The 506,709-nt window shown below is 40.2% G+C and overlaps 3 protein-coding genes across 10 annotated transcripts; 1 reads left to right on the top strand and 2 right to left on the bottom strand.

Moving 5' to 3' along the window:
* Positions 1-25,962: 25,962 nt before the first annotated feature.
* LOC308605152 (polyadenylate-binding protein 2-like) lies at positions 25,963-26,675 on the bottom strand. The gene has a single exon (XM_081214870.1). It carries the CDS (start codon positions 26,649-26,651, stop codon positions 26,115-26,117), a length of 537 nt encoding a protein of 178 aa, XP_081070996.1. The 5' UTR covers positions 26,652-26,675; the 3' UTR covers positions 25,963-26,114.
* A 60,446-nt stretch (positions 26,676-87,121) lies between these two features.
* STARD13 (StAR related lipid transfer domain containing 13) lies at positions 87,122-411,622 on the top strand. Of its 8 annotated transcripts, none has more exons than XM_081214550.1 (15): positions 170,914-171,256; positions 172,346-172,402; positions 334,061-334,132; positions 336,900-336,981; positions 367,516-367,579; positions 378,557-379,956; positions 381,007-381,180; positions 382,324-382,483; positions 390,624-390,822; positions 395,400-395,610; positions 396,204-396,318; positions 397,204-397,425; positions 397,969-398,186; positions 408,205-408,381; positions 409,111-411,622. In XM_081214550.1, exons 1-15 carry the CDS (start codon positions 171,133-171,135, stop codon positions 409,226-409,228), a joined length of 3,393 nt encoding a protein of 1,130 aa, XP_081070676.1. In that variant the 5' UTR covers positions 170,914-171,132; the 3' UTR covers positions 409,229-411,622. The 8 variants fall into 8 exon arrangements, with proteins under 8 accessions (XP_081070681.1, XP_081070676.1, XP_081070675.1 ...); XM_081214549.1 differs by having other exon boundaries at positions 172,343-172,402; XM_081214555.1 differs by lacking the exons at positions 170,914-171,256; positions 172,346-172,402 and adding an exon at positions 87,122-87,134.
* Positions 411,623-438,789: 27,167 nt separating this feature from the next.
* On the bottom strand, positions 438,790-489,886 carry KL (klotho; the record flags this gene model as incomplete). The annotated part of the gene is made up of 5 exons (XM_081214557.1): positions 438,790-439,127; positions 439,657-440,758; positions 446,471-446,739; positions 447,494-448,004; positions 489,071-489,886. The coding sequence occupies 5 exons, from the start codon at positions 489,884-489,886 to the stop codon at positions 438,790-438,792; spliced, it is 3,036 nt and encodes a 1,011-aa protein (XP_081070683.1).
* Positions 489,887-506,709: the final 16,823 nt, after the last annotated feature.

Raw genomic sequence — 506,709 nt, 5'->3', positions numbered from 1 at the left:
AGTACACACCATTTTTCTTTATTGAGGTATGATTGACAAAAGCTGTACATATTTATGTATACAACTTGATGAGTTTGGAGTTAAGTATACACCCACAAAACTGTCACCACAACATATGTCATAAACATATCCATCACCTCCAAAAGTTTCCTCCTGCCTTCATTATTTATTATTATTTTGCAATAAAAACACTTAACATAAGCTCTACCCTCTTAGCAAATTTTTATACAATGAGCATTGTTAACTGTAGGGACTATGCTGTACAGTAGATCTCTAACACTTAGTGATTTTTGTCTAGCCAACTTTGTACCCTTTGAATAATACCTCTCCATTTCCCCTTCCCCTGTATACGTGTTTTTTTGTCAAAATGTGTGTTGTGAATATTTTTCTCCCAGTTTGTGGCCTTTCATTTTCTTAATGTCTTTTGAAGAAAAGTTTTTGTACATTGTATTTTTCTAGGAATTTGTACATATTGTCCAAATGTTAAAGTTCCCTAGCATAAAGCTGTAAATAAACTCCTCTTACTATCTTTTTAATATTCACAGTATATTATATTTAGGCTTATGATCCATTGAAGGTTAATTTTTCTGTATGGTATAACAGTAGGAGTTGATACTGTTATTTTTCAAAGTAAGAATTCAATTATTCCAGCAGCATTTGTTGAAAAGATTCTCCTTTCCTCCACTGGATTACCTTTGCACCTTGGTCGAAAATCAGCTGATTTTCTGAATCTCTATTCAGTTCCATTGATAAGTATATGTATATCCATATGCTAACTTATCCAACTTTCTTTTTTCTCAATACCGTCTTGGCCATTCTGAGTTTTTTGCATTTTAATATAAATTTTAGAATTGGCATTTCAATTTCTGAAAAAGCATGCTGGGATTTTGGTTGGAATTCTGTTGAATCTATTGATCAGTTCAGGAGGAATTGACATTTTAAGAATATTGAATTTTCCAGTCTGTGATCATGGCATATCTCTTCATCTCTTTATTTATTTTGGTCTTTAATTGTCTTTGTAATTTTCAGCATACAAACATATAAATTTATTCTTAAGTATTTCATTATTTTATTATAAATAAGTTTTTAATTTTTTTTATTTTATTTTAGTATGAATATAATTTTTAATTAAATTTTCAGTTTGTTGAATTGTATTATTCAGCTCTAGAATTTGTGTTTGATTCTTCTTTATAGATTCTAGTTCTCTAGTGAAATTCTGAAGTCTGTGCCTAATAACTCCAATATTTAGGTCATCTGTGGATCTTGTTTCTGTTGCCTTTTTCTTATTCCTGTTTCCTGGTATGCCCAGAAATTCTTAATGGAATCCTGTCTTTGTTTATGAAAAATATTAAGCTCTTAGTGATTTTTTTACTTCCATAAAGGATTTAACTTTTCCTTCTGTTAAGAAACTAGGGTCAGAGCAGAACACCTTAGCCTATATGGTTTTCATTCTGTTAGGTCTAGTCTATTTCAGGTTCATTCTTACTCCTGGAGTGGCCCTTTTTCTGTCCCAACTAAAATCCTGAGGTGTTTTCAAAGGCTCTTCTTCCCTAGTTGCCCCTGAAGTCCAATTTTTATTTTCTCAGAGCCATGGGACTCCTGAAAAGCTCTTCTTGGCTTCCCTGCTTCTTAGTTGCCACTTTCTGAGTGACTTCTCAGCCTCTGGAACAGCTTCCAAATTGGCAAATGGGTCAAGGGGAAAAACAGAGTTGAACAGACTGGGCAGACTTCTCTGCACCTTCTTTTCAGGATCTTGTCCTCTCAAGATGCCATCAAAAAGATCCTTTTTGTATTTTTACTCAGCTTTTCTAGTTCACAGTTTAAAGGGTGGGTCTGATTTTTTTTTTTTAAGTCCATCATTGGCAGAAATGAAAGTCCTTAATCTGAGAATCTCGATGCTAATAAAGGTAGTACTCTTTTACGTAAGTGTATTAATTTGAAATTGTTATAGTTCAAAATAATTTCATGTATCTCTTCCTAAATTGCTTTTAAATCATCAGTATCTAATCATTTTCATGATTAAATATTTAATCATCTATCCTACACTGCATTTAAGTCAGCAATATCAACATTCAAAGGGAGACCTGGGGCTAAAATTTCCAGTTCTTTTATTAAAAAAATTTTTTTGGCTAGTCATATTCAGATTTATATACAATAATGAAAACTCATTTTTGCTTCTCCTTATATTTTGTCCAGAATTTGGGAAAGTTATTAGATGAGAAAAGGATGATGTCTTCTCTCATCAAGAAAACAGTTCATTTTAGTTTACTATCTATCTTTGGGGTTAATGCTTCATTTGTAATGAATAGTTTGCATGGTAGAGGGCCATAGCTTATGGAATAATGGAAGAAAGTTAAGTTTTTATAAAAAATAATGTTAAAACAGACCCAAATCCTACCTTCATGGTGCTTATAGTAGGCACTTAGTGACTAGATTAAGAAGGTAAATATATCCAAAGAGCATGTACATTTGTTCTATAACCTTTTTTAACAACGTTTTAACAGTGAATTCTATGTATATATATTAGAAAAGAAAATAAACAAATGTAGCTTGGAACAGATTAAAAAAAATTCTCATAGTACTGACCATAAAATGATCCAAATTATGTCACACTGATTAAATTTCCTAATTTCCTTGCTTTAAAAATACATGTGTAAAGAAGTAATGGCAATATGGTTTAGCCATCTTATTCACCATTTCTATCTTGCTGCACCATTTTGTTTTCCATGTTTGAGTTTGCAGTTCTCTAATTTATCACTGGGGTTTGCATTTTTTAATTGTATCTATTCTATAATTGGGTAAACTTATTTGTATTTCTTTTGGAACAGTCATACATTCAATTCACTTACATGCACACAAAAAAATGAAATGTCAAATATAGAGTAGCTTTCCCATAACCCTGCTCTATTAATGTCTTAAAAATCACTAAATGCTCTTATTCCAGATCCCGATGAGGTCAAGCTGGAGTGTCAGATCTGACCTCTGTGTGTTCTATAAGGGGTTTCTCAGCCCTGTTACATTCCAATAGTTTAAGTATAGATTTTCTGCAGTCATCTTGCCTTTTATAATGTGCTTAGATGGGATCAGTAAAACAAATGTGCCCTTCATTTCCCTGAATGGGGTTATTGTAGAGAAATAAGAAGCCATAAATTAGAGTGCAAAATTCCCTTTATTCCTAAAACACAAATAGTCATTTTGAGGGATGGAACATATTTACTTCAGTTTTTGTGATACGAAAAAGAATATAAGTTTTATATGTTCAAAGTAAAGTTGACATTAGTACAAAATAACTCATATATTCTAAGAACTACCCCCCCACACACACACTTTGGAGAACACCTTTGTCATATCCTTTTACCATACAATTGAGTTATTTTAAAAATCAAAATAATAAATTGGCATTTTCTCGTTTATCTAGTTCTCAAAGCTTTAATTTTAAATTTCTAAAAAAGATTATATCCTTAATTGATTGCCTGAGATTTTCTGTGATAAAACTTAAAATGCAACTTATCTTTTACATAAGTGTATTAATTTGAAATTGTTATAGTTCAAAAATAATTTCATGTAACTCTTCCTAAATTGCTTTTAAATCATCAGTATTTAATCATTATCATGATTAAATATTTAATCATCTGTCCTACACTACTTTTAAGTCAGCAATATCAACACTAAAAGGAAGACTTGGGGCTAAAATTTCCAGTTCTTTTATTACTTAAAAAAAATTTTTGGCTAGTCATTCAGATTTATATACAATAATGAAAACTCATTTTTGCTTCTCCTTATATTTTGTCCGGAATTTGGAAAAGTTATTAGATGAGAAAAGGATGATGTCTTCTCTCATCAAGAAAACAGTTCATTTTAAGTTTACTATCTATCTTTGGGGCTAATGCTTCATTTGTAATGAATAGTTTGCATGGTAGAGGGCCATAGCTTATGGAATAATAGAAGAAAATTAAGTTTTTATAAAATAATGTTAAAACAGACCCAAATCCTACCTTCATGGTGCTTGTAGTAGGCACTTAGTGACTAGATTAAGAAGGTAAATATATCTGAAGAGCATGTACATTTGTTCTATAACCATTTTTAACAATGTTTCAACAGTGAATTCTGTGTATATATATATATTAGAAAAAAAAATATTCTTTTTCTCCTGCATAATATTGTACATGATCACAAAATACAGGTATGAAAAAAACATAAAACATCCAGTTTCAAACATCGTTAATACAGAGATTACATGACTAAATTAAGTAATTGAAAAACAAGAGACCTTTTCAAAATGTTGAATTCAAAAGTCTACCTGTAGAATTACATTTAAATCCAAAGAGAAAATAGCCTTCGCTTCTGTCTTACTTCTTCAACTATTTTCCTTGCTTTGTGCAGAATATTCTTATACTGCTTGGAGGCAACTTTACACATGCAGAAGTGTTATTATTCAGTTAAGTCATATGGCTCTCATTGAGCTTGAGGCCATTCCAAAGAAAATAGTCTTATTCCAAAAGTCTGATACCACAAAATAAAATAATCTTTAGGGGCCTGATGTTTAATGGTAGGAGACTCCAGGTCATAAAATAAAGAGACATTCGATTGATAATAAATTTGAGATTAGAAAAAGTGAAAAGTTGGCTAACAAAAGGTGCCATTTCAGTGTTGCTTATTGGCTTTCCCTTGCCTACCCCAAAGCATTCCTATTGTTCCAATTGTGATGTCCTAACTCTTCTTGTTTCTACTTACTGATCAGTCATCAATTATTATTGAAGAATTCTAGATACAAAGTTCTAACCAGTATTCTGATTAACTTTGACATTAGTTGGAGAAAAAAAGACACTCACCCAATGGGAAATACCTTATGATCAAATGTGAGGTGGTCTCTCTCAACTGTAATGGCAAAGAAGGGCATGATAAGAAGAGCCATCATTTTTTAAGGGCTTAGTATGTGCTTAGAGTTTTCTACGCACCATTTCTATCAGTCCTTATAGTCGGATCAGGATGACTTCTCCATGGAACAGGTGAAGTTGGCTCAGGAGTTTGAAGGTTTGATTGACATCAGACTTTGCAGTTGTAAACAGGGCTATAGTTTAAATTCACATGTGATCTAACCATGTACTTCCTAACCTTTTTCAATCTATGTCAACATAAGTTAATTTTATTTACCAAATGTAATCTTTTACTGAATGGAAACAACTTTATAGGTTGAATAGAAAGCTTTATTTTTTCTTACTGCTTACCTTCAAGTCTATTCAATGGACTATTTCTTCTCCACCTTTTTAATGATTTCTAGGGTGGGCCTCATAGCTTTTCCAATCATTCTTAAAAAAACAAAAACATTCCCTGGTCACCTTTGGGCACAAGACGTGTCACTTAACTATTCAGAACCTCCAGACCATGCATAATCTCACAACTCCATAGTCTTACCTTATTTGAAGCTTATCCTCACTGTTGAAACTGTTTCAGGCTGAGAGGCTTGCAGTGTTTGGATTCCCTTTTGATTTCCTATCTCCCACTACTGCTTCCTCATGCAGTCTGCTCACTGCAGTGTCTGACCTTCCAGGGCTGGACCAGTATTAAAAGGACTGGAGAAGAAAACTCAGGTTTACATGGCCACTGCTGTGACAATCTGCAGCTGGCATTCTTGGGACTTTGATATTTAAAGAAAGCTCTTTAGATTCCTTGGCCTGGAATCTCCAACTACAATACCCAAAGATTGTCCTTTTTCCCGAGTGACCACTTAGGGCTTCAACCAATACTTACGACTTCAACCAATACTTAGTCGTCAGCATCTGATTTCACCCCACTAAGATTCTTTTTGTTGGGATCCCAGTACCCTTTTAACTGGCTTTCCCCTTTAAGTTTATCTCTTCCCCCTCCCCATATCCTCAGATCCATTCTCTAGTAGGTCTGCATCTTTATTCCTGTCTTGCCCCTAGGTTCTTCTGACCATTTTCTTTTCTTTTAGATTCCATATATATGTGTTAACATACGGTATTTGTTTTTCTCTTTCTGACTTACTTCACTCTGTATGACAGACTGTAGGTCCATCCACCTCACTACAAATAACTCAGTTTCGTTCCTTTTTATGGTTGAGTAATATTCCACTGTATATATGTGCCACATCTTCTTTATCCATTCATCCGATGATGGACACTTAGGTTGCTTCCATGTCCTGGCTATTGTAAATAGAGCTGCAATGAACATTTTGGTACATGACCCTTTTTGAATTATGGTTTTCTCAGGGTATATGCCCAGTAGTGGGATTGCTGGGTCGTATGGTAGTTCTATTTTTAGTTTTTTAAGGAAACTCCATACTGTTCTCCATAGTGGCTGTATCAATTTACATTCCCACCAACAGTGCAAGAGGGTTCCCTTTTCTCCACACCCTCTCCAGCATTTATTGTTTGTAGATTTTTTGATGATGGCCATTCTGACCAGTGTGAGGCGATATCTCATTGTAGTTTTGATTTGCATTTCTCTAATGATTAATGATGTTGAGCATTCTTTCATGTGTTTGTTGGCAATCTGTATATCTTCTTTGGAGAAATGTCTATTTAGGTGGAAGTAGTCTCTTTTAAGAGACTTCTTGGCTGATCTCTCTGTCTGGTAGGTGCCCATATGTTTCACAAGAACCACTTGTCTTTCCTTGGCCTGCCTGTGTGTAGAAATACAGTTAGCTCCTAACGTGGCTCTTTCTCTCTGCTCTGCTGCCTTAAGCCAACATGGCCACTGCTACACTTTTACATTCCTCAGGTCTGAGACACCACATATGAATCAAATTAATTCATAATTCCATGAGATACAAATACACAGTTGCTCAGAAGTGTAACTTTTTTGATAACCCAAACAACATAAACTTTTCTCCTATGTTTTCAGGAAAAGAATATGTACACACATCACACCATACACAAAACTCAATTCTGGGTATATTAAGAGCTTAAGAGTGAAAGTCAAAGCTTTAAAACTTTTTGAATGTTTTTTATGACTTTGGGATAGAATAATTTTTTAAAAGGGACTAAAAAAAGCACAAGTTATCAAAGAAGAAGAAAACTAAAGGGACCAGAAGGAATGCTGAAAACTATAATTCAAGAAAATTTTTCTGAAATAAGGATTTGAAGTTACTCATCATATATGTAAGAATATTATCCAGAATGACAAACACCAAGATATTGTAATGTACAATTACTGAGTTTTAAAGAAAAATAAAATATTTGAATATCTAGGGAGAAGAAAAGTACACATGATTTATAAGACATTTCAATTAGATAATTATCAAACTTCAAGAGCAACACTTTATGCACAAAGAAAATAAGATTATCTGAAGATTCTCAAGGAAAGAAAATATGAGCCAAGTATTTTGTATCCAGCAAAACTGACTTTCAAGTAAGAAGGGCACAGGGGGCTTCCCTGGTGGCGCAGTGGTTGAGAGTCCACCTGCTGATGCAGGGGACACGGGTTCGTGCCCTGGTCCGGGAAGATCCCACATGCCGCAGAGCGGCTGGGCCTGTGAGCCATGGCCGCTGAGCCTGCACGTCCGGAGCCTGTGCTCCGCAATGGGAGAGGCCACAGCAGTGAGAGGCCCGCGTACCGCAAAAAAAAAAAAAAGGGGGCGCAGGGCCTCATTAACCCTTTCTGAAGAATCTACTAGAGAATTAACTTCAGGTAACCACATGACCAGAGAAACATCAACATAAGGACAGGTGCTGAACATTAAATATATGGTTCTTAGTAGAATTAGGGCTAAACAAAGTCTAAGAGGACAAGAGTATAATATATAACGGCTAAAAAAGTAGGAAGGGAGAACTGTGGAGAGCATATACAAAAAATTTTTTTAGTGTTTTTGGTACTCATGTGGGCAGTAATATCAGTATTGTTATTTTAAGACTATCGTATGTGTAATAGATCTTAAAAAATGATTATGGGATATTCTAATTCTGTCATAGCCTATGTCCTTGGGAACCAATATTCTCAGTGAAGAAGAAAGGAGATGCAGATGTAATAGCTTAGAAATTATGTAAAAGTTTTATAGTCCTAAATTTGGATTAGAACTATCAGTATGAATTCCTGAAGTATCTCTCTCTGTCTCATTGAAAACGTCTAGGAACCAGTGAGCAGCCCAGTAGTAATGACTGTCCCTCTTGTGCAGATTGTGTTCTTGAAATACGATTTCTCATTAAAAGAAGCCAGGGCTTCTTGAAGAAATTTCTAATTGTAGGTTTAAGGGAGGAAGTATACAAGATGAGACTACAACAGCTTGTCGTACTATAGTAAGGAACTATCAAACACAACTAGGGTCTTAGGAGCCAACTTGAAAAGCCTCCCACTAGCCAAAGATAGGACTACTTCAATCCTGAGAATAGTTGCAATGGATTAAAAGTCATCACATATATTTAAATCCATGAATTCATAACGATATTTTTTTAAAAAACCTGACTGATCTCTTTTGGAGGACGACGGGGAACCAACTCATTATCTGGAAAACTAACAAAAGAAGTTAAAGACTCGGGCAGTTATCCTGCTTTCCTATATGAACTGTAACACTGGGTAACCACATAGTAAATGAGGAAAAATATCTCTGTATAAATATATTCCAACTAATGAGTGAAAAAAAAGAATTAAGATATCATTGCGTTACAACCCCCAATAAATTAATATAGGTATTTAGCATCAATGGCTGCTAATATCATAAAAAGGACCATCAGACATTATATACCTCTTCATAGAAGCACTCAACTCTACCTCAAGTCATGCCAAAGGGATTGAGCCTGAATATAATTCAACTACTGATGTTCAGAAAAACAGAAGACAGAGGAACAAGCTGTAATGAACTATTGAGCATGCAATTTGTGAAACTGAGACTGGAAAATTCTACACTGTAGAAAACTCTTGGATTTTTCAACAGATAACTTGTAGCATAAATAAGTTTTAGATTAAAAGAGACTTAAAAGACATATCAAAAAATATATAAAGGAGCAAGACCAGCATCTAGGAATATACATTTGACTGCGAAACTATGAAAAATGCAAGGAAATAATTACTGTAAAAGGATAATGATTCCTTATAGAAGGGAGAATGGGATTGCAGTTGGTATGGAGGATTTAGAGGGGTTTTGCATGTTGGAGGGGAAGTTCTGGCAAACTTTTACTTCTTGACCTGATGGTGGGTAAGATTGTTCTCCTTTGAGTAATTCAGTAAGCTGTGCATCTGTTTTGTGTGCTTTTCTCTATCTCCGCTTTCTTTTACAATAAAAATATTATTTTGAAAAATCGGTCACAAAGAGGAGGAGCAGAGGCAAGGGAGAGTTAAGCTCAAATGAGAAATGTTGAGATACTGATGTCTATTATGCATGTTTAAAACTCTTTGATATTTATATAGTTTCCCTATATTTCTTTATTTTTTTTACATATTTATTGGAGTATAATTGCTTTACAATGGTGTGTTAGTTTCTGCTTTATAACAAAGTGAATCAGTTATACATATTCATATGTTCCCATATCTCTTCCCTCTTGCATCTGCCTCCCTCCCAGCCGCCCTATCCCACCCCTCTAGGTGGTCACAAAGCACCGAGCTATCTCCCTGTGCTATGCGGCTGCTTCCCACTAGCTATCTATTTTACATTTGGTAGTGTATATATGTCCATGCCACTCTCTCGCTTTGTCACAGCTTACCCTTCCCCCTCCCCATATCCTCAAGTCCATTCTCTAGTAGCTCTGTGTCTTTATTCCTATCTTACCCCTAGGTTCTTCATGACATTTTTTTCTTAAATTCCATATATATGTGTTAGCCTACAGTATTTGTCTTACTCTTTTTGACTTACTTCACTCTGTATGACAGACTCTAGGTCTATCCACCTCATTACAAATAGCTCAATTTCATTTCTTTTTATGGCTGAGTAATATTCCATTGTGTATATGTGCCACATCTTCTTTATCCATTCATCCGATGATGGACACTTAGGTTGTTTCCATCTCCGGGCTATTGTAAATAGGGCTGCAATGAACATTTTGGTACATGACCCTTTTTGAATTATGGTTTTCTCAGGGTATATGCCCAGTACTGGGATTGCTGGGTCATATGGTAGTTCTATTTTTAGCTTTTTAAGGAACCTCCATACTATTCTCCATAGTGGCTGTACCAATTCACATTCCTACCAGCACTGCAAGAGTGTTCCCTTTTCTCCACACCCCCTCCAGCATTTATTGTTTCGAGATTTTTTGATTATGGCCATTCTGACTGGTGTGAGATGATATCTCATTGTAGTTTTGGTTTGCATTTCTCTAATGATTAATGATGTTGAGCATTCTTTCATGTGTTTGTTGGCAGTCTGTATATCTTCTTTGGAGAAATGTCTATTTAGGTCTTCTGCCCATTTTTGGATTGGGTTGTTTGTTTTTTTTTGTTATTGAGCTTCATGAGCTCTTGTAAATTTTGGAGATTAATCCTTTGTCAGTTGCTTCATTTGCAAATATTTTCTCCCATTCTGAGAGTTGTCTTGTGGTCTTGTTTATGGTCTCCTTTGCTGTGCAAAAGCTTTGAAGTGTCATTAGGTCCCATTTGTTTATTTTTGTTTTTATTTCCATTTCTCTAGCAGGTGGGTCCAAAAGGATCTTGCTGTGATTTATGTCATAGAGTGTTCTGCCTATGTTTTCCTCTAAGAGTTTGATAGTTTCTGGCCTTACATTTAGGACTTTAATCCATTTGGAGCTTATTTTTGTGTATGGTGTTAGGGAGTGTTATAATCTCATACTTTTACATGTACCTGTCCAGTTTTCCCAGCACCACTTATTGAAGAGGCTGTCCTTTCTCCACTGTATATTCCTGCCTCCTTTATCAAAGATAAGGTGACCATATGTGCGTGGGTTTATCTCTGGGCTTGCTATCCTGTTCCATTGATCTATATTTCTGTTTTTGTGCCAGTACCATACCGCCTTGATTACTGTAGCTTTTTAGTATAGTCTGAAGTCAGGGAGCCTGATTCCTCCAGCTCCATTTTTCGTTCTCAAGATTGCTTTGGCTATTCGGGGTCTTTTGTGTTTCCATACAAACTGTGAAATTTTTTGTTCTAGTTCTGTGAAAAATGCCAGTGGTAGTTTGATAGGGATTGCATTGAATCTGTAGATTGCTTTGGGTAGTAGAGTCATTTTCACAATGTTGATTCTTCCAATCCAAGAACATGGTATATCTCTCCATCTATTTGTATCCTCTTTAATTTCTTTCATCAGTGTCTTATAATTTTCTGCATACAGGTCTTTTGTCTCCTTAGGTAGGTTTATTCCTAGATATTTTATTCTTTTTGTTGCAATGGTAAATGGGAGTGTTTTCTTGATTTCACTTTCAGATTTTTCATCATTAGTGTATAGGAATGCCAGAGATTTCTGTGCATTAATTTTGTATCCTGCTACTTTACCAGATTCATTGAGTAGCTCTAGTAGTTTTCTGGTAGCTTCTTTAGGATTCTCTATGTAGAGTATCATGTCATCTGCAAACAGTGACACTTTTCTTCTTTTCCGATTTGGATTCCTTTTATTTCCTTTTCTTCTCTGATTGCTGTGGCTAAAACTTCCAAAACTATGTTGAATAAGAGTGGTGAGAGTGGGCAACCTTGTCTTGTTCCTGATCTTAGTGGAAATGCTTTCAGTTTTGCACCATTGAGGACGATGTTGGTTGTGGGTTTGTCATATATAGCCTTTATTATGTTGAGGAAAGTTCCCTCTATGCCTACTTTCTGGAGGGTTTTTATAATAAATGTGTGTTGAATTTTGTCAAAAGCTTTCTCTGCATCTATTGAGATGACCATATGGTTTTTCTCCTTCAATTTGTTAATATGGTGTATCACCTTGATTAATTTGCATATATTGAAGAATCCTTGCATTCCTGGAATGAACCCCACTTGATCATGGTGTATGATCCTTTTAATGTGCTGTTGGATTCTGTTTGCTAGTATTTTGTTGAGGATTTTTGCATCTATGTTCATCAGTGATGTTGGCCTGTAGTTTTCTTTCTTTGTGACATCCTTGTCTGGTTTTGGTATCAGGGTGATGGTGGCCTTGTAGAATGAGTTTGGGAGTGTTCCTCCCTCTGCTATATTTTGGAAGAGTTTGAGAAGGATAGGTGTTAGCTCTTCTCTAAATGTTTGATAGAATTCGCCTGTGAAGCCATCTGGTCCTGGGGTTTTGTTTGTTGGAAGATTTTTAATCACAGTTTCAATTTCAGTGCTTGTGATTGGTCTGTTCATATTTTCTATTTCTTCCTGAGTCAGTCTTGGCAGGTTGTGTATTTCTAAGAATTTGTCCATTTCTTCCAGGTTGTCCATTTTATTGGCATAGAGTTGCTTGTAGTAATCTCTCATGATCCTTTGTATTTCTGCAGTGTCAGTAGTTACTTCTCCCTTTTCATTTCTACTTCTATTGATTTGAGTCTTCTCCCTTTTTTTCTTGATGAGTCTGGCTAATGGTTTATCAATTTTGTTTATCTTCTCAAAGAACTAGCTTTTAGTTTTATTGATCTTTGCTATTGTTTCCTTCATTTCTTTTTATTTCTGATCTGATCTTTATGATTTCTTTCCTTCTGCTAACTTTGGGGTTTTTTTGTTCTTCTTTCTCTAATTGCTTTAGGTGCAAGGTTAGGTTGTTTATTCGAGATGTTTCCTGTTTCTTAAGGTAGGATTGCATTGCTATAAACTTCCCTCTTAGAACTGCTTTTGCTGCATCCCACAGGTTTTGGGTCATCGAGTCTCCATTGTCATTTGTTTCTAGGTATTTTTCTGTTTCCTCTTTGATTTCTTCAGTGATCACTTCCTTATTAAGTAGTGTATTGTTTAGCCTCCATGTGTTTGTATTTTTTACAGATCTTTTCCTGTAATTGATATCTAGTCTCATAGTGTTGTGGTCAGAAAAGATACTTGATACAATTTGAATTTTCTTAAATTTATCAAGGCTTGATTTGTGACCCAAGATATGATCTATCCTGGAGAATGTTCCATGAGCACTTGAGAAAAATGTGTATTCTGTTGTTTTTGGATGGAATGTCCTATAAATATCAATTAAGTCCATCTTGTTTAATGTATCATTTAAAGCTTGTGTTTCCTTATTTATTTTCATTTTGGATGATCTGTCCATTGGTGAAAGTGGGGTGTTAAAATCCCCTACTATGAATGTGTTACTGTCGATTTCCCCTTTTATGGCTGTTAGTACTTGCCTTATGTATTGAGGTACTCCTATGTTGGGTGCATAAATATTTACAATTGTTATATCTTCTTCTTGAATCGATCCCTTGATCATTATGTAGTGTCCTTCTTTGTCTCTTCTAATAGTCTTTATTTTAAAGTCTATTTTGTCTGATATGAGAATTGCTACTTCAGCTTTCTTTTGGTTTCCATTTGCAAGGAATATCTTTTTCCATCTCCTCATTTTCAGTCTGTATGTGTCTCTAGGTCTGAAGTGGGTCTCTTGTAGACAGCATATATATGGGTCTTGTTTTTGTATCCATTCAGCCAGTCTGTGTCTTTTGGTGGGAGCATTTAATCCATTTACATTTAAGGTAATTATCGATATGTATGTTCCTATTCCCATTTTCTTAATTGTTTTGGGTTTGTTATTATACGTCTTTTCCTTCTCTTGTGTTTCTTGCCTAGAGAAGTTCCTTTAGCATTTGTTGTAAAGCTGGTTTGTTGGTGCTGAACTCTCTCAGCTTTTGCTTGTTTGTAAACATTTTAATTTCTCCATCAAATCTGAATGAGATCCTTGCTGGGTAGAGTAATCTTGGTTGTATTTTTTTCCATTCCATCACTTTAAATATGTCCTGCCAGTCCCTTCTGGCTTGCAGAGTTTCTGCTGAAAGATCGGCTGTTAACCTTATGGGGATTCCCTTGTGTGTTATTTGTTGTTTTTCCCTTGCTGCTTTTAATATGTTTTCTTTGTAGTTAATTTTTGTCAGTTTGATTAATATGTGTCTTGGCGTGTTTCTCCTTGTATTTATCCTGTATGGGACTCTCTGTGCTTCCTGGACTTGATTAACCATTTCCTTTCCCATATTAGGGAAGTTTTCAACTATAATCTCTTCAAATATTTTCTCAGTCCCTTTCTTTTTCTCTTCTTCTTCAGGAACCCCTATAATTTGAATGTTGGTGCATTTAATGTTGTCCCAGAGGTCTCTGAGACTGTACTCAGTTCTTTTCATTCTTTTTTCTTTATTCTGCTCTGCAGTAGTTATTTCCACTACTTTATCTTCCTGGTCACTTATACATTCTTCTGCCTCAGTTATTCTGCTATTGATCCCTTCTAGAGTATTTTAAATTTCATTTATTGTGTTGTTCATCGTTGCTTGTTTCAACTTTACTTCTTCTAGGTCCTTTTTAAATGTTTCTTGCATTTTCTCTATTTCCAAGATTTTGGATCATCTTTACTATCATTATTCTGAATTCGTTTTCAGGTAGACTGCCTATTTCCTCTTCATTTGTTAGGTCTGGTGGGTGTTGTTGTTGTTATTGTTGTTGTTGTTTTTGCGGTACGCGAGCTTTTCACTGTTGTGGCCTCTCCCATTGTGGAGCACAGGCTCCGGACACGCAGGCTCAGCGGCCATGGCTCACGGGCCTAGCCGCTCCGTGGCATGTGGGATCTTCCCGGACCGGGGCAGGAACCCATGTCCCCTGCATCGGCAGGCGGACTCTCAACCACTGCGCCACCAGGGAAGCCCCTGGTGGGGTTTTATCTTGCTCCTTCATCTGCTGTGTGTTTTTCTGTCTTCTCATTTTGCTTATCTTACTGTGTTTGGGGTCTCCTTTTTGCAGGCTGCAGGTTCGTAGTTCCCGTTGTTTTTGGTGTCTGTCCCTAGTGGCTAAGGTTGGTTCAGTGGGTTGTGTAGGCTTCCTGGTGGAGGGGACTAGTGCCTGTGTTCTGGTGGATGAGGCTGGATCTTGTCTTTCTAGTGGGCAGGTCCACGTCTGGTGGTGTGTTTTGGGGGGTCTGTGGACTTATTATGGTATTAGGCAGCCTCTCTGCTAATGGGTGGGGTTGTTTTCCTGTCTTGCTAGTTGTTTGGCATAGGGTTTCCAGCACTGGAGCTTGCTGGTCGTTGAGTGAATCTGGGTGTTGGTGTTGAGATGGAGATGTCTGGGAGATTTTCGCCGTTTGATATTACGTGGAGCTGGGAGGTCTCTTGTGGACCAGTGTCCTGAAGTTGGCTCTCCCACCTCAGAGGCACAGCACTGACTCCTGGCTGCAGCACCAAGAGCCTTTCATCCACACGGCTTAGAATAAAAGGGAGAAAAAGTAGAAAGAAAGAAAGATGATAAAGGAAAATAAAATAAAGGTAAAATAAAGTTATTAAAATAAAAAAATAATTATTAAGAAAAAAATTATTTTTAAAAGTAAGAAAAAAAAAAAGGGACAGATAGAACCCTAGGACAAATGGTGAAAGCAAAGCTATACAGACAAAATCTCACACAGAAGCATACACATCCATACTCACAAAAAGAGGAAAAGGGGAAAAAATAATAAATCTTGTTCTCAAAGTCCACCGCCTCAATTTGGGATGATTCGTTGTCTCTTCAGGTATTCCACAGATGCAGGGTATATCAAGTTGATTGTGGAGATTTAATCCGCTGCTCCTGAGGGTGCTGGGAGAGATTTCCCTTTCTCTTCTTTGTTCGCACAGCTGCCGGGGTTCAGCTTTGGATTGGGCCCCGCCTCTGCGTGTAGGTCGCCGGAGGGTGTCTGTTCTTCGCTCAGACAGGACGGGGTTAAAGGAGCCGCTGATTCGGAGGCTCTGACTCACTCAGGCCGCGGGGTGGGAGGGGCATGGAGTGCGGGGCGAGCGTGCGGCGGCAGAGGCCGGCGTGACGTTGCACGAGCCCAAGGTGCGCTGTGCGCTCTCCCGGGGAAGCCGTCTCTGGATCCCGGGACCCCGGCAGTGGCGGGCTGCACAGGCTACCCGGAAGGGAGGTGTGGAGAGTGACCTGTGCTCGCACACAGGCCTCTTGGCGGCAGCAGCAGCAGCCTTAGCGTCTCATGCCCGTCTCTGGGGTCCGCGCTGTTATCCGCGGGTCTCGACCATCTCTGGAGCTCCTTTAAGCAGCGCTCTTAATCCGCTCTCCTCACGCACCAGGAAACAAAGAGGCAAGAAAAAGTCTCTTGCCTCTTCGGCAGGTCCAGACATTTTCCCGGACTCCCTCCCAGCTAGCCGTGGTGCACTAATCCCTTCAGGCTGTGTTCACGCCGCCAACCCCAGTCCTCTCCCTGCGCTCCGACCGAAGCCCGAGCCTCAGCTCCCAGCCCCCGCCTGCCCCGGCAGGTGAGCAGACAAGCCTCTCGGCCTGGTGAGTGTTGGTGAGTGCCGGTCGGCACCGATCCTCCGTGCGGGAATCTCTCCGCTTTGCCCTATCCAGGTACGTGGGGAGTTTCTTGCCTTTTGGGAGGTCTGAGGTCTTCTGCCAGCGTCAGTAGGTGTTCTTTAGGAGTTGTTCCACGTGTGGATGTATTTCTGCTGTATCTGTGGGGAGGAAGGTGATCTCCGCGTTTTACTCTTTCACCGTCTTCCCCCTTTCAGCAACAGCTTTTCATCCCTCACGTCTTATGCCCTGAGCCTATCTCCAATTTCAGCCTCAGCTATAAAGTGTGTAAGTCATTGCCGTGTGGCAGCCACCCACCACACACCCCCACACCCCCGCCACTTCAAAAGCCTGCTGTGTCTTTGCTTTTCTGCTTGAGGATTCTCCCTAACGCCAGCTCCCTCTATTTCTTAACATTCTCAGTTGTAAAATACAACAGCACAAAACCAAAAATCTGCAAGGTTTCCGTACCTACAGAGAAAAGTCAAATTCCTTAATATTTAGCTTTTTAGCTGAGGACCGCATTTAATTTTCATACATCATGTGCTGCCATTATCCTCTAGGCATCAACAGATGGAGTCAGATAAAAATCCTCACTATTCTTTGAACATGCTGTATTCTTTTTGTGCTTTCATGCCCTTGGGATTCCCTTCCCTGAAATACTACTATTCTTACTTCAAAACTCAGTTTAAAGGTTATTTCGTCTATGAACTCTCCCTTTTCCCCAGGCAGAATTATTTGCTCTTTTGTCTGTGTTTTCGTATCATTTTATATGATACTTTGGCTTAAATCCCTGTAATATTATGTCTACATGACCCTTTCTCTGTAGACTAGAGGTCTTAAAGAAAATATCTTGTATTTATTTTTGTTTTCCCTGTGCTTAGACAGTGCTTGGCATATGAATGAATGAATGAGAAGAGACAGGAAATTGATTAGCTCCAAAGATACTTTGCCTAAGGAAGCCATTGGGTACAGGGAAAAGATGCAGTTACTTAATCAACTATGTACAGGTGAAAAAAAAAAAAGCCACGAGACTACAAACGCTTGTCTTGTATGTCACTATGTTAAGTAGAACTATACATAATTGTGAGTATTCTGTGTTCACACATCTCATGTTTTATTCTATCACTTTTATCTATCTTTAATGGATCACATCACAGGATTTAGAAGAGACATTTGAGTTCTTCAATTAGTATGGCACTAACTTTCTTCTTAGTCTGTTCATGTTGGGTCTTTGGTAACCTTTTGTAGTAATTAACCCATCAGAAAGAGTATAGTCATAGCTCTCATAGAGAATATAATGCAGTTAGAACTGGCATCCTGAAGCGGTGACAATTTCCTGGGTAAAATATGGGCCAAAAAATCAAATGGGAAGTAATAAACTCTATGAGTAGATCTTATCATTCCCATTTTAGTCCAGTGAGACAGCAGAGACATGGAGACTTTAAGTAACTTGCTCAGGTCACATGACAGTAAGCATGGAAATCAGGACCTGAAGTTAGTCAGCAGCCTGCTTTCACTACACAGCACTAAATAAATGGTAGTTATCATTAATGTGATGGAGAAGGGGACTCTTGTGTCTAGCTATAGGAATATGAAAAATGAAGGTCTCTCATTTTTCAGATAGATCTGGAATCAAGTATGCCTTTCTTGGTGATTTAGCAGGATAAGTTAATTAGTCTCAGTTATGGGAGGAACAGATTAGAAACACTGTCAAAAATAAATTCAATACAAATTACTCAGCCTGGGAAAATTTTCATGTGTGCTTAAATTTCTTCTTTGTGTTTTTAATGCTCCTTGAAAGTTAATTACACAAGTTTCTTTTTTGAGATACAGAACAAATCTACTACTTGAAAAATAAATGGCAAGGGCAACTTTCAGTCTATGCATGGCTTTGACCCTTTATATTTGGGATCAAAATTGATGTTACATCATTTATACCTGTTGTTGCAATTAGATATTAATAGCCAGTATTTTAAGTGTTTTTAAAAATGGATGTTTCTTTATAAACATTGTGCTTTCCTCCAAAAAATCAAATGTAATGATCTTCAATTTCTAAGTCAGTTAACTAGTGAGATACTTCTTCGCAAATGAGGAAATTAAAGAATGGCATGTTATACTTTAAAATATTTTGTAAAAATTTGAATAGTGTATGTTAAGTTTTAGAAATGTCCCTGGAATTGTTTAAATAATAGGATTATCTTTATATATTTCTGTTTTTGTGTTCTTCTAAAAAGAGCAGAATGGGTAAAAGAATTTGCTCTTTGTCTCTCCAGGTTTGGACAATCAACAACAATGACCCACCTCATTCTTTGCTGTATTTGCATAAGCATAAATATCTTATCTTAGGACTTTTTTCCTAAGCTCTCTTTATATGAAATTCGAACAAAGATTAGGAAGAGAATTTTATTATTTGGGTTCTTGCAATCCTATGTCATGGCTTGGTTGTATGTAGCAGAAAATATTCAATGATTATTATATCAGTGAAGTTCAGTATTCTAGGGCTAATACCTATACATAGCAAACTTTGAGAATAACTACAAGGATAGCATTTAAAAATTTTCTTGTCAACGTAAGAAAAACAAATGAAGAGACATTGTTTAAATAAAATGTGAACTATAAAAAATAAGTAATGGATAAAGACCCAGAAAAACGGATATTTGAAAAGTTAGAGATTATTTCCCAAAGAACTATCATGTCTCAGGAAAAATTCTTGTTCAGTTATTTTGTAGTTACAAAAATATTAAATTAAACTGTTAAACTTGTGTAGTTAAAATAATGTAGTTTTATTGTAGTCAAGGCTAAAATATTAAAGAAAAATTCCAATAAGGAACAAAACCTAATTAAGTATTTCTCTGCCCTTGTCACTTTTTTCCAAAGAATAAAACAGTTCTTTTCCTGTGGCCACTGGGGCTTCCCATTTGTAATGATTTTAATAAAACACCTCAAATGCTTGTCATTATTTAAAACTCACATCACTTGATCCTCAGAGAAGGCCAGAGGTGGAGCAAGTATTGTATTTTCTCTATTTTTACAGATTTATTATTTTATCCATTCATTTACCTGTTATGTACTAACTTAACAATAGCTAACATTAATTCACAACTTGCTATGTACCAGACACACTTTTAAGTGTTTCACACATATAAACTCCCTGCAATCTAGTGAATACAAAACATTATTTATTTCTGGTTTTAAAGGTGAGGCAACTGAAATACAAAGAAGTGAAATAATTTGTTCATAGTCACACAGCTAGTGAGTGGCACAGCCTGGCTTTGAACCCAGTACTCTAGCTCCAGAGCTGGCATTTTTTAATCATTCTTCTGCCCTCTTGGTATGGTAGCTATAAAAGTCCATTATAACTATGATCTTATGAAAGAGACAAGCAGAGAAGGGCATGGAAAAAAGTAATTGTTAATTCAACATAGATTTATTGAATACTCACTCTGTGCTAGGTGCTTGGTGGGAAATTAAACAGACCTCCTCTTTACCCTCCTAGAGCTTACAATTTAACATAGAAGCTGCTCATTAAACAAACTACAATAATAATGTGAGAGAAATGTTTTGCTAGAGGAAATATAGGAATTCACAGAAACATCTACCAGGAGTGATGAAAGGCTTCCCAGAAGCAGTGGTGATTAAGCTGAGATCTAACAAGTGAGTTGGCTTATCTACCTTGAGTCTGTCTAACCTAAATCCTTGGTTAGGCTCTTTCCACTAGACAATATAAATAGAACAGGAACAAGAGGGCTATAATATCAGATACAATATGATTTTCAAAGTGCAAGAGTCTACATACGTCTGCTAATAAATTTGAAAAACTTCATGTAATAGGCAGTGTAATAGAACATATATTGTCAGAATTCACTCAGGAGTAACTTACAAAAATGGACTATAAACCAATAGGAGAAATTTTTAAAGTTATCAAAAAAGTACCTCCCTCTAAGGGTCAAAGAGTTTTGCCTATGGGTTCTTTGAGATTTTCAAAGAATGGATAATTCTCATGCAATATAAAATTTCTACATCTTATTTATAAAGAGGCATAGTTTCCGTATTTATTTTATGAAACTAATGTCTTCTTGACACAAAAACTTAAGAGGACAAAAAATGAAAATGGGTACAAAAAGACCAAAGAAAACACCAAATCAATAAGAGTTAAAGGAACTGCTTCCCACAGCCAAGCACAGTTGATCTCAAGAATATAATGATAGTTTAATAATTATGAATCTATTACTGTAGTTCATTGATAAGTCTAGTTATTTAAAGGGCATTTGACAAATTCCAATCTTCATTATCATAAATAATCTTAAAGACTAGAAGGGTACTTTGATAATATAATACAGAAATGCATGGTTGGTTTAGCATAAGATTAATTAATGTAGTTTATAAATTAAGAGATTAAATAAGAAAAATTTGATCATCTTAATAGATGGAGAAAATACATTCAGTAAAATTCAACATCCTTTCATATAAAAAATTTTGATCAAAGAATGGAACTGCCTGATTAAGAAAAAACAAAACCCAGTACAGTCAGCATTGCAGTTAAATGGAGAAACACTGGAAGCATTCTCCTTAAAATCAGAAATAAAATAAGGATACTACCACCTCTGACTGGAGGCCGAGCCTACTTATAAGGAAAATAATAGAAAAGAATGAGGAATGGTAAAGAAACAAAGTTACCATTAGTCACCGATGTAAGAGTACAAAGACAGCCCCCCCAAAATATATAAAGTTAATCAGAAAGCTTACAAATATTTATGGAAACAACATCAATTAAGCAAAAAAATCAATTGAATTACTATATGCAAGTAACAGAATATAGAAAATGTAATTTTATGAAAGGATATTATTTGTATTATAACAGCATCAAAATTATAAAGTGCCTTAGCATATGTTCACTAAGTGCTGTAAGTGGCTGTACCTGGGCCACAGGAGCTCTACAAAACTGCTGGGTTGAGTGGTCAATTCCTTCCTGCAGTTTCAGCCCCATTTCCTTGCCTCCACAGGTGTCTGTCTTCAGTAGGGCTAAAAGGAGCCCAAGCCTGTTAACCAGCTGAACAAAGGCTATGATGGAACAGACCCTTGCTGAGATTTAGACTGGAGAGGTTGGGGAAGTGGGGCTGGTCCAGGATACAAAGAGAAATATGGGGGAAGAGAGAAGTTACTGAGAAGAATCAAGAGATCTTAGCATTCTCATTTGCTATGTGATCCTTCTCAAGCAACTTGTTCTCTTTAGGAATTCTTTTATAAAATTCAACCAACAGGACCCCCCTCACAGCTACTGAGAAGAAAAAAAATGAGGGAATACATGTGAAAGTATCATACACAGGATGTTGTGCTTAACATTCTGTCATCAAATGTTAGTTTTTCCTAAATAAGATACAGTCCGTAACTTCCCAAAGAAAAAGAGGCTGTGTTACAATAGCAGCTACAGTAGTACTGAAGGGGCTTTCATGTAGTAGGCAGCATCCTATTGAAACAGCTGCTAGCATCATCTTCACTTTACAAATGAACCCACAGTGGGTGTTCTTCTAGGCACCTGTCAAACTGTCTACACCAGCCAGCAGAAATGGACATTAGCAGTAGTCAGAAGAGTATAGTATTCATTGGTCAACTCACTGGCCCACTCATTGTATTGCCAGCACCACTGACTGCCTGTCCAACATAGTCTAATTTGCCACTGTTTCTCCTCCAGTTTAATAACTTTCATACCTTTTAAAATCACTGTGCATTTGAATTAAGCCAAGACCCTGTTAGATCCTTCATGGTCTTTTTTCAAGGGCAGAATATGTACACACTCTTCTAGGTCCTTCAAACCCTTCTCAGACATTTTTGAATTAGTAAATTTCTGTTCAAAAGATCAAATCAGGAGATTCTCCCCAAAATGTAAATATGTAAAACTCATTAATGTAGTGCCTGTTATCACACCATATCATCAGTATTCTCATCATGATATTTATTTCTTTTCCCCATAGTGGAATTTCTGTAAGCATCAAGAGTAAGAAAACTATAATTTCCAAGCAGAACATACGAAGTTTCTGCTCAGACTTGACATGTTCCTTTGTACTCACATTCCATTGGCCAAATATCCCAAGCACAAAGAAGTGTTCAGTAGAAGTCAGAAGGTATTGTTTTATAGGTGATTAAATTTAGATTTGAGGAAATTAAGTCCAAGGTTATATAGCTAGTATTTGGCAGTGCTAGATTTACACGTAAGGCTGTATATTGTAGATGTTTTATTTCCCACCCCAAAGAACAACCTGATGAGCAATGACTGAATTTTTAGATAAATGAAAAATTCACATTTCCAACCTTTCCTTCTGAAAACCTTGGTCCTTTTTTCAGAAGGAATAAACCAGGACAGAACACTGCAGCATAGGCTTCTAGGTAACTTACATAAGGAACTTGGACATAGAGGGACGTGGCAGACTTCCAAGTGATGGGAAGAATTAGTGAAAACAATGACTTCAATAAGAATTTAACATTTTGGAAGAAGAACTTTTACTGTATTTGAAAAGTTTAGCATTCTCTTTATGCTAACATCTTTACTCATTTTACTTCTACAGCTAATCTTCAGAAATAAAATTTTATAATTTGTTCCCTACTATTACAAAATATATAAATTGAGATCTTAAAGCTTAAAAGAATATTGTGGCTTTGAATGAGCCACCTCTTATTTCAAGTTTTTAGATACCTTTGGTTTTGCTTTTTTAAAAGTTTTAAAATATGCCAATATAGTACTATATTTTACCTTGGTAGTATAAAATTACTTTTAGTTTATAAATCTATATTTACAAGTTCACAGGCTTTACTAGGGCTGATCTTACTGAGCCTAAGTATAAATGTCTTTGGAAACATTATTGCTATTTAGGAATATTCTCACATTTTATGTTAACTTTCAAAACCATTCAGGTTTTTGAAAAATGTATTTTTATTGAGTAATTCACTTGAATTACTGCCTGAGAATAATTCTTTGTACATGAAAAAACTCATTTAAAATTTTTTTTCTACAGAATTCTATAAACCTGAAGAGTAATCTTTTAGAAAAATCATCAGAAGGAAGGAATTTGTGGAAATAAAACTGGAAACATTCAGAATCTTGATGGTGTGCTAAACCAGATGTCAACTGGAGCTCGACCAAAAACTAAAGTAAGTAGTCTTCTTACAGAATATTCTGGGTGGAGGGCCATGCCCCACTCATACAGTGAAGAGGGTGCCATATTTACATGTTCTCTATTACTTTTTGTGTTTTAAGTTAAACATTAAGGTTGACCTGTTTTTTATTATAACATGATTTGTAATGAAAAACATATATAGTTAATATTTATAAAATTGGAAAAAACGCATTCTGTGATTTTAAGATAAAATTGATAGTCCACTGTGATAAGTAGAGTCATAGCAGTAGATCATATGTGCTTCAATTAATTTCTTAATTATTAGTGAAAATTCCTGCTGCAGTTGAAGATCTCCTTGAACTATTATTATAAAAGTCTTCTCTATTAGGATAGTATGCATCTCAGTGATCAGGGTTCCAGAAAAGAGGCCGATTCCCTCTTGGGGAATACAACTGTAAAACATCAGTTATAAACATTAAATACACTTTGTTTAAATAATTGTCTTTGCTCTACCAAGCTAACTAATGCCCAGGAATTTTGTTGTTGTTGTGTTTGGTATATTTTTAATGAGGAAAAATTGACCAGCCTTTCTTATAGATATTTTACAACTTTTAATATTCATAACTTTTTTCCAAATTTCTAATTTTTTTTCACATTTTTTATTTGAATCCAAAAGTATTTGATACATCTTCATAAATTCTTACCAGTGTTGGATATAGAGGGATATTAGTAATAATGTGCAAGATTTTATAGAGTTACTTACGGTTTTTGATTTTATGATTCCCTGGCTGCTTTACAATGTAAAAGAGTAATAATAATCTTGCAAGTAAATATGAAGGGAAAATATTATGTGCCTTCCTGACAGGAAACAACAGAAACTTTGTAAATTACCTCAAAAGAGATCATTTAAGAGATTACTTACAAAAGTCTGGGCAGCTTTAAGAGAAACTAACCACTGTTGAGGAGGGTCTTTGGCCTTTGAAGAGGAATACAGCCACAGCCAGACTCCAGCTTGACAAAGGATAGGCAGAGGGAGAAAACACCCCTCTCTCTCCCTCCCGGCTTCCATCCTTTTTGTTTATTAGCTGAGCTCATCAGGAAGTCAGGAGGGAAGGGCACTCACTTCATGTGTTCTTGAGCAACTGTGCCCCCAAAGGAAGATGGAAAAGAGCAGAGAGGAGTTTCAGAGGGTCAAGTAGAAAATATTCAGCACACATTAAATTGAAAATTGTCAGCTACCATTATTAAATATGTAATATGTTCCAGGCACAGTGCTAAGCTCTTCACACACATTGCCTATTTAATCCATACGACAACCCTACAACATAGGCATTGTTACCTCCATTTTTTAAAAAGAAATCTGATTTTCACAACAACATCATAAGTTAGTGGGCTAGGTATTACTGTTATCTTTCTTTTACACATGAGCAAACCAAGGCCCAGGAAATTTAAGTAACTTGACCAAAGGGGCAAAACCAACACTTGGGTCTGAGTCTTCATGCTCTTTATCATTATGCTATATCATTCATTGCCTTGGGAATTTTGTAATGCCTTTGGAAAAAATGCATATTACTAAGTGAAAGAAGCCAATCCAAAAAGGCTTCATACTGTACAATTTCAACTACATGACATTCTGGAATGGGCACAACTATGGAGAGTGTAAAAAGATCAGTGGTTGCCAGGAGTTAGAGAGGAGGGAGGGGTGAATAGGTGCAGCACAGAGGATCTTTAGGGCAGTGAAACTATTCTATATGATACTATAATGGTGGATACATGTCATTATACATTTGTCAAGATCCATGAAATTACAGCAAGAGTGAACCCTAAGGTAAACTGCGGACTTTAGGTAATTACGATGTGTCAGTGTAGGTTCATCAGTTGTAATAAATGTACCACTCTGGGAAGGGAGACTGTGTACGTGTGTGGGGTCTGTCAGTAAGTATATGGGAAATCTCTGTACTTCCGACTCAGTTTTCCTGTGAACCTAAAACTGCTTGAAAAAATAAAGTGTACTTTTTTTTTTTTTTTTTTTTGTTTCTTTTTGCGGTATGCGGGCCTCTCACTGTTGTGGCCTCTCCCGTTGCGGAGCACAGGCTCCGGACGCGCAGGCCCAGCGGCCATGGCTTACGGGCCCAGCCGCTCCGCGGCATATGGGATCCTCCCAGACCGGGGCACGAACCCGTATCCCCTGCATCGGCAGGCGGACTCTCAACCACTGCGCCACCAGGGAGGCCCTAAAGTGTACTTTTTAAAAGACAATTATTTTTAACTAAAAAAAGAAAAGAAAAATACAGCACATCTTAATTATATTTACTGTGATCCACATTTTGTTTCTTTTTGGTGGAGAATGACTGATGGATAACATCAAACTTAAGGCTTTCTTCTTAGAGTGTTTCTCAGCCCAAGAAGAAAGCGTTTATTACAAATCTATTGATTTTCTTTTTTTAAGATTAACAATGAAAGTTAAAAAGGAGAAAGACATCATCTTTAATGTGATGCTATAATCCATTGGCTATTGCCTCTTAAGGGAATGTAATTTATTAAAGAGGCATTGGGGACCCATCTTAGCTGATTTTCTTTCTTTTTTTTTCATCTTCTGTTTTTTTTTTTTTTTTTTTAATTCTTTTTTTTTCTTCTTTCCTCTTTTTTTCCTCTCTCTCCTCCTAATACACACTTTTTTTTTAGTAAGGGGAATACCATGATGTCACTCTAGCCTGGCCCCTGTAGACAGGACCCCAGGGCCTGCTGTTAAAACCACTGTAGAATCGAGAGCGGGAACTGTTGTAATTGGTGGTCCGGGCACGGTATCGGGCTCGTGGGAAACCCTGGTCTGTTGTGCTGATAGCTGGTTTGTTGGTTCGTTTTGGGATCACCTTGATTTGTCTTCCTCTAAATAGGGACTCATCTAAGGCCAAGGAAGTCCTCACTGGCTCTTTGTCTGAGACCTCTATATATGCAAACCCTTTGGGATAACCACTAAATTTGTCACATAGTATAGTAACATGGTTGACTGAACCACAGCCATGAAAGTGTGCTTCCAGCTCTTCTGCTGTTGCACCATAGTCCACATGGTCAACATAGATGGAACGGACATCAGCCTCCATCTTCTTCTCAGTGGACATGATCACTGGGCCAGCATTGCCTGCAGGTGGACTCATATTCATTTTCTTCTCTACCTCGTTCTGTAGCTCCTTTAGCTTCTCAGCTTCTTCCTCCATCTCCCTGACTTGAGCGTTGATCGCTTCCAGCTCCGGGTCCTCAATGGCGCCGTTCCCCGGGTCACCCTCGACCAGTCCTGGCTCCTCCTCCTCCTCCGGGCTGCCGTGGGCTCACGAGCCAGGCCCAGGGCCCAGAGCTCCCGGGGGTGGGCACGGGGCCGGGGCGGCTCCTCTTCGGGCTCGGGCTCCACCAGCAGCTCCTCAGCTCCAAGCCGTTCCCGTAGTCTCCTGCGCCCCGCGGGGCCCCATTCCCGCCTCCCCACTGGCCCCGGGCACAAGATGGCGCCGCCTCCCCGGGCCGGAGCCCGACCGCCTGCAGCCCCTGCTCCTGCTGCCGCCGCCGCCACCGCCATCACCCTTAGCTGATTTTCTGAAGTTTCTTTTTACTTTTATTCTGGTTACTTTGTTTTTACAGTAAGCTCTTAATTATCCTGGAGCAGGTAATTTATTTCCATTAGCTCATTTAGGGTAAGGACCGGATAACTTTATTAAGTAAGAAATTTGGGACTATTTCATATTTTGGTCCATTCAGAACAATATTATAATCTGAGTCCTCAGCCAATTCACAGGGTGTGGAGAGGAGGAATACATAGCCTCAGATATTAATACTGGGATTTATATTGCCTCTGAGGTTTTATGTTTTTACCACCAATATGTGCCATGGGCATTCCTTCCAAGTCACATATGAACAGGCAGCATGCAAGCAGGGGTCAGTTTGGCAGAAGAACTTTTTTTGCTGTTCTATCTGTGAATCTTTCAGTAGATGAACAATGGTTTCTGAAAGCTTTCCCTGCTGTTTTCCTTTTCTAGGGAATACTTTCTTTCTTTCTTTTTTTTTTTTTTTTTGCGGTATGCGGGCCTCTCACTGTTGTGGCCTCTCCCGTTGCGGAGCACAGGCTCCGGATGCGCAGGCTCAGCGGCCATGGCTCACGGGCCCAGCCGCTCCGCGGCATGTGGGATCCTCCCGGACCGGGGCACGAACCCGTGTCCCCTGCATCGGCAGGCGGACTCTCAACCACTGCGCCACCAGGGAAGCCCTCTAGGGAATACTTTCTAAAGAGCCAACTCACTTCTATTTCCTCTGAATATGTCATGAACTCAGAGGTCCCATAATAGAGGAAGTTTGCCATTAGTTAGATTTCTTCCAAGATAGGAGACAGGGGCTTCCCTGGTGGCACAGTGGTTGAGAATCCGCCTGCCAATGCAGGGGACACGGGTTCGAGCCCTGGTCTGGGAAGATCCCACATGCTGCGGAGCAACTAAGCCTGTGCTCCATAACTACTGAGCCTGCGCGTCCGGAGCCCGTGCTCTGCAACAAGAGAGGCCGTGACAGTGAGAGGCACGCGCACCGCGATGAAGAGTGGCCCCCGCTCGCCACAACTAGAGAAAGCCCTGGTACAGAAACAAAGACCCAACACAGCCAAAAAATAAATAAATAAATTTATAAAAAAAAAAAAAAGATAGGATACAAATCCTTCCACACAGATTTATGTCAGCCTGATGTACATTCATTCATCTGACTTACTGTCATTTTCATATTTTCTCAGGCTAGGCTGCAAAACCCAGTTTCACTCATAAAGATGTGCAGAATTCACTGCCCTGTGTAACATGTCTGAGGAATGTGTACTCATTTCTGAATGTAACCCTGGCTGCCAAATACTGAGAGCAAGGCCTCCGCCAGCCCTAGGCAGGTTTCCCATGGGGCTAGTGCTGTGCAGAGGATGGAGGATCAAGGTGTCTAACCCTTTATTGCTTGTCAAGACTTCTATATACTTTTAGTAGAACATTTCCAAAGTTTGGAATATAGCCAAACTTGTTCTTCTCTCTTAAACTCACATTCATTGTCACCATGTCCTCTCTAGTCTGCATTTCTAATGAGGTGTTAACTCATCTCCTTTTCATCCCTAATGCCAGTGCTCTGGGTGGTCCATCTCTCACCTGAAATGCAGCCTATTAATTGGTCTTTAGTATCAAATATCCCTCATCCATTATCCAAAATACAAACAGAGTGACCCTTTAAAAAGTTAAGTCTGATCATGTCTCTGTTCTATGGGAAAATCCTTCAATGTCTTCAATGTTTTTTGCTAGAAAATCAAATTTCTGTGCATGTAAGACAAAGCCATTCAGAATTTAGCCATGACAGCCTCTCCAGCCTCTCCTCTTTTGTCTCCTCCATCTTTCACTCAATATTCCAGCCATATCAAACTACTTTTGAATTCTTCTCACACTCTTCATATTTGCATCTTTCGCTCCTTTAACCTAGAATTCCCTTTCTATCTTCTTCACATTGATTCACTTTACTAGGTTCTCAAGACTCAGTCTATAGGAAGGGCCCTGTTCTTCTAACAATTGTCACATTAATGTTGTTTATATATTTCTTTGTTTTTCCTTTCACCAACCTTGAAGCAATTTGAAGTCCAGTCTGTGTCATTTATCTCAGTAACCTAAGTGCTTAGCACACTAACTGAAAATTATAGGTACTCATTAAATGTTCAGTATGTAGTATCTTCTAGTTATTTCAGTAGGGTCTCTTTTCTACTGAGTAGGAGTTGCTACTCAGACACATTTGGACTAATGTTTTGGCAAAGTTTTAACACTAGAAAGGTAGATGTATACACATTCACACCACAAAAAGTTATGGGTTCCAGGATGTTAAGAATTGAAGAGTTGTCACGGGTGAAGACTTTCTATCTAGGAGAAATTTCTAGAGAAATTTTTCCACCCAGATCAGACTTCTGGTCACCCCTTTTCTTTCCCCTGAGAGGACTAGGGTTTGGGCACCATGCTGCCCTTTCCACTGCCACCTTCTTTGTTTTCAACTATTATGTCTTTCAGCCCTTGACTAGTGAGAAATAAGGAAAGTAGTTACAGCAAGGACAGTTCTTTGCAAGTTTTCTAAGGGTTTTCATTGGAAGTTATGAAATAACGAGCAAAGGGGCTCCATGTAAAAGCCTCCTATGAATACCTTTTATTTTTCCCAGAAGAGTGTTAGAGGGAGATAAGACAGGTGATGAGTCTCACGTAATGTTTATCTATACTTTGGAGGCCACCTGTAGTCAGTGAATTTCCTGGAAGCTAACTAAAGAAGCTAAGGAAGAGTTAAGAAATAGCTGGAGGCTTTGTAAGAGTTGGAATGGAACAGGGGCTAGAGATTTGACAAGATCCTGTAACTTAGCTGGAGGAGAGGTAGCAGTGGAAATGGGAGAGAGGAGAAGCCTCAGGTGATGATGCTACAGGAGATATCCAGCCTCTCCTTCTCCTTCCTTCCCCCCTGCCATCATTTCTAGCATAACAACCCTATGGATCCTTGCTTGGGTTCCACAGTGGGAGAAAGTTCAAAGGATTTTTGAAGGGTCAAAAGAATGAGGAGAAGGACATGTGAAACATATCCTCATAGCAGCGGTTGTGGGGGAAGCCAAGTTACTTTGGCCACTAGGCTGAGGTAGTAATTCCCAGGGACTATCTGTATGTAAGTAGTGGTCCAGCAGATGTAGAGACTGCTCATTATTGTTCTTAAAAAGGTAATATCCTAGAGAATAAGACACTAGTATTTATACTGTGTTTCATGATTAACTATGACTAACTATTCTAGAATGTTTAGGTCCTTCCTTTTGTCCCCTGCAGATTTAGAGAGTATTTACTGGAGCTAATACATACAGAGCCACATCTGTGAAATGACATCTGTTTCAGGAACACAGCCCAGTCGTGGGGTTGAAAATATGCAGTCACAAGCCACATGTGACCACTGCATTCTTGAAACCCTGACTAGATGTATCTGCCCATGAGATCACCCCAGCTACCAACCAAATACATTTCTCCTCTAAATTATTGAAAAGTATTTTAAAACGATGTATCTGAAAAATTCAAGGCTTTTGTTTGGGTTCATTTTATAGCATTTACTGATTACACACATTTCCTCTATGGCTTGAATGGATAGCAGCATCAGCTGTGGTAATAAATCCTCCACTCTGCAGACCTGTGTAGCACATACACCTGTGCCAGAGTTACACACCAGATGGCACCTGAAAATGAGTTGATATCGATGGTAAGACAGTATTTAGAGAAAATGCATTTATAAGTAAAACAAGATATACATTTCACAGTGATTTTAATAGAACATTGAACAAGTCAGTCGACAAATATTATTGAGTGCCTCCTCTGTGTAGAACCTTGTGAGGGTTGCTGTTCTGGCATTGGGTTGCCTGGATGTAGCACTTAGAAGTGTTACTAATGCATCATCTCCTATAAGAAGATTGGAAAAAATAATGCTTTCCTAAATTTTCAAGTTTTCTCCACTGTTGATCTTCTGTGTTATAAACTTGGAACAGGGATTAAGAACATTTTAATCATCAAGGATATGTTTTCTGTGGCTTTTTGAGTAAGGCATGTGTTATGACCTTAAGTGACCAGTGGAAGACAGCCCCTATCGGGATGGCCATTGTTTAGGTGATCTAAATGGATTTGGTCCATAAACAACACAGAAGGGTCCTAAAGACTGTAAACATCCAGGAAAGTCTCCATTAAGATTTACGGAGTGCAGAAGTGACTGTGAATTTCTGGTCAGAAATGTCAGTGTCCTGAGGTACACGTTCTTTAGTAATTACACAACTGTTCCGGGAGAGAGAATGGGTGGTGAGTTAGTGAGCTGTGCCATCGCTCCTGACCTATGTTGTCTCTCTTCCCCACCCTCCCCAAATAGCTGCATAACCAAAGATGAAATTTCCATCCCCACAGTTAAAGCCATAGGACCATAAATTGGTGTCCTATACTGCCTCCTACTTGCATGAAACAAAAATGAAGTTTCCTCACGCTTCCTAGTTTTCACAGTATTTTACTGGAGGAAATTCAAGACGCAGTTCCACTGCAAGAAAGAACACTGTGAATTGGCCATAACATGTCTCAAAAGACTTGACATGGCTCTTTTAACTGCTAAAATATTAATATCTTGGCAGATTTAAGGAGGAGCCCATGTAGGCAGTTTCCTGTTTGTTTTGAAATTAGATTCCTGTCCTTATCACTGAGGAAGACAAGCAGTCAGTAGGCTGCTGCTGACTTGTTGGGGAGGGGGAGCAGAGAGGCAGTTTGACTGAATAATTCACACCGACATGTAAAATCCTGAAAGCCCTTTAACACTCTCAGAAATATTTGCATTTTTAAAAGTTTCTTTTTTTAAAAAAATTAATTTTTATTGGAGTATAGTTGCTTTACAATGTTGTGTTAGTTTCTACTGTACAGCAAAGTGAATCAGCTATACGTATACATATATCCCCTCTTTTCTGGGTTTCCTTCCCATTTAGGTCTCTTAACCCAAATAAATCTGTGGGGGGGGGTGGCGGTCATTCTGGCCGTGTAACACAGTGTCAACTGCAAACTGGCACTTGCCGTTGGCACTTGCCATCTACCTCTACAAGGATTAAATCATGTGCTGCTGCAGCTGCTGACTTTCAACACCCTCTGAAAGTTCAGGTGGAGAGTAGAAATGAGGCGCTCTCTGCTCTGGGAAAAACTGGCAGAACGGGTCTTCAGATATTTAGATATTTTCAGGAGCCGATTTTATGAGCCCAATCCTTGTATCTCGTCATATCTAGAAAAGCACTAAAATCCTTCATGGTGACGTCTGCTCCTCGTAACTAGCTGTAACCTTCACGAGACTAGCAGAAACCTTCTGCAAAAAATATGTGCTTGATTGCATGTACTCCCCCTTCACCAAAATCACATATATCCTGAGCATCCCCCCACCTCTTTGGAGCAGTTCCTCAGAGCTATCTGAAATGCTGTCTCCCGGGCTATAGTCCTCATTTTGCCCCAAGTAAAACTTAACTCACAACTCTCACGTTGTGCATTTTTTAAAGTTGGCAACAGTGAGATAAAAACAAATCAAGCAATGCACAGGAAACTGTCTCAGAGGTGGGTGAGAGGGGCAGAACTCTGGAGACCAGCCCCCTGAGTAGTTCCTGCTTTCCCACAGCTTTTTTTTTTTTTTTTACTGATTCTCTTAAAGCCTTAGTTGTTTTTTTAACGGGTCCCAGGCAGAACTTGAGGCTGGAGAAAGAAAGCATGGCTGAGAGGAAGTGGCAGGTAAAGAGGACATGAAGACAGGGTAGGTGGTTCTTCCTATATTCTGGTCATTGTAAGTTTGAAAACATCAGGGTTTAACAATGGTTTATTATAAACATGTCTGTGTGTGGATTGATTTGTCTGTAAAAATATCAGAATTGTAAAAATAGTGGCAGACCACAATGGAGAAAATAAGTTTTGCTCTTTATGTCAAGCACTTGGAAAATATTCAGCCCCATTGTTCCCTTGGGCTGGATTGATACTGCCTATGAACTCCCTTCAAGAAAAACACAACCGGTTTCACCATCCATTTTTATTAACTCCACATTCTCAGAGGAATCTTTATGCACTCCCTTGAATATCAGGACTAAATTTGTTTCACTCCATGTGGAACTGTCTTACTGGATGTAATTTTCCAGGAAGTCAGTTCTGCTTTCCAAAACCAGTAGGGATATCTCTGAATATTCTGCCATTGTTCTGCCTACTTTCTATTAAGTCTCCAGACATTATTTCAGTAATAAGGGAATTTTTTTTTCTAATGGAATAACTTTAGGGCCAGCATACTTGCTGTGAGTAGTAGTGAGTACTTAAATCTATCCCCCACCACCTGTGGGCTGAGAAACTCATCTTTGGCTAGGACAGATGTAATCGAACAGAATTGTTAGTTCAGTGGGGATGTTAATGCCATAGAAAAAGAAAATAGGCCAGGAGATTTGGGCTTGAATGAAGCATGAGGGAGGAGGAGGGGAAGTAGGATAAAGACCTAGAATGCAAAGTTAAAAGCTCTAGGTCAGCACTGCCCATAGAAGTATAATGTGAGCCACGTATATAACTTTAAACTTTGTAGCTACTTAAAAAAAAAGTGAAAGGAACAAGTGAAATTAATTTTAATAATATATTTTATTGAAACCAATATATTAAAATGTCATTTTGATATGTAACCAATGCACAAAAATTATCACTAAGATATTACTTTCTTTTTTGGGTTCTGAGTCCTCTAAATGTGCTGTGCCTTTTACACTGACAACGTTATCTCCGTTGGGACCAGCCACACTCCCAAGTGTTCAATAGCCACACGTGGCTGGTGAACAGAGCAGCTCTAAGTAACAAGCCAGAAGGAAAGACATGATGGTAATCTAAATCACTTATTTATTTATCTATCTATCTATTTATTTATTTATAAATTGTTACAAATAAGTAAATAAACTTAGGGCATCTAAGTCAGAGAGAGTATTAACAAAATAATGAGAGAAAGTTAAGAGAACTACCTCACTTTGGACAGTTATCCTCAAGAAACAGACTGTTTAAGGAAGGTTTATGTGACTAAGGTAGAATTCAGTGAGTTAGACTTCAGGTAGATATAAGGGGATCAGGGTTTACCTTGAATTGCAGGATGAATGTGCAGTTCATTCAAAGATGATCTTGGTTTTCTTAAGGAAAGTGAGAAAGACAGGTCTGCCCCTGGAACAAGTGTGGAGGTAAAGGTGAATTCCAAAGGCCATGACTCTAAAAACCCCGTGAACAAGTGAACCTAGAGATAAAGGGGACGCAGTGTCCTAAAGATAATATGCATAATCACTTCCCTGAGTTTAAGTGAGCCCCCAAATCGCCTTTCTGCAATAAAGTAAGTTTCCTCTATATGAAGTGCTTTGTTGATTGTGAAACTCATATCCATACATGGGTTACTGTTATTGGCTAAAGAAAGGGCTGTTCTGTGGAGGTGAGCTGTCAGGGACAACCAACCGAGAAAATCCGTCATCCCAGCACATCATTAAATCTCGGAAACTTGCTCCCCTAGGTGGGTAACAGAAAGTTTGTGAAGGTGAGGGAGGGCTGTCTTTCTGTTGGGGGCAATCTTAGATTTGTTTTATCAAAACAGATATTGCTCATCTTTAGAACCTTCTGCCCATTACTCTCATTATATAGTTAGTGTGAGGGCATATACTGCTCAATAGTTAGTTTTTCTCCCCCTCAATGTGGCCTTTTGGTGGCTTCATAAAAGTAATAAATAGCTCTTCTTGGACACACAAAATAGAGATTGGCAGGCCATTTAAAGTTAAGATTTCTCAGTAGAACCACCACTACCAACAAGATCGCATACTGACTCTCCTGTACTCTGAGAAATGTTAAAATAAGGCCAAGATTTTTGTGATCCCCACTTTCTACTGCCCCAAAGGCTTTTCTGCCCTTCATTTCTCCTGTGCCAGCTACAGCTGCATTTTCCCAGTCGTGTCCCCTTTGGGTACACAGACATACACGGACACTCCTAAAAGCAGTCATTTCAAGTGGCTCTCGGTTTTGCTGAGACAATTGTGTAAGTGAGAAAAAATTTTTTCTTGGAAAATGGCTTTGGAAGACACAAAAGCATTTCATATCAGGTGACAGCTGGAAATCAGTGCACTTAGAACCTTTTACAAATAGCCTGTTCTGCAAATACTCCCTGTAATGATAATTATAGCACTTTAAATATAGGGTTTGCTCACACGTGATTCCATTTGAGCTTCACCACAACCTTGTCAGGACATTTGAAAGATTCCACGTTTTTGATGCAGGATCTGAAGCCCAAAATATTTGAATGACTTGACCAATGTCACACAGCTGATATTTAACACAACCAGCACTCCAGTCCCACATCACCTCCTCCGCTTTGTAAGTTGTGTTTACCATCATGTCTTTCCTTCTGGCTTGTTACTTAGAGCTGCTCTGTTCACCAGCCACGTGTGTTTGCCATGCAACCTGCAAGCAACACACTCATTGTAACTACTCATACCACACACTCACTTTGAAGCTCCCATTTATTGTAACTCCAAAACTACAACTCTACAATTTCTGCCAACTAGTCTTAGGGTCTTTTTTCCCCTAGGAATCTTGGTGGGGGTGGGGGTAAAAGCTCACACATGTTTGGGACTCGGATTTGTTGGCTACATGGTGGCAGGTACCATTTTTATTATTTTATGATCCAGTTTGGAATCCATGATGTCATCTATCACTGCCCATATCATGGAGCAGCTGAAACTTTCCAAAGGTACTGAGGCTGCCCAAGCATTATGCTCTCTCACTTGTCTGGCCCAGCCCTAGGCTGTTCCCTACTGCAGCTCAGAGCTCCAGCAGAAAGGTCACCCCCTGAGTGGGGAAGTGACCTTTGCCCCACTCCCACCCCCAGCTTCCATTGTTACAAATACTGTTAAACACTGCCCTCAAGAGACTCTTTCCAGAAACTTTCTTTCACTTCATTTGTGTTGTATTCCCCTCTCCCTGAGAGGTTCATAGGTGCCAGAGAAACATCCAGGTAACAAGCCCCACTGAGTTTAAACACAGCTGTCCTGCCCTGAATACCCTTAGATCCCTCCAGCCAACAGCCTCTGCGGGGCCTACCCTGCCCTTCCTCTCCACTGGCCAGACAAGTCCATAGTTTACATTATCTAGCTGTGATCTCTCTATTCACAACTGCTAGAATGATTTTCCCCAAACACTCCATCTTCTCAGCTACTCTTTGTGAACATCTTTCGGATCAAAGCCAGATTTTTTCTGCCTGAGTGTCAAGGTCTTTAACCAGCTGTTCACTTTAGCTTATTATTTTTCATCGCCTCCCTCCATAGGATGTCAGAGAGAATTTGTGTGTAATAGGCATTTTCCACAAATATCAATGGGTTGAGTAAATTAATAAGGTATGGATGACAGATTAGAGACTGATTTTTCTTTCTCAGACATATTTCTCGATATTTTTTATTAGTGATTAAAATTTTCAAGCTACATAGCTCTTATTTATCATCAGCATCTTTTCCATCTTCTCTTCCTTATGAACCTACATAATAATATTGTTGGCAAGGGGTTGGTAGGGTCTTTTTTATTAATGAGGGAAACCACATTAATTAGCAGAGCATTGTGTTGGTTATTAATCAAACCAGACCTTCTGTTTAACCAAGTTAAACAGAAACCTGCTCAGGAGCTCATAATCTGGGGAAGGTTATAATAATTTAGATCTATTCTAAGTAGCAGATACTCACATAAATACATAGGGTCATAGCATGAAAAAATCATCTAAACTTTGTGTGAGCATTACTGCAAGTGGTTTTATGTTGTCTAGAGTTTAAGAATGAGTCATGAGAATTGCATATTCAGAGAGGATATGGACAGGTTAAAAAATAAATCAGTGCTCACTTCCTTTTTGGAGAGACTTCAAGAAGGAAATGAGATTTCTAACACTCTTTTGCTATGAGGGGGAAGAAGTTGAGGTTTGGTGGGGGCCAGTGATTCACATAACTCTCTCCTCCAGATGTGAAGCCAACTGAGAAATATATACAGGTGTCAGAAAGAGATTACAATAAAAATGTCATCACTGATAAATCTAGATTGGAGACCATGCCTTGGACCCGTAATCGCCTTCCTATTTTCCTCTTGCTTTTATCCTGAATAGAACTCATTCACGGGTCCCAGGCAGATCAGCTGGACATTTCCAGGCCTCCTCTGTAGAAGAGAGAAGGGCTGAGGAAGGATCACCAGACAGTTCTCAAAGGAGAGAAACAAGGAGAATGGGCTGTATATGCCTAGTGACCCTTTCCCCTACCTCACCAATTAGATGAATCAGGAATCAGCAAACTTGTACTGTAATGGACCAGAAGGTGACTATTTTAGGTTTTGAGGCCTCCTCAGCTCAACTGTTGTTGCAGAGAGGCAGCCATAGACAACGTGTAGACAAATGAGGATGGCTGTTGTATTCATTTGCTAGGACTGCCATGGCAAAGTACCCACAGAATGTGTGGCGTAAACAGCAGAAATGTATTCACAGTTCTGGAGGCTGGAAGTCTGAGATCAAGGCGTAGCGAGGGTGGGTACGTTCTGAAGGCTGTGAGGGCCTTGATTCTAGCTTCTGGTGGTTTGCTGACAATCTTTGGCATTCCTTAATTGATAGAAGCATCACCCTGATCTCCACCTTCATCTTCACCTGATGTTCTCCCTGTGTACATATCTCTGTCCAAATTTCCCCTTTTTATAAGGACACCAGTTATATTGGATTAGAGGGCCCACTCAACTCCAATATAACCAACATTAACCAATTATATCTGCACATAAGCAGATTAAGGCCACATTTTGAAGTACTGGGGGTTAGGACTTCAACAGATACATTTGGAGGAGACACAATGTTGTATTTCATATACATGTTATGTGGCATGAAATATTCTTCTTCTCTTTTCTTCCCAACAATTTAAAATGTGTAAATATATGTGGGCTGTACAAAAACAGGCCCAGGGCTGTTTAGTTTACCAACCCGCGTACCGCAAAAAAAACCAACCAAAAAAAACACAGTAGGTCCTATAGGACCTAATTAATGAGGAAGAGGAATTGAAGTAAATTCACAAATGGGAAACATGGAGAGAAAGGTAATCAAAAGCCTAGATTGAGTTTACAACAACCTGACTGCAGCTATGGGTGTAGAGTGAAGAAAGTATAATAGAAAACATCTTTGTTCTAAAGACTCTAATTCTTATCTAAGACTTTTTGAAAGCTCTTTGTTATATGTTCTTGGAGTACTTCTTACTCCCCATTTTGGAAGAAATGCAAGTAAGGCTTTGATTTTCATTGTAAAACTTTTTTTTTTCTTTTTGCGGTATGTGGGCCTCTCAGTGCTGTGGCCTCTCCCGTTGCGGAGTACAGGCTCTGGACGCGCAGGCTCAGCAGCCATGGCTCACGGGCCCAGCCGCTCCACGGCATATGGGATCTTCCCAGACCGGGGCACGAACCCGTGTCCCCCTCATCGGCAGGCAGACGCTCAACCACTGCGCCACCAGGGAAGCCCTTATTGTAAAACTTTTGATGCATGTAGATATCCTTTTAGTCAGCAATCTGCTTTAGGCACTTAATTTCTTATGATTTCTTATAATTTCTTATGATTGATTTCACTATTTAGTTCCTAGTGGTTTGCTGTATAACCTTTATTATAAGTTTTTATGAACCAACTGATGATTGTTGGAGGGGGTGGTCTTAAGGGACATGCCACTGTCACCTCCCTTTCACTATAATACTTGATGAAATCTGCTCAAATATCAAGCCACATGACTAAGAACAGAGCATGTATACTTCTTTTTTTTTTTTTTTTTTTACTTCCCTCCGGAATTGCCTTTATAGATTTGTAATTTAACAAGGGCCTCTGAGCTTTAATTAAGGGTCAGTTTTTTCTTTAATAGCCATAGAAGAACAGTCCTGCATCTTTTATTAAGCTTCTGTTAAAGACTTGATTATATTATTTGGTGCAAGTGTATGAAGAGCTAGGTAATAAGTTATTTCTAGACTTTAACACTAGAAATAAGATAATTTCTCTCTGATGAACTATTTCCTTTAATTAAGGTAACCATACTACAGAACTTTTCAATATTCACTTTGCTTTGCCTTTTCAGAAGCTTGGAGACAGTCTTGCACTTGATTCTAGTGGAGAAACTCAACCTAGGATTTTCAGTACAACTTTCTCCTTTTCCACTTTGTAATTTGGATCTTTTTGTTTTTAACTTGCTTTAGCGATTTTATTACATAGTACCTTTTATTACAAACAGACACAAAACTTTTCTGAATGTAAGTAGGATAAATGATTGGCTCTCATCACTTTGTCCAGGGGTATTATTCTCTAATACAAATTTTTGTGACCTTAGTCACCTTCTAATGCCATCTCAGGTTACAGTGATTTTTTTTTCTCCCACAGATTCCTTAATCGACAATTTCTCTCCTGAAATGCTAGATTTATTAAGGAAACAAATACATACTAGAATCCAGAAATACATCAGTTTTTTTAAAAAAAAGTATTGTTTTAGTTAGCAGTTCAATTATTTCTCTTTGAAGGAATGAAAAAAAATTTAATTATTTTATTTAGTTGTATTCATTAGAATTCTTTTGTTTGAAGCTTAACTCAGAATCATATAAGCACAAAAGGTATCTATTGTTCAAATAATTTGAAAAGCCAGACTTATCTGTCTAGCTTTAGGTACGGTTAGATCCAGGAGCTCAAAATAAGACTCATTCCTCTCTCTGCTTTACCAGACTAGGTTTTGGCTTCATTATCAAGCAGATATTCTGTGCAAGGTAGCAAAAATGTCTAGCAACAATTGTGTACTGGCAGCTGGCATTTCTAATGAAAAAATCAAAAAGTCTGTCTTTTAACAGTTCCAACAGAAGTCTCAAGGAGAGCTTTTATTGGCCTGGCTTAGGTCAGGTGACCGTCCCTGGACTTAATCACTATGGTTGAAGAAATTGAGTATTTAATTGGCCAGACTCCCAGGATGTGCCCATTCCTAGAGCCAGGAGGTGTGATTGGCCCCATCCAAACCACTTGGACTCAGAATGAGGAAGAGATGGTTTCCAAAGAGATTCTGGGCTGAACAAAACACAGGTTAACTACATCCCCCCATTATGTTTCCATCCCTTGTCTCCCCATCTTCCATATACACCTTCTTTCCCATTTTAAAATTCTCAAAATCACCCTGGCTAATATAATGCAAATATACCTCTACAAGGAATACTGTCTCTTCCTCTACTCTAACAGAAGACAACTCTGAGGCTCATCCAGTTCCAAAATCTCCAAGTCATGGCATTTTTCTTGGTTGGGTCTAGACATAGCTCCTCACGGCTTGGCATCCTTTGGCTAAATGATATATTTAACACTACCAATTAGCAGTAGCAGAGAAAAAACACTATTGCTGCAATAAAACTTCCATTTGAAAAAGGGAGAGAAGGATAACCCCTAAATAGTGATCTCAGGTTCATAGCAATCATCTCATGCAGGACAAAGAGAGCAAGGACTCCCTGACCTGGCAGTGGATGGAGTTCTTTGTTCAAGAATCTGGCTTGTCTCTCTCCTTTCTGGGAGGAACTCCCTTTTCCATTATCCTGCATAGCTATATGGCAGATGGACATTTGGGAGGCTTTTCTTCTAACAGCTGTAATATTTTAGTTCCTCCCTCCTATTGGTGCAGGTTTGGGGGCTGGAATTAGCCTTGTGAGGTGGGCATTCTCAGGGCTGTTTGGTGAGCCTGGACTTTTCTCTGGCAGTGCCACTGCCTCTCCTGACAGACGTGTGGGTCTCTTTATTTCCTGAGTACTCCACAGATTGATTCTTGTAGACTCATGCCCATCAGTTGGGTTCCGGCCCTCATGGATTCTTCCTCTCAGGCGATCTGCCTTTATGCTCTGCCCCTCTCCCAAATCGTCTGGACCTTAGACTGGGAAGCAATGGGCTGTCATCATGCGGATCCTACCCCTCGGTGGTAGGGTTCCTGGGAATGGCTTTAATAGAGGAGTGTAACTGATCTCCATTTTAGTCAGGGAGTCTATGGCAGGAAGTGTTTGGAAGAGGTTCTCCAGCTCCCTGGCTCACCACAATCCTCATCTCTTTTCCATGTGCTTCCCACTCGTGCTAACTTTAGCATGAGGCAGAGATTTATACCTCTGCCATCCCAAAAGACACAGGGCTATCTGCTATTGGTCATTTTTGAGTGCCGGACACAGGCAGAAAGGATGACCCTTTGTAAGGACTAAATCCCTTTTACTTTCTTCTTCCAGAACCGCCAGATTAGGCTGAAGGCCATCCTTTTCTTGTATGATCTTACTGAAGGCTGAAAGAAGTAAGCAGTGCCTTCTAAGAGTCTTTGTTTTTTTCCATTCCCCTAACACTCTACCCTTGATATTCATGTGCTTTGAGTTCCGAGATACACTAGGTACCTTTTAACTGACTGCTTTTCTATCAAATAACAGCTTTTGCCCTTTTCCTAGCCTGAGATGGGGGAATCCTCCACCTCACCTCCGTCAGTATCACGTTGTAAGGTCTGTTCTTTGTAATCCTCTACTTCCAGACATCAAATTCTATATTACCTAGGAGTGATTTTGGTGCAAGTAGTAGAAATCAGCACATAAAAGTTTAAATAAAAGGAATTTGTTGGCTTCCATACCAGAAAAGCCAGAGATGCAACAGTCTTCAAGCATGTTGATTATAGAGGTTCAATGTCATCAGGGCACATTTTTTCCCCTTGTCTCTAATACCTGTCTTGGCTACATTCTAGTAGTTTTTCCATTCTTTTTAGCAAAGATGAAGTTGTAGGCTTGCATCTTTCTCAGAGCTAGCAACATAGCCAAAACTGTAAATATAGGAATTCCTTTCTTGGCTTGTCTGAGTCACCTGCCCATTCTTCAGGGGGATGTAACCCTCTGGCAGGTAAGCTCTACAGTACATGTCGACCTTCTCTTGATCCAGGAGCAGGATCAGCCTCTTGGACTGAGAATAGCAAGGGATTGATTTTTTTCCAAGAGATGCTGAGTTAAAAAGCCTATGGCCCGATATCACCATAGGATGGCTTTTATCAAAAAGGTAAGAGGTAACAAATATTGGGGAGGATGTGGAGAAAAAGGAACCCTTACACCCTGTTGGTAGGAATGTAAAATGGTATAGCCATTATGGAAAACCATATGGCAATTCCTCAAAAACTTAAAAAGAGAACTACCATATGATCCAGTGATCTCACTTCTGGGTGTATATCTAGAAGACTTGAAATCAGTAATCCTGAAGAGATATCTATCTGTACACCCATGTTTACTGCACCATTATTCACAATAGACAAGATATGGAAACAACCTAAGTGTCTGTTAATAGATTAATTAGGTGAATAGACAAAGAAGATGTGGTATATATATATACAATGGAATATTATTCAGCCATGAGAAAAAAGGAAGTCTTGCCTTTTGTGACAGTGTGGATAGACCTTGAGGGCATTATTATGCTAAGTGAGATAAGTCAGACAGAGAAAGACAAATACTGTATGATATCACTTACATGTGGAATCCAAAAAAGCCGAACTAATAAGAACAGAGAGTAAGATGATGGGGTTGTGGGGTGGGGGAAACGGGGAGATGTTTTTTAAGGGTACAAACTTGCTATAAGTAGGTAGATAAGTCCTGGAGATCCAATGCACAGTGTGGTGATTCTAGTCAACAGTACTATATTATAAACTTAAAAGCTGCTAAGAGACTAGATCTCAATTGTTCTTACCACAAAAAAGAAATGGTAATTATGTGACATGATAGAAATATTAGCTAATGCTATGGTGGTAGTCAAATTGCAATATCTTAATGTAGCAAACCAACACAATGTACACCTTAAATTGATACAGTGTTACATGTATAGCTTAATAAAAAATAAAAAATAATTTTCAAAGCCTATGTCCCCTTCAATTGATAGTGTTACATGTATAGCTTAATAAAAAATAAAAAATAATTTTTAAAGCCTATGTCCCCTACATTGGTTAAGTCACCTTCAAGGAAAAAGGGCAAATACTAAACACAATTCAGTCTTAGTTATATGTCATCATATAATCATTAAACACATATTGTTTCTATAGCACAGTGGTTTTCAAAGATTTTGGTCTCAGGACCCTTTGACTCTTAAAACTTGTCAAGAACTCCAAAGAACTTTTCTTTATACAGCTATCGATATTTACTATATTAAGACATTTTCTATATTCAAAATTAGAACAGAAATTTTAAATTATTTTTCATAAATTTATTTTAGAATAACAATAATAAATCCATTGCATGTTAACATAATAAGGGTATTTTAGTGAAACATTACTGTATTTTCCAAAACAAAAATAAATTTAGTGAGAAGAGCATTATATTTATTTTAAACTGGCTGCTTTTTTACTTTTTTTCACATTTATATAAATCTCTTGAATGTCTGACTTAATAGAAGACAAACTAGATTTTTATATCTGCTTCTGCCTTGATTTATTGCTATATAGTTTTTGTAGAAGTATATGAGAAAAATCGAGCCTCATACAGTTATGTAGTTGGAAAAAGGAGTATTTTAATAGCCTTTTTAGATAATTATGAATGTTCTTCTTTTATACAACACCAAGAGTCACCAAGTGGTAGTTTCTTGATATGTTGAATAAGAAACCATATCAATGAGCTTTTCATGTTCTGTTACATTAAAATTCATTAGTCAGATTTACACTTTGAATGTATCTTTTACCCATGCATGATTTTGTAACATCATGCCTTGATTATTTGGAAAATGTGGGTTATGCAGATCTTCCAAATTTTGACACATTTCATTATATAATTAATAACATTTATATCATATAATATATAATATAAAAATTACATTTGTTTATATCACATAATTCTCAGTAAATTATTTAAGTATTTAGAAGCTGTCAATCTCATAGTGGTGGATACAAGCTTTCCAAAATTCTAATTCCCTCTTGAAATCTTGAATTTTATCATTGACAACAAATATCATCACTTTTCCCTTAAGTGACAGTCTCACTTTGCTAAGTCTTCAGAAGATGTCTGTCAAATACCCATGTCCTAAAAAGTATAGCCTGTCAGTTGTCTGTTCAACTAGAAATGGTCCTCCATGGAAAAAGCTCTGGTTCAGCTTGCAATTCAATCACACATGCTTTTCCTCAAGCCAGCCATCAGACTTTCATAGGCAATACAAGTGCTTTATGCTTACTTCCTATAATGTCACAGGGACTATTAAAAGATGTATACTCAGGGTTGAGATTTAATAAAATAAATAATTTTTACTGCTTCATCAAGGATGTTCTTAAGCGAAACTTGCACGGTGTTTTTCCCCTGCTAGTGCATGGCTTTGAAGTGTATGGAGACTATAGTTGCAGTCTGGGGCCACTTGTGCTAAGGTACCAACAGTTTTACGCACACTGTTTTGCACCATCAGTACAAGTATCAACGTAATGAAAAAAGGCAAATAACATCTTAGCATTAAAAAGAAAATAATTTTGACCTCATAAACCTCCTGAGCCATCTTAGAGACCACAGGGGATCTGAGGGCCACACTTTGAGAACTGCAGCCAATCTTGTAAGAATTGAAATAAAGATGTTTTTTGAGATCAACTATAAAAGGACCCATGAGCATGAGCTGCTATTTTGGCTTATCCTCTGATTTTTATCTGCCATTTTTGTCATTGTGACAATACATCTCAAACTAGACTTGAAATATTCTGTTCTGCATTTCCTTTGAGAGTTGGGAGGGAAAAGCCGATTTAACAGAAGAAGTCAGGAAATATTGATCCTCGGTAAACTTGTTTGCCAGACAAACTTAAAAACTGTCTTACTTTGATTTAAAATGTTTTGTTTCTTAAGAATAATTTTAAGGGATATTAATGTGTTCATATTATTTTTATATGTATGCAAAATCATAAACAATTTTTCTGGTTTATGATATTTAATTTTGTCTTACTATGTATGAAATTACATCTTTATGAAATGACTATGACATTCTTTTTTTTTGCGGTACGTGGGCCTTTCACTGTTGTGGCCTCTCCCGTAGCGGAGCGCAGGCTCCGGACGCGCAGGCTCAGCGGCCATGGCTCACGGGCCTGGCCGCTCCTCGGCATATGGGATCTTCCCAGACCGGGGCACGAACCCGTGTCCCCTGCGTCGGCAGGTGGACTCTCAACCACTGCGCCACCAGGGAAGCCCAACTATGACATTCTTTAAAATCATTTGTGAGTTAATTTGGTATGGATTTTTAGTTCCTTATTTAATTACAAACGGACTTTTTTTTTTTTTTTTTTTTTTTTTTTAGGAAGAAAGAAACCCAAGTTTGGATTCTATCTATATCATTTGCCAACTGATTAGTGTTGGATTTTTAACCTCCCTTAGCCTCAGCTTCCTCATTCATAGAAAATTGGGGCATTTTGTACGAATGGCATGATGGTATAATAAATGTGAAACAACGCTTCACTTGCCACATAGAGGGCACTCAATATTCATTTCCTCTTTCCATCCATTTACTTTCCCAGTCCATAGTTGCAAGAGCAACAAGCATTGATTGTAGATTCATGTTGTTTAAGAGGGGTGTGTTGATCTTCCTCCATTCAGTCCTAACTGAACACCCTAGCTGTCATGAGCCATATTTGAGGAGCAAGCTTTCTTTGAGGCAGACCAAGATGCAGGCTGTAATTGAAGGACTTTGTCACAGAAGTAAGACCTCTCTAACAATATCTCAAATAGAACAACTCTTTCTACCATCCTCCTGATGTAACTTATTTTCTAAGAGAATATATGGAAAATTTGGAAGAGAATTAAGATAAGTAGAGGAGGGAAGTGTGATGTGGTGGGGTTTTTGTTTTATTTTTTCAGGTTTTTTTTCTTTTTTATAACATCATAAAATTTTTTTCCAATAGTCAATACTGTTTTCCTGGGACTTTCCTGGTGGACCACTGGTTAAGACTCCGCCCTTCCAATGCAGGGGGCATGGGTTCAATCCCTGGTCGGAGAAATAAGATCCCACATGCCATGCAGTACAGCCAAAAAAAAAAAAAAGTACCATTTTCCCTAAAAAGCAAGCATCCTATAACATTAATATTGAAGCATTGTTTAATGACCCTTGAAACAAGTTCATTATCCTCATTCTACAAGTTTAACTGTTAGAAAATCAGTATCATCATATCATGAAGTTAGAGACTAGAATTATTGTTAGAATTTTCCATCTCACTGCTTAACTTGGTGAGTGATGTTGCCCTCATGATAGAGCGTCTGCTGTAGTTGGTTCTACTTTATCAATATTTGGCAGCCCTTGATTCCATTTACTGCTAAATATGTAAACAAAATGTTGGAAGAAGTCATCACAGTCTGGGGCAGAAAGGATTTCATCAAGCACTCAATCAATTGTATCTGAAGAAATAAACCAGCCAAAGAGCACCCTGAATGGATTTATTTAGCAGCAAGCAAAATTTTTCATTGATCATATCTAAGATGTTCTGTTTAGGTGCTATTAAGGTTAATAATTTTAAAAGCACATAGCTAAATGTTATGAATCGGACACCAGAGAGCACAGAAAAAATTTCATGCATATAACTATACAGAACTATGGAAAATTGTCCATCTCATTTCCCTTTTTCAGGTGGTTTTCAAATGCTTAGTTTTATTTTGATTCTTTTAAAAAATGCAGCACAATTAATTGTAAATATTAAATAATGTAAATTAGAATGGACTGATCATTTGTTCTGAAGAGATGGCTGGCCAAGGTTTCAGGAAGCCTGGACCCTTGTCCTTACTTGCACTCATCAAAAATTTGTAAACTCATTCAAATCACCCAACTTCTCTCAGCCTCACTTCTTTCATCCATAAGAATAAGAGTATTGGACTAAATAATTTCTGAGGCTCATTCACGTGGCAGGATTTGAACTACAATGTACTCAGAATAGTTCAGTTGTGGTGGGAGAATTCGAAACTATTTCAAAGTTCTTCTCAATTAGTATTTCCAAAGCATTGCATACGAAAATATGCAATATGAAAATAAGAAGGAGGCACAATGAATGTCTTCTTCACCATTTTATATTATAACTTTTGGATCACAGCTATATGTAGTCTTTACTTTTAATTCTTCTATTTTTCTCTGTATTTTTCAGCACTTTTTATTTAATATGAGAATTACTTGTCTTTCATCTTGCAAGGATGTTATTTGAAATCATCATTTTATGAGTGTTATTAGAATTTCTTTATTAGAAAGCATTTAGAGTCATTCAATCTTATTGGTTGTCTTTTATACCTAAAGCCAATCTAACCTTTTTCTCAGTATATTATAAGTACCATTACCTCATCTCTTAACTATCACAAAAATGCAAGTATTTTTAAATGTGGGATTCATTACACACAGCAATATTCTAAAATAAAGGGACTCTAAGATTCCCTAATGTAAAGTGATTAGAGAAATTTAAATTTTAATCTATTTAACTCCCATCAGTATCATTTCCATTATAACTTTACATCAACATTGGGACAACACTTCACCAGCACAAACAAAGCAAAGGAGAATTCCAAATTCCTACAATTGAAACATATCAGTTGTCATGCTGCGCTTCTAAATATTTTATGTTGGCTCAAGACTCAGAGTAAATGTGTTATTTTTCTCTGTTTACAAATAAATAGGTACTTTTAAAACTTCAGTTCGGATACATGGAAGCATCAGTGGCATTCTATTGTAGTTGGTTTTACTGAAATCGGTCTGTTGTTACTATACCTCCTTTTTATTGGACACTATTTTAATGACATTATATTATACTAGTAAAAAGTTGGTTGTTATTGATGCACATGGGGAAAGGACTTATTTCATATTATAGAGCCTAGTGTATCTGTATTTATGAACTCCCACGGTACTGAAGTAACATACTAGAACCACAAAAATAACCATATATCTTCCAAATCATTTGAAGCATTATATACTCCAGGAGACCCTCACACATTTAACTCCATCTTCACCAGACTCAATCCTCTTCATAGTGAGTGGGACTCTTGGGCCTATGAAAAGACACAACAATACCTGGCATACTTGGTGGATGTGAATATGGTAATTAACTCTAAATAGAGGGGGAAAGACTGTTGGTGGTCTTTATAGCTGATAATACATAAAACAAATACATCAACTAAGCTGACCGCTAAATGAACTTGGAGAAGAGACAAAATAAATAAATAGATTGATGTAAAGATAAATAGGAGGGGTGAATTTGTAGTTTAGCTGTGACGTAACACAATATACTAGTATCCCCACCTGTTTTCTAAATATTTTTATGATCTTGGAAAACTTTTCCCACTTCTTTCTCAAGATGGAGATGGCCCAAGGTAATAGAGCCCAGGTGCAGACTGGAGTTGGGGGTGGGATGCTCGTTGCCACAGTGGCAGCTGCACTGTTGGCCAATAATGGAAATGAAATGTCAGGCTGAGAACAGTCTGGTAGGGAGTCCTCAAGATGACTGACATTATTCAGAAAACAAACCACACATTTAGTACTCACGGAAAGGAAGCAGACTGTATGTTTTTGGTTACATCTGGGTGTCCAGCCCATAACATCCACAACTACATCTGGGCATGAAGGAGTGCCCTAGATCAGTTTTTCCAGGTCAGCAATTAAATTAATGATTTTGGAAGCTTAAAGGTCTCAGAATATGGTGCTACTCATTTGAGGTCATTCTAATTAAGTTAAGCATGATTTTTTATTCTCAGAATCTGTAAGGAAGGCCAACGTCTGTTTTTCTTTTCATAAAAGAATAACCACAATGGAAGTCTGGAGTGAAAATAAGCCCAAACAGATTTCTCCTAGAAAACATCTATTTCTTATTTATCTGGGGTTTATTTGAGAAAAATGATGCTTGTAGGATAATAGCAACAAAACATAGTAGATTATCACATAACCAAAATTTATCCTGAAATGAGACTACATCTAGTTTTAAAAAATCAAAAGATATAATAGAGTTTGAAACTTGGCATTTGATATTGAGACAAAATGGCTCACATTTATTCTTTACTTAAAAACAGCAATGAATTTGCAGAAACTATATTAGCAGCAGCAGAATTATGAAATTTAAAAGCATTTTTCTGTATATATCACTGTCCTAGGTATTGTATAAAGAGAGTTAACAAACATGGGAGTCGTTATGTGTTTAACACTTAAAACCACATTATATGTGGGCATACAGATGATTTGGACAAAGGAATTAATGTGACACAAGTGTCTGACATGAATAAATATTTGAATAATAATATTAATATTGTATATGAGAAGAAGGGAAATTTCATAATCAGGTAGGATGATATATTAGGGAGAGATTTGCATATTAAGAATGAGACCCAAAGGAAATTTCCACCATGAGGATATTTTAGGAACTGACCAATTATTCTAAGTAATTTAATCATAATAATTATTATTATGATAGTAACAATAATAATGAACCACTATTTTAGATGGCGGTATATTTACTATGCTATTATAATTTCTTATTTTAAAACTTACTTCAAAGACATCCTTGTCTGAAATAAATGATAAAACATATTAAATGTAGAAAGATACTTAGCTTGAGATGAAAAATTATTTAAATCATCCATTACAGGAGAAGGGTAGGAGACAGAGAATAATCCAAAACAATTCAAAACCATGCATAATCTCCTGCTCCTTTCTACCAGCTTTATTCAAAGGTAATATATACACAGCAAGCATTTCTATCCTGTTTAGAAGATGGGAAAACTGAGACATAAATATTTAAATATTTTACTCAAGACTAACGAGAAAGTAATAAATCCACATGAAGAAAATGTTCAAGTTTTTCAATCCTTTAACTTTAGCTCATGCTGCCCTTGTAAATGTTTATCATTTATCATTGAGGGTTTCTCAAATAGTACCATTTATAGAGAAACTCATATTATTTGAGTTAGCATTTTCATGACAATTCTGTGCTACAGAACACAAATACTTCTTTCCAAAGTTTTAAGTGATATCAAAGAAAACCTGATGTGATAAGAGTCCTGAATATTTTTTTAATTGGCAGGTACAATGACAAGAGTGGATAAAATTGGGAAATAAATTGACTTCTGATTTTTATTCTCACATGTTATATATTCATTTGCTGAACAGTTTTTATGGTCTACATGAGCTGAGCTAGAAATATCTACATTGCTACACATGAAAGCCAAGCTCACAGTGAGGTCCAGAGCTGAAGGAAGTTTAGGCAGGAAATAGAGAGTCACTGAGTCATGTCATGGGAATGTATGGCTAGTGAGCTTTGATAACATTCAGCTAAACCACACTGTTGATTTTGGAAGATTTGTCGTGGGAACCCTAAGTAGAGTCCTTACCCTCTTGGGGTACATGCGTTTTTATGTTTCCTACTGTATTTAAGTGGTTTGAGATAGTTATTTCTTTTTTTGGTGTGGCAGCAGAGAAAACCTTGAAATGTAACCTCTATAGAGTGTGTCACATAAGCTGTCTATTTGGCAATTGTCCTAAGTGGCCAACTGGTCACCCTTATTTTGCTAACTATAGGGGAAAAAGCCAAGCTAAGGCTCCATTTCAATCAAAAAGCTATTTTGCTCAAACCTCCAGCCAGGTTTACTGGGATTACAAACCTATCATCCAATCCTGTTGGCCACTGTTCTACCTTCTGCTCTCTTTTTACTGATCGTAGACAACGACCCAATGCAATGTGTCAAAAATAAACTGAGAAAACTAGTGCAAAGGTCAGGGGAGACAAAGCAGGAGGGCCTTAAACTCTAATGGTTCTGTTTGTAAGTCCTTTCCGTGCACTCTGACATTTGCCTCCATCAGGGCTGTTGCTGCTCAGTTCCCCACAACCTGGGCATCTGGCACACCTTCCTACTTAGACCCTGTTCTTCCAAGTACTAGTTCGTTCATTCAATTCAACAAATAAGTATAGGAGGCATACTGACTGCCAGGCACTGTTCTAGAGGCTGGGATACAACAGTAAAAACAAGATCTCTGCCCTCCTACTTCTTACGCTGGTGGAGTGAGAAAACAATAAACAAGGTTGAGTAAAATATATAGTATGCTGAATGGTGAGAAGTGCACTGGGGAAGAAAAGAAAGAAAAAAAAAACAAGAAAGAGGGTAGGGAGTTGGCGGGAGTGGAGAGTTTTTGCAGTTCTAGGTTGGCTAGTTGGTGAATGCCACCCTGAGAAGGTGGCGTTTGAGTCAATATGTGAAGGAAACGTCTGCTGTGCATCCACACTAAGGGCTGGAGTTGTGGAAGGAACTGTAGCTCTTTTTGCCCCAGTGGTAAACGAACCTTTGAGGTGAGCAGCTAACCCAGTAGTGTGACATCATGACAAGTACAGTTTAGAGCAGGGTGGGGCTAAGTTCCTTGTACAGGTTAGACTCTTCTCTTAAACTTCCAAGGTACAACTTCAGCATTAAAATACGACTCACAGATCACTGATCACACATGCCATATAATTCACACTCTTTGGAATTTTTGCTAAATACTTTCATTGGACTTTAAAAAGCAAAGCAAAACAAAACAAAACAAAATGTTTCTCCAGATTAGAGCGTCTCCCCCTCTAATAAATTATTAGGATTTCTCCTAATAAATTATTTCGGACTCCTCAGATTTTAGGTAATCAAATCACTAATGTTTCCAATGTCGTATTAATGTCCTATAAGCTGACTCAACCTTCTCTCATTCACTTACTCAAAAATACTTGTTGAATGCCTACTGCAGTGCCAGACCCCAAGAATACAATGGAGAAATGTTTTTCCATTTTCCATTTGGCATTTTTCCAAAGTCTGTTTCTGTCACCCTTTGGCCTCAGCTTAGAAGTTTCATTTTAATCTTTTACTCAAAACAGCCTGCCCATCTGCCAGTGGCAAATTCTCTAGTATGTCGTAAGCATGTCATGTGGCTATGTGGCATAGTTAATACCTACTAGCATCCGTCAATGTATGACTTCAAATTATCTCCCCAAAGCAAAATGAGCATGTGGAATTCCTTAAAACAAAACAAAAAACACAAACTTTTGAAATAAGGTTGCACACTATTATCATTAAAGTCAATTATAATTAAAGTCGAACACATAATTTATACTTCAGATAATATTATTTCCATGATTATTTTAAATGAAAGTTTAAAACAATGGGTTTTTTAATTAAATTAAAATTTTTTAATACAGCAGGTTCTTATTAGTTATTTATTTTATACACATCAGTGTATACATGTCAATCCCAATCTCCCAATTCATCCCACCCCCACCCCTGCTTTCCCCCCTTGGTGTCCATACGTTTGTTCTCTACTTCTGTGTCTCTATTTCTGCCCTACAAACTGGTTCATCTGTACCATTTTACTAGATTCCACATATATGCGTTAATATACAATATTTGTTTTTCTCTTTCTGACTTACTTCACTGTGTATGACAGTCACTGGGTCCATCCATGTCTCTGCAAATGACCCAATTTTGTTCCTTTTTATGGCTGAGTAATATCACATTGTATTTGTGTACCACATCTTCTTTATCCAGTCAACTAATGATGGGCATTTAGGTTGCTTCCATGACCTGGCTATTGTAAATAGTGCTGCAATGAACATTGGGATGCATGTGTCTTTTTGAATTATGGTTTCCTGGGGGTATATGCCCAGTAGTGGGATTGCTGGATCATATGGTAATTCTATTTTTAGTTTTTTAAGGAACCTCCATACTGTTCTCCATAGTGGCTGTATCAATTTACATTCCCACCAACAGTGTAGGAGGGTTCCCTTTTCTCCACACCCCCTCCAGCATTTGTTGTTTGTATATTTTCTGATGATGCCCATTCTAACTGGTGTGAGGTGATACCTCATTGTAGTTTCAATTTGCAGTTCTCTAATAATTAGTGATGTTGAGCAGCTTTTCATGTGCTTCTTGGCCATCTGTATGTCTTCTTTGGAGAAATGTCTATTTAGGTCTTCTGCCCCTTTTTTTGATTGCATTGTTTGTTTTTTTAATATTGAGCTGCATGAGCTGTTTATATATTTTGGAGTTTAAGGAAGGAAGCATTTCTGATGTAATTTAAATTATTTAAGACTATAGAAGAAGACAGACAAGTTCTCATTGTATTTATGCGGCCAATCTTATTACTGCAACCTGATAAAAATAGTACTGCAAAAAGACCAAGAGCAGCCTCATAGCACAGGGAGGAATATGTAGGTCATATTTTTGGTCTGATAATTCTCCTAGAGTCCTCATGCAAATAATGAAAACTAGCAAAGTGGGCAGAGATGAGAAAAGAAAAGTAAGTTGAAGTGATTAGCCCCATGACCCTTGGCTGTTTCTTGAGTTTTTTAAATGCAAAGCCACTGTTGTTCAGATTAATGGAATTAACACATTCAATTTTGGCCCCAGGAGATGATGAATAAGTAAATTACTTGGTACTTTCAACTAAAATCTAATTTAAATACTTTATAAAAAGAAAGTGTAGGGACTTCCCTGGTCGCGCAGTGGTTAAGAATCCGCCTGCCAATGCAGGGGACACGTGTTCGATCCCTGGTCCGGGAAGATCTCACATGCCGCAGAGCAACTAAGCCCACGCGCCACAACTACTGAAGCCTGCGTTCTAGAACCCGCAAGCCACAACTACTGAACCCTGTGCGCTTAGAGCCCATGCTCCACAGCGAGAGAATCCACCACAGTGAGAACACCGTGCACCACAACCAAGAGTAGCCCCCACTTGCCACAACTAGAAAAAGTCTGCACGCAGCAACGAAGATCCAGTGCAGCCAAAAATAGATAAATAGGGCTTCCCTGGTGGTGCAGTGGTTGAGAGTCCGCCTGCCGATGCAGGGGACATGGGTTCGTGCCCCGGTCCGGGAAGATCCCACATGCCACGGAGCGGCTGGGCCCGTGAGCTATGGCCGCTGGGCCTGCGTGTCCGGAGCCTGTGCTCCACAACGGGAAAGGCCACAATAGTGAGAGGCCTGCGTACCGCAAAAAAAAAATAAATAAATAAATAAAATTAATTAATTTAAAAAAACCTAAAAATAAAAAAGTGTAAAGGGAAGTTTTAATGGATAAATTGTTTTCAGATATCTGCATTTACCCTGTTTTTTCTAAATTGATTGGAGTTGAAGCACATAAAGTAACATTTAATTTCTCTAAATCATTTATTAGAAATTGGTCAGAGGAAGAAAATGAGCAATAATATGATGTCTTCTTAGCTTTTATTACAAATAAGTGTACAAATATCTGAATACTAAACCACTAGATTAATTTTTAATTTGGTTTACCAAGAGATAAATTTCAATAACACCCTGAAAAGACTTAATTATAGTTAGTTGCCTTATGGAAGTTTAAAAGGAAAACAGCAAACCATAAGGATTAATTGACTACCTATGGATTATGTAGCTTGATGTTCGTTTTTTTAAATTGAAAATTGATTTTTTATTAGCAATTCTAATAATTGAACAGAGGATGAAAACTAACAATAAAATTTGATGGCCTGAACTAGTTTATTAATAGTGGAGAAAGAGATGTGAATATATTTAAAGATATGTAGAAGCTAAATTCAATTAGATAAGGTGAGAAGTTAGAAGGAGATAGAAGAATCAAGGATGACACCCAGCACAAGAGGAACACCAAGTCCAGTCAGAAAGGGTGCGTTCAACTGGAGATGTATTAGATTTGAAGGAGCTGAGGGTTAACCCAGTGAGATGGTTATTGGGCAATTAAATATGAGTCTGAAATTCAAGTGGAGAACATTTTAAAGAAGCATGACCTAAATGTTTTAAATACATGTAATACAAAGTCCTATATGATCATATAGCATAAAGAATGATTAATTCTGTGAGCCAGTTTCAAAGAAGGCTACAGAACAAAGATGCTATTTGAACTTAAAAGATAGGTAGGATTTCAGTAGATGGAAAGAAGGGAAGGATATTCCAAGTTGAGGCAACATCATGAGCAAAGATTCAAAAGCTTGAAAGTGATTGATGTTATCAGGAAATAGCTAGTCCTAGAAAAAGCAAAGAATTCATGAAGAAAGATAATGGGGATTGAAGTCAGTAAGAAAGATGACTGCCAAGTACTGGTAATCATTTAATCTTACTCTAAAGAATTTCATTCTGTTCTCTAGGGGCAATTGTGATCCTTTGAAGATTTTTGAAGGAAAAAGAACCAGATACTGGAAATGAGATATTGCAGACATGGAAGTAGTTGGGTTTGGTGGCTGAATTTATGTGGGATTGGGACATAAGTACAAATCAAATATAATATTGATATGTCTATTTTGGAAGGCTAGGGTTAATGGAGGTGCCATTAATTAAAAATAGAGAGCAAAGAGGGAGCATCCCAAATGGAGAGTTGCTCTAAGGAGGCAATAGACATCTAAGATGCCACTCTGGAATTGTAGTGATGGAGATGGAGATTGGGTAGTTTGGGTCTTTACAACAGAGATTACTGTAGTTATAGGAGGGAGTAATGAGAAAGAGGAGGACTAAGGATAGAACTTTAGGACATGTCTACATTTAAGGGTAGGGCAAGGGAAGAAAAACTAGAGGAAGAGGAGTGACCAGAGACACAGGAGAAGAACCAGGAGAGGGCAGTAGCATAGAAGCCAAGGAAGAAGCTATGACTAAAGGGGAAATAGAGGTAGACACCTTAAAGCAGTCACAGGTGACTAGAACTGAGATGAGATCTTTGGATTTGGCAAATAGGAGGACACATCTGAGAGAGAGGTCACGGAGAGAATATTTTCAGTCGAGTGATGGAGCCAGAAGCCAGATTACAAAAGGTGAATGACCGTCAGCTGCTTGAACTGCAACAAGTATAACCTTTGAGAAGTCTGTAAAGTCGAGGAAAGTGGCTGTGGCAAGGCAGGGCAAGACATTAATTGAAAGGAAGATCTGTATATTTAAGAGGTAAGGTCTCACAACAGACCAAGGTTAACACTTCTGAGCGAGGAACTGTTATGAAGGTGCCCAAACTAAGAGCATTCTAGTGATGTGAGTACACCAGCGTCTCATGAAACCTCTCACAGGATGCTCACTCCCCTATACCCTGTAGTCTTGGGGATTTCTCTCCGCCTTTTAGAGCATTTACCCTATGTCCATGTTTTGAAACTTGACTCATTTCTTACCTTTTTATGGACTATTTGCTATATGTTAATCTCTCCTGTTGTTTATAAGATGTGTAGCCAAAGTAACTTCATAGATATTTAACATTTGAATTATTTTTAACATATAATAAGAGCAGTCCAGGGACATTGAAAAAGCATACTTATATATATATATAATGATAACGACAAAGTCAACAACAACCACTATTACTATAGCAACAGCAACATTAGCTACTGCTAAGATTTCCTTTACTTTGTGCTAGGACAGTGCTAAGAGCTTTCAATGGATTATCTCATTGAATCCCCGCACAGTTCTATGAATACATTTTACAGATGAGGAAACCATGTTTAGGGAGACTAAGTTGCCCAAGGTCACAGAGCTTACGAGTGGTGAAATGATATGACAGAGACTGATACTATACTTTTTTGTGTGTGTGTGTGGTACGCGGGCCTCTCACTGTTGTGGCCTCCCCCGTTGCGGAGCACAGGCTCCGGACGCGCAGGCTCAGCGGCCATGGCTCACGGGCCCAGCCACTCCGCGGCATGTGGGATCTTCCCAGAACGGGGCACGAACCCGTGTCCCCTGCATTGGCAGGCGGACTCTCAACCACTGCGCCACCAGGGAAGCCCTAGAACTTCTTAATATATTCAGATATTAACCCTTTAAATGTGATATACCACAAATATTATTTTCCCAGTTTGTCATTTGACGTTTTATTTTACTTCATTTTTTTAAAGTGATTGTGGAAATCAAATTGTTTTGGAATTTAGATTCCACTGGATACATTGAAAAGAGTGATGTCACAGTTTCATTATAAAATAAAATATTTACAATATACCAGGACTTATATCCTTCACTGTTATTTAAATATATATTGAAAATTTTTAGATATCAACTTTAAAAAGTTTAATTTTTTCAAAGTTCTTTTAGGAGATTCCTGATGAGGTACCTGAGGAACAACGTTTGAAAGTTTTAGGTCCTCATCAATAATTTCAGTAGTTTGACACCATGAAACAAAACAGCCTGTGCAGGTATCAGGAAAGATGATGTGACTTTGTAGTCTGAAAGGGTGAAGTCCAAACTCTGCCAGTTACTACAGGCAAGTTACAAACCTATTTGAGCCTCAGTTTCACCATAAATAATATATGGAGACAATAATGTACCTTCCACGTGGTGTCATTGTGAAGTTTAAGGGATGATGTCAATGTGTTTATAATATAATAGACCATAAATATTTTCATACTGCTTAGGTAGTTAACAAAATGAAGGCGTGGTTTGCCTTACCAGACTATCATTATCTAGGATCAAATTACTTCCCTCTGATTTTTCTTCTTCCTTTTCATAGCCTGCATAAAAATCTAAAGAAGCTATTACACGCTAGTATGATGATTTTTGGAATGCCATTCATTCATTTAATAGTACACCTCTATTTATATTATATATATCAGGAACTATGCTAAGTGTAAAGATTCAAAGATAAGATACGATCCCCACCCTCTCTAGGAACTAATCATGAACTAAGAGAGGCTATACCAGGTAAACAAACGTAGTCAGTGCTGTGCTATTTTTGCGATGACAGAGGTATACAAGCATTGGTGCTGCAGCACAGAGCTCTTAATTCAAGCTGAAATAGTCAACGTTTTCCAATCAGATAATAACAAGGTAAACTCTAAAGAAGGAAAAGAAGTTAGCATAACGGACGAAGATATTCTAGGAACAGGAAACAGAGTGGGCAAACATTCAAGGGTGAAAGAGCCAGGAAGCTACCCTTCCTTCAGTAAGGATAGAGCAGTGTGCACACTTGAGAATGACAAGAGGCGGGCCTAGAGATGAAGCTAGGAACCAGGACATGGAGGGAGGGGCAGGTGCTGCCAAGGAACTTGAACTTATGCCGAGTGCTGTCAGCAGCAAAGTGTCGTCATCAGACCTGTGTTCTCCAGAGATCACGTTGGCTGCCTCCTGAAGAGTTCATTGGAAAGAAAACCACATAAAGCTTTTATAGTCATTCATTCATTCACTCTTCATTCAGTTGTTCAACAGTTATTTATTGAGGTCCTACATGTTCCATTGTGAGAATATACCATGATTAATTTCTCTATTACACTGTAGATGGATCTCTGTAGTTTCTAATGTGGGGCTATTACAAAGAGAACTTGGGGGCACATATGTATGCATCTCTGGGTCCTTCTAGGAGTGCAGTTATTATGTCATAGTGAATACACATTCACTTTTGGTAGATGTGCCAAAAAACTTCTGCTGGTGGTTATACTACTTTGCACTCATACCTCTCCAAAATACGTTTGCTATTGTCAGTCTTTTAAATTTTAGTCATTCTGTTGGGTGTGTAATGGTACCACATTGTGGTTTCAATTTTAATTTCCTTCCGGACCAACAATATTGAACATAATTTCACATGTTTGTTGGCCATTTGGATATCTTCTTTGTGTCTCTTCAAAGATTTTGTCCATTTTTCTATTCGGTCTGTATTTTATTTGATGTGTAAGCTATACGTGAATTTTTTTTCATATACATATTTATTAAATGTGTGTGTTTCTTCTCCTATTATATGAACTGACTTTTCATTCTTGATGTCTTTTGATGAAAAGGTTTTAATTTTAATATAGTCCAGTTTATCAATTTTTTTCTTTTATGATGAATGCCTTTTGTGTTCAGTTTAAGAAAGTTTTGACTTCTCCAAGGTCAAAGAGATGTTCTATATTTTCTTGTAAGATCTTTAGTATTTTACTTTTCACATTTATGTCTGTAACCCATTTGAAGTAGATTTTTTGGTGTCTGTTCTCTCCAATTCCTAAAAATGTTTTCTACTTAACAACGGATAGGCTCAATTTCTTTTTTTTTCATTAAAGGAAGGCAGGGCGCATATCCAAGTGAGTGTAGTGGGATTAAAGAGAGGACATGTGATTGCTCACTATGAGGAGAACCTGAGAATTTTAAAGCGCTTTATTTTATCTCTTCAATGAATACTTCTTCAATTATCCCATCCAAAGCATTTTCTATCTCTTTTAAATTTGGTGGCTCTTATTGTCTATACCAGAGCTTCCCAAACATTTCACACTATGGTTCTCAGGGAAAATACAATAGATATTCTTTCAGCATTTGAGAGTATATTAATGAGTCTTCTCATAGCTGGAAGTAATGAACTGGGGTATTGGCTACCCCCAAACCCTACTTGGGGTCATAGGGGTAGAGGGGATCAAGATCTTGGCACACCTGTAACCCATTCATGACACACCTGATAGAAAGCTCTGGTTTATGTCACTGATTTCAAGTTTATTTACCTTTTATGTAAAAAGTTGTTGTGCAATGAGTTGACCGGTGCTTCTTAACTTTTAGATTCATCATAATCACATGAAGGGTTTATTAAAATACAAAATTCTGAGCTTCATCCCCAAAGCTTTTGCTTCTGTATGTCTGGGGTGGGGTCTGAGAATTTCCATTTCCACCAAGTTCCTGGTGATGTGATGCTGCTGGTCCAGGGACCACACTTTGAGAAGCACTATCTAAAAGTTATAACTCTCAGCACAGTGCCTATATATGTGGGTGGCTTTCAGTATCTTTTGACTGTTGACCATTTAAACAAGTCAATGAGAAATGAAAAAATAACTCTTATTTATCCTTAAGGATTTGGTATAAATACTCCTCTGTGAAGCGATCTCTTACCTTTCAAGGCAGAGTTAACCTCCTCTTCATTTATATTATTGTTGAAACTTATACATATTTTCATTGGTGTACTTAGCACATTCTTTTATAATTATAGCTTACAACTATGTCTAAAAGTATGTATTTTGAAGTCAGACAAATATGGCTTCAGATGTGAGGTCTGACACTTATTAACTGTGTAAAATTGAACAAATTAACAGCTCTGAGGTTTTTTTTTAAATAGATCTTTATTGGAGTATAATTGCTTCACAGTACTGTGTTTGTTTCTGTTGTACAACAGAGTGAGCCAGCCATGTACATACACATGTCCCCATATCCCCTCCCTCTTGAGCCTCCCTCCCACCCTCCCTACCCCCACCCCTTTAGGTCGTCTGCAAAGCATCTAGCTGAAATGAGACAGCTCTGAGTTTTAATTCCTTGTTTTTAAAGTATAGATGATACTACCTAATCTGGATTTTGTATTACATGGGGCTCCACTGCAGACCCTTAATAAATGATAATGCTCCTTCCATTCCAGACCCCAGACCCAGCCCCCTGAGGCAGGAGGGTATCCTACTCGTTCTTGTATCCCCTATGTCTAGCACTGTTCCTGGAACATGGTACACACTGGATAAATGATGAATCAACAAGCCAACTAGCAAGTCTAAGAACACCCCTGGATCATAAGTATTTTAGGCCTAACTTTTTCCAAAACCTGTACTTTCATTTCAGTGTATGTTTATGGAGAAATCACTCAAGGGTAAAGTTTCTGAGGCTATGTCAGAACCTTTGAGGGAATACCTGAGCTGCCTGAGTTCGGGATAGACTGTTTTCTACAAATACCTTTGAACCAGAAAGGAGTCAAAGATATTGAGGCAATTTCACATTCCTCTTGGACTTGGCCAGGACTAAACTGAACCCCAGGACTATGGAGAAACCACAGGTTGAATAATTTGTCTACACATATTCTCGTCAGTGTTCGACCAGCTTCACACTTAAAGAGCCCCAGGTCCCATCTTCACATACACATGATTCTACACCATCCTAAATGGATTAGAGAGCTGAGTAGCCGAGGGCGTTTCCTGGATGCACTTTTGCTGTATGAGGGAGTGTCACCTGTCTTAGCTTTCAGTACTGAGCAATAAAACTGCACTGAGTTATATAGCAACATCAGTATATGTCAGTGGTTCTCAACTGGGTGATTTTGCTCCTCCGCCTCTGCTAGAGGACAATTGGCAATGTCCGGAAACATTTGGGGTTGTACAGGTCACAGCTTGGGGGAGGGTGCTACAGGCGGGCATTTGGTTGGTAGAGACCAGGGATACTGCCGACCATCTGCAACGCACAGGGCACCTCCCCACCCCACCCCCACTGTGATGACAAAAACTTTCCAGCCTCAGATGTCAGTAGTGTCAAGGCTGAGAAATTCTGGCATGTGGTTTTCTTTTTTATCATTGAATTTTGGAAAAATAATTACAAACTGAGGGCAAAGTCTCATAAAAAAGACTTGTTATGAAAAGTAAACAAAGACAACCACAACCACAACAACAAAAAACTGGCTACATCCACACTCTTGAGGAGATTATAGGTAAAAAAGAAAAGCACTATCTGTTTTATAAGTTGATGAAAGGTGAGTGTACAATGTAATTTCATTTGCCAGGCTTTTATTTTAGAAATGAATTCACATAGTTATAGATATTGTATCTTTCTCTGAAAATTGGCTTTATGTAAAAAGCATCTACAATACAAGAATATTCTTTCTATATAATTAACTTCATTCTGTATTTCAGCTATGTAGAAAGTAGCAAATTTAGGTTAGAAGTATCTCTAATGCTGCTTGGCTTATTAACACTGCAAAGATTTGTGTCTGTTTTGAAAGGATCCTTGAACATTTCTCCAGAAGGTCATTTTGTTTTGCTTTAAAAAATGAAAATATGTTTGTCTGCATTGCAGATAGGAATAAAATCAGATGGTCACATGTCTTTTCCCCCACAGAGCCGAAAAAGCAGGGAGCTAATGTGACTGAATGGTCAATGTATCGACTCTGGTAATCAGTTACTTCTGAAACACAGTATATTTTAGAACGGAAAGAACCCTCTGAGGGAGGTATCCCTTCCCATTCTAGAAGCAGAACTTGCACTGTGAACCCAGCAAATAAAAAGAGAATTGAGAGTTTAACTTACTTAAATTGATCTGTGTGCTTAGAAGCTAAAGATGTAAATTCAGCCATCGCTGTCATGCATTCCCAGGAGCCAGGTGCTGCTCTGCATGGCTGGTTTCTATTTTTGCATCACGAAGAAAGATCTTTGTAACAAGTCGCTGAAGACAGATCCCTGCCTCTGTGACTATAGAGTGAGGTCAGTTTCATACTCTTTGTCTTTTCCTATGAAAAAAACAGAAGCATTTGGCTAAAAATCTTATGCATATTTTAAGATCAACCTAACAGTGACTCGTTAAAAACAGTACAGCTGGTTTCTTATGAACATCATCTCCCCTCATGTCCATCTTGCTTGGAATAGATTATTCGGGATGTTTGTGGTCAGGGGACCAGGGTCCTACTTCTGGCCCTGTCATTAGCTCATTGTATAAGATTAGATTAATCTTAAGACAAATATCTCAATTTCCTCCTATGTCAAGTGAGATAATAATGCCTGCTTTTGTTATCTCACAGATTGTTGCATGCAACTATACCTTTATTGTTTTTCTGTTCCCTCTGCTCTAATATCTCTTCACCAATGTCTCCACTTCACAATCATGTATGCAATGTCTTTGGAAGTACCTGGTAAACACTGTTCCTTAAATATTTGTTTAATGAAATGTAAGTTATTCCAGTTGTATAATTCTTCCTACCAATACTCTGGGTGAGGGGGATTCCATGTTAACTGGTCTTTCAGTGGTTCCATAAGCCAAAATCTCTTGAACATCTCTTAAAAAGGTCCACAGACAGAGAAACCATGGCATCATAACTTTGATTCTTAAAATTACTGGAGTTTATTTATTTTTTTAATTTATTTTTGTGAAGTATCATTGATGTACAGTGTTGTGTTAATTGAAGTTTATTTTTTATAGGTGAGAGAGATCATGTTGTATTGGTTAAGAAATGGGCATTGGAATAAGGCAACCCTGGGTTGAATCCTGCTTCTGAAACTTCCTTGTGAAGCACAGGTTTCTTGAACTACATAAACTCCAGTTTTATTTTCTATAAAAAAGGAATAGTAATAATATTAATATATTCCTTATAGTATTGTTCTGAGGATTAAATGAGATAATCCATATAAAGTGCTTAGCGCAATGCCTAGCACATAGTAAGTATGTATATTAGGGTAGGCTAGGCTGCAATAACAAGTAAATCCCCCAAATAAATAATTACTCAACACATTAGTCTGAGGAATATGTTCTTGGTTAACAGGTGGCTCACCTTTATGGAATGTTAGGAAGGAAAGGGTGGTGTAGGCCTTGGCCAGGAAGTTACCATATCCCTTCTGCTCTCATTCCCTTGGTGAGAATTCCTCACAGAGAGGAAAGAATAGATGGTTGCTCAGTATTACAAGAAGTGTCAATGGATTAATTGGATGGAGAGTGCAGTAAGAGATAAAAGCTGAGGATTAAAATGTTTCAAATTCCTGTAAAGATATCAGTGTCTTTAATATATTGATAAATTAGGCATGAGGGAGGGTAAGTAGGATGGGAAGAGAAATTATGAATTCTGATTTAAAATACTGAATTAGATGTCCAGAAGAATATGCACCTGGAAGAGTCTTTTGGAAATTTGGATATGTAGGATTAGAGCTGAAGGGAAGAGTTCAGGGTGGTAATAGCTTCTTTGGAAGTCATTCACATAGAATCAATGATTATATCCTTGTGAACAAAGGCAATTGCTAAAAAGCAGTGCATTGATTTTAACTGCCCTTATTTCTTGCACCTTTGCCACCAGTTTTGCTCTAACATTTGCTCAAATAGAAAAAGTCTTATAACACACTACAGTTTTCCAAAAGGTGACTGGAATGTAAAGATCTTAATGACCACCCCCTTGAACAGTAGGGCAAAGATGCCCTTACATCAGTCCCAGAGATTGAGGAGGCCAAGACATATAATTCAGACAGTATCAAATATATTTACCATCTATAAAGTGGAGATATAATAACATCTGCCTAATGGAGTTTTTGTGAAGATTAAAATAGATGGTACAGGTTAAGGGTCTCTAAGTGTCTGGCACATGGTAAGTTCTCCCGTCCTACTTACCCACTTCCAAATGGTTTCCATTATTATTACTATGTCCTTAGCCTAAATATACAACCCAAAGACATCCAACCTGAGACAGATTTAGTAAGTGCCCTCATTTTGCCCTGAGAAGGAAGTTCTTGTGCTGTGCTTAGGCTAGTCCAGCTTCACCATCAACCCCCCATGTGAGTCCTTCCAGTTGCCCACCAAACAGAGAGCTTTCTGGAGGAGATGTCCCATCTGTTCAGTGTCCTCTTGGAAAATAAAAGAATCTGCTCTCAAATTATATACTAGTTTTACTTTGGGGGAAATTTTTATTTTTATCTTTGCTGTTATGTAGACCAAGGGTCAGGAAGAAATGCCAAGTGTGTGTTTCCCTTCTGAATTGTCTTAAATTTGTATTTAAGTCTTTAAAAGACTTTCGAGTTCACAGAAGCCATCTTCTCGTCCCTAGGGTACTTTATGTTGCATTTTCTGCTTTGACATCAGTTTAGAAATACCAACTAATGATATAATATTGCTACTTTTCTAGGTTAGTTAGCTTGCTTGTTGGTTTTTTGTTTATAGTTTACTGTTTTCACTTCAAGATTTTTATTTAACTGCTATCCAGCCTTTAAACTTCTGTGATGTTAGTATGCAAATATATGAAAGTTTAGTGAGATATAATAAAGTACAAATAAATAGTAAGCACATTCAATTCATGGGTGTAACGTTGAGGCTGTAAGTCTGAAAATGCTTTATAACTACTTGCTAGGAGCATAGGGGAATTTTGTAGTTATATTTTATTCTCATTTAAAAAAAATCAAGTACATTAACCTAACATCTGATAGTAATATGGTTATGGCAGTGCCAATTATACACTGCTGTATTTCTTTAGGAGAGATAATATGTAGTATACAGAGTAATCAGCAGATTTTATTTCCCAACCAACCTGGAATGCATCTGTAGTGTAGCACAAGTCATTTCTTCAGGCAGCCCAGCAGGTCTGCTGCAGAGTGAAAGGAGAGTGTTGTGAGTTCAAATCAGAGAGGCCAGATACTGTAAGTGTCATCCTAAATGCGATGGGAACATATTAGAGAGTCTTTTAGGCAGTGGGGAGGAACGTTATCTGAAGTATATATATTTTAAGATTACTCTTAGAAGATGAATGGTAGGATACAAAAATAGAAGCAGGAAGACCAATTAGGAGACTGCTGTAACCCAGGCAACAGATCGTGATGAGTGCTAGAAATGAAGAGAAAAGAAAAGAAGGTGGTAGAAATAGGGATAGAAGAGGAAAATTGGGATGTTAGGGAAAGTAGAGTAGATAGGACTTGATGATACATCAGATATATGAAACGAGTGAAGGTGAGGAAATAAGGATAATTCCCAAGTTTTTGGCTTGTGGTTGTGCTTATATAAAATGGGGAAAATCCAAGGTTTTATTGACTACCTGTAATCTGATCCCTGCTAGACCAGAGCGTCTCCTAGGCAGGTACCATAGTACCTAATGTGGTATTTAGCACATGGTAGGCATTCAACACATTTTGTAAATGAATAAAGAAATACATAGTATCATTATGCAAAAGTAGCATATGACCAGCACAGGGCTCCAGTATTTCAGTGCTTTAAGAGCAATGCAGGGCTTCCCTGGTGGCGCAGTGGTTGAGAGTCCGCCTGCCGATGCAGGGGGCACGGGTTCGTGCCCCGGTCTGGGAGGATCCCACATGCTGTGGAGCGGCTGGGCCCGTGAGCCATGGCTGCTGAGCCTGCACGTCCAGAGCCTGTGCTCCGCAACGGGAGAGGCCACAACAGTGAGAGGCCCACGTACTGCAAAAAAAAAAAAAAAAAAAAAAAAGAGCAATGCAGCATGGAAACAGATTCCTTCCAACTGTTGACTTTTCTGTTATCTTTGATCAAATAAGTTTTGGAGGGACGTAGGTATAAAACTAATCTACTTATTGTATAAAAGAATATTTTGTGCTTCATTGCACATGTCTTACTGCTTTAACCTAAATATTTTTAAATTTTTTATCGAAATCTTCAAATACAGACAACTATAGAGACTAGTATAATAAAACCCTATTATCTATCCCACTGCTTCAATAATTACCAGCAGTCTAGTTTTTTTCATCAGTATTCTCTCCCAGCCCCTTACCAGCTTATTTTGAAGTAAATCCCAGACATCACACCATTTGATCCATAGATATTTCAGTAACAATTGACCTCCTATATTTTAACACCCAAAAGGGATAAAACACTAGTTCCCACCAGGTTGCATGAGGATCCAGCAACAAAATGTGCATGTACACATTTCTGTTTGCTTTGCTTTGCACATCTAGGCCACTGTTAGCATACCCCAGATCTCTGTTACTGTAGTGAGTTCTATACAGATGGTCCCTGCTTTCTCTAAATTTCCTTGGCACTTCTAGAGGCCAGAAATCATTTACTTACTCATTTATTCACCAAATACATATTGACCAGTTACTAAGAGTAAGGCACTCAAATGAGAGGCAAAGACGTATATGATAGGATTCCTGCCTTCTGATCATTTCAAATGCTAAAGAGTCAAAATATACAAACAGCTCATGCAGCTCACTCAATATCAAAAAAAAAAAACTCAATCAAAAAATGGGCAAAAGACCTAAATAGACCTTTCTCCAAAGAAGACATACAGATGGCCAAAAAGCACATGAAAAGATGCTCAACATCGCTAATTGTTAGAGAAATGCAAATCAAAACTACAATGAGGTATCACCTCACAGCAGTCAGAATGGCCATCATCAAAATGTCTACAAATAATAAATGCTGGAGAGGGTGTGGAGAAAAGGAATGTAAATTGGTACAGCCACTATGGAGAACAGTATGGACGTTCCTTAAAAATCTAAAAATAGAGTTACCATATGATTCATTGATCACACTCCTGAGTGTATACCAAGAGAAAACTCTAATTCAAAAAGATACATGTATCCTAATGTTCATAACAGCACTATTTACAATAGCCAAGACATGGAAGCAACCTAGATGTCCATTGACAGATCAATGGACAAAGAAGGTGTGGTATGTATATCATACAATTAACTGTTACTCAGCCATAAAAAAGAATGAATAATGCCACTTGCAGCAACATGGATGGACCTAGAGATTATCATACTAAGTGAAGTAAGTCAGACAGTGAAAAACAAATATCATATGATATCACTTATATGTGGAATTTTTAAACGTGATACATATGAGCTTATTTACAGAACAGAAACAGACTCATAGACATAGAAAACAAACTTATGGTTACCAAAGGGGAAGGGGGGAGGGATAAATTAGAAGCTTGGGATTAACAGATGTGCACTACTGAATATAAAATAGATAAACAACAAGGTCCTACTGTATAGCAAAAAAAAAAAAATTAAAAATTATAAAATAAAGTAAAATTCTAAAGAGTAAAGTTAGTGTGTAGACTAATAAGGTGGTATGTGATCTCTAAGAGTTAAGTGAATGGTATAGACAATAAATATTCTAAGCAAGCATTGGGAAAAGGGAGTTGATAATTTTTGGTCAGGATGAACGGGAAAGACACCAGGCTGAGTGAGGGAGGCTTTAAACAACTCTTCAAAGAATGTTGAAGTTTTTAAGGTGAACTTCATTCCAGGAAGAAAGAGTTGTATAACTGCAAGTTTAGAGGCAAAAGGCAGAATATATGGCTAGAGAAGTGGGTGATGGAACAGACAGGGCAGGGTGCAGGGTTTGTGAAATAGAAGCATGGGAGGCAGGCTGGAAAGTATGAATAGAGAGAGAAGTAATATTCAAGTTTGTATCTTTATTGTGGTTGTATGTTTACAATACAAAGAACAATTAGAAAAACATGTAGTTCTACTTTATGACAAAGCCAATTCCATGGAGATTGCTGCAAATCAAACTATTCTGGACTTTAACAGAGGATGAACGCGTTACGTTCTCTAAATGAAATAGTGATTTCTGGTTCTTCTTGCCATTCTGCAAAGTGTTGTGTCTATCTTAGGTTTTAAATTTTATGTAAACATGAGTATCGTGACAAACAGAAACAAACAAAAACCAGTATTACAAAGTCAAATATTTCATCTCAGTCTTGAGTAGTCTGTAAAAATCATCTAGGATAAAGAGCCTAACCTATAACCTAACTTCATAAAAAAACACAATAAGCCAGAATATTGTTACAAAATTACATGTATAAATAATGCTTAGGATTCCTAATAGACAAAAATGCCCTGAGAGGCGTGTACCTCTGTAGAAATGGCAAAGTCTGAAATAAAAATTTAAATGTCAGGGGTCCTACTGAGGGGCCCTTAATCTCCCTGAGCCTAGGTTTTCTCATTTGCAAAACATGGGAATTGTAATGCCAGTTTCTCTTGGTTGGTGTGAAGACTGGCTTGTAAAGCCTAGTATAAGCACTTAGCACTGACCTACACAGAACAGATGTTCAATATGTCCTAATTCCTCTCCTCTCTGAATTTATAAGAGATATATGTCACAGACTTTTTTTAATTTTAAAATAATTGTTTTCTTTGTAATCAGCTTTATTGAGGTATAATTAACATACAATATACTGCACAAATTTAAAATATACAATTTGATAAGTTTTAACATATGTATGAAACAAGGATACCATCACGGTAACTGAGATAACAACCATATCCATCACACTAAAAGTTTCTGCAGCCTCTTTGTCATCCCTCCTTCATTACTGTCATCCCCACACAACCACTGACCAGCTTTTTGTCACGGCAGATTAAGTTCCATTTTCTAGAATTTTACAAATATGAATTTGTACAATATGTGCTCTTTTTGTCTGGTTTCTTTCACTCAACCTAATGTTTGGGATTCATCTATTTATAGATAGTTCATTCCTTTTTATTGCTGATAGTATTCCATTATATGGATATCAGACACACTTATGTCTTTAAGCAGGCTTAAAATTGCCGGGACTTCAGGTAAGAGAACATACTTTTAAAGTATAGAATTGGCAATTTTGGTTTAGTGCAAGAAAGATATTGTTCTTTTTCTTCACTGTTTTAAAATTGTTTATTCTGCATGATGCTTTAGAAACCTAGGGAAAAAATACATGTTAATACCTTTTAAAAAAATTTGGGGATAGGAAATGTTCTGTTGGAGAAACGAGCCATGGTTTGCTTTTAAACGTAAAAGCAATGCATTGTCAACATTAAAAATTAAGAAAGAGAAAAGCACAAAGAAAGAAGTAAAATATCATCCCAATCCCATGACCTAGAAACAATCTTTGTTAGCATTGTTGACCTTCATTCCATAAATCTCTTGACAGATAGATCGATAGATGATAGAAAATAATTTTCCAAAACCAATTTGGACTTCCACTTACAGATAAAATAGAATAACAGGAGCCAGATATGCCCTCCCACTGGAAGCAACTAAAGAAACAGATTAACCATGTAAAACAAAGGTTTTCAGACATTGGACATCAGGCAGCACAGGAAACTGAACCCTGGAAAATGAGAAACAAACAAGATGAGCCTTGCACTTGCCCCAGCTTACTGCCTGAGGAAAATTTCTAGGCTGCAATGAAGGTAGGGGGGACCCAAGTGGGAGCTTGACTGTCTCCCTGACCTGGGGGAAAACGTTGGGACTGTGGGGTGGCCAGGTCAGCTAGAATTTAAGTCAGAGCACTGGAGGAAGCCCTTCACAGAGGGAAAGGACTCCAAGAGGCTGTAGAGAGTTTCTCCACTCCCAAATCTGCAGCTGACTACTGATCAGCACATGAAGGTGAAAAGACTACTCAAAGACAGGGGAAGAACCACCAGAAACGATTAGCGGTAGCCATCTCCGAGTTTACCCGGGGTTCAGAATAGTTTGTAATCTCTTCATCCAGAGAGAAAAGAACCTTGTAATCCACGGGACATTGAGTAGGGTATTCAAAGGAAACTGCTTAAGTAATGGGGAAAAATTAGCCCCAGAATAAAGGCTACTGCTCTGATGCCACATAACACAGCTTAAAAGCAAGCTTTGGAATGATTAAATCATTTCCAACTAACCTAGCTGCATCCCAGAACAAAGTTAAATAATATTTATAGGAATACAGAAATATTCAGCACTCAGCAGGGAAAAACTTACAAAGACTGGCATCCAATTAAAAATTACCATGAATGCAAAAAAGCAGGAAAATACGACTCATGTGAGGAGAAACATTAATAAATAGAAACAGACCCAGAAATGTCACAGATGATAGAATTCTTAGACAAGGACATTAAAATTTCTATCATAACCACATTGCATGTGTTCAAGCAGCCAGAAGAAAGATTGAGCATGTTAAGTAGAGACATAAAGTATATATTTTAAAAAATGAACTTCTAGTAATGAATGTCTGAGGTAAAAAAATGCACTGCATGGGACTAATAGTTGAGATACTACAGAGGAAAAGATCAGTGAGTGAAACTGAAAGCATAAAAACTATCTAAAATGAAACACACAGAGAAAAGAGTTGGTGGGGGCGGGGTGGCAGGGGAAGCACACCTCATCAAAGAAAATATACAGATGGCAAAAAAGCTTGTAAAAAATGCTCTACATCATATGTCATCAGGGAAAGACAAATTAAACCAACAGTGGGATACCACTACACGCCTGTTAGAATGGCCAAAATTCAAAACACTGACAACAGAAAATGCTGACGAAGTGGAGCCACAGGAACTCTTAATCAATGCTGGTGAGAATGGAAAATGGTACAGCCACTTTGAAAGGCAGTTTGGAAGTTTCTTACGAGCTAAACATACTCTCATCATACGATCCAGCCATCATGCTCCTTGGTATTTATCCAAAGGGGTTAAAAACTTATGTCACAGAAAATCCTACACCTGAATGTTTAGAACAGCTTTATTCATAATTGCCAAAACTTGGAAGCAACTAAGATGTCTTTGAGTAGGTGGGACAACTAGATGAATAGATAAGTAAACTGTGATACAGACAGAAAATGGAATATTATTCAGTGCTAAAAGGAAATGAACTATCAAGCCATGAAAAAAACATGGAGGAAACTTGAATGCATATTTCTAAGTTAAAGAAGCAAATATGAGAAAGCTACACACTGTTTGATTACAACTATATGGCATTTTGGAAAAGGCAAAACCACGCAGACAGTGAAAGATCAGTGGTTACCTGGAGTTAGGGGAGAAGGAAGAATGGATGGGCAGAACAGAAAAGCTTTTTAGGGCAGTGAAACTCCTCTGTATGATACTCTAATGTTGGATACATGTTATACATTTGTCTAAACCCATAGAATGTACAATACCAGGACTGAACTCTAACGTAAACTATGGACTTTGTGTGATAATGATGCATCAATGTAGGTTCATCAATTATAATAAATATGTATTTATGTAGACAGAGTATATGAAAACTCTATCTTCCACTCAATTTTGCTATACACCTAAAATTGCTTTAAAAAATAAAATTTACTTTTAAAAATATCAATTAGCTCTGAGGTAACCTTAAGCAGCTTAATATACATGTAATTGGAGTCTCCAAGGGAAAAGGAAAAGGGGAAAACAAAAAAATATTTGAATAAATAATGGCTTAAGTTTTCCAAATTTGATGAAAACTTCAAACCCACAAAATCAGGATACTCAGTGAACGCCAAGCCCAAAGGAACTGAAAACTACATTAAGGCATGTTATAATAAAATTGTTTAAAACCAATGATAAAAAGATAATCTTAAAAGCCACCAGAGGGAAAAAAGACACATTCCATGCAGAGGAATGAAGAAAAATGACCTCAGATTTTGTTTGGAAACAAGGCAAGCCAATGGAATAATATGTTTACTAAAAGAAAAACTGTCAAAGTAGAATTCTATACCCAGAAAAAAATATGTTTCAAATAAAGGTAAAATAATAACTATCTTACACATAAAAATATCAGAGAATTCATCACCAGCAGACTTGTACTATAAGAGATGTTACAGGAAGTCCCCAGGCTAAAGGAAAATGATACCAGAAGGAAATCTGGATCTACACAAAGGAATGAAGAGTGTGAGAAATGATGAATATGAAGATAAGTGCAATTAAAAATATTTTACATCTCTTTAAAAATAATTGTTTAAAGCAAATACAACAGCAGTGTATTTGTGGGTTTATCACAGATGTGGAAGTAAAATGTATGAAAGTAATAGTCTGAAGAAGGACTACGGAAGTGAAGTGTTGTAGGTTTTATGTACCATACATGAAGTTGTGTGATACTACTTGACAGTAGACCGATAAGTCAAAGATGTAAACTGTAAATGCCAAACCAAGGACTAAGAACCTAATCAACAACAACAAGTACAAAAATCAGAGTTACAGCTTACAAACCAATTAAGGAGATAAAATGACACCATGAAAATATAAAGTAAGGCAAAGGAGACAGACAAAGGGGCAAAGGCAATTCAGTGGAGAAAAGACAGTCTCTTCAGCAAATGGTACTGAGGCAATATGGATATTCATGTGTGAAAAAATGAATCTTGGTCCAGACTTCTTACCACTAACAAAAATTATCTCAAAAGGGATCATAGACAAATGTAAAATCTAAAGCTGTAAGACATCCAGAATAAAACACAGGAGAAAAATCTTTCTGACCTTGGGTAAGGCAAATATTTCTTAGATTGACACCAAAAATATTTCCTTACAAAACTGGACATTTTCAATAGTAATAACTTCTCTTCAAAAGACACTGTGAAGGGAATGAAGAGATAAACCACAGACTGAAAGAAAATCTTCACAAATCACTTATCTGATAAAGGACTTGTATTCAGAATAAATGAAGAACTCTAAAAATGTAATAATGAAAAAATGATCGACCATTTAAAAAATGGGCAAATGATTCAAAAGACATTTTTCAAAGTAAGTATACATATGGCAAATAAGCACACGAAAAAGCCACTTAGCATCATTAGTTATTGGGGAAAGGAAAATTAAAACCACAATGAATTAAATAGCCATGCACACCTATTAGAGTGGCTAAAATTAAAGAGACTGACCATACCACGTGTTGGCAAGGATGTGGAGTAACCAGAACTCTTACACACTGCTAGCAGGAATGTAAAATGGCACAGTACTTCAGAAAACAGCTTGGCAGTTCTTAAAGAGTTAAACAGACACCTATCATAATTCCATCATTCCACTGGAAGAAAATATCCATACAAAGAATTGTACACAAATGTTCATAGCAGCTTTATTTGTATAGCCTCAAACTGGAAACAACCTAGGTGTCCATCAATAGAAGAATGAATAACAAATTGTAATATCTCTATGCAATGGACTACTACTCAGCAATAAAAGGAACTATTGATATATAAAACAATGTGGATGAATCTCAAATGCATTATGTTAAGTGAAAGAAGCCAGAAAAAATAGAGTAAATACTGTACTATTCCATTTATACAAAATTATTAAGAATTCAGACTAGTCTATAGTGAGAGAAGACAGGTCATTGATTGTCTGCGACTAGAGCTGGGAGGCAAGAGAGACTGTGAAAGATGATTACAAAGGGGCACAAGGAAACTTTTGGAAGGCAGATGTTTAGTATCTTGATTGTGATGATGTTTTCCCAGGTATATTCATATGTCCAAATTTACTACATTATCTATGCAGTTTATTCTATGTCATTTTTACCTCGGTAAAGCTGTAAAAATGAAAAATAACCCACAAGGTTAAAAATAATAGTAATAATAAACACGTTTTGCAGGCAGTTCAGTACTCAGAGGGGCCCTTCCAAGAGAAATCCAGACCCGGGTATCCATAGGACATATCACGCAAGGCACTTCTTGCTTCTCCCAAATTCTCCTAGCACTGGTTGTTCTAATCAGAGGGTCGCCTGGCTAGACCTTCCACTATTGTAACACTTACTTTTGGAGAAGTCTGCATCCTGTTCAGAGTCTGAGTTTTGGGGCTGCTCTCAGCACCCTCATTCTGGCAGAGCTTCCCACTGTAGTTGACTTCTGTGTGTCATAGTCTGTGGTTTAGGCACATGGCCATTTTCTTGTTTTATTGGTGTGGGAGGTTTTTTTCCTCCTGTTTTCCATTATGTCTCTGGGCTTTAAGGGACTGGAGTCAAGCAAAAGTTTCTTTACACACACATCTTTGAACGGAAGTCATTCAAATGCTTCTGGGCAGTTGGGAATGTCTATTGTTTCCTGTCTTCCCAGAGTATAGCCCAGGGCTGGTGAGGAGTAAATATGTGCTGAATCCCTCATCTTCTCATATTTCCCTGTTAAATATTCCCCTACCTCTTTTATCTACGCTGGGGCTGTTCTCACACGTGCTACCATTATCTCTTCTTTGGTGACTGCACCAGCCTCCAAACTGGCCTCCTTTCATTTGGCCTTGCTCCCCTTGAGTTCTTTCTCCAATTTGCAGCAGAATGATCTTATTATATCACAGACCTGAGCATGCCACTCAAAGGAGGCCTTTATTCTTAGGATAAGGTCCAGAGCAGGCGTATAGGAGGCATTCAATAAATATTTGTTAAGTGAAAGACCATGGGGCATTAGGAGCTTCAGGCCCTAAGATGGAACCCTAAGGTCTTTGAGTTATCTTATCTCCTTTGGCAGTTTATTAAATCTTTCTTTGCTTCAGCTTTTCTGTACGTCAATACCTGCTTATGACTATAAAACAAATGCAAGATAGTGGATGAATGTGTTAATTCATGTCTGCCAAAAGGCAGTTGCCAAGGTAGGATTAGACATGCAAGGGATTTGTTGAGAACAGGAGCAAAGAAAGCTGGGAAGAGCCTCCCTACTGTATTGGAAGTCTGGCACTTATGGAAGGAGAGAGGGAAGGAGGAGTTGCAGACCAGCTGCAGTTCCAAGAAAGGTTTGGCCAGACCAATGGAAAGTTCTCTAACAAATTTGTACATAGGGAGTATCCTGCCTCTGGCTAGAAAGGGCTCTATTGGTATCCCCACCAACCTCACTCACTGGGCGGATGCAGCCTGCAGGAAGTATGGCCTCAACACCAAGGAGGTGATGGATCTAGAGGGGCTATAGCTCCCTGAGCAGAAGATCCAACTGGTGCATTTATAGCCGCCACAAGTCAGAAGCCCTTAAAGTTAGGAGACAAGGCATTAAGTAAACACAAGAAAAAAAAAAGTCATCTTTTGGTTGTTCAAGTACTATCTAGCTTGTCGGTTTCATATCATAAACTTATCAGCCTTGCTTTTTTTTTTTAACATCTTTATTGGAGTATAATTGCTTTTCAGTGCTGTGTTAGTTCCTGCTTTATAAAAAAGTGAATCAGCTATACTTATACGTATATCCCCATATCTCCTCCCTCTTGCGTCTCCCTCCCACCCTCCCGATCCCTCCCCTCTAGGTGGTCACAGAGCACCGAGCTGATCTCCCTGTAGCCTTGCTTTTTAAGTTTCTTCTTCCTACTACATTCCTTTTGTTCTTTTCACTACTGATCAGCACCTTTATGCAGAGGTTGGCAGGAACAGAGAAGCAAGAAGAATTCAGGCCATTTTTTTTCTGCTATTGGGGACCAAATTGCTGGCCCAAAAATACCACCTTCTTCACCTTTTTTTAAAGCCTTCATTTTTAGGAAATGCTTCTCTTTTCTTATTTAAATGCAGCAAAGTATCTATACAATCATTTATATCTAAAGATGATGTTAAATTATATTTTGCTGGATAAAGTCCCAGACCTCCATTAACACAGATAAAAGTAGTGATACTATGTTATTATTATCTCCTATACTTCATCTGTTATTGGCATTTCCTTAAACTATTGATTTTCCTGTGGTTTTCAAATTCAAAATGAAAAGGATACTCCCCCAAAGCCAATATCACCAGTGTTTCTTCCATACCCAGAAGAGAACAAGTTCTTAAGAGTGCTTTTATTTCTTAAAGCACTTAGGATTCATTCAGGAAGTTACTTGAGCTGGGGCCAGACAGAAGAGTAGACCATCCAACTCCTGACATTTTCCAGGGCTGTGTCCAGAACTTGGTGACCCAATTCTTCTCAGTTGGCCTATATTCAGCTGAACAAGTCATCAGACTTAAAAGGCATTTTGTTTTTTAAAAACCAAAAACCGCTCTTATAAAGAAAATGAAGCATTAAATAAAATATGCCACTATAATCTTGTATAATCTTAAAAGCTGGCAGGACTGCTCTATAAAAACAATCCTGAAAGCCAAGGCAAATAGGCCTACGAAGCAGTCAAACCTGGGGGGATGTTGCCTAAGGAGGCCCGCCATGTGGTAAGAGCCAAACCAAACTCTTGATTTGGATTTCTTACTTAAGCACATAAAACTGTGAGGAGAAAGGTATGATCACTGAAGGATGGAATTAGGGTGTGACAGAATGACTTCTTTTCCATACCTTCTTTAATGGTGGGCAGTACTTTTATTTATTTTTTATTTTTTTATTTTTTTGCGTTACGCGGGCCTCTCACTGTTGTGGCCTCTCTCGTTGCGGAGCACAGGCTCTGGACGTGCAGGCTCAGCGGCCATGGCTCACGGGCCCAGCCGCTCCGCGGCATGTGGGATCTTCCCAGACTGGGGCACGAACCCGTGTCCCCTGCATCGGCAGGCGGACTCTCAACCACTGCGCCACCAGGGAAGCCCCATGGGCAGTACTTTTAAAGTTAGATATGAAACTGAATATAGTAGTTGAAGAGAGGATATTTTCATGTAGATGTGCATAGGTTTTCCAGGTTCCTCTTTTACTTGGAAGGCATATATTAAGCTTATTATGTACCCAATCTAGTCCTGGAGGCTATGGATGAGAGATGATACACAATTTTTTTTTCTTTTTTTTGTGTGTGATACGCGGGCCTCCCACTGTTGTGGCATCTCCCGTTGCGGAGCACAGGCTCCGGACGCGCAGGCTCAGCGGCCATGGCTCACGGGCCCAGCCGCTCCGTGGCATGTGGGATCTTCCCAGACCGGGGCATGAACCCGTGTCCCCTGCATCGGCAGGCGGACTCTTAACCACTGCGCCACCAGGGAAGCCCATGATACACAATTTTTAAATTTAATCTTTGCATTCTTATGAGGTCTATATTATTATCTCCATTTTACATATAAGCAAACTAAGTCTCAGATAGGTGAGAAAAGTTGCCTAAAACCATATAATAGTCAGAGTTGGATTCAAGACTCAAACCCAATGTGTCTACCTCAAAACCCCAGCTCCTTCTGATGTACTGTACCATAATACCTAAAAAGAAATAGAGAGAGGCAGGTCTTAATTTTCCAGTATTCACAGTTTGCTTCAGGAGAGAAATGAGTTTGTGAAATAACTACAGAATAGTTTTATATATTTTTTAAGATTTTTTTTTAATGTGGACCATTTTTAAAGTCTTTATTGAATTTGTTACAATATTGCTTCTGTTTATGCTTTTTTTGGTTTTGTGGCCACGAGGCATGTGGGATCTTAGCTCACCCACCAGGGATCAAACCCGCACCCCCTGCATTGGAAGGTGAAGTCTTAACCACTGGACAGCCAGGGAAGTCCCCAGAATAGTTTTATATTTATATAAAGTATAAATATATTTGAGTATGAGACTATAGTCTGAGGACTACAAAAAGGAAACACTATGTTGCTTCTCAGTTGGTAAACAGATTTCCCCTGTACCCCCTCTTCAGTGGCAGACCTCCCTCATCCTGGCCTTCATACCCCCCAAAAACCTGGAAGCCCTCAGATGTGTATGCCCCTTACATTCTGTCACCACTCCCTGCCGTAATTTTGTCAGCTGTCACCCTACTGGTCTACCTCAGCCAAGCTGTCAGTATCTACCATCCATGTCTTCTCCCCATCAGGCCCTGCACTCCTGGGTCCACACCTGCCCCCTCCTCAGGATCCCTGCTCCTTTGTGACTGTATCTGTAATCTTCACTGAGTTCCTTCTCCTCAGGCCCTGAAGACATTGAAATCTCTTCGAATTTACAAAAGCCCTCCATCAAACCGCCTCCTAATGAAACAGGAGGGAAGGGGGCTGGGCACAACCTTTGAAAGAATGATATAGCCATAGGACATGACAAAAACTGTTTAGAACTAACTAGATCCAAGATAGTGGAAGATTTGACTTCCAGTGGAACTTGAACCTCATTATACACTCATTGTAACACATCAGCATGCTAAGTGACACACCCACAGGTGCCATGACAGTTCCAAGGCCAGCCATAAAAGGTCAACACGTGGTAGTGGCCCAATTCCTGGAAATCCCCACCCCTTCTCCAGAATAGTTGGAACACTCCTCCTACTCATTAGCCTATGAAATTACCCACCCCTATAAAAACTGACAACCCCAGACCCTGGTGCCTCTCGCCTTCTGAGATGGCCCATACTTTGTCCGTGGAGTGTGTTTCTCTCTAAATAAACCCACTTCTTACCTATCACTTTGTCTCTCACTGAATTCTTTCTGCGAGGAGACATCAAGAACCTGAGCTTCATTAAGTCCTGAGACCAGGTGTGTGATCTCAATTAAAAGACCATGAGTTCAAGTCCCAATCTGAGTTGCGTGGTTTCACTAATGCTAGCACTTTTGCATTCTTCATCCTCTCTAGGTCAAGCTTCTTGAGATTAGATTACTTTATTTCCCATGTATTCCTTAATTTATCTTATTCAAATTTCTATCCCCTGTTTCTAGCCAAGGCCACTTCATAATTACCAAATTTTAGTATCTTCAGAGTTGTCCATTTTCAGTCCTTTTCTACTAACCTACTCCTTCTCTTCCCTTTTTTGTCATAATCTATTTCACTCTTTTCTCTGGCTGCTTTCCCTCAGTCATTTCCTTCAGCGTCATAGGTACTATGATGCCCCCAGACTTTTGTCTTCACCTCTCTTGTTCTCGGTATAATCACACTTTACCCTAACAAGCTCATCTTCTTTCGGAACTGGAATCCTCACTGATATTCCATATTCATTCAGTCCAGACCACTTTCCTGAACTCCAGCTTCTTTATACAGCCCCCCATTCGGTGTCCCACAGTCTCTTCAAACTCAATGTGTCTAAAAGTAGAATTCCTTACCTTATATTCCAAACCTCTGACCACCTTCCCTATTGCTCATCTTCATCAATGTGACACCTCTGTGGACCAGTTTGCCTAAGTAAAACCTGAAAACTATCCAAGACACCTCTCTCTGTCCTTCTCTCTCTCTTTCCCTGCTCTCAATCCCCTCCTAAGAATGACTCATAATGACCACCTCCTCACACATAGTCTATTTCAGGTCCCTTCGTTTCACGAGATCTTGATCTACTGAACAATCCCGACTTGTGTCCAAACTCTTCCTCCCCCAATCCAGCCCTTATGTTGCTTCTGAATTACCATTACAAAGCCTATAATTTTGGAGTCCTTATCACCTGTAGACATCGTTCCCAATGCCTTCATATAGTGTACACATTCCTCTATTATCTAGCCCAGTCTTATCTTTCTAACCCCATCATTTTACACTCTTCCCTATAACTGAGTTACAGCATTTCCCCAGACTCATGCTTTCCTCCGCCCCTTTCCTTTGTACATGTTGTCCCTTCTCTCTGGAATTCCCCTCTCCCTTTTATTTTACCAGTGAGATTATTCATTAGGAGCGATCTTAAATATTATTCTCTATACAATGCCCACCACTCCGATTCTTTTCACGAGGCCCACTACACCTTTCTCTGCGCAACCATCATTCCTTACGTACACCTCTATTGGTATATTTGTTCCAAGGGGTCACAACATTTTCATTATGGGGCTGTCTTCTGCTCTAGACTGTGATCTCATTCAGAGTAGAGAACTCAATTTCATTTTCATCCAGCTGGATTTTCAACAGCACACCTAAATGTAGTGAAAGTTCTTTCACTACTATCTTTAAGGTATTCTTAAATGTTAATTGCACTTACCTAAATCAGTTAATTCTGTATCAGAATAAATTCTTCATTGAATAGCTTTCTGTTAGTTTCTGTGTGTATGTCTTATCTACCCTTCTAGATTATCAAATTCTTGGAGTCTTTTACTTTTACCAGTTATCTTAGGGTGGATCGGGACTCTTGTAAAGCTAGATAGCCAGACCAAGATATTGGAAGTATTTTTTACTAGGCCTGTGATTTGTTACTGGGCTAGGAAATTCGTAGGTAAATCATGAAACCAAACACTTTTTATGATTATTAAAGGATTCTGAACCAAATAAGGAGAAAAAAAGTTTGATTTTGAGCTAATTAATTCACACTCCCATTTCTCATATATTAATCCATTGGCTTTGCACTCAGAGCTTTTGTTTGTCACTTTGAGTGTCTCATAACATAATATCTCTGTTATTACTATCTGGTAAATTCTCGTGTAAGTGTAGTCATTGATTTTTAATTCTTCTAACAAAACTTAATGAAAATTTATATATGTTTTATACTATTGCATTGATGCCTCCAGATAAGCAGTGACATCTTCTAGAGGAAAGGGTCAGGAGCTGGTGTGTTGGGGTCAATCAGAGTCAGGGGACACCCCAAGTTCAGTGTCCAACTTGGAGCAGGACAATCAGCATAGGATCTAAAGGGAGGCACACAGGAAGTCTGAGAAAGCAGGACAAGAAGATCCATGTTCCAGGTTCATGGTCCAGAGACAAGGAGAGCATCTGGACACCTCCAGAGCAGTCTGGCTGTCTCTGCAGCATCATGCTCAGCTGCTGCTTCCCTACAGGCTCCCGGCAAAATCTGCCTTGAATCAAAGATTTAGTCCACTTTGCCTAGAGAAAATGCAGTTGTTCAAAAGATGGAACTTTTTAGGTCCTGAGGGTTTTTTGCAGTTCCGGAAAACTTACTTCAACTATTTATCCAGATGAAAATTCCTTGGATCATTGTTTTAGAATGAACTTTATTAACTAGGATTGATCCAGGAAAATTCTATAATCAGTTATGTTATTAAGAAACTTCATTTTCACTTGAGGCATTCCTTTCTTCCTTCATTTATTCATTTCTGGGACTTGATCCAAACCTTATATAAAACATATACAGAAAGAGAGAAAACAAGTGGCCTCTTTATATAAACTATTCAAGAAGGAAATGAAGCCACCCAAATGTGGCCTATGCCATCTGTGGTCTGTGATAAACAGCAAACCTACAGTTATGTTTTTTCTTTAAATGTTAACTATAAAATATAAAATCCTTTTTATCAGCACCAGATGTCAAGCATGCGTATTAAAATGACATGGTTTATTAAATAACATCACTTCAGACTCACTGAACTAGTAAAGACTATTTTTTTTTGCATTTAGGTTAAATGTCTGAAATTATGCATTACTTACTACTTCTATTCAAATATGGAATACTAATATACATATTCCAAAATTTAAGTTTATAAGTAGAAAGATTCATACATCATGGGCTGAATCAAAATATTTTTCAATCCATAAAAGTAGATTTTCATTTGACTCATGTTTAAGGTTTACTGAAATTTTCATATAGCACTGAAAATAAGCATTACTTCCTATATCTCAAGTCTAAAGGAAATCAGTGAAGATCAAATAAAAAGAAAGAGTAGATTTAAAATTATGTTATGTATTCTCTCTAGCCTTTTTAACAGCTTTTTATTTGGCTTTCATAGTGTACTTATTTGTGAGAAGATCTGTTATCTTCTGTTTCTCCCCACACCCCCACTAACTAAGAGTTACTACAGGCTTTTCTCAGCCTGAGTCAGGGAAGCGATAGCTTTGACAGTTAGGTAGGAACCACTATAAGGAAGTTTTACAGAAATCAAAAGTTTTGGAAACTTCTCTACAAGGCTATTCTTGGAATATTTTGAATTCAAATTTAAAGTCAGTAATGAGAATTTAGTATGGTAATTAAGGAACAGTAAACTTTCATCTTATTTCTTCATGAACCTGATACTCTGGTTGAAACTTTTCTCTTAGCAGGGCTCCTTAAAATGACTCTGGAATTGGAGATTGCAATGCTTTTAACTTTGTCCTTTTCTCTTTCATTTTTATGTATAGTTTGTGCATAATCTTTTAAGTAGCTAACATGAGAGAGATTAGGAAAAGTTTCTTTTTGAGATATATATTCACCTACATCCCAGTCAGTGAGTCTTAAATTATTTGGGCCAAAGTCAGTGTGTAATACTCACATCCCTTATATTTGTCCAAGGAAACCAGCTTTCCAGTGGTAATCTGGTGATTAACCTTATCTGCTCATTGCTTCTTAGACATTATTCTGTAGTGTTTAAGTCAGGGTCACCACTGAGTAGAATTTGCTGAGTTTAAAACCAACAGGTGTATTCTGGACAAAGTAAAGAGCAAATAGTAAAATGGCTTACATGTTTTCCTAAGAGTTTATTTACTTTGGGATTTTATCTGCTGCTTTTAGTTTTAAAGGCTTACTACAAGGGCACTAGGAACAAATGGGCCCTTTGTATTTCAGGAACAGCAGGTGTTGAAACAGCTTTTTGGTTTCACTTGGACAATAGTAGTCGATGTATTTATTGACTTGATTGATCATCACAAGCTCCAAGGGCCATCGCCTCCCAATAAAAAATTATCTGGATGTTTTTATGGTTATCTAGTATTGTTCTATTCATTTAGTCTGCATATTTGTCTATGATACATATCTGGGTAAACTTGTTCCAAAAAGCAATTGTGTACTAAATTCATGTTCATAAAACAAATTCCTAAAATGTTGTTATTCTTAGACTCTGTGAACATGGATTTATAATTACTGTGGCTTTAACGGTATTAAAAACACCTTCTGAGGATCTCGCCAAATGAGGCAAGTGACTCAAACATACTTCAAAGGAATTTACTAGGATTTATCCATGAGATAATTCTAACCCTTGTAGAGTTCCCAAATCTCCAGAGGGATAATTACCTGCCCTCAGCCATCTATACAACAGAGAGAAAGGGTCAAACACCCAGCATAGTGCTAGACATGAGTGTTTCTATATGTTGACTAAACACTCAACAAATAATAAAATATCCAGAGAAATAACCCGTTGGTTGTCTAGAGACTTTTAATCTAATTGCCCTGGCATCAGTGAATGACATTATCCCACATTTTCTCCAAAGAGCACCCTTCCTTCTTTATGTTTCTAGAGCTGACTATAATCTCATGATGACTTTACGGAGTATAAATGATTATCTCCAGGTTAGTGGCAGTTCCCTTATTATGTACCCATAAGTCACATTTTGGATCTTAGAGCTATTCTATTTGGATTTCCAAACAGAGGGGTTTGAAGTGTAAGATAGTGGGAGGTTACATATAACAAGGGGCAATAGACTATGTGCATCTAATTTTTGTGTGTTTTTCTTTTTAATTGTGGAAAAATACACATAACATAAAATGTATCATCTTAACCATTTTAAGTGTACAATCTAGTGGCATAAGTACATTGTTGTGCAACCGTCAGCACCTCCATCTCCAAAGCTCTTTTCATCTTGCAAAACTGTACCCATTAAACAACAGCTCCCCATTCCCTCTTCCTCTCAGCTCCTGTCATCTAGTGATTTTTAATGAAAATTATTATGCTAAAATATTGCTGTATATCCGTAAGGAAATATATGTTCACCGTCACATTTATGAATATTTTAGAACTGACATAGCATAGGAAAAATATATATATATTTAATCGTTGTCTCATCAGTTTTCCTGGGAAAGGAGTGTCCCTACACTTCTGTGTCTAATTTTTCATGTACTATTGAAATGGTTACATGCATTAGGGGTTCATTTTCAAATATCTCCAACATCTTTAAACTTTAGAAATATTTTTCAGTTTTTTTTTTCAAAAACACTAATTTTTGTTGCTTTAATTTCAGGCATTTAATTTCTACTTTTTTCTCATCGTGACAATGTTAATATTTTTAATATTACATATACATTTATCAAATTCAAACTCTGCACCTTTCAGTGCAACATTCGGTATTTAGAACTAAATGATACTTGGCCATACTTTTGTCAAATACTTTTATTTTATCTGGAAATCCCTATTTCACCTGGGTTGCACTGATTTATTTTGGAATCAAGTAATCTGACTTCAGTTCTTCTGTCAATGATTATTTATTATTACTGTCATTATTAATGTGCGATAGCTCTATTAGCACTCAATCTCAAGGCGTGATTGAGAAAGCCTACTTACTATGTTTTGTTTCCTTTTTAAGCCCTCAGGCTGACATTTCCCTGCAGCAATTGCTCTTAGCTCATAACTGAGAATTTTTAAGCAGTTGAGCTTGAAGAATCCCACTGGGTTATTTCTATGTTGAATGATTATTAAAACATTATTATGATATTTAAAAATGATTCTTGGGCTTCCCTGGTGGCGCAGTGGTTGAGAGTCCGCCTGCCAGTGCAGGGGACACGGGTTCCTGCCCCGCTCCGGGAAGATCCCACATGCCGCGGAGCGGCTAGGCCCATGAGCCATGGCCACTGAGCCTGCGCGTCCAGAGCCTGTGCTCCGCAACGGGAGACGCCACAACAGTGAGAGGCCCGCGTACGCAGAAAAAGAAAAAAAAAAAAAAGATTCTTAATGTTTTATTATGTTCAGGTAACAAAACTTATCTTATTAAAACAAAAAACTTATTAAAACAAAATTATTAAAACAAAAATTATTAAAAATTTTTAAACAAAAATTATTAAAACTTATTAAAACCAAAATTAGAAAGTAAATAAAATTTAAAATAAAATAAAAGTAAATAAAATTTCTGATTTTATTCTACTTGCTATTCCAAATCAAATAGTCATTAAATATATTTGCTTCCAAATCAAGTCAGACCCATTTAAATATGATACACTACTCCAGTCAGTTGAATTCTCTCTAGAGTAGGAAATAGTCACCTACTTGATATTATTTGAGAAATGTGGAGAGAGCTTTCTCCTCCTCCATGTCACAGTGTCTCAAGTTTTACCATTAGAGATTCAGTACTTGGTGTTTGTTATCAGACGTTGCCTTTAAAATATGAATATCCTTGGGAAAAGTGAATCTTCTCATTGTTAGTCATCAATCCTTTTGTGAGCTTGCTTTTACCCAGTGTAAATGTGAACAGAGACATAAAATTAGGTGAGAGAGAGAATAAAAATGGGGTGCAAGGAACTGTGGTATAGAGTAGGGGTCCCCAACCCCTGGGCCATGGACTGGTAGTGGTCCGCGGCCTGTTAGGACCTGGGCCACACACAGCAGGTGGTGAGTGGTGGGCAAGCGAGGGAAGTTTCATCTGCCGCTCCCCATCGCTCGCATTACCACCTGAACCATCACCCCCACCCCACCCCCCGGTCAGTGGAAAAATTGTCTTCCACGAAACTGGTCCCTGGTGCCAAAAAGGTTGGGGACCGCTGTTATAGAGGACAAAGCTCTAACTGCATCAGCGTTTTGTCTCTTTCATCCCTGACTCTCGTAGAGTATTATTTACATGATGCTTTGAAAAAGTTAATAAAATATGTCTCTGTTTTTGAGAATTTCCTTCAGAATAATCAACAAATATTTATTGTATGTCTCTTCTATGCCACACTTATTGCTCAGCACATCACATGAATTACTCTACTTACTCCTCAAAGCAACCCTGTTTGCCTGATGAGGAAATGAGGCTCAGAGAAATTTGGTAACTTTCTGAAGGTCACGCAGCAAGCAACTGCCTTTCTGATTGCTAAACACAGATCTTAACCTCTAAACTCTATTTATGCTTAGGGTAATGGGGAACCATTGAACAGTTCCAAGAACAAAAGCAACATGATCAAATTGTGTTTTAGAAACATCACACTGGATGTGAATAGATTGGGGGGAAATAAGACTAGAGTCAGGCTAGAAGTTAGAAAACTATTGCAATTATCTAAGCATGACGTGAATGTTGCCCAGGATGTGGAAGTAGAAATGAAAAGATAGATTCAAGCAAGATTTGAGAGTAGGCATAAACAGAATTTAACTGGAAGGACAGAAAAGTGTCAAAGATGATCCTTGGGTTTCCGATTTGAGCAACCAGGTAGATGGTTGTTTTCATCAGTTGGAGTTGCTATGACAAAAATACCATAGACTGAGTAGCTTAAACAACAAATATTTATTTCTCACAGTTCTGGAAGCTAGAAGTCCAAGATCAAGGCACTGGCAGATGTGGTGTCTGGTGAAAACTCATTTCCTGGTTTGCAAATGACCATTTTCCTCACTGAGTCCTCACATGGCAGAGAACTCTGAGCTCTTCATCCTCTTATAAGGGCACCAGTCCCATCATGGGGACCCACCCCCACGACCTCATCCAAACCAAATTACCTCCCAAAGGCTCCACCTCCAAATACCATCACATTGGGGATTAGGCTTCAACACATGAATTTGGGGAGGGACGCACACATTCAGTCCACAGCAATGGTGATGCCTTTCACTAAGATGGGAACACAGAAAAAGTATCAGTTTGGGGCTGGGTGTATGTGTGAGGGGGCGGATAATGTTGAGCTCCGAACACATGGTGTTTGGGGTGTCTGTGAAATGTCCAAACACAGATGTCCAATAAACAGTTTCCCCTATTGGCCTGAAGCTCAAGGAAAGAGATGTGGGCTGGAGATATAAATCTGGAGGTTATCAGGGTATGGATGGAAAGTAGATGAGATCACCCTGGAAAAAGTGCAAAGTAAAAAGAGAAGCCAGCCCTGCACCATGTCTGAAAAACGAAATAAAACAAAAGTAAATTAAATCAATATGCAAGAATGGCACAGGCAAGAAGGGAATCCACCAAGAAAATGAAAAGAAACAGAGAGGTAGAAGAGATAGCAGGGACCACATGGGAGAACAGGAGCCTAGAAGGATAAAGCTTTCGACGGGAGGAGTGCTCAGCTGCCTTGGCTGCTATAATGTTACTGAGAGGTAAAGTGAGGCAGGGGATGGTTTTAGCACTAAGGAGGTTGTTGGTGACATGAGGGCTGTGGAGTAGACGACAAAAACTAGACTTCAGTTTTCCTCTAGTTGCTAAATGGATGCACAGTATAGTGTAAATCTTTACATAAGCCTGAGAAAAATAAACTTCATGCATCTTCTTTGTCAATGAGTATTTTAATTACTTGTATTATTCCAAATGCTTTGTGCACACTAAAATCATTCAATCCTAATACCCTAATTGGTATTTTACTTTCATTTCTGGAGGCCATTCGATTCTAATTTTACAATCTGATTTTTTTTTCAAGCTCAATGGTGATATTCTTGATGAAGACAGTGTAATTTTGAGATATTAAGAGAATTTTTATTTTTTTATACAGGTGCTCTCTGACAAACAAAGCAAAGAGAGAGCAGGTAAGTCTCTTTGATGAAGTCTGTTTTACTATTTATCTATAAAAGTTGTTTGAAGAGCCTTGCCTAGTCACTATAAATTTAAGCATGCCACAAGTCTTGCTGAATAATTGATAGTCACAGTATGATGTTAAATTAGAGTATATTCTACATCTTGAAAACTGGATCAGTTCACTCAGTTTTTCCCTGGTCCTCGTGCAGCCATATTGTCGGTTTAATTCCTGTTTTGTACAGTTGGTTCCATACGGATAGAAATTACTTTGCATAACTAGACCTGTTGTGATCATTTCGCTATCTATACAAATATGTTGTATAGATAGTGAAATCATTATGTTGTACACCTGAAACTACTATACTGTTATATGTGAACCATATCTCAAAAAAATTTTAATGAAATTAAAAAAAGAAATTCCTTTGCCTAACCAGACTTTATCTTGAAATATATACTATAAATAAAGTAGTAACAAAAGATTACACCTGTACCAAAACAACTGCTCAGGTGTGAGTCCTCTTAACAATAAAAAAGGGTAGCAATTTTTATTTGTATAGCTTCTAGATTTGGAAATGTTCTGCGTAAATCAAAATGTTTTACATTTTTTTTATTTAAATGTTTTACATCTTAATTTATTGAATTTCTTATTTCAATAACTACATAAAATAACAGCTAACAACCCCCTGAACCACCACTTCTTACCAACTGTTTAGCAGCTATTGTTTTATTTGAACAGTTCTTTATTTGAACAGTTATTGTGGACATATTCTGAATCTTCTGATTTGTCCTTACTTCATATGGTCATTTAAATGTTTACACTTGAAAGGAAACCACTTCAAAAACTTTGTGTGACTCCACTATACACATTCTTTACATGTTGAAGATAATGTGTTTCTGGAAAAGTTCAATGAGAAAATTAAAACTCCTTTTCTCTGAGTTAATATCTTTAAAGGCTTTTTTGAAATAATCTTGTCAAATAATGCCACTAAAAAATAATACTCTAATGCTGCCCTTATCTTTGGTAACCATCATTGTTTTCATTTTCGAAGACCTCTTTTTCTTTAATCTGTTGGAGAAAACTTTTAGCCCCTTATTCAGATACCCAAGATCTCAGCTTCAGTTCAAATTAGCATCAGCATTGGGTCTCTGGGATATAGTCATCTGCTGTTCTTCTGTCTCCTGGGGAGATTTGTAAGGAGACTTTCACACTGGACCAACAAGTGTGCAGGGCCCACCAGCTGTACCAGAATCACCAGACCGAGTTTGCTTCTGCTGTTCTGTGAAATGCTTGTAGCATCAAGCATGCACAGTTTTGTCCATATCCATTTTTATATTTGAGACCTTAACAATACATAACCTTCAACCAACTGACACCTAAGTAGGAAATAAACAAAGCCCACTTTTAAAATTTTACGAATGTGTCCCAGTTGTAAACTATGCCATAAGTAGAACCCTCTGTGTTTCACCTCTCTTGTTGAAATTCCAACCTGAGCTAGAGTTGATCTTGAATTTACGTCAGCAAAGACTGTGCTTCACTACAGAAATCACCAAATGAGGGATTTACACAAAAAAGTAGCATGTGAAGGTTTTAACTAGAATGTGATAGATTTATTTTCTTTTTATCATAAGCAAATCAAACTTGTTATAGTTAAAGGATAGTTTCCATCACATAAAAGCTACAGTCAAGAGAGTAAATAAGAAACAACTGCCGTTAACTCCTGGCCAGAACTGACAAGTACTTTTCTAACAAATCTCCAATGAGGAAGTCTGTCTTTGGTGACTCTGATCCGGTGTAAATGCACCAGATTGGATGTGGAGCTTATCTACAAGTATTCAGGTATCACGCAGTGGGGCTTCAGTCTACCAGAGGCTCAATTTTTAGCTGCTTATGCACTCTGCCAGCTAGTGTTTCATCTTGACAGGAAAAAAAAAAAAAAAAAAGAATAGGCAAGCAGGCCAGCAGAAACTAGAAAAGAGTCAAATCAGTTTTCACATAAATTTTATGGAAAGCTCTTTGGGGGTAGGAAATATTGGTGAGAGAAGTCTGAGGACAACTTTTCTTCACATGTAAATCAGAGGAGAATTTTTGAAGCCTAATTCAAATTTCCATGCAAATGTAAAATAGTCCATAAGTTTGGGTTTTTCAATAACAGCTGTCCTCTTTTTTTTAATCTCATCTTTCAGATTAAATTATTTTTACGATTCAAATTTTTAATGGTCATTCCTTCCTGCTGTTTGTAAAATGTGAAGTCAGATCCCCTCATTTTTGGCTTCCCATCATTGCTTCTTGATTGGAGTGTCCAAGAGCTTCTCTCTGTATGTTTTACCAAAGATGTAATATAGAGGTCAGACAGAAGAGGCTATTCAATATAGAGAGACATGAGATGTAACATGACATAGAAAAAGGACACACTGTGACCCAGCCTCACTGTTTGCCCTTGTAAGGTGATTCCTAATGATTCTTGTGTGGCCTGATCCACATTTTCCTCTGGTCTCAGTCACTGGAGAGAGATAAATGGGGAACCCAAAGTAATAGTGATCTCAAGCAGAAAAGCTTAGGCACGAGGAGGTGGTCTAAAGGCCAGTCGATGTGGTTACCTTCACTAATAGTTTAAGAGAGGGTGTCACTAAATAACTACACTCTTTTTTAAGGGGTATAAACTGTCCAATAGGACCAAAATATTTCAGCCTAGTTGTGGAAGGAATATTTGCTATGGTAACAGTGGAGTAAATTCTGAGTTTATGCCTATCACACTGTGACCTTTGTGAGGCAAAAAGTCAAAATGGAAAGAAATGGTACATATTATGGTATGACTTCCTAATGGAATGAAAAATTAATTCATTTTTGAAAAATGAATATAAATGTTTAAAAACTAACCCATGTAGCTGTAGTTGACTTAATCTGTCCTTAAATTCAGTTTCTCATGGTACGCATTTTTCCTTTCTTCAATTTGTAAATAGGAGACCAAAGCCAAATTCCAGTGTTGCTCACTATCAAGAATATTTGAATCTTGTACTGATAAACTGTTCTTCACATACAATATACATTTTGCTTCCAGAGTGTAAAAAAAAAATTTCTCTTCCATTTAGAAAATGATTTGAAAACCTAGGGAAAATAAGGTCACATCTGAAGAAATTGCTTATATTATTTTTTTCCCAGTAATTTCATTAGGGCAACATGGACAGCTCCTCCAAGCACAGTTTCAAAACAAGTTTCTTGACCATAACTATCCCTCCTTCCTGAAAGTACTGTAATTACTTTCTGCCCCCTCAGCTTCATTGTGTTATAGAGTTTTGTTAGGCCCATTATCAAGAATATGAAGGCTCTGTCACAAAAAGAATTTCCCAAGTGTTAGAGATGCAGGGCACACAGGGGGTCAAAAGTGCCACCAAATCCAATGATTATGAACAGAAGCATATGCTATGGAATCTACACATTCTTCCATTTCATTAGAATTTACTTGTAGTGACAAATGCCCAAGATCGAGAAATTCTCAGTGCCCCTCACCAACCCCAACTGGAAATTATGACTTCATTTTAACTCATAGAGTGTTGAACATCTACTATGTCCCTGGCACTGTGCAAGGTCTTAGCAACACAAAGATAAATGAGATAAAATTATCCCTCCTTCAAGAAAGTTATCCAACTTAAATCCCCTCTCTTCAGATTTCTTTAGTGAAAACAGAGCTTTTCAGTAAATGTGACTAGTGAAATTTACAATAATTTAATGTTTTAAAATTGTGATTTCCTATAGCTACATAAAGAGAAGCAATTACCATTCATGGCAATATGCCCACATGAAGCAAAAGGAAAGCATCAGCGTGTTCCGAGAGGAAACTTGGTTTTATTTTATATTAATTTGTATGAATCTCTATCGTTGAAATGCAAATGCAGCATAAAGCTTAAGAGCTATGTAAATCTAGTTCACATTCTTTAGCTCCATATTTGAGTTGTACCAGTTTATTCTGGATACTTACTTATAGCCCTTGTAAGCTGCCAATTTAAATACAGAAGGAAAGGAGAGTGGCTTTTATCCACCATTCCTACCTCTTGCACCTGGCATGCAAAGTCTTCTCCAGGGCAGTGCTTCCCAAATATCTATCAAAAAATCCCAAATAACAGGAAGTCAGGGAAATTGCCAACCAGCAAACATGAAATTTGTTTTACCTGAAGGATTCAGATGACTTTTGCATTGCTATTTCGTCCACTTTAAATGCTTGTCCCTGACTCTTAGCATGGTTGTCTCCTCATCATCCAGCTTAAATCTGCCTGCCTTTTAAAAAAATTTTATTTATTTATTTATTTATTTTTGGCTGTGTTGGGTCCTCGTTGCTGCGCGCAGGCTTTCTCTAGTTGCAATGAGCGGGGGCTACTCTTTGTTGCGGTGCATGGGCTTCTCATTGTGGCGGCTTAACTTGTTGGAGCACGGGCTTGGTTGCTCCACTGCATGTGGGATCTTCCCAGCCCAGGGCCTGAACCCGTGTCCCCTGCATCAGCAGGCAGATTCTTAACCACTGTGCCACCAGGGAAGCCCCCTAAATCCACCTGCTTTTAAAACTCTTCTCTGCCCCCTCTATCTGAAGAGGTTGCCTCTTCCCTCCACTAATTTCTAGCTCTGCAACTTTTTGTTTCCTTCACAGCACTTGTCAGAATTTAATTTCTTCCTTCCTCCCTCCCTCCCTCCCTTTCTTTTTCCTTCCTTCCTCACTTCCTACCTACCTTCCTTCCTTTCCGTTAGATCAGATTGCCCATGTCTTATTTATTGTTTTATCCCCTGTGCCCAGCAGACTGCTGCTACATAACAGGCGCTCAAAAACATTTGATGACTATAAGAATTCCTGAATAACTGTTTTGTATTAATATAATTATGTGCCATCTAGAAAAAATATATATGCAGTAGGAAGACCACTGTGTTTATGCAGTGGCTTTGTGACATTCTTGGCACATTGCTGAGTATCCAGTTTGAAGAGGATAAGTCTGGGATATTAGAGGAAGATAGAGGATCAGTGTTTATTGAGTGCCTACTGTGTGCTAGATTATGATGATTCTTTATGAATACTCACTCATTCAATCGTCAAGAAACCCTGTAATGTAAGAGGTATTGTCCTCACTTTTTACATATAAAAAATAAGGGTCAGTAAGATTAAATTGCTCAATGAGTGTCTAAGTTGGAATTTAAACCTGGTTCTATTTGATTTTTAAGATCATGTACTTTTCACTAAACAAATACTTCTTGAGGAGTATCGTGGGATTGTGGGGTGGTGGGGGGCCTGGGAGTTGCTAGTTGCTACTACTTGTCCAACCACTGTATTTTATGTATTCATAAATTTATTGAGTTATTGCGTAGACATTATGATTCATTACGTAATGAACACAAAGAAGGAAAAGACAGTGTCTTCCCTCGAGGAGCTCACAGTTAGTGGGGAAGAGAACAAACAAACAATACATAAAGTGATCAAAATGTAGATATTTTCTATTATATTTATATACCTGCAATTTAGAGTGTAAATATGGCAAGGACACAGGCAGGATCCTTAAAATCAAGGAAAAATTACTTTTGCAAATATTTTAATGAATCTTCATTTAAATGTCCCCTCATAAATAGTAATCATTTATAAAAAATGAGTTCTGGAGACCAAAAGTGAAGCAAAGAAAGAGGTTTGATGTTATGGTTGCTGTTGTTGCCTCTATAGTATCTTTGGAGGAAGCCAGACTTGAGCAAACCCTAAATGATAAAAGACAAATCAGTACCTGGTTTCTCCCCTCTGTGGTCTTTTGGGAAATGAGGCAGATTCTACTAGAGGGTGAGAGAACTTGAATAGATTGAGATCATGACCAGAAAGCAGAAGAGCAGAAAGCAGATACAACACCTGGTAGCTAATTTGTTGGCAGCAGGGAAAGAGTATTATCTTGTTAAGAGAATCTTTCTTTGATATAATCAATAATTTCTTCAGTCAGAAACATTGAAGATTAATTCGTTCTGTTTTTCAGTACCATTTCTTGCAAATAATAGACCTTAGCCGAAAAACATCCTTTTCACCTTATGTCCTATTTGTTTCATGATCTGAAAGGAAAATATAATAATTTTCTATTCAATAACAACATGATTTTATCTTTTTATTTGTTATCTTAAAGAAATAGATCTCTCTACTTTTATGCGTAGCATATTGGTTTCTTAAATAATATAAAGTTAATATTGAAAACAAAGTATTATTTCATTTTGAGGTTCTACGATATACCCACATCTTGTAAATAGATTTTAGTCCATGTTTATATTTATTATTCTTGAAATGCAATCTCCGTAAATAGTGCATTAAGGAAAATACCAGAGTTAAAAGACAGCCATAATTTTTGCTTTTGAAATTGCCTTTTATAAGTATGCTATATTTAAATATATAATCTTGAAACCATCATTCACACACCATTATTTTCACTGCAATTTTATTACAAATAAATATAGTCCCGTGGAAAATTTTCAGTCATATTGGCTGCAGCATTACTACAGATGAGTAACTTTGATGTATATTTACCTCTAGCCACTAATTCAGTCTTTGGAAATACTGGTAGGTCTAAACGTTTTTTTTGTAAGCTCCAGTTGTTTTGTGAAGCGGCCCCTTCCCCTAGGCAGCCCTGAAATTATTCAGTTGAAAATGTGGGACCTTTTATGAGACATTGTCTTAATCCAAAGGGCTGATCATATGCTTAAAAAAAAAAGAATATTCTGCCCCATATAATTTTTTACAGCAATTAATCATTGAATACTATTCAGTTACATTCTGCTAATTTATATGTATGTCTTTTGTTAACATCCTCCTCTAAGAAAGGAAAAAGTTTCCAAAATCACATTAGAATATGGGCACCATCACCAACAGCTGGCAAGTAATTGGGGCTCCTCTCACTCTGCATCAGAAACTTCCAACCCAGAACCTTCTGACATGGAAACACGGGCACCCCTCTCCTCCTTTGCTGGCCAGCACTTTAATCTCCCCTGTTGTTCACTGAGCACCCTCTGCTCTCTCACTCCTCAGAGACACAAAGACAAGATGTTCCCTGACCTCCCCACCTGGTAAATCCCTCTGCACTTTCAAGAGGCAGACCAGAGGCTAATCCCTCTGTTGAACCTTCCCTTAATCCCCCAAGCAGAGTAAACCAGGCACACGACACATTATGATCCTCCGTGTCATGGCTCCTATAACATTCTATAACTTCGATTGCATGGTCCTTGAAAGCAGACCACAATTTATTATTTTTTGTATCCTCGGTACATGCACATACTGGGTTCTTGATAAATTTTTGTTGAATGAATGAACGAATGAAATAATTTGCATTTTACATTTGTAACAACCTGTGAGGTAAGCAATATAGTAAATCCCCTACATACGAACGAGTTCCATTATGAGAATGCATTCGTAAGTCCAATTTGTTTGTAAGTCCAACAAAGTTAGCCTGGGTACCCAACTAACACAATCAACTATATACTGCTGCTTTTATGCTTGCTTCCAGACATCTTGGGCTTGAAATAAAGATACTATACTACTGTACTCTATACAGTACCATAAAGTAAAGTACACAAAAGCGCACATGACAATGTACAACAGACACGTGAGCTAACTTACATGATTGCACATGCGAACACACATCTTTGAAAGTTCGCAACTTGAAGGTTCGTATGTAGGGAACTTACTGTGTAGTTATTATCTTGATTTTACAGAAACTGAGGTTAATAGGCATTAAGTGACTTGTTAAAATGTATGCATCTGTTCTACTGACTGAGACAAAACTAACATTGAAACTTTAGTCAAATAATTTTTCTAGCACACTAGGTATTGAGTGTTGTTTGTTGTTTTGCTTTTGTCCTTCAATTTTTTCCCCACGACTTGATTTTAACGTTGGTTATTTGAAAATGCATATGCTCCATAACAGTACTAATAGAAATATAATGCAAGCCCCAAATGCGAGGCAAATATGTCATTTAAAATCTATTAGCCTCATTAAAAAGGTAAAAAGAAACAAATGAAATTAATTTTAACAATATTTCATTTAACCCATATCTCTAAAATATCATTTCAACATAAAATAAAAACTATAAATATTAATAAGATGTTTCACTTTTTTGTAGTAAGTATTTAAGATCTTGGGAGTATTTCACACTTTACATCACATCTCGGTTCAGACTAGTCACATTTTGATAGCACAAATTATAACATCTTTTTATAAGTCACTGTGATTTGCTGTTTGATACAGTCTTGTGGGGAGCAACATTAGTGAATCAATTTAAGTGGTGAGAAAGGGGATATCATCATGGCATAGCTAGGGAAGATCAGTAAGCCACCGGTGTGAGTTATAGTGTCTTTTCCTCCATCGTTTTGATTTGAAATACTTGTAGGGATTATTGATTTCCTTAGTGGGTTTATTGAAAGCATTCCTACTTCCCTCTGCAATCCAAAATATTATTTTTATCTTTTACATTTCTTAATGCAAAACTAAAGAACACTGTTCTTTTTAGAGACAGAACATGTGGGCATTAGAGACAGGCTGAAGACTGAGTGTAGGTTCCTGTTACTAGCCTCATCAAAGGCAAGTTACTGAAGTAACAGAAGTTACTGAAATAAGCCTCATTTTACTAATCTGCAAACATACATTACAACATACCTATTTGGCATAATTATTATGGGGGTTATATGAGATAACAGATGGAAAGTTCTGAGTATGATGCCTGCATGTGGTCAATATACAGTGGCTATTACTTGCTTACTTACTAGCTCCATGCAAAGTTCTCATAATCACCTCCAACTACAACTTATATTTACTGAGTAGCCAAGTGATGCATGGTAAAGCATTTTAATGGTGGATACGAAGCCATAAACCAAGAATAGAAGGAGAAGTCAAGATGTTCTAACTTTTAAGATATCAAAGCTCATTTTTTAAAAATAAATTTATCTATCTATTTATTTCTTTATTTATGGCTGTGTTGGGTCTTCGTTGCCGTGCGCGGGCTTTCTCTAGTTGCAGTGAGTGGGGCAACTCTTTGTTGTGGTGCGCGGGCTTCTCATTGTGGTGGCTTCTCCTGTTGTGGAGCACGGGCTCTAGGCGCTGCAGGCTTCAGTAGTTGTGGTAAGCGGGCTTCTCATTGTGGTGGCTTCTCTTGTTGTGGAGCACGGGCTCTAGGCGCTGCAGGCTTCAGTAGTTGTGGTACGCGGGCTTCAGTAGTTGTGTCTCACGAGCTCTAGGGCACAGGCTCAGTAGTTGTGGCGCACCGGCTTAGTTGCTCCACGGCATGTGGGATCTTCCTGGCCCAGGGCTCAAACATGTGTCCCCTGCCTTGGCAGGTGGATTCTTAACCACTTTGCCACCAGGGAAGCCCAAAGCTCATCCTTTATATGTTATCTTGGATAAGTCACATTCTGCTTCCTTAGATATAAAAGGTAAAAAAAATGTTTTGCTTCAATAATAGAAGTACCACTGCCACTTAATATAACAATTATTTCATAATAAGTTTTATAACAAATAAGTACACTCTACCACTCTGAATAGAAATTTATGGATAAAAGATACACATAATTTTGAAAAGCAACATAATAAATGACGTATAATAATTAAGTAAAAAGGAAAGTAATTTACAATTAAATGATTGTGTATTTAATGTATAATGTTCAGCTTGATTATATTAGAAGATATAATGAAGTAGTCTGATGCTTATAATGAGTAGTTTTGGATTTAAAAGAGGTAAGAATATGAGAAGCCACTTGGTAGAAGTGTTACAGGAAAATGAAGGAGTACAGGTAAGGATAGAATTAGAATAAAACCAGGGTCGAGATGAGTAATAACAGACAGACCTATGTGTATGATACAAGGCAAAAGAAAATAACCTTAATTAAAGTAAAGATTAGATGCTAAGACAAATTGTCAACTCTTATACAGAGAAAATGAGAAAGTTTGATTTCTTGCAAATGAGCTGAGCTTTGTTCATGTATGGTGTCACAATAATTAATTCCCTGTGTTATAACATGGGACAGAGAACAAAAAACCTATCTCCTTTCTTGAAATTCCACCTCATGGCAATGCATGCAGTCAGACTCGTATTTAAAAAGACACTAGAGATCATTTCTTTCCATGGGCAACAGAAAATGAGGATGGATTAGAAAAAGCTTTACTACAAGGAGCTATAGAGAAATTGTATAATCAATGCATGGGAACAGTATTGAAAAACCTAGGTAATTAAAAAATAAATGCTGTAATCATAGATGGTCATATTTAACATTTTAAAATAAGTCTAAATAATACTAAATGTTAGCCTTCCCACAATTTACATGGTAGTTTCATTGCTGGAAAATTCAGTGTGTATTAAAACCATGTAAAAACTACTTTCTGTTTGTCTCTAAAATGGAATTAAGTTCTAGTCACAGAGAAGCTCAGATAATAATTTATGTGGAAGGAGGTCTGGAAATCATGCAGAATGCAGGGCAATTCTTCCCTGGGCATGCCTGTCCCGTGGCTTTCAGGATAGTCACTAAATTCTAGTAGAAGTTCCTAGTTATTGAAGTAAACAAAAATGCACTCCCTCATTTTTTTCCCCAAAAGCACCCTTCTAGGACGTTTAAGATCTCCACTGAGGCTTAGAGAGAAAGCACACCCTTGCATTTGAAACTTTCCACACACAGGCACTAATCTAGCAGCATGACTTGAGGTTGGGATACCTAAAATGGGACTGAGTGTGCATCTGCAACTTGTTTCTTCAACTGCCTGGTGCCAACCGTGGCATGCCAGTTCTAACAGCCCCTAAGCACTTCAGATGCTTGCTGGACACTCTGCTTGTTGATGGCCTTGAAAGAATCTCTTTCCAAGTAGGAGGCATATGCAAAACTTCACGCTGCTAGTCAAAAACAAAACACCACTGAATAAATGAGTATACAATACAAATCTGTTATTCCATTTGAATAATTACATATATGGTGGTTTTCCTTTTCACTGAGCTCTTGTACAAAGTGAGACTACAATTTTTGTTCATCTTTTGAGAATTTCAATGAGTTTTAAAACTTCTATTACCTATTCTTAGCTCCAAAAAAACTCCCATCAAAATCCATCTGTCATTTGATAACAATCAGCAGCTCAAATTAACAAACTCTCAGCCTTGGATAGGAGTTTAATTCATCTATAAAAGTCATCTTTCAGTTGTGGAAGCAAACCAATTTCTCTTCTGGAAAAATTCACTAAAGGCAAGCTTCTCAGACTATGCCTATTTTGAGTAACATTGTAAGGTTTCTGAAAGGCACACTTGAGTTATATAATAACATACAAAATGAATTTAGCTTTTTACATGTAAAATACATCCACATCCCTACTGCTTGTGGCCTTTTTTTTATAGGCAATTCCTATTCCCTATAGGCATGTTCCTGATCACCCATAGGATGAAATACAGAAAACTTGTCTGGCTGTCAGAGTTCCTAAACAGTCTGACTGCCACTTACCCCCACCCCTCTCCCATGCTGTCAGACAGACTCCAGCTCGATCCCTCTTGCGACTGTGTCTGTATTTGCCTCCTCACAGACATCACTCAGGCCAGACACAGGAGCTTCTGGGCCGGCCATTGAACCCCTACTTGGTCATGTAATCACTTCACTTTGAGTCAATTTTTTCATAAGTACAAAGTAGGGGGCATTAAATAAAGTTAATGTATGTAGAATGCTTAGTACACAGTAGCTCCTCCAGAATTGTGAGTTCCTCTCTCCTCCCTTTTAAGGTCTTCATCTCTAAATCTATAAAAACACTGTCTTTGAGACCAACCCAAATTCCACCTCTGTGAAAATTTCCCTTGAGACCTCAGCTGGAAGTACTCACTCATTTACAGATGAAGAAACTAGATACAGAAAAATTAAGTAACTATTGATAGCTCAGGGCTTCATTACTGGTAAGTGGTAAAGATAGATTCCAACCTAGGTAATCTGGTTCTAGAGTGTGTGTTTTTATTTTTATTTTTTAACAGGACATAAATTTTTAAAAAAACAACTTTATTGAGATATAATTTACATGCCATACATTTCACCCATTTAAGTGTACAACTCAAAAAAAAAAAAAGTGTACAGCTCAATGGTTTTTACCCTGTATACAGAATTGTGCAACCATCACCACAATCAATTTAAGAACATTCTCATTACTCCAGAAAGAAACCCCCCACCCATTAGCCGTCACTTCCCATTTCCCCATTAATCCTACCCTGTAGTCCTTGGCCACTGTTAATCAACTTTCTATCTCTATAGGTTTGCCTGTTCTGGACATTGCATATAAATGGACTCATACAACATGTGGTCTTCTGTGCCTCATTACTCTCTTCCCATAATGCTTTCAAGGTTCTTCCACATTTTGGCATGTATCAGTACTTCATTTTTCTTTATTGCTGAGTAATATTCCATTTTATGGATAAACTTTATTTAGTTTATCAGTTTATGGACATTTGGATTCTTCCCACTTGTTAGCTATTATGATTATATGAATATTATTATAAATATTCATCTACACATTTTTGTGTGAACATATATGTTTTATTATTCTTGGGTACATACTTAGAATTGCTGGGTCATATGGTAACTCTGTGTTAAACTTTTTGAGGAACTGCCAAACTGTTTTCCAAAGTGACTGTACTAGTTTAAATTCCTACAAACAATGTGTGAGGGTTCCAATTTCTCCACATCCTCACCAATACTTATTATTATCTGACTTTTATTATAGCCATCCTAGTGGGTATGAAATAGTATCTCACTGTAGTTTTGATTTGCATTTCCCTAATGACTAATGATGTTGAACATCTTTTCACATGCCTATTGGCCATTTGCATATCTTCCTTGAAGAAATGTCTGTTAAATCTTTTAAAATTATTTGTAAGCCCATTTTTAATTGGGTTATTTGTCTTTTCAAAGTGTTGAGTAGTAGGAGTTTTTAAATATATTCTTGTATACAAGCCCTTATCAGATATATGGTTTGCAAATATTTTCTCCTATTCTGTGAGGTGTCTTTTCACTTTCTTGATGATGTTCTTTGAAGTACAAATTTTTTAAACTTTGATGAATTCCAATTCATTTTTTCTTTTGTTGCTTATGTTTGTTATGTTGCTTATGTCTAAGAAAGCTTTGCCTAACCTAACCCAAGTTCATGAAAATTTATTCGTATGTTTTCTTCTAAAAGTCTTGTGGTGTTAGCACTTACATTTAGGCCTGTGATCACTTGGAATTAATTTTTTGTGTGTGGTCCAATGAAGGAGTCTGACTCCAAGCTTTCGCATATGGCTATCCAGTTGTTCCAGCATCACTTGTTGAAAAAACTATTCTTTCCGCCACTGAATTGACACACTTGTTGAAAAAGAGCCTGTGTACTTAATTTCAGTACTGTGCTACATCTGTCATTTCTACTCTCTGTCCATCAGATCCCTTCATCCTCACAGACTACATTTTCTTCCTCAATCATACCATACTCTTCCACACATCCATACTTCCCTACATTCTTCCTGTCTGTCCTGAATGCAACTCCCCATTTTGTCTGCTGTCCTGAAGACCAGCTCAAATGGAATCTATTTTGTCTAGTTTTTGTGGCTTTACCTGCAGCACATTATTTAGTTTTTCAAAATGTTTTACTTTTCATACTGGATCATTATCTAGTTATTGACAGTTCCTCTACTGTTAAAAAAACTATCATTCTCTTTCTCCAAGCACTTAGCACAGTGTCCAGCGTATTATAGACACTATAGATATAAATCTGTTGAAATGAATGAATGAAAACGGCCTTGGCTAGGAATTTTAGGGGCTATAAGAAACCCAGGAAGATCCTAAAGAAGTCAAGTATTCAATAAATATAAAAGGTGATAAAATGAAAGCTGCAACCCACAGTGAAAACATCATTTTCTCATTCTTCTGATAAATTTCCTGCAGACTTATCATTGCTATATCACTGTTATAGCAGTGAAAGTTAGTGAAAATTTTACAGGTTGATAAAAGATTTTGCGAGCCAATGCACTTTTTAAATGTATTTTACAGACTGCACTACTGAAAATATTTTAAAATTAATTGTGTTAATGTCTACCTCTCGCTTAGTTTTTATAGCATATTTTTGAAAGATTAAGAATGTTTTAGTTGCCAATCTACAGCTACTTTCCATGCACATGCTTTTGGACCTTATTTTTAAAGAAGATTGATTTATAAAGGTGTTTATAGAATCAACATTATACACAACCATCTGAAACCATGGTCTCCAGAATGCTGCAGCAAATAACAGTAAATTACAATAAAATGAGAGGAAGAGACTTTTCCAGGGCCAATTCTAACAAAAAAACAAAAGAAAACAAAAAAAACCTAAATAGAACGTTTTATTTCTTCTTGTAAAATTTTTCTTTGATTGATATTTTTCAAATTAGGAAATAATATATGCTTGTGGAAACTGGTGAAGCAATATAAAGATCTATAAAGTAAAAGTTAATCGTCTCCTCTTTCATTCTTACTGCCACTGCTAAGCAATGAATTTTGTTAGGTAAATTCTTATTCACAATATTCTCTTTTCTCTTTAAACATTCACATACCTATAAACATGTCTCAGGTATCTATTACTGTGTAACAAATTACCCCAAAAGAGGTGAGGTGGGATTATTACCAGCCATCTTTGCAGTCCACCGCAACATTCATACCTAGAGGTTGGCTGCTTTGTTTGTTTGTGGTTTGGTCTAGATGAAAGGGAAGCATACTAACATATTACTATAAAAGTATTCTTCTTAATAGTATATTATAGACATACTCAATATCATAAAGATCTAATTCCAGCTACCTTCCTCTAGTTTCTTTACGCATATGACCCACACATACATGTATGATTTTAGTGAACTTTTCTCTCCTCTTGCTTTTTTATTGCATTTTAATAATCCCTTTCTCCCTACCTCTGCCCATTGTACCTTGTGGGCCTCACCTACATAAGATAACCCATGCTGAGAACTGATGTGTTTCTTTCCAGACTTTTTTTACTTAATGGTTTGTGTCATTGTGGTTTGTGTTTAACAAAAAATGAGGTAAAACTATCTTTTTTTGCACCTTTTTCCCCCTTATTCAAAAAGTTGTCCCTGAAATGCCAACCAAGTCAACGGATAGAGGTCTCCTCCTTTCCTCCCTCCCTCCCTCTTTTCCTTCTCCCTCCCTTCCTTCCTTCCTTCCTACCTACCTTCTCTCTCTTTCCCTTTTTTTCCTTAAAAATTTTTAATTAAAGTTTTTATTTTGCTGCTTAGTGGGTGTAGAAGTCCAGATTTCTCACATAGCCTTCATTGACACCTGGGGGGAGGTGAGGAGGGTTGGCTCCTTGTTACTGTGGAGTAGGATAGAAGTTCTGGCTCCCCACTATGCCTCTACTGATACCTTCCAGGCTGGGAGGGTTAAGAGTGCTTTTTGTTACAGCTCCCATGTGCCCTCCTTTGACACCATAGGGGGTTGGTATCCTCCTTACCACTGAGCAATGGTGCAAGTCCCTACTTTCCTCTGGGCCTCTTCCAACACCACCCAGTGGAAAGAGAAAGAGGTACCTCATTACCGCCGGGTGATGATGAAAGTTTAAGCTCCCTTCTCTGCCTCCTCTAACACCACCCTTGGCAGGGGTGTTGAGTACCTTGTTAAAGCCTGGGGAGGGTCGAAGTCTAGGCTCCCTGCTTAACCTTTGCTGATTTGGGTGAGGGAAGGAGTCACAGTTTTGTTTTTTTCCTGTGGTGTTTGGCTGCAGTAGAGTTATTATTTTCTAAAGCTTCCTGTCTTGCTAGGCTGCCCCTTTCATGCTTCTTTGACTAGAGAGAGTAGGCTTTTGTTAGAGTTTTTCTGTCCGAACCCATAGGTGTTTCCAGGTTACCAGCTTCTCCAGCAAGCAATCTGGGAATAGGTAAGGTGAAAAGAAAACTCAGGGAACTCATCACCTTCAGGTCCTGAGGTCCCTAGCTGGTCTGCCTTCTTCCCTCTACCTTTCAGAGACCTCTTAGATTTATTTTGTGTATAATGTCCAGAGTTTATAGTGGCACTTAGCAAGAAGAATTGGGAAAGGTATGTGTATGCCCTCTTCCAGGAAGCAGTTGTATTTATTTATTTTTTACATTCTGCACACTATTCCTTATTGTGAATGTGCCATAAATTATCCAGCTATTTCCCTGCTGATGAGTAGTAACACTAAGAAAATACTGTAATATTTATATTGGTACCCATATCCTGACATAGTACACTTATTTCTAAGGTATAGATTCCAAGGAGTGGTATTTTGGGATCAAAGTTCATGTGTATTTTAAATTATAATAGCTATTGTCAGATTACTTTATCAGTTCACATTTCCACATTTCCAAATCTCTACCAGTGGTAGTTATTGTTGACCTTATTATATTGTCTAGAAGAATAAGGTAATATCTCACTTTTAAAATCTTGTTCTTAGTCCATATTTTCATGTATTTATTGACTATTTGTAATCAGCTTTCTGTTATTTGTACCTTCATATCCATTACCCTTCTTTTCATTGGGTTATTAGTCTTTTTTACCCATCAGTTTATAAGAACTCTTTGAAGTTATAGACCCTTTGTATGCTATCTGCCTTATCAATCATTTTTCCAAAGGTATCAATTGTTTATTGACCTTGCTTGTGGTAACTTCTGCCATACAAATTTTTAATTTTTATATTATCAGAAATGTTTATAATTTCTTATTTCAGTCCTATTATTATTATTATAATCAACGGCCTGGTATGTCTACTTTGCAAATTTTTTCTCTGAGTATCTATTCTTTATTATCTAGTAAACACTTGCTCTGAGGAGAGCTTGGTCTAGTTCAGTTAAATCTATCATCTTCAGTCAGTTTATTTTATTGAAAGTAAAATCTTTCTCTCTTACACGCGAATAAAACCTACAGTTCTCACAGTATTTGGGGGGAAAATAGCTAGTTTTATCTCCCCTCCCCCAATATTTTTACAAATTTATTTTATATTCCTGTCTTATTTCATTTTCTGATAGCAGAAAGCCCTGACTGTATACTGATTTGACTGATACGGTTTAAATGTGTTTCACTTTTTAGAATAAATCTCCTGTTAAGTTTCAATAAATATTCTCCATCAAATTTTAATCTTTTTATTATTATTATTTTACTTAGCATTTAAAAAATTTTATTTATTTAATTTATTTTAGTTTTGACTGCGTTGGGTCTTTGTTGCTGCACGCGGGCTTTCTCTAGTTGGGGCGAGCGGGGGCTACTCTTCATTGTGGTGCATGGGCTTCTCATTGCGGTGGCTTCTCTTGTTGCGGAGCTCAGGCTCTAGGCATGCTGGCTTCAGTAGTTGTGGCATGCGGGCTCAGTAGTTGTGGCTTGTGGGCTCTAGAGCGCAGGCTCAGTAGTTGTGGCGCATGAGCTTAGTTGCTCCGTGGCATGTGGGATCTTCCCGGACCAGGGCTCGAACCTGTATCCCCTGCACTGGGAGGCAGATTCTTAACCTCTGCACCACCAGGGAAACCCAGCTTAACATTTTTATTTAATAGTTGCGTAGTCTTATTTTATCAAATGACCTTTTCATTTAATATGTTAATTTCTTTTTTAAATCTTTAAATTGTTGGTTTTATCTTTTTTTTTTTTTTTTTTTGCGGTACGTGGGCCTCTCACCGCTGTGGCCTCTCCCACTGCGGAGCACAGGCTCCGGACGCCCAGGCCCAGCTGCTCCGTGGCATGTGGGATCCTCCCGGACCGGGACAAGAACCCATGTCCCCTGCATCGGCAGGCAGACTCCCAACCACTGCGCCACCAGGGAAGCCCAGTATTTTATTTTTAACATCTTTATTGGAGTGTAATTGCTTTACAATGGTGTGTTAGTTTCTGCTTTATAACAAAGTGAATCAGTTATACATATACATATGTTCCCATATCTCTTCCCTCTTGCGTCTCCCTCCCTCCCACTCTCCCTATCCCATCCCTCTAGGTGGTCACAAACCACCGAGCTGATCTCCCCGTGCTATGCGGCTGCTTCCCACTAGCTATCTGTTTTACGTTTGGTAGTGTATATATGTCCATGCCACTCTCTCACTATGTCACAGCTTACCCTTCCCCCTCCCCATATCCTCAAGTCCATTCTCTAGTAGGTCTGTGTCTTTATTCCTGTCTTGCCCCTAGGTTCTTCATGACTTTTTTTTTCTTAGATTCCATACATATGTGTTAGCGTATGGTATTTGTTTTTCTCTTTCTGACTTACTTCACTCTGTATGACAGACTCTAGGTCCATCCACCTCACTACAAATAACTCAATTTCGTTTCTTTTTATGGCTGAGTAATATTCCATTGTATATATGTGCCACATCTTCTTTATCCAGTCATCTGTTGATATATACTTAGGTTGCTTCCATGTCCTGGCTATTGTAAATAGAGCTGCAATGAACATTTTGGTACATGACTCTTTTTGAATTATGGTTTTCTCAGGGTATATGCCCAGTAGTGGGATTGCTGAGTTGTATGGTAGTTCTATTTTTAGTTTTTTAAGGAACCTCCATACTGTTCTCCATAGTGGCTGTACCAATTCACATTCCTACCAGCAGTGCAAGAGTGTTCCCTTTCCTCCACACCCTCTCCAGCATTTATTGTTTCTAGAGTTTTTGATGATGGCCATTCTGACTGGTGTGAGATGATATCTCATTTTAGTTTTGGTTTGCATTTCTCTAATGATTAATGATGTTGAGCATTCTTTCATCTGTTTGTTGGCAATCTGTATATCTTCTTTGGAGAAATGTCTATTAAGGTCTTCTGCCCATATTTGGATTGGGTTGTTTGTTTTTTTGTTATTGAGCTGCATGAGCTGCTTATAAATTTTGGAAATTAAACCTTTGTCAGTTGCTTCATTTGCAAATATTTTCTCCCATTCTGAGGGTTGTCTTTTGGTCTTGTTTATGGTTTCCTTTGTTGTGCAAAAGCTTTGAAGTTTCATTAGGTCCCATTTGGTTATTTTTGTTTTTATTTCCATTTCTCTAGGAGGTGGGTCAAAAAGGATCTTGCTGTGATTTATGTCATAGAGTGTTCTGCCTATGTTTTCCTCTCAGAGTTTGATAGTGTCTGGCCTTACATTTAGGTCCGTAATCCATTTTGAGTTTATTTTTGTTTATAGTGTTGGGGAGTGTTCTAATTTCATTCTTTTACATGTACCTGTCCAGTTTTCCCAGCACCACTTATTGAAGAGGCTGTCTTTTCTCCACTGTATATCCTTGCCTCCTTTATCAAAGATAAGGTGACCATATGTGTGTGGGTTTATCTCTGGGCTTTCTATCCTGTTCCATTGATCTATATTTCTGTTTTTGTGCCAATACCATACTGTCTTGATTACTGTAGCTTTGTAGCATAGTCTGAAGTCAGGGAGCCTGATTCCTCCAGCTCCGTTTTTCGTTCTCAAGATTGCTTTGGCTATTCGAGGTCTTTTGTGTTTCCATACAAATTGTGAAATTTTTTGTTCTAGTTCTGTGAAAATGCCAGTGGTAGTTTGATAGAGATTGCATTAAATCTGTAGATTGCTTTGGGTAGTAGAGTCATTTTCACAATGTTGATTCTTCCAATCCAAGAACATGGTATATCTCTCCATCTATTTGTATCATCTTTAATTTCTTTCATCAGTGTCTTATAATTTTCTACATATAGGTCTTTTGTCTGCTTAGGTAGGTTTATTCCTAGATATTTTATTCTTTTTGTTGCAATGGTAAATGGGAGTGTTTTCTTAATTTCACTTTCAGATTTTTCATCATTAGTGTATAGGAATGCCAGAGATTTCTGTGCATTAATTTTGTATCCTGCTACTTTACCAGATTCATTGATTAGCTCTAGTAGTTTTCTGGTAGCATCTTTAGGATTCTTTATATATAGTATCATGTCATCTGCAAACAGTGACCCCTTACTTCTTCTTTTCCGATTTGGATTCCTTTTATTTCTTTTTCTTCTCTGATTGCTGTGGCTAAAACTTCCAAAACTATGTTGAATAAGAGTGGTGAGAGTGGGCAACCTTGTCTTGTTCCTGATCTTAGTGGAAATGGTTTCACTTTTTCACCATTGAGGATGATGTTGGCTGTGGGTTTGTCATATATGGCCTTTATTATGTTGAGGAAATTTCCCTCTATGCCTACTTTCTGCAGGGTTTTTATCATAAATGGGTGTTGAATTTTGTCGAAAGCTTTCTCTGCATCTATTGAGATGATCATATGGTTTTTCTCCTTCAATTTGTTAATATAGTGTATCACATTGATTGATTTGCGTATATTGTAGAATCCTTGCATTCCTGGAATAAACCCCACTTGATCATGGTGTATGATCCTTTTAATGTGCTGTTGGATTCTGTTTGCTAGTATTTTGTTGAGGATTTTTGTATCTATATTCATCAGTGATATTGGCCAGTAGTTTTCTTTCTTTGTGACATCTTTGTCTGGTTTTGGTATCAGGGTGATTGTGGCCTCGTAGGATGAGTTTGGGAGTGCAAAAATAATCCAAAAAAGCCTGTATACTCTTTGACAGATTTACCTGTATAACCATGATCCAGACTTACCAATTTTTAACATTTTAATATTTTTAAACATTTTGTTCCATTTGCTTTATCATTTATACTCTCTCTAGTTAACTCATCCTTTGTTTATGCCAAGCTAAGCAAATACATGTATACTTTCTTATTTCTTCTTCTTTTTTGTAGAAAGTTAGCATTGTGGTTTTGCTCTTTTGCATTTTTTTTTTTATGTCACCTAACGATATATCCTGGAGAGCACTCTTCGTATCAGTTTGGGATTTTTGTTTTGTTTTGTTTTTAATAGCCACATAACACTCCATTGTGTGTACGGACCACAGTTTAACCAACTTATCTCCTATGATTAGGCTATTAGGTACTTTCCAACGTTTTGCAAATACAAATAATGCTGAAAGGCATAATATTACACATATGTTTTCATATTGCCAGGGTATGTAAAGGTTAAATTTCTTGAAATGGAATTGCTTGGTAGAAAGGCTTTACTTATTTGCATTCACACCAGCGATATATAAAAATGCTATTTCCCACAGCCTCACCAAGTGAATATATTCTCAAGCTTTTACTTTTGCCCGTCTGGTAGGTAAAATTGATCTCTCAGTGTACTTTAAATTTACATTTCTCTTATTATGAATGAAGATGAGCATGTTTTCATATGTATAATGGCTGTTTTGTGTTTTTTATGTCTTTACGAATTGTTGTTCATGTCCTTTGCCCATTTTTCTGTCAATTTTTGGTCTTTTTCTACTCTTGAGTTTTTAAAGTTTCCAATATATTAGGAATATTAGCACTTTATCTATAATACATATTAACAGGATTTTCTCCTGTTTTGTCATTTGTCTTTTCTCCTGGAGTTTTTGCCACATAAAAGTTCGTTTCATTTGTGATGCTTTGCTTTGAGTTGAATCTATCAACGTTTTCTTATATTGCATCTGGACTTTGGCTCAAAAGTAGAAAGCTGGTCCCCACACCTAGGTTATAGTGTAATTCACTTATGTTTTCTTCTTGTTCTTATATGCTTTCCTTTTTTGTTTTAACGTAAAGTATTATTATTTTAATACATTGCTGAATATCTGCTACTTTTAAATTTTATATTTCTTGCACCGATGTTTATAGTTGAGATTAATTAAAATTTTCTGTACATTGTGCTATCTTTAATATAAAGTTATCCTGGTTTTATAAAAATAAATTTGAGTTATTTCTCACTTTTTCCATGATCAAAAGTAGTTTGAATACCATTGGAATGATCTGGCTTTATAATTAATCAGAACTTGAGAGATATTTATTCACCTTTTCATTCTCTTTTATAGCAATTGGTCTGTTTAACCTTTTCATTTTGGGTTGTTTGGAATTTTTAATTTTCTTAAGAAATTATCCATTTCCTGAACATTTTCAAATTTGTTGCTGTAGATCTGTGTATAGAGAGCTCTACATGGTAAAGAGGGACAAGATGCACCTTCTCTATTGACTGTCTAATTTTAAAGAGAGAATGTCAGGCTATTGGTTTTTTTAATATTAAATATTATGACTCCAATTTGTATTACAGTACTCCAGTGTTATTTCTATAAGATTCCACCTAATGGATAAAACTGGGGGTAAAATCACAAACTTGTTTTTGCTTCCCAAACTTGTAGGCTTTCTCTGTTCCTCTCTTAGAGATTCAAATATATGACTGAGAGAAAGCCTCAGGAAAATGATTAATTTCATTGATCATCATTATCATTATCATTATTATAATGATTATCATTATCATTATTGATCATCATTATCACATCATTATCATGTAATCACTTATATTCAGAGAATACTAGAGCTGGAGAAAAGATTATAGATAATTAGTCCAACCCTTTCACCCTATAAACAAGGAAGCTGAAACCTTGTCTGGGTGACTTGCTCAGAGTTACCATCACAAATGAGTGGTTAGTGGTAGAGTCAGAGCAAGAAGCCGGGTTCCCAGCCTCTTGTATCCTATTCTAGTGCTCTTGCTTAGTTTCCCCTCCCTGCTTTTAGGGGAACTACTCGCATGTTGGGCTTAATGCAGATTCCTGCAGACTTCTACTTTCAATCAAAGTGAGTCAGCACACCCAAAAGAGGTGATCCTGCAGGAAAGTGAGTGCACACTTGGAAATTCAGAATTAAGCTTTGGGTGAAGTTATTTCTTCAGGATTCATTAGTAAAGCCCACTCACACAGTAGAAGGCCGCGAGATGTTAAAGATCTGTTGATCCTTGGCCTCCATTATTATCCTCACTGCACCCTCACCCATTGGAGATTTTTCCTAAAGCTCTTCAGAGTCCTCAGATGACCTCCAGGGAGACTCTGTAGTTACAGACAGCATGCAGGTTATTATCAATTGGCTGACAAAATTTTGCTGAGAATCAAATGATTGATGTATCCATCTGTTGCTCTGGTAAAACCTGAGGAGGGTCTGAAGTGAAGCTGGCTGTATAGGTGATGTCCTCAGCAACACAGGACCCATGGAAAGGCCTTAACTGTTTGCCAACTGCTTTGTAAGTCACCAAAACAATACAAAACCAAAATTGAACCAAGGAATTTCAAAGCACCAATGAGGCTAGCAGCTGCCTCCTGGTTTAAAGAATATAGAGAATAATCAAAATGATTCTTCATTTGACACTCATAAAGGATAGTGCTTCTTTATTTTTTAAAATTTTCTTTCCAAAGAAACCCATCACTTTCTATGCCTGCTGAAATAAAGAGCTCTCTTAGCTTGTTTCTGAGTTGGAGACTCTTCCCACTTACCCTGCATTTCTTCAGAACATCAGCCTGGTCATTGCCACTGGAGCAGCCTGCCAGGATGCCCGGGTCTTACAAGGATCAAGTGGAATGTCATAGCAGAAATGCATTTCAGGGGGAAGAGAGGTGCTGTCTCTGGGGAGAGAACAGTCAGCTGAAATCTCAGTTAAAAGCATGGAATCTGAAATGAATCAGTCCAGTTCTGATAAGTAAGAAAGGAAATGGGAAAGGTGTAACAGTGGGGATGGATCAGTCTTGGCCTGCTATCTGTCATCCTTATGCTTTCTATTTTGGAGAATGACAGGAGCTTACTGTTTGGGAATTGTCTAAATTTAAATTAAAAGCTGCAGTTTATTCATAGAAGTTATGTCTAATCAAATAAATGATATAATAAGTACTTCTATGTTCCAGTATTTTCAAGAATTCAAATATTTCGAGTCAGATGTTGCCATGAAATAGCTGAAGACATAGATATTGTATGATAGGAGTAGCAAATTAAAGAGCTTCTTCTTTTTAAACACCTTGTCAAACACTAAAAGTTTGGCAGTCAATTTTGATACTCAGAGCAGCTGGAGGTGGGGAGGCCTGGCTAGGAAGAAATGTCACATTTCTAGAAGTTGTAAAGAAAATGAACCATATTCTTTCTTTAGCATAACAGAATGTCCTGCTGATGTGTGAGTTGGGGCTGGGAGATGCCACCTCCTGCATGGTCCCGTGCCGTGCACAGACTGCAGAGGCTCTCTGCCAGAAGACTGAAGTGTTCTGTGTGGATCTAGAAGAAAAATGAGCTCAGGGCAGTTTGTGACTCCATTATGCCATACTGTTTGTGAGGATAGTTGAAAATAGAAAGTTGAAATTATTTTATTGAAAAGTTAGCACAGACAGAGGTTTATCCATCCCGCACAGAGGTTTCCTTTTGTAGAGCAAGGCTCTCCTCCAGTACAAGGGGGCAGGAGGTCGAGCATTCTGGGTGATGCTGCAGATGTTGAAGCCCATGACGAGTCATTCTCTGTTACCAGAAATGACTGAGTTTTGGGGTAGGAGATAAAGCCTGATGGCTGCATAAGTTTACATCCTTGGTCTTTTTGTTGGACATGCATTTAGCATTCTAATTCTGATTCTCTTGGGATGTTTCTGAGATCAGGCAAGATGTCCTTATTCCACGTCATTAGCCTCTTTGCTCACAACTAGCCTTTTGAAGAAGAGGGTGTATAGTACCTGCTCTTCTCCATATACTCCTTGCTTCTACTTCCACTTATATGACTGTTAACATCGTCCATGACACCAATAAAATGGAGGTGATAGATTATCTTAGAAGATTTTCAAGAAATCACCTGACAACTACCTAACCTAGTCATATATCACAAGCATATTCCTACAATGGAAAGGCACACACAGCTGTTGATTTTTATTAAGCTTGCATTAAGCACTTAGCAGAAGACAGCAATAAATTAGTAATCACCTCAGTGTTTTCCAGGTTCAACTGAAGTGGCACATTAGGGGAATTCCAAGGCACTATATCAAATATATGCTACATGGTGAAGGACACAGCAGGGAAGAGAGGAGAAAGTAGGCTGAAAGAGAATAATGGGAACAATTAAACTGTAAGGAGAATCTGCTGGAAAAAACATGCCTCCAAAGGTTGGTATTTGTGTATAGCATAAAATGAAGTTGAAATTGCAGAGTGTCTTCCTTTCTTGGTAAGGTCTTTGCACTTCCAGTTAAGATTGGTAAATACAAATGACTAAATCTTATTCCCAGAAGGATGTTAGTATATCCCGACCTGCCAGGTTCTGAAACAAATTTGACTCTTGTTTAGTCAGGCGGGTACTATGCTAACTTTCACTGCCCATTACCAAGCCCTGAACATAATACCCGAGTGGAGAGAAATGTAACTTCATGTGCCAGGGCTTTTCTCTGCCAGCAGAAAGGAAAGGCAGTTGAGAAATTTGCCTATTCCGTCTTCTGCCCCATGGAATCTATAATTCACAGCACAATTTGTCACCCAGCAAGAACATGAAGATGAATAACGGAGAGGAGAAAATTTGCAACCTCTTCCCTCTTGTTTTGTAATTAAAGGGTCACTTTCTTTATTCCTTCACTCACAGAATTGTGGTTAAGAGCCATGCTGTTTGAATTTGTATTGTGGCTCTGTCATACACCAGCTGGGTGACTTCGGATAAGTTACTTGATTCCTCTATGCCCTTAGTTTCCTTATCTGTAAAATATAGACAGTTATAGCACCCACCCCCTAGGATGAGTATAAGGATGAAATGAGTTAACATTTGCAAAGTGTGTAGAGCAATGCCTGGCACTTAGTAAGAAATATATAAATAATACCAATAAATAAATAAATAAAATGTTTTTGAGGGCCTCTTATATGCCAGACACAGATCTAGGTACGGAGATACAGTAGTGAATAAAACAAAGTCCTGACCTCATAGAAGTTTCTTTCTAGTGGGAAAAGTAGGTGATAAAAACAAGGCGACGTATGAGTTATGGTGATGGCTATTATGGAAATATCATGCAAATGAGAGACAGGGAGTATAGGGCTGGTTGTTGTTGGCAGAGGATAGTCAGGGGAAGTCTTTTGTATAAGGTGACATTTGAGCAGAGATTTGAGGGGATGAAGAGAGCTATCCAGAAATTTGAGGAGAGGAAACATTCCAAACAGAGGGAACAACACTGGCAAAGGCCTGGAAGTAAGAGTAAACTTGGCCTATTAGATGAAGAGCAAAAACAGCCAGAGAGTGAGTGAAGTAGGGCATGAGGAGAGAGATAAAATAGGCTGGATCACATAAGCCATGGTCAGATCATCTAGCTCCAGGAAATAGGCTTAATTCCTAAGTTTAAAGAGAGCATAATAATCAGCTTCATTCCAAGGGTATATATTGTCATCCCTTTGTTTCACTAGATTTTAGTTACTTTAAAATAAAGGAGTAGGTGGAAGTAACCCAAGTGTCCATCAACAGATGGATAGACAGACAAAATGTGGTGTATACATTCAGCCTTAAAAACAAAGGAAATTGTGACACATGCTACAACATGGATAAACCTTGACGACATTATGTTAAGTGAATTAAGCCAGACACAAAAAGACAAATACTGAATGATTCCACTCATATGAGGTAGTCATATTCATAGAAATGAATAGTCAAATTGATAGAATTTGAGTAGTTAAATTCACAGAAACAGAAAGTAGAATGGTGGTTTCCAGGGGCTATGGGGAGAGGGAAAAGGGGAGTTGTTTAATGGATACAGAGTTTTGCAAGATGAAAAATTTCTGAAGATTGGCTGCACAGTAATAACAGTACTGAACTGTACACTTAGAAATGGCTAAGAATGTAAATTTTATCTTATATATGATTTACCAAAATTAAAAGTTTTTAAATAAAAATAAAAAATGATAATGCAGTAACGCAGATTCACCTGTATGCAATGCATACAGATTCTCTGTTCTCTGAGTGTGTACCTAGTGGGGGACAACAGAAAGTCACATCCAGTGACAATTCCCATTGTTGAGCTTGTACTTCTTTTCACTTTAGGATTAGTAAATGTAAATTAATGGGTTACAATACATTATAAAAATTACTCTCAAACCCAGATTCTGTGAGACTAGGGTAAGATTAAGGGCCATTTCCGTTATTGTTTTGATGATTTCTGAGCAATAGATTTTCTCCTGTGACTTCGCTCTGCAAGAACTGCCACCTGCCGTCACGCAGCTGAGGCGATGTGCCAGGCTCCAGGCCCAAGCTTTCCTAAGCAGCAACTGGCTGCGACTTGAGCCCTTATGGAGAAAGTAACAAGGCTCACTTAAACTCAGAGATAAGGATGCTAAAGACCCTCCAGGGGGTGTATGTTGTCTATATGCTTTTAACAATACCTGCCAGGACAAAAAGGCATAATTTCCATCTGAAATGACTTTTAAATCGTATTTTTCACAAGTATGATTAAGCTGTTTCTACCCATTATTGCTCAGAAGAACACTCTCACAACAGGAAGAAAGGACAAAATAAAAACAAAGCAAAAAATGCAGAAGCCCAGGATGTACTGTGCAGGCAGTTCCATTTCTGTTGGGGTTCTGTCCTCAAGGTGCTTGAACCCTTTTCCTCCCTGACATGAGTTGCATTTAGCTACTGGCTACAGGACAGAGCTCTTGGGTTCCCATGATGGTGTGGGGGGGTGTGGTAAAGACAGTGAATGTGTCCTATACAGGAAAGGAGCACAGTAACAGGCCTCCCCAGTGTACTTGAAGGAGGCCTGCATGATGGAGAACACCCTACATCTGAGTTAGAAAATGCAGATTCAAAGATTGCATGCTTTTAGCCTCTGTAACCAGAGATGAGAAATTATTTCATATGTGTGTGGTTGGAGAACGGTTTAACTTGGCTAAAACTTCAGTGGGAACCCATATTCTGAGCTGCTGTTTCAAAGAAAGAGCTAGTATGACATCGGCTTCACTCAGTGGAGCTGCCATGATTTCCTTCAAGTGATTTATATACACAGTTGATCCTCATTATTCACAGATTCAACATTTGTGAATTCACTTACTCTCTACAATTTATTTGTAACCCCAAAGGCAATACCCTGGGGGGATTTTTAGATCATTCATGGACATGCACAGAGCAGTGGTACGTGTCCCCAGCTGAGGCTGAACAAGGCCATGTTTTACTTCCTGTTTCAGCTTGTACTATAAATAACGGTCCTTTTCATAATCTATTTAATGCCACATTTTTCATGTTTTTGTTTTAGTTGCTAATTTTGCTGCTTAAAATGTCCCCCAAGGGTAGTGCTGAAGAGCTGTCTTGTGTTCCTAAGTGTAAAAAGGTTGTGATGTGTCTTACAGAGAAAATAGGTGTGTTAGATAAGGACATTCAGGCATGAGTTATAGTGTCATTGGCCATGAGTTCAAGTTAATTAATCAACAATATAGGGTAAATATAATCTTTAAACAGAAAAACACACCAAAAAAAGATTATATGTTGATTGGTTGACAAACATGTTGTGACCAGAGGCTCCCGGGAACCTAACCCTTAGGAGCAGTGACTCAGTATGCACTGATTCAGTGTTAAGACTTACTTTATAGGACATAACCACAAGGAGTAATGAGAGCTAACTATATTCTGAAAACTCTTCCTGAGAAAGATTTATGCTGCTTAATTAGAAAAGCAAGTATAATATCTAAAACAATAGCATTTTAAGCAAAATACTTTTCTTAGACTATGTCAATGTATATTTCTTAGACTATGACCATATATATATATGTACATATACATATATAATATCATAGCCTCAGAAAGTCTTTGTTAGCCTTAAATAGTATTTTAAATCTGTTTATATATGTATTGGTAAACAAAGCAATATAGAGTTGTAGTTAAGAGTATGGATTTTGTCATTAGATAGGTTTGGGTTCTCCCTCTTACCAGCTCTGTGATCTTTAAGCCACATCCTAGATGGAAAAGTTATCTAACCTGCCTGAAGCTCAGTTTTCTCATTTGTATAAAAGATGATAATAGTAGTTCCCATCTTATAGGACTTTTATGAGCCTTAAACAAGATGTACAAAAATTAATATGAACAGTTCCCTGCATATAGCAGTGCTCAATATGTGTTAGCTATTATTATTTTCTGAGTCCGATAACATGTAAGATTTAGAAGAAAATTTATCTCTGAACTGTTCCATACAGAATTAGTGATTGGGATATTTGAGGTAATAGAGGAAGCACAATCACCGTGAGATAGAAATTAGAAGCTCTTTTGAATCTTCTGTTGTTTATCAACCTATCTGAGGTAGGCTGTGCCCACATCTTTGTGTTTATCATTCGTTCAACAAATATTTGTCATGCACACAAAACTATGGGACAGGAAAGCTGTCACATTACTTAACATTACTTATATTAATTTTCTAAATCCACTGAGTTAGACTCAGGTCATTCTGTCAGCAAATGCATTCCAATGAGGACCCTATTTAGATAAGAGCCCTCTGCAATTCTCAAAGCAGAGATCATTTCTTCCCTGTCCTGTGCACCTCTCTTGGAGTTCTCAAGATAGTATTCTGAGCAGTGTGAGCACAATGAACATTTGCTGGCTTCTCTGGGCAAGCCCTTCATATGTGTGAGCGCCCATGCGTGTGGAGTGTGGGAAGGATTAGTGAGAAGGTGAGGCCATCTTCTGCACACTCACAGTCCGCCTCCTCCCCGCAGAGCTGGAAGCCCTCCCGGCGACACGGATGGTCACCCAAAGCTGGAGGGAAATAAACTCAGCCAGGTGGTGGCTCTTAGCCTGCTTTCTGCCCCACCCAACCCAAAGATATGATAACCCACTGATCAGTAAGGGTGGCTCTAATGGACACTAATTCTTAAGGAAGGTAGGATTGTGTGCAGTGTGTGTGTGTAAGTGTGCACCTGTGATGGGCGTTGTCAGAATTTCTTTGAGGCAAAAGTAGCTTGAAAAAGTCCCAGAAGTGATCTTTAAATTTTTAAAATTTATTTATTTATTTATTTATTTTGCCGCACCGCTCAGCTTGCAGGATCTTAGCTCCCCAACCAGGGATCGAACCTAGCCCCATAGTGAAAGCACTGAGTCCTAACCACTGGACCGCCAGGGAACTCCCCCAGAAGTGATTCTGACATCCCCCTCCTCCCCTTAGCAGGGTACGACATTTCCTTCTCACATTTCTGTCTGGTGAGAGGGAAACACACACCTTGTCATTTCACAAAATGTTCAGTTCTAGCTCAGTGCCCACATTTGGTGTTTTCTTAGCCCTAGAGCTTACTTTATTGCTTAGAGTGACTTGTTCTTAGTCATGCCTTTAGGTGGCTTAAGGGACATATCTTAGATTCTCTTTCTGGATCACTACCTAGTCCAAGTCACCACCCATGCATTGCAAACATCAGAAATACTCATATCTGTATAAAAACATTGTACCATTTCTCCTTAAGGCTCTTGATTTCTTCCATTAGTCAGTCTCTCTCTGTCTCTCAAATGAATAACAGAAGAGCATTTAACTTTGATCTTCCTTGTTTGTGGGAAAACACATCGTTTTTGGACCCTTGCCTTAAAAAAAAAGACTTTAAAAGGAAATAATACAGTTGAGAAGAGAGTTTATGTCAGCAGAATTCCAGTTCCTTTTTTGTCCTCTTTGAATCTGCTACTTATCAAGATGCCTTCTGTAGTACTTTTGTATAGTTTCTTCATCTATATTCCAGGAGCAATTGAGACATTCTTCCCTCTATCCAGGAAAAGTGTATCTCATTATTATCTATTTCAGCTACAAAAACCCAGCAATTACCAGTCTCTTCTGCATACTACTGCTCATCAATAACACTAGCTATTAAACTAAGATGAAAGTTTGCTTATGACTCAAGAGGTCTGAAGAGAAACATGTAATAGAACATTCCTATTAATCACACTTAGAATAACAGAAGAATCCAGGGTAGAAAAGTTTTAACCAGAATTTACATAGAAAATTGAACCACTGAGCTCTATTTCCTTATACATATAGCAAATGGAGATTAATGGGTGATTTGGTTCCCTTTATAAAATATTTTGTATGTTCATGAATTCTAAAAGTTAGAGTAGAAAATAGCAGTCTGTATCTTGTAGTTTGATACTCAACTGGACCGAAGCTTTGTTGAGACACAGTGACTTTCGGCGAGGTGACCATTTTCACCAGGACAGTGCACACACTTGAAATCATGCCTAGGTTCAGCCTCTTATTAATGACAAAATGTATCACAAAATGTTTACTTCTGGCCTATTGCATTTCTTTTTTTAAAAAATCCCATGAAATCTATGAGCTAATGAAAGATAGATCCTCTTAAGTATGTAGTATAAAAATTATTTTTAACATGAGCATGGATATCCATGATAAAAATGAATTTTCAGAACAGTTTATTCTCTTGCTTACTTGCCAGGCATTCCCTTGGCCTCTGAACAAATTATCCTTAAAACAGTTAGTTTAGAAAACCCATAATTCCCGCACAATCATTTCTAATCTAAACACAAACAAAATTTGCCATTATTACAAAAGAATTAAAGCTAAGTGGTTTTTTGTTTTTTGTGTTGTTTTTTTTTTGAACTATCACAATACACAGTGAAGCTAACTACCAAATCCTTATTTCAGGGAATTCAGTTACATTGCTTTTAAAAGTTATTTCATTTAGTAGGTAGCTATTGTTGTTTTAAGAACTGAAATTTTTATGCTGTGCTCTCTACCCTAATATTTAGAAACAGCTTATTTCTAAAGCAAACTACAAAAGACCACTTGTTTCAAATATTATTTTCTACATTTTTCTGATGCCATTGCTGTCTTGGTGGTAGTGATTATAAACACCTTCTGTGTGCAAAATGTTGTAGGAGGAGATGTACAATTTGAGTATAAGGATACTATCCACCTTCTAGCTACATATAATTTACTATTCTTATAGTTCTCTAACATTTATTCAATTTATGAAAACATAAACTTCTTTGTACTGTTAGGCCTATTATAGATTTTGATTGCATGACTAAAAGGTCTGTCATTTGGCTCTTCCAGTCCAATATTTTTATTCACAACTCGAAGAAGACATGTAACTACTCACCGATTTTTGGATGTCACAAAGGTGGAAAAATATAATAGATGTAAAAGATGATGAAATCATGATCCACAAATACCTTGATGTGTTGGAACAATGGGCCATAAATCAATATGATGAAATTTAATAGGGATAAGTGTAAGCACAGAGGAGCCATCAGTGGGCTATGTAAGATCATCACGTATTGGACCGTGTATTTGTTAAGGTTCTCCAAGAAAATGACATCAAGATGAAATTAAACTTGCAAGATTTTATTGAAGAAAATGCCCATGAGAAAAAATGGGGAGGGAGCTGGGAAAGCTTGGGAGAGCCATCCAACTATGATGCACATCTCCTAGTGAAGGAAAAAAAGGAGGGAAGGTTGAGTGAAAGTGTCCATTACTTCCATGAAGTGAAATGAAAATTCATCAAAACCATTATGGGGTCCTTTAGCCAAAGTTGGCTTTCTGGAAGAGTCCTGTGGCCCTCAGGAACGGGCTGCCTTAGCAAGACTGCTGCAATCAGTCATTGGCTAGGAACAGCCCATGGGAAGCATGGCCTTAGTGCAAGTGAAGCAATGCATTTAAGGTGTGACAGCTGGGGCCCAAGATCAGTCAAGCTCCCTGTAGTTGGAAGTCTGCAAAGCACATTTTCAAGGCATTCTCAAGGCAAGTGCCTACATAATTTGGCTTTTCAAAGTTCCATCCATTTTTTGTTTAGAAAATATAAAATATTTTTTTAGATAAGTAATTCAAAACCAAACATACCTGAGATCCTAAAAATGTAATCCTGTTTTAGGATCTCTCTAGTTCCAGAACAGTTACTGCTCATGGAAAACATCTTTAAGAAAAAAAAGATTAAATTCTGTTCTTTGATATGTGTGTGTGTGTGTGTGTGTGTGTGTACACACAAGTAATTATAGAATATAACTACTTTTTTTAAAAAAAATACATTCCTTGTAGTTCAGGCATCCCCAGCCATTATTCTTTTTTTGATACTTAAACTGTCAACTTTGGTCAATGGGGACATTTTAGGATTGGTTCTGGGTCATTTTGACATACCATGTTAATCAAATTTTTTTTTAACTTGTGAATCTTTTCTTTTTAAATCAACATTACTGAAGTATTATTTACATATACTGAAAAGAACCCATTTTTAGTGTACAGCTTGATGAGCTTTGACAAATGTATCTCCCATGTAACCATCACAATTAAGAATAACCATCCAAAAAGTTGCCTGGTGCCACTTTGCCGGCATTGCCCCGCTACAACTGCAGCCCCAGGCAATCAGTGATCTACTTTCTTCCACTGTAAATTCATTACACCTATTCTAGAATTTTATATAGGTAAAAATCACATACAATGTTCTCTTCTGGTTCTGGCTTTCTTACATAATGTTCTGGAGATCAATTGTGTTTTTTCATCTGTGAGTAGTTTGTTCCTTTCTATTTCTTGAGAAGTATTTCCTTCTATGCATCTACTACAACTTGTGTGTCCACTCACCCGCCAATGGACTTCTGAGTTCCCAATTTGGGCCCATTATGAATAAATCTGCTCTGAACACTCATTTAAATATCTTTGCAAAGATATATGTTTTCATTTCTCTTGGGTAAATACTAAGGAGTGAAACTGCTGAGTTATATGTTAAGTGTATAAGAAAACTACCAGAGTACTTTCTAGAGTACTTGTGCTCTTTTACACCCTCCCCACAACATATGAGCATTTCAATTGCTGCACACCCTCACAAACACTTGTGTGCAATGGTATCTCATTGTGATTTTAAGTTGTAATTTCCTCATACTATTGAGATTGAACATCTTTTATTGTGCTAAGTGATTATTTGCAAATCTTTTGTGAAGTGCTTGTTCAAATCTTTTGTCCATTTTTTTTTCTTTTTTGCCATACGCGGTCCTCTCACTGTTGTGGCCTCTCCCGTTGCGTAGCACAGGCTCTGGACGCGCAGGCTCAGTGACCATGGCTCACGGGCCCAGCTGCTCCGTGGCATGTGGGATCTTCCCAGACCGGGGCACGAACCCGTGTCCCCTGCATCGGCAGGCGGACTCTCAACCACTGTGCCACCAGGGAAGCCCAGAGGAATTTAATTTTGATGATGAAATTCAGTTAAGCAATTTTCATACAATTCATGTTTTTGTGTCCTAAGAATCCTTTGCCTATTCTCAAAATCTTGATTTTATGTTGTTGTCTAAAAGTTTTATAGTTTTAACTGTTATATTATCCATTTTTGTGAATGTCATGAGGTAATGTCAAGGTTAATTTTTTCCCCTATGGATACCCAATTGTTCCAGCATGTTTATGGGCACTAATTTTTACAACAGGACAGACCTGAGGCTGATTGCAGGATTGGTAAGAAACATCTTTTCTCCTCCTCAAAGGAGAATTAGTCACAGAGCAGCTGCCTTTGAGTCTACTTTCTGGTACACAGCCTGTAACCACTACCCAGTTTCTCCTCAATAACAGGCAATAAAGGGGAGAACCATGTATTGCCCAATCAACCATATGATTTAGTCAACAACTTGCTGTTTGTTACTAATTCCCATAGTTTTCTCTCAAATCCCATTATTTGGCCCATGAGGTCCTCATCCTTCATCTTCCAGGAAATGACATCTCTATTAGCATTCCACCCTCATCACCAAAACTGTCCAAATCTATGAAGGGTCTGAGCTCTACCCTCCTTGCAAGCTAACAAGTTAGTCATTCATAGTTTCAAGGATGTCGACAGGAGACATGATTCCTAGATCAGAGACAAAGAACTTTATTACTCATGGCAGGAGCGGAAGCCAGGGTGTCAGTATTTGCACTATCTTCCTGAGCCCCAATTCCCACAGAGCAATATCTGCACATGCAGTACGGTGTGGTAAAGGAGAGGAAGCCTGAGTTTGGGGAACCTGAATCTTTTATAATGGGAAGTAAACGTCTCTTTGCTCTTGAGGGAGACACTACCTCTGTCTTCCAAGGCTGTTTGCTCTGCAAACATACGTGAATAAGTAGTTCATAATAAATGTAGTCAGTGCCTCTGGTCACAAGGTTATCCAGAAAGGTGAGAGACAAATGGAACATTGTTACCCACCACTTATAGCTCCCTGGTTGTTCTTTCTTGGCCTCATGGAGTTTCTTCCTATGCATCCCAGGTTAGTATTCAGCAAGAGACTCAAAGAGACCCTATGCAGATTTCTATAGCTTTTTTCTGCATAGCTCCCTTCTCTCAGATTCTCTGATCTGTAGATTCCAGTCATGTCTGCTTCCCTGAATTCTTAATCTCTGTCTTCTCCATTTAATATGACCCTTGCGGGCTTCCCTGGTGGCGCAGTGGTTGGGGGTCCACCTGCCAATGCAGGGGACGCGGGTTCGTGCCCCGGTCCGGGAGGATCCCGCATGCTGCGGAGCGGCTGGGCCCGTGAGCCATGGCCGCTGAGCCTGCGCCTCCGGAGCCTGTGCTCCGCAATGGCAGAGGCCACAACAGTGAGAGGCCCGCATACCGCAAAAAAAAAAAAAAAAAAAATGACCCTTGTGCTTCGCTGGAGATCGCCCGCCCTCCCTGCACCTCAGTTCAGAAAGTGCTTCCAGGCAGAAATCTGGGGTGATTGTAGAGCCCAGCTTATCTATTTCCCTTCTCTCACAGATCACAGTCTTACACTATTTCCTTTATAATGCCTGAAACAATGATTTTGTAAGTTTTGTCCAATTTTTTGTTTACAATAAGATTACAAATCCCACACCAGTTCGCTCATCATGGTAGAAGCAGATGTCCCCTTTGTTTTGTTTATTTTTCAACAGTTTCTGGGACAGTCATCAAAAATAATTAGGCTTTAAGTTGCATATAGATAACGGTAGAATTAATTGCATACGTAAACTGGGACAGAATAACAAAACACGTACACTTACTTTTCTGAAGCAGAGATGTAGTCTAAGGGTGCCTTTCAGGGAGGCTAACAGGGTCAGGCTCTCTGCGCCGAGGCCAGTCAAGTGAATGTAGAATCATGAGGGAGGCATTAGAAAGCCTCAGAGGCTGCTCTCTCCCCCTTGTTTGAAAAGGCAATTCATCTAAACCTTTGGGGAAATGTCAGGTTGACTTCTTTGATGCTCTAATGTGCTTCATAGTAAATGGTTTAGGCCTGAATAGAAGTATCTCTTCCTTCCTTATTAAGTCAAGACCTCCAGTCTCAGAGTGATTACCAAGACTGGTGGCTTCCTCCTTCTAGTTATGTGACTGGACCCATATCCAGGTCTAGACACAGTGATTCACAACCCATAAAGCAAGGGTTCAGGCTGGGGTATGATCAGGGGAGAAGAGGTTTCCAGCATATCCTCACTTATTTTGACAACTCAGGACTGAATGAGCAGAACAGGAAAAATTACTCAGTTTACCAAATAGTTTCCCCAAATGAGCCAAACGCCAGCACAGTGAGAGTGCCCAGGCTCACTTCTCATCTTTTCTCATCTTTCATATTTTATCCATCTTCCCATTTTATTTCCAGCCTGATGATTGTCCATTATTTCAACTCTTTCATTTCATAATCTTATAAAACCAATTAAGAACATTATAAATATTATTAATACATTGACCAAGAATGGATTTCAGCTGCTTTTCAAATCTTTCTCATTTATTCAGTAGAAGAGTGAATTTTTCAGGCCATGCTAATGATCCATCTTACCAGTGCATATTTAACAAAGCATTAATTTGTCCTTTTAGTGTCATTATTATTTAATGTAAAAAAAATTGTAGCTATTTTTAAAACCATTCTTATTTTGATCCATGAGTTATTATAATTGGTGATTAGACACAATAACACTACTAAGGGAAAATCTAGAAGCTGTTTCTCAATCTCTAACCTAAGCATCCTCCTCACCTCTGCCACAATTACTTTCCTGAAAAATGAAGTTATGCCAATCATGTCATTCCACAGCTTGAAGACTTCTGATGGATCCCTGCAGCCTAACGGATAACATTAAAACATTTGAGGGAGTACAAGGCCCATTACAACCTGAACCTAATCTTAACCTCAACACCATTTTCTGCTGTTGTCTCACTTTGAGATTCTACCATTCTGAAAGCGCCTTACACCATAACTAGGTCAGAAGAGCTTTCAAGTTCCCATGTCTTTGCTTGGGCCATTTCATCTGTCCCAAAGACCTCTCTGAACAGCTCTGACTACTCTGGCCAGGGTATTTTCCCACTCTTCTCATCTCTTTCTTACCTCTGCACAGGTGACGTACACCAGTAAACATGTCACTGGCAAGTTCTGTGCTTTACCAAGGGGCACAAAAGAGTCAGGCTAAGATAATCCTCCAAACTTGATGCCTCAGTCTTCTATCCTATTGATCAACAGTAAGTCCCACCTCTTTCCAAGAGTTTCCACACTAAATATACCTGAAAATCCTCTGATGTGATTACATATATAACTTGAAAGTCCCCTAGGCTCCACCAGACCGAGGCAGAGAGAGAGGATTCTTACTGACTTTACGTTCTTGAGCAGTGATGCTCAGTACAACTTTCTGCCATGGTGGAAACTCATCTGCGCTGTCCAATACAATAGCCACTAGCCACATATGGCTATTGCGTATTTGACATGTGGCTAGTGTGATGGAGGAAGTGAAATTTTGAAGTTGTATTTTAATTAATTTAAATTTAATTTAAGCAGCTGCATTTAGCTAGTGGCTACCATTATGGAGAGTACAGTTCCAGAATCCTCATAACCCTGGAGACCAACACATAGGACTATTATTCCAAGGATTAGGCTTTTAATAGTACCAAAAAAGAATTTTTTTAAAAATGGATAACTGGTCATAAAAATTAAGGCACTTCTAAGGTTGTATGATTGCAAGAATTATTTTCTTTCTCCGTTCTTCAGGATTTACTTATATACAATCCAGCCTACATAATTTTGCACTGGTTTTCATATTGCTTTTTAAATGTTCTACAGCTTTCCCTCTGTGTGCAAGTTCTGTCACTCTAGAATAAAAATCCCAACTTTCTATTTTGTAATTATTTCCTTACACCTTTTTGAGTGTGCTGCATATAGAAAACATGTATTAAATGCTATTGAGTTAGTGGTTGGGCTAGTCAATGAAATATTAGACAAGAAAGATCACCTTAATGGAAAATGTGAAAACACAGATATCATCACTAAATAAATTCAGTTAGCATTCATAATGGTTATAGTCGAGAAGGCAATTCAGAATGGAAGTTAAAGCATAAATGTGGATACCAAATATACCACGGTTAAGTTATTCAACCTGTCTAACCTTCAGTTTCCTTTCTGTAAAATGATGAGGATAAGAATAGCATGCAACCCAATGAGATAATTCATGTAAAGCACTGTCTGATACAGAATAAGTAACTGATATTGTTACTCTGATAATGATTATCTTATCAGATATTATTTTATTAGTATTCTCATTGTGTAGATCTTTACAGTTGACAAATCACTTTCAGAACATAATCTCATTTGACTCTCTACCTAAGAGGCAGGTAAGATATTCAAGGCAGGTAGGTAGACCCACTTTATAAAAGAAAACTGAGGTTTAGAGAGTTTAAGAAACTTGGCCAAGCACCAAAAGGCAGAGCTGTCTACAGACTCCAAAGCCCATGTGCAGCTTACTATGCCATGTTGCTTTCCTTATTGGTAATCACCTTGCTGCCTTTTTAGAGATGCTAATTAATTCATTTCTTCATCTCCAAATGCTTAATCTAATCTGGGTTTTAGCAAATCTTCCTGCTTCCCAGGAATATCCTCTCCCTAGGGTTGCCTTTCTTTCCAGCCATATGCTGCTATTGTATTTTAAATTTGTTTCTCGTGTGTTAGACAAGCAAATGATTCATAATACGCAGTAGTGCCTTGTGTAAGCATTGGCAAATCAATTTTTTGAAAAACTCTTATCCATATCCAAGAGCAAACACTTAGGGTTTACCTCTGAAAAGCCAGGCCAGCATCTGAAACTGGAGCTCAACAAATGCATCTTTGTTTCAGCTGATCTCAACATCAGTTATAAAAGCTCTTAGGCATCTGCCAAGAGCCTTTGCCATTTTGTACCTTACAAGTAAGAGACAAAGGGCTTTGGAATAATTAAACAAAGCCTGATTTCTACATTTTTTTTGCTCAGGACTCTATCCTGTGTAATTCATGCAAGCAAAATTTAAATAGAAGTTAGTGGAAAGGTGGCCCATGTGAGATTTATAGGATTAGATTCCCAATCCGTATTCAAGAGTGTTCCTGCCAGTGCATATTAGGTGATAGTAAGACTTGATTTCTCTTCTTAATTAGGCAGAATATAATAATGTGGTTAAATAAATGCAAAACTCAATTACCACATTCATTCCACCACATCAGACCAAACATGATGACAGGCTAAATGAGCGTGGCACCCTTCACATCCAAAGGTAATATGAGTCCTTCACTCAGTATAATAATTTCCCATCCACACTTCCAGCCTGCTTGGCATGGGGTCACTGAGCATGAGCACTGAGCAAAGAATGCGCATCATTAAACATAACTGAGGTGGAGGAAAAACAACAGGGTGGAGATACAAAGCATATTACAGGTTGCTTAGGGGCCCTCTGTGCATTTTAATTTTCTGACTAATAAATGTGAATTAGACTATTGGTCTATAGGAATGTCTATATAATCATGAGCAACTCAGTTTTTCTGTCTTTTTTTCTCCTCCTGCAATACAAAGAATTGAGAAAAGAATTCCCACAACAGAATTGAGTTCATACTGTGTTCAGTGACATTATGCCAGAACTGACCCATCCTAAAAAACTGTCTAGTGGAACACTGTGCTAAGCCCCCTTAGAGCAATAACATTCTAAGATATTACACTGTGAAGATTTTTCAGAAGATAGTCATTTTATTGTTGTTTGGGTTCTTTACAAAATATCCTACTAGTACTGAGATTTTTCTTTAGTATCCTGCCAAAAGATCCTTCTCACATGGTGGGTAGAGGGTGCTCTGAAAGGCTGTAGGCAGTCCCACTGAGTGATTCCTACAGCCCAGTTCAGGATAGAGATGTTGGTGATGGGTGATCAGTAAATATTGACCCAAAGTTGACAATATAGGGTCTATGCTCCATGCTAATTCCCTGAGCTGTCCTGCGCATCTTTACCAAAACACTCCCTGTTCCATCGTTTGTAAAGTCCAGCTAAGAGTAATTTATAACTTAATTCTGTCACATCCATAATAACCTTCCTAGATGTGTTGACTTTTTTTTTTAATTGGAGTATAGTTGCTTTACCATGTTGTATCAATTTCTGCTATACAGTGAAGTGAATCAGCTATATGTATACATATATCCCCTCCTGCTTGAACTTCCCTCCCGCCCCCATCCCACCCATCTAGGTCATCACAGAGCACTGAGCTGAGCTCCCTGTGCTTGCTATATAGCAGGTTCCCACTAGCCATCTATTTTACGCATGGTAGTGTATATATGTCAGTCTTAATCTCCCAATTCATCTCACCCTCCCCTTCCCCCCACCTGTGTCCACATGTCCGTTCTCTACGTCGGCATCTCTATTCCTGCCCTGCAGATAGGTTCATCTGTACCATTTTTCTAGATTCCACATATATGCATTAATATACGATATTTGTTTTTCTCTTTCTGACTTACATCACTCTGTATGTGTTGAAGTTTTTATGAAATGTTTCCAAATTATATGTTAAAGAATATGGGGTGTGCTTAGCCTGTGTATCATTCCTGTATGTATTCTGCACACTTATCTTGCTAAAGAGGCACTGCTCTTGCAACACTGATTTACAATAATGTTCTGGCTTGTAAAAAAAACAAAACCTTGAGTCTGATTTTAAAATAAATTGCACAAATTTCAATCGGTCAAGATTTTAGTAAATGCAGTGAATATTGCAAGACAAAACTGGTGACCCCTGACCTGCTTCTTTTGAAGAGTTTATAGTTGTGGTTTTTGTTTTGCCAATTTGGAATGTTGTTTGCTCTGATTTTCCTTACTTAGGGCAAGCAATAACAATGCTAAAATTTATCTCAATTGTTTTCCACTTCTTAAGATAGTGTCATTTATTTTAACATAAAATGAAGTAGTGAATTTTCCTTGTAAATTTTAAAAATTATTAATGACATCTTCTAGTTATATACTTATCATAACCTAGACTCTGATATTTTCTCATCACTGAGAGGGGTTAAAATCTACTTTTCTATGACACATACACAAACACACACATGAACTAAAAAAGTAACCTGCTGACTGCTTAAAAGAATTCAGATGATACCATTTGAAATTGATATGTCCTGGAAAAGAAATTGAGAAGTAGGGACTAGTCTATGGAACCACACCTGGAAATATTCTACCTATACTCATTTAGAGGTAGAAGAGGGACATAGATTCCCAGTGATGCACTTAGAATTGTTTTCCTTCTGGCCCAGCATGCAAAATGAAAAGAACCCAGCATGCAAAATGAAAAGATGCAAATCTTGATGATAGATAGGATTTCCTAGCCACCAGCATAATTTTCACCAGAGCTAAAGCTGTATGGTTTAGTCTGGTTTATTCTCTAAAGTGGTTGGAACAGAAACTCCCTCTCTTCTTGGGCCAGAAATAACAACACCCTCCTCATACTTGAGCACAGCCTTCCTGGCACAAGCAAAGTGTGTGCCTTGAGTTATATTTTCAGTAATGCCGATAGATTTACATTGGTCCATCTTAACCTCTTGTTTCTGCTTTGTGAAAAATGATATAAATTTATGAAGAGATTGGATCTGCACATGCCATTTGTCATTGTAAAATAGAACAAGGCTCACACTGCAAAAAGGGATAAAACCGGCACCTTTGGAATCCTCAACTTGTTCTAACCAACTAAGTCAAGTGGACAGGGCGTTGGATAGCAAAACTCAAGTTCTTCTGAAACACAAGGTTGATGGTAAAACAAACCCTGCAGCAATTGATCCCTGTCACTCATTATGGAGCTAATGCTGGACAAAGCAACCATATAACCAAAGCCAGGGCATGCTGCTTTTTGGCTCTGATTTTGGAAATGAATTTGAGCTCAGCAATTCTTTTAACTTTTATAAAATTATCAAACACAGGGATTGTGTCTTCTTTTTCTTTTGTATTTGTTAACAATAGTTTGTAAAGTGCTTTTCATAAAGTAAGCGCTTCAGACATGCTTTTAATTGATTTTTCTGAGTGTTTTACCTTTTCTAGCTTCCAGCACCTTCCCTTCTATCTAGATTTCACAGGCTCCATTCATGGTATAAAATATCAGTTGCTGGAAGTGACCTCCGTACCCTTATTTTATCCTGTACAAAGGAAGGGTAGATCACTCTTGTTTCTGTTTCTTCAATTGATCTTTTAAAATAAGACTAGGAAATAAGTCAAATATTTAACAGTGTACCTGTTAAATGTTAAATGTTTAAACATCCTTTTGAATTATTTCCAGACTTCTGAAGATATTGAGGTCAAAATTACAGGACATTTTTGCTTCCTAACTGTGAATGCCAGATTATTTTCCACTTGAAAAATAAAAATGAAGATAAAATGAAATTAATATAGAAAATGGATTTCACTTACAACTGACATGGTTATTAGACTATATGGCCATGTAACATAAATTTAGTGGAAATCAATTTTTAATTTTATTTATAACTCACTAAGTAATTAAATGTCAACATATGATTTGAATATCAGAGAATGATTAATTTCTCAAGGGAATAATGAAGTTTGTTGTTCTCTGTAGTTTATGACGAGTAAAAGGTTTGCATACACATTTTATTATGGTATAATAAGAAAATAAAGAGCTACAGATGGTCGGTGATGAAGATGATGTGGTGAGAAGCAATCCGGGTCTGCCCTGGCTCAGCTCCTTCAGCCTCCCTCCACTGGAGTTCCTTCTACTGTAGTCCTCTGTAAGGGGTGAGGGGGAAAAAGGACCCCTTTTCCTCTCAGAACTGTTTAATTGGTGGGGTCATTTTTCCTTATATACCAGTTGTATGCACCTCATGTAGCAGGGATCATTTTAGCAGAGTCTGAAGGACTGACACATGAACAAAAATGTAAAGAGTCAGCAAGGTACTGGGAGCTTGGGACACCAGCGTCACCGGCAGCAAGACCAACACAATGCTAAGCATCTGCTGTAAGGCTATCAATATGAGGATTCATCTCCGAGGCTGTGGCAGATCTCAGCCTGCCAGTGTGAGTAACGTCAGTACAGTTGCCAGGCTGCAGGGCAGAGAACAAGGAGGTTATTTAAGGTCCTTATGTTTCAGCAAGTCAAACTAAAAAGTGTGTTTACAAAGGTGAATTGACGATGCAGGGCAGCATGTTACTAATTTCCAAACTCTATGAGAGTTCAGAGGAAACAGACATCACAACAAGGTTCTAGAAAAGATGTAGGTGGCTGAGTTCTGAAGAAAGGGTGGAATTTAAATAAATCAACCCAGTAGGAAGGCAGGAATCTCACTGTAGGATCCAAGCCTTTGAATCTTCTTAAGCAGCTTCCCCCGTTGAGGGGCTCAGCCTGTGCCTCATCTCTAAAGGCTTCAAGCAGCAACCACATGGGCTCAAGAGCTCCCCCCAAGCTACACAGAGTTCCTCCTGCAAGACCCAGCCCTGTGGTTACACTTACCTCTTAACTCTGGCAACCCACTCCGATATTACACCCCTGCTGGCAAGTTAGGGCAAGCCACAAACAATGGCCTCTTCTAGCCCATTACTCTTTTTTTTTTTTTTTTTTTTTTTTTTTTTTTGCGGTACGCGGGCCTCTCACTGTTGTGGCCTCTCCCGTTGTGGAGCACAGGCTCCGGACGCGCAGGCTCAGCGGCCATGGCTCACGGGCCCAGCCGCTCCGCGGCATGTGGGATCTTCCCGGACCGGGGCACGAACCCGCGTCTCCTGCATCGGCAGGCGGACTCCCAACCACTGCGCCACCAGGGAAGCCCCTGGTCAATTTTCCTTTAGTTCTCAGAACCCCAGCCTTGGCATTTACTTCCAGTTCCTACTGTTCTGCAACCCAGTAGATATCCTTTGAGGCTTCTTGGACCCTGACTTCCACCTCCCATTGGCTCTACTCACCTCCTGATTTTGGCATCTCTCTTGGTCGGGCATGAGAAACTCCACGTCATAGTCGCAGCCTTCAGAAACACACCAGTAAAACTCTAACCCCTCAGACTCTTCACACTTGTACTTTTCCCTTTTCCAGCTTCACAGTGCAGGACACACTCATGTACTTAGAGAGCAAAGACCACTTGAACAGTGTGGAGGAGAGGGCAGTGCTCGCTCCACTGCAAGCTCCTCAAGACAGGTGATCGTGTCTTTTCATTTGAATCTGGCAGCTAGAACAGAGCCCAGCATAACGTGGGCACTGACTAGGTGTTTCCGTTCATTGTAAACCCATGATAATGCAGAACCATTTTAATCGTTTTCAGCCAAGATTCCCTACTGTAGAGATCAAAACATTAGGTGCCAAGTCCCTCCACCCCTCACCCCAATTCCAGACCAAGATACTAGAAGGCCTGTGTAGGATTTGCAAAGAGGGTAGTAAAAGTCCCATCCTGTTCGCAGCCCATCACCCACCTCAAAATTTTAAAAGGGTTGAAATTGAAGAGTAAGGAAGGCAGCTCTTATTGGTAGAGAGGTCAATGTGCTGTGCTTCCCTCTCATTTCAAGTCAAATATGGGGGCCCTAGGACCCCAGTGTATGAGGGGACCAGAAAACTTGACTTACATTCCCTGGACTTTGGAGGGGCCAGGAAATGGTGCCTAATTCCTTTCTGGGGAAGATAAAGGCAAAAGGCTGTGCCTTGAACTGCCTGCCACAGTTGTAGAACAAAAAGAAGGAGACACAGGAGGGAACTGCTTTGCCACTGATGGCAGAAAGTACAGGTCCCGTAGTCCTGAGCTGGACGTGGACCTTATAGCAAAAGCCACTGTGAGAACTGCCTGTTGGGGCAACTGATGGTGACAGAGGGGATGGGCCACCAGATACCCAGGGCTGAAAAGAAATCCAGCAATGTGACCTCATGGAAAATGACTCAGCCTTGGGCACCTGCCACAACCTGGCACCAATATGGAGCTCCTCTGATCAACTAGCTCAGCATCTAAGACCTTTACTTTTCCCGACCTCAGGCCCCTTCCCACCTAGTGCAACCTCTGAGAAAGCCAGGGGCATCTAAGGAGAGCTGGGGTTGGAGGGTGACAGTAAGTCTGAAGAGCAAGGTTAGGAAACAGGAAAGCTTTCATCTTGGATAAAATTTGAAGCTTTTTATAATTACAGTGGACTGGATATTTCTATGTCTAAAATGAGATCCTTCTTATGACCAAGCGTGACCAGATTACTTTTAATCAGCTTTGTGAGCTGAAGAACCATGGCACTTCAGATTTCATCCAAACAATGAGGAAGAAATGGTTAACAGAGGGGGCTTGAAAGCCAAATGTTGAAGAAGAAAGGGGAGCTGCTTTCTGCTAGCCCACAGTTGAATTCAGCTGATATAAATATAACAGAAGAATAAATAATGAATTGATGAGTGACTGAAGAAATTCAAGCAAGGAAATAATTGCACATTCAGTCTTATTACTCGATTTGATTTAAAACACATTTACCATAAATTAAGGTTTTAAAATTATCTCTAGTTCACCCTTATCTCTGTTCTTCACCAGGTCAAAACTCTGGTCACTATTTTTTGACCATTCCAGGTGAATACACTTTTTCTCAACAGTTACCAAGTCCTCTAGCTTCTCTCCTAATTTTCTGAGCAGTTTTACTTTTGAATTCACAGCTCAGGGCAGCGGTACCAAACAATCACGTTGTCTTTTTTTTTCTTCCAGTTTTATTGAGATATAATTGGCATACTGTATTGTATAAGTTTAAGATGTACAGCATGATGATTTGACTTACATACATCATGAAATGATGACCACAGTAAGTTTAGGGAACATCTATCATCTGATAAAGATACAAAAGAAAAGAAAAAGAAAAATATTTTTCCTTGTGATGAGAATTCCTAGGATTTACTCTTTTACCAACTTTCATATATAACATACAGAAGTATTAACTATATGTCTCATGTTGTACATTACACCCCTAGTACTTATTTATACTGGAAGTTCATACCTTTTGACCACCTTCATCCACTTCCTCTTCTCCCATCCCTTGCTTCTGATAAGCACAAATCTGATCTCTTTTTCTATGTTTTTGTTTGTTTTTGAAGTATAATTGACCTACAACACTACTTGTTAGTTCCTGGTGCACAGTATAGTGATTCGATCTTTCTATATATTACAAAATATATCGCAGCCATAAGTCTAGTTACCATCTGTCACCATACAATGATATTACATTATTATTGACTATATTTCCCACACTGTACATTTCATACCTATGGCTCATTTATTTTGTAATTGGAAGTTTCTACCTCTTAATCTCCCTCACCTATTTCTCTCATCCCCTCTGGCAATCACTTGTTTGTTTTCTGTATCTATGACTCTGTTTCTGTTTTGTTATGTTTATTCGTTTGTCTTGTTTTTTAGATTCTATATATAAGTGAAGTCATACAGTATTTGTCTTTGCTTGTCTTTTTAAATTTTTTTTTATTTTTCTGCTTTATAACAAATTTAATCAGTTATACATATACATATGTTCCCATATCCCCTCCCTTTTGCGTCTCCCTCCCACCCTCCCTATCCCACCCCTCCAGGCGGTCACAAAGCACCGAGCTGATCTCCCTGTGCCAAGCGGCTGCTTCCCACTAGCTATCTACCTTACGTTTGGTAGTGTATATATGTCCATGCCGCTCTTTCGCTTCGTCACAGCTTACCCTTCCCCCTCCCCATATCCTCAAGTCCATTCTCTAGTAGGTCTGTGTCTTTATTCCTTTCTTACCACTATGTTCTTCATGACATTTTTTTTCTTAAATTCCATATATATGTGTCAGCATACAGTATTTGTCTTTCTCTTTTTGACTTACTTCACTCTGTATGACAGACTCTAGGTCCATCCACCTCATTACAAATAGCTCAATTTTGTTTCTTTTTATGGCTGAGTAATATTCCATTGTATATATGTGCCACATCTTCTTTATCCATTCATCCGATGATGGACACTTAGGTTGTTTCCATCTCCGGGCTATTGTAAATAGGGCTGCTATGAACATTTTGGTACATGACTCTTTTTGAATTATGGTTTTCTCAGGGTATATGCCCAGTAGTGGGATTGCTGGGTCATATGGTAGTTCTATTTGTAGTTTTTTAAGGAACCTCCATACTGTTCTCCATAGTGGCTGTACCAATTCACATTCCCACCAGCAGTGCAAGAGTGTTCCCTTTTTTCCACACCCTCTCCAGCATTTATTGTTTCTAGATTTTTTGATGATGGCCATTCTGACCGGTGTGAGATGATATCTCATTGTAGTTTTGATTTGCATTTCTCTAATGAGTAAAGATGTTGAGCATCCTTTCATGTGTTTGTTGGCAGTCTGTATATCTTCTGTGGAGAAATGTCTCTTTAGGTCTTCTGCCCATTTTTGGATTGGGTTGTTTGTTTTTTTGTTATTGAGCTGCATGAGCTGCTTATAAATTTTGGAGATTAATCCTTTGTCAGTTGCTTCATTTGGAAATATTTTCTCCCATTCTGAGGGTTGTCTTTTGGTCTTGTTTATGGTTTCCTTTGCTGTGCAAAAGCTTTTAAGTTTCATTAGGTCCCATGTGTTTATTTTTGTCTTTTTTTCCATTTCTCTAGGAGGTGGGTCAAAAAGGATCTTGCTGTGATTTATGTCATAGAGTGTTCTGCCTATGTTTTCCTCTAAGAGTTTCATAGTGTCTGGCCTTACATTTAGGTCTGTAATCCATTTTGAGCTTATTTTTGTGTATGGTGTTAGGGAGTGATCTAATCTCATACTTTTACATGTACCTGTCCAGTTTTCCCAGCACCACTTATTGAAGAGACTGTCCTTTCTCCACTGTACATTCCTGCCTCCTTTATCAAAGATAAGGTGACCATATGTGTGTGGGTTTATCTCTGGGCTTTCTATCCTGTTCCATTGATCTATCTTTCTGTTTTTGTGACAGTACCATACTGTCTTGATTACTGTAGCTTTATAGTATAGTCTGAAGTCAGGGAGCCTGATTCCTCCAGCTCCATTTTTCATTCTCAAGATTGCTTTGGCTATTCGGGGTCTTCTGTTTTTCCAAACAAATTTTGAAATTTTTTCTTCTAGTTCTGTGAAAAATGCCAGTGGTAGTTTGATAGGGATTGCATTGAATCTGTAGATTGCTTTGGGTAGTAGAGTCATTTTCACAACGTTGCTTCTTCCAATCCAAGAACATGGTACATCTCTCCATCTATTTGTATCCTCTTTAATTTCTTTCATCAATGTCTTATAATTTTCTACATACAGGTCTTTTGTCTCCTTAGGTAGTTTATTCCTAGATATTTTATTCTATTTGTAGCAATGGTAAATGGGAGTGTTTCCTTGATTTCACTTTCAGATTTTTCATCATTAGTATATAGGAATGCCAGAGATTTCTGTGCATTAATTTTGTATCCTGCTACTTTACCAAATTCATTGATTAGCTCTAGTAGTTTTCTGGTAGCATCTTTAGGATTCTCTATGTATAGTATCATGTCATCTGCAAACAGTGACAGCTTTACTTCTTCTTTTCCGATTTGGATTCCTTTTATTTCCTTTTCTTCTCTGATTGCTGTGGCTAAAACTTCCAAAACTATGTTGAATAAGAGTGGTGAGAGTGGGCAACCTTGTCTTGTTCCTGATCTTAGTGGAAATGGTTTCACTTTTTCACCATTGAGGATGATGCTGGCTGTAGGTTTGTCATATATGGCCTTTATTATGTTGAGGAAAGTTCCCTCTATGCCTTCTTTCTGCAGGGTTTTTATCATAAATGGGTGTTGAATTTTGTCTAAAGCTTTCTCTGCATCTATTGAAATTATCATATGGTTTTTCTCCTTCAATTTGTTAATATGGTGTATCACGTTGATTGATTTGCATATATTGAAGAATCCTTGCATTCCTGGAATAAACCCCACTTGATCATGGTGTATGATCCTTTTAATGTGCTGTTGGATTCTGTTTGCTAGTATTTTGTTGAGGATTTTTGCATCTATGTTCATCAGTGATATTGGCCTGTAGTTTTCTTTCTTTGTGACATCCTTGTCTGGTTTTGGTATCAAGGTGAGGGTGGCCTTGTAGAATGAGTTTGGGAGTGCTCCTCCCTCTGTTATATTTTGGAAGAGTTTGAGAAGGATAGGTGTTAGCTCTTCTCTAAATGCTTGATAGAATTCACCTGTGAAGCCATCTGGTCCTGGGCTTTAGTTTGTTGGAAGATTTTTTATCACAGTTTCAATTTCAGTGCTTGTGATTGGCCTGTTCATATTTTCTATTTCTTCCTGATTCAGTCTTGGCAGGTTGTGCATTTCTACGAATTTGTCCATTTCTTCCAGGTTGTTCATTTTATTGGCATAGAGTTGCTTGTAGTAATCTCTCTTGGTCTTTTGTATTTCTGCAGTGTCAGTTGTTACTTCTCCTTTTTCATTTCTTTTTTTTTTTTTTTTTTTTTTTTTTTTTTGCGGTACGTGGGCCTCTCACTGCTGTGGCCTCTCAATTTTCTTAAATTTACCAAGGCTTGATTTGTGACCCAAGATATGATCTATCCTGGAGAATGTTCCATGAGCACTTGAGAAAAATGTGTATTCTGTTGTTTTTGGATGGAATGTCCTATAAATATCAATTAAGTCCATCTTGTTTAATGTATCATTTAAAGCTTGTGTTTCCTTATTTATTTTCATTTTGGATGATCTGTCCATTGGTGAAAGTGGGGTGTTAAAGTCCCCTACTATGAAAGTGGTACTGTCGATTTCCCCTTTTATGGCTGTTAGTATTTGCCTTATGTATTGAGGTGCTCCTATGTTGGGTGCATAAATATTTACAATTGTTATATCTTCTTCTTGGATCGATCCCTTGATCATTATGTAGTGTCCTTCTTTGTCTCTTCTAGTAGTCTTTATTTTAAAGTCTATTTTGTCTTATATGAGAATTGCTACTCCAGCTTTCTTTTGGTTTCCATTTGCATGGAATATCTTTTTCCATCCCCTTACTTTCAGTCTGTATGTGTCTCTAGGTCTGAAGTGGGTCTCTTGTAGACAGTATATGGGTCTTGTTTTTGTATCCATTTAGCCAATCTGTGTCTTTTGGTGGGAGCATTTAGTCCATTTACATGTAAGGTAATTATCGATATGTATGTTCCTATTCCCATTTTCTTAATTGTTTTGGGTTCGTTATTGTAGGTCTTTTCCTTCTGTTGTGTTTCTTGCCTAGAGAAGTTCCTTTAGCATTTGTTGTAAAGCTGGTTTGGTGGTGCTGAACTCTCTCAGCTTTTGCTTGTCTGTAAACGTTTTAATTTCTCCATCAAATCTGAATGAGATCCTTGCTGGGTAGAGTAATCTTGGTTGCAGGTTTTTCTCCTTCATCACTTTAATTATGTCCTGCCACTCCCTTCTGGCTTGTAGGGTTTCTGCTGAGAGATCAGCTGTTAACCTTATGGGGATTCCCTGTGTGTTATTTGTTGTTTTTCCCTTGCTGCTTTTAATATGATTTCTTTGTGTTTAATTTTTTTTTTTTTTTTTTTTTTTTTTTTGCGGTGCGCGGGCCTCTCACTGTTGTGGCCTCTCCCTTTGCGAAGCACAGGCTCCGGGCGCGCAGGCTCAGCGGCCACGGCTCACGGTCCCAGCCGCTCCGCGGCATGTGGGATCTTCCCGAACCAGGGCATGAACCCGTGTCCCCTGCATCGGCAGGCGGACTCTCAACCACTGCGCCACCAGGGAAGCCCCTGTGTTTAATTTTTGACAGTTTGATTAATATGTGTCTTGGCGTATTTCTCCTTGGATTTATTCTGTATGGGACTCTCTGTGCCTCCTGGACTTGATTAACTATTTCCTTTCCCATATTAGGGAAGTTTTCAACTATAATCTCTTCAAATATTTTCTCAGTCCCTTTCTTTTTCTCTTCTTCTTCTGGAACCCCTATAATTCGAATGTTGGTGCGTTTAATGTTGTCCCAGAGGTCTCTGAGACTGTCCTCTGTTCTTTTCATTCTCTTTTCTTTATTTTGCTCTGCAGCAGTTATTTCCACTATTTTATCTTCCACCTCACTTATCCGTTCTTCTGCCTCAGTTATTCTGCTATTGATCCCATCTAGAGTATTTTTCATTTCATTTATTGTGTTTTTAATCGATGCTTGATTCATCTTTAATTCTTCTAGGTTCTTGTTAACTGTTTCTTGCATTTTGTCTATTCTATTTCCAAGATTTTGGATCTTGGAAATAGAATCTTGGATCATCTTTACTATCATTATTCTGAATTCTTTTTCAGGTAGATTGCCTATTACCTCTTCATTTATTAGGTCTGGTGGGTTTTTATCTTGCTCCTTCTCCTGCTGTGTGTTTTTCTGTCTTCTCATTTTGCTTATCTTACTGTGTTTGGGGTCTCCTTTTTGCAGGCTGCAGATTCGTAGTTCCCGTTGTTTTTGGTGTCTGTCCCCAGTGGCTAAGGTTGGTTCAGTGGGTTGTGTAGGCTTCCTGGTGGAGGGGACTAGTGCCTGTGTTCTGGTGGATGAGGCTGGATCTTGTCTTTCTGGTGGGCAGGTCCACGTTTGGTGGTATGTTTTGGGGTGTCTGCGGACTTTTTATGATTTTAGGCAGCCTCTCTGCTAATGGGTGGTGTTGTGTTCCTGTCTTGCTAGTTGTTTGGCATAGGGTGTCCAGCACTGTAGCTTGCTGATCGTTGAGTGAAGCTGGGTGCTGGTGTTGAGATGGAGATCTCTGGAAGATTTTCGCCGTTTGATATTATGTGGAGCTGGGAGGTCTCTTGTGGACTAGTGTCCTGAAGTTGGCTCTCCCACCTCAGAGGCACAGCACTGACTCCTGGCTCCTCAATTTGGGATGATTTGTTGTATATTCATGTATTCCACAGATGCAGGGTACATCAAGTTGATTGTGGAGCTTTAATCCGCTGCTTCTGAGGCTGCTGGGAGAGACTTCCCTTTCTCTTCTTTGTTCTCACAGCTCCCGGGTCTCAGCTTTGGATTTGGCCCCGCCTCTGCGTGTAGGTCACCGGAGGGCATCGGTTCTTCGCTCAGACAGGGTGGGGTTAAAGGAGCAGCCGCTTCGGGGACTCTGGCTCACTCAGGCCGGGGCGGGGCGGGGAGGGAGGGGCACGGAGTGCGGGGCGAGCCTGCAGCGGCAGAGGCCGGCGTGACGTTGCACCAGCCTGAGGCACGCCGTGCGTTCTCCCAGGGAAGCCGTCCCTGGAACCCGGGACCCCGGCAGTGACGGGCTGCACAGGCTCCCCAGAAGGGGGGCGTGGACAGTGACCTGCGCTCGCACACAGGCCTCTTGGCGGCGGCAGCAGCAGCCCCAGTGTCCCACGCCCGTCTCTGGGGTCCACGCTTTCAGCCGCGACTCGCGCCCGTCTGTGGGTCTCCTTTAAGCAGCGCTCTTAATCCCCTCTCCTCGCGCACCAGGAAACCAAGAGGGAAGAAAAAGTCTCTTGCCTCTTCAACAGCTCCAGAGTTTTCCCGGACTCCCTCCCGGCTAGCTGTGGCGCATTAGCCCCCTTCAGGCTGAGTTCTCGCCGCCAGCCCCAGTCCTCTCCCTGTGCTCTGACCGAAGCCCGAGCCTCAGCTTCCAGCGCCGCCCTCCCCAGCAGGCGAGCAGACAAGCCTCTCGGGCTGGTGAGTGCCGGTCGGCACCGACCCTCTGTGCGGGAATCTCTCCACTTTGCCCTACCCATGTACGTGGGGAGTTTCTTGCCTTTTGGGAGGTCTGAGGTCTTCTGCCAGCGTTCAGTAGGTGTTCTGTAGGAGTTGTTCCACGTGTAGCTGTATTTCTGGTGTATCTGTTGGGAGGAAGGTGATCTCCGCGTCTTACTCTTTCGCCATCTTCCCCGGAAGTCGAAGATCTCGCTTGTCTTACTTATTTCAGTCAATATAATACCCTCTAGGTCCATCCATGTTGTTGAAAATGGCAAGATTTCATTCTTTTTTTTATGACTGAGTGACATTCCATTATATTAATATACCACATCTTCTTTATCCATTCATCTATCGATGGGCACTTAGGTTGCTTCCTTGTCTTGGTTATTGTAAATAATGCGGCAATGAACATAGGGGTGCATATATCTTTTAGAATTAGTGTTTTCATTTTATTTGTACAAATACTCAGGAGTGGAATTGCTGGATCATATGGTAGTTATATTTTAAGTTTTTTTGGGAACCTCCATAGTGGCTGCACCAATTTATACTCCCAAGAAGAGTACATGAGGGTTCCCTTTTCTCCATATTCTCACCAACATTTGTTACTTCTTGTCTTTTTGATAAGAACCATTCTGACAGGTGTGAGGTAATATCTTATGGTTTTGATTTGATTTGCATGGTGTCTAATCCTTTTAATGTATTGTTGGATTCGGTTTCCTAATATTTTGTTGAGGATTTTTGCATCTATGTTCATTAGTGATATTGGCCTGTAATTGTCTTTTTTTGTGGCATCTTTACCTGGTTTTGGTATCAGGGTGATGCTGGCCTTGTAGAATGAGTTTGGAAGCATTCCTTCCTCTGCAATTTTTTTGGAACAGTTTGAGAAGGATATGTGTTAACTCTTCCTTAAATGTTTGGTAGAATTCACCTGTGAAGCCGTCTAGTTCTGGCCGTTTGTTTGTTGGGAATTTTTTAAATTACTGATTCAATTTCATTACCAGTAATTGCTCTATTCATATTTTCTGTTTCTTCCTGATTCACTCTTGAGAGATTGTACATTTCTAGGAATTTGTGCATTTCTTCTATGTTGTCCATTTTATTGGCATATAAGTGTTCCTAGTAATTTCTTATAATTCTTTGCAGTTCTGTAGTGTTGATTGTAACTTCTTTTCATTTTTGATTTTATTTATTTAGGCCCTCTCTCTTTTTCTCTTGATGAGTCTGACTAAAGGTTTATCAAGTCTGTTTATCTTTTCATAGAACCATCTGTTAATTTAATAGATCTTATATATATATATATATTTAGTCTCAATTTCATTTATTTCTACTCTGATCTTTATTATTTCTTCTACTAACTTTGGGTTTTGTTTGTTCTTCTTTTTCTAGATCCTTTAGGTATAGGGTTATTTTTTCTTCTCTAAAACTTCCCTGGGAATTCCCTGGCAGTCCAGTGGTTAGGACTCTGTACTCTCACTGCTGAGGGCCCGGGTTCAATCCCTGGTCGGGACACTAAGATCCCACAAGCCACACAGTGTGGTCAAAATAAATAAATAAAATTTCCCTGATTTGCTACTCTATTGATATATCGAAGACTTCTGCCCCTTTCCTGTTTTTATATTCCTTTTTCCCAAAATAAAATTCCAGGATATCCAGGTATATTGGACACTTGGGCCCCAGAGAAACCAAAACTATTATAAAGTCAAAAATGATTTGGGATGAGCCTCTTTCTCTTCTGACATCATTTTGATTCTATGTGTAGGTTACCTGCCCTCTGCTACAGTTCACAATCTTAGGTCTTCCCATGGAGCCATGGGTACATTTAGTTAACTTCCTCTTTCCCTCAGCCCAGAAGACTCTTCAGGGGTAGAGGTGGCTGGAGTAAGGATTAAGGAGAGGGCAGGATATGGACGCAACAGGGGATGAAAGGATTACAGAATCTGAGGACTACATCCCATAGAAAACTGTGTAATTAACTAACCGTCATGTTAGTTCTAATACTTTGTGTTTTGAGTTCTTATTCTTCAATTCAAATTAGGATCTCTAACATCTATTTTGGTACCAAATCATTATTGTACTGTTGTGCTTACAGGTTTATTTACTCTTGTGCTACTTATTGGTAGATTTTTTTTTTTTTTTTTTTTTTTTGCGCTATGCGGGCCTCTCACTGTTGTGGCCTCTCCCGTTACGGAGCACAGGATCCGGACGCGCAGGCTCAGCGGCCATGGCTCACGGGCCCAGCCGCTCCACGGTATGTGGGATCTTCCCGGACTGGGGCACGAACCCATGTCCCCTGCATCGGCAGGTGGACTCGCAACCACTGCGCCACCAGGGAAGCCCTACTTATTGGTAGATTTTTAAAGTTGTTTGCAGCGTATTAATATTAATCCACTTGATTCAAAAGCATTTGCTTTCTTGGGCCGATGGACTCAGCATACTCTTAAGGGGCATTAAAGTATTGATTGGTCAGTGTTCAACAAGCCATGCCAGGTGGTTTTATGTGATATGATTTAACATTCTGCCTCCCTGATCCTTGGCTTGGCTGACAACACTACAGTGCTTTAACCACTTGTTTAGAAAACTGAAGAGAAGTATTTCCCTTCAATCATCACAAAGTGGTAAACAGCAAGGATCAAAGCTGGAGGAAGGGCCATCTAGTTGTAATTACTGTTTGTCAGATTCAAAGTGTTTTTGTGTGAAGTCAATCTCACTGCTCCTTTCATCTGAACATGGTCTGTGATTGGACTGCATCTTGCAAGGCAGTGTTCTTTCTTTTTTTTAATTTTTGAATATTATTTTATTTATTTTTATATAGCAGGTTCTTGTTAGTTATCCATTTTATACATATTAGTGTATACATGTCAATCCCCATCTCCTAGTTCATCACACCACCACCACCACCCCGCTACTTACCCCCCTTGGTGTCCATATGTTTGTTCTCTATGTCTGTGTCTCTATTTCTGCCCTGCAGACTGGTTCATCTGTACCATTTTTCTAGGTTCCACATATATGCGTTAATATACAATATTTGTTTTTCTCTTTCTGACTTACTTCACTGTGTATGACAGTCACTGGGTCCATCCATGTCTCTGCAAATGACCCAATTTTGTTCCTTTTTATGGCTGAGTAATATCACATTGTATTTGTGTACCACATCTTCTTTATCCAGTCAACTAATGATGGGCATTTAGGTTGCTTCCATGACCTGGCTATTGTAAATAGTGCTGCAATGAACATTGGGATGCATGTGTCTTTTTGAATTATGGTTTCCTGGGGGTATATGCCCAGTAGTGGGATTGCTGGATCATATGGTAATTCTATTTTTAGTTTTTTAAGGAACCTCCATACTGTTCTCCATAGTGGCTGTATCAATTTACATTCCCACCAACAGTGTAGGAGGGTTCCCTTTTCTCCACACCCCCTCCAGCATTTGTTGTTTGTATATTTTCTGATGATGCCCATTCTAACTGGTGTGAGGTGATACCTCATTGTAGTTTCAATTTGCAGTTCTCTAATAATTAGTGATGTTGAGCAGCTTTTCATGTGCTTCTTGGCCATCTGTATGTCTTCTTTGGAGAAATGTCTATTTAGGTCTTCTGCCCAGTTTTTGATTGGGTTGTTTGTTTTTTTAATATTGAGGTGCATGAGCTGTTTATATATTTTGGAGATTAATCCTTTGTCCGTTGATTCGTTTGCAAATATTTTCTCCCATTGTGAGGGCTGTCTTTTCGTCTTGTTTGTAGTTTCCTTTGCTTTGCAAAAGCTTTTAAGTTTCATTAGGTCCCATTTGTTTATTTTTGTTTTTATTTCCATTATTCGATGAGGTGGATCAAAAAAGATCTGGCTGTGATTGATGTCAAAGCGTGTTCTGCCTATGTTTTCTGCTAAGAGTTTTATAGTGTCCAGTCTTACATTTAGGTCTCTAATCCATTTTGAGTTTATTTTTGTGTATGGTGTTATGGAGTGTTCTAATTTCATTCTTTTACATGAAGCTGTCCAGTTCCCCAGCACCACTTATTGAAGAGACTGTCTTTTCTCCATTGTATATCCTTGCCTCCTTTGTCATAGATTAGTTGACCGTAGGTGCGTAGGTTTATCTCTGGGCTTTCTACCCTGTTCCATTGATCTATATTTCTGTTTTTGTGCCAGTACCATACTGTCTTGATTACTGTAGCTTTATAGTATAGTCTGAAGTCAGGGAGTCTGATTCCTCCAGCTCTGTTTTTTTCCCTCAAGACTGCTTTGGCTATTCAGGGTCTTTTGTGTCTCTGTACAAATTTTAAGATTTTTTTCTAGTTCTGTAAAAAATGCCATTGGTAATTTGATAGGGATTGCATTGAATCTGTAGATTGCCTTTGGTAGTATAGTCATTTTCACAATATTGATTCTTCCAATCCAAGAACATGGTATATCTCTCCATCTGTTTGTATCAGCTTTAATTTCTTTTGTCAGTGTCTTACAGTTTTCTGCATACAGGTCTTTTGTCTCCCTAGGTAGTTTATTCCTAGGTATTTTATTCTTTTTGTTACAGTGGTAAATGGGAGTGTTTCCTTAATTTCTCTTTCAGAGTTTTCATCATTAGTGTATAGGAATGCAAGAGATTTCTTTTTTTTTTTTTTTTTTTTTTGTGGTACGCGGGCCTCTCACTGTTGTGTCCTCTCCCGTTGCGGAGCACAGGCTCCGGTCACGCAGGCCCAGTGGCCATGGCTCACGGGCCCAGCCGCCCCGCGGCATGCGGGATCCTCCCGGACCGGGGCACGAACCCGTGTCCCCTGCATCGGCAGGCGGACTCTCAACCACTGCGCCACCAGGGAAGCCCTGCAAGAGATTTCTGAGCATTAACTTTGTATCCTGCAACTTTACCAAATTCATTAATTAGCTCTAGTAGTTTTCTGGTGGCATCTTTAGGATTCTCTATGTATAGTATCATGTCATCTGCAAGCAGTGACAGTTTTACTTCTTCTTTTCCAATTTGTATTCCTTTTATTTCTTTTTCTTCTCTGATTGCAAGGCAGTGTTCTTAAGACACTCATCATCTCTGCTTTAGAGCTGGGCTCACCAGCCAAGTTGCTTTCCCAGGACTAATTTATCTTGCAGGTGACACATTAAATAGAACCACACAATCAAAGTTTGAGTTCTCTCTTCTGTGTTGTCTTGGTCCATCAGGTCCTATTAATCATCTAATGATGTGCCCTCAAACAATCTGCTTGCTGCATACTTTTAGCTGTCCAAACTGCACACCCCTCTACCCCCACCAGAAGAAATCTTCTGGTAGGAAAACAACCTAACAAAAGACAGAAGGACCAGGCCAGTGGAAAAGTGGAACAGGGGGATGACTAGAAAAGAGGGCATGCAGTTTTATTTTTCAAATGAAACTCTAAACATGTGCCATTTCCACTGCTCTTTGCCAGATTTCTCTCCATGTAAGGTAGTATTCCATGGTAACTCAACATCAAAGGAAGCATTCACTAAGCATATGGCATTTCTGTGGGGCAACCAAAGGAAAATGGTGGGAGAAATATTACATGGCTTGTGAAGGAATTTAAATGTACTTTGAAAGTTTGATTTCCTTAGCTTTTTAAAATTATTATTATTATTATAGAAGATACAACTAGACCTTACCCATCAGCCCATCCCAGACCCCTGAGTTCTAAACACACAGAGTACTGGCTTTGGTTTAAACCTCCAGAGCCACAAAGGGACTGATAAATTGGAAGAAGTTTGGAGACATCCACCGGAATAATAAAAGGAAAAGGAGAGAGTGATTTATGGAGCAGATTAAAGGAACAACCATGTGTAGTGTGGTTAAATGATAGTGAATAGAAGACATGAGTCTAAAAGTATTTGAAGTGTATAAATGCCAACATGAAGAATTATATTATATATAGAGAGTATTACCTAGAAGCTAGACATCATGGAATAAAATTAAAGGCAGGTAAGTTTAGGTTATTCACCAATTACAATAGTAATATTAATAGCAACTATTTATTTAGAAATAGGAAAATTAAGCTATTATATCAATAAACTGTTATCAGTAGAATAGCATTTCTCTATAATTTGAAATCTAAACCAGCCTGAATTCTAAAAATGAGGTCTAGGCTGTAGCCAATTTATGAACAGTCTCACTGTTGTCACTCAAATTATGAATTTTTAGTGTTCTTTAGTCCATGTTTATTTAACATCTGTGTGCTAGATGCTGCAATACAACACTGGACCAAAACAGAGCCTGTGTACTCATGGAGCTCATGGCCTACTGAAGGGACCAACAATAAATAAATAGCCACATCAGTGAACTTAAAATTAGAGCTTGTGTCAGTGCAAAGTATGAAAAGACAAATGGTATTCCAAGAGTTGACAAGAGTGACCTGCCCAGTCTGGGGAGGGTGGTAGGAAAAGTGACATTTCAGCTGAAGCCAGAGTAGGAGTTGCCTGTGGGAAGAGAGGAGGTGAAAGAGAGGTAGTTGGATGGGGGCAGGAGAGAGCTCTGTGAAAGCCCTGGGAGCATGGGCACAGTTTCTATACCTGGATGAGTTTAACTTGAGACATGATATTCTCAGAAGAAGTAGAAATTAAAATTCAGGGTAAATGACCTGCGGTTACCTAAGAGAACCCAGAACTTCAGGTAACTCTACTAAGGGCATTATATTCCTCATGACTTAGTGCCCATAAAGTATGACATGCTACATTTATGATCCTGCAGTGCAGCCTGGTCTCTCTCTGTGCATTTGCACGGGGACTGGGAAAGTCTGCACACTTATGGAATTCAATGTGACCACTTCCATCCTCTGTGGCCATGGACAAGTCAGTTCTCTCTCTATAGGAAACAGGATAAGCCCTAGATGGGACAGCTCTGTCCACTCTGATGGTACTTTGACATTGATGTGTCATTATGTAAAACCATATCAAAAAATAAATTACTTACATTCCAAAAAAATAATGTTGAAAATATTTGAGAGAATTTTTAAAGGAGATCCTTAATATCATATAATTGAGGAATTATGATTTCTAAAATTCTGTGAGAGTTTTCACATGAAAAAGTGATGTGTAATCTTTATGTATATAGCCACTGCTGGGTCCCATCTCAGTTGAATACTGATATAGGTCAACTGTGAGGTGTTTAATAGGTGTTCTATGGGAGGGAGAATCAAAAAAGTGCAATGATGAAGTTTAACAAAGGCTGGATTAGACAAAGTTAAATAGGCTTCCTATGTTTAATATTTTTATATTAATGTGAATTGTAAAATTATTGTAAGGTAACATAGTACTTGGTATCTCCCAAACTTATTTTATCAGAGGACACTTTTTTTTCTCTCTTTTGAAATACTGTATACATTCCTCAGAACCTAATATTCCTATATACTCATATAGGTGATCTAAAATTAGGAAAAAGTCATTATATTTTTGGTTCTAGAATTTGTTGCGAATTCATTGCCTTTGCGATTATGTCTACAATTCTGAGCTGAGCGTATAAAACCATTCACCATCTGGACACAGCCCAGTTCTTTCTTCCACCTCTTACCTCCTTGCCTGTATACTTCATACTCTGGCCACACTGAACTCCTCCCTTACCTTGAACATGCCTCCCTTTCCCCAGTCTGTACTTTACACATTCCTCTCTGCTTGGGAAATCCTCGACTCCCACTGTCCACCTCTCTCTGCCCCTGGTCCCACTTCTGATTGTCAGGGGCCTGTTTATTCTTCAAGATCTAATTCAAATATCATCCCTGGGAACTTTGTTCTTTTTTCTATTATAGCACTCACACCATTGTATTTTCATTTATCTGTTTATCCGACCCTTTTATGCCTCCTTCCTCCCCACTGGCTGTATTTCTTTCTTCAAGGCAGGGCAGAGACAGTGCTCAGGTTTGTATATACAGTCTTACCTAACAGAGCAGCCAGCAAACAAAGGAAACGTCCATGCTGACTGTATGAACTTGAATTTGTCTGCGTGCTTGGTTTTGATAAGGCTATTCTCCACATTTTAAGTAAAGCAAATAAGTCAAACTATAAAACAACTATCTGGTGAGAAGCACAACTTTTCTGTCTCACACGCATTGATTATTGCACTTATTACTGCAAAAGTATTGAAATTATGTGTTTCTGTGAGTCATAGGATAACATTGTCCTTGAGCCCAGGGACCTTAGCATATTCATTTTTCATTCTTAGCACTTATTGGTCATAGCTCTTAGTAAATGCCCAATAAGTGATGCTTAAATTAAATGAAATTGATCACTCAACTCCTTGCTATTACCCCTGCTGATGTAAAGATTGTCACAGCAAAGTAACGAAAGGTGTGAACTCAGACCAAAATGCTTCATTTCAGTCCCAGCTCTTCACCAGCTATGTGACCTTGGGCAAGTTACTAAACCATTTTGTCCTTCCTTTGTCATCTGTAAAAAGGAGATGTTAATGTTGCTCACCTTCTAGGGCTGTTGTTAAATCTCAATCTATAATTTATATCTGTTTCTGCATCTATACTATCTATTTTAATTCTATAGAGTGTCTTTCTTATGCCTTCCCAGTGAGAGAACAGACAATCAAATGTTGTAACATACAAAGTGAAAACCTCTACCCTTCTAAATTCTGTGAAATGTCAAATCAGAGATGAGGGTCAGTCATGTCAATAGGGAGTTACCTAAGCAAATATGAGAGTATAATTTGCATGGTGTAATGACTATAATCTTCCCAATCAAAACTTGACTGTAAAGTGATCTGATTTCCCACCTTTTAAACATTGTTATACAGCTTTTATGAAAATGTCGGCAAATGTCAGGAAAAAAGTACTATAGGGTATATTTTTATTTTATTTATTTATTTATATATATATATTTTTTGTGGTACGCGGGCCTCTCACTGCTGTGGCCTCTCCCGTTGCGGAGCACAGGCTCCGGACGTGCAGGCCCAGCGACCATGGCTCACGGGCCCAGCTGCTCCGCGGCATGCGGGATCCTCCCAGACCGGGGCACGAACCCGTGTCCCCTGCATCGGCGGGCGGACTCTCAACCACTGCGCCACCAGGGAAGCCCCTATTTTTATTTTTTTTATTTTTTTTAATTTTTAATTTTATTTTTTTTGGCCACGCCACACAGCTTGCAGTATCTCAGCTCTCCGACCAGGGATTGAACAAGGGCCCCAGTAGTGAAAGGGCCAAGTCCTAACCACTGGACTGCCGGGGCATTCCCCAGGACATACTTTTAATTTGGACTGCTTTACAAGATGCTTTAAAACATGTGTTATTTGGTTCTCATGGGAACTCTGTAAAGAAAACTGATCTAGTTTTACAGTTCAGCTGGGTGATGGAGCAAGTAACTGACAATTGACATAGCATACACTAAGTGTCAAATGCGTGTTTCTAATAATAAACACGGTTTCAGACAATGGAATTATTTCTTAAGAACCTGAGTTGGGGTAAATTATAGTAGAGGATAAAGAGCTGCGGGTGTGCCTTGGAAGGTAAGATTTACCTAAGCATGAAGATGGAGAATGGGCAGAGTTTGGAATGTATTTGGCATGTTTGGGGTGATGAGCTCACTGTGTGGCAGCCGTGGAGGCTCAGGCTGGTCCTGGGAGCCAAGCCTGGTAGTCTGAGCCAGAGTGCAGGGGGTTTGGAATGCCATGCTAACCCATGCCTGCTTGCTTCCTGAATTTTAAGTGTAACTGTCCTCTTCCCTGGGGAACCTACTCCATGAATTACAAGTATGATAGCCAAGGAAAGCCTAGACCCCCCAGGGACCTACAGCCAGACACTAACACCCCCCGCACCCCCAATCAAAATAAAGCTTTGCTCAGTTGCTTCTTTCGACAAAGGATAACCAACCCTAGCATTGTTCCAGAGTTGTAAAAGTAGTCATTCAGCCACTGAAAAGTTACCAAACATTCCTACCAGAATTGTATTGGCTATCGGGAATGGTTTTAATAACAGTATTGTACTTTGTTCACTGTTTTTTAGATATGTTGTTACAAATTTAACCATTCAATCAGTTTCTATTTTCCTCTGCTCCCAGGCCAACCACTGTGTGTAGGACAAGGAAAAAATTAAAAAGAACTACATCATAACTACAGAAGATAATCACATACCTTCCTGCTCTAAATGCAACTTTTTCAATTCTGATAGAAATTATCCAGGAATATTGTAGAGTCTTCCTTAAAAGTAGCACAAATAGGATGTATTCTCATCCTCTGCAAGTGGTGTGTTTGTGACTGTGTGGGTGTGTGTGTGTGGTGGGGAGTGTAACCTAAGGGGTCGGGTGGGAGTGATTTAAATGCTCTGTTAAGATTTCATTTAGTCCTGTGAGGCTAAGATAACGTATTTCTGTTGTCATTCAAAACTACTGGAATTATTAGGCATAGTAGCAGTCTTAGTACTGACAATTCTGTATAGATAAATTAGTTTTTACCTTTCAGAGAAAGCCAGTGTTTTTCACTCAGTGTTCTTAGGTTCACACACACCTCTTTACTGCCGGCAATCTTTCTTCCCAAATGTCCCTTCATATGAGAGAAAAAGATATAAAGTAAAATTGAATTTTTTAACTAGACCATGGCTCCTGTTGTGACTTTAGTTTTTTACAGCACACAAGTGCCATTTTTAATCCATTCTCAGAGTAATCTTGTGAGAAAAATTTTGCACTAGTTATTGATGAAAAGTGAGATGCTTAGAGCTTTTGCTTTACTTTGTTCCAAACTTTCAGAAACAACAACTACAAAAAGGTTGTTTTTATTAACAATAAAAAATGGCAATGAGAAATACATAAATTATATCAGCAAACTATCATCAAAGAATAAGTTGAACACCTTAAGAATCTCAGTACTACTCTTTCTCATATACAGAGTATCATGTAGCATGTCACTGACCACCCTCTAGGGCATAGTATATTCTTTCCCAAAGCTGACCCTCCCCTTCCCCACCTGTCCCAGACCTTGTCTCCTTGACCTCTCTGCAACTTTTGATATCGTTACCTGGAGGGCCCTTGACCTCCCCGCTTCCCTAGCTTCTGTTATACCTTGGAACTTCTTTTACCTTTCTGAATGCCTCTCCATGAGCTCATGGACCCTTCTGTCTGTCCTCTAAGTGTAGGCACTGTCCGTGGTCTCTTCTTTCTCTTTAAGTCTACTTTCAGGGAGGCATCTCACTCACTCTCAAAGCTTCATTCCTCCATAAAGATCCACATCTATATCTAAACCTGCATCTACATCCCTTCAAATTCTAACACCTCTTTCTTTTTCTTTTTTTCTTTTTTTAACATCTTTATTGGAGTATAATTGCTTTACAATGTTGTGTTAGTTTCTGCTGTATAACGAAGTGAATCAGCTATATGCATACATATATCCCCATATCTCCTCCCTCCCGCCCTCCCTATCCCACCCCTCTAGGTGGTCACAAAGCACCGAGCTGATCTCCCTGTGCTATGTGGCTGCTTCCCACTAGCTATCTATTTTACATTTGGAGTGGTATGGACTTGTATATACTATTGGAGTGGTATGGAATTGTATATACTAACACCTCTTTCTTGATGATTGACACTGCCTCTGGCTGTACGTCTCCCTGGCACCTTTAACTTGCTCCCTTTCCATCTCCTCCTCCTCCCCCACTTCTGGAATGTGTCAGTCTCCACAAGATCATAAACTCCATGGGGACAAGCTTTGAGGTTTTTGTCATTTTTACTTAAACTTGGCACTTAGGTATCCTCAGCACTTAGAACAATGCCTGGCACACAGTTGACATTTGGTAAATATTGAATAAATGAATGAATAAATGAGTATCGCCTGATTTCTACCCACTACAAAGCAGCCTAACTCTCCTCTACATCCTGTTAGTTGTGAATAAAGCTAGGGTGATTATATTATTTATTACCCAAACTAGGACATTTTTAGAGTGGAAGTGGCCACTATTAATAATCATGCTGGGATGACAGGCATAAATTTGGAATGTCTTGGGGAAACCTGATTGTATGCTTACTGTAATCATTGGCATTTAAAACTTTTCCTCCTCATATATTCCTCTGCATGTCAGCCACCAAGACACTTTGCGCTATCCTCTCACCGTGTCTTCCCCTTTGAACCTTCACTCCCACTTGCCTGTCTCAGGCTTCACCACACCTAGCCTGGTTACTGCTGATAGACTCTTAGTAGCCTCTTTCTACTAATAGGTCTCATTGACCCCTAACCAGTCTCCGCAGTGTCTGACTTTGCCCATTCTATTCCCACTACACATGGCTGACAGATTAATCTTCCCAAGAAAGAGCTCCAATACTAGGATTTCCCTACCCAGAAGAGTTCCACTGGTTCTCCATTATCTCTGAAGTAAGTATGGACTTTTAGTTTTCAAAGTCCTCAACTTTGGACTGACCTGTATTTGTAGGTATATATACTCAAGACCTGAGCCACTCAAAGCGGCATTGGGACCACATGGGAGCTTATTAGAAACGAAGAATTTTGCACCCTACCATTAGATCTATAGCATCAGAATCTACATTTTAGCAAGATTCCCAAGTGATCTGTATACACACTAAAGTTTGGGAAGCACTACTCTGTACTTTAACCTAACTGGGAGGAATCACAGTTTTAAAATCACACCCTAAGATTTTGGCTTCCCTGCTTAGCTTATAACTGGTCTGTTTCTGTAGGCTACCTGTTCCCATCTTCTCTACTCAATAAAATTGTGTTAATCTTCCAAAGGTAAACCCCAACCACTATATACTCCATAAAACCTTTCCTGAAACAACTGTTACCTTTGCGTTCTCTGAACACCATAGTATTTAATTTCTACTGTCTTATTATTATTTAATTTACATTATATTATAACTATTCAGGTACTAATTTTATATACACACTTATTTCCTCACTATATTGTAAGCTCAATATGGGCACAAACCATTTCTTTTACGGTGGTAAAACAGTCACACAAGGACCAACTATAAAGCACAGGGAACTATATTCAATATCTTGTTATAACCTACAATGGAAAAGAATCTGAAAAAAATATATATATATAACTGAATCACTTTACTCTATACCTGAAACTAACACAATATTGTAAATTAACTATACGTACTTTAATAAAAAAACTTATAACAGAAAATTTACAATTGTAACCATTTTTAGGTATGCAGTTCTGTGGCATTTAAGTACATTCACAGTGTTGTGCAACCATCTGTTTCCAGAACTTTGTTTATAGTCCCAAACTGAGACTCATACCTATCAAACATTAACTTCTTATTCCCTTCTCCCCCAAAACTCTGACAATCACCGGTTTACTTTCTGTTTCTGAATTTGACTACTTTAAGTACCTCATATAAGTGGAATCACACAATATTTGTCCTTTTGTGTCTGGCTTATTTCACTCAGCGTAATTTCTTTAAGGTTTATCTGTGTTGTAGCATGTGCCAGGAATTCCCTTTATTTTAAGGTTGGATAATATTCCACTGTATGTACAGACCACATTTTGTTTATCTATTCATTCAGTGATGGACACTTGAGTTGCCTCCACCTTTGGTTACTGTGCATAATGCTGCCATGAACATGGCTGTACAAATATCAGTTCGAGTCCCTGCTTTTGATTCTTTTCTTAATTTCAATTTTTTGAAGAATTTTTTTATACTGTTTTCCATAGCAGCCATACCATTTTATATTCCTACCAGCACTGCACAAGGATTCCAGGTTCTCCATATCTTGGCCAACACTAGTTATTTTCTGGGTTTTGTTTCTAATAATAGCCATTGTAAATGGGATGGTATGAAATGGTGGTTTCAATATGCATTTCCCTAATGATTAGTGAGTTGAGCATCTTTTCATGTGCTTATTCACCATTGGTATATATTTTTTGGAGAAATACCTATTCAAGTCCTTTGCCTTTTTTTTTTTTTTTTTTTTTTCCCCTACGCGGGCGTCTCACTGTTGTGGCCTCTCCTGTTGCGGAGCACAGGCTCTGGACGCGCAGGCTCAGCGGCCATGGCTCACGGGCCCAGCCGCTCCGTGGCATGTGGGATCTTTGCGGACCGGGGCACGAACCCGTGTCCCCTGCACCGGCAGACGGACTTTCAACCACTGTGCCACCGGGGAAGCCCTGCCCATTTTTTTTATCAAGTTTTTTTTTTGTTGTTGTTGTTGAGTTATAGGAGTTCTTTATATATTCTGGATATTAACTCCTTATCAGATATATGATTTGCAAATATTTTTCCTATTCCATAGGTTGTCTTTTCACTCTGTTGATAGAGCATCCTTTGATGTAGGAACTACTTTTATATCCCTACTACAATGTCTTCAAAGGGTATCTGATAAATATTCATATTTTAATTTAATTTAATTCATAAATGATGCTTAATTAATGATTTATCACTGCCCTTAAATTTATGATAAAATCTAACTAAATATAAATTAACTTTAAAATTATTTGGGACAAATCCAATGAGATTGAGGAACTTCAGATATAATTGTGAACATTTTCACACTTGAACTCTACTAGAGTATACAAAGGAAGCTTCAAAACATGTACTGAAAATTCCCCATCATTGTCCTTAGATTTAGAATTTTGACACTTCCCTAGGGAGGCTTTGAAAATTAATTGCTGTTGTATGACAAGAAGGAGATGAGAAATTATTTGTGGGACAATCAGATGAAAGTTTAAATCCCTGTCTTTGGCTAGGGGCTGTCCCATGATCAAAGACATTTGGGACCTAGAAAGTTACTCTAAAAGTAAAAGAATGAATTTTCAGCGAAGTAAGGATGTTTATAAAAATTCAGAAGGTACACGGAAGCCTGACTCCTGTTGGTCCTCCTCTAATCAGATGTATCATTGACATGACAAGCCGGTGAATATTTGTAAGATGGTAAAGAAAAAAGGGATGATAGGTTCTTCATTATTTCTGAACTGCATTACTTGTCTAATTTACAAGCCAAGAAAGTTACTAATTATAACTCTATTAACAATTCCAATTCTTTTACTTACATTCTGGTCTTTCTGCTCTGTGATTCATTTTCAGTTCAAGAACTTTCTACCACAAATTATCTAGAGTCACGTTGGTTGTGTACTGCTATTATCGAGTGTCCTCTATGGAACAGCTTAATGGAAATTCTGATTGTTCTCATTGGTTCGAATTTGAGAAGATTACATAAAACTCCTTTGAGTAACTAGCACAGCATCCCAACAAAGGGTTACTTGATTTTTTACAATAAAAGTTCAGACAAGAGAAAGTCATTTAGAAGGCATAAGAGATTGCCTTTCTGGGGTCATTTTTATTCTGAATTACGAAACAGCTTCAAAGGCATGAGTCAAGCACTTAGTATTCCTGTGCAAAACATTAGGACTGAGTAACTACAGTTCAATGACAACTAGATTAACATGAATAAGAACTAATAATGGTCCATTCATGTACATATGTAGGTGTCTTTAAAGAGTATGTGTGGGTAGTTAACCAGGGTCATACTTAGCCTCTCTATTTACTCTATTCACTAAACGCCTGACTTTATGGTAAACTACCCATTTGGGAAGAACTTTTGGTGCCCTTTCAGATATATAAAGTTTACATAAATTTCCCCTGTTTAAATTTAGTGCTTAGCCCCCCTCCCCAACTACAGCTGACTTGTTCACTAACCTGTGTTTTTCAGTGATTTATCCGATTGTTTACATTAAAAGGAACAGAGGGTTAGAGCGGGGAATCTGTGGACTTTCCCTGTTCTGATTGGTTGTGTCTTACGTCTCAAATGTGGCAGGTGTTCCTGAGACAAGATCTATTGTTTTTAAGTCTCTTTATCTGAGTCTTATTTGGAATTGAAATGGAAATAAACTCTGTGACTACTTTTCCCAGTTTCACTTCTGGAATAAAAGCAGTATGGTATTGAACAAAACCCTTAAATTGCAAAGGAGGAGTTCATGTGTTGGGTATATACATTTACCTGAAATTGTGTAATTTTAGAAGAGAGATCTCACAGGGGATCTGTTCTGTTTCTCTCACTTTACAAGTGAGGAAGCAAATGAGAAGTGGTGAGTTTAAGGGACCGACCTAACATTACATAGCTCCTAATGGCAGTGCCAGGATGAGAGTCAGGGCCTGGCAGCACCTCAGTTCAGTGTCCTTCTCACTCTTGCATGTTGCCTTCCTTCAGTTAATCCTTTTGATAACCATGATATTCCTCAGTCCTTGCCTTTTTAATTGGAGCAAACCATGCGTAGTGTTGGAATCTACATGTTGTTCTGTTATTAAATATTGAAATTTTCCTTATCCTAACCTTCGTATTGAAAGAAGAATGCTAAAATAGCAAATATTTTTGGTAAGGTAACAAAATGCTATCTAGTGTGACATCCTCAATGACATTGGTCTGGAATACATAATGGTTGCTGTCTACCTACACAGACTGAGGGAGGGTACATTTTCTTCATAGTTTTTCAGAGAGGTCGCAGTGTTTCACAGATGTTTAAGCAAAGTATATATGGAAAGAAAAAAAAAACAGAGCTGACCTTTTCTATAGTATGATTTCAGACGCCAGTGAAGGTGAAGATAGATAAGACTGTTAGCTTTACAAAATTTCTCTTTGCTCAGATGGTAGAAGCATTGACATTAAAAAAGGACAGAACTGACAGAAAATGAAATTCTTTCTCCTGTCGAGGAACAGCCACTGTATGAGTTCCATTAGCACATCTTATACCCACTCATTTAGAGATGGTGTGAACTGATCCTAAACCTTGAGACAGATTTTTAAAGGAAATTATTTCTTAATATTCTTAATAATTTCTTAGTGCTCTCGAATAATTTTGTTCTGCATGTGAATGCTACACAAAACCCCAAGAAATCTATTAAATTATAACTGAACACTAAAATAAATCCTAGGACATTAAAACAAATAGTACTAGCAGGTTTTCACTGTATATTAATTTCTTGTTGCTGAAACTAATTATAGTGTGAAAAACATTGTTTCCTACTGCCCAATTCCAACTAAGAATGAGCAAGGTACGGTGAAACTGAAATTCAACTAAAGTGGTATTAGCAGATTTTTGCTGTATATTAATTTCTTTCTGTCCTTCTGAAACTAATTGTGTTATGAAATGGTTGTGAAAACCATTGTTCCCTATTCCCCAAACCCAGCTAAGACGGAGAAAGTAGGAAACTCAGCAAAAGTGGCCTGTAAAATACTAAAATTTATTTCCTCTTCTAGGAGGGTCCAAGTGGTAAGTATAATTATTTGTAATCAATTAATTTGAAAGAGCTCATTGTAATTGACAATTATATGTGCCAGGCCTTGTTCTAAATACTGTATAAATATGACCTTATTTAATCATTATAACAGTCCTATGAGGTAGAGAGATTATTATCCCCATTTTACAGATGAGAAAGCAGAGACACAGAGAAGCTATTACTTGTTCTAGCAAGCAGCTGAGCTAGATTGGAAAGGATAAAGGCCATTAACTTGGATAAAGGCCATGAACAATATGATTATGCACTTTATTCTGTAGCTTATATCCATTTCTAGTAATCTGAGCTGTCATGACAATTTATCTTTTGAATATAAAATGAAAAGTATCTGGAGAAATTAAAAGATTATGAATCTATTGATATTTCTTGAATTACTGAATATTTACTATGTTTTTCTTTTTTATATTACCTAATTTTTACTTTACTATGTTTATATTTTATATATTACTTATATATATATTATTTTATATTATATTAATTATTATATTATTATAAAATATTCTTTTATATTACCAAATATATTGGTAAGCATTTACCAAGCCCAGTGATTTTCTATCCCATTAATAATAAGTGGTTCCCAAAACAAGGGAGATTTTTCTTCCAACTGCCTTCAAAATAATGTTATATATATCTATGTCTATAAACATAGACACACATTCTTTAAAAAAATAGAAAGTAAGCTTTCAGATACTTCTTTGTTTACAAGCCTAAAACAAGTGGTAGTTGATCAGAAGACAATTACATACCCAGTAAATATGTTCTCAAGTTGAATTTTTTTTTCCCCTTGAACCACTAAACTTGTTTCCAGACCATTAACTCTGCTCAAGACAGATAAATAAATACCTGTTAGAAAAGTTTCTTGATTTACATTTAAGTCTTTTTGGAGTGGGCATTATATATATATCTAGTTTATTTGGTAGCTAACATCAAGTGCACTGAAATGGAATAGAGAGTGACTTCTCAGGGTATTTGAAAAGTCTACTCAGGAGGTAGGTAGGATTTCATCTGTGTCAGCACAGAAAGACAACCACAGAGACACCTGCTAAATGTCTCAATGCTTTGAGAAGCTAAGAGTCACAGGTGGGAGAAAGTACTTCTGAAATGGTGTCTGGGTTGCCTGACGAGGCTAAACAGAAATAAGAATATTATCCCATTTCTAGTGTTGCCAGATAAAATACAAAACAATACAAATACAGGTATTGCATGGGACACACTTCTAGTAAAAATTCTTTTCTGTTTATCTGAAATTCAAACTTAACTGGACACCCTGCACTTTTATTTGCGAAATCTGGCAGCTTTACTCACTTCCCAAGCCTGCACCTGGTGGTCCAAAGGTCTTGTTCAGAGGTTTCAATAGGGAATGTTTGCAGTGATGGGAAGGGGTAGATTGTGCAGGGATCTCTGACAAGGAGTATTGGGAGGGCCTCCCAGGAGGCCCTCTAGTGGGAGGCTAGAAACTCCTGCCTGTTGAAGCCCCTGGAAGACACTCTGAATGTTGGTCTGGCTCCTCAGGATGCCTCTTCTGGCTCTGATTCTGGTCGACTGGCTTCATGTCCACAGCCACCACCTTATTCCTGTCCCAGATATAAGCTCATTCTCATCCTCAAAGCCCTCTTAGTCCACACTCTTGTTTAAGACCCTACATGGCACAGGGTCTTTTGCACTTAACGTTGCTCTTTCTAGAGCCAAGCACGTAGCCCAGGACACACTAGAGGGCTAATAAATGTTTACTAAACTTGAGGTTTTCAAAGATTTTTGTTATTGTTTTCCTGCTAATAATAGTAAGCAGGAAACAGGAATAAAATTGCTCCCTCCTAAACTGTCAGCATTTCTCTTCATTTTCAAAGCCCATAATAAGGAAAGACAGTTGCCCCACCTGGGGTCTGGTATACAGGATGTACTCAAGAAGTACTTGTTGAGTGACTGAATGAATGCTAATTATAATATCTGAATACAAAGAGGGCCTTAGATTTGTCTACACTTTTTACAAATATCACTTAATTGAAAGAGCTTTTCTGTATTATAGGAGCTATAGGCCAGGATGGGAGATGGGGACTGGTTAGATGTTACTCGACTCAGACACATTGAAGGGAAGAATTGGTGGAGGGGTGCCTTGAGGAAGTGGGGTAAAGGATTACTCACAGGGTTTAATCCCCTAAGATAAGAAGTGTTTGAAGTCAAGCGAGAGACTGGGGACATAAGTAGTACCAGACAGCAGTGATGGAAGGAGGAAGGGGAAGGAAATCACAAGCCCTGTTATCAGAAAGGGGAGGAGAGTTCTTACAGGTACCAGGCCCTTTGGGCACTTTTCCCAAACGGTCATATATCTGAAAATGACAGATCTATATTGATATGCATTAGTTAGGAGCTACCCACAGTGTGAGAGATTACTAATTCTGAAATTCACATAGCATAAAAACCTTCTTTAATGTAGTTTAATTTGAAGTATTTATCACATTCCACTAAAATGTTTAATATTGACAGGAAAAAAATACTGTGAGTTACAACTGAGTTTTTTACCAAATCATCTCTAATTGGTTTCCATTGCACAATAAGGTAAAAGCATACTAGATACATGGCTAGCTGCCATTTTACCTTGGGATACTTTTGCCACCAAGATGAAAGCAGAATAGAACAGGTTAAAGTAAATTAGTAAATTCAAGAATACAACACTCAAGATGTAGGCAAATGGATATTAAACCATAAAGAATGGTTTTTAATATTTGAAGCAAGATTTATTGTTGCTTTTACTAGTTAAAAACATTTTTTGTCCTTCCTTTTTTTCTTTTTTTGAGTTATTCACAATTGGGAAGTGATCATTGTAACTTTTTTTTTTTTTTGGTCTATTGCAGTTAATCAGATCATAGCTATCTTAGACTGAATTTAATTGAAGCCAGCTTTCATGTGGCTTTGATTAACTGTTTAAGGCAGAAAACTGTCTTCAGGTTTCAAAACTCAGCTTGAAGTTGTTACCCATATATATGCTTTATTAGAAATAAATTAAAAGAAGATCTAGAAACAGCTGGAGACATTCTTTTTTATGTCTAACATTCATTTTGTAAAAGAAAATGATAAAAAAAAATTAAGTCATTTGAACTATGATATAGTGCATCTCTGACCTGATGAAAATTCTACATTTCCCTTTTTCTTGATATATTTATCTGCATAGTGACCGAAGGGTGATGAGTGTTCATGCTGTTAATGCTGTCATTAATCATTTAGCTATATATTTATTTTAATGTATTTTTAAAGCAAACTTGGACTACTAGATACCTATACAGTGTTCTTTTATGGGACATGGATAATTCCTGTCATAATTGCTAAAGATCCCTTATAACAAATAAACATTTAGCATGAATCCAAAAGTTTCACTTTCATACTAGTTCATCTTTGAACCCCCAGCAATAAGCTCCTTTCATTAAATAATGTTGATATAGTATCTGGCCTATCCAATGAAATCAGTGTTTAATGCTTGTGAAGGGCATAGAACAGTGCAAATGTGCTATTTTATAAGGCATTAATCCAGAGAGCCACTAATATGTACAGTGACGTTTATCTTGACAGGTAAATCAACTCATTGCGAAGTGAAATAGCCAGACAATACTATCCTTGTTGTTGAACTGCAGGTGTTTAAAAAGCTAAGCGAACTAAGGAAAAACCTAACAGCGTCATGTGGGAGGAATGAATGCTGGTGAAGGAGGGGAAGCTTGGTTAGCTGGTTAGGCAGGTGCTTAGAAAACTTAAAGGCAAAAACAGAAATCTAAAATCAGAAGCAGATGCCTGGTTAGGTTTTTATGGCCTTACAGAAATAATAAGAGAACTAAGGTTAGGAACGCAAACATTAAAATAGTTATTTCGAAGAAATCTTGTTTTGGGAGAATGAAGTACAAGTTTTAGAGATAACCCTGTTCTAAGAATTCATTGTGCCAGATTAAGTACCGGGAAATCCTGTCAATCTGAGAACAAACATATTTATCAGCCTCAGAAGTATTTATTAAATCTCTTCAGTATCTGTGGCAGGCTTCTATCCTTTATCCTGTCTTTCTTAAGATAACTATGATATAATGTTAGGAAATATTATTTGCAAGCATTTTTAACAATCGTAGCCAAGGGATGTAAACACATGAAGTATATGTGCATTTGCTTACTGAACGAGTTTACACTATTCTGTGTCTACGATGCTGTACATGGGGGAAAAGGCCATAGAACCCTATAATACATCTCCAACTAATAGTATTAAAAAAACACTTGCTTAAAACAATTGATGGGTGAATTTTGTGGTATGCCATTAGTATCTTAATGAAGATGTTATTTAAGAACGTGAAGGTGGCTAAAATAAAATAAAGCCATTAAAGAGAAATTAGAAAAATAACAGAAAGGATTTGTGAGCAGGGATAATTAATGTCTCAAGTGAAAATTATTATGTTTAATAGTTACACCAAGAAAAGTATAATGAGTAGAGAGAAGATAGAGCAAAATGTTTTCCTGGTCACACACCTGACCTGCAGTGAATTACATTTCATAAGTGAGGGTTCTAGAGAACGTAATTTATTCTTCAAGTTATTGAAAGCCAAGGGATTGCATTTTGTGTTTAGTTCTCCCATGATTTGTCTACAAAACCCCTTTGATGAAATACATGACATTTCATCTGCTAGAAAATCTTGTGTTTACTTTTGGCTGCACCATGTAAGGGTCAAGTTGGGGGACATCTCCAGCCTTGCCACCCTGCCTTAACTTCCCTGGCAGGGCTCCCATCTCCAGCCCCAACTGCTGTCGTCCAGCATACAGAGCTGTTCTAATGCACAGTTTCACCCTGTCACAGTGGAATGAAATGCCGGACACCAGACACCGGCTGTATATGGTTGATGTACATTTTTAGTGTAGTTTTTTATTTCTCGGTGTCCCTTGCCCAACTTGAAGGCTCTGAACAATACTTTCCAGCACCTCCACTTCCCAATTCCTGTTACTCTCTAGATTTCTCTATTAGAAACCTTTGAGGCTATGGACTTTTGTTTGCTTCAGCACCCCAGACCCTCTTCTATTTCTTTCAGTCCCCCTTTTCACTCTCCAGAGAACCGGGGCCCTTTCCTGCTTGAGCTCAGTTGAGCCTAAATCAGTTTGTTTTGTGATCACCTCACGCTTATGTGGAAGGTGACCAACTGGTTCTTACTCTAAGAGTTTTTACCTCTTGCAGTTGCTTCTCTCCAGATTAAATTCCAGCAGCTACTCTTTCTGCCCCACCGCTTTGGTATGCTGTACTGGAGCTGCTTTTTGTTCCTCTGGATTCATTTAACTTCTGTCCTGCTCTTACCCACACCCTATAGTTTTTTTTTCTCCTCTTTCTTTTTCTTAACCATTATTCTATTCTCCTTTAAAACCACACACACTTTATCGATCAAAAATTTGTATTTTTCCCCTAGATAGGACATTGATTTTTGTTTTTCAATACTGTATTCCTATTCAGAGAATCACATGTTTGCCCTGCATGTTAAATTCACAGAACACTCCTACATATTAAGGATAACCCCATTCATTTCTATTGTATATTTATGATACTGATGACAGCATTTAAATTTTAACACAGAAAACTTTAGACTCCAACCCTAGTATTGGTGGAAGGAGGGTGTTAAATTATGACAAGATTAGTTTTCTCAAATGTAAAATGCAGATTTGGGAGATAAAAACCCTAAGTAATTAATCAGCTTGATTAAATGTTCTAAAATAGTTCATAACATCCACCCATAATTTATTACTATTATTAAATTTCCTGTCACTCTTGGCTCTTTTATCAATTGTGACTTGGTACCTATGTGTACATATTTATCAGTTTCTACCTTTTAGTGGATTAATGCTAAATATTTCAGCATATGAGTGGATAACACATGGGCACACCCAGCTTCCCTAGCCCACTTTATAACCCCAATTTACAATTCGTATTCATTCAATAAATATATATTGAGCCCTTACCATGTATTGGGCACTATATTCCACTAGGGATACAGATATTAAAAACGTACTTCCGGGCTTCCCTGGTGGCGCAGTGGTTGAGAGTCCGCCTGCCGGTGCAGGGGACGCGGGTTCGTGCCCCGGTCCGGGAGGATCCCACATGCTGCGGAGAGGCTGGGCCCGTGAGCCATGGCCACTGAGCCTGCGCGTCCGGAGCCTGTGCTCCGCAACGGGAGAGGCCACAGCAGTGAGAGGCCCACGTACCACAAAAAAAAAAACAAAGAAAACAAAAAAAAAACGTACTTCCTACCCTCAAGGGGATCACAATCAAATGGGGGCATGAAACTGTTACTCTATGGAGCTTAGGTATGTCTATAAAGAGGAAGAACCAGTGTGTCCTGGCAGGAGAAAGTAGTGCAAAGGCCTTGAGGCCAGAGAGTGTGTGCATTCAGGGAGCTGCTATTTTCTCTGTTTTCTCCGTGACACATCAGGCAAGTGTTTACGTGAAGGTGAGAAGGAAGAAAGTGTGCCTGGCTTATGTGGGGTACCTAGAAGAGGCAAATTCATAGAAACAGAAAGTAGAATAGAGGTTACCAGGGGCTGTGGGCAGGAGGCAAAGAAGAGTTATTGTTTATGAGCACAGTGTTTTTACTGGGGATGAAGAAAAAAGTATTATATAGATAGTGATGATTATACAACATTGTGAATGTATTTAATACCACTGAAATGTATACTTACAAAGAGTTAAGTGATAAATATTATATTATGTATATTTTACCACAATAAAACAAAAAAATTTTTAAGTGTGCCTGGGCCTTGAGGAGAGTGGTGATGTTCTGAGACAGCCACTGTGGAGAACAGGAACAAGACCCAGCTAGAGACACAGTGAAAATTTTACTAATGACTCTCACTCCATCAGCATCCTGTCACCTGTTGGGCAGTTCTGAGATTTCATTGACAGCCTGTGGTGGCCTGGATGTAAGAGTGGATATAGCAGTTTTGCCAGACAGGCATGAAATAACTAGTAACTGAAATAGCTCTGTGTGTGTGTAATGAGAAAGTGGTTGAAGCCTGGCTCATGGTGCTAAACCCAAGACTTAGAAGGGAGTGAAGCCAAGGAGAGGGACTGATTAAGTAAAGGAAAAGCAAAAGCAAGGATTATGAGACCAGATGAGGAATGCTGGAAGGACACAAGATGGTTCTAGAAGTTGAGATAAAAGTTCAAGGATTTGAAAGCACAGCAGTGTGGATGGTGTGACTCAGTCCAGGGTGTGTCCATGGGGGTGGGTGGGTGAAGTTGGAGACAAAAGTCCCTGCAGTTGTGAGTTGAAGAAACTAAGTTCCCTGGAAGAGATAGGACAGCATCGGTATCATTTAGAATTTCCAGTCAAGGCATGAGCTTTCTTGCAAATGATGTATTATTTATTTATTCATCACGTGCATTCATTGAGGGCCTACTTTGTACCAGACACTATTCTCGGTGCTGGGAAAAAAGACAATTCCCTGCTCTCCTGGAATTTCCACTCCAGTGAAGCGGCAAGTTGGGTAATAAACAAAAATAAACAAACACAAAATACTCCATGGGCATGTGCTATTATGGTCTCCCAAAGTGTACATAAAAAATATAGCAACATGCACAGACCTAGAGATTGTTATACTGAGTGAAGTAAGTCAGACAGAGAAAGAGAAATATCGTATGATATAAGCTGAATCTAAAAAGAAATGATATAAATGAACTTACTTACAAAACAGAAACAGACTCACAGACTTAGAGAATGAAATTATGGCTACCAGCGGGGACGGGTGGGAGGAAGGGACAGTTAGGGGGTTTGGGAGTGACATGTACACACTGCTGTATTTAAAATGGATAACCATGCCCTGGCTATTGTAAATAGAGCTGCAATGAACATTGTGGTACATGACTCTTTTTGAATTATGGTTTTCTCAGGGTATATGCCCAGTAGTGGGATTGCTGGGTCATATGGTAATTCTACTTTTAGTTTTTTAAGGAACCTCCATACTGTTCTCCATAGTGGCTGTATCAATTTACATCAGAAACTAACACAACACTATAAAGCAATTATACGCCAATAAAGATGTTAAAGAATAAATAAAATAAAAAAAATAAAATGGGTAACCAACAAGGACCTACTGTATAGCACAGGGAACTCTGCTCAATATTATGTAACAACCTAAATGGGAAAAGAATTTGAAAAAGAATAGATACATGTATATGCATAACTGAATCACTTTGCTGTACATCTGAAACTATCACAACATTGTTAATCAGATGTACTCAATATAAAATAAAAAGTTAAAAAAAGAAAAGGATTACAATATTTGTAAAGTCAGTGAGATAGTATGATACAATATTAAGCCTGAAGGTTCCAGGCATTTACAAGTCTACATCAGGAAAATACTAAACATAGCCAAAGATATTGATTGGCAATACAGAGCTTACAGCTAACACTAAATTTTGCTTCCACAAAAGCACGGAGCCCAGTGATATTTTAATTAACAGAACAAAACCCCCAAAGCCATGAAAACTGTTAGCATTAGCAGCTTGGCAGATTCAGAGCATGGCAATGGGCCACTAAGACACATCCAATGGGACAAGCACAAATTGGTGACTGTGAGCTCAGGACCCAGCATGAAAAGCCATCTTCTTCAGAACTTCCGGCAACATTTTTTATGAGGAAATGAATAATTTGAGATTTCATTTCAGAATCTCCAACAAGACCCTGGAGTGTAGCCTGAAGGGAGCATGGGAGGAGTGGTTGCTACATCGCATCTCTCTTGGGGAGGGAACATGTAGGAAGAGTCCCAGGGGGCTCTTCACCCTTCTGTCATGCAGTGAGGGGCAATGGGTCACAGCAAGGAAGGCAATTTCCTACAGAAAAGCTGAAAAACATGAAATAATGGACTGTGACCGTAGGCTCCTGGCAAAGGATTGCTGGCTTGGGACAGTTAGAAATTGTATTTTTTTCTAAAGCAAAGGCTTCTGGCAACAAAGTATTCAACAAGTGGACAGGAGAATGTGCTTCTCCATTCTTAGGCATAAGGGTGATGGCACAGATGAGTTGAACATGGAAGGAGGAGTAGAAAAGATAGGAATTTAAGAGAGTTCAGAGACACTGGCTTCATATGTATAGGTGGATGGGTGGCAGGACCTGCTTATTACTTGTGATTGGGGGTGACAGTGGTGATGGGTCTTAATCATACAGCGTTAGAAGAAAGAGAAAGCAAAAACCTTTTTTTGTTTTTTGTTTTTCTTTTGCTTTTGCCAAAGTTGATGACAGTATTGTTTGTAATTGCAGAAATTTGGAATGAAATGTCCAAAATTATGAAAGTTTGAAAATAAATTATGGTATGTCTATCCAACAGAATTCTATATATTCATTAAAAACACTATTTCAAAAGACAACAATAAATTGGGAAAATGCTCACAATCTAATGCTAAATGAGAAAAATTTCAAAATTTGGTATAAAAGTTATTCTAATTTTTTTTAATGTTTAAAGAAAAAAACTGAAAAGGAAAATTTTCACTCGTTATCAGCTTTTTCTTTCTTTTAATATTACAGGTATTTTTAATATTTCTACATATACTTTTCTATGTTTAAAAATCTGTAGCCATCAATATGTATTACTTAAAATTAATAAATTTTATGTAAATAGAGTGATAAATAATGATGCCACAAGCATAATTATGGTTTACACTTATACTAAGGAGCAGACTCTAGTAATAACCAGCCATCCAAAACTATAATGGAATATTCATTTAGTCAGTAAATGAGCCTTTATGTGTTGTTCACTGAAAAAGGCATAAGGGGTTCAAAAATAAAAGTACCAGTCCCACTGGAGAAACTCAGGACTAGTGAGGAGGCTGAGAGGAAAGCAGACAAGTGCCCACAGTGCTCTGTGATAAGTTCTTCTCCAGAGATGGGCCCAAGGTGCTGTAGGAACACAGGAGAGGAGGAACAGTCCAGCCACTGGGATTCGTGGAAGGCTTCCAGGAGGAGGTGACATCTGAGTTGAATCTTGAAGGATGAGTGAAGAAAAAAATCAGAGGAAAATGTTCAAGTAGAAGGAATGTATAAAGACAGAACTGAGTGAGAGCAGTAGTTTTCTAAGGTGAAGCTCATTGTGCTGAAATTCAGGGGAGGAAAGAAGAAAACATGGACTAAACCAGTTACTGTGGGGATGGAGAGACAGAGAAAGATTGAAGCAATATAAGAACTTTTGGAGTTTACAGTGTCTTCTAGATTCTCTCTTGGACACTAGATGTGTGGGTGATTGCATCACTTGGCTAACATAGGAAATAGAGTTGGAAGAGTAGGTTTAGAGGGAAATTTTTAGAAATATCCATTAGCAAAGTAAACAATATATAGCATCAGAGAAAAATCACTCATTTATTCTGCAAGTTTTTGCTGAGCACAACTGTCAGGGGCTGATCTAGGTCCTGAGGACATGATGGTGAATCAGACAGACAAGGCCTTGATCTAACGTTGCTCAAGGTTTGCCTTGGAGACAAACCACAAACAAACAAACAAGAAAATGTCCAGAAGTGATAAGTGCCATAAAGAAAATTAAGCTGCATGCCACGAGAGGGAGTAATGGGTTATTTAGATTGGGTGTCAGAGGCTCAGAAATGAGTTGGGATAGGGGAACAATGGGACAGTAATAATGATTGGACAGCGATACGGTAGCACTGATTGAATCTTTTCTTTGTGATTATCCCACTTAATACACAATACAATCCCATAGGTAGGGAGTGCTGAGGGTCCAAAACTTGCCCAGAGTCAAACTTAACTCTGCCTGTAGCCATAATCTCAAAAATATGTGTACTTTCTGTCTGTATCAGGTTGGGCCTTGAGAGGTGAGGTCTGTAACCACGGAAAGGAATATAATCATCCAGGGACGCTGAAGCATGAGGAAGAAGTGGGGGTGGGGGCCAAGGACTGAAACCCAGGGAATGCTGGCATCAAGCTGGTGGAAGGGGAGCTCTGAAGACAAGCACCTCAGCCACGCGGGGCACAGAGACCCAGGGGACAGTGTAGCCTGACAGCCACAAGACAAGGCAGTGTCAAGAGTAAGGGACGGTCAGCAGTGTCCTCTTGTCCACACACCGGAGAAGGAACAAGAACAACAGGAAACATCCATTAGATGTAGCAACCAGGCAGTTACTGGTGACCTTGCCAAGACTGGTTTCAGTGAGTTGGTGAGGGAGCCCAGACTGCAGTGTTGATAAGGGAATACTTCTTTTCTAAGAGATACAGGTTAGAGGCAGTATGCTTTATTATGGTGGTTGTTGTTTTGGTTTGGGTTTGGTTTAAAGAAGTGTAAGACTAGAAGGTTGAGCCCATGCAGAAGGAGGGGTTGAGGCTGTAGGAGATCGAGGAAATAACTGATATAGCCAAGCCCTTGTAGGGACAAGAAAGGATGGTAAACAGAGTGCACAGGTCAAGGGCTAGATCTTGGGTAGGAAGAGAGCTACCTCTTTCCTGTGTTGGGAGGGAAGGGAGTAAGTAAGAAGGTTATAGGGGTAAGGAGTTGCCTGACTTCTGTGAAGTCGGTGGTATTGTCATCTGCTCAAGGTGAAGACCCCAAGGGGAGTGTCATCCTTAAGGTTCAGCTTTGAAATAGGGCTCCTGGAAAATGGGAGTGGATGCTAAGGGCCTGTATAAAAGTCTCCAAGTAGCCCCGCTGAGTTTAGAACCCTTGCATTTGTGGCTGCTGCATCTGCACAGCTGTAAGATTTCCTTCAGCAGGGCCAGCAGCCAGGCAGGCAGGGAGCTGGGCTGTGCTGTATGGCACCTGTTCTGGGGAGATCACTCCAGTCTTTCATCTGGCTTCTCGTGGACAGTCCTGAATCCATGGACCCTTCAACAGCCAGAGCTAAACAAATTTGCAAAGCCAGAATTTATCTTCACATTAGTCATTTAAAGAAAACCCCTAATCCGTGACCTCTGAATATAAAATATGTATTAAAATAGAAAGCAGTAGGGACCCAGGATCTTTAGAGCTAAATGATCAGTGAAATAGCTGGAATGTTCCTTGTACTGTTCTCTTCCCGTGCGTATAACGTTACAACGACTGCCTCCGTTTGATTCAATTAGAGATCCTCTTGTTAAAGTTAAATACACAGCTTCCCTGGGAATGTAATTGTGAAACGTTTTGTCGTTATACTGTACGGCAGTCACTTTAAGATAACACAAATCTTGCTTCTGGCAGAGCATTTCCTTACCACTACATGCATACAAAACAGGATGTAATCAAAAGGGTATTTGGCATGGGTCCAGAAAGCAATCTGGATTAGTCTGTAACTGGCTGCCATAGTTTCAAGTCCATTTCTGATCCATGACTTATTGCTTCATAACTGACAATTTCAAAGGTTTACCAGGATGGCACAAAAAAAAACCTCAACCATTAGTTTCTAGCTTCTTCTGAAGTGTTTCACTAGTGAACATTTTTGAATATTTAAAATAAGAGAATAAGACAATAAAGATGGTTTTTACCATCATTTCTCCACCCCCCCATTTTCTACCAACAATATAAACTAGTGGAGGGAATATTTACTAAAAGTATAGAATTGCAGAAGGAATACTTCAGGTAGCTGTTAATTTCCACTCCTTAAGTCAATAGCAATGTATATAATAGAGAGAGGATTGGATAATTTACTTTAATTTTCAAACTTCACACGGAGCACCTGAAATTTTTTTTTAAAAAAAGAAAAGACAAAACAGCTAACTAAACTCTGGTTCTTATTTTAGCAGCCTGATACAAAGGCAATTAAAAAGAAGTGATATTCAAGCAATTTTACTGTTTAAATAATCCAGAAATTCTTTTTTTTTTTTTTTTTTTTCTTTGCGGTACACTGCTGTGGCCTCTCCCGTTGCGGAGCACGGGCTCCGGACGCTCAAGCTCAGTAGTTGTGGCGATCTTCCCAGACCGGGGCATGAACCCGTGTCCCCTGCATCGGCAGGCGGACTCCCAACCCCTGCGCCACCGGGGAAGCCCCAGAAATTCTCTTTTGAAATAGTTCAATTTCTTTAGCCAAACTTGAGATGTATGACATTAATCACATCCCATATCCTTGCGTTACATCAAATGTTGTCCTCATTACTTTCTCTGAAGGTCCTCCAAGCTCTTTAGAAGCAAAACCTTGAGAACAGCAGGACACCCTGAGGCCTGAGCTAGTATTGTCTTTATCTTTTGAGTGAGGCTTTGGAGCCCAGGGAAATGACTAGGACACCATCTCCTCGGGTATTTCTTAAAGAACCAGTATATACACATCATTGTAAAGCAATTAAACTCCAATAAAGATGTTAAAAAAAACAGTATATTGCCTCCCTCTTCCCTGCAGGAATTAGGGTTAATTTCTAATTATAAGCCTATTATTATGTTATTGGCTAAAATACCTTAAAATTCTTTTCACATTTCACTTCCCCATAATACCTGCTTTTCTAACTGCATACAGATTTTAATGCTTTACCAGAATATGTAAATCTATTTTATGTAGGTTCCTCAAGGTTTGACCTTAAATTTACAAATTATTTTCCTCATAGTCAATGGCTATGCAATGAAAAATCATTTTAATTTGATTGTAGATTGCAGCCAGATAATCATCTCATTGATGAAACCAGGAAAGATTGATATAATGCAAGTGCACCAGTATCTAACTCCAAAAGAATGTCAGCCAAACTGAGGAGTCGAATTCAAGTGATTTGAATTCAGGAAAACTACGATGAGTTATTTCGGCACTAGCTATGGCACAGTTTAACATTTTTGTAATGGTTGTGATGGTGGCGCTTTCTGAGTGAAAAAATGTAAAGTATCAAGAAATGGGAGGAATATGGTACAGCCCCTGGCCTCTGAGTGAAAATGAAAAGCGGGGTGGAAACTCCGTAATCGGGGGCCCGTCGGGACCAAGCTGTCAGATTTAGGCGAGGGCGGGAGGGAGAGAAAACTCCCTGGGGGAAGGAGTGGGGCGCTAGACCGTCCGGGAGGGAGAGGGGAGGGAAGGACGGGAGAGGAGGGGAGCGGAGGAGCGCTGAGCCGAGGGGAGGGAGGGGAGGGAAAGGGGGAAAGGGGTAGAGGAGTCGACGGAGCGCCGAAGTTACCCTTGCGCGGCGCGCGCAGTGGCAACGCGTCCCGGCCCCCGCGCTGGACGGCGGAGGACCCCTGTCGCGCCCCTGGCTGGCCCCGGGACCCCAGCGGGAGTCCGGCGTCTGGCATCTCGAGTCGCCGGGAGTCTGAGTTGCGGGCCACGCGGGACTGGCGGTGGCAAGCCCGCTGGTCGTTATGAGGACGGATCTAAAATGACCGGCAAGCGGAAACCTTTCCAAACGCAGCTCAGGCGGTCAATCAGTGAGCAGTTGCGGGACTCTACCGCCAGAGCCTGGGATCGGCTGTGGAGAAACGTCCGGGAGAGACGGCTGGCAGGTCGGTTGCCCCCGAGACTCGGGACCGCAGGAGCGGGAGGAGGCGCGGGCCGCGTCGCCCCGCCCGGCCCACCGCCCCGCCGCCGCTGTGGGCTCCCGGCACAGGTTTTCAGAGCCCGGGGATGGGCGGAGGAGGCTGCTCTCACCCCGTTGCTGGGCCGGGACGGAGCGCCAGCGCTCCCCGCTTTCCGCGCGCGGGGACCTGGTGCGTGTGGGCTCCGCCCCGCGCGCGCGGACAGCCCGGCGGGGCGCGGCGCGCGGGACCGGGAGCAGGCGCGGGGATTACCTGGGGAGTCTTCCGAGTGGCCGCTTTGCCTAGGCTGGCCCCGGCTCTGCCACCATCCACCCACCCCAGCCCAGTGAGTGAATGAGTGCCCAGCCCAAGTGGGCTCCAGGAGATCGGTCCCTCTCCCAACTTCGCCTTTTCCACGAGGGACACGTCCACTGCCTGTGTGGGCGGGAGAGTCAAGACAAGGCTAGGGAGCGTATCCAAAGCTCTGGGAGACAGATGTTTATGGGGTAGAGGGGAGGATTTGGGCAAAGACAGATGGACAGTGGTTGGTGCTGGTAGATAACTGCCCACAACCCCTGTCCAGCTGTGGATCCGCTCTCCTCATTTTGGGGCTGCAAAAGAGCGGCCTCCCTTTTGGAATCCATTGCTCATGATTCAGAGGAAGAAAAGAGGTGATTATTCTGAGCCAAAAGGTTCTTAAGAATCCTTGCTTAGGTTAGAAGGCCCGTCCCTTCCTTAGCACCTCCCCCAGCCTCCTGGCTGTGGTCTTTCTTCTGTGCATGCTCCTTGGACCTACCTCCTAGTAGGGCCACGGATGCAGGAAGTGGTCTGAGCCTTCGCAGAGCCCATGCTGGGAGCATTAGGTCTGGTGAGTCACCACATCATACCTGCCACAATAAGGGAAGGTGGCCTTCCTCCACAGCACAGTTCCCAGGCAGTGTAGGATTTCGGAATGCTTTCCCCAAGTGTTAGCTGCTGGAAGATGTTTCTGGAAATGGGGGACGTGTGGATGGAAGGGCCCCTGAGCTGACCGTGAGTCTAGTCTCTGGATCTTCTTGCCTCCTGTCTCTCCAGCAGTATCTCCGAGTTGGCCAGTGACCACAGGGGTGGAAGAGAGGTCTAGAGAAGAAGAAGGTATGAAGCCTGGACAGAGGGCAGGGATGCCAAGGGTGAGATGGAAGATGGAACCTTCTCTGGGCTCCTCCCCCGTTTTCTGGTTGAAGAAATGTAGAAGTCCTTTGCAAGGTCTTCTGTCCTTACACCCATGCAGCCACATCTCTTCATTGGTCTGACAGCATTCTGGAGTAGATGCCCAGAGTCTGTGTCTCCTTCAGCTAGGTCTTTATCAGCCTAACTGGTCAAATTAGAAGTAGGGATTATAGATGATTCCAGCACTCAATATTGTCAGCATAAAATGTTTATCCCGTATTTTCTCTCCAATACAGTGGCCCTATTTAGTAAGCACCCAAGAAATAAACAGGCTTTGCAGTCTGGACGCAGAAATAAGTTGTGGTAACCCAGTAGTTTTGACTGTTGATTTTTAAAGACCTGTATGTGCATTGCAGACCTAATTAATAACAACTAATAACTTTCCTTGTTATCGTGCTAAATTGTATAATCTACATGATGGATGGTGTTATAGAAGTTTTTGTGCTCTAGTAAACATGTGTTGCTTCATAACTTCAGAATGCTTACTGCAAATGCCTCTTTCATAGCTTCTGTTATTAAGTTTGTTAAGTTTGTTAAATCAGTGGATCCTCAGGAAACAAGAAGTCTTTCCAAGAGGGCTGCCAAAGCTGTGCTGGGTTTTTATAGAAGCTGAGGCCAAAGATGACTGCAGCCCTGTCTTTTTCAAAAGGACATCTGGGAAGGACAAGAGTATAATGTAAAGACTTAAAACCGTTAAGATTTTCCAGGGAAGTCATTTATTCACATGAATTTTAGACTTTGCAGTTTAGTTAGGGCGGTGGAGAGAAAAAGTTTTGATTCTGAGAAATAAGTGATAGGTAGAGATTTTTAAGATCATGGATATATAGAAATTCAGGCTAAAAGTGGCTTCAGAATGGTAAGTATAAGAGTTCTCCCAGAGTAGTGTAATTATTTTTTAAAATAGTGGTATGAGGTTTTAAAATGTTTAATCAGAATATTAATATCTGCTTACCCATAATCTGCTTACCACTCTGCTAACAGTGGATGCCAGCAGGTTATTCAACTGGGACCAAACAATCCTCTGTAAAGCAGACTTCAACCTCTGCTTCTCTAAGCAAGCTGGGATGCTTGCCACAAAACCAAGCCAACTCCATGAAGGAGCTTTTAGATGCAAATTGATTTTATTGGGTTTTCTTGCAAAGGTAGCTAAAATATGGAACTTTGGCCATGAGACACTGAAATACTTAAGTTATTAATGTTGGCATCAATTCTAGGTGAAAGTGTTCTTCATTTGTAAAAGTTTTATTTATATGGTTTAGTTCACAATATCATCATAACCAACTGTATGAATGTACCCCAGAGAGACTCTGCCTGCCCGCCAAGAGATGATGTGAGGCTATTGGCTTTTTTTTTTTTTCAGCTTTTTTCTATCAGGTAAAAGTTTTGTGCTGGGACTTCTTTAATTTCCCTAAAATTTTCTTCTTATTACACTTAGTCAGTAGAACGGTATTCGAAGTGCTTTATAACAAACTTGTGTTTGTTGTCTAGAGCATTCTGAAGGTATTTGATGCGTCCTTTTGCTTTTTAACATCCTGAGGCAGGAAATCCTTATTCTAACTCACTGTTACTTCTCTTCGTGAAAGCCCGTCTTGTCAATGGGACAAAAAGACAAGAAGAAGTAGAGCTGTTTTAAACATAGTGAAGCTTGTGGATTTCTGTGCTGTGGGACTGTATTTGGGAAGGAGGGGATTATACATAACTGGAAAACTATTTCTTCACACGCATCACAACGGCACAAATAGTGAAACCGATAGAAGGATGAGGTGTGAATGATGTTCAGATATGTTCATTTCATTACAAAATTATAAAAGGGGGTTATTGGTTAAAGAAAGACTGATACTGGGAGCTCCTCTTGGGCTTTCCAATTCTGTAGTAGCTGCCAGACTTTCATCGGATTGTGGCGTTTTTGCCAACATGTACTTACTTCTTAATTACCTAAGACTCTAATCCTCATAAGAGTCAGCAAGAGTTTTTCTCACCCGTCATCTCAATATTGATCATTGAAATAATGGTGGTAATTGTTGTTTATTCCCAAGATGACAAAGTTAGTTAGTGTTCAAAGAAGTGTTCTAATTCAGGTTGTCAGAAGTCGAAGGTCATCTGTGCCTATTTTGTGTTATACCATGCTGCCTTCTCCATGGCTCTTATGGAGAGACACATTGACCTCAAATCCTTTCTCTAAGTCTCTCTGTCGTTTGCAATTAGTTTTAAAAAGAACAACAAAATTAATCGGAAAAATTGCTCTTTCCTCCTGCAGTGACAAGGATAACCCTATGCACCAAAAATAGCTTGTCTCCCAGTCATCCTATTGGGCTGGGTAGTGTATGGGCTTATAGAGAGTTAAAACAAACAAACAGCCATACATCTACCTTATTGGGGCTCTCATGTGGTGTGCTCTGCCCATTACCATCGCTGCAAGAAGCCAAGGGCTGCAAGAAAGAGTTGTTGTCATAAAGCGTAAATGCAGGTTTCTTCAAGGTGGGTGAATGACAGGTTCTTTTGGCCTCTTCAGTTCCCTAATCAGCCACCACTGGTGACAATTCTTAACTTTTATAGCATCATTAAATTCTCTAGGCAGAAGCATACCCTTTAGCTTTTAGTCTTTGTAAGCAGCTTGAACTACTTCTCAAAAGTTTAGGTCTGGGGCTTCCCTGGTGGCTCAGTGGTTAAGAATCCACCCCCCAATGCAGGGGACACGGGTTCGAGCGCTGGTCCAGGAAGAACCCACATGCCGTGGAGCAACTAAACCTGTGCGCCACAACTACTAAGCCTGTGCTCTAGAGCCCGTGAGCCACAACTACTGAGCCCATGTGCCACAACTACTGAAGCCCACGCACCTAGAGCCCGTACTCCGCAACAAGAGAAGCCACTGCAATGAGAAGCCTGCGCACCGCAACGAAGAGTAGCCCCCGCTTGCCACAACTAGAGGAAGCCCGCGTGTAGCAACAAAGACCCAATGCAGCCAAAAATAAATAAATAAATAAACTTATTTTTTAAAAAAAAAGTTAAGGCCTGAAAAAATCCAAATGAGTTTTCTAAAGCTTTCTGCTCCTTCCTTTTTTTTTTTTTTTTTGGCGGGATGCGGGCCTCTCACTGTTGTGGCCTCTCCCGTTGCCGAGCACAGGCTTTGGACGTGCAGGCTCAGCGGCCATGGCCCACGGGCCCAGCCGCTCCGCAGCATGTGGGATCCTCCCGGACCGGGGCACGAACCCACGTCCCCCGCATCGGCAGGCGGGCTCCCAACCACTGCGCCACCAGGGAAGCCCTGCTCCTTCATTTTAAAACCGTACTCTGTTTTAATGGAAATGTAATCCATATGTATGATTCCTTTATACTCACATAACAATATTTAGGTAGCTTGTGAACTAGTTGATGGCCAAATCTTTTGATCTCTTTCATAGTCTTATTTTAAATCATTTCTCTTAGACACAGGAAGTTATATTGCTGCCAAAAACAAACTAACCTAAAACACTGAAAAGTTTGAGTTTTGTTAGAAATGCTAATTCCACCAAATTTCAGTGACTTCTTGTCATGTTAAAACAGGTTTATTCATCCTCAAAGTCAACAGTAGCATCCTGTGATGTGATGTAAACATGAGATTGGGACTTAAATGCAGAGCGGGATCAAGAATAGAACATGGGCCATAAAAAAGTTCCTTATTAAAATCTAAATGTGTTCCATGGTAGCAAAAAGTACAGGATGATACCAGCTGATCCTTTTCATTTGTTTTATATCAATGTTCTTCCTTTTTATTATCACTTTACTGTAAAGAACAGGCCATCCTACTCTGTCAGTTTTTTCTTTTTAAACATCTCTTGAAAAGGGAATACATTGAGATGTGATTTATATTAACAGTAACAAAAAAGAAAATCTAAGTCAGGTAAATATACAGTGAAAATCAGAGAAAGAGAACACATCATATGTACCAGGGTTCCTCTCAGCCTTAGCTACCCACAGGGCCACCTGGAGCCTTTTGGAAATATGAATGTCCTTACTGCCCCCCAGAGACTCTGATTTGGTTCACATGGGGCCTGGGGATCAGTATTTTTTTTAATACTGGTTCCAGTGTACAGTCTGGGTTCAGAATCACTGACTTATGTTAACTACCATATGATAACTTGCAGCAGTCTGTGTCTAGTACGAGATCATAGTCTAAGTCCCTAAGAAAAGTTTTACTTAAGTGAGGTTGGAATGAGCTTGATATTTTACAGGGACAGAAAAGAGAAGGGAAAACAAACAAACAAACAAACAAAAAATGGTGTGCCTGGAGCATAATGAAAAAAGGTGGTACAAGTAGATGGTAAGAGATCAGGTCAGAGGTATGGGTAGAGTCAGGTTATAAGATTAGGTTGGGCCTTGTTGCCAGGGCAAGAAGTTTGGATTTGGTTCTACATGTGATAAGTAGCAAAGGATTTTAAACAGAGGAAGGACAGGACCTGAATAAGTTACTACTGGAGTGGTCCAGGTAAGAGAGAAACAGTGACACGGACTAGGCTGATAATGATGAAAATGGAGAGAATGGGACAGATTTGGAATATGTCTTGGAAGTAGAGACAACAATGCTGACATTTTTTGTTGGAGGTGAGGGAGAGGGATCAAGGGCTCCTAGGTTTGTAGAGCCATGGGCTGAGTTGGGGACAGGTGGAATATTTGCATTTTGCAGTGCAAAAGGACCTTTTTTTGCATAAGCCAGATGAAGAGCGAGTTCTTCTTTGGCCAAATTAAGCCAAAGATGCCTATTAGACATCCAAAGTAAAAGTCAAAGAGCTGGTTGTACGAGTAAAGTTTTGGGAGAAAAGTCAAAGCCAAAGATAGAAATCTGAGAGTTATTGGCATATGACTACTATAGAGTAAAGCCTTAGGACTGGATGGGTTACTTAGAAGAGAATATAAGAGGAGGGGCCAAGGACCAAGTCCTAGGGCATCCTTTATTTAGAACACAATATTGGGACATGAACTGTATATACATATACATGTGCTAAATTTCTGGGGAATAAGAAAAATAGCAGCACTGTTCCTAAACTCAGCATTCTTATAGCTGAATAATAGTAGTGATATATCAAATAATCTTTTGTGACCGATCTACTTGGTCCCAGAACTTTTGATGAATAAAAAATAATCATAAAAGTATATCACACTAATAAAATATACATTTTAAATTTAAAAATGATATTGCAAAGTAAAAATAACATTTAAAGGAAAGACTTCTTAGGGTTGCCCCATAAAAATTAAAATATAGTTAATTAGATAAAAATAATCTTAGCAGGAATACATCTATGGTTACCGTGACTTGTTGACCACACATGTAATGGGGTAAGAACTTTATCTTGGAAAGGTGACTTCTCCAGTGTTGTGGTATCTGGGAGTAGGCTAATCAAAGTTTAGCTTGTAAGAAAGTTTCTGTACTATATAGAATTTTCCAATATTGCATCCATTTGTTGACCTTTACCAATTATGGTCTGTCCATAATAAAGTTGATGGAAGGGAAATTTCTCAGAGAAAAATAGGTAACCGCATCTTAAGTTTTTGTGTTTGTAAGGAAGATAACTTAAACATGGCCTAACCCATCTGCAATATGCTGCCCAAACCTTGGAAGTAACACATTTTCTCCTAAAGTTGGAGCAAAGAGAGGACCATGTTCATTATTTGTGGGTGGGTGCTCTGAATAGGATACAGGAGCCCTGCCAGTTGGCTGAAATCCCTTAAGACCACTTAATACAGCTTTGGATCAGTCACCAACCTGATCATTTAGACGTGGAGCATGTCTATGAAATTAATATATATTCTTTGTGTGTGTGTGTGTGTGCGCTTTTTCAATCTTACGTTGAACAAAACAACTTATAAAGAAAAATGTGCTTAGAGACCTTGTAGTTTTCTGGGGGTTTATCCACCAGTATATTTCTATTCTACCCTTTTGCAAGTTTAGGGATATTGCCAAATGAAAACAAACGTGGTTTGAGAACTGTTGCAATGTTCCTGGGCTTTTTTTCAGAATCCTCGAGTGTTTAGTCCTAAGGCAGTCGAGTTGAAGGGCAAACATTTTTGTCATGTTTGTAGTTAGTCAATAAGTATTTATTGAGCCATGAAATAGCATCCTTGTCAAAGCATGTTGGGACTGTAGTGCAGGATATTAATTCAGGACTGTGGTTTTATCCTGGCCAAGCACACAAATTTTATTATGCTGCTCAAATCCCTTAACTCATCTATTTAACCAGAAATAGAGCAGGCTTCCAGAAAGTGCTAAAGGACAGTATAGAATGCACCATGACTACACAGTATTATATTTGCAAATCTGCTGTGTCAAGCTATCTTATGTTCTCAGGCAGAATATTTCCTTAGTAACATTTTTATCTAGAGTAAAAATTTCAGAACCTAATGGTTCTGTTATTTTGTGTAGTAGGGCATATTTTAATCTGTATTTCATCATGACATACTGTGTTTGTTGAATACTTCTTTCTCCTTCCTATGCATGAAATTAAGTGAACTCTAGAGATAATTGTTGTTCGACCTCATGAAAATTGATACATTTACTATCAATGACTTTAATTGGAAAGTCTTATATGCTTCTTATCCTCTCTCCATCTGGATAAAGTAGAAACATGTCCAGGTTTCTTGAAGGATCTTTGAACGTGTTTTCCATTGAAATTTAATGTTTACCATTAGAATAATATCCTAAAAGTACAAATATATGAATATCTGGAAGGTGTGACAGAATAAGTTAAACTAATCTACTGCTGCATGAGAAAGTCTGGGTTGTCACAATGACATTGCAAAGATGGCTTCCTTTCTTTGGCCGACAATGAGTTGCATTCATTGCAGAACTCTTGAAAAGCAATGATTGATCACACCTTTCCTAGCCAAGAGGAATTGTCCCCATGGTCTTGGAAATAAATTATATCTTTATTTTAGTCCCAAGAAAAGACTTCATAAACAATAGCCATAAAAGAGGAGCAATTGTTAGAATGAAAGTAAGAGAGGGCTTCCCTGGTGGTGCAGTGGTTTAGAGTCTGGCTGGTGATGCACGGGACCCAGGTTCGTGCCCCGGTCCGGGAAGATCCCACATGCCGTGGAGCGGCTGGGCTTGTGGGCCATGGCCGCTGAGCCTGCATGTCTGGAGCCTGTGCTCCACAACGGGAGAGGCCACAGCAGTGAGAGGCCCACGTACCCCCTCTCCCCCAAAAAAAAGAAAGTAAGAGAAAAAAAAGCTTTTACATATTTCAACCATTGTCTCATAGGCTGTTTTATTCTTTTTGGAAAGAAAGAAGAGAGGCTTTAGGGTAAGCATTTGATTTCTAGTTCTTAAATCTAAATCAAAGCAACAATGACAAGTGGAAAATTGCTCTTAACCCTGTAGAGAAGCACTGTGGTGGTGGTGGTGGAAAAGTGACTGAAGCTGTTTGAGGCATCATCATTTGCATAAAATCACAGCTGTGTAATGGTAACTCACATCTGTGAAATTAGCATCAGTTCAGCCATAACGTTGATATAATTATTTGGCACAGCTATGGCTACAGTGCTGGGAGCATAGATCTCCAAGTGTCTTAAATGCATGTTGTTTTACTTTTGTTGCATACAATGCAGTGGAGGGCAGGGTGAGTGGTGTTTGGGCATGGTGGAAGATTACTGGCATGCATCATGCCCTAGTGGTTAAGAGCAGCTACTGGAGCAAGAGGTGGAGGTAGGATGGGTTTGCATCCTACCTCCACCTCTTACACAGTGGGTCCTTGGGCAAGATAAATAATCTTGATGTTCCTAAATTTCCCCATCTTAAAAAGGAGGATAAGCATAGAACTTATAGGGTTGTCATGAGAATTAAATGAGTTAATATTTTCAAAGCATTTAGCATAGTGTCTGACCCCTAATTAACAACGTATAAGGGTTCATTTTTTTAAAATACATATGTATATAGATGTAGATATAGATATATAGATACATAGATGTATTCTCTGTGGAGAACAGACATTTTCTGATAAAGGAGATGCTTTTTGCTCTAGCCTTAAACCAGCCACTCGCTTCATACCTGGATTCATCTGCCTTGTTCCCATATCTTGTGGACCCATTCTAGATCCCATGTTCAGAGATTTCCAAGAGCTAAGACATTAGCCTCACTCTCTTTGCTTTGAATCGAATTTAAAAACAAAATAAAATAGTACATATGTTGCTAACGTGGTTGGCAGCATCTTGTGCAAATCCATTAGTGTTATAGCATGAATCATTCATCATACTATTATACTAACATTTTTCTGAAAGATCATCAATTATGGTTTGTTCATCAAAATTACTATCAGCTTTAGAGCTATGCAACCAAGAAATCATTCCCATGTCCTTGGCCTAACTGGAATTTGATGGACACCAAATTAAAATGAGAGAAGTTGGACTAGATTATCTCTAAGGCCCTGTTTAATTTTAAAAATCAATGAGTCTATAAAACTAGAATGTGCGTCTAAAGGAAACTTAATGCTCTAAGTATTTTAGTTCCTTTTCTGTCTGGATTTCATCAGATGTTTTGATAGACAAGGAAAGGGCGGAAGCCCAGAAGGACACCCCAGGATGCCTGCCAGTGTCATTCCCCATACTGCTTTGGTTACCTAGCCCCCATCAACAGCAGCAACTTAACTGGTACTTTCTGATGTTGGAACTACATCTGCCAGAATTGGAGAAGGAACAAGGAGGGGGGAAAGCTAGGAGTCCAGGGCCTGCAGATACCAGTAGAATCTCAACAGTCCCTGCACCCCACGCAGGCAAGTCCCCATGCTCAGAGAGGCCCCATACTTAGTTTAAATGCTCTACTGTTACAATCTTGAAATTATTAATAATTGTTGAATGGAGGGCCCACATTTTCATTTTATACTGGGCCTGGCAAATGAGGTAGCTAATCCTGCATTATTGGTGAGATCACTGTCATTGGTGATTTGGTGTTATTTAAGTAAGATAAAAGTGACTTGTAAAATCACAGGATATTAGATCTGGAAGGGACCTGCAAGCTTTCCCTTCAGCATCTACAATCTATAATCCGTATACTCTGTGCAACTTGCTCTTGGGGAAGGTGATCTCCCAAGAAGGAAAGTGTGGTGGTTTTCTTTTATTGTTTATTGATTTTGACAGCATCATTATGAAATAAGGCAATAACATCACCCCTGGTGTTTACAGAGTTATAATGATTATATTTTAGTTATCACATATACCGAAGCAAGTATTTTAATTAGTTTTTTAAAGGTATTGCATTGCTTAGGTATAATAGGAGATTGGGACAAATTACACACTCTTGGTATGCTAGATTTTCAGATCCAAAGCTTGTTTTTGAAAACTTCTTAGTTAATCTGTTTCTTAATTTAAAATTTATTTACAATATCCGTAATAGATTATTCATTAAACCACTGCTTTTAAAACCATTAAGGCTATTTCCTGTGTAGATTTCACCTAGGACTACTTACTAAGAAAAGGAAATTAGGAGAGGCAGTAATAAAGCCTGTGATTTATCACCAGGGATTTCCAGCACATATTGGCGAATTTTATTTTGTCATGATGTCCATCTGTCTCTGTGAGGAACATTGAAGCTGACCGAGTCTAGTCTCATAATGTTTCATAGGTTAAATCCTCCTTTGCTATCAGAAGCTAGACATAGAACTCCCCATTTAATGATGTAAAAAAAAGAAGACATCTTCCTTTGTTTGAAAGTTAGGTTCATTATTTAATGCAGAGTATTTGGGCAATTGAATAAAAAGAAGAGTGTGTGCATTTTCATTTTCTCTTAAGCTACTTCAAACAAGAATGTGTTTGTGTAGTTCTGAATAGTAAAAGAGTAGGCAGATTCAGCTACCCTGAATCAGACCCTATTTTATGCCAGGCATTGTGCTAAGGCTTCATGTGTTTTTTCATTTGATGCCCAGGCTTCAGGGCAAGTACTCTCAGGGTCCCTGTTAGCACACACAGCAGCTTGCTGTGATTAAGAAAAAGGCTTCCACTCGGGGCCATGAACTACATTGTAAAGCAATTATACTCCAATAAAGATGTTTAAAAAATTAAAAAAGCAAAAAAAAAGAAGACTGTTAGAAAACAATGCCTCCTCTGAGAAAACACAGTCCCATGGGCGTGTGGCTAGGTGAGTGTTCCCTGGGCTGGATTTCAACCTCCATGGTCCCCCGGCACAACCTACACAATCGTACAGTGTGGCCCTGGGTACTGATACTGTCCCCACTTTACGCATGAAGAAATCCAAGGCTTGGAGAAATTACGTAACTACTCCTTGTTGTTATGTAGATTTATGAGAGTGGCACATTTTGAATCATCTACAGATCATTGTGAGATTTGTGAGATCTTGGATGACTCCAGGACCCAAACCCTAATCATAGTCTAGCACTTAGGGAGGGGTAACTGTTCCTGGGTAGCGACAATATGGAACCATTTCCACAGCCCTGCCCCAATGTTGCCTCAAGGTTAAAACAGGGTATAATAGATGGGAGTTGACTGTGGCATTCTGGCATCCCAGGGTCCCCATGAGAATAATGATAACGATTAATGATGATCCTGAATATTTGTGTAACACTTTACAGTTAAGTGTTTTTCCACTAAGGTTTGTGACGGTGGTTTAAAATCAGTAGGTTCTCACAAAAGTCCTTTAAGGTAGTCACGGTGGGTGCTATGATCTCTACTACATTATAAGACAAATGAGGATAAGAAAAACGGTGTGACTATCCAAGGTCCCATGGCCAGAGAGGGCCAGGGGGATATTTGAATCCAGGCTCCTACCCCAGTGCTTGCCCTTCTGCTCACTTTCCTGCTGCCCAGCGTGAGCTCTGCTCTGTAAGATCAGTCAGTCGCTGTTAACTAAACCTAAAGGCTCCCAAACCTGACTGACCATCAGAACCACCAGAAAAGCTTTTTAAAAATACTTCTCCCGAGATCCAAGGGGTCAAAATCATCCCTGGGGTGCAATGTGTACGTGTGTGTATGCATGTGTGGAGGGTGGGGTGGGAGGGGGTGTAGTATGCTTTTTTTTTTTTTTTTTTTTTTGCGGTACGCGGGCCTCTCACTGTTGTGGCCCCTCCCGTTGCGGAGCACAGGCTCCGGCCGTGCAGGCTCAGCAGCCATGGCTCACGGGCCTAGCCGCTCCACGGCACGTGGGATCCTCCCGGACCGGGGCACGAACCCGTGTCCCCTGTATCGGCAGGCGGACTCTCAACCACTGCGCCACCAGGGAAACCCAGTATGCATTTTTTAACAAGGCTCCTAGGTGGTTGTTGTTGTTGTTGTGTGTTTACAGGCTGCCTGGCACTGTCCTCCCACCAGTGACTGGAAGTGGCTCGCTCTAAACGCCCACAGCTATTTCAGACTCCATGCCTTGAGCCACGCATATGTCTTCCAGTCCTAATCCTTTTATCTCCCTTCTGCCCACCTAGATCCAACCCATTTTCAAGGACTGGCTCAAGTCCTTCCCACCTGGCCACTATCTCCCCCTTCCGTAGCTGAGTGCCCCTTGGTGGGCGAGAGGGTGGGAGGACCGTGAGTGTCTGCTGTGTGCCAGGCCCCGATTCAGTGCTTCTCCCCTTCTCGTCCTATGAACCACCACATTAACACGCTGAGGTCATGGTTATCATCCCCATTTTAAAGATGGGGTAAGTGAAAGAACTTGGCTGAGGCCAACACAGCTAGTAAAGTGCAGAGTTTCATTCAGCTTTAAGTTCCTGCCTTTCCAGTCACTCTACTGAGTGTTTCAGTCTGGTTCCTGTCTCACCAGCAAGAGTTCTTTTGTGCTGTAATAGAGAAACTTTGTCTGACATTAAGGAAAATCTTTTACCTCTTACTGTAAATCCACATGGCAAAATAACCTAGTTGTTGAAGAAATAAAAGAATGAATGCCTTTTCTTACTTCTTTTGTGAATCATTTCCTAGCAAGCTTCAAAAAGGTGGACTGATATTGGTAGAGATGATACTTACTTACTCAAACTCTTTAATATTACTAGGAAATTCCAGCCAACATTCTCTTCTTTCATTTAGCTCAAAAAAACCATGAAATGTTAGAGAATATGGAAGCCTTGTAGGTTGTCTTGTCCAAGTCATTCATTTCACAAGAGCTGATTGAACCTCAGAGAGATTCAGTTAACCTGTTCCAGGTCATCTCATTAGCCGTAAACTTGAGATTAGACTCCAACTCCAAGTCACACCAAGTGACTTTTGGGATTGCAGGTGAATTCATATGTGACCACCCTTTTTTTAAAAAATTCAATTTATTTATTTTTGGCTGTGTTAGGTCTTTGTTGCTGTGCGCGGGCCTTCTCTAGTTGTGGTGAGTGGGGGCTACTCTTCTTCATTGCGGTGTGCAGGCTTCTCACTGCGGTGGCTTCTCTTGTTGCGGAGCACAGGCTCTAGGTGCGTGGGCTTCAGTAGTTGTGGCATGCGGGCTCAGTAGTTGTGGTTCATGGGCTCTAGAGCGCAGGCTCAGTAGTTGTGGCGCACGGGCTTAGTTGCTCCACGGCATGTGGGATCTTCCCGGACCAGGGCTCGAACCCATGTTCCCTGCATTGGCAGGCAGATTCTTAACCACTGTGCCACCAGGGAAGCCCAGTGACCACCCTTTTATAAGCAAAATGCCCATTTCTGAAATTAGTCTAGAATATAAACTTCTTGAGGGGAATTATGGTGCCTTACTTAACTTCAAGAGCAAAGCCTTTCCCATAAGATATGTTTTATAAGTGTTTGTTGGCAGCCTGACTCACTGCCTCAATAACTGAAGGACATTACAGGAATCTGATTGCCCCCTCCTAAGTGCTGAGTTCACCTCTGATGGCCTCAAACTCTGCCTGCCCTACCGTGATACCACCCCTATGTGTTTGGCACACCTGTCAGCTTTGCGGGTTTGAGCAACATAGACTTTCCCTGACCTCCAGCCTCCTTCCAAGGTGCACCTGGGGATTTTCATTTTACAGCTAAAGGAATGGAACACTGCTGTTGTTGTCACATGTTAGGTTGGGGAAAATGAAGAAATCATAGTTGAAATTTAAGTATTAATTTTTCATTTATTTAAGATGGAAATGTTCCCTTTTGGCCATTAATAAAAATCATAAGGCTTCCCTGGTGGCGCAGTGGTTGAAAGTCCGCCTGCCGATGCAGGGGACACGGGTTCGTGCTCCGGTCCGGGAGGATCCCACATGCCACGGAGAGGCTGGGCCCGTGAGCCAGGGCTGCTGGGCCTGCGCGTCTGGAGCCTGTGCTCCGCAACGGGAGAGGCCGCAACAGTGAGAGGCCTGCGTACCGCAAAAAATAAATAAATAAAAATAAAAAAATCAGCACTAGAGGAAATGGGTGTTCAGGAAAAATTCCCCAAATCATATAGCTTTTTCTTTTTTTCTACAGAGACTCCAAGTTTTCATTCACTCAACTTATTCAACAAATATTTATTTAGTATCCACTATGGCAAATACTGTCCCAGCTATTGGGGATTCAGTGGTGAACAAAACAGACAAAATCAGCACCCTCACTGGGCTTCCGTTTAAGTGGGGAAGACAGATAATAATAAACAAATGCCTAAGATGTAAGTGTTATAAATAGCACATTAGGAAGAAAAAGAAGATGTGAAGGAGCTGGAGAATGAAAGGGAGTGCTGGTTTGGATCCAGTGGTCAGAGAAGGTCTCTCTGGGGAGGTGGCACTTGGAGCAGAGACAGTCAGAGATCTGGAGGGAAGAGTGTTTAGGCAGAAGGAATACGATGTGGATCAGTCCTGAAGCAGGAGCATGTGCATGTGTTTGGGGAAAGGCCAGGAGGGTGCGGGGCTTGGAGCACAGTGAGTGAGTAGAAGAGTGGCAGCAAGGGGTCGACAGACAGCCTGGGCCTCTGCAGCCTTCTGGCCTGAGAAGGAGTCCTGATATGATCTTGGGTATGATTTGCTGTGAACAGTTAACTGGTTTATGATGTAAACGTTGGAAAGAAAAGACAATGAAGGCCAACAGTGGAAACAGAAAGACTTTTTTTTGGCTGCGCAGCACTGCTTTCAGGATCTTAGTTCCCCGACCAGGGATAGAACCCGGGCCCATGGCAGTGAAAATGCTGAGTCGTAACCACTGGACAGCCGGGGAATTCCCCAGAAAGACTTTTTAGAGGCCTCCTTGAAGTAACAGATTTAGTTCACATCTCAGTTATAAAACAAATACTTAGTTGCTAGTTACATAAGGGCCCACTGCTTAATTAAGAGGAAGGAAAGAAAAACCTCTGGCTTTCAGTTTTTTTATGCAAATGGAGAGGAATTAGCTAGATTCATTCATTTTTTCATTCAAAACATTTATTTAATAAATGTCATATTCCAGATACTCTGCTATGCTGTGCACTGAGAATAAAAACATGAAAAATATACTAAGTCTTACCCCCAAGGAGTTACGGACAAGTGCAGTGGTATTGATCAGAGGATGGAGTGATGAACTTGGTCTTGCTTCACAGAGGAGATGACCCCTGAGTTGGGCCTTAAAGGAGAGAAATTACACTCTAAGGAAGGGGAGGAACAAGCACGTGCAAAGAAACAGAGGCATGAGGTAGCATGAGTGATTATTCAGTGTTGCTGGGACCTTGCGTCAGGAACGAGAGCTGGTGAAGGAAAGACTGGAGGGTGGGCAGAGGCCAGATGACAAGCTTGTGGATCTCATGCATGACTTCCAGGGCTATATCAGATAGCCTGTAAATTATTTTCTCGTTCTAGGACTTTATGATTATGTGAATCCATTTTACTTTCTCCATCAGCATTTGGTATAAGCATCACAAGCCCTTATTTATTTTTATATCCATCTTTTCTAAGTTATCTTGCTCTACAACTTTAAAGAAAAATGGTTAGAGCCTCTTTTCTTGCATGGGTATTGCAAAGAACCTGAGGTCTTCTGTGGCTTTTAAAGATGACTTCTGTTAAATTAGCAGAGCCTACAGGAGCTCCTGTGAATTCCCAGTTGCCAGCCTCACTTCTTGGGGCTTCTTCACTCCAAGTCTTGGTGCAGTTGCCTGGATTTGCAAGTTTAAAGTTAAAATGAGTGTCCGAAGTACATGTGGTATATTACAGAGACTTGATAGTCTATAATTTCCACAATGGAACTAATGTGAGTTCTTGATCTATTTTTCACAGAGCTTTTGGGCCACAGTTACTTTAAAAAGAACCCTCTTGAAAATAGATCTGAAACGGATCTCAAAGGCTGTGTTTACTCATTTGTAAGCATTTATTGATGACCTATGTTATGCAAAACCGCAGTACCAGGTACTGGGGACACAAAAATGAATAAGATAAAATCTTTTCTTTCAAGGAAATTCCAACTATTAGTGATTCTTATTAAAAAACCTTATAATTCTCTGACTTTTGTGTGTGTGTGTGTGTGTGTGTGTGTATATATATATATATATATATATATATATAGAATGGTTTTTGGTCAATGGTTGAAAAGGTTTTATAAAATTTCATGAAAAATAGTTGAGTTCTTTGATTATGCATAAGCTCAGCCTCTCATCATGGAAAACTGGATTTATTTATCTAACATGCTGACTAGAGGCAAGGAGGAAAAAAAGCCAGAAGAAAAGTACTAATTCATGATGCACAACTTGAGAATCTCCATTGAACAGCTGCATTGTTGGAACACTCACCCTTTTTGTTCACATGGAGTTGTTATCTGGAATCCTCAGATATCTGTGGTCGCCTGAGGGCTCCTCAGATGTCACCAGGGCAACAACAAAGTAACACACATGAAGCAGGCCTTCTGTGGCATTCTTTATGAAAAGCATTGAATTAAATTATTGCATAACAAATCATCTGCATATGAAAGGCAGTGAACTGTTGGAGAACCCAACTGAAAACAATGCTGAATTTGATTCCTACCTCCACTGATAACTTACTGGCACTCTTAGAAATCTTACTGTGACCCGAGTTCCCTATTTGGAATGCGGGAAATATCAATAATGTACTTATGACTTAAGGCAGTTGTGAGCTCAATTTAGGGAGATTGTTGAGACGGTTAGAGAAAACTCCCATCTATCCCTTAACCCTGTTCATCTTATCCTTTCTTGGTCAACCTTTCAAAATGATTAAGAAATTTCAGCCAGAGTGGTCTGGTTGAAACCATTGCTCCCCACTACGGAGTTCCTAGCAAAACGGGCAACAGCTGCATTGACTGAGTCCGTACTATGTGCCAGAGATTGTGCTAATCAGCAGTTCACATGCACTATTTTATTTCACCCTAATGACCTTCAGGGTCAGTGTTATTAACATCCTCATTTTATAATGAAGACACTTAAACTCTAAAATGTATGTGATTCTTGGCCTGGGTTCACAAAGCTAAGGAGTATTCTGAAACAAAGATTAGAACTAGGTGATCTCTCCAAGAGCCCTCAAACTTCTGTACATATTGGTTTAGGGAGAACTGTACTTCACATCACATCCTCTCTCACCACTATACTTGGCTTCTGCTTAATCTTAAAACCATAGATAGAATTCTTTACAGTAGGAAAAACAACTTCTATAGACTAAGTTATATATATTAATTCAAGAAAGCCTGTGGAGAGATAGAATGTGAAAAATAAACAACTATGTGAGGCTTTAAGCATGATTAAACTAAAATAAGACATTTTGAAAAATACATGGAAATATTTACATCCAAATGATATTGTCATTGGTGGCCTACCCCCTTATCCCAACAGTGCTGGAAGCTCTTCTTGGGAATTGCCACTTATGAACCACACCAAAAAAACGAGTCTCATTCTTTTTTTGGTCTGATTTCGATTTTGGGTCCCCAAAGAAAATCAGTCACCATTTCTTCACCGGATTTGACCATGAAAGACTTAACGATTTTTTAAAGAGCAAGTCCATTTTCAAAGTGCCCAAAATTGGCACTAACAATTTGTATTTGAAAGCCCAGATTTCCCCCTTTTAAACTCTTAATTATTTATTTATAGCTGTAAAACTAACACGTTGATTATAAAGATAACATGTTGGTTATACAAAGCACTCAAAGATAATAGCTACATTCTTCTAAAGTATACTCAAAAGAGCACTTTGAAAATATTTTAAGCCGGCCAGCCAGCATTTTTTAAAATAAATGTGATCTCGCAAGAGAATTCCTTTCATGGAGACAGCAGATACATGACTATGATAGGTATTTTTAAATGATAACATTGCTTTATAGTCACATATCTTTTTTTTTTTTTTTTGTTCCCCTCTACTTCCCCAGGCAATGTACCTTCTCACCAAATTAAACTACTCTTCACCTCTATGCTCTAATTGCCTAGAATATGCTGTTTAACCAGATCTATCAGGTGAAATTTCACCTCTCTAAAGCTTTTCTAAATCTCTCTCTAGAAACAAAGTCTCTCCTTAGAGCATCAGCAGTACTTCGGGCCATTCTTAGAATTTTTTTTTTCATCTGCTTTGTATTATACTTAGTTATGTGCAATCATCACATATGTCCCTATTGGTGAAAACTCTCTGAATGAAAGACAAACCAGATTCACTCCTACAGAGTTTAGCACAAAGTAAGCTTCCACTTCCTAAATGGATTGAAACAACTGCAGGGAAAGCTGCTGGATTGAAATTTTTCTTTGTACTTTTAATGTAAAAAGAGATGGTCATATTCATTATAATGAATTAAAGACCATGGAGGAAATGGCTTACTCAAGAGAAACAACCTCGAGAAGCAGTAATTGTATACACCAAGTTGTTGCATTAATTTAAATCTTAGTCAAGTATTCATTAAAGTAAATTCCCTGAAGATCAGTATCAGGCAACTCTTTATAAGCTTAAATTGCTACTGCATATACTTGAATACAATAAAAATACATTTATTCAGCATTTAAGAGTTTACAGAGTACTTCCATGTATGTGGATCATCACATCAGACCTGTGAATTGATAAAAGAATGATTTTTATGTCAGCTCTACAGAACAAAAATTCAGATCGAAAGGATGTGTATAGTCACATATCTTATGTGGTATTCTAAGATGGAAACACTATTTGTGGATAAATATACAATTATTTCTTAAATGCACCATGTTGTTCAAGGGAAATTATAATAGCTACAACTTTTAGAGTATTAACAAAGTACCAGGCACACAAGTTATTGTATTTAATACTTAACACAGGCCTAGAAAGTTAATATTATACTCATTTTTCATATGATACAACTAAAGTTGATAAAGGCTTAGGAGTTAAGCAGAGTCTCACAGTTGGGCTGTCTTCCTTAAGGCTCCTGTGCTCAACCAGGAAGCATTCATGGTGGAAGAGAAGCACCGTTATTTCTGCTTAGATGGAGAATAAAGATACAAGTTAAATTACAAACATCAATACTTGAGTGTTAATGGGCTCCTAGAACTGAGGTGCAATAATTCTTAAAAAAATTTTTTTTAATTTTATTGAAGTATATTTGATTTGCAATGTCGTGTTAGTTTCAGGTGTATAGCAAAGTGATTCAGTTATATATATATGTGTGTGTATGTGTGTGTGTATTCTTTTTCAGATTCTTTTCCCATATAGGTTATTACAAAATACTGAGTATTGTTTCCTGTGCCGTATAGTAGGTCCTTGTTGGTTAGCTATTTTATATATAGTAGTATGTATATGTTAATCTCAAACTCCTAATTTATCCCTCCCCTCCCTTTGGTAACCATAAGTCTACTTTCAATATCTGCAGGTCTATTTCTGCTTTGTATATACTTTCTTAAATTACTAAATAAGATAACCTATGTGAATGCATTTAGACAGAGTCATTTAATTAATTCTCAAGTTTAGTACAGAAGAAATCACCTGACGGGCTTTTTCAATATACATAATCTGGGATCCAGTGGTGAGAAAGTCAGGTTGAGCAGATGAAGATCTAGGAACCTGCATTTTTAAGATGCTTTGCAGAGAATTGTGAAGCTCTAGGTCTGTGGGACACACTTTGAAAACACCATTTTATCACATAGCAGATGCTCTAAATATGGTTTCCTTTCCTTTCCCTAAATGCCTGAATACAGGAAGAAAACCAAAAACAATAGTTTAAAATAAGAGCTCAGTTCATAGCGTACTACTTACTTACTATGTGTGGTTTACATTACTTGATTGAAATACACCAAAATGAAATTTCATTTCAAATTTAATCTCTTACCTTGATGGCCTCTGTAAAACTTTAGTGTACAAAAGTGGTGCTTGAGTGAAGAAAGTTCCCACAGAAGCTATGGTTTGATCTCTTCAGGACTCCTCCAGCATAAGGAGCAGCTAGACTAATGCCAGGTGGGGATGCAGGGGATTTCCTGTTTATTCTTTTTACCTACCAAAATGATTTTATACATCCTGTGATTTTTACAGTTGTTCTGAAAGGAAGCTCTTATATTTAACTCCATCGAGATGTAGTGCTTATGTTTTTGGAGGAGGGGAAGTTGGGGATAAATCTCCTTTGCACTTCTCATAAGTTAATGAATTATGTATTCTTCCAGCTTTACTTTTGTGCTGTCAGTAACAGAGATGATGTTAGACTTCATAGGACTGATAATGAATTTCTAGGTTTCATGGGTTATGTGTTGGACAATTCAGGAGGCAGTGTATTCATTTTTTGGCTCTTTTCCCCCCTTCTTTTCCTGTCCTTCTGGCAAGTAACATTTGGATAGCTTAATCCAGCTCATACCAGGGTGGGTAAGAGAAGGGGATTAAAATTAAAATTCTTTAAAGTATCTCACATAAAAAGGCTTTGTGAAGAAAGAGATTCGAGGTCATATCAAGGTTTTTTATTAATTTTGAATTTTCTTTATTCATTTTCTTTCCTCTCTATGTATAGCATAATCAAGAGGTGTCTGTGGGCAGAGCTGTTGCTTGATGACAGCAAGCAGAGTGTCTGGGAAAGGCCTTCATCCTGTACTCTTCTGGAGCTACTGAGGTCTGATATTTCAGCCTTTTTAGGGTTGGATGAAGGCTAGAGATAAGAATTAAGTTGAACCTTCACGATTCAGCATCAGTAGGAAGTACTGCTGGTTGCCCTGAAAGCACAGTTGTACCCATGATGTTTTCAGAGAATGACAAGTAGCTTATGATACTCAAACAAACTAATGGCAAACTTTTTTGATGTTAGGCTCAGAATCCTTTCAGTTCACTTACTAAAAAGAGAGAGAAAAAATGTATGAGATACACTTTTGATATACAAGGAAGAAAAAAATTAGTGGCAGTGAAACAGACCCAGCCAGGGCCAGTAGGAATGGCATTTACTGCAGAGCCTAGAAAAGCAGCTCCTTTTTTCAGAAGGGAAGGTTTTAGGGATAAACTTGACATAGGTATAGAAGATCAATATATGATCATCAATCTGCAAGTATTTATTACTACCTTCAGTGTACTCAAAAGACACATATAACCTTTAACCTTTTTAGATGATGGAAATGGAGGGGCTTTTTTTGTTTGTTTCTGTTTGTTTTTTTTTTTTTAATTTAGGTAATCCAAATGTCTTAATCCCTTGAAAACATACACATTTGAAAAATCACATATAATATCTATTCATTAACACAGAGTGAAAAATAGCAGTCAGGTCAGTAGGGGATAGGAAGGTGATGAAACACTACATGCCCCTCCCTGAAGAATTTACATGAGCATTTTCGAGATGTTTTTGTGAACAAGTTGTGGAGGATTTTTTTTTTTTTAATAGAAAAAACAGTCCTGATGAATACCTTGACTTTGAAGCTTGAACTTGAATTCTCTATTCAACATGAACTTTTGGATTTGTGTTTGATATAGCTGGGTCATAAAGACCCACATTGACAAAATTAATTTAGAACTTTTAATTCTGGATAAAATAAATGCAGTGTCTAAGTTAGGTATCAGCCCTTACCCTCAGCATAAGGAGCTTTTGTTATGCAGGAATGCCCCAGCTGGGGAAATGCCAGTTAATAGATTCAGACAGATGGATTTTGATGAGAGTCTGCACTGTTCACACCCCTTTAGCAAATGTTTTCGAATATTCTCAAGTAACACGCTTAACTTGAAAACAAATTTAGATTTGCTTACTTTAGAGTCAATAGCAGTTATTATCATTAGTAGTATATAAAAATATCTGTTCTGTTTTTGCATATTAAAGTGCTAAATTCATATGTCACATTATATCTCTAGACCTTTGGCTGCCTTGTACATACAGAGGAGACACACTTTGAATTTAGAACAGGCTTTGGCAGAAAATTATTTCAGCTGTTGTGAAATATTGCACTTTAAAAAAAAATTTCCCTCCCCACTGAAGTCCAAGTGGTCGTCAGCTGTGGAAATAGTATTATGAAATTCCCAAGAGGAATGCAAGAAGATCCATCATTACTTTTTTTCTCAGTAGAGAGTGTGAAACCAGACCAAAAGGGAATAACATTAGAATAGAAATCAGACTGCTCCAAGGAGCAAGGGAAGGGGGTGTTTCTTACCAGAGGCATTTTGTGGGGTCCAGTAGTCTTTTCATGAGCGTGAGGTACCTCTCTGGCCACATTTTTTGCCAAAACCCATTGTTCCTTGGCCCTAACTTAATTGAAGGCCAGAGTATCAAGTTGAACGTATAGGAAAATGGGAAAGCAGGAGATCGGAGATAGTGCTTTGAGGTGAAAGTATGAGTATTAATATACCGAGCGCTCTTTTGTGGGGGGCGGGGCACTTTGCTGGGCATTGTGGATACAGCTGAAAAACGAGTCGCCTAAAACTTGGCATCTAAGGATAGATTGACTTTATCTATACAACAAACAGCACATTTAATTGTTTAATTACAATTGTGGAAAGTGCTGTGTAGAAAGAAGGGCACTATAGGAGTGTAGCAAGGGGGCTGACAGCATCTGGAGGGTTGGAGAATGCTTCCTTGAGGAACAGCATTTGAGCTAAGTTCTAGAGTATAGTATAAATTTCTTAGCAGAAAGGTTTTTAAAAGCATTTAAGGCAGTGGGAACAGCATATGTGAAGGCTCAGAATCAGGAAAGCACTTGGGTCAGAACAGGGACTGGAAGGCAACTGGTGTGGTTGGAGACACAGTAGGGGACAAACTGGTGGGCATTGTTAACACAGCATTACACATTCCTGGGAGAGCCTCTTTACATTTTATTCTGTATATGTACCACGGTGGCTCTGCTTGGTGCTACTCATTTTCTGGCTGAAAGAAAAAATATTGGGACTTCAGATTTATTCTTTTATTCTGTTACAGTTCTTACCTGTCTCTGTCTCCACCTCTGTTTCTAAAAAAAAAAAAAAAAGCATTTGTTTTTTGTGTCTCATAAGAAAATCATACTACTGCTTGTTCATAATGGCATGGCAAACTTCATTTAATATCTACGGTGGCCTTGTAGATCTTTTGGAAACTGGAATATCAGTTCAAATTAGTAGAAATGTGAACTATCTAACATTATCATGGCATGTACTGATTTAGGTTTTAAGTATGGCAGTCTTTTATTTCTAACTTCTGGAAGACCTGGTTTAGAAAGAGGAAAATAAATCAACTCGTGTGTACCCAAATAACGTTTCTGCAGTGTTCACGTCACATCTGTATGTGCAGCAGCTGTTAGGTCGTTCCCGAAACTCCAGCATATTTTAAGGTGCTCTGCATTTTTATGAGCAGATCTAAGTGTTCAAGTTTTATTTGAAGAAAACATGCCTTTCCAAGTTGCAAAATATAATTTCTGGTTCATTTATTAGGAAATGAGAATATGGGATACATTTTCTAATGCACTTCTGGTGGTTTAACTTCTCAGCCAACTATGCAGAGAACAGCATAAACCACAGATGCTGGGCTCTTTCCACCTGTCGGACAAGATTTTATTGATTGCATTGTTTTGAAGACTCCTGTTACTAATTTGAAGACTCCTGTCACTAAGACTTGTGGCTGTTTATTTGTACATTGTGTACATTATGAAGAAATATAAGCCATTCTTGTTGATTGTCATCATCAGATTTGAAAAGTTACGTAACTGAGGATATTAGATACACTGATGAGTAGTGATACGAAGTTGGTAAATGAAGTCGATTTCTAAATGAGATAGAATATTTGTGAGGCAGTTGCTCACGTGCTAATTGCAACACTGTGATTAATGAGTGGTGAATTGATGGGATCTGCTGACCACCTACTTTATTGAGAACATTCTTTTGCTCATAGGTCACAGTAGAATAAAAAAGAGAGAGAACAGTCTCTTCTTCGTAAATAAATAAAAATGTAACCTGATGCATGAAATACCTTTGATGATACTTTAAAAATCACAAAATTTTTTTTTAAATCACAAAAATTACCAAAAATTACCAATGAATGTTCTACCAACTGAGTTTATAAATACTGAAAGAAGAAGGAAGAAAGCAAATTCCGATCAGCAGAGATCATTTGTAGAAAGGCCTCTGAAAAGAGATTAATTTGGCTTGGCTGGAGAGGGAGGTAAGTGCCTGTGGTGAGGTCCAGGAAGGAGGGGAGCCCTGATTCTGTGTCTGCTGCTACCATCTCCCAGTTGTGTGGCTCGAGGCAAGATACTTCACCACTCCAACTCAGTTTTCTCATCTATAAAATAGGGCTGATCATCATTTTGTTGTGTGGTATTAAATAAGGTAACGTATGTAAGAGAATGGTGATGGTGCAGGGTAAGTGCTTAAAGTGTCGGCTTTTATTATTCATTAGCATTATTCATGAATAGAGATCATAGAAATCAGGGTTGTTACATGCACAGATTGCTGTCTACAAAAGCACAGAGGATGGACCAAGCCTGCCTAGAAATAATTCAGTCAGTTTTGAACAATGAAATGTTATTTCCAGCAGATTAAATACATTAAATATTATTTTAAAAACACAATATTTAATGATCCCCACAAAGCTGAATGTGTAACTTTTAAATTTATTTATTTATTTACTTATTTATTTTTGGCTGTGTTTGGTCTTCGTTGCTGTGCGTAGGCTTTCTCTAGTCACGGCGAGTGATGGCTACTCTTCGTTGTGGTGCGCAGGCTTCTCATTGTCGTGGCTTCTCTTGTTGCGGAGCACGGGCTCTAGGCACGCAGGCTTCAGTAGTTGGGGCACGTGGGCTCAGTAGTTGTGGCTTGCGGGCTCTAGAGTTAAGGCTTAGTAGTTGTGCATCGGCTTAGTTGCTCCGCAGCATGTGGGATCTTCCCGGGCCAGGGCTCAAACCCGTGTCCCTTGCATTGGCAGGCAGATTCTTAACCACTGTGCCACCAGGGAAGCCCCGACTGTGTAACTTTTAAATGTCCTTAAAAATCTAGATTATTCCATACACCCAGAATTAGAAATACAACTAGTCCGTGACTGACCTTTAACAATGTGTTTCTAACGGAAGAATGTATGTGTGCTCACTCACCTAAATGATGGAGGGTGTGACATCTTTGACTGAAAGTTTGCTAGTCCAGTTTTCCATTTAGAATAGTATACATAGAAAGTCAATCTTTTGATCTTAAAAAAAAAACTGTGGGTAGAAATGTGATCTGGAGAAACATACATAGAATATGTAGTATGAGTATACTTTGGGAATTTCCAGGTTCTGAAAAAGTCATCTGAGGAGAGCTGGGAGGAGGACCTGACACATTAGGGTCATGTTCAGAAGAATGCCATTTTCTCGTGCTAGTTCGCTAATAGCTACACACACCGCTCCAAGAAACCTGTACTGCCCTGATCCCAGCACAGGCGAGACCCTGGAATCCTAGTGGGTGGCTTCTGTGAGGGGAAAAAAAGAGCCCTAGAGTAAGAGATCCTGGCCCAAGTCACTCAGCAGAGCCAACTCTATTTTCTCGTGTAAAATAAGTACCTCTAGAACATTTGGGGAAAAAAATCACTAACTACATGGCTTGCTACAGTCTAGATATTCAACAGTTGCTCTTAGAAGTAGCCAAAAGCTGTCATCACCTTGTTTTGTTTTAAACATCTATTAGTAGGCTCCTTGATTACTAATCTCTAAAATATAAGCTCATTTAACATTTATAGTAGTAGACACTACAGTTACCCAATTTTACAGAGGAGGAAACTGAGGTGGAGTGAGGTGAAATAACTTGTCTAAGGTCAGGCAGTTAGCAAGCCACCAGGCAGGGCTTTCAGCTTGGACACCTGGTTTCTCCAAAAGTGTGCTCTCACCCCTCAGGCTGTAGGGCCTCATCTATCCTGGAAGTATAATAGGGAGCATACAAGTATGTATCTTATCTCTGTTGTATTTTTGTACAAATTCTAAGTTTTTGTGTAGACTTACCAACAGTGAGCTGTGGCACTGAAGGAGACTTTAGAGATCATCTATGAGTCCAGCTCCTTATTTTACCAGTTCTCACTAAAGACCAGGGAAGTTAAGTGATTGACTCACCGTCGGAGTGATCTTGGTAGCAGAAATGTGGTAGGTACCCAAGTCCCCTGATTCAATGCCCTTTCCATTGTGCTGACTTTCTGTCTTCACAGGAGATAATTTAATTATTGTTAAAATCACATTCTTTGAAAGAATTTTAATTGAGATATAACTCACATAATAGTCACCCTTATAAAGTATATACTTCAGTGGTTTTTAATGTATTCACAAAGTTGTACAACCATCATCACTATCTAATTCTGGAACATTTTCATCACCCCAAAATGCCTATTTGTAGTCACACCTGTTTCTCCCTTCTCCCAGCCCTTGGCAACAGTGAAGCTACTTTCTCTCTCTATGAATTTGACTATTCTGGATATTTCATATAAATGGAATCAAATAATAGTTGTCTTTGTGTCTGGCTTCTTTTACTTAACATAATGTTTTCAAGGTTCATCCACGCTATAGCAGGTATTAGTGCTTTATTCCTTTTTATGACTGCATAATATTGTATGGATATACCACATTTTGTTTATCTTTTCATCAGTTGATGGACCTGTGGGTTGTCTCCACTTTGGGGCTACTATGCATAATGCTTCTGTGAGCATTCATGTATATATTTTTGTGTGAACATATGTTTTCAATTTTCTTGGATATATATTTATGAGCAGAAAAGAGGAAGGCAAGGAACTAGCCCTGAGGCACTATAGCCTCAAAGGTCGGTAGGGTAAGAACCCTATGATAAACTGAGGTGACACTAAACCAGGAGAGCATGATATCTCAGAAGCCGAGTGAAGAAAGAATTTCAGGAAGGAGGGTGTGACTAAAAGTATCAAAAACTTCTGAGATGTCGGTGAAGATAAGGACCGAGAAATTATCATTGAACTGGCAAGATGCAGGTCATTGAGAAATGAGGTTGTGCTGGGGTGGTGGGAACCAAAACCTGAAGGAGTGGGTTGCTGGAGATAGAGAGGAAGGTAAAGAAGTGAAGGCAATACATAAGTCCCACATAGGTGCTGTAGTATGTCCAATAACATTATTGATGCATATAATTTGAGATCCAATTCAGAGGCATCACCAATATATCGGAAAGAGCACAAGCTTTGGAGTCAGACACACTTGAGTTTAGCTCCCAGCAATATCACCTGCTTGCTGTGTGACCTTATGCAAGTGACTACTTAAGTCTCTGGACTTTATTTTCCCTCATCTATAAAATTGAGATTATAACACCAATCATACAACAGTGCCGTGAAGACTAGAGGTAATGAAAAACCCATCCTGGGACAGCTTCTGGCACACAATGGTCACACTATAAAGTGTCAATTTTATATTACTAATTTTATTATTTTTTAATTTACCAACCAAAACCAAGACTGCTGGTATTCTATGTTGCTTATTATTAAAATCCAATGCTTTGTAACCAGGTGACTGGGAAAACTTTACAAAAGAGTAGTCATTTCTGTGTTTTGATGGATGATTGGAAGCTCTTTGGCAGAGAAGGTCTAAAGGCATATTTCTGATGGGAGAACCACAGATAAGAGATAGCACGTGTGTCTGGAGGATGCCTGAAGTAAGAGACAGGTTGGAGAGAAGGGCTGAAGGCAGAGTGTGAAGAACCTTATAAACCATGTAAAAATAAATGTAATCTTTATGTAATCTTTAAAAGATAAATTATACATCATGGTAATTATTTCCATTTTATTACCAAAGCTCAGTGCCTCCATGAACCTGAATTTTAAAGGGTTATACTTACTAACGTCAAGAACCACATGGTAAATAAGATTCAAAACACCACAAAAGCCCATGGCATTTAAAAGATAGATTTACCACCATCTGGGTGCATCAACCATAGCTCCCCAAATACTGGTGCCTGAATGACAGCCTGATGAAACTTTCATGATTTCATGGGGAAAATGTTATTTGAGGCTTTTGACTGATCGTTTTTTTCCTTTACTATGAGGTTATGGCTTTTCTTCTTTTTGATGTTTAAAAATGGCATTTTTGAAATGAAATGATAGTGGTGTTGTTGAATGCCTTGACCTAGCAAAATTAAAAGGTAGATAACTTCAATTTAGCTCCTAAAGTTTCTTTTGAAATTATTCCCAGTCTATTAAATCACAAAGTCTGGGATTATTTGTCTTAAAGTACACTATCAGTGAAATCTGCAGACATTGTTTCACTTAAGTATGAAGGGATCACAAAGAGTCCCTAAATGCCATTGCTGTTAGTAGATAATCCTGAGACACTTAGGAATCTTTAAGGGTGTTCTTCTCATGCCACAGGCAGCCGTTCGAAAGTCCCTGAAGGAAGTATCTGTATACATACAAAATGTGAAGTCTGGTATATACATATAAATACACAGTTGTGACTCTCAACCTCTATTGAATGAGGTTGATCAGATGCTTAGATCATACAGAATATTTTTGCAAGGTCTCAGTTCAATGGAAAGATTTGATGAATTGGATGAAGTGGAGAAGTGAAGTTTTACCAGGAGGTTTCATGTGCTAAATCAAGTTTCTGTAGTTTTTCTTCACATTTGCATTACTAAGACAGTCATCAAAGGGGAACTGTGTTCTAGTTTGATAAAATATTTTAGAAAGTGTTTTATGTTGTTTCTTCCCAAGGATGTTATAGATTACACACATCATTCAGATTTTTTACAAACCTTTGTAATGTCAGTGTAAGGGTGAGCTCTCCTAAACTTAAAAAAAGAAGAAAAAAAGTGTTTCGCTCTGTCTCCTTCTAGAAGCTAAATATTCCTAGTAATCGCATACATTCTCAACAGAGTATACCGCCAAACACTGTGATTATAAAAAGGCGACGTCTAGTCTTAACTTGATTACTAGGTATTAGACAGATGACGATAAAGCACCAATGCAGGCTGGTATTAGAGAAGGACACCAGCTTTGGTGCTCTGACAGAACTGGGTTTGCATCCAGCTTCCTGACAGATGAAAATTTGCTTGGTGTTCTGTGGAGTATCACAGAGAGCCAACAAACTAGGTGAAGTAGATGAAGGTGCGAGTTTGGATGAGTGGGTTGTGAAGTGCTCTTCAGAATAGGTGACTCTTGAGATGAATTTTTAAGAATAAAATAGAAATTCACCAAGGGCTTGGGAGGAGGGAAGGGTACTATGGCAAGGACCAACAGCACACACATAGACAGTTAGGCATGAAGACTTACAAGGCGGGGGCAAAGGGTCGAGGACTACCGACCCCAAATCAAAGTGTCTGAAGGGCATACAAATGGAAATATTCAGTGGGGATGGTTGCGTCTGCTTGTTGGATTCATGTGAACTTTAATTGATAAAGTAAGCATTTATTCGTATTACATAGTAATGAAATTTCCCACTGGGGTAGCAGATTCTTCATACTAAATTCCTTACCTAAAAAAAAAAAAAAAAACACCACCAACACCCCCCCAAAAAAAACCCAGCTATCTAGAACAATGAACTTATGATAAATTAAAAAAAAATCTTCCTAACAATATTTTTAAATTATACTTACTTTTTACTTTATACTTACTTTTTACTAGATGCTTGTACAATTCTTACTTATTCATGTTCCCAGGAAATCTACAGTGTTTTGAAAATACTCAACAGCAAAGATAGCTGTTTTACTAGGCGATTAAAAGGAAATTATGGGTTTGAGTTCAAAACGTCAGTTCTACTAACTGGGATCTAAATATTTTGGAACTCACTACAATTGGCTAAGGGAGAACTGAGAATGTCATTACCTAAGAAAAGACTTCTAGTAGAATTCTAATAAACCTGTCTCAACAAAGGGATCACTCTTCATGGAATTTTCGTTGTTTATTATTACACATTTTGTTATCACTTTGATCTGAATAAGATGTTACAAAATAAAATCCAAAAAGCACAGTGTGAACAATGTCTCTTACCTATTAAGTCTCTGAATCCAGTAACAGGTATTCACATACTTATCCAGCAGAGTTTTTGTTTGTTTTGATTTGTAGAAGAAAGCTATGTTGCCACATGTCTACTCAAATAAATTAACGTTACCATCTAAACCGACTCATTTGGAAGGGGCATATCTACATAGCAAAAAAGTAGGACATGTTTGCATGCCAAAAACACTGAAATGAACAGAGTTCTCATTTTCTTCTTGTTTAGTGATGCCATCTCTTGACCTTTACCCTGCACCCTGAGTCACGCACAGATGCTGAAGTATAGAATCATAGAAAATGAGAGGATAGGGTGGGGTGAAGGGAAGGGGCCGAAAATAAGGGAGGGAGTAGGAAAGGCATGATGCAATTTCTCAAGATAGGAATTTAGGTAAAAAAATTCCCCTGACAAGGCAACTCCAACTTGAAAGACTATCTTCCCCAGCTAGGTGGCATCTAGAACCTATGACTGCCATTCAGAGAAAAAGAAAAAGGAAAAAAGGAATACAACATTTTCCCCTTAAGGCAAAATGAGTTGTTTCTCTTTAATAAATGCATGGACTTAAATTATGGAGCCTCAGGTTTTATAGTCAAAGCAAAGGAAACCATAAGATAAACAGTTAAAATGTTTTACTGATTAAATGTTATTGTAGCTTTTATGTGTATTTGGTAAAGCAAAACATGGATATTTCATGCAATGCTTCAAACACAATTTTCTAAAGAAAACCAATAATCACTTGTTCTAATAGGAACTGCATATTCAATAGTGGACAAATCCCATAACATTATTCTTTTTTCTCACAGTAATGGTAAAGTGTTTTTCAGTGATTGTAAAAAATCACACCATCTTCTATCCTTTTACATAGAACTTCATAAGATAATCCACATGCAAGAAAAGCATAGTATAAACAATGTCTCTTACCTACTAAGTTACTTTCCACCACTATGTTGAGGCCATGACTTGGTGCCAACTTTGGCCTCATTTCTTATCACAGCCCCCTACTATCTCTGAGCCCACAGTATTCTCTTGAACCTCTGACCCCTTATTATTTCATATTTGTATCCCCAGAGCCTAAAAGGAGTCCACTATTTTTTTTTTACTAAATTAATAAATAAATAAATAACTTTCGGCTAGAAGTGATGAAACATGTAAATAATATTACAATTAATATTTACAGTTAACAAAGCACCTTCTTTATCTGATTTAATACTCAAAATCATGCTATGAGGTAGATACTTCATATCTCTATTTTACAAATAAGGAAACAAAAGCTCAGAGAGGCTAAGTAGGCTTCCCAAGAGCCCAGCTAATGAAGTCACTTAAGCTGAGATTTAAACCCCGATCTTTACTAAATTCCATACACTTTCTACTACATCCTGCTTCCTCTAGAAATATTATATGCAATGAGTAGAAGCTGAAAGATTATATCTAATAATTGAATTTTATTCAGGATGAAATAAGAAAGCATTCTATTTTTGAAAAATTCAGAATATTAATAACATTTTATGAATGCTCACATTCGTTTGGTTTATTATTCTTTATAAATATGAAAGAAGAACCAGCAATGCAAGTTTAATATCACAAGAGAGTTGGTAGTTATTAACCTGCCCTCCTAAGTTGCCTGCAATGATGTAATTACTGCTCTTTATCAGTCTGTGCACATGTACTGAATTACAGCCTAAAGATGTATAACTTTCACGTACAGAGAAGAAGGTTGGAGGGTGCAAAACATTCTATTGTAATCCTAGGAAGATATTTTTAACAATTATATTTCCCTTTTGCAATCCCATAATGATTTCTTTTCATGTAATCTTCTCTTTAACTGATCGATAGCTGGAAGATCCACCAGCATCCAGCAGCATGCTCCCCCAAGAACTAGGTGAGTGACAGTTGCTTGCTGCCACCTAGACTTGGCAGTTGAAAGGAGCAGAGATGGCTCCACTATGTGTGTTGCTATATTCCTGACTTTCCAAAGACTGGGAAGTCGAAGGCCTTTACAAGTGTATATTATTTCTCCATGTACATCCCCGTACTTCCCAGCAGTACAGCTTAATGTCAGTGGACCCTACATGAAGGTTCTAAAAAATGAATCTGTGTAGATAATTTTTAATACTTGTCAATTAGAAATGTGATGCTGCATAGAAGAAAAATACAAAAATTAGGAATAGGTTGGTCAGGGCTTAAGAACCTGTGTTGTCCCCATCCTCAACCCCCCCTTTTGGAGGGGCACCTTTTACTCAAAAGAGATTCTTCCTGTCTCATCCATTCCCAGTTTAGAATATTGATACATCCTTATGGCCGTCTTTTCTGCTATTGCACACTATGAAAAATTGCAAATTTAAAAGAAACTCTGACAAGTGTTTTGAGTAGGAATAGGAAATCCTAAACCCAGGATGATTATTTCAGATGATCACAGCTGCCTGCCAGTGCTTTTTTAGGATCATTGTTCAGTGTTTTTGAATGAAAAACAGTTGAACGTGACTATTCTCTCTGGATCTCTTCCCCTCTGTGCCCACTGTCTGCCTCGCTTTGTCAATGTAGACATGCATTAGCTCCTCCAGCCTTCCTTTTGTTTGGTCAGGTGTCTCCTTGCAGACAGCTGACCCGCAGCTCCAGTTCTCACTATTGCCTCTATTGTGAAGACTCTGACTTCCCTTCCTGTAGCCCTGCAGCTTCTTCTAGGTCCCTGATCCATCACCTGAACCCACAACTCTCTAATCTCACTTCAAACTCAGGAAGAGTTCAGAGAAGGACGAATGAGTGTATCATTCCAAGTGTCATGGAGGAGGCCGGGCCTGAACTCACTGTAATGTAGGCTCTTCTACATCAGAACGGCACAGATGGAACTTTTATATTAAGAAAATTTTTTGAATTCTTGGAATTCAACAATATGTCTAATGTACAATCAGTGGTTCCCATTAAATCTAAGCTGCTGTCTGAGATCAGTATTAAGTCTGCAGAAAGCTGTGCTTGTTAAAGAATCACAGAATTAAGTACTTGTTGAAAGAGCCTAGCAAAGTGACCAACATCAGATCCTTGGTGGTCTTGCTGACCTCAGAGTACAGAGGAGGCTCACAACACACTGACTGTGGGCAACCATCAGGCACCATGTGGGAGGAAGTTGGTAATCCTACAAGACAAATCATATTTTGCCAAGACATTTGTTAAAAATTTGATCATTGATCGGTCCAAGTTTAATTCCTTTAAGAAATGCAGATATGCATTTTTTAAAGCATCTTTATTGGAGGATAATTACTTTACCGTGGTGTGTCAGTTTCTGCTGTATAAAAAAGTGAATCAGCTATACATATACATACATCCCCATATCTCCTCCCTCTTGTGACTCCCTCCCACTCTCCCTATCCCATCCCGCTAGGTGGACACAAAGCACCGAGCTGATTTCCCTGTGCCATGTGGCTGCTTCCCACTAGCTCTCTGTTTTACACTTGGTAGTGTATATATGTCCATGCCACTCTCTCATTTCGTCCCAGCTTACCCTTCCCCCTCCCCGTGTCCTCAAGTCCATTCTCTATGTCTGCGTCTTTATTCCTGTCCTGCCCCTAGGTTCTTCAGAACCTTTTTTTTTTAGATTCCATATATATGTGTTAGCATACGGTATTTTTCTTTCTCTTTCTGACTTACTTCACTCTGTATGACAGACTCTAGGTCCATCCACCTCATTACAAATAACTCAATTTCATTTCCTTTTATGGCTGAGTAATATTGCATTGTATATATGTGCTACATATTCTTTTTTTTGTCAACTCTCTTCTTTTACTTTATTAGGATCTACACTATCTTTTCTACGATCCCTTTTTTTTATTATTAGTTTCTGCTTTATAACAAAGTGAATCAGTCATACATATACATCTGTTCCCACATCCCCTCCCTCTTGCGTCTCCCTCCCTCCCACCCTCCCTATCCCACCCCTCCAGGCGGTCACAAAGCACTGAGCTGATCTCCCTATGCTATGCGGCTGCTTCCCACTATCTATCTACCTTACGTTTGGTAGTGTATTTATGTCCATGCCTCTCTCTCACTTTGTCACAGCTTACCCTTCCCCCGCCCCATATCCTCAAGTCCATTCTCAAGTAGGTCTGTGTCTTTATTCCTGTTTTACCCCTAGGTTCTTCATGACATTAGATATGCATATTGACAGATGCTTTTCCAACATTTTTTTTTTAATGTACTATAAGCTCTATTCTTGCATCCATCCCAGGCATGTCCACTCCTGCTCTATGCACTGTGTTTCACTTATATATTCAGGAACATTTTAGTTAGAATAATCAAAGGAAGAAATAAACAACAGTTAATTGGGAAATGGACTAATTGTAGAGCCACAGTGACAGTCATCATAGGAGGAGATGGCTGTGATATAATTGTTCTTCCTCCAGTGACTATCAATAGAGTGGGTTTTGCCAGATCTCCTGAAGCAATTGCTACTATAAAGCTCCATGTAGAGCAGGACTATTGTCCCTCCAAATATAGACCCTTTGTGTTTGAGGGCCAAGAAATCCAATGTCAGAATGAAACAATGGAAGTCTGCCCAGAAACTTCTTTAAAAAACGATCCCTTTGATAAAACTGACTAATAAAGAAACACCACAATTGCTCTTTTACCAGTAATTGTTTTAAACATTTGATTATAAATGAAAATTTTGTGGTAGCTTGTGACCAAGAAGATTCACATTTTTATGTGTGCTTCCCAAAGGGAGAGATGATAGATATAGTATAAGCACAGAAAGAGTAACATAAAATGTGAAGCCCTAATGCCTAGCTCAGGCTTTAGTAGATGCAGGGCCTACTGCTAAGATACAGTTAGAGAGAATATATGCCAACCTTTAAACTGGATCTGAAGCCCTCCCCAAATTGCTCATGGGTGATGAGGCCTGCCTGTGTATTTCCATAGAATCTTGTGCTTTAATATATTGTAATACTAGAGAGTACCTTAACTGTTGTTATTTGTTGTCTTCCCCATGTAGGGGAGGTCTACATCTTATTTCTTTATGCTCAGTACTTAGCATAGTGCATGGCACATAGTAGGTGCTCACTAAAAATAAATAAAAAATAGTTGTTAAATTAACAAATATTCCTGTTGGTAAAAAATTTATAATCCACATGGATATGTTTTAACTATAAGGACATATACAGCTGATTTGCTGTCTACTCCTTAAGGTGAATTTTATGTTCTTGATAAATAAGTTGTACATTTGTTTTTGTTTTTTAATTTAATTTATTTATTTTTTGGCTGCACAGCACATAGTTCCCTGACCAGGGATCGAACCTGTGCCCCTGCATTGGAGGCACAGAGTCTTAACCACTGGACTGCCAGGGAAGTCCCAAGAAGTGGTATGTTTACTCTGTGTAAGGTGTTCTGCTAATCACTGTGGAGGATACAGAGAATAAGAGATGTAAGACTCCACCTACCCCTAATTTTATCCCCAGGCTTGTGTGGAATGCTCCTCTTTAACTCACCCTGAATCATCATCTGTCAGTTCTTTGAGGGCTTAGTGACTGTGGTACAGGAATAGGTGCTCATTAAATGTCTGCTGAAGGAATGGATAAATGAATCTCCCTGGTGCTTGTGGGCAATTTGACATCAAAAGCTTGGGGCTAACAGCTATCAGTGTAATGATGAAATACTTGAAGCTCTCACGGGCTTTTTTTGTCAGCTGATTGTGGTCAACATTCTTAACATGTAACTGCAGTAGAAGCTCCTTGAAGGCAGGATATTAACTATTTTGATCTTGTTCATCATTGTATTCTCAGTCTCAGACACACTGTAGACTATCAGTAAATATTTGCTGAGTTAATGAAGTTTTGAATGTTTCGAGTCTTTGCAGAGAAAATTTGAAAAGTTAACAAATAACAGTGATAGAAAACACAGAGTCAAAGAGAAATAAAATGTTTTTGGGGGGCTCACTGTAGTCAAGATCATGTCTTGTGGGGATGTGATATTTTTATAAATAAAATTTATAAACTTTAATAATATTTTGGATAGATCTTGAAGAGACAGGTAGAGTTTCAAAAGGTGTAGATGTCCAAGAGAGGACTGACTTCTTTTTTTTTTAACTCTTATTTCAAAGTTACAGAATTCCTTGATTCAGAGACATGGAGTTTAAAAATTATACAGAATTCTTATCTTTATGTCTGCAGAGAAAATCAGTTATTTTTAAGGTGATTTTTTTTAAATCACATGGAATGTTGATAAACATTTTTTTTGAGATTTAAAAGAGAGGAGTTTCAGAATTTAATCGTGAAATTAATGTTAAGTACTAAAACACATTCCTGTAACGCTTTAAGCTATTTTAGTACCAATAAAAGACTTTAGCCCTTTTTTTAGAACTAAAGCCCGTTAAAATCAATAAGATATTTAAGAAAAATAATTTTACTTTTAGTGATAAATCATAGTAAAAAATATGATGCCTAAAATATTCACCTAACCATGTAAGACATCTGTGTCTCTGCAACAAGATCAAAACCCTCAAAATTAAGGGCCTTTGGACCCTGCCTGTGTCTATAGTTAACAGATTTCACAACCTGGGAAAGTCCACAAACTCATCTTCCTTGTTGATGAAAAGAGGGGCTTATATGAGAACTGTGCGTCTCAAGCTTTAATGTGCCACTGACCACCTGCAAATCTTGTTAAAATGCAGATTCTGATTTCGTATGTCTGGGGCAGGGCCCAAGATTCTGCATTTCCAGCAAGTTCCCAGGTGATGCCCACGTTGCTGGGTTTTGACCCCACTGTGAGTATCAAAGGATTAGAAATCTTTTGCTTTCTGCTGCCCCAGGATCCTAGGTAAGGTTTCCAGCGTGAAAAGTTTGTTATCAAACATAACCTGGAATTATGGTTCAACTACAAAAGGCTTCTGGAAGTGCTTCTCACTGAATGTGCCCAGTGCTTGGCATTACTTTACCACTTCGACTCATAGGAATAATTTTTCCTGGCACATAGTAGATGTCTTTGGCACATAGTAGATTCTTCTTCCTTCATTTCTTCCTGACAAGTGCCAGATCATAGTGGTAGTTAAATACCAATACTTAATAGAATATGCTTTGTGTGACTTTAGGCTCCTTTAGGAATCTGGCCAACAGTTATTGTATCATCCGTCAATCATAAATTCTAATAATAATTTCTTGAGCCCTACTGTGTATAATGGACATAGTATAGACTGTATAATGCAAGGTATATATCATTATGCTTTATTTGTAGATGAGGATACTGAAGCTAAGAGAGATATAAGTGAAGTCTAGGGCCACCTAACTAGTAATAGTGGGCAAGATTTGAACCTAAGTCTTGCTGGGTCCCAAGCTTTGGTCTTTCTACTACACCACACTGCCTCTCTGAGGGAGGCACAAGACTGGAAAGAGGAAAGTTCAAAGATGTGCATGGCATATTATGGGCTTCTAGAATTTTTTAATATAAGATCACTAAGAGATAATACAAAGCATCTCCAAATGAAGTACTCAGTGGTTATTTCAGAAATAAGTTTTGTGGTAATGCAGAGGTGAAAGGAAGCTGTGTGTGCAAGAATGGCTTGGAAAGGCTTCCCAAAGAAGGGGGTCTTTGAGTCAGGCCTTGAAAGATGATTCAGAATTGAAGGAGTAAAGAAGGAAGCATCACAGACAGTGGGGACAGAGGTAGAATCACTTTCCTTCCAAACATGAAAAATTTTAAGGCTTTTTCAGGCAATAAGAAGAGCGTCCACCATGACAGACCATTAATGCAAGATGGAAGAATTTGGATTTCATCCTTTTATCAGTGGGGGACCTCTTGATGTTTATAAATAATATGTCAGAACTATACTGTAGAAATAATAATATATCAGAACTATACTTTAGAAGGTAACTCTGGCAACTAGGTATGTGAAAAACTAGAGCTAGAAGAGTCGGGAGGCAGCAAGATAGATGGTTAGTTTTTTCATCTGTAAAATTAGGAAAAAATACTACCTCATAGGGTTGTTTTGAGAATTAGATGAGATACAGTATGTAAAGCACTTAAAATGGTGCCTGGCCCATAGTGTTAAAAAATGTGAGCTATCACGTGAGCTAGGTGTGAAGGCGAATTAGCCTAAATTCTGAGTTTATTTACGCTCAACTTTAGAGTTAGTTCTTCCCTTAAAGAGCCTCTTAGTACAGCGTCAGGCATATTGAATGTCATCACTGCTAGGCAGTGTGGCAGGTGTCATCATTATTTTCCTCTTTCACTCTTCCTCCAGGCAGGTGTGCATCTGTGTCATCTTTTCTCTAACTTTACTGTCACAGGGCAGCACAATGACTCTCCTTTGGCTTAATGTTGCTTTGTGGCTTGTGTCAATCTTTCCTCCACTAATTCTACCCCAGTTACTACATGAGAAGGCTTCCTGAGCATGCGCTCTGCTTGGAATGAAAGAAGGGCTGCGATTCTGAGAACAATTTTAACATAAATGGGTGGGTCCAGGTTTTCTAAGAAAAAGAAACTCAAGGTGGAAATTCCCTGCAGAAGAATTTGACTGGGAGTGACATTTGACATATATCAGCAGCTTTGGGTTTTCATAGGTTAGTCCTGATTTTAAACCAAGACTTAACATACTAAAGTAAAAGGTATACTAGACATCTTTAGTTAGAACAGAGTCCAGTCCAGAAGAAGAGAGAGAGAAAAGATACGGTGTGGGGGAGGAGGGATAAAGTAACAGTCAAGTCACCAGGTCCCCATGCTTTATCCTCACTGAGTAGTCAGATCCCCTTCTGAAGATCACTTCATTTTCTCACATACAGAGTGAAAATACCATTTGTGTATGTGCCTTTCATCCAGCATTCCATTCCACCAAAATTTATTATCTACTCCTGTGGGCCAGGCACTAGGCTAAGTGCTGTGATACAATAATGAGCAGAAATACACATAGTTCCTGCCTTCAAAGAATGTACAGACTAGGGGCATAGACAGATATTAAACAAATAATCTCCCCCCCCCAAATATTATAATGCAGCTATGTCAGAAGCTACAAGGGAGAAGTACATGTGCTACATAGGGCGACAGGAAAAGTGTCCTTGAGGGAAGGAGTGTTGAGCAGTGGTTGCTTATGCCACGCTGGGGGTAACTGGTGTTATAGCCCAAGAAGAGGGAACTGCGTGTTCCATTGCCTTGGAAAGAAGGCCAATGTCCCGGGAACACAGAGCAAGAAGGAGGATGTGACTATTGAGGCTGCAAGAGCAACTGGGGGAAAAACCAAGCCAGGCCTGGCAGGTCTTTTCAAAGGATTGTCTTAAAGGGCTGTTGCCATCATCAAGTGAAACAAAGAGCCTAAATTTATAATTTAAAATCTTTAAAAATTATAAAATTCTGAACAAATGGAAGACAATTTAATTATAATCATGAGTATTGTGTCTCTGAGTTATACTAAGAGAATTGTACCAAATATCATTATATAGCTTACAATAAGCATTTATTCTACTCATGGAATGAAAGAACAAAATTTGGCTGTATAATGGGTCATAAAATCCTCTCCAAAGAAAAGTCTAGGCCCCCACCCGTTTGGTACATATAATGTTGGTGATTTCATAGAATCATAAACTCTTAGTATGGACCTTCCTCGCTAACCTATGACATTTCCAATGTGGCTGATCACACTGAAACTGAGATCCTCTAAGGATGAGGACCTCCTATCTATCAAAGGCAACCTATTCTATCTTTGTACTTTGAACTTGCTTCAAAATTCTCACTCATATTTTGGGTCAAAACCTGTAAAATAAGAGCAAGGGGGTGGGGGGATGCTAATCTCACAGTGCGCCAAGCGTTTCATATCCATAATCTAACTTAACCCTTACAAGAGCCTTATGAGGCCTAACCTCAGTCTTATAGATGAGAAAACTTAGAAGCAGAAAATTGAGCTAATTTTTATTTGTCCAAGCCCATGTAGTAAATAAGTAGCAGAGCCTGACTATGAATACAAGCTGACTTGACTCCAAAGCCACAGTTCTAACTGTTCTAGAACTATATTTTAGAGCCACTTAAAAAATATTTTGGTAGTTACATCATCTTTTGAAAATCTGATGAAATCCAAAGACCTATGCTCTAAAAAGGTGAAAATATGCACAACATTTTGCAAACAGCGTCAGTTTTGGAGACTCACAGATCATAAGGAAATATACCCATGCTATTGTATTTGTTGGTTACCACATTAGCTCCATTAGGACAGAGATCACTGTCTGTCTTAATCATTGATGCATTCCCAGCACTAAGAACGTTGCCTGGCACAGAGCAGGAGTTCAAAAAATAGTTCATGAATAAAATTGATTCCAAATGCTTGGGCCCATTCACCTAATTACTTAGAGCAGGAGGATAAAAGTACAGTATGGAGGGGCTGGCTTGGTGCAAAATTCAAGAGAACCACAGAATGACTTCCAAACCCTGATTGTGGACCCCAAGGGACCTTCTGAGTCCAGATTTGAGAAATTATAGGCCAAGTTTGTTTTGTTTTGTTTTGCTTTATAACTTTAAAATCACTTTCTCTTCCTCTACTCTCAGAAAAGGATACTGTATTTAATAGTTTCTTTTTAAACTAGAATTTTAAGTACACTAGTAAAAATAGCCCTTCTGAGTAAGTTTTCGGGAAGTATTTGGATAAAAGTGCACAGACCACTTTATCCGAATGCTTCCTAGTGTCATCACTATATTATTTAAATGGATTTTTCTTGTTGATGGAGAAGTGAGAACTTTAATATGCTTATGTATATCTCTAAAGCTGAAGTAAATATCAGCTTTTGGTAAATAACTGTAAGGATATTTTATGTTATTTCTCTCAGGTTTTAAAATAGCTGAAAAGATAGTTTCCTATACCTAAAGATTCGGTCTGTGCAGTTGGTAGTTCTTAGCACTCCTACTGAATCTTGCCCAAAAGGCAACATTCAAGAAGTATGATACAAAATCCTTTTTCAACTAGTTTTTCTTGGTTCAAATGAACTGATAATCATATATACTTGCTTCCCTTATGTGTATACAAGATAAGTAATATATATATACGTATAAACCCATGTACATGAGGAAAGGGAAACCTTAAGAGACTAAAACAGTCAGTAAGTGGTAGAGCTGGGATGTTATTTGGTGCTTTGCAACAGGAGAGAAATATGATGAAAGTGGTATCCTGAGAAGCTAAACGTTCTGTGGTGTTCAGGATAGATGGTATTCAGGAGGCAGAGTTAGACAGGGACACAAGTTGGACTGTCAGAATCATCTAGGCAAGAGGGCTGGTCCCTAAGTTGGACTGTCAGAATCATCTAGGCAAGAGGGCTGGTCCCTAAGTTGGACTGTCAGAATCATCTAGGCAAGAGGGCTGGTCCCTACGTGGTGGAGGCAATAACACAAGAAGGAGTGGATGTGAGAGACATTTTGAAAAGGAAATCATAGATTTTTTGGTTTGTTTTCTCTCTTTTTCTCTTTCTCTTTTGAACACTGAGGTTTTGCCTAATACTGTGTGAGGCACTGAGGAAGTTCAAGCCATGTTAGACAGTATACAGATTTTTCTTGTCTATGTCTGCCATCTGTGAGACACAGAGGCAGCTGGAAGTAAGGTTAAGTCTGAGGCTTCTTCTCCACACCTCCTGACGTGAATCGTTGGTTAGGCTTGATCCCCTTATTATAAAAGCAATATAATTAGTCATGTGATAGAATATTTGGAAAATGGAAATTTAAAAGAAATCATCCATAATTCCACCATCCTAAAAATGGTCATAATTATCTTTTTGGTGTGTTTTCTTCTAATCTTTTCTTACTATGCATTAAAAAAATTTTTTTAATTGTAATCGTAGTATATACCTCACCATTTTGTGCCCTACATTTTTGATTTGCAACAGTACACTGATTGATTAACAGAATGCTGTGGGACTAGATTTTCTAAGGTAAAACGTACTGAGAAACAAGCCAAGGCCAAGGACAGCCCTTGAGACCCCCAAAGTCAGGGAATGAAAGAGGGTATTTTAAGTTCATCAAAGATTGAGAGTAGCTTTTGAGAGTAGCTTTTGATATGTTCTAGCCTTCTGTGCAGCAAACAAATTTTTGGTGTTTACTATTTTCCTGTGATTGATTAGTGTTGAGTCACCTTGGTGGAGCAGCATAAGGAGAAGGTAGCCACGCCCAGCTATCTCTGTTGTACTCGGTCTGTTCAAACAGGTTTGTGTCAGAAGACACAGTGTTATTATGATGTGCTCTCAGAGGTTGGCCAGAGGCCACTGTGTGCTTTGTTAAACATCAAGCTCTGGAGAAATAATAACATGAGAAATCTCAGGACAGCCTCTATATATTTGTACACACACATCTATTCTCTAACAGAAAAGAACACCCCCTCCTACCCCCAGAAAGGCCATACAAAACAGGCATAAAAGCCAAGCAATGCCCTTTTCTTCCCTAATTCAAAGGAGCACCAGTATAAGGAAACTTCAAGGGAAGCTACTATTGATATAGGTTTAGAAACCTGCCTTGCTTTTAAAAGTAGAATTGTACTGGGACTTCCCTGGCACAGTGGTTAAGAATCCACCTACCAATGCAGGGGACACTGGTTCGAGCCCTGGTCCGGGAAGATCCCACATGCTGTGAAGCAACTAAGCCCGTGCGCCAAAACTACTGAGCCTGAGCTCTAGAGCCCACAAGCCACAACTACTGAGCCCGCATGCCAGAACTGTTGAAGCCCGGGCACCCAGACCCCATGCTCTGCAACAAGAGAAGCCACTTCAATGAGAAGCCCGTGCACCATAAGGAAGAGTAGCCCCCGCTCGCCACAACTAGAGAAAGCCCGTGCTCAGCCACGAAGACCCAATGCAGCCAAAAATAAATAAATAAATATTTTTTAAAAAGTAGAATTGTACCAATTTTGAAAGATGATTAGACAAAGGGTAGCTTGTTTCCCAAAGCCAGAGTAGCATCTGATGGGTAGATTCAGGACTTCATACTGTTGCTGCCTTCCCCGGCAGATCCCTCTTCCTTCTGCTCCAACCTGTAACTCCTGAATTCAGTTTGCCTCTTAGTTCTTTACCATTATCCATCATAGTCCTTCTTCTAAAAGGACTATTACCTCCAGGAAATAGCCACAGCAGAGAGGTATCCCCTGACTTTAGAGCTTCGGTGGAGACAAGGGGACAAGAGTCAAGAGGAATATTGATGGAAAGTTGTGTCCTTCCAACTTGAGTCTTAGAATCTGAGAGTCTCTATGATGCAGCAATTTGGGATACTAATTTCTCAATAACTGGAGAAGGGTGTCTAGCATAGGAAATTATTTATGCATTTTTTTCTCTTCATGGGCATTTCCCCCCCAATATCGTCTTTCCCTCCTTCCCTCCCAGCTGTGCATCTCACCCAGCTCTGCATCTTGCCAGCCTCAGCACTACTTTTTCTGCTGTGAGTCTACTCTTGTTCTGATTTAGCTGACCCTACTCTGCTCCCACAGGCACCCTCTGAGCACCTCTGTTGTAGCACCTGTAATGCAGCCCTGTAATTGTAACTGCCCTCAACTTTTCCTATTATAAATCATACTGTTGAGAAGAGGGGCAGTGTCTTATTCATCTTTGTACATTGGGTGCCTGGCACGAAATATACCTTAGAAATATTTCACTAAGAAAGGGTGAAAGAAGCTGTAACATGAGTTAATTAGTGGCTTTGTTTCTATTTATGACAAACAAGATACCAGCAAAAAAATCATATTTTAATTATACCAGAAGCACCTTTGGTTAAATCATTCTTCCCAACCTAAAAGAGGTCCCTCCTCTTGTTGCCCAGCCATAAGCACTGAAATTTGTCTTCCCAATCACCTCCAAGTTCCATTGATACCAATATCTAGGGCTCTAGAGAGCTATGTTGCTACCTTCTCAAATTCTTAGTGCTTCTCTCTGTATGGGATGTGTTCTAATGTCATTCCTCCTCCTGGCACCACTTTCTGTTCTTTAAAATATAGATTAATGGTCTTATGTTAGGAATAAAGAGGGAAAATAGTCTATCATATTCTTAGTGTACTGAGCTGAATTTATCCAAGAAGGCATACGTGGTTTAACTATATAAACAGTGCAATTGCATTATTAATCCTGCAGTCTTATTCCTCTTCAGTTTGTGGGCCATGGTTATTTCCAAACTTTACTTAGTACATAACTGTTGCGTGACACCAGGTGGGAAGCAATTATATATAAAAATGGGCACTGGATCCAGGGCAGCAGGTCATTGTACAATATTTTTTTCTTTTCTTTTTTTTTTTTTTTTTTTGTGGTGAAAGTACAGCATTTATTGCAGGACACCAATCAAGGAGAATGGGTGGGTCATGCTCAAAAGACCTGACCTCCTTTGTGTTCAGGTTTCAGGGAAGGGTTTTTAAAGGCAGCATTAGAAGTGAGGGTTGCAGGGTGCCTGATCAGCTCATGGACATTCTTCTGATTGATTGGTGATGAGGTAACAGGATGATATTTTAGGAATCTCAGTTATCAACCTTCTGGTTCCAGCATACCATCTTAATAATGGTGTGCCTTTCAATGGGCAGCCTCAAACATTTACAAAACAGATACTTTGGAGTATCAATAAAGAATTTCCCAAAGGATTCATCATAGGATTTCTTTAATGAGCAAGTTTCCCTTTCATATTCAAATTATAATTTGAGTCAACATAAAGAAAATATATTCACTGTTGTTCAAGACAGAGAAGGAGATTATAGAATCAGATCTGATGCAGATGAGGATAAGCCTCTAATAAGTCTCTAAGAACAGACAAATTCCACCTAAGGGACTGAAAGATCCTGTCTAATAATTTAAGCAATTCTTTAAAAAAAAAAGAAAAGAAACACCCCAAATTAGCAATTACATTTATTTTTGATCAGGGCAAAAATATATAGGCTCTAGAAATACCAGACAATAAATTAATTTAAGTCTCCAGGAAAATTTTTTAAAGAATTATTAAAGGATGTTTATGAGCATGAAGAAATAGAGGTGGTTGATAACCCAGATGCAGAATAGGTCCATGAAGAACACTTGGCCCAATGGTGTTCAACTTTTTAGTTGAAGGCACAACAGGCATGCTTAAAAATTTGAGGCTGATTCAAAGCTAAGGAAGATAGATTGATTTTTTTATGCCCTTCAGCCTCTCTCTGTGGAGAAAGGGTTGCTCATTTCCTCCAGGCTCCCTATTTTCACAAGGGACTTGTGAAAATTAAATTGTCCTCCGTTTGATGCTCAAAGCATATACTTTTGCCCCTAAACAACAAAGCAAAATATGTGCATTTCAGGCTCCTTTTGGAGGAAAAAACCTTGAATCATCTGCTGTCCAATCCTTATCCAATCCAAGTTGTTGTAGCAACAGCATATTGCCTAACATATATGCATTCACTCCTCTAGACATTCTAAATTTTATCCTTGGAAAAATTCAGATCATCGTTTATTCAATTTTTTACTCAATCATTTATTCACTCAACCGCTATTGATTTCCTCCTGTGTGCCAGGCCTTGTGGTGGGCACATAGAATGTGCATGAAATAAACCTGGTCCAGACACGACAGTCTACTGGGAAGGTAAGGCAACGTATAGGTTAACGAGCAAATAAATAGGTAATTACAAATTTAGAAAGTGCTGTAGAGCCAACACATGGGGTGCTGCTTCCACTTAGGTAAAGTGAACAGGATGGCCCATCTGAGACTGCATGACTTAAGATGATGCTTGAAAGCTGAGAAGGAGCCAGCTATGGGAAGGGCTCTGTGAAGAGTATTCCGGGCTGAGGAGTAGCACATTGAAAGAAGACTCTAAGGCAGCCAAGTCTAGAGAAAGCTAGTGAGGAGACTGTGATGAGGTGGGAGTGGTGAGCTGGGAATAGAGCACGCAGGACCCCGTGGGCCAAGTAAGAAGTCTGGATTTTTTTCCAGGTGCAATAGAAAACTTGGAGTATTTTAAGCAGGGAAGTGATACGATTCAACACATAGTTTAAAAGATCACAGAGACTAGCATACGCGAACCATGTTTTCTGAGGTGCCCTCCTAGAATTAGTTTTCCTATATAGTGCTTTGTTATCATACTATTATGGACACTGAAGTGTCAGTTAAGAAACCATGGACTAAGGTTTGTTACCATATCCAATATCATTGAGGATGCTGATTCTTTGTGAGGACCCAGGAAAATTTTCCCTGGGGGTCTCAATATCTGGTGATGTGTGTTTATCTTGAATCACTGCTTTATTTTTCTTATGAATATGTTCAATCTCATAATTGATTTTGTTTCCCTTTTGGCTTGTCTGTTAGGAATCTTAAGCCACATTTTCAGCTACCTCCTGCAAATATACAGGGTTGTGTGGCTTGTATGTCTGTGAACTTGGCTTTCTTATGTTTCCACCTTTCCTTTACCTTTTTCCAAACACACTTAACTGTTTATTTTATACTTTTATAATGGAGGTATTTTCATTAGCTACCTTAAAGAACAAGGCAGAATTAAATAGTTGGAGGGAAAAATCAGGAATTAAAAATATCTTAATAAGTTTAAAGACCTGTTCTTAAGTTTGAAAGCTCATTTGTTAAGTACAGGATAGAGAACACTCATTTAACACAGATTTTATGAAGACACAGAAACACCACTTAGACTGACTCTAACACAGTCTGAGGTAATGGAGATAGCCTCCCACACAGTACTTAACATTGGTGTAATGGTGAGTTTTCTTTCTGTCTTCCCTGGCAGATTGTCCCTTGAGGCAAGGACCACATCGCATTCACCATTATATCTTTCATACTTACTGCAGTGCTGTGCAGGCATTCAATTACTTAATTCAAATTAATACCATGCTGAATTAATGATAGAGTAAATATAGATTAAAAAAATAAAAGCTCTCATTATCTCAGACTGGATCAGGCAAGAGTGCAATCCCTTGAGTTCAGGAGGTACCCACACACTATGCCATATACTACTGTGCTTGGCCATGTCTAGAGCTCTAAGTTTAGGGTAGGAGCAATATTTTTAAAGAGATACTGACAGGCTGGAGCAGATCCAAAAGACAGCAATCAGCTTGCTGAATAGTTAGAAGATGTGTGGTTTGATGGAAAGGAATGTTCAGCATGTGAAAGCAGATTCTCATAAGGGACAGGTTGGCTTTCTAAAAATGTCTGAAGAACAGGCATATGGAAGAAGGAATAGATTTGTCCTAATTCCAGATGACAGAATTAGAGCCAATGGATGGAAATTATAAGGAAAAACTTTCTTAAACAGCTTGTAGTCCTCAGTGAGATCATATACTTCACATACGTTGGGTAAAGCATTCATTAATTGATCTGACTGTGACCTGTATAATAGGTGAGTGCTTGGATTAGAAGATGTTTAATATCCTTTTCAAATCCAAGATGTAAAAACTTGATGCCCGTAATAGTTGCAATGAACAAATGGATTGCTTATTAGCATGTAACAAGCTAATCTAATTAATGTGCCACATAACCACTATTTACAGGTCTTAACATGACTGTTAATACTAAAGGTTTTGCGTTAGTTGTGAAAATGTTTCCAAAGGCAATAGGTTTTGACAGGGTGAGAGAGTAGGAAATCACACAGTTGCAGATCTTTGAAACAACTTATAAAAGTGAAAGAATTTTGGTTTGGCTGCAATGGATGGGTATGGGCAAAGAGCCCAGGACAAGTCAGACCAGATCGCTGGCCATAGGAACTGGAGCTGATGGTTGGCTATGGTCCCCAGGGGATGGAATGAGGGCAGAGAATGCGCTCACAGAGGCCTGCAAAGGTGAAGTTAACTAAAGAGTGTAGCAAGGGCTGAGAGGCAGAAAACCAAAATCTATTACCACTCACAAGTCTTTGCAGTAGGCTCTGGACTCCAGGTGGGAGACACGGCCTAGAGGTGGAGAAACTGAGTCAGAAGAGAATCCACTCTGAAACCTTTTGTGGAGGGTCCTGGTCACGGCTACGAATGTTAGTATTCTTGGCTGGCCTGCGTTGGTCCTTGGGCATGTGGTGTATGTATGTTGAAAAGGTTTATTGACAAAGAACGGGGCACATACATCACAAATCAGTTAGCAGAGATTCTCAAACTGAGCTTCAGAGCCCACAGGAAGGCTTTGACATTAACCCACAACCTTTGGATCCAAGTCATTTGAAAGCAGCCCTCCAGATCAGTTCTGCTTTTTTCCTACCGACCACTTGTATCTCAAACATTTTCCCACTTGGCAGAACTACCTTGGCTGCCTCTGAACAGGCTGACAAGGAGGCTGGAATGTGTGTGAAGGAGTCGAAGGAGCAGCAGACAGATGAAGGCACAGTGAGCCGCTCCTGGCTTCTGTAAACGCGCTCCTTGCTTTCTGCCGTGTGTACACAAAATTCCATTGAGCGCTAATCTGGGATCATCTATCAAGACTTAGAATTTTTAAATACCCAAAGTTTTGTTTAGAGGTCAAATTTCAGAGTTTTGACTGTATTTGGAGTGTGTGTATTGGGAAGAAATGCCATGGAAGAGGCCAGGCAATACGCAGAGTTAGCCTTGAGGATGAGCAGAAAGCAGAGGACAAACAGTCTACCCTTCAAAAAAGGAGTTGTTAGGGCTTCCCTGGTGGCGCAGCAGTTGAGAGTCCGCCTGCCGACGCAGGGGATACGGGTTCGTGCCCCGGTCCGGGAAGACCCCACATGCCGCGGAGCGGCTGGGCCCGTGAGCCATGGCCGCTGAGCCTGTGCATCCAGAGCCTGTGTTCCGCAATGGGAGAGGCCACAACAGTGAGAGGCCCGTGTACCACAAAAAAAAAAAAAAAGGAGTGGTTTAAACAAAGAGGTGGTCAGGCTGCCTCTTCACTTCAGGATTGGGGAAGGGATGGGTGGGTCTCCAGTTCTTGGTCTTTTACTCCAGAGAGGGCCCATGGTTCTCACTGGTTAGTTAAAGGCTCTGGGCTATGTACCTTACTCTAAAGACACCTCGATCTCAACCACCACAAGACTTTAGTCATCCTAGACCTGTATTTCCACCCCGCTATCACATACAATTAAATAGGATTAAGATGATTTTCAGTACATTCTTCCGAAAATTTTCTCCCTTATCCAATTTCCCCAGCACCCTTTTAGTGCCACAGTTTTTCCTTCCCTGTCCCTCATGTGTAACAGTGGAAAGAGTTAAAATATCATCAGCTTGGAGATACACAGAGGCTCTACACTTGCTTGCTCTATGACCTGGGACATTGCGTCACCTCTGGGAGTCTTAATTTCCTTTTCCACAAAATAGGCTAGCACAAAGGGTTGCCGTGGAGATTAATTAAAGACATGAAATGTAAATAGCATAAGGCTTAGCACTCAGTAGATGCTTAGCATTGTTAGCCACTCTCCCTTTTCCATTCCCCTGTTCATTGTTCTTGTTGGCTCCCAATATTCATCTGTTTATCCCATCCCTGAAATAGTCTGAGTGAAGATTCTTCTTGATGACCAAATTAGGAGACAGGAAAAGTAGTTGAAAACTAAAAACTACTACCATCCATTTTCCTCACGTTTGAAGGAACTGGAACGGAGGAAATCCAGCATCTTGGGTTTTCAGCACTCTCTCCCTCTCTCTGGTTCCTTTGGTCTTCACTCACTCACCAGTCAGGAGCAAGAGCTCTCTCCATGAGATGCATGGAGGACATTTCAGCCCAGAGAAGATAGTCAGCAGTTTCTTGATTTTACATTTACAACAAGCAGAACAGAACTGCCCACCCAGTGGTGATTCTTCTAACACTGGGACCAAATGATGAAAAAAATTCACTGAAAGGGCTCAGATTTCATAGCAATACATTAGCATAAAACAAGGCGATAATGATGCTAATGAGAAAATAATGTTACCTATCTGCTTTAAATATGGTATTTTGGACACAAAGTGGCAAAACCATGGTGAGTAATTGCATGGATTTATAGATACTACCACTTTAACCATAAAAAATAAGTTGGACATGACACAGGGAAGACAAAGATGTTGATGCATGATCCTTCATAGATCCCTTTATTAAAAATCAGACTGATTTTTAGAAAAATTGGGCTTTATGCTAAGTTGTCTTTCTTTTAATTAGGAAATTCAAATTCTTCTTTTTTCTCCCTAATTTACATTCAGTTCTTGTTCTTCATTGCCATCTCCTATGAAATGCTATGTTTCATGTTGTTGTATCTGCTTATATATATCAAAGAATACATATTTATGATCTTGATGTTTTCAGAACAAAACACCTCAGGACTTTCAACGTGTTCATGTATTCATTATTATGCAAAAAGGAGGCATGGTGATTTTTTTTTTTTTTTTTAAATAGTAACCTGGCCAGGATACAGTGCAGTGCTTCTCAGGAAGAATCATTCCATTTACTTTTAAAATGCAGCCAAGTCAGCGTTAAACTCCAGTCTTTCTTTAAGTGTTATCCACAGCTAAAAAGCAACTACATATCATTTCCTGCCTTTTCCTTCCCTTTGCTTGGTTTCCCAGCACATATGCAAAGTTCCCAAGTCCCATGATCCACTCTTCTTTCTCTCTCTACTCTTCTTCTACACTCTCCCATTGAAAAGTGATAACTGGCAGGTGTTTACGGCAGGGACGTCCCCAACACTGGACTATCAAACTGAAAGCCTGTACACAAGGTGGCTGACATCAGCATCTCCATCAGATGGCAGCCAGTGCTGGATCTGAGCTTGGGAATTGGACCTCACAAGCATCTAATACTGCAGAGGAGTACTAAGCCTGTCTGCCATTCATGCCCAGGCTTCTGGCATACCAGAGTCGCTAGATCTTAGATCCCTTTCACCATCCACAAAAGATCCCCTGGAATAGAAAAACTCTGATCAAATCCTAAATAAAAATGAAAAAGGAACACCCCTTTCCTTTCCTGCATCAACGCTGACTTGAAAACCTGACCCTTGCTTACTCTTGCATAATTATCGGAAGAGGCTCACAACTGCCATGAGAGAGAGTACATTCCAGTGTAGGCCCCAGGGATCTTTATTAATGTGCTCATTTACCTAGTAAGATATTTACACGAAATGAGCTGCTTCTCAGAATTGCGACGTTCCCACAGGGAAAGATGTTAGGACTGACCACCGTTGCCACAGCAGCAAGAATTGAGGACCTAATTTAAGTCCTGTTGAACTTTCAATTGGAAGTTTTTTATTATTAGGATTCCAAATCCCAGGCCAGGCTATGTTTCAGTTTGAGACAGCCAAAATATAAGAACAACTTGGCCTTATGTCTCTTTTTCAAAGAACTTTATTCCCTCAGCCCCAGGTTCAGAATTTGATAACATGTTTTCTATGGACTTTTTTCCGCTTTACATCAAACAATATTAAAGAGAAAAAATAGGGGAGAAATGCTAATTACCCCCATATGTATACTCGGATATGGCCAAGTGGAATTACTCACGTTTTCCTTCAACACACACTGTGGTTCCCGATCTCCACACATGTGGGCACAGACCCTCCTGCAAAGCCCTCCTCAGTCTCTGCCTGTCAGAATCCCACCCATTTTTTTAAAGCCCACCCAAATGTCTCTTCCTCTGTGTGGCCTGCTCTCGTCACCCCAGTCAAATATAATATTGCTTCCTCTAATATTGCTCTTGTGTCTTTCTTGAGGCCCCTTTCACATAAGGCCTGTGTTATATGCTTTTGCATAACTTCTCTATTGATCCCAAGCAGCTTGGCAACAGCAGCATTGCATGAATCTGCATCTTTACAATGATTCCTGGCAGTGACTTAAATGTGAGAGGTACTTCAAAAGTACTTTACTTGTGGGTGATTAACAATTGGAGAAGTGGAAAATTTAAAGGGGTAGATACTTAACAAATACACTTGTGCTCTTGCCTCTGCCAGTCTCATCTGTGAGAGCTCTCAGCTTCCCATGCAGAGGGTCAGGGGCCTGGAGCGTATTTACTCAGGGCCTTAAATCACTTGAAGTTCACTTTTCACTGGAAAAGCTTTATTTATTTCTTTGTAATGAAGGGTGGTAATTTACACTAAGCTGTTTATGCTTATTTGAAGTAGTTTTTCATTTGTTTCTCACATCCCTCTTTTAGCTGCCTTGGAGAAGGCGAGTGTGCTTTCTCTAACCCTTACAACCAGAAAGGTTGATTTCCTATGCCCAGGGCTTATTTTTCTTCTGCTGCCTTTCCTCTTTCCTCTCTCTTTTCCTTTGAACTCTTTCAGTGAGTGCTGCTTCTCGGGGCTTAGTCAGCTCAGAGGCAGGGCAGTACTCGCTTTGGCTTCCCGCATTGTGTGGGGATCAGAGAGGCTGGACCTGCCTCTCTCCGGGGCTTGGGGCCGACTGTGGACCGTCCCATCTCCTGTCTTCCTCTGATTGGCTCTGCGAGGTCACGTGAGGCCGGGGGTTGGAATTCTGAGTTGTGGCTTTTGGCACTCCTTTTTCTTTTTAAAAATCGCTGGGTCTGCTGAGCTCCGCTGGGCTGGGTGCCTCGCTCTGTAACTGAGACTGAAGGCAGACGGAAACAGCCACAGGGCAGACTGAGGGCAAAAGAAAATCTGCCGGGATGTTCAGTCAGGGACCCAGGACCCCAGCTTCAGGTTGCTACTATCTAAATGCCATGACACCTGAGGGCCAGGAGATGTATTTGCGATTTGATCAGACTGCGAGACGCTCTCCTTACAGGATGAGCCGGATTCTAGCACGCCATCAGCTAGTGACTAAAATTCAACAAGGTGAGTCGCCGGTAGTGGAAGGCTGTTGCTAATTCTGATTTCTGTTGGCTCTCTTTCATGCTAACCCAGTTTTTAAAATTATTGTTTTCACTTTACAACATACGGATTTCTATGCCAAGCTGCGCATACCTTTCAGAAATAACTTCAGGCTGCAGTTTCAAGCAAACAGTGACAGCACTTAGCTGCCACATAACTCAACATAAAGTCCACAAAAAACTTCACGGTAGGACAGTGAATCATAAATTTCCAAGACTTATGTGTCTCTACAGAATAAATGAAACAGGTTTCCTCAGTATGTATTTTAGGAGCTTTACATTTTTAAACGTGACAAGTTCCACACACTCTGTCACATTTAAAACTTGGACACTTGTTTATTTAATTAGGAGGTGGGGGGGGAACTAACTTCCACCCTGCCTAGATTCTTTAGAACACTCTTAGTGACAGGAGAAAGTTAAAATTCTATTCTTAAGGGCCTTGGGCTGACAACCAGTGTCACATTCTCTGCCTATTTGTACGTTTATGTCAGCAGTTGCCACTGATTTATTGATACTGTTTTTCTGGTAAAGGATAAGTGTCTGCTAATGTCAAAGCAAATCTTGTGACAGAAGCACCAGCTTTGATAAGGCAAAGAGGAGAGGATATTGATTACAAATTGTTCCGTGTTCCTTTTTATTCTCAGGGGGAAAAAAGTCACTAAAACTCATCATTCTCCAAAAATAGTTTAAAACATGCGCTTTATCTTAGGATAGGTTTGTAGAAAGTAGAAAGGTGAACATTCCTAAGAAACTTCTGTTGCCCATTTAAAAGACACACACACATACTACACATGTACAATAAGTTTATGAAGTTTATAGCCACCCCCTCCCAGACTTCTAAATAACTAAATTATTATATTGGTGATACGTAAGTTGACCAGGATATTCTAGAGCCATTATAAAAGTACAATTTCCACTTAAATAAATAAGTTTAAGATTATATTGAATTTTAGAGGGGAAGTTGGGGTTTGTAATCATGAAAATCTTATTGTAATGTTTCCAAAAGGAACAATATGTATTCTAGTGAGCAGCATTTGATGAGATTGTTTCCTTGGAAATTAGGATTTGTTTTTAAAGGTTCAGGAACTGGTTATGTGTGAAGGATACTGGTCCTACATACCGGTCTGATTTCAGGAAGGATATTATGTCATTCCATAAACTCTGTGTGCATGTCTTGATTGAATAGAAACAAAAGTAATTATTTCCCTGTGGCTTGATTTAAAAATACACTAGGCTTGTAATAAAAACCAGCTCCATTTTAGTTTTAGAGATTTCTGACAATGGTGCTTTACCAGACGTCATCATCATTATGGACATAGGGTCTCAATAAATGTTTGGTGATGATTTGATGATTTGTAGTCTGCACTCTAAATGTTCCTCAGCATGCTTATAAAGTGTATTATGTTAGAAACATTGCATACAAATAGTTTGAAATATCTTTGTAAATCTCCTTAAATGAATTTGCCATGATTGATTTCATTAAAAATTATATTCTTTCTGGAACGAAGATTATTTTTCCATTGAGGACTTGAAGTTATGAACACATGCATGATCATTGAAAATGTATTCTGTGACTGTGTTTCATTTTGCCTAGTTAGAAAATTTGAGCATACTCACTTTTTTTTATACTGGGCAATGGAATGTTTGAAGCTAATGAATGCCTAAAAATTAAGTGACAGTTAGGATCATAGGGAAGCATGAAAGAATTCCAACAATCCAGTGATTAGGAACTCATTATTTGTTAATAATGAGTTAATAATGCAATGCACAATTGTGTTGTAAGACATTGAGAAAGCAGAAGCAAAGGGATTTTACTGGGTTTACTGTATGAGTAGATTGGTTTACTGTAATAGAGAATATTGATTGAACATTTACAGTGTATCATGCACTGCTCAGAGCACTTTATATATATTCCAATTTATTTTATCCTCAAAAAATAAATTCTTGTAGGTAAGTACTATTATTATACCCATTTTAAAGGTGAGAAAACAGAAGTACATAGAGTTCAAATAACCTCTCCAAAGTTACATAGTAGGAGCTGGTATTTGAATGTATCTTAGCTAGAGACCATGCTCAACAATACTCCAAACCATTTTTTAGTTTTTATAATGAGTGTTAAACTACTGAACCTATGGTTGATTTCTGGATTATATAATATTTCAATCTTTTCTACTCAGGGTACAGCAATGAACCATGTTACAGAATCACTGTGAGATTTCTGGTCAGGTCTTATTTCTCTAGTGGAAGCAAACTGCTATGTGTTTTACCTTTCTTGAGCAGTTAGTACCCAATAGTACACAATGTCAGGTTATTATACTAATGGCCCATAATCATTCAATTAAAGTTATCAAGTGCATATTAAATTAATAACACCAATATTTTTTGTAACTCACATACTGGTATCTTGAAATGACAGCCACATCATTAAGATTGTTTACTCTGCTATAGATCTTTCAAGGAAGATTTAGCATTAAATTAATATAATTTGGGGATCAACACTTATAGTCTTTCATGGCTGTTGGGAACAGAGTGCAAACAAGAGTAAGTTGCTCCCCAATGACCTCATTACAGTGAGATGATCATTGAATGGCACAGACATGATTCAACAGCAGATCCACTCATTAGAGGGAAAAACAGGGAAGAGAAATAAAGGAATCTTTGATGATACATAGGATCAGAATTAGTTGCTCAAACCCAGGATGAATCTAAACTTGCTTCTCTTAGGGTATGCTCCAAAATATACATGCATCATTTCTCTAGCCATCTTCTTAGTTCTGGAGTTTTAAGTCCAGTGAAAAAGAGAAGTGATGTTTAAAATAGGGTGTTTTGCAGAGTGAAAGCTTATCACACAAGTCATACTGCCCATGATCCTTGCCCCACAATCTTGCTGAATCAATGGGGAAATTGTTATAGGGAGAGAGAATGAAAATAGTAACGGTCCTTATTTCCCTTACCGGCAGGCTCTTGGAATGGGCAAGAGGGAGGATGCTGAGGAGGTGGAGGAAGAGTATGTTAGGCCATGGAAGGGGTGAATTGGGATCTTATGTCATTAGATGGTTACGATTTATTGGCTACATGTGCATCATGCTTAAAGTCTATACACACACATTTTACTCGGAAAATCCAAATTTAAGCAAATGTATAAATGTGATCACTTGCTTTGTGAAAGAATTCATCATGCTTTTAAACTGAAAAAAATATTGTAATGCTTTAAACAGCATGATATGGACCAGACTGCAATAAAGTCCATTGAACTACAGAAAAAAAGAAGACAGGGATGCAGGCTCTATTTGGAAACTCTCTCATTCTCTTACCAGGCAAGTTTCAGAACTTCACTGGGCCTTCATTTCTTGATGAGAAAATGAGATGGTATGACTGTGGTTCCCAAGGTCTTTCTGTAGTTGAGTCAATAACTCCTTGAACAAGAGTGTGTAACGCAGGGAAATTTAAACCTAAAGTAGCAGAAGCCAAAAAGGAAACAGAGCAGCTGTCTAATGTGGAATAAATCAATGGCTTTTAATTTTTCTACATCTTGTCAAGGAAATGGTAAGATGGAAATCAGATTTTAGTTCTACTTCTGATGCTAATTAATTGTGTGATCTGGGGCAAGTCACAACTTCTCTGGGCATTCTTTTCTTCTTCCATAAAACAAAGAGTTTGGATTAAATAAATGTGAAGCTCCCATCATCTCTAAAACTCTAGGATTCTGTGATCACAGGTTATTACCTTAAGAGAAAGATGATTCTTATTTACATTTTCCTTATTATGTCATTCAACATCTACCTGGACATACTTCTTTGATACCTTGTTAATGCTCTCATTATCAATTTAATAGGAATGTTAGGATGTCCGGTCTTGTGGACTGTTTAAATGTCAGTACAACCTATATTTATAAAGAAACCTGTAAAAACCTTTCTTTATCAGGAGTCCTGGACTGTAAAATGGAGTTATTGCAATGCCTGGCCTATTGCAAGGACCGTAGGCATCCGAGAGTGTTAATGTAGGTGGATCCCCAAGCTCACAAAAGACCTCTTTTCTTGATAGTAAATGCAAAATGTGGAAATTTCACTACTAAGAGAATTAGTGAAAGTTGATCTTGCATGTTCATTGACTTTTTATCTGACACTATTTTTAGAGATAGCACTTGAGTTGAACTCAACTAGAGTGGAGTAAACTGCTTTTTTATGTTTGCAGGGAATAGAGCTGGGCATTAGTGATGTATTCTCTCTCATTCCTCCATCAAGTCAAATGATATCTTGGGGATTTGCCCAACCTAAGTGGTGGCATTTCTCATCCCTGGTGTAGGAGACCTCCACCAAGTGGGTAGCATCAGCCAAAATTAAACAACCCTTTGTTCTTTTGGAATTGCCCTTTCTCTATGCTTAGCATTCTCTTTCTCAGCTACTTTCAGAAATGGAGGATGAATACACTGGCAGAAAGACAGATGGAACACAGAAAACAGGGTAAGCATGCATCAGTCATGTGTTGCTCAAGTTCTTTAAAAAAAAAAAAACTGTCACAAATTCACATTTCATGAATCAGAGCCTCTTTCTATTCAGTGCTGATGACTGCAGGGCATGTACACAAAGGATACCGTTTAACCAGAAGTTACAGGAAAATCTGTTAAGTGAATTAAGTCAACTAACTTTGAATAACATTTTAAAAATCATCACATAGTAAAAATATGAGCAGTCAAGAAATAACTACTGGAAAGAAATTAGCAAAGAGCAATATGCTTATACACATATAAAACTTGAGAATTTAACTTTCATAGCTGCACTTCACTGCTTTTATTAGTTCTGAATTTATGAACACCCATCCCAGATGCAGGCAATTGCCAAATCTGGATTTTGTGACATTAGTTTAAGTGAATAGAGATTCATTTTTTCTCATATCTTACCCCCCCCACTATAATCAGTGCTTTAATTATTAGTAAATTGGGGACACTGGTCAACTTTTATAAAACAGGATTCCCCATTTCCCTAACAACCTAATCATGGCCGATTTAGAAGCACAAGTTTAAAAAAAATCACCACTAGTGGTCTGAGCAATATCAATTGATGGCCCAGACAAATTTAGAAAGAGAGAAAATGACAAGTGGGTTTTAGTAAACTACCTATAAAAAGGAAAATAAATGGAAATTCAGTGAAAACTTATCATTAAGTTTTAATGCTCTGTCTCTACATTTCATTAGCTATGAGAACGAGGTGCTGAGACATAAGAAGACAACCATGTGTTTTGCACACCAGATATTTGAATGAAATGAGGATCACGTAACAATCATTTTCTATCTCCTCGGGCAATCTGAATATGATTTTGGTGTGGGTAAAGACATTATGTATTAATTTACATTCTACCTCATTACCTAAAGGATTTGAGGTAGTTCAGAGAAGAAGATACAACTCAGTTAAAAAAAGATAAATCTGGTGAAAAGAAAAATGTAGGTCAATTAAAAGAAAGGAGGTGCAGTAGGTAATCCTCTGATTCTCTGGCTTAATCTAGAAATAGCATGGAAACTGTCTAGAGACAATTTCTCTATGTCTCATTCTCAGAACTCTAGTTACATGGATGGTTGGATGGATGGATAGATAGATAGATAGGCAGGAGGAAAATATGTCTGTGGTTAAGTAATTTGGGGAAATACTGCATCCTCCTTCCCTTCTTGGAAATTCACATTTATGAAAGGTTCAGAGAAATCCTGCAGGAAGTAATTTAACTTTGTTTAAACTGACATATTTCCATATTTCATCATGAAACCATTTTATACTGGATACCAGGAAGTGACATCATGTAAAATCAATGTTCCCTGGGGAACACATTTTGGAAAGTCTGGTTTAGGAAAGTAGAGGGCTGGTGGTCCATTCAGATAATTCTCTTTGAACATATTTCTTGAATGAATTGATAATTTGAGATTGTATCTTATAGAGTAACATTGCAAGTATTCTGTTTTCAAATAAGGCCAGCTCCATATACTTTAAAACTCTACTGGGTTAAGGCAGGATGGATATCTTTTATGAAAATTAGCAACCAAAGGAAGATCCTAACCTGATTAAGTGCCCTCCGCACATTTGCCCATCAGAAAACTGAAGGAGTAGGTATATGGGCAGAGTTAATCATTATAATAAAAAGAATACAAAAAATCTTCAAGTAACCCTACAAGATAGGTACTGCTGGGCCAGTAGAAAGAAATGATTACTTTTTAGCTCTGGATCTACGATAAAGCCAAAGTCCTAGTTGAGTTCCAAAGGGGTCGGAAGTTACAGCAGCTAATTCAGAATATTCCATTACTGCTGGAAAGTGGAGTCACAGCCCCACAGGAAAGAAACAGGAAACTCTTTAGGAGTCTCAAATCCTCCCTTGCTATAGGTGATGGGAGAGGTGGACTCCTGGAAGCTCAAACTTTGATGGGTGGCTCAGAGTCAGTTTCTGACTTGAAGGGCCAAACGTATCTTTGGTTACATAAAGTCTCCCTCGGAACGACGGAATAAAGTTAACTGATAGATAATAGGTCATTTTTATTAGTAAAATCTGTTTGGTCTAGTTGTATAAGCAACTTACCAAGTTTCCCATGAAGACTACAAATATTCTTAAGGTATTTTTCCTCCTGCTGGCAAAGAGATAACAAATTAGCATTTGCATTATGACTGATGCTTTTTGAGAGAAATCCACAGAATATCAAAAAGCTGCAACAGAATGCATGGAGAATTAGCCATACCGTATAGCCCAAATCCCATGTTGTAAAGTCACACAGGGCCAGAGCAATCACTGTAGAATGGTGCGGTCTAGGGCAGGGCAGACACACAGATTACTATGAAAATTTATACACTATTGTTTGAAAAGACATGAATTCTCTTTTTTAGAGAAGCTTAGGATCAAAAGGAATTTAAATGGAATGGATGGAAAATAACTTAAAATTACAGAACATGCTAATGCTGTTAGAAAAAGGAAATCAGTAGAAAAAAATCCGAAATGTCTGGCTAGACTCTCAAATGACTTCCCTCACAAGCCATAGGAATCCTGATAATTTTAAAGGTCTGACAGAGGCAGAGCTGATTAAAATACCAATGATTTGCGTTGCCTTGTCTCTAACATTCTGATAAAACACTAGAGTGAAACAGTGTAGAGGAGAGAGTGGAGAATGTAAAGGGACTCCGCAGTCACCAAGTAACTAATTTACATATCAGTATTTTGAGCTGAAGAAGGCATTCTCTTCCTGCATTCCAAGTCTCCTCTTACTGGTAATTTTGAAAATCATGCATATGGATGACAAGAACCTTGGATTAGTATTCAATCTCTATAAGTGAACAGTAGCATTTCACATGCATTTTTATTTACCAAATGACAAACTGGAAAAAAATACGATAGTCATAAAATCATATTTTCCTCTGAAGGTTTTACTACCTCCAAATTATTTATAATAGTTAAAATTACTGTAAGAAATAAGAAGGATTTACAATTCCAATGGCAATGATATTCCAACCATTCTCACCTAAACAAGACTAGAGTTCTTAGTAGAGGAATTTAAATCTCTCCGAAATGCTTTGAAGGACACAATACATTTTCTGCTAAATGCATTTCTCAAAATAGAGGATGAAATCCGTTGCAAGGTATAACTTGGAGGACCATGTGTTGTGTATAATAATTTCTTATTAATCAAATCGCCTTCACTACTGCATTGATCTCTTTGGGTAGGAGAGTCTGCTACCACTCTTTCCCTGCACTTTCCTATTTTCACTGTTAGTATTCCATTCTCTCTGCTGTGCTTTTAGGAGGAAGGTCTACGGCAGATAAAGCTGCTTAGATGTTTTTATTACTGGCTTCCTAGAAGAAGGAGGGGAAAAAATCTTGGCCAGAAAGAAGGGAAATCAGTCTTGCAGGATATCTTGAAGAAGACCGCAAAAAGAATTTCAGTGACTGAGTTTATCATCGGTTGGTCCCAATACTGAGTGTCATGTAATTCCACATTTGAATTCTTATGTATTATCACTGGCCAGGGCAGCCAATCCATTGGAATTGCTTGGAACAGTCATGAAATGGTAGCACAAAGCATTAGAGAGATGGGCATTTGTTTCTTGCCCTCTTCTAGAACAATCTTCCAGGAGTTATTCTGTTGATGGGATGATGAAATCTGTATTCTTCCGGGCAGTTGAAACATGTTGACTGAATTTCAATTTCACTTTCTGCTCTTGATCAATTTCACTTTCTGCTCTTGATCGTGGGATCAAGAATGTCCTAGGGACACTGTTCATTTAACCTAAACTTTAAACTTTCTACACCTACTACTGAAACAATTGGAGGCCTCTGGAGTCATGCAGCTTGAGTTTAAACTTCAGCTCTGTATCTCCCTAGCAGAGTGACCTTGGCCAAGTTACTTAACATTTCTAAGCTTCAGTTCTTCTGCGGGCAAAAAGGAGCTAGTAATAGCCACTATGTCATAGTTATTGCAATAAATGAGAGAATACAATTAAACACAGAACACAGTGCCTGGCACATACTAAGTGCTCAATATAAGAAAATATATCAATATTTACATTAAACAAACATCCATGTACATAGGGCCCTTCAAGGTATTGTATCAGCAAATGAAGAGTAAATTTTGTATTATATACCAAGTTTACTAAGGCAGGCATACCTCTCGCCACATTTTTTGTGTCCTCAAAAAGTATCCACCACAAAACCTGAAACAAAAGGTGGTTTTTTTTGTTGTTGCTGTTTCTCTTTTGTTTTTTATCTTAAACTATAATGAAAACCACTGTTGTTCCCAAGTGTGGTTTCCTGGGCACAGCAGTTATTCTTAGTTGCTCTGAACTGACCTAAAGTGATGGGCTTAGGCCACATTTCAACTCATAAAGATAAATAGCAAAGTCTGTTGATCCCCACCTTCTGCCAATAAAAGAGGCAGGAAATGTTCCCAGCTCTGGGAATGACTTGCTGGTAAACTGTAAACCTGAGAGAGGGCAGCAGTGCTGGAGGAAAGGGGGCTATGCTCTCAGTAGGCTGGAGTGAAAAGCCAGGGAGGCTATCAGTGTGTGAGGGTGGGAGCAAGGCCCTAGACCCGCCTCATTAGCCAGTAACAGAGGGTTATGTCTATATATCTGGTGGTTTTTATCTATAATGTCTGAGTTCCCCTCTCAACATGTGATTTTTCTAAACTGAGAACTTAACTTTGAGATTTTTCTTAATTTTGTAGAAACTTTCCAGTATTACAGTGGTCTTTGCTTAGAGGAGTTCATAGAAAAGAAATGCTGTAAAATGTCGATAAACTTTCTAATGATCAGTTGGCAATTTAAAAACTAAGCACTCTGTTTCTCGAACTAATTCAAGCAAATTATTTAAGAAGCTTTCATTGCCCATTTCCTCTAAGGATTTCATTCCTTTTCATTCAGGAATATTCTTCATATTGTTGAATTCCTCCGCTGTGAAAAACTGCATATGGATATGAAATTAACATTTGTTGAAATTTGTCCTTCAAGTTGAATGGACTAAATCAACGTGGATTCTTTTGCTTCATTTATTTATGGAATATATGTAGTCTTAGGTCCTCCTCCATTTTGGTTCCCCCCAACCAACAAAGAGTAGAAACATTAGTTAGTCCAGTCTTTTTATATCATGACATAAATGTTAATCTTTAACTTAGTAAAAACCTTGTTTTATAAGATAAAACATTTGATGTTTGTGTATGGCGTCCTGGAAGCCCTGAAAAGCTATTATAACAGTAATGCCTTCACTGGTAGAATGTGTGACATTTTGTGGAGCAACTCCATATGCATTATCTTTGAATATGAGTGTAAGATAGTACTGATCATCTTGGATTAGGAAGCTGTGTTCCCTAGAATCTTTCAGAGATCTGACAAATGCATATGCAAGCTTTCCTACTTTGAGACGTTTCTAGTCTCCGTTCCCTAAGTTGTTCCTTTGGAAGTGGATTTTCACTTGGTTTTGCTGTATGGAAAAGTACATTTCCCTGAGTGGACTCTATAGATAAGTATAGGCTCACTTGATCGAATAAGGAAACTTGGCAGTGAGCAATACGGTTGTCAAACATTAACTAACTGGTAGAGTAGAGATGGTTTCAGAGTCCAACTTTTTCCTTTCCCCCTTCCACGTGGAGTAAAATTACTTCCTCACCTCCAGCTTTACAATTCAGTTTCTGGTGGAGCCATTCTATTTCTGTTTCAGGTGAGGCTTCTCTTTTCACTTTTGTGTCCATCTCCCATCATTGGTCACTTTAGCAGAACTGGCCCTGGACGCTGTAGCTTCTGTTCTGTGAAGCCTGGTGCTTTGTTCTGTAAGGCAGGAATGATGTGGAATTGAGACAGGTTCTTTTCAGCTCTTAACTGTCAGTCGTGCTTCCTCCTGGCTGCTGGAGTCTATGCAGCTGTGTCCAGAGGTGCAGGCAAGCCGTACCTCCTGGGCTGAGGCAGAACTTTTCCACTGGGTCACCCAAGTGAAAAGAAGAGTGAACGTTGGGGTTTGTCATCGAGAGGCAAAATAATGTCTCAAAATTTCTGTGCATTTACGTCAAATATTTGGGTCTGGGGATTGATGATTTGACTTTTTATAAATTTTATGCCACAAATTTTAGCTCTTGAAAAGTTTACAAGATTTTTTAAACACTGACCGTATACTTATACCTGCTCTTATTGAGGGTTCCCTATTATGTAGCAGGGACTGTTTTCGGCACTGCATTTATTGCTATTTTATTTAATTTTCATGAAGACTCAAGAGTGAAATTTACTCATCTGGAAAATAAACATAGTAAGGCCTAACACTCAGGCCTTATGATGTTCATTTTTCAGATGAGTAGACGAAGACTCAGAATGTTAGATAACTTTCCCAAAGTCCCCCAGCAAGTAGGTGGCAGAGCTGGACTTTGAACTCAAGTCTGTGATTCAGAAGCCTATGTCAACGTACCACTGACAACACCAGCACCCTCATGATTATGTAAGCATGTCTACCTTGAATCCAAGCAAGGCGTTCTGTTTTCTTTCATCACTTTGGACCTTCTCAGTCCTCCCTCTTCTCCCCCACCAGTCCCTCAAGTTGTTGGAGAACTTTACCTCCAAAACCAGCAGCAATTCCTCGTGATCATCCTAGATACTAACTACCCTCCCACCCCTCTCCTGAGGGTTGGCTGCTCTTCATCCAGGGCGCTCTGTCCAAAGTAAACAACACGGCAGCAGCATTTGGCCTTTGGTAAGGAGTCTAGGAAGGTTAGGTAGGAATAAGCATAACAGAGGGAAAGGACAAATTCCTCCACCCCCAACCCCCTTTCCCTACTTCCGGACCCTGCAGAGTGCTGCTCTTCATCCTAGAAGGTGCTGGGGGTCTCGATGTCCATATACTCCCCCAGGTTTCCCCAGGGCTCTTAGGGCCCCGGAGCTCAGCGGCTCGTGTGATCTTCACCGTGGGCCTTTGCAAGTGAGAATCGAGATGGGAATTAGGTCAGACCTGTGGTGGTCTCTGGACTCTGGATCTTGGACTCATCCGTTCTATAGTGGAAGGAAAGCGTGTGTGAAGCCAGGGTCTCCATTTGCGGAGAGAAGCCCTGGATGGAGCTTTTTTTTTCTTTTTCCAGATTTTGCAGTTTTGACCTCAGTCACGGCTGAGGCCTGCAGACCAGAATAGTCGCAGTTGTGCTCTGCCCTTGTACTGCACTTGTAGCTGGAGAACAGTAGTCAGTCAGAAGAAAATATCAATGTTCTGCCAACTTCTGCTGTTTGTGCAATTTTGCCAGAAGCAAAAACAGGATCGAAAATAATAAACAGACCTCCTCCCTTGTTGCATGACTATTTACATAAAGAGATTGATGAACTGACTGTGCTTGTGTGAGTGCTCAGGGAAGGGAGTTTTTAAGGAGAAAAGGTTAATTCTTTGGTAGTTGATTGGGATTTGAGCTTTTCCCAAATAATTGGGTTTTTAAAGAGATAACTCATAGTATATATAGTGCTGCTTCTTCAATACAAGCAGCCTAAATCATGGATAAAACAACCGGACACATGAATCACATGCAGCTGTAAAACTTTGCAGGGAAAGTGAATCTTGAAAACAAAGGGCCAACGTGAGTCTTAAGTAGAATAATGATGTTTCCAATGGAAAGAGAAACCAAGCTTGGGGGACTGGAAGGCAGGAGGCCTGGTTCTAGGACACCTTTGTGTCCTAGATGACCCTGAGGTCATCGAGGTGACCGTGTAACCTGGTGACCATGCATGCTTTTATTTAACCTCTCGTTGCCTCAGTTTCTTCATCTATCAAATGGGAATAATACCAGCTCCTGCTATTCAGTGATATTATCAAAAGAAAAAACAATCGATGTGAAATTAATTCAGATAGAAGGTGTCATCCTCAGTTCTGTCGTGGCTAAGTGATGTCAGGGTACCTGTTAGGGACCTCTGGGCCTGAACACAGGAGCCATACAAAGCAAGCCCCAGCTCTTTAGTCCTCAGTTGGACACAAAACATCACCACACTTGCTTCTCTTCCTTGAATAATAATTTATATCACCCCTCATGGATATGGGAATAATGTGCCACTCTGTGGTCTTGTTTTGTTTTTAGTTGGTTCCCAAATAGACAAAGTATTCTAATTCTTACCTTTATTTTGTATTTTCTTTTTATGTATTTGATATGCTATGAGGGAATCTATGCGATTAATTAGGCTCATTTTAAATTCCACCTTTCCCTCTTATTTTTCTGCTATTCTGCGGTGTCGAGAGTTTTACTTTGTATTTTTTACTCAGCCAGTGAATTTTGTTTCACCCTTAATGAATAATTTCCCATAATCATGAGCAGAGTAAAATCTTTTGAAGTGAAAGATATTGTGTGATAGACTCAGGGACTTTGACAAGTCGAAGCGTCATAGATCATATGCTTTCTTTGAGTTAAGAATCTCCAGTATAAATCAGGCTTCCTGCCAAGGCCAGTAGGCAGTGTGGACTGTCCTCTAGGCAGGATAGCCTGGTGTGGCTGTCGAGCTGGAGGCCTGCAGTAGCTTACTGTGATCACGGCGAACTGCCTGAGTCTGAGAGGCCTGAAGGAACCTGATGTCACCTGCCCAGATTATCTGATGAAGGAAGGACATGCCCAGTGCTTTCGTGGGGCCTTGCCCAGCACAGCCTGGTCTGCAAAGCCTCAGGAAAGAAAGGTGAAAGGTGAGAGAACGCACACTTTACAAACACATCCCTTTAAGATGTTTGGGTTTTGTTCCATAGTTTTTTTTTGTTTTTTTTTTAAAGCAATCCTTCCTCCCTCCCTCCCTCCCTCCCTCCCTCCCTCCTTCCTTCTTTCCCTCCCTCCCTCCTTCCCTTCCTTTCTTGGCTGTGTTGGGTCTTGGTTGCTGCACGCGGGCTTTCTCTAGTTGCAGCGAGCGGGGGCTACTCTACATTGCGGTGCATGGGCTTCTCATTGTCGTGGCTTCTCTTGTTACAGAGCATGGGCTCTAGGCGCTGCAGGCTTCAGTAGTTGTGGCACATGGGCTCAGTAGTTGTGGCTCGCGGACTCTAGAGCACAGTCTCAGTAGTTGCGGTGCACGGGCTTAGTTGTGAGATCTTCCCGGACCAGGGCTCGAACCCATGTCCCCTGCATTGGCAGGCAGATTCTTAACCACTGTGCCACCAGGGAAGTACCTGTTCCGTAGTTTTGATATCAGGTTTTTGTTTGTTTTGTTCTCAATGTTTGAGTGTGCTGATGATGTTAGATTTCAGGAGAATGGGCAATTACTAAGCTGAGACTGGTGTGAAAATCTTTTTCTTGAGCACTCTGTATGTGTGGTTATTACTTGAAAAGCTGGGTGTCTTGAGTGCAGTGGCATTTGAGGGGGAACTTTATGAATGAAGAGGAAGGAGCTTGTTTGATGGAGAATAATCCAAGCGTGTGAAGGCTTCCCAAAACCTTTACTCCAGCAAAGCTGACCTGTAAGACGTTATTGACTTCTTTCTTGCATATGGGGGTGAGACTAACGTCTCTCCACCCCCACCCAGATTCATGATGCTCTGAGTTTCTCTGCAGCCTTTGGCTTAGCAGAACACGTTTCTTGTTTATAGCTGGCTCTGCTCATTGATTAGCCATTTAAATGAATTATAATGTGTTGTGATTGTTGACATGGGACTTAGGAAGTCTTCAGAGCCTTGATTTATGAGAGAAAGACTCTCTCAGACATCTTTCCTTTGGCTCTGGGAGGCTGTGCATTTTCTAAAACTTGTAGTTTGCAGATGCAATGTGCATTGAATGAAAACATAGGCTTTGGTGTTTTCTGGACCTGGGTTCAAATCCTAATTCCAGCGTGGATTGGCTGTGTGATCTTGAGCAAGTTCTATGAACTTTGTAAGCCTGTTTCCTCATTTAAAGTGGGAAGAAAAATAATAACGTCCACGGCCTGGAATGAAATGTTGTCACACATGCAAAGTACTTATTGCAGAACCAAGCACTTACTCAGGGATCAATATACATTCATCTGAAAAGGAAACAGAAAGGACACAAATAACCAGCAACATCGTCCATTACACTGTGGACTAACTCCTTGCGGAGAAGATAAAAGAATACCCAACTTTGGATAAATAATAAAGTGGAAGCTAAGGAAGGGCCCAATTGTAATGGGTCTGAAATTGGAATGTCTCAAGTTTCCTCAGAGAAGAAAATCTATAACTAGTGCAGCTAGGAAACTGTGCAATTTTAAACAAGGATTTTCCTAATCAAATGGAATTTACCTCTGAAAGCAGATAACTGTCAAACTCTGAGTATAATAGAAAGTATTTTTAGTCCTTAAAAATTACTCTTTAGGCTTAAAAGTTACTCATTAGACTACCCCATAAGTCCAGAATATGAACCTTAACTCTGGCATGAAGTTGATGGAAACATATCTAACTCTTAATATTTCAAGTCTAACTTCCCCAAATGAAGCACATCTGCCTTAGCAGTGCAGTCAGTTGGGACCTAATCACACATCCTCTGAACTATTCTCATAAGATGTGAGATAAGCCCAGAGGAAGTACATCATTCCGCCTTCACTCCACCCTCAAGTGTGCAGCCTGCTCTAAAGCCTAGAAGCAAAGAGATAGCACAAGGAGCAGGAAAAGATGTCTTCAAAGCCTAGAATCCCCTTGGCTGCTTTTCAAAGACAGTCTTTTAAGTCTTCTGTTTTTACTAAGTTTTGATAAACTCGAAACATTGAATCTTAACTTTGTTGTAACCCACTCAGCCAGCTTACAGAAAATGAAGTGCATTCATTCATTGTCTTTCCATTTGTGCATGAAGGGACACAGTCATTCATTCACTCACTCACTCACAAAGTCACTTCTGGAATACCTACTCTGTGCCAAGTGCAGGTGTTGGGATATAACAACACATTAAAACAAAATCCACACCACTGTTTAATGGGGGCTTTAAACTCGTGCCACAGAGAGTTAAAGCTGTGGGGATGGCATCCTTGCAGGGGGAGTGGAGGCACAATGGCCAGAGTCTTTAGCTTTAGCTATTATTTTGTTGTTGTTCTCATGTTTGGGTGTTTCATTGCTTCAGCTTCCAGTCTTTTAGCAGAAGGCATCCATGCCTGGTATTACTGGGGGTGATTCTTACAAACTGTTGGGGAATCCTGGCGTTAAGACTTCATCCATTTTTGCCCCATCATTTCACCATGTGTCTTCCTTAGAATCTGAATAACTCATATCCCATCATCCAAGTGCATGGAATGCTCTCCCTCTGGCGAAAAGTGCATTGCTGATCTGCTCTGTTCTCAGAAAGTCAGGGCACATCATTTACAGAGAGCTTACCTCTCTGCTAACGCTGCTACACTAGCATTTGTGCTCCCCCTGTAAGGATTAGAATGGTGGTGAATTTCTCATGAAATCAACTTTAGTAACATAGCAATAATTAACACAAATATTTAAGAAAGGCTACATTTTAGGAATGAATACCACTTCTTCTGCATCAGTTACACTAATGGAGAATCTAACCTAGTCAATATTTCAACAAATAATTGTTCAAAGTCGACTGCAAGATCTTTGCTGCTATTGAGTATGATGGAAAATTATACAAAACATGATCACTGCCCTCAAGGAGATTACAATTAAGTGAGATAAGACATATAAACTATCATTAATACCAACAGTTCAAGAGAGTGCATGGTTCGATGACTAACGGATTATCAAAACATAGGTATTCATAAGAGTGCATTGTCAGCAGGCCAGTAAGGTAAGGAAAAAGGTTCTTGGGCCTGAGCTATGGAAAGTGGCTGTGCTTCCACTGGGCAAAATTCAGAGGAACTTATTCTAAGTAGGACAACAGAATGAATTGAAAAGTATAATTTAAGTAATTAAGAATGTAGTCCATCCTACCGTATAGCACAGGGAACTATATTCAATATCTTGTAATAAACCATAATGTAAAAGAACATGAAAACATATATATATATATATACACATATATATATATATATATATATATATATATATATATATATATATAACTAAATCACTTTGCTGCATACCAGAAGCTGCACACAACATTGTAAATCAGCTATATTTTAATTAAAAACAAAAAAAGAATGTACTCCAAATCTGGTGTAGGAAGTGAGATGATAAGGTTGAAAAAGGAGTCTGAGGCCAGACTGCAGTGAATTTGAAAATTTTTTGGTAGGTAATGGGGAGCTACTGAGGGAATTTGAATAGAGAAGTAATTGGTTGAACAGTAGTTTAAAAAGATGAATAAGTGAATATGGGTTTGAAGTGGTCAGAATGAAAGTAGAGAGAGTAATAATCAAGGAATGTGTGTTTTGTCCAGGCCATGTCTAAACATGATAAATGACTGTCTCATTTAATCCTCATAATAGTAGGTACTGTTGGTGTTCCCATTTTAAAAGCTAAAGCCTAGAGAGATTAAAGTTACTTGTTCAAGTTAAACCCAAATAACTAGCAGGACTTGAACCAGGGCTATCTGACTCTAAGTCTATCTTCTTCCACAGCTCAAGGGTTCCCCTTATAGTTTAGTTTTTGTTGTTACAGTGACTACCCAGAAAAATATCCCAAGTGATGAGGATTTTAACTGTGGCAATAAAGAAATGATAAACCTAGGATTTAGCTCCATAACTTTTCAGAATGGTAGAATATTTATATTCTTTTAAAACTTTAATGTTCCCAATTACTAATTTATCTCTTCATTCATTTGAATTTATTACTGTACCTTCTACTAGAGATTTTCATTCTACTTGGAGACACCTATCTGGTGATTGTATTATTAGTAATTCTTGCTCAGTAAATTCTGGGTCAACTTACAACAGAAGTTTCCCTGGATTTTAATTAAATTACTTGATGGAACTATACATGTTTTCTTTCCGCTTTAGCCATGATCCCTTTAAAAATTTATTGGTGAGGAATAAATAAAATTAAATACTAATATAAAATGAATTTAATATGTGTGGTAAGGAGATTTAAATTTTAAACCTCTAGACATTACAAAGTGGCTTGATGATTTCATTTTTCAAAGAAAGACTTTTCTAAGAGTATTATGTACCTAAATACAAATAAAATTTAGTTCCTGATTCTGGAAATGTGAATAAACCAAAACACTAGTCATATTGGGCCAATTGGCTGAAATAGCTTGAAACCAGTAGATTAATTTGTAGAGAAACCCAATAAACAAATGTCTCTATAGGACATGCGATCTTGTTGTTTATACCAGATTCTTAAGCAGCCAGTCATTATTTTATCAAAAAAGAGAATTTCAAATATGAACTGTTCCAGAAGTAATTTAAAGATGTTTAAATATTTTATGAAGTATGAAATCACACATATTTGCCTTAGGCAGGCTCCCCACTGGTACTGAATAAAAAATACTCATATAGTTTTTTTAATAAGAGCTATTAATATAAAGTTTTACTTCTCTGCCTGAATTGTAGCTCATATTCTGAACCTAGCCGCAGGTTAAATCCCAGTTAAATGAGGTGCCTAAAGAGCCCCCAGGGGACAGAGTTTGTATGCTTACTCGGATAATGTGCAAATGATACTGAATTTTCTACTGTGCTCTAAAGCACACATTCTATTTTCTCAACACACTCTAGTCTCTTGACTCCTATTTAGAAAACAACTTATCACTATTTCCCTCAAGTCCAGTGTACTTTTTCTTTCTTTATCAAGATTGCTATCTCTACACATCAAGATGGGCAAAGGTCATGGTGAGTCAGGCAAAGTCTCTCTTCTTAGAAGGTCATGGCCACACTTATTCCCATGACCTCTCTCAAGAAGCAAAAACTAGAGGTCACTGCCCAAACTCTGGGTCAGTGCCAGCTTATTCTCTAGGACAGGCTGTTCCTGACCCAATAACCAGGTCCCGAAGGTTCATGGCTTCCCAAGGGAGTATCCTTCTTTCAAGGTTCACACTTAGTATTCTTGTCTGATAGTTATATGTAAATCTAGTTCTCCCTTTCTTGCTGATCAAGCTGCTCTGTACATGGGTAGCATGAGAGAAATCATAACCTCTGCTACTTCTATGTATCAAGATAGACTTCTAGATGGCACTGGCAAAATGTCTGACCTTAAGCTCTTCACCATGCCCAGTGGCAGACTCATTCTCTGACTGTTTCTGATGTAAGCCCCAGCTGAGCTAATCCTACAAGACCCAAGTTCCCCAGTGAATACATCATTGAGCAGCAGTGGTTGAACTTGGAGAAGTATAATACTGTTGCTGTGTAACAAACCACCCCAAACTTAGTGGCATTAAATAACCATTATTATGCTCATGTGTTCTGTGGGTCAGAAATTTGGAAAAGATACAGTAGAAATGGCTTGTCTCTGCTCCATGATGATTGTGACTTTAGCTGGAATAACTTGAAGGCTGGGGATGACTCAATGACTGGGCCCTGGAATCATCCAAAGCCTCATTCACTCCCAGGACTGGCTGCCTGACAGGTGGGGCCTCAGCAGAGGCTGCCAGCTGGAACATCTACCTGTGTTTTCTCTATTTGGCAGCTTGGGCTTCCTCACAGCATGGAGACTGCCTTGCAAGGGTAAGCAAGGCAAAAGTGCATGCCTTTTCATGATACCCTTGGAGGTGGTATAGAGTCTCTTTTGCTGTATTCTGTTGGTCAACATAGTCATAAAGATCTGCCCAGGTTCAAGGGGAGGGGGCATTGACCCACTACACGATGGGAGGAGGGCCAGAGAATTCACAGATATATTTTGTAACTCCAGTAAGATGTTTCACATTGGATAATTCTGGGTTTCTGCCATTCTTCCTGGCATGTGCCTGGCCTTTGACTGATTGATTCATTTCTCTGAATTGTACAACTGGAAGAAGCACTACAACTAGAGTCATCATGCAGTGTGCTTTTGCCCACAGGTGTGCAGAGAGTGCCTCGGTGACATTCCTGTGTACACTGCATTGCACTAATTCTTTGGTTGTGATTGTATGAGTAGTTACAGGCATTGTTCTGTACATACATTAACTTGTTTAAGCCCTATAACCCTGTGCAAAGGAGAATATGCTTCCACCCATACTCCTTGCCCAGAATTAGAACAAAATCCAGAATCTCCAAGGTTTAGGGCTAGGGAAGAGTCTCCAGGTGAAGTCAAACAGTTCTCAATTTTATCCCAAACCCTGTTTTCCATGGACAGAACTCTGAGTTCTCTCATTTTACTCACAGCTCCTTTTTTTTTTTTATTGCTACCTTGAGTCCTTAGGGATAGAATTTAAGTTTCTGGGTGCTATTTTATTAAGAAATTAAAGAAGGACTTCCCTGGTGGCACAGTGGTTAAGAATCTGCCTGCCAATGCAGGAGACATGGGTTCGATCCCTGGTCCAGGAAGATCCCACATGCTGTGAAGCAACTAAGCCCGTGTGCCACAGGTACTGAGACTGTGCTCTAGAGCCTGTGCTCTGCAACAAGAGAAGCCATTGCAATGAGAAGCCCGCGCACCACAACAAAGAGTAGCCCCCGCTCACCGCAACTAGAGAAAGCCCGCGTGCAGCAACGAAGACCCAACGCAGCCAAAAGAAAAAAAAAAAAAGATAGTTTAAAGGAAAAAAAAAGAAGAAATTAAAGAAGATGGGCTTTGTTTTTCACAGCAGTGGTCCTCAAGCAAGGGCAATTTTACCCTTCAGGGACAACTGGCAATATCTGGAGATACTTTGATTATTACAACTGTGGGTGGGTGCTAGTAGCTTGCAATAGACAGAGGCCAGGGATGCTGCTAAACATTCTACAATGCACAGGATAATCTCCCACACCAAAGAATTATCTGGCCCGAAGTGTCAATACTGCCATTGCTGGGAAACCCTGCTTTACAAGGAATTTTTATAATCCCCCTTATAAAAATGAGGAAACTGGGCCTCAGAGGAGCTAATGACTTGCCCAAAATTCCACAACCAGTCAGTGATGGAGTCAGAATTTAGACACCCATCTTGAGATCCTCAGTTTCATGTTCTTACCTCCTGTTGGTACTTGAGCCAGCCTGGCACCTGCTTAGAGAGAGCAAACGTGAAGGCAGAAGTGGCTGTTCTCACTTTTCTCATGCCCTGGACGGTGTGAGGCGCACCACACCTGTCGTAATGAGCCTAAATCCTGGTGACGGACATTGTGCTCCCATGTCTTCTTTACCCTTCAGGAGATGGGTGCAGTGCTCACACGGGCTTAGTTAAGACTATATAGGTTAAGGTGTGGGTGGGAGTTGTGCTCTGAACTCCCAGAAAGAGACTTGTAAATAACAACTGAAAGCCTGGAGCACAGGATGCCTGTGTGTGTGTGTGTGTGTGTGTGTGTGTGTGTGTGTGTGTGTGTGTGTGTGTGTGTGTGTGTGTGTGTGTGTGTGTGTGTGTGTGTGTGTGTGTGTGTGGTCTGGGTGTGTTATGGGAGGGCAGTAAGATCTTATCTTACAATGACAAACAAACAGATAATTACTTGTAATTTTGGAGATAATTGTTTTCTCATCCTGCAAACATGCCGAACAGGAAATTAATCTAAGTCCCAGAAAGTTTGGATCATCTGCAGATTGTCAGAAAAGAAACACTCATTATGCCCCCAGAGCCCCCACCACATCCAAGCGACAAGCTGAAAACGGCAGCTGCGGCCCATGCCGCCTGCATCGTGCTAGGGCCCTGTGCTCATTGGTAACTGGAGAGAAAACAGCACAGGGAGTCTGGCAAAGGCAGACTCCAAGCAGACAGGACACCTGGTTAATGCCACCCAATGCAGAGTGTCTGGCTGTGACTCAGCCTTTCTGATGGACCCATTCATCACTTTGGATTCCATGTCAGTGCAAGAACTGGCTTCACTCTGCCTTGGACAAATGAGTCTTCAGGTAATAGATGATGGTTAAAATGCCAGGCAAATGTGATCTGCAGTGAGAGACTCGGCCGTCTCTGCTCAGTCTCTGGCTTCCCAGCTTGAGGCAGTCTCTTTATTTCCAAAGGGAGGATAAATTCAACCCAGATTATTCTCTTAGATGAAGCATCTTCTGCTCTGTCTTCTCACTGCTCATGGGCCAAGTTCACCAGGGAAAGCCTTCTAGGGGTGAGCAATGGAACAAAGGACAAGTGGCCTGCCTTCCGAGCTCAGGCAGTGCAGCCGCCCAGACAGTGTTCTAACTGTTCTGGGAAGAATGAAGCATTCATAAGCCATTCCATTTTCAAGGAAAAAATTTCCTGTGACATTTTAATCCCCTTTTGTGCTGGAGCGTTTTTAGAGTTTTCTCCTGCCAGTCATCTCAAATGTTTTGTATCTCTCCCTTTTAGCTGAATTGCATATTATGAGCCATGACCCACAATAAAAAATAATGCCACTGTTATTGAATGAAAGTCTCGTTCTTTGGGTTATTCTGGGCTTTGGGTCAGCATATAAACGCTGACTTCTGAAAGTCCGAAGACGTTATCTGGCTGAGGCTTATGTGGGGAGAACAGAGTGAGCTATGAGATGAAAATGACCACCTGCGAGCTCCAATTTGGTTTATGTTTCTGTGGAATATTTTCTGTAAGTGATATGATGGGGTGCCATAGCATTTTTTCTAGTAGGAGATCTGGCCTATTTCTGCAGTCTCTTGTCTGCTTATGGAATTTTTGTAGATATTCTGTATCTAATTTAGGATTTCTCAACCCCAGCACTATTGACATTTGGGGGCAGATAAGTCTTTTTTTTATGGGGGCTATCTGGTGTATTGTAGGATGTTAAGAGGCATCTGTGCCTCTAGATACCAGAAGAGCCCTCCCCCCAAGCTGAGTAACAAAACTTGGAATGTCCGAAGTGTCTTCAGACATTGCCATGTGTTCCCAAGGAAGCAAAATCACCATTGGTTGAGAACCACAGATCTAAGTTAAAAAATACCTAGATACGAGTGAATCCATCCCTTTGTTCATTCCTTTTACAAGTATCTCTTGAGTGCCTACTGTGTGACAGAATCTTCTTTGGAGACTGTAAATTGCAAGATGAAGAGGTCATAATTGTTGCCCTACAGGGACTTGCAAGGCAGACAAATTTAAATAATTACATCACTAATGTACTCTAATAAAAATATACAGGATTCCACTTGGGAGTTCAGAGGAGGAAGTCTTAACTTTGATTTTAGTTACCAGACTTCCTGGAAATTGTTGATTCCACATTTATTCAGGAAATACCTTTAGTTTCGGGGGGAAGAATCCTGTTTACCAAGATATTATACTATGGAGAGTCTCAAAACCAAACCTGTGAATTCTTCTATAAATGTATCGATAAAGTAAATTTAGATTATCAAATATAGATAGAAAAATGCCCTAGTATCTGGACATGAACCAAGGTACTAAATATATACATGAGAACACCCGAATGATTCAATTGGCTTTCGGTGGTTCCGGGGCTAACGGAGCCCTGGGCTTTGGACAGTGTCCAGGCTTGATCTCAGGAAGGTGTCTGCCATGCTTTGAAGTCAGTTTTCAATCTTTGTTCAGTAGTAACAGGCTAAAGTGGATGTTTACACTGCTCTAGGCCTCAGATTTGATAGCATCCCCATAAAGCATGGAGGACGGAAAAATGAAACCAGAGTAAACCAGTCCCGACAACTGGAGCCGCGTTGGCCATGGTTGGCCACTGGAGCTGGAGCATGGAGGGCAGTTCCTAGTCCAACTGGAAATCCGCCTTTTCACTTTACTTAAACAAGTGTGAAAGACACTATTAAAAGTGATGGTTTTTTTTTTCAGCCCTAAAATTTTATTATTCTAAAATTTTTTTTACATCTTTATTGGAGTATAATTGCTTAACAATTGTGTGCTAGTTTCTGCTTTATAACAAAATGAATCAGTTATACATATACATATGTTCCCACATCTCTTCCCTCTTGCATCTCCCTCCCTCCCACCTTCCCTATCCCACCCCTTCAGGCGGTCACAAAGCACTGAGCTGATCTCCCTGTGCTATGCGGCTGCTTCCCACTAGCTATCTACCTTACGTTTGGTAGTGTATATATGTCCATGCCTCTCTCTCGCTTTGTCACAGCTTACCCTTCCCCCTCCCCATATCCTCAAGTCCATTCTCTAGTAGGTCTGTGTCTTTATTCCTGTCTTACCCCTAGTTTCTTCATGACACTTTTTTTATTCTTAAATTCCATATATATGTGTTAGCATACGGTATTTGTCTTTCTCTTTCTGACTTACTTCACTCTGTATGACAGACTCTAGGTCTATCCACCTCATTACAAATAGCTCAATTTCGTTTCTTTTTATGGCTGAGTAATATTCCATTGTATATATGTGCCACATCTTCTTTATCCATTCATCCGATGATGAACACTTATGTTGTTTCCATTTCTGGGCTATTGTAAATAGAGCTGCAATGAACATTTTGGTACATGACTCTATTTGAATTATGGTTTTTTCAGGGTATATGCCCAGTAGTGGGATTGCTGCATCATATGGTAGTTCTATTTGTAGTTTTTTAAGGAACCTCCATACTGTTCTCCATAGTGGCTGTACCAATTCACATTCCCACCAGCAGTGCAAGAGTGTTCCCTTTTTTCCACACCCTCTCCAGCATTTATTGTTTCTAGATTTTTTGATGATGGCCATTCTGACCGGTGTGAGATGATATCTCATTGTAGTTTTGATTTGCATTTCTCTAATGATTAATGATGTTGAGCATTCTTTCATGTGTTTGTTGGCAGTCTGTACATCTTCTGTGGAGAAATGTCTATTTAGGTCTTTTCCCCATATTTGGATTGGGTTGTTTGTTTTTTTGTTATTGAGCTGCATGAGCTGCTTATAAATTTTGGAGATTAATCCTTTGTCAGTTGCTTCATTTGCAAATATTTTCTCCCATTCTGAGAGTCATCTTTTGGTGTTGTTTATGGTTTCCTTTGCTGTGCAAAAGCTTTGAAGTTTCATTAGGTCCCATGTGTTTATTTTTGTTTTTATTTCCATTTCTCTAGGAGGTGGGTCCAAAAGGATCTTGCTGTGATTTATGTCATAGAGTGTTCTGCCTATGTTTTCCTCTAAGAGTTTGATAGTTTCTGGCCTTACATTTAGGTCTTTAATCCATTTTTCTGTATGGTGTTAGGGAGTGATCTAATCTCATACTTTTACATGTCCCTGTCCAGTTTTCCCAGCAGCACTTATTGAAGAGGCTGTCCTTTCTCCACTGTACATTCCTGCCTCCTTTATCAAAGATAAGGTGACCATATGTGTGGGGTTTATCTCTGGGCTTGCTATCCTGTTCCATTGATCTATCTTTCTGTTTTTGTGCCAGTACCATACTATCTTGATTACTGTAGCTTTGTAGTATAGTCTGAAGTCAGGGAGCCTGATTCCTCCAGCTCCATTTTTCGTTCTCAAGATTGCTTTGGCTATTCGGGGTCTTTTGTGTTTCCGTACAAATTGTGAATTTTTTTGTTCTAGCTCTGTGAAAAATTCCAGTGGTAGTTTGATAGGGGTTGCATTGAATCTGTCTATTGCTTTGGGTAGTAGAGTCATTTTCACAATGTTGATTCTTCCAATCCAAGAACATGGTATATCTCTCCATCTATTTGTATCATCTTTAATTTCTTTCATCAGTGTCATAATTTTCTGCATACAGGTCTTTTGTCTCCTTAGGTAGGTTTATTCCTAGATATTTTATTCTTTTTGTTGCAATGGTAAATGGGAGTGTTTTCTTGATTTCACTTTCAGATTTTTCATCATTAGTATATAGGAATGCCAGAGATTTCTGTGCATTAATTATGTATCCTGCTACTTTACCAGATTCATGGATTAGCTCTAGTAGTTTTCTGGTAGCATCTTTAAGATTCTCTATGTAGAGTATCATGTCATCTGCAAACAGTGACAGCTTTACTTCTTCTTTTCCAATTTGGATTCCTTTTATTTCCTTTTCTTCTCTGATTGCTGTGGCTAAAACTTCCAAAACTATGTTGAATAAGAATGGTGAGAGTGGGCAACCTTGTCTTGTTCCTGATCTTAGTGGAAATGGTTTCACTTTTTCACCATTGAGGACGATGTTGGCTGTGGGTTTGTCATATATGGCCTTTATTATGTTGAGGAAATTTCCCTCTATGCCTACTTTCTGGAGGGTTTTTATCATAAATGGGTGTTGAATTTTGTCAAAAGCTTTCTCTGCATCTATTGAGATGATCATATGGTTTTTCTCCTTCAATTTGTTAATATGGTGTATCACTTTGATTGATTTGCGTATATTGAAGAATCCTTGCATTCCTGGAATAAACCCCACTTGATCATGGTGTATGATCCTTTTAATGTGCTGTTGGATTCTGTTTGCTAGTATTTTGTTGAGGATTTTTGCATCTATGTTCATCAGTGATATTGGCCTGTAGTTTTCTTTGTGACATCCTTGTCTGGTTTTGGTATCAAGGTGATGGTGGCCTCGTAGAATGAGTTTGGGAGTGTTCCTCCCTCTGCTATATTTTGGAAGAGTTTGAGAAGGATAGGTGTTAGCTCTTCTCTAAATGCTTGATAGAATTCGCCTGTGAAGCCATCTGGTCCTGGGCTTTTGTTTGTTGCAAGAGTTTTTATCACAGTTTCAATTTCAGTGCTTGTGATTGGTCTGTTCATATTTTCTATTTCTTCCTGATTCAGTCTTCGCAGGTTCTGCATTTCTAAGAATTTGTCCATTTCTTCCAGGTTGTCCCTTTTATTGGCATAGAGTTTCTTGTAGTAATCTCTCATGATCTTTTGTATTTCTGCAGTGTCAGTTGTTACTTCTCCTTTTTCATTTCTAATTCTATTGATTTGAGTCTTCTCCCTTTTTCTCTTGATGACTCTGGCTAATGGTTTATCAATTTTGTTTATCTTCTCAAAAACCAGCTTTTAGTTTTATTGATCTTTGCTATTGTTTCCTTCATTTCTTTTTCATTTATTTCTGATCTGATTATTATGATTTCTTTCCTTCTGCTAACTGGTGTGTTTTTGTTCTTCTTTCTCTAATTGCTTTAGGTGCAGGGTCAGGTTGTTTACTCGAGATGTTTTCTGTTTCTTAAGGTGGGATTGTATTGCTATAAACATCCCCCTTAGAACTGCTTTTGCTGCGTCCCATAGGTTTTGGGTCATCGTGTCTCCATTGTCATTTGTTTCTAGGTATTTTTTTTATTTCCTCTTTGATTTCTTCAGTGATCAGTTCGTTATTGAGTAGTGTATTGTTTAGCCTCCATGTGTTTGTATTTTTTACAGACCTTTTCCTGTAATTGATATCTAGTCTCATAGCATTGTGGTCGGAAAAGATACTTGATACAATTTCAAGTTTCTTAAATTTACCAAGGCTTGATTTGTGACCCAAGATATGATCTATCCTGGAGAATGTTCCATGAGCACTTGAGAAAAATGTGTATTCTGTTGTTTTGGGATGGAATGTCCTATAAATATCAATTAAGTCCATCTTGTTTAATGTATCATTTAAAGCTTGTGTTTCCTTATTTATTTTCATTTTGGATGATCTGTCCATTGGTGAAAGTGGGGTGTTAAAGTCCCCTACTATGAAAGTGGTACTGTCGATTTCCCCTTTTATGGCTGTTAGTATTTGCCTTATGTATTGAGGTGCTCCTATGTTGGGTGCATAAATATTTACAATTGTTATATCTTCTTCTTGGATCGATCCCTTGATCATTATGTAGTGTCCTTCTTTGTCTCTTCTAGTAGTCTTTATTTTAAAGTCTATTTTGTCTTATATGAGAATTGCTACTCCAGCTTTCTTTTGGTTTCCATTTGCATGGAATATCTTTTTCCATCCCCTTACTTTCAGTCTGTATGTGTCTCTAGGTCTGAAGTGGGTCTCTTGTAGACAGTATATGGGTCTTGTTTTTGTATCCATTTAGCCAATCTGTGTCTTTTGGTGGGAGCATTTAGTCCATTTACATGTAAGGTAATTATCGATATGTATGTTCCTATTCCCATTTTCTTAATTGTTTTGGGTTCGTTATTGTAGGTCTTTTCCTTCTGTTGTGTTTCTTGCCTAGAGAAGTTCCTTTAGCATTTGTTGTAAAGCTGGTTTGGTGGTGCTGAACTCTCTCAGCTTTTGCTTGTCTGTAAACGTTTTAATTTCTCCATCAAATCTGAATGAGATCCTTGCTGGGTAGAGTAATCTTGGTTGCAGGTTTTTCTCCTTCATCACTTTAAACATGTCCTGCCAGTCCCTTCTGGCTTGCAGAGTTTCTGCTGAAAGATCAGCTGTTAACCTTATGGGAATTCCCTGTGTGTTATTTGTTGTTTTTCCCTTGCTGCTTTTAATATGTTTTCTTTGTAGTTAATTTTTGAGAGTTTGATTAATATGTGTCTTGGCATATTTCTCCTTGGGTTTATCCTGTATGGGACTCTATGTGCCTCTTGGACTTGATTAAGTATTTCCTTTCCCATATTAGGGAAGTTTTCAACTATAATCTCTTCAAATATTTTCTCAGTCCCTTTCTTTTTCTCTTCTTCTTCTGGAACCCCTATAAGTCAAATGTTGGTGCATTTAATGTTGTCCCAGAGGTCTCTGAGACTGTCCTCAGTTCTTTTCATTCTTTTTTCTTTCTTCTGCTCTGCAGTAGTTATTTCCACTATTTTATCTCCCACGTCACTTATGCGTTCTTCTGCCTCAGTTATTCTGCTATTGATCCCATCTAGAGTATTTTTAATTTCATTTATTGTGTTTCTAATCGTTGCTTGATTCATCTTTAGTTCTTCTAGGTCCTTGTTAACTGTTTCTTGCATTTTGTGTATTCTATTTCCAAGATTTTGGATCATCTTTACTATCATTATTCTGAATTCTTTTTCAGGTAGACTGCCTATTTCCTCTTCATTTGTTAGGTCTGGTGGGGTTTTGTCTTGCTTCTTCTCCTGCTGTGTGTTTTTCTGTCTTCTCATTTTGCTTATCTTACTGTGTCTGGGGTCTCCTTTTTGCAGGCTGCAGGTTCGTAGTTCCCATTGTTTTTGGTGTCTGTCCCCAGTGGCTAAGGTTGGTTCAGTGGGTTATGTAGGCTACCTGGTGGAGGGGACTAGTGCCTGTGTTGTGGTGGATGAGGCTGGATATTGTCTTTCTGGTGGGCAGGTCCACGTCTGGTGGTGGTTTTGGGCTGTCTGTGGACTTTTTACGATTTTAGGCAGCCTCTCTGCTAATGGGTGGGGTTGTGTTCCTGTCTTGCTAGTTGTTTGGCATAGGGTGTCCAGCACTGTAGCTTGCTGGTCGTTGAGTGAAGCTGGGTGCTGGTGTTGAGATGGAGGTCTCTGGAAGATTTTCGCCGTTTGATATTATGTGGAGCTGGGAGGTCTCTTGTGGACCAGTGTCCTGAAGTTGGCTCTCCCACCTCAGAGGCACAGCACTGACTCCTGGCTCCTCAATTTGGGATGATTTGTTGTCTATTCATGTATTCCACAGATGCAGGGTATATCAAGTTGATTGTGGAGATTTAATCCGCTTCTCCTGAGGCTGCTGGGAGGGATTTCCCTTTCTCTTCTTTGTTCGCACAGGTGCCGGGACTCAGCTTTGGATTTGGCCCCGCCTCTGCGTGTAGGTCGCCGTAGGGCGTCTGTTCTTCGCTCAGACAGGACAGGGTTAAAGGAGCAGCCGCTGCAGGGGCTCTGGCTCACTCAGGCCGGGGAGGAGGGAGGGGCACGGAGTGCGGGGCGAGCCTGCAGCGGCAGAGGCCGGCGTGACGTTGCACCAGCCCGAGGCGCGCCGTGCACTCTCCCGGCGAAGCCGTTCTCGGATCCCGGGGCCCCGGCAGTGGCGGGCTGCACAGGCTCCCTGGAAGGGGGGCGTGGACAGTGACCTGCGCTCGCACACAGGCCTCTTGGCGGCGGCAGCAGCAGCCCCAGCGTCCCACGCCCGTCTCTGGGGTCCGCGCTTTCAGCCGCGGCTCGCGCCCGTCTCTGGACCTCCTTTAAGCAGCGCTCTTAATCCCCTCTCCTCGCGCACCAGGAAACAAAGAGGGAAGAAAAAGTCTCTTGCCTCTTCGGCAGGTCCAGACTTTTTCCCGGACTCCCTCCCGGCTAGCTGTGGCGCATTAGCCCCTTCAGACTGTGTTTACGCCGCCAGCCCCAGTCCTCTCCCTGCGCTCTGACCGAAGCCCGAGCCTCAGCTCCCAGCCCCGCCCGCCCCGGCAGGCGAGCAGAGAAGCCTCTCGGGCTGGTGAGTGCCGGTCGGCACCGATCCTCTGTGCGGGAATCTCTCCGCTTTGCCCTACCCAGGTACGTGGGGAGTTTCTTGCCTTTTGGGAGGTCTGAGGTCTTATGCCAGCGTTCAGTAGGTGTTCTGTAGGAGTTGTTCCACGTGTAGCTTGTATTTCTGGTGTATCTGTTGGGAGGAAGGTGATCTCCGCGTCTTACTCTTCCGCCATCTTCCCCGGAAGTTCAAAGTGATGGTTTTGAATGTAGGCAAATTTATATTTAAAATCAGGTGTATGTTTTAACTCTGCAGAAGACAGTGTGATTTAATCCTTCAGAACACTGGCTGGGGAGTTAGAAATACCTAGGATAAATTTGGGGCTCTACCAGGACTAGCTGTTTGACGTTGGACAAGTTATCTGATTCCACAGTGCCTCGGGTTCTTTGTAGAAATTGGAGTAATAACACCTACCTCAGAGGATTGCTGTAAGAACTAGAGATATTCAAAAAATACCTGATGTAAGTGCTTGGCAAATAGGGTGGTGGCAGTCTTATAAGTAACACATTACTTGTCACCTCACACTGGTGTGCATGTGACCCTGTGGTTGAAAAATGTTTTAAAGATAGAAAAGAACAAAACCAGGAAGCTATTACAGGTCTGTGGAGCAGCTGTGTTACTTAAAACCAGAAAGCAAAAATAGTTGACTTTGCTTCTGATACTAAGATGCCATTGGAGGTTCTTTGGCAGAGTAAAGCCAGTATTGATGAGATTGGGTGACATTTGTCATTGATTAAAGAGCTGATGCTGATGAGAGAAGGGGAGATCAGGAAGGCCATCGTAGCTTAGGAAGGGCCTGCATAAGTGGAGATAAACCAACTCTTTGTTTGCTTTCTGTTGGAATGTTAGTAATGATTTTTAAACTCAAACAAAAGTGGTATCACTTTTTGGTGATTTCTTGGACCTGACTCAACCATAAATAGAGAGACCTTTGCCCTTGACCCCAGAGACTTAATAAAAATGTGCCTAGGCCACTTTCCATGCTCTCTTTGACGACAACTGTGTAGATGTGACCAAGGATAGTAATATAAGGACAAAGGAGATATCCTCCAAGGTTGAGATTCCATCAGATCATGGGGCCTGACACCAAAGCAAGTGTAAAATCTAATAGTGGAGACATTGTTGAGAGGCCTATTTTGAAGAGGTCCTTTCCTTTTCTGTGAATATTCTTGCCTGGATAGCCTCCCTTTCAATATGTTTCTCTATCAATTTTTAATTTCTGCCAAAATCTCAGAAAGAGGATGTTGTCAGTCCCTATGAAAATGAGGACCATGTAAATTTTACCGGTTTCTTCCTCAAAAGATCATTTCTCTTATCCATCCCCCCATTTATTTATTCAGTGTTTATTTAGCACCTGTTATAAACTGGGCAAGACAAGACAAGGGCACTGCTCTCCAGGAGCTTCCACTGTAGCTGGGGTGGGGAGGGAGGCCATACACAGGTAATTACAGTACAGGGCAAAAGTACAACATAGGTGTAAGTGCAGGATGCCATGGGAGCCACAGAGTCTACACTGAGTGCTTAGAGAAGGCTTCCAAGACAAGGGGGTGCTCCAGCTGACTTCTGAAGGAGACACTCAGGCAAAGATAGAAAAGAAAGAAGTTTATAGAAGAAAAATCTCATGTGCCTTGAGGTATGTGAAAGCCCAACCTGTTCTTGGAACATCAAATTAAGGAGAAACCTTGTTTTCTTTATGGAAGTGGAGGCCTGGATCTATCGCTGTGGCTCTATAATTATCATGCACAGATAACTCCCGGTCACTGAAGCCCTTCTCTAATTCAGTCTGGCCTGAACTGAATATGTTGTACATGCCTCTATTTGGTCCTTGTGTAGAAAAACTGCACATAAAATTAAGTTGAAAATCTTTAATTGAAAACTGCAAGAATGATTCTCAGAATATTCTACTCTGCACTTAGAAACAGTCTGAAATACTATATAATCCATCCCTGTGCCTTTTAGCTAGAGACTCTAAACAATGCATACTAAAAAGGGTGTCCTTTACTGCCTTCCTCCATGCTCCTTTTTAAAAAAAAATTCCTAATCTGTAGGATGGAAGGTCGTGTGGTCCCTTGTGATAATGGGTTCCTGCACTACTGGTCTTCACAGTCACTAAACTATTTCCAAGTTTAATTGAAATCCAGTTGGAACTTGCTTTCTTTATTTTTTCCTCAATTGAAAACACAGAACAACTGCTCTCTGGTACATCTATTTTTTTTTTTAGGAAGACTGTTATGACATAATATGGGTGGGCTATTGCTTGCTTTAACTATGCCAGATAAAGGATGAACCCAATTCTCCTTGGTAAGTAGAACCATTGATGCTAGAGCCAGAGGATGATGCTTTGAATAAATTTTGTAGCTGGAAGGAGATTTGCAGATGAGGGACTGTCACTCAGCAGCTTAACCCAAGAAGCTGATAAAGGGGAGCTGTCCATTTCAAATGAATCAGAGTCTTATCACATGCATATAAAACAAAATGACTAAATGAAGCAGCTGGAAGATTATAGTGAGTTTTAATTATCTTTTAATAGCCAAAGGGCTCTTGCCAACACATGCTGATAATCTGTCAGCTGTTATATGCCATACCATCTCCATTTATGAGTCTCAGCTGTTACAAATTGGAAAATATATTTACAGTGATGATCTTTTCTTGTTAAATGCAAATTCCCAGAGATGTTCATGCTGAAATTTGGCCTCACTGCTTTGTTTCTGTTGCCCTCTTGTGTGGAACCAAAAAGACTGAGAGAATCTGATGATATATAATAACCAACCTCCTTCTCATTAATAATTTATGACCCTCATGATGACATAATAATCTCAATCCATAAAAAGTAAGGGTAAAATCATTTGGGGGCAGGCTCATAGATTGTATTTCTGTAAATGGCCTACAAATTATTTCTTAATGATAATCTACATTTTTTCAAATCAGTCTGTCCCCTCCCTCTCCCCTCCTTTGGTTTATCCATCTCCAGTGATATTTGTGCTCCAAGGCTCCGAAGCAGCTGCCCTGGTGTTAGTCACATTCGCTCTCCAGCCTCAGGGCTTAGCATTCAGTCAATGGTAGAGTGAATGACAGAAAGCTTTTGAGTTTACTAGCCTCTGCCTACTTATTAAAGTTCTTCTTGCGTTGACTTCATTGGCACTTTCCTGCTTCTGTTGACCGTTTTTACTGATGTCTTTGCTAGCAAATCTTATTCCTCATCCCCGCTCTGTGTTCCCCAAGATTTTGTTCCCATTCCTGGCTTTTATTACCAATTTCAAAGGGATGATTCCCAAATATACATCTGTAGGTCAGACCTTACAACTCTCTTCCAGCTCCAGAGTTCAGATTGCCTTAATGTCCTTTTTTTTTTTTTTTTTTCGCGGTATGCGGGCCTCTCACTGTTGTGGCCTCTCCCGTTGCGGAGCACAGGCTCCAGACGCGCAGGCCCAGCGGCCATGGCTCACGGGCCCAGCCGCTCCGCGGCATGTGGGATCCTCCCGGACCGGGGCACGAACCCGCGTTCCCTGCATTGGCAGGCGGACTCTCAACCACTGCGCCACCAGGGAAGCCCCTTAATGTCCTTTTTATAGTTGTATAATCATTGTCACTTCTAATCAATAAGCTTAATAACTGACTATATTAGTTTTCTGGAACCTTTTCCTAATTTGGTTAGAGCTTCATCTGTTCTTTTCATCTTCTTGATAAGAAACTGAGTCATTTTTTAAAATTCTCTGACCTTAAGCTCTGTCGTACATCTCTAAACACCGTTTTTTCCTTCAAAATATCTTTGGGACTGGCATAAATATTGAGTTCTTTATTTTCACTGCAAACATTGTGGCTCAAATACAGAAACTTCTCTATTTACTTTCAACTTAAAAATTTTTAATATATAAACAAATTATACTTTATTGAAATCTCTGTCAGTCCTGCTTATCCTGGATGGATGCGGTTGGCAGCAATAGGTCATCATTTTGGTTCTGCCATCACGTTTGTTGATGTGATTACCACATTTAAGATTGATTAGGAAGAATTTTTGCAGTCATTTGAACTAATTCTGGTCTGATAAATGAAATAGCAGTAAGAGTTGAAAGTTCAAAAGCAGTTCAAAGTTCCAGTAAGAAACTATAATTACCATGGAAATAAAAGAAGTTTTTAAAAACTTGAAAGAAGAGAAAATGTTACCTACATTTTTTTAAAGCAGTTTAAATGTTAATGGATTAGGAAGGAATGTAAGTAAACTGTAATAGGTGAAGAGTGTGGAGCTCAGGTGACTGGCAATACAGTAAGTCCCCTACATACGAACGAGTTCCGTTCTGAGAGTGTGTTCGTAAGTCCAATTTGTTCGTAAATCCAACAAAGTGAGCCTAGGTACCAACTAACACAATCGACTATATAGTACTGTACTTTAATAGGTTTATCATACTTTTCACACAAATAATATGTAAAAAACAAAAAATAAAGAAAAAATTTTTAATCTTACAATACAGTACCTTGGAAAGTACATTAGTACAGTACAACAGCTGGCATCCAGGGGCTGGCATTGAGTGAACAGGCAAGAAGAGTTACTGACTGGAGGAGGGAGAGGAGGTGGGAGATGGTAGAGCTGAGGGATCGTCAGCAATAGGGGACGGAGGGCAAGCTGCGATTTCACTCACACCTGACGTTGATGGCACAGGTTCTGGTTCCTTGCTGGATTCAATTCTATCCACCCTCTTGAAAAAAACAATCCAGTGATGTCTGGATAGTATTGTACCAGCTACATCACCGCTCTTTTTATGCTTGCTTCTGGATATCCTGGGCTTGAAATAAAGATAGGGTACTACTATACTCTATACAGTACTGTACAGTAAAGTACACAAAAGCACAACCACATGTAAAGGATGCACACACGTGACAATGTACACCAAACACGTGAACTAACTTACATGATTGGACATGTGAATGCACGTTCGCATCTTTGAAAGTTCGCAATTTGAAGGTTCATATGTAGGGGACTTACTGTAATTTTAAGAAGCCTGTTGACAAAATGGAAGCACTGCTGAATGTAGCCTTAGCGCCCCCCTGGCCAGCAGGAGCCTTCCCAGGGAGGCTGGGCAAGCAGGGGCACTGTTGACAAAATACACATCGTCTACCCTGGAGAGTTTCTTAGGTCCCTCCCCTGTTCAGATCCACACATCAGAGTGGTTACAGCTCAGGGCTGGCACCAGGCCTGAGATGCATTCAGACCTTGGCACTCTGTGAAACCAAGTTTGAAAATTAATTTTGAAAATTAATCCTTTTGCTGTTGTTGAGTGTACGCTCAGCTCCTTTAGTATTTCCGTAGGCCTAATTAACTAACACAGTTGTAATGATCAGATGAAGTTAATCAAACTTATATGTCTATATTTGTATATTTAGAGTTAACATAAAAATCGACCTGAATACACGTACTGTTTCTCTGGTGATTATGAAGGACCTTATATTACCTGTAGATCGTCATTATTAATGTCATTTTGGGGAAACATAAGCAGAAGGGCCACTAATTAGTGCTTTCTCAGAAACTCAGGATGGGTAGAACCAAGAACCGGGTCTCTTCCCTCCATAGTTACAAGTAAGCCCTTATTTATGCATCATAAACCCTTATTTATGCACCCTCACTCCCCTGGAAGAAGTGTGGCAGAGAGGAGAGATAAGCATGGAGATCTTTTTGTATGGAACTCCTGCTTTTTGGTGATGAAGAGGCATCCTTGGGCTCTCTGTGGCTCGATCTGATTTTTTCTTTCTCTAGCAACTTCAAAAGACATGGCCTTTATGACAAGAAGAAAGAATTTGTGAAATAAATTGGCAGCAAGACTCACTACACCATGAACACCTTGCCTCCCATTCACTCCTTATACAATATAGACTTGGGGGAAGGATTTTGACCCCAGTTGTGAGTGGTTCTCCTTAGAGTTTGGGGCACTTGATACATCTTCATCCTTAGCTTGGATAATAATAGTGAAAGTCCTGCTCACCATCCTAACTGCGAGGACATATCTATCAATTATTGTAAACCAAGAACAGAGTTATAATACTTGGATCTTTCTGGATATGAATCATACACGTCAGTTTATGCATCTAAACGGTGTTTTCAACTTCACTGTATTTACAGTACACTTTCAAACACTGGAATATGCTTTCAAACCCTAGAGAAGGGATTGAGAGACCTAAGATGAAGATAAATCAGCCACGATGGCAGCACAGTGTAGTGATCTTAAAGTACCATAAAGACACCCACAGTGCCACATCCACTTCTCTCTTCAGCACTGTCAGAACCTATTGTCCTGACGTCACCGTCTCCTATCCACTTCACTTGGGTGTCTAGCATGTCAGGTCTACAAATTATCCTCTTTGCAGCTGGCTTGATCTTGTGCTGTGCCTCTGACCTCAGTCTGCTTTGTGGCCTACTGCCTTCTCAGCCCAGTGTTCCACCTGCTGCGACCAACCAGCCTACTTTACCTGGGGTTTCCTGGAACACTGGACTTTGAGTGCTAAAACTGAGACAGTCCCAGGGAAACTGGGCCAGCTGGTCACCCTATGTGCGACATTCATCATCTCAGTAGCACCTAAGTTCAATTGTAGCACTAATACATTTTACAAATTGGTCACCAGTTGGCAGCCCACCTGGAGAGGGTGTGAAGTTTCCTTGGGGACTGTGGCAGGCCTGTTGACAAGTGACCCTTTATGTTTTGTTCATTGCTTAGCAAACTTGTTTCCATTGGAGGGAGGACTTTATTTCTGTTTCTTTCAGTCTAGTTGAAATCCAAACACCATCTTTAGATTGTTACTGTTTTGAAAGTTTCATTCCAGATTTTGATGATGTTCTTACAAATCAGAGACGCATTTGACATAAATCAGTAGAATTTACCTGCTTTGTTGGCGGGGTCATAGTTGGGGCCCCAGGAAGCACACAAGGCCGAATGTCCGCAGAGCTGGCTGAGAAAGCCACACTGACCTCATCGCTGGACGGACAGCCTCACCCTTCAGGAGAGCATCTCCCTTGCCCACCAGCACTGCAGTTATATCCAAACATCATGATCAAGGTCACAAATAAGTTCTGTGGCCCATGTTGTGGTTGTAGTACTCATTTAATGCTCAACCTGAGTTCTGTATGTTCATTGGGATAATTCTGTTTCTTCAGGATGGAACATTCTAACACAGTTGGAAAGAGATCAACCATGTTTTGGAAAGTGATCAACCATGTTCAGGCTGTCCATTAGCTTAAAATATTTTAAAAAATGATTTTCATGTTAAGATCTATCCTTAATTGCAGGAATTTGAAGAGCAGGGTAAGAATAGTGAGCATAAAAGAGGAATATGGCATCTATATTTCCACTAGGGTCTCCGACGTCTATTAGGAGGTACAGGTTGCCCATAGTCATCTTAAGACCCCAAAAGCCATGCTTTCTGCAGGACTGTGGAGATGTGGTGGGAAGAGCACAAACTCAGTGCTTTGGAGGTATAAGGTAGGATTCTTTTTTGATTTTTGGAGATACCGTATGACATTGTGATCTAGGTGTCATGGAAAAATTGTTTGGTGGTGACCTTCTTATGTGTTTCTAAAGTTATCTGAAATGTGAAAGGGACGGGCCAGATGATCTGTTCGGTGAGTAGAGTGCACACAGGTGGGTGGGCAGTGACATTCTTCTCTAAACCGGCAATCTCTCTGGCGCTCTCCTGCAAAGGAAACGCATTTCTGCCCTTTACAGTCCTAATCATACCACATACTGCCAGGAGTATAAACTCCTGTGACGTGTGTGGAATCCAGTTTAGTTGGAAAAATACTTTCAGATGAAAATATCGCTAAATCATTTGGTATGGGAAAAGTTATAAAAATGTCTAAACAAGTGTTCTTCTAGATGAGGTCTTTCATTGTTTGATTTCGAACAATTCACCTGTGATTCAAGTGAGACATACACACCTGCTGGGTTAATACTGTTTACAGTGACAAAATTGGTTTCCTTCTGACAGCTTCAACACTGTGTTAGAAACCTTGTGTGTATAGACCTTGAACATTGGGATTCATAAAGTGAGAACTATTCAAAGCTGAGACTGGCTGTTTAGTACGTGTAAAAATATGTGGAAGGGGGAGAACTAAATACAGCCCGTAGAGTGAAAACTTTCTTAGTCACTCAGTGTGGTTAAAACAAATGACAGGGGACTGCTGTGCAGCTATTTCAGTGTTCCAAATGGAATGTCTAGCACTCCTTTATCGCTGCTGCTGAGGCAGCCTCTTGAGGCCCACAGGCCATCCCAGCCAGCCTCACCCATGTTCTCATCGCCCCCTTGTCAAAAATAGGCAGTGCATAGGGGTGTGGCAACCAAGAAGGGATTAAAGGCAGGGAATTGCAAATACAGGGCAGCTTCTGAGACATAAAAGCCACTCAGAGTCTTGGATAAATCATATATTTCTCCAGAGTAAATTGAATTAGGAGATGATGGTGTTTTCTTTTTTAGGTATGGGAGGGCCATGTATCATATGGGAAATATTAAATATAGTAATGATCTGAATACCTTATTTAATATGTGATTATTTTTATGTCTGTAGCCTTTCAGGATGAATAAAACTTGCTTGTTTTGATTTTTAGGCTTTATCAGAAATCTGCAGAGGTAGGGTTTTGCTAGTTGGTCCATTTTGAAAAGGAAGGGAATTAACCTTTGAAATTGTGTCCAGGATTAGATGTTACTTATTTATTTTAAGTAGGAGCCTTGCTTGAAAAGCTAAATAGGGTGCCAAATCTGAGGTTTGCAGAAATAGGCTTTCAAAATTCCCATCTACATTAAAAATGTATTTCATTATAGCTTACCATCAAGGGAAAAAATAACCCAACATAATGATACCGACAGCCAGTTAGACCTTTTGACAGAAAGAGAAACTTTGGGAAGTGTAAACATGTGTCCACTTACTAAGAGTCTACCAGCCTTTTATGCATTGCTGACATAATGATGTCTTGTGTACTTCCTCTTTGCAAATACAAAAATAAATGACACTGAAACCAAAAGCTCTGCAAACGGTGGCTATTCAGTCTTTGTAACTGTACTGAAGGCACAGGGTTTTCTCACGATGACCACAGATGGGCTGGATGAATCATCCTAACCTGGCATACTGTGTTTGTAGATCTTTCATTCTGATAAAGTGATTCATTTGGTAAGAGAGGCAATGCAAAGAGGACAAGGCCCAGAGACTCCAGTGGCCTGAGAGGGCTCAAAGTCACATAGTCTTGTTGTTTGATCACACTGGAAGCCCTGAGAGTGGAGCCAAGGAAACCTGGTCAGCCTGTCAACCTGCAGTGGGTCCCACATCCTGGACACTAGATATTTGCACATACACCAGCTCCTTTAATTCTCAGATCAATCTCACAAGGTCAATATTATGATATTTTACAATTAAAAATATGAGGCTCAGAGACATTACATAATTTGTAACTAAAGCATCTTAGATTCCAAACTACACATTTTGCTATTCCTTGAACCCATCCTGTTCTCTCTCCTTCCTCTGTGATATCTTCCTTCCCTTTCTTTCCCAGTCCTGTCCCTATTTTCCCCATTCTTTTATTCATTCATGTATTCAAAACATATTGAGCCTTTACACCATGCCAGGCCCTGTGCTAGATGCCAGGATTCACCAGTGAACAAGGCAGACAAGAGCCTTGTCCTCATGTAGCTGACAGTCTATTGAACAAGAACAAAGTGTGTCCAAGTAGAGACTAAGGGGCCCTGGGGAGTGGGGACCAGGGAGATGGCGCATATAGAAGGGGTTACTGGCTTCCTGGGGAGAATAGCTAGTGTATTCATTGGCTGACAAAGAATTTTAAAAATATTTCAGCAGGATAGAACAATGGACCAAAACCACTGGTTAAAATTAAATAGGAATAAGGCTAAAGCCTTTAGTTAGGTTTATCATAAAATGAATACAGAATTGGGAAGACATGACTTCATAGGGTTTCAGGTGAGGCTTGAAGCCCCAGCAATATGAAGCAATGGTTTTTTTTTTTTACATCTTTATTGGAGTATAATTGCTTTACAATGGTGTGTTAGTTTCTGCTTTATAACAAAGTGAATCAGTTACACATATACATATGTTCCCATATCTCTTCCCTCTTGCATCTCCCTCCCACCCTCCCTATCCCACCCCTCCAGGAGGTCACAAAGCACCGAGCTGATCTCCCTGTGCTATGTGGCTGCTTCCACTAGCTATCTACCTTATGTTTGGTAGTGTATATATGTCCATGCCTCTCTCTTGCTTTGTCACAGCATACCCTTCCCCCTCCCCATATCCTCAAGTCCATTCTCTAGTAGGTCTGTGTCTTTATTCCTGTCTTACCCCTAGTTTCTTCATGACATTTTTTTCATTCTTAAATTCCATATATATGTGTTAGCATACGGTATTTGTCTTTCTCTTTCTGACTTACTTCACTCTGTATGACAGACTCTAGGTCTGTCCACCTCATTACAAATAGCTCAATTTCGTTTCTCTTTATGGCTGAGTAATATTCCATTGTGTATATGTGCCACATCTTCTTTATCCATTCATCCAATGATGGGCACTTAGGTTGTTTCCATCATCAAAAAATCTAGAAACAATAAATGCTGGAGAGGGTGTGGAAAAAAGTGAACACTCTTGCACTGCTGGTGGGAATGTGAATTGGTACAGCCACTATGGAGAACAGTATGGAGGTTCCTTAAAAAACTACAAATAGAACTACCATATGACCCAGCAATCCCACTCCGGGGCATATACCCTGAGAAAACCATAATTCAAAAAGAGTCATGTACCAAAATGTTGATTGCAGCTCTATTTACAATAGCCTGAAACAATGGTTTTAAAAAGATGCAGTCTTAAGCTCTATCTGTACTAGTTTGTGTTCTAAAACAAAGGTGTTGGTAATTTCATGTCACATCCTTAACTGTCTACTGAGCTTTTCTGTTTTAAGGGCAACACTGATTATCAGACAGTGCATAGTGAACTTTTAGCTTGGTATATATGAACTAGTGGAAGGTAATTGGCATCCCAAAGTAGGTGATTTTCCTTAACAATTCCTAGTAATGTCTACTGCTCACAATATTTAGGATACAATTTTCCAGAAAAAAAATTTTTTTTTTTTTACTATTTTAGTCTAACTGAGGAGACAAAATTGGCTTATGTAAAGTTACAGTAAGATAATAATAACATGACCGGTAATTAGTTTATGAAGGCATTGGGAAGAAATAGAGATGGGAGACAGTACAAGGAAGTGGAAAGAACACTGGCTTTGGAATTAAAAATATGAGTCTTAATACGAGCTCTGCTTATGTTCATTGTGATACAAACCATTTGCTTCACATCTCTGAGCCCTAATTCCCTCATTTGTAAATTGGTGCTACAAATATCTGTATCACAGGGTTGTTGCAGCAATTAGAAGCAAAGTTGGGAAAGTGCCTGGCACATTGTAGGTGGCTAAGGAAACCCCAAGAAGAGAAATCATTGAAAGAAAATAGGGGGGAAGTCAAGGAAGGATTTTTGGAAGAAAAGCTTTTTGAGATTCATCCTTAAGAAATCCTGAGCATGGATTGACTTCGTGTTGAGAAACCCGTTACAGGCAGGGGAAAAACATGACAAAATGAATATATAAGGTCAAGAATTTGTATGGAATGGTGCTGTGATTTCTCTTTGGTCAACCAGGCTGTCATTGGATAATGCATTTTGTTGAGACTGAAATTCATCGACAGCTGTCTGTGGCTGGTGATAATCTCTGGGTGTGTGTTGATTTCCCTGCTCCTAAATCCTCTGGACATTTGGGGAATGGTGTTATATTGTTATCAACTTGTTTTTCCCGTTTTAATTTAGAAAACTAGCAGTCATGTTAATGCTGTGTAGAATGTCAAACATTTTTCATGAGAATTTGCATGAAGCACATTTCCTCGTGATAGCTTCCTATGAAAGGGAGCGTTCATTTCTCTCCCTTTACCAACAATATCTTGCAAAGGAACAAGGAGTTTTGTTTTGTGTTTTCTTCTTTATCAGAAACTGCTGCCCCATTCATTAGTGAAGAGGAGCTCATTTAAAATTTATTTTATTTTATTTATTTATTTTTTTATTTTATTTTTTTTTTTTCTTTTTGCGGTATGCGGGCCTCTCACTGTTGTGGCCTCTCCCGTCGCGGAGCACAGGCTCCGGACGCGCAGACCCAGAGGCCATGGCTCACGGGCCCAGCCGCTCCGCGGCATATGGGATCCTCCCAGACCAGGGCACGAACCCGTATCCCCTGCATCGGCAGGCGGACTCTCAACCACTGCGCCACCAGGGAGGCCCTAAAATTTATTTTAAAGAGGACTAGATAACATGTTCAACTTGCCACCCTAAAATCTAAGACTAAAAGATGTCAAGCTTGTTCAATAAATACAACTAATAATTTAAAGTACCGTGTAATTCTGGTGTTTGGGGTTAATAAGGGGGTAGGTATTGGTGAGGAAGAAATGAAGTGACTGGAGAGATGGAGGAGGAAGGGAAGGAAGAAGAGAGAACAAAACATGGGGCAAAGAAGAGGCACAGACAGAGGGGGATGCAAAGGAGGAGGAGGAGAAGAAACAAGAGAGACAGAAAAAATAAGGAAGAGGAACAGAGAAGTGGGTGGGATCAGTGTGGACTAGGGGTCACTCTACTTCCTGCCAGAGGCCCTGCTTCCCCACCCGCCACGCAAGTCTTGACCCCAAAAGGAGGTGACTCTACATCTAAAGACCCAAGTCAGGGGTTTTTGTTGTGTGAAGATAAGTGCACAAGTCTCTAACACATTCTCACATGCCTAGGGTTGTCAGAGACGTCCAGTTTTAGTATCATCTAAAAATTCCTTTGTCATTAAACTATTGTTGCAGTCTTTTCTTCCTTTTTTATCTTCCTCTTCTTCCTGACAATAGCCCTGACTCATTCAAAACTCAATACCACATATAAGTTTAAAACGTTGTGTGTCCATTTATTCAAAATTAATTCTTTTAGCCTAGTTGGGTCTTGAAGTGCTCTGATATAAGGACCCCTCAGAAGATTGTGTAAATTGCCTGAGTGAAAAGTCCTTTGCATCAGTCAGTGGTTCCCGACCCTGTCAGCACATTAGAATCACCCGGGGAGCTATTACCACCTAGGGTGTCTGGGCCCACTGATTGGGGCGATCAGAGGTGGGGTTGCCTATCATTATTTTTTAAACACCGCGGGTTATGTGATAATGCAACCAGCGCTGAGAAACATACCTTTGGGGAGATGGCAACAAAGTGTGTGGATCATGACTCTAGTGCTTACTATTAAGGGATTATATAGCTTATGTATATGTAACTGGGATCATGTGGTTTTGCAACTCGCTTTTATGTATATGGTAGATTGTTTGGGTCCCTTGGAAAAATTTTATAAAAAGACTAGCTCCAAAAAATGAGAGAGATGCTGGTCATGTAGAGTAATAGTCTTGGAAACAATGTTGGAGGAGCTTCATGTTGGATTTGTACCTGCTTATCCACCATCTGAGGACAGCGCTCCGCATGTTGCCATGTTGTCTGCCCGCTTGAGCACAGACTCTGCCCTTGGAGCTTCCTTCCGTTCTAATTCTCTGCTTTCTGGCATCTTGGCTCCAGCCAAACTCAGCCACAGTGCACTTTCTCTTCTGGCCCTTATTCCAGCCATGTCTGTAAATTGGACCAATCTATAACTCTCCCTAACTACACCCTCATCACTCCATCATTGTCTATTGAAATTTTATCTATCCTTCGAGGTCCTTCTCCCAGGAAGCAATCTTAATTCTCTTGCCAACAGATACAGTCTTTCTTGTCTTTGAAATCCCACTGCATGTTCTGTTCTCTCTCCCTCTCTCTCTCTCTTTCTTTCTCTCTCTCCTTATCTGTATTTGTTTTATGGTCATGAATATTTTTATCTTCTTTGTCTAATAAGATGAATGAAGGTTGAGACTATATACCTTTAGATCCTCTGTTGTGCCTGCCTAGCCCAGTATTCAGCACAGAAAGTGCTCAACAAATATGTATTCAGTCGAATTTAATAAAATCAAAAAAGGTGTTGATTGAGGTATAAAACTGATTGAGATATGAGACTCAAATTTAGACAGGTGTGTTTGTTAAAATAAATAGGCAGTTTTCAGAGATGTTTTTCTGCTCCTAGACATACAAACTTAGACAAAGACACAGACATAAGAAGCTCATAATCTCTAATACATTCCAGCCAATGTTGAATAGATATCCGTGTGCATGTTTCTGGGTGCATTAGGTGCATACAAAGTGAATGAATAAGTCATGTTTTATCCAACCCTAGCTTAATGACTGCCGTGTAGCTCTCTTTTGTAAAATAAGACAGTCACTTATTCATCTTAAGTCACTTCCCCTTGATTCATTTGGATGCTCCGTCTTAAATTGTAACCCTGGGATTTATTCTCTTTTGTTTCAGAAGAAAGACAAAGCATTTATGTCTGCGAATGTAGTACAATTGCCTTTCTACCAACACACACACAAAAGCAATTTCAATTTTTAAGAACTTGCCAAGCATGAGTTTATTCTTTGTGTTGTTCCTCTGGATAATAGGCCCACCCTGCCCCATTCCTGCATCTTCCAAATATCCCCACTTGCACGGTGAATCAAATGTAATTGTTGTCCTGAGGCCATATCTATCTTCTGCTGCATACAGTAACCACGAGTGTGCATTTAAAAGTAGAATCTGGCCTCCTGAGTTTACCAGTTAATTTAATCTATTCTTTCAATAACTTCAAAAAAAAAGAATGAATGAAAGAAAGAAAAGAAATCATTTTAGAAATAATGTGTCTGTGCAGTTTTCTTTTCATGTAGAAGACAAAGAACCTTTCCAGTAGGAGGACAGGATGACAGTTCCACTTATCTTGGCTGCTCGGAAATTAGATCACTGACATATTTTCTGTTGAAGAAGAAACCTTATCTTAGTGGCTAAATTTCAGAATCAATCATCTGAATTTCAGTTCTGCCCCCCTCTCACAAGCAAGGAGCATTATGCAATTTGTACGTTTCAATTAGGTTGCGATAAAAAATGAGTAGCTCGAGGGCATTAGTTTATTACTGGTATCCAGCCACGTTTTCCTTTGCTAAATAACATTCTAAAAGCTTCCATTCTGAGCATAATCACCTTAGGGTGCCCACAGAGTGTGGCCCTGAATGATTCAATTACGGCTTTAAGTCATTCTCTTCCCGGAACACAAGACTCTAGAAGCATATCTGCAGTCTTCTGCATTCAAGAGAGATTTTTTTTTTCTTTCATAAACGTTCCTGCAAGGATTGTAAATGCAGATGAGGATTATGTTCTGTCTGACTTCTCACTGTTCTCTCTTTTCTGTCTGATCTGCTTTTATGAAGGGAAGTGTGTCTTAGGATAAATCATCATCAGTTTACCAACAAGTGAGTTTGTAAATGGTTTGATTCTAATGAGGAACATTTCCCCATAGAACCAACAGTAAAGTGTTCTGAGTTTCCCACTAACCCATGACAACCTATTTAACTCACAGTGAAACCCAGCTATATGGTATTAATAGTTCCCTATCATTATGAGAAAAGGAGCTTATGTTTCAAGTAACTTGAAATGTCTGGAACTGCTTCTGACATGCAGCAATTCCTCCTCCCTGCTAGTGATAAGGAGATTCTTTCTCTCTCTCATCACAAACAGCCAGATGTGGTGTATTTGAGTGTAGGGATGCATCAGTTACCTATCGCTGTGTAACAAACCACTCCAAACTTAATAACTGGAAACAATAATAATTTATTGGTTCACAATTCTGTATGTTGGCAATTTGGGCTCAGCTGGTAGGTTCTGGGTTCAGCCATGTGTCAAAAGTCAGCTTGGTGGAGTCTGGTGGCCAGTATCACCTCCCTCACGTGCCTGGTGGTTGGTTTTGGTTGTCAGCTAGGCTCGTCTCTCCATGTGGCCTCTCTACCCAAGGAGGCTAGCCCGGGCTTCTTGTCTGAGAGTTCCAAGAGGGTAAACATGGAAACTGAAAGACCTCTTCAACTCCAGGCTTATAAGTTGCAGTGCTTTGTTTGTTGATCAAAGCAATTCTCAAGGCCAAGCCCAGATTCGAGGTCTCTTCTTGATAAGAGGAGCAGCAAGTTCAAATTGCAAAGGGACACACTGGGATGGGGGAATTACTACAGCTGTTTTTGTAAGGAGTCTAAGGGTGTTGGTATGGAGAGGTGAGAAGGTGAGGAGTGGTAAAGGGGGTGAGCCTCCTACTTTACTGTTTCCTAATAATGTGATCTTGGAGAAATTATTAACCTATTCAAGCTTAAGTTTCCTCACCTCTTGAGAGTAAGGCCTCCTTATCACAATTGTTCTGAGATTAGAGTTAATGCTTATAGGCCAACCTAACAACGTGCTGGTTACATAAGAGCTGTTAGTAAATGATTATGTTAATATTTCCTGTCTTCCCCCCTCACCTCTCAAAGGCAAGCAGAGAGGCAGATTTCAGGCACCTCTACCTGGATGCTCCTCAGGCATCTCTAAATCAGCTGATCCACAGAGAGCTCACTAACTCTCCTTCCCCACCTCCCCCATTCCTATTTGCATCTCTCATTGTATCCCTTTTCGCAGATAAAGGTATCCATCCAAATGACTGCTCCAGTTAGGAGCCCAGGAGCCCTGTACTCCCCTTCTCTGACCCCACATCTACCTATTGGTTCCTGCCTTCCTCCCTTAAACAGATGTCTGTGAGACACCTGAGATGTACCAGGCTTCATGCCAGGTCCAGGTTTAACAGGTAAATGCGGCCAATGTGGTTTCTTCCCCCAAAGAACTTGTAATCCAGTAATAATGTGAAAATCTCCACATTTTGTGAAAGAAACGAGATATTGTGAGGAAAAGGAAGGGTACTGGGGAAACTGATTTTGCCCACTAGTCCCCTCCACTGCACCCCAGCTGAGTCTGAGCTGCCATTAGCACCAGTGGCCCAGCAGCAAGGGATCTTCCCCCCTTTATGGTTCATCCTCCACACTGTTGCTAGAGATATCTTTTTGGAAAAAGTACATTAATCTTTAATTCCCTGCTTGAAAATCCCTATGGCCCACGGGATTAAAATTCAAATTCCTCAAGGTGGTGTAAAAGGTCCTTCACTCTAGACCTCATCTAGGCATTTCCCCACCCAGGGACCCTTCACCCTCACAAGCTACATTCCTTCCATTCAATTCCTTGAATTGCTCATACTCTTGCATGAGTCTGACTTCACTTAAGAGAAAGTCTTTACTCTGAACTGCATCTCTTTGATGCTTACCTCTCCCCATACCACACACACACAATTTCCATTTACTTCTGTACTTCAGAGCTTTAGAACATGGTAGGTGCTCAATAAACGCTTGTTGAGTGAGTGTTTGTGAGGTTGGTCAGAGGTAGGGGGTAGAGTGATTCAAGTGAGTGCTAGCTGCGTATGGTTAGTGTCTGCTGAAGAATACCCTGAGGAAGAAGAGGAGGCACTTGGCTCTGTAGGGGTGGGGACTAAGGGTGGGATGAGGGGCATCATCCTGTCTCATCTGTGTTGGCAAAACAGCAGTAGAAAGGAAACAGGAATTCCTGTACCCAGTCAGTCGGAAAGGAGCGCTGCCAGGGAGAGGTAGTCTCTGAGGCTGAATCCATGCTTCCAGAAACCAATAGTTTGGAGGAGACTGGTGTTATTTTAGTTTTAACTGTAAAACTATTATTACTTTCATAATATTTAATTTTTCCCCATGTTTATATATATTCAAACTGAATATATTTGCAATTTTTTTCTATTACTCTACAATAATTCTGAAGGTCCAAGTTATTTCTCAGCTGTTGAATTCCCAGGGCTTTATGTGGTTCTGTATTTGCATATGAGTGAATAAAAGGAAAGTGAGTGCTGTTTTTAAACAGGGTCTTAGAATAGTGAAGCTGGAAGTAATCCAGGGTCACCTACAACTAGTCAGTGGAAGAGCTAGTCTCAAAACATGTTTCTACTTTCTACTGCTAAATTCGTAAATAATAGTAATCAATTACTCTGTATAGTTTACATAACAAACGTTCCTAGAAGCCATAATTTGGTCTGTTTTTGTGAAAATGCTGTCAATGATACTGAAGCAGTTCTCTGAGTCTGGCATACTCTGATTTTTATAGCCAGACAGGAAGTTTCATTTTATTTTGAGCCACAAAAGACTCTTTTCAACCCAATTAGTTAGTTTATTAGTTAAAGGCAAAAATCTTTTCAGAGGAGATGCAGTTGTCTCCCAGAGTATCAGGAGAGATGATAGGAGGCTTTTCCTTAGACAGTTTTGACAAGGGTGGTCAAGTGGGCCTTGCAGGGGTGGGGAGGGTAAGGGGAGATTGGAGTTTTTGATGAAGGGCTCACACTGTTGAGTGCTGTGACCCAGGAATGTTTATCTAGCACCAAGGTACAGTGTTACCTGGAGAAGATGGTGGAAACAGGAAAATCAGAAAAAGAGTCAGTTGCAATAATTGCAGTGGGAAGTGATGCTACTCCACAACATGTCAATGGTGGAAGCAGAAAGGAGAAATAAGATACTACGAAACAAGATGTGTTTACCTTCTAGAAGGGAAGGACCAGGTTTGTGATGTCCAGCACTGACACAGTGCCTTCACCTGGCAGGTATTCAATATATAGATGTTTTATGAATTAATGGATTCATTGAAAGTGAGGGCCAAGGGAAAACAAAGATTACAGGATACCTTTATGTATTTTTCTTTTCTTACCTAGTTAGCTAAGAATGTCAGTTCCGTTAAGAATCTTCAGTATGTCGAGAGGACAAATCTAGTTCTTGGGAAAGATAATGAGTTCAGTTTGGCTCTGTGTGAATTCGATAGTCAAGTAGCAGTTGGAAATCTGGGACTTGGGAAAGAGGACAAAGATGGAGTTACAAGAGAACCGCAGGGTGCAGAGAGGGATCAGGACGTCATCAGCAAGTGGAGAAAGTTGAATTCCTCGGTGTGGATGAGGTTGTAAAGGCTGGTGTAGGAAGAAAAGAGAGGAGGTTATCCATACATGAGAAGCATATGCATGAGAAGGAGAAGGAAGAAAAACAAGCAGAGAAAACCAAAAGTAATTTAATGAGAGTATATGCAAGGAAAGAGAGAATTTCAGTTACAAGATAGGGGTCAAAAAGTATTCAACTTTGGGGCATCCCTGGTGGCGCAGTGGTTGAGAGTCCGCCTGCCAATGCAGGGGACACGGGTTCGTGCCCCAGTCTGGGAGGATCCCACATGCCACGGAGCGGCTGGGCCCATGAGCCATGGCCGCTGAGCCTGCGCATCCGGAGCCTGTGCTCCGCGACGGGAGAGGCCACAGCAGTGAGAGGCCCGCGTATCACACACACACACAAAAAGAAGTATTCAACTTTGAAGAGGAGGCCGAAATATTCAGGAGAAGAGAATGAATTTGTGCTGACCTCAGAAGACCATAAATTAATCCCTAAAAGTTAATGTATTGAGTAAGAACACTAAAAAAAGTCTACTGGGCTGCTACTGTGAGCCAGAGGTACTGGCCTCGATGAATGGAGGCCCAGTTGATCCTTGATGGGGCTCACTTTCTGTCCCCTCAAAGTCGAACACTACAATCATTCCAGCACAAGAGGATTAAGTTAATAAAATTCTCTTCTCCTGTATTCTCCTGACTAGCTTCCTTACTATGCTCAGCATTCAACAGACGTCTTGCTAAGGAAATAGGGGCCTCCTAAGGAAGATCGTTGTGGAAAGCTTCTGCTTTAGTGCTCAAAAGTTGGGAAATCTCTGCATATGTACAAAGGCTTAATGGGATTAACTGGGATAAAATACTGAGATCTGCTCCTCAGCAAAGGAGGTTTTACTCAAAACCTCTAACACTCAAAAGAGCCGTGCGTTTTTACCACACCCAGTGGTCTCCTCGCCTTTCGTTTTTCCTTACTCTTCTTCACAGAAATACCAACAGCTTGTGTGAGGTGTGTCCTGCTGAGTATTAAAGCAGAGGAGAAGGAAAATCAAATTCCTGTCAAGAGCTTTGGATCATGGCTTTAAGGCCAGCCTTAAATTTTGTCTTCTGAGGGAAGTGATATGATTCATTCCCAACAATCGGAAACACTCATTGATAAGGTGATTCAGTTTTCAGAAATCAAAAGGCCTTGTGCGCTCTCCAAATGCCACAGGAAAAATATAAAGCACAGATTATTCACAATTCAGTAAGTTTTCATTATTTTAAAATTACAGAATAACTGGAAGATATATATATATATATATATGTGTGTGTGTGTGTATGTATATATATATTTTATATATATATATACATACACACACACACATATATATATATATATATATATATATATATACACACACACACATACCACACACGTGTGTGTTAATGCAAACAACTTGGTTTGTGTTGGTTTTCTGTTTTGTTTTGTTTTGTGTGCCCCAGTTGGGTCATTTCTGTACTTTTTCATTCAAACTGAGATTGGCCTGTTGTTACTTTGCAAACTGAATATCCATCCACATGCCCTAGGGCATAGCTTTGCTTTCAGGGTATGCACTACTGCGGTGGTTCTCGCACTTGAGTGTGCATTGGAATTACCTGGAGGCCTAGTTAAACCACAGATGGCTTCCCCACCCCCATAGGTTCTGAGTCAATGAGTCCTGGGTGGGGCCTAAGAATTTGCATTTATAGCAAGTTCTCAAATCTTCTTGGTTCATGGTTCTCTCAAAGTCTCAGTAATGCTTTCACTGTGCCCATAGGTTGGGCTGCCAGACTTATCAGGCAACCCTATTCCTAGGAGGAAAGAAGTACCTCACAGTTCCATCTATTAAGTAGTTAGATTCCAACAACTTGAAAAGTATTTATGTCTTGACAACTTACTAGGTATTAAAAACAATACCCTTAAATTGAAAGAAAGTAGTTTTTAAATTTCATTATTAATAACCACAGTTGCTTAATAATGGGATGTGTACACTGGTGGACACTACACAGCTTCTAACACCTTGGAATCAGATTGGATGTCATCACCGTATTTTCTATTCCACACTGATTTTTAACAGGGAACTTGCTTTTTATCACAGCAGCTGTCGAAAACCCAGCTTCAAAAACTATGGCCTCATGAAAAAGAATGTTGAAAAGAGGTTATGTTGCAGTTGTCAGCTACCTTGAACTAGTAGTTTGCCCAGTGTCTGACAGGTGTCTGGTGTTGCTGTGAGTCCCTTGAAATTTTAAAATATTTCGAGATGCCCCTGTGAGTTTACACAGTGCCCCAGGGCACCTCTGGGCACATTATGGGAACTGGGTCTTAAATGTTGCTGATGCTGCTGGTTTGAAGATTGTGCTTTGAGAACCATTGTACTGATGACTCAGAGAGATCACAAGGCAGGTGTTTTCTGAGCTTTTTTTCATTTTCTTTGACAATCCTTAATATTCTTAAAATGTTGGAAAGCAAGAAATGCAGAAAAATGCATGCAAATTTACCATTAATGATTTTTTATTTTTGTAGCAGAATTGGAAAGGGAAGGAATCACAGAATGAATAAAGATACCACAAAAAGATTTGTAAGTTTTGAAGTTAAAAGCACTTAAAATTGTGTGCAATTATTGTTATGGAGCATTTACAAAGTAATTATTTTTTTCAAGCCATTTTTCAGTCATAATCAATTAAACTGGGCAATCCCAGTGAACTAGGTGACGATTATTTTCTCAGCTTTACACACAGGAACTGATATATCAGATTAGGTGACTTGCTTTAGGCCAAAGAGAGCTTAATTTGGTGGAGACAGAATGCTAAAATCACAGTATTTTAGCTTTCCTTAAAAAACAAGTTATAAGAAACTGGCCTGTTATTTCACTTCAAATTCCCTCAAGCTTCATAGTTAATTTTCTCAAAAATCTTAATAAGGTGGGTGCATAGCAAGCAGTGCCATTTGACTAACGAGAAATCCGTGGCCAGTTGTGAAAGTGTGCAAGGGTGTGAGTCCTGAAGCATTGGAGGGAAACCTGGTAAATGGAAGAGGGAAGACAATGTGATGAGTTTGAAGCCATGAAGCTATAGAGAGAGGAAGACTGGTGGTACTTTGAAAGTTAACTGGGGCTGGTTCCTGTGTCCTCAGGAGCATCTTCTCAGGAGAACAAAATTAAAAGCCCCTGAGGACAAAGGGACAGAAAAATCATTTTAAACCATCTTGTGGGTAGATGTTCAGCTTCTGTTGATCGAATCACTACTTCAGTGGGGGCCCAGGCCAGGAGTTTAAAGAGAATCTGTTCAGATACAACCAGCCTAGCAAATGTTTCTATGTAGACATATAATTTTAAGCCACATGTGTGTATCAGTGTAGTCCTACATATCTTTGGCTCATCCTTGAACAGTGCCTTGTAGGTTAAGCAGTGCTTGATATACATTACTGGGGCTTCCCGAGTATGACTGCAAGATTCTGAAGGAAAAGAGAGGAGACAAGTGGTTATAAATTGAGTGATTGCTTTTTTTTTTTTTTGTGGTACGTGGGCCTCTCACTGCTATGGCCTCTCCCGTTGCTGAGCACAGGCTCAGCGGCCATGGCTCACGGCCCAGCGGCTCCGCGGCATGTGGGATCTTCCCGGACCGGGGCACGAACCCGTGTCCCCTGCATCGGCAGGTGGACTCTCAACCACTGCGCCACCAGGGAAGCCCGAGTGATTGCTTTTTTAATTTATCCTGGAGTCTATGAGATTTGATATACTAGCCAGCCATTTAGATGACTGAACAGAGTACATTCAGATGATACTGAATCATTAGATTGTTAAACTCCTTAAAGTTTCAGATAAAACTCAGTGACCTTAAAAATTTAGAGAAGGCTTTCCTGGTGGCGCAGTGGTTAAGAATCCGCCTGCCAATGCAGAGGACACGGGTTCGAGCCCTGGTCCGGGAAGATCCCACATGCCACGGAGCAACCAAGCCCGTGCGCCACAACTACTGAGCCTGCGCTCTAGAGCCCACGAGGCACAACTGCTGAAGCCCGTGCGCCTAGAGCCCGTGCTCCACAACAAGAGAAGCCACCGCAATGAGAAGCCTGCGCACCACAACGAAGAGTAGCCCCGCAGCTAGAGAAAGCCCGCATGCAACAACGAACACCCATCGTGGCCAAAAATAAATAAATAAAATAAGTTTATAAAAAAAAAGTTAGAGAAATGCCACTAGTCCTAGAGTCAGAAAGAGCGATCTGCAATTTGAATCCCAGCTTTGCTACTTACGGCTGTGTGACCAAGGCCATTCTTTAAACTTTCAGTTTCCTGCCTCATGGGTCTGTGTCAAGCTCAAAAGTGAGATAATAAATGTGAGAGGATGCTGTAAGTTTTTTATTAGATACCATCAACTCAAGGTGATGCTTAGGGTCCAAAATACCTTATCAACTCCGGGAATCTGCTCCTCCTCCAATTCCTTACTCATAATGGAGGGCTCTCAGAACACATATGCCTACAGGGCAGCAACGCTGGCCTGGGCAAGTCGGCCTGTGTGCACTGCGGGGGGTCCTCGCATTGTAAAGCTGTAGGGCACATGTCCAGCCTAGAGAGAGCCACTCAGCCACCACTCTGTGCCAGGCCCTGAGCCTGGTCTCTGCGGTGCCTCATGCCATGTGCTGGACACAAAATAGACGTTCAGTGAGAGGCGGGGGCCTGTTGTCCTGCCTGACAGGACATCACCCCCTTCCCCAGGGCCTTATGCCCGGCTGGCCGCTGAGTCAGCAACTTCAGGGCCTGGGCAGCCGTTCGCCCACTACTGTTGAGACTGTCCCTTACCACGTCTCACCCTTGAGATAAACTCCAAGCTCTAATTGCCCTTTATAGTTCAGGTGTTGCACTGAAGGATTTCATGCGCCCTAAAACTTTAAGTTTTAAAACCAGAATGATAGATCACCCTATACATGGCATCTTACATTTTATCTCCTTTAAAACTAATGTCCCGATTTCTACAATAGGACTTAAAGATTATTTTCTCTCTTCCTTATATACTCACAGCATTACACTTCAATCTTAGCCCTTCCCAGGTGTTTCTGTTTCCTTCACCAGATTCTTAGCATCTCATAGTTGTGGTCCTTGTCTCCTCCACAGTATCTAACTGGTGCTTTGCCTACCAGGGGTGTACTTAACTGTAGAAGTAAATCGTTGAGATACAAAATGAGTAAAGACTGACTCTGGGCGTCATAATGGACTAAATAAACAGTAGAAGAGATCATGTGATTCTCAGATGAATCAACAGGAGGATAACAGGAAATAGACTGAGATTTCAGCAAAAGAGAATTCCATGTATCAAAAAGCATCCTTTGACTGGAAGGATGGGGCGGGGGAAAGGGGTATATCTTGTAAAAGATTATGAAATCACCATTCTCAAAATCATTCAGCATTGTCCCACCATCGATATATCTCAGTTTAATATGAAGATTTTCTGCAATAAGGGCCGTGATGCTGGAGGCAGGGTTCAGGCAGGCATCTCCTGAATCCCAGTGGACCAAGAGGGATAGATGCCACATTTCCAGCAGAGTGCCACGCCCATTTTTTCTTTTTAACCAAGGCAGGATGGACTGGCTTACTGCTGTCCAAACTGTGCTTGTTGAGGTTTAGAAGTCAAGACTGTGACAGCATAAAGCTAACTAGCAGCAGATGATGGTGTTACATTATAGTTGAATACGTGTCCCACAAAGGATTTATCTGGGGACACGAAGACTCAGTGAATTACCATTTGCCATGGTCTTCACTGAAGAACCACAGCTCCAAAATCCTCCCTCCACCATGTGAATTGACCGTCTGCTCACAGTAATTGCAAATTCACTTCCAGGGTTCATAAAGTCTCCCTACATTCTTGAATGTCTTTGAAATGCCCCAGGCAACTGCTCTTCCCTCCAGTGGAGCAGCCACAACAGCTGTGGGATTCACCAAGCCTTGTCTCTGCTCCATTTCTGGCAGCAGGCAACAACTGCCAAGCCGCTCTCCAAAAACGCCTGCAAATTGTAAACCCATTAAGGCTTAACTCCTAGGGGACAACAAAGAGAGCTGCCTTTGAATGTGAGCTCTGTGTGGGATCACAGAGGCCTCTGGCACCTGGGCTTGTCCTCAGGGCCGGGGCAATCTGTAGGGAAAGTTACAAGCTGCTGAGGGAATATTTTCACAGGTTTTTCCGAACAAAGGGTTCTTTCTTCAAACCCTGTGCAACTCTTTCCTGATTGCTAATTAACCAAACCTAGTGAAAAACAGGCATTTTCTGTAAATAGCAGTAGTAAGTGTATGTGTGTGTGCACGTATGTGTGGTGTGGTTGATGTGCACTCTGATGTGTTTCTGTTTGTGTTTTTTGACACATGACCGAAGCCCTCTTTGGAATTTTTTTTAAATTTATTTTTGGCTGCACTGGGTCTTCGTTGCTGCGCGCGGGCTTTCTCTAGTTGCAGTGCGGGGGGGGGGGCTACTCTTCGTTGTGGTGCGCATGCTTCTCATTGTGGCGGCTTCTCTTGTTGTGGAGCACTGGCTCTAGGTGAGTGGGCTTCAGTAGTTGTGGCTCGCATGCTCTAGAGCGCAGGCTCAGTAGTTGTGGCACACGGGCTGAGTTGCTCCGCGCCATGAGGGATCTTCCCGGACCAGGGCTTGAACCCGGGTCCCCTGCATTGGCAGGTGGATTCTCAACCACTGCGCCACCAGGGAAACCCCCTCTTTTGAATTTGACAGGATGGTAAGGGGACTGTCACAAGGCATCTCACCCCTCTTAGTAATTTTTGCTATGTGCACATAGGCATGCTACTGTCTTTGAGTACTGAATATGCTTTGTGTTTTGCTTGAAGTCACCCCTCTCCCCTGAAGCTAAGGGTCTGTCTCACTCTGTCTCTCCTTGTTTCACCATTGCTCATCTATCTTCCCCTGTTTGCTTCCTTGGAGTCACTGTTTAGGAAGTTCCTGCTTGGTCCATCTGTCTTAACTTACTTCTTTGTTTACTTTCCCAGACGCTTTCTCACCCAGGAACCTTCCCTGTCGCATGTCTGTCGTATGTGGTATGCACTTGAACATCTGAAAGCCCCCTTTCCTCAGAAGCCCCTACAGGGCACTGGCACTCATTATAATGCTGACTCACCACTTGGTGCATGTTGCCACCTAGTCAAAGCCGGCCAGAGCCTGGTGGCCTTCTGGAACTGCTGGTGAAGCCTTCCAGATCCTACCTCTTTTAACTCAGCGTTTCCAGTTACATATTAGTTTTGTAAGTTTCACAATTCAGTATCCTGGAGTTTTGAAAGTGGGTTACATTTTGTTTATTTTATCCACAATTAAGGTGCTTATTGTGAGGTTATCTATCAATTCGATCTTTGCCTTACTGATATTCGATCAATAACTTCTCGTGTTAATTCTGGCCTTGGTTATGACTGTGATGGGGGAAAAAAGCTCTTCACGGGCCTCTAGTGGACATGTAGTGGAACTGCAGAAATCTTGTATTCAAATGTATGAAACTGGTGTGACCTAAAGGCCTGAGGCAATCCCCAAACATGTTCTTCATCAGATTTTTAATTTAATAGTATAATAGTGTGTTTGAAGGCATGGAAAATAAGAAAAATGGGGAAATCAAACTCTTGGGTGACTTTAACCGTAGGGTATTATCAACTTAATTGTTGCCTAACGGCAACTGGAATGAGTTTCTTTGTCCATTTAGTCTCTACTTTATAACAGCAGCTGAATTTTAACTTCAAATAATAATTGTAAATCAACTGTACTCTTAATTCATTTTTTGTCAATTTTTATCAAGATTTGAAATCTCTGATACTTTAATAGTTTCATAACTTAAATGTTTCATCTCAAAAGAGTTGGAAATAATATGCCTCTATAAAGACATGCGAGGGAAGTACTGTTGTCCATAGACAACCCCAGCCTTCTCCAAAGACCAGAATCCACCAGGTTTCTCTCCCAGCCTTCAGTGATCTTCCATGAGCTTTCCATGTGCTCTTGTTGCCATGGTGCTTCCTCTTATGCTCCCTTTGCCCGAAATAACTCCTCCCTTCCACCACCTCCTCACCTGGTGAAATTCTTCATATCCTTACAAACCCAAGTCAAATTCTATCTTTTATTTATAACTCCCCTCCACACCCCCACCTAACAGAGTTAAAAACTCCGCTCTGGGCTTCCCTGGTGGCGCAGTGGTTGAGAGTCCGCCTGCCGATGCAGGGGACACGGGTTCGTGCCCCGGTCTGGGAAGATCCCACATGCCGTGGAGCGGCTGGGCCCGTGAGCCATGGCCGCTGAGCCTGCGCGTCCGGAGCCTGTGCTCCGCAATGGGAGAGGCCACAACAGTGAGAGGCCCGCGCACCGGAAAACAAACAAACAAACAAAAACCTCTGCTCTGCTGTTCAGTTTTACTATCTACTGCGTGTTCAACCGCACATTCAATTTGTTATTTTAAGTTAACTTGCAAAGTATCTGTCTGTTTCTGCTGCTGGGCCTTGAGCTTTTCATCAATTAATACAGTGCTGTATTTTGCAGTTTTCTCATCATCACTCTATCTGCAGTCCCCAGCACAGCTCCTGCACTTAGTAGAGACTATTGGATTATTAGCTGTTCCTTGTGGTGCTAGTCCTGGGTAGAACTGGGAGCTGAGGAAGTACGCCACATCTCGTCCCTGGTGTCTCTGTTTGCATCCGGCGTCCTACCTCCCTTTTGCTCCCCTTCCACATTTCCAACTTAACGTCATTTCCAACTTAAAGTGATTTTAAGGACCTGAATTACCTTGTTCATGGTATTTGAAATGTAAACCTTATCTTGAATTTGAAATGAAATGCTTTGCCCTATGTCAAGCAAGTATGCTGGTGGGAGAGTTGTTTTGGGGGATGGAATCCTCGGCTCCAAATATAAAATAATGACTGTCTCTTCTCCCTAAGAATTAGACTAACTTCATTCGTTTGGAAGGGGGCTTCCATACTGCCTTTTCGGTTAAACTTGCAAAATATTTTCAAGGTATTGACTTGGAATGTAGTTCTGGAACAAATGAGCCCTATGTTTAAATCTGTATAGAGTTGAACCACCTGGGATCATATTTTGAGCTGTGTATGAGGACAGTGAGATTATTATGAGTCTATCACTGCAAGACAGACCTTGAGCTAGGATAGAAAGGACTGGGGATGAAACTTTGAAGAGGATGACTTTATGGGTAGCTATCTGCTGAGGGACAACTTGAGACTTCATGTCAAACACTTGAGCAAAGCTCACAGGTAGTGGATGAGACTGACTAAAAGCAACTGGCCACCACGGTGTCACTGAGGCATTTTGTAGGGCCCTTTAAGGCTATTAAAGTGGAATGGAGTTTGCTTTGTTGAAAGAGCCAACTTTGTTTTTGTTTAATAGTTTTTGGAGCTGAGGTTCTTAATCTGGTGACCTCTTATCTCTTTAAAACTTCAGAAATTATAAGAAAAAATGTATATACATATGACATGCATTTGGTGGGGAGAGCTTTGGAAAGATTCTTGAAAACCTAGAAAAGTTTAAGAATTACTATTTTAAGACATGATTGAAAGGTCATATGTTTTATAATATGGGTCATACTAATAGGCTTTTTATCTAAATATTGCCTGAAGTAGGCTGAATATTACATTTACACATATTGTCCAGTTGTTTGTTTACTAAATTCTTTTTTTGTTTGTTTGTTTTTTTGTTGTTGTTTTGTTTTTACTAAATTCTTTTAATTGGATAATTGAATTAAATTTGAAAACTACTGTCTAGATAACATAACACTTTTGGCAATAGCCAGGCACTAGCCTTTTACTAAAGACTTTCTGTACTTTTATGAGGCAAAAGTGAAGGAATTGGAATGATTAGTTGGATCGAAAGAATGATTTATTTTTATTTATTTTGTATTTTTTTGGTACGCGGGCCTCTCACTGCTGTGGCCTCTCCCACTGTGGAGCACAGGCTCCGGACGCGCAGGCTCAGCGGCCATGGCCCACGGGCCCAGCCACTCCGTGGCATGTGGGATCCTCCCGGACCAGGGCATGAACCCGTGTCCCCTGCATCGGCAGGTGGACTCTGAACCACTGCGCCACCAGGGAAGCCCAGAATGATTTATTTTTAAAAGAATGAAAGAGCACAGATAAAATTAATCTCTGAAAATAAGTTTTTTGGAACTTGAGCAAGCCATGGGGAGCAAGTGTTACCTTCAGTTATGTGGTTTTCTAAATTTGTAATCAAACATTACCATTAGTCATAGAAAGATAAAAGGAAGGAGTAAGATTAAACTATATATCTAAATATTTGCAAATATAAATTATCTTGGCAAGATGATTCTAGAAGGAAGACACATACTGATATAAAGGAATTTTATTTTAATTAAGGAAAAGATTTAAGAGAAGAATACAAGGCAGTATCTTATAAAACAAAAATATATCAGAGGTACTTATGTTGAGGAAATGAAAATGCTGTGTTTAATAATCTCTAAGATCATGATACAGTGATACTTCACGTATCCAAAATTCAGTATGTAGCAGCATCAGTTATATGGAAAAGACCTATACACAAAGCAGTGAAAAACACTGTCCTTGCAAAACCAAGGTTAAAACTGTGTATTAACCCTGCAGTGCATTGTCTGAACTGTTGTCCTCAGATAACTCTCTTAACATCTTTCTCCAGACTCTCGGAGCTGCCAGTAAATACTGGGTAATCTAGGACAAGTTGGATGTCTTCCACCAAAGCGTTTTGAGGTGACCATCAGATCTTAACTAAATTAGTCTGTGGTCTGTTTTCAGAAATGAAATTCTGTAATAATCCCAAAGTGGAAAATGGATTACTAATCCTCCTCTCTCTTTGAAAGTCATTGTTTACCAATCGTTTAATTTATCAGTGCTTTACAGACCAGTGATCAACACAAAATTAATTCAGTTTTAATGAGAGACAACCTGAGAACAAGTAAGAATTATAGCAGTTTGACTCAGGGCCACATTTCTTCAAGTCACCAATGCCTTCTCCCTGTGACATTATTCATTACCAAAGAGGAATCTTGGAACATCTTGCTGGTTGCTAAAAAAGTTCAAATGGCTGAGAATTTTTAGGGCTTTACCATATACATATGATATGGCTAGCACATATATCGTATTCTTTCTTCATCCCTAACATAGAGAACTATGAAGAAAAGGAAACATAGAAACCCAATGGACATGGACATGGACATTAAATATGCTGCAGGCAGCAGAAAGTACTTCTGGAAATGTTCTATATCTGCTAGTTATATATTAGCCTCGTTTATAAATGCTTGTAAAGTTTTTTTAAATCAAACATAATTTGCTTAATGTAATTTGTAACAGGAATTAATTCAAAAGAACATAATGAATACCTTCTAGCATCAAACACATGTGAGATGATGCAAAAAAGTAAAAAATGAATAAAACTGTTCTCAAGGAGTTCACAGTTTAGTGGGAGGACATCCCACATGCAGATAAAGAGTGGTGAATACTCTAGAAGCATGAGGAGGACATGCAGGTGGGGCCGGCTTCATGGGCACGCAGCCCTGCAGTTTGTGACAGGGCCCCGGGCTTAGACGTGCCGTTGGTTTAATGTTATGCTGTTGCCATCTTGAGATTATTAATAATTAATATAATTAAAAAATTAATAATTTTTTAATGTGGTAAAATATACATAACACTTGCCATCATAAACAATTTTAAGTATATTAAATGAACATTAAGTTTGGCAGATATATACAAATTCAGGAATTTTTAATTGTTTATTCAATAAAATAAGGAAGCATTGGTTATGAAAAAAAACATTAAGTTTTAAATGAACACTAAGGTCAGTAATGTTTAAGTATATTCACATTGTTATACATTGTTATACAACTGTCACCATCATGCATCTCCAGAACTCTTTTCATCTTGTAAAACTGAAACTCTGTACACATTAAATAACAACTCCCCATCTCTCCCTCCCCCCAGCACCTGGCAACCACCATTCTACTTTCTGTCTCTATGAATTTGACTACTCTAGGTACCTCATAGGAGTGGAAGCATACAGTATTTGTCCTTTTGTGACAGGCTTATTTCACTTAGCATATCTTCAAGCATATGTTGTAGCACATGTCAGAATATCCTTCCATTTTAAGGCCGAATAATATTCCATTGTATGAATATACCACACTGTGTTTATCCACTAATCCATTGATGGGCACTTGGGTTGATTCCAGTGCTGCTCCAAGCTTTGCCGTTAAGTAGACACTCAGTAAATGTTGATATCCTTTGTCTTTCTTTTTGGAAATAATCACTTCCTCGATTTACCTGCCTTGCTAGTCTGAGAGCTTCCTGATGGAAAGAACCATGCCTTATCTATCTTTGGCCCCAGCATAGTTTCTGGGCTGGTAATTTTTCAGTAAACCTGCATTTAAAAAAAATTAATGTTAAACATAATTTTGAAAAATTTTTATTGAGGTATAGTTGATTTACAATATTGTGTTAGTTTCAAGTGTACAGCAAAGTGTTTCAGTTATACATATATACATATATATTCTTTTTCAAATTCTTTTCCATTATAGATTATCACAATATATTGAATATAGTTCCTTGTGCTATACAGTAAATCATTATTGTTTGTATATTTTATATATAGTAATGTGTATCTGTTAATCCCAAACTGCTAATTTATCCCTCCCCTCCCCTTCGGTAACTGTAAGATTGTCTTCTATGTCTGTGAGTCTGTTTCTGTTTTGTAAATGAGTTCATTTGTATTATTTTTTTAGGTTCTACATATAAGTGATATCATATAATATTTGTCTTTGTCTGACTTACTTCACTTAGTATGATAATCTCTAGGTCCATCCATGTTGCTGCAAATGGCAATATTTCATTCTTTTTAATGGCTGAGTAATATTCCATCATATATATATATATACCACATCTTCTTTATACATTCACCCTTTAATGGACACTTAGGTTGCTTCCATGTCTTGGCTATTGTAAATAGTGCTGCTGTGAACATTGCAGTGCATGTATCTTTTCGAATTAGAGTTTTCTCCAGATACATGCCCAGGAGTGGGATTGCTGGATCATATGGTAGCTCTATTTTTAACTTTTTGAGGAACCTCCATACTGTTTTCCATAGTTGATGCACCAATTTAAATTCCCACCAATAGTATAGGAGGGTTCCCTTTTCTCCACACCCTCTCCAGCATTTATTATTTGTAGACTTTTTTTTTTAATAGTAGTAGTTTTTTGTTTGTTTGTTTGTTTTTTTAGATGTTGGGGGTAGGAGTTTATTAATTTATTTCGGCTGTGTTGAGTCTTCATTTCAAATTCTTTATTTTGGCTGTGTTGAGTCTTCGCTTCTGTGCGAGGGCTTTCTCTAGTTGCGGCAAGCAGGGGCCACCCTTCATCACAGTGCGCGGGCCTCTCACTATCGTGGCCTCTCTTGTTGCGGAGCACGGGCTCCAGACGCACAGGCTCAGTAGTCGTGGCTCACGGGCCCAGCCGCTCTGCGGCATGTGGGATCCTCCCAGACCAGGGCCCGAACCCGTGTCCCCTGCATTGGCAGGCAGACCCTCAACCACTGCGCCACCAGGGAAGCCCCTATTATTTGTAGACTTTTGGATGATGGCCGTTCTGACTGGTGTGAGGTGATAACCTCATTATAGTTTTGATTTGCATTTCTCTAATAATTAGTGATGTTGAGTATCTTTTCATGTACCTGTTGGCCATCTGTATGTCTTCTTTGGAGAAATGTCTATTTAGGTCTTCTGCCCATTTTTTGATTGGGTTGTTTGTTTTTTTGATATTGAGTTATGTGAATGGTTTGTATATGTGAACTGTTTGTCGGTCACATCGTTTTGCAAATATTTTCTCCCAGTCTGTAGGTTGTCTTTTAATTTTATCATTTCCTTTGCTATGCAAAAGCTTATAAGTTTGTGAAAATATTTTTTTAAACTCTTCCTCTTTTTTAAAAAATAAATTTATTTATTTATTTTTGGCTGCATTGGGTCTTCGTTGCTGCATGCAGGCTTTCTCTAGTTGCGGTGAGCAGGGTCTACTCTTTGTTGTGGTGCTCAGGCTTCTCTTGTTGCAGAGCACAGGCTCTAGGCATGCAGGCTTCGTAGTTGCAGCATGCGGGCTCAGTAGTTGTGGCTCACAGGTTCTAGAGCGCAGGCCCAGTAGTTGTGGTGCACCGGCTTAGTTACTCCATGGCATGTGGGATCTTCCTGGACCAGGGATCAAACCCGTGTCCCCTGCATTGGCAGGTGGATTCTTAACCACTGCGCCACCAGGGAAGTCCTGTGAAAATATTTTTAATGAAAATGTTTCTTATTTGGGGCTCAGCAGCATTCTTTCCAGCTGGGCTGCACTGCCCACTCTTGCTTGCTTTCTCTCTCTCTGAGATTTCCCCTTGAATCTTCCTGTTTTGGAAGAGCCATCTGATGATGGCAGTCACCCAGCACAGCAATGAGTGGAAAAGCCCTGAAGGACAGGTTTCGCCATGACTTGGATGGCTCTGTGGCCTACCACCCCTCACAAATGTCACTGTACGCTCTCAGCAGCCACACTGGCTTCTCATCCAGAACATAAGTGGTTCTTGGTCAAGTGGCACATTTGGCAGGAGCAGGCTGGATGGAGAGGTTTTTGTTTTTTTAATTAATTAATTAATTTTTGGCTGTGTTAGGTCTTCGTCTCTGTGTGAGGGCTTTCTCTAGTTGCGGCAAGCGGGGGCCACTCTTCATCGCGGTGCGCTGGCCTCTCACTATCGCAGCCTCTCTTGTTGCAGAGCACAGGCTCCAGACGTGCAGGCTCAGTAGTTGTGGCTCACAGGCCTAGTTGCTCCGCGGCATGTGGGGTCTTCCCAGACCAGGGTTCGAATCCGTGTCACCTGCATTAGCAGGCAGATTCTCAACCACTGCGCCACCAGGGAAGCCCTGGAGAGGGTTTTTGAAGGCACTGTGGAGGCAGGCAGTAGGAGGCTCTGAAGTCCTGAGGGTGAGAAAGTTTCCAGTTGGCCCTCCCCTCCCCAAATGCTCAGTTTGCACATGTCACCAAAAACATTGAACTGGGGAGATGGGAGGTGTCTTTTCAAATCTCGTGTCCCGGGCTTCCCTGGTGGCGCAGTGGTTGAGAGTCCGCCTGCCATTGCAGGGGACGCGGGTTCGTGCCCCGGTCCAGGAGGATCCCACGTGCCGCGGAGCGGCTGGGCCCATGGGCCATGGCTGCTGGGCCTGCGCATTCGGAGCCTGTGCTCCGCATCGGGAGAGGCCACAGCAGTGAGAGGCCCGCGTACCGCAAAAAAAAAAAAAAAAAAAAAATCTCGCGTCCCGTGGGCTATGATGGATGGAATACAGTGAAATATTACCAACCATGTTCTTCATCCCAAGAAGCTATCCAGTTCATCTATGGTTTTGGAATGGCCTGCATTCCTTTGAAGACACCTAGAAAGTGAGATTTCTCTACTTCCTGTCGTCTTCCAGTCCCACAGTTTTTCAATCATGTCTAACCCATGAAGTAACCACATCTCCAAAGCGATGAAACTGACCTCAAATATGAGGACAATTATCATGTCCAAGCATCATGCCTCCAAACTCTGACTTTTCCATGGTCAACAGAACAGAGAGTGTCACTAGGTTTGGTATATATTAAAAAAAAAAATCATGATATGCTACAAAGTGAATGGTCAGATGTTACCTAGAGGTCACTGTGTGGAGGGTTTGCTGAGGATTGAAATAGAAGATGAACCTTTACTGGTTTTGTTTTGTAGAAGTTATGCTGATATTAGCCTTGTGGGGTAAAGATGGGCTAGGAAAAATGAAGGCCATGCCTCAAGCTTGGGCACTTTAGCACACATATGTCTGCTGATGACGCATGTGGTCTTTTATGGAAGAGTCCTTAAGTGAAAGCAAGATTTCACCAATCAGAGACTAGCAGGCTCAGCTCTTGGTTCCCATTTTCCCCCCCAATACTAATTCTATTCCTGAATTCTCTGATGCAGTCGCTTCTGAGTTGGGTGAAGCATTTTCTTGTTCTCTAGATAGAGCAATGTTTTGTGTGCCTTAGGAGAAAAACTAGTTAGAATCTAATGCTTCCAAAGGATTTGAACAAGGTTTAGTTTCCCTGTATACCAGCCTCTTTCCTGATTATTGTACACATTTTTCATATGAGATCAATAGCACCTGAATCTCTTGACAGTAAAGGCCACCTTAAAACTCAAAATATGTGTGGTATTTTAAAGAGCATCCTAGTTGTTTTAAAAACACAAACAATGTACAGCACTGTGAATGTTTGGTCTTAGCTACCATTACAAGAGAAGGGAGGGTGTGTGTGTGTGTGTGTGTGTGTGTGTGTGTGTGTGTGTGTGTGTGTGTGTGTAAGGTGATGGAAAAGAAAGTCTGGGACTCATTAAAAACTAGGGTTTTTTAATAAGTTCTGAAGTCATTGAAGGTTGTAGCTGGCTGAGGTAGTTATCACTCAGTGCTGATGTTCCTGGGTTAGGATTATTGGCAGCATTATAGTAGAGTAGCTAATCTTTTGTGGCCAGTACTGCTTGCCTGTGTTGATAAGTATGATTAACAACTTTAGAAACCAAATACATAGGCAAATGCCTTATAGCTGCCAGGAATGCTCATGGCCACCCATGCATCACAGCAAAACGAGAAACAAGTTCAGGATCCTAGTATGCCTGAGCCTTTTAGATAAGTATGCCTCCAAGTTTGGTTTTGAAGTTGGTTTCAATCAAATCATGTAGAGCTCTTGTTAGAAAGCCGTCAGATGTGAGCAAAAAAGTGAGGAATGTGCTTTTGGTTTGCAAGGTTGTAAAAAGATGCTGCTCATGATAATTTCAGAATGTACTTTAAGTCTGCTTTTGTTCTGAAAATTCGAAGTGAACTTTAAAAAGATCCAAGACTTTTATTTTTTTAGAAATTTCATTGCATTAAAATGCACATGCATCAAAAATTGCATAATCCAATTTTTTATGGTAACCCTGAATAAAAGTCAAAACTTTAGGCTACATACAAATTGAGCAAGGCAATGATAGGTGACATAATCTTCAAAACAGTGGAAGAAATCCAGTTTAGAAAGTGATCAGCCTGACCTGTCAGGTGAGCAGGGGCTTTGTTCCTCCAACTGCAACTTCATTGTTGCTGCCATTAGCATCATAATTAAAGCAGGCCTCTGTGTTTCACCCAGGGATTCTGGATTTTTCCACCCAGAATTAAAGATAACACCATCTAAAATGTAAACCAGTATAATAAGGTCAAGGGTTAGTAAACAGTAGGAGTGAAAGGAAAAGACAAGCATGGGATTAGGGTAGACAATCCTGAAGCACACTGGTACCAGTTTCCAAGAGGCAAATCCATTCTTGCAGAATTGTCATGTACACTATGCGTGAAGTTGGCATCGCCCCAGCAGGTAGTGTATACTTTCTGCCCTCCTGTTGACTTTCTCTGGTCTCAGCTGCTGAATGCCAGAACTTCGTATACCTTTCCTACCACAAGAGTGCCAAAGTAGGTTCCATTTCTTGGCAACAGAAACCACAGGCCAGCTCTCCAGAGCCTCAGATTTGTAGGAAAGATGTTGCTATGATAAAGATTCCTTTTTTTTTTCTTTGTCATAGCTTATATCCTTCTGAGCCTGCTTTTGTGAACAAAGTTATTCTTGCACCACATGATTTTGTTTTCTCCATTTTCAATACAACTTTTCAATGCACAGTCGACTTTTTGCTGACAAGATTTTCCCCCCATCACTCCCTCTTTTTTTCTAGGTAATGTAAACCAAAAGTTTATAACTTTTGGAATTTTACAAATATTGAAGTAGAAATCCTACATGTACAGTGGAACATCACATAGATAAGGCAGTGCTGACATTTTTAAACTGTACCTGATGTGGAATTAAGTTCTTATCATTTGAATTCCATGTACAGTTGTCATTGCTCCTTCGGTTCATTCAGAGCCCAGCTGCTGCAGATGTGCAGTCAGACTTTTATTATGTAATCCTTTCAGATAAAGAAAGTTAAAAAAAAAAAATCAGAGTCAGTAATCCAAGTAGCCAAGCCAATTACCTTGATTTGCTTCAAAATGAGAATATATCAGAGATGGGGGTAGATTGCTTCCACCTGAAAACATAACTTCACAGAACTTTCCATGTTAAACAAGACTTACTAACAACAAAGAAAAAATTCGTAATTTTATAATGAAAAGTAACTTTTCCCCAGAAAAAGAAAAGGGATTAACGGTAGTAGAAATTATATGATCTCTCTCTCTCTCTCTCTCTCTCTCTCTCTCCCCCCATATATATATATATATATATTATTGTATTTATTTATTTTTTTTTACCTGTTTAGAAATATTAAATGCTAGAAAAGGGATTTGGGGAGAGTTTGTTTTTAGAGCACAATATAAACTCGGGTTTGTTTGGCTTTCAACATTACCTGGAATGTTTGCTACTGAAATTGTGTTGGAGACACACACAGTATCCTGAGAACCTGAAAACCACAAGTTGCAACTTGAAAATGGGCTCCATGACCCCAGAGACTGTGGGAAGTCACAGAGCCCTCATGGTGCATTCCTGCTCCTGCCTGTGCCTGTCTGCAGGACCCCTGCAAACTAGCACGTGTTGCTGCTTGCTTATGCTTCGAGGGCACGTGCACCCAAACAACTCAATATCCAGATCTGAAAGTTCGACATTTCCATTGCCATAAGTAAGAGAAACTCAACAGTAGAAGGTGGTATTTATTTTCTGCTTAAAATGCAGTAGAAAAAAGGCAGGCATACTCCAGATACCTGTGTGCATGTTAGAAGGACAGTCTGTCACCTGCAGCAAGTAAAGGAATTGAATTCCACTCAATTACTTTTTTAACTTATGAGTTTGTGTTTTCACTCATTCATCCATACTGCCCAGGATGTAAAACTATTGGAGAGGAACAGAAGGGACAGGTCTGTCAAGTGACCCACCCAGAAAAGCACAGGTGTGTTTCTGACTCCATTCTGGAGCAGTGCTACTTCTTTGGTCTGGCCTCCCTGGTACCAGACTTTTGACTAAATAGTCACTGGGGTTCCATTGGATTAAGCCTAGTAGCTTTCTTATTGGTTCATCTGAAGATCTCCAAGACTGTTAAGTGAACAAAATAAATCTTTGGATAATACATATAATATGACTCTATTTATGTAAGAATAATTATCTCATGGGTGTGCAATATGGGTGTATGTACATATATGTAGAAACATATGTGTGTATATTTTACACGTGAAATATGTGTATGTATATATTATATATACATAAAAAGTTATACATATATATTACATATATATAAAGTTCGGAAAATAGACACTAAACTGTTAATAGTGATTACCTCCAGGGAGGGAAGTAGATTTAGGAGTTGGGGATATAAAAGGGACTTTTGTTTGAATTTTTTAAATGAGCATTATTTGGTGTAATTAAAATATTTTAAAGAAAAAATATTTAAAGTTTACTTTTATTAGTTATTAAAATGTATTAGATAGTCTTTGATTTTACTTTGAGGATAACAAAAATTTACTAAAAACGATTGAACCTATACTGCAGGATGAGACCTTTATTTTCATATTTATAATTATATTCATAACATAAAGCAAATAATGTGTAGTCCATTTCTGATGTGTTTCTTCTAGTTTCTTTTTGCCAAGAAATTGGTGAATTACTTAGAATTCAAGATCTAAACCAGATATCACCAAAAGAAACATCTTTGTCCTGGGCTTTTTGGTCAGCAAACTTTGAACTTTTGCTGACCTGTGGGTTCCATGCCCCATGCTGTCTTTAATGGTGAACAAAAATGGTCAGATTGGTCCTGCACAACTCTTAGGTTCTTTTTTGCCTGATAATGGTAGCCAAAGAAGAACTTTTGAGGCAAAAGAGGGTCAACTACTCTCCCCCAAACCTCACAACCAAGTCATATTGATAACTCAATGTAGGACCAAATTCTGTCAGGTATATAGACATTTATTAACAAGCAAACACCCCTCCCCCAACATAAATCGATTCATGTAACCTGTGTGCAAGCTTCAAGGAGTCCCAGCTCTTCGCTTTCCTTTTAAATGCTCAACCACGGCCTTATATAAAAGATTCAAAAGAGGCTTGAGGCAAACACCCAGATTCCAAAAACAGATTGTCTCACCCTTATAGCCTGCATCAGGCAAGCAGAATCTTCTAGAAGTCATGGCTGTGGGAGTGAACTAAAATTATCAAATTGGTTGTGCACAACTCTTAGGTTCTTTTTGGTAAATAAGGGTGGCCAAAGAAGCAAGTTTTGAGTTAAAAGAGGATCAACTACTACTCTCACTAAAACCTTATAACCGAATCATACTGATTACATGCGTAGGACTATTTAAGGATTTAGACTACGGCATTATCACCAGAGGTGCAGGTAAAGGTCTTACTGGATTTTTACACCGAAATACTTTGAGCCAGTCTGTACTTTTGAACACCTTAAGTCCACCAAGCATGCTAGGCAACGTAACAATTTTCACCAGTTGAAACCCATTTTTGACACTCAGAATGGTAGCTGGAGATTGTTGATGGAGAGGTGGTACCAGCAGGGTTTGTAACAGCCAGTTCTGAAGTTCAGGCTCCCTGTTTAGAAAGCCAGCTAGTCTCAGACTTTGAATGCTTCATCAGACGCTAGCAGCACCGGGGTTATAGCTTTACCTAAATAACACACATGTAACATCAACCATATATACTCAAGTGCTTTAAAATAAATTACAGATGAGTACTGCAATTAGCTCTCCTTACAGAGGATTCTGTTTCTTGAATTGCAATTGATCAGATTCAACCCTTTAAGTGTAGTTGTATTCACCTATATTTTTAAGTTCTCACTATGGAATGATAGATAACACCTATTGAATGTTTATGCCATGCTCTGTTCCCAGCATCTTACATATATTAACCCACTTAATCTTCACAACACCCTTAAGAGTTGTACTATTGTTATCCATTTAACAAGGAGGAATCTCAAGTAACTTGTCCATGCTCACACAGCTTGTACCTGGCAGAGTCAAGATAGAACCCAGGCATCTGGGACATGAAGTTCAGTTTTTTCACTGCATGGAAGAGAGAAAATACTCTAGACCATGAAGCCATACTGCCCTCACCAGCTGCAAGATCCTACTTTTAATTTGCTTTGCACAAATTCTGCACACGAGGCAAGTTGTCTGTATGTTAAGTGAGAAAGGCTCTTCCCGTGATGTGCTGCATTCCTCTTTAGAGTCCCCATTTTCTCAGTATGCTTCCCTCTCTACAGAGCTGATGAGAAATGTTTAATCGTCAGACCTGGCTCTGTGCAAAAAAGAAAACAAAATCCCCGAGGAGCCATATCCATTACCTTTTGGATCAATGCAGCGCCCTTTCAAACAACACACAGCTGCCACAGACCCCCAGGGTCTGCTGTTGAAGTTTCACACCCTTTCTATGAGGCTGGACTTTACTTCTTGTATGTGATCATTAAAGATGTCTGTGGTTGAAAAGAAGGGAATTGATGATTGAAGTATCAGTCCCTAGCTTAAGGATTACAAGACTGAGGACCAGCAGATCAGTCCTAATTATTATTGCTGTGCTTCATGTATGCACTTGCACTGTACTTACACCTGGGCATGGATATTGCTTGTGATGCTTAGCTGACTTCTTATGCCCAGGGTTTGATAAAAATGGGAAGCTTCAGATGTTGTGCCATTTGCCTTGCCAGCTGGTATAATCCTTAAAAACATTTTTGTCCAAAACATGGATGGTGTTCCTTTTCTTTTATTTATTTATTTATTATTATTTTTTTTTTTTTTTGCGGTACGCGGGCTTCTCACTGTTGTGGCCTCTCCCGTTGCGGCGCACAGGCTCCGGACGCGCAGGCTCAGCGGCCATGGCTCACGGGCGCAGCCGCTCCGCGGCATGTGGGATCCTCCCAGACTGGGGTGTTCCTTTTCAATTACTGATTTGCCCAGGCACATGGGGATTGGGCTTTTGACCGTAACATGGGCAGGGGTGGATTAGGCAGGTTTCTGGCATCTTCAAGTTGATGGTTGTGAGCAAAGCTGACACATGCATATGGGTAGGTTATACAGTGCACAGCCCTAGGTTGACCTGGTTCTGGGGAAGACAGGTGCCAGTTTGAAAGTAAAATCCAAATCCTGAGGTCCCCACCCAGTACTCATTCCACTCCCCAATATTTTCCTTCTTTTGCCATAAATTCACTCCTTGCCTACAACTTCTCTCTCTTCTACACATATTCCTTAACCACTGACAATCTGGTGCCTATCACTAGCCTACCTCAGCTTACATCAGCTTTCCTGTAACTGCATACGTATTTTAAATGCCTGCATATAGAAGTTCATTATATGAATGTACCTTAATTTATTTGTAAGTTCCCTATTGGTGGGCACTAGGTAGTTTGCAATCCTTGGCGATTACAAACAATGCTGAAATTAAAACTTGTATTTGTTTGTATATCTGTCTGCAAATATCTCCAAGAAAAATTGCTTAAAGTGGGATTTGCTTTGACTCATTTCCTTTGACTCTCTTACCTATGCAGCTGCCTCTAGCACCCTTCCTTTTTTTACCCTCATCCTCCAAGTTCGAGTATTTATGACCTCTGGCTTAAATTATTACAATAGCCTCCTAAGTGGGTCAGGCTGCCTACTCTCTCCTTTATAATCCATCCTAAATATGGTTTCTAGATCTCACTGCTCAGATTATGTTACACTTACGCTCAAACACTTCCAAAGGCTCATGATTGCTGATTGAACTTAGTGTTCACTCCCCACACCCCCTCCCAGCATTCAAGTCCATACCACAGTATGGTTCCTCCTTGGTGCTGGAGTCTCATACCCCATGGTTCTCCCACACGTTCCCTGTGCTTCCACAGAACCAGGTGGTTCACTACTTCTGGAGCTTGCCTTGCCCCTGTCTCTGTGCCTTCGAGCTCACTCTTTACTGTGGGAGTGTCCTTCTCTTTGAAGTGTCCTCCCTCATCTCTTCCCATGCAAATCCTTCCCAAACTTTAATGCTACCACCCTAGTCATGTTTTCTGGATTCTCCCACCCCCATCATCTAAACTAGATATGACCTTTCGGCCTTGAGCCCCCAGCTGCACTCTTCCTCTCCTCCGCTGTTCTCATATCCTGTTTTGGATTGTAATCCTTCGTGCGGTGGTAAACCTGCTGCTGGAAGCATGTATCTGAGGTGCCTAGTAGAATGCCTTGCACATTGTAGGTTTAAAAGAGTATTCATCAGGTTAGATCTTCGCAGTTGGCAAATTCTCTTATCCCAAATTGGTATCATTCTTCAGTTTGTGGGAAAGAGATCATACACCCAAGACATTGAAAGTACATTAACTTTGCAGTGTATTCAGTCGAGAGCTCAGAAATGCACTGGCAGTGAGGAAGCAGGTGGTATAGGGGCAGGAGCACATCTCATCCGCCTTTCCTTACCATTGGTGGCGTCCACAGCTGCCCTTGACCCAGCCCACATGCAACAGGGCTCCTCTGGATTTGGAAAGCTGCCTTCTTGCCAGCCACAGCAAACAAGGACTTGCATCCCTGATTAGGAAGAATTCACCCTAACAGTCCCTGTACTTTCATTAAAGGGATGTTTACCAACACCCTGGTTCTTGAGTCATGCTCATTGTCAGCAGATGACATTCTCATGGGAGGAAGTGAGGAAGGGGAGATGGTCAGGGGTGAGTGTAGAAAGCTGGACCAGATCAGGGGTCCACAAACGAAGCTCCTCTCTTTCCAGTGACCCAGAAAGCCTCTTTCCCCACAAAGCCCAACCTCGCATTTGACAGAACTGGAAGGACATACAGGTAGTCTCAGCCTTGAAGAATCTGATTTTCCAACTTCAACCTTGGGCTTCTCATAATCATCTACAGTTCCTCCTTTACAGTGAGTGGCTCTATCTAGCTCAGTTTCTCATTTATTCAACAGACACCAATTGTGTATGTCCCTCCTCTTAAGGGACTCACAGACAAATGACAGATGACGGTTCCAGGATTCTTTTGTGAAAATGTGGAAGGAGAACTAAGGTTTCAGACTTACTACTCAACCCCACTCTGACCTTTGCTCACCATGTATGCCCTCACGATAGAGTTCAGATGTCCAAAGTCTGTTACTGTTTTCCTCAGCATGCACTTTATACCCTGCACGTTATTCCCAGAATTTTTTATCTTTAGCTTTCCTTATCACAGGCAGTGGTATTTTGTTTGGTACCATCCTTTGCCAGATTAAATATTTATACTTATTTAATATTCTCTCTGTTATTGAAAAGAACAATACAAAAGTTGAATAATAACAACACAGTATTTTATCATCTTAATTTAATTTTGAAATCACCTGTCAGATCTCCAGAGCTTTACTCTGTGCTTTTCGTGTTCAAGGACACTGTTCAAGAAACAAAACTGAGACTTGAATCCAGTCTTCTGACTCTGGATCCTAGTGCAGTCTTCAAGTCCTTAGCCTGGTTTTAGTAGCACTCACATAGCTATTTGCAATAAATGTGCAGCCTTTCTACCTGATAAGGTTTGACTACTGTTGACTGTGCAGAATATGTAAGCCTAAAAATGCACCCTGTGTTCTAAAGATTTACAAAGCAGACTGGTGTTACACAGTCAGCTCTACTTGGTAGAGCAGTCTTCTCTCATCTAGAACCTGAAATGCATCCCATACCTTCTCTTGATTCACCAAGTTCATCGGTAGTATAAATATCAGCCAGTCCTGTCGCTTAGGGGGTGTAATGTCATCTGAATGTGAATAATGACCTCTGTTTTAGGATAGAAAGGTACAAGTACACCAATTTTATAATGTCCTATTTTGGTGCTTTTTCTTTTTCCATTTTCTCCTTGGAATCAGTTTTCATAATTTTAACATGTTAAAAATTATTCCGTCATGGGTGTATGCTTGCGTGTGTGTGTGTGTGTGTGCGTGCGTGTGTTTCAGTCATGGGCATCTTCTTTTGAGTCTCATTACACAGAAAAACCTAAGCCTGGTTAAAATGCTCCCTCCTGTCCTGTGAAGTTTCAGGCCACGTTACCAAGGCATTTGTTACATAACCTACACACTTGGCACTGGCATGGGGGGACCTTAGGCAAGGATCGCCCCCCCCCACCTTGCTTTGTGACAGACTGGCAGCTTTTTCCTCTAGTATGTGCCATAGCTACAGAGCCAGATTTAAAGGAGAGGATTTATAGGAAATCCAGCTGTGAGTTTTCGTTTTTTTCTCTTAGAGCTGGAGGCGGGACCAAGACCAACCTCAAACCAGGCACACCATTGATCAGGCTAGAATGATGTGGAACAGTCTCACAGACAACAGCTAAGCACAGGGGAAATATTAGCTGGCAGAGATAACGAACAGGAAACACTCAGTGACAGATGCACCATCTGTCAGTTTCGGAGAAGCGATTTTCAAGAAAGCAGAAAATGAAATGAAGAAGAGAGTGGTTTTATTTCAGAGGTACAGCACAGCCTAAGGACGTTTTAAACAAAGTGAGTTTGTATCCCATAGAAGAGGTTCTGGCGCTGGGTAAGACAACAGTTACTTCCTATTTGTACTGAGAGTTTTGTTATTGATACATAAAGTTTTCTTTGTGGTGTACTTGATATTTAGAAGGACAATCTTTTAACAAGAACTTGATTTAAGATTTAAAGCAGTGTCTCTCATTTTAATTTTTCACTTTAAAAACATTTGAAAGTTACAGTAAGATACTTATTTACTCTTATTTAACCTCAGAGAATTGCTTTTATCTCAGTTAGACTATAGATATTGATATCAGACTTTTTTCTTATTTTTTTGAACTGTGGGCAAAATTACCTGTATTTTTCCTCGAAGGCAATTTAGTGAGAAAGTACCCATCTCTCAGATTTAAGACGCTGGCAGAAAATGCTGTCTATTGGATATTTAATTCCCTGAGATCGGTTACATAAATAGCCATGAATATGACCTAAACTTCTACATGCCTTTCCTAATAATGTTATTGTGTTGACATAGTTTTTAAAGGAAGCTGCTTCTGGATCTTCTTTATAAGCTGCCATATAAAACAATTCTGCTGTGTATGTTTAATACATTTCCAAACGTATTAGTTTTAAAACAAAGTTGGACTTGTGCTGTTTGTTGTTGTATTTTACATCTAAGAGGTCTGCATTTGATGCCACATGTCATATGTTTTATTAGTCTGGGATTGATCTAATTCTGAAGAGATCTAAAGCAGTGATTTGGAATGATAAGCTTATATAAGCGATAGCAAAAAGTTTTGAGGTGGATCACAAGAGCCCCTGTATTAGAAAAAGGCAATTCTCTTACAATTTACACAGTCAAAAAGGGACTTATTTTGCATCTGCGTTAGCACGCTCTCTAGTCCAAACCAGAAGTGGAAGCACTGGCTGTAAACTTGCAAAACCACTCAGTGTTATGGCCCAATATGGATGTCAGAACTTTGTAGCATGTGTGGGAAAATGGCTGCAGTCCAACGTCTGGAATCATTTATCTTCTGGGAGAGTCTAGAAGACAACTGTTTTATGCATTTTACAGAAATCCTTGCTGATTGATTTCATTTACATAGAGCAAGCGCAGTGACTGATGGTGGAGCAACTACAAGTGGGGGAGAAGTATTGATCTATTTCTGCCTTTCCTGACAGCCAGGTCTCATTAGTGTTCCTGGCACCTTTGAATGAGATTGTGCCATTACGAGCAACCATGTTGTTTCTACAGGGCCCTTTCCAGCATTTCATCATAAATGCCACATTGATGTCTTCTCTTATTGGGGGAGTCAGAAACTGAAAGTTGAACATTTTGTCTTACTGTATTTTCAGAAGTCTAACCTGTTTCCTATAATCTAGATTTGAAGAATGAGAGGAAGAAAATCTCAGTAGGCAGAGTTCTCCGTAGGCTCACTGAAATTTATGCAGTCATTTAGAAATGTATGCGAGATGGTCTCTCTGAAATTCTGGAACATACTCTTCCTGATGTGTAGACTCGTATCTGTGTGTGAGGATATCAGATACACCAGCCAGTATATTCTACGAGGTCTAAACTCACATGTGCTGACATATACTGACGTGTGACAGGGTAGCATCCAGACCTGTTTTTCTAATGTGGGAAAGAATATTTGCCAGTTTCTGACAATACCCATGTCAAACCTGATGAAGACGTTTTGAATTTATTGCAAGGACCAAGGTAACAGTCAGAAGCCTTGGATTTCAGCCACTACCCTATGCTGCCTACCGTGGCAACCTTGAGGAAGAGAGCTAACCTTTTAATAAATCAGTTTCACTGCTTAAAAATACAGTGAATAAGTCTAGCCATCTCTTTGACTTCCAGAGACATGTCAAATGTCAGCAAGATATTTATAATGTGTCTTGCACTGTTAGTTTTTAGTATATATGTCATTTTTAAAGTTGCCTCTGTTTCCTTAGACTGAAAAATTCTGGGTCACTGAAAACAAGATCCTATAATCTTACACAGCAGTACTTTTGTTTGCAGCAGCCTACTCTTGAAGGTACTTGTACTAATCTCTTTTCTCTATGTGGAATTAGCCTTTGATTTTCTCATCACAATTCCTGGCATTGGGAAATACCAGGAATTCCCTCAAATAGGCTGAAGTTGGAGAAGTTGGGCTAAAATTGGTGCAATACTGCTTTGATCTAGTGTGTTTAAATATATATAATTTTTTTAAATTCCTAATATAAGGAAATGGATGGTAGTGCAGATTAAGTTACCTAATATTTTCTAACATTTTATGTATACATATATACCATATTTAAATAAATACGTGCTTATCTTCATATAAGGTATAGAGATATGTATAGAGAGAGAGAAAGAGAGAGGAGAGAATCTTTCCAAAATATTCTAATAAAAACAACAGTATATAAAATATTAAAAGTAAAAGATAGGAGCCATTAGTGTGTTTTCATTTTCATTTGAAGTGATAAACATGATAACAGGTTAATATAGTGCAAACAGCATCAGAAGTCAGAAGTCAGACCTGCCAGTCTCAGCGGCCAATACACCACACTCCAAACAAAACCATCCCCCTGGGCACCATTCACTGAGTTGTTGAAGCACAGCTGCCCACACTCAACTGTGTGACCTTGGGCAAGTCACTTAACCTCACTGACTCGTAGTTCTTCTGCTGCAATATGAGAATAACAATGTATAAGAAAAAAAAAAGAATGTATAAGAATGTTTACCTTACCACATAAGGTTGTTGTGGAGGTCAAATGGCAGAATATGTGTGAAAACGCTTTGAAAACTTTAAAGTCACTTGTTCGCTTCCTGGAATATTCCTTTCCTCTCTTCCTTAACAAATCCTGCTCATCATTCAGAGGCTTCTCTTGACCTTCGTCCGATCTCCTCCCTCTTTCGAACCCCTAGAGCCCTTCATGGAGAGAACTAGCCAGTGTACCATCAGGTACCTCCTCCCCCTCCCACCGATTCCAGTCCCGGGCTCCACTAAATACTTTCTCTACCACTTTTTATCGTTCTCTTCATCCTCCAAAGCTGCTTTAAACATTACCAGCCTTTGAAGCCTTCCCTAATATTCTTCCTCCGTAGAGTCAGGAGCTTCTTCATTCATGGTTCCCATAGTATAAACTTCTGATGGAGTTCTTATCTTCCACTTCATTCTTTATTTACATATCTTTCTCCCTTTGTAAGCTCCTCAAAGACAGGGAAAACTCCATGTTTCTTTGATTCCCTGGTGGTTACCATAGTTTCTCATAAGTGGTTGGTGTTCAAGCAATGTCTGTTGAATGAATGAACAACATTATACAGAATGTACAACTGTATACAGAATACAGTCTTTCTGTATCTTTCTGAAAATATTACCTAGTTCGTGGTATACTATAATCACACACCTTTTGGGACAGAGTCTGGGTACCCATTTGTGTGTCTGGAATCATTTGACCATTAGAGTGTAATAGCATGTAGACTGTTTGAGGCTGGAAAAGCTGTGTATGCCATCACCAGTAGACAAATGGTTAACCTACTAGTCCTATCTGAGCCCTACTAATTAGACTTAGCTAGCTAAAAATTAAAGCTGTCAATCAACTGTCTCTGTTTGGAGAGAGCCTTGATTTATCTGTGGCTAGATATGTTTTAAAAAGAAAATGTAGCCATCTTTTTGAAAAAGCAGTTTGGCCGCATTTATCAAGAACCTCTCATCCAGTAAATCCGCTTCTAGGAAATTATCCTAAGGAAGTGGTTTAAAAAAAAAACAAAACAGTAGATTAAGCTTTCTGAACAAACATAGTTAACATGATATTATTTATAAATAATATGAAAAATGGTAAATAAGACACTGGCATTGTTTTAATAATCATAATAAAGTTTTTAATGATCAGGGGGTTGCCTGATCAATTATATATAATTGTATTGACCTCAATGCTGCCTTTTTTAGATCCTTTGCAAAGAACCAGGGTATACTTGAAGCAATCAAGTTTCAACTTCTTACCAGGCTTCCAATTTTACCATTCTTCCTTTTTTTAATTTAGAAAATGTTGAAAATAAGGTAACCTTTGAGGCCAAAGTTTTAAAACTCTCTAAGGAAACAATAATCTTAGCATTCGGAGAGGCCTAAAAAGCCTGTCTTATCCATTTTTATTAAAAAAATAGACTGTGACTGACAGAGATGGAAATTCTAATGGTTTAACTTTTTTCTTCAGCTGAGGTTAAAAACAGTTAAAAAGGGAAAACTTGAGTCTACGTGTTAAGTGACTCTGAGGAAAACTATGTTAATTGTGGAAGCTTTTTATAATTCCTCATTTAATCTCCTTTTACAGGGAATAACTGGCAGAAGTAAAGCCATTTTATCATAACAGTTTCTGCAAGTTACATCAGGATAAACCGCAGGAATACTGGAAATAATCTTCTATCAAATCAGGGTCATGTAGTCAGTTGAACACTGAGCTGAATTAGAAGCACCACTCTCTGTTTTACAGCCTCACCAATAAACTGGTCAGGGGGCCTCACTGCTGAGATCTACTGTCCATCGCTTGCCTCTTTGTTCAAGAGGGAGGGTTTTCTTTTTTCATTTCTTGGGATAATCCTTGAAATGCATCCCCCCTGGTAAAGAAGCCAGAGCAAAGGACTGCTGGTGGGTAGAACATTTCCTTAGTGGGCCTGGCCATCTTGTCTTAAAAGGGCAGAGAAGCATGTGACTTCTTTAAAGACATTTCTAAATGGTCCTGTTGGGCATACTGCCCAATAAGTAAGGCAAGTCCCTGCATCAGAGAGCTCACTGTGTAAATGGTGAAGGAATGCCAACTTCAAAAATGAGTACAAACACAGTAATAAGTAGGCAAATAAATCCCCACACGGGCTGCAACCAAGCCCAGGAGTAATGTCAGAGCGTCAGGTTGTGGGTGGAGGGAGCCGAGGAAAGTGAAGTCCTGGGGGGTTTACCTTACAGGAAATCTAAATCTTCATAATCAGGAAAGCTCCTTGAAGTGGCCTCCTTCCTAGTCAAGTTGTGAAAGAGTGAGGAGAAGCACCTTCCCGGGGCTGGCGTGGTAGTTTATGCCTTGGGAGTGGCTTCTACACATGGGGGTGAAGGTGGTGGGTTTTGTAGCCTGAGCTGAGCTGAGCTGGTTGTCTGAGCTAGAGGTGAATGAGAGAGCCAGCTGCTCGAATCCCCAGCCCAGGGAGCTCTGACAGGACGCCAAGGAAGGGCCTGAGTGCAGCCAGCAAGCCAGAGGGGAGGGAGTTCAAGGCGGGAGTACCCTTCCCCTTCAGCCTCTGCAGAGGGGCCTCCAGCAGACCCGTTACTAGTTCTCTGCTCCCCACAAGAGAACAATGATTTAGAACAATCTCCTGAGAACTACTGTTCTTTCCACATGTGCTTATTATCCTGCATACTGGACCATTTGTACTGGGCCTGGCCAGGGAGCAGCTATGTACATTACGGACAGGCCTGGGGAGGAGAAACTCAGCAAGCAGATGAGATACCCTTGAATTAACCCTAAATTACTCCACGAACAGAAGTAACCCTTATGTAACATGGAGGCATTCTGACTGGTTTTCTTTGGGCCTTGCAAATACTTGAATAAAACCACAAAATGGTTAAACAACACTAGTGGGTACTCAGTTTAAATAAAAGCAGTTTATTTTTAGCTGAGGATCAAACTCCAAATTAAGTGGCCTCTCTGTGCCAGGCATTACAGCAGAGAGAAATAAGATAGCCATAGCTTTAGAGTTTACTGTTAAAGTTTCCTACTTTATGCTGGTTTAAGCTATAATTTTCTTTTTCTTTTCAGTCTCCCTGACATCCACTGATTTGGTATTGGTGTATTACTTCTATAAAGGATCTAAATGCCTATCTTACTACAATTCTCTTGTCTCAAAATCCACAGCTAGTGACATTGTGTATTTCATTTCAACAAACATTTATTGATCATCCACTACATGTGAGAAACTGTGAAAAGAAGACGGGCCTATAATGCCTGTTTGAGGATGTTATAGTCCCATCTTGGGGGCAGATATGGACACAATTGGAGGGAGAATGACTTTTATACTAATTAGAGGCATAAGGCCATGCACTATGGAGCACACGTTTAAATCTAATTGGAAGAATGGGAAAGTTTCATGGACAATATGGCATTTGAGCATGGCCTGGAAACACCAATAGATGTTAGTTGAGGGCAAAGTAGGAAACAGATATTCAGAGACAAAAGGATATATGTCAGAAAACACGAAGACTCTAAAGTGTTGTATGTGTTCAAGAATGAATATAGGGTCCCCCAGTGTGCCCAGCATGAGTAGACTTCAGGGTGTATGGGGAGACAGCTGCATCGGGAAGTGGGGCTGGAAAGGCAGATTGGGGCTAGGTCTTTGAAGGCTTTTAGATATTATTTCATAAATCATGCATGGCTATTAACAATTTATGAGGAGACTGGTGATTTTTACCTCGTAACTTAAGAGGAATGTTCTGGTAAAAGGGTAGATTGGAGAGGAAGCAATGATACCATGTATAGGTCCATCCACAACCCATATCCCTCCATTCAGTCAACAAATATTAATTGGGTACCTATTGTGCAGCAGGCCCAACTTTAGGCTATGGGGATACATCAATAAGCAAAACAGGAAAACAGAGTTTCTTGCCCTCATGGAGCTTATGTTCTAGTGGGGAAGACATACATCGAACAACATGAACAAACAATGTTTATTTTAGTGTCAACTGATAAGGAGAATGAATACAACAGGGCAAGGTGGTATGAATGTGAACAAAAAGGGCTAAGTTTTGTGAAAAGGTGGCTGTGAAGGCCTCTTGAAGAAGTGACTTGAATGAAGGCACGAAGGAAGGACAGTGAAAGAGGGCATCTGTGGATTCTGAGGCAAGAGCATATCAAATGGAGGAAACAGAAAAAGGCAGAGGCTCTGGTGCAAATGAGCCTGGAGTGCTTAAGAGTTGACTGTCTAGTGGAACCAGCGTTGGGCAGAAGAAGGAGGGTAAAGGGGAGATATTTCAACAAAAGCATCCTTCTGTGACTGGTGGGTTTGATTAATAAGGAAGAGGTCAAAGACAACGTGGGGGAGGGGGAGCATGGGTTGACACCAAATGACTCAGGTCCATATATTTGGTGTTAAGACAGCTTTGTAGGATGGTCTTGATGACCTCATCAAAGGAAGAGGTAAAATCAGCCAAGAGTGAGTAAATAGCATGGGATGAGGACTGGGAACTGGTAATCAGTGGCAAAGTTTTGGACTAGCTGCTGAGAGGAACAGGAAAAGAACCTTACTGGGTGTGAATATAAGGATTGATGAACAGTGTTTTTAGCTTAACCATGGCTTGTTTGTCTGTTTGGCAAACATGTATTAGCACTTACTCTGTGAGTAGTGCTGTATTGATTGCTGAACATATGGAAGAGGAATGTGCTCAGTGACAGAGAGGAAAGAGAATATTTCTAAATATATAAAATTTTTTCCTTTATCAGATTGGAGAGAATGAGATAGCATAATATTTAACTTCTCTCAATAAGCCCACTCATGATACAAACGAATTCTGTTGGGCTGATTCTTAAGAGGTCCATATTAAAAAAAAAAAACCAAAAAAAGAAAACAAAAAAAACTTTCTCTCCCCTCTTCTATAGAGTTGATTCAGTTAGACCCAAATAGTTGTATTTTTCAATAATTAGCCCTGCCTAAATCTGTCTGTAAAACTGTGTTTCCAACCAATGTGCTTTGAGGTGCATCTCATGGGACATGGGTATACTCTGAATGGGTTTAGGTCCGCTGAAGATACTAATCCCCCCAGCCCGTGGGCTGGCTGAGCAGGGCCTGGGGTAGCCAAAGGCCCCATCTGATAACCTTGGGCCTCCAGCAGCCTGGTCGTTTATCCCAGCGTGCGGTACAAATGCAGCATGGGCCATGTTGTGCAAAAAAGGTTGGGAAGCATGCAATCAATATGCTGCTCTATACTCACATTCCCTAGCACAGTGGCCACACAGTCTTTTGAATGTATACGCCTATCAATAACAAGATTTTGAGCAGTATTTCCAATATAGCTATCTGTATTTTCTGTATTTTGGGTGTTTTTTTGTTTTTCTTTTTTTTTGGCGGCACCGCTCGTCTTGCAGGATCTTCATTTCCCGACCGCGAATTGAACTGAGAGCCATGGCGGTGAAAGCACGGAGTCCTAACCACTGGACTGCCAGGGAGCTCCCTGTATTTTGTTAGTTATATACATGTTCCACTATCACTAACTATCTCAAGTCATAAAGGCCAAAGTTCATCAACAATTACATACATCTTCATTTCAAACAATCTTCTAGACAATTTTAATCATTCCAGCTGACTTCTTGTCTGGTCTGAACATATTTTCATTGTCCTTACCTTGTAGATGTGACTGCTATACTCCTAGTACTATAGTAGGGAAGTTTCAGCATTGTCACCTTCTCGCTGATGACTTGTGCTGGCAATTAATGTCATCTTCTCTTCATGTTTTCTCTGCAAGAGTCTTTTTAAGTCACTTCTCTATTTTGTGAGGGTTAGTTTGGTTAAAAGTAAGCAATGTATTCCACATATTTTCTCAATTGGGTACATGTTTGCTGCAGTACCTCATGACACATGGCAGTACTGAAAATGTGCATGTACCTATAATGACCAGTGTCCCCCCATAATACTCTATGACCCCCCCCTCAGAAACCACCAGCAGGCTTGCAGCATAAGTGAGGGCACCTTGTATCAAATCCTGATATTGAATCCTGGCATAATAATTTATTTCTTAAAATATCTAAAAATACTTAAATAAAATATTTAAAAATAAACACAAATAGAAATTTCTAATATATTCATCTGCCTCCTATTTTGGAGACCATTTCCCTTGTGCCCTATAAATACTCATCACCCCTCTCCTTAGCCTAATGACAGAAGCTATTAGTTATTATGTGCTTCTCATCTGCCACCCACAGTATAGATATCATCTCATTTCATCCCCACAGCCATCCTTTGAGGCAGGACTATTATCTCCATTTTACAGATGAAAAAACTGAGGTTTAGAGAGGTACAATTAACTTGTCCAAGGGGCATTGCTTGTAAGAAATGGGCAGATTTGAAACGTAAGATCTTTCCAATCTTAATTACTGCCTTCCTTCTCTTAGGGCTGGGGTAATTTGCAGTCTTGTGTCCAAAGAACTTAGTCCTAAAAAATAATGAATTTGGAGTTCTCAAGACACTCTTTGGGGTAATACTGATGCGGGTGCTATGTGTCTGTTTCTCACCTTAAATTGTAGCACCATTATGCCTGGTTTGTATACATGCCACAAATCTAGTTGCTATAGCATCCTTCATATTAGGAAAATATTTGTCAGCTCCAGGTGGCTGGAACACCAGACAGGCTTGCTGATAGTTTAGTGAATAGGAACAATGATTTGGCAAGTTATGGGGTAGTAAGCTGAGAGAAAAACAAAGTCTCCAGGGACTCTGAGGAAGTAGGCCAAAGATTTTCACATTGTATTTCCACCACTACACAACTTCAGGTTTAGTCAGCTGGGTTCGAGAGAGAGGCTACATCTGCAAAGACGAACTTGGAGGCTACTGAAATAGCATTCCTTCCTGTGGGTTCATTTTTTGCCTTAGAGTAAAGTATGTTGTCCCAGTAAAATTAAGTTGCCGTACCCAAAGTGGTGGCAGCGTTAGTCATTTTAATTGTTGGACATTGATTTAAATCATCTCCTTACTCATGATTTATTCTCCTTGAACATGATTATATCCAGATAATGTTCTCTTCCAGTAAGAAGGGAAGAACAAAGGAAAATAAATAAAACACAGTTTACTCGAATCTCATTAAAGTTCTTGCACAAGAAGTGAGGAAGCATGGGAAAATATGAGTTCTTCTATAAAAACAAGTTTTTCCTTGAAGTCACTACAAGATTGCAGTTCACATAACATATTGGTGTGTGTATACGTTTTTACAAGGGGGGGCTATGTTACCAGAAAAATGTGAATCAAAGTCTCTATGGTCATTTTTTTAAAATGACTAACAGCATATGTAATATCCTTTTTAAAAAGTAGTTTATCATTCATTTCTCATTAAAAAAAAAATCCATTTTCACTTTCTCCAAAGAAGCCCATATCTGGGAGTTGAGAACCATCTTTCTTTCTATCTTAATTCTTAAGTATTTTGAATTTACCTTATATTCTGCCCCAAACTAACAAAGCATTATAGGTTTGAAAAGTTTTCTGCTAACAAACATATGAACTGTAATTTATAGTAAAGTAGCTTCATTCTATATTATATCTTTAACGTGATATTTAAGCACGTTTGAACCTAAAACAAACCTATTTTATGTATTCTTAACCTATTTTATGTATTCTTACCATAAGAGAATCTACATTTACAAGATACATAAATCAGGTGTGTTTTGTGTGTTAAGATTCAGTCAAAACACTTTTTTAAAGTGAAAAAGTTAGTCTCCTTAGTAAACCGGATTTCATAGCAGAATATTTCCAAAATGAAATATTAACTAGCCTTCCATATTTAAATTAAGATTTATTTACGAAAGTTCATTTAACACACAATTGTAAGGTAATACTTAACATTGTTTTTTGACAGTCTTAACTGTTTTTAAAAGTGAAGTATATTTATGATTCAAAATCATAAAATTTTAATTTATTGATTGATATTTATCAGGTTATTAGGCCTGGGCGGTGTGCATTGCCTTACTCCTGTCGCTTTTCTGCTGAGTTGAGTCTGTTGACAACAGTCCAGAGTGAGGCAAGGAGGACCAGAAAGCGCGTGTTTCTGTGCTCTTGCTTCTACCCAGGAAGACTTCTTTCTTTCTTTCTCCCTACATAAATGAAAATAAGCTCTAACAGTCCTTGAGGTCTCTGGGATAATTCTGGACTAGTAACTAATTGAAAAAAAAAAAAAAAAAAACCCATGAAAACCTTGGCTTTAAAGGAACTTTTTTGCTTCAGCCCTGAGAGGGAAAAAAGCATAATCCTATCATACTTAGTTATCAGCACTATTAGAAATTCTGACTGGCTTGATAATTACCATGGAGCCACAGAGCACTTAGCTGGTAGGTAGCTAAATTTAATTAATAGTACAGATTGTCAGATTAACCTCCTCATTTATTTCACAGCTCTGTGTACTTTCTCTGTCCTGCCCACCAAGTTAGGGTCTTCTTTTTGGTTTCCTTGTTTGCCTGCTATAAGTTCTTACCAGGCAAGAACACTGCAGCAGGACCACTTAAAGCAACCTGGCACCCTGAAAAGGTGCAAGGCTTCAGGCTCAGAGGGATCTGGATTTGAATCTCGACACTGTCACTGGCCAGGTGCATGCTTTCCTGTTGCTCATGCCCAAAGTGGTGTTGGTGGGGCTTCCCTGGTGGCGCAGTGGTTGGGAGTCCACCTGCCGATGCAGGGGACGCGGGTTCGTGCCCCGGTCTGGGAGGATCCCACATGCCATGGAGTGGCTGGCCCCGTGGGCCATGGGCGCTAGGCCTGTGCATCCGGAGTCTGTGCTCCGCGACGGGAGAGGCCACAGCGGTGAGAGGCCCGCGTACCGCAAAAAAAAACACCAAACAAACTAAGTGGTGATGGTGATGTCTGTCTCAGAGAGTCAGGATGGTGTGAGATCATACCTGAAAAACCTGCTTCTGTGCTTTCTCTGGGTGTATGTCCTGTAAAAATACTGTTATTATGATGCCCTCATTTTTTCTGCACCTCACCTTTTCCTAAGCTCCTAGAGACTTCACTCTGCCAGGAACCCCAGTGTTTCCACCTAGAACTTTCCATAGGGAGTCAGGGCCTTTAGAAAAGTATTGTGTGGCCCATCAGCTTTTCTCCTTATCACTGACAACCCGCACTTTCATCAGTTTAAGTGCTGCCACCTCTTCTTCTGCTCCTGAGATTCTCTGTTGCAACGGTAACATGTGTATTTAACGGCTGATGAAGGTATGAATAAATAAATGGGGAAATTACGTGAGTAAATGTTTTTCTTTCTTTTGGTTGCTTTTTTATTTATAATTTAAACCCTACCTTCTTCCAAAAGGATTTGGAAGAGCTTTGCTGTTTGTATCACTTATTCCCATTTAGTTATGAATGAGGACTAGAATTGGAGCAGAACCTGTGGTTTGCCTTATAGCATCCCCACTGTGTGGCTTGACACCTTATTTAACCTCTCTGAGCATTAGTTTCTTCCTGCGTAAGATGGGGATGATCATACCACTTTAGAGGTTGTTGTGAGGATTAAATGAGCTATTGTATGTGCGAGCATAATGCATTTAGCATCAATGCCTGGCACACAATCTCAACAATAATAATGCAGACACCTTCTAGCAGAATATTTGAGCGGTATAAGAGAGAATTAAAACAAGAATCGAATGGAAGTTGTGGGCCCTCTAAACCTTCCTCATACAATTTATATCAGGGAGAACATTCATGAATATGCATTTTGAAAACTGCAGCACCCTAGTGACAATACTTATTTCAAAGAAAATAAATTCCAATAACAAGTGTGCATGATTTTTTTTAATATAATTAGTTCTCATTTATTTATTTATTTATTTGTTTGTTTGTTTGTTTGTTTATTGGCTGCATTGGGTCTTCGTTGCGGTGCGCGGGCTTCTCATTGCAGTGGTTTCTCCTGTTGCGGAGCACGGGCTCTAGAGCGCAGGCTCAGTAGTTGTGGCGCATAGGCTTAGTTGCTCTGCGGCACGTGGGATCCTTGCAGACCGGGGCTCGAACCCATGTCCCCTGCATTGGCAGGCGGATTCCTAACCACTGCGCCACCAGGGAAGCCCAGGTGTGCATGATTATAATGAACAAATTAAGGAATAATGGAAGCAAAGTTACCAATATACTGTCTTAGCCTCTAAGTAGCTTATTCCTTGTTTAGTAAATACTCCAGTTATGGCAAATGTTTATCTCAAGTCAAACTACAAAATGCCTAAAGCCTTCACAGGCTCTAAATTCTTTTTTTCTTTTTTGGTCTTTCTAATAATAACTAGTAAGTTGCCAAAACAAGTTTCACCATAGCACTATGTGCCTGACACAGTGTCAGGTGTGGGAGAAACTGCTGAAAAGTAGAGAGACTCCAGTTCACAGATTCCTGTGACTCCATTTCAGAGAAAGCAGTTCAGGGCCATATGTACCAAGGGCCAGACTGCCTGGCTGATTTGCAGGCTGAGTGCAGCATTTATTCAGACATTTTAATAACTGTCTGTCTTTAAAATAATAATAACTGACTGTCTTTAAAGATGCACTTTTATTCACATCCCTGCAGTCAGAATCCTGTCTCTTTGTCTTTATTAGAATTGGATTACAAAATGTAGAGAGATCAGAAATGGTACATTTAAGAATAAAATTGAAAAAAAAGGAACCAGTTGGGGTTAATGTCCTGTACAAAGACACAGCAGCTGAGGCTGTGGTTTCTCAGGATGCTTTGCTTGCTATGTCAGAGACCACAGTATGAAATCATACAGACCATTTGTATTAGAGCTCGTCAACAATGCTTTCCTAGCAACAAAGTGTTAGACGGACCTTAACTTTCCTACAACGTTAATATGGGTTTTCTTGGATTCAGTTATCATGGGTGTAGCTATGGTCTACAATCATGTAGCCAGAACATAGGTGCGGTTTATCTTCTCTGTAGTCCTGTGACATTGTTCCAAAGAGGCATTGATTTCAGATATTATCAGCATAATATTTCATCTTACAAATCATAGCATTTTAGAGTGCTAAAAAAGACCTCATTTTATTGGTGAGAAGATTGGATCAGGGAGGTTAAAGTGTTGTGCCCAAGGTCACTCAGCTAGCTGGTCACCTTGATCATTCTATTTGGCATCTCTTGACTCTCCTTTGGAGCAAAAACTTGTTCCATGAAAGTCTTTGATTTCTATAGGCTCTCTCTCTCTCTCTCTCTCTCTCTCTCTCTCTCTCTTTTTTTTCCTAATTTCCTGAATATATACTTTTTTTCAAAAAAAAATTTAAAAGGCAATTTTTATAAACCCCCTGGAAACAACTATGGCTGGACTATGACTAAGCAAACAGTTTTTTCAAATAAAATTCAAGACCTTCAGAATTACTTAGCTTACTATCTAATAATCAGTGGTGAGCCAATCATCAAAGCTTCCCAAAGAAAAGTACACTTAAAAAGTTGAAAATCATGTATATAGTTTGTTTTTTTTAACGTGGCTTCATTTTAGTAACTATTTATGTCATAAGTTATTGAAATAAATATACCTTGTAAATTGCAAAATTCCAAAGTCTTTTTGAGTATAATAATACATTGGAGTAACACTGTTTTTGTTTGTTTGTTTTGAATGCTTGGATTTTTTAGAAGAGTATGCTATTTATATTGAGCACATTGAGAAATGAGTGCAATATTGCAACTGCATCCTCTATTTTTGGTCTCTTATGGTGGTGATGCTAAGAGCCACAGGCTTAAAAACATTTAGGGTTTTGCTCTTGTGCCTGTCTCAGTAAATCTTTAAAATATTTGTTAAATAAAACAAGTTCAGGGCAAATTGAAGCCCAAACAGGCATCCCTTAGCCACAATGAACTTTTGCCAAATATTTACTCATAGATGAAATGTGAACTTACTGGGTGATCGCAGGGTACCTAGTACAGTGAAAAGCTTGTTTTATCCCAGAGGGGGTTGGGAAGCTAAATTTTAAAATAACATAAATCTAGAGTTAGATTTGGCATCATCATTTTTGCAGTAGTATTTAAAGTGATTTACAGTGGGTTGAAGTTGAAAAAGAGGTGAGCCTTAAGGTGGTCATTTTAGTCAATGACCATCATTGAACTCCTGCTCGAAATCCAGAATACCAAAGACAGGACAAAAGCAGGGAGCAAAGGGTGCAGAGAACCATTCTACAGATGGGAGAGGAATTGAGCCAAGCAAAAAAATTGTACTTAGATAAAATTGAGAACTGTGTCAGCATTTCTGACTTGAGAAATAGCTAAGAACTAGGCTCTATCCATAATAAGGGCACCAATATACAGTAGGAAAGACAAACAACAGGTTCTATCCTTGTTAGAAGGAGGCTTGTATACAGCAGCCAGGTAATCAGATACCAGTGTCCTGGAGTACTAGTTCTAGACTGGCCATCCAGGTGCCAGCCAGAGGACTGTGTTTGTTTGGGTAATTTGAAAGGATGGCTTATAGCTGGAGTTCCTTCCTTTCTGTCTTCCTCCCTTCCTTCTTTTCTCCCTCCCTCTATCCTTGCTTCTTTTTGTATAACTAAAAATCAGTTATATCTAGCCATTAAATATTAGTGTTAGAAGTCAAAGCTACTTCAGAGATTCCAACCAAATTATAAATGTACCTGCTATTACCTCTTGTGAAAATACTAAGGGATTTTTAAAGTCTTGATTTGTAACTCTTCCTTATGATTTCTATGAGGCATCAAGCTATTTCTGATGTTAATTTTTAAACAATAAAAAGAAAGGAAATGAAACATTTTTGAATGACAAAAAAGAAACATAAATACAAGGTGTGGAATCATTGGCATCTCCTGGACAGGCCCTAAGCATCTGTCCTAGCATCTAGTCACAGTTAGTCTAAAAAGGAAACACCAAATGTCGCTTCATAGTCTTGAACCTAGAAATCAAGTTTAGCCTGAAAATAAATACAAATATGTAAGGGATTTATAGGTTTTGTTATTAACGCAAAGGATTTTACCATGTGTCACTTTCACGGACTCACGGACTAGTCTGATGGGGGCAAGAAATTTCTTTATGGAGAGAACATGGAGCCAGGAGACCTTCCCACAGTCAGCATCCCTTCATTAAAGTCTGGATAACCCCAAACTGCTTTTTTTTTTTTTTTTTTTTTTTTTTTTTTTTTTTTTTTTTTTTCTTTTTGCGGTATGCGGGCCTCTCACTGTTGCGGCCTCCCCCGCTGCGGAGCACAGGCTCCGGACGCGCAGGCCCATCGGCCACGGCTCACGGGCCCAGCCGCTCCGCGGCACATGGGATCCTCCCAGACCGGGGCACGAACCCGCATCCCCTGCATCGGCAGGCGGACTCCCAACCACTGCGCCACCAGGGAGGCCCCCAAACTGCTTTTTAAATGCATCTGATTCTCTAAAACTGATGAGCAGTGAAATAAATCTGTTCAGTCAACTGAGATTGGATTTATTTTCGGGGTTGGGGGGGTAGGTTGAGGAGAAGGGACAGAATTGAATCCTTTTCAAAAGAAACTGTTTCACGATCTGTCTTAGTTTGTGGTGCGTATTGAAAGTTAGATGCTTTCCATGAAAACAAAAATGGACATAAAAGACAAAAGCGGTTTTTGTTTTTGTTTTTTTTTTGCGGTACGCGGGCCTCTCACTGTGGTGGCCTCTCCCTTTGCGGAGCACAGGCTCTGGACGCGCAGGCTCAGTGGCCATGGCTCACGGGCTCAGCCGCTCCGCAGCACGTGGGATCTTCCCGGACCGGGGCACGAACCCGTGTCTCCTGCATCAGCAGGCGGACTCTCAACCGCTGCGCCACCAGGGAAGCCCGACAAAAGAGTTTTTGAGTGATATTTAGAGTGAAGTTGATTATGTGTGTGTAGGAGCAAAGCATCCCCAGAAGCTTTTCTCAGAATTAACTTTTTGTGTGCATTTTGATTTTTCATGTGTATACTCTTATGACTCATTCAACATTCATTATTCCATAAACACTGGCCAGATACCTGCTCTTTTCCAGGCATAAGGGGATGCTCTTTTCCAGGCATAAGGGGATACTCTTTTCCAATCATGGGGGATTCAATGTCAAATAAGGCAGAGGTTCCTGTCCTCAAAGTGTTACAGTCTCAACCAACTAAAATTATGTTTCCTATTCACATTGAGGACACCCTGCACCAGACATAGGCCAACTGAGGCTCTCCTGACTCAACATGAAGCTTCCAAGGTCTCCTGGGCACTGGTACATCCACTGGTGGATGGAGAAGGACAGGGGGAGGTAGATCACATGGCAGGTCCACCCACATGCCTTCCCATGTGTTTGTTAAATACTTAGCTTATCTCTGCCGTAATATTATTTTTAAATTCTTAATTTAAAAAAACTTTATTGTAGTAAAAATATCCTTTTAATAAAAAACTGACCTAAAAAGCTGATTCATATACTACATCCAACTTATTAATATTAATGACAAATAAGGAGGTGGGTCTCAATAGAATAGATGCCTGTACAACCACTTATTTTTAAGCAGGTCTCAGATTTGCCCCATCAGACTTTTCATAGATGTGAGGTTGATGAATTTGCTTTTTATTTCTTTTACCCTGCATCCTTTCTGAAGTTGTGCGTAAGCAGTAGAACGGTGAAGAATGAAATCAGGATTTTGGAGGTAAATCAAGCAGTAAAAAATGCACAACTCAGGTCATTACTGTGATAACAATCGTTTATCTCCTAAAAAAACAAGAGTCGGCAGTGCTCAGCAACTCACTCTAATATGGAAGGAGAGGGACTCCTCTGCCCTCTGCCTGCCTTCCAGGCAGCCCTCTCCCTCCCAGTCCTTCTCATTGCAGTCCTTCCCAGCCTCCACCCACCCCCCAGTTTGAGGCTGTTACAGAAGGGGAAGTTCAGCCACAACTTTAAAGGACAGGAAGTGATTCATGATTCCCCCAGGGGTCAGGTGAGTGGGTAGTGAGGGAAGGCTGGGAGAGAGAATTCCAGATAGAAAAGTAACCCAGATGGCAGAGTAACCAGGGCTGGAATTTCAGAAATGACAATGACATCAGCATTAGGGATACTCCCCCACTTTCCCAGATGAGCATCTCGAAGCACTGCTGTGAATTGTTTCCCTTCTATTTTCATAGCATGATTGGAAACAAAGAGGTATCAATATGAAGCCTAAAATGAATGAATGTAAATCCTTAGAGCAGAGTTTCATAGGATGTTTCTGGCAGAATTTTTTGTTAATTTAGCGCTGTCTGGGTTTTGCTAATAGAAACCATTATGCCAAAGAGAATTTTAAAACCTAGAATTCGGTAAACCTAAGAGGTATGGATTTGTTTTTGTTTTTGTTTTCTTTGCTGTTTGGGGACTATTAACTTCAAATTTGCTAATACCATTATTGTGTTATAAAATAAGTGACATTATGGAATATGAAATTAACAATATACTGTTTAGACTCTAAATAGAAACCACACTTGACAGAGAGGAGCAGCGTAGAGCTTAAAGCAGTTACGAACATGAATCTGTTAGTACCTACAGGATATATGAGGGTACTTTTTGTACCAAGAAGGAGGAAGTCTTTTAGAAACATCATCTTTGCTACTTATTGTCAACTGTGGAATGTTTTTAAACTGTATTTATGTTCTTTAAGGACAAATAAAAGATTTGGAAATTTCAAGCAAAAGATTAATCACTGGAATCGTAACTCTTGTGCTCTTCCTTCATGAGTAGAGAGTTCTGTTTGCTACTAAAGGACTGTTGATAATGTGAGTAAGTGGGACATACTCCCCCTTAAATTTTGTTCTGTTTAGGGGTTTGATTCATAAGAAAGCATGTGGTTCTTTCTGTTCCAAATGCAATCCTGTCTCCCTTTCGCTGTACTTTGAGGCTGTGATGCAAATCCATGGTGTTCCTTTTTTAATGTGAATGAAAACAGTGGGGAAAGGAAGTGTGGAGGTTTGGAATTTTTGCTGATGCTTCACAGGTCACCCGGGAGCAGTGAGGTTCTTCCTCTCTGTCCATGGCCGGAAGCATGAGAAAGGACTATCATTTACTCCTCGCTGTAAATTTCTTGAGCCTCTGTGCTGGAAGCTTCCTTGGTTTGTACCGCAAACATTAATCAAGCCCCTTTGGGGTGCCGGGCACTTTGCTGGCACAGGATATGCAAAGGCCGTGCCTGTGGAGGGCAACAGAAAAGCAGAATAAACCAAAAATTCCAGTGCCAGGGTAAGTGCTGGGCCAGAGGTACACAGAGGGTGCCAAGGAGAGATGAGGAGAACCTTACCTTACCTGTGTGGCAGGAAGCGGGTGGTCAGGAAGGCCTTGGCAGAGAAGGTAAAACTAGAGCTGAGAATTAAAGAAATAGAGGGGGAAGGAAGAACAAGGATTAGTGAGTCAGATCAAGTGGGAGAAAGTCATGCTAGATTTAGGAAAAGCACCTACAGGGAACAGAGGATGGGAGTGGCAGGAAGCTGCAGTTTTAAGGAGCTGGGAGTTAGTACTGCTGGCATCCAGCACACGTGCCCAGTTGAGATGCAGAAGGACACGCCGGAGATTCATGCTGAGCTCAAGAATCGTATGCTGTCCTTGGAAGTTTGCATTTTACTTTGGAAGGATTTAAGAGTCCTGAAGGATATTAAGCAGCAGAGCGCGTGATCAAATTTGGGTTCTATCTCTGAAGCTATCTTTGAAGGATGTTGGCTGCGTTCCTTAATAAAATGCACAACTTGCCTTCAGAACATGAGATCTTCTGCTATTTTATAGAAATACATTTAAGAAGGTCTTTGTTTTCAAGCCAGCATCTTATGTTGCTGAGCAGAGATTCTACCTCCATCCTGTGATCTAAGCTCAACCAACCGTCAGCTGTCCATTGCCTGTGTGTCTATCAGTTCGTTCTAGTCAAACCCCTGGGTCCAGTGGTGTCATCCTGTCTCGAATGGAGTTGGCATTTGCCCAAACCTCACATTTTCTAGTGTTCAGGGAAGCTGTTAATTAAAAAATAAGATAAATCTAATGATAAATCATCTCTCTAGAAGTGAAATTTCTCTTTTAAATTTACATTTGAGTCCCTTTATCCCCCCAGAATGTCCACGATGGTACATCTCGGAGCATCGGTTTTCTTAAAATTTGAGGGAAAGCTTTTTGTAGTAAAATAAGGGAGGGCATGTTTTATTCGTCCTCTATATAGGTAGAAATGTGAAATAAATTCATGGAGGACATCTGTTTATTGTCTTCTGCCATTTGAGTACGTCAGTGGGGAAATGTGAAAAGTACTCATTTCAGTTGTTAATAAAAGCTCCAACTTTTAAGTGCCTGCTCTTTGTCAATTTACGTAATTCGTTTTGTCCAACATTTGTAAACACAAAGTGAAGTCCAAAGCCTTGTGCCAGGGCCCAGAATTGCAGCGGTACACAAAATACCCTTCCTTGTTCTGGAGTTTCTCTCACATCCTTCCAGCTGATCTGAATTATATCCATAACATTATGCACATTTTCTGGATGAGGAAATGGAGACTTTGAGATGGAATGAGGTTTGTTCAGGGACCCCTACAGTAATCCCATGCTCTATGCTGCTCTTCACTGCTACAATCTGGGGGGGGGTTGATCTCAACTTGCTGTCTTCCTTCCCATATCTGTTCTGTCCTTTGCTTTATCCATTAAAGGATTTCATCCTTTCCCCCAGGTTACTTTCCTTTGTCTAGAGATGAGCAAGGGCCAGTAATCCTCACCATCATAATCAGTCACCAGCCATACCCATGTATGAGCTTGTCTTTCTGTTAGTTATTGATGGTAGCCATAACAGCTACAACCACCACAAATTGTACTGAGTCCCTACTGTTTACAAGTCCACTGTGCTCAGACTTTAAGTCTACTAAGAGATGACCATAATAATAGGTCAAATAACAATTCAAGATAGCCAGGGATGGGCTTCCCTGGTGGCGCAGTGGTTGAGAGTCCGCCTGCCGATGCAGGGGACACGGGTTCATGCCCCGGTCTGGGAAGATCCCACATGATGCGGAACGGCTGGGCCCGTGAGCCATGGCTGCTGAGCCTGCGCGTCCAGAGCCTGTGCTCCGCAACGGGAGAGGCCACAACAGTGAGAGGCCTGCGTACCGCAAAAAAAAAAAAAAAAAAAGAGCCAGGGATCATGGAAGGGTAGAGACCATAAGTGTTAGAAGGGTTTAGGGAAGGCTTCCTGGAGTAGGTGTCCAACGAGCTACCTTTTCCAGGAAAGAGAAGGTCTAACTAAGAATAAAGGGGAGGGTCTTCTAGGCAGACCCAACTAAGTCTAGTGCCCAAAAGAAGGTCACCTCAGTATATCACATATTTTCCCTCTGCTCCTGAGAACCAGAATAGTCGTGGCTGGGTGTAGTTACATTTAAAGAGAGGGGATTGCTGTACTCCATTTCTCTAGTGTGTAGAGAGGTATTATTCTACTCTGACTGAAAGCATACCCACTTCCCCAGGGGTGCCACTGTGGACTGACGGGATGATTCCCTTGGAGGAGTGAACGGGGCAGCCTCGGGGAGCTGGGTGTCCTCCAAGGCATATGCAGGGAGATCTCGGGGGGTCCAGACTGAACTCGGCTCAGATCTGCTCCTAAGGGCACCTAACCCTTTTTGCACATCACCAGAACTACCCTCCTTCTCCCAGAGTCGTCTAGATTGGAAATGACTGGACCAAATCTGACTTCCCATTACTATTCCAAATCCACATCTGGAAGACCTCTAAGCTTCATGAGATTTCATGTCATTGATTTGTTATTGATTAAGACTGGGGCTGGCACTTAGCCCATCCTCAGCTCCAGCAACAGTAGCAGCAGACTTAAATGAAATAGAACAGGAAGGTATGAAAACCCAGCATGTGCCCCTCAGCCTCCTTCAGTCAAACCAGGAAAAAAGAAAGAGAGCAGGAGAGCTTTTTCAGGGGCCAGAGGTACCTTCGCCAAAGACCTTTGACCCGCAGTATGTGCAGGTCCTTTGCTGGGAATAAATAAAAGGAGCAGCAGTCCATCCTGATTTGGGATGAATGCAGAGCAATGCTGGTGAAAGATGGGTACCCAAGGGACACCTGGAACAGAAGCAGAGCTTCTCAGCTCCGCCACATTCAGCGCATTTATTTCAGGAGGCTTGCGTTGAACACGCACTGGGTTCAAGTGGTCTGCCAGGCACTAGAGGTGCAAAAAGTGCATCAGGCAGCCTCTGCCCTTGAAACGCTTGTAGTCTAATGGGGAGACAGATGTATGACAAGAACATTTCAGTCTAACCTCGTAAGGACTATAATGTACAAAAGTCCAGAGAGAGACAAGCTAACCTGGGATTCAGGAAGTGATGTCTTAGCTGAATCTTGATAGAAGACAAATGAGTAAGTCAGGAGAAAAAGAAATAGGAAGAATGGGAGAGACAAAGGAGAAGAAACAATCCAAGGGCAAGCGTGGAACGTGAAACAGCACCATGGGACTGACAAACTCCCTGCCATTCCAGTACCTGGGCCCAAATTGGTCCATGAGCCCCTGGAAGTAGGCAGAGGCCAGGTGAGGGAGGGCACTGTGGGCCAGGGTAATGGGCTGGTACTTTGTTCTTTGGGTGTCAGGGATGCATGAAGGAATCCTAAGGAGGATGATCATACCTGTGTCTTAGAGAGGTCAGGAAGGCAAGAACACCTTGAAGCAGGAACACCTGTTAGGAGTCTGTTGCAATAGTCAGGACATGAGGATGCTCTAAATTAAGGCAGAGAGAATGGAGGTGGGCCAATAGAAGTCGGAGAAATACATTTAAGAGGGAAACTAAGCAGGTCTTGGGGTTGAGTTTGTGAGAATATGAGGAATTCAGGAGAGGAAGGAGTCTAGGAAGACCAGTTGTCAGACTCTTGGAACTGGACTCAGTTTATTCACTGATTTAACCAGATGCTTCTCATATAACAGAGTGTCATCTGAGGCAGTGTTCTTTAAACTGAGGGTAATGAAGTCAGCTAATGGGTATACCCAGCAATTTTTAATAGAGAACAGAGCAGAATTATGTCAGATGGCATTGCATATATATAAAGAGTTATTATTGTTTTGTGAAACTTTGTTTCAGTCTCTGAGTATGAGTGTGTATGTACATGCTCACAACTATTAGTAGTATATTTATTTCTAAAGACTGTGGTCAAAACATTTGAAAGTCTTATGATATTCTTTTTCTATGCTCATGTCTGGTTATTTTCAAGTATGAACGAATATATCCCAATCAGGTTTGTTGATCTTAAAAAGGGAGAGTGATTCCTTTGTGAAAAAACAGGAAAAGCTTTTCACGCTGTTATTCTTCCAAGACTAAATCTTGCAGTAATCTCTGGACTAGGAATTCCAAAGGATTCCATGCAGAGGGAAGGGAAAGGGATCGGGCCCGTAGGAATGACTCTCCCAGTCCGTGCTGGGACTGTGTCAAATGCCCTGTCCTTCAGAAAACATAGGCAACATTGAGATCTACAAAGACAGTGCTGCCCAAGGATATAAAACCTTATTTTTTACAGGGTTTTACTGTTTGCAAAGTACATTCACAATACATGTTCCCATATTTACAATAGCCCTGTGACTTCAGAGGGAACTCATGTATCTGAAAAATGTTTTAGGTGTTTATTGGCCTGTAAATATTTAAAACTATAAATATTGAATATTTTCCTCTTAATATAGCCCTTCACTCTTTTAGTCAACATTCATTTGCGAAGCTCTGGGCTAAGAACTGGACATGCAAAGATACAGCCTGTTTTCCAATCTGGTAATGTGTACCTGCAATATTATAATTTAAGAGGATATAAAAATCCACATATTTATTTAAGGATGCTTGCAGTTTTACCTGTGATATGTTTACAGAATATATGTGCACCTATATACGTGTGTGTGTGTGTGTGTGTGTGTGTGACAGAGAGAAAGAAATTATTTATCTCACCAAGTTCCAAAATCAAAAATTGATCGTCTACAGGGAGCAAAGCAGGAAAAAGCTGGCCCTTTTTTAAGCCTCCGAAGGTGCATAAAGTTTTTGCTTTCTTGGGCTAAATGGGAGTACTTTAGTGGTAAAATAAGTGAATCAGAATTTGATGAAAGCTATGTAGCCTCAGCAAATAAAGTGCCTATATAATAATATTTGCATACAAAGAAGTTCCCAGGCCTAAGCTCTTTCTAAAAACCCTGGGTTAATGACCTTTAGTTTATACATTAGCCTAAGCAAGACAGACTTTATCTCAATTAAAATGTGTGTGTGTGTGTGTGTGTGTGTGTGTGTGTGTGAGAGAGAGAGAGAGAGAGAGAGAGAGAGAGAGAGAGAGAGAGAATATGTACCCACCGGTCCTCGTTTTGGAAAAACAAAAGGTTCAAAGAGGACTGCTTTCTAAATTCTCTCTTCACCATTGGATGTAATGTGAGCAGTCATGAAGCGTTCATTATAATCATTTTAAGCATAAGAGCAAAATATTTCTTTGCTTTTAGATGTAAATGGTTGAAGTATCTGAATGGTATTTAAACTATTCAATAATTTCCTAGTTGCCTCCTCACAAAGCAGATCCCTGAAAACACACCTGGGATGTTTTGAATAGCGGGAATGACCTTGAGAGGAAGCCTATCTGGGAAACTCGTGCTCTCTTGAGGCAAATGACCTTGGGCTCCACATTAACTCTCAACTTCTCCCCATCCTCAATCCACAGGAAGCCCATATCCCTTGCTCAAGGTTTACTTATTTGTTCTTTTTTTTTTTTTTAACATGGAAAAATAATCTTCTGACAGCATTTCCCTTAATGAAGGCTACATGTCTGATACAGATTTCTTTCCCAGGCCTCTGATATGTTTGGTATGTTTAAACATACCTTTGCCCTTGAGATCTTCACATACCAAGCACATGATTGCTAATATTTTACTTATTAACTGGTAAGCACATCATAAACTATAATCACAACTATTGTCTTCCCCAATCTGGTGTTCATATCCTGAAAGTAGCAGCTGGTGGAGGCTCTTACTACCATTTTCAAAGTGTCACATTTCATTTATGATTCTCATTACATCTTGTTGAACAGCATTGTATGGTGCAAAGCATGGCTTCTTGCGATACAACATTATTTAACAGAAAGAGTCTAATGAAATCTTCTATAGAATGAAAAAATGAATTGCCTGTTGGATTCTTCTTGTAAGGAGAATCTTTGTGAAGTGTGGGTATTTGGCCCCAGGCCCTCCTGTAGGCATGCTGAAATTAATCTATCCAAGGTCATGAGGTAATGAGGGGTGGAGTCAGTGCTTCTAACCACTGTAAGCCATGTTACCTCTTACATCCAGTTAGTCTGGTATGCCTTCAGATAAAGGAACGTTTTCTAAACAAATTGACAGGCTCTTTTTAAAAAGTTAATTCATAAAACTAAGTATGCGCATTCAACAAGAGAAGAAACTTGTTTTATTTAAGTAATAGGTATGCCATTAGTTAAGAGCAAAAGGAAACCAGAACGTATCTTCATTTTGAACTCTCCTTTAAGGCAAAGCATTAACCCTGCACAAAAATAAAATTGTTTTGTTCTAAAGAGATTCACTCTTGGTGAATTTGCTAGTTTTCGAATTTGGGTCACATTTTGCTCTTGATTATTTAAAAGGTTTTAGGAGTCTTGTAGACTCCAAATATTCATCTAGTAATTAAAACAAGTTGGGGAGTTTTTCTTTATTTGGTCTAGTTTATTTGTTTTGTTTTGTTTTTTTTAAGTGTAACCTTGAAACTGCAGCAACACCCTTTAGAAAATGCTAATTACATAAAGTTTTGAAATTCATCTTGGAAATTATCTAAATACATATATAGGAGGTCAAAGACAAGCAGAACAGCTGTTACATAAAATCTCCACTTTCAAAATACCAAGAAGGAAGAGGTGGGAACATGGTCCAAGATCTAACCTCAACTTTGAACTTCCTGACTTGTGTTAGTTTAAGATATCCCTGTAGCATCATTTAAACATAGTTCTGGTGTATGAATAAACTTCCACTTGGAATTTCCTTTTTGAAGTCTGCTGAGAATATAAATCAAAGCCATATGAGATGCATCTTAATCCAGAATGTAAAATAATATGAGAAATATCAACCCAGAAGTACGTTTACCAGGATGCACATTCTGGCAAAATTCTTTATTTAGAATGAAAGCCTCCAGAGAACTGGATTTATTATTTTTAACCTATGATTGTGGAAGCCTAAACTGATAAAAGAAGGTGCTTTTTAAAATAATAGCAGTGGGAATGTTATTCAGCCAAGTAGAATGTTTGAGAAGGACATCTGTTGGCATGGAAAGAGGTTCAAAATGCATTGTCAAGTGAAAAAGCAGATTGCAATTTTATTTAAAGATTATATAAAAAAGGTAGTATACTTGGCTTAGATACATGTACACATCTTCCTAATAAAAGAATGAGAGATTACATATATGCCAACAAAATGTTACTCGATCTCCAGATGATAGAATGAAAGTGATTTTTCTTTCTTTTTTCCTTCTTTCTTTCTTTCAGGTGTTTCAAATCTTAGGTTTAGATTTTGATTCTCTTCTGTTTGATTTCATTTAAGAAGAAATTTTAAGTCACTTTTATCTCTTATTCAATTCTGTTCTTAAGGGGAATAATTCTTTTATACCTGAATTCAGTGAGTATTTGGGCAAACATATTAGTCAAGACCATCATTAATAAAAATTGTTATATGCTCAAAGCTAGTCAGGTAATTAAATTACATTTATATTGTACAAGAGTTAGAGTTGCCTAGACACCCATTTAGAAGTAGTCATGTGTTTACATGACACATAGTTCTGCCATTTCCTACTATGTTCTTAAAATCTGGAGAGATCCAATTAAGATTTTATAACAATAATTACTGAGGCCCAAAGAATTCTTTAAAATTAGAAGTTATCTACTATCTACAAATTGAACTATTTGAAGATTTTAAAACTTTTATCATGTTTTAAACTTTAAAAACTTTTTTATAGCTTATATAACTTTTTAAAACCAATTTCATTGCATTCATGATATATTTATGGGGTGCTTTAGTTGACTTAATATCAGTAGGCCATGTGGTAGATAACAGTGTGACACAAATCAATAATGTATCACTGTGTTTGATGAAAAAGGGGTGTTCCAGCATACAGGTTGTTTTCCATCTCTTCAGTTGGGAGTTTAATCTCCCCCCACCTTAAATCAGATAAAGCTATTTCAACTACCTGTATTCATTTTAAATTGCTCTCTGTAAGGGATATATAATGTCAGTGTCTATTAATGATTTGCAAAATAGAAATCCCAATATTTAGAGAGCGAACCTCTAAGCTCAGTGGTCTCTTTGGCCTTGAAGAACATGGAGAAAAATGAATCCATAGCTGAAGACCTAATAAAAACTTAATTTCTTGAATCTGCCCTGATTTTCTGGGATAAGTGATGTATCTTTAGAAAATCATTCACAGAACCATTGCCACTGCATAAAAGTAGAAAGCATTCCAGAAAACTGGCAAGGACACATTGAAAAATTATCATTAAATATTTTATGCCAGGGCTTCCCTGGTGGTGCAGTGGTTGAGAGTACACCTGCCGATGCAGGGGACACGGGTTCGTGCTCCAGTCCGGGAAGATCCCACATGCCGCGGAGCGGCTGGGCCCGTGAGCCATGGCCGCTGAGCCTGCGCGTCTGGAGCCTGTGCTCCGCGACGGGAGAGGCCACTACAGTGAGAGGCCCACGTACCGCCACAAAAAAAAAAAAAAAAAAATTTATCCCAGTAAATATTTTAAAATAAAACACACACACATACACCATGAAGTTTTTATGTATAGTCAGATAGTAAAATTACACTTGAGTTGTGCACATCTTATCTTGGGATTAAATTAAGCAAACATGAGTTTTGACTGATCCAGGTATTAGAGTTGCTAAAAATTAAATGCACAAAGCCTTGAGTTGAGAGTCAGAAGCTTTGGTGACGTTGTATCTTGCTGTGCCAGCCCTATGAGGAGTGAAAGACATGAATAGGGTCTGTAGGATTCTTGTAGTTATTTTATCCAGACAGATCTGTGCTCCTTCTGATGCCTGTGTGGAACAATTTTCCCTGATATCATGAAAGCTTCTGGTGTAATTGCAGTACCCACAATTATAAAAGAGTTGGGCTAAGCAGCTGGAATAGCAGATAAGCCTTTATAAGTATAGACATCCAGATATATCTGAAAATAGATATAGAAGGGGTTTTATTCCCTAAAGACATGAATAATTTTTTTTTAACATTTAAAGGGTAAGTCTTAAAGCAATATAGGATAGAAGAATACCTGTCCAAAGCCAAGATACCTGACTTCTTAGTGGTGGTAGGACTTGTCCAAAGCAGTTGCTCTTCCCTGGACAAAAAGTCATGGGCATGACACAGTGAATAGACAGGGACCCTTCTGATTCTGGCCATTTGGCTGACCTTGTGGAAGTTAGAGCTTCTGCTCCTGAGAGCCAGCATCAAGTTAGCTGCCATGGACTCTTATTCTTCACCTTTCCAATTGAAGCCAAAGAAGCCAAGTGAGAGAGAGAAGCCATCTCCAGAATCTTCATACCCTTGTCCCAAGAAAGGTTCCTCAAGATTCTATTATTTTGGTGGGTCAATATGGAGGTACCTTGGCCAAGGGTGGCAAATTGCAACCCTCTTTCTAATTGTCTGAATCAGTTCTGTGTTCCCCTACCTTGCATTTCAGTTGCATAACTGACTCCATCCCCAAGAGTCTCTTGGGATTTAGTGGTAGGCAGTGGCTCCACAACCTCGCAAGGCTGGGGATGTTCATGTGCTTGTGTATGCATGCAGCCTCCCTGAGAGATACCGCAAGTGCCTGGTGGGAACAATCTGTACCAAATGAAAGGAGAGAATAAAGAGCTACCCTGCCTCATGGAAAACTGGAGTCAAAACAATCTGTTCAGAAACTATTTGGCTAGTAGAACATATATTTTCTGCTTTCTTTTTCTTTGAGATTGATTGCGGGGGTGTGGGGGAGAGGTTTGTGATCTTTGTTCTTGTTTTCATACTATTAGGAATATGGGCATGGAGGATAGTATTTCTGTTCCTTGTTCAGTTGCAACTGAACTTTCGATTTTCTGTGATGTAAGTGTGTATGTGTAGGTGAGAGAAAAAGTGTGTGTGTTTGTAATGTGTGCACACACACTCGTGTGGATCCATGTGACAGATGGGCGTGAAAGAATTGTTTACATTTTAACATTTCATACAGGCCAGGTACTGTAGGCAGAGAAGCAGAATTCCAGGCAGAAATTATTATGGAGACTGACTGTGTTCCTTTCTGACACACTAACGGATATCCAGGAACAGCCTCAAGTTGAAATAAAAGTTTGTAGTGCATCCCTATGCTTCATCTATAAAAGGCACAGCTGGCAGCTGTGCTAAATTAGCTTAAGCTAGATTATGCCACTGTAACAAGTTGTCCCCCAAATTGTAGTGGCATAAGGCAACGGAAGTTTATTGCTTGCTCACATAACGTGTCAGCAGCTGCTCTGCTGTGGCTTTGTCCCCTGTGTCGTCATTCCAGGACCCAGGCTGAAGAATAGCCTCTGAGACATGCCAGCCTCATGGTCAAGGGAAGGGTAGGAGAGCTGGCAGAACTAGGTGATGGCTTTTGAAGAGTTTTGCTTGAAACTCGCATTCATTGCTTCTGCCCACGTTTCGTTGGCCAGAGTGCGTCATGTGGCCAAGCCGGACATCAGTGGGCTGGGAAAGCACATGCTTCCCAGTTGGATGAGAACTGCAAGTTCCCTGGTAGCTGGAAAGAGCAGGGACTCATTAGGAACGTATTAGAGTGTGTGTGTGTTTTCATTATAAATTTATAATTATATAAAATATATAATTTTATTTAGAATTTTAAATTTATGGTTGTGTAAAATGTATGTAGAATTTGTTAAATATATTAAAATATATAATTTAATTTATAGTCACATAAAAAATTTAATAGTAAACAAATAATAAATTATATATATTATATGTTTTCCCCAAAAAGGCTGAAAAAGAGAGATTAAAAACAACCCTTGAGTGACTAAGAATAGACCTTCTATTTAGGTATAGAATTTGCTTGATTTTTTTTCACTCTAATAGAAATTACTTTTAAGTGGCTAGATTTGCTATGAATCCAGCTTGCAGAAGATACTTTACAACCTGAGAAATAAGGCTAGTGTTAAGAATTGGTGATGGAATAGTACGTCTCAGCATGTCTGTTACTCTTGCTTTCAGGAAAATAGTACACATAAACCCAGCCATGATTCTCCATCTTAACTGAGTACAATTAGGTGTCCTCAGGATATATACATCTTCCTATTTCTTTCTTCTATAGTTATATATTAGCTGAGTGCAAAATATTTTTCTACACATCAGAAAAAAGGTTGCCTTAAGTTATGGGGAGATAAAATGGCTGTTTATCACTTGGTTCACTGATTTGAATGTGCAGAGATTAATAATCTTAAATTTCTAAAATAACCCATACTTTAATTCTATTAGTAACTTAGAATATCATGGAAATAAAATGTTATGCACATTAGAAAATAATTATACTTGGTATACATTTAAGACTTGTTCAGGCCTTTTACACATTGCAATAAATATATTATATAATTCAAAGAATGCAAAAAGATGTATCCTGTTGCCATGACATGGGATCTAAATCAAAGCCTGTTGTTACTACAAAACTTGGTGTTCCCTCCTGAACCTGTGCTGAGGGTTATAAAGCCCTCCCGGGAGAAGGATGATGGTGGTAGTGCATGGTCCTACATAATATTAATGCTTGCATCATTCTCGTCCACATATGGACAGAATGGATACTCTGGCACTGGTTTTGACAAATTTGGCCTAGCCTGTGGAATAAATACAGCCTATGGAATAAACACAGCTTCAATAAATAGGGACTTCACTTGAGAAATTTCATCTGAAAACAAAGGAGTCATTTGTCTGAAGAAATTCGTGAATAATGAAGCTAACTCAGCCGTGCAAACCATCCTAAGCCGACAACCATGAGTCTGTTGAAATGTTAATACCTTGGATATGCTTTAATAGTGATAATTGCGTCAACTGCAGACATCTTGTGGTGGTTGAGTCACCCATAATCTTTCAGAAGCAGGGTGCCCACCATGTCAGCCAGTTTAAATGAAAAAAACAAAACACTGTTCTCAAGCCCACTTTTCTAAATCACATGGAGATCCATGTTGTCTTTTTTTCCCAACTTCTCTTGAGTACTCTTAATGAACGTTTAAGAATGAACGTTAAGAATGTTTAAGACCTACTTAAATTGGAGCCAGTTTGTCCATCAAAATTCCAGGAGATTTGTAAGAAGAACATAAATACATATGCCTTAAACTTTCCACGGTAAACCAGGTTCCTTCTAGCCAGCTAATTTTGTGATGATAATAATACTTAATTTGGCCCTAATTTGAATTTTTGGTTTAGAAGAAGAGTGTCCCTTAGAAAGAAGAGTATCCCTTTGGGTATTTAGAAAGAAGAGTATCCCCTTGGGTTAGCTATGGAAAAAGTATTTGCTATGCCGAGAATAATGTAAATTTTTTAAAAAATGTATTTAAATGCTTAGGTAGGAGAACACACTGTTCCGAGCACTTTAGAAGCACCAGTTTAAAAATTCAGTGAGTAACAAGAAAGGAGGCCTGCAACCCTGGGCGGTAAATTTGCTGCGCTCAGTACAACTCCTTACTTGACTGAGGCCCTCTGGAGCCTTGTCCACCTGACGGTACAAACATCGGGTGATATTTCCTTAAAGGAACAGCTTGTAAATCTCTTTTAACTCACATAGGCTTCCAGCCTTCTCTACAGTCAGACTGTGTTGATGAAGACCTACTGAACGGTTTCCTCTTGGCTACCTTGATGTTGTCAGCTCAATTGGCAGTATTCAAAAACTAGGTATTTATGGGCTTCCCTGGTGGCGCAGTGGTTGAGAGTCCGCCTGCCGATGCAGGGGACGCGGGTTCGTGCCCCGGTCCGGGAGGATCCCACGTGCCGCGGAGCGACTGGGCCCGTGGGCCATGGCCGCTGAGCCTGCACGTCCGGAGCCTGTGCTCCACAACGGGAGAGGCCACAGCAGTGAGAGGCCCGCGTACCGCAAAAAAAAAAAAAAATTAGGTATTTAAAAAATAAGCATCATTCTCAAAACAAAGTTAATTTTCCATTTTTACCAACAATACCATGATATGGGAAAATATTCACAATGTATTTTGTTATATGCAGAAAGTAGTCAACCAAAGATATTACCATCACTACCAGTTTGACAAATAACATATACTGAATTATGTTAACTAATGGGACAATTGTGCCTTTCTGTATTTTTATAAGTTTTTAACACTGAGCACATGTAATTAAGATGTGATAATACTTTCTAAAACCAGTGTCACAGGCTATGGTAATTTCCACAGTGACTTCGTTCTCATGCCCTTTGATGTGCAGCCACTCGGGCACCCAATGAGACAGCCTCCCTCTGCTGTGTCTGTCTCTGGACAGAGGTCCGATCATGGTCTAAGCATGTAGGAAAGGCAACTGAGGCAAAGTGAGTGACTTTCCCCCAAGTAGAATCACAGATATGTGATGGAAGAGCATGCCAAGTGCCAAACTATCTTCTTTATTTATCAATTGAAAAGGTTTGCTTGGCTTTTGTGCAGGTCAAGCTACCAATTGAAAAACTGAATATCTCCCTCTTCAACCAGTTGATTTCAGCCCCCAAACAACTGTTGACTTAATATCCCAAGACTCCTTGGTTTCCTTGGACTTAGGGGAATGGGTTCTCTTAAGGAGCAGGTCATCCATGTGGGTGGTGGTGATAGGGCCAAAGAATGTGGTTGGAGGGGACCAGGAGCGTCGGGCCCACCTAAACCATGTAGAAGAGGCTCTGTTATCCGAGCGAGCGGGGAAGGATGTTGGGCAAGCAAAAACAGATGCTCACTCTAGAGTAAAATGGAAATGATGTTTATATATAATAATTACAAAAATTCTATTGAAATCCTATCATATCCAGAGGCAAACAGACTGAATTTTCTCCAGTTACAATGTGGTTACCATGGTCGATATCAGTAGGCCAGTCTGTCAAGGGCATTCTCTGGTTTCTCCCCACACTTAGGTTTGCTGCAGGAGACTTGCAGAAGGTTGGTGCTTTGCCTTTTAGCCCTGGAGATGCCACAGGGCCAGGTGTGGGTTGGAAATGGGGAACAAATAAAACTGTCAAAATGTGATTTGAATGGCCCTTAAAGCTTTTACATAATTTTGTGCTGGCTAAGCAAGAGCTCAGTGGAAAAGAGATTTTCACATTCTCCTCAAATGTCATTTAACTCTCATTATGTAGGCCTTGTGAAACATGACACTGGCAGTAATGGTTCCTTCTTACTTCTCCAGGCATTTTGGCTGTTGCATGGGTAATACGCCCCCGGGAAAGCATTAGCATTTGGCTGACAGGTGTTAGTAGGGGCTGTGGGGAATCAGTAGGAATCGTAAGGCTCTTTTTATCTCCAACTCAACTTGATGGGCAAAGTCACGTTTGATAGTGGTTAATTGTGCTCCATTATTTTGTTTGTTTGCTTTGTCACTAGGTGGTTTTGCCCTTAAGAGTAGGGGGAATATGTTTGGGAAACATTTAAGAAATAGAACAGCAAGTTAGGTGTGGGGAGTGGCTGGGATGTGGCTTCTTCTCATTTATTATTTACTCATTGCAGCTTTTGTTGTCTTTTGCCTGGGAGACTTAAAAACAAAATGCCAACCCATTTTTAAAAATCAGCTTATTTGAGAGTTTGATTTACCTGGGTTCTGGTTAAGATTTTGTATGGGTAGAGTTTCAGTTCATTATCTAGGTTACTCTTATGAAAAAAACAAAATGAAGTTATCTAGGGAGCCTTTTAAATAAAATCTCCTAGGCTAGCCTGAGCCCTCTTCCACTGCCCACCCAGAGTCTTCGTTTCAAAGAGAGTCTTCCCATGAGGACCCCTGCTGCCCACCTCTCCCCCAGCTCTCTGTCCTTACCACAGCATCTGGTGGAGTGTCCGCTCCCTTACAAGCTACTTCCTGCTCCCCTTTGAGTTTGCTGTGTGGCAGAGCTCCTGCCTTCCAAGTCGCCCCCATTTCTTCTTCGTGGTCTGTCTCTCTGGGGCTCTCCTGCTTAACAGTACATTTCAATAATAGTAAAAGCAATAATAAAATAGAAAAAGGCATACTATTCATGTAGTTCACATAACAGAATTCTGTGCTCCTCTCTAAGACTTGCTGACTCATAACTGTTTAGAGCATGTCTAGAAATTAGGTATTTTCTCATCACTAGCCACTGTAGTATGTTGGAGAAGAAAGCAAATCTGAAGCTTGAAATTTTAGAAGGCAACAGCCTATCTTTGACTCGGGAGTGACTCACATTTTCTCCACGTTACAGTCAGAATGTGCATTTCCTACTTCCCCTGAAGTACTTGCGCAGTTATCAAAGTGGAATCCTTCACATAAGGACTCTCAAATGAGAACTAAATAAAACTTTAGAGATGTACAATAATTGCCCTTTGTACCTTCCAAAGGGAAAACCCAAGTTAGCCAATACAGTACAATCCAGCCAATTCATTTTGAACTGCACTTGTGGGTCTCACCCCTCCTCATAGAAATGCTTTTACTTCCAGCTTGGTGCCCCAGATATTTCTGAATGATGTGTACAAGGCAGGAAGGAGACCTATTAGGTCTGTGCTGGTAGTAAGTATGTAACAAAACCCTCATGTCAGAGAAAAAAACCAAGATTTAGAAATCATCAGTCTCTGGAATGACAGTGGATTAGGGGATGCCAAAAGAAGCAGGGACTCTGGGACAGGGGCCACCACAGGCCCTGTTTCCCTGGATTTAATAACATATCTCAACCCATATCCAACCAGATCAGTGGGACGGGGCTCTAGGCTTTTGCTCTTCCCTTTGGAGCCTGTGGATGTTCTGACCTTTGGTCTGTTTTCCTAACATAGACCAGATGGCTCTGTCACATTGAACATTATGCTGCAAAGACACTGAGCTTTCAACGTAGGTTGCAGTCTCTGGCCCACTGCTGATGCTAGCGTGGATTGTTTTTATGAAGTGATCCCAAGAACACCTGGTACTCTCCAACTTTGGCTACAGGGGAAAACGAACGTCAGAGTAAATGGAAATACAATGACCTGACCGGGCTCCCTCCCAACAGCAGAGGAAGAGGCCTGGGTAGAGACCTGTTATAATCGGCTGTTTAATTTTGTTTGGAGAAACTGGACTTTTGACAGATGAACTTCTTTTCCCCTGCATTCATATTTATCTAACAGAGTTGTGGTTGGGAAATGATCCAGGATTCACGAGGTCGAAAAGTGACCTGGTTCACATACTGTAGACTCTCCCCATCTCCCTCCCAAGTTCTCCAGGCAGGTGGTCCCATGCACTCTTGGTATGTCCACACCAAAATTGGTCACCCAAAGGACATATCAACCTCTTGGGGTTGGCCCTCAGAGATTCTAGCAGCCCTGTCAAACACATGTCTCAATTCCAGATAACCAGCTTTACTGTTCCATGCTGCACTCTGCAGCTTGAAAATCATTAGAATGTGCTTGATGAATGCACATCTTATTACAAGGCATTTGGAATTAAAGCCATTAGTAAAATTAAAGAAATAGTAAAACATTGGATTTTTGTTAATACCTTTCTTCATGAGAAAAAACATTTTCACAAACTGCCCAGTTGTATTCGTTCTTTCATTATCCCCAGAGTAAAAGAATAAAGGAATGTAGAATAAATAGTCTTAGCTTTATCTTTGAAAGTTTAAAACAATTTATTTAAAAAAAATCATAAGGAAGTTTTTCCGCCTCCTCCTTAGTCCCCTGGTTCCCTAGTGTATAAATAAGACATTTTTCCCTCCCTGAAACCCAGCCTTTGTGTTCTGTAGTCTGTGGTTTTGCTATTATCCAAACACTTACGGATCAACATTGAAGACAATCTTAGTAGACACATAACAAGTACCTTTGTTATACCTGCTCACTTTATACCCATTTCTGGGTAGGTTACTTACACAGACTTACCTGAGAACGATTTTGCTTTGTAATAACATGCACAGTGCTCACCAGTTCCTCATTGATTGCTGAGGTAGAGACCAGTGGGTGGCCGCTGGACTCACACATTTCCCTTTGTTGTATTTTTCAGAAATTGAGGCCAAGGAAGCATGTGACTGGCTCCGTGCTGCCGGGTTTCCGCAGTACGCTCAGTTATATGAAGGTAAGTTGGGCTTGTCTTCTCTCTTTATAAAGAGAATAAATTCAAAATATGTCCTGTGGTGTGTTTTGACTTCCAAATCTTTCTCAACCATTTTTTCTCCTTGCTTTCTCCTTGCCTCCATCTTTGCAATGCCCAGGGCTTATACTGATGCCGGTTTAGGAGTGAGGCTTGCTTCCCTCCCTGCTTCTCCCTTCTTTACTTTTCGCTTTGCTCTTTCTACTTCTCATTTCTACCGCTGATCCCAGCTCTGCCTTTTCCTTCCAGTGTTCTGCCATCAGCAGCTTTTCTGCACTTCCTTCCTTATCCTTCTCCGTGCTTTTTCGTCACTCTGTGTTTTCTTGAAAGTACAATAAATGAATTGTTGATAAATTTCCTAGAAATCACAAAACTAATTTATCTTGAGACTTTTCTTGAGTTCTGTTTACTTAACCTGAAAATGCTTAAGATGTAACATGGATCGGATGTTATTTTTCAGGGTTTTAAGTAAGGTGCTTCTATTGCCAGCATCATACTTACTTCCATTGATGTTTTGACAGTTAATAAACCTACTCACCTTTATCTTATTGATACCTAAAATTATAACCAAAGCATCTGCTTCCTGGATAGTTATATAGTGAATTAGTCAGGATCCCAGCAGTAAGCAGATAGCCTACTCAAGACAATCTGAGGGGGATTTATTTCTAAAAGTGTTCATTACAAAGATGTGGGCAGGGCATAGGAAACCATGACGAACAGTCCAGGAGTCCAGAGCTCGTAGCAGCAGAGCTGTCACTACCCTAGGCCCAAAGCCATAAATGGAGGGAGAGGGTCCAGAACCTAGAAGGAGAGAAGATCTCAGAGCAGGCCCTAGGAGTGGAGGACACAGCTGGTGATGGCAGCCTCCCCTGGAGACAACCAGGAGAGTGAATGCCCTGACCTCACACTCCTCCCTCCCTCTATCTCCAGCCAGGGCTTCCCATTGGCCAAACACAAAAGGAAGCAGAGGACGTGGATCCCCTTGAATGCCAACCACAGCTGATCCTGGGGCACAAAGCGGTTTACAGAAAAGTGGAGAGTGAATCTTCAGGGGTAAACTGAGCACATGTAGTACACTAGACAGTATAGACTTCTGTTCCTGATGACGTGAAATTCATGTAGGATGGAAAGAATCAACAAAATTAACCTTTACTCACTGGTGAGTCTCATCTATTCACCTAGAAGCTCAGTTTTATATTAAAAAAAACAAAACAAACAAAAAACCTTCTACTTCTCTCACTTAAATTCTGAATGTGCTGTGAAGTCTAAAGTCTCTGATAAAAGCTTTCAAAAAACCATAGCCTTTTAGACAAGGAGGAGGGTCTTACAGTTTTGGTCTAAGCAGCTGCTATTCCCCCACCCCCACCAGCAATGCACTGATTATGAGAGACCCAAAAAGGTTAAGTGACTTTTACAAGATTATAAAGTGGAAGAGTCAGAATGCTCCTTCATGAGATAGATTTTCTACTGTAATGTGCACTCAAAATACTATGCAATTTAAATATGAAGAGTCTATAAATGACTAACAAGATATCGCATAAGTGAGATGGGCTTGTCAGATTGTGTTTAAGCCACATGCATTTAATGGATGTAATAAGAATAAGAACAAATACTTTTATAGAGCTTACTATATGCCAGCTACTGTTCAAAGCACTGTACATGTACTATTCATTTAATATTCACAATACCATAGGGGAGGTATTATAATTATCATCATCCCCATTTTACAGATGAGGAAACAGAGTCCCAGAGGAGGTTAAGTGATTTGCCCACAGTCTACAGCTAGTGAGTAGCAGAGCCACGACTAAAGCCAGAGCAGCTGGGCTTCCATGTCTGTGTTCCTCATGACTACACATTTAACTCCCTCTCTAGCAGAATGAGACAGTCTACATTCAGGCACCGTCCGGAATTCACTCTGGAATTCACTTTTTTTCACCAGAAGAGGAATTGTTTCTCTTTTCTACTTGCAGTAAGAAAATTGTTACCCTTAGATTTATTATGATTGGCAAATGTCAAATATAAGATGAGAAAGAGAAAGAATGGTAGGATGATGATAATGGACCAACATTGATGGTTAGATTTGGCCATGGACTTTATTCCAATGATCTCCAGATTTTTACCTCCACAAATGAGGTACCTAAAATTAACACCATGACCTGAGCATTGCCCATGACCTCCAAATCTGGCATGAGTAGTCTGTGGGAGAAAAGTTACAATGTTGGAATTTCTCATTTTTTATTGGATAGAATCAGTTGTTTGAGTATTTTGCTGATACTCCAAAGTGACTCAAGATTTTGCTACAAAGTAAAATACTTGAGGCCATTGAGCTTCTGGTATTTTCCTTTCTGAAGGAAAAAAAAAATCTGCCAAACTAAGTATTTCATGAACTGATCAGGACAGAAGTCAGCAACCTCCACCTTAGGTGGATGGTGAGAGTGGGAGAGTTCTCCATACAGGCAAAAGTCAGTGATAGTGATGAGCTATAAAACTGCAGGCACTTGGTATGCAGTCCTATCCAAGGTCAAACACTTGGTTATTTTCATATTTCACACTTTTTTGTATTCTTAAAAGCATTTATTGGGATAAAAGTAAAACTTTCTGCTCTCTAAACATTACCAACACACCTGTCAATGGGGAATAACTGCTGTTAAAATCAGCCATGAGTACAGAAACATGGTGGCCTGAAGATATTGGTGCCCATTCAGATAAAACGAGGTGCATAAACTCCTTTGTCTCTCTTTGTCTCTTTCAGACTCACAATTTCCCATCAACATTGTGGCTGTCAAGAACGATCATGATTTTCTTGAAAAAGACCTTGTAGAACCTCTTTACAGGTAAATCATGTGAAGTATTTTTGTTTCTTTTGATTGTTCAGTGTCTAATAGTTATCACTATATTGAGGGGTGAGTTCAACAACAATTCAGTAAGTACTTATTGAGTACCTACTATATGCCAGGCATGGGTCCAGGCTATAAGTGTATTATGGTGACCATGATCAGTCCCTGGTTTCATGGAGCTTAAATCCTAGTAGGAAGCTTCAGACAATAGATTGGGAAAAAGAGAGAGTGAGAGAGAGAAAAAGGGGGAGAAGGAGAGATTATCTCAGAGAGTGTTAAGCTATGTTAAAAAAGTAAAACAAACTGAGGCTATAGACAGTGATGGGGTGTGGGTGGGTTAGTGGGAGAAGGCATTGTGGGGGACCAGAGAATGAGTGGTCAGGGAGGGCCCTGTAGAGCTCCATGAGTATGTCAAACTCAGCTGTATTTTTTGCAAAGACAAATGATTATATCAGCAAACTAGAATATGTAAGCTCAAGTAATTATATCTGCAACCTGAAGTATTTAAGCCTTCACTATGTGATGATATAAGGAGACCAAGTTGTATAGATGAATAACTCCCTCCCCTCAGAGAATGTCTAATCTGGTTGGAGAAATCTAACTGAAGAAATGAAGCATACATGAACAAATAAAATAATTATAATTTGAGTAATAATAAAAGATGCCAATGTAATCAATATCTCTGAATAACTAAATGTGCATGAGAGGTTCTATGTGTCTGTAGGAATTTGAAGTTTCCTAACTAAAGCCCTGGCGAGAGGTCAGAGCTGGAAATAAATATTAGTTACAGGAGGTGAGTCATTTTTCCAAGGCTACAGAGCTAGTTATGGGCTAAACTGACTTTAAAACTGCAGTCCTCATAACTTGCAGTCCAACATTTTTTTCTCGTACATTCTGCATTTGACATAGAAAAGATGGTAGTTTAGAGACTTCCCTGGTGGCACAGTGGTTAAGAATCTGCCTGCCAATGCAGGGGACATGGGTTTGAGCCCTGGCGCAGTGGTTAAGGATCCGCCTGCCAATGCAGGGGACACGGGTTCGAGCCCTGGTCCAGGAAGACCCCACATGCTGCGGAGCAACTAAGCCCGTGCACCACAACTAATGAGCCTGTGCTCTAGAGAAAGCCCGTGCGCAGCAATGAAGACCCAACACAGCCAAAAAAAAAAAAAAGAGAGAAAAGAAAAGATAGTTTAAGAGGAAAGTAATGATGAGGAAAACTTTTGTCAAGATAAGGACACACCAATATATATTAGAATAGTATATAAATAACCATAGGCTTGCTGGTTCTGTGGACATATATATTTCTGCGTTCATAAGCTGGTTACTCTGTGATTCCTATATGAAGATAGATTTGCGTTAAGGAATGATCTCTGAATGTTGAAGGAAAGCATTACTGTGGGTTTACTTAAGTGGGTAGAGAAGTAAAGAGCTCTTTAAATCACAAATTGCAGGAACTGGCTATTTGGACTCAAAAACAAACAAGCACAAAATGCCATTTGTGAGCGTTTATGAGAAGAATGGGTAGTTTGGTTGTAATTCTTTTATATATATATATATAAATTTATTTTATTTTATTTTTGGCTGCACTGGGTCTTCGTTGCAGCATGCGGGCTTTCTCTAGTTGCAGCGAGTGGGGGCTACTCCTTGTTGCAGTGCACGGTCTTCTCATTGCGGTGGCTTCTCTTGTTGCGGAGCACGGGCTCTAGGTGCACGGTCTTCAGTAGACACGGCATGCGGTCTCAGTAGTTGCCACTCAAGGGCTCTAGAGCGCAGGCTTAATAGTTGTGGCACGCAGGCTTAGCTGCTCCGCAGCATGTGGGATCTTCCCGGACCAGGGCTCGAACCTGTGTCCCCTGCATTGGCAGGCGGATTCTTAACTACTGCGCCACCAGGGAAGTCCTGGTTGTAATTCTTTAAAGGCAATGAACTGGAAAAGCAATGTTTTCTCCTCAGCATGTCTGATGTACACCAAGGCTTCATCCAACTCAGAACTATTCCACCACCACCTCATCCTGAGTTTTCCCTCTTAGTTTGTTTTTTTTTTTTTTTTGCGATACGCGGGCCTCTCACCACTGCGGCGTCTCCCGCCGCGGAGCACAGGCTCCGGACGCGCAGGCCCAGCGGCCACGGCCCACGGGCCCAGCCGCCCCGCGGCACGCGGGATCCTCCCAGACCGGGGCACGAACCCGCGCCCCCTGCATCGGCAGGCGGACTCCCAACCACTGCGCCACCAGGGAAGCCCTCCCTCCTAGTTTTAACCAAGAGTATTTTTACTAGTAAGCTGGCATTTTTTAAAAGAAATAATTTTTATTGTTAATTGTATTATATTACATTATCTTTTTCCCAATTGAATTTTCTTGCATACTCATAGATCTTTGATTCTCCAATCATGCCTTTTGTTGTTTTTCCCCCAGTTTTATTGAGATGTAATTGACATACAGCACTGTATACATTTAAAGTGTACAGCATAATGGTTAGACTTACATAATCATGAAATGTTTACCACAATAGGTTTAGTGAGCATTCACCACCTCATATAGATACATTAAAGAAATAGGAAAAAAAATTTTTCCTTGTGATGAGAACTCTTACGATTTACTCTCAACAGTGTTCAGATATGTGACACATACAGCAGTATTAATTATCTTTATCATTTTGTACATTACATCTCTACTACTTATTTATCTTTTAACTGGAAGTTTGTACCTTTTGATCACCTTCATCCAATGCCCCCTCCCCCCACCTCAGGTAGCCACAGATCTGATCTTTTTTCTGTAAGTTTGTTTGTTTTTGAAGTATAATTGACCTACAACTCTATGTTAGTTCCTGGTATATAACATAGTGATTCTATATTTCTATACATTTCAAAATGATCACCACAGTAAGTTTGGTTGTCATCTATCGCCATACAGAGATATTACATAATTATGGACTATATTCCCCATATTGTACATTTTATACCTGTGACTCATAATTCTGTAAATGAAGATTTGTACCCCTTAATCTCCCTTACCTATTTCTCTCCTCCCTCCACCCGCCTCCCATCTGGCTACCACCTATTTGTTTTCTGTATCTATGATTCTGTTTCTGTTTAGATATATTTGCTTATTTTGTCTTTTAGGTTCCATATATAAGTGAAATCATCCCAGTTGAATTTTTAAATCTATATTTTCTTTAAGTCAAGGTGTTCTGTATATTTATAAAGCAAAATTCACTATTTTCAGTATACAGTTCTTTGAGTTTTGATAAATGCCTACAATCACGTAACCACCACCACAACCAAGATATAGAACAGCTCCATCACCTAAAAAAATTCCCTGGTTCACCTTTGTCATCAACCTACTCTCAACCCTTGGCAACCACTGATTTGGTTCTTGTACCCATAGTTTTGCCTTTTCCAGAATGCTATATAAGTGAAATCAAATAGTATGTAGCCTTTTGAGTCTGCCTTTGTTTCACTAATGCACCTAAGATTCATCTGTGTTGCGTGTATCAATCAATATAATTGCTCAGTAGTATTCCATTGTGTGGATATACTACAATTTGTCTATCCATTCACCAGATGAAGAACATTTGAGTTGTTTCCACTTTGGGTGGCTGTAACACCCCTATAAACATTCATATTCAAGTTTTTGTGTGTACATAAGTTTTCATTTCTTTTGGGTAAGTTCCTAGGAATGGGATTGTGGGGTGCATATGATAAGTATATTTGAACTTTTTAAGAGACCACCAAACATTTCCAAAGTGACCATACCATTTTGTATTACCACCAACGATGTATGAGCGTTCCAGTTGCTCCACATCTTTGTTGGTACTTGGTGTTGTCAGTTTTTGTTTTGTTTTGTTTTTAACCATTCTAATAGGTGTCTAGTGTTTCTCATTGTGATTTAAATTTGTATGTCCTTAATGAGTAATGATGTTGAATGTCTTTTCATGTGCTTATTTGCCATTCATATATCTTCTCTAGTAAAGTGTCTGTTTGAGTCTTTTGCCTATTTTTAAAATTTGGTTGTTTGTTTTCTTATTGAGTTTTTATATTTTCTGCCAGTCTGTAGCTTATTTTTTCAATCTCTTAACAATGTCCTTCACAGAAGTTTTGAATTTTATTGGAGTCCAGTTTATCTTTCTTTTTCATGTTTTTTATGTCACACCTAAGAAATTTTGCCTAACGTAAGGTCACAACTATTTTCTCCTTTGTTTTTCTTCTGGAAATTTCAGTTTTATGTTTTATGTGTAAGTTGATGATCCATTTCAAGTAAATTTTTTAGAAGGTAAAAAGTATGGCTCAAGATTCATTTTTTGCTTATCAATATCCCATTGGTTGACCACCATGTTGAAAGACTATACTTTCTTCATTGAATTGCCTTTGCACTTATATTGTAAATCAATTGACCACATATGCATGAGTCTATTTCTAGACTCTCTGTTCTGTTCAGTTTATCTATGTGTCTATTCTTTCATCAATATGGCACTTGATTAGTTAGCTTTGTGTATGTCTTGGAATCCAGTAGTGTGTGTCCTCCAACTTTGTTCTTCTTTGCCAGGATTGTTTTGGCTATTCTAGTTCCTCTGCCTTTCCATATAAATTTAAAAACAGCTTGTTGATATCAATTTTTAAAATCCTACTGGAGTATTGATTTGGATTGTGTTGACTCTATAGATGAGTTAGGGAAGAATTGATATCTTAACAGTAACAAGACTTCTGATTCATAAACATGGTACATGTCTCCATTTAGGTCTCTTTTGATTTCTTTTTTTTTTTAAGCCTAACTTGTAGTTTTCAGCATATGGGTAATACGCGTACTTGAAAGTACTTAAGAATTTCATGTTTTTGGGCTTCCCTGGTGGCGCAGTGGTTGAGAGTCCGCCTGCCGATGCAGGGGACACGGGTTCGTGCCCCGGTCCGGGAAGATCCCACATGCCGCGGAGCGGCTGGGCCCGTGAGCCATGGCCGCTGAGCCTGCGCGTCCGGAGCCTGTGCTCCACAACGGGAGAGGCCACAACAGTGAGAGGCCCACATACCGCAAAAAAAAAAAAAAAAAAAAAAAAAAGAATTTCATGTTTTGTGGTGCTATTCTAAATAGTACTGTTTTTTATTGTTTCGGGCTCCAATTGTTCATTGCTAGTATTTTGGGTTTTGGGGGATATTGTTCATTTGCATCCTGCAGTCTTTCTACACTTACTCATTAGTTCTAGTAGCTTACGCATAGACTTTTAAAATATAAATCAAGGATTACATTGTAAACCGAGAATAAAAATTTCATTCCATATTTTAAAATCAGGATTGTAGGAGCAAACCGCTTCTGATTGTGCAGTTCTATTCATTGGATGACATATGTGTCTGAGTGGGTCAAGCTTTGAATCTCAAACACATGGGTGGTAAATCTTCATCTACTCACTGCTGCATGTGATCTAAGGTGCCTTGACTAAGTTTTGGACTTACCCATCCAAGTTGACTTTAAAAAAAAAACAAAAAAACTTTCAGCCATGATATAGATTAGCCAGTATAGAAATCATTTCAAGATAAAAAGTTCTGCATAATAAGGTAGTGTCAGCCAGAAAAATTAGGAAGCCTTCTCTTGTAGAACCCATGACCCATCTCTGATTCAGCCCATAGCAGGATTCATACAGACGTACCCAAAAGACAGTACTGCATAAACATGTGGGAATGCAACAACGCCAGACACCACAGTGCTCTTGATAAGGGCCCAGCTTGTGTAAAATTGGTTAGAGTGGCAGGAGGTTGTTATCACTGGAATAATTCTTAGGACAGCTACGTCTCCAAAAATATTATGAAATAAGAAAAGCATTTGGCTGGAGGTATGTGAGCTGAGATTCTCAGGGCGCAGGAGCAGTGGGTAGAAGAGAGGCCAAAGGAGTCGTCACGGCGGGGTGATCAAAAGAAACAGGCAGGGTAGGTAGGCAGAGATGGAGGTAGCTTGGCTGAAGGGAACACCCGTGGAATTTCTTTGCCTTCCTTATGAGTTCCTTCAAGACACAGATTTCCTGAAAGCAGGCGGAAGGAAGACTTCCAGCCTGAGGGCAGTGACAGCACTTTTCAAACTTTGAGATTGACGAGCAGTTAACTAGACACTCACCCACTCACATGGTACATTATGATTAATGCCTGGAGAGCAATAAGGGCTTGTGATTTTATTCGTTTGCTTCCTCGCGCACTGCAGACACAGTGATAGAGCTGGTCTCATGTTTTAGTTTTAAAGCTTTGTGGGCTCTACATTTCTCATGCATATTTGAAATGCTGAGCTAATGCAGAATCCTAACGGGAATCATAGCCAGAGGGCACTTAGCTTCTGCCAGGTAGGCAAATGAAAACAAGAGAGCTGAAGGTCTCCTGTAAATGTCACCCACAAGAATTTTACTCACCTTTTTTTGTCTGGAAGTTTCTCTCCTGTGTGGACTATTAATATCCTGGGTCCCGATTTACATTTGGAGAGTTGTTGAGCAGTGTTAACTTTTCATTGGCTTGAAAAAATAGATTGTACTAAGGATGTCCGTGGCTGGGAGGACCGATGCCTGGCTGGGCATATGTGGATGTGTGGCTCTCATGTTCAGGTCTCAGAAACCAGACAGGTTGGCTGTCTTTAGTGAAGGTGTGAACCTCCAGAATGGTGACCATGCCTCACCATTGCTTCTGCAACTCTGACAGCACCAGTACACAGTAGCCGTCTGTAAATATTTGTTACTGCAAGTCAGAACAGTGCAGTCTCTGTTACTTAGCAACCACAATTATAATTCTGTTTTGATGTGTTTTGATTGAATTTGTAATTGAAAAATAATTTCCCCTGTGAGTAATGAAAAGCTAATTGCAAGTCTAAGTACCTGGATGAGCTAAATGAAACTAACCATCTCAAAATGCAGGCATAGCCAAGGTATCACAATACCTTGCAAAGTTTGTCACCTTTAAGGCGAATTGCAGCAAGTCAAAGCTCCTGAATGAGATTTTTAAGAAGTGGCATGTTCTATTAGCATTTTGGTTTGGGACATTTTCTCAGACTGCTAACATAGGGCCTTGATGCCCAAGATGATCTCTGAATTTCTAATTTAATGTTAGATCTGCCTAACTTATGTTGTTAATAAGTAGTAACTAATCACAACATGTATAAAACAAGGGCATTCACCTTGTTCAGTACTGTTTTATGGAGATATGGAATTGATTAGGATTATAGTGCATCTGTCACTGCCCTTTGTATTTAAAAGGACAACTAATGACAATGGATTATAATGTGGGATGAGGGAGAGGGTAAGAAAGAATGCTGACAAAAGTGATTTTTACAGCTTGCCTCTACACACAAAGGCACATATTTGATTTGAGTTATTTAAGTAATATTATTCATTTTAAATAATGGTAATCTATGAAAATGGATAATATACTTTAAATTTTCCCTTTAAGAATATCACAGAAAATGTACAATGTTATATATTGTGTTATGTCATATAATAATTTGTGACAATTACCTAGACTGAAACCATAGACAAATCATTGGGAGAAGGATATAGGTGGTTACATGATAATCATGGTCATTTTGAAATTCTGAATCTATAAATTAAATACAAATCCCAATAAGGGGTGATTTCATTTCTTTAGAACACAAAGTGCCCACCAAGCATGGCTCTAAGTATCGTACAGATATTTACTCATTTAGTTCTCATAACAACCCTATAAGATAGGCTCTAACATCATTCCCATTTTACAGATGAGGAAACAGAGGCACAGAGGTATGAAATAACTTGTCGATTTACAGTTAGTAAATAGCACTGCTAGGATTCAAAGCCACACAGGCTGCTTCTGGAGTTTCCAAAGAGAGCTTAGGTCTTTTTGTGAAACCCAATTTGGAGTGTTTTTCATGTCCTCCTTTAAAGGTAATTCTTCCCAAGATGTTTTATGTTGCCTTGTGATTTTCTGAATTTAACTTGTAAGTCCCAAGGTTAGAAATTCTCATTGCATTTGTGCCTTCATGGACCTCAACTGTAAAAACATAATCATATTAAAGTAAGAGTTTAAAGCACACTTTGTTCTTTCGTGAAGAGTTTAGAACCGATTTACTGTTGGAGAGTAGCGGTACTTTGTCAACTGTTCCTTCAATTCATTTCATTAAGGCTGTCTCTTGAGGGCCTTACTTTACTACGGAGACAAATGAGACAGAATCCTCACCCTGAGATCTCAGGCTAATGCTGTGGTTCTCAACCCGAGATGGGGCAGCAGTTTGCCCTGTCTCGAGGTCTGGGAACGTTTTTGCTTGTCACACCTGGGGGGATGCTACTGGCATCTAATGGGTGGGGCCAGAGATGCTGCTAGCCTCCCACAATGCACAAGGTAGCACCCCCCACAAGCAATTCTCTGTCCACAGATGCCCACGGTGCCTCCCACAATGCACAAGGTAGCACCCCCCCACAAGCAATTCTCTGTCCACAGATGCCCACGGTGCCTCCCACAATGCACAAGGTAGCACCCCCCCACAAGCAATTCTCTGTCCACAGATGCCCACGGTGCCTAGGTTGAGAAATGAGTAATGACTTACTTGGACAAATGATGTAATCACTCTAAGTACAGGATAGCTAAGGGGGAAAGGGCTTCAGCGACAGCTTCCTGGGAAAATGACCCTAAAATGCCAGTAGGAATTACCCAGATAAGAACACATGAAATTTTGATGTGGTTATTTTCAACTTTCACTTTTGTTTTTATAACTAATTTAATGTGCAGGAAACGCATCTTCATCCCCACCCCTACCTGCCACCAGAAACCTCACCCCAAGGTAGCCTGTATAGAACGGGAACAGCCATGGAGTACAGACAAGTACAGACATGGAAGGGTCAAAGATAGGGGATTTCCCACATGAAAAACATTGATCTTTCTATATATTTTTTTAACATCTTTATTGGGGTATAACTGCTTTATATTGTTGTGTTAGATTCTGCTGTATAACAAAGTGAATCGGTTATACATATACATGTATCCCCATAGACCCTCCCTCTTGCGTCTCCCTCCTACCCTCCCTATCCCACCCCTCTAGGTGGTCACAAAGCACCGAGCTGATCTCCCTGTGCTATGCGGCTGCTTCCCACTAGCTATCTAGTTTACATTTGGTAGTGTATATGTGTCCATGCCACTCTCTCACTTCGGCCCAGCTTACCCTTCCCCCTCCCCATGTCCTCAAGTCCATTCTCTACGTCTGCATCTTTATTCCTGGCCTGCCCTAAGTTTTTCAAAGCATTTTTATTTTTTTAGATTCCATATATATGTGTTAGCATAATGGTATTTGTTTTTCTCTTTCTGACTTACTTCACTCTGTATGACATACTCTAGGTCCATCCATCTCACTACAAATAACTCAATTTTGTTTCTTTTTATGGCTGAGTAATATTCCATTGTATATATGTGCCACATCTTCTTTATCCATTCATCTGTCGTTGGACACTTAGGTTGCTTCCATGTCCTGGCTATTGTAAATACTGCTGCAGTGAACACTGTGGTACATGACTCTGAGATACGGTTTTCTCAGGGTATATGCCCAGTACTGGGATTGCTGGGTCGTATGGTAGTTCTATTTTTAGTTTTTTAAGGAACCTCCTACTGTTCTCCATAGTGGCTGTATCAATTTACATTCCCAGCAACAGTGTAGGAGGGTTCCCTTTTCTCCACACTCTCTCCAGCATTTATTTTTTGTGGATTTTTTAATGATGGCCATTCTGACTGGTGTGAGGTGACACATTGTAGTTTTCTTTTGCATTTCTCTAATGATTAGTGATGTTGAGCATCCTTTCATGTATTTGTTGCCAATCTGTATATCTTCTCTGGAGAAATGTCTATTTAGGTCTTCTGCCCATTTTTGAATTGGGTTGTTTGCTTTTTTGATATTGAGCTGCATGAGCTGCTTGTATATTTTGGAGATTAATCCTCTGTCACTTGCTTCATTTGCAAATATCTTCTCCCATTCTGAGGGTTGTCTTTTTGTCTTGTTTCTGGTTTCTTTTGCTGTGCAAAACTTTTAAGGTTCATTAGGTCCCATTTGTTTATTTTTGTATTTATTTCCATTTCTCTAGGAGGTGGGTCAAAAAGGATCTTGCTGTGATTTATGTCATAGAGTGTTCTGCCTATGTTTTCCTCTCAGAGTTTGATAGTGTCTGACCTTACATTTAGGTCTTTAATCCATTTTGAGTTTATTTTTGTGTATGGTGTTAGGGAGTGTTCTAAGTTCATTCTTTTACATGTAGCTGTCCAATTTCCCAGAACCACTTATTGAAGAGGCTGTCTTTTCTCCATTGTATATTCTTGCCTCCTTTATCAAAGATAAGGTGACCATATATACGTGGGTCTATCTCTGGGCTTTCTATCCTGTTCCATTGATCTATCTTTCTGTTTTTGTGCCAGTACCATACTGTCTTGATTACTTTAGCTTTGTAGTATAGTCTGAAGTTAGGAAGCCTGATTCCTCCAGCTACATTTTTCTTTCTCAAGATTGCTTTAGCTATTTGGGGTCTTTTGTGTTTCCATACAAATTGTGAAACTTTTTGTTCTAGTTTTGTGAAAAATGCCATTGGTAGTTTGATAGGGATTGCAGTGAATCTGTAGATTGCTTAGGGTAGTATAGTCATTTTCACAGTGTTGATTCTTCCAATCCAAGAACATGGTATATCTCTCCATCTGTTTGTATCATCTTAAATTACTTTCCTCAGTGTCTTATAGTTTTCTTCATACAGGTGTTTTGTCTCCTTAGGTAGGCTTATTCCTAGGTATTTTATTCTCTTTGTTGCAGTGGTACATGGGAGTGTTTCCTTAATTTCTCTTTCCGATTTTTCATCATTAGTGTATAGAAATGCAGCACATTTCTATCCATTAATTTTGTATCCTGCAACTTTACCAAATTCATTAGTTAGCTCTAGTAGTCTTCTGGTAGCATCTTTAGGATTCTCTATGTAGAGTATCATGTCATCTGCAAACAGTGACAGTTTTATTTCTTCTTTGCTGATTTAGATTCCTCTTAGTTCTTTTTTGTCTCTGATTGCTGTGGCTAAAAATTCCAAAACTACGTTAAATAATAGTGGTGAGAGTGGGAAACCTTGTCTTGTTCCTGATCTTAGTGGAAATAGTTTCAGTTTTTCACCGTTGAGAATGATGTTGGCTGTGGGTTTGTCATATATAGCCTTTATTACGTTGAGGTAAGTTCCCTCTATGCCTACTTTCTGGAGAGGTTTTATCATAAATGGGTGTTGAATTTTGTTGAAAGCTTTTTCTGCATCTATTGAGAGGATCATATGGTTTTTATCCTTCAATTTGTTAATATGGTGTATCACATTGACTGATTTGCATATATTGAAGAATCTTTGCATGTCTTGGATAAACCCCACTTGATCATGGCGTATGATCCTTCTAATGTGCTGCTGGATTCTGTTTGCTAGTATTTTGTTGGGGATTTTTATATCTATGTTCCTCAGTGATAGTGGCCTGTAGTTTTCTTCTTTTGTGACATCTTTGTCTGGTTTTGTTATCAGGGTGATGGTGGCCTTGTAGAATGAGTTTGAGAGTGTTCCTCCCTCTGCTATATTTTGGAAGAGTTTGAGAAGGATAGGTGTTAGCTCTTCTCTAAATGTTTGATAGAATTCGCCTGTGAAGCCATCAGGTCCTAGGCTTTTGTTTGTTGGAGGATTTTTAATCACAGTTTCAATTTCATTACTTCTGATTGCTCTGTTCATATTTTCTATTTCTTCCTGGTTCAGTCTTGGAAGGTTGTGCTTTTCTAAGAATTTGTCCATTTCTTCCAGGTTGTCCATTTTATTGGCATAGAGTTGCTTGTAGTAATCTCTCTTGGTCTTTTGTATTTCTGCAGTGTCAGTTGTTACTTCTCCTTTTCCATTTCTAATTCTGTTGATTTGAGTCTTCTCCCTTTTTTTCTTGATGAGTCTGGCTAATGGTTTATCAATTTTGTTTTTCTTCTCAAGAACCAGCTTTTAGTTTTATTGATCTTTGCTATCGTTTCCTTCATTTCTTTTTTATTTATTTCTGATCTGGTCTTTATGATTTCTTTCCATTGGCTAACTTTGTGGTTTTTTTGTTCTTCTTCCTCTAATTGCTTTAGGTGTAAGGTTAGGTTGTTTATGTGAGATTTTACTTGTTTCTTGAGGTAGGATTTTATTGCTATATACTTCCCTCTTAGAATCGCTTTTGCTGCATCCCATAGGTTTTGGGTCATCAATTTTCCATTGTCATTTGTTTCTAAGTATTTTTTGATTTCCTCTTTGATTTCTTCAGTGATCTCTTGGTTATTTAGTAGCGTATTCTTTAGCATCCCGGTGTTTGTATTTTTTACAGTTTTTTTTTCCTGTAATTGATATGTAGTCTCATAGTGTTGTGGTCGGAAAAGATACTTCATACAATTTCAATTTTCTTAAATTTACCAAGGCTTGATTTGTGACCCAAGATATGATCTATCCTGGAGAATGTTCCATGAGCACTTGAGAAAAAAGTGTATTCTGTTGTTTTTGCATGGAATGTCCTATAAATATCAATTAATTCCATCTTGTGTAATGTGTCATTTAAAGCTTGTGTTTCCTTATTATTTTCTTTTTGGTTGATCTTTCCATAGGTGAAAGTGGGGTGTTAATGTCCCCTACTATGATTGTGTTACTGTCGATTTCCCCTTTTATGGCTGTTAGTATTTGCTTTATGTATTGAGGTGCTCCTATGTTGGGTGCATAAATGTTTATAATTGTTATATCTTCTTCTTGGATTGATTCTTTGATCATTATGTAGTGTCCTCCTTTGTCTCTTGTAATAGTCTTTATTTTAAAGTCTATTTTGTCTGATATGAGAATTGGTACTCCAGCTTTCTTTTTATTTCCATGTGCATAGAATCCCCTCACTTTCGGTCTGTATGTGTCCCTAGGTCTGAAGTGGGTGTCTTGTAGATAGCATATGTATGGGTCTTGTTTATTGTATCCATTCAGCCAGTCTGTGTCTTTTGGTCAGAGCATTTAATCCATTTACATTTAACGTAATTATCGATATGTATATTCCTATTACCATTTTGTTAATTGTTTTGCATTTGTTATTGTAGGTCTTATCCTTCTCTTGTGTTTCCTGTCTAGAGAAGTTCTTTTAGCATTTGTTGCAAAGCTAGTTTGGTGGTGCTGAATTCTCTTAGCTTTTGCTTGTCTGTAAAGGTTTTAATTTCTCCACTGAATCTCAGTGAGATCCTTGCTGGGTAGAGGAATCTTGTTTGTAGGTTTTTCCCTTTCATCACTTTAAATATGTCCTGCCACTCCCTCTGGCTTACAGAGTTTCTGCTGAAAGATCAGCTGTTAACCTTATGGGGATTCCCTTGTGTGTTATTTGTTGTTTTTCCCTTGCTGCTTTCAATATTTTTTCTTTGTATTTAATTTTTGATAGCTTGATTAATATGTGTCTTCACGTGTTTCTCCTTGGATTTATCCTGTATGGGACTCTCTGCGCTTCCTGGACTTGATTGACTGTTTCCTTTCCCATATTAGGAAAGTTTTCAACTATAATCTCTTCAAATATTTTCTCAGTCCCTTTCTTTTTTTCTCTTCTTCTGGGACCCCTATAATTCGAATGTTGGTGTATTTAATGTTGTCCCAGAGGTCTCTGAGACTGTCCTCAATTCTTTTCATTCTTTTTTCTTTATTCTGCTCTGCAGTAGTTATTTCCACTATTTTATCTTCCAGGTCACTTATCTGTTCTTCTGCCTCAGTTATTCTGCTATTGATTCCTTCTAGAGAATTTTTAATTTCATTTATTGTGTTGTTCATCATTGTTTGTTTGCTCTTTAGTTCTTCTAGGTCCTTATTAAACATTTCTTGTATTTTCTCCCTTCTATTTCTAAGATTTTGGATCATCTTTACTATCATTACTCTGAATTCTTTTTCAGGTAGACTGCCTATTTCCTCTTCATTTGTTAGGTCTGGTGGGTTTTTGCCTTGCTCCTTCATCTGCTGCATATTTCTTTGTCTTCTCATTTTGCTTTACTTACTGTGTTTGGTATCTCCTTTTCTCAGGCTCTAGGTTCATAGTTCCCACTGTTTTTTTGTCTGCCCCCAGTGGGTAAGGTTGGTTCAGTGGGGTGTGTAGGCTTCCTGGTGGAGGGTACTGGTGCCTGTGCTCTGGTGGATGAGGCTGGATCTTGTCTTTCTGGTGGGCAGGACCACGTCCGGTAGTGTGTTTTGGGGTGTCTGTGAACTTATTACAATTTTAGGCAGCCTCTCTACTAATGGGTGGGGTTGTGTTCCTGTCTTGCTATTTGTTTGGCATAGGGTGTCCAGCACTGTAGCTTGCTGGTCGTTGAGTGGAGCTGGGTCTTAATGCTGAGATGGAGATCTCTGGGAGAGCTCTCGCCGACTGATATTATGTGGGGCCGGGAGGTCTCTGGTGATCCAGTGTCCTGAACTCGGCTCTCCCACCTCAGAGGCTCAGGCCTGACAGCTGGCTGGAGCACCAAGACCTATCAGCCACACAGCTTTTGGGAAGTCTGAGGTCTTCTGACAGTGTTCAGTGGGTGTTCTGTAGGAGTTGTTCCACATGTAGATGTATTTTTGATGTATTTGTGGGGAGGAAAGTGATCTCCATGTCTTACTCCTCCACCATCTTGAAGGTCCTCTCTCTTCACACCTCCTGTTGCTAGAGCATCCACATTTCATCAAGGCTGCCAGCCGGCAGATCCCACCAGGCCATCTGCTTCTTGTTCAGTAGCTCCCTGCACAGCTGGTACCCAGGGCCCAACTCTAGTGAGCCCCTGAAACCGCTGATCATGGGGTTTTCCTGACCTTTATATTTTTAAATGGCCTCTTATGTAACCTTTTCCAACCAGCTACTCAAAATGACTTCAGGAAGAATACACAAGAAACTACTAAATAGGACAGCAGGCCAAAAGAAGGAGTTTATATTATTAATATGATTCACTTCTCTCTATATATATATTTAGATATTTGTATTGCATTCTTAAAAATATTAGCAATGTTTTTAAAAATGCCTTGCTTTGCCACATAAATAATAGATGACCATGGCTACCATTTTGTGAGTGTTTACTATATGTTGACTAGTATACTAAGCTCTTGACATTGATCTCACTTAATTCTCACAAGAATTTATGAATAACTGGTGCTGTTATTATTGCTGTTGTTGTTCAGAATTCAGGGGGACCAGACTCCTCCTGGCTTGAGCAGCCGGGTGGTAGTGACACCCTTCCTTGAGTCAGGAAACAGCCGAGGAGGGAGGTGAGGGGAGTCCGGCCAGGGTCTGAGGGGGGAAGGAGTGACGAGCTGAGGCTCCTGAGGGGCCAGTGCCAGTGGAAGTGTCCAGGTGCAGTTGGATGTGCGGGTGTGGAGCTGGACAGGGGCCTCAGCTGGAGACAGAGATGTAAAGTCATCTGCATATGAAGGTATGAGGTCCCGAGAGTGGGACTGTAAGAAGAAGAAGACCAAGGCTGGTCGAGGGGGACCCCACGTCTATGGGGCAGGCAGAGGGAGGAGCCGCGAGATGCCCCTTAGCGCCAGAGAGTGAGTGCTTCGTACTATCCAGTTCTCCCCCTCCACCCTGGGCTGTTTTGCTTTCTTTCAGTTTTCTCAGAAATCTCTGGTATGACCCTAGCTTCAACTTGGACTAATTCTCACTAGAGAAATTTTATCTGGACTAGATGCAATTGTTGGGAACAGTTAAAAAGCTAAGGACACCCCATCTGACTTCTCTGATACAGGAATATATGAATTTAAACTGTGTCTGAAATCCCCAAACTAAAGAAGCCCAAGAACACCTGGACTTTTGTTTTTAGCTCTTTACTTTTGGACCACTGTGGCTGCTGTCCTTTATTGATTTGCCAGAGGAACTTACACTCTTCCCTGAAACCCTCATTATTAGAGTCTATTGCTTATTTTAAATTATTTTCTGGAGATGTAACGTATAGCATGGTGACTATAGTTAACAATACTGTGTCACATATTTGAAAGTTGCTAAGAGAGTAGATCTTAAAAGTTCCCATCACAAGAAAAAAATTACTAACTATGTGTCAAGATGGATGTTAACTAAACTTATTGTGGTGATCATTTCTCAGTATATACAAATATCAAATCATTATGTTGTACACCTTAAACTTATACAATGTTCTACATCAATTATTTCTCAATTGAAAATATCTATTATACAAGTTACACAGTCTCACACGTACATCCTTTCCCCCTTAATCAACATGACATACTACTTCATTTTCTTTGCATAGTGAGATCAGTCCATGCTTAACCATTTCTCTCCCATGCCTCCACTGACATCCAGGGACAGTTTGTGGGGTTACGGGCTGGAAGAGGGGCTAGCATTTCTGCTGCCGCAGGGCCACTTGGTAGAAGAGCAGCCAGAGTGAAAAGCTCAGCAAAGGGGAGGCATGGCCTTCACTGGCTCAGCTGTGGCATGGTGACAGCCACTTGTGGACTTCTAATTACACTCTCCCCCGCCCACCCCAGACACCGTGAGGCCATCCTGCTGGATGGCCTGTGATATTTGAAAGGCCCCACGTTGGGTGAGCACATACCAGACAAGTCCATGTGGCATAGCTCTCCACCCTGCTCTGCAGAATCTGTTTTGTAAACTCCCAGACAGACGGGGAACGTTTCCCAGGCCCCGCAGAGGAGGAGCTGCTGCTCCCGGAGGTGCTGGCCTCTGATTCCCGGAACAGGTGACTGGTTTCTGACCATCTTGGAGGACCACACCCGGAACACTCCTAAAGAGACGGGGCTAGAGACCTTTAGCCTCTGACACTTGAGCGGAGGGTGAGAAGTTCAGGCTGCAGCTTTAATCAGAATCAGATGAACCCATACCCCTGCTTGTTATTCCTCTTGAGGCTTTGGCAGGAATATTAGAAAAATATCACAGGAAACTGACCATTAAGTCAGCATGGGAGACCTCATGAGCAATCTAAAGTTGGCAGTTTAAATGTAAAATACAAACCTAAGATATGAAGAAGGAAAGGGCTCCATTGCTATCATTTAAACGTCAAGTGCAGAGGGCCACTCTGTGTCTCCCCAGGCTCTGTCACAGTGGCCGAGGGGGGACTTCGCTCAGACAGCACCCAGACCACCCTCCCCGTCTCCCTCTGGACCTCGCACACTCCCTGCTCACGAGTCCCCAGCCCTCCCAGCAAGCACGCTGCCTGCCTTTCCCTCGTTCTCCTGCTGGCCCCTCCCAGGCGTCCCCTCCATGCTCGGGCCAGTCTGGACACAGCTCACTTCACGCCGACCCTGGCCTCACTCCCTCTGGGCGTGGTGATCTGGGGAGGCGAGGGACTCCCTCGTAGTTCCAAAGTGCTGGCCAGTAGGAACTGTATCTTGTTCGGTGGCACATCATGGGCGCCTGGTGCTCCGTGGCCCTGTGCTGGGCAGGAATTCAATAACTGTGTGTTAAATTGAACTGGAACCTGGCAGAAAATAACCTGTCAGTTCACGAATTATTTTACTGCTTCTACATGTGAGAGAATATTGTGTGGCGATAAATTATTCATTTTCTCTTCAAAATGCCCTAAATCTCTCTGCTGCTGAGCTGCACTTCTTCTTGGGGATCGTTCACTGCTCAGCCCTCTACTCAGGCTTCTCTGAAACTGCCCGCGATGACTGCTGAACCCAAAAGGCATAGTTTAGGTTTTGTATTGGTTACTCTTTCTTAACTATTTGATACAACTAACTCACTTCCCGCCCCGTCTGTAATGCTCGTTCTGTGGCTTCCGTCTCTGGCTACACCTTCCCCAGCCCAGGTCCTCCTCCACCCGGGCCTTGAACGCGGGAGTTTCCAGGGTTCTGAATTCTCCCTGGATGATTGGTTTAATTATTATGTATCCTCTGTGTGTATCATCTACATGCCTATCATTCCCAAGTAGGTCTGGATGTTGCAAGGTGCCCCCAAATTGAACGCATCACAACGTAAGCTTGCTATCTTCTCCATATCCCAGCTCCCAGTACCTCCCTATTTCACTGTTTTCTGTGTTTAAAGGCACAGTGACCAAAGCCTGAGATGCAGAGTCATCCTCTATTTCTCCCTGGCCCCCAGGCTTCTACATCACTGGCCCAGTCTTCATCTGCTGTTGCTTCCTTTCTGCTCCCCTTTGCCGTCTCTCACCTAAACTGTTGTAACCATCTTCTACCCGCCCTTCCTCAGCTCAGTGTACGTCCTGCCCCCAGGTGTGTTTCTGACATGCAGTGGAATTACGTCACTCTCCTAACACCCTCAAGACCCTCACCCCCCGCCCCATTGCCACAGATTGATCCTAACATCTTCATCTGGGCCCTTCATGATCTGGCCCCTGCCCATCCCCCTAGTGATGCCCACTCACATCCTTGTGGTTCCTAGACTAAAGCACGCCATTTAATGACTGCTGGCTTTGCCTGCCGTTCTTTTAACCTAGGTGGCAAATTGCTATTAGTCCTTCATAGCCTTGCTGAAACATTGCCTCTTCTGGGAGGTTTTGTCCTTATGTGTTCAGAAAGTGAATTGTTTCTTCTCTTATTCGTCATATTTACATCCCACATGGGACTGGGAGATCCCCAAGGACAGGGACCACATCTTGCTCACCTCTGCATTCCCAGCCGCTTAACCTGTTCCTGGTACATGGTGCCCAGTGTCAGATGAACATATCTCGGCTTCTCTTCTTGTTGACTTTCCCACCAGAACCTCACGTTTAACTTTTAAAATGAGACTTTTGGCTATTTCTCCTTTACTAATGTATTAACCCTTCTAAAGGCTCCTGAAGACAACAGTAAAAATTAACAGGTTCTGGGAGCAGTGGACATTGTGGACATGACTTCCGAAAAGGTCAAACTGCTTTGCTTACCTTAACACGTAAATCCAGTTTGTCCAAAGCACAAACTGGACAGCTTCGTCACGTGTCGTGGGTTTCCTCTTTCTGTGGAAAAGGTGGATGGGGGAAGGAAACTACCATTTATTGACTAGCCTATTGACTAGGTCCATGACATAGGCTGTCATTTCCCAGGCCCTCCTAGATTTTCCCTGAGTAGGCAGGAGCAGAGAAATCTCTAGACAGGGAGAAGTCCAGCTCTCTAGATGATGCATGGTTCCCTTGAGCAAGTGTTTCTCTCAGAGCCTTAGTCTGCTCATTTGAAAATAAAAGGGTCAGACCAAGTGGTCCCTAGAGCCTGCCAGGCTCTAATGTTTCCTTAGCAAACATTTACCAAGTGGATTCTCTCTGAGCCAGCGCCTGTGCTGGGCATTAGAGATGCAAATAAGGTGCAGCTCTCAGCCTGTCACATTCAGTGGAGGAGAATAATTCTTTTATTCTGACTATGCAAGGTCTATTGTGACTATTTAAAGTCAATCACTGATTGGACCTATGTAGAAAAAGTATGGTCAGTTAAAAAAGAAAAACCTACAGAGACAATCATGTATAAAATTACCTGCTAGGGCTTATGTGGATTAGAAGAATAAATTATGGTTCCTGCCTCAAAAGAGGCTCTAATCCAATGGAAAGACACACCGTTCATGCAGCAAAGAAAATACGTTTTATAATCAAAATCGTTATTCATGCAGGAGTAGCTTTCCAGGCCACCAGTGTTAGACCAACTCAGATTATCTGAAGCGTTTTATATTACTTTATATAAGCTATCATTAAGTTAGAGGGAAACAAATACTGATGCTAAATATTTGTCCTAAATGCAGACTGGCTGCAATCACAGCAGAACTTCACATTGGTTTTGATAAAGTGCTGTGAATACTTCTGTTATATGACATGTTCTTCTACCTGAAGCAGCCAGTCCTTAAAGAGGCATTTCCATCTCTCCCTGGTGTGTGTTTCATCCATTTTGTATTCTCGGAGGGTCTAGCCATTGTTTACTTTACCTTATGCAAGATAAATACAGACTGATGCTATACCATGCTAGGAATGTCTACCTAGTTTCAGACCACCATAAAGAGTGTTTTCTCTCTTTTTCTTTTTTTCCCATTTTAAAAAATCAGCTGTTTTTTTTTTCAGCTTTATTGAGGTATAATTGACAAATAAAATTATAAGATGTTTAAATTATACAACATGTTGATTTGATAAATGTATACACTGTGAAAGGAAGAGTTGAATGGTTATGTGTATGATACTTGAAATTGTATCCAGAATTTGTCTTTTCTTTTATAAGCCCATTTATTTGTTTATTTATTTATTTTATTATTATTATTTTTTTTTGGCTGCGTTGGGTCTTAGTTGCGGCATGCGGGCTCTTCCTTGAGGCATGCGGGCTCTTCCTTGCGGCACACGGGCTTCTCTCTAGTTGTGGCTTGCGGGTTTTCTCTTCTCTAGTTGTGGTGCATGGGCTCCAGAGCTCGTGGGCTCTGTAGTTTGCTGCACGCAGGCTCTCTAGTTGAGGCACACCAGCTTAGTAGTTGTGATGCCTGAGCTTAGTTGCCCTGCAGCATGTGGGATCTTAGTTCCCTGACCAGGGATCGAACCCGTGTCCCCTGCATTGGAAGGAGGATTCTTTACCACTGGACCCCCAGGGAAGTCCTGCTAAGATGTCTTTAATGATGACAATTTTGTAGATTGGATTGAGAACTAATAAGCAAGTAGAATCAGAACAAAAGAAATGTAGATCACTTTACATCAGTAATTTCAAAGTCCAAGGAATAAAATGATTTTTAAATGAATAAAACAAAGACTACATTTTAAAAAAATGGATTTTATTTTTAGAGCAGTTTTGGGTTCACAGGAAAATTAACCACAAAGTATGGAGAGTTCTCCTATACCACCTATACCCACACATGCACAGCCTCTTCCACCATTAACATCCCCACCAGAGTGGCACATTACAACTGGTGAACCTAACATTGACATATCATTGTCACCCAAAGTCTGTAGTTTGTATTAGGCTTCTCTCTTGGTCTTGTATATTCTGTGGGTTTTGACAAGTGTAGAGTGTCACATATCCACCATTAGAGTGTCATGTGAATATTTCACTGCCCTAAAGATCCTCTATGCTCTGTCTACTCATCCCTGTCATCCCTCGCTCACTCCTAATACATAGCAACCACTGATCCTCCTACTGGCTTTCCCTCTTCCAGAATGTCATACAGTTGGAATCATATAGTATAGAGCCTTTCAGATTGGCTTCTTCCGTTTAGTAATAAGCATTTAAGGTTCCTCTATGTCTTTTTATGGCTTGATGGCTCATTTCTTTAGCACTGAATAATATTCCATTGTCTGGATGCACCACAGTTTATTTATCCATTCGCCTACTGAAGAGCAGCTTGGTCACTTCCAAGCTGTTGGCACTTCCAATTGCCAGTTTTGGCAATTATGAATAAAGCTGCTATAAATATTCCTGTGCAATGTCACCTCACACCCATTGATACTGTGGACATGTTGGCTTCAAAAGTTTTGTCACATTTTTTTATGTTTTGAGTACATATGTCTTTTAGAAATATAATATTTGTCTTTATGGCTTAAAAAAAATTCCCATGCAAGTTTATGTGTGCAATAAGTTTTCAACTCTTTGCATAAGTACCTAGGAGTGCAAACTACTGGAACGTATACTAAGAGTATTTTTAGTTTTATAAAAAACTGCCAAACTGTCTTTGAAAGGGGCTATACCATTTTGCATTCCCAGCAGCAATGAATGAGAGTTTCTGTTGTTCCTCATCCTAGCCAGAATTTGGTAATACCAGTGTTTTAGAATTTTGTCGTTCTAGTAGGTGTGTAGTGGTATCTCATGGTTGTTTTCATTTGCAATTTTCTAATGATATATGATATACAGCATCTTTTCATATGCTTATTTGCCATCAGTGTATCTTCTTTGGGTGAGGTATCTGTTCAGATTTTTGGTCTCTTTTTTTAATTAGATTGTTTATTATTTTGAGTTTTAAGAATGTTTTAGATAACAGTCCTTTATCAGATATGATTTTTACAAATATTTTCTCTAAACCTATGGCATAGCTTCTCATGTACTTGACAGTTTCTTTCACAGAGTAGAAGTTTTTAATTTTAATGAAGTCCAGTTTATCAAGTATTTATTTCATAGATCGTGACTTTGATGTTGTATCTAGAAAGTCATCACTAAACCTAAGGTCATATAGATATTCTCCTATGTTATCTTCTAGGGGTGTGACAGTTTTGTGCTTACATTTAGATCTGTGATCCATTATGAGTTAATTTTTGTGAAGAGTATAAGATCTATGTCTAGACTGACATTTTTTTGCATGTGGATATATAGTTCTTTCAACATTGTTGAAAACCTGTCTCCATTGTATTGCCTTTACTCCTTTGTCAAAGATCAGTTGGCTATATTTGTGTGGCTCTCTATTCTGTTCCATTATTCTGTTCATCTCTTCTTTCACCAATATCATACTGTCTTGATTACTATAGCTTTATGGTAAGTCTGGAAATTGAATAGTGTCAATTCTCCAACTTTGTTCTCCTGCTTCAAGACTGTGTTGGCTATTCTGGGTCTTTTGCCTCTCCATATAAACTTTAGAATCAGTTTGTTGTCTTATAATTTTCTGTTTAAACCTGGACATTGTAAACATTATAAATGAGGCAACTCTCAAAATCAGATCCCCTCCTCCCCAAAGTTTGCTGTTATTGTTGCTGTTTGTTTAGTGACATTCTTCAGCTAATTATGTAAAGTCTGAATCCTTTGTATGACCATGGAAGTCTGTACTCAGTTAGCTTAGTGGTCTGCAAATGATTGGAGAGAGATTTCCTTAAATATCTTGAGCCAGTATGTCTGCTGGCCTTTGCCAAGGGACAGGTAGTGCATACTGGGCTATGGTTTCAGTGCTCCAGCAGGAATTTGGTAACTCTGTCTCAGGCTTTATTTCCTGCTTGTGCAGATCATCAAGGTCAGCCAGAGGAGAGAAATTAGACCTTCTCAGGTCATTCCTAGGTATGCACACAGTTCTCCACATGTGCTTGGCCTTCTAGATTCCTAAGAATATGTCAGAACTTTTCTTAGTCCCTACGGGTGTCTCATTTCCCCAGCTATTCCTTTCATTCCTTTTGGTCCACATCTTGTTTGGTTCAACTGTTATCACCACTTCAGGCAGCTATGGTGTTAAATAGTTGCCACTGATTGTTTTTGACAAACACCCTGGGAAAAAGCTTTTCTCAGTGATGAGCTCAGTGTCAGGTTAAATAAAGATAAGCCCTGTGAATGGGGGCATTCAGTGAATTGCCAGACAGCTCAAATAATGATAATTCTTTAAAAATGGACCTTTGGGGAAGGTCAAACCCATTCTGCCCTCTCCAGTGGCTGCTAGGCCGCTGGTTTTCACAACTCCTCTGATTGTGATGCCTGCTGGCTTTTCAAAGCTCCTGCAGAGCTGAGAAAAAAAGGGCACGTTCAAGTGCCACAGAGCTCACTGTTCTTACACAGATTCAGTAATTTTTCTTACATAGGCACTACTTGGATTGTTGCAAGCTTTTATTCATTTCCAGATTTTCCTAAAAAATTGATTTTGATAATTTTTGCCAGTATTTTTGTTATTTTTATGGAAGAGCAGGATTTTGGAGATCTTTACTCCACCATTCCCACTGGTGTTACCCACTTGCATTATTTTTATTCAGCTTTTCTGAAGTATAACTTACGTTCCGAAAAACTCACCAACTTAAAGAATACAATTGGATGAGTTTTGTCAAATATATATGGTTACGTTATGTAACTATCACCACAGTCATGGTATGGAGCATTTCCATTGCCACACGGGCAACCACTGAACTGTTTTCTGTCACTACACTTTTACCTTTTGTAAAATTTTTTACAGATGCAATCGTATAGTGCACCCACTTTGTATTTGCCTTCTTTCAATCTGCATAGTGCCTCTGAGGTTCATCCACGTTGCTGTATGTATTAGGAGTTAGTGCCTTTGTATTGTTGAGTACTTCATTGTATGGATATACAACAATTTTTCATCCATTTGCCTGTTGATGGACATTTGGATTATTGCCACTTTTGCCTATTTTGTGAATAAAGCTGCTACAAACATTCAAGTACATGTCTTTATATGGATGTATGATTTATTTTATCTTGGATAAATAACTAAGAGTGCAATTGTTGGGTCAGATGCTAAACATATGTTTAATTTTATAAGACATCGACGAGCTGTTTTCCAAAGAGGCTGTACCCCTTTGGAAGTTTCAGTGGTTCTATATTCTTGTAAAACTTAGTATTGTAAGTATTTTTAATTTAGACATTCTAGTGTGTGTGTAGCGGTGTCTCATTATGATTTTAGTTTGTATTTCTCCAATGACGAATGATGTTGAGCATCTTTTCATTTACTTATTTGCCATTTGTATATCTTCTTTTAGAAGTGTCTGTTCAAATATATTGCCCATTTTTAAAATCAGGTTTTGTGACTTACGGAATTTAGGAGTTCTCTATGTATTCTGCATACGAGTCTTTTATGAGACACATGTTTTGAAAACATTTTCTCCAAGTAGAGGAGCAATTCTTAAGACACAAGCAACTATCTGAGTTTAGAGGAGGTAAAAGGATCTGAATCTAGATAGTTAAATGTTAGAGTCTCTAGCTTTAAAAAACAGTAAAGAAACTTCCTATGTGTGTCAGAAAGTATAAAGCATATTCAAGTATGTGGTATGTAAAGCATGAACCATTTGATGACTTTTGTATATGCAGTAGGTAAAAAACTTTTGTGTAGGATAAAATAGTTTGTGTTTCCAAACCATAATGGAATAACAAGTTTGTTAGATAAGTAAATTTTATAAATAACAGAGAATCCTTCCAAAACAAACCTATTACAGAGGTGCGAATGAGAAACATCAACTTATTTAGGTATATATCAGAACTTCTAAGTGAGAATATATATATATATATATATATATATATATATATATATATATATATATATATATATATATATATATATATATATGCCTTGACTGATGTACAGTTGACTCTTGAACAACGCAAGGGCTAGGGTTGCTGACCCCCAACTAAGTCAAAATTCACATTTAACTTTTGGTTCCCTAAAATTTTAACTAATAGCCTACTGTTGATCAGAAGCCTTATCAATAACATAGTCAATAAACACATATTTTGTATATGTGTTATATATTGCATTCTTACAATAGAGTAAGATAGAGAAAAGAAAATATTATTAAGAAAATCATAAGAAGGAGAAAGTACATTTACAGTGCTGTACTGTATTTTGCGATACTGTAAGTTCATGTCGTCTGCTTACAAGGCGTGTGTTGGTACCTACATGAATATTGGTTTATATGATACAAAACATTGCAGATGTTATACATGTTACTAACACATCAAAAATGAAAAGATAATGTGAAAAAGAAATTCATATTTATTTAGAGATATAACGATTCACGTGTTGATGACAAAGAAGCAGCAAAATGATTGCCTTACGGTAGCCTAGTTTAATTGACAGGATTGCTTCATGGTAACTTAGCCTACACACTAATGAATGAATCATTATAAAATTTTTATGGCATAAGTAAGTACTGCATCTATATTCATAGTCCAGTACTGGAAACATTGTTACATTTTTAAAAAACTACTTCCTTCTGATGATAGGCTGATATGCAATTTCTCCAATTACGAGAAAGAGGCATATTGTATGGTAATGTGATTTTTTTAAAGCAAAGTTATAAAACAGCAAGAAAACTAATATATTGCTGATTTTATATTAAATATCACCTTGTGCCTATGTAAGGATAGACTAGTATCTACATGTATTTTATGCATTCATAACATACCTTTTTCTCAATTTTTTCGATATTTCTAGGCTAAGGAGTTCATCTGCAAGTAATGTTGCAAATCTCAAAATATTTTCCAATATATTTATTGAAAAAAAAAGGTGTGTGTGTGAGTGGACCCACACAATTGAAACCTATGTTGTTCAAAGGTCAACTGTATATAATGCACTTAACATACCACTCTTAGCTCTTAGGTAGAGATGTTAATACATGTGGAACTGGCAAAAAAAAACCAGGCTGTCAGTTATAGGAGCAAAGGCCAAGAACCTGCAGAAGACAGCTTCAGACTAGATGGTCAGCTTCTAATCCATAACTGCCTATTATATTTGACACTAATGAATGTCTAGTGAGTGGGTAAACTGGAGATGACTGAAAATGAATATAGTCATCAAATATTTTTAAGTAAATAAGTGACATGATAAAAAGTTGAGAAATAGAACTGGTTTCAATGTGAAGCATTAGTGAAACCAGTTTAAAAGGCTGTTGCCTGACTCTAAGAAAAAGATGAGAAGGGACTGAGCAGGACCAAGGAGAGGCAAGATTTCAAAGGTATCATGGAGGTGTAATTGATAGGACTTGATGCCCAAGTGAATGTAGACCTTGAAGAAGAAGAGTCTCAAGTTGACTCCATTTTCTGGTTTGGGTGGCTTAGTGGCGATGCTCTTAATCAAGACAAGACTTTAAATAGGTAAAACAGGTTTTGAAGAGAATGCAGTGAGTTCAGTTTTAATAGGTGTGTTTGAAGGGCCAGGAGGACCCCACAGATGGATGAGACTAGTGAGTAGTTGGGAATGTAGCTCTGGAGCTCAGGTGAGATGTCCACGCTAGAGAAAGAGGATGGGCATCATCAGAGTCTAGTTTATTTTAAGATGAGATATCTCATTATGCTTGTGCAGAGTAAAAAGAACAAGAACCACAATCTGAATTCTAAAAAATGTCAATAGTTAAGGCACAAGTATTGCTTGGTGACAGGAAGGAGATAGTGTTTAAAGAGATGAGAGAATTCATCACCTTGAATGCCGAAGACCAGAAGAGTTTCAAGGAAGGTGAGTGCCAATTAGGCCCATTGCTACAAATGGGTCTTTGCTAGAAAGAGACTATGGAATTCGGTGATTAAAAACTCATTGGTCAAAACTGGTAAGAGCCCCGTGTCCATGGGGTAAACCCATGGACACTTCATACCATATCTTTTTTTTTTTTTTCATACCATATCTTCATACCATAGAATACTACTCAGTAATTAAAAGGAATGGTTATTGCTATACACAACACAAATTAATATGAAAAACATTGTGATGAGTGAAAAAAGCCAGACACACACAAAATACATACTGTATGATCCCATTTATATGATGATTGGGAGTGGCGGGAGGGGATGTGGTGGTAGGGAAAACTGTCAGTAAAGCAGCACAGGAGGACTTTTTGACGTCAAGAAATGTTCTTTATCTTGTTCGAGGGTAGTTACAATTGCCAAAACTCATTGAACTGAAAACTTAAGATCTATGTATAACCAGAATACAAAAAAAAAAAGTCATTGGTCAAAGATGGGAGGTTTTGCAACTGAATTTGCTGCTTCTAAATTTCCACTAATTTACAGAGAGATATTCCTTTATGAAAGCAAATGTCCATACAGAGAGAGAGAAATCAGTTACCAAACTTTCAAAGCAGAAAAACAAAAATATGTGGTAGCGGATTTGACAAGCCCAAGAAACAAAATCTAAGTGGTCAGTGGACAGAGTCATAAAATAACTCAATTTTCACTACAGAAATCCTAAAAATCAAAAATGTGAAGTGAGATTGAAGGTGAGTCAGAAAGAAGAGGGTTGGGACTCCCCTGGTGGTGCACTGATTAAGAATCCGCCTGCCAGTGCAGGGGACACGGGTTTGAGCCCTGGTCCAGGAAGATACCACATGCCAAGGAGCAACTAAGCCCATGCGCCACAACTACTGAGCCTGCGCTCTAGAGCCCGTGAGCCACAACTACTGAGCCCAGGTGCTGCAACTACTGAAGCCCACATGCCTAGAGCCCGTGCTCCACAACAGGAGAAGCCACTGCAATGAGAAGCCCGCACACCACAACGAAGAGTGGCCCTGCTCCCCGCAACTAGAGAAAGCGCGCGCGCAAGCAACGAAGACCCAACGCAGCTAAAAATAAAATAAATTAAAAAAAATTATATAAAAAAAGAAGAGGGTTGTTTGAAATTCTATTTTATTTTTAAAATATTCATTTATTTATTTATTTATTTATTATTTATTTTTGGCTGCACCGGGTCTTAGTTGCAGCTCGCAGGACTTCGTTGTGATGTGCAGGATCTTTTGTTGCCGCATGCCAACTCTTAGTTGTGGCATGAAGGCTCTTAGTTGCAGCATGCAGACTTCTTAGTTGTGGCGTGCGATTCTTAGTTGTGACATGCGGACTCTTAGTTGCGGCATGTGGGATCTAGTTCCCTGACCAGGGATCGAACCCAGGCCCCCCTGCTTTGGGAGCGTGGAGTTTTACCCACTGAACCACCAGGAAGTCCTGAAATTCTATTTTAAAGTAGGTAGAACCGTGATCCACTCCCCAAGCTAAATCTTGCTGACTTCTCTCCCTAACCATCAGCACAAGACTGGAAGTTTATTCTCTGGAGAGGCTGGACTGAGGGACATCAGACACCACTGAAAACAGAATACTCTATTGAAAATGGGGGGGTCCATTGATAGTCTACCTATATTCCAAATATTGAGATCCCCAGGCCTCTTTTGTAACTCAGCTCCAGAGCATTGGAAAACACACTGAAGAAGAATCTGAGTTCTGAGAAATCTAATCAGCCCATGATTTAAAAAGAAAAAAAAAAAAGTATATAGCAACCCCAACTAGAACAGGTCAGAAGGCTCTGAGAAAGACATCTCCAAGGAAATTAGATAGACTGATATATTTTAACACATTTAGAGATTTAGATAATTAGGGAAGTGTCTGAGTTTGGATTTAAGGATAAAGTACACAGAAAACTGAGGAAACAAATAAGATGCTTATTAACTCCTGGGATAATGAAAAGTTTAGAATGAAAGGAAAAGTAATCAGAGCATGATATACATGTGAATAGCATTTACATGGTCATAAGAAAATAAAAACTAAATATTGATTTATCAAAAAATTACAAAATTATGACAAGTATATATATAAGAGGCAAAGGGTACAAATGTGCATGTAGGAGGGTGAGTGGGGAATGCGTAGTAAAAAAAACTTTATCTTTCATAGAACAAAGTCAATAGATAATGACTTAAACTGAAAAATCAAGAAGTAACAGCATATACATGTTGCTGGAAGTAAACACCAAAAGAAACACTTTAAAAAGTTGCCTCCAAAGACTGGTAAATGGAAAAGGACATGAGGGGTAATGTTTGACTCCTTAAACCATATGCTATGATTTTAAAAAAAAATCAAATAAAACAAAATAATAAAGGCATTTGCAAAGAGAATTTCATGAAATTAGATTGCAGTGGGTTGAAGAGTGAATGAAAATTAAGGATGTTCTCAGCAAACTGAATAATATAAGGAAGGGGATGTCAGGATGGTGAGTAGAGTTGCTTGATGGAAAGATAAGACTGAAGGAAAATTGGTAGTTTGCTCGATTATGGTTATTTGGGTTGCTAACTAATTGGTTAGTCAATTTGTTCATGACAGGGATGAGCTTAGAGAAGAAAACAGTGAAGTGTCTGCTGAGGTGAGAGGGAATAAATGAGGTGTCAAAGTCCCACATGAAGTGGATGTTGAAATCAGACACATGATAAAGTGTTAGCTTTGAAAAAGAATAGGAGCATCTCTTTTATATGATGAAGGAAAGAATTGTTAAAAGAATTAGTGACTTAAGCTGTATTTTCTCACTGGCAATCGTGGCTAAGTCATCTGTTGAGGGATTTGGATAGTTTTCATTATCTGAGAATGGGTGCTGACCAGAGACAAAAAATGAAATAAATGCTGGGTAGCAATTTGAGGAGCCCAGCTGAGGGAGAATTTCAAAATGTATGTATTAGTCAGCAGGGGCTGCCATAACAAAATACCACAGACTGGGTGTCTTAAACAACAGAGGTGTATTTTCTCACAGTTCTGGAGGCTGGAAAGTCCAAGATCAAGGCGCCAACAGGGTTTGGTTCCTGGTAAGGACTTTCCTCCTGGCTTGCAGACAGCCACCTTCTTGCCGTGTCCTCCCATGGCGGATTGAGAGAGAGGGAGGGAGCACTCTGGTGTCTCTTCCTTTACAGACGTTAATCTTGTTGGATCAGGGCTCCACCTTATGACTTCATTTAACCTTTATTACTTCTTACTCCAAATACAATCACATTGGGGTTTAGGGCTTCAGTGTATGAGTTTGAGAAGGGCACAGTTCAGTCCGTGGCATGTGTAACTCAGCACTCTCACACAAGAGCAGAAGACAAGACAGATGGTTGAGTTGATCCACATTTGGGGATTAGTAGGATAGACTGGATGGAAGGTCAAGGCGGCAGACGAATTGAGGGACTGGTGAAAGTATGGCTAAAACTAAGTGCTTACGGCTTCCAAGAACAGTGGAAAGAGAAGCCAGGAAAGGGAAGGGGCAAGGACTGGTAGGCTTCATGGAAGGTCCTCTCAGGTCTGGAGGCTGGAGAACAAACGGGAACTGTTTTACTGTGTACCTTCTCTGGGTACAGTCCTTTCTTCGGACCTGATTGGTTGCTTCTGCACTTTCAACTTCACTGGCAATCAATGAGAATTATCAAACTGGAAGGAAGATTTAGGTTCATTAGTGGTAGCAATCATCACATTTTTCTTTCTTTTTAGACGACTAAATACCTTGAACAAGTGTGCCTCAATGAAACTTGATGTGAACTTCCAAAGGAAAAAGGTAGGTAACCTTACTACACCTTACTGAGACCATGGCTATACCAATAGGAGAAGCTTGCATTCACAAATGAAAAACAACACGAACCAAAGCAAAATTCTGAAATGCCCGACCATCTGTGTTTGTTCTCCAAATATCCCATTATATCACAAACATCATAAGTAAGTCTGTTATATATCTAGGCCGACGTCTGTTTGTTTCACTGTTTCATTTTGATTTAGTTTTATCAGAGGGTTTGCATAAAAATGTAAAATGCCTTAATTATTTATGATCATCTTTCAGAAGTTTTAGTTGTAAATATCCACTCCATATTAGACCCAAATTCTCCACAGTGGTTTGTAGATTAAGAGAATGCAGAAAAGAATCTGTGGGGCCAAGTGTCTTCTGCCTCATTCTTTCCTGTGGCATTTTATTTTCAAGTGCAGTCAAGATGCGTTCATTGGCAGGCAGGTTTGTTTCATCATGGTTGAGGGCTGGGGGGAGAGTGTAACAGCAAGATTCAGAACCTGCCCCATCTCTCCATTCTCGCCCCTTGCACTTTTCTCTGGTCACAGGGAGTGTCCTTCAGTTTTATGAGCCACTATGCTCCCTCCCTCTTTGAGGACTTTGCACGTGCTCTTCCCTCTGTAGGAATAAGACTGGAGATTTCGGTTCTGAAACAAAGCTGTACTTTATTGAGCACTTACTGTTTTCCACGAGCTATGTTAGGCATTTAATCCATTGCGATAGGGATTCTCTGTTTTCTAGAGAAGGAAAATAAAACCTGAACAGGTTAAGTCCCTTGCCCGTGATCTTACAACCAGCGGAGGAGCAGGGTTTCAATTTCAGGTGTGTCTTAACTCCAAAACCGAGGCCCCTAACATGTGCTGAAAGACCTCTCTTTCTCACTGAATTGATCCTTTTAGGAAACTCAGAATTGAAATCATTAACTACTTTTTTCATTCCACATCTTCAGTACGTAACAAGTCAAGCCTTAATATATTTTGAAGAAGCAGAGAAAACATCCTTGAGTCAAAAGAAAGTGTTCTTTATTCTGGTCTATACAGAGAAGTCGTTACAGCCCATGGATTTTAAGTCACTCCTGAGTAACCTAATCTTTAAAAATAACTTTAACCTGAATTTCTGCTCTAAAACAGCACCCAAAAAAGGCGCAGATGAATTTTGGTTGACCTCACCTTCAAAACAATTTAGGGTTTGAGCTAGGAGCCAAAGATTTAAGCTAAGGAGGTAAAATGGTGAAAAACAATATCCAGAGAATATATTAAAACATGAGCAATTTTTCCAGGTCAAAGAAAAATTTTGAATGTGGGAATAAACATCCCAACAGCTATCTGGCTGAATAGACCCCTTGAGAAGCATACACACTGTTTGGTTGTAACACATGGTTCTCATTAAACTGAGCGTAGCCACGCCTGTGTGGCTGGTCTGTACACTGCCAGTGGACCCTTAGCTGCTGTGTATCACAAAAACAAATGGCAAAAACTAACAACAGGATTTGTTTTCAACCAAGTGGTGTGATTGGATTCTTCCCTTATTGCCAGCACTTCAAAACCCACATGTGAGATAGTCTTGAATAACATTTGTCAGGCTCTGTTACCTCCACAAAAGCTCCTCTGTAAATTGGTCACTTCAGTATTCTGACATTGTTAATTTATTCCTTATGTTGGATATAGTGGCACACACCCTTACAGCCCCTACTTAGCTGTAGGCCCTGCAGATGCATGGACTTGAATAAAATATTGCTTTCCACATTGTAAACTGGGGACTCATGGCCTGGATTTTGAAATAAATAAATCCAGTGGGTGATCTCCACCCACTTGTGAATCTCAGTCATGACCAGCATCTGGGACTGTGGTCTAAGCAACTATGCAGGAGACCCTGGTGGTGGCACGTGTTCCCATGATCTGTCCCTTGCCCGAGTCATAGGCTAGTCCTTTATTTTACTGCAGAAAAATACCAAAAAATAAATACAGGCTAGGAGTAGGCCAAATGATCAAAAATAGAAAATGGGGGCTTCCCTGGTGGCACAGTGGTTGAGAATCCGCCTGCTGATGCAGGGGACATAGGTTCATGCCCCAGTCTGGGAAGATCCCACATGCTGCGGAGTGGCTGGGCCCGTGAGCCATGGCCGCTGAGCCTGCGTGTCCGGAGCCTGTGCTCCGCAACGGGAGGGGCCACAACAGTGAGAGGCCCGTGTACCGCAAAAAAAAAAAAAAAAAAAAAAAAGGAAAATGAAACTTGTGAACCAAGCACCACAGGGAGCTTCAACCAACTTTGGAATTAGTTTGGAAGAAAAAAAAAAAAAAGACAGTGGCATTTCCTCTGGGTATGTACCCATTTTAATCAATCCAAGAAATAGAAATATAATGTTCATCTCTAATCTGCAGAGGCCCAGACACGTTTAGTGCTGCAGAATGTCATCCCCAAATGGCTTAGCCGTCCAGGGCCACAGTCATTCTTCTCCCTTCAGGACCACTGGGCCTCCGAAGGGCCGTGTGTGCTTGCTCAGTGCTCTGTGGTGTGGTTAACAAGCTCCCACGGTGCCCGCTCTGTGCCAGGCACTATTCCTCATCACTAACCCCACGTCACAGATGCAGAGATTGAAGGGCCGGGAAGATGAGTAACTTGCCCAGAGCCATGAAGAAACAGCAGAGGCAGGATCTGAACCCAGCTATTGTGGCCACAAACTGCCCCTCCTGGCCTTTCAGAGATATTTAGAAATGTATTGGCATGAGCTTCTGACCCTTGGCCTGAGACCTGGAAGGGTTTCCTCAGCAGTACATACAATTATGTATTTTTATTGTTGTTTTAGAAGAAGGATATTTCTTGCTGTCTTGTACTCAAGTCCATGATTTATTTAATGTCTTCATGGAAATTTATCTCTGGATCTCTCATAGTGAATGAGTCATGAATCTCATTGCTCTGCTTTGAACTTGGTTCTCATTTAATTTTGTTTAATTCTGAAGAGTTTGGTGGGTTGACCCAAGGCAGAAAAAAAAAAGAGAATCCACAAATACATAAAGATGGTGAAGCATCATTCATACTTAGTTAGGCATGCACTTTTCCTGTACATCAAACGCCACTCGCTTGTAAAGCACCAGGAGAAATGAAATCGCACCTTACCAGTTTGCAGAAGATAAAAGATAGTGCCTTACCACTTTGCAGAAGAGAGAAGCAGTCCTCTAAAGATCGAGATTACCTTCCCTGTGAGAGTCAGGTGGAGAAGTGTCCTCAGTCTTGGCCAGGCACCTCACTGAAAGACTCACTAAAACCCGGCATTTCTGAGAGCCTGGGGAGGTCAGCAGTTGCCCACCTCGGGCCTCAGGCTCCTCCCCCTGCAGCGCTGCAAGTGGCAGGTCCCTGCTTCTCAACTGGGGTCAGCTCCAGTCAACTTTAATGGAAGATAAACGTCTAAATTTCTGTGTAACTACGGATTAGCCGCCTCTCACAGCTGTGGACTTGTATGGGCTTCTGTTTCCAGTGGAAAGAGATGGTCAAATTTTGTTTAAAAAATACAAAATCCTTCCTTTTGCAGTGTCTGGTTGGCATTTGTCTCTGAAGCGTATATAATTTCAGCTAAGAATGTTCTCAGTTTTTAGAAAAAGCCAAACACTGACGTTTCATCTAAATTAAAAACCCCAAGGCACATGCAAAGCTGCTCTTTCACAGAAAAGTGTTTTTCTTCATTATTACCTACAGAATTCACACTTGCTTTACGATGACATTGAAATCGCCTAATTACAGTTAGCGTTTATGTGGTAGTGTTTAGCTCTGAGTACAAAGATGAAGTCAGAGACTGAACTCCCATAAGGATCTCTGTTAGATGAGGAAAGAGAGGGACACATACGAACACAGGACTCTTACCTAAGATTTCCCAGGGGAGAAAGAGCAGCTTCAAAAGAAGTTTCTGGTTAAAGTTATAGTTTTAACAAAGCTCTCTGAAATCATGACCAAAGGTGGAAAGCCACACAGAAACAATGACTAATTGCCACATTGCAGCCAGCACCTCCCGGCCTGGATGCCGTGGGCATTTCAAAAGGAGCTGCGGCTGTTGTCAGGGAGCCTGACCTCTGCCTCCCAATCCACCCCACCGGCCCCCCTGCCTTTCACAACCTCAAATCTCACACCAAATAAGACACCTCCTGGCAGCTCTGAACAGCAGCGTCACATGAAAGAAGTTAGATTTCATTCCATCATTCACTTGGCTGGAGAGTATACAGTCTTGAATTGAAGACTGTTGCATGTGAATGTCCTAGAACCATAGGATCTTTGAGTTAGATCTTCGCTCATCTTTTCCAGTCTCCCATCCAGTACAGGATGTACTTTTACAGCATCTATCACAATTCACTCAGGCTCTGTTTGTAAGCATCTAAATGTGATGAGTTCATTATATTGCAAGGCAGTTTGGTTTTTCCTAATTACCAGAAGTCTTCCATATAATAAACTAAAAGCTGATTCTATGTAAACTTGCCCATCTGATTCCAGCTGTTTTCTCTGGAGAAGCACAGAATATGGATTTCCCCTTTCTCTAGATCCGGGGTCAGCAAACTAGTGCTCCTGCTTTTGTAAAGAAAGTTGTATTGGAACAAAGCCACACCCATTCTTTTGGCTGCAAAGGCAGAGTTGAGTAGTTGTAACAGACTGGATGGCCTGTAAATCTACAATATTTACTATCTGACCCTTTACAGAAAGTTTTCTGACCTTTGCTCAATCTAGAGCAAAGTCTCTTAAACTGTCTGTGGTGACTGATTTTTCTTTTTTTAATTTCCAGTCTGCCACTGACCGAGATAACGTTTGTAAAATTCACTACAAAGGAATGATTAGAAATATGAAATGATAAAAGGTTATAGAAAATACAAGCCTAAATGTTTTATTAGACTCTACAGGTACAAAATTGCATTCCAATAAATATAATTGGAACAAATATAACAGGAAATAGAAAAGAATTACAAAAATTGTTCATATTTTTATTAAAAGTATACTTAGGCTATTAATATGAAGAATCATGATTGCACTTATAACTTTTTTTGTTGTTCAGCTGTCAGAACTAAACAAAAAGTTTACTTTGAAATTCCCCATGTTAAATGTCTGTACGCACATTTCAATCAAACACTATTACTATGAGTATCCCTGACAGTGAGTTTTTTGCTTGTTATCTAATTTAGGTTGGATTGACAGCAACACTACTCACAGGGAAAAATGCATATCTAAAATGTTTCTTTGTTTTTTTGTTTTGCCTTGTTTTGTTTGTTGGCTGTGTGGGTCTTCATTGCTGCACTCAGGCTTTCTCTAGTTACAGAGAGCGGGGGCTACTCTTCGTTGCAGTGTGCTGGCTTCTCATTGCAGTAGCTTCTGTTGTTGTGGCACACGGGCTCTAGGCATGCAGGCTCAGTAGTTGTGGCTCGCAGACTCAGTAGTTGTGGCACACAGGCTTAGTTGCTCCGTGGCATGTGGGATCTTCCCGGACCAGGGCTTGAACCTGTGTCCCCTGCATTGGCAGGCGGATTCTTAACCACTGAACCACCAGGGAAGTCGCTGTTTCTTTGTTTTAATACTAGTCATCATAAAGAAACCCATCTCACAGAATATGTTGAATGGAATCAAAGAAGAAGTCTTAAAGTAATTCTTTAAAGTTTTGGCTATTCTTTTTTACCTTTCATTCAAAATGAAGTAAGTGATGCTGTATTTTCAAAATTCATCTTCAATCTTTCATTACTAGCCAACTTCTGCAATTATCTTTCTGTAAAACAATGGATCACAAAGTGTACATTATACACTTTGGGTTATGGTAGATAAACTAATCTTGAAACGTCACACGTTATAACCTACTGCACCCAACACCCAAGCTGGTCTCAACCCTGTTCAATAAGACAAGTCCACTGATCATGAACTCGTATAGCACAGCCTTGCCAAAGGGTGACAAATGGTTTTAATGCTTACTCTCAATGTCTGAACTTATCTCACTGAAGACTGGGAAGTTTGAGGACTGTCAGCCCCTTAACCACACTTCGAGTAGCACTGCTCTTGAGTTCCTTCTTTCTAAACCAAACCATTAGTTCTTTCAATCATCCTTCATAGAAGGTTGTGGTGTCTAGATCATTGGCCATCCCGATTACTCTTCTCTAGAAATAAATCCCTTTCCACGTGCCCTGAAAATGTGGCTCATTGTTCCTGATGTATGTGACCAGGCAGAATACAGTAGGTCTGCAACCTTCCAAGTATTGAGATTCATGCTTCTGGTCAGGTATGCTAAGGGGGGTGATCATAGTTTGGTAGCCACATTACATGGTTAATTCATATTAAGCTTAAATCTGCTACAACTCTCAAGGCTATTAATAGGAACAAAGTCTGTTCCATCTTGCACATCCTATAATAGATTTGTGAAGTTAAGGTCTTTATATTTTACTTCATGAAATTTCATCCTATTAACAGGCCATCCTTCAATTCTGTTAAGATCTTCATGCATCTCAATATCACTATGCTCTAACAACAATAATTAGTTTTATCTTGCATTTTAAGATTTATCTGGCATTTTCATGTATAATCTCATTTGATCCTGTTGACAAACCATGCTAAATGTGTATTGTTGTCATTTCCATTTTACAGCTGAGAAAATTGAGTCTCAAAGTGGGTGCCTTGCTCAAGATCACTTAGTGCATAATCTGTGCCATCTTCACATCTAAAAAACATGAATTCTTCTGACTCATTCAAGTTATTCTTTTTTTTTTCTGGTACGCAGGCCTCTCACTGTTGTGGCCTCTCCCGTTGTGGAGCACAGGCTCCGGAGGCGCAGGCTCAGCGGCCATGGCTTACGGGCCCAGCCGCTCCGCGGCATGTGGGATCCTCCTGGACCGGGGCACGAACCCGTGTCCCCTGCATCGGCAGGTGGACTCTCAACCACTGTGCCACCAGGGAAGCCCCAAGTTATTCTTAAAATGGGCATAACCTGAAGGCATTCCCCAGAGATCTCTCCAGTTACTTTCAGTTGTTTGATCACACTCTTTGATGGAGTTACTCAACCAGCTACTAACAAAATGCTCTGTAGCCTCCAGCAGTTTGCCGTCTTGGCCACAACAATATCATGAGAGCCTTTTGTCAGTTCCTGGCTGAAATCCAGACACTCCACGTCTATAGTATTTCCATGGTTTACTAAACCATTAAGATAAGAGAATAAAGTTAGTTTGGTGTGTTTTTCTCATAAACACATCTGACTCCAAGAGGTTTCCATTTTGCATTTCTAAATAATCACAAACTATTTGTTTTTAGCCTTAAAAATTATCAAACAGATGAAATCTGATCATCTCTTAAACAGTACACTTTCACAGTTATTGGGGAGTCTGCTATGTGCCTGACCGTCTGCTGTGCCGTGAGTGTATAAAAAAACTAAAACTCTAGTATTTTTCATACTGTGAATCATGGCCCGTTGGTGGGTTATCAAATGAATTTTGTTGGTTGCAAACAACATTAAAAAAAAAGAAATAGACTAAACTAGAATGTAAAGTATCAGAGGACAAAGATCATTATTATAGTACAAATTTCTTTCTTTCTTTCCCTTTCTTTCTTTCTTTCTTTCTTTCACTTTAGCGTAATTTGTATGTGGGCCTTGAGTTGTGATGGAAAATGTACTTTTTAAAATTAGCAGATAACATTTATTGAACACTTAGTATGTTCCATATACTGTTCTAGGTACTGTATATGGATTACTTCCTTTTATGCTTCTTCCAGTTTTATTGAGATATCATTGATGTATAGCACTATTTACGTTTAAAGTGTACAGCATGATTTGACTTACGTGCATCATGATTCCCACAATAAGTTTAGTGACTATCCATCATTCCATATAGATACAATGTGAAAGAAGTAGAAAAAGAAAACTTTTTTCCTTGTGATGAGAACTGTTAGGATTTACTCTCTTAACAACTTTCACATATAACGTACATCCGTATTCATTATATTTATCACGTTGTACATTGCATCTCTAGTACCTGTTTATCTTATAACTGAAAAATGTATTTCTTATTGTATGTCACTATCAATAGTTTCAAAGATCCTGCACTAGTGGGAAAAACAGACACAGAATCGTGTCAGTACCCTTTGGACATACTATGATAATTGCATGCACAGGGTACTAAAGGAGATGCCTATTTTTTTCTTTTTTCTCTGTTTTATTTTTGATTTTTATTGCTTTGGTTTTTGTTTGTTTGTTTTGGTTCAAACCATCTAAATACTGCAAAATTTCTCTGAACTGTTTGCCTTTTTTCCCAGGAGTTTACCACTTTCTCATATGCCTTGGTTGGGTTTTAAATATCCCTTTTTTGCCCACAGCTAGTATAATAAGCTCTTTAGAGCCTAGCAGATGGGGGCAGGCTTTCCATCCCCAGCCCACAGTGCCCAGCTTGGCATCTTTTCTAAACCAACATAAAGAAGTCCTTATCCAACTAGTATGTGGTTTGCTAGCATCAGTAACCAAGTTTGGGCTCGCTTTAGAGAGCTCGTTGGAGCTAACACTAAATATTGTAGTTTCTATTTTTAAATATCTGTATTTTCTTTAAAAGCATATCCTTCTTTTGCCTTTTCAGAAACTATTTGCTAAAAGGCTTTTTCAGAATGCTTATTACTTAATATCAACTTCTCCTCACTAGCTTTCTGAAATGTGACATGAAAATCCAATAAACTCAACCTTCAACCTATCACAGTACCTGATATTTAAATGACTCTCAGATTTCAGGGTTTATTATATCCATTACAGGGAAAGAGGAAGTAGAAAATGCTACAAAGAAAGTATATTTTTGACTCATCATCCTATCTACAGTCTTGCCTTTTTTTCCATTTGTACAATTTTTAAACTCTTTTGCCAAAGTTTTGTACAACTTTTTAAAAACTCAGAGCTGATTTCCTACTGTGTTCCCACAGCTATGGAATTCTTTGTGAGTACCATGGTTTTCTACCTTCTTTCACCTTATACATGAAAGTTCAAATGTGTCATTTAGTCCAACTCATGTAAACCTAGATTTTCAGGAAATAAATAAGAATGGGAAGCTCCCACATTTATTGACTAAGCATCTGTTTATTTTTCCTTGAAAACAATATATTGCAAAGTCCAGAGGAGATAAGGTGGATGCCAGATATGTAGACAGATAGATAAGCCATCTGTCTTACACGGACAGGTAGCACAGAAGCAACTGAACAGACACTGAAAAATAACAAATGAACAAATACTCCTCAGTGAGGGACTACTAAATGCAGTACTTCATTTAATCCCCACAGCGAACCTACGAGGCAGGGCCTATGTTTAGTTCCATTTTATAAATGATAAAAACTTACTGTGGAGAGAGTAAGCAACTTGTGTACAGTCACCTAAGTCTAACTGGTATTAACCACTAGCACTGGGAACCAGGTCTTAGAACCAGATGTCAAAGTAAAGTGAAATAAACTTAATCCAATTAACTATACACAGAGAGAGAGAGAGAGAGAGAGCAGTTACTCTATGCTTGATGAGCTTACCTGTAACTGTTGAGAGTGGGTGCTTGTGACATGAGTTTAAGTTAGTATTATAATAAATGCGACAATAAAGACCTAAACCAAATGCTTCAGGAGTACAGAGGGAGTGCAGTCACTGCCTTGGGGCTGTCAGGAAAGGCTTCAAAGAGACACATGAGCTGAGTACCCAAGAATGGTCAGGGACCAGGGAAGGACATGGGGACCATATATACCCCTTAGGCTCTTAATCCTGTAACAGAGCTGGGTGTTGGGGCGTAGTTGTGGGTCAGAGAACAGAATGCAGGAACAGTGGGAGGAAGAGCTGAAATGAAAGCACACTGCAGTCAGGTTGAAAGAGCTTCGAATGCCATATACTAAGACTTAGGAGGGCTGAGGGAGACTGAAAGCTCCTAAACTGGGAAAACCTGTGATCGTAATTGGATTACACTGTGGAAAGCTGTTTAGATGGAGAAGATGCTGGCCTGGTTTTTACTGTGATAACCCAGCCAGAGGTGCCAAGGACCTGCCCTGGGGAATGGGAGTGAAGATATGAATGGGGGAGCAGATCTGAGAATCATTTCAGAGTTGGGTCTTGGTCATACGCATGGTGAGGAGGAAGAAGGAGCGGACGATTCAGTTCATCTCAGAAGGAAATTATTTAGATGGCGAGTTTGTGCTGGGCTTGGCCAGAGGGATTTGCAAAGAGAAACAAAGCCACCTGTGGCCTCAGGGAACCCAGACTCTCCTCTCTCAGGGGCTACGAACCCAGACAAGTAAGAGAAATGTGTGAGGTGCAGCAGGTACGACAGGGCAAAGCACTGGGGCCTCGGCACCCGGACAAGCGTGTCCTACGAAGGCACTCCAATTCAGGGTTAATTAAAACCAAGAAGGCCGGCCCGGCCATGCAGGCTGGGTTGGACTCTCCTCCACCAGGGGTCTCTAGAATAGCTCCCAAGTTTCTACTTCCAGGAATTCGGAGATAATTTTGCCATTAACTTACACAGGGAACATAACGCTAAGAATCAAGTCTGGGAGACTAAGGAGTGTTGGCTCCGAGGTTCAGAAGAGGGAAGCTGGAAATATGGTCCTGGGGCTCCATGAAGAGGTTTCAGGGAAGAAGTGAATGCATTTTATGGCAGGATTCAGTTTCTCTGTGAAAAGAGGAACCACAGGTGTTTATATTTAGGCTTGTCTAGTCGATGATAATGACACCCTCTTTGCAATCAGGCAACGAAGCTTCTCAGAGAGGAAGGAAGGAAAACTGAAAGGAAGAGAGCTTCGCGGGTTGGGAAGGAATCTTCCAGCTACTGGGAAGGAAGAGGATGTAGGGACCATAGAGACGGTGGAGGGACCCAGCAAAGGTGCCCAGGAAACCCAGAGAGCACGCGCGACAGGGAAGGAAGGAGAAAAAGGAGGTGGGGGTACCGTGCTTGTGCTCACCTAGGTTCCCCTCTCCATCCCAGCCACCTGTAAATGAGCATCATCCTTGATGTTTCCCAGGGTGACGACTCTGATGAGGAAGATCTCTGCATCAGCAACAAATGGACTTTCCAAAGGACCAGCCGCCGGTGGTCTCGCGTGGACGACATCCACGCAGTGTTTCCCGGCGGAGACAGAAACGGGTCGTCAGGAGACATTAGGATGAGAAACACGACCAGCAGTGAGAGTGTCCTCACCGACCTGAGCGAGCCCGAGGTCTGCTCCATTCACAGCGAAAGCAGCGGCGGGAGCGACGGCCGCAGCCAGCCGGGCAGCTACGGCGCCGGCCGGGAGGCCTTGGACGGCCCCGGGCAGTACTGCGCCCACGGCCCAGCCATGCTGGACGCCACGCTGGGCGGCAGCAGCCTCCCGCCGTCCCCCAAAGACGGTCTCCAGCACCCTTTGCACCCAAAGAATGAGAAGCCCACCCGGGCCAGAGCCAAATCATTTCTGAAACGCATGGAAACGCTGCGAGGGAAAGGAGCGCAGGGAAGGCAGAAGGGGTCGGGGCGGACCGGGGGCTTGGTGATCAGCGGCCCGGTGCTGCAGCAGGAGCCCGAGTCCTTCAAGGCCATGCAGTGCATCCAGATTCCAAATGGAGATCTCCAGAACTCATCGCCCGCTGCCTGTAAAACAGGACTTCCGGGCCCCAGCAAATGGAGCGGTGAGAGCAGCCCGTCGGAAAACAGCAGCAGCGGGGTGAGCACGCCCGGCCTGAAGGAGCGAAGATGCCAGGAGGCCCACAAGCGTGGGGGCATGTACTTAGAAGACCTGGATGTGCTGGCGGGAACAGCACTGCGGGATGCAGGGGACCAAAACCACGCACGCGAGTTTCATTCCCAAGAGAACTTGGTGGTACACGTTCCCAAGGACCACAAACCAGGAACGTTCCCCAAGGCGCTCTCTATCGAAAGCCTCTCACCATCAGACAATAGCAGCGGGGTTAACTGGAGGACTGGGAACGTCTCCCTGGGCAGACAGCCAGGCCCTGGGTCCCGGGAGCCCAGGCTCATGGCGTCCTGCCACAGAGCGAGTCGAGTTAGCATCTATGACAACGTCCCCGGCTCCCACCTGTATGCCAGCACCGGGGATCTTTTGGACTTGGAGAAGGACGATCTCTTCCCTCACTTGGACGACATTCTGCATCATGTCAACGGGCTCCAAGAGGTAGTGGATGACTGGTCCAAAAACCTGTTACCTGAACTGCAGACACATAATGCACTGTCCGGAGAAGCTGGTTTCTGCCCCTTTCCCCCTCCTAGTCAGATCACCTTAGATTTTGAAGGCAATTCTGTCTCCGAAGGTCGGACAACACCCAGTGATGTGGAAAGAGATGGAGCGTCTCTTAATGAATCAGAGGCTGCTGGGATCAGAGAAAGGAGGGACTCTGGAGTAGGGGCCTCTCTGACCAGGCCAAACAGGTTGGTGACATGACTTTGTGAAATGATGTTTAATCCATTTCATAATAATTATGGTCTACGTATTTAACAAACATTTATAGAGTACCTTCTAAATATTTAACACTGTCCTAAGTGATGTATGCGGTTGGGAATTATTTGAACAGTAGTATGTCTTTTGTGCAGATATTGTGGTGGTTGAATCCCTGTTAACTCACATTCATTTCTCCTAGTGTTTACCCTTTAATTCAATCTTGGTTTTATGCAAAAAAAAATTTTTGAGCTTCTTATGTGCAAAGCACTGACGAGAAGGTCCATTGCCTGTGCACAGGCCCTTCCCATGACCTTGCAAAGCATCTCTACCCCAAATTTTAAACTTTTAAAAAACTCCATGAGAAATTTCTGAGATCTAAGATGTATACACACTTCATAAGTTTATTTTGGCTTGAAAATGCCGATTACTAAGTACATAAAAGCTGTTGTACAATGACCCTTTCAGAAGCTCCTTAGACAATGGCCCTGGAAGGGCCTAAGCAGTAGGAACAGCCTACCGTATGTGCTGCTGGGTTTCTCACTGAGGCAGTGATGGCTCTCGGGGCTCGTTGACTGACGTGTCATCACTTCAGGAGTGCTTCATCAGTGCTGCTCACCAGTCAGAGTGCGGAGACAAGACAGCACTCTACAGCTCCCAAACGTTTGCGATCTCTGGCTCTCTCTCTGTCACTGTCTGTCTGTCTGTCTGAATGTCTCTCTCTCTCTAATGCACACACACAGTCTCAGCTGCTTTCAACACTTTGGGAATGAGTTTAGGAATAAACAAACATAAAATTTATTATATCACTTATTTAAGCCTCCTAATGAAACAGATAGTGACTTTTTCCAGATTTGTCAGACTTGGGAAAAATAGTTTCTTCTGTTTATTCTGTACATTTTGTGTCTTCTGTTCCATTTGCTTTGTGGTTTTCTTGGCTCGGAAACTATTTTGATTAGCTACTTAACAATTAATAACATCCTGTATTTTCCGATAACACGTCCCCTTTGTGACTGGCTTCTCTGACGGTCTTTCCGGTAAAGGCGACTCCGGTGGAACAGCTTCCAGCTCTCACACCAGCCGCAGCCGTCCACGGCGTCGCCCCACATCAGCGGTCAGACAGCCGGCCAGCTGAACCTGCTCCAGCGCTTCTCACTGCTTCGCCTCACGGCCATCATGGAAAAGCACTCCATGTCCAACAAACACGGCTGGACGTGGTGCGTAGCCCATTCACGTAGGAGGGGACTGTTTGTTCCAGGGCTCAGTATGCGATCGCGAACACTTCAGTATTTACTTTCTGATTTCTGAACAAGCCGTTCATTGCCTTCACTGCCAATCTCCTGAAAATAATGCCCAGAGTTCTGCCTTACTGTCCACCTCTGGGCTGCCAAAGCTTGGATGTGATGTAGCCTGCAGGAAGCATTGCTTTATTTGTAGCTCTCTGTCAGTTTCCAGGGAAGGCAGTCAGGCTCCAAGAAGGAAAAAGGACAAGTAAAGAGTAATTAGTTGTGAACAGAGACATTAAAAATAAACTTGCCATCAAGTAATTTTGGCAGTTTGCAAAGAAACATCTGTTTCTTGTACCTTCTGGCCCAATGCAGAGCTCAACACTTATAGAACTGCTTCATTCAAAGAGCACTGAACTCTTCAAATACAGTTCTGCTTTTATTTCACTGGCAAATGAAAACAAGAATATGCAATAAACCTTTGGAATAAGGGATTGACAAAAGCATATGTTGGAACTTGAATATGGACCTATTTTAGATGATTTGGTGGATCTGGAAAAAAATAAAATGTGTTGTTAATTGTCATATAGAAGAATCGGCAATGCTTTTATAAAAATATTTTAGAAAGTTATAAATTGCATGGTCAAATCAATATATGCTTGTGTATTAAAATTTCCTTTAAAAGGTACAACTGGTTCTAGAAAAGTAAGGATATAGTCTAGGAATGTGATTTATCTTCTCTCCCCTTCTTTCTCCCCCAACCCCAACCAGATTTCTTCTTCTTGATGTATTTTTTAATTTGTTTTGTTATGTCTTGCTGGGGATGTTTAAGTGTTTACCACTTGAGAAGTGTGTCTGTCACAATTAAACTGGAAAGTCCAGCACTTGATTTGAAAGCAGGGCCATAAATCCATTCTGCTAATGTGAGTCATGCTGTTTAATAGTTACAGGTCTAACAGAGGCACGGGGCACACACAGTCCTTCTATGTAATGTGAATAATTAACAGAGAAATGTTGAATCCCCCCGGGCCTGTCCAATATTCCAACAAAAGCTTGGCTTCCCTCTTGATCTCACAGCCTGTCCCCACAGTGTGCTCCACGAGGCGTGCATGACCTGCTTTCTGTGAATTCTAGGGCAGTTCCAAAGTTCATGAAGAGGATGAAAGTTCCTGATTACAGAGACAAGACAGTCTTTGGCATCCCTCTTATCGTGCACGTCCAGAGAACGGGACAGCCCCTGCCACAGAGTATCCAGCAAGCCCTGAGGTATCTACGCAGCAACTGCCTCGATCAGGTAGGGTCGTAAATCCCAAGCACAGCCTGGGATGTATGGAGTGCCAGGCAGAGCCAGATCTGTCCAGGATCAGACAAGACATGCCTCTCCAAAATAAAAGGCATTGTGATCTTTATAGGTCAGTATTTAATCTGACCAGGTGACATCCTTGTCAAGCTGTGTGAGGATGTTTCCTCACTGGCAACTTGAAGGACACCCTGGAGTGACTGCAGAAAGCTAATGTTAATCATCTGTACCTGTAATGGCTAATTTGTGTTCCCCCGAAACAGAGTAAAGCTGTGTCTGCTGCATTTCCTTTTAATTATGGTCTCAGTGCCACCATTAATTTCACATCATTCTGTTATCCCTCTTTGTCTTTTTTTTTTTTAACCAGAATTAGGTCTTTATATCTCCCTTTGTTAAATTTTTTTTGAAGAAGCAACATGACAAATTTATTTATATCTTTCAAAAATTTATTTATATCTTTTAAAAATGTGCAAGTAAAATATGAAAATAGGGACTTCCCTGGTGGTACAGTGGTTAAGACTTCACCTTCCAGTGCAGGGGGTGCGGGTTCGATCCCTGGTCGGGAAGCTAAGATCCCACATGCCTCAGGGCCAAAAAACCAAAACATAAAACATAAGCAATATTGTAACAAATTCAGTAAAGACTTTAAACATGGTCCACATCAAAAAATCTTCTAAAAGTATGAAAATAATATCAGCTAAATTAAATATTCCCTCATCTTGTGGAGTTGATTAAAAAGCTCAAGCTAAACAAAAGTCTTGGAGATCATTTTCGTCTCCAGGACTGTGGGGGGGCCATCACAATGGTGGACTCTGATTGGCCCAGAATGCAACCCATCCTATAATTAACCAGGCCAAGCCTTTGCTCCTCGGAATTAACACTCGTTAGTTTCTCTGTTAGACATTGGGTCCAAAATAAAATTCTGCTTGATAAATTACAGCCTTGAGTAGTGGGGGTATTTTCAGGCAACTATTCTATAGTGGCTTTTGTTCATCATATTCTGTAATGCCCTGTGAATAATCTGTGCCAACCTAAGATTATTTGCACTTCTCATTGATTTTCTCTTGGCCTTGGGCTCAGTGGACAGGAATGAGCTGAGCTACACGAATTCATGAACTGACGCTTGTCTCTACCCCAATGCTGAGATCATGCTAAGAATCAAGATGGTCTCTTGATGAATCTGATACCAGTTTTCAGTAAGAATGAGAGTAACTTCTTCATTCAATGCCATTGTTGATTGAACTAAATGCATTATTCCATTTTCCCTTCCCACTCCTAATTTAGATAATACACATATCTACATTTTTTCATATTTAGATGTTATAGTGAGGGTAACAGTCGTTGCTGTTACTGTTGTGGTGGTGATGGCTGCTTTGTTTGAGAAATGGCCTGGATGGCTTGCCTGTTGTTTCTCAGAAAGAAGGGCAATAGACCACTTGTCTAAAACTAATGGTGCTCATCTTTGGCAGATGCCCCAATATCAGTTGACTTGTGAATAACATCCCAATAGAGCAATCCATTGAATCTGGTTTGTTAAGCATTAGATTTGTTTTCTTTTTAATTTTAGAGTTTTTATCAAAAGCACACCTTAATCAAAGGTAGAGGGTCTGTGGGTATTTTACTGAGAAAACTTTTTGGGGAGGTGGGCTTGAGTGAATATTTGGAAATACCCACTCTAATTAATCTCTTTTGTGGCCCTGAAAGTACTGCAACCATGCCCTTTGGCGTAGGACTTTGTGGCTTCAATTGTACCTTTACTGGTTTATTAGTACAGACCCAAGATTGTATTTTGTGGAGAGTAGCCTGTTATTCGGACACATGTTTTTCCAGGCTTCTCAGTTTTCATAAGGGTATGTAAGGCTCATCTCCCCTCTTGACTGATCCTCTTAGAGTGTTTGGCTCTGCCTTTTACCAAGCATAGAAAATATTTTGTTCCAAACATTCTAATGGATAGCCAGCTAGCTGATGCTTATCAGCAAAAGCTCTATTCAGAGAAAACAGTGTTTGTTCAGGAATGCTTAAAGTAAATGCAGGCCATCTGTGCCATTCATTCAATAATAGTAACCTTTCTTGCATGCCCAGCATGTTTCAGGGATCATATTAGGTATCCTGCAAGCATTGCCTCATTTAATCCCACATCCACCCTGGGCAGGGTTAGCCCTTAGGAGGCAATGTGGAACCAACACTTGCTTGAAAATCTATCTACAGAGTCCAAGTTTTTAACAAGTGCACTTTGCTACCACCTGTTAGAATTGCTTGTCCCAGTGGACTTTGGGGTGATGCCATCTCTAGCATTGAGGGACACTTTGAGAAGTGGCCCTAAACAACTCATTGATGAATTCACTCTCAGGATTGTGTTGATGATGTTGATCATTATATCATGTGGTGTCTTTTCTGTAAGAATGAAAGAATATTTTTCTCTGGCCCCAGCACCTGAAAAAATTGTTGTTTTTAGATAACTGGTCGGTATTTATATTAGGTATAGCAGACTCATTCAGCTGGATATGTTTTCCTCTCTACACTGGCTGCTAGAATTATTGAAGCCAAATGCATGTTCTGCCTGTAGTAAATATATATAATTTGGGGGCATGAATTTTGTGTGTGAACCTCATTCCTACTTCCTGCTAACCTTCTCTATCTTTATTTTCCTTTTGCTCTAGTCCTCTCATCTATTATCTTTAATTGCATCTTACTATACTTTATAGATCATTGTAAGTCACCTTGAATTCTTTCTCGAACAAGATTGGGTATAAATGCATTGTAATACCACCACTCTACTCACCGCATAGTCTTTATGTAGAATGGAAACCAATCCTGCCCCCTGTAGATTCTGAATAATGAGTATCACCGGCATCACTGCTGTGACTGGGCCCAGTCTCCTGTTTGAAGACACAGTCATATGAACAGAGAGAAGGACAGTGGCACCAAAACCCCCTCAATTTCTACTCACTGGGTTATTCCCAGCCTCCATTTCAGGCCTATAATTTTTTTTTTTTTTTTTTTTTGCTGTATGCGGGCCTCTCACTGTTGTGGCCTCTCCCGTCACAGAGCACAGGCTCCGGATGCGCAGGCTCAGCGGCCACGGCTCACGGGCCCAGATGCTCCACAGCATGTGGGACCCTCCCAGACCGGGGCACGAACCCGTGTCCCCTGCATTGGCAGGCGGACCCTCAACCACCGCACCACCAGGGAAGCCCTATTTTTTTTTTTTTTTTAATCTGGAAGAACACCACACTGAAAAACAGTATGCTGGCAAAGCTTTATAAGAAAAAAGACTCATTTTGTAGACATAAATACTGATTCTAAATGTAACCGCAATGAACAAGGCAACCCTTCTCTTGTATCCATCAAAAGAAAAAATCCTCGAGATGTCAAAGGGACTTTCATGGAATGCAGTTCCTCCCCTTATGGGGTACCCAACGCCAGCAGGGCCCCCGCCTCGTATGTCCCTCCCCTTCATCAGCACAGAGTGTGGGCAGCACACAGAGCCCCCCTCTGGTCCCTGTGAAGAAGGAAGGTGGTCATAGGAAGGGACAAGGGGAAACTAGAGAAACATAATAAGAATCGAAGAAAACCAGGCTCAGGAGGAAGACTGTTCTAGAGATTTAAGAGCGAACTTGAGCAAATAAAAGCCAATGAATCAGAAAAGAAAGAGGAGGGATGAGAGTCACAAGGAAGGAGCGGACACACACCAGATCAGGGTCCTTCCTTCGCCAACGGCACCTCCTCTGAAGGGAAGACTCAGGTCTACACAGGCTCTTGAGATCTCAGCCCCCCGGCCATGCAAGACCAGAGGGTCTCAGAATACCCGTCCTCTAAACCACCCTTAACTGGCTTCTCTGCTGCCTGCCTCTACACGGTCCCCTCGAACCACCATGCGAGACTGTCCCAAGGCTCAGCCCCTCATCCCAGGGAGGGAGGCTTCCTGCAATAAGCTCAGCTTCTCTCCCTCATGCTACACATTCTTCTCAAACATTCATCACAAACAGCTGAAGACAGCCCTATGGAGTCCTGAAACAAGACCTCTGTTCCACCTCCTGCACCCCCAAGTGCAGAACAGCTTCCGTATGAGGAAACACAGTGTATCCATTTCTGCCCTGGCAGCTGGCTGGAGATGAAATAGGGAGTTTAGCCTTCAGTTCTGAACCATTTGTATTCAGACGCAGCAGTCTGTGAGACGAGCGGGCTTTGCTGGCTGAGCTTTATTTCTGCCTTACATCAGCTGCACAGAAGGACAGGTCATACCCAGCCCCTGATGAATATGAAGTCACGGCAGAGAGTGGCTAAGCCTGCAGTGCTCCACATAAGAACCCACCACATACTGGTCTTAGGACCCTCTCGCTCTCTCAATAAAACCAACTTTTCTTCATTAGCGGAGCACATCCCTGAAGAAGAGGAAATGCAACTCCTGACAAACATCATTAAGTGCTGCAAGGATTAGCATAAAAAGGATGCCAAGTAGGAGATTTAATATTATTTAGATGAAATTTGAGTTCTAATGCAGCACTCATGCCCAAGCTCTCCTTCTAATGGAGCAGTAAGTTTTAAAAGCCCAATTATGCTGGGAAGACACTTCATACTCAGTACAAGTGTCCTCGACCTGCCCCCTGTTCATCACCCTCCCTGCTGCCTACCTCGGGTAAGATGAGTGATGTTCCAGCGCCTATCTTTTTAAATTATACTTTGATTCCTTGCTTTTTTTTCTTTTTGGCGATACGTGGGCCTCTCACTGTTGTGGCCTCTCCCGCTGTGGAGCACAGGCTCCGGACATGCAGGCCCAGCGGCCATGGCTCACAGGCCCAGCCACTCCGCGGCATGTGGGATCTTCCTGAACCAGGGCACGAACCTGTGTCCCCTGCATCGTCAGGCGGACTCTCAACCACTGCGCCACCAGGGAAGCCCGAGTCCTTGCTTTTTCATAGCTGAGTTTTTGGGTGGAAGACTAAAGAGAGAGGAAAGTAAAACTAGATCAGAGCAACACTCATTGTTCATCCTTTTATCTTTGAAATGAGAGATTATGTGCAAGAGAGAAGCTTAAAAAATGGATTTCGCATCGCTGACCTCTATTCTTACCTTTTAAGAGAGAGTCTTAGAGCCGTGCTTTCGAGGTACATGAGAGCAGGCCCTGCTGTGTAATTTGTGGAGCCTTGTGCAAAATGAAAGTGCATATAAATAATGAAGAATTTCAAAACGGTGACCGCAGAACGTTAAACCAAGTGTGGGTCCCCGTGTGACTACCCAGGTCACCCTCCCACCAGTGACACACGGAAGCAAATGAAAGACATTTCACACGTCTTGGGTCCTCCTTGTAATGAAGCTGAAGGGTCTGGAGTTGCCTTCCATTGGCTGTGATGACAAGGGTGCCCTTAGAAGAAATCCATTGTAAAGTGGTTTCTTTGGTCCTCCACTTTTTACTTAGAAAAAAAAAAAATTAGCCAAAAATGCATATTTTATCACTGCTCTGAAAGCTTTTTGCAGAAGAAGAAATGATGGTTGCCAACTCCATGGGCCAACAGCCCTGGTTGCTCTATGATGATGGGTAGGAGAAGCTCTTCTCTCTGGTTCCAGGACCTTTACATCACTAGAGGAAGCTTCTATTTACCACGCCCAGGGAGTTTTTCACTCCAGGGACCAGAAGCCCTGCCCCCAAATGGCTTAAACTATAGAAAATTCCCACGGTCACATGACAAGAAGCAGGACAGTTCCAGGGTTAGTTCTTACATTAGCTCAGTGACATCTTTGAAGACAGGCGCCCTTACCATCTTTCCCTTCCGCCATCCTCCACTCCAACATCTGGAATCTGATTTCAGACCACCTTTACTTTATTAGGCTTAGGAAAAAAACTTTCCTTTGGTGCTTCCAACAAAAATCCCCAGAACCCACAGATATTTCCCACGTCCCTTGGATGATCAGGGTGGGACGGGAAGGTTATTGTCAGAAATTGAGGCAGAACAAATAAATACCTGACAACCCTCTGGACATCCTGTGAGCTCTTAAGTCAGAATAAGCAGCTCGGAGCCCGCAGCTGGAGAGCTCCAGACATGTCTAAAATAATTAAAATCACAATATTTGCTGAAACTAGAAAGAAACTTGGAAACAAAACAATACAAAGAAAACACCACTGGGATGTGTGTGTACCTGCACATCACTGTGCACCCCAAATCAAAGCCAGCAAGACACAGAGGACAAAAGAGGAATCTCGTTCTGCGATGTCCTCACAAACACTTGTCTGCTTTATTCTTTTTATAGAATCCGATCAATATTTCTCTACTGTTAAAACATAATAATAACAGGAATTCTCAAATGGAATAATACCAACTCACAGGAGGATAACTGTGAGTCACACTGAGGAATTCACCTCTGGGGCACTTGGCTTCTGAGAACTCCCGCGCAGCACAGCCCTGAGGCACGGTCCCGGGCCTCCTTCCAGAATCAGAAGAGTTGAGATGTAAACACATCAAGGCTGGATCTCACTTCGATAATCACTCATTTGACATCTTGAACTTTTCTTTTGACAGGACATGCTTTCTTCTCATGCCCTTTGATGAAATTTAGAGTAGTTGCCAGAGGAAGAGAAATGCTCTTTGGATTCTTCTTGGCAACGTTTTGCATTTTCTAGACATTCCAAACTTTAAGAATAAAAAAGAAAGCAATTAATATTTTAAGTGATACCATGCCTTAATATCCTGTTCTGTGAAATTAGGGTGGTAAGCCTTGGAACGCCAAGAAGTATTACTAAGAATTCTGTTTCTATTGCCACAAAAAGTAGCGGGGTAAAATTGCCCCTGCGATCCATTCAGCTGACGTATACAAAAACCTGAGTATTCTCTGATTGCTTGGAATCCTTCCCTTGCTGTGATGCAGTTTAAAAGAATTAGCGCTGCTCTCTGTTTATAGCAGCAACCAAGAGAGCTCTCTTCAGACCCCTGACCTTGGGTCGAGGCCGGCCTGGCACACAGAGCAGCCAGTGAGACAACCTGGAGTGTGTCTCTCCAGGAATAAGGAGGGAGAGCAGCACTGACTCGAGGCCGCTGCCCACCTCTCTGACCACTGGGAATGTGGAAGTGGGCCAACCAGTGAGCCCTTGGGGAGTGAAAAGAGTGGAGACTGAGGGTTGAAGAACCAGTTTTGAGAAACTCAGTGCCCTATAGGCATTTAAAAATAGTAGACATACGAATTCACTATAAGCCTGGGCTCCCAGAGAAGCTCAGTTCTTTTGGGGTGACGGCAGGTCCACTTGGGGAGAGCCTACAGCATAACCTGGAAACCACTGCAGGAACCTCCATCCTCACAGGGCTCTGCTGCCCCTCACTCGTTCCTGTTAGGGGCATTATCCCCTCGGTGCCTTATTGCTCCATTTATCAAGCAGAGGAGTCGTCTAAGCCCTAAGGATGAAAAAGGCATAATACAGTGTCTTGAAGTCTGAAGGAAAGCCACTTAGGAATCATTCTCACTACAGCCATAGCTTCTACCCATAATAACTAACCAGGTAGAGTAGTAAGTGCATCATATGAGAAGCATATGTTATAAGGATTCTGAAGAAGGAAAAGCATATAAGTAAGACCTGTCAATCAAAATATGTGCTTAACGATATTTTGTTTCATGAGCATATTCCCTATAAACCTCTCCTTCAAAGGGGCATTGGATATGCTTACCTATCTGGGATCCACCAAACCTTCCATTGGCAGAAGTCTCTCAAAACCCCCACTAAAGTATACACGCCAGAAGGTAGGGAATTTTGTCTGGCCTGCTCACTAATGACTCTTAGAAGATATAAGTATGCCTGATATATAGGGGGTATTTAATCATTACTTGTTAAATAAATGAATAAAAAAATAACGTCTACCATGTTGTAAGACTTGACAAGTCACAAAGCACAATCACGTATATTTTCTCAGGAGCCCTGTAAGCTGGGCTATTATTATTATTTTCATTTCATGGGAGAGGAAGTCAGTGTTCAGCTACTGCCCAAAGTAGCTAAGTTAGTCATTTACAATATACTAGTTTGGATGCAATTCCAAGTCATCGAGTCCTGGTCCTATTGCCTTCTCATCTCCCTCAGTGTGCTTGCAGTAGAAAGAAAATGTCTGGGGCAAAGGTGGCCTCACTAACACGTCACTGTGGCTTGTTTCAGGTGGGTCTTTTTCGAAAATCAGGCGTGAAGTCTCGAATCCATGCCTTACGTCAAATGAACGAGAGCTTTCCTGAGAACGTCAGCTACGAGGACCAATCCGCTTACGACGTGGCGGATATGGTGAAGCAGTTCTTCCGGGACCTTCCTGAGCCTCTTTTCACCAACAAGCTCAGCGAGACCTTCCTCCACATCTATCAGTGTAAGTGGGAACAAGGCAGATCAGTGTTCTCAAGTGCATTCATCCACCTAAAAAACAAAATTCTATAGATTGAATTTTAATTGTACAAGTAATGCATGAAGAAGTATATAAAAGCTACAATTCTACCGTCCTCTCCAGAAGTAAACGTTGTTCACACTTCAATATGGAAATCTCCAGGCTATATTTTATGCATTTGAAAATACGTTTTTGACATCAAAATCTTCCTGCTCAATAGGGTTTTATGTAGGATATAAAAACTAACTTTCAATATACTTTTAATAAATTTAAAATGAAAAGGTAACACAATAGAATTTATTTTATATATAGGTGTTTTTAAAAAGAAAGCATTTCCTTGGGATATATGAAATCCAAATGTGTTAAAATGACTAGAAATGAAAGGAAATGTATTTTAATGCAATGTATTTTAATTGGTGAAAAGTAAGCAAACCAAATCAAGGCTTAAGCTTAATTCAACTAATTTATATTTTCACTTAGAACTTTTTAAGTGATATGAAGTTGATAATTGTCAGCAAAACCCCTTTAATTAATCATTGAAAATAGCAAGTATTGACTTAACAACATATCCTGATAAAGATAGTTGCAAAGTAGGGGATGGTATTAGAAATGAACATGTGGCTCTTTTCTAGCTGCACTGTTATGGTTATACAGTTGTCCCTCAGTATCCTCGTGGGATTCCTTCCGGGACCCACCGAGGATGCTAAAGTCCCATAGTTGGTTTTCTGTATCCTCAGTTGGGCGTCCGAGAATTCAAACAACCACGATCATAAACATAGTACAGGATTCACAGTTCGTTGAATCTGCAAATTCAGGACCCAAGTATAGGGAGAGCCGACTGTGTATTTACTGAAAAAGAAAAAAATTTGCCTGTTAAGTGAACCCGTACAGGTCAAACCGTGTTGTTCAACAGTTAACTGTAAGTATTTAATGGTCCAAGTCTCAATTCTTTAGGAAAAAAACACTTGGCCTGTGGACTTTTGAGTTTTTAGCAACATATACATGAAGTGGACCTTGACATGGAATTGATCCAACTTGAAGCAGATTCTTGCTGTTGAGAATTCTGTACTAAATGTGTTTCAGGAGTTTATAATATTGCAAATTTGAAAAGGATTATAACAGTACCACTTGTAAAAACAGGATAAAGTGGTGACCCACTAAATAAATATTATTTTGTTAGAGTGAATAGGTTAAGTTAAACTAGTGATACATGTTGCTGGAGGCTAAATACAGGGAATTCATGATGTTTCTGCTGTAAGAGGTTGAGCTGCGTTTTTCAGTTAAACCTCCCTTATGGTTTGGAAGTAGCATATATGAGTCTTTACATTTAATCAGTTCTCGGGTTATGGTTGACACTAGTCTAAGGTTAAAGTCAGATTACTTCCAAGAGATAAATGCTTTTAGCCCTTTGTGAGACTCACAAGCAAAATAAAACAGATCAAAGCAGGGCTTATTTTAGCTGAGCAAACATTTACTGAGTTCTGCTTATGTTCAGGGCACCATGCTGAGCACTGCAGAGCATATGGATGGGTAAGACTTAACTCTGCTGTTAAGCATCTTACAGTTGAGGGAGACGAGACATGGACATAAATAACTGCAAAACAGCCAGACTGGAGAAATCCCGTGATAAGGTTACAAAGAGCACCCAAGGGGGTTGAGATGAAGAACAAGGACTTGGTGGAGAAGTGACAACTGAAGGTTGAGACACGTGAGGAACACATGCTGAGTGAAGTCAATAGCACATGTGTCAGGAGATTACAGGATTTCTGTCTGGCTTGCAAGGAAGGGTAACTGTCCAGTGCAGCATCAAATGACTCCAAACATTAGACTGGGGCTGTACCCAGGAAGGGCACTGAATATTAGAGCAAAGAGTTCATATTTGATTCATTAATCACTGCGGGGACCCTTTGGGTGGTGTTGAGGGAGCTACCAGTTACGGTGCTCTCAGATGTAAACACAGAACCCAGAATCCAACAAACAGTGGTTTAAATAATAAAGACATGATATAATCGCACAAGACAAGAAATCTGGAGTTAAATAATTCCAGAGTTGGTTAATTCAGTGACACCATGGCTGAGGTCAGCGTCTTTTGTCATCCCCTTAAGGTCACAATATGACTGCCACCACTCATCTTTATCATGTCTTCCCAAAACCACATCCAAAGGCAAGAGGCAGGCAGAAGGGTTCTCCTTGGGCATATGTCTCTTTTTATCAGGGAGATAAATGTACAGAAATGCCTAGCTAGCATTTATCTTGGTCCCATAGCCCAGAAATTTTACACTTTTCTCCCCTAAATCAGTCACTGGGAAGAGAAATGGGATTACCATTTTTGGTCTAGGCCAACATGGTTATCCCCTGGTTTTGAGGGAGGGGCCCAACTTCCCTGAGCACATTACAGCCCAGACCTGAACAGAACGTGGGTTTTCTTACAGAGAAAGAAGGAGAGAGTAGGTATTTCATAGGTAGCCAGGCTTGTGCCACAGGATGCATGTCCACTGGAACTGCTTATTTGACCCATGAATCTGGAAGTGGTGAACGAGAGGCACTGGACAGGACGAGAATGGAGGGTTAGGGAGCCAGCACATTAGTTGAGGTTCTGGGTTACCTGTGGGGACCTCCAGCGGCAAGACTGGAAATAAAGATGTTCTGGGGATAGACTCTGGAGTCAAAGTTTCCAAAGGACTGTGGAGAAGAGAGGGACAGTTCCTCCTCCGTTCTCCAGAGCAGGTCCAACTGTAGCTCTGTTACTTCTTGGACTTTCATCAAATGATTAATTAGAGTGTTGGATGGATAATGAACACATGTGAAGCCCACGGTCTACAGGAGAGAGAAGGAGGCAGGGATCAAAGACCCTGTAGTTTTAAAGAGCATTCAGAAAGGAAAAGGGGGAGGGGAGCTGATCTGGGGGCAGAGAGGAGCCTGGACGTGGAGTCTGAAGTGCTGCTAGCCATCTGTGTGGACGCCAGTTATCAGCACCTAGAAATCCAGATCTAGAACAGTCTTCTGAGAGCCAGGAAAGAGGCAGGAACCACAGGAGTGCCTGTGCCACAAAAAAGGTCAAAGAGGATAGGCTCCGATACGAATGGTGAATTTAGGGATTGACAGTTGACCTTTGCAGGCATCTTTAGTAGAAAGTAATGATAGAAGATATTTTCTGAGGGATAAAGAAACGAATGAGTAGAAGGAAGCTGGGACAACCTGTAGCCACGACAGATGACTCTTCAAAAATCTTGGCACAGAAGAGAAGGTTGGCAGCTTAAAGCTAAACAATGCATGCACTGGACATGTTACCTAAAGCAGCTTATTTAAAGGCAGTTCAAGGGCTCCAGCTGAATTTATAACACTTCAGTGACAAGCCTAAGGTCATTAGGAGTATCTGCTTCTGCTTCAGCACAAGCAAGAAAAAGGAAAAAGGTTTCTGTATAATGTGAACAGAATGGCTCTCCTCTATCAAACCCAGGTCTGTCTTGTGCCAGTTCACAGTGGACGTGGTGGGGGTGGGGGTGGGTTCCAGAATGTCCAACCCATGGTCAGGCTCTTCCAGAGATTCGCATTTGCCGGTTGACTGGGGCCCGCAGTGTGCCCCGCCTTGGTAGGGCCGATGATGGAGAGGGGCAGGACCTGGGCAGAAGGCACGCCACAGCCCTCAAGGAGCAGCAGGCTCCACGTTTTTTTTATCAGGAACCCCTGCCAGTAGGAGCTATCTGAGCATGTATACTTACATATTTTCAATAATATAAATATATCGTGATATACTGTAATATACTGTGCCTATCATAAGACACATCCCATAAGTACTTTCAAAGCATGAGAGAAAACAAACACCATTGGAAATTCCAACAGTTTCTTCCCACCCCTCTTTGGAGCACAGACACCTGCTGCAGAGACCCGCTCTAGAACCTGGTATTGTAGGAAACACAACTGTGTTAGCCCACGTGGGCTCCTGACGGTGTCTTTCAGAGTGAGAGGAATAAGGGTGGTGAGTCAGGCCTCACAGATCATTAACAAACACAGCCAGGGGGCAGCAGAATGCAGCATGGAGCACCCATTTTTCTATACCTTTTCCTTTTAGTTCCCTCATACTGTTCAGGCCGATTCCCTTTCAAGCCTGCTGACCAGTGCCCATCACCCCTATCACCGCCCAGGCAGGGAATGGGCCCGAGAGGGAGGGGCCTGGTTCCTCTTCCCCAAGCCCTGGGCGTCCTGGGGGACGCTTTACGAGCTGGAGGTGGGGTGGGAGGGAGGGTGGGCAAGAGGTTTGAAACAGGTAGGTGAGGAGGCGGATTGCTCCAAGAGTATGAAAAGCCAGCGCAGGGTGTGCCTTGCCAAGTCCAGCCTCGTTGTGAAGACTATGGGTTCTGGAGTGAGACTGTGGGGTTCCAACGGCAGCTGGTCCAGCTTCTCACCACCTGGGGCAGCTCTGCGCCCTTAGCTGTTGTCATGTCACTGTTGTGCTGACAGTGACCCCGAGTGTGTTCGCAGGAAGGTAGCGCTCGCTCCCCCCCTCCCGCTGGCTCCTTCCGCGGCTGTTCCTCTAACTCCCGGCACCGCTTTTTCTGCAGACGTCCCCAAAGAGCAACAGCTGCAGGCAGTGCAGGCGGCCATTCTGCTGCTGGCCGATGAGAGCAGGGAGGTGTTGCAGACGCTGCTGTGCTTCCTCAACGACGTGGTCCACGCGGTGGAGGAGAATCAGATGACGCCCATGAACCTGGCTGTGTGTCTGGCCCCCTCCCTCTTCCATCTGAATTTACTGAAGAAGGAAAACTCCCCCAGGTGCGTTTTCCTCAGCAAGAATGCTAATCCTAAACCAGGTATTCCCCACGGCTACTTAAAAAAACTCCCACTGTATTTCAAGTTGGGGATTTGTCAGCACTTCATTCATAATTAGAAAATGTTTGGAGGAACATAATTCATGTGGCTCAGCATCAGGGAATTGTCAGAGTAGCACAGTGTCCTTTGTGATCCCGAAAGCCTGGAGTTTTGTTTTGTTTTGCGTGTGTTAGTGGGAAGGAGGGAAAAAGGACACAAAGTAGTATTTTACAATCTTCAATTTTAAAAGGCTAGATTTAAGGCCCAAGCACGGCAGCTTGCAGTGAAGTAGTTTCAAACTTGGGAAGAATAGATTAATTTCTCCCCCAACAGTTATTCCTGCCCGTGTATTTTTCCAAGGTTTTCCATTATGAACTGTCAGACTCTTAGCCTGACTCAGGATATCTAAGATGTGTAGTCACTGTTTTTATTTGGAAATGAGAAAGTATGGGATCTGGGTGGCGTCTGGGCATGAAGACATGACAAAGGGATGAGCTGTGTACTGTGAAAAGCTCTTGGGTTTGGGATCCGCTGAGGACTCTCCCCCTCAATTACAGAGTCATCCAGAAGAAATATGCCTCCGGGAAGCCAGATCAAAAGGACCTCAGTGAGAATCTGGCCGCAGCTCAGGGGCTGGCCCACATGATCATGGAATGCGACAGACTTTTTGAGGTGAGTGAAAGGTTCCAACTGCCTTCCTTATAGCTCTTGGAACTCGATAAGATGCTTGGAATGGTTGCTGCATTTATGGCTTATTTCTGTTTTTTCCTGATTTTATAATGACAATGGTACACTCGATAGGTCTGGTCTTTGCCTCCTAGAAATGTGAGGAGTGAGCTTATATATTGAATAGTTGAGGCTTTGACAGTTAAAGACACTTGGGTTTACCATGATGATGGTTTTTATGAAAACAGTTGCATCAACTTCAGGTGCCAGGTCCCAGGCCAGCCAGCCAAGTACGGTATATTTTATATAACCTCGGGACTTGATTAGATTGTGTGTGTGTGTGTGTGTGTGTGTGTGTGTGTGTGTGTGTGAATGTGTGATACTGAACAATCGCTGTGAACTCAGAATCAGTGACAGCTTATGAATACAGCCACAGATACGCTAAAGGATTAAGTGAAGTAGACTTCCGGCATACTTCTTGGGGCAAAGTCGTCATTTGCAAAAGGGAAAAGTGTGCCACAAAGGTAAAGCTGCCTCTAAGTCATGCTTGACGTTCCCCTTAAGTCTGTGCACTTTAAGTTTCCTGAGCCCAAGTTTTGCCAAATTGAATAAAAATGTATAATAAGTAAAATCAAAGGAAAATGGAAGGAATGAATGGGAAGTCATGGTGGTGTTTTGAATAATAAATATAGCCTCAAACAGATTTGGGTTTCCTGACTTGGGGAAGCCCGCCCCCGACCCCTTCACTGATCTTAGGCAAACATCTCTTGCCCCACGGCACTCAGCCCATTGCCCGTACCATGGTCTTTGGCAATGCTACTTTGCTTTCTCTGTCAGTCTCAGCATTTCTGTAGCTCAGTGCATTGCTCTTCTGTGCATCCATCGATTCAGGTCCCGCTTGAGATGGTGGCCCAGTCTCATAACTCATATATGGAAGCTGAGATCCATCCCCCAACTCTGGAAGACCTGGGGGCCCAGGTGGAGGAGAGCGGCGCCACTTTCCACACGTACCTGGAGCATCTCATCCAGGGCCTCCAGAAGGAAGCCAAGGAAAAGTTCAAAGGATGGGTCACGTGTTCCAACACAGACAACACAGATCTTGCTTTCAAAAAGGTAATCTCAGGTCTTGGAAAAAATTACCCCCAAAGAGCCAAGTCTTACAACCAGGGATTTGTTTTGCTTTTAAAATGGCTACTCTGTTCCCAGGGCTTCACCACACACGAATCAGTCAACCACCCACTCTAGAGTCTGTTTGCACATAATCAGACTACAGACTGTGGAGCCAGACTGCTGGAGCCCAGGCCTGGCTCTGTCCCGTAGCTGTGTGACGTTGGGCGAGTCACTCGCCTCTCTGTGCCTCCGTTTTCTTATTTGCATAATGGACATAATAGTAGGACCACTGTCAGAGGAGGGCTGTTTTAAAATCAGAACAATGCCTGGTACACAGGGAGCACTGTGTGCTGGTGGTTATCGTTTTTATTATCAGTATTCTTCTTTTTAGCTTAAGGATAAACATTTAAAAATTCTAAACCTGAGGTATGCAGAGTCACTCGTTCAAGTTACGTACTCAGTGATGTTTTTTGAACACCCAGTGAAGGAAGGTAGGTTGTGTTGGAACTAGCAACCTCTTCAGCATGTGCTGGTGTCTTTCCCAAGGTGGGAGACCAGCATCCGCTGAGGCTGTGGAAGGCTTCTGTGGAGGTGGAAGCGCCCCCCTCAGTGGTTTTGAATCGTGTGCTGAGGGAGCGCCACCTGTGGGATGAGGATTTCGTGCAGTGGAAGGTGGTGGAAACCCTGGACAAGCAAACAGAGATCTATCAGTATGTGCAGAACAGCATGGCGCCTCACCCTTCCAGAGACTTCCTGGTTGTCAGGTAAGCCTGCCTCCGGGGTTTAAGATGCTCCAAAAGCCAGATAAGAGCTGCAGGTTTAAGCATTTCAGAGGTCTCCCACCTAAGTTCAGCCTCCACTGGCAACACTCGGCCGGCCCTCATTTCTCTCAGTGAAAACTGACTTTGCTGTATGTATGCCCGACTTCCTGCTTCTTTCACCCAATTCACAGCTCTGCTGAGTTCTCTTATGGCCCCTTTCATTATGGAGCATACGGTTTATTAAGCCATAAATATTGTTCATTTCCTTGGAACAGAGTCCCCCCAAAATAACTGCTGTTTGTTCAGTTGTACTTTCTGCTAAATTATGCAGACTGAACCTGACTGGCTTTTCTCCTGATTTTGCCTTTCTCCCCCTGGGAAAGCAAGTCTTCGGTGGTGTGACTCTCAATCTGGAGTGTGTTTAACTTCAAAATTCCTCTGTATAACTTCAGCTGCTCATAACTCATTACCAGGCATGGAAACCTTGACAGAGCCCTGAAGGTCCAACTGTGCTGAGACACTTGGATGTCCAGAAAGGTTTCAGGGCCTAACAGGGCTTGCGAGGCTGGTGTCTACTGTCGAAATATTACTTCTAATAGATTTTTGGGTTGAGTTCCGGACCCCTGCTCTCTGGGTTTGGAGGGGGATGCTCAACCAACTGTAGGAAGTTGCACAGTAGAGCTGTGTACATGGGCTGGTGAGTCAGTACTGAATCAGAAAGAAGAGGGACTGAGGATTCTAACAAACCCACATAAAATATGATTAAATCAATACATCCTTTTTTATTGATAACTGATGGTGAATACTGTCTCTTCTCATATATTAGCAGTATAAAAAGAATCACTAGTGAAATTCCCAAATGTGTAATTTAAATAGTTATTTTATTTTTTTTACATCTTTATTGGAGTATAATTGCTTTACAATGGTGTGTTAGTTTCTGCTTTGTAACAAAGTGAATCAGTTATACATGTAAATATGTTCCCATATCTCTTCCCTCTTGCGTCTCCCTCCCTCCCACCCTCCCCATCCCACCCCTCCAGGCGGTCACAAAGCACCGAGCTGACCTCCCTGTGTTATGCGGCTGCTTCCCACTAGCTATCTGCCTTACATTTGGTAGTGTATATATGTCCATGCCTCTCTCTCGCTTTGTCACAGCTTACCCATCCCCCTCCCCATATCCTCAAGTCCATTCTCTAGTAGGTCTGTGTCTTTATTCCTGTCTTACCCCTAGGTTCTTCATGACATTTTTTTTTTCTTAACTTCCATATATATGTGTTAGCATACGGTATTTGTCTTTCTCTTTCTGACTTACTTCACTCTGTATGATAGACTCTAGGTCTGTCCACCTCATTACAAATAGCTCAATTTCATTTCTTTTTATGGCTGAGTAATATTCCATTGTACACATGGGCCACATCTTCCATCTCCGGGCTATTGTAAATAGAGCTGCAATGAACATTTTGGTACATGACTCTTTTTCAATTATGGTTTTCTCAGGGTATATGCCCAGTAGTGGGATTGCTGGGTCATATGGTAGTTGTATTTGTAGATTTTAAGGAAACTCCATACTGTTCTCCATAGTGGCTGTACCAATTCACATTCCCACCAGCAGTGCAAGAGTGTTCCCTTTTCTCCACACCCCCTCCAGGATTTATTGTTTCTAGATTTCTTGATGATGGCAATTCTGACTGGTGTGAGATGATATCTCATTGTAGTTTTGATTTGCATTTCTCTAATGATTAATGATGTTGAGAATTCTTTCATGTGTTTGTTGGCAGTCTGTATATCTTCTGTGGAGAAATGTCTATTTAGGTCTTCTGCCCATTTTTGGATTGAGTTGTTTGTTATTGAGCTGCATGAGCTGCTTATAAATTTTGGAGATTAATCCTTTGTCAGTTGCTTCATTTGCAAATATTTTCTCCCATTCTGAGGGTTGTCTTTTGGTCTTGTTTATGGTTTCCTTTGCTGTGCAAAAGCTTTGAAGTTTCATTAGATCCCATTTGTTTATTTTTGTTTTTATTTCCATTTCTCTAGGAGGTGGGTCAAAAAGGATCTTGCTGTGATTTATGTCATAGAGTGTTCTGCCTATGTTTTCTCTAAGAATTTGATAGTTTCTGGCCTTACATTTAGGTCTTTAATCCATTTTGAGCTTATATTTGTATATGGTGTTAGGGAGTGATCTAATCTCATACTTATACATGTCCCTGTCCAGTTTTCCCAGCACCACTTATTAAAGAGGCCATCCTTTCTCCACTGTATATTCCTGCCTCTATCAAAGATAAGGTGACCATATGTGCGTGGGTTTATCTCTGGGTTTTCTATCCTGTTACATTGATCTAGCTTTCTGTTTTTATGCCAGTACCATACTGTCTTGATTACTATAGCTTTGTAGTATAGTCTGTAGTCAGGGAGCCTGATTCCTCCAGCTCCGTTTTTCATTCTCAAGATTGCTTTGGCTATTTGGGATCTTTTGTGTTTCCATACATATTGTGAATTTTTTGTTCTCGTTCTGTAAAAAATGCCAGTGGTAGTTTGATAGGGATTGCATTGAATCTGTAGATTGCTTTGGGTAGTAGAGTCATTTTCACAATGTTGATTCTTCCAATACAAGAGCATGGTATATCTCTCCATCTATTTGTATCATCTTTAATTTCTTTCATCAGTGTCTTATAATTTTCTGCATACAGGTTTTTTGTCTCCTTAGGTAGGTTTATTCCTAGATATTTTATTCTTTTTGTTGCAATGGTAAATGGGAGTGTTTTCTTGATTTCACTTTCAGATTTTTCATCATTAGTGTATAGGAATGCCAGAGATTTCTGTGCATTAATTTTGTATCCTGCTACTTTACTTAATTCATTGATTATCTCTAGTAGTTTTCTGGTAGCATCTTTAGGATTCTCTATGTAGAGTATCATGTCATCTGAAAATAGTGACAGCTTTACTTCTTTTCCGATTTGGATTCCTTTTATTTCCTTTTCTTCTCTGCTGTGGCTAAGACTTCCAAAACTATGTTGAATAAGAGTGGTGAGAGTGGGCAACCTTGTCTTGTTCCTGATCTTAGTTGAAATGCTTTCAGTTTTTCACCATTGAGGATGATGTTGGCTGTGGGTTTGTCATATATGGCCTTTATTATGTTGAGGAAAGTTCCCTCTATGCCTACTTTCTGCAGGGTTTTTATCAATAATGGATGTTGAATTTTGTCAAAAGCTTTCTCTGCATCTATTGAGATGATCATATGGTTTTTCTCCTTCAATTTGTTAATATGATGTATCACCTTGATTAATTTGCATATATTGAAGAATCCTTGCATTCCTGGAATAAACCCTACTTGATCATGGTGTATGATCCTTTTAATGTGCTGTTGGATTGTGTTTGCTAGTATTTTGAGGAGGATTTTTGCATCTGTGTTCATCAGCGATATAGGCCTGTAGTTTTCTTTCTTTGTGACATCCTTGTCTGGTTTTGGTATCAAGGTGATGGTGGCCTCGTAGAATGAGTTTGGGAGTGTTCCTCCCTCTGCTGTATTTTGGAAGAGTTTGAGAAGGATAGGTGTTACCTCTTCTCTAAATGTTTGATAGAATTCGCCTGTGAAGCCATCTGGTCCTGGGCTTTTGTTTGTTGGAAGATTTTTAATCACAGTTTCAATTTCAGGGCTTGTGATTGGTCTGTTCATATTTTCTATTTCTTCCTGATTCAGTCTTGGCAAGTTGTACATTTCTAAGAATTTGTCCATTTCTTCCAGGTTGTCCATTTTATTGGCATAAAGTTGCTTGTAGTAATCTCTCATGATCTTTTGTATTTCTGCAGTGTCAGTTGTTACTTCTCCTTTTTCATTTCTAATTCTATCGATTTGAGTTTTCTCCCTTTTTTTCTTGATGAGTCTGGCTAATGGTTTATCAATTTTGTTTATCTTCTAAAAGAACCAGCTTTTAGTTTTATTGATCTTTGCTATCATTTCCTTCATTTCTTTTTCATTTATTTCTGATCTGATTTTTATGATTTCTTTCCTTCTGCTAACTTTGGTGTGTTTTTGTTCTTCTTTCTCTAATTGCTTTAGGTGCAGGGTCAGGTTGTTTACTCGAGATGTTTTCTGTTTCTTAAGGTGGGATTGTATTGCTATAAACTTCCCTCTTAGAACTGCTTTTGCTGCATCCCATAGGTTTTGGGTGGTCGTCTCTCCATTGTCATTTGTTTCTAGATATTTTTTGATTTCCTCTTTGATTTCTTCAGTGATCACTTCATTATTAAGTAGTACATTGTTTAGCCTCCATGTATTTGTATTTTTACAAATCTTTTCCTGTAATTGATATCTAGTCTCATAGCGTTGTGGTCGGAAAAGATACTTGATACAATTTCAATTTTCTTAAATTTACCAAGGCTTGATTTGTGACCCAAGATATGATCTATCCTGGAGAATGTTCCATGAGCACTTGAGAAAAATGTGTATTCTGTTGTTTTTGGATGGAATGTCCTATAAATATCAATTAAGTCCATCTTGTTTAATGTATCATTTAAAGCTTGTGTTTCCTTATTTATTTTCATTTTGGATGATCTGTCCATTGGTGAAAGTGGGGTGTTAAAGTCCCCTACTATGAATGTGTTACTGTTGATTTCCCCTTTTATGGCTGTTAGTATTTGCCTTATGTATTGAGGTGCTCCTATGTTGGGTGCATAAATATTTACAATTGTTATATCTTCTTCTTGGATCGATCCCTTGATCATTATGTAGTGTCCTTCTTTGTCTCTTCTAATAGTCTTTATTTTAAAGTCTATTTTGTCTGATATGAGAATTGCCACTCCAGCTTTCTTTTGGTTTCCATTTGCATGGAATATCTTTTTCCATCCCCTTACCTTCAGTCTGTATGTGTCTCTAGGTCTGAAGTGGGTCTCTTGTAGACAGCATATATATGGGTCTTGTTTTTGTATCCATTCAGCCAATCTGTGTCTTTTGGTGGGAGCATTTAGTCCATTTACATTTAAGGTAATTATTGATATGTATGTTCCTATTCCCATTTTCTTAATTGTTTTGGGTTCGTTATTGTAGGTCTTTTCCCTCTGTTGTGTTTCCTGCCTAGAGAAGTTCCTTTAGCATTTGTTGTAAAGCTGGTTTGGTGGTACTGAACTCTCTCAGCTTTTGCTTGTCTGTAAACATTTTAATTTCTCCATCAAATCTGAATGAGATCCTTGCTGGGTAATCTTGGTTGCAGGTTATTCTCCTTTATCACTTTAAATATGTCCTGCCAGTCCCTTCTGGCTTGCAGAGTTTCTGCTGAAAGATCAGCTGTTAACCTTATGGGGATTCCCTTGTGTATTATTTGTTGTTTGTACCTTGCTGCTTTTAATATGTTTTCTTTAATTTTTGACAGTTTAATATGTGTCTTAGCGTATTTCTCCTTGGATTTATCCTGTATGGGACTCTGTGCCTCCTGGACTTGATTAACTATTTCCTTTCCCATATTAGGGAAGTTTTCAACTATAATCTCTTCAAATATTTTCTCAGTCCCTTTCTTTTTCTCTTCTTCTTCTGGAACCCCTATAATTTGAATGTTGGTGCATTTAATGTTGTCCCAGAGGTCTCTGAGACTGTCCTCACTTCTTTTCATTGTTTTTTCTTCCTTCTGCTCTGCAGTAGTTATTTCCCCTATTTTATCTTCCACGTCACTTATCTGTTCTTCTGCCTCAGTTGTTCTGCTATTGATCTCATCTAGAGTATTTTTAATTTCATTTCTTGTGTTGCTCATCATTACTTGATTCATCTTTAGTTCTTCTAGGTCCTTGTTAACTGTTTCTTGCAGTTTGTGTATTCTATTTCCAAGATTTTGGATCATCTTTACTGTCATTATTCTGAATTCTTTTTCAGGTAGACTGCCTATTTCCTCTTCGTTAGGTCTGGTGGGTTTTTATCTTGCTCCTTCACCTGCTGTGTGTTTTTCTGTCTTCTCATTTTGCTTATCTTACTGTGTTTGGGGTCTCCTTTTTGCAGGATGCAGGTTCGTAGTTCCCGTTGTTTTTGGTCGTCCCCAGTGGCTAAGGTTGGTTCAGTGGGTTGTGTAGCCTTCCTGGTGGAGGGGACTAGTGCCTGTGTTCTGGTGGATGAGGCTGGATCTTGTCTTTCTGGTGGGCAGGTCCACGTCTGGTGGTGTGTTTTGGGGTGTCTGTGGACATTTTATGATTTTAGGCAGCCTCTCTGCTAATGGGTGGGGTTGTGTTCCTGTCTTGCTAGTTGTTTGGCATAGGGTGTCCAGCATTGTAGCTTGCTGGTCGTTGAGTGAAGCTGGGTGCTGGTGTTGAGATGGAGATCTCTGGAAGATTTTCGCCGTTTGATATTACGTGGAGCTGGGAGGTCTCTTGTGGACCCGTGTCCTGAAGTTGGCTCTCCCACCTCAGAGGCACAGCACTGACTCCTGGCTGGAGCACCAAGAACCTTTCATCCACACAGCTCAGAATAAAAAGGAGAAAAAGTAGAAACAAAGAATTAGTAGAAGTAGAAAGGAAGGCAGAAAGGAAGAAAAGAAAGGAGGGAGGAGGGAAGGAATGAAAAAAGGAAATAAGATAAAGTAGAATAAAATTATGATAGAATATAATAAAGTTATTAAAAAATAAGGAAAAAAATGGACAGATAGAACCCTGGGACAAATGGTGGAAGCAAAGCTATACAGACAAAATCTCGCACAGAAGCATACACATACACACTCAGAAAAAGAGGAAAAGGGGGAAAAATCATAAATCTTGCTCTCAAAGTCCCACCTCCTCAATTTGGGATGACTCATTGTCTATTCATGTATTCCACAGATGCAGGGTACATCAAGTTGATTGTGGCATTTTTAATCCACGGCTTCTGAGGCTGCTGGGAGAGATTTCCCTTTCTCTTCTTTGTTCTCACAGCTCCCGGGGCTCAGCTTTGGATTTGGCCCCGCCTCTGCGTGTAGGTCGCCGGAGGGCGTCTGTTCTTCACTCAAACAGGACAGGGTTAAAGGAGCCGCTGATTCGGGGGCTCTGGCTCACTCAGGCCGGGGGGAGGGAGGGGTACGGGTGCTGGGCGAGTCTGTGGCGGCAGAGGCTGGCGTGACGTTGCACCAGCCTGAGGCGCGCCGTGCGTTCTCCCGGGTAAGTTGTCCCTGGATCCTGGGACCCTGGCAGTGGCAGGCTGCACAGGCTCCTGGAAGGGAGATGTGGAGAGTGACCTGTGCTTGCACACAGGCTTCTTGGTGGCGGCAGCAGCAGCCTTAGCGTCTCATGCCTGTCTCTGGGGTAGCCGCAGCTCGCACCCGTCTCTGGAGCTGCTTTAAGCAGCGCTCTTAATCCCCTCTCCTTGCACACCAGGAAACAAAGAGGGAACAAAAAATTTCTTGCCTCTTCAGAAGCTCCAGACTTTTCCCCAGACGCCCTCCTGGCTAGCCGTGGCGCACTAGCCCCGTCAGGCTGTTCACGCCGCTAACCCCAGTCCTCTCCCTGGGATCCAACCGAAGCCCGAGCCGCAGCTCCCAGCCCCGCCCACCCTGGTGGGTGAGCAGACAAGCCTCTCGGGTTGGTGAGTGCCGGTCGGCACCGATCCTCTGTGCGGGAATCTCTCCGCTTTGCCCTCCGCACCCCCGTTGCTGCGCTCTCCTCCTCGACTCGGAAGCTTTCCCTGCTCTGCCACCCGCAGTCTCCTTCCATGAAGGGGCTTCCTAGTGTGTGTAAACCTTTCCTCCTTCATGGCTCCCTCCCACTGGTGCAGGTCCCATCCCTATCCTTTTGTCTCTTGTTTATTCTTTTTTCTTTTGCCCTCCCCAGGTACGTGGGGAGTTTCTTGCCTTTTGGGAAGTCTGAGGTCTTCTGCCAGCGTTCAGTAGGTGTTCTGTAGGAGTTGTTCCACGTGTAGATGAATTTCTGGTGTATCTGTGGGGAGAAAGGTGATCTCCACGTCTTAGTCCTCCGCCATCTTCCCCTTGCCCCTCTAAATAGTTTATTAAACTAGTCTTCATGGCAAACTAAAGGTTACTTTTTACATGGGCTATTTATGCCTTTGGAATTGGTCCTTAGGACCTTGAATTTTAAGGGTCACTTTTTCCCTAAGTATATGTTTGTCTTAGCAACCTTGGGACCCTGGTGGAGAATGTGGGCCGTTGTTAGGGTGGCTTATTACCGCAGTTATTGGGACTCACCTCGTGGAAGTTAAACTTTACGCCTTCACTCTTGCAAGCAGGAAGTCAAATCATTCTAGGATGGCAGCCACGGGGGGGTGGATGGAGTCATGCCATAGCCTGCCTCTTCACTCCCTTACAGGAGGCTGAGGGCCGGAGTCCATGCATAGAACCTCCCTCCTTCCACTCATCCTGCAGTGCCACCTGCCTGCTACTTCTCATGTATCATTCCATCACTGCCTTGTGCCAGGCACTGTTGGAGGCTCCAGAGATACTGCAGGGAGCAGAACAGACCACAGCCCTGCTCTCTTGGGATTTATATTAGGGAGATAGAGTCAATAAATAATAAGCAAGGGGGATAGGAATAGAGTCAATAAATAATAAGCAAGGGGGATAGGATTACTTACCTTAGGGGGATAGGAAGGGGTAGAATTTCAAATATCGTGGTCAGAGCAGAGTCTCACTGTGTTGATATTTGATCCAAGTCTTGAAGAAGGCGGCGGGTGGACCACGAGGCTGAGGGAGAAGAACTCGGCACCCGAGGATTAATAATGAACCAGATGTGTTTCCTGCAGCAGGAATTCCTTGTGATTATGATACAAGAGGTAGAAAGTGACAGGTATGGAAGAGGAGTCCAGGGCCGAGGCACTTCATGTTTCCAGAGCGTCTCCCTGTCTAGGCTAGCTCGCATGAGGCTGGTCTCCTCTTGGGATTACCATGTTCATGTCTCACTTTATCCCTTCCTGTAGTTCCTCAGGAGCTTCCAGTGATACTCACTGAAGCTTCTTCCATTTTATCCCCACAAATCTGTAGAACTTTCAGTCTTTGTTACTAATCTCAGCCTTATGCATGAAGAGAATGGTCACACCCATGAAGAAGTTAAGTTGCTAAGCATTTGTGTAGGGCTTGCTTATTCCCTAGTTCTAGGTAATAGTTCCTCTTTCTGGTGAGGTAGGCCAGGACGAAGTTAGAGGTGAGATAAGTAAGCAAGGGGATAGGATTTGTAACATAAATAACTAAGATTATAATAATCAAACCTACATCCTACGGTAGAAATGGTTGCTACAGAGATGCTCTCATGATTCCTGACTTCCATCCACAACCTTTTCCCAAGTGGTACACCACCACCCCCATGTTTGAATAGCTCCAGTAACAGTGAACTCACTACCCCTCATATAGCCCATTCCTTTTTTGAGGAGTGCACGTTGTGAGACGGCTCGTCTGCACTGAATTAAAACATACCTTCATATCTCTGCTTTCTGGAGGCAAATCAACTGTATTTATTTCTTCTCCCGCTCAAGAGCCACTCAGGGACTTGAAGGCAATTAGTAGTAGTCTGCCATGTATCTAGTTTTCTTCAAGCTAAGCATCCTTTCAGACTTGAGCACCACCTCCTCCAGGAAGCCATCCCCTGTACATGATCTCAGAGCGCTCTTTGCACAGCCATATCACTGCACTTGCCGTGGTGCTTTAGGGTTCTCTTGGTAGGTCTGTTTCTCCTCCTGGGCTGTAGACCTTTATGTCTTCAGTGGCTTCTCAGAGCTTGGCACACCCAGTAGATGTTTGGTGAAAGACTTGAATGGGCGGGTCCTAATTCCCAAACGGTGAGACCAGTCCTTCAGTATTATGCAGGAGCCTCCGCAGCCTCAGTTTGGGATTCCGAAAGCAGCTCTGAAAGCTGCAAGACCGTTTCTGACCTCTGGGTCAGAGGGCTGAGACCCTTGCTTTCAACTGCGTGGTATAAAGTTCACATGCACTTATGGAAACCATTAGCTTAGTCCAAGTAACTGGGCTTGGAATTTGAGCAAGAAAATATAAGTGTGAGCCTCGGCGCTGTACTCAGGGTTTTCTCTCTCTCAGCCCTAATTCCGACGTGCGGGTTTGTTTTGCTGCAGGACCTGGAAGACTGATTTGCCCAAAGGAATGTGCACTCTGGTGTCCCTCTCCGTGGAGCACGAGGAAGCCCAGCTCATGGGTGGCGTGCGGGCCGTGGTGATGGACTCTCAGTACTTAATGGAGCCGTGTGGGTCAGGCAAGTCGAGGCTGACCCACATCTGCAGGGTGGACCTGAGGTGAGCGGGCTCCTGGGGGCAGCGGGTGCAGGCTTGCCGCACATTTGCTGGGGCCCTGTTTCTCACCTGGTCCCCTATTTCACTGTCCTTTTATTCCTCTTGCCATTAACATGCTTTCTAGAAGACTATGTGCGCCTCCCCCTCGCTTTTCCTCTTTCCACCCTTGCTAAAATTCTGACTTTCAGGAGAAAGTCCTCTGCTCATCTTTATTTTCCATTTTGTCCCACTTATACTTCTGTGCTTCGGGCACAGGGCAAACACCAGCACTAGAGCCCGGGACGTAAGTAGGTGCTCAGTAAATACGAGTCCTCTTGTGTTTTCTTTTCAGCCTGTCCCTTTTGTGGCTCTCTCCAGTTGCCCTCCTTTGAGAGGCAACTAACTTAAATCCAACCCCTTCAAGGCATTCATGATACTGAGTTCTTGGTCTGGGTGGATATAAGCTGGGTTTTCTCAGTAAATTCTAGAATTAAGTCTGAATCACCCCCGAGGAGACGCTATCATTTTAAAGCACCCGGTGAATACTGGAAAGATAGACCAACTACTTGGCCAAAAAGGCATTTCAAGGCCCCTGTTGACAGACTGAGGTTCTCAGAACCTCAGAGCAGCAGCCCCGAGTGTAATGCAGGTGGACTGACATTCAGGGCACAAGCACAGTCCTGCCGACCATGACAAATTTTGGTGATTTGGAAAAAGACTTTCCCACTTCCTTTCTGATTTTTGTCCCTGCAGAGGTCATTCCCCAGAATGGTACAATAAAGGCTTTGGACATCTGTGTGCAGCGGAAGTTGCCAGGATTAGAAACTCTTTTCAGCCCCTCATTGCTGAGGGTCCAGAAACTAAAATCTGAGTTTTCCCCAGTGTGACATCAAACTCAGGGAAGAGGAAGTGAAAGCAAACACTTGTGGGAGAGAGTGTGCATGTGAGAAAGCAAGGGAGAGAGAGAAACCGACTGACAATGCTTAAAAACGGAAGCACTGACAAGTCGGAGTGTTGAAGATGCAAGAATTTCTGAGAACTTTCCTAGCCTTCCTGGAGACGGCTACATCCCTACTAATATAATATTTTTAAAAATCAGAACATTTATCTATGTTACTTAAAATTAAATGGATTATTCCTTGTGCATTGCCTAATTTGCTATTTAAAGGCTTCTAAGAAGCATATTCTTAACTGTAAATAAATGTATGTATAGCATATGTACATATGTGTGTATATCTCTATCTTTACTGTATATATGTAAAATATCAATTTTATATATAATTGCATATTTTGAAAAGGAACGAGTCTGATTCGGTGAGACCCTTCCTCACCTGGTTCTTTCCAAGTTGTTCTGGGCGCTGTCTCCCCACTGTCCTGTAAGCTGAGCAGAATCTGCTGCTGACACCAAAGTGTGAAAATATGTAGTCTGCCCTGATGTCTTACCAAAGATTAGCCAACCAAAGGAAAACACATTAAATGGTTCTTACATGTTGTCAGCTTGTTTGTGTTATTCAAACACTGAGAGTGGGGTGTTGCATAAAGCAAGGAAAATAATATTTAGTCCTCTTTAAAGCAAAGAAGTGAGTGAGGAGTCATTCCTGAATTTAAGGCTAGATTACCGCTTGCCATGGGGCCAGCAGATACAGCTTTCAGTGACATGTTAGATGCCTGTGGACCACTGGAGTCAGCCCAGTGACTGAAAGAGAGCCTGCATTTCCCTGCTGATTAGAGCTGAATATAATACCTTTTGCAGATTCACAGCCAAAGGGAGCCTCTGTGTTTTGTTGAGTTTTCATACTTACATTTCATCATGTTCTTAAATGTCATTCTAGTTGACCAGTGGCCTATTTGGTCACAGTTAATTGGCATTTTCTTACCAACGTATTGCACTGAATTTAACTCTGGACACCAGATGAAGGGAGATGATGGTCATTCAAGAGTCCTGGACCATTTCAGCTTCAGGGAATTCTACTGTTGCTACATATGATGCTCTTAAGATAGAATTCATTGAAGTTTCGCAATCTGAAAGACAGGGTTTTTAAACTAATGTTAAGACCAAAACTGTGTTCTTCAATTAGTTTTAGAAAATATAAACAGGTCTGTTAAATTCCATGTTTCTTCATTAGTCAGTCAAGCTACCTATGCATTTGACCCAACCTTATTTATTATTGTATAGACTAAGCAAATTGACTATCCTTAACCAATTGCTAATGGGCTTAAGTTGGTTTTTTATTGTAATTCAACAGTGCTAGAGAGGAAGATAATTTATTGTGTTTGGTTTCAGGGAGAGATTGGTATCATAACTTAGCAATTCATGCTGGAGAAAAAAAAGAGTGTTTTCCTTTCTTTTCTTTTTATATTGTATGCGTTTATATAATGTTTTCTTTTATCAGCAATGTGCAATTCTTTTATTGAGAGAAATAAAAATGCTATATATGAGTTCTGTATGGTACCAGTAAAATCATACTGTTTGAATTGTGATCTAGGAATTTTTTGTTTCCTTGCCTACTGAAGAAGGTGGCAGCAAACCCATAATTTTTCATCTGGGCAATGCCCTGTGAGCAAAACAAATTCACTTCTTCCATACATCTTAAATTTAACCACATATGCCAGATTACTTTAATATGCATAGACAAGATCATTAGTGAATTTTAATTTAGCTTAATGCTGATTCTACTCCAGAGATGGGATCATATGTTTTCAGGAAATATGACAGGCACACAAGGATGAATGGTGTCATGTCACCTAGAGCAGGCCTTTTCCAGCCTTAGCAGCACACGGATCACCCGCAGATATTGTTACAGTAAGCCTCTGATTCAGGCAGTCTGAGGTGGACCTGAGATTCTGCATTTTGAACCAGCTTCAGGGATGCCCAGCCTGCCAGCCCGAAGACCACACCTTGAGAAGCTGGGACCTAGAGGATACTTAGAATAAAAGCACACGTGGTTTTATTTCTGACTCCCCTTCTCTTCAAGTTACCTGACTTCTGAATTTTTATGCACATACTAATCACATCACTGCTGCCTAACAACACAGTGCATCTTAAAAAAAAAAAAGATGCAGCAAGCTTGTTTGTCAAATACTACAGTATTTTATTCATTGTTATCTTGCCAATAGAAATAAAATATGATGTTGCCTTTAAATATTATATTTATACCTCATGTATATCTTTACCTCAACTGTTGGTATCAATCATCAATTGTAAATAAATACTTGCCAAGGCAAAGAAATTTATATACATTAAATATACCCTTTTTTTCTATAAGATACATGTTGATTTTCATGCTTCATCCTGTAAGTGGAAAACCTGCTTCCTGAGGAAGAGTTCTCTCTAAATAGCTTGCCATGAGCTTGACACCTCAGTACTATAGTCAAATCTCCCTCAAATATAAAGATTCATATAAAAGTCTAGATTGTTATCAACAGAACTTCACTAACGGTCTGGGTGCCTTAAGCTATGTCTAAGGCATTATGGTGATGGGTAGGGATTTCTTTTACATTTCATTGTTCTTAAATCTAGAAGTTATAAAAACACTTCTAAGAGTATTTTTATGAAGGACTCAGTGAACTCCAGCTACAATTCCATTTTCACTGAGTGCATAAGAAACTGAGACTTGATGACGTGACTTACGGCTGCACCACTGGACCATGAAGAGTAGCCACATCTGACTCTGAGCCTCTTGCTTTCCATCCTTGTACAGTGAGCCCTCCATATCTGCAGGTTCTGCATCCAAGGATTCAACCAACCACAGATCAAAAATACTCCAGGGGCTTCCCTTGGTGGCGCAGTGGTTGAGAATCTGCCTGCCAGAGCAGGGGACACGGGTTCGAGCCCTGGTCTGGGAAGATCCCACATGCTGCGGAGCAACTAGGCCCGTGAGCCACAACTACTGAGCCTGCGCGTCTGGAGCTTGAGCTCCGCAACAAAGAGAGGCCGCAATAGTGAGAGGCCCGCGCACCGCAATGAAGAGTGGCCCCCGCTTGCCGCAACTAGAGAAAACCCTCGCACAGAAACGAAGACCCAACACAGCCCAAAATAAATAATTTAAAAAGAAAAACTCCAAAAAAAATTCCAGAAAATTCCAAAAAGCAAAACTTGAATTTGCTGTACACTGGCAGCTATTTACATAGCATTTACATTGTATTTACAGCTATTTACATATCATTTGCATTGTATTAGGTATTACAAGTAATCTAGAGATGATTTAAAGTATATGAGAGTATGTGCATGGGTTATATGCAAATACTACATCACTTTATATAAGGGACTTGAGCAATCCCTGGATTCTGGTACCTGAAGGGAGTCCTGGAGCTAATTTCCTGCGGATACTGAGGGACCACTGTACTTGTTCTATGCGTTATTTCTAAAAGATGACAAAGGTCGCCCCTAATTAAGCAAGCAGGAGCTCTTGAACATTCTCAGCTACAGGCTACAAGCGCCACAGCAGCCCCAATGACCACATGCCCACATAAAAATGATCCACACTCTGCTCTCTGCTCCTCTCCCTCATCCTTTCTTCCATTACTTGCAAGTTTTGCTTTCATGGGCAAAGGAGGAATTTCAACTGTCCCTTTTCCTCTTCTATGTGAAAGAAGAGAACATGGTCATTCTAGCAGCCACAGGCAACCAGTGTCATCCTGGGACCCTGGAGCATAGGAATTCAAACTTGATTCTGAGTCTACTTCATGAAATTCTTAGGCATGAAACTGTTCTTCTTCTTTTTTTTTAATATTTTATTTATTTATTTAGGCTCTGCTGGGTCTTAGTTGCAGCATGCAGGATCTTCACTATGGCGTGTGGCCTTCTTAGTTGCGGCATGCGCGCAGGATCTAGTTCCCTGACGAAGGATCCAACCCGGGCCCCCTGCATTGGGAGCGCAGAGTCTTATCCACTGGACCACCAGGGAAGTCCCTGTCATACTTCTGTCTTTTGATATTTGGCCACAAAAAAAATCAGTCGTATGATTTCCTTTCAGGAAATTAATGTAAAGGGATTAAATAGATCCTCGCCAAGTGGAGTGCCATTGTTCCTGTGGCGCTGACAATGATTCTGAATTGTCCCGGTGGAGATGCCCAGCCACTAGTGGGACATACAGGTGTGAAACACTGAGAGTGGCCAGGGCCCAAAGCTAGAGGTACATCCCGTGTTCACTTCAGCTGTGTTACCCCTGCCTCTCCTGACGACACACGTAACGGTCCAGTGATACCAAGCCACTCTTTCGCATCTCTTTGACCTGGCATTGACGTTCTCCCCATCTTGTTGGTCGTGTGATAGCCTGTTTATTCCTCAAAGCCCTATCTGAGCATCATTTGCTCCATGGACTTTCCTGACCACCCATCTGAAATCCACCTGCTTCCTTAAATATTACTCTTATTGCATGAATCACATCTCATTTAGTTATTTGGCAATAAATCTAACTCTCCCACCAGACTATGAGCTCTTAGGGACATGGACCATGTCTTACTCAGCTTTGAAACTCCATCCCGTAGGACACTTTCTGCTATACCATTCTGTAAGTATTTAAAATGACCTGGGCATCTGAAAACTGGGCATAAAGATGATAGAAGCCATAGCAATGGAAGTCATAACCTAGTGTGGAGTACTCCAAAGCCAGTAAAATAACTCACATTTTGTGTTTCACTACTTCAACTCTCCAACAGCACAAAGAATGGAGAATTAGCTTCCAAGAAGTTAAATGCAACTGTTTCTGAAATTATCAAATGCTGAACATCTGTTTGCAGAAAATAGGACAGTTTGATTAGTTCATTCATCCAACAAATCTGTGTGGAGCGCTCATGATGTGCCAGACACTGTTCTAGGCATTCAGTAACTAAAACAATAAATAAAATCAGTGAAAAAAACAGACAAAGAATCCCTGTCCTCATGGAACTTACGGTCTAGAAGAGAAAACAGCCAAGAAACAAGATAAGTAATTGACCAGGGAAGCTCTACAGAGAAAAATAAAATCAGAGGAAGGAGATTAGATAGTCAGGGAAAAGCTTACCAAGGGCCTGGGGTAAAGAACTATCAAAATGACACGTTGTTTGATTATTTTTCCTCAAGCTCCACTGGAGCTGCTAAAATTACAGTGGTGGGAATGATCAATTCATCAATTGACTGAGACCTTATTCCTTGTGAAGGAAAATAAGTAACGGCAGCAGGAGGAAATGAAGCCTCTGGGAACTACACTTGCTGATGCGTGATGGCTGCGTCTTTCAAGCCCATCAGAAAGCAAGCAGGGTTCCAGCAAGCGATGCACAGGTGCTGGAAGCCCGCATGTCCCAGATGGAAACATTCAGTTCTTAGGCCTAGATGATAAGTCCCCTGACGTTCTGATTTCCAGATACAAGCATGTCTCCAAGGCCCCCGGATACTTCGCGGAGTTCTCGAGACAAGTGTCTCCACGTGCTCCAAGGCAGGCTCCCTTGTCAGCTTGGCTCATCCTCACACTCACACCCACACCCACCCCTGCTGACCATGACCACGACCGCTCAGCTCACTGCTGGGACCCACCCTGGCACCAGAGTCCTGGGAGGGGAGGAAGACCCCGTTCTCCCTGTGATACCTCCTTATGAGGCTGCTCCAAGTGCTTCCCTAAATCCCCACAACACACCTGAGACCAGGTGTCACTTGGGATAAGACTCAACCAACACACCAGGGAGACAGTACCAGGTAGGATGTAACTTAAAGCTGCAGCCCCAAGGGGCTCTGCTTCCAGCGCCTTAACCCACACCTGACCCCAGGGGCTCTCACCTCTCCGCCTGCCCCCACCACCACCACGATCAGCCTCCACTCTGGCAACAGTGAACGCCTCCTGCAGGGAAGGGTCTGACCCAGCCCGCCTCACTCCCACATCCAGGTCCCCAGCTTCAGAATGTGACGAACAACTGCGCTGACGGCAGGAGGAATTCACTCTGGCGGAAGACCCACCTTCACACCCTGGCCGCGTGGCTCCACCCCAAGACCCAGAAGTTCATCACACCAGGGACGCGCGCAGATTCGTTGCCCTAAATCCGAGTCACCTCGGGAAACATCACCACGCTGCTCCTGTGGGCACAGCGGGTGCCAGCCCTATATTGGGCTTCCTCTCCTTCCCTTCCCATCCCTGTGCTCACGTCAAGGGTGGCAGATGCCTCTGCCATCCCCATGGTTATCAGTCATCCCGTCTGCTGAAAAGCTGATTGGTGACATTTTCATATGAATGTTTCATACAGAGCTGCTCCACTGTAGATTTGCATAATGAAGTCTTTTATCTCCTTATTGGGTATTAGAGGCTTTCTCTCCTGTTACAAGGATTTCAGGCATCAGCAGGTAGGTGGAAGCTATTTTTGGAATACGGAAGAGACTGAAATGCTACTACCACATTAAAAAAAAAGCCTAACCCTGAAAGTCACCTGACCTTGTTGTTCTCTGGTGGTTGGAGTATACGGGTCGTTTCCCCACATGGTCCCTGCTTCCCTGGGGAGGCTTGGGTGCTGCGCTCCCAGGAGAGTCAAAGATGGGAGCTCTGCCTGGATTCAGAAGGGCTCTTCCAAGGAGCCTCCTCCAGCCTGACCCTTCCTTCCCCCGTCTCTCTCCCCCTCCACCACTTCAAAGCTGTCTGAATCTCATCTTTTCTTCTCAGACAGTCCCCACCCCCATTCCTTGGTTTCCAAGCCCGTCAAGCAGTTTTCTGAAGAAATTCCCAAGATGGTGTGTGGTATCCATTCTGTCTCAATCCTGTAATGCACCGCTTTGCCAGGAACTTTGTGCCCAAGAAAGACCCAAGGGAGCATCCAAGAGGTGCCAGCCAGGGATAAGGGACCCCGCCTATCTGGGGGCTGGATTCCCATATACGCCAAATGGACAAGAGTTGAAGACGCTGAGTGAGGAAGGGCCAAACTGGGGAGTACTGGGCAAACAAACAAGACCACTGGATGTGGCGGTGTTCGCTGCTTTTCCTGACGTCCTTCAGTTTCTCTGCTGCTCCCTCACCTACAGGGGAAAACTAAAAGGAAACAGGCACAACTATCAATTCTGTTTGAGCCACAGATAGTGTGCTGCTACAGAGATGGGTGGTTCAAATTACTTTGGAGAAAAGGGCTACCCGATGGTCTGAAATTAAACATGCTCTGGAAGGAGCAGCTGCGGGGGAGCGGTGGGGGGAGGACCACCCATCGCTGGGATCTGTTGGAGCTGCCCTCTGGGACCCCACGCACGAAGAACACACACTCCAGAACAGGGCTTCCCTTCTAGAACTGCATGAAACTGAACATTCAGCTCAAAAAAGACTTGGAAGTGGCAAAGGAGAGTGGATTTCTTCTTAGTTTCCTATCAGTTTGCAGTGGTTCCAGTATAAACCCTGCAGCGTATGTGTGAAACATAAAAAACATCAAAGCAGTGATGCAGCATTTCAAAAAAAAAATGCAGCAGCACTTTGGCTGCCTTGTTCACTTTTCAGACGGTTCTGTGGCTGTCCTGATCTTCCCCATAAATCTCAAAATTCACATTTAACAGAGCCCTGCTCCCCTGTAGTCCTGATGCTGCAAAGCAGGCATCAAGCAGGATCCTTCACATGAAATGAAGGAATTTTAACCAGTCATACATACAGCAACAGTTGTCACTTCTTGAAACTAAATAAGAACAAGAGGGGGACAGTTTTTCTCTGAGAAGACAGAAGAACACTTTGCAATTTTTGTTCAAGGATTGGGGAGTATAAAACGAACAGCTGCTCGTGTTCCCACACTCCAGTGTCAAGATGTTATGCAGAGATCAGAAATAGACCCAAGGTGACGTCCATCGTGTGAGCCATGCAAATGAGGAAAAGACTCTCCAGTGGCGGTAATTCCCAGGACGAGGGTCAGGCCACTGAAATGGGACAAAGGAATCAAGGCCAGAAGAAGCAGCAAGCAGGATGGCAGTTCTCCATGGCATTCTCCAAGTGGAATTTCGAAGGCTAATGAGGGGAACCACAGTGAACCAGAACTTCAAACCTAGAAGTGTAAACGGCCAGGGAACGTTCTGATGCCCTGTATGCAACGGGTTCTTTATCTTCCTACTTCAGATTATCACCAATCACACATGGAATAAACCTCCCATTAAGTAAAAACTGATAAGATAATGACAGCTGTGTGCATTGGGGCCTTGCTGTTTACCAAGAATTTTTCACACACACTCACATACATGTATATGTGTATACACAATGTAGGTATCAATCCTCACAACAACCCAATGACATAGATACTATTATATCTATTTTTTAGAAGAGTAAGTTGAGGCTAAGAAAGGACTGGTGACTTTCCTGATGTCACCCAACCAGGACTGACACCCAGGCAATCTGAGCTTTGCTCTGCTGCTTCCCTTAATGAGGAGGGTTCCTCTATGACAGAATGATAAAATCAGGAAGCTATGCTGGCTGTTAAGAACACCCAGCGGACTGGCTGAGTGGATCTTCTAAAGAGTGACATTTTGAGTATAATTGCAAATAGTCTCCAACAAGAAGAAGACACCAGGGCTTCCCTGGTGGTGCAGTAGTTAAGAATCCACCTGCCAGTGCAGGGGACATGGGTTCAAGCCCTGGTATAGGAAGATCCCACATGCCGTGGAGCAACTAAGCCCATGCACCACAACTGCTGAGCCTGCACTCTAGAGCCCACGAGCCACAACTACTGAGCCCACGTGCCACAACCACTGAAGCGGGAGCACCTATAGCCTGTGCTCTGCAACAAGAGAAACCACCACAATGAGAAGCCCATGCACTGCAATGAAGAGTAGCTCCTGCCCTCTGCAACTAGAGACAGCCTGTGTGCAGCAATGAAGACCCAACGCAGCCAAAAATAAAATAAATAAAATTTAAAAAGAAGACAGCAAGACAGTGGGGTGCACAGCAAGCCTGTTGGTAAGGCCAGACTTGGAAGCAGCAAAGGGCGCATGAGGGAGGGACAACATACCTCCAGCCAGGCTATTCTGTCCCGCCCTCTGCAGCACCTTCTAGGGGAGGGGAGTTGCTAGTGTGAATCACCGAGCTCCGTGACATTGTTTGGAGGGGGTCACAGCATTGCCAGGTGGTACCCATAATGTGTGCTCCTTCCTCTGTGAATGCAGCTGGGCTGCTAAGTACAGCCGGATACATGGATAGATCCCCGTCCCGCCCTGTGGCATGACGGGGCCTGCTCAGTCCTAAGACTTAGGTTCAGAGGCAAGTGGGAGCCCTTGTCCTTTACTATAATTCTCAGACATCTGCACAGCTATTAATAAAGACGTGTTTTGATACCCTTCTGCTATTGTTCCTGTGCACAGAGAGCTTTCCGAGCCTGTGGAAAGGATCAATGATAATAGATGATCAAGATCTCAGCATTCCTGGGGCCCTGGCAATAATTATATCTAATGACATTAAAATTATGTCCTGGGTAATAGGAACATACATATCAATAATTACCTTAAACGTAAATGGATTAAATGCTCCAACCAAAAGACATAGACTGGGGGCTTCCCTGGTGGCACAGTGGTTGAGAACCCGCCTGCCGATGCAGGGGACACGGGTTTGTGCCCCGGTCCGGGAAGATCCGACATGCCACGGAGCGGCTAGGCCCGTGAACCATGGCCGCTGAGCCTGCGCGTCTGGAGCCTGTGCTCCGCAACGGGAGAGGCCACAACAGTGAGAGGCCTGCGTACCGCAAAAAAGAGTAACACATTCATATTAGGGGACTTAAACACCCCACTTTCACCAATGGACAGATCATCCAAAATGAAAAAAAAAAAATAAGGAAACACAAGCTTTAAATGATACATTAAACAAGATGGATTTAATTGATACTTATAGGACATTCCATCCAAAAACAACAGAATACACTTTCTTCTCAAGTGCTCATGGAATATTCTGCAGGACAGATCATATCTTGGGTCACAAATCAAGTCTCGGTAAATTTAAGAAAATTGAAATTGTATCAAGTATCTTTCCCGACAACAACACTATGAGAGTAGATATCAATTACAGGAAAAAAATCTGTAAAAAATACAAACACATGGAGGCTAAACAATACACTACTAAATTACCAAGAGATCACTGAAGAAATCAAAGAGGAAATCAAAAAAACCTAGAAACAAATGATAATGAAAGCACGATGACCCAAAACCTATGTGATGCAGCAAAAGCGATTCTAAGAGAGAAGTTTACAGCAATACAATCTACCTCAAGAAACAAGAAACATCTCAAATAAACAACCTAACCTTACACCTAAAGCAATTAGAGAAAGAGGAACAACAACAACAACAAAAAACAAAGTTAGCAGATGGAAAGAAATCATAAAGATCAGATCAGAAATAAATGAAAAAGAAATGAAGGAAATGACAGCAAAGAGGAATAAAACTAAAAGCTGGTTCTTTGAGAAGATAAACAAAATTGATTAGCCAGACTCATCAAGAAAAAAAGGGAGAAGACTCAAATCAACAGAATTAGAAATTAAAAAGGAGAAGTAACAACAGACACTACAGAAATACAAAGGATCTTGAGAGATTACTACAAGCAATTATCTGCCAATAAAATGAACAACCTGGAAGAAATGGACAAATTCTTAGAAAAGCACAACCTTCCGAGACTGAACCAGGAAGAAATAGAAAATATAAACAGACCAATCACAAGCACTGCAACTGAAACTGTGATTAAAAATCTTCCAACAAACAAAAGCCCAGGACCAGATGGCTTCACAGGCAAATTCTATCAAACATTTAGAAAAGAGCTAACACCTAGCCTTCTCAAACTCTTCCAAAATATAGCAGAGGGAGGAACACTCCCAAACTCATTCTACGAGGCCACCATCACCCTGATAACAAAACCAGACAAAGATGTCATAAAAGAAGAAAACTACAGACCAGTAACATTGATGAACACAGATTCAAAAATCCTCAACAAAACACTAGCAAACAGAATCCAACAGCACATTAAAAGGATCATACACCATGATCAAGTGGGGTTTATCCCAGGAATGCAAAGATTCTTCAGTATACGCAAATCAATCAATGTGATAAACCATATTAACAAACTGAAGGATAAAAACCATATGATCATCTCAATACATGCAGAAAAAGCTTTTGACAAAATTCAACACCCACTTACGATAAAAACTCTCCAGAAAGTAGGCAGAGAAGTAACTTAACCTCAACATAATAAAGGCCATATATGACAAACCCACAGCCAACATCATCCTCAATGGTGAAAAACTGAAACCATTTCCACTAAGATAAGGAACAAGACAAGGTTGCCCACTCTCACCACTATTATTGAACATAGTTTTGGAAGTTTTAGCCACAGCAATCAGAGACGAAAAAGAAATAAAAGGAATCTAAATCAGAAAAGGAGAAGTAAAGCTGTCACTGTTTGCAGCTGACATGATACTATACATAGAGAATCCTAAAGATGCTACCAGAAAACTACGAGAGCTCATCAATGAATTTGGTAAAGTAGCAGGATAAAAAATTCACAGAAATCTCTGGCATTCCTATACACTAATGATGAAAAATTGGAAAGAGAAATTAAGGAAACACTCCCATTTACCATTACAACAAAAAGAATAAAATACCTAGAAATAAATCTACCTAAGGAGACAAAAGATCTATATAAAGAAAACTATAAGACACTGATGAAGGAAATTAAAGATGATACAAACAGATGGAGAGATATACCATGTTCTTGGAGATATACCATGTTCTTGGATTGGAGGAATCAACATTGTGAAAATGACTCTACTACCCAATGCAATCTACAATTTCAGTGCAATCCCTATCAAACTACCAATGGTATTTTTCACAGAACTAGAACAAAAAATTTCACAATTTGTATGGAAGACAAAAGACCCTGAGTAGCCAAAGCAATCTTCAGTCCTCTACTATTATTGTGTTACTGTCGAGTTCCTCTTTTATGGCTGTTAGCACTTGCTGTATGTATTGAGGTGCTCCTATTTTGGGTGCATAAATATTTACAATTGTTATATCTTCTTCTTGGATTGATCCCTTGATTATGTAGTGTCCTTCTTTGTCTCTTGTAATAGTCTTTATTTTAAAGTTTATTTTGTCTGATATGAGAATGGCTACTCCAGCTTTCGATTTCCATTTGCATGGAATATCTTTTTCCATCCCCTCACTTTCAGTCTGTATGTGTCCTTAGGTCTGGAATGGGTCTCTTGTAGACAGCATATATATACATGTTTCTGTATCCATTCAGCTAGTCTGTGTTTTTTGGTGGGAGCATTTAATCCATTTACATTTAAGGTAATTATCAATATGTATGATCCTATTACCATTTTCTTAATTGTTTTGGGTTTGTTATTGTCTTTTCCTTCTCTTGTGTTTCCTCCTCTTGTGTTTCCTCCTGCCTAGAGAAGTTCCTTTAGCATTTGTTGTAAAGCTGGTTTGGTGGTGGTGAATTCTCTTAGCTTTTGCTTGTCTGTAAAGGTTTTAATTTCTCCATCAAATCTGAATGAGATCCTTGCTGGGTAGAGTAATCTTGGTGGTAGGTTTTTACCTTTCATCACTTTAAATATGTCCTGCCACACCCTTCTGGCTTGCAGGGTTTCTGCTGAAAGATCAGCTGTTAACCTTATGCTCATTAGGGGGCTCTGGCTCAATGAGGCCGGGGGGAGGGAGGGTACGGAATGCGGGGCGAGCCTGTGGTTGCCAAGGCCAGCATGATTTTGCAACAGCCTGAGGTGTGCTGTGTCTTCTCCCGGGGAAGCTGTCCCTGGATCATGGGACCCGGGCAGTGGCAGGCTGCACAGGCTCCCAGGAGGGGAAGTGTGGAGTGACCTGTGCTTGCACACAGGCTTCTTGGTGGCTGCAACAGCAGCCTTAGCATCTCATGCCTGTCTCTGGTGTCCGCACTATAGCTGTGGCTCGCGCCCATCTCTGGAGCCTGTTTGGGTGGTGCTCTGAATCCCCTATCCTCGTGCACCCCGAAACAATGGTCTCTTGACTCTTAGGCAGGTCCAGACTTTTTCCTGGACTCCCTCCCGGCTAGCTGTGGTGCACTAGCCCCCTTCAGGCTGTGTTCATGCCACCAACCTCAGTCCTCTCTCTGGGATCTGACCTCTGAAGCCCGAGCCTCAGCTCCCAGCCCACACCCGCCCCGGCTGGTGAGCAGACAAGCCTCTCGGGCTGATGAGTGCTGGTCGGCACCCACCGATCCTCTGTGTGGGAATCTCTCCGCTTTGCCCTCTGCATCCCTGTTGCTGCACTCTCCTCCGTGGCTCCGAAGCTTCCCCCCCGCCCTCCCCACCCCCCATCTCTGCCAGTGAAGGGGCTTCCTAGTGTGTGGAAATTTTTCCTCCTTCTCAGCTCCCTCCCAGAGGTGCAGGTCCCATCCCCATTCTTTTGTCTCTGTTTTTTCTTTTTTCTTTTGCCCCACCCAGGTACGTGGGGAGTTTCTTGCCTTTTGGGAAGTCTGAGGTCTTCTGCCAGAGTTCAGTACATGTTCTGTAGGAGTCGTTCCACACATAGATGTATTTTTGATGTTATTTGTGGGGAGGAAGGTGATCTCCACATCTTACTCCTCCGCCATCTTGAAAGTCCTCCCACATTACATTTAGTTCTCATGTTCCTCAGGCTTCTCTCGGCTGTGAGCCTTTCTCAGACTTTCCTTGTTTTTAATGACCTCATTGTATATATTTTTGTAGTTTATTTTACTCCTTCTAAATTTATGTTCACTTTGTGCTCACTTTGTTGTCTCCTCTTTTTCCTTTTGCTATTTGCTGGTTTTCATAAGTTTTTCCACTCTCTTTTTTCCTTTTGTTAGCACTGCTGTTTTGTAACTTTCTATCCCATTAATGTTTGCCTCCCCTCTCTAAGACCTCATGACAAAACATGTATTCCTGTAATATTTTTTAAAAACAAGATATAATTTGCTTCCTTCACCAAGATAGTCTACACTAATAAGATCAGTCTTTTAGAATATTTTCACTGCTGTTCTCAATTCTGCCCTTAACCAGACCAAGATAAAATCTTTGAAATGCTTATCTTCATTACTTTTCTCCCCCTTCACCCCTAACTTGTAGATTTCTCTGAGACAGTTTTGTACTTTTCGTTTTAGATTATTATTAGAATTACCCTCACACAGTTCCTCTTTATTTTAAGAATTCTTCTATGGGGTAGCTAGCATACCTTCCTGGTCTATTACTATCCATTTAAATTTAACTGTTTATGCATTGTCAAGCACTACCCCTTTTCCTCTTCGTGTTCTCCTGTCTTTGGTGGTTGTGCTGGTAGAGGATGGTGGTGTGTTGGTTATGGTACAATTGTTTGGTTGTATAGTCCTCCCTCTAGTAGTTTCCTCTGGCACCAATATGCACAAGTGATGTACTCTCTGGGTCACAGCACCACTCTCTCCTCCATTCTGAAATGGAAATGACATCTTAAGTGGATTCAGGACCATGGGTTGCAGTTCATTTCTCTCAGATGCCATTCGCCACCTTGTATCTAAGGTGTTGCATATAAAACAGTGCATGGCTGTCTGATTCTTTAAGTAGCCAGTTATTTCCATCTAGAAATTAGTAATGGTTTCTCTTCATTCTTGGAGTTGAAGAATTTCCCAGGCAAGCTTTGGTTACTTTTTTTCTCATGCCTTCTGCTTGGAACTTGGTGAAGAGTTTCAATTTGCACATTCAGGTCTTTCTTAATCTTGAGGACATTTTCTTCTTTTATTAGTTTAATTATTGCCTTTTCATCATCTGTTCCTTTTCTCCTCTCTGGATCTTCTTTTATTCACATGTTAGTTCTTCCGAATATATCCTCCAAAAGTTTTTTTTTCTCATGATTGTTCTCCCTCTCTCTCTCTCTCTCTCTCTCTCTCTCTCTCTCTCTCTCTATATATATATATATATATATATTTTTTTTTTTTTTTTTTTTTTTTTTTGCAGTACATGGGCCTCTCCTGTTGAGGAGCACAGGCTCCGGACATGCAGGCTCAGCGGCCATGGCTCATGGGCCTAGCCACTCCGTGGCATGAGGGATCTTCCTGAACCGGGGCAGGAACCCGTGTCCCCTGCATCGGCAGGCAGACTCTCAACCATTCTGCCACCAGGGAAGCCCTAGAAACACTTTTTGATAGTTTCCAATTTTGAGAAGTCTCTTTATGCATGTGCAACTGTTGCTGGAGCTATTAAGAGTAAATGATAGGCTGTGACAACACTGTTGGGATTATTTTAGGACATTATACTGGGATAAGTTTCTGATAAATTATATCAAAATATAAATTTTATTACATCTAGAACTGATTGTCAAGGAATAATTTTTCTAAAAGATTTCACTCTCTGTACAAACGTGTTTTGTATGTCTGAAGTACACTTTGAATGTCGATTTATACAGTGTTATCTTAACGTTTCCTCTGACATTCCTCCAACTTGTAGAGTTGCCCACTGCTGCCTGTCCCATCTCCGCTGCCCGTGTGAGTATCACACTGGCCCATCAGCCTCCTCACAAAACACAAGTTCAAAGACAAAATTATTTTAAGAATTTCAAAACAGTCGTAGAAGAACATTAAACCAACCACAGGGCCTTTCTCAACACAGGCCCTGCCCAGGAATGCAGACATATAGCAATGGTGATTTCTGGTTTTGTACCCACTAGTGGTTTGGAGTGTTTAACGCACTTTTTATTGCCAATCTAGTAAGTAATTTGTCTTATAAATCTGCCATTTACAGTCTCTCCTTCTAGAGGTTTTCTGAAGCTCTCTAAGCTGGCAATTATCTCTCTCCTTGTAAATCAGTTGGTACCTTTTCTAGGAAACCAACGTGATCCTAACTCTAAATAGTCACTAATGACTTAAATTAGTTGCTGGCTCTTTCTGAGCCCCTAATTTTCCCAAGACTAATTAGCTCAGGCATAGGGAAGTTCTGGATTCATCCAGCCATTTAAAACATGATGGACATAAATTCAGTCCATACCATAATTCAGAGTGCAGGTTCTGGAACAATCCTGCCTGTTCAAATCCTCCACTTTCCTGCCATGAGCCTTTGGCATGTCACTAACCTCTGTAAGTCTCAGTTTTCTCATTTATAAAACAGGAATAACAGCATACCTTTCAAGATAGGGTGTGACAAATGTTTATTATTACTGTTCAATTCTAGATAAGTGGGGCTCAGTCTCTTAGCTGATAGCAGTTATGTCCCTAAGAGAACAAAACTGCTAGCTTTGACTAGTAAATTTTTTCGGTAAAATATAGAGGATGTTCACTACTGCTTTCTGAAGGAGTCCACAAGAGAGCAGAAACAGAATCCAGTTCAGTAAGGCCATTCAGAAAGTATGGCTGAGCGAAGCTGCCGCAGGATCCACTGAGTGTGTGGAGGGGATGTGTGGGTGTGTGAGTGTGAGTCTGTATGGGATCCTTCCTGTGCTTACTTGAAAGCAGGCTTTGAGTGTCCATGTATACAACCAACAAACACACACGGCTTTTGTCTGATGTCTGGGATTGCTCCTCTGGGTTACATGGCAGCTGTCAGCAGAGCTCCAACGCGACAACACTCATAAGTAATATAGAACAGAACATCTCCTCTTACCCACACAAGACAAAGAACAGACATTTTCTGAAATTGGGTTTTTTTTTTAACTGGGATGAGGCTTTTCCAACACCTGATGTTTGGTCATGAATTTGAAGCATAAGCCAACAGCAGGGTTTGGTAAAAAGGAATTCTGAATTTAAAAAGAAATTCACAATTAAGTGTTTTCAGCTTTACCAGTATGTACTAAAAGGGTAATCAAGTTTGATTAATCAACCCTATTCACCAATAGATAGGCATCAAGTAAAAAAATTAATTTCTTCCCTGATGGACTTTATAAAAGTGTGACCTATTACAAGGAAATGAAATCATCAAAAAGATGAAATTAAAACATTTCATTAGGTTCTCCCATGAGATTTGTGTTATAGACTATCTGCAGGTGTCTCTACAGCTGAATGAGTGGCCTCTGGAAACGGCCACCATGCCTGTATCCTTCCCACCCTCCCCCTCCACTTGATGAGCCTCTTCTGCCCTCCCAGCCAGCACTAGGGCTGGCTGTTTAAGGTTGCCCCATACTATGAGTAATTCACCTTCCCTGTCTTCACTGCCAGCTGTCTTAGTCAAGGTCCCATAAAAACCTGCACAAGGAAAAGAACCACATTGAGATTTTACAGCAGAGGGAATGTCATGCAAAGAGTTGGTTCCAGGGGCCTTGGAAGAGCTGAGAAGCCAACAGGGGATGGAGAAGAAAGCTAGTGAGTAGCAACAGCAGGCATCCACGGCCTCCTCTGAGCTACAGGATAAAGGAGAGGGTGTTTCTGGACCCCAGGGGCCAGGGTCACCTGGGAGAGGCTGGAAGGCCCACCCAGAGGGCACTGGGGCAATTTAAGAGATGCAGGGCGGGGGCTTCCCTGGTGGCGCAGTGGTTGAGAATCTGCCTGCTAATGCAGGGGACATGGGTTTGAGCCCTGGTCTGGGAGGATCCCACATGCCGCGGAGCAACTCGGCCCGTGAGCCACAGCTACTGAGCCTGAGCATCTGGAGCCTGTGCTCCACAACAAGAGAGGCCGTGATAGTGAGAGGCCCGTGCACCGCGATGAAGAGTGGCCCCCGCTTGCCACAACTAGAGAAAGCCCTCGCACAGAAACGAAGACCCAACACAGCAAAAATAAAATTAATTAATTAATAAACTCCTACCCCCCAACATCTTAAAAAAAAAAAAGAGATGCAGGGCGACATCCCAGACCAATTAAGCTGGAACCCCTGCAAGTGAGGCCAGGCATCAGTGGTTTTTAAAACTCCCCAGGTGATTCCAATGCACAACCAGGCATGAGAACCCCAGCTTAAAGCATCTAGTAGAATCTGCATTCTTACAACTGCATCTGCCCCACACTGAGCAGACGTGGGGAAAAGTGCTGCTGACATACCATTGCTCAAAGTCCAGAAGCAGAGACCAAAGACGCCATTAAATTGGGAGGCCAAGCTGCTCTAAGATACCCTAAAAGGAATATCCAAGAACTGGATTTGATTCATAGAATTTTGCTTCATAGGTAAACTTTAGTAATTGCTGTCTAAAATATACTATTTTAAAGAGCCATCCTCTGTTTACTGAAAAAATTGATTAGATTTCACACTGTGTGCCAATTACAGTAAACCATTTGCTAGCACAATTGATGCACAAGGCATTTCCAATATACATAAACTAAAATAGAACATCCTGCTTAATAATTCTATTAACGTGCACATATTGAGTGTGTGCTAATTATTTCTTGAATGTACTAATAATCAAAGGAATATTAGTGTTCAGTGTGATATTATTGTGATTTTTAATTGTATTTTACTTATTTTCAAATGGATAATCCATGATGATACATACAAAGAATCTGTTAACTAGAAACAAACATCTTAATATGATCTTCTTTTAAATAACTGAGAAGATATTTCAAGATTTTGTACAGCCCTCGGGTAATCACTATGAACACCAATTATCATCATAAACATTGCTAAAGAGAAGTGTGACTAGCAAAACTCCAGGTAATGAGTTCAACTGAGCCTCGGTAACTGGAAAAAAAGAGTGAACTCTTTTTAAAGAACGCATCTATAATGCGTTTCATTAAGCATTTATTCACACAAGAAATGTTTCTTAAGCAATTAATATACATTCTAGGGAATAACAAGACAAATAAGATGAGGTCCCTTCCTCAGAGCACTTTATAATCTAATGGAAGCGATTAGACAATCACACAAGTCCTGGTAAGAGGTAGTAGTTGCTGATTCTAACGTTCAGTGAGGTTGAGGGTGAACAGGCCAGAGGACATGAGAAGGGAGACTTGAAAGCAAATGTCAGCTGATTGTGGGGAGTAGGGACACACATTAAAAGTATTTGAAGGGCTTCCCTGGTGGCGCAGTGGTTGAGAGTCTGCCTGCCGATGCAGGGGACGCGGGTTCGTGCCCCGGTCCAGGAAGATCCCACGTGCCGCGGAGCGGCTGGGCCCGTGAGCCATGGCCGCTGAGCCTGTGTGTCCGGAGCCTGTGCTCCGCAACGGGAGAGGCCACAAGCGTACCGCAAAAAAAAAAAAAAAAGTATTTGAAGAGAGAAGCGACCAAATCAAAACGGCACTTGATGTACAGAATGGACACACACCAGGAAACCATTTAAGGATTACTGGAAAAATCAAAGTGAAAGGTTCAAAGAAGACAACAGCAGCAAGTATCCAAATGAAGCATGGATGCTAGAAATATCAGAACGAAAAAACCCCATAGAATTTCATGTCTGAATGTCTCCAAGGGCTGACTGAAGAAAATTAAGGAAACAGAAGGAAGGGCTCCTTTGAAGGAAAAGATAATGAATATTCCTCTTCAGATATATCTGGTTGAAGGCTAGAGAGACATCCAACAAGAGACATCCAGCATGCATGCGCTGAGAACACTGTTTGCAAAGTCGTTTTACGATGATTTCGTCATTGTGTAATAGTATCCAGAAATAAAACACTCGTCATTCATAATACAAAACGTTGTGAACAAAATTACAAATTCCTGTCATGATATTCTTAATGACTTTCAAAAACAGCAGTGCAAGTCATCTTTACATGCATCAAATATATACTGTTTCCACTGCACTTTAATAAAATCATGATGGTGAATCATGATGATGTTGTCCAGCCTTTTAGGGTGATGTTTAAGAGTACCAGATCCAACTGTTCAAAAGCCCATCATATAAACAGTTATGATCCTTGGTGGACTTCATAGATTTGTGCTTCACTGCCAGAGCTGGAGAGATTGCTGAGCTGTTAGAGATTATATTTTGCAACTGTATTGCAGTTGGGTTGAAAGTAGCCCCACAGTTTGCTTTATAAGCGTTACAGCGTTTCATTGACTCTTCCCTTTCTTTCTCTATTTAGCAGTGATGGGCAGGAAGTCATCACTCCATCCTAACAATGAGTAAAAAGCTGAACAGACTGAAAAATCAACAATTCTTCTTGGATCCATAAGAGAGGGTAGGACACAGGGCAAACTGCTGCCCCCAACTGGAGAGACAGACAAATATAGGGAGTTGGGGCTTACCCAAGTAGAGACTCATGAATGGAAACCACCTCAGGAATCAGTGCCAGGGAGGAAAACCTGAAATGTAATTCATGAATTGCCAGAGGCTCAGTGTGGACAACTCTGAGAGTTAAAAACTAGGGGAACCCAGTCATCAGAGAAAAGAAACTATTTTGAAATATGCCAGAGTACTCTGTTCTTTAAAAACCTGCCCTCAGGAGAAACTAGTTGAACAGAGCCTAACTTACTCGGATATTATCAGAGCCTATCTGACCTGGGGGAAGGGAAATACCCAACTCCAGTCAGTTCTAGCTTTCCACATGGGAGCATGGAAATACCCAACTCCATCTCCTGCTATCCATCCTGTCCCACCTAAGATAGGAGAAAAAACTGAGGAATGCTATGAAGTTCACAGCCCAAAGGCATAGACTCACTGAAAGACTGAGACCTAACCATAGGCTAGAGAATGCTTCCTGTTCCCCCACACCTCACCCTCACATTACTAAAGACCTAGTTACAGCAGTTCTTTTTACCCAGTACATCATGTCCAGTTACCAAGAAAAAATTACAAGATCTACCAAAAGGCAAAAAACATAATTTGAAAAGACAGAGCAAGCATCAGAACCAGACATGGAAGGGATTTTGGTATTTTGGAATTCTCAATAACCTCCCTAAGGAAGCAAAAGACCTGTACTCTGAAAACTACAAGATGTTAATGAAAGAAATCAGAGATGACACAAACATATGGAAAGATATACCATGTTCTTGGATTGGAAGAATCAATACTGTCAAAATAAGCATACTGCCCAAGGCAATCTACAGATTCAGTGCAATGCCTATCAAATTACCAGTGGCATTTTTCACAGAACTAGAATAAAAAATTTTTTAATTTGTATGGAAACACAAAAGACCCCAAATATCCAAAGCAAGCCTGAGAAAGAAAAACAGAGCTGGAGGAATCAGGCTCCTTGACTTCAAAGTATACTACAAAGTTACAGTAATCAAAACAGTATGTTACTGGCACAAAAATAGAAATATAAATCAATGGACTAGGATAGGAAGCCCAGAAATAAACCCACACATCTATGGTCAATTACTCTATGATAAAGGAGGTAAGAATATACAATGGAGAAAAGACAGCCTCTTCAATAAGTGGTGCTGGGAAAACTGGACAGCTACATGTAAAAGAATGAAATTAGAACATTCTCTAACACCTTATACAAAAGTAAACTCGTAATGGATTAAAGACCTAAATGTAAGACTGGGTACTTTTTATAAAACTCTTAGAGGAAAACACAGGCAGAAGACTCTTTGACATCAATTGCAGCAATATCTTTTTGGATCCACCTCCTACAGTAATGAAAACAAAAACAAAAACAAACAAATGGGACCTAATTAACCTTAAAATAATTTGAAAAGATACATGCACCCCAATGTTCACTGCAGCACTATTTGCAATAGCCAAGACATGGAAGCAACCTAAATGTCCATTGACAGAGGAATGGATAAAGAAGATACGGTACATATATACAATGGAATATTACTCAGCCATAAAAAGCATGTAATAATGCCATTTTCAGCAACACAGATGGACCTAAAGATTATCATACTAAGTGAACTAAGTCAGACAGAGAAAGACAGATATCATATGATATCACTTATATGTGGAATCTAAAAAGATGATACAAATGAACTTATTTACAAAACAGACGCACAGACTTTGAAAACAAAAGTATGGTTACCAAAGGGGAAGCGGGGAAGGATAAATTAGGAGTTTGGGATTCTTACTAACTGGCTTAACAGGTGTTGGAGAGGAGGCTCCTCTATGGTTGTTTGAGGGATGGATATAGTTTGGGATTAACATATACACACTACTATATATAGAACAGATAATCAACAATGACCTACTGCAAAGCATAGGAGACTCCACTCAATATTCTGTAATAATCTATACGGGAAAAGAATCTGAAAAAGAATGGATATATGTATATGTATAACTGAACCACTCTGCTGTACACCTGAAACTAACACAACATTGTAAATCAACTATATCCCAATATAAAATAAAAATTAAATTAAAAAAACATAATTTGAAGAGATAGAGCAAGCATCATTTGCATCACCTTTTTAGATTCTTTCCTTAACCGTGTCCAGTCTACTTTATAAGTAGACTTGTAGATGGGCTTATAGCCCATCAGAGGCACTCTTCATTTCTGTTACAGTGCTTTTGATCTCTAGCATTTCTTTTTGGTTCCTTCTTAGGAGTTCCATCTCTCTGCTTACATTGCCCATCTGTCCTTGTGTGCGGTGTCTTTCTCCACTAGAGTCCTTAGCATATTAATCATAGTTGTTTTAAATTCCTGGTCTGATAATTCCAAAATTCCTGACCCTCCTCGCTTTGCTTGATGGCTATGACACCCTGGCCTCTTTATGTAGTCCAATCTCAATCCCCTATTGTAATAGTCATGACCCCTAGTCATTTGTCTTTAATACGGTCCTCACTATTAAAAAATATAAAAATAAAAATAAAGTTGGAGGGATGCTGTTGTTTTGTTCTGTTTTTGTTTTTTGGAGGTTTCTATTAAGATATCCTCAAGCTCAGAGATTTCTGGTTCACAGTTTTAGCTTCCCATGGTAATTACCTGGGAGCTTTAAAAAATACCACTGCCTGGATCCCACCCCAAGAGAATCTGATTTAATCAGTCTGGGGATTTTTAAAAGCTCCCACATGATTCTAATGTGTAACCAAGGTTGAAACCTACTGGTCTTGATTAACCCCGTCTCTCTACAGACAAGAACAATAAGACTCTGCGGCCTTGGTGACTTGCTCCAGGTTATAAAGCAAATTTGAGAGCAGACTTAGAAATCAGAAAATCCCAGTCTGGTTTGGGGCTGCCTACACTATGGTAGAGCCCTTTCCTTCCACAACTGAGGCCTCTGTTTCCACGTTGAGGAGCTGGCATAATCCTTGCTCCCCAGAGCCTTTCATTCACCTGCTCCTGTTCCTCATCTTAGGAATGTTCTGGCTTTCTGGACACACCTTAATGCCTCTCTCACAATTTTCATCTGTTTTGCATCCCTCCCCTCCTCCACTGGGCCCACTCTCGTAAGCCCTGAATCATTCCCAGACTTTCCAGCCTCCTTGTAAATGCCCTTCTCCGTACCCTGGACTAACATTCTCTAAACATCATCACCTCCAATGGCATTGCTTCTCCACACAACCCTCCGGATACAAACCAAAAATGCTTCATCTTGAATTCTGACATTCCAGGTTCTGGTTCTATCCCCTTGTCCTTCGATCTTCCTCACCTTCTTGCACCCGTTGAATCTGGCCTTGACCACACTCTTCCATGTAACCCCATGGCTGTCAATGAACACCTGTCAGAATGTCTCGGGGGAGCCCCCTTGCCAAACCTCAGGTGCTGCAGCCCTCTCCCCAAGGGCACTTCAGAGAGTGGGGACTAAAGGAAAAGGCCTGGTCATCTGCATTTTGAAATCGCACCCCTCAGTCCTGAGGCCCTGCCCCACCACGGGCTCTCCCCAGAACTGCAAGGCTTTCACGTGCTTCCAGGCTTCCCTCATCTCAGCCCTTTGTGTCTATGAACCACTGCCACTGAGTCCCCAGCACTGAGGGAAGCTTGCTGCTCTGATCTTGTCAGTCTGATGGCCCAGTAACCCCACTGTGTTTGTTTTGCTGGCTTGATAGATTCATGACAGGCACAAAAAAAATAAGGACATTTTAGAATGGTACGAATTTGGAAGAAAATCTGGTTCATTCTTTATCGGGTTGTCCTTTACTAATGGAATATTTTCACCTGACCCGTCAATCTTTAGCTCTAATTATATCTCCACTTCACTGCTCCGTGGCTTACCACTACTGTCCCTGTTCATTGAAATGTTTTATCTTGAAGCCTTTGGGCTACTTACCAGAGACTCATAATACACATAATTTAAAGAGGAAAAAAAAAGTTATAGAGCCTTCATGTCTTAAATGCAACAGCATGGCCTTGAAACACCATAGAACTTGCGGTCTAATAACTTAGAACTAAATTAGCTAAAGCTTTGATTCACATGCATTTGGAGATCAAAACAGGCTGAAATGCTTTAGGCAACATTTATGCTTACGGCCATAATTAGACAACTGCTACAATACTGAAAAAAACCCAAATTTTACAAACTAATCAATTGAGACTTCAAAAAAGAAAAACATGTCAGCTTATTCCAGCAGTTTATTAAAGGGCAATGTTTCAGCTGCAAATAATTTATATCATATAAATAAGCTCATTTAAAATTAATTAGTTTTACCATAAATAAGCATATTGAAGATTCTACCAAAATCAGAAACTCTACCAAAGATTTTTGAATCACATAAAAATTTAGTTAACGGGCCTTCAGTTATTTACCAATAACAAATACACAAATTTCAGTGTTTTGCCTGTGTCGTTAGATTATTTTAAAAGAGCAGATGGTACAACACACTGATATAGAAACACCTCCTGCCAAATTATCTTCAGGATTCTATCAATCCAACATTTGTAAAATTAGAATCCAAGAAAATACTCTAGTATTGATACGATTAAGTACATGTGGGGGTTGATTTTTTGCTTGTTTGTTTGTTTGGTTTTACCAAGGACATTCTATGAAGATGTATATTCAAAGCCACAAATAAAATAACTAAAGGGCTTTTGGGTGAATTATTTGACTGCAATAGGCCCTGGTTTTATGTTACTGAGCTCTAAAAATCTGATTAACAAGAAATCACATGCATATTAAGAGTAAGTGAAATCAGTCTGGAAAAAAATACTTCTAGGGTAGGTGCTTTATTTATTGAATACTTACTGTGTTACTCCTGTTTCACAGATGAGGAAACTGAGGCTCACCAAATTTTGAACATGGGTCTTGCTGACTCTTGTCCTAAGCCTTTCTGAATCCATTAATATGTAGGTTGAAATGTTTTTCTTCTCTAACCTACTGGATCAAAAAAGGGGCTGAATATCAGTCACCAAGTCTTTGCTGGTGTGTAGCAATCATGTTGTGAAATGGGATTTCACCATATTTTAGGCGTCCTGTCACAGTAGTTATTGGCATTTGCACTTTACTCAAGGTTCCTTGTGGTTTTTCTTGACCTCTTTCTCTTGGATATCAAACAATGGGTATTTACCACAAATGTATGAAACAACAACGGTCCAGGAAATGCACTATGACAGACAAAACTCTAACAGTATTTAATAGTTATGAAAATTGAAAAAGGTAATAGGTCTAAGTAGAAAGCTACATGTTCTAGGAAATTATAAGTTATTTGGAGATGACGTAAAAGGATTCCTTCTAGATGAGTTCCCTGTTTTTATTTGCAGATAAAGAACTTAACCCAATAACAAGTCTTGCAAACAAAAGGGTTACTGACTAGTTGAGGGACACGGTGAATAATGAGGAAGAGTTACTACTACTACTCACCTAGTGAACAGTCTACAGATGAGGATAAGACAGCAGTTTACTGCCTTGCCACCTAGAAAGACAGGTTATCAAAGGTTATTACACGTAAGTCATCATTCCCTCCTCTGAATACAAAGAACTGAGCCGTGTGGCATCTAATACATAGCAGTTTCGGATTCTTGACAGATGGTCCCTATTAAATCAGTCTCTGGACAAAGGTGGTGTCGGTGAGCTAATTCTGTTCATTCATTAACTCTATCACTCCTTCCCACATTTATTGAACTAATCGACCTTTATTGAACAATATTTTGCATGGGACACTGGACTAAATACTCAAAACAAAACAAAACAGCCATGGCTTCTGTTTTCCCCTCTAGAACCAGGCCCACCTGTCAAGATTGGCTCCTGGTCATCCAAATTAATATTTTCCTTCCCAGGTTGAAATTTTCAGCAGCTTTGTTCAATATTAAATATTAAATAGAGATGCTATAGAACAATATAGTAATTGCTCTATTAATTCAGAAAGGGGCAAGTTGAATTAGAGAAAAGACTGGATTACAGACTAGGTAAAAAGAAAATCAGTTTAATTCCAGCACCTGAATTACTATGTTCAGAATTCCAGAATTCTTCCATCCACACAAGTGTCTTTAAAATATTTGCTTTAATCAGTAGATTTAGTTTAATGGTAAATTTACATGCCAATGATTTCTTTGGATTATAGAACTTAGAAGATTCTTGAAAAATAAGTTTATTCTTCTAATTCGTTAAATACTTTGGACAGCTTAATAATGCAGCTAATTTACGTAGCAGAGCAAGTCTCTCTTTATAGACCTGCACTATCCAATAGAGTAGCCATTGCCCACATGTAGCTACTTACAATGTACAGTCCAAAACGAGCACAAGATGTGCACTTTGTGTAAAACACACACCAGATTTCTAAGACTTAGTAGCCCAAAAAAGTATGTAAAACCCTCGATCATTTTTATATTGATTGCATATTGAAATTATAATATTTTGGATATGTTGGGGAAAATAAAATACTGTATAGTACCAAGCTTTATTTTCTATGCCTTTTATTTTTTTAATGTGACTACTAGAAAATTTAAAATATGTGGCTTGCATTATATCTCTGTTGGATGGCATTATAATAAATAATAAAAAGAAATGTTTCCGAGGCATCAGTAGATTCTAATTACTGCCTGTGGAAGTCCAAAAATAAAATGAAAAATGTCCTTAAATGGATATGAAAAACCATCCTTCCAAACTAAAGCAAAATGAATGGGGCATAAGTGCATGACCCACCCCACCTCCCCTCCCCCTCTCACTCCCCAACCCCAGGTTCAAAGGAAGGAACCTGGAATGTAGAGAAAACACAAATATGGCAGAAATTAGCCCAGAGGCCTTGGGGACCACGGCTTACCACTTAATGCCGCTGCAGAGCTGGCCCCAAAAGGTATTGAGATGTAGGACTTCCAAGGGAATGGTCTCTATATTTTAACAAATATATGTAACATGGTGAAAAACTCAGAATTCATGAAAGTAAAGCATCAATGGAAGAACTAATGCCCTGAGAAGTCAGTTAAGAAATGAGGATTCCATCCCCGATGGACCAGAAAGCCCTTCTAGCACCTCCTGCTGCCTCCTCGTTCCCAGCCTCATCGGAACGGCGCCCCGCCCACTCCCCCTTCCCATTGGGGCGAGCCACCGACCTCCCCCTAAGGTCTACAGGGACTCAAAGTTAGCGTGATGCTCACCTGATAACTTTGCTGAATGATGCTGAAGTGTCATTTATCTTTGGTTCTTTGGCATCTCCTGTCTCTTTCAGTGTCTGAAATTCCCTCTCAGCTCAACCACAGGGATTAGCTTGGGGCACCCTCCCCGCCCCTACCGTCTTCCAGCCTCGAACGTCACTCCTGCTTTCAGATCCCTTTCTTCACCACTCAGATAATATTCCAGGTGGTTTAATCAACCCGAAAGAAAAAAATAATTAAGGAATTTATCTGGTTATTTGGTGATGTAAGAAAAAGTTTCAGGCAGATTTATTACAATTCTTTATCAAGGGACTGAATTACTTCTCTCCACGCTCAAGGAAATTAAATGCTGTAGCAAGAAAATTATTTTTAAACAAAATCCATCATTTAACAATAATTAATAATAAGAAACTAGTCCAACAAATAGGAATCATTAAATAAGTTGGGATAAATTCATATAGTGGAATTACTCTACAGCTATCAAAAATCATGCCTTTGAAGACTGACAAAGGAAATGCACATAATGAAAATTAATAAACACACATAACTATTTACTATATAATCTGACTCTATGTAAAATAAAATACATACACTATGTTAACAGTGGCTACCTCAAGGTGGTAAAATTACAGGTAATATTTTTTCTTTATATACAGTTTCTGTGTTTCTAAATTTTTTACAATGAGCATATATTACTATTATAATCAGAAAAATATATACATAAAATAAACTATTATTCTCTAGTTTGCGATTTTAACAATAAGTCCAATTTTTAAAAGAGTACCACCAAAAGCTTACCTTTCATGGAAAAAAATCATACCACCTCTAAAGATGATACATGATACAGTACAGTTTTTTTTTTAATTCAGTAGAACCCTGTGTCAGCAAGATTAGTTATGCCAGGCATGATATTGATTTATCTTGCCTGATATAATTTTGGCTTATCTATAAAACAAACATTAGGATAATCCCTAATTCCAGTGCAGCAGACTTCCCTGTCTGAAAATCAGCAAGACTTACTTAAGGGGCTTTAAAGGATAAGACCTAATTAGCCCTTTCTAAAAATCCATAGCATGTTTCTGTATAAAAGTTCGAAGCAAAACTCATTCAAAGCTAGCTCCACAGAAGTAGCAGCAAAAATATAAAATGGACCTCAGCAATTACAGAAACACATCTTCCAGGGTTATTAGACCAAATGCTTTTGAACCTACTAAGAATTTTTAAAACTCAATTCAAAGAAATTTTGGCATATTCTAAAGAACAGAAAGTGGAGTCACTCCTCATAAAATAAGTTATTATTTCGTTCTTATTCTCTCAGAAAAGGTCACCTCATTCATTTCAAGGTCTGCTCTAAATAAAAGAGTTTATAATAAAATTAATCACAATGTTGCTCATAACAAGTACTTTTTCCTCCTTTCCGCCCCCTCCAGCCACTGAAGGATAATGCATTTCACAGTCGGTTTATGCTTCTTTAAGGGCCTAATATTGCATAATGCATGCATATTTTTCTGCACACATTTAGTGAAAGTCCATGTGTGCAGGCCCTCAACAGGGACACAAAGTCCTCAAGGACCTGGGATTTAGAGAGTGCCTCGAAATATAAAAAAATATATTTTATACTTACATAAAATACAGAGTTCTATCATTTGTTCTGCTAAGCCTATCATTAATATAACAGTATTTTATAGAAACACTGCTTTAAAAGGAACATTCCAGCCTAGGGCCCTTTGTCATCTGTTCTATATTCTGCCATCTTCTTTTTCAAGGGAAACTTGGTTCAGCAGAGACCATTAGGCATATCATGGCAGTTAAGATATGGTTACTTGGGACTTAACTTTTGATTCCAATACTTGCAATATGACTTCAAGATAAACATTGCATATAGCAATGGGCATAGACAAAAAATATTCTTAATCTTGTCATTCAATTTCTGTAAAAATGTTACAGAATGGTTCCCATTTCTCATGCTTTTGTTATAGATTGTGCTGCAGAAATGATAGCCCCTGTCTGTATTTTTTTTAACATCCCCCTGCCAAAAGGAACAAATCCAGGCACTATTCACATTATCCAATATTTTACAATCACTTATGCTCATTTCAAAAGCTCTGTCAAATGCCACAAAAAGGTCTTCTAGAAGTCAGATATATAAAATCTAGTTTCACAACACTGAGAAGTACAGATGGTTAACAGCTGCTGTGTGTGTACAATTATTTAAAATAAATGAATAAGAAAAATATCAAGACTATTTGTAACTTCTTCTGCCTCTCTTAGAGTAGTAAAAAATAAGAGAAAGAGAAATAATAAAAGCAAAAAATAGAAAAGCTATGAAAGCCAGTAAAGACTTTCGGGTATGAAAAAAGCTGCACTCTGTACACAGGGTGAATTCTTCTGGACAAAATCTTCCCAGAGTTTTGGGACCTGGGAAGCCATTGTTGTCAATAATTTTCCTGTAATGTTTCATGGATGGTTTGGGCTCAAACTGATTTGCAGCATAACGATACAGGCCAAACTTCGGAGCTGTGTGATCATTAAATGAATAAGCAAAGTATCCACAAAGATTGATACCATCCAATATATAGGCTAGAAAAACAAAAGGACAGGAGAAAAGTTATGAAAATATTTTGCACACAACACTTTGCTTTTACATAGCCCTGGCGCATCAGCAAAAATGTCAATACCATTTAATAAAGCTTCAGATTTAATTAGATTTAATCAGAAAAGGCTTCTTTTATCCAAAGACAAAGAGGTAAATACATTTAACATAGTAGGTTTTACATAATTAAGCCTACTATGATGCATTTGGGTTAAATCTTTAAGTACATGAAGCAGTCAAGACTGCTGTGGAGCCATCTTATATGGAGGACAAGATAGTCCAGGGTTTATTCCACCCAGAGTAGGTGCAAGGGATATTCCATCTTCCTCTTTTAGCCAAACTCCTTTATCCCTGGGGAAAATACTAGCTAGCACTTGGACTTTTTCAGTGTGTCAAGGGATAGCACTTTCTCTGCAGGTGATAGTGTGTGTATATGTTTGAGAGTTTCTATCAGGTATCAGGCTCTCTCTCAGGTGACTTAACCCTCAAGAGACTGCTGTTTCGGGGACTCCTTACCTTTCAGAGCTTCGTTTACATAATTCTTCATGTAATACACCCTCAGATTGTCTTCGGCTGCGTGCGGATCATCGTCGATGCCGTTGGAGATTATATACATGGGGAGGTCTCCGTACGTGGACTTCAGCCAATTCAGTACCTTGCGTAATCCCCAGGGCACCACGGCCACCTGACTTGGGGAGTTGAGCCAGGTGATGTCAGTCATTTCTTGCACTGCCAGGTAATCATTATATTTTACTGGATCTTCTTTTTCCCAGTCTACAAGGATGGTGGTGTAATGGCTTAAAGCCAAAAAGTCAAAGGAACCCCGGATTAGCTTTTTTTCCTCGTCAGTGAAATAAGGCAGGAGGAAATTGTTTCTCTGGTTCAGCCAGTCCCTCATCACGCGTGGATAATCCCCGGAGCCGAAAATGGGCTCGGCCAGCCAGCCAATGTCAAATTGCAAAACTCGCTCGGCCACTTCTTGGTCTTTTGGCGACAGAGGGCAGGCCGGTTCTATCCAATCCGCCTGCAGGGCGATGGATATTTTACCCTTCTGAGAGCGCCTAAACTTCTCATCGTACACGCGCCAGGCCAACGCGTGGGCCTTCAGGAGGTGGTGCCCCGCGATATACGTCATGTTCCGTGTGGACGGCTCGCTCATCGTGATCCAGAACTTGACGTGGTGGCCGAGATCTTGAAAGCACAGGCTGGCGTACTCCGCAAAAGCCAGGGCAGTGTGAGGGTTCTCCCAGGCGCCATGCCGGGCCAGGGGTGGCGGCAGCCCCTGGTGCGGGGCGGCGGGGCGCCACAGGGCCACCACCGGGGTGATGTTGGCGCGCACGAGCTCGCTGGCCACGCAGCGATAGTAGCGCAGAACCGTGTGGTTGACCTGGGACTGGTTCCCCAGCGGCAGGATCAGCGCCCAGTCCAGGGAGAAGTGGAAATGCGACACGTGCATTTCCCGGAGTAAGGCGATCTGGGGCCGGATGGCGGCGAAGTCAACGCAATAGGATTTCCTCTTCTTGGTCACAACCCCGTCCACCTTAATAAGCCTTTTACTGTGGTGGACATCCCACAGGTAAACGTTGGGGTCAGTAAACTGAGACAGAGTGGTGTCCACCTGGCAGGAGGAGAGTAACCGTTAGCCTCACCTGGATGGTCCTGGAAAGTCGTTCAACGCAGTTCTTTTGACAAAACCAGCCAGCAAAATAGGTAAAAACAGAAACCTTCCTAGCTGAATTTTTAAACTATTTTTTCATAAATAGGAAGTTCTTGGAGAAGAAAATATTCCCCTTTGATGGGTGCATATTTGTTTTTCCCATAGTTCTCTGTAACTCTGGAACTGTTACTTTAATGTTAAAAAAAATCTGAATTTTGGGGGTCACTTCAGATGACAAACATTAATAATCCTCACACACCTCTGGTCTGCCTTAAGCAAGCAGAGTATTTTGGACGTTTTTCTTTTAGTGTAAGAAATCACTAATGATACGAGGCTTTCAAATTAAAAAAAAAAACTAGACAAAAGAATGATAAAGCTTAAAACCTGAGTGATAGTCAGAAAATGACACGATATTTAAGATTAAATTCTGCTTCTTAAAATCACGTTCTAAATGGAGGTTTGCTCTAGGTGAAGGACATAGAAAATAAGCATAACGGTTGCATCTTATTGGCATTAGAGTCCGTAACAGAATTTAGCAAACTCATTCTGACTGATGGTAGGAAGTGATAGAGAATGTGGAAAACAATTCTGTCATCCACCCATAATGGGATATTTTAACATAACTTTTTAAATATTTCTAAATCATTTTTCTGTGACGATCATGACAATAATGGTTCTCAATCTCTGATTTACAAGCCTTCAAAATGTAAACATGTATTTAGGAAAGTGGACAAATTGCAAAATCAAAATCACAAAATCCTTCCTCCACGTGCCAACCATGGCAGGAATGGAAACTGAAAGTTCATCCCAAGGACCCACCACCAAAGCCAGTTTTCTCCTCAGAAATAATCCTGTTAGAATTGGTTCCTCGGTTTGACCCTCTATATAAAAGCTGGGGTCGAACTCCGGTTTTGAATCTCTAGCAGAGGTTTCCTTGCATTTTTCAGGCCTGTTGCAAATGAGTTTCTGTTTCTCTAGAGGGGTCAGTGCTGTGCTTATAAAGGAAAGTAATAAAATACAGCATGTCAGAGGGAAATTGCTTTTTCTGGAGAATTGTCCCTTGTAGATCACCCACACATGCATTTCCTCTAATGCTGTGGGAATGCTGTCAGAAGTATTTTTCCACTGTGATGCACCCACAAATCATGTTTCCTCAGCTTTGCAAGAGAAAATATTTGCATACTCTTTGGAAGTGAAAGTGTTCATAGCTTGAAGGAATTATTTGGATTATTTTTACAGAGCTCTGAGTTGACAAAATTCTTAAGTTTTCTACCATAATTGTTCCAGAACAGCTTTTATTCAGTCGATCTGAAAACAAACATGAGAGACTAGGGTATAATTTCTATTTATACCCTATTTCTTAAAAATACAGGACATTTATAAATGGGTGTTTAGGCAAAATTCTATATAATCTCCACTGATGTATTGACTTATTTCTTAATAAAAAAATTAATAAAGTTGAACCTTTCCGAAGGTTATAATGTATGTATTCAGTATATTATGGAAGAAATGTTTCCCTAACAGTGGCCAATGTTAAAAAAGCTCTATGTCCCCAGTACATAGCAGGTTTTGTATTTATGAGCTATGAGCATTAGTGGTTATGGGAAAACAAACCTCTTGGCTGGGAAATTAGGCCCAAGGACAATGACAATCCATGTGAACAAGCCTAAGATCAGACTTCAGACAGGTGGTGTTAATAAGATGTTATTTTTAAAGCTTTTCAGGTGAAATGCATGCCTCATTCATACAGGGAGTTTGAAATACTAGCCAGGAGTAAAAAGATAAATTTCAATGGTTTGAAATTCACTTATATGTAGAGAATGGACTTGAGGACACGGGGAGGGGGAAGGGTAAGCTGGGACGAAGTGATAAGAGTGGCATGGACATGTATACACTACCAAACGTGAAATAGCTAGCTAGTGGGAAGCAGCTGCATAGCACAGGGAGATCAGCTCCATGGTTTGTGACCACCTAGAGGGGTGGGATAGGGAGGGTGGGAGGGAGGGAGATGCAGGAGGGAAGAGATATGGGAACATGTGTATATGTATAACTGATTCACTTTGTTATAAAGCAGAAACTAACACACCATTGTAAAGCAATTATACTCCAGTAAAGATGTTTAAAAAAGAAAAAAGTATTGCCCCCTAAAAACGCCATGATGGGTCTTGCTGTTTTTCTCACCAGCCTGTGTATTGGAACGGAGGCAGGCACCTAAGTGTATTTGTCTCACTATTCCCTGGTCTGAGCATAGTGGTAGGTACTTAATAAATATCAATTGAATGACCAAAAAATAAAGTAAAATAAAATAAAAATCCACTTCTAATGCATTAAAAGTATAGAGACCTGCTTGTAAATTAAAACTTATCCATACACTCATCAGAACTGCCCTAACAAAAAACTTGTTTTTACTCTGTCAGTTAGGAAGTTAGCTTGGGAAGAGAGCCGCCACAGTAGTACAACGCTCCAGGTGAAAAGCAGAAAGAATAAAAGAGCAGTTGCAGCCTTTTCCCACTAGAGAGCTTCTAGAGGAGCTGTGGTCCGCAGAGGGTCTGTGTCTGGCTGGGTCAGCAGGGAGTGGGCCAGGCGGCTCGGCTAGGTGAAGGCAGCAGGGGCCCTGAGCTGTGCAGCCTGAGGGCAAAGCTCCAGGGCTGATGAGTGGCTGGCATTAAATCAAAGTCTAAACAACTGCCTCTAGGGAGCAGAAAAAGGAATTCTCTCCCTATCTCCCTTCCTCTTCGCTGCCTGCCGTATTTGTCCCCTCTGATCAGAGTTCTTCTTCTCTCTGGAAGAAGTAAGATGTACTCTTAAAACGTTCTCACCGCTGACCAGTTCCCAAGGCGGACACAGTCCCTGGATGGGAACAAAGCAGGAGTGAAAAGGCTCCCCACAAATGTCCCCACTGCTCCCTGAGTTCATACCACCTGCACAGAAATGCTGGCAGAGCCTCCTCTTCTCAAAGACAAAGCTGGGCATTACCAGCCCTGGCTGGGGGGCTGTCAGAGATAGGACAGAGCACGAGCCCTCAGTGACTAGGGTCCCAGGGCCCAGCAAGAAGCAGGGCTGAGAAGAAGGTCAAGAGGTCGAAAAAGGACCAGGGACCAACCAGGATGCACTAGGGAGTGGCCTTCCCCCATTCCTTCCTTTCTCCTTCCCTCCTCCATCACCAGCACCACCTCTGCCGCTTCAGATCCTACTTGAACCCCCACTGTGGATACCACTGCAGGAGAAATTAGGATGGGGAGGTTCCAAAGAGCAGTGGGCTGAGGGAGAAGGGGAGATGGAGGAAAATCCAGAGCCAGGAAGACAAGCTACTGGGCTCAGATATCCTTGCAAACACAGCGTTCCTTGGATGCCTTTTTTTTTTTTTTTTAAATATCTTTACTGGAGTATAATTGCTTTGCAATGGTGTGTTAGTTTCTGCTTTATAACAAAGTGAACCAGTCATACACATACGTATGTTCCCATATCTCTTCCCTCTTGCGTCTCCCTCCCTCCCACCCTCCCCATCCCACCCCTCTAGGTGGTCACAAAGCACCTAGCTGATCTCCCTGTGCTATGCGGCTGCTTCCCACTAGCTAGCTATTTTACATTTGGTAGTGTATACATGTCCATGCTACTCTCTCACTTCGTCCCAGCTTACCCTTCCTCCTCCCTGTGTCCTCACTGGATGCCTTTTAAATGTAAGGAACGGACTGAAGTCGAGATTGTCCCTAAAACTAACTGGAGGTCTGAATAAGATGTAAGAATAATACAACTCAGCAAAAAAAGGATGGTGTTGATTAAAAAAAATTTTTTCTTAATCATTTATTTATTTGGTTGCACGGGATCTTAGTTGCGGCAGGTGGGCTCCTTAGTTGCGGCTCACCGGCTCCATAGTTGTGGCGGGTGAACTCTTAGTTGCAGCATGCATGTGGGATCTAGTTCCCTGACCAGGGATCGAACCTGGGCCCCCTGAATTGGGAGCATGGAGTCTTAACCACTGCACCACCAGGTGTTGATTTATTCTCCCATAAATCAAAGATTTCAATCTGATACTTACCAAAACAACAGCAACCCATTTCAACTAGAAGGCCTTCCCTCAGATCCAAGCATTCTTCCAAATACCTCTTTCGAACTGAAAGGTAACAGAATATGCCACCCCAAAATATGACTGTAGGTGTTCAGGGCATGCCACCCCAAAAATGCCTCTTCAGTATATTGATTATTTTGAGCAGCAGGTACTTGAAAAATAGCAAATGCAAAGGGAAAGGCTTTCTCTGAACTCCTCTTATCTGCCTAGAGACAGATCCTCCAAAAGGAACTCAAAAGGATTGTCATAAATCCCTTTGTGGGAGTTTCACCAAGCAGGGAAGATTTATCACAGGAGAGGATATTCAAAGCCAACATCACATGCAGGCAAACTTTGTTACAAACTATCATAGCTCCCATCTTTTCTTTTAAGGGCCCATTCATCTTTCCTAAAAATCATTTACTTTTCCCCTTTTCCTATTAAAATGGTATTTAAGCCTGAACTCTAAGCCACCCTGGGGAGTTACTCATTTTTCTCAGAGCATCTCCCATGTATACATGAGGTAAACATACTAATAAACTTCTGTTTGTTCTTCTCATGTTAATCTATCTCTTATTACAGGGGTCTCAGTTAAGAACTCTGAAGGGTAGAGGAAAAGTTATTTTTCCTCCCCAGCAGAACCAGTGAATTGGCTAGAAGCACCCCACATGCTAAACACTTTGCTTGTCTGTGGATACCAAACTTTGTCTCGTCTTGGTCTCTATTTTCACACATGGACTCTGTTCAGCAACACCTCCACTCCCTCCCCACCCTGCTCACTTACCACCATGCTCTGTTCACACTGTCAAACTATTTGCGACCCATCATTTTCCCTCAATAGACTCCTTTGAAAGCAAGGGTCAGGGTCATATCTTACTCATCTTAGTGTGTACTCCCCTCAACAGAGTCCCCTCCCCCCAGCAATTAACACAGGGCTTTGTACACACTAAGCATCCAATAAGTGCTCGCTAAAGTATTCAATCAAACTCTAGAAAACAGATTCTTTTAAAGTTGGAAAAATTAAAAATAATATTGAGGGCTAACTACATAGCAGATGCTCAATAAATATTGGTTGACCATTTTGAAGAACTTCGTTACCACGCAATTCAAAAACTGTTGCTAGAAATGGCATTCCGATCAGTGAATCACTGAGCAAGGGTTTTTCTTTCTGGAGGTATTTCCACAAGCTTGGGGGTTCCACAGTTATACCTCAGGAGGGCTCTGCCTAATGCTCCTGCTTCAATCTCAGCAGCTCCACCGAGACCTCAGATAATGTGGAGTTCTGTTTTATATCGTTTATGGAAGAACTCGACAACTACTTTAAAAGGGGTTGAAAACCATGGTATTAAAAGAGAGTGTTTTATCTTTCACTATCCTATCAGATCTTAAAGATGGTTATATTTTTAATCTGTTCCCCTTGGAGCTGATTTAAAGTGCAAGATGAAGCTAGGAAGATTTTTGGAGAGAAGAGTGCAGCATTCCAAATGGTGCCTTTAATGTGTTCACTAAGGAACCATGTTTGGCCTGAGGAATGGACAATGTGCCATGACAACCTAATAAGGAAGAACTACTTACTAGTGATAGGGCTTGGTGAGACTGCGGATTGGTTTTGTCAGCTGACTTACTTGAATGTAGTTGTCAACAATTCCCCAAGCAAAGTCACAGGGAAATGTCCCTTCTAGGGGTTGATTTTCAGGTAAAGGAGGGAAGCCATTTTTCTCTATCAGCTTCTGGTAGAACAAGGCTGAAGACTTCGGCAACAACTTCTTATCCTGGCTTAGAAAGTCGACATAGAAGAGTCCACGTCTGATGCTGTAGCCTCTGTGCCACTCGAAGCCATCCATGAGGGACCACGCGGTGTACCCGATGACATCCACTCCGTCCAGCCTGATGGCTGCAAAGGAAAGAGGGCAAGAGCAACATGACCCTGTGATGGGCACTCGTCTCATGATTCAAGAGCATTTGAGGATTTTACTACTTCAGTAAGTATAATGCTTATCGTTTGGTAAACTGATGACCCTTCTCACTGATGAAAGGCTCTAAGAGAACCTAGATAACTCTACAAATATTAGTAAATGTCTTCACAAATAGGTTTATCTCCAATATGTTTTTATCTGAATTACCCTTATTTCTAGTGGGTGCTCTTTAGGCCAAGATATCTTGTTCTACTTTCTATCCTAAGCACCTATCTTTGTGTCTGATGCAGTGAACGAATTAAGTCTTCAAAGGCATGGACTACTTACTCTTTTCTTCAGAAAATATTGATATTCCTTTTTTTAAAAAATAAAAAGTGTTTTATTCAGTACAAGCAATCTGAACTGAAAAATGTGTACAGAGATCTAGATATCCTGGGATTTACTTAATCTTTAATATAATCTAAAAAATCTTGAGTAGTAACTTTGAAAGTCTAGTAATTTTAAACATTATAACCCAGTTTCTCATTTACGAAATGAGTTTAAAAAATTAATTCAAGTTCCTCAAGGTCCCAAATGAGAAAGGTGTTACATAAATGCATTCCTACTATTGCCAAAATGAATTTCTACGTTCTGATTAAAAACTATAAATTCACACAGTTTATTAAGATCATCTTAAAGATTGTTTTTCCAGTGGATTCTGGCAGAAAATTAGGATTTTATCCACAATCCTACCTTTTAAGGTTTCCATTATGAATTTTTTGAGGTAATACATATATTTGGCATCATCTCTCTTGGTGGTCCCTGAAACAAACCAGCCATTTTCCACAATAAATATTCGAGGGTGGTTATACTCAAGGTCAATCCAGGAAAGGAGTTGCCTCAGGCTGGGAGATTCCAACTGACGGAACTTCATCTGAGGGTCCAACAGTTGAAAACTCAAGGTTGGTCCAAAGGAAAGAGCAAAAAAGTCAGCTGTTCCTTTGATGAACTTTTTCTCAGATTCAGTAAAATAAGGCAGAAGAGATGAAAGGTTATTCTTCATGCTCTCAGGATAGTCCCCATCAATAAATACGGGTTTGGCAAACCAGCCTAGGACAAAGTCAAGAGATTTCTGACATTCTTTGATGCTATGTTCAGTCATTCTTCGAGGACTGATCCAGTGGGAGCTCAGGGCAATGGACACCTGGCCTCCCTGAGTGGGGCGGAAAGAAGTATTGTAGAGATGCCAGATTTTGGCATGAGCCTATGAAGAGAAAAACCACGGTGAATTTATCTCTGATTGTGAGCAGAAATACAACATGTATTTGAATCCCCATTTCTAGTTTTATCTGTTTCTCATCAAGTCTAACCTAATGACTAACCCCACAATGTAAAAGTCACCTGGAACCAATAAATAATTCCAGAGGTAAGTCAGCCCACAGTGAGCTGCAACCATAACTGGAATCATTTCCACTGTTTTTCAGCAGCCAGTGGAAAAATGTGAATTTCTTGTGTTGAATATGTAGTTATTATTCATACTTTGAAAAGTTAATGAAATAAGAATTTGTTATAATATCTTACTACTTAAATGACTTTGGATTATGTACTTTTTAATTAATAGCCTTCGTGAAAAGAGCCAATCCCGCATCTGTGATTACACCAGGAATTTCTAAATAGGATTATATATTTTTTATCCTAAGAGACTGGGAGTTTTCAAGTTGACTTAAATTGTTGGAGTCAATTTAATATTTTGTATTCATGTCTCATAACAAAAATTCTAACACATGTTCTCACAATCTTTGTTCTTCTCTAAGAATCAGTGCAATAAAGAAACAACTCCGATATCTAATCTTGGCCCACCATCCAGTACTCTGGGACATGGCTGGCTTCCTGCCGACCCCCGCAGGGTACAAGATACAAGCCAAGAGCAAAAACACCTAAATGCAGCTTTGAAGAGATCAGATGTCCACAGTGAATCAGCAACTCAGCTGGGTGTTTCCTACAGCAATGAAATGGGCTTTGCTTCCATTAAATCAACTTCAGACTCCCATAAAATCTTGCTGACTTCTGATATCTTATTTTCATTTGTTTCCTTTCTATTTACAAAGAATAGTGTTTTTTTTCCTCCCTTACCTGAATTAGGTTTTTCTTTACTTTTGAATTCCTGATTCACTCCCCCTGTTTTTCTCCAAATGCAAGAGCTGTTGATCAGCCTTTTGCTCTCCTAATATATTCTCTTGGAAAATTCCATTCTGATTCTCTGTTTGACTCACATTCTCCCAATGATCAGGCCAGTTTTCATTCCACTCCCTGGGCCTGAAGAAGCGCTTGCACTCCTACGCCAAACATCCTCTTCCTTGTTCCTTAATATTCTGCTCTTGGTTCATTTCAGTGCAGGTGTCCAAGAATGGCCTCATCACCATTCTTAGGAGTTCAGCCAGATATTTCAATGGAATCAAATAGCGCATGTCTTTCATTTTTAGTTTCTTAGTAAACATCTACTATGTTTCATTTCACAGAATGTGTTTTTTCATGACCTAAAGCAGCTATCTATATGCTAGGAAGGAAATGGAGAATAAAATATTGATCATAAGAATAGTGGCCTTTGCCCATGTGATTCAAGAAGCTGGGGCTTGATTGTGCTATGCTGCTGGATTTGTGATGTGCCCCACCCTTCTCTATATTCCTCACCTTCACCACTCTATCTCTCCCTTCCCCAATGACAAGAAATCTCACCAGTTAACAGTTAAACAGAAAAGAAAAGGGGAAATCCAGGCTGTAGTGCTCACGATGTTAGATTAGAGGACTTTCCTAATTTGGCTGATTTGAAGCCTGTGGATAGTCAGGACCTAACCCTAACAGACATACCTCTACAGGACAAGCACTAAGATGGGGGAGTCAGGAGGCCAGGGAGGAGTGGGAGCAACCAAGAACTTCCTGATATGGGTCAGTTTTGCAGGTAGCTGAAGTCAGAGCCATACAGTAGAACTGTCTACAATCACAGGCCACTCTTCTAACCTTGAGTACTTTGACATGGCTCACAGGAGGTCTGGCAAGGAAACGAATGACCTTGGCTATAGGGAAGTGCACACGTGGTGTTTGATATCAGATAAAATTCCTGCTCCATCCCTTTTTTTTTTTTTTTTTTTTTTTGCGGTACGCGGGCCTCTCACTGTTGTGGCCTCTCCCGTTGCGGAGCATAGGCTTCGGACGCGCAGGCTCAGCGGCCATGGCTCACAGGCCCAGCCGCTCTGCGGGATGTGGGATCTTCCTGGACTGGGACGCGAACCCGTGTCCCCTGCATTGGCAGGCAGACTCTCAACCACTGCGCCACCGGGGAAGCCCCTCCATCACTTTTTTGTGTGCCTTTGACCACATAACTTAACCAGGGCAGGTAAAACTAACTTTCCTCTGTCTCTCACAGGGCTGTAAATGAGGATTAAACGAGATACTTTACACAAAACAACTAACAGAGTTTCCACATGGTAGGGTCTCCATGAATGCTTATTCCTTCTCTCCCTAAAGGATCAACAGAACAAAAAGAAAAACACAGCAGGTAAAGGAAACGCCACCTGCTAAGGAATTCAGCCCATAGCATCGATGTGATATAGTGATACGACCTGGAGTTTGTATTAGAAGAATCTCAAGTTTGGATACCAAATCCTCATACCTCATACCAGTGTGAGCCTCAGGTACTTCTTTGAACAAATGGGAATAGCATCTCTTCTCCTTCAGGGACATTGCAAGGATTAAATATGATATAAGTGAAAGTGTTTTTCAAGTGGTCAATTATCTTAGAGAAGTACAGTATAAATTTGTAGCACTGGGAAGTGTGATGATTAGTTTTATGTGTCGACTGACTGGACTGAGGGACCCCCCACATGGCTGGTAAAGCATTTGTCAAGAGTTTAACCAGCTACTTCATGGTGTTCTGCCTTGGCATCCATTTGTTTAACTATGTGTCCTACAGGAAACTTATGACACTAGCCCGTCATGCAAGCGCATGCCCTGCCTAGATAGCAGCCCACAATCACAAACAAGTGTAAGTTCCTGAGATGACCTCCCCAATAGCCCCTGTGATCAACAGGTCTCCCCTGCCTCCCAGACTCTGTATGCCTTACGCACCCCTTACAAAAGACCCCTGTGGGGCTTACCAAAACCCATCTTTTGGCTTGAATTGACCAATCTGGCCCAGGAACCCCAAAGCACTCACACACAGACCCTATTAAAGGCATGAGTCCGGGGTTCTGTCTCTCTCCCTCTCTGTGCTGTCTTAACCACCCCATGTGGTCCCTTAAGGCATGCTATGTACTTCCTCCAGGACCTGTGAGTGACAGACTTCTCTGCTTCAATTTCTCTTTTTAAATTTTTTTTTTTTTAATTTTTGGCTGCATTGGGTCATCGTTGCTGCACGCAGGCTTTTCTCTAGCTGCGGCGAGTTGGGGCTCCTCTTTGTTGTGGCACGTGGGCTTCTCTTGTTGCAGAGCATGGGCTCTAGGCGTGCAGGCTTCAGTAGTTGTGGCACGTGGGCTCAGTAGATGTGGCTAGCGGGCTCTAGAGCACAGGCTCAGTAGTTGTGGTGCAGGGGCTTAGTTGCTCCGTGGCTTGTGGGATCTTCCCAGCCAGGAATCGAACTCGTGTCCCCTGCAATGGCAGGTGGATTCTTAACCACTGCGCCACCAGGGAAGTCCCCTTAATTTCTCTTTTGATCAATTATTAAACCAAGGCTCACCTTGGGCACACTGTGCTCCACTTAACAAACGCTAAGGGTTTTTCTGGCAGAGATTAGCGTTTGAATTAGTCAACTGAGTAGAAAAGATTGCTCTCTCCAGTATGGCGGTGGGCATCATCCAATCCAGTGAGGGCCTAAAGGGAAGGAAGGGTGAACTTGCTCTCTGACCGAGCTGGGACATCCATCTTCTCCTGCCTTCAGATGTTGGCACTCCTGGTTCTCAGACCTTTGGACTCAGGCCAGGACTTTCACCATTGCCTCCCCTGGTCCGCAGGCCTTCAGGTTTGTACTTGAACTACACCACTGGGTTTCCTGAACCTCCAGCTTGCACACAACAGATTGTGGAACTTCTCAGTCTCCATAACCGCATGAGCCAATCCTTCCTAGTAAATCTCTTTCCGTATAACTCTGTATATCCTGCTGGTTCTGTTTCTCTGGAGGACTTTGACGAACACGGAAAGCATCATAGATATCATCTGGCTTAACCACACATCCCACTTCAAAACGCCTCACTGGATCTGTTGTTTGACTGCTCTCCACGGAAGTCTAACTTGGTGGTCATCCCACGTGTGGCATCTTCTCCAGGAAGTTCCCTGCCTCACTCCCACCCCGATCTGCCACACTGAGCCCTTATATCACTTACTTCTCTGACATCACTTACTGCAGGTGATGACGCCTCCCTCCCAGCTATGCTCCTTGAGGAGTCCCTCACGCCCTCCCTGGAACACGAAGGCCCCACTGTCTGTTACACTGAACTGAACTCTGCTTCATCACCTCCTCATGAGTTCATTCCATTTTCTGATGGTAGATGTAAGTAATCAAATACTATGATGCTAGGTTTACAAAAGTCACCATTTAGGATGTTGCAACCACTTAGAATGATTAATAGGGAGATGGTTATGTACGGTTTTGCATTGCCTTCTAATTATTCCAGGTATGTTAATCTTGTAAGGTTGTTATCTTAAGACTGAGATTTTTAAAAGCTATTGACAAGGACTCTGGGAAACAATTAAGGGTATGAGCAAGAATGGTCATCTAAATACTATTTGTAATAGCAAAATATTGAAAACAACTGAAATGTCCACTATTCAAATACATTTACACCCACATATGGATGTTTTAATACATTATGGTATGACTAAAGATATATTACTATTCAAACACTATAAATAATATAGAAGAATGTCTATTAACATGTGAAACATGTTTCTAACATGCTAACTGAACAAAAAAGCAGGTTACAAAGCAATAAGCAGAATTTAATAGCATTTTTATTAAACAAAAATATGTACATTAAGATCTGGAAGGATTTATACCTGGAAGGTTTTGTGGGTGGTATAATTGTCCTCATTGTGTTTATCTATATTTTTTTTCCTTTCCTACCATACACATGTATTGCTTTAGAGGGAAGAAAAAAACCTTAAAATCAAAAAAGGAAATAACTCAAGGCAGGCCCTGCTTGAACTATTCAGGATGGTTAGTTGAAAGCCTTCATCTAATTAACCCCTGCCCCATTGTTCTCTAACCTGCCCTAGGGGCTCTGCCTTAAATCCCAAATCCTAGGCACACTGAATCCTATGTGAAATTCTGAAATCCCCTAGGCTTCCCTGCTTTAATAGGTGCAGGTCTCTCATGTTTTACCCACTCCCAGTCCCTCCAGCCTCACCCCCCTTCAAAATTCAGCCCAGACATCACCATCTCCAGGAAGTCTTCCCTGACATCTTCCCTCTCCCCACCCTTAAATGTCCATTCCATGTGTCTCCACAGCTGGCCCCTATCAAAGACCTGAACCATATTATATTGAATTTAAGTGCCTAGATTGTAGGTCTTCTGAGGGCACTGGCTAGGTCTCTTATCTCTCTATTCTCAGAGTCTAGCAAAATGTCTGGTGCAGAGTAAGTATTCAATAAACAGATACGGAGGAATGAAGACTGGCAGTAAGAATCAGATTAAAGAGTCTGGGACAGAAGCAAACATGTTTCTGAGCCAGAGCAGACAAACTCTCTCATAAGATACCCTGATTGTATTTTATTTCTGAGACCTTGAGAGACAGAGAATTTAGAGCCCATACCATCAAAAAAATAAATTGGAAGGAATTTGGCATGGTAGACCTCTGAGAATAATACTGTATTGTTTCAAAATGCACTACAAATCCAATCTGGGGCATAAGACATTCTCCTCACTTCCTTCTGGTATGTGATATCCTCCTTACTTCCTTCCCAGCCTCAATATGTATTTTGAAATCTGGGGTCTGAAAAATCTAGAAAAAATGGATCTTGTATTTCTTTCTACCAGTGAGCTAGTATCACCAATTTTGGAAGTCAAGTCAAATACTCTGAATTTCACAGCACATCTAAATATTTTCCCTCTGGCTAAACTGTAAGCTCCTTGTCATGTACCTGTTTATACCCTTCACAGAGTCCAACACAAAGTTTCCCACAAGTAAAGTAAGAAATCACAAGGAAGATTAGAAAATACTAAAAGATGAATAAAAACAAAAACACAATATACCAAAACTTATGGGGTGTAGCAAAAGCAGTGTTCAGAGGAAACTTTATAGCTGTAAATAACTATATTAAAGAAGGAAGTTCTCAAATCAATAACCTAGCTTTTCACCTTAAGGTAACAGAAAAAGAAGAGCAAACTAAACCCACACTTAGCAGGATACAGGAATTAATAAAGATTAGAGTAGATATAAACAAAATAGAGAATAGAAAAATAATAGAATCACCAAAATCTAAAGTTGATCCTTTGAAAAGATCAACAAAATTGACAAACCTTTAGCTAGACTGACTAAGAAACAAACAGAGAAGACTCAAATTACTAAAATCAGAAATGAAAGTGGGGATATTACTACTGATCTGTTCTGTCTATTTCTATAATAAAAGAATTATAAGCAAATACTATGAAAATGTATATGCCAACAAATTACATAACCTAGATGAAATGGACAAATTCCTAGAAACACACAAATTCCCAAAAAGTGGCTCAAGAAAAAATAAAAAATCTGAACAGATGTATAAATAAGAGATTGAATCAGTAATCAAAAACTGCTCAACTAAGAAAAACTCAAGGCCAGTGGCTGAAATGATAAATTGTGCCAAACATTTAAAGAAAAATTAACACCAGACCTTCTCAAGTTCTTCAAAAGATAGAAGAGAAAGGAACACTTCCTAAGTCACTCTATGAAGCCAGCACTGCATTACCCTAATACCAAAACCAGATAAGGACATCATAAGAAAAAAAAAAAAAAAGCTACAGACCAATAGCTCTTATGGATATAGATACAAAAAAAACTCAACAAAATACTGACAAAACAATTCCAGCAGCATACTAAAAGGAGTATATACCATGATCAAGTAGGATTTAGCCCAGGAATGCAAGGATGGTTCAACATATGAAAATCAATCAATGCAATACATCACATTAATGGAATGAAGAAAGGGAAACCCCGTATGATCATCTCAGTGAATACAGAAACAGCATTTGACAAAATCCAAACGTATTTCATGACAAAAACACTAAAAAAACAGTAATAAAAGGGAACTATTGTGATGTGATAGGGGCATTTCTGAAAAACCCCCAGTTAGCATCATACTCAATTAGTGAAAGACTTTCCTAAGATCAGGATCAAGACAGAAACAGTGCATTGCAAGTTCTAACCAGAGTAATTAGGCAAGGGGGAAAAAAGGGAAAGAAGTCGGAAAGTAGTAAAACTATCTCTATTCACCAGTGATGTGATCGTACATAATTCTTTTGTGCTAAAGAATTCACACACACAAAAAATTATTAGAGCTAATAAGTGAATTCAGCAAATTGCAGGATATGATATCAACATTCAAAAATCAGTTGTATTTCTATACAATATCAATGAATAATCCAAAGAGGAAATTAAGAAAATAATTCCATTTATAATAGATACAAAAAGAATAAAATACTTAGAAATAAATTTAACCACTCTCAAAACTTTTATTTACACTACACTGGAGGTCCTAGCCAGTGTAGTAAGGCAAATCAAAGAAATGACGTCATGCTGATTGGAAAGAAGAGAAAATAACTCCTTCATATAACACACGATTAACTATATAGAAACCCTAAGGAATCTAAAAAAACAAACAAAAAAAACCTAATTAGAACTAATAAGTGAATTTATCAAGTTACCAGAATATACTGTCAAGATACAACACTCAATTGTATTTTAATATATGAGCAACAAGCATTTGGAAAATAAAATTTAAATACAATACCACTTCCAATAGCACTGAAACCATAAAATACTTAGGAATAATTTCACAAAAGATGTGCAAACCGACTACACAAAACAGTACTAAAAGAAATTAAAGACCTAAATAAATGGAAAGAAATACCATTTTTTATTAATTTTTAATGGAGTATGGTTGCTTTACAATGTTGTTTTAGCCTCTACTGCACAACAAAATGAATCAGCCAGACACATACAGATATCCCCTCCCTTTTGGACTTCCCTCTCATTTAAGTTACCACAGTGCATTAGGTAGAGTTCCCTGTGCTATGTTCAGTGTATTCCCATCAGTTGTCTATTTTATACATAGTATCAATAATGTATATGTGAGAGGGATACCATTTTTATGGACTGTAAGACTCAACATTGTTAAATTATCCATTCTCCCTGAGCTGATCTCTAGGTTCAACACCATCCCATCCAAAATCCCAATACAATTTTTGTGGAAATTAATAAGTTGATTCTAAAATGTATATGATAATTCAAAGCACCTAGAACAGTTAAAATACTCTGCAAAAGGAAGAACAAAGTCAAAGCATAATAGTCAATACAGTGTGATACTGGCATAAGGATAGACAAATAGATCAAAGGAGAAGAATAGAGACTTTTTAAAGCCCATGGCCAGTTGATTTCCAACAAATGTACCAAGGCACTTATATGGCAAAAGGAAAGACTTTTCAACAAATTCTCCTGCAACAATTGTGAAAATATATGGAGAAAAATGAACTCAACCTTATACTGTGCATAAAAATTCATATGAGATAACTCATAGATCCAAATGTAAAAGCTAAAACTATAAAGCTTGTGGAACAAAACACAGCCTCTTGATTTTGGAGTAGGAAAAGATTTCTTAGAACACAGAAAGCATTAATCATAAAAGAAAAAAACTGATAAATTGGACATCATCAAGATTGAAATCTGCTCATCAAAAGTCAACAAAAAGAAAAGACAAAACACTGAGGGGAAATATTAAAAATATGTATATGACGAAAGAGTTATATCCAAGTAAATACACTATTCCTACCAATCAATAATAAAAAAGAAACCACCCCCCTCCCCACCATGAACAAAAAAATTGAACAGACATTTCACTAGAGCATCCACATCAATGCTCAATAAGCACATGGAAAGGTGTTCAACACCAATATCAACAGGGAAATACAAACTAAAACCACAGACTGTTCACTCAGACTGTTCTAAATCTGTACTCTTATTAGCCGTGTGACTTTGGACACATAATCTAACTCTCTGTGCCTCTGTTTCCTCATCTGGAAAATAGGGATAACAATAGCACCTTATGTTCACATCTTTATGACGATTGAATAAGTCAATATATGGAAAGCACTTAGAATTGTGACAGGCCATTTATGTTTATTATTCAAGTGTGGTGGTAATGTCATTTGATTTATGACTTTTAAAAGATGACTGGCTGTTGTGTGGTGAACAGACTCCAGGAGGGCAAGATGGGAGCAAGAAGACCAGTTAGGGAGCTGTTGCAATGGTCCAGGCAAAAGATGAGGTTGGTTTGGACCAAAGGAGATAGTGAGAAGGGGCCAGATTTAGGCTATCATTGAAGGTGGAATCAGTAGAACTTGCTGATGAATTGGATGTTACATATGACTTGTGAGGGGAAGAATCAAGGACAACAGAGAAAGCAAAAAATAAGGGACTGGGGAAGGGAAGCGATCAAGTTCTGTTTAGGTCATGGGTTTGACATCCCAATGAAGATGCCTGGTTGGCAGCTGGGTAACTGAGTCTGAAGTTGGAAAAGACATGGACGGTAATTAAGCATTCAAATGTATTTCAGAGGTGATACTGAAGGGGTCACTTTTTTTTTTAATCATTCTTTAGATTTTTTTTAATTGAAATGGAATAATTCTTAAAGGATTAATTTAATCCTACAAATAATCTTAATTAAATGGACTGAGACCAATGGTAAAAGAACTGAAATGCAGCCCATAAACAGAAAATCATTCAAACGGCTAATTCGTGTCTACTCCCTACCCAAAAAGAGCCCTCAAGATGTTGTTTTAGTTGTAAAATAAAGGTGCACTCTTCTGAGAAAGGTCGAAGGACTAGATAAATTTCAGAGAGCAATGGAAACTTTTTTTCCCCTTTGGCATCCTCTTACCACAAGTTCAAGAATAGTATCATGATTACACATCTAGGGACTTTCTTAAAAGTCACTGCTACCCTGGGCTGTTACACAAGTACACGAACTAGCCTAAAGTTCATGACTGTAGGCCGAATTATTCCTCTTATTTCTATCAGCACAGCCCCATGGATTGTAAACTAAAGTTCCTGAAGAAAGAATTTCAAGCATCCTCCCCCAAAACAACCACCTAATAGAGCACATAAATAATTTCAAAAAAATAGGCCCCTATGAATTTTATCTACAAAAATAACCAGTAATCTCTGTGTGCAGTTCCTCAAAAGTTGCCTGAGACCTGCCTCTATCACCCAGGCCCCAACCTATGCTCAGGGCCTTATGTCCACCCTTGCTGATACCCGGTCAGAAAAACCATGGACGTAGGCAGCAGCTGGGCTTGCTTGACTTTATTTTGTACTTCTTAGCCAATTAAGTAAGTAGAACTTCTAGCTCGATCACCAGGCCTTACAGGCTCCCACAAATTAACAATCAATGTATATCTCGTCGCTCCCCAACCCTGCTCTTTTGCAACTGTCAGGCCAATTTCTCGTTACCCCTCACCCAAGCCTGTACGTACCTTGGATGACAACCTATCAACCCTGTAATGACATTCCACTTTTCCTCTGTCATCTCTATCCCCCCCTGCCTTCTGTTTACACTTGCCTCTTCCAAGAAGGAGTCCCTAATTAATCCTGCTTCCTCTTACTGCTATTTTCCCCAGTTATTCTCTGAAAATTTCTCTCTCCTTCCAAATTCACCTCCATTCTCATCTCCCCTGTGAAGGCTTGCTTGGCTCCCCAGACACAGTAGACATCCCTTTCCCATTGCCCTCTGCACAAATACAGCTGGGGTAGATGTCATGCTTCTTCATAAACTGGCAGCTCTTCATCAGGAATGTACACTCCTCATCAACAACAGAGTTGACTTGAAACAATCTGAACATCCAACAACATGAGATTATTCATGTTCTTATTCTTTTAGTCAAACATTTATTGAGTAGCTACTATGTGCCAGTCATAGTTCTTAGATTACTTGAAACAAATCTAAAAGGCAACAATAGGGATTAGCTGAAATAACTCACAAATTAGGGGTTAAATGGAACAAATTAATCGTTGGCTACAAATCAATCACTTTAACAAATTATAGTTAGCTACAGACAAGTCATAAGCAGTATTACCTAATTTATGGAATCATATGTACATCTATAAAATAAATATACATAGGACAGGATTTTGAAGAATTTGTACCAAGAGGATAATTGTTGTCATCTCTAGTGAGTGGGACTATGGCCATTTTTAAATGTTGTTCTGCCTCTCTGATTTTCTAACTTTTATGTAATAAGCATGCATGCATTGCTTTTCTAATAAGAAAAATAAATAATAAAAGTAACTGAAATTTTCAAGTTTGGGGAATTTTCTGCTTCAAATTATTTAGTACATAATTTTCTAAACTGATGATGTCTGTCCCACTTGTTTAGCTATGTTTTCATGTTTTGCACAAAGATGGATGACATGGATTGTTCCAACTAATTCTATCTCACACCATCCAACAATTACTTATTGATTTACTAATCTCCTATTGTCACACACTTCAGTTGCTCCAAAATTTCACAAACATGGAAGAACAGTTTCTTACATTTTAGCCTCGTAATTTCTGGGGAAAAAAAAGTTAGGAATGCTTAAAAGATTCACAGAAAAACAAAATTATTAATACAGAAAGTCTAGTAACTGAGATTTATTTTTAACCAAATGATCCAGTTCATTACATTATTCTCCATCAAAATGTTTTTGACCAACTTGCAGTTCATCAGATCATCTGGAATTCACCCCAAAACTCTAAGATCCATGTATTAAGCCAAACAATTAGGATCTCTTTTCTAGCCTGGGCCACATTTGGGGTAAGTGGTGTAGGGGCAACAAGCATTTAAAATATCCTCATAGTGGAATGTGGCTGGTGCTTGGGGAAGGCAATGGAGTATCTAAGCATGGAAATTATGATTAAAGGCACAGACCTAAGAATGTATTCAGTGTTGTGAAAATAATGATACCAGCCTAATTAGAGAAAGTGTTGAATACTTTGTGGCTTTTGGCATATAAGTTTACAATAGAAAGTGTGGGACCAGAATACGAAAAATTTTGAATTCAAAATTATCTGGATTTGATAGAATAGATTCTAACAGGTGAGCATAAACTTCTGAGACAATGAGGATCAAAATCATACAATCAAAATCATCTCTTGCAGACAGAATGGATTAGAAGGTGAACAGGTGGGTGCTGCAAGTTGGAATGCTACTGCCAAAATGTAGGTATGATTAAGGTCCTGGACAAAGGTGATGATTACTGGAAAGTGCTCTCACATGCACATGTGTGTAGTGAGAGAGAAAGATTGCCTTCCTCAAAGGGAATGGTGATTTGCAAGTCCTATTCCCAAAGTCACTGGAGCTCTTCCCCAATTCTGTGACCCACCCCAGTGTCCTTCTAATAAAGTCCCTTTTCCTCTTTAACTTAGTTTTAGTTGGGGTTGGTCATTTGCAAATGTAGAATTCCTAATACACATATAACCAAATGTGAGATTCTATAAGAACTCACTCAAAGGAATGTTTTTACAACTAGGCAAGATACAGATCAAGGTAGATTTTTTTTAAATCACGGTGTAGTTTTGGAGTTTTGTTACTTATGATCATTTTGTCTGGATTTTTCCAAAGTAGGTTACATAAAAGGCCTTACTCGTTCATTTTTGAATAAAAAGTTCCTTCAAATGAAGTAAAAATTATTTCATAACTCACTCTTGGTAAATACATCAATAAATCAGAGATTAGGTTTCTTGCCTCATTAATTTATCTGTACAGGACTAATCACCATCAGTTAAATCATTCTATTTAAAACTAAATCATGCTGCTACGAAAATCCTTCCAAATCATTGATGCTAGGTTGTTAACAAAATAACTGGCTTGTGACCAGAATCCGTCTGGTCCATTAATCACAACGTTATCGGAGACACAGAGGGGTTCCAATTCCTGGTTTTTGCATCTGTTTTTCTAATAGCAACAAAATGAGAGCCGAGAAAGGAACAGGTAGGGAGACATCAGGTTAGATGAGAAAAAGGGACAAGAAGATAAAGGACTCAGATAAAGGATGTATTCCCAAGATCAGCCAAAGCATCCTAAGTTTCATCAGTCAACCAGGCTCTTTTCAGTAAACATCTATCACTGTAACTGCCAAAGTAATTCTGTAATACCCTCATGAAACGGCTACTCTCTGATTTCAACAAAATTGAGAAAAGTGTTTTTCTTCCATAACAGTCACCTTCACTTTCTAAATGTTTACCTCTTCCTCCTCACCTAATTCTCCTGCTTCGACTTATCAACAGCAGATGCTAACCAACTGACTCTCTCTGAGACTTTAAGATCATCTCTCAGTTCCCAGGCTCATTCATAGCTCTTTGCTTTGGAAATAACTCAATTTCCGTTGCAAGAGAGAACACTTTTTGCGTAAAGAAAAAGTGACATGTGGGTGTGTGAGGTCTTCTACATTGTCAGACAGGATAAGATTACAGGAATAGGAAATATGTTTTAGGAATAGCCGATAATAGAAAGTAATCCGCTTGCCCCTCTTTCCCCTACTTTTCCCATTTGCCTTATATGGTAGCAGTTTTTACATGGTCTTAAGTCAAAGTTTTTCACACCACAGATTCTAACTGTGAAATCGAGTTATGGATAGCCACAGAAATTTTGAAAATGGAAATAAAATAGAACTAATTCTATTCAGAGTGCACCACATGTCGTAAGGGTAAGTATTGTTTTGTGAGACTTCTGTTGTGTATGTGTCAACACATAAGATGCCTTTCTTACTGTCGGGGTCAAGGTCAGAAAAGTCTGAAAGTCAGTGATCTATGTTAAGGGCTATTTTCGTTCTGCAAGTACTTATTGAGCACCTACTATAGGCTTGGCCCAGTTCTGGTGCTTAGGGATCCAATAGTGAACAAGTCAGACAAAAACCTCTGCCCTTATGGAACTTCCATCTCAGCAGGAGGAGAGAAAAAAAACAACAAACATAAAAAACGTGAACTAGAAAGCATGTTAAAAGATGGTAAGTGGTGTGAAAATAAGGGAACAAAATAAGGGAGCCCTGGGTGCCAAGGAGAGGAGATGCCATTGCTTTTGGTAGCATTCACAGGAGTCTTTATTTTCCTTTCATTGAATATGCTGTAGTTTTAATCTTTTCATTTTGCATCTCCATAGGACAAAATCCATATGTGCTCCTATTAAGCAAGAATCATTTCCATTAACATCTACCCTTATAGAACTTAAAATACCCTGATCCACAGTAAACAACAAATCTAAAAAAGACACACTCCCTTCTGCACCCACAGAGAGTCAGAATCAGAGAACAGGATTAACCCAGGCAGCTGCTCAGAAGGACGTCAGTAATCCTTCTCCCCCATTTCCAAGTCGAGGAAAATTTTTCCTTAGTCTCCTTTTGTGATCTTAAATAATCCCCAAAGATTATTCTTTATCACAAAAAAAGCTGGTCAGCTTGGGCTTTGGTGGGATTCACTTACAAATGTTCATCAAGGGTGTTAATTAACACGCATAAGCCTCTTGGCCCTGCAGTGCTGAGCAACTACTAAATCCAAAGAATGAGTTTCTGTCCGGGGGGGAATCGAAGACTGCCTTTTCAATAGCCACTATTATGCCAGAGGCTGTGTGTTTGTTTTTGTTTTTAAATTGCTCTTCTAGGGTCTTCTATTCTGAAGCTAAAAACCAAACCCAAGAAATTCGTGTTCACACATTTCATCTGCAGTACCTGTGAACTCGGTGAACTCCTCTCTCCTCCAGGCCCCCAGAAAGTGCTTTTTGAGCCAGGAAGGGGTCCTCCACTCCCACTAAGTCTGGGGTGCTGGGAGAACCATTTTAAATGGGGTGTTCAGGATGTGCCTCGTTTGAGAATGTGGCTTTTGAGCATAGGCTTAAAGGAGGTGAGGGAGCTGTGTATCTGGGGGTACGGTGGGGTAGGGAGAACATTCCAGGCAGAGAGGAGAACCAGAAAAAAGGGCCCCAAGGCACAAGAGCAAGCCCTTCCTGTGGCTGAAAGGCAGTGAGTGAGGGGACAGGGGGTTGAGTTGAGGCCAAATGTATTAAACAGCTGTGAGGGCGTTTCCAGAATGGGGAACTGGAATCATAGCTGCTTGATCTGTCTTCCTCTATGAAGAAAGGGAAAATTCAAAACTGCAGGGCTTAAACATGAAAGGAAAAGAAAAAAAGAAGAAAAGCTTTTTAATCAAATTGTGAATGACATGGTTTTCGTTCCCCCATCTTCGTTTCTCACAGAGCAGCAATAAACACCAGGAAAACATCCACACACGGTTTCTGCTGTAACTCCTCATGAAAGATTGGTTTCTTTAATTTTTCAGAAATGAGAATCGTGTAGAAGAAAAAAAATGAGAGCTCTGAATTGAAATGCGCCTTTTTCATGACTATTATTTGAGTTATCATGGAATCATTATTTCACCAAGCAAATATTTACACAACAGGCAAGTTATTATGCAGGGAATACGCAGAGATCACAGCCCAGGTACACAAAATGATGACGTGAGATTGAAAGTGAGTGTCATAAGAAGGATTTAAAAAAAAAAATACAATGGGAATTCAGAGAAAAAAATTCCTTCTTGTTGAGGGAAATCATAGAAGTCTTCATGGAGGAGGAAGTTTCTAAACCAGGTGTGTAGGTCCTGGGGAGATGGAAAAAGGCATTTCCAGAGATCACTGTGAGCTAGAAAGCATGAGTTGCTGTGCTGAAATGTATTTTCCAAAGATGGCACATCCCCCATGGCCCTCAGCTGTGTGACCTTGCTCGCCAGCCCCTCCCACTGGGTGGGAGTCTTTGTCCCCTTCCTTGAGTCTGGGGGCTGTGACTGCTCTGGCAGAAGTGACACCCCATGACATCAAGGCCAAATCAAAAGTCGACACCGCTTCCTCCTAGTTCTCTTGGGATGCTTGCTGGGGGAAGCCAGCTGCCGCATAAGAGGTCTGACTAACCTGAGACCATTATGTTGGTGGGGCTCAGGGACATCTGGTCAACAGCCAGCACCAACTGCCAATCATGCATGAGCCATCCTGGATGCCCAGCCCGGTTGAAGCTTAAGTGACATGTAGCCCACAGGAAAACTGCCTAGATGAGCCCTCCCCTAATTCTGACCCACAACATGTAAGCAAAATGAAATGTTCTTTTAAAACCAATAAGTTTGGGCACATTACACAGCGACAGTAAGTGGAACAGGTGTCTATGGGTTAGTGTGTGTTTTAATTAGCAGTGGTGAGTCTCTAGATGTTAATGAGGGTTAAAAACACTGGTGACACCTCCATTTCTAAGCGCCGATGTGACAAGGAGGGAACCTACCCTTGGTCTAGACATTCACCAGCACACACGCAAATGAAAACTGTGGGCTGGAGACAGCATGCAGTAAGGCAGTGAGCACTGCAACCAGGGGTTCAGAAAAGCTGGGCTCTTTTTTTTTGTAATTGGGATAGAGTTGCTTTACAGTGTTGTGTTAGTTTCTGCTGTACAGAGAAGTCAATCAGCTATACATATACATATATCCTCTCTTTTTTGGATTTCCTTCCCATTTAGGTCACCACAGAGCACTGAGTAGAGTTCCCTGTGCTATACAGCATGTTCTCATTAGTTATCTATTTTGTACATAGTAGTGTATATATGTCAGTCCCGATCTCCCAATTCATCCCACCCTGCCCTTCCCCCGCTGTGTCCACATGTCCGTTCTCTACATCTATGTCCATTCCTGCCCTGGAAATAGGTTCATCTGTATTATTTTCTACATTCCCCATATATGTGTTAATATACAATATTGGCTTTTCTCTTTCTGACTTACTTCACTCTGTATGACAGTCTCTAGGTCCATCCACCTCACTACAAATAACTCAATTTCATTTCTTTTTATGGCTGAGTAATATTCCATATATATATATGTACCACATCTTCTTTATCTATTCATCTGTCGATGGACACTTAGGTTGCTTCCATGTCCTGGCTATTGTAAATAGAGCTGCAATGAACATCGTGGTACATGACTCTTTGAATTATGGTTTTCTCAGGGTATATGCCCAGTAGTGGGATTGCTGGGTCATATGGTAGTTCTATTTGTAGTTTTTTAAGGAACCTCCATACTGTTCTCCATAGTGACTGTATCAATTTACATTCCCACCAACAGTGCAAAAGGGTTCCCTTGTCTCCACACCCTCTCCAGCATTTATTGCTTGTAGATTTTCTGATAATGTCCATTCTGACCGGTGTGAGGTGATACCTCATTGTAGCTTTGATTTGCATTTCTCTAATGATTAGTGATGTTAAGCATCCTTTCATGTGTTTGTTGGCAATCTCTGTATCTTCTCTGGAGAAATGGCTATTTAAGTCTTCTGCCATTTTTGGATTGGGTTGTTGTTTTTTTGATATTGAGCTGCATGAGCTGCTTGTGTATTTTGGAGATTAATCCTTTGTCAGTTGCTTCGTTGGCAAATATTTTCTCCCATTCTGAGGGTTGTCTTTTCATCTTCTTTATGGTTTCCTTTGCTGTGCAAAAGCTTTTAAGTTGCATTAGGTCCCATTTGTTTATTTTTTTTTAACTTCCATTTCTCTAGGAGGTGGGTCAAAAAGGATCTTGCTGTGATTTATGTCAGAGTGTTCTGCCTATGTTTTCCTCTAAGAGTTTGATAGTGTCTGGCCTTACATTTAGGTCTTTAATCCATTTTGGTGTTAGGGAGTGTTCTAATTTCATTGTTTTACATGTAGCTGTCCATTTTTCCCAGCACCACTTATTGAAGAGGCTGCCTTTTCTCCATTGTATATTCTTTCCTCCTTTACCAAAGATAAGGTGACCATATGTGCGTGGGTTTATCTCTGGGCTTTCTACCCTGTTCCATTGATCTATATTTCTGTTTCTGTGCCAGTACCATATCAAAGGTAAGCTTTCTAAATCCCTACATAACTGTGCATTCATTGTGCTAGGAATTCAGAAGGATCTTTAAAGCTAAAGGCTTGTGTTCCTCAGTTCTGGAGGATTTTCTTATATTATTTCTTTAATAATTTCCTGCTCTCCATTTCCTTATTCTCTTTCTGAATTCTTATTAGTTTGATGTTGGACTTTTGTGTTTCATCTTTTAAATCTTTTTCCCCTTTCTTTAATATTTCCATTTCTTTGTCATTTTGTACTACTTTGGCGGCACTTCTTTTCCTATATCTTTCAATCTTTTCACTAAACATTTTATTTCAACAGTCACATTGTTGATGTTCAAGAATTTTTAGATATTCTCTGATTTGTTCCTTTTTCAGTTTGTGTGTATTTAATTTCCTGCATAATGTGTTTTTCATGGTTTGCTTTTCTGTGTATTTATTTTATTCTCACTGTTTTATGGTGGACACTTTCCTCAAATACCTTTTGATGCTTGGCTGTCCATTCATATTTAAGAGAAAAGTACGTAAAATCTAGTCAAAATTATAGGCATGGGGACACTTTATAGGGAGCAAGCTATGCTGATTTGCCAGGAAGTCAGTCACTTCATTAGGGGACCAGCCCCCAATGTCAGTGGGTGAGATCCTTACTTTGGTGCCATTCAAAGACACCAAATATCCTCCCTTCCCCTACCAGGAGAGACAGATGCTATCTGCTTAGAGTGATGAGGCTGCTGGGAGGTGATGGAAAGTTTGTAGGTACAATTCCAGTTGAGCCCCTGTGTTCATCCCTGTGTCTCACTCCTGTCTTTGTTCTATGCAGCCCCAAAGTTCCACTCCCCTGTCTTTCAACTACTCCAGAAAGTAAGCCTCCAGTCTCAGGCCTGGGAATATGGTAGGGTGTGAGTATTCTCTGCGATTAACTAGATTGTCTAATGATCTGACAAAAACCTATTGATGTCATCGAATAAAATAAGTTTAAGTGAATATCCATTACTTATTTAATATTGCAGGATCTAATCCCTGGCACTACCCAATCTGAACACACTCAAAAATCCACATTCTTCAACATACGCAACCATTCAATTTGGAGAAATTTCACCACTTCAGTAGGAGGCCACAGGCCCCATCTAGAGCCTCAGGCAGATAGTGATGGACGAGGCACACTGGAGGGTGTGGAGTCACGATCCTGTCAGGCCTTCAGATGAGCCAGATGCTATAGGTCGGGGGTTATAAACTCAAAATCCATACAGATTTGTTTGGCCTTTGTCAGGCTTAAAAATTTTTTTTTGAGATAATCTTTAAAATTCAGGAAATTTCACTCAAAATTCTGAGTTTCTAGCTTCTTTTAAAATCAGAGAATCTAGTAGGACCATACCTCATCCCTCCTGACAGAGAATTACTTGGGGCACATGCTCATCCAGGGCCACAACTTCTCCTACTGGTCCACTTCACTCGGGTGAAACCACCTATTTGCCCTTGTTAGGCATTAGACTTTGCGGCAGGTCACCCAGCAGGTCATGAATTTATCAAGATATCAACCCACGTGCCACTCTGAGCTTCCTCAGCAGAAATGTATCTATATGAAATAAAATCCAGGATTACAAGCTGTATACAGTACATGACCTGCACAACAGGTACAAGCACTCAATGATATTTCAGTGATTGAGTTTATTTGTATAAAAGGCATATATTTCAAAAATCAGTTTATTACCCCCAACATAATAAAGTTGATTTGAAAGTCAACACTGCATTCTGAGGTCACAGACTGGTCATTTCAATTCTCTGACTTCTTTAGTCCTCAACCCCTGCTGGGTCTCCTGAAGACCACCAGTTCTGCTCTTATCTTCCAGGTCTTTCTCAAATTGTCTTTATCTATCCTGCGGCATCCTTTTAACTACTGTCACTAGCATATTTCATTCTGTTGCCGCTTGCCCTTTTATTGTATCTATCCCGCAGACTACATTCTACACTTGGATTCCTAATCACTGCAGGAGGAAATCACTCCAGAAGACTACATGCCATTCCAAGTTCATCTCCAAGAGGGACCCACCAAAAGGATTTGCAGTGATGATCATGGAACAGTCATCAGGTTCTTAGAGGGATCATGGAATATAAGGTGCTTTAAGAATGAAAATGTTCTTAATTTTAAAAGGGAAGAAAATATGCATTTCAGAAATAGACCCATGAACAATACTACGAAATGGCTTAATAAAAAAGACATCAGGGAGTTCCGGAGAAGATGGCGGCAGAGTAAGACACGGAGATCACCTTCCTCCCCACAGATACACCAGAAATACATCTACACGTGGAATAACTTCTACAGAACACCTACTGAACGCTGGCAGAAGACCTCAGACCTCCCAAAAGGCAAGAAACTCCACACGTACCTGGGTAGGGCAAAAGAAAAAAGAATAAACAGAGACAAAAGGATAGGGACGGGACCTGCACCAGTGGGAGGGAGCTGTGAAGGAGGAAAGGTTTCCAAACACTAGAAGCCCCTTCGCGGGCGGAGACTGCGGGTGGCGGAGGTGGGGAGCTTCGAAGCCACAGAGGAGAGCCCAGCCACAGGGGTGCGGAGGGAAAACAGGAGAGATTCCCCACAGAGGATCGGTGCTGACCGGCACTCATCAGCCCGAGAGGCTTCTCTGCTCGCCCGCCCTGGCGGGCGGCACTGAAAGCTGACGCTCGGGCTTCAGTCGGAGCGCAGGGAGAGGACTGGGGCTGGCAGCGTGAACACAGTCTGAAGGGGGCTAATGTGCCACAGCTAGCCGGGAGGGAGTCCGGGAAAAAGTCTGGAGCTGCCAAAGAGGCAAGAGACTTTTTCTTCCCTCTTTGTTTCCTGGTGCGCAAGGAGAGGGGATTAGGAGAGCAGCTTAAAGGAGCTCCAGAGATGGGCGCGAGCCGCAGCTAACAGCGCAGACCACAAAGACGGGCATGAGACACTGAGGCTGCTGCTGCCGCCACCAAGAAGCCTGTGTGCAAGCACAGGTCACTATCCACACCTCCCCTCCCGGAAGCCTGTGCAGCCCACCACTGCCGGGATCCCGGGATCTACGGATGGATTCCCCAGGAGAACGCACGGCGTGCCTCGGGCTGGTGCAACGTCACGCTGGCCTCTGCCGCCGCAGGCTCGCCCCGCACTCCATGCCCCTACCTCCCCCACACTGGCCAGAGTGAGCCAGAGTCCCAGAAGCAGCTGCTCCTTTAACCCTGTCCTGTCTGAACGAAGAACAGACACCCTCCGGCGACCTACACGCAGAGGCGGGGCCAAATCCAAAGCTGAAACCCAGGAGCTGTGAGAACAAAGAAGAGAAAGGGAAATCTCTCCCAGCAGCCTCAGGAGCAGCAGATTAAAGCTCCTCAATCAACTTGATGTACCCTGCATCTGTGGAATACATGAAAAGAAAACGAATCATCCCAAATTGAAGACTCTGAGCCGTGTGGATGAAAGGTTCTTGGTGCTGCAGACAGGAGACAGTGCTGTGCCTGAGGTGGGAGAGCCAACTTCAGGACACTGGTCCACAAGAGACCTCCCAGCTCCACGTAATATCAAACGGCGAAAATCTTCCAGAGATCTCCATCTCAACACCAGTACCCAGCTTCACTCAACGAACAGCAAGCTACAATGCTGGACACCCTATGCCAAACAACTAGCAAGATGGGAACACAACGCCACCCGTTAGTAGAGAGGCTGCCTAAAATCATAGTAAGTCCACAGACACCCCAAAACACACCACCAGACGTGGACCAGCCCACCAGAAAGACAAGATCCAGCCTCATCCACCAGAACACAGGCACTAGTCCCCTCCACCAGGAAGCCTACACAACCCACTGAACCAACCTTAGCCACTAGGGACAGACACCAAAAACAATGGGAACTACGAACCTGCAGCCTGCAAAAAGGAGAACCCAAACACAGTAAGATAAGCAAAATGAGAAGACAGAAAAACACACAGCAGGTGAAGGAGCAAGATAAAAACCCACCAGACCTAACAAATAAAAAGGAAATAGGCAGTCTACCTCAAAAAGAATTCAGAATAATGATAGTAAAGATGATCCAAAATCTTGGAAATAGAATACACAAAATGCAAGAAACAGTTAACAAGGACCTAGAAGAACTAAAGATGAAACAAGTGACGATGAACAACACAATAAATGAAATTAAAAATACTCTAGATGGGATCAACAGCAGAATAACTGAGGCAGAAGAACGGATAAGTGACGTGGAAGATAAAATAGTGGAAATAACTACTGCACAGCAGAAGAAAGGAAAAAGAATGAAAAGAACTGAGGACAGTCTCAGAGACCTCTGGGACAACATTAAATGCACCAACATTCGAATTATAGGGGTTCCAGAAGGGGAAGAGAAAAAGAAAGGGACTGAGAAAATATTTGAAGAGATTATAGTTGAAAACTTCCCTAATATGGGAAAGGAAATAGTTAATCAAGTCCAGGAGGCACAGAGAGTCCCATACAGGATAAATCCAAGGAGAAATACGCCAAGAAACATATTAATCAAATTGTCAAAAATTAAATACAAAGAAAACATATTAAAAGCAGCAAGGGAAAAACAACAAATAACACACAAGGGAATCCCCATAAGGTTAACAGCTGATCTTTCAGCAGAAACTCTGCAAGCCAGAAGGGACTGGCAGGACATATTTAAAGTGATGAAGGAGGGCTTCCCTGGTGGCGCAGTGGTTGAGAGTCCGCCTGCCAATGCAGGGGACGCGGGTTCATGCCCCGGTCTGGGGGAGATCCCACGTGCTGCGGAGCAGCTGGGTCCGTGAGCCATGGCCGCTGAGCCTGCGTGTCTGGAGTCTGTGCTCCGCAACGGGAGAGGCCACAACAGTGAGAGGCCCGCATACCGCAAAAAAATAAATAAATAAAAATAAAGTGATGAAGGAGGAAAACCTGCAACCAAGATTACTCTACCCAGCAAGGATCTCATTCAGATTTGATGGAGAAATTAAAGCGTTTACAGACAAGCAAAAGCTGAGAGAGTTCAGTACCACCAAACCAGCTTTACAACAAATGCTAAAGGAACTTCTCTAGGCAAGAAACACAACAGAAGGAAAAGACCTACAATAACAAACCCAAAACAATTAAGAAAATGGGAATAGGAACATACGTATCGATAATTACCTTAAATGTAAATGGACTATATGCTCCCACCAAAAGACACAGATCGGCTGAATGGATACAAAAACAAGACCCATATACATGTTGTCTACAAGAGACCCACTTCAGACCTAGAGACACATACAGACTGAAAGTAAGAGGATGGAAAAAGATATTCCATGCAAATGGAAACCAAAAGAAAGCTGGAGTAGCAATTCTCATATCAGACAAAATAGACTTTAAAATAAAGACTATTACAACAGACAAAGAAGGACACTACATAATGATCAAGGGATCGATCCAAGAAGAAGATATAACAATTGTAAATATTTATGCACTCAACATAGGAGCACCTCAATACATAAGGAAAATACAGCCATAAAAGGGGAAATCGACAGTAACACATTCATAGTAGGGGACTTTAACACCCCACTTTCACCAATGGACAGATCATCCAAAATGAAAATAAATAAGGAAACACAAGCTTTAAATGATACATTAACAAGGTGGACTTAATTGATATTTATAGGACATTCCATCCAAAAACAACAGAATACACATTTTTCTCAAGTGCTCATGGAACATTATCCAGGATAGATCATATTTTGGGTCACAAATCAAGCCTTGGTAAATTTAAGAAAATTGAAATTGTATCAAGTATCTTTTCCAACCACAACGCTATGAGACTAGATATCAATTACAGGAAAAGGTCTGTAAAAAATACAAACACACAGAGGCTAAACAATACACTACTTAATAATGAAGTGATCACTGAAGAAATCAAAGAGGAAATAAAAGAGTACCTAGAAAGAAATGGCAATGGAGACACGACGACCCAAAATCTATGGGATGCAGCAAAAGCAGTTCTAAGAGAGAAGTTTATAGCAATACAATCCTACCTTAAGAAACAGGAAACATCTCGAATAAACAACCTAACCTTGCACCTAAAGCAATCAGAGAAAGAAGAAGAAAAAACCCCTAAAGTTAGCTCAGATCAGAAATAAATGAAAAAGAAATGAAAGAAACGATAGCAAAGATCAATAAAACTAAAAGCTGGTTCTGTGAGAAGATAAACAAAATTGATAAACCATTAGCCAGACTCATCAAGAAAAAAAGGGAGAAGACTCAAATCAATAGAATTAGAAATGAAAAAGGAGAAGTAACAACTGACACTGCAGAAATACAAAAGATCATGAGAGATTACTACAAGGAACTCTATGCCAATAAAATGAACAACCTGGAAGAAATGGACAAATTCTTAGAAATGCACAACCTGCCAAGACTGAATCAGGTAGAAATAGAAAATATGTACAGACCAATCAAAGCATGGAAATTGAAACTGTGATTGAAAATCTTCCAACAAACAAAAGCCCAGGACCAGATGGCTTCACAGGCGAATTCTATCAAACATTTAGAGAAGAGCTAACACCTATCCTTCTCAAACTCTTCCAAAATATAGCAGAGGGAGGAACACTCCCAAACTCATTCTACGAGGCCACCATCACCTTGATACCAAAACCAGACAAGGATGTCACAAAGAAAGAAAACTACAGGCCAATATCACTGATGAACATAGATGCAAAAATCCTCAACAAAATACTAGCAAACAGAATCCAACAGCACACTAAAAGGATCATACACCATGATCAAGTGGGGTTTATTCCAGGAATGCAAGGATTCTTCAATATACGCAAATCAATCAACGTGATACACCATATTAACAAATTGAAGGAGAAAAACCACATGATCATCTCAACAGATGCAGAGAAAGCTTTTGACAAAATTAAACACCCATTTATGATAAAAACCCTGTAGAAAGTAGGCACAGAGGGAACTTTCCTCAACATAATAAAGGCCATATATGACAAACCCACAGCCAACATCGTCCTCAATGGTGAAAAGCTGAAAGCATTTCAACTAAGATCAGGAACAAGACAAGGTTGCCCACTCTCACCACTCTTATTCAACATAGTTTTGGAAGTTTTAGCCACAGCAATCAGAGAAGAAAAGGAAATAAAAGGAATCCAAATCAGAAAAGAGGAAGTAAAGCTGTCACTGTTTGCAGCTGACATGATACTATACATAGAGAACCCTAAAGATATTACCAGAAAACTACTAGAGCTAATCAATGAATTTGATAAAGTAGCAGGATACAAAATTAATGCACAGAAATCTCTGGCATTCCTATACACTAATGATGAAAAATCTGAAAGTGAAGTAAAGAAAACACTCCCATTTACCATTGCAACAAAAAGAATAAAATATCTAGGAATAAACCTACCTAAGGAGACAAAAGACCTGTATGCAGAAAATTATAAGACACTGATGAAAGAAATTAAAGATGATACAAATAGATGGAGAGATATACCATGTTCTTGGATTGGAAGAATCAACATTGTGAAAATGACTCTACTACCGAAAGCAATCTACAGATTCAATGCAATCCCTATCAAACTACCACTGGCATTTTTCACAGAACTAGAACAAAACCTTTCACAATTTGTATGGAAACACAAAAGACCCTGAATAGCCAAAGCAATCTTGAGAACAAAAAATGGAGCTGGAGGAATCAGGCTCCCTGACTTCAGACTATACTACAAAGCTACAGTAATCAAGACAGTATGGTACTGGCACAAAAACAGAAAGATAGATCAATGGAACAGGATAGAAAGCCCAGAGATAAACCCACGCACATATGGTCACCTTATCTTTGATAAAGGAGGCAGGAATGTACAGTGGAGAAAGGACAGCCTCTTCAATAAGTGGTGCTGGGAAAACTGGACAGGGACATATAAAAGTATGAGATTAGATCACTCCCTAACACCATACACAAAAATAAGCTCAAAATGGATTAAAGACTTAAATGTAAGGCCAGAAACTATCAAACTCTTAGAGGAAAACATAGGCAGAACACTCTATGATATAAATCACAGCAAGATCCTTTTGGACCCACCTGCTAGAGAAATGGAAATAAAAACAAAGATAAACAAATGGGACCTAATGAAACTTCAAAGCTTTTGCACAGCAAAGGAAACCATAAACAAGACCAAAAGACAACCCTCAGAATGGGAGAAAATATTTGCAAATGAAGCAACTGACAAAGGATTAATCTCCAAAATTTATAAGCAGCTCATGCAGCTCAATAACAAAAAAACAAACAACCCAATCCAAAAATGGGCAGAAGACCTAAATAGACATTTCTCCACAGAAGATATACAGACTGCCAACAAACACATGAAAGAATGCTCAACATCTTTAATCATTAGAGAAATGCAAATCAAAACTACAATGAGATATCATCTCACACCCGTTAGAATGGCCATCATCAAAAAATCTAGAAACAGTAAATGCTGGAGAGGGTGTGGAGAAAAGGGAACACTCTTGCACTGCTGGTGGGAATGTGAATTGGTACAGCCACTATGGAGAACAGTATGGAGGTTCCTTAAAAAACGAAAAATAGAACTACCATATGACCCAGCAATCCCACTCTGGGGCATATACCCTGAGAAAACCGTAATTCAAAAAGAGTCATGTACCAAAATGTTCATTGCAGCCCTATTCACAATAGCCCAGAGATGGAAACAACCTAAGTGTCCATCATCAGATGAATGGATAAAGAAGATGTGGCACATATATACAATGGAATATTATTCAGCCATAAAAAGAAATGAAATTGAGCTATTTGTAATGAGGTGGATAGACCTACAGTCTGTCATACAGAGTGAAGTAAGTCAGAAAGAGAAAGACAAATGCTGTATGCTAACACATATATATGGAATTTAAGAAAAAACAATGCCATGAAGAACCTAGGGGTAAAACAGGAATAAAGACACAGACCTACTTGAGAATGGACTTGAGGATATGGGGAGGGGGAAGGGTAAGCTGTGACAAAGCGAGAGAGAGGCATGGACATATATACACTACCAAACGTAAGGCAGATAGCTAGTGGGAAGCAGCCGCATAGCACAGGGAGATCAGCTCAGTGCTTTGTGACCGCCTGGAGGGGTGGGATAGGGAGGGTGGGAGGGAGACGCAAGAGGGAAGAGATATGGGAACATATGTATAACTGATTCACTTTGTTATAAAGCAGAAGCTAACCACCATTTTTAAGCAATTATACTCCAATAAAGATGTAAAAAAAAAAAACTAAACTATACTAAACTAAAAAAAAAAAAAAAAAGACATCAGTACTGAGGAAGAGAAGATAATGAGGTGGCAACATGGATTCATAAAATAAGTGCCAAACTAGCCCCCAAATAATTTTTTTATGGTTTTGTATAGCTTATCTGGGAACACAATAGACTTTACGTAATAATTTTGACAATTGCCAGATCTTCTTGGAATATTCTTGGGTTCAAGAAGAAGAAAAGTAGGACATATACAAGACAGTACTGTTGCCACATGAATAATTAATGCTCGAAGGACCATATTTTAAGAGTGTTCATTGATTAAACAAAATTTACTGGTTTCTTATTAAGAATCAAACACTGATAGATGTTTGAAACATAACTAATGGGAAATGCCAACTTGCTGAAGGCGACCAACAATACCCTACAGGGTTTACTCACAGCCCTATTTCTTTTCAACATTTTTATCATTGAAAGAATGAAAACTCACAGGGCATTAATTTGAAAATTGGGAAATGCTTCAAAGCTTGATTCAAAAAGAATTCTCCAGGCTGAAATGCTGCAAATATGTACTATAACTAGCAAAATTAAGTTTTAAAGCAATGGTAAAATTATTTCTTTTTTTAATTTTTATGCAACTTAAAACTGTAACCACAGTTTCCCACCCTACTCCCCACTGCCACTGTCCCCCTTTTCTCCCCAGAGGTAACCATCTTTGACTTTTATGACTCTGTCTCTTGAAATCTACAGTTTCCACACTTCCCTGCTTTAGACATGATCCACTGACTTCCTGTTACGGTAGATGAGGATTTAACTCCCTCACACAGGCAATTTCGTTATACATCAGGTTCTGGTTTGAAAAACTAATATTCAGTACTGACATTACTCTGCCAACAGGACTATTACTCACAGCTGGGCATTCTAATGTGGTAATTAAGACTAAGTTTCCTTTCTTATTTGTTTTCCTTGAACTTAGTAATTGCATTGCTTTTTTACTTCCTCGATTTTCCTTGTACCTGTGGCTAATTCTTCCCACACTTTCCAATAGCCTCTCAGCACAAACTTCTGCAAGGTCACATCAGCCTCCGATATTTTCTTGGAGACACACTTCTGGAATCTTCTCCTCTTCTGGACCGGTTGCTCTTAGCTCTGCTGCACAGTTGATTTCCTGGGTCTACAATTCATCATCATGCTCCTGGGTTAGACCTACTGTTTTGAATAACCTATGCCTTCTTCCTTCTTGTCTATATCACATTACACGGAGTGTATCTTCCAATAGCTTCCCGATAAAGCACTCCCAGAAGACGTATTTTTTGAGACTTTGAAATCTCATTATTCTACCCTCATGAATGACTAATAGTGTAGATACATAAATTCTGGTTGGAAAAAATTTTCGTTCCTTTCTTCTGAATGGCGTAACTCACTGGTCTTTGTGGTAGCCAGGAAAATGTGCCACTCAGTCCTCCTGCTGTGAGGAGCATAATTGACTATTTGCACCAGTCGCTTCCCTTTTGATCCTTCACTACATTGGCCCTGAGGCCATGCTTCTCATGGGATACTCCCTTATGACTGAATATAGCAGGGGTATGACTGAATATAGCAAGGGTACTAAGGCAGACCCATTCCTACAAGCCATGGCCCTGTCCAATGGAAATGTTGGCTCAAGAACTCCTCGCTGGCCTGGCTGGATCTTTCTTAGACCTGTACTGACATCTGAGACTCTTCCTATCCCATCCGCCTTCCTGCCCACTCTCTTTCACAGGTGTGAGACATGCATCATGGTCTAAAGGCTCATCTGCCTTCTCCAGCTCCATCCCCTTTATACTTCACAGTTGTTTCCCCTCAATAAATGTCCTGCACATCTAATGCTGTCTTGACATTAGCTTCTCATAAGACCAAACACAATTGAGACTTCACTTCCTGGAAGGCAAAGAAAATGCCATTCTGGGTGATATTTAGGGGGCGGATAGTCCCCTGGCACAAGATGGTGCCCCGATTGCTAAATATCTCACCAGTAGTAACCTGGGAAAATGTCCTGGTAGAGGGGAATGCTGCTACAGATGCAATAATTCAGGCACTCCAGTGTCTACAAGGAGAAGGGAATTGACTGGTTCCTGCTATATGGTATTGGGTCCCTACAGAGAGATATGTGAGCCAGAGGGTCTCACTGGTAGCCTATAGAGAGGCCCTCATCTCCTGTACTTTCAGGAGGGAGTGACCCAGAAAGAAAAGTTCCAGTGTGAATGCAGTTATCAAGCTTTTGCTTGCACCGCACTTGCTACTGCCCCATTGAACAAACAAGTCACGTGTTCTAGCCCACGGGTCCCCAACTCCCAGGCCACAGACCGCTACCGGTCCGCTGCCTGTTAGGAACCAGGCTGCATGGCAGGTGGTGAGCGGCAGGCAAGCGAGCGAAGCTTCATCTGCCGCTCCCCATCGCTCGCATTACCACCTGAACCATTCCCCCCCACACCCTGCCACCCAGTCCATGGAAAAATTGTCTTCCACAAAACTGGTCCCTGGTGCCAAAAAGGTTGGGGAACGCTGTTCTAGCTCATAGTCTATGTGGGAGGCAAGTACACAGGTCATGGATACTGAGAAGCATCGTTCAGTGGGGACTCCAGGCCTAACACTCTACTGCACCCCTCCCTTTCTGGAACTCCTATTATTTGAATGCTGGATCTCTGGCTGGTCCACCAATTTTCTTACTTTTTTTTTTCCCACTATTGTCCATCTCTTGGCTTTCTTTCTTACCCTGTTCTTAGAGAGATTTCATCACCTTTATTTTCCAATCCTTCTATTAAATTTTTCATTTCTGCTATAACGTATTTAATTTCCAACAATTTCCAACTGTTCTTTCCCCCACCTATTTTATTGTATTATCCTATTCTTATTTTCTAGATGCAACATATTCTCCTAACTCTTTAAGAATTTACTGAGTTTCTTAAAATTTATTTTTCTTTATTGAGATACAATTGACATATAACATCATATTAGTTTCAGGTATACAACATAATAATTTAATATCTGTATATATTATGGAATGATCACCACCATAAGTCTAGTTAACATTCATCACCGCACATAGTTACAATTTTTTTTTCTTGTGAGGAGAACTTTTTTTTTTTTTTTTTGCGGTACGCAGGCCTCTCACTGTTGTGGCCTCTCCCATTGCGGAGCATGGGCTCCGGACGCGCAGGCTTAGCGGCCATGGCTCACAGGCCCAGCCGCTCCACAGCATGTGGGATCCTCCCGGACCGGGGCATGAACCCGTGTCCCCTGCATCGGCAGGCGGACTCTCAACCACTGTGCCACCAGGGAAGCCCATGAGGGGACTTTTAAGATCTACTCCCTTAGCAAATTTCAAACACACAATACAGCATTAACTATAATCACCATGCTGTACATTACATCTCATGACTTATTTTATAACTAGAAGTTTGTAATATCTTTTGACTGAGTCTTTTTTTCTTTTTGCTTTTTTGCCTCCTTATATATTCTCAGTTTCCTCCAAGTTTTTGCCCCAGAAAGTTGCTTTTTTTCCCCTCTTTATTTAGGTGGGTCTCAATCTTTCAAGTTAGAGGCTTTCCTCGGATCCTGTTGATTCTTGATTGTCTACTCATGTTTAAGAACGAGAAACAAAAACCCTGACTGGAAGGCCTGAGCATGTGGGTGGGGCGTGTTGATTTTGAGCTTCACTGTGGAGTGATCTGTCTCTACCATCTGTTGTGGAACCTTTAGGATCAGCATCTTAGGTCTTTCCGCATGAGCTCATCAGACTCCCTGGAGAAGACACTTCCAGTCCCTCCCTGGAGAGTAGAAGTCACACAGCCAACATTCCGAGAGCCTGGTGGGCGAGGAGAGCTGGGGCGGGGTGGAGGAGGGGTCTGGGGAAGGGGTGGGTGTCTCAAACTTGTCGCATATGTTCACTTAGTCCTTATTTTCAGTGTGGTGCTCATGCCCTCAGTTATGCCTGATGTCCCTCAGTCCAGACACTTTCCATTTTATACTCTCCAGAAAGTTCACTTCGAGTTTTCTCCTTGAGTGTAGAAGCAGCATATGCCCAACAGGCGGGATTGGGGGAAGAGACCCAGAAATCTAGTTGTTTCTTACACAGCTTTCAACCAATTCTTCTCATTTTAAGCACCTACTCCCTTCACCTCCAGTTCCAGAGTAACTGCTCTTGCTATTCTCTGAGCCTCTGGAAGATTCTGCAATTGTAGGATTGGTTCTTCGCTTCTCCCACAGCCAATTCAGCAGTCAGCTTGCTCAGATCCGCTGAGTCAGGAATACTCTCCCACCTGCTTCTCAGCTTCCAAATTTTTGTTACTATTCTGCTCTCTCCATCACTGTGGGTCTTTCTCCCTCACCCTTCCCTCCTTTGCTCCTTCCCTCGCCTTGCCGTCCCCCGCTTCTTTGCTTTAACTGTTTCTTTACTAAAGTTTAATGGGGTTTCAAGAGGGAAAATAAATTAGATGGGTAAATTCACTCAGCCATTTTTCCCAGAAACACCACTTACGATTTCTCCATCACAAAAGTATTACATTTTGCTTATAGAACAATTAGAAAATCCAGATAATCAGAAAGAAAAAATTACCCATAATCGCACTATCCAGAAATAACCCACTGTTAACATTTTTCTTTTTCCCTTTCACATTTGGCGGGGAGGGGACGGGGGGAGCCAGTGCACTCTTCCATTCATGCTCTGGATATAAATGGAAAGCAAGATAAACATGACTCCTAGCATCTCAAAGCTGAGGTCTTTGGGGAAAGACAAACAAATAATTTCAATAAAATGTGTGAAGTATTATTAGAAGGGCAGTACAGGATTTTATGGAAGCAGAAAGCAGGGATATCAAATCTAGGCTTGGGCATGTCAGGAAAGAAGCTGGGGGAAAGGGCAGTGGCTGAAGAGAGCTCAGCACAGCTAAAGAGCTACAGAGTACTCTCTACTTATTCACACTTATTCACACAACAGAGATATGTAAGAAGCATAATATATCATATGGCATTTTTCTCTTAATAACATACTACGTGCAACTTTTTAATCACCGTACATTACCTTTTTAATGGCCGAATACTATTTATTCCACTATATCTGTGCACTGCTATTCCTTTAACAGATCACCCTAGTATATTTAGGTTATTTCCAATTTTTAAGAAGCATCCGCCATCTATGGTAATCCTCTTCTCACCTTTACACATTGAGGATGAAATTTAATACGATTAAAAGTTCAAAAATAAGTGACAAGGGCTTCCCTGGTGGTGCAGTGGTTGAGAGTCCGCCTGCCGACGCAGGGGACACGGGTTCGAGCCCTGGTCTGGGAAGATCCCACATGCCACGGAGCAACTAGGCCCGTGAGCCACAACTACTGAGCCTGCACGTCTGGAGCCTGTGCTCCGCAACGGGAGAGGCCGTGATAGTGAGAAGCCTGCGCACCGCGATGAAGAGTGGCCCCCGGTTGCCACAACTAGAGAAAGCCCTCGCACAGAAACAAAGACCCAACACAGCCATAAATAAAAATAAATAAATTAAAAGAAAAAAGAATGAGGAAGCATCTCCCTGCCTCTTGGTTGGAAAAAAAAAAAAAAGTGACAAAAGGAGATGACAGGGGAAGTCTGGCTTAACAGCAATTCACATGGGGAAAAATTTTAAAGCCTGAGAGGTTTTAGCTGACCGCAAACTAATCCGAGTCCGCGGGAGGTAACAGCCAAAACCGCGAATGCAGTCTTGGACGGCAGGGACAGGATTCGGTGTCCAGAATAAGAAATGTGCCCTGAACATCTGGGGCAGCTGAAATTTGGTCTGCACATCAAATCTTAAGAGAAGGCTTCAAAGAGTCTGGGCTCACTTCTCCTGCTCTGTGTCCTTCCCCGCCTCTCCCACCTGAGCTTCGGCCCCTCCACGCACTGATCCTATGGCGTGAACTGCACATTGCTGCACCTGGCCCCGGCTGCACAGCTGGTTCCCAGAACGCGGAGCCCAGAACGCGGAGCCCAGAACGCCCTTCCTACTTTGGGTGTCCTCAGTCATCTCCACCGTCCGCAGCCCCTTGGTAAGGGCAATGGACACAGGCAGCTTCCACAGACATCCCTGTTCTGCTCTGTTTCTCAAAGACCCACCCCCTGGGGAGATAGAAAGGTCAACTCTTCCCTCTCCCTCCCCACCTTTTCCTCAAGTGTCAGAAGATAAAGAGGCCTCTCAACAGTCACACTTGCTTTCTCAGAATTCAACCACACTCCTGTCTGCCCCATTGCAGTCTCCCAAGGAGCCCTGACTAAATGCCATCTCCTTATAATTCTTCTCGGAGGAGCAGCCATGAGTGTGAATAAAGTAGAAAATACTTAGGAAGAATACAGTGGCCTTTTCAGGTATTTGAAAAGCTGTCTCGTCAAAAAGCAATTTGTTTTATTCTTTGAGATTTAGGGAGGCAGAGACAACCGAGGGTGAGTCCCATACAGAGGCAGGTTTCCAAACAATATAAAAGATAAAATCGAGTGGGCAACTTGAGAGGAGCTGGGTTCCTCTTGCTGCAAATAGTCGAGCAGAAGCTAGAGAACCCCAGGACCACTGCAAGAAGTTGGTCCTGAGAAGAAATCTGACCTGGGGTTTCCCTGGTGCCTTCTAATTCTAACATTCTAATTATCAAATAGTAGTGCACTTATAGACATGGAAATAATATCTTCTCACCATTATATTTAAACTTAATGTACAGTACTGGTTTCAGTTTGAGTATTTTATCAAACTATAAATGATACTGGTTCATGGATGATGTTCTGACATCCATACTTCAAACAATAATGTTATTAATAAAAAAAAATCTATTCGGACTGGGGTCATGCAAGTTCACTAAATATCTTTAGTCAATATATCAAATTATATCAGTCATAAATTTTAGTATATTTCCTTTAAACATCAAGAAAAGGTACTTGGTAATATGTTTTCTATAAAATAAACTATCTCAAAACTGATTTGAAAATCTTTAGTCAAATGCTGTTGAAATAACTACAAAGACTCTATCCCACTGAATGAAGAAGTGAGGCAACAATTTCTAAAGCATTCGTCTAATTCCTTTTACCTAAACAGCTCAAGAGGATCACTTCTCAAGCACTCTTGCTTTTATTATTATTGACAATAAAAATTCATACCTCACCTTTGTAGAGCTCTTTCCTTTTTTCAGAACATGTCGACATACATGATTTTGTTTTAATTCTCACAATATATTTGAGAGGTGGACAGTGTCAGAGAGATGAATGCTTGTCCTTAATGATGTATTCCCACCTGATTCGCTGAGCACACGGCTATGCAGCTACAGTAATTCCCACGCTCCTTACACCACATGACTGAGCCCTGCCAATGGGAGGTGAGTGGAAGAGTTGATGCAGCCTCCAGGTCAGGCACTCACAAGGTCACGTTCTCCCCCTTCCCCTGTTCCCCTCCTCCCTTGTCCACGGGATGAAAATGGGGATATTATTTGCCTTGGAAATGTGCAAAGATTACATACCTATCTGGGCAGAAATTTTTTCCCCTGTTCTTCCTCACTTTTTAAAACTCCTTCCCAGATACTGGGTGAGAAAGCAGACTGCAGGTGTTCAATTTAGAAGAAAGAAAAAAAGGACATATTGAAGTAAAATTATTTTACATCTATATTTATTCATTCATTAAAAATTGTTTCAAATATTTCCTCTGCTCCAAGGACTGAGATAAGCACTAAAAATTTAAAAAGAAATATGATATGCAGTCTCTGACCTTAAGGAGTCGCAAATGAGTAAATAATCCTCTCCGCCTGTTATTGCAAAATGGGAGTGTTTGAGTCAAGTCTTTGAAGGATAAATAAGAGTTTATCCCAAGGTAGAAGGGAGAAGAGCTATACTGATCCTTTAGATTATCTTTGTACCCAGAATCTATCAAGATAAGCAAAATCTACCTTTTATATGCTCTATCTAAGTATAGATTACAAGTATCACTTTGCAGTTTCCTGAGAAGATGTGGATCTTGAAGGATTCAGTAACAGTATGTATTCTTAGTTACCCACTCTATTTCTTGTCCTCCCAATTTTATTTTGTACTTTATTCTCTTCCTACACCTAAAATTTCCTTTATGCCTTAAAAAGATAACATTCGTTGAAAGAAAAGCACTTTTTGTACAAATTAATTTTAAAATTCTGGCTTCGAGCAATCATATTGTTTGAAAAATTAAGATAACTCAGAAAACTTCTGTGTGCCAAATTCATGACTAACTACACATTCAGGTAACACAGTTGTGCATTCATTCATTTTGCACTTAAGAAATGTATACTGGCATTATTTGAATGCTTAGTAGTCTGTATTTCTCTCTTTTCTTCAACTCGAAATAACTGACATTGTAAAACATTGTTATGATTTTGAAATTATTTTCTTAGTTCTTTTCCTATTTGTAAATTTTTTTCCTGGACTTGACTGTGACCTTCAAAAAACACTGTGTTCGGGCTTCCCTGGTGGCGCAGTGGTTGAGAGTCCGCCTGCCGATGCAGGGGACACGGGTTTGTGCCCTGGTCCGGGAAGATCCCACATACCGCGGAGCGGCTGGGCCCATGAGCCATGGCCGCTGAGCCTGCGTGTCCGGAGCCTGTGCTTCGCAACGGGAGAGGCCACAACAGTGAGAGGCCCGCGTACCACAAAAACAAAAAAAAAACAACAAAACAAAACAAACAAACAAAAAAAAAAACAAAAAACACTGTGTTCAATCAGATATTCAAAGAAGAGTGAGTCAAGCTCTTCAGGAGATATTCTAACCATTTCTGATTAAACACACCATTGAATTCAGTAGTCTATAAAACACATTAATGTTCAACCCAGTTGATTATTCCAGCAATGTACCAAAAACATTTTAATGAGAGGAAAATTGGTAAAGTGCTTCACAAAAGTACATAGCATGTACAATTTAAACATGTATCTAGTAGATAAATTGCCTCCACTATTACTTAGGGAATGAAAACTCAACCAGATAACAAAGCCACTTCCAATAAATGCTCCTAAAGCCAACCAGGAGAATTTCCCCACCTCCCATTCTGAAAACTTTTTAATAATGTTGCATAGTGACTGTAGATAGTTTTCAGTTGTTTGGAAATTTTTACAATGGAGTCATACATTTAATGATGAACCTTATATTTTTACTGAAAAATGCCAGATTCTGCCCCATTATATTTACTGATCTTACTATCTGATTAGAATTTAGTACCCCCGTCCCATAAGAAAGTGGCTAAAAAGACTGACAAAGAGAGCAGATCCTAGGAGCATCAGTTTATGAAGGCAGAGTCAGGCTGTTAAACAGCCAGAAGCCACTTACTGAGCACCTACCAAGGGCAAGGTGGCATTTTAGGATAGATGAAGTGAACCTGGTTTCCTCACTTAAGAAATTACCTGGCTAGTGAAAGGAAGCAAATGATTAAATAAAAGGATAAGTATGGTAGGAGGCATCAGAGTGAAGCATTGTGGGATTCCATAGGAGGAAGAGATGGCATTCGAGTGTGGAGCCAAAGGGAGAATGTGAGCTGGCTCTCGAAGAAGTGGGATTTTAATAAATGAGGGACTTTATCTTGTTCATACATAATGATATCCTTGAGAATATCCATCATGGCAAACTGCAAGGGGCAAGTGCAGAAGCAAGGACATCAGCTAGGAGGCTATTGATGCAGGCAGAATCTGATAGGGGCTTGGACCTGTAGCTATAGATAAAAGGAGAAGTGGTTGGATTCTGTATACATTTTGAAGGTAGGTAGAGCTATAGGATTGGTTGATGGATTGAATATAAGATGTAAGAGAAAGGAAGAAGTTAAGGTTTGGGGCCCAACCAACTGAAAGAGCAAAGCTGCCATAATGGAGATGGGGAAAACAGGAATTTGTTTTTGGATGTTAAATGTGACATGCCTATTTGACATCAAAGTGGAGAAGGCACTGCAAGTCTGGAGCTCAGAGCAGAAGTTCTGGCTGGAGACTCAAAATCTGGAGTCATCAGGACATAAGAGTATTCAAAGGGTTCACTTGGAGCGACTCTAAGAAGAGGTCCCAGGAGGGAGCACAAGGCACTCCAGTATTTAGAGGCAGGATGAAGAGGAATAAGCAAAGGGAACTGGCAACGAATCGCCAGTGAGCTGAGAGGAGAAGGGAGAGACAGTTGGGTTCTGGAAGCCAAGCTGAGGAAGTGTAGCAAGAAAGAGAATAGTGGCTGGACAGATGCTGTGGACAGATCAGCTGAGACAGGAGCACTGGTGTTCAATACCAGTCAGGTCTGCACTACAGGAAATGCCCAAAGTAATACGTCCCAGCCCCACCTCCTTAAGTGAAACAAGTTGTCTTTTCCCACAGGTTCCCTTTAAGACATTTGCAAGACTCCCTGGGAGGCCCATGTTTATCTTCAACTCGGTCCTGGTCCTCTCAGAAACCCACAGGCAGAACAAAAACTCAGAGGCACCACTGGAGATGGACTCCCAACTACAGGCCTTAACACTAGTTTTTCAGGGGCCATCAAGAACCATCTTTCAAGAGCTATGAAGGCAGAGCAGCCCCTCTTCAAGTCAGAGAGGAGGTGTGTCTTCTTCCTGGTTATACTCCTGAGCAAAGCAGTCTGGATTCCTAGGGCTCTGCAGGGAAATCCTCCTTTCAGTTCTGGCTGTCAGTCTGTCTCTGTCTCTGTCTCTCTCTCACATACACACACACAGAGGCTATTTTTATTAAGGTTTACCTCAGTACCAGAAACCCGCAAAAAACCATGAAGACTCCATTCTGAGCAAAGCCTCCCCACCTCATTATTCATCCTGCAGTTTGTCTGGTCTGCCTCCTGTCCTCCGGGGTAGCGGGGGCAGTGTTCAAATTTCCAGTCTCCTCAAGGGGTCTCCTTAGTCCACCTGTAAATTAGTGGCAGCAGAGAATGGGGCAGGGGAGGGGTGCTGGCCAGATTTATCCTTCACAAGCATCATATCCCCAAACGCAAATGAATAAGCTACGGGCCCAGTGACCCCTGCCAGTAATATCTAAGCCCTAGCTGAAATGTTCTATTACCAAAATGTTCCATTACCAAAATCTGGGGAATATGATTTATCTTTTCAAATAAGATCAAAACTTCCCTCCCCCCTCCCCCCTCCCCCTAACACACATGCCAAGAAAGAGTATTGAAATCAGAATGAAAATATCTCATATGAAATAATGAAAGATAACATTTTTGATCATAACTTATTTCTTCATAAGATACAAGACTGACTAAATTCCAAACCAAAGAAATTTGAAAGCAAAATTAATATTTTACAGCAACTGTAATTATGTTTGTAGCATCAGCAAAATCAACTGACACCCTGTTACTAATTTCTTATGAACACAAAGTCCACTGCATTTCTGGGAAGGATGGTTAGTGTTTGGCAAGTCTTTGTGTAAGGATACAAAAATATAACTGGGAAGTTAATCAAACGGCCAAGAGTGGGCACAAGAACCAAAAGCATGTTGACTATTTAGAATACCAGAGTAATATATGTGGAATTTGAAAAAAATGGTATAGATCTTATTTACAAAGCAGAAATAGAGACACAGACATAGAGAACAAACGTATGGATACCAAGGGGGAGGGGGTGGTGGTAGGATGAGTTGGGAGATCGGGATTGACATATATACACTATTGATACTATGTATAAAATAGATAACTAAAGAGAACCTACAGTATATGTAACACAGGGAACTCTACTCAGTGCTCTGAAGTGACCTAAATGAGAAGGAAATCCAAAAAGAGGGGATATATGTATACGTATAGCTGATTCACTTTGCTGTATAGTAGAAACTAACACAATATTGTAAAGCAACTGTACTCCAATAAAAAAAAAGATCAGTAGCTTAGAATCAAAATAAAATAAAATACCAGAGTACCAGAAAGCTCCTACAGCCCCAGTTCCTTATCTTGTGTATGAAATGATCATGTCAGTGGCTATAACAATGGATAACTTCTGTATTTACAGTTTATTACATGCATTCTGAAAATAGAACTCATGTGATTTAAATCTGAAGTAGTAATTTTGCAGGAATGGTCTATTAGATCCTTCAGGTGGTCCACATATCTCTTGTTTCTGGTACGAACTGAAATTTGCTTGTTTTCTTTAAAAGAGGGGCCAGTTTTTCCCATAGTTTTTCTATCACCAATCATAAACAGGTGCTATTTAGGGTCTTCTGATTCCTTAAAAGGATTGACAGACTGAAAAAGTTTTTTACCACTGCTCCAAACTATCTTAATGAAAAATATGTATCAATATGGAATCACTAAAATCACAAATTTTTTTGTGAAACAAAGCCAACATTCTTTTATGACCTGTGGTACCCAACAGGTTTTGTGGAGCTGACATACAATCTAATTAGCCATTATTATATTACCAGCAGCTCCAGCAGTAAGTCAACTCAATAATCCAATACTGTTCTGCCTCAATTATCTATGGCTTCAATTAAAGTGTGTAGAAGTGATCTTCATCTTAACTTTGTTCAAAATATGTGGTTTAATTCTGAATTTAAAAATAGGTCTTCCATCTTAAAAAAAAAAAGGTTCTGAAGAACCTAGGGGCAGGACAGGAATAAAGACACAGACGTAGAAATGGACTTGAGGACACAGGGAGGGGGAAGGGTAAGCTGGGACGAAGTGAGAGAGCGGCATGGACATGTATACACTACCAAATGTGTAATAGCTAGCTAGTGGGAAGCAGCCGCATAGCACAGCTCGGTGCTTTGTGACCACCTAGAGGGGTGGGATAGGGAGGGTGGGAGGGAGACGCAAGAGGGCGGGGATATGGGGATATATGTATGCATAAAGCTGATTCACTTTGTTATACAGTAGCAACTAACACACCACTGTAAAGCAATTCTACTCCAATAAATATGTTTAAAGAAAAATAGGTCTTCCAGTAGGCCCACAAGTCACCAAAATGTGGTGCCAAAAGTTATACATTTAAACAGTTTTATTAAAATGTTTGCACATATCCATAAAATATTCTATCATGATACAAAATTCAGTACAAAGTGTACCAATAACTGAGATTATAAATGAACCCTCAAATCGATGAGACCTAACCTTCAACACTAAGTAAAGGAGAAAAAGGAGAAAGAATTATTTGGGGGACAACTTTATCATGGCACATTCATTCTTCCTGCTGTCAAAATTTATTAAGCCTTTTGCACAAGGGTGTTAAAATCAATTGTGTCAGGCTAATAATCTCATCCCTGAGGAATCCTTTCTATTGGAGAGAGCATCGTGCAAATACAATTGTTGTAGGACCCAATCTGTATCACCCTGTAGTGGTTTCTGTATTTTATGGATAGCTTTGTTTAAGATTTTATGAGGGGTCATCCTACCCCTGCTGATTAAGTAAGGCTGGTGGATGTAGTGTTCAATCCTGCCACAGAAAGAACATCCAAAGACAGTTTGAACTCCGCTCTGCAGTAGATGCGATTTTAATACCTTCAAATTTGCTGCAGCGTGAACTTGTGCTACAAGCAAGACAGATCTTTTTGGATTAACACTGAACTCATGACATCTCCACAAATTCTAGTAGAGAGTAACGCTATCTGCGTGGCTTCCGAACAAACTTGTTTCTTTTCTCATGCTCCCCGTGGCTGCTCGTTCTCCTCCCTATCTTACCTCTAGGAATTCCTCTACCCGAAGAGAAAGGAGCTCCCTTTTCTCACAGGAGAAACTGATTCCAATTTCTTTTTGACGATGGGCCCAAAAGGGCAATCACAGGCGCTCCCACGGCGGGGGCTTCCCTCCCATTTCCAACTCCTCGCTTTCCAAGGAAGTCCAAGATTCTCAGCGCCCCTCGTCCCCCCACCCGCCCCCCGCCGCCTCCCCGGTGTGAATCCCAGGTAACCTCACAGATGTGCTCAAATGGAGCCTCATCTACCCGGAGGTTCACGTCTCCAGTGGCCCTCTCCCCAGCGTGGCCCTCCGCCTGGACCCTCGAACTCACCAGAAGGAGGTTGTGCGCCACCAGGTATCCGAGCCGCGGGCTGCCCTGGACGCCGGGGGCCAGGCGCCCGGTGGCGTAGCCATGCCAGGCCACCACGTAGGGGTTGTCGATGGTGATCCAGTACTTGACCTGGCCGCCGAAGTGGCGGAAGCAGAGCTCGGCGTAATCCCTGAAGTGGTCCGCTAGGGCGCGGTTGGCCCAGCCGCCATAGGCGTCCTGCAGGCGCTGGGGCAGGTCCCAGTGGTACAGGGTGACCACGGGCTGCACGTCCAGCTCCCTCAGCCGCTCCAGCAGACGCCGGTAGTAGCGCAGCCCCTCCCGGTTGGGGGCACCGGCGCTGCCATTGGGGAACACCCGCGCCCACGAGATGGAGAAGCGGTAGTGGGTGACCCCGAGCTCGCGCAGCCCCTCCGTGTCGCGGAAAACATTGTTGTAGCTGTCGCTGGCCACGTCCCCGGTGGCGGGCGGGGACAGCGACGGGGCGCCCGACGGCAGCACAGCTACTGGGGCGTCGTCGCCTGGAGGCGCCGGAGGGCGGTGGGTGAACGTGTCCCAGATGGACGCACCCTTGCCGTGCTGCCGCCAGCCGCCCTCCGTCTGGTAGGCGGCGCTGCCCACGGCCCAGTGGAAGCCGTCGGGGAAGGTGTCGTGGAAGAGCCCCGCGGCACCCGGGGACGGAGGGCGCGCGAAGCGGGCCCAGGTCTGCGCGCCGTCGCCGGGTTCGGCGCGCAGGAGGCGGCCGCCCAGGGCCAGCAGCAGCAACAGCAGCGGTGGCGTCCGCAGACGCGGGCGGCGCGGTGAGGCGTGGGCGGGCATGCTGCGCGGGAGCCGGACGCCGGAACGCCGCGCCGCGCCGCGCCCCTTTATGCCAGAGCCGCGCCGCCCGCCCCACGCCGGCGCGCCCACCCCCGCTTCTCCGGCGGGCCACGCCGGCAATAATTACCCGTGGCCCCGCGCCTCTCCCCGCCCCGAATTGGGGGGGGCGGGGGCGCAAAGGGCGAGCGGGAGTCCGCGCGAGGGCCGCGACCGCGGGCAAGGTGCAACGGGCGCCGCTCCCGGACGTCGGAGAAAATGCACCTGTTCTCTGCTCCCAGGGGCAGCTGGGTATGTTTCTGAGACATGAGTGCCCTGCGCGCCGCCTTCTATTCGGCATCCGCGCGCGCTCCTGGAAGAAGCCGCAGAGCCGGGGCGCGTGGAGGAAGGAAGGCGGCCACCCAACTTTCCTGAGTTCGGCGCGGGAACTTTGCATGCGCTCGCGGGGTCCGCCCGCCGGGAAGCACCTGCTTTCTCTTCTCTCCCACTCGGAGGCCGAGAAGAGTAACTGACATTACTAGAGCCGATTAGGAATTGGCCGAAATTGTACTGGGGGGCAGGGTGGGGAGAGCTAGGTCGGAACTTGGAATGTTGGGAGAGAGGGACTTCCCCTTGAAGTGTTTAAGGAAGATGCTCCCGTGAAGAGCCCCCGGGACGTGCGCAACCTGAATGGCGGGTCCCGCAGGCCCCAGTCCAGGACGCCTTCGAGGAAGACAAAGGAGATGAATGGGATGCGCTGAAACTTTGCTTTCCTCTCCCTCTTACTGTTATCTTCTAACCATTTCAAAACCAGTACTTGTTCTTTAATTCAATAGTGCAGAATTACTTGGTGAACGTCAAATGACAGTTGTGATTGTTCTTCCAAAAGAGAGAGAGAGAAACACCAAGGTTTGTACTTTGACTAGCTGTCATTAACCTCTATCCTTTGCATCTGTTTTTGAATAATCACATGTTTTAGCTTTCAGCTCTGGCTTGGCAAGTAATTTATCTGTGCAAACCTTGCACGCAGCTGGGCTGGAGTGGGAGGACTCTGGGTCCCTGATCAGTGAACGGAAAAGAGAGGAGGGGTTTAGCCCAAGCACCCTCTACGACAAAATAGTCATGACGTCTTTCCGGTTACCAGAGAGCCCTTTTGATAGAAATTGTGGGGACACTGTGTCCGTTTAAGTGTGTGTATATCTGATCTATGACTAATTGGGAAGTGGATGGTCTGGGCTCCTCCACCTTTGTGATCTTGGGCGGGAAAGTCTCTCCAGGTCTTAGGATCCTTATCCATTTTATCCATTCTATTGTATAAAATAGAGATGGCCGTGTCCGCCCTGCCGCCTTAGAGGCTTGTTACGCTCAAATGAAAAAATGCACACAGAGGACTCAAACATGGAAAGCCCAGACAAATATAAGATCCTGCTAATATTTTTGCCTTTCTCTCCAGTACGATGTGCCTCAGTCCTGGCACACCTGCTCCTGTGATCAATGACTAAGATCCTCATAGAGGTATATCCATTCTCATCTAGTGATCATCCCTGCACTGCTGTTTCATACAGACTTAAAATCAATAAAGTTTTAAATTTTGCAGATGAAGTTACTTTTATTAATTTCCTTAAAATGTAAGCACAACAAATTTATTCCAGTGTTTTATTCAATAGTCCCAACTCCAGCTAGCATATATTATGTGGTTAGTAAGATTAAGCCATCAGGCTGGAACAAGACATTGCTATTCTGTTACATGTGGCATCTACATTTTTCAATAAATGTGAAATAACAAATAATGACACTCCAGGTATTAACAAAATTATACCACGCAACCACACAGTCACACTCTCTTCCAGCTAAATTAAAAAGCTTCTATGTCTGCATGCAGGATCACATTTCCCTTCTAGAGCTGAAGATTAGAGTGTCTGCTTCTTGTAGCTTGTTAAGTTTCAATTAGAAATGCTTCATGGGTCTCATGGAAAATAGCTTAGGCTAAGTGTTCACTTATTGATGTATGGTCTATTTGCTCGGGGCAGATTGTATTTATTGCTACTTTTATTTAACCAACAGTTTTTAAAAAAGGGAGTGAGAGAGAGAGAGAGAGATACAGAGAGAGGGACTTTTAGAGCAGTGATTAAAAAGGACCAAGGTGACTGAATGCTTCATATTTCAAGTTCTCTCTCTGAAGGGGACATAAAGCACATGTATCTCCAGTTGGACATCACAGCTTTCAGCATTTGCAGGGATGTCCCCAGGTGATAATGTAACCCAATGATAAAAATTACATGGTAATTAAACTTTATTTCCAGAACTTGCTGTTTATCTATCAAGGTTCTGTTCATGGTTATTAAATTCTGGATTCCTGAAGTGTGAATAATTGCTACTGCTGCTTTGCATTTGTTCAGTTTTATTTTGGTTCTTTCACAGGCCCCTTCCAACATCTAAAATGTGGATTTCATTCAATGCTTTGTTCTCCCACATATAAGAGATTAATTACTTGCTGTGCTTTGAATATAAAGGTGAAGTTATTGATGCATCAAAGGAAAGGAGATTTTTTTTGACAGAGGACAGATTAGTGGAGATCTTACTGACTTTTGTTGTGGTGATGATTTTCAACAACCTAAAGGTAGTCATCAAGGTGACCATCATCCTTCATCCAGTCCCTTCTCCCAGGTGCTCCTGGGACCAGCAGAGCCCTCCCCGGCGAAGGGAGCAGAAGGGGGTTCACTGATTCACATGGGCCCAAACAGAACATCAACGCCACGTGCTCTCAGCTCACCAGTCACAGACACTAGCTTCTCTGACGAGGTACTGATATCATCGACACAATCTCTCTCAGCAACCACCATGGGCAAAGCAACCACGAGGAGCTCAAGACTTCAAAACATAGGCTACAGCCTCTTTCCTCAAAAACAGTAGTGGTTGGGAGAAACAGGATGAAGAAAGTTGATAATAAAGTTGTTTAGTTTATTACATTCAGTGTTAACAAATGACACCTATGACAGGTATTAGAGGAATTCAGAAGAAGGAGAAGTTACCCTATTTTGAGTTGACTGGAAAAGTCTCACAGAAAAGACATGACAATATCTGGGGTTTAAAGAGTAAAACTTGCAAGGAGCCTGGGAGGCAAGGATATGGGGAAACAAAATGTGGAAGAAAAAAGTGTTTACAGCGTATTTGTGGTAAAAAAAAAAAAAAAAGGCTATTTGTGCAAGGAAATTGTGGACTGAAAAAGTAGGTAGGGATCAGACCATAAAGAGTCTTTAATAGGTTTTGTCATCATATCACATTGGAGCTTCTCCCTTCATTTACTCATTAAACCAACATTTGTTTTGTGCCAAGCACTATTTTAGGCACTGAGAATGCAGCAGTTAACAAAACAGACCAACAAAACTTGCCTTCCTCTCATATCACTCTCCCACTCTTTACTCTGTTCCAGCCACACTCACCTCCTGGTTGTCCTTGGAACTAGCCAAAATGGCTCCCAACCTCAAGGCTGTTCCTTCTCTCTGGAATGCTCTTTACAGAACCACCTGCTTCTCCTCAGTCAGGTCTTAGAGCAAACGCCACATTCTGAGAGCAGCCTTCTTTGACCTCTCCATCCAAAATAGTTACTCCCAGTCATTCTCAATTACAGGGTCCTGTTTTATTTTTCTCATAGAGCTTATGACTATCTCAGATTATCTTGTTTGTTTACTTATTTCCTTTATCATCAACTAGAATGTAAGCCTCATGAGAACAGACACCTGGCTTTTTCTTTGCAGTATCTGGAACACCTAGAATAATGCCCGTACATTGTAGTTGCTACACACATATTTGTGGAATGAATGAATGAAACCATTAGTAAGAGATGGCTGAAGCACATTGTTGAGAATTCCGGAGCCACATCCTGGCTTACAAAAGAGGCTGTGATTGATTAGTAATGTCTGCCCTGAGCACAGGAAGAAGTGGTCATGACAATACCATATTTGATATCCTGCATATATATGTACTTTGGTGGGCAATGGCCCAAGCCCACTCTACTAAAACCTCAGATAGGTCTGATACTACAACAGGAAATAGCACACAAGGCTACGTCACTGTGGAATAGTTTAACTCCCACATACCCACTTTCCCTGGTACACCTTTGACAAGCCCCAAAAGATTGAAAAGGCAGTGACACTAGGGCTCTGAGCTGCTCTGACCTGGCTAGTTCCTCATTCCACAGAAGTTTTCAGAGCCACTAAATATCAGGTGTACCTTCATGAAGAACTAGGAAGGCGACAAGGCACCATTCCCACCTGCTCGTATCCTTGTTCTGCTTATTTGCCAGCAAAACAAAAGTAAAATTGATATACAGTCCAAGAGCTGACTTCAAAACTGTAAAGGCCTTTGTGGTCAGCCCAACTCAGGAGCCACAGAAAGTTTTTGAGTAGTGGAGCTACAAGGGCAAAGAGAAAGATGCCTCAACTTATTTTTAAAAAGGGGCAATGTTCATCAGTCAACTGTTTTGTCAGTAAATTGAGGGGGAGATACTAGAACCTAGAAGATCACTTTGAAAGCAACTATAGTAAAGTGGATAATGAGTTAAGGAAGGCTTCTGCTTAGCATAGTAAAAAAAATGCAAAGAAAAAAAAGCAAAAGATGGGAGGCAATACAAAAGAAGACTGATTGCATATGGGGGGGTGAGTGAGAGGGAAAAGTAAATGATGGTTTAAATGTTTTGAGCTGGGTTGAAAGTGAAAACAACACCACCACTGATATTCCTGAGTACATCAGGAGGTGTAATTAATTTCTGATAAAAGATGAATTCAGTGCTATGTTAAATTTGAAGTGTCAGTCAAATTTGTAAGCAAGGTTATTAAGCAAATAATTGGAGTTATACTTTGAAGCTCAGAAGGTAGTTACAGACTGGAGATTTGGATCAGAAATTTTGATGCCAGGATAGTGGATAAGATGAGGGCATTTGAAAAGAAACAACTAAAAACCAAGGGGTTGAGCCTCATCTCCATCTGTGGGGAGTGAATAGGGTGAACTAAAAAGAGAAGGAAAAAAAAAAAAAAGAACCCACAGGGAGGGCCAAAAGTCCTAGGATAATGTGTTTTTCAGGCTAAGGAGATGAGCATTTCAAAAAGGAAACATGATCAAACTTGGTGAGAAAATACAACTGATCTAGAAATTAGATCATGTGGTGACTTTGGAGACAGATGTTTTAAGTTGTAATGGGGCTTAAGTCAGATTACAATGTAAGGCATTAAATGAGAGTCTGTGCGAGGTGAAAAAATAAAGGCCCAAAGTACATACTCTTCTGACAAGTTGGCCAGAGGAAGGGAATGAGAAAGGATGGTCACTTGAGGGGTTCACAGAGTTCATAGAAAATATTTTCAAGATGAGGAACTCTGCACATATTTGTACACAGAGGAGGAAAGGTGAGGGAGAAGGAAAATTGGAAATTTCAGGAGAAAGATGAGGTAAGCGTACAGCATCAGCTGTGATCTAAGGCAGCTGATTGTGGGCTTTTAAGGTCCCAAAATATTAAACATGGAAATAGTAAGAAGAGCAGATAAACAAGCGCATGCAGCTGGAATGCTGGAATGGTGGAGAAGGAGCAAAGGCAAGGGGTGGTGGGCAAAAAGCCACTAAAAATGGCAACAAAAGCTCTGTGAAGTCTTTTTTTTTCAACAAATATGTATTTTTTAAATTGTATTGAAGTATAGTTGATTTACAATGTTGTGTTAATTTCTGCTGTACATCAGTGCGACTCAGTTATACATATATATTCGTTTTCATATTGTTTCCCATTATGGTTTATCACAGGATATTGAATATAGTTCCCTGTGCTCTACAGTAGGACATTGTTGTAGTCTTCAAGACAACAGCAAATGTGTTCCCGGGAAGCTGCAGCTCTGCGGAGCTCTCTGGAGCTAAAGTAGACTGTGGAGATACTAGATTGCACTGTGTGTGCTTCTGACATTCCTGGAGCAGGGAGCCTGGGGGCTCAGATCTGGCATTTCCCACTCCACCCCTTATCCTCCTACGTAATACCACTGCTTCCTTAGCCTGGAACAGACTTGCACACCAACTAAACATGTCCTGACACAAGGCTCACATGTAGCAGCAGGGAGCATGGCCATCAGGGACTTAGGGCATTGAGCTGCTGGAGTCAAGATGCTTCTACTCCCTTTTTATTCTCACAACTCCCCCCAGTACAACAAGGAGAGACATCTCTATTTCAGTGAAACAGAGAGAGGTTAGCGTACATGAAGGAAATGAAGGTGAAGGACTGGTGGGTGAGTTAGCTGAGGGAGGAGATGCATGAGAAGTAAGATGGCTTACCTAACATCACTCCAGAAAGGCTCAAGAGCTGAGATACTCTGAAAGGAGAGGGGCAGCTGGAGGCCTGAAAAATGGAGCAGTTAGATCCCAGTTTTCCATCCTAAGCACAATCTGGCTCTACTCACCCCCTAGCTCCACAGGGAACTTATTGTCTCTGGAGAAATGACTCCAAAGAGGCTACAGCCTTGGGAACAGCACACCTGGAGAAGAGCATGGGTGAGGCATGGGACTAAAAAGTAAAGAGAGTAAATCAAATTCTGCATAGCTAGCAGGGGGACCCCCAACTCTCTTTCCCAGGCCAGTTCCAGGACTCCCTCAGAGCACCTGGTAGTAACACTCCATCTATCACAAGCCCCGCCTATGCACACAAAGATTCCAGACAGTTTCCTAGTGATTCAGTCTTAAATATAAAGGAACACAGCCAAGAATCACCAGATAGATGAAGGGAACCTCTTCACGGAAGAGTACAAAAACCATCATTAGTATTTTCAATTAAGAGAAAATATTGCATCTATGATATAAGAAGAGGGTAAGGATAAAAATAGGAACAATACAGAGCCAAAAAAGAACTCTTGAAAATTAAAAAAGTGGTGACAAATAAAAATTTTTAATTGGCAAACGTATTGGAAAATAAGAAAATCTCTTAGAAACTAGCACAAAAAAATAAAGCACTGGAAAACAGGAAAGAAAAGTTAAGGAAAATTTAGGAGATTAAACATCCGACTTATAGGAGCTCAAGAGAAAGAATGGAGAAAACAGAAAATGTCTCAGAATTGAAGGACATGAGTTTCTAGTTAAATAGGTCTAAGTAGCACAAAAATGATCAAAGACCCAAAGTAAGGCACATCATTGTAGAACTTCAGAATCCCATAAGATCTTATAGTCTCCAGAAGGGGAAAAAAAAACAAGAATCAACATAGCCTTGGACTACTCAAAAGAAATATTGAAAATTAGAGAACATTGGAGCCATGCCTTCAGTATTTTGAGGGAAAATTATATTCAACCTGGAATTATGTACCCCACCAAACTAATCATGTGTGACAGCAGAATAGACAATTCAGACATTAAATATCTTTTAAAAAGTGCTTTCCATGCACCTGCAACTATAAAAATAAGTGCTCCACGAAAATAAGGAAGTAAACAAAAAAAGAGAAAACATGGATTGCATGAAACAGAGGATAGAAGGCAGGAAAAATACAAAGGGAACTTGTAGGATTGTAGCAAAAGGAAGCCTCAGGATGCAGCCAATTTAGAGCAAAGCATTCCAGACAGGAGCAGGAGAACAGAGGGCTTCAGGTGGGATGTCTCCAGGAAACAAACAAAACACACACCAAAGGAACAGGAAGGTATCTGATAAACTTTGTTGAGAGAGATTTTACAGGATTCTAGGAGTGAATAAGAGACTTAGCCAGAGACCTGAGGTAAAGGGTTTGAGTTTTCTGGACGACATGTAAAGAGTCTGGAAGTCATCACTTCCATCCTTTGCAACAAGAAAAAAAACGGAACGAACTGAAAATCAATGGCTCTTCTTAAATGCATCAAAGAAGTGAGGTCACAGGGCAAACTGCTGCCTTGAAAACTGGAAAGACAGACAGGCACTACAGAGGAGCACAGAGTACCAGGAGCAGAAGCCCACAGCTGGAGACAATACCAGTAAGAAAACTTTAAACTGTAGGTGACACATTGCTGGAGATTCAGTGTGGACAAGCTTGAGAGTTAAAAACTCTGAGGGGCCCAACTTTAAGGGCCCCTCACTTTTGTCAATTTTACCTGCATGAGCCCTACCGGATTCTCACTCTAAAATGGAGAAAAATCCCCTCATGCTCCTGGCAGGAGAAGGGGAAAAGTAACCATTCTAAAATGCACCCATAGCTCTCTGTTCTTCTTGCCTGGCCTCAAGGGAAACTGTTGTACCAGACCCTAATCAACCTGTGGGGTTTTTTGTTTTTATTATTTTATTTATTCATTTATTTTTTTATTGAAGTATAGTTGATTTACAATGTTTCATAATGTACATACATATGTATTAGATACATATATTGTATATATTCTTTTTCAGATTCTTTTTTTTTTTTTTTTTTTTGGCCACGAGGCTTGTGGGATCTTAGTTCCCCAACCAGGGATTGAATGCAGGCCACCGCAGTGAAAGCCCGGAAATCCTAACCACTAGACCACCAGGAAACTCCCTAGATTCTTTTCCAATATAGGTTATTACAAGATATTGAATATAGCTCCCTGTGCTATACAGTAGGTCCTTGTCATTTATCTATTTTATATATAGTAGTGTGTATCTGTTAATCCTAAATTCCCAATTTATCCCTGCCCCCCTTCTGCCTTTGGTGGCCATAAGTTTATTTTTTATGTCTGTGAGTCTATTTCTGTTTTGTAAATAAGTTCATTTGTATCAACCTATAGTTTTACCACAGCCTACCAACCTGGAGGACAGGAAACACCCAAATCCTTCTAGATTTTGACATAGAGAAATACCCAACTCAGGTTCACTAATAGACTGAGACTCAATCACAGGGCCACACAATGATTCCCTTCTCCCATACCTCACCACCACATCACTAAGGCTCCTGTATAATAATGGGGGATTACAGCTAACAGAACTGCAAGCCTCAGACCCTATTTAAGAAGAGGTCTCTAGAGAAACCCAAAGACAATAGGAGAGACAAAACCAAGGACGCTAGAGGAAATTTTAGCCTCTGATACCACAGCTGCAATAAGTAGTAAACACAGCTTAACTCCTAGCCAAGTAAACATAAAACATCACAATAAAGACCTATTTAACCTCAGTTCTTTTGACCTGATAGATCATGTCGAGCTTTCAACAAAAATTAAAAGGCATCCTAAAGGGAAAAGAAGTGCAGGCTGAAGAGACAAAGCAAGCATCAGTACCAGACTCAAAGAAAGAAAAAAATAGGGAAATTGCTTCTCCAGGAAAAAAAAAATTGTATGATAAAAGAAATGTTATTATGGTACACTACTTGGACTACTTGGCTCAGCCGTGAATGAACTTTACATATTTATGTTTAATATAAATCTTATAGAGAATTATGATTATAACATACTGGGCAATTGTATGAATACTTCAGGAGAAAGTGGTACATGCATATTATTTTAAAATGTGGAAGGGAAATGCCAAGAAAAAACACCTAAGAGTTGAAAGGGGCAAAACCAAGGGATTGATGATTTTTTAATAAAACCTTTCAACATTATTTGACTTTTTTACTTGTATGCAAATTAAAGGACATACATGTCAATGAATTTTGGTCCAAAGTGAAGAAGGATTATATATTTTTGAGATGAGAAAGAAAGAGAGGCAGGTAGAGCTACAGAGAGATTCGGAGGCAGAGATGAAGGTACAGAAAAATAAATTTTGAGGTGAGAGGCTGATGGGGTGGGGATGCGAGGGGTCAAGGGAATGACATGAAACTAAATACTAATGTTTTATATCTTCTAGTAGAATAGAACTGTAAGTCAAGTGTTGAGAGTGAACACGCTGGGTGAGTATGAAAAATAGGAAAAGAACTACTATGGTGAATTTCCTGAACAGTGAACAGAAGATGACTGAAACATCACTGAGCAGCAGGATTGAAGCTACACAGCATGCATTTCAAAAGTAACTGTTTATAAACCACATTTATCTCAAATACCTGATGCAGTATTTCAGGTTATCTATATGCTTGTGTTTAAAATATACAATTTTGTGACCTACTTCTCACTGAGATAACACAAGAGCTATACTCTTCCTATAGTACAAAACCAAGCTCACTGTTTCTTTGAATATGGCCAGTCTCTTTTGTTGACTGGGACTAAGGTTGGCGGTTCAGGGCTTTGGATGGCCCAGTTAGCATCCATCTGGCCCACTCTCACAGACTGCCACCCTGCCCCTGGCCACAGGCTTGAAACTGGCTTTCTAAGTCATCAGGGGCATTGGTTGAAGCAGAAAGTGAATTAATTAGTTGAATGCGTCACCAGCACGGAAAAATGACCCAAAATGCATCACTCTCTGAGACTAATAAAATTTGGGTACAGGATCTGAGCTGTTGACCACGTGACAGCAGAGTTGCCCACAAATCCTCATCCCAACGGTACTGATGTTGTACCTGCACTGTTTTGTCCATCCCTCTCTAAACAGAAAGCCTAAAGGTCTTATTTTTTCAGCAGGGGCCTCCAACGTGGCCCAAGCATTTTGATCTTTATAGCTTGCCTTCTACAGTATGAATTCTGTGATTCTAGCTTGGCTCCTCTTCCTCTTGTTTACCATCTCTAACTCCTAGTCCTTGAACCTCCATTCATCTTCCTCCTGACACCCTTCTTCTGAGAGCTCAGCTAATTCCTGGCTTCAATGGTGAGAGTGATTCACAAATTTGGGTCTCTCTACGGTGACTTCATCCTTGCCCTTTCACTTCACACCTCCAGGGCCTGCCCAGCATTTCAATCGGAAAATTTCAAGCCTCCGTCTCAAAGTCAACATGCTTAAATTGGCGATGCACACAAGGAGAAAAATCAGATACAGTATAAACAAGAAAAATATTCAGCAGCATTTGTGATAAAAGAAATGTCAACTGTGTCAAGAAAATTGTGAAAAGAAGAATAAGGGAAGAGTTTACACTAATATAATCAAAGCAATATATTGCTGGAATATGAAGAGTGAAGAAGCAGTAAAACATATTAGAATGTACAAAATAGCTCTGGAGATACATATATATATATATATATATACATATATATATATATATATACACACACACACAGAGAGAGAGAGAGAGAGAGAGAGAGAGAGATCTGTATGTCTCTATATATCTATATACGTAGTAATTTAACAAAAGCTGAAACTTAAGGAAAGAATGATTTTTTAAAGCCTGAGGAAACTGGCCACTCACTGGGAAAAAAATAAAGTTAGATTCCAAATTCATGCCATATTAACAAAACTGTCCCAGTGGATTAAATAGCAAAATGAAAAATATATATATATATTAAAATACTGGAAAATATTTAGGAGAAATATATAAAATTTTTATAATTTTGTGATGAAGAAGGCCTTTCTCAGCATGAAGCAAAACCCAGAAAACATAAAGGAAAAGGCCAACAAATTTAACTATATGAGTAAAGCCACTATTTAGAATTAGTGTCTTGTCAGAATCAATCTAGAAGAAAATAACGACAAAGAGTTAATAGCTATAATGTATAAAGAGTTCCTGTAAGTAATTTAAAAAAAAAAAAAAGAGAATCCATTTAGTGTGAAAATCACCAACAGAAATGAACAGGCAAGTCACAAAGGAAAAAAATTAATATGTCCAATAAACATAAGCAAACAAGAACTACTAGACTGAGAGCAAAAGAAAATTTTTAAGAGAGACCATCTTTTATCTAAAAATGGGGGGAAATTAACATTTAGTGTTAAGAGTACAGGAAAGTGTGCATTTATATACTACTGATGAAAATGTAAATCTTACAACTTTGGAGGAGGGTAATTTGTCATCATCCATAAAAAAAAAAAAACACATACCCATGGCATATGATCCAGAAATTCCACTTGAAGGACTCTATCTTACAGCAATAGTAGCAACAAATGCATAAAGATATACGTGCACACATGCCCAGTGAAGTGATGTTTGTAACAGCAGGCAATAGGGAAGTCCCCCATGTCTGTCAACAGGGGGAGTTACATAAATTGTGCTACAAATTTAAATTTTTTAAAACATCTCCTGGTTGAAGATATGTATGCTCTGAGGCATGGAATCAGGAGGGAATTTTCTTCCTTTTGTCTTTACTTTATAAATACTATCTTTCCATCCCTTACCCCAGAGGAGAAAGCAAAAGGAAAGGAAGAAAGAAAAAAGGAAACACGTCAGCTAAATAATCGCATTAGGATTAACTCAGTTTTGAAGTGCCTGTGGGCGCAGTGGCCAACAAAACTGATGCTATGCGAATGGAAATGACCCCTGATCTCCCTGAGTCTTTTCTTCTCCCTGTTTTCTTTTTCAACTTCATTTACCTCCCAGAAAACAAGATGTGATATAATATAAAGGGGAATTCCAAACATGGAACCTGTATTCTGATAAAGTCAACATCAAAAAAGAAGGAACAGTCTTGAGGAGTGGATGCTAATCACAGAGAAGGGGCAGTGAAGGAAGGAAGGAAGGAAGCAGAGGGAAGGAAGGAAGCAGAGGGAAGCCAGGTCTCAGCAATCATTCCCAGTGGGCATCTAGTCCCTCCTAGAGATGCTGGCTCCCAGGGTTTGGCGGCAACAAGAGTGGGAGTGGTTTCCGGTTCCTGGAAGCACACCCTCCACGGTGTTTTGAAAAGCATCCCAACCATTGTGTGAGTGACTAATATCCTTTAATTTAGAAAAATCCCTTTTCTGCTTAAACCAGCCAGAGTGGGTTCTGTCATTTGCAGCTGACAGTGACCAATATACCTAATCATATGACTTTATCCAGCCTGCGACTCCACCTTAATCAAAAAATAGAATCTTGGACTTGAAGGAAGCTTTGGGGTCATATGACTTAAACTCCCAGCGGTGTAGGAGTCTCCTCTAATCCTCTCAGTCTTCTGCCTAAACATTCTCTGTATCAGGGAAATCGCTATCTGGTGAAGACACTTACGACAAATCAAATGTGATCCCTTCCATAGAATCTGCCTTTTTGCACCTTCTACCAGAGGGTCTTAGTTTTGTCCTCAGGAGCCACACAGCCTCTGGCTTAGAGCAGCAGCATTCTTTGTGGTTTGGAGGAAGCACATGTGTCTGTTTCTCTCATCTGTGCTCCTGTGACATTTTATCTAGTGAACTTCTCAAGGGCTTGGTGCCCTCATGCCTTGCAAAGTGCTCAGTAAACACTGGTGGAATGAATAAACAAATGAATGGATGTTTATATCTCCCCTTAGGTGCTGTGGCAACTATAGTATGATTGAGCTTGTAATCATTCATTCTTAAAAAACTCCAAATTATGGTCACTGAAGTACCGGTACCCAGCCCTGCTCCCCATGGTGGGAGGAAGGGAGAGGCTACCAGCACCCTTGCAGGAAGCATGACCTGAGGATGGTGTTAGAGGAGATTAATGGTAAGTGCTGAGAGGGCAATATTGTGGTACAGGCTACAAGGTATTTTGAGACTTGAGAGGCCTGAAAAGCAGAAATAGGAACGAAGTGGGAGATGTTTCCAGCTCACACTATACGATGAGCTCACTGAAGCTCCATGGGAACAGAGCTGAAGCAAGACTTCAGGGGAGCTGACCTGGAGCTGTCTCACCAGATTGGGGGTGGGGAGCTTCCACCACCAAGATCCTCTGGGAACAATTAACCACTAGAATGCCAGAGGTGAGGTCAGTCTGGCCTGAACTAGAATTAAATGTACAGCAACCACATCAAAACCTGAAATTTATTTAATACTCCAAAGGGTTTATTCACTCATTCAACAAATATTTACTGATCACCTAAATGACAGGCAGTTATATGGCACCCACAAAGATGTGTACCTTCTAATTCCATATTCCTATGAATATGGTGAAGGGACTTACAATCCAAAAGGGACTTTTCAGATGTGAGTAAGGATCTTAAGAGAGAGAGATTATCTTGAATTATCTGCATGCTATGAATGGAATTGTGTCCCCAAAATTCACATGTTGAAGCTCTAACCCCTAATGCGATAGTATTTGGAGATGGGGCCTTTGGGAGGTAAAGAGATTTAGATAAGATCTTGAGGGTGGGCCTTCATGATGGGATTAGTGCACTTATAAAAGACACATTTCTGTTGTTTAAGCTACCTAGTCTAGGTATTTGGTTATGAGGCAGCCCAAGCTAATACACCAGGTGAGTCCAATGTAATCGCAAGTGTCCTTATAAGGGAAATATGGAGTCCTGGATGTGACTTACAAGGCCCTATATGATCTAGACCCTACCACCTCTTAGACCTCACCTCCTGCTATTGTTCCCTCATACCATATGGGCCTCCTAACTCTCCATTATACAGATTAGGCACGCCCTTGACTCGGGTCATTTGCATTTGCTGATCCCTTTGCCCAGAATGTTCATCCTTAAATATCTGCACTGATCGTTTCCTCACTACACTCAAGTCTTTACTTATCATCTCAAAAAAGGCCTTCCCTGACCACACAATCTCAAATAGCACGCCTCATCTCATCATTCTCTTGGTTTTGTTTTGTTTTTCATAGCATGTTACACCTGACATTACATTATATATGTGTTCATTTCCTTGTACACTGTCTGTCTCATCTTGCTAGAATATAGGTTCCATGAGAGCAGGGACTTTAAACGGCTCAGTGCTGAGGTCCTGTCCCTCTCTGATTCCTGGCATATAGCATTTATGGAATGAATGGCATGGGAAACCTGAACAAATCTTTGTGTCAGCAGTCCAAGATCCCTTGTCCATATCTCTGAAAATCTCACATTTCTGCAAGTAGACAGATAGCCACTGCTTGTGAAATATCCATTTTTAAGGCAGTACACACAACATGAAGATAATTGCTGCTGAGTGATGTAAAATTAGTAGGTAAAAGAAAGTCCTATGGGAACTAAGAGGATAGCACTTAATAAGCTAAAAACGCAGTTTTGTGAACAGATGATAGAACCACACACCTGGTTTAATTCTGAACCTGGGTTTATCTCTCTGGGACATCAGAGCCTTCTCATGAGAAGTGGGGGTAGTGACTGCAGAGGAATTTTAAGGCACCGAGGGGGGCACTGAGCATCAACCTAGCTCAAGCCAGCGGTGCCGGCAGTGTTCATGCTGGGGCCAGGTGGGTGTGTAGGCTGTTAGCCTGCTGCGTGGCCCTGAATACCCGCCTCCCTCAGCACTTTAGAGCAGCTTCAGGATGCACCATGTCTCCCTGAGGGGGTCTGCCCCAGACTCAAGTCAACCCACAGGTCTGGGAGGATCTGGGAGGGTAGGGCATTCTAAGCTCTTTTTTTCTTGAAAGTCCTGGAGTATAAAATCAGGAGGGGGGGGGAAAAAAAACCTCCAATGGCTTCTTAAATTTATTTTCCAGAACCTCCTAAAACATGATCAATTCCTCAAGAAACTGAATGTACTACTCCTCTTCCGAATGGACCGCTGGGAACAGAGGACTGCAGTGAACAGACCCTCCCGGCTCCTTTGGCTACAGCAGTTACTGGTCAGGCTGTTCTTGGTCCTATTTTACAGCAGTTACTGGTCAGGCTGTTCTTGGTCCCTTTTTTTTTTTTTTTTATAATTAGTACAAACCTTTTATTTTTTTTTTAACATCTTTATTGGAGTAAATGGCTTTACAATGGTGTGTTAGTTTCTGCTTTATACCAAAGTGAATCAGCTATACATATGCATATATCCCCATATCTCCTCCCTCTTGCATCTCTCTCCCACCCTCCCTATCCCACCCCTCTAGATGGTCACAAAGCACCGAGCTGATCTCCCTGTGCTATGCGGCTGCTTCCCACTAGCTAGCTATTTTACATTTCATAGTGTATATAAGTCCATGCCACTCTCTCACTTCGTCCCAGCTTACCCTTCCCCGTCCCCGTGTCCCCAAGTCCATTCTCTATGTCTGCATCTTTATTCCTGTCCTGCCCCTAGGTTCTTCAGAAGCATTTTTTTTTTTTTTAGATTTCATATATATGTGTTAGCATACCGTACTTGTTTTTCTCTTTCTGACTTACTTTACTCTAGAAATGCAAATCAAAACTACAATGAGGTATCACCTCACACCAGTTAGAATGGGCATCATCAAAAAATCTAGAAACAATAAATGCTGGAGAGGGTGTGGAGAAAAGGGAATCCTCTAGCACTGTTGGTGGGAATGTAAATTGATACAGCCACTATGGAGAACAGTATGGAGGTTCCTTAAAAAACTAAAACTAGAACTACCATATGACCCAGTAATCCCACTACTGGGCATATACCCTGAGAAAACCATAATTCAAAAAGAGTTATGTACCACAATGTTCATTGTAGCTCTATTTACAATAGCCAGGACATGGAAGCAGCCTAAGTGTTCTTGGTCCTATTGTCAGCTACCCTTTCCTCATATTGTCCAACGTGAGGGAGTGGAACCTCCTCCATCAGCTGACCTCCCACTTCAGCTGCAAAACCCCGCCTCAGAAATCTTGGCCAATGGACCCCAGTAGGCTTCTCCTTCCTCTCCATCTACTGCTGGGAGGGCCAGGTTGGGGGCACCTTCTCATATTCATCCAGTGAGGGGGTCCCATACGGTGCTCCATGTGTCCTCTGAAGTTCAAAAATGAGGAAAAGCACAGGTAGCTAATCATCTCATTGAGGAAGCATGATATGCCCTTAACAGGACACTTAGAAAACACAAGCAAGTGTGTGTTAACAAAACATGCACTCTGAGAGAGGAGAGAGGAAGGAAAAGTAAGGGGGCCATGAACGACCAAGATGGGTTTGTTCAGGACACTTTTCTTGTTAGAAGCCAGTTCTTTACTACCACAGCCCTAATACAGGTACAAGTCATGATCTTCCTCCAAAACTAGTTTATCCTCTGGCATACCCTCCATTATTATGACCTCTATTCTCA

This window comes from Mesoplodon bidens (assembly GCF_964165515.1).
Source record: "Mesoplodon bidens genome assembly, chromosome: 17".
In the NCBI taxonomy this organism is placed as follows: domain Eukaryota; kingdom Metazoa; phylum Chordata; class Mammalia; order Artiodactyla; family Ziphiidae; genus Mesoplodon; species Mesoplodon bidens.
Note: the sequence above shows the minus strand (reverse complement) of the source record. Positions and strands in the feature narration are given on the sequence as shown.

What these genes read in the sequence shown, in the direction of transcription:
- LOC308605152 (XM_081214870.1), bottom strand. Translation starts at nt 26,651, where the DNA reads ATGGAGGAAGAAGCTGAGAAGCTAAAGGAGCTACAGAACGAGGTAGAG.
- STARD13 (XM_081214549.1), top strand. Translation starts at nt 171,133, where the DNA reads ATGACCGGCAAGCGGAAACCTTTCCAAACGCAGCTCAGGCGGTCAATC. An exon ending in TCTCTGACCAGGCCAAACAG is followed by an intron (nt 379,957 to 381,006) that starts GTTGGTGACATG and finishes TTTCCGGTAAAG; the next exon opens with GCGACTCCGGTGGAACAGCT. An exon ending in CTTCCTCCACATCTATCAGT is followed by an intron (nt 390,823 to 395,399) that starts GTAAGTGGGAAC and finishes CTTTTTCTGCAG; the next exon opens with ACGTCCCCAAAGAGCAACAG.